Source organism: Cupressus sempervirens, chromosome 6 (assembly GCF_028749045.1).
Source record: "Cupressus sempervirens isolate cs-2001-9-10 chromosome 6, ASM2874904v1, whole genome shotgun sequence".
NCBI lineage: Eukaryota > Viridiplantae > Streptophyta > Pinopsida > Cupressales > Cupressaceae > Cupressus > Cupressus sempervirens.
The window spans coordinates 64,744,070-65,214,364 of NC_143123.1; the positions used below are offsets into that span (position 1 = coordinate 64,744,070).

At 35.3% G+C, this 470,295-nt stretch overlaps 2 protein-coding genes across 7 annotated transcripts; both read right to left on the reverse strand.

The window, feature by feature from the left end:
• Positions 1 to 89,779: 89,779 nt before the first annotated feature.
• LOC149551146 (putative cytosolic oligopeptidase A) lies at positions 89,780 to 341,576 on the reverse strand. Of its 2 annotated transcripts, XM_089786726.1 has the most exons (17): positions 341,134 to 341,576; positions 326,239 to 326,406; positions 302,585 to 302,708; positions 300,137 to 300,213; positions 289,175 to 289,318; positions 288,569 to 288,799; positions 288,385 to 288,475; positions 249,332 to 249,453; positions 217,206 to 217,313; positions 216,843 to 217,088; positions 189,334 to 189,479; positions 188,420 to 188,537; positions 147,567 to 147,726; positions 147,408 to 147,439; positions 130,648 to 130,713; positions 108,210 to 108,281; positions 89,780 to 90,132 (listed from the first exon to the last, which is right to left on the reverse strand). In XM_089786726.1, the coding sequence occupies exons 1-17, from the start codon at positions 341,467 to 341,469 to the stop codon at positions 90,046 to 90,048; spliced, it is 2,328 nt and encodes a 775-aa protein (XP_089642852.1). In that variant the 5' UTR covers positions 341,470 to 341,576; the 3' UTR covers positions 89,780 to 90,045. The 2 variants fall into 2 exon arrangements, 1 of the variants encoding a protein (XP_089642852.1); XR_016352686.1 differs by lacking the exon at positions 147,408 to 147,439.
• An 81,710-nt stretch (positions 341,577 to 423,286) lies between these two features.
• On the reverse strand, positions 423,287 to 431,646 carry LOC149551147 (uncharacterized). Of its 5 annotated transcripts, XM_089786730.1 has the most exons (5): positions 431,344 to 431,481; positions 426,704 to 426,929; positions 425,132 to 426,582; positions 424,424 to 424,916; positions 423,287 to 424,194 (listed from the first exon to the last, which is right to left on the reverse strand). In XM_089786730.1, exons 4-5 carry the CDS (start codon positions 424,906 to 424,908, stop codon positions 423,573 to 423,575), a joined length of 1,107 nt encoding a protein of 368 aa, XP_089642856.1. In that variant the 5' UTR covers positions 424,909 to 424,916; positions 425,132 to 426,582; positions 426,704 to 426,929; positions 431,344 to 431,481; the 3' UTR covers positions 423,287 to 423,572. The 5 variants fall into 5 exon arrangements, with proteins under 5 accessions (XP_089642856.1, XP_089642857.1, XP_089642854.1 ...); XM_089786731.1 differs by lacking the exon at positions 426,704 to 426,929 and having other exon boundaries at positions 425,132 to 426,389; positions 431,344 to 431,646; XM_089786728.1 differs by having other exon boundaries at positions 425,132 to 426,929; positions 431,344 to 431,646.
• Between the last annotated feature and the right edge of the window lie 38,649 nt (positions 431,647 to 470,295).

The window sequence follows — 470,295 nt, forward strand, 5'->3', positions numbered from 1 at the left end:
CTCAAAGAACAAATTGAAGAAGTTAGATCATGGGCTAACATAGTAAAGGGACCAGCAAACACTCCTATTGACAACATAGAAAAACAAGTTCAGAGACAGATTAGAGAGGAAAAAGAAAGAAATGAGAAAGTAGCAAATATCGTCATCAAAGGGCTATGAGACTATGGAGAACAAGAGAAAACAATGGATTTAGTTAAAGACTTCTTTAAAGACCAATTAGACTGGCATGGAACAACCATACAAGCACAAAGAATCAAAAAATGGATTAGAGGAGGCAAAGACAGACATGTTAGAGTGACAATGAGAAATACAAGAGATAAAAACAACATTTTCAGCAAGAGGAAGTTTCTTAGAGGCACACACATATATCTCGATGATGACCTCACCGTAACTCAGCAAAAAGAAAAGAGGAAGGAATGGTAAAAAGTGAAAACAGCAAGAGAAAATGGCAAGTGGGCGTGGCCACAAAATGGCAAAGCCCAAATCAGTGACAAAATCACACACAATAAATAGAAACTCAGACCCACCCAGGAACATTTAACTATATTTAGCTGGAATTGTAGAGGTTATCCTTGGAGAAGAGGACCTGGGTTAGGGTCAATAGCTAAAGATAATGACATCATTATGCTTATCGAGACTCATGAGCATGATGGATGTAGGGTTTCAGATTTTGAAGGGTATAAGAAGGTATCACTGTAGAATGAGAAGATAGATAATGGTAAGGGGCATGGAGGCATCACCGTTCTAATAAAAGAAACTTGGAGCAGATTTGTAAACTTAGAGAAAGAAGATGTAAACAAGCAGTATATTTGGATAAAAATAATACAGAATCAGATTTCTACAAAGGTGGTTGTCTGTTACTTCGCCCCAAAAGGCTAAAAAATGTATAAAAAGCATAGATTGGATCGAGAAGACTCGTTCGCTGCACTCAAAAAAGACATAGCAACCTTTAGCTCTTTAGGGGAAATAATGATAATAGGGGATTTCAATGCTAGAACAACAAACAACCAAACTCTCAATCTTAAGGAGAGTTACAATGAAAGCAGAGACCCAGTTTGGCTTGAAGAAGAAGGGACACAAAAATGGAAAAGATCTTCACAAGATAGCATGGGAAAGATTAATCATTTTGGTGCTGAATTACTAGGCTTATGCTGCCTATATAACATGGTCATAGGTAATGGTTTGGAAAAGTGGCCTAAATCAGGTGGAATCACATGCAAAAGATACAATGGACAAAGTGTTGTTGATTATGTAATATGCTCGCAAGAATATGTTGCAAAGATAATTAACTTTGAGATAGAGGATTGCCCCATGGAGCTAAAATCTAATCATGACCCCATCTTGATAAGGGTGGCCACTCACTTTAAAGATCAACATATTCTCCCAAAAACTTTACAAAAGAGGAAGATGATTCTGATTGGCAAAGTTTTAATGACACAAGAAAACCATGCTACTTTCCAAAACTCTCTTTTGCGGCTGTCTAAGGTTCTGAAAAACCATCCCGAGTTTGATAAACAACATTTCATGGACAAGGATAATCTTGTTCTCACTATCATTAAAGCACTAGAGGAGTGTAAAAGATCTAGGGCCACAAGAGAAGCCAATAACACTTTTTCGGCCAATCCGTGGTTCAATGAGGAATGCAAAACATCAAAAAGAAATTGGAAAAAGAACATAAATAGAGAATGTAGAAAGGAGTATGATCAGCTGATTAAAAAAAAGAAAGAAGAGTATGTAAACAAGAGAAGAATCGAGTTGATTAATCTTGGTAATTACAGCCCCAGAAAGTTTTGGAAAGAGCTTCAGTAGAGAAAAACTCAGATAGAGAACAACATAACAGGAACCAAATGGCTGGAATATGCCAAGACTCTCTACGAGTGTGATCTAAGAGAATGTAGAACCATGGAAACAGAGACTATAGGGGAGTTATTCAGTGAAAAAGATATTATTCAAGGCATAAGGAGGTTAGATGCTGGTAAAGCGAAAGATATAGATGGGCTTCAAGTTGAATACTTAAAATAGGGTGCTGAAACCCTCACACCACACATCACTAAAATTTTCAACAGTGTTAATAGAGAAGGTTTCCCTGTAAAATGGACAACAAGTGTGGTGATCCCACTCCACAAAAGTGGAGATATAAACAATCCTTCTAATTACCGAACCATCATGATCAATCCACTATTTGGCAAGTTATTTGGCAGCTTGGTAGAACAAAAAATTAGCAACTGGGCTGAAACAGAAGGCAACCGTGCAAAAGGGTAAGCAGGCTTTAGACCAAAACACTCTACTATAGATCACGACATCACTCTTAGACACTTGATTGAGAAAGTTTGGGACACTCCGGGGAACGAGGCTTTTTTTTTGTTTCGTGGACTTTAAAAAAGCATTCGACACAGTGCCACATAATAAATTATGAGATAGAATGGAAGAGTTGGAAGTTCCTAAAGAACTTAGGTCAGTGATTTATAGATTATATGAGCAGTCAAAGCTAAAATCAGAATGACAGAAGGGCTATTAGAAGATTTTGACAACAATATCGAGGTCAAGCAAAGGTGTCCTCTATCTCCAACATTATTCAGGCTCTATATTGACAAGTTAGAAGAGTGGATAAACAAGACCAATGGTGAGGGGGTGCAGTTGGCCCACTTTGTGATAAGATTGCTCTTATATGCAGATGATCTCATAATTCTTGCTAGAACAGCTACAAGTTTGAAAGAGCACTTGACAGCACTAGAAATTTTTTGTCATGAAATGGGAATGCAAGTTAACACTAGCAAAACCAAAATTATGATCTTTTCGCTGAAGAAGAATAGGGGCATACAAGACAAGTTTCTATTTGAAAATAGCCCACTTGAGATTGTGGAAGAGTACAAATACTTGGGCATCGATTTTCATAACAAACTCAATTGGGATACTTGCAGATCAAAAAGGATCCAAGGGGGCTGGAAGGCGTTATACTCTTTACAAAACAAGTGCAGGAATGCAAAATTATGGGATTGGACGACCATGAAAACTCTTTTTGGTTTGCTGGTCACTTAGGTTATTCTATACGGATGTGAAGTGTGGGGAGTTAGAATGTTGAAACGAAAATGGTGGCAAGTAGAAAGAATTCAAAAATACTTCATCACATGCAATCTTAAAGTCAAGACCACAGTTCCGTATGAGATCCTTTTGGTGGAGGTGGGTTCCTTTCCATTAGAAGCCATTGCTTTGGTTTGGATGATAAGCTATTTAAAGAAAACCCAAGGCCTGGAAACACATCGTTGGCCCAAGTTGATCATAGAGGAAAAACTTGTGAGGCGGAAAAGCACATGGATGAAGCAAAATGACAAATAGATGCGAAAATGGGATATCAACATCCAAACTTGCCCTGATAACATTATAGAAATAAAGAAGTTTGTCAATGAAAAATTCTACAATATTCTATGGACAAGACACATAGGGCGAAAAAAATCTTATTACATTAAAGAATTTAATCCCACTTCTAGTCATGATGAAAAGGCCTATATAAGAGCACCTATTAATTGGAAAGCAAAAATGTTGATGGCACAACTTAGAACTAGTTCACATCAGCTGCGATGTGAAACTGGTCAGTGGCAAGTTCCAAAGGAAGAGTGGACAGATAGAACATGTTTATTTTGTAATATGGGAACAGTTGAGATAGAGCAGCACTTTGTCAAGGAGTGCCTGGCTTACAATGACATCAGATCTGGTTATACAAAAATACTACAGAACAAGGACTTCAACTATTTATTTGAGGAAGATCAAGTGAAGAGAGCAGCGGATTTGATTACCAAACTTCAAAGAAGGAGAGACAAGTTAACCAAAACTTTACAACTCACTAGTTTCGCTCTTGACTCAAAAGGATGATTGCATGGGTCGTGTAGACTACTTTAGTCTCGTGGACGTCATTAAAATCTATCATATCATTTCGCCAATGGATACATGCAACTTATATGCACCAGTTGATAGTGTTAATAGTTGAAGTTCGTTTAAGTTGAAAAGGGTTTTATAGGTTTTATTGTGAAAATGTGGTATGATATGATATGATATATTTTAATGACGTCTACGAGACTAAAGTAGTCTATGGGACCCATGCAATCACCCTCCCAAGTTAGGAGCGAAACTAGTCAGTTGCAAATTTTTGGTTAACTTGTCTCTCCTTCTCTGAAGTTTGATAATCAAATCCGATGTTCTCTTCACTTGATCTTCCTCAAATAAATAGTTGAAGTCCTATTATATTGAATTTTACTTTATCTCTTCATTCCTAGTATGTATTGGGATTTTTTGGGGGAATTTTTCTTTTGGAACCAATTTTTTTTTTTAAGGAAAAGTGGTTTAGGTTGCATATATTAGTAGGGAGAGTGTAATTTAAGGCTTATGTAGAGGTCGCCCCATTTCATCCTAGGTGGGCTCAATCAATTTTTTTTCAAAGTGAGATATTTTCTATGTATTTTGATTCGAAAAGTAATAGTTGTGACACTCTATAATTATTTGTTATTTCTAGGATGTATTTCTAGGATGTATTTATATGAGATACAAATATTTTTATAGATTGTACATTTCATAAAAAAATATTATTTAGTTTCTACCATATTTTGGTTTTAAAATAGGCATAATTTTGTTTTAATTATTTCTTAAGAAAAATTTCATATATCAATATTATATAGAAGATGGTGAGATCTAAATATTTAACTAGACAATTTAAGTTGTTATTTTTTAGTTTTCTTTTATATGAGATACAACTATTTTTATAGATTGTACATTCAATAATAATAGAGTATCATTTGCTTTCTACCATCTTTTCATTTTAAACAATACATGTTCTTATTTCTATAGTTTCTTAAGAAAAACTTTGCATATCAATATTGTAGCAAAGATGGTGAGATCTAATATTCAACTAGAAAATTCATGATTTTGTTTTGCCCTTATTGCAACTCCAATATAGGTCTCTTTACTATGCTTCTGTGTGGGATTAAATGCATTAACCTATTATATTTTCTTGAAAATTAAGTTGCTTTGTCCATATCATAATCTTGGATTTCACTGCCACATTTTTTCATTGATGTTTGAGTACTTTTCTATTTTAGAATCTCATTTATTCATCCATTTGTTCTTGGTTTCATCAACATCTACTTCTTTTGACTTAGTTGCTCCACCACTACTATGGGCTAATACTAATTGCTTGCTTTTTGAACATTTCCAAATATATTCACATTAAATTTTGTGTTGATGCATCCAACAACATGTATTTATTTTAACCAAAATAGTCTCAATTGAGATTGGTATTTTGATTTTGAGGTTGTTTACTATAAGGAGGTTAAGGTTGTGAACTACCTTCCTATACTAACCTTGAGAGTGAGGTTAAGCTCAACTTTGCAAAACTTTACAACATTTGCATATGCTTAAAAGAAATGAATATAAATAATATGTATACTACAATACTGATTTATGTTGGGAAAAGTCTTTCAAAATAAAAGCCACACATTTCAAAATCTACCCAATATATTATTTAGAAACCAACAACATTATATAATATACCTATATAGCAAGCTTATAATAAGAATATGACAAACCAAAGATCCAAAAGTAACTCGAATCATAAAACTCTTATACATGACCTTCATTTTTGGCAGCTAATTTATAGGATATTTAGTTATGAAAGTGTTAAATGGTATTACAAATCATGAGCTAAAACCACTTAAAAAGTGGTTTTCAACTTGTCTTCAACCCAAGATGTGATATGATGTGTCAAAGCACACATCACAATGTGTAGATACCTTTCACAACTCATTTATGTGTACAACTCATTTTTTTATTTCCCATTCAAAGAGACCCAACTTTCTAAGGCCATAACCTTTGATTGGTGAGTCTAATTGACGAGTTATTTGATGCCTTAGAAAACTTGTAGACTTCTCTATCAAGATATAACCTACTATCTAGTTACAACCACCTTTAAGATGAAAAAATGCCTCTAAGGCCTTCAGAATCACCTTTAAAACTTTGAAATGAATACTTTAATATATGTTATTTGAAACATGATCTTGTACAGAAAAGTCATCCACCAATCAATAGCTCTGGAAAAAAATTTGAACCAATCTATGCATAAATATAAACTTATTATAAATAGTTAACCGCAAACAATTAGAAGGTTGAGACATTGTTTTTTGGACATTCTTCCACTTGTTGTTTTATTTTTTGTTTTTATTATCAGTAAGAGGCCGAAGCCAAGGTTAATTTTTTTTTTTTTTGATTAATTATTTCAATTATTAGTTAAGCTTGAGTAGATTTGAACCCAAGACCTCCCAATTAAGAGGCTCACAATTTACCGTTGTGTTGTAGGCTCTTGCCTAACATTCTTCCACTTGTTAAACACCTTGTAAGAGAAAAGATATTGTTTACACCATAATTAAATTATTAAGGGTCATAAGGAATATAGACATAATGTAACATAAGCTTTGGGGGGTCAAGGGACCAAGGGGTGATAGGGGGTGACAAGAGGTGATGTTATATATACTATATACTACACATATAGAACTTGAAATGCTAGTTGTTAAAAGATGTATAAAAATATAAGAAGTAAAATAGAAAACATGCAAATGTCAAATACTAGAGCATTGAACAATGAATAATGGAAAAGTGCATATTGAATTAGAAATTAGAAATTGAACACTAAATAAAATTACTCAAATGGTGAATGGAAGATTTGTATTGTGTTGAAAACATCATAAATATGATAACAATGAGTAGCATGATACCTAATATGTACAAGACATTAAAATGTAGTAAAGGAATGCCTCTAATAATCCCTCGAGGAAAACTCCTCATCATTGGAATTTTTAGACTCCTTTGGATCGAGATCCTCCAAATGAACACAAACTAGTCCTACATATAAAATCATTACAACCCCATCCTCATCAATTTGTGTTCTTTCCTCTAGATCTACATCATATTGTGTTTCTATGCTCCTTGTACATGTGTTTCTTTTTATCAATTGTGTTGAAGTTGATGAAAAATCAACCCCATAACTCCCAAGAATCACCTACATGCAAACACCTATCACAGAAGAGAGAAGCAAAAAGCTATGGAGGCTAGAAATCTTAGATCCATAGATGAGACATTCTTGATGAGCAAAAAAATAGATTGCTATTATCAAAAGTGAATGAATAAATTACAAAGAAATCAATCCTTATAAAAGGAGATCAAAACCCCAACAGGGTAGAACCTAGGTTACATGATAATAATTAATAAAAAAATTAATTATTATATGCCTAAAATTTAGCTTAAGTAAACTAGAGCTAATAAGTGACTTAATAATTAAATGAAAATGATTTAATTAATAAGGAAATATCTTATTACTCTAACACCCCCCAAGACAAACTTAGGGAGTAGCTAAAAACCTAGAAACTACTGTTGAAAAAAATTTGGGTCCTAGCAACAAGGCTTGATGAGGTACCCAGGCACAACCAAATCTTTGTAAATAGGAGAAATAGAGAAAACCACATGGGAAAAACCATACTCCATAAAGAGATGGAAATAATGTTCTAGAAGATAGGAACAAAAGATGATCTTGAAGAACACTGCTGAAGCATAAGTTGCAAACACTGCCAAACTATTGACTTGAAAAACCTCCACTATATAGAACATGACCAGGTAGAGAAGACTAAGTCTGAAGAGTTGATCAATCAAAGATGGAAGGTATCTTCATGAACTCCAAAAAAATGAATAAAAAATGTCTATATGGTAAATGATCCATCTCACCGAAATGCATAGGTATGTAGCCACCGCAATCACCTATTACATAGGATCAAATACTAAATACATCGCTCACACCATTGAACCAAGAAAGCAATAGAACCAACATAATCCCCCTCTAATTCTAAGAATTAAGGCATGAACACTAAAATTGAATGCAATATCTCCTGTAGAAATAAGAACCAAGAACATTGAGAGTGTAAAAGAAGTATAAACACCTGCAATGACAGATATCATTGACACATCATGAGGCTAATGTCATGGAAGGAACACTCACTTGACAAAGGAAAATGGAAAATATGGCAAACATAAAACCCCCCAAGGAACTTTATAATGTAGTGTGAGTACAAAAAAACACAAAGATGTGCAAGATCCCAAAATGCAATCGAGTCACACTTTATCTCAATGCATTTGCAAAAATAGCACAAAAGGATGTCAATAAAGTGTAGAAGAGACATAAGGTTGATAACAGAGATAGTACAACCCATGAAAAATCATCTAAAATAATAAAATTAATCCCTAGAACTAAAACAACCAAGATATCCATCAGAATGTAGAAAAGAAAAAAATTGAATGGATGTGCTTGGAGTAGAATCTAGAAAATAGAATGTCTCAAGATGTCTCTCGAAGTGAAAAATAGAAATTTGAATTTTGACAGCTAAAATAGGCCACCAAATAGCATCAAAAATCTAAAGAAACTAAACCATCATGACAAGCTCAGAATCAGCTTTCAGGTGCTTCTTTCGGATTGAAAAATGAAGTCTAGATGAGCAAGTTATGGCCAAAAAATAACATGTAGGTCAAAAAAGTGTTAGAAAAGCAAATAAATAAGTTTTTTACTGCCTCACGTGTTAATCTCATATTGGTTTTGACTAGTGAGTGTCTATACACTTAAGTCATTTACTTAGTTCATGCCGAACAAGTAACAAATGTCAAGTACAACATACAAATTAGAGCATGTCGAGTAAATAGTGAGTGTCGAGTCACTCATGTGCCAAGTCACTCAAGTGTCGAGTAGATAGTATGTGCCAAGTGATTCAGGAGCGAGCAAGCAGTACATGTTGAGTCATTCAAATGTTGAGTGATAGTATTGAAGTTAGTTGATGCCGATCATAAGGGACTTTAGATGGCAAGTAACACAGTTTTGTCATAGTTATTTGTATTGGCACAAACTACTATGTAAACCATTTTTGGGTCGAATTAAGGATTGAATTACGATATTTTGTTGATAAGGACAAATCTTAATTGGGAATCCGTATGTATTGCATGCACTTGATCAGGTAAAGGGAAGGTTTAAGCAGCAATATGGATGAATCGTAGTCATTGATTCATACCTAACCCTAAGTCACCTAGGTCTTCTTAAGGAGGACAAACCCTAAATTTCTTATGAGTGTAAAAGGGAATGAATGAATGATCAAGGAGAGTTTTGCATGTGCAAACTAGGACATTTATGGCGACCAAAGCATTATGATTTGAATTGAATTATAAAATCAATTAAAGTAGAACAGAGGAAGGAAACAATGAACAGTAGAGAGACATCTGATCAAGTAGGATCAAGTAGACATCAATATAGAGGTGATCTATCATCAAGCAACAGAGTGCTAATCACAAGATCTTTGTTGAGAAATTCTAATAGGTGAATCAGTTAAATCTCTTAACAGAGTAGTCCTAACAGGCTGTATTGAAATCCTCTAACAAGGGGCTTACATAATTGTGAGTTAAAGTCCTTTAATCATGCATACTTCTAACAGGGTGTTGAAATCCTTTAATAGGGTAAGACCTAATAGTCTTTGTAATATTATAATAGGGCAAACCTTTCACAGGGTAGATCATGTTCCATGATCAAACATTGTAACCTTCACTGGATACATTTTATTACTACAGTAATGAAGACTTGTGGTGTCATCCCCACCCCATTTTTACCTTCTCATTGGAGGGTTTTTGGATAATCATATCTTATGTCATGTATGTGTGAATTCTTACTTGTTTACATATTTTAGGTGTATATGCTTTACATGGTATTTCAGTTTACTTATTGAATATGTGAGATGGATGTATGGTGAATATTTTATGGGTTAAAGTTTAAAGCATTAATTCACTACCCTCCCCACCCCACCTTAGAGTTTACCTTTCCTATTGTAATTCCAACAATTGGTATTAGAGCCGAGTTCTTTGAAAGTGAAGATTTGCAGCTTTGAGGAAAGACCTTGGAAATGGAAGTCTACAAGTTGGGAAAGATCATTGAGAACCAAGGAATTGAAATACAACTCATTTTGCATTAGTTGAATGAAGCGAGAGAAGATCTAAAGAAATCATTAAGGAGAAGAAAGGAAATTGCTATTGAGGAGAATGACACTAAATACCAAGAGATGGACACTACTAAGTTATTTGAAAATGGAAACTCCAATGAATTTGATGCAACAATTGTAGATCTAATGGAAGAGAATTGAACCTTAGTTGAAGAGATCAGAAATCTTAAGATAGAACAAGAATCACAAGCCATATCACTGTGTGAGGTGACCAAATAGAAAAAAGAAAGTTATAGAAGACAAAGCCATGGTTGAAGATGACAAAATAGTTTTGACCAGTAGACTGGAAGAGAAATCATTAGAGGTAACTAAGATTGCTAACATGCAATTAGAAACTTTGGGTCAAATGATGAATGTAAACCATGAATTGAAAGCCAAAGACATTGCGATAACAACACTAAAGCTACAAAATGAATAGTTGAGCAATGACCTGAAAAGGGAAAAGGAATTTGTTGAAAGTTTCAATAAACCAAATGAAGATATCAAGTACTTTGAACAATTGATGAGATCTCATAGATCTAATAATGATACATCTAGACTGGGATGCACATGTACTAAAGAAGGAGAATCATTCAAAAGTGCTAAAGAATGGAGTAACAAAGGGAAGAACTAAAAACCTACTTGTCATAATTGTGGTAAGAAAGGACATACTGTAAATGTGTGCAGGATCAGGACTATAAATCAAAATGTTAAGTAGAAGAGCATGGATCACTGCCATAAGTGCAACAAACAAGGCCATCAAGCACATGAATGCAGAATCAAGACAGTGCACATTCAAAGATTTGAAGAATAATGTTATAACTATCAGAAGTATGGAAATTAGAGCTTTTGAGTGCAGATCCAAACCCAAGTGATCATCAAACAAGTAGACAATGGTAAAGAACAATGGAAAATCTTATAATTGAGATTATAATGCAAGGTATAGTTGTCACTATTGTCAAGAGTATGGACATGTTCCTGAGAACTATATTAGAACATACTTTAGAAGTGATTACAAAAGATGGTTGAGTCAAACCACATGTTTTAGCTATTTGAAGACTGGTCACATCAGTCGATATTGTCCAACAATGTCAAAAGCACCAAGTTGTGAGTTCAAAAAAAGGCAAAGGCAAGGCAGATATTGAAGAAAATGTTTGAGATGAGATGAAAAAAACATGGAAGAAAAAGGAGGATTGCAGTACATCAAGTACAGATGGGATCAATTCACCCAATGGGTCAGGTGATCACACCTCATCAAACTAAGCAATCTAGAGGTATGTGGGACTAATATTTAAAAGTTACACCATAAATTAGTTCCTAGGATTTAATTATGAAAAGATTACATATGCATGAATAAAGATGCAAAGTGTTATTAGAAATCAAAGAAAAATCTTTAAGTTTTGTTAGTTTTTCATGTTACTATCGAGCATGAAAAGGTCTCTTATAGTTGCCGAGTGTAATGTTACTGGATGTCAAGCTAATAAAATTGGTTAGTTGAGGTTGAGATTATATTGGTTGCTAAGTGAATGGAAAGACATGTGGATGCCAAGTCAGCCATAAATCTATTGATGCTGAGCTTACAGTTGTGTAAGAAGTTAGCATTAATTGTAGTGTTTTAAGGGTTATTTGATCAATTTCTGCTCATTTAACATCATTTGAATTCAAGAAAGAACACGAAGAGCTAAAGATGATTTGAAGAACTTCATTCAAAGTGTTTGTAAGAGATTTGAATGAATGTTCAATATCATTCCATCAAGATTTATAAGGTATTTATCATGTGCCAAGCTATGTAATTTCAAATTTCGCAAATCTTAGATATATGCGATGGCATCTAGTTCTTCCAAAGTGAAAGGTGTAGAGGGAAAAGAGGTTTTAAATGTTCACTTAATTAGCAATGAGATAAAACAACCTATTTTCAAGGCTATTTCAGGTATAGCATATGAGTAGGATCCCTTTGGTATGTTGTCTATGATACCACCATGAGTCTTACTGATACAAGAAGTCAGGAATTGTTATACCTACAAGATTGGAAGCATAGGTGACATAGAAATTAGAGAAGAATATGGAAGATTATGTGAAAATGGAGTATTAAAAGAAGAATACAATATTGTTGAGAAGAATGGGTTAACTCATGCCCTAGATTTCCCCAATATCTTCAAAACTGAGTGGATTAGGATTGTTTTAAGCATAATTCACGACAACTTAGTATGGCTAGAGAATGTATCAGTTAAAATCACAAAGAAAATTATTTGTAGGGTAACAGGGTATCCAACCTTAGATTGGCCAAAGACTATGAGAAGTGAGTCAAATGAAGTCATTGAAAAGAACACAGGGGCTGTATGGAACAAAAGGGGAATGCCCATTAACACTATCACAAATCCCCTGATAGCTTTTGCAGTGAGGGTAATAGCACACTAGTTTTATCAATCAAGTAGATTAAACAATGTACCTTACATTACAATAGATATGGGCTACAAAATTGTGAAGAAAGATCATACTTATGATCTTGCTGAGTTGCAGTTGCAACAATTGATTGAAAATCTAGGAGCAAAAAGGAAAACAAAGAGTGCTCAGTGCAAATTTGGATCTATTTTGGTATGTATTTTCTTCTATGTGTAGAATACATTTCCTACATTCAGCAATGTTGCATGGAAGACAAATAGATCAATTGCAGTTCAAATAGGAGAGTTCATTGAACAATTAGGTAATAACTTTGAGTCAATGATGACTAGTTATTTTGAAGACTTCAAACAATCTATGAAGAAAAGGTTAAGGATACCAATTTCATTAGTGGAAAAACATTATGATGATGTTTGTTTCCTAGTTGATACTAATCACACATATGTTCAAGTAGTAATTCCTAGAGTGAGATGACTAAGGCCATTAGGATATGAGATAAATGTTGATGAGGCCTCTATAGGAATCATAGCATTACTTGCAAAAGAAGTGGATAAAGAAGCCAAAGCATTTGGAAATTATGAATTAGCAAAATCAAAAATCACTATGGAGTTGAAGACTGCTTTTGTAATCAGAAAAAATAACAAATTGGTGAAGAAACTAAAAGAGAAATTTGGTGAAGGAGTCGAGGAAGAGGAAGAAGAAGAAGAAGAAGAAGAAGAAGACACACAAGCTCAAGCACCATTGGCACTAACACAAGGTCAGGGAGAGGTTCAACAAGAGGAGGAAATAGAAACTATAGAAGGTGTCGACGAAGCACCTATTTCTAGTGACAAGAAGAAAAGAAAGGCAAAGACACCTGCAGTGACAAGACCAAAGAAGGTTGCAAAACCAAATCAACCCAAACCAACAACACCTACCAAAAGGGCTAGTAAAAGAGTCACTACACAAAAGTCTAAAGAGGTAGCCAAGCCTAAAGAGCAAGAAGAAGGAGCACAGAAAAGACCAAGAATAAAGTATGTTGCTCAGGCTGAATCTAATGAGGAAATGACTGAATCTGATGACAACAACCAATTCTAAGTGGTCAGTCACAATCCATCCTTAGACCTAGATAACTTATGTGAGAATATTAGAAACAATGTTGATTTGTCAGGTTTCTCTCACGTTGAATTTGATAATCTTGGAAAAATTGAGAAGAATCAAGTAGAGGAGTAAATATATGTCATGATGACTACTTTTAAGAAAGCTCCTCTGGAAATTGCCAACTCCATACCTAAGAGTTTATATGAAATAGTTGAGCAAAAATGGTACTATTGTTTAGATATAGAGAAGCAAATTAGGGAGACATCCCTTGCTCAAGTTATGTAAGAACTTAGTAAGGCTGAAATGACAAAAGCCATAAATAAATATGTTGTCAGATTTGTACCTATAAATATAGGGCATTTAGCATATTATAGAACAACATAGAGGATTTTTTCCATAAGTCCAAACAAATGTGGAAGATTACATATGGACTAGCCACAACCAAAGATGATGATCAAAAACCTATTGAGGTAAAAGACGATAAAGAGGATAATAATGAAGATGACATAGTTGAGGGAGGCACTGTTATGGATGTTGATAAGCAGGCAACAATCAAGGAAGAGTAGCAAGAAGACCAGAGTGTACAAGATACACAAATTTTGAGTGTCAGCCCTCCATAAGTGACAAGTGTAATTACTAAAATTGTCAAATTAAGGATGTCTCTGATCCTACTAATCAGAACATCAATCCCCTAACAGAGAAAGATTTGAAAAGAATAATTATCCAATCCACAGTACAATCCAAATTATGTGACAACCCTGCATTAGTAAGTGTTGATGAAATTCAGAAGATAGAGTCTATGACTACATGGGAGGAAGTGAAAACACAAGAACTACCTACAATCACTCTTCAAGTCACAAGTGTGCAACCTTCACAACCCTTAGTTGTATATCAAAGGAAGGAGACAACATGATGCACTATCAGTACACTCATAGAAGGCACTCTAGTCTCAAAAAATGCATAAGAACCTAAAATAAACAAGGCTGAGATAGTTGGAGAAGGCAAGGTGGACACACAAGTCAATGATGGGACACAAAGCCAAAAAGGTCATATAGATGTATCTACACCTCTAGCACAAGCTCAAGGTGCAACTGATATCCAAAGGGTAGAAAAGGACAAACCTAAAGAGACATATTTGACACCCAAGCTGAATGAGTTAGTAGCAATTCAAGCACTGGTAACATTACCAGAATCAGGAACTCCTTCCAATCAAACTCTTTAGAGGCTGAGCACAGATGCAACACCTTTGCAATTTTTAGTTCTAAGTCCTAGCTCATCTAAGGCAAAAGAGGTAATAACTTATGGAGATGTTAGCCTAGATGAAGAAATTGTATTGTCCAAGTTTTTTTTTGCAACAATAACAATTGTGCAGATGGGTATACTTCAAGAGGCCCTAATAAGAAAGAAACATCAAGAACTACTCAGAAGGGAGCATAGGCAAAAAAAAGTTTTGGTTGAGATCAAAGAAATTTTCTTAGATGCATTTAGTCTACCTACTCCAGATGAAACTAAGCCAATCATTGAACAATTGACCAACATAGTGGAAAGAGTAAATGACACAGACTTGGATGCCAATGTCAAACTATTGGAATGGCTTGAGAAGAAGTTTCAAAACAAAGTGAATGAAAAGATATCTAGTGATATAACACTAACACGAGTTGCATTACCAACTAAGATAGATAGTGTGAAGAAGGTACTAGAGAACATTTTCTCTTTGTACACCAAATTGTGTAACCCTACACTCTTCACACAATAGATAAGGAATCACATCTTGAGTTTGGAGAATCAAATGAACTCATCAAGTGCAAAATTTCCCATGACTCTAGCTCAAAGTGAGAAACACTTTAGGACCCTTTTACAATCCCAAATTTAGTTAGCAACACTACAAGCAGATGAAGCCAATATTAGGGCTAAAATGATCAGCATGCAGACTACATTGACTCCTCACATGGAGATTTTACACAAGGAGCTAGGCTATGTAGAAACACTTATGAAGAAAGACCTCAATCTTTCTACATTAGATGGCCTACTACACCTTGCTACCAAGGTGGCCATCCAAATTAAGTCTTTGGAGGTAGCTTGTGATAATTGGGATGCAAATCTTAAAATAATACTTGAGGTCCATGATCTTTTTTGGAAAAATACACTCTTACTAATGCAATTCTTAAAATAATACTTGAGGTTCATAAATCTTTTTTTGGAGAAATATACCCTTAGTGTATCACCCATTGACATCAGTGTCAAAAAGGGGGAGTAAGAGTAGAATAGAGCAAGAATGGGGGAGCAAGAGCAAGTGGAAGAGCAGAAAGCAGAGAGAGAGTATCAGTTAATGCAAATCTACTTAGCAGGAGACATATGTTGACACAGAGTATAGAACACAATAGATCAACACACAACTTAGGGGGAGTTATGAGATTTTGAGGTATAAGTTATGTTGCAGAATTTTGATATTTTGAAATTTTGTATAGAAGCCGAATAATCATTTATGTTATGCTCGTAAGAATAAGATTATTAATGTATGACCAACTATTTTTGACACTTATTTCAAAGGGGAGATCATTAATCTCAAATTGATTTTGACTAGTGAGTGTCTATACACTTAAGTCATTTACTTAGTTCATGCGAAACAAGTAACATATATCAAGCACAACATATAAATTAGAGCATGCGAGTAAACAGTGAGTGTCGAGTCACTCATGTGCTGAGTAGATAATATGTGCCGAGTGATTCAAGAGTTGAGCAAGTAGTGCATGTTGAGTGACAGTATAGAAGTTAGTTGATGCCAAACATCAGGGACTTCAGATGTCGAGTAACACAATTTTGTCATAGTTGTTTGTATAGGCACAAACTACTATGTAAACCATTTTTGGGTTAACTTAACAATTGAATTACGATATTTTGTTGATAAGGACGAACCTTAATTGGGATCCTTGTGTATTACATGCACCCAATCAGGTAAAGGGAAGGTTTAGGTGGCAATATGGATGAATCACAACCATTGATTTATACCTAACCCTAAGTCACCTAGGTCTTCTTAAGGAGGAAAAACACTAAATTTCTTATGAGTGTGAAAGGGAATGATGAATGATCAAGGAGACTTTTTCATGTGCAAACCAGGACATTCATGGTGTCCAAGGCATTATGATCTAAATTGAATTGCAGAATCAATTAAAGGAGAATAAAGGAAGGAAAAAGTGAACATCAGAGAGACATCTGATCAAGAAGGATCAAGTATACATCAGTATAGAGGTGATATGTCATCAAGAAATAGTGTGCTAATCACAAGATCATTGTTGAGACATAATAATAGGTGAATTAGTTAAATCTCTTAATAGAGTAGTCCTAATAGGTTGTATTGAAATCCTCTAACAAGGTGCTTACTTAATTGTGAGTTAAAGTCCTTTAATTAGGCACACTTCTAATAGGGTGTTGAAATCCTTTAATAGGGTAAGACCTAACATTCTTTGTAAGCTTTTATCAGGGAAAACCTTTCACAGGGTAGATCATATTTAATGATCAAACATTGTAACCTTTATTGGATACACTTTATTACTGCAGAAGTGAAGATTTGTGAGTGTCATCTCCATCCCCATTTTACCTTTTCATTGAGTGTTTTAGGGTAATCATATCTTGCGTCATGTATGTGTCAATGCTTATTTGTTTACATACTTTAGGTGTATATGCTTTACATGTTATTTCAATTTACTTATTGAATATGTGAGATGAATATTTTATGGGTTAAAGTTTAAAGCATTGATTCAACCCCCTTCTCAGAGTTTACCTTTCCTATAGTAATTCCAACATTGTGATCTATGCCAAAATTTCTTGAAAAGTGTACCCAATTGTACAAAATTGCCTCGAGAAGTGTGATAGTTCTGTACCAAAATTGTTTTGATTTGCATGCCTCAAATATAGATTTTCATGAAAAAATCTTGATTTTGTGTGCCAAAAAACACAAAATCATTGCTTCAAGAAATGTGCCAAAAAATCTTAATTTCTGTGCCCCAAAATCTCAATTTTTGTGCAAAAAATCTTGACTTTTGTGACAAAAATCCAAAATTATCATCTCAAGAAATGTGCCAAAATCTTAACTTTTCAAAAAATCTCGATTTGCATACAAAAATCTTGATTTTTGTGCCAAAATCACAAAATCACCGCCTCAAGAAATGTGCCAAAAATGGAATCAAAATTTTTAGCATCAAATTGCAACTATGTCCAAATTGGACAAATTTTATATGAAAGTAGGGGTTTTTGGGCACTTTGAGCTCAAAAGTGATGTCTGCTTGGGCTCAAAGTGACCCAAAAATTAGCGACCCCCCAAATTTAATACAAAATAACTCTAAAAAATGAAACCCTCTAAAAGAAAAACTATAGATCTGAAAGCCAAGCCAGAGCTCTCATAAAGAGAATAAGGGTAGGAAGATCTAGAGTTTTGATACCATGTTGAAGTTGATGAAAGATCAACCCCACAACTCCCAAGAATCACCTGCATGCAAACACCTATCAAAGAAGAGAGAAGCAAAAAGCTATGGAGGCTAGAAATCCCAGATCCATAGATGAGACATTCTTGATGAGCAAAAAAAGAGATTGCTATTATCAAAAGTGAATGAGTAAATTACAAAGAGATCAATCCTTATAAAAGGAGATCAAAAACTTAATAGGGTAAAACCTAGGTTGCATGATAATAATCAATAAAAGAATTAATTATTATATACCTAAAGTTTAGCTTAAGTAAACTAGAGATAATAAATGACTTAATAATTAAATCAAAATGATTTAATTAATAAGGCAATATCTTATTACTCTAACAAATCGATCGTAAGGCACTATGTACAACCACTAGCTTCTTTGATTTCTTAGAGGTAAGTTTATTCCTTTCAACAAAGTGGATAAAGTTAGAAGTGGACTATTTTCTCCTTATAGTTCAAGAACAAGAAACCTTAGATATAAAACCAATGGTTAGTGTGGTGATATGTTATGTTTATAATCCATGATTGTTCCACCAAAAAGTGTTCTTATATCCATCTTTAGGTAATTCAAAGTGGAAATGTTCATCCATGTAATGTCAATCTGGCCAAAAGTATGATCATCATACATTCTATTAATGCACTTGAACAATCTTGCATTCACTTCATCATCTTCAAGTGATGTACCACTTTGGATTTAATGCATAAGAAACCATGTGTAAGGGAGTGTGAACAAGTTGTCCCATTTGTGCAGATTAATTGGTTGAATCTGTGTGGTGAGGGCATTCTCTCACACATCATCCCTCATTTGGTCGAGTATAGAATTAATGCACTCATACACCTCTCCAAGAGTAGTGCATCCTCATCATCATATATGATCCTAGAAAAATAGAGTAATGATAGAGATATTGTGTTTGGAATCACTCTAAAATTGATCCCACTTCACTATATTCTTCAATCTTTTCCCCTTCTCTATCTTGTCCTTGGTCTATTGATTCCACTTATTCATCTTAACCATGAATTGTAATGTCTCTTACAACTCAACTATTATCCCTAATAGAATGTAATTGGATGCATATCTAATCTCGACCAGTTTCAAAATTCCATTAAAAAGATCATGAAGAGTGTGTGTGAAGTGTAGTGATAGTAGATAAACATCTACACATATCTTGCAACGATGTTCACTCCTTGAATAATCAATTTAATCTTCATAATGTCCATGAGTGTATTATTCATGGTATGTGCACAATACAGAGTTCACCAAATATGTTAGTAAGTTGATTGAATAAGCTTCCATGTGGCTATGCACTAATGTGTTGCATCTTTCACTACTTATCTATAGCATTTTGTATAGAAATATCCTTAGTATCCACCCTATAGATTTGAAATTGAAAATTAGCTTCTTTGTTATGTCTTGAAAAATTAACTTCCCTTAGAAAGTATTGGCCCTATAAACATGTAACTATATTGTTGATGAGTGGATGATAATTACTATTTGTCCACCTATTGACGAATATGTTGCATCCAAATTGTGTCCAATATCCATTCATCTAGCTCATCATAATATTCATCCTAGCATATTTATTATCCAAGATTGCGGTCCTCAACTTGTGCTCACCTTGTGGCACATATGATGGTCCCCATTACCACCAAAAACATCATATCCTTATAATAAGGAGATTGAGCTAAGTGTAAATGGGGATCCATTGGAAAAGAATAAATTTCCCATTGGATCATCTATCTAATCCTTCATTTTCTCATTGAATGAATCAGTTATGGGAGTATTTCCTACCTTGCATTTTTCCTCGATTTTCCCTCCTCTACTGTACGATGAGTGGATGAATGTCCTGAGGTTGACCCTAACTTTTCTCTTGGGTGTAATGTATAAGAAGGCACATATGATTTCTATTGTATACCTTGAATTGACTTATCCTATTGTCTGACAAAAAATGTAGTAGGCATTAGAATTGCAGTACCTTCAGAAATACCCCAAAGCTTGTTCGCTTTAATTCAGTACTTGATATTTTAAAGGATTTGAATAAAATTGCATAGATTCACACTATGTTATTTCTAAAAGAGGAAGTGTGCATTAACTCTAGTAATGCTCCCATAAAATATGATGCTACGAATGTTGCATTTCTATTTTCATGTGTCACTACTTGATGGGTTTGGGATTGTTGTTCCTAATGTACATTGTGTGAGAAGAAACCTAAGATCACAAGGACCCCTAGAAATCCCTACTGAGAGTTGCAAGGGTCAATCTATAAAATTTGGTCCAATAAAAATGGATTTAGTTTGGGATTCTAGAAACAACCTCATGGTCACTCAAGCACAACCTCATATTCTGATTAACTTGCACCTTAAGTTTGAATGAAAATAAATTCACAAAAATAAAAAAATAAATTTATTAAACAACTAGTTTTAGCTTACTCATCAAAAAATTTAAATTTAAAATCTCTAAATTATATTTTTATTATTTATACTTTATTTGTTGATTTTAATAAAATTTATTCTAGAATAAACTTTCTCATTTATAAATGTTGAAGGCAAACATGAAGAATCATCAAAAACTCTTCATTTTTTTTTCGTAAGATTCATCATAAATTAAAATTTGGATTTAGAGCATTAAACAATATTGAACAACAAAAATGAAAAAATATTGTAAAAGAAACTACAATGAATGTTCAACATTTAAATTTTTATAAACAATTTGAAATTTTGAAAGAAAAAAATAGGAAAAAGAACAAATCCCCACCTTATGCTTATATTTGAATCTCTTTAAGGGAGGTGTAAGATGCATTCACTTATTTACTCCATTAATCACTCCTTTCACTCATTTTCACTCTTCTCTATTTACCACAACAAAAAATGAGAAATGCAAATGTGAGTAAAATTAGAGTTTGGAGGGGATTATGTGGAGTTGGAGTGGCCAAGATGGATGGAAACTACCTCCATTCAAGTTTCAAATGAAACCAAAATCACAATCAAAACAACATATGTTTTTTTTAGTCCGGCCTATCTATAGGCGGAGACTATTGTTTTCGCATGGACTTTTTACTATTTGTTTGCATTGGAAATTGTGCCATCCAAAAAATTAAAACTGATTTCCAATGTTTGTAAAAACTCCAGCAAACTAATTTATTATTTCAAATTTTGTTTGAATATTTCTTCTTTTTCTAATTGGCCACAGATATTTTTGCCAGTGGTTTTTTGTTTTTTCCAATTTAGAAATTGTAAAAAAGATGAACGGTCAATCACGTACAAGCCTCCCGTGCATTCAATGCCACTATTTATTGTCTAAGAGGACCGAATGCTACAAAGTTCAATTTTTTGGACAACATACCTGTCATTTCGGCTGCCTTGTCACTTACCTGGCACCAGATTTAGATTGTAGCGGCCAAATACAGGTGCGATCAAATCCCTTCCACTACCATAAATATTGATGATAACATATTTATAGAGGATGCCGAGATTCTACCCAAATCGCCCTCGTTACCAGAAACAAGGGCATTAATTGACACTAAATAGGATTCCGAGGAATTTGACGTCAAATTTCTCGAATATTTGCTCGAGGATGAGAACCGATTTTTCAATTCTGAGAACTTCTCATCACTTGACGCACTGATGCCAACAAAAGAAGTACAGAGATCTACAAAGTTGCTTCAAGTGGCTCAAATCTCTTGTCAGAAAACTTGTATAGAATGGTGTAGATGTACTCCAACCTCTCTGGAATGATTCTACTACTTAAAATGTTCAAAAGTATTCGACAATTTTTTATATATCTTAGCACAGTTGTGGAAGGGCAATGGCTACCCAGCCAGTTATTTCGACTGGCTGGGTATGTCATCCGTCTTCCTTCCGTTTGCCGCTTCTGCCTCCGTATGATGGATGCTTGACAATACTCCGTGCGGGCCTTGACAGTACCTTTTCACCTCCTCTTTTCTTCAATAAATAGTTTGTGGTAGCATTAAGCAAATGTACAGATGTCTTTATTCATGTGAGGTTCCATTATCTATATTGGTTTTTACCTTTTTCTTAATTGCAATGAGCAGATTACGTAGACGGTATTTTATTTCTCGATAGAAGATTATAATATTATTTTTGTGAAAATTTAGATGATATCTTTCTATAAGTACAATTCATAATATTAGATATCCCTCATAAGATGAATATATTAATTATTATTTATTTTTCAATTGTAGTTCTTGCATTAATTGTGGATGAAATCAAAATGTTACTAGTATAATTAGTAATCTAGAATGTAATATTTGTCTATGTATCTATATCAAAGAAAGTTTATATCAAATTAGAGAATTTCTTTAATTTATGTTTTCATTTTAGAACATTTATCACAATGTTAGTTTTAAAATAATTTTATATTGTAAAAGCATATATAAATTTTAAATCATTTTTTGCATTTAATAACTAATTATAAATTTTTATCAAGTTTTAATTTGATATGTATTTCTAATTTCTTATATAATAAATTTACAAACATTGTGATAAATGTTCTAAAATGAAAACATAAATTAAAGAAATTCTCTAATTTGATATAAACTTATATATTGTTTGTAATTTGTGAAATAATTTAATATAGAAATAATTATTATATTTTAATAGTAATATTATTTAAAATTATATCTTTCAATCAAATTTATAATATGTATTAACTTGATATTAAAAATATTTCATTTGATTTAATACTTAAATTTGATATTATTAGGTTACACTTATAATTATTATAACCACAAATATTATTTTCTCAATTTTGAAAAAAATGATTTTAACTTAAATTATTGTATTTAAATGTTTTAAAAAGATATTATAATGTTAAAAATTACTACATAAAACATAACTAAATGAATATTTAGTTTTAAAATAATTTTATATTGTAAAAGCATATATAAATTTTAAATTAAAATCAATGTATATAATATATTTTTAAAATTATCAACTTATATATTTGTACTTATTATTATAAATTAAAACTCTAAAAACAAAAAAAATGTTCAAATATTGTTTTAAAAAAATCAATTATTAAAAAGAATGAAGTTGTAATAATTGATTTTTTTAAGAAAGAAAGAGGTAATTACAAATAGTAGTTCATATATTTACCAAAAAATAGTTACAAATTGTTAGAATCTGAAAAGATTAATAACCCAGAAAACTAGTGCAAAGAGTAAATATCTAAACTATGAATGCAAATGATACAAAATCAAAATAGCATCATAGAGTTAGTCTCCAAGAGAGTAATGCAAATGCTGGAAGCAAAATAGCATTAAGAGGATGCAAAAACAAGAGATACAAATACAAGCCAGGTAGCATGCTTATATAGGCTAGGAAGAGGGAGGAGGTGGCAACACCAACCAATGAGGAGCAACCATCTATTGGACTAAAGATAGAAAAGTATCTTCCCAAGATAGCTAATGGATGCTCACATGTAGGAAGGTGACACCTCACAACCATTCACCTAATAAGACATGCTTTATTAACCTAAGCAAGATTATTAAAAGTGTAGGAAAAACCTATCAAAATAGGAAAAATAAAAAACTACACTAACACCCCCCCATAAGCGAAGCTTAGGTGGATGTAGAAATGGGTCCCGGCAAGTCAAGCCTGATGAGGTACCCATGTACATAAAATTCCCCCAAAAGAGAGAGAGAAGAGACCCCCCAAAGAAAATTAGGACTCCAAGTGAGAGGAAGCGGCCCCCCCAAAAGATGAAGCATCCCATACTCCCAGCAAAGCTTGCAAATTTTGTCCGGTAGATCCACTTACATCGAACAATTTTTCTTCCCTTAGAAAAAGGGACAATATCCCAAGTGTGGTTCCTCATCAAGGAACTATACTCTTCCTGCATAGCTATATCCCACTCAGAAATACCAGAAGCCTCATGAAAGGACTGTGGATTTGAGGCAGTAGCAATGAAGATATGTAGAGCATCCTGGAATTGTGAACAAGTCTGCTTGGTGTCTGATGGATCCCCAACCCAATCACCTGCAAACTGCAAGGTCTGTCTAGCCCAAAGTGGACCAGAAGATGGAGAATCTAAAGGAGAATCATCAACCTGTGAATGATGACTAGGAGAGGAAGGAGGTGAGTCCTCTAAGTCACTCTCTGCATCAAAAGTGGAGGTAGAAGACTGCTCAAGTGAATCTGATCCATTAGGAGATCTATCATGTATTCCAAGTGACTCCAATGTCAAAGTAGAAGGCAACCCTGTGACCATGCTCTGCTGGTTAAGCTGATGCAAGTAGTGGAAGTTAAGATGGCCAAACTGCTCATGCCATAATCTGCTCACATCATTAGAGTGAGTGAGAAAAATAGTCAAAGGAGGATCAGGAACAAGGTGAGAAAACATATAGAGTCTTGACTGATGTTCTGCTCTCCCAACTGCAATTGTAGAATCATTGTGCAACTCACGTATCTCCACTGAATCAGGAGTGAACTCAACCCGCTTGCCTAAACCTGTGTGAGTGATCTGGTGTACCGATAAGAGATTAGTTGACAATGAGGGTTCATAAGGAACATCATGGAATGTGCCATCCCCCACATCAACAGACCCTCTCCCACACACCTCAATAGGAGTGTTGTCACCCATCAACATAGAAGGCATAGTACATTGCTCCAAGGATGCAATTTCTTCCTTAGATGAAGCCATGTGGTGTGAAGCACCCGAATCAAGAACCCAAGTGGATGGTGAGGAAGCAACTGCAAAAAGGGCCTTGCCCTTTCCTTTCCCCTTGCTGTTTTCTTTTTCTTTGTTAGACCCTTCATTAGAACTTTGTTTGATAGACTCAGGAACACTGATATTATTCTTCTCAAGAATGTATGTCAAGTGATCAAGTTGTTTCTGCAAACATTTATGTTCATCATGACCAGGTCTTTTACAATAGGCACATTTGACCTTTTCTTTCTTAGGCTTATCACCCTTGGAAGATGGTGTATCAATAGTTGCTTTTGAAGAAACCGGCATCTGATCCTTCTTCTCCTCGCTATTCTTTTGTTTCTTCTCCTTACTATTGTTGTTACTACTTTGTCCTTGTTGTTCTTTTGTGCCTTGGTTAGCAGCCAAGGCATGTGACTTAAAGGACTTAAGAATGCCCATCTGGATTAGCTTGTCCTGTTCTCGAGTGAGATTGACAGCAAAATCATCTAAAGATGGCATGGTGAATTGAGTACCAAGTGCACCCTTAGTAGCATAGAAGGTAGAAACAAACACAGAATATTCTGAACTTAGCTTAGAGAGAATACTGAGAATCAGTTGTTCATCTTTCTTTTCAATTCCACATTGTTTTAACTGCAGCCTTAGTGATTTCAATTTGGTGAAGAAATCTTGGATTGTGTTGAAATTGCCTGGACTCAAACTAATTAATTCATTTTCCAACATATGACCCCTCATTGAATCTTGTGTGCCAAATAGTGTCTCTAGCTTTGTCCATACTTCATTTGGTGTATCCAAAGACTCAATATGAAATAACAAGTCAGGAGAAACAGACAAACACAATGTTCCATATGCCTCATCACATTTGTTAAACCACTTAGGCTTGTCTTCATCTTTAGTAGGTTCAGTTTCAAGTCCCATAGTTATCCTATTTAATCCAGCTTTCTTTAAGTGAATTGTCATGCGTGATTTCCACTCAAAGTAATTGTATGGAGTTAGGATGGGCATATTTGTTTGATCCATGATGAAGAAATGCAGAGAAGAAATGCTAAAAAGAAGAGAACCCAGCCACGACAATGCCCCCCCCTCTTTACTCAATCAAAGAACTCCCCCTCAAAGAAATATGATTTGGCACTTTATTTTAGTGCATTTACAACTACCACTAGAAAGAATTACTTAGTGGTCTTGATTTCAATGCATTACAAACCCTCATGAAGAGCATATGCTAGAAGTGAAACTTGGGCACAATAATCAAGGAAAAAAATAGCACCAATGTGATCTACTCGAAAAATCATGCACTTTCAAAAAAAGAATCACCTCGATACGAGGTCGTATGAGAAAGTTATGATCCTCCGAAGTTTCCAAAACGAGAACTGTGCACAGTCACGGCTGAGAATCTGCAATTTCTGAAGAATTCATGCATGAAAATCAAAAAACAACTCCACTAGTAGATAGAGCACAAAAAAATAGCCAAGTTCATAACAAGAATCATCAAAATCGGAGTCCGTATGAGCAAGAACGAGACATTTGAAAACTGTATTCAAATCTGCGACTGCCAACGGAGAGGGGTATGGCTGTAGCTTTGCATGCTCAATTTTAAAAAATATACAGCTTGCATGCAAAATCTAAAAGATACCCAGATGGTTTTTCGGGGCTGCGAACAAAACCCAGAAAGCGTTTTTCTTGCTGATGTACAGAAGATGTTTCCGTAGTGTAAATCATATGCCTTTAACAGTAAAAAACGGCTCCAAAAGTTAAAAAACGACTTCAGCAACCAAAATATGACATGCAAATGCTGGATCAGCTTCTTAAGTCTATCAATGGCATGCTGGAACCTGCAAAACTAATTGAAAACTCCAAATATGCAAGTTGGTTGTCAGATTTGAGATTGAAACCCCAGAGAAAAACTGTTTTTGTCGAAACTTTTCTGATTCTCAAGATCATCCAAAGATGCAAGAGAAGAGCATACTTCGTTTTTCAAAAAATTAGAATAAAGTTTATTTGCCCCCCCCGAATCTCTCAAATAAGGAAACTAAAATCTACTCTTGCACATAGAAAAGCTCTGATACCATGTTAGAATCTGAAAAGATTAATAACCCAGAAAACTAGTGCAAAGAGTAAATATCTAAACTATGAATGCAAATGATACAAAATCAAAATAGCATCATAGAGTTAGTCTCCAAGAGAGTAATGCAAATGCTGGAAGCAAAATAGTATTAAGAGGATGCAAAAACAAGAGATACAAATACAAGCCAGGTAGCATGCTTATATAGGCTAGGAAGAGGGAGGAGGTGGCAACACCAACCAATGAGGAGCAACCATCTATTAGACTAAAGATAGAAAAGTATCTTCCCAAGATAGCTAATGGATGCTCACATGTAGGAAGGTGACACCTCACAACCATTCACCTAATAAGACATGCTTTATTAACCTAAGCAAGATTATTAAAAGTGTAGGAAAAACCTATCAAAATAGGAAAAATAAAAAACTACACTAACACAAATATGAGTTAACTAAATTATATTTTTTAAACTTTCATTTATTAACTGTGTTCAATTTTGATTACTCTGACATTGATTTGTATGATTATAAATTAAATATATTATTATTTAAATGTTAAGATATTCAAACAACTTTGACATAATATTATTGATTTTTTTTGTTGATGTGTATTTTGACACAATAAGTTGTATAATAGACAATTTTTATATTAAAGAAAAATTTGGTGATAAATTTGACATAATAATATCCCTATAAAATACATAACTAACTCATGTTGATTTTTTCAAATTATAACATTTCTAATCTTTTGTATCAAATAAAATAAAAGTTGCTTTAAAATTGTCAATATTTTGCACTAATGTCTAATTTAATTATAAAATAGATAATAAGAATAATTTTTAATATTTTGCACTTCTACCCCTTTTCCCCTATAACAAACACATCCACTTAGATACGATCCAAATTTGTGGCCCACGTAAAAATAATAAAGAACTCACCATAAACATTATCCACACTATAATATGTATCTTCCAAGTATGATTATATATATATATATATATATATATATATATATATATATATATATATATATATATATATATATAGTGTCCACATAAACATTAATGCCTTAATTACAATATATTACAAACTTAAAATAAAATAACACTTGAAAACTCCATTTAATTATAATTATACTGAAATCAAAATTAAAAAGAAATATCTATATACTCTAACCTTAACTTCACCTCCAAGCATTCGGTGCACCTTCATAAAAATACAAGCATCCTTAACGATATCATAAAAGTTCAACACCAAATAAACATTCTCCAAATCATCATTTTGACCTAATCCAAATTCCAATTAAAAAAAATATAATCCCCCAAAACCTAACGTACTATCAGGGCCTGCACGGAGTATTGTCAGACATCATACAGAGGCAGAAGCGGTAGATGGAAGGAAGACAGACGGCATACCTAGCCAGTCGAAATAACTGGCTGGGTAGCGGCAACGGCTACCCAGCCAATTATTTCGACTGGCTGGATACGCATTCCGTTTATCTCCATCCATCCTCTTCTGTCTCTCCCGTACTGTCAGCCATCTCTGACATTCTTGCTTCGTACCTGCCTGCGGTCTGTTCCATCATGCCCAGTCCTATGTCTAGATTTGACATATGTGCAGATTTGTAGCCGTCAACATTTATATAATTTGAATTCATAATAAGTAAAAACAATAACTTTTTCAAATAATTTTTAAAATTCATTCTATATATTTTAGAATATAAAATAATAGTATATTTTAAATATTTTACAAATTTATTAAAATTATATGAATTTAAAATAAATGCATTAAATTCTTTAAGTATGTCTGATTATTTTTTATATATTTTCTCATTTGATTTGAAATTTAAATTAAGTACTATTCTATGAAGTTCTACATGTGACATTTTCATTTTTCTCTTTTAAAATTTGAAGTTCTTTGTTCTTAAAATTACTTCTTCTTTTTTCATTTTCACTTTTAAAATTTGAAGTTCTTTGTTCTTAAAATTACTTTTTTTTGTTAATGAATTCAAATATAATATGCAAATTTAAACTCATAGTTCAATTTACATAATTATCAATTTCTATTATTTATTTATTTATCCTCTTGTTTCTCATTGCATAAATTAGGGCATTTATCCAATAAATATTCATCCATAGGGAAATATGATAACTCTTTTATTGTGCTTGTGTTTTTCTAAATGTATCCCTAAACCAAAGTGAAACTCAATCCTAAACACAATCCAAGTTAAACATTAAACCTTATATAAATTATTCACTCAAACATTGACACAAATTGAAATTTGGTGTCCAACCATAACCCTAGCCTTAATTGTATCCCCACCCTAAATGTAAATAATAATCAAAACTAAAATAAATTTTGTTGTTAATGCTAAACATAATTTACCACTCAACCCAAATCTATTGTATCAATTAATGAATTAAAACTATTGTTTTAACTTCTATATAACTCTAAATTTACATGTAATAAAATCCCACCATTAAATAGTTAAACTAAATGAAATTGAATGGGATATATTGAACTAAATTTAATATGACCCCTAGTAAACATGATTCAAAACTAAATCAAGCATTGAACCTAAACTCAATTGAATTAATCCCTAATACTTATATATACTCCAACCCTAACTCTTACTGTGTACATATTCGTAAACCTATGACTAAGATAAATTAAACACTAACCCTAAAATTTATTAATTTATTGAACTTTGATGCTAAATATGAAGTTGAACTCAAGATTTAGTCCTAATTGTAAGGCTAATTTGATAGTGCATGAACTAAAATTGTTACAAAACTCTTACACAAAATTAAAGCCTAACCCTAAGTTTCAAACATATTCAACAAAAATTGTTACAGTAAATGAATTTAATGCCTAATCAACTATACTTTTAAGAATAGATCAATTGGAATTGTCACCTTGGCAATCAAATATGTTGAATTATAACTCTATATGTAATTGAGTATTAAAGAAAATTGAGCCCTATCCCCAATTCTAAACCAAATCTTCCCTAAATATAACCCTAAATCAAAGTGAAACTCAATGAAATTGAATGGGCTATATTGAACCAAATTTAATATTAAACCATAATAAATATGATTCAAAACCAAATTAAGCATTGAATCTAGCACTCAACTGAATTAATCCCTAATACGTATATGTACTCTAACCCTAACTAGATTACTTTGTACATATTCCTAAATCCATGACTAAGATAAATTAAACACTAACCCTAAAATTTATTAATTTATTGAACTTTGATGATAAATATGAAGTTAAACTCAAAATTTAGCCCTAACTATTTAATGATGGGAATTTTATTATATGTAAAGTTAGAGTTACATAGTCCAATTAAAACAATAGTTTTAATTCAGTAATTGATACAATAAAATTGGGTTGAGTGGTAAATTATGTTTAGCATCAACTTCAAAATTATTTTAGTTTTGATTATTATTTGCATTTAGGGTCTAGATTCAAATAAGGCTAGTGTTATGGTTAAATATCAAATTTCAATTTGTGTAAATGTTTGAGTGAATCATTTATTTAAGCTTTAATGTTTAATTTGGAATGTGTTTAGGATTGAGTTTCACTTTGATTTAGGGTTATATTTAGGGAAGGTTTGGTTTAGAATTGGGGATATGGCTCAATTTTCTTTAATACTCAATTACATATAGAGTTATAATTCAACGCATTTGATTGCCAAGGTGACAATTTCAATTGATCTATTCTTACAAGTATAGTTGATTAGACATTAAATTCATTTATTGTAACAATTTTGTTGAATATGTTTGAAAATTAGGGTTAGGATTTAATTTTGTATAAGAGTTTTGTAACAATTTTAGTTCATGCACTATCAAATTAGCCTTACAATTAGGACTAAATCTTGAGTTCAACTTCATATTTAGCATCAAAGTTCAATAAATTAAAATTTTTTAGGGTTAGTGTTTGATTTATCTTAGTCATAGGTTTACGAATATGTACACAGTAAGAGTTAGGGTTGGAGTATATATAAGTATTAGGGATTAATTCAACTGAGTTTAGGTTCAATGCTTGATTTGGTTTTGAATCATGTTTACTAGGAGTCATATTAAATTTAGTTCAATATATCCCATTCAATTTCATTTAGTTTAATGGTGGGGATTTTATTACATGTAAATTTAGAGTTATATAGGAGTTAAAACAATAGTTTTAATTCATTAATTGATACAATATATTTGGGTTGAGTGGTAAATTATGTTTAGCATCAACAACAAAATTTATTTTAGTTTTGATTATTATTTATGTTTAGGGTGGGGATACAATTAAGGCTAGTGTTATGGTTGGACACCAAATTTTAATTTGTGTCAATGTTTGAGAGAATAATTTATATAAGGTTTAATGTTTAACTTGGATTGTGTTTAGGATTGAGTTTCACTTTGGTTTAGGGATACATTTAGGGAAAAACAAGCACAATAAAAGAGTTATCATATTTCCCTACGGATGAATATTTATTGGATAAATGCCTTGATTTATGCAATGAGAAACAAGAGGATAAATAAATAAATAATAGAAATTGATAATTATGTAAATTGAACTATGAATTTAAATTTACATATTATGTTTGAATTCACTAACAAAAAAAGTAATTTTAAGAACTTCAAATTTTAAAAGAGAAAAATGAAAATGTCACATGTAGAACTTCATAGAATAGTACCTAATTTAAATTTCAAATCAAATGAGAAAATATAAAAAAAATAATCAGACATACTTAAAGAATTTAATGCATTTATTTTAAATTCATATAATTTTATTAAATTTGTAAAATATTTAAAATATAAATTTAATTTAAAATATAGTATTATTTTTGTATTCTAAAATATATAGAATGAATTTTTAAAATTATTTGAAAAAGTTATTTTTTTGTTACTTATTATGAAATCAAATTATATAAATGTTGACAGCTATAAATCTACACATATGTCAAATGCCTCAAATCTAGACATAGGACTGGGCATGACGGAGCAGACTGCAGGCAGGTACGAAGCAGGAATATCAGAGATGGCTGACTGTACGGGAGAGACGGAAGAAGATGAATGGAGATAAACGGAATGCGTATCCAGCCAGTCGAAATAACTGGCTAGGTAGCCATTGCCGCTACCTAGCCAGTTATTTCGACTGGCTGGGTATGTCGTCTGTCTTCCTTCCGTCTGCCGCTTTTGCCTCTGTATGATGTCTGACAATACTCCGTGCAGGCCCTGACAGTACGTTAGGTTTTGGGGGATTATATTTTTTTAATTGGAATTTGGATCAGCTCAAAATGATGATTTGGAGAATGTTTATTTGGTGTTGAACTTTTATGATATCGTTAAGGATGCTTGTATTTTTATGAAGGTGCGCCGAATGCTAGGAGGTGAAGTTAAGGTTAGAGTATATAGATATTTCTTTTTAATTTTGATTTTAGTATAATTATAATTAAATGGAGTTTTCAAGTGTTATTTTATTTTAAGTTTGTAATATATTGTAATTAAGGCATTAATGTTTCTGTGGACACTATATATATATAATCATACTTGGAAGATACATATTATAGTGTGGATAATGTTTATGGTGAGTTCTTTATTATTTTTACGCGGGCCACAAATTTGGATCGTATCTAAGTGGATGTGTTTATTATAGGGGAAAAGGGGTAGAAGTGCAAAATATTAAAAATTATTCTTATTATCTATTTTATAATTAAATTAGACATTAGTGCAAAATATTGAAAATTTTAAAGAAACTTTTATTTTATTTGATACAAAAGATTAGAAATGTTATAATTTGAAAAAATCAACATGAGTTAGTTATGTATTTTATAGGGATATTATTATGTCAAATTTATCACCAAATTTTTCTTTAATATAAAAATTGTCTATTATACAACTTATTGTGTCAAAATACACATCAACAAAAAAATCAATAATATTATGTCAAAGTTGTTTGAATATCTTAACATTTAAATAATAATATATTTAACTTATAATCATACAAATCAATGTCAGAATAATCAAAATTGAACACAGTTAATAAATGAAAGTTTAAAAAATATAATTTAGTTAACTCATATTTGTAACTATTTTTTGGTAAATATATGAACTACTATTTGTAATTACCTCTTTCTTTCTTAAAAAAATCAATTATTACAACTTCATTCTTTTTAATAATTGATTTTTTAAAAACAATATTTGAACATTTTTTTTGTTTTTAGAGTTTTAATTTATAATAATAAGTACAAATATATAAGTTGATAATTTTAAGAATATATTATATACATTGATTTTAATTTAAAATTTATATATGCTTTTACAATATAAAATTATTTTAAAACTAAATATTCATTTAGTTATGTTTTATGTAGTAATTTTTAACATTATAATATCTTTTTAACACATTTAAATACAATAGTTTAAGTTAAAATCATTTTTTTCAAAATTGAGAAAATAATATTTGTGGTTATAATAATTATAAGTGTAACCTAATAATATCAAATTTAAATATTAAATCAAATGATTTTTAATATCAAGTTAATACATATTATAAATTTGACTGAAAGATATAATTTTAAATAATATTACTATTAAAATATAATAATTATTTCTATATTAAATTATTTCACAAATTACAAACAATATATAAGTTTATATCAAATTAGAGAATTTCTTTAATTTATGTTTTCATTTTAGAACATTTATCACAATGTTTATAAATTTATTATATAAGAAATTAGAAATACATATCAAATTAAAACTTGATAAAAATTTATAATTAGTTATTAAATGCAAAAAATGATTTAAAATTTATATATGCTTTTACAATATAAAATTATTTTAAAACTAAATATTCATTTAGTTATGTTTTATGTATTTCTAATTTTTATCAAGTTTTAATTTGATATGTATTTCTAATTTCTTATATAATAAATTTACAAACATTGTGATAAATGTTCTAAAATGAAAACATAAATTAAAGAAATTCTCTAATTTGATATAAACTTTCTTGATATAGATACATAGACAAATATTACATTCTAGATTACTAATTATACTAGTAACATTTTGATTTCATCCACAATTAATGTAAGAACTACAATTGAAAAAATAATAATAATTAATATATTCATCTTATGAGGGATATCTAATATTATGAATTGTACTTATAGAAAGATATCATCTAAATTTTCACAAAAATAATATTATAATCTTCCATCGAGAAATAAAATACCGTCTACGTAATCTGCTCATTGCAATTAAGAAAAAGGTAAAAACCAATATAGATAATGGAACCTCACATGAATAAAGACATCTATACATCTGCTTTACGCTGCCACAAACTATTTATTGAAGAAAAGAGGAGGTGAAAAGGTACTGTCAGGGCCCGCACGGAGTATTGTCAGGCATCCATCATACGGAGGCAGAAGTGGTAGATGGAAGGAAGACGAACGACATACCCAGCCAGTTGAAATAACTGGCTGGGTAGCCATTGCCTTGTGGAAGTGTCCGCTTAAGACGTCCTAGGGAAAAAAATGAAAATCGACAAAGCGGATTATATTTTATTGTACAAGGAACATACTTTCACAATAATTATTATAGCCGCTTAATTAAACTTGAGAGAGTTTAAGTCAAGTTCTTGTCAATCTTGCAATTGTTTAATTTAATTTAATTTAATTGGTATTAATCTTTGCTACAAAACCCGATTGTGACATTCTAATGGACATAGCAAATACACTCAACTGTGCCAAGTATCATATATAAATAAATAAATATATTATTTAAAATGCTTCTAACTTCTAATATATTAACGCGTTATCCAAAAGATTGTTTCATATCAGTGATTTGTTTTTACAATTACATAAACATTGGTGGGGCTTGCTTATTATTGACAAATCTTGAGAATTTAGAAACAACCTTAAAAGTCATGCGGATAACCCAAAATTCTATTTCAAAATCAATGTTTCAAAAGCCGTTATAATTTATTTAACAGAAAAAAACAAGTTGGGGTCTAATTGCCATTGCATCATGTTATTGTTCGCGCATGTTAGTATAAAGGAAGATTCATAGCTGTTGTTCTCAAGCAATTTATTTTCCTACTTTTGAAACTTAAAGTTGAATTAGCTTGTTTATTTATATTATATATTGTTGTTTAGTTATTATTATTAATTTTATATTAAATTTAGATTTATGGAATTATTATTTTTAATAAGATAATATTATAGAATCGATTTTACAAGTGAAAATTAAATTAATATTAAATAGTAATAATTTAAAAAAATTAAGTAGTTATATTATTTTGATTAAAAATTTGAATATTTTTTATTTTTTATAATTTATTTTAAATTTGAATTGTATTGATTTACAATTATTATATTATTTTTAAAAATATTATCAATATTCAATTTTATTTGTTTTTTTTTCTTCCAATTAAATATAAAAATTGGTTGATAATAGTATGGATGACCATAATTATATTTATATGTTATATTTTAATAAATTTAGTATAATATTCATACAAATAATTTTTTTAAACATATAATATCTTGATATTTTAATTAGTGTTATATATAAAAATACAAATATACATAATGATATATTAATTATAATTTGAGATATTAATATTTAATTAGATAGATAGAAATTTAATATTAAAAACTTATCATATGTAATTAACTATTTAAAAAAGTAAACAATTAATTTTCAAATATATAATTTTATTATCTTATATTACATATACATTTATATTTGTACTATATGCATTATAATAATAAATAAAATTTAAATTCAAATTTTGTATAAACTAAATATTGAATTTTGAGGTAAGACATATTCCAAGGTTGAGTAGGAATTTAATTTCGGTAGGGCAACTCGGTGATGAGGGTTGTGTGGTTACTTTTAATGATGAAAATTGGAAGGTTTCAAAAGGCTCCTTTGTAGTAGGAAAAGGTGTGAAAGTAGGCATCTTATATCTTTGTAGAGGTAATATTGTTCCTTTTACTTTGATTGTTTTAAAGAAAATGAATGTTTAAGAATGGTTGCTACAATTGAGCAGGGAGAACAAACAAATGTTGTAGATTCCAAGACAACACTATGGTACCACTGACTTGGGCATGTAAGTGAGAAAGGTATAAAATTACTTCATTCAAAGAAATTTTTACGAGGTCTAAAATGTGCTAATATGGATTTCTATGAAAGTTGTGTGTATGGAAAACAAAAGAGAGTGAGTTTTGTGAAGAGTGGGAAGGAAAAGAAAAATGAGAAATTAGACCTTGTGCATATAGATGTATGGGGAATAGCTCGGGTATATTCTCTTGGTGGCTCTCATTATTATACTACATTTATTGATGATGCAACTAGAAAAGTATGGGTTTATTTCCTTAAACACAATTCTGATGTATTTCAAACTTTTAAAAAATGGAAATGCTTGATTGAGAATGAGATTGGTAAAAAGCTAAAATGTCTTAGATCTGAAAATGGTGGTGAGTATTGTAGTCATGAATTTGAAGATTATTGTTCCACTAATGGTATTCATAGATAAAAAACTATTCCAAGGACTCTACATGAAAATGGAGTGGTTGAACACATGATCAAGACAATAATGGAGCATGCAAGGACAATGAGGTTGCATGTTGGGCTGCCCTTAAACATGTGGGAAAAGGCTATCAAAACTATTGTGTATTTGATTAATAGAGCTCCCTCTACTCCTTTGGGTTTTGGTATTTAAGAGGAAGCATGGATTGGTAAAAAGGTGAGTTATTATTTTCTCAAAACCTTGGGTTGTGAAGCATTTGTACATATAGATTCTGAAAATAGAACCAAGCTAGAAGTTAAGTCAAAGAAATGTGTATTTTTTAGATGTGGCATTGACAAATTTGGTTATAGAATTTGAGTTTTTGAAAATTGTGAAATTATAAAATGTAAGGATGTCATATTCAATGAGAAAGTGTTGTACAAAGATCCGTTGCACTAGCATGAGAAGAAAGAAAATGATTATGTAGTACTGGATGATACTCCAAAAGATGATGTTCCAATAGTTCCTCATGATTTGCAACAACCACAACAACAAATACCACACACATTACTGAATGTTAGATGGTCAACAAGGTTAAGTAGACCTCTAGAAAGATTTTCTCCTTCTTTGTATTCTATTTTACTTATTGATGTTGTTGAACCTAAATGTTATGATGAAGTTGTGTAGGTGGATACAAAGATTCAGTGGGAGTCTACAATGAAAGAAGAAATGGACTCTTTACTGAAAAGTAAGACATGGGATTTATGTGAGTTGTTTGTAGGTAAAAGAGCTTTATAGAATAAATGGGTTTATATGTTGAAAGAAGAGGATGGAGGTAAGAAAAGATTTAAAGCCAAGTTAGTTGTAAAAGGATTTACACAGAAAAAGGGCATTGATTTTGATGAGAAATTTTCTCCTGTTGTTTAAATGACTTCTATTCGTACTATTTTAAGTATTGTGGCTACTAAATATTTGCATTTGGAGCAGCTTGATGTCAAAACAATCTTTCTTTATGGTGATCTAGATGAAGATATATATATATATATATGTCACAACCACATGGATTTGAAGTCCAAGGTAAGGAGAATCTAGTGTACAAATTGAAGAAAAGTTTATGTGGGTTGAAACAAGCACCTCGACAATGGTATCTAAAATTTGATAGGTTTTATGCATGAGCATGGATATAGTAGGTGTCATTCAAATAATTGTGTTTACTTTAAGGGTTAGATGATCACAACTACATTATTTTATGTTTATATGTTGATGATATGCTTGTAGCTGGGTCTAACATGGATCACATTAAGGAGTTAAAAGAATAGTTAGCACATTCATTTGCAATGAAGGATTTGGGGGCAGCCAAAAAAAATCCTTGGTATGAAATTGGAGAGATAGGAAAAACAAAAAATTAACATTATCTCAGGCTGATTATATTGCCAAGGTGTTGCAACATTTCTCTATGGAGAATGCTAAAGATGTCAACACACCTTTACCTGGTCATTTGAAATTAACTAAGGAGATGTGCCCAAAGACACAATAAGAGGAGGCTAAGATGTCCAAGGTACATTATACTTCAACTGCAGGAAGATGTATGTTATGGTATGTACAAGGCCAAATATTGCACATGCAGTGAGAGTTGTTAGCAGGTATGTGAGTCATCTAGGAATTGAGCATTGGAATGCAGTTAAATGGATTCTCAAATATTTGAGAGGAACATCTAGTAAGTGTTTACATTTTGGGGGCTTTACTACTGATTTACAGGGCTATGTTGACTTAGATTTGGTAGGGAATATTTATACCAGGTAGAGTACTACAAGTTATCTATTTACTGTTGGTGGAGCAACAGTGAGTTGGGTTTCTCAATTACAGAAGGTTAATGCTTTATCCACTATAGGGGTAGAGTATGTTGTTGCTAGAGAGGCAACCAAGGAGATGATATGGCTTCAATTCTTCATGAAATAATTGGGACATCCATAGAGGGATAATTATTTTTTCACAAATACACAGAGCACCATTCATCTTGCAAAGGATTTTGCTCTACATTCAAAGACAAAACACATACAGTTGTGGCACCATTTCATTCTGTCAGTATTAGATGATGGACAGTTAAAGTTTACATACAGATGATAATCCACCAAACATGTTTACCAAGGCAGTAACACGGGAGAAACTAAACTCCTCTTTAGCTTTGATTGGTCTTCTAGACTGAAAAAAATAAAAGAACGATAGAGTCCAGGGTGGTTTGATATTCTAGTGGGAGCTACACGTTTAGTAGTGCTATGATCAGTCTCCAAGTGGGAGGTTATTGTTGTGGAGTCTGATTAATCTCCAAGTGGGAGATTTTTGTGATGCAGAGCCTAATCAAAGTCAGAGGTTTATTTGGCACGGTTTCTCCCCAGATTATTTCTAGCCCTAATTTTGTAAACAAAAAAAGCTTGTATAAAATGGCTTAGGGTTAGGGATTTCATAATGTACGGTGATATTGTAGCTTCTTGCGATGATATTGAGTTGTAAGGGATTGCAGATTATAATTACTGTATAATAATAATATTGGACTTGCTATTGGTGGACGTAGCCCTAGGATTGGGTGAACCACGTTAAATCTTTGTGTCTTGTGTTCTCTTTTGTGCGATCTATTATTTTTTGATATTGGTTATATTTGCATGTAACTATTATTTCTATCTAAGGTTAATCCTAACATCATGCATAATAATAAAGTTGGAGAAATTGACAAATTCCCTTTTCATACTGACATTAAAATAAAATTGTTGAATAACTTAGAATCTATTTAAGGCCTTTGTTTGGCAACTTGGATTGGGACATGATCAACCTAGAGAATTATTTATATGTAAAATCTGTATCGTCCATATTTCTTGAGTGATTTATCGCATGTTAATGTATTTTTTGTCGCATAAACTATTTCTATGTAATACATGATGGGTTGGGCTTCGTGTGTAACAACAATGCATATTGCATTATTGAATGCATTCATCTTGACTCTTCATGTCAAGAGGTTGGTATAAATCAAGAACAAGCATTGTAGATTAGCTAAGCACACCATTGAGCTACTAAAATTGTTTAAATTATGCTTATTTTAGTTTATTATTTTTATATCTGGATAGTTGATGAAGTGGAAAGACAATGTGAGTTATATTGGATGAATATTTGGGAGAATTTTAGGTCTAAAATATTGGATAGATTTGGATAGTCGTAAAGGAATTTGAGTTTGACTGTTGCTAAGAATGATATTTTATTTTGGTCAGCAATTTATATTGTAGTAGAAGATAAAAAATAGTCTAGACTCTTATTATGTTTTACTTGGTCCTCTTAGATATTATCCTAGACCAATATGTTATCCATATATAATTGCATGAATTCCTAATATTTTGGTGCAATTTATCCTTATTCTTTCTTGTTAATTTTGTCAGAGAAGCAATGAGAGAATCAAGCATAGCGATTCATTTAAATATCTTAATATGTTTTGAAACTTGATTTCTAAACATTTGAAGTTTTCTTGTATACTTGATAATATCTAACTCCTATATCAATTTGACAAGAACTTTTCCTCTTTTTAACTATTCTATGACATCATGCTTCTAGGCATTGGGTTCTGGCTTGTCATAATTACCTCAATCAATGTTTTATAATTTTTGTACAATATGTATTCGCTTCAGTCTCTCATGGGGACAATCATGTGTGGGAAAAACCACATGGAGGTTCAATATGTTTGCAACTAGTTCTTTAACTCTATGCTCTTAATAGGTACGATGTAGTATGCAACAAAATTGGAAGTCAAGTCATAATTCTTGAAAAGATATTAAGGTCCTCCTCATGATGCATATGGGTAAGTGCACCAAGTTGTGGTACCAAAAGGGGGTATAAGTGGCCACTTTTTTCTGAAATCAACAATTTTTGAACTTTGACAAGAATTTGAAGATAGTTATGCTCAAAATTTTAAGATATGACAAAAACAAAATTATGAGTCCCTTGATTCTAGTTTCTAAACCATTAATTTTTTTTCAAAATGGTTTAGTTTTAGGTCCTTAAAAAAGGGGGCCACAGAAAGTGGTACTAATTTTTTTAGAAAAATATAAGATAGTGCAAAGTGTGGCCCCATAAAATTTTGACCTTTTTTTTTTTTAATTCTTTAATTTCTTTGGTCAAAAGTCACCTAGCATCTTGTAGTTTATCCTAGATTTTTTGGGTAACTTTATAATATGTATTTTTTTTTATGAATTTTGTAATTGGACACATTCCAATAATATGAAATATCTATGTGCTCCCCCTAGGAATGATTGAAAACTAATCTAAAATCAATTATTTTTCTTTTTTCAAAGTGTGTAGAATGGAGTATAGTTTCTAAAAAACTAAGTTGTAAAATTTGATGAATGAGCTAAAATCTACACCCCAGTTAGTACATGTTGGTTTTTGAGAAAAAATGGATATACATTCAAAAGAAATTATAGTTGAAAGGCTTGAAATAGTATGAATTCAAAATAAATTATATGATTATATAGCTAACGCAAAGATATACAATATCATGTAACCTGATTTTATCAATGCTTAACCACAAGGGAACTTAAAGGAGAGAACACAAAAAAAATCAATCATTTTTTGTATGCTTGCTGCAAAACACATTTTAGATTAGTTTAGAGACTCCAAACTTTTGGGTTGGACCCCCAAGGCAAATCCAAGCCTTAGGCTTGGTCGAATCCAAAGCTTTAAATAGTGCATACACACTATTTAGAGCATCTTTAAGTTCAACGCTTACATAGCATGCACATGAACAATGGATGATTCAAATGAAAAAAATATTTTAAAAAATCTAATGAGTGCATATGAAAAAGTGGGTTCTAAATCATGCACCAAAGATAGTAATATCACAAGACACATACTTACATTAACAATAGTAAGTACCCAAATGAAGAAATATTTACTCATGAGAAAGACAAGAAAAATATCAAAAATTAGTAGAGGTACTTTAAGGAGAGCTATGATAAGGCATGAGAGAGTGGAAGATCCAACAAAAAATGAGTTATGGACATTTAGCAGTAGACTACCATGAAAGGATAAAGAAATTAGTGAAGCTTTGAAATCATTGATTGAATATTTTTGGACAAACAACACATGTGTTTCCCCTAATCAAAGAGATGTTGTAAGGAGGAGGATTGGTAGCCGAAATTGTGATCCACATGCAAAACATTTTTTGGACTCAACTCAGACACATTTATTTACAAAATTTATTGGTATGTATCCTCAAATTCAAATAAGTCAAATATTTTTTGAGATGTCTAAACCTTTTTATGTGAAGATAAATCACACACGCACAACTTGTTGTTGTAGGATACATCTTTAATTTTCTAACCATTTTGATGTTTTAAAGCATATATGCATGTTTTTGCATTCTAAGTTTGTTTTGCAGAATTGTGACATGAAATGGCCACCTAGATATTCAAGGGAATTCATATCCAACATTTTATGTGAAATAGGAGATGATCAATAATTTTAAAAAATGTCATTCTTGGATGGTACATGCTTATTTTGTGGTTCTTTGTAACTTTTATCAACTTGTGAACATATGGATAGTACACATGCAATTGGAAATGAAATAGTAGATTATGAAAAATATAAGATAGTGACATATGCTCTAAAAGATGGGAAACAAGGTAAAATATGTGATTTAGTCATTAAAAAGATTCGAGTGTATGAGTTCATGAAGGTTTTTCCTGAAAATATTATTTACAAGTATGCAAGGCATACACATAGAGCTCAATGGCTAGATTTTCAATTCAAGTTGTGCAAGGATACATTTCCACCAAATACCATTGTTTTGGTTGTAGACTTCATAGATAACTACACACTACAACCAAAAAATGAGGTGCAAGCAAAGTATTATACTTCTCAACAGGTTTTCATATTTGTTCACATAACATTCATGCATTCACCTACAAGTATAGAGGATAATAGGATGATATTGAGTTTACATTAGTGATGATCGATCACATTCTATAGAGTTTGAACATGGTTGTTTTCAACTATTTTATGGAGATTTGGATAACAATGACATACCATATCGCCAGCACATCATTTGGTTAGACAATTTCACATCTCAATTCAAGAATGCACAAATGTTGTATTGGTTGAGCAAGATGCACATGTTGTCTAGAATTCAATAAATATGGAATTTCACAAAGGCTAGTCATGGAAAGGGAGATCACGATGGTACAGGCATAGGCATCAAAAGAGCCTTAACTCATGAAGAATTAAAGTACAAAGATGGAGCAACATTGACAAATGCAAAATCCATTATTCAGTGGTGTAACACTACAATGGGTTCAAGTAAGGAAGGTGAGTCTACAATTCGTAGATTTGTTTGGTTGATAGATAATACTAACATTGCACCACATGAGGATAGTTGCACACTGACAGGATCAAGTGAGTTGCACTCTTTTAGAAGCTTTGATGCAGGTTCATGGAGTATCCACATACAAAAAATGGCATGCTTTTGTCTATCATGTGTAGAGGGAAATTAGGATGAGTGTGAGTCGACTGAATGGGTGGACAAATGGGATATATGGGTTTTGGACCCAACTGACATCTATCATCTCTCACAAGCACTGGAAATGGTAGAGATGGAATCATCCATTGACTTTGATAGCTTGTCTGATCTAGTGCAACGTGGTAATATATATATCGCTTTAAATTCAATATGTAACTTTATAAATTTTACCTAAGTATTTGTTGAATTAATGACCGCATTATATACATTTATCACTGCAAGCCATGTTTTTGTTGTTATTCACCCAAAGACAATGAAGAAGGGAAAATTATTATTTGTGTCATTGTGTCCAGGCCAAAAAAAATGGATCACTCAGTTATAGACGGTGAAGGTTTAGAGTACCATATAGGTGCGGTGGTTGTAACAAAAACATGGCTTAGACAATATTCTATGAAGAACCCTAGCTTGTGGTTATTTAAGGATTGGCAAACATAGAGGAAGATTCTTCATTATTTGAACCTTTTTGTCGTGTCAAATGTTCGCTTGATAAAATATGGAGGAAAACCACATAATAAGACTCTTTGGAAGGTTCATGAGTCATACCACGAGGCAATACTCGAGACATTAAAATGTAGAGAAGATCTAGCTAGTTCATTAGATTGAATATAATTACAAAAACATTTGATGTAACATTTATATAGTTGAATATTGTATCTTTAAATCCAGTTGATATTATTGCTATGGACAATGAGATGCATATATTGGTTTTAATTGATAAAAATCTATGTAAGGGGTAAGTTTGAAGTCACTCTAGTGTATGCGAAGGTATTTTCTAAGATATTATCTATGTGTATCAGACAAGGATGTCAGGTTCTTTACTGGTTCTTTTCTGATTGAATCATCGAATCAATTTATTGATATATATATATATATATATATATATATATATATATATATATATATAGTGGTTAGTCCACTTTTGCCTTTAAAAAAAACATTTATATAAATGAGACCCTAAGAGTCACTAAATGCCATAGGGCAAAAAACTTTGATGGGATATATCCCAGAGCTTGTGTGAGGTATGGATGTAATGTCAGGTGCTACAGGGTTGGGTTGTTAACACCTACAATAACTTCTCTTACTTCTTGTGATGCAGAGTGCACAACTAGGTAGCTTCAAATAGGCTTTCCCACTCTTTCACCCAACCAAAAAACTACCAAATCTCAAACCTTTGCACAAGGTTTCAAAAAGTCTCAATCCTCCAATTGATCAGAGAAACAAGACATTCAACTTCATCAAGAATCTAAGGACAAAGAGCCAAGTTCACCCAATTTATGGTTTTAGGACCTATTTCCCACAACTAGGTCAATACTAGAAAAATACCATAAAGGTTTTTCCCAAGGGTTCTAAGGTATGGAATGGACTTGGCGAACTTAGACAACACAAGCTACACCAATGGTTTGATTCCACACTTGTACAATGTCTCAAACCCCACTTTCACCTAGTAGCCCTATGAGCCCCTATTAGCCCTCCTTAAGATGTTTTTAGGATCTAACTTCTCAAAGTCCCAAACAAAATCCAAAAAAAAATTAGGGTTTTGGATACCATTTTTCAGATTTGTAGCAAATCCCAAAGCACCAAGTTCCAGTTCCACTCGAGCACTCCCTTTCCTTCACTAGGCAATGTAGACCTAATTAATCAAGTTAGGCTTGGTTTACAAAGCAACATAGAGGAAATGGATTCATGGAAACACACCTAACACTCACAGATGACTAAAAACCTTATTTCAACTTGTTCCCATGTGCTCAGCCCTCCAACAAGTCTCTAACTCCTGTCATACTCCAAACAACACATCTAAAAGGTCAAATCCTCTTAGATACTTGACCTAGGGCTGGTTAGGAAAAATATAAAAAATTCTTCTCTAGTATTGAAACCCTGGAATCATTGAAAGGACCCTACTAACTACCATTCCCTAGGAGCCCCATGAAAATCCAACCATAGAGATTGTAGTTAGGGGCCAATTTATGGAATATGCACAAAATTGTTGTCCTACAAACGCTGCTGCACTAAATCTTGAATAAATGGAGCAAAAAAACACTTAAAAGGATGAAAAGAAAAGAAAAATAAAGGTAAGTCAAATCTCCTTCTCAAAAAATCATTATATTAGACCTTCCAATCCATACAGTATGACCAACATACATAAAACTATAAAAATGGATTCAAAATTCAAAATCCTTTATCTCAACTTCTCCCAATCTATACAATATGCCCCTTCAGACCTCAAAAATGAGGTATTTATCCATCCTAGTCCTATTCCAATGGTTACAACTATTATTTGAATAGTTATAACTCCTTTCCAACCAAGTTGCATTTTTGAGCAACTTTTACAGCTTTTGAATTTTGCAAATTTGCATAAAAAGTGAAACTTTTGCAATTTTAACTAGATTTCACTTCTAGGACTTGGAAAAGGTTCCAAATTATTAAAAAAACAACTGAAAACACCTAATCATGGGATATATTGACCAAAAACTCAAACAGACCCAATTTTGCCTGATTAGCAACTTTTGCTCATATCTTGCATAAAGTGGCCTAGGCATACATATCTTGCTCATATCTCTCTCATTGTTCATCGTGGGACTGAATTGTCTACTCCGTTATCTCTGAGTGGTTGGGTAAACCCTAGTCCCAAAATTATCCCATCCTGTTGACCACTTGAATCTTCTCAGGCATGCCGAACATAATTGACCCTAAGAGTCACTAAATGCCATAGGACAACGATCTTTGACAGGGAATATCTCAAAGCTCATGCAAGGTATGGATGCAATTCTAGGTGCTACAGGATTGTGTTGTTGACACCTACAATAACTTCTCTCTATTTTTGGAGATTGGATTCTAGTTTGATTTTTTTGCCTCATCTCAGGTGATGTTGAAACTTGTAGTGTTGGCCAAAATAAAGTCACCAACTGGTGGATCTCTCTAACCATTCATCATGGGATCGAATTGTCTATTCCATTAGCTCTGAGTGGCTGGGTAAAGTCTATTCCCAAGCTCATCCCATCTTGTTGACCACTTGAACGTTTACAGGAACACCGAATGAAATTGACCCTAGGAGTCGCTAAATGCCACAATGACGTAGCGATCTTTGATGGGGCATATCTCGAAGCTCATGTGAGGTATGGATACAATTTTTGGTGCTACAAGATCATTTTTTGACACCTATAATAACTTCTCTCACTTTTTGGAGATTGGATTCCATTTTGATTTTGCGGCCCCATCTCAGGTGATGCTGAAACTTGTAGTGTTGGCTAGTACAAAGTGACCAACTGGTGAATCTCTCTAACCATTCATCATGGGATCGAATTGTCTAATTCATTCCCTCTAAGTGGTTGAGTAAACCCTAGTCATCCTGTTGACTACTCAAATATTTTTGGGCAGGTCGAACGAAATTGACCCTAAGAGTCACTAAATGCCATAGGGAAATGATCTTTGATAGCTCTTATCTCAAAACTTATGTAAGGTATGGATGCAATTTTGGGTGCTACAAGATTGTGTTGTCTAGACCTACAATAATCTCTCACTTTTTGGAGATCAGATTCCATTTTGATAGTGTGACCCCATCTCAGGTGATGTTGAAACTTGTAGTGTTGGCCAGTACAAAGTTGCCAACTGGTGAATCTCTCTCATTGCTTGTCATGTGATCGAACTGTCTACTTTGTTAGCTCTAAGTAGCCAATTAAACCCTATTCTCAAGATTTTACCATCCCATTGAATACTAGAACATTCTCAGGTATGCCAAACAAAATTGATTCAGAGAGTCACTAAATGCCATAGGGCAACAATCTTTGATAGGGCATATCTCAGAGCTCATATAAGGTATGGATACAATTCTAGGTGCTCTAGGTTTATGTTATTGACACCTACAATAACCTCTCTCTCTCTCTCTCTCTCTCTCTCTCTCTCTCTCTTTGGAGATTGGATTTCATTTTGATTTTTTGGGCCCATCTCAGTTGATGCTAAAAGTTGTAGTGTTGGCCAGTATAAAGTCGCCAACTTGTGAATCTCTCTAACCATTCATTATGGGATCAAAATCTCTTCTTTGTTAGTTCTAAATGGCTAGGTAAACCCTAGTCCCAAGCTTGTCCCATCATATTGATTGCTTGAACGTTCTTTGACATGGCAAATGTAATTGACCCTAAGAGTCAGTAAATGCCATAGGGAAATGATCTTTGATGAGGCATATCTTGGAGCTTGTACAAGGTATGAATGCAATTGTAAGTGCTATAAGATCATGTTGTTGACACATAAAATAACCTCTCTCTTTTTTTGGAGATTGGATTCCATTTTGATTTTGCAGCCCCATCTCAAGTGATGTTGAAACTTGTAGTGTTAGCTAGTGCAAAGTCACCAACTAGTGAATCTCTCTAACTAATCATTGTGGGCTCGAACTATCTACTTTATTAGCTTTGAGTGGCCAGATAAATCCTAGTCCCAAGATTTTCTTGTCCCATTGATCACTCAAATGTTCTCGGGCATGCCAAATGGAATTGACCCTGAGAGTCACTAAATGCCATAGGGCAATGATCTTTGACGGGGCATATCTTGGAGCTCATGCGAGGTATGGATGTAATTCTAGGTGCTATAGGATCATGTTATTGACACCTACAATAACCTATTTCCTTTTGGAGATTGGATTCTATTTTGATTTTGTGGTCCCATCTCGAGTGATGCTGAAACTTGTAGTGGCCAGTACAAAGTCGCCAACTAGTGAATCTCTCTAACCATTCATTGTGGGATTGAATTGTTTTCTTTGTTAGCTCCAAATGGTTAGGTAAACCCTAGTCCCAAGCTTGTCCTATCCTATTGATCATTTTAACATTCTCTAGCATGTCGAATGGAATTGACCCTCAGAGTCACTAAATACCATAGGGCAGTGATCTTTGACAAGGCATATCTCAGAGCTCATACAAGGTATGGATGCAATTTTGAGTGGTATAAGATCATGTTTTCAACACCTACAACAACCTCTCTCTCTTTTTGGAGATTGGACTTCATTTTGATTTTGTGGCCTCATCTTAAGTGATGTTGAAACTTGTAGTGTTGGCTAGTACAAAGTCGCCAACTGGTGAATCTCTCTAACCATTTGTCATGGGATTGAATTGTCTACTCTATTAGCTTTGAGTGGTTGGGTAAACCATAGTCCCAAGCTCTTCCTATCCTATTGACTGTTCAAACATTCTTGGGCATTCTGAATGAAATTGACCCTGAGAATCACTAAATGCCATAAGCCAGTGATCTTTGATGGGGCATATTTGGAGCTCATGCAAGGTATGGATGCAATTTTGAGTGATACAGGTTTGTGTTGTCAACACCTACAATAACATCTCTCACTTTTTGGAGATTGGATTCCATTTTGATTTTGTGGTCCCATCTCGGGTGATGATGAAACTTGTAGTGTTGGCCAGTACAAAGTCACCAATTGGTGAATCTCTCTAACCGTTCATCGTGGGACCAAACTATCTACTATGTTAGCTTTGAGTGACTGGGTAAACCCTAGTTTGAAGCTTGTCTCATCTCATTGACTACTTGAACATTCTTAGGGATGCTGAACAAAATTGACCCTAAGAGACTAAATATTGTGTGTCGATACTTGGAAGAATGAAAAATTACAAGAAGTTGAAGATGACATCCTAGAGTTATAAAAATTATTCTTGGGGAGGCCTCCTTTGGTAAAAAGAATCATTTCTCATCCCTCTACCTTCTCCAAATTTGGTTTGAATTGTCACTTATATTCAAACCCCAAACTCCTAAAATCAACACTATAATTCCCTAGCCAAGTATCCAAAACTTGCCTAGGGAATCATTAGAAAATTAGCTAACTCCATTTGCAGGGCCCAAGATTTATGATACATTATGTACAATGTGTCTTCTCACATTTCCCTCAGTTCCATGATGATTCCATGGTGGGATGGGAGATTCATTTTTTTTCAGGCTGCTTGGGCAGGACCAGCACACATGGTTTTTTCAAAACAATTTCTAAAACCTTAATAGATGAACACTTAAAGAAAAGTTTAATGAAGAAAAAAGTATTGTACAAACATGACCTAACTTAATCCAAGGTAAAACTTCAACTTTCAATCCATTATCTCAAATTTGTTTTGCAAAATCCAAAAAATGTTAAAGGAAATGCAACAAAACATTTGTATTCAAATTCAAGAATGAACTCTTCCAACATACAACCAATAGATTTGTCTTCTTCCAAGTCTTATAGGACCTCCCAAGGCATGCATTCAGTTAAAACAACCATATTTCCTTCCTTCCATTCCATAACTAAAAAGTTGCACAAAATGTTGTGGAGCAACTTTTAAAAGTTGCTGACCACAATGCATTTTTTGCAATTTTGACTTCTAAACCCTTAAAACCTTTTTTAATGGAACCAAATAGGTTCAATAGAGGTGTTTAGACATAATTTACCCTTTGGTAACCAACATACCTCTTTTTTTCCCCTAAACACTTTTGAGCAACTTCTTGACAACTTAGCAACTTTTGGTATTTGGGATCCTAATCAACCAACATTACATTTTACGAGTTCCAAACACTTGAACAAGATGCAAAATCACTATTTAGGACCTAGTTGGGTCATATCATACTTACTAATTACTTGTACAAACTTTGACCCACTTTGACCACCTAGTGTCCCCCCTACTGTTTATTAGCTTGCAAATACCTAAACAAGGCTTAGTCAAACCAACTTGATCTAAGCACATCAACACACCACCTTGACCTAGCTAGAGTCACAAAAAGCCTCAAAGAAACAACAACAAAAACAAATCCAAAACAAGAGTTGTTAGGTTCCTTGCACTAGGATAATGACAAACAAAAGATATGTAAGAAAAAATGCAACAATTGTAGCTATAGGATTCATAAGAAGAGCATATATAATGTGTTTCTATGAATGAAGCTCTTGAAGAGATGGATAAGCAAACAATATTGATATCAAATTCTATGAATAAATTAAATTTTTTATTTCAAGTCTTTTCGTGTTCTGAAAATAAAGCATATATAAACTCTTGAGATGTTTATGGTGACACTAAGATTCAAGCTTAGACATTTACATAATGCAGCCAACTCAAGTGTTGAACTTCAATGTTGATTGTGTAATAGTAATAAGAATTCAAGTTTCACTATTCTTGTCCCAACAAAAGTCCAAATAAGTTACTTATAATCAAAAGTACTCATAACTTGTACAATATAAATACAAATTAATATCATAGCCTTATTCACATGTCAAAAGATACTATCAAAGCTTATTATAATGATTCCTACCCTTATTTTGGATGCATATTGCATTAAAATGAAATACACAAAATACTTAAAATGTAAACAAGAAAAACAAGATATATATTATGATAACCAATAATGCCATACATGAATAGACTGATGCATCAAGTTATAAGTCTAATAATGTCATGCATCAAATATATGTCATACATCAAATATAAAATGTCATATATACATCAAATATATGTCAAATATGTCACTAATGTAAAATCCAAGATATATGTCCACTAATCCCTATACATGTGTCCATCCCTATATCTTCTCTTTCCCACAAGGGGAAGGGAAGAAATCCCTAGAGGTCTTTGGTCATTTCTTGGAGGGAGATGATGGGGATGATGGGGTCTTCCTCACATGCTTGCTCGTTCTCTTATTTAGGCTCCTCTCTAACTGGGGCTGATACAAACAAAGTATATATGAATCAATAGTTATTATACATTAAAATCAAATATATTTGCACACAAAATTAATTATTTTCTTACCGCCATCAAATAGTCACTTTGTACATCCACCTTAAAGGCTTGCAAACAATTGGGAAGAACAAGGCTCTACAATAATTCAATCAATATAATCACTCAATCACACTTATAAATACCATTTGAAATTTCAATAATAACTATTATAAATCACAACTAAAACTATGAAACCTCTTTCATACCTTGGTCAATGGCTCTAAACTAGCCATCGCGGTAGCAACTCCAAGATCAATGGACTAGCAAAGATGAGGAGGAGACTCTGACATTAGCAACTGTAAATCATATAATACAATAAAAATGTTTTTTATAGAATATAAGATAGTCAAATGAATTAAATTAACATAAAACAAGTGTACCTCTACAAAGATCATATCATGCCTAGGCTCAGAGTTCCCTGTGAATTTCAATGGTCTAGTAGAGAACTAATGCACATGGATAATTTTTTTTTGTGAATTCTTCATATGATTACTTAATAAATATATGTATTAATTTAATTGATTAAATCAATATATCTCTATCGACTCATTGACGAGACCCAAAATGGGGTCGAGGAATCTGTACTAGGGCCATCAACACTCTTACCCTAAATTTTAAACAATGTCAAGACATGCTAGTTTATTAGTCATTCATTGTACATACAAACTGCAATCAAGTTAGTTTATTATAATTGTAATTTACCTATGTAACAATGCCAAATGTCTCACTTAGGAAGTCATCAGTGACTAGCCCATCATCCATAGTGTCTCCAATGTGATAGCCAAACATGCATAAGGATCCACATGATGTGCACATGTAACCACAACACAAAGAAGGCTCCTCCTCAACTAATGGACTGGCACAATGAATGAGGGTCTATGTCAAAGCATTGATAGTCCCTAGAGTACTAGTCTCTACATGTTCCTTCACAACTGAAGGAATGATGACATGCTCACCCTGTGGCTTGATAATATTTTCCCTAACTGCATTAGGGTCATGATGTGCCCTTGACCTCTCAAATGAAAATCCCCCACCTCTACCCTAAGAATCTAACATGTCAAAATAATTGGGGATCTCCCTAAGGAAAAATTCACAACATAATTTCTTTAAGAAATATATTGGAACCTCGTGATTATTTCAAGAAGTGGCATAAAAGACCACCCACCATCTATCCCAAAAGTTATTTCTAATATCATCATGGATGTACCAGTGGACGAGGAATCTTTTAGTTGTAGTTTTAACAATGTCTTGTTCTTTTGGCTTTTTAAACAATGCACATATGTTACCTTTCGTTATGTCCATTTTTTTAACATCGTTATAGGATAATTTATTTTCATAATATCTTCTTTATTCTTCTCTCTTAACATGCCAAATATCCAACTGACCACTCACAAAATCCACATGGCTCATAATGGACTCAAGGGAGGATGCTAATTGTTGTCTCAATGGATTAGTTTTTGTTGCAATATTTTAACCTACCAATGATTGCTTCTAATTCAATTTTCTCTCTTTCTATTTCATTCATTATATTGTCTTGGGTGCTAGGAGGAGGTCTTTCAATCAATGGAGGTTGCAAAGGTTCTTCGTCTTCCTCACAAGGGTTTTTATTTTGATCTTGTGGAGGGATTTCATTTTGATTTTGTTAATCACGCTAGGGATTTGGTGGTTGATTATTCACATTTCCTGATAAGAAACCAATTACTTTTTAAATAAATAAACAAATTTGAAGCAAAACTAAAAACAAACATACAAAACAATGCTAAAACATACAAAACAATGCAAAAAAAAGATTAAAAAACATACTTGATATCCTAATCTTGATCTATGAAGATGAGGAGGAATTTTGAGGAGGAGAGTGCAAAAAGATTTCGCTTTCTACAAAATGCGTGCACAATATTGGGGGCAGAGAAGGAAATCAACAAAAGAAAACCAAAAAACTGAGATGGGTCATGGGTTGCAGCCCATAAATAAGTGTTTTAAAAAGTGTGTGCACGCTACGTAGCCCAAGCCATTGAAAATTTGAAAAACAAAGATGTGTGTCATCTTTTTGGCACCACAACTTGGTGCATTCACCCATATCAAGATCGATTGTCAAAAATAGAGGGTTTATGTTAGTAAGGAGAGATGGAAGATTGGATTATAATAAGAGGGGGAGGTTACTAGGAAAAGGGAGAAACAAAAGTGGGTGTATTTAGTGGTGATTTTGTCATAGAGTAGAGGGACTATCTATTGGGTGGAGAAATCAAGAGGGGCCTTGTAGAGCAGACATAATGCATGAGAGAAGTGGTAAGGTTGCATTACAAACATATATTTCTAAGGAAAGCAATTAAAATTACAAATTTTTGGTAGCTTTTTTATGTCTAGTACTGTAGATAGGGGAACCTGAGCTGTAGAAACAAAAGAGCTATTGTGAAACTAGAAATTAAGAGAAACATTAGTTTTATGTACATACCTTAGTCTTCACACACAATGCCATATGCCCTCTCTTTCACATGCAAATCTCATCACAGGAGAATTGCAATTGAGTCACAGGCTCAATGAAATAAAAATGAGTTAGGGATTTTTTCATTTTTCTTTTTTCTCCTGATGTCATTAGAATTCCATAGGGTCAACGAATCGATGTTGCAACTTTGACACCATCGGTTAGATTTTCAAAAAAAAAAGGCATTATGTGTGTCCTCCGTCAGAAATTGTCATCAGGATATAACCACAAATGTAGTAATGAATAGATTACCCTAACCATCTAAGGGAATTTTCCACTTCCTCTAGCATCTCAATGAAATTTGGGTGGTTAAAAAGTGGTGGTGGTGGGATGTCATGTCCTCATTCCCCATCCTAGAGACAACCCTGTATTAGAAACTTAGGGGTTTTGGAGGGGGATGTGTCCCTATGCTTCACTGCATATACTTCCCACATCATAAGAACTTCTTTATGCTCATGTAAGGTTTTAAGACCTTAACTATATCACAAAAAATTAAACAAATAACTAAATTTTATAGTATTATAGAAATGAAATAGTTTCAATATTTGTGTGTGTGTCTAAATGTATATGTATTTATATATACATATAAATATACATATACATATACATATTATATATACATATACATATACATATATATACATATACATGTACATATATATATATATATATATACATGTACATGTGTATATATATATATATATACATGTACATGTGTATATATATATATATATATATATATATATACATATATACATGTACATGTATATATATATATATAATATACATCTATATATATACATGTCTATGTATGTATATATATGTATGTATATGTCTATGTATATATGTACATGTATATGTATATGTATAGTATATACATATGCATATTCATATGCATATGTATATGTATATGTAGATATGGATGTCCATGTATATGTACATTTTTGTATGTGTGCATGAATGTATCATATTAAATGTGTCTAATCCAAGTATAAGGACATGAAATATGATATACAATACTACAATTTAGGCTCTCATGTCATGTAATCAATGATTTAGAAATAATGACGTACACATGCAAGTATTACACAAGTAATGATACATGGAATATAATCAATGAATCTCTAGTTTTCACTAGTACCCATCCCCTTATGAAATTTTGTATATCATGAAGAAAAAGTTAGGAGAGAACCTTGATGCAACCTAATATATCTAAATCCATTTCTAATTGAAACATGCAACTTCATACCATTAAGATATCACAAAGAAATATATCTATATAATTTACTAGGCAAACATTCATCTATTTCAATAAAAACATGTGGCTTTGGACAAAGCACTTAAATGCATTGGTGGATCCCAAAAATAGGACTGACCTTCTCTATTAGTCCATATAGAGCACCCTTTCGTAGAAGGTAAAGCCATCACACACATGGAAAATAAACTACTTTTTTTAATAAAAGATAATATGGAAAAAATATATGTGTGCTTCTTAGATCAACTTTTCTATTTTAATGAAAATCATAAACCTCATTATATTAAATTCATTTATTTCCTTACTGTGCTACCATAAAATATTTTACATGGTTGCATATTAATTTACATTTGAAAATGATAATGGTGTGACTATTTATGCATATTGATCTTCTAATAAGAATTTCATATGATGTTTATTTCAAATGCATGTATTATCTAAATTCATGTTTTTTATCCAAAACTATGTTGTTTTGTAATAAGGATAACACGATTTTAATAATATTGAGAAAGATGCAAGTATTAGTTTTAGAGTTGTATGTGTACATGCATGCATACATAAACATGTAAACATATTTATATAAGTAAATATTACATGTACAATTATCTCAAAAAAGATTATTTTCATTATTTCAAGTCCATAAACAACTATATTGTATACTATGATTATGATTAAATGTGAGGATTGAGTAAAGAACATTTTTGAAATGCAGTTATTTACTTGTCACACATCTATATGTATATATATCTATATATGCATATGCATACACACACATGCATTGCTAAATTTAAAAATCAAAACAATGGAAACACTAATAATTTCATGTATTGTAAAAAATAGATTTACATATTTGTATGTATGCCACAAGCATTTATATGATTTTTATATTACACACATAATGTGAGAAATAGTAAATATATAGCTGTGGATCATAGCATTTATAGACAAAAATATTATTATGGATGACAATGGATACATTCTTCTTTCATCTCATTTTAAAACCCATGTGCAAGAATATAACAAGATGAATTTTTTGGTGAAAAGGCCCATATTGATGAAGACTCTATGCCCAATTTGGTGCTAGAAATGTTGCCCAACTTCCTCTGAAATCTTCAAATATAGTGCTACAACCAATCAAAACAATTCTAGTCCAATTTGTTGTGGGTCCTTCCTTTATCATTAAAACCCAAAATATAGTGCTAAAACCAAACAAAAAAATCCAATCCAATATGTTGTTATCTTTCCTTTTTTGTCAAAACCCAAAATATAGTATTAAAACAAAGCAAAAAAATCCAATCTAATATGTTGTGTGTCCTTCCTTTAACATTGTGCACATATTTTATGGTATTATTTTTCATTTATGCCACCAAAGCTCTATTTCAGTCTTGTAAAACTCCATCCATTTCCTATCAAGGTTATATTTCAATATGTAACCAAGTTTGTTCATTAAAAATATATTATTTTTCTCTCAATTGCCTCTATATATTATTTGGAACTTTCCATTTCAATATGTAACCAAGTTTGTTCATTAAAAATACATTGTTTTTCTCTCAATTGCCTCTATAGTTCCTTCAACCATTATATTTAAAATAGAAATAGATACAAACACATGTATATATATTGAAAATAAAGATTATTTTAAAAAGAAGAAGAAATAGAAACATTTTGATTAATCTAATTAAATAACTACATAATATATCAAACAATCATGTAAAATGGGGAGAAGGCTTTACTTTTCCCAAAATGTTGTTTGAAACAAACATAAAATAAATTTGATTGCATAAATATAAACATCATTTAACAAATAACATTAAAATTAAAGTGTGTACTCATGATAACAAAAATGAAATATTAAACCCTTCATAAATATGGTCTATAACTACATGTGTGTGCACATTGAATTTTCATAATGCCAATTATTGTCAAGTGGGAACTTAGGCATTCTTTTGGAGAGAGGGGTTTGTACAAAATCATCAAATGGAAATGACACAAGATTTATAACAATTCACCAAATTGGCTACTTCTACTTTCATAAGAGAAAAACATTTATATATCTTAGTTTTCTCACAATACAATCTCCAAGAAAAATTGATCCAAATAAACAAACAAATGAGCCCTATCTAGGATGTGAATGGTTAAATGAATCTCAGAGGGAATGATGAAAAATCACTTATCCAACAATGTACCACTTGAAGTTCAACATTTGTTGCACTGAAGAATTTCCCATGCTTTACTCCTAATATTACATCATGCTTTACTCCTAATATTACATCATGACAATGTTAAGAGAAGCTCGACAAAACTCAAACTTCTCATGTATAATAATCTTAGTGTATCAACTAGATTTTCTGTGTTGATTTTCTCCACTTGCAATTTGACCTGCTCAAGTACGTTGCAAATGAAAGGGATTTATGCACTTCAATGTGTTTGGTACAATTGTGGAAGACAATACTTTTTTTTAAGTGAACAAAACTATTACTCTCACAAAACATAGTGGACCCACATATTTTTATAGGTAAGCAGTTGCATATGAGGAAGCTCCCATGGGATTAATGAACTAGGAAAATTTAACCTTGTTTTTATTAGGTAAAGCCACAAAAGGGAGGATTTAATCTCCAATGAAAATCCCCCCTCAAAACCATATCTACAAATACATCAACATAAAAAAGGTTGGATCACCATGCAATACCGACATGGTGTCATGATAATTACATATGTATGAGAATCATCTATCCCCTAACGAACCTATCCCTATCCCCCAAAACCCCATTTACTACTATACTTTTGAGGGATTGGTTTTTTAGTGGAAACAAATATACATGTTGAAGTTGATCTTATTTTTATTCCTCTTCCTTTGAACCATTGTCTACTTTTCACTATAGATAGGGAAATCCTTGTGCTTCTCAAAGAGTCCTTTTGTTACCTCTAAATACTCATTCCTATCATATGGAAGCACATTTATTGAGCACCTATTTTTCCCAACCAACAACATTGGAGATTCTCCAAACTCTCCATAATCCTCTATAGAAGAATCAATTGTCATCCTCAATGGATCTTCTCCATTGATATCAAAAAATATGCCACCATCAATATAATTGAAAGATTTTGGATTTTCTATAGTGGACTCCCCATCCTTGGCACATATATTATTTTTAGGATCTACCAAAGTGGGCTCACCATCCTTGGAACAATTATTCTTTTCAATGAAGAAGTGATGTGGAGAAGCATCTTTCTACCATATGGCTTGGTTATTATTATTTTTTTTGGCATATTGTGCAACAATATGCCTAGTGTTGAAATATTTTACTATATGAATCCATAATACATTAATTTTCTTTAAGGAAATATCATCAAATATATCCTTAGTGATATCAATATCCATAAAAATTTAGGCATACATTGTGTGGGTAAAAGTGGAGGATCCTTTGTTGATCCATAAATACTTTCCAAGTAAATTTCCAATTGGTTCAAACATGAGTCAAACCAAAATTGAAGAGCAAAATTGAGATCCTTACCCAAATTGGAACTACAAAAAAAGATTATAAGAGTGAATCAAAAGTGGAGTGGCAAGGTTTTAGCATTAGCAAATGCTTTGCACAACTCCACTGGTGGTTATAGAGGATGGTTTGATGATATTACCCATTGTCAAACACCACAACAAAGAATCATTGTGCACAAGGATAGATCTATAAATTGCCTTTGAAATTTGACTTTATGTGTCAAAGATCCATTTATGTAAATTTTATCTATTCATCCACATCCCTTATAATTTTTTGATCAGACCATGTTTCATGAAATATTCTACATTTTCATCAAACTCATTTAAAATATCATGTATTCAAAGAGGAATTTGGGTTTTCTAGAGCATATAATTTATTATTGTCCTATGAGCCCTATAATCTATGTCATTTGAACTAGAATAGGGCACATTATTTCTTAATATAGTCATAGATGGGAGGAAATCTTTATGTCTATCATTTATTTGGAGTAAAAAAATGAGTAAGCCTGAAGTGTTATGTAATTCATATCACTATAGACCAGAGGAGGTATGAACCCAAGTGACATAGGCCTTGAGACATCATGCCCTATCCTTGATACAATATGCAAAATTTAGGAGAAACTTTTCTTCAAGAAGATGGCAAACACTATCTTCAAGGAGTTGTGTAGTTGGTACTATATTTCATCCTTAGTAGACCCATTTTTGGACAATAAAATTCACTAGATAACCTCTATAACCATATAATTTATGTGTATCCTTTAGTGAGACTAATGTATTAGACTTTTATTGTAGAAAGTGCAACCTTGAAACCCAATTGATTGTTACTCACACAAGCATAAAGACATAACTAGTAGTTGAACTTCACTTGTTTAAATCACTGGGCAATATAAAAATTAGTAAAACCTTCCAATGAGGAATCCTTTCCACCATGATAAGAAAGAAAACTACTAACTTTAAGTTACCTCAAAATTTGCTTTACTATATTCTAATGTAGTTTTTCTAGGTTAATCATAAGTTTGCTTAACATTATGATGCTTGGGAAAAATCTGGGTGACTACATACCATAGCATACATGAAACTATTGGTAGTTGAATAATATGGAATTCCCTTCATTTCTTTTGGTTCCTCTTATTTCTTAGGAAACATGGATGAAGATAAACAAAAATTATTATCAAATGAAGTGTTGGTCACTTTAACAACTGATATGCCAAACCTATCCAAAATATTGTATTGTTATCAAGATTTAATTGTGTATTTTTGAGTCAAACTCATTGACCTATGTTCCATGATTATTGGTTCACATGAACCCATCTATCATGAGAATGAATGGACCACTTAGCACTCTTTGGATCTAGGTAATGCTCATAGAGGTAAAGCATCGAGACTTCTTGGGAGAACTCTATCTTAGTACTATTCCAAATCAAGCGTGTTTAAATAATTTCCTCCATGGTTTAACCCACCTTCTTGCAACTCCATTTGGTAAACCTTTACCAAGTTTTGTTCCTTATGAACCATTCATTAGGAATCCTTTTAATCTCATCAATTGATAAGTAGAAGATACTTTTCCACAAATCAAATTGTGATGTTATTATCAGGATTCAACTATGTAGATTTTTAGTCAAATTCATTGACCCATGTTTCATAAGTAGTGGTTCTATGGAGGAAATTTAATAGTTAAGTGCACTCAAGCCAGAGTAAACTAGGATGGGTGACCTCCTATGAAGTCTCATTAATTCACCTTTTTGAGCATCACCTAGACCCAATGAGTGCTAAGTGTTACATTTGATCTCATGAGAGATGAGCTCAAGTGAACCACTACTCATGAAGCATGGATCAATGAGTTTGACTCAAAAACTACATAGTTGAGTATAGATAACAATATCACAATTTGACTTGGTATGAAAAAACATCTCCTACTTACAAATTGTGAATATTGTTTTCTTGTGATAAATTTTATTTATTTCTTCAGTTTGTCCTAACTAGTGGTCATACCAAGTATCTATCTTGCTGCCCCAAAATCCTTCATTGCAAATTCTTGTGCTAAATGTCGATTCAATTCACAAATAATCTTCATATTAGCATAGGTTATGCATATGTCATCTGTATGCCTAAAATGTAGGCACACTTCTATGAGTCATTATATCCAAGATTGCTAAAAAATGAGGCTTCAAATGGTGGCTCATAGCTCTCTATTCATGGAGTGCAAGGGTTTGTAATGAAGGCCCTCAGTTTGACCTAGTTTGTGCCCATGAAAGTACACCATGAAACAAGAGATTCAAGGATCCAAAATGCATGCAAATGGAGATGAAAACTAATCTATATGATAACAATGCAAAATAATGCAAGAAAGAAAATGTAATAACAATGCAATACTAATCTATGTAAACAAATATGGATCTAAGCTAATATGCAAATGCAAGGATGAAACCTCATGATGGAAGCCATGGATGCATGAGAGAAGAAGAAAAGAAGATAAAAGTTCTCCACAAAAAGCTTTAGTATTCAAACCCCTTCTTCAAAAATTGCTCTCCAAACCTGTAGCATAACAATAGCATAATAATGGATGTCAAAAATGAGGAGAGGGCTCTCCCTTATAAAGAAAAATGTGGAGGTGGGAAGCTTCTCACAACCAATATGGGATAATAGAGTTTAATCCATGTGAGACAAAATTCCACCAATGAGAAAAGAGGAGAAGAATTAAATGAGGGAAGCAAAAAAGAATTTATTTAAATTTTATTTATTTCTTTTTCTTTTTCACGTGGAATTTATTGAATTAAAAGGGAACAAGTTTTTTAAATTAAATAGGAAATATTTAATTAAATTAAAAGAGGGGTTTTTTCTCTTAATTAATTAAATGTGGATGAATTTAATTAAAAGAGAGGTTTTCTTTTAATTAAATGGGAACTTATTTTATTTAATTAAAAGAGAGATTTTCTTTTAATTAAATAAGACTTAGGATAAAATGATCAACCTTAGAAAAATAAATAATCAAATTTGATCATGGAAATTGATTTAAATTGATTTAATAAAATATTGCAAACCATTGATTCAAGAAATTTGATAAATTGATAAATTGAACAGTGAGGGCCCATAGTCTAGGCGACTATTTTAGGGTGCATACATTTTCCCCTCTTTGACTAATGTGTGATCGATTTGGGAACACATGTAGTCAAAGAAAAAAATTGAAGTGCGAGATTGATTTGGGATCACAAAACAACCTAGATGTGTGGTCAATTCAGGAACACATCAGGACAAAGAATACAAATAAATTTTGACTTGAAAAAAAGTTGAGAATAAAATTGATAAAACTAAATCAAGGATTGTAGTTGATAGGTACTACCCCCTCATGATAGAGGAGAAACAACAAATTGATAAATTTGATCAAATCAAACAAAAGATAAAGTTCTTGATATAAGATGAAAGAGATAAGAATCATAGTACCAAGGTAGATCATCAAGCATGAAATATGATGCCCCAAAGTTGAATTAGAAGAAAAAAAGTGGGGTAAAAGAAAATGGAAGATAGAAGTTTCGAAGAGATGAAAAGAAACAGAAAGAAGAAAAGAAATTTTTTCATAAGAAATAGAATGCTCCAAAATCAATCAACTATTTAAGATAGAAATTTTGATTGAGATCATGAAAGAAGATAAGAAAATGAAGATCAAAACATGACCATAGTTGATTAAAATTCCATGAAAAAGATGAAGGGAAAACCCTTTCAAACTCATAATGCAACCTAAAAATGCAAACTAACATGCAGTTTCAAGGGGACAATAAGAGATACTCCAGAGTTCCAAGACCACGCCCACAAGTAGAAAACAAATAAAAACATGCCCCATGACCCAAGTCCTCTAGCTATGCATCTTGGAGAGACTTATCAGACAAGGACACTTAGCAAAAATCAATAACATGCATCACACAAAGGAAAGATCATGACATAAGTCAAGCATTAAGTGTTGCATTTAAAATTTAAATGTGTTAACTGATATTAAGTTCTGAGGATAAGGATCAAATGCTTGCAAGTAGGAAAGATCACATGAGGAAACTGGGTAAGACCAAATCGATAAGTGTTGAAAAAAACTCGATGTTAGGGGTTGTATTGAAAAATATAATTGGGATGGTGTTGAAAAACACCAATTGCAAGGTGTCCTAAAGACTAATGTAGCCAAGAGACCAAAGCTAACATAGTTATGCCCCTTAGACAAAGACCAATTCCAAACCAAGACAACAAGGACAAGGCATGATGGAGAAAGGCTAAGTGTCGAGGACACAAGCTAAGAAACAAGGGTGCAAAGGCCTCAAGTAGCGCCCATTTCTAGGTTTTCACCATTTGGATTTTTATTTTAATTTTTTTTCAGGACTTTTTATTAATTTTTTTTTGTATTTTTTTCTACCAAGGTGCCTGTTTCCAAGTTTTCACCAAGGCACTTTTTCTATTTTTAAATTTTTTAAATTTTTTTTGTATTTTTGGAATATATGATTTTATTTTTTTGGAGATACATCAAAGAACTTATTTCTAAGATGATCATTTTTTTAGGACATTTTCTAATTTTTTAGAATTTTCGCAATATATCATTTTTTTGGATTTTTTTTGAACAAAGGGGTAAAAACTTTATTGAAGATCAGAAAGCACTATTACAAAGAAAGAAAGGACCTAAGGTCCCAAGAAAACCAAAGCACCCTCCCACACAAAGATAAAACAACCCTCACCATCATCTATTACCATTCTCAACCCTATCCACATCCAGAATATTCATTAAATCAAGACAGATCTCCTGAGGGACCAACTCTCACTCCTCAATTCTCCATCCCTCAGCATGCTCAGAAGCCCATTTCACCAAACAATTAGCTGCCCTATTCCACTCCGTTGGAATATAGACAAAAGTCACCATTTCCATCAAAGAGCTAATACGTAAAATTTGTTGCACAAGCCTAGCCAACTGCCAGCTAACATCAACCACTTTCTGTTCAATAAGCAGATTGATCAAAACTTGGGAATCAGATTCAAAAACTATCCTTCTCCACCCTAAAGCATGAGCTCTCTCAAGAGCAACAAGAATAGCTAGGCCTTCCACTAAGTTGATGGTCTGTACCCCTTCATAGATCAAAAAAATAAAGATCACTGAGCCCAAAGAGTCTCTACCAATCCTGCCAATACCAACTAGACCTGGATTGCCTCTTGAAGATCCATCAATATTGATCTTCAAAACTCTAAAGGGAGGAACCTACCATTTGCCAACCCTATCAATTTTTTACTTCTCACGATGTCATCTCTTAGCCTTGGTCAAGGCCATAGATGATCCCAGAATCTCCAATCTTTCAATCACCTCTATATCTCTCTTCCCCAAAGGTAATTCCACTCCACACTTAGCCTCTACTGTCTTTTGAACCATGCCCAATATCCTCTACCAAATTTGTTGCACTAGTCTCTGTTCCCTACAAAATATCCTTCGATTGCACTCCAACCAAATCTGCCACAATAAGAAGATAGGCCCCACAAATCACACCTCTTGTAGAAAGGGAGCCACAAAACCCATCCCCTACCAAAACTCAACCAAGGAAGAATCATGAACACAAAGTTATCTAAAAACCCCACCAAAAGTGCCGAAGTTGTAGGGAAAAAGAGCAACGAAAGAACAAGTGGGTTGAATCCTCCTCATTAGCCTCACACATAACACACATAGAAGGACCAAGAAATCCCCTCTTCCAAATATTATCCCAATTCAAACACTTATTCCAAGCCAACATCCAAACAAAACAATTACATTTTGGCCAAGAAAGCTTGTTCCAAACCTTTTTCCACCACTACATTTCAGGCCCAACCAACGTATGAGACAACAACTTGCTATAACCAGAGGCTATAGTATAGATTCCCATAGGATTGGGAGACTAGGCAAGCATGTCATCTTCCTGGAGAGAGCAACATCTTTGACTAGAGAGGATATTTTGCAACACATCACATTCCTCCTATAACCCAACAACTGACCATTCATTTGGGGACTTCCATTTAGCCATCTCCATCTAACCATAGAGGAAGGAATTAAAGTCCCTCACTCGTGACCAACTAGCCTCCTGAAACCCCTGACAAAGAATCCCTAGGTTGGGAAATTGAGAAGTGATGGGAGGATAACCATCCCAAGAATTTGACCGGAACTGGGCCTCCTCCCCTCTCTTGTAGATCCAAAATAATCCATCCTTAATAAGCATAGCCCCTTTCTTAAGGGTGTCCCAAATCATAGATCCGTTCCCCACAAGGGGGTACCTAGAGATATTAAGAAGAGGGATCCCTGAGAGATACTTCTAAGAAAGAACCTTGGCCTAGCTCTTATCTTGCTCATTACACCACCACCAGTAAAGTTTAGTAGCCAAAGCTTGCCTCAAGCCTAATCCACCATATTGTTTCGGACTACACACCACTTGCCATCTAACCAAACTCTGTTTGGAGGACTCCAAGCAACCAACCCATAAAAATTGATGCACTACAGAATCAAGATCCTTAAGAAAGCCCATAGGAGCAACTTGGAGCATGCATCTATAAATGGGAAAAGCCTGCACGACTGACTTAATCAATTGGACATGACCAACAAAGGATAGCCAGTGATGAGTCTAGTGATTAACTTTCACCCAAAATTTATCCAAAATAATCTTCCAAGACTCTCTGGGTAGTCTACTCACCGAGATGGGAATACCTAGATATGTCAATGGAAGACTCTCGATCTGAAATCTCAAAGTTTGAGCAATCCTTTACTAAAAGGGCCCAGAGTGTTGAAGAAGAAGATAGAAGATTTTCCTTCATTAATCTGCTAACTGGAGGTAGCCAGGTACACTTCCAAGACCCTTTGTAGATTAGAGGCCCCCCTCATAGTTGCCATCCCCATCAAAGCAATATCATCCACAAATTGCAAGTGAGTTTGCGGAGGTAGGGCACCACCCCACTTCCAACCCTGAAAAAGACCAGATTCCACATTTCATTTAATCCATCTCCCCAAGCCTTTAGCGAAAAGAATGAACAAATAAGGGGAGAGAGGGTCTCCTTGAAGAAGCCCCCTCAAAGCCCTAAAAGGCTCAGAATGACTTCCATTGATAAGCACTAAGAAAGAAACTATAGTAACGCAACTCCAAACCCATTGAATCCAATCTTCCGCAAAGCCAAAAGCACTAAGAACCCATCGAAGGAAGGGCCACCTAACTCTATCATAAGCCTTAGCCATGTCCAGTCACTTTTTCTTTTGATCTAGCCATAGAATGGATGACCTTAGTTACAATGACAATCTTATCCAAAATTTGCCTACCAGCAAAAAAACCACTTTTCTCTTTGGAGATCAAATCCACAAGCCCGTTCTTCAACCTGTTAGCCATCAGTTTAGAGATAATTTTATAGATAGCATTGCATAAAAAGATGGGTTGAAATAGGCTCAACCTATCAACCCCCTCCATTTTGGGGTTAAGAGAAAGAAAAGTAGTATTTAGAGCCCTTAACATCTGCTTATTGTGTTGAGACTCATGAACCACCACCAAGAGATCAAATTTGATGATATCGTAGAATTCTTGAAAAAACTCGATCGAGAAACCATTCAGACTTGGTGCCTTCCCCTTGTTCATATTAAACACAATCCCTTTAAGATCTTCCAGTGAGATATCTCTCATGAGCTGCTAATTCATGTCTTCAAAAATAAGAGAAGGGATACAAGAAAGAATTTGTGCTTCCTCAGAAGACCCCCCTTGTGAGTCCTCTCAAAAGAGAGACTCAAAGTAATGCACTACCTCACTAGAGATTTTTGGGAAGGAAGAAAGATGGTCTCCCCTATCATTTACCAATCTAGAAATATAATTGCCCTGGCATTTGGCTTTCATAGAGTTGAAGAAAAAAGTAGTATTTTTGTCCCCTTCTTGGAGCCACTCAATTCAAGCCTTTTGTTTCTAGTACAATTCCTCCTACAGTTCCCATTCTTCCAACATTTTCACAGCCCTAGCCTCATCCTAAAGAAATTTAGCTATAATCCTCTCCTCCCTTATTATCCTTGTAATGTCATCCAAATCTTCCTGGGCCAACACCTTTGCCTGGAAGACATTCCCAAAATACAGATGATTCCACTGTTTGAGCTCAAATTTAACATATTGAAGGAGTTTAGCAAAGAGATAAATTGATGTGTCGTATGTTGGTCTCCCCTTCCTCCACCAATTAGAAACCAAATCATTCAATGATGGGTCCCATAACCACATGAGTTGGAACCTAAAAGAAGGCTTACAAAGCACTTGAGTTGACTCCATAGTCAACTTAATAGGCCAGTGGTCCAATCCTCTCCAATCCAAGATCTTAGAGCAAGATGACCACATCCCTCCAACCCAATAACAAGAAACCAAAAATTGATCTGATCTTTCTGCAATACAAGACTCACCAACCCAACAGTTGTTCCAGGTGAACCGACCATTGTTTGGTTTGATATCAACAAGATTCAAGGTATTGATATTGTCTCTAAGCAACAATGCAGAGGGCTCCAACCTTCTAGTACCACCACACTTCTCAACCAACTCACAAATAGCATTGAAATCTCCAGCCAAAATCCAAGGATGGAAAGACATAATACTACGAACCAATCTAATGTGAGACCAGAAACCTTGTTTACCATGGAAATTAGTAGGAGCATAAATATTGGAAAATAATATGACGTCCCCTATCTCAAGGCTAGTTGTAATCATAGACATAGAGAACTTAGAGGAAATCCAGCAAAGAGGTTGGACTCTTCGAGGATTCCATAAACAAGCCAGACCCCTAGAAGCTCCATGAGCTCCAATGCACTGGCTCTCCCAATTTTTCCATAACTTAGGCATCAAAACTTGCATACTCTCAATAGATAACTTAGTTTCCTACAAAAAGACAACATCAGGACCTTGCCTTCTGATTAACTCATGAACCGCTTTTTGTCTAGGGCTACTGTTCAAGCCCCTTACATTCCATGACAGGACAATCATTACAAGGGGCTTGAAAAAATAGAATCCAAAGGTTTAATTTCCCCTGACTCTACCAAATTCTCACCAGCTAGTTTAATCTTTTCCATATCCTTTTTTCTGCTAGGTTTAACAAATTTCTTTGCCCCACCCTTCTTAATGTTTTTCTGCAAAATGCCCACTTTAGGTAGAGGCTTACCAAATTTGAACCATTTCTCCCCCCCCCCCATAAACAAAGAATCCACTCCTGCTGTAGTAATAATGGCCAAGGGTTCCTGCATCTTAGAAATTCCTCTTTGCTAATCTGTTTTCAAGTGCCGACAATCATCCCCTTGTGGGTCCATAGAAGCATCAAGAATAGGATCCTCTTGGACTAAGTCCACAAGCTCTTGATCCAAGTTGATCAAACTCAGGTTCACCTCCTATTGGCTAAGCTCATCCAAAACCTCAAACCTATTTAATGTACCATCATCATGCTTTTCATTAAAAAGCCTCTTTTGACCCCTATTCTAATTTTGAGACTTGACCGGTACAAAACCATCAGAAGCCCTTGCCTCTTCTAGAGAAATACTCTTTCCCTTATCTATTATAGGAAGATTACTCATGAGCTATGAAGGTTGGGTCTCCCTAGATTTGTACCTTGGGCATCTCTGCTACAAATGGCCATTTTCTTGGTAGAGCTGACATTGAAAAGGAAGGGTTTCATAGTCCAATTGCTGCACCTAAGAATAAGAAACCACACAAATCTCTATTGCATTTGGTAATGACCTACTTAGATCAATTTCAACACAAATGCATAAAAAAGTCATTACCTTTTTTCCCAAGGTTTGTGATGACATCCCTATAGGGTTACCAAGCACAGAGGCCAAAAGATGCAACACATCCTCTCGATAGCATTCCATTGGGAGCTGCGATAAACGAACCCACACCACGACATGATTTGGAAGCTCCTCTACAAGGTTAAATCTAGCATGCGATGGCTTGATAAATAAACCTACCTTATTACAAAAATAAGCCCCCCCTCAAATGCCCTATTACGATTAGCAGTGCAGTTAAAGGTAACCATGAAATAATTTTTTGCTAGTAATATAATCTCCATTTCCCCCTCTGGCTCCCAAGTCCTCCGGGCCCAAACCTCTAGAAATTGCAAGGACACCCTCATCCCCAAAAACTTACAGTATAAGGAGTGATGCAAAAAATACTCAGCATCTTGAACAATCATCACAACTGGAATAACTAGTTTTGGCCTCTCCTTGCACCTCTCAAGACATCCATTAGTCTTCGTAATCCTTGAGCCATTAGATGGCCCCAAATTAGCATTCCTAGAATTCAGCAAAAAAAAATTGTTATCAAAGGTCTTCATCCCTTGATTTGAAGATTTTGGGCCTATCGCTGCCCAAAAATCCAAGTGAGTGCTCCTCATCAACATCTCATCCTTAGAATCTACCATTATGCCAGGACAATAAACAAGAACCAAGAAGATGAAGAGGGAATCCTCCCCTCACTCTGAGTTGAAACCCACCAAAACCCTTACCTACAATCCTTCCTCCCCACGCAATAGAGAAGACAAGAAGCCACGGGCATATAGGCCACCAATAGCTGAAACCACACTCCCCCATACACAACAACAGATATTGCACCAGGAGCAAGTCGCAACCCGTGCACCCCCTAGAATCTCATCCTCTCGCAGCTCAACTAGAACCGAAGCGAAGGAGAACGAGCCGACCCAACACCCAACCACATAGACACCAAATACCTACCAACGTAGTGCCAAGAAGATCAAAGAGTAGATGGAGCTAGGGCATAGACTCCCCAGCTCGAGATGCAGAGCTTTGCCATCGCCAATTCGACATTCATTTCCAATCCAGATTGATACAACCAATGTTCTCATTTTTTTGAATTTTTGAAATGTATCATTTTTTGCATTTTTTCAGGATCAATAAATATGTACAAAGAATATAGAATGCCCCTAGATAGAACATGCATCAAACTCTCAAGCAAGAGCACATTGTGTAGTCTCAATGTCTAGCAAGGTGGAGGACAAGAGTGATTAACAAGTTGGTGGAAGAAATGAAAGACAAGAGAATAAAGGAGAATAAAGGGAAGAAATCCTCAAGGGAAAAATCCTCAATAGTATCCAAGCTAGGGAAAAATTGTCATATAAAGCACATTTGGACAAGAAATGAAAGGCCAACATAAGATAATTCATGAAAGCATAATGTAAAAGTGGGAAAGATGCAATCCAAAGGAGTAGACATGTCAAGAGGCTTCATAGCATCGTATTTTACTCTTTTTTATTAGATAAAAACCAAAGGGGTAAATGGGAAAAAGATAGCAAAAGACTAGAATGAATGGAGGAAAATAGATATTAATGCTAAACATGAAAGGAATGAAAACAAGATCATCATAAGATAGCTCACAAGATAGCCAAATGTTTGTGTATAGGTCAACATTGTCAAGATCAAAGAGAGAAGACAGAATGGATGAAAGATGTAGAAGAACTATGCATGATGCTTGATTGTTAGGTTTTCATCATGGTACTTATCTAAGGCACCATGAGGAAGTGGTTTTCACCATAGGACAAATTTATTTCTCTCTACTTTTGCTACCAAGGTGTCTGATTGCCAGGTTTTCACCAAGGCACATTTTCAAAATTTTCACAATTTTCTTTCTTTTTTTTTTTGAATTTTTTGAATTTTTTTTTGGAAGAAGTCGAGCTTTTTAGATAATGCTTTTTGAAAGTTTAAACCATGACATGCAAAGGAGTTGAAATGATATGCTCAAAGATGCTGATAGGGAAGGGAAGATGGAAGACAAAAATGGAGGATATGGCTTCACACAAAGCGAGTGAGATTGGAAGACAAAAATGAAGGCAATATCAACATCAACACACACCTTGAAGGGTGGCAAGAGGATGGAGAAAATTGTGAAAGAAGGAATATGTGAAGGAATATGGTGAGTGAATAGAAGAGGTTGCGGTTTAGGCACATGGAATGGAAGAATGCTTTTGGAAAAAGATGAAGTGGAATTCTTTGGAAGCTTGAATGTCAACTTCAATTGTTGTTCGACATTAGACTCTCTCAAGAGAGACTTTGGAATCCATATAGCCATAGGCCTCTTTTCATTTCTTTTTGATGATTTGGAGATAATATCTTCAATGATGGATTTTGGAACGCATACTTGTCTTATAATTTTTTTCTTAGATATCTCTTTTGACTTTATGCCCCCATGTCAATTAGAGGAGACATGGTGGTCTTCTTTTCTATATAGATTCTTAAATTGCTTCTTTTTCTTGTATTGAACATTTATGTTACTTCCAAAAGACTTGGGACTTGTGAAAGAAGAAGGATGATATGACTGGTTTAGGTAAGTGAGTGGATGAAAAGGATTCAAAGATATGCATCTACGTTGATCTTGAGGAAAGATAGGAGAGGGAGGGACATAAGGACCCAAGATGGATGATGAATTAGGAGAGTTGGGAGGGGAAAATGAAGGGACATAAGGACCCAAGATGGAAGGAAGACATGAAGCATTTAGTATTGGTGGGGGAGGTCCAAGGATGGATGTGGAAGATGCAAAAGGGTAATAAATAAGTTCATCAACATCTATGTGACAATCAAGGACATCAACATCTTTAGAGTGAGCATTAGGATTTTTAATAGGATCATGAACATCTTGAATAGGAGCCAGTTCTTTGATAGGAGTACTTGAAGCTTGAGAAGACTTAGGAAGACTAGAAAGTGGAAGGGAACATGGAGTGGTAGAACAAGACAAAAGACTTTGATCTTGACAAGGATCTTTGGATAGCATAAGTTTAGAGTTTTTCTCTTGATTTTCAATAGGCTCAACATTGGAAGTAACAACACTATTTTTAATATCCTTAATGGAAGTATCATCTTTGGAAGGTGCAACTGTATTAAGGTCATTTTGATTATCAATAAGCTTAGCGGTGTAAGTGATAGCTTGATCTTGCTTAGGAGAAGACTTAAGACATGGTGGAATGAATGAGAAAGGGCACAAAGGATCAAAAGGACCATGAAATGGACCAGAGATATTGTGAAAATAATTGAATGACATGGAAGGTTCTTGATCTTGATCTTTCTTTATATTCTTTTCTTTATCATTTTTAGAGTCCTCTTTACATGAAGCCACTCCTAAGGAAAAGGAAGCATGTTGGAATTGTATGGAAGACTTTGGAATAGATGATGAAGGACTAGCTAAAGTGGGCATTATAGTGCATGAAGGCTTAGGCTCTTTAGATTTAGCATTATCAAAAGTATTTGCAGCCAAGTGAAGGTTCGCTTGAGTTTCTTTAAGAGGTAGCCTTTGAGGATAACTATAGGGAACTGCATGAAAAGCATTAGGATCTTTGTTGGATGAAGGATTGGTAGAAGATTTGAGAGACTCAAAATATTTAGGGGATGTATGGATAGTGGAGGAAGTAGAAGATGGAAGGGGAGCATCAAAAGAGAAAGGTTCAACATTAACATGATCTTGCTCAAGAGTGTAATCTTTATTTTCAGCATGAGGGTTCTTAAAAGAGGAATTCTTATGCCATTTCTATTTTATTTTAGTGAAAAAAAGGCTTTCTCTTCCTCAAAAAATGCAGATTTATCATTTAGGTATTGTTCACAAAATTTATCAATGTTGTTTTCAAGATTCAAGTCATATGGATTACCATCAATATCTATCTGTGACTCATCCCCTTTAAGAAAAAGCATAGGACTAGGAGGACTTTTAGGACTCGTAGGAATATAATAGTCGTCATCATAATCATTGTCACTATAGGCATTATAGATAGGCATATCACAAGACTTTTCATGTTATTCATTATGGTATGTCTCAATAAGAAGAATAAGACTCTTGGTAGAAGTAGAAGAAGAATGATATCGTGAAGAAGAGGTAGGTGAAGACCTACATAAATGATATTTAGAAGAATCATGGTAAGACTTGGAATATGAAGAATGTGACTGATATTTAGAAGAATCATGATAAGACTTAGAAGATGAAGATTGTGAATGATATTTAGAAGAATCATGATAAGACTTAGAAGATGAAGAATGTGATTGATAATTAGAAGAATCATGTTAAGACTTAGAAGATGAAGAATGTGAATAATATCTAGAAGAATCATGACGAGACTTGGAAGATAAGGAATATCTAGAAGAAGGATATTGTGATCTGATCTTGCATATGATCCTAGCAAGAACGTCTAATTTCTTCCTTTTTCAATCATTTTTGTCACAAGGTTAGCATCCATATATCTATTGTAGTAACAACACTTTTCAAATTCAAGAAAAAGGTCGAGTTCATCTGAGCTCAAATGAGGATCCCTAACAAGATATTTAAGATCCATGGTTCTAGAAGAAGAAGAATCAAGCATGGAAGAAGAGAAAGGGTGAATAGAAGAAGGTAGACTATATGATAATAAAAGGGAAAAAAATCAAGAAGACATGAAGAAGAGGAAGAATAGAAATGGAAAATTAAAAAGACATGAAAGATGAAGAAGAAAGAAGACCAAGAGTCATTTTGGGAAATTTGATACCATTTGAGTTCATTTGAATTTTGAGCAACATATAATAGTTGTAATCAACATGAAAGAAAAGGTAATAGTTGATAGGATAACTCTAAGAAACAAAGGTACCAAACTAAGATAGTAAAAGTACTCACTTGTCCAAAAGAGAAATGATAAGATAAAATATTGCAATAGGCGTAAACTAACACTACCATAGAGGTGCCCACAATTTTGGGTGAATACCCTAGCACATATGAACTAGGAGGATGATTTACCCAAATTTTAATTAATTAAGATTGAATTTCAATGAAAGTGGATGGACAAGAGATTACTAAGACTCTCCAAGTGTATTACCAAAGAATCTAAGGTATATCCTTCTCAACAAGGACAGTCTCTAACTCACCAACTCCAAACAAGGTCTCTTGCAAAATCAATGATTACTAATTTAAAGAGTCAAAGCACAATAACCCAGAGTGCAAACAAGCTTCTAACAATGAGATAAATAGCCTACTCTAAACTGGATCAACCTAAGGAGATTGGAAATAATAGGACAACAAAGCAAATTGATCGTAAAGTCTTGACTCAGGAACTCAAATTTTGTTCATTTTAAATGTCCAACTAGGTGTATCAATAGATTTTTAATCATGAACCAAGCACATAAGACACCAATTAGAGATTTCAAGCAAATGTCTTCAAACAATGAGTAAGGGACAAAGCAACCTTGCACATAAACAAGAATAGTGTCATAGTATCAATCTAATCCCTAGAACCACTATTGTGTATGTTCTCAAAATGTTTTCCAATCACGCGCATAGTACTAGAAAAGAAAATTTAGCAACACTATGATTTTTAGTAATGTTCAACTCTACAGCTTTTACAATCTAGAGTGAGCGAAATCCAATCTTGGCGCACCAAGGTTTTGACATATTTTGAGAATTTAATCAATCAGAGATACTGAGGAGATCTGATAGCCCAACAAAAGACTACACCCGTGAAGATTTTTCTCACAAGGACATTTATATAGCGGTTGTTACTACCACGTCAAAAATGGCTATTACCACTTAAGGTACAATCCACGTGGTTGACCCAATAAAGGGAATGTCCACTATGGTTTAACCCTCTTTAATCAATGAAGACTAACAAAGTTGTACTACATAGGGACTTGGTTTGGATTCAAGGGTTCCAAGTTTCTGATGTGCCCAAAAGGGAATAGAGCATACTCCTCTAGCCTCTTCACTTTACCCAAACATAGAAAACAAGATTCTTTGACACGTTAATTTGAAATCACCTCACCAACTTTTTGAAAAATCTAACAACAAACACCATCAATCTCAAATGAGAAAGTACTAATGGATGTTGAGGACAAATCCAAGCGAAATAGTGAGATAATAACAAATATCCTTCCCTACATACAAGGGGATCCGTCGTCAAGAGGAGCTTTACATGTAAAGCAAGCGAATGAAGTTTAGTCTCTCAAGATCTTTCAAATAGTGTTCGCAGGGCCTAATTACTATATGAAACACAGATGCGTGAAAGCAAATCTAGATCCAATTTTAGAGCACCAAATAAAGTGTGAATCCATGAAAGCATGTAAAAGCACTCAAGCCAAACACATGAGATGTTCATTTTACTTCCAAACCCAAATGTTATAGAGATCCAAAAAAATACCTCATAGTCTTTGCAATGCATCTTTTCTCTATTGTACCTTTCATTTACGCTTGAACGCTCACTCACAATGACCAAAGCAACAAACAAACACAAGATATGCAATATATATTCAACTTATGCAAAACTAGGCTTACATCTGAAAATATAATTTTTAAAAGTGATAATAATAAAAAAATAATCTAAATGAAAGCTCACATCATGCATTGATCCATTGTAAAAATTAAATGCAAGATATTCATTAAATGCCCTTTTTTTATTGATTTTTGACCTAGTCATCAAGATTGGACCTATACGATATGAATTTGGATCCAAAATCCTAAATGTAGAAAAGTGACCCCTATCAAAAATCAAAAATATTTTCAAAAATGTCAAAATTTTAAAAATATCTTTTCATTTGTGCCATAGGGAGCCATTTTGTCAAAACAGACCAGTTTTTGAAAATTGAATTATTAAGCCCTAATATGATCTCTAAAATCAAAATACAAAGAACCAACTCTATTTAGAATTTAGAGAGCTTTCCAAAAATGTATAATTTTCTAAAAAAATTGCTAATTTTCTCCTTTAAATGATTTTTCATTAAAAATAAAGAAAAAATTATAAAAACTTGAACATGCCTCAGAAAAATCAGGAAATTGGACTAAATCTTGTTTGATATATCGCCACCTCGCAAAAAAAAATTCAGATCAAAATACCTAGTGATTTGGGATCTATGATCAAATCTTTCATATCTAAGATTTTTTGTCTCCAAACAAATCTGTACAAGGGGGTTAGATCTAAAAAGGTCCAAAACCAGCCAGTAAAGGTGGATATCCCTATGGTGGGTGCAAAAAATATATACCTAAAATGTGGGCACACTTTTATGAGTCATTATATCCAAGATTGCTAAAAAATGAAGTCTCAAATGGCGGCGCATAGTTCTCTATTTATGGAGTGCAAGGGTTTGTAATGGAGGTCCTCAATTTGACCTAGTTTGTGCCCATGCAAGTACACCATGAAACAAGAAATTCAAAGATCCAAAATGCATGCAAATGGAGATGAAAACTAATCTATATGATAACAATGCAAAACAATGCAAAAAAGGAAATGTAATAACAATGCAATACTAATCTATGAAGACAAATATGGATCTATGCTAATATGCAAATGCAAGGATGAAACCTCATGATGGAAGCCATGGATGCATGAGAGAAAAAGACAAGAAGATATAAGTTCTCCACAAAAAATTTTAGTATTCAAACTTCTTCTTCAAAAATCACTCTCCAAACCTGCAGCATAACAATAACATAATAATGGATGTCAAAAATGAGGAGAGGGCTCTCCCTTATAAAGGAAAATGTGGAGGTGAGAAGCTTATCACAACCAATATGGGATAATAGAGTTTGATCCATGTGAGATAAAATTCCACCAATGAGAAAAGAGGAGAAGAATTAAATGAAGGACGAAAAAAAAATTTATTTAATTTTTATTTATTTCTTTTTCTTTTTCACATAAGACTTATTTAATTAAAAGGGAGCAAGTTCTTTTAATCAAATAGGAAATATTTAATTAAATTTTAAAAAAGGGTTTTTTCTCTTAATTAATTAAATGTGGATGAATTTAATTTAAAGAGAGATTTTCTTTTAATTAGATGGGGACTTATTTAATTTAATTAAAATAGAGATTTTCTTTTAATTAAATAAGACTTAGGATAATTGATTAACCTTAGAAAAATAAATAATCGAATTTGATCAAGAAAATTGATTTAATAAAATATTGCAAACCATTGATTCAAAAAAATTGCAAACCATTGATTCAAAAAAATTGATAAATTTATAAATTGAATAATGGGGGCCCATAGTCTAGGTGACCATTTTAGGGTGCATACATCATCAACATAGAACAATAGAAGGACAAATGCACAATTAGATAAGCTTTTGTATTAAACATATGGATCAAATTCACAATGTATAAAATGATGCTCAATCATAAAGCTATCAAAACTGATGTACCACTACCTCAAAACTTTCTTGAGTCCATATAAACTTTTAATTTTTTTTTCTATATTGGTTCTCTTATCCGTGCTTCACAAAACCTTTATCTTGTGTAATGCATACTGATTAATTTATTTCACCATGACTAGATGTCATTTTGACATCAAGTTATTCAATTTCAAGGGTATGAAATGAAACCAGTCCTAAACTGGCATGAACGGTAGTAATTTTGACTACTACTGAGAAGATTTCATTGAAATCAATTTCCTTTTTCTGATTAAAGCCTCCTACAACTAGACTACATTTGTATCTTTTTTGATTTCCAACTTCATTTTATTTGAATTATCCTTATTTTTTTCAAGGATTTGTGATTTGTGGTAATGGAACCAAATCCCAAGTTTTATTAGTTATTAAAGAATCTATTTCTCCCTGCACCACACCCTACCATTTGTGTCAATTATCTTATAACAAGAAGCTTTAAAACTTGCAAGCTCTAATTGATCAAATAGCAATAGCTCTAGCTCTAGCTCTACCTTTTCTTTTTCTTTTTCTAGAAGACCTCCTTGGTTTAGGAAGTGGATTAGATTTACTAATGCTATTTGGCACGCTATCGAATGTTTGGTTATTTTGTTCAAGAACATTACTCTTCTCACCATCCCTCACATTTTCAAAGTTATGTATTAAAGGATAAGAAATCTATATACCATAAAAATTGCCCTTGTAGATGCCATAATACATGTGCCATGCCCAAGTAGTTATGAAGCAAAATGACCTCTATCACCTTCCTTTGGATGGATAGTAATTGTTTGAGTTTGTGTTTGAACAAGAACTCTAATTCTCACATTACCCATGTTATGATCTCTACAAACATTAGAGGGCATAATGCTTCATAAGTATAGTATTCCAAGTGAAGGTGTCATGTTTGACCTACAAATTCCCCTAATTTTACTTTTATTTTTAAAAATGTGTGACTACTTATGAAACAAAGAGGTAGGGACTTCTAAAGAAACTATCATAAGAAGGATATATCTAAGATATTTTCTATGTCTAATGATCAGAAATATAAAATTTAATAATGTGAATATTACAATCATAAGCATTACTTTTTCTAGGATGTTGAGAATTTGATGAACTGGTGAAACTTAGAGGTTGATCCTTTGTAATGTGTGATAAACCAAAATTGTATTTTGTTTATAGGATGTGGGGGATAAATTATTGTGACATTGGGTTGAGAAATAACATGTGTAATTCCTTCTTGTGTAGATGACTACAGATTTCCTCCAACTTGTCATAATTCAACATTATTATCTATAATGTCCCATAGATGCACATATTCTTTAATTACTATTGCTTGTATTGGAGGGCTGCAAATTTTTTCTCATTGTAAATGATATCTCTTCTTTGGATTATCATTTTGGCAAGTAGACCAAAAAGGAAAAATCAATATTGATATTCACTATATCCCAAGAAGGTACCTTTCTATGATTTAGGATCCAATTTTGTCTTCTTTTCTTCTTGCACGTGTGGATAAGCTTCACATCCAAACACCCAAAGATGTGAGTAGGAAGTCCTCTTTCCCATTCATTCCTATTCAGCAATACCAAAATCAAAACAAGATGGAGGACTCTAGTTGATCAAGTAAATCGACGTATCATATGTCACAACCCAAAATTATTTCCCCAATCTGGCATTAGATAGTATACACTGAACTTTCTCAAGGATTGTTTTGTTTAGCCTGTTGGTTGCTCCATTTTCTTGAGGCGTAAAAGGGAAAATATTAACTCTTAGATACTATTATCCACTCATTTATTTATCTAATTTTAAAGAATAAAATTAACCATCATTATTAGTTTGTAAGCATTTAAATTTATGCCCAATTTGATTTTCAACTAAGGCTTATAAAATTTATTATTACATAATTCAAATTTCCTATTAAACATATAAATCCACACTTGTACAACCATCAAGAAATGTGGCACTGTCTCGCACCCTTCTTGTGCTTTTATGCAATTTCTACACTCTTTTTTATGTGACCCAATTTTCTACAAACCCAACAATCACCATTTGTGCAAATTTGCATCTTTTATTATTATTTATGCCTCTATTATGGCTCGTATCTATATAGTTGATGCTTACAAAAGTTAAAACTTCATCAGATGAGGTATCTTGGTAAAGAAAACCAAAGTGCTAATTATTATTGTAACTCCATCCAAACTATGTGGTAAATAATATAATAAGAGAATGACTTTTTTCTCATAAGCTTGTATCATACACACCAAATTTTCTTAGCTAGTCAAAGTATTAAAGTGTTTGATGCAATTTTCCATGATTTTGCCTTCCTTCATCTTGAGTTTATATAACTTATTCATGATGAAAACTTCATTTTCATTTGATGTCATTACATATATGGTTGTAAGTTTCTCTTGTATCACTGTTGTTGTCATTTCAACAATGACATTGAAAATGACATTATTAGAAATTGAAAAAAAAAATACCACCCTTGACTTCTTATCCAAGATTTACCAATCTCCATCCTTCATCATACGTGGATTCTCTGATTACCCTCAAGCATGAGTGAGAGGTATTCCTTTATCAACAAAGACTCCATCTGTACCTTCCACAAATAAAAATTGTCTTGAGAGTTTCTTACTTTCACTTCCTCCATGACTCAAGAAATTTAATGACAGAATTTTTAACTAGCAAGACAACCTTGCTTCAATACCAATTGTTAAAATTTGGAAGAGTTAATAAAAGAGTAAAAATATATAATTGAACTAAGGATGAGAAATACATAACACAACTTAAGATTTATGGTGGTTCACGAAAATGGTTACATCCAAATTTAGTAGGGAAAAATCTTTATTCATCTCATTTTTTTTACAATACAATCTCCAACAACAATTTATCCAAATAAATAAGCACAAAAGCCTTATTCATAATGTACATGGTCAAAGAACTCTTGGAGGGAAAGCCAAAAACTATTTGACTTCACTTATCCAATAGTTGTTATGTAGACAAAGAGAAGTACTCAATGTTTGACAATTTATATTTATGTTAAGTTAACTTTGGAAAATAGCTATATGCATATTGGATGCCTAAATGTGGATTTCTAAAGTTTCTATGTTACAACTATTTTTATATATGGAATGTACCATTATGTAAGGACAAGTTAACCAAGATTATAAATTTATATTTCCAGCTTATCAGAAACATGGGACTTGTTATATTTTGGACACTATTGTCTACCTTAGCATAGGAGATGGTTTTTGATGCCGTAAACACCTAGGTTTAATCTATTGATCTATACAAATATGTTAGTTTCTTAGTTGTTTTCATGAGACACTTTGGTTATTTTTTGAGATACAATTATGTTGCCATAGTTTGGAATTCTCTCTCTCTCTCTCTCTCTCTCTCTCTCTCTCTCTCTCTCTCTCTCTCATGTTATATTTTTCACTGGGAAGGTTTATTTCATGTTCTTCTTACCTCTTTTCTAGTAAATCACTCCATGCTTGTTTTCCATATCCCTTTGGATATAAGATTATAAAAAATAAATAATTATTTTCCAACTATAAAAGGAACACATATTGGTCTTCTATCGTGCATATTAAAAATTTATAAAACTAAATTCACGTATATACTTTGACCTTGATACATAGTGACTTGTGGGCACTCTATCACTTGTATTTTCCATCTTAGGAATGTTTCTAGTTGCACCAAGATCTTAAGTTCAATTTAGCTACAAGTTGAAATAACAATTCTAATTTAATCATTCATTCCCCTCTACCAATAAATAACATATCATCAATGCAGAATACAATTTGTGGGAAATGATTGCCATCATATTTATAATACACAGTGGTTTGATTTATAAAACTCCATTTCCAAACTCAACATACATACATGAATGTATACATATATACACACATATAATATTTTTTCTTGTGCTACACCTTAGGAGTCTATTTGAGGTCATACTTGAAAATAATAATGTACAAACCAAAATAATTTTACCTTTATGACATAGTTGTATGATTGTGTCATATAAATATCATCCTCCAAATCACCATGAAGAGAATTAGTTTTCCCATTCATTTTATCAACCTCTAAATCATTAGCAACAAAAATAGAAAGAGAAAACCTAATTGATGTCACTTTTTAAAACAAGAGAAAATATCACACATTAATTAAAACCCTAAACCTAATAGTAGCCTTTTGCAACCAACCATTCTTTATATTTATCAATCCCTACATTTGAATTTTTCTTTTTCTTGAACATCGATTTACAATCAACAATTTTTTTTTCCTTCAATAAATGGTACTAGATCCCATCTATTATTCTTTTTCAAAGTCACTATTTTTTCATCCATGGGAATTTCATATTGTTGTTCATACATAATCCCTCTTCTAAAGATCTAGAGTCATCCTCTTTAAAAAATTCAAAGACATCTATGAGTTCTCCTCAATTTCTTGTTTATCAAGGGGTCAAGATTCAAAATTTTCCATGTGTTACCTTTTGTGCAACCAAATCCCAAAGGTTGTATCCTTTCACATAATAATTGTATCCAATGAAGATACATTTGGCATCTTTGTTCTCTAACATTTTATGCTTCTCATTTGGTACATGTGCATATACCAAACAAAAAAAGACTCTAAATTATCTCAATGAAGGTGTATGACCTCGCCACACCTTCATAGGTATTTTATGAATAAGAGCTAATGAAGAAGATATGTTAATCAAGAATCAATAAAAAGAAAAATGAAATACCCTAGCTAATTGAACTCACAAAATTTTATAGAATTTTTCTTCAACCAAACTAAGTCATACATAAACATGAACTTCTTGAAATTACTTGATTACCATTAAAGTACTAACAAATCAGCAATGAGGTTTTTGTCTTATGCTTATAACATATGAATACAACATACTATCTTACATAACATTATAAACAAGGAAACTTCAAGAATTTTGTGTGAGCATAAACTAATTACATGGTGATAAAATCATACTACTATATCCTTAGCTCCCTGGCTAGAGGTTCCTTCAAATCAAAGACTACTTCTGTCATCTTGAGGTTGGAGTCTTAAAATCAGCTCATATGATACTTGGATCTCCTATAGATTCCTTCAAATCCTGCAAATAGGCCAAATAATTATCTATTCCACTAATTATTTAACTCTCTTGCTACAATGTATTCTTGATATTAGATCTATGATTTCCAAAATGACTCAAACAAACTTCTAGGATTCTATCTAGAATTTGTTCTTCCACAAGTGTTGTGTTCTAGAAGAAACCTTGCAAAGAGAAAGAAATAATAATCAAAATGTGCAAAAGATGACTCTTCTTCTCATTTGATTCTACATCTAAACTTCATTGGCTCAAAAAGATATATTTTCCACTTCTTTTCTTCTACAATTCAACTCAATCAAAAGTTTCTAATATTGTTTTGAACTACCTTGTGAATAACTCAAGAAAATAAGTTGTGATGGGTAGCTTCTTCAACTAAGAGCTTTCTAGCTCTTCTCAGGCTACCCTTAGCCCACTATAGGGTTTTCTCTTCCAAACCTAACCTAGAGGATCATTCTACTATCCCCTTACCCAAGAAGCTCTCCCAACAATTCAAAACTCAATACCATTCCCCAAGTTCACCCAATATGCACTTTTTGGCCTAGTTAGCCAAAACTTCACTAAAATGCACCAAGTGCCCCAAAAACAAGGTTGAACCCTCCCACTATGGTTCTTGTCTCATTTCCCATCATTTTACACCTTCCTTCCAAAGTTTTCTCCCACAACTCATCAATTTGATCAATTAGGCCTTGTAGCCCTAAGAATCCCTTTTAGCCCTCCTAGAAACAAGGAAAGTGTTATAACTCACAAAATCCCTTAACAAGGCAACTTGTTATATACTAGAATTTTGTTTCACATGACCAACCCTTGAATATTTTGTAGGTTTTGGTCTCTAGTAACGTCTGTACAGTATAGATTCAAAAAACCCTACCGTTAAGGGTTTTAAGGGAAATGTTAGTGTTTCTTCCTCCACAGGTGTCAAAATCCTTGTAAAAAATCCTCCTTTGAGTTCTTATACCTTCATAAACTAATACATTTACAAATCAAGATTGATCCATATCAATTCATTGTTCCTCACAAATTGCTTTACAAGCTTGTCTTTGCACCTTGCCAAGCTTGTCTACTTGCTTAGGGCTCGTTTGTAAAAATAGAAAAAGACCTTCCACAAAATCCACAATCCATATTCACATTATGTATAGAGGCTATTGGTTAGTCTCCAAGAGCCATGGTGATTAGACCAAGGACACTCAAGCTATAACCCTTTTCATCTTTACTATTCAGAACTGGACAATAGGATCAACAAAAACAAATAATTTTGTAAACCTTATTGAATTCTTAATAGAAATCAAAAAAATTGTACATAGAATTAAAACATGGAAACATGATCCCAATTCATTAGAAATATTCCTCTATTCAATCCAAACATCCAACCAAAAACTCCAAACTATGCTTAGAATGCTCAAATTGTCTTGTTACCGGTGTTATCTGTACATCCAATTGTCCAACCCCTGGAACTGAGTTGGAAAAGTCTTAAATTGACTTCCTCTATCCTCCTATCCTATAGTTTGACTTTTAATTTCCCCAAGTCATTGATTTTCAAAATTGGCTAAAAAGTTGTCATGCAATATTTCAAAATTGCAAAGTTGTCAATGCAACTTTTTGACAACTTTTGCAATTTTGCTCTCAGACTCTCCAAACTTGAAAAGAATGTTTCCAAACCTCCTAGGATGAATTTAGAACACCTAAGGGCCATCTTGACATACTCCTTGCCACCTTTTTGATATTTCACTTCATTTTTCTCTCTAGAGCAATTTTTGCAATTTTAAATTATCAGTACCTAATTGACCAAAAATGGACTCATAAACCAAAATTGACTAACTCAAAACCTCCAAAGTACACCTTGGGACCTTATTTTAAGTCCTTATTATCCCCATGGTTGGTTAGACCATCCGCATACCAAAAACTAAACTTAGGGTTTAACCTTGTCCTAGGTGCTCCTGCACCAAGTCAATCCCAATATGGCCCTACACTAATGACTAAAAAATAGGGGCTTAAGTTAAAAGTAAATAATTAAAGATGTTATAAAAAATAAAAACTTTAGATAGTTATTTAATTATTAAACCATTTCCTCAATTAACCTTTTTTTCTAGCATGGGGAATATGATCGACTATAATTTGACTTTATATGGTATGTCAGTTGAGAAAGGATACTATTGTCCTCCCTTCCCCAAATCATTAGTCCTCTAAAAATTGCTAAAACATATATTGCTCCACCCTAATATACTTTTATAAACACAAAAAATTGTAAAGACACTCAATAGGGAACAAGTGTGATAATTCATCCAACAAATCAACACCTAGATATCGTACCATAATATGAAACCAATCTCATAGGGTAAACAAGTATTAGCTCATAAAGTCTCCCAAAATTGATGAAATGTCTCATGTTTATAAAATAAACCATCATCCCAAGCACCACTACTTAAATACAAGACAATAATAACATTTACCATGTCTTCTCCAATAAGAACATGGCCATACATGATCACACATGAGTATCTCAAAAATAAGATCTCAAATAGAGGTGCAATTATTTGGTTATCAATGAATTATCCAAATTTATGCCTCTATTTAATCCCATTTCTATGCATCACTAGCATCACGTGCCAAAGTTGTGATATCACGAGCATAAAGAGGTTTTGGAAAGGTTGAATAACTAAGAAGGGGAGGATGAATCAATTACTCCACACTCATAAAAACTTTTCCTACTATTGATAAATACTTAACATACATCCATGACTAATTAATATCTTTTAGTTAAAGCACAACAATACACCATCAAAAGATAAACATTAAGCATAGGTCCATCAATCTAATGAGCATCAGATTTTACATGGAAAATATAACTTTTGAACAACTATGCAAAAGATAATTCTCATGAAATGATAATAACATTGGTTAATGTGACACTAATTAGGTGATTTAGTACAACAAGGCTAATTGTTTGAACAAGGAGTATTTTTGGTAGGCTAATTGCCTAAGTAACTATGCCTTAAATACAAAAGGCTCATGGTTAATACAAAGGGTTTTTTCCAATACAATGAGAAGTGTAACCAAAAAAGAGTATAGTATCATATCTCTACTTTTTTAGTTAAGAACTAATTGCTCCTCCCCAATAAATCATCTAGGTTGGTTACACTTTTAATATGCAGAAGGATTATCAATATGATCACATGAATACATACTGCACATTTCTACATGTCCAAATGCATAATTACACTACGCATTGTTATACATTCCTTATTCATGTGAATACAAAAAGGTCTTCCTTATTTGTGTCAACATTCAAGATAACATCAGTTAGTTGGAATAACAAGACATGTCATATCTATTAATGCACAATATCAATTGTTAAATTTGATTACAAACATCAAACCTAAATTGGTAAATACATCACCACATCATTTTATTACAAAATAGGTCACACATAAGATATACCTAGATTCAACATAGCCATTGACATCACATGATCACCACAACCAAGTCTAAAAGATAGAAAACTATGGTTATTGGATAAACTAATGACCATAGGTATCATGTTGATGAATATGGGAACTAGGAACAATAGTGCCTAAGAACTACATACATACATACATACATATGTATGTATGTGTGTGTGTGTGTGTGTGTAACCAAAAGAATTGAGTACACATGTTCATCAACCCTAGGAAATGAAAGACATTATCTTCCGTACAAACTCTTATCAATGACCAAGAAGAATATATCATGAATCTTTACCAAGTGAAATGATATAGGAAACCAAATAGACATTTACCAACTAAATAAAATATGTAATATGATTCATTCTGAGTATTGGTTTTATCAAGATGTCCATAGTACTATCACTCAACCAAGTTATGAATGTCAAAACATATCATACAATAACCAATACCAATAGAGTGTCTATATAGATGTTTTGGCATCAATGACATGTTGGAATTCTTTTAGAATAACTGAGAGGGGGGGGGCGTGAATCAGTTATTCAAGGTCGAGATGTACTAATAAAACTTTTCACAATTCAATGAACCCATAAAACATTCATACCCATGCATGCATTCATTGTGTATCAACTAAAACTTATATGTTACTGTCAAATCAACTTGCAAAAATGTAAAGCATGAAACACAATACATCCATTAACACTTTTGACATAATGATTTAATGTGGAAACCCAGTTTGGGAAAAACCATCAGTAACATCCTGCTCCTTTTTCACTCTTCTGAAGTGATGCCCTGCTAAAATCCAACCCTGTTAAGGGTTACAATACACACTATTAAATGTGACTCGGTTAAGGGATTTCAATCACCTTGTTAAAAGTGAGCCTTGTTAGAGGACTTTAGGCCATTTACTTGGAATTCCACCCTGTTAAAGGATTTTCCAATGATTGTTAAGTGAACCTTACTCTAAAGGATTTACCCTAGACTGATACAATTGTTAGTAAGTAACAATAGAGCTTTGATCTAATACAACTTACAACCTTACTTGCAGATTACAAATCTCTATTCAGTTCTCAAATTTGCTTGGCTTCCATTCTTTGCAGCTCTGATAGCTTGTTCACCCTTCAAGCATTCATCCTCTTAAGCCTTCTTGCTGAGTATGCCATTGCAGACTCTTTTATTGGGTCACTTGATGAAGCAAAACCCCTTTCTCCTTCTTCTTATCAGATTCTCACATCAATCTCTCTAACTCTTTTGCTTCATGACTAGACATTCCTATATACAGGAAATTAGATCATTTTCCCACTCATTATCCATAATCTAAATTAGGGTTTTTGGATGGATTAGGTAGGATACAATGTATCTACCCCATATGTCTCTTCTCACATCTTGTGGTATATTTGGAAATCTAGAAATGAGGATAAATTTCAAGGCAGTAGTAGAACTCTTATTGTGTTTCATTTGAAACTCATACAATTTAAAATTATTTTGTAGGTCTATTGTGTTATGCAACTTGAAAGAGAGAAGTTGAAAAGGTTTCTTCATGACGAGCATGTCACGATGCTTATATACGAGATGAAGAATGGTCTGGAATGGGCCAACATTGCTGACATTCAGGCTTCGTTTGATGAAGCTCTTAAAAGACTGCTTAAGGAGATGAGAGATATTAGAGGTCCCTTCTTTGACAAGATGGAATTATTTGCTCATATTTTAGAAAGAAAGAAAGTTGTTTGGATGGAAGGGATTCAAGGATGGACCTCTTGGATTGAGGATTATGATGATGTTCTTCAGTAGGTGTTCTTGCTTACTTTTTGTAATCTCGCAAAATGTTTTATATTGTTAATCTCAATAATTGTAACTTAATGATTTTGCTTTGAACTTGGTGGATCAAGGTTTGCCTCTCCCCCCTAGTTGGTTTTTGTAATTATCGTATTTTGATCATTCGATTTTTAAAATAAAATTAAAAAGTTCCTACCTTTAATGTTGTGGGTTGTAGGATAAGACATCTGTCATCTTGTACTTGGAATAAAAAATGAGATGTCATTAAGGGCTTCCAATTCTTGAAGACTAACTACATCAAAATTACTTTTCCAAGTTCTAAGAATTTATAAATGTCAATGTAGGCTCAACAATCTATGATTTGACGTTCAATGTTTTTTTTTTGGTCTATCTTGTTGGCACACGTGTACCTAAAATAAAAGGTAGAACGAATAACTACATGTCTACAAGCAACATAGTCTATGCTAGCACTTTGATAGGACATGAACCCTACTCTTAACACTTGTTGACACCAAACTATTTGATTTAGTGAAATTGTGATATTGTTATCACGATTGATTTCAACTGAGAACATTGACTCCTTATTTTTATTATGAAATATGACTTCCATAAATTATTCCTCGACTCAAAGTTAAGATTAGATGAATTTAGTATATTGATGTATTGTGTAGATTTTTAATTTCAATGTTTTCTCGTATAATTATAGAATGAAATGTAAAACTATATTTTGATGTTTTAACTCATATAATTATAGAATGCAGTATAAAAATATATTTTAATATTTTAACTCATAAAATTATAGAATGAAATGTAACAATATTTTAATACTAATCGATCTTTTAGTTGTGAACATATAAATACAATTAAAATGCTTTTATAATGCAGAAACAACTAATTATTTTAAACTAAAATTAAATTCTAATCAAATATGAAAAAATTAATATAGACTATATCAACAAATTTAAACTTTATAACTAAATTTAGGAAAATATAAGTAAATAAAATATATTTAAAATTAAGACACCAATAATGTTTTAGATGAAACTTAAATAATATTTGTTAAAAAGAATTTATTGGTATACTTATACCCAAGCTTAGCTCAAAATATTGAATATTGCATTTATAATTCACTACTTACAGTTGGTTCAACCTTTTGACTTTGTCGATGTTGAGGCTGATGTGTGAGAGCGCATTCTTGTTTTTCAGCACCAATCTATGGGTTGACTTGTTTGTTAATTTCCTAGCTCAGCAGTTTGACATGTTAGTTACAACAAAAATTCTCAGCTGTAGAGTCACATGAAGAGGCCCATAAGTAAACATTTTTTGAAGGCATTTTGTCAACATTCTATGTCCCCTATTTGTGCTTCCATTTTGCACACGTTACAAACATGCAAATCTAAACTTCATGTGAGAAAACAAGGGTCGGAAAATGAGTTTTGTTTCAAAACTAAATGCATTCCATTGTATGGGTGTGACGTAAATCATTTATTAGGGCTTCCTATTGGAATGTCTGCCCTGAATAATAATTTTGAGGTTTAGTCTATAATCTCGACTATAAGCTTGTTAAGTTTGGTGAAGGTTGCATGAACTGATTTTTCTTAAGGTTCAATATTGCCTCTTTAAGGTTTTCATTCCTCCAAAGATGAGATTTTTGTTATGGCCATTTTTAGGAGGGTACCAGTCAACATATGGAGATGCTGGTCTTGAAGGGTTTATGGGATATTTGGGCTGATTCTTTTTAGAACTGAAAACAGGGGACAATTTCAAGGTATAAGAACATAAGAGTCTCTAACTGTGGGTGAAACACCTTTTTGTTTTCCTTTAAACCGATTTCATTGCAATTTTAACCTATTTCAATTCATAAATTTGGTACCATAAATTCTTAGGTAGGCATATGAAATGACATTATTGTGAATGTGGGGATAAAACATAAGTTTTTAAAATAGCTCCACATTTTTACTTACATTTTCAAATGTGCATCTTTGACTCTTGATTACAGTCACATGCAATGTCGTGTTCATGTTCATTCTCTTCACAATTGGGGAGTGAAGGCAAGCCCTGAGCAAATGTAAATCTGGAGAATTTGTGCATTCTTTGTATTTTTGTCAAATGGGTAGCCGAGATTTTCATGTCTACTTTTACATTGAACTGAGATTATAATTTGTGGTCAACATTAGTGCAACTTAGTGCTCAGGTGAGGATAAATTGATTTTGTGCTTAAGTTGTTTCTGTCTAAGGAGATCTCTATACAAAGCTCAAGAAAACTGTGGGAAAATATGGAAGAATTCACTAATCCAAGTGGGTTCTTCTTTAATCCAAGTGGAAGATAGCGTCAACTACAGACATTCTGTTAGCAATAACAGTACAAGTAGTGACATGAATATTGACAGTTCAATATAGGTCTCCAACGGACTTATGAGATATAGGTCTGCACCTAGTTCCTTTCTTGCTAGTTTGGTTGAAGAAGCGGATGCTTATTTGCCCAAGGTTACAAGGTCACATGAGCCTGATCATACTTACATAGCCCGCTATTTTAGTGCCGATCTATCTTCCCTGACATCAGAGTCAAGTTCCGGAGTAATTCAATCCAATGGGCTTGAAAGATTTGGTGTGGCAGAGAAGGAAGGCGAAGGCAATCAATTTGGCAGCATGAATGGGGCTAGTGGTGCTACCAAGGTTAAGGGCGGGAACAAGGATGTGATTAAGCATCATCTTGCTTCAATACTTGAGAATGGACCCGAGGAGGCTTCCACCGATAGATTCTGCAATGTTTACCAAGCACAGTATCCTCGATCTGGGATGGAGCAAAACTATAGAATAGACCCCCTTTTTTACAACCCTCCCGATTCCATGCCTGCTTCTACTGTTGTTGCAGCCAAGGGCAATCTTACTAGACATAATAGCTCACCTGTTGGATTCCTTTCTCGGTTGGCTTCTATTGAGGGATATTACAAATTTTGCTAATATGGAAGCGCTTTGTGTTGCAACAACTGCAAGTGTCTAAAGAGTGTGTTTCGAAAATAAAGTAAGTCTGTTTTGGCATACAAAGATTCAACTATCAAAAACTGAAGTGGAGCTTTTTGAAGGTTAATTCAGAATGGAAGCCTCTAGAAAGTCTTAGACTGCAAATTTTATATTTTTACCGAGGAGGAATTATTTTTTTCATTGCATTTATTGTTTGACTTGTCAAATAATAAAATTGGCACTAAACGATTGCATAAGTACCCTGCCACTTTAACACTACATAGATATTTCCTTATGTTTGTTTTTGATTGGCGCTGAAAAATTCTTTCAATTTTCAAATAAGAAATTAAAAAAACTGCTAGGAAAATTACAAAGGACCAATTAGAAAAAAGGAAATATTCTACAAAAATGTAAAATAAAAATAAAGAGACTAAAAACTTTAGGAAACTTTGATTGATATTTTTTAGACACAGATTTCGATACAAATTAATGTATAAAAGAGGAGGCTAAAACAATAGTCTACGCCTATATATTAATCAATAATACGTCTATTCCAAGGCCACTCTATATTAAGTTTGTAGATTAGAATGAACACCAATTTTTAAGGAAAGTGTACACTATAGAAAATAATCATTAAAACCAATTTCAATATAGATATACTCAATGTAAATAAATGTCTAAATCAATAATGTAACCTCTTCTTAATTATTTTTTAAAAAATGACGACCCCCATTCTGGTCAACCCATTTAAAAGGGTGCAAATGCTTTGTTTCTCTAAGGCACCAATGTAGCCTTATGATTTATTACATCATAATCCATGTAACGGCTAGAATGAGATTAAAATGAGCAAATAAATAAAATCAACAAGAATTTTGTTTCACTACAAAATTCTATTAAGCTGCAACAGGTGTTCTCAACAGCCCATTATGCCTAAGAAGTGCATCTACTGATGGTTCTCTGCCACGGAAATCTATGAAAACCTGCAGTAAAGGCAAAGAGCATACCGTTATAATTTGAGATTTCCAGAGCTATGTGAAGCTGTCGTGATATTAAATAACTACACAAACATTGCAATACACAAGATCCAAGTGACTTGTATCTATGCAATGTTTGATTGCACCACTCAAAAAACATTAACCTACATATATGATCAAAGGATGCAAGTTATACAAACAAAATTAACAATCATGAACTACTTTCTTAGCAAACAATTGTAGTATGGAGGAGAGTGACCAGGCTTACAATTGTGGTATGGAGTAAAGGATTACACAGGTTGATATGAAAAAATTACAATGTAGATATATTGCACAAATATGTGCAACTGAATACATTAGCTGGTATGGAAAAGGCATATGGTCCCCAACGAGACCACATAATATAAGATTGTTCTAGAAGGGAAAAACAACAAAGGAAAAAGCGGTACATGTGCATTTAAATCTGAACACATTTAATGTTTAAGCCTTTTTCCATGAAGAAGAGACATGCCTTTCAATGTGAAGAAGTGTAAAACTCAGTCAGCGTGTATGACATTCTATATTGGGATACATAACACATTGAAATACTCTAATTAGATTCATGTACACCACATAGATAACCTGAAGGCGGAGAATATAAAAAAGGTTGACACCGAAACCATCTCTGGTGTAAGTATTTGAGAGGGGGAGGATGCTAACACACCTTCATGAAGAAAGCACAATGCAGGCAGTTTCTATAATGAAGATTGATATTATGAGTCTGCTAAACAAGCTTAGCAGTGAACAAACTTTGACCAAAGAATACATTGACATCAACAATTGGATAAACAGAATAAAATAAAAGGAAAATGATCTCTCTTGAACAAAACAGAAACACATCACTTAGTATAGCATATTGAAATGTTCCCACTTGTTATCTACTTTTATTTAGTCCTGAAACAGATATTTCAACTTGTGGTGACGACTGCAATATTACAAATATTAACTCATCAAATCTGAAGATATTTCATTGTAATTTTCTACTTAGAATTTTAAGCATAAGTCAAAAGATAGAACTAATCTTGCTTTACAGTAGCAATTTAATTCCCATATGTTAAGAATTGCTTTGCTCTTGATTATTAAACCTTCAGAGTTATAGAATCTCTGCCTTAGTTCCTTTCTAAAAATTTCCACAATCACCAAGAATGTCATAGTTGAGGATGCCCATTATGAGCACTATAAATGTACCTGCCCATATGAAAAACCACACGGAAGTTCCAATCAACATTTCGGCTGACCCAACGTTATTGGTGGTAAACAATGGGCAACACCTTGCAGTGGTGGAGATGGGTATCTTGGGAACCATCCCCACTGACACTATCGTTGATGGAAGGTGAAGGGTAACGTACTACTAGAGAAAACTTGGAAGTTGGAAAAGCCATCATTATGGTTACCAACATTTAATTTTGTGGGTGCCAAGACACTATCAAGCTGATCGGGACTTCAATGGGTATCAATGGTACACAACCTTTCATTCTGACTTTGTAGAAATTCCATTCAAAAACAAGGGCTACGATGCTATGCTTGGAAGGGGCTAGCTCATTACTACTATGTGAATCATAAGTGGCTCATTACTACTAAGCGAAGCAAAAATTTATCATCAACTTGAGAACCTAGTTAGAGAGTGAGGAGTTAGCATCCACCTTAGAATCAAAGTCAAAAGAGGAGTCTACGAGAGTGGATGAGGGAAGGCGACAGATAGAGCCGAATGAAGAGGGTGTCTTGGAGTTAGAAGGCTGCTTAATGGAAGATGTAAACTCCATGAATAGACTCTTCCATTGATAAACGGAGGACTACGAGTTCTACACCCTCAAAATCACTCCACATTGATGCATCATCAAATCCCCTGTGCGGGGATCTAAGAATTTGTGACGAATATTCCTCCCTATGCAATCACGATAAAAAGCTCCCACCTCGGTCAAACATTGATTGTCATACCTCTGAATGCAACCCTTCTTATCTAGCTCATCACCAACACATGCAATGGATGTAACCATAGGAATACTCGATGCAATGTATGGGTTCTTGTTGCTCTCTATAGATGCACTCATCCCAATCATATCATCTCCACCTGTAACTTGGATGTGTGTGCCCAGATCCTCAACCTTCTCACAACAATATCCCACAAATATTGTATCATCACCAATTGCCATTGAAGACGATTGAACAATAATTGTAGTTAGTGAAGACTGTACTCTACTCTACTCCACAGTAACCTCATCCAAATGTGATTGTGACTCCTGGAGGCCCAAATAAGAACACTGCAAATAGTCAATAGTCACCTCAAGCGTATGGGTGAACCGTCAACCTTCTCCTATGCCCTCAAGGAAACACAACATATACAATCTCTCTTGAGCAGAAAATCATGATTTGCTAACAACTGTAAATAATTAAGTCTCTTTACCTTGAAAGCCTCTCGGAGAGTATGAAACTTGTAAAGGGAAAGACCACCATCATAGTGTTCATTTGTATAACCAAAATCTTTCAGGCAACGTAGAAGTGCTCTAAAGTTGTGGCAATCATGCTATCGCTAAGCTTCAGCTGCCCAATCACTGATAAGGAACCTGCAACCACTGACTCTTGCACATCTCCTCGGATCCAAACTTGACACTACGATAGGAAATTGTATTCACATCCATTAAAACACGAGTCACACCTATTATTTCCTCATGTAACCAAACACACTTTCGTAAAATAGAAAGGGTCCGTCTCAACCATCACCAGACTTGCCATAAATAGTAGGTGCATGAAACTAAACCCAAACGAAGTCCAATCTAAGTCAAACGAAGACCAAATTGGACCAAATTGAATTGTAAAGAAGACAACATCCTCTCATAATCAAGCCTTTGCCTCAAAAGATCCTCTTTCCACAATAATTAGCCTACGAGGATCACAATAATAGGCTAATCCTTCCAACTTTGATGTTAGCATAATGGGGGACATTAGAGTTTTGATGGTAAATTGCTTGAGGATAGACAAGCTTTGGGTTGGGCGGACTATAATGTCCCTAAATATTCTAGTTTTCCACCATTTGTTGGAGACTAGGGGACATTAGGAGGAGGGCAGGAGGGGGTTGACATGGTGTATGGCGAGTGGGGGGGGGAGTTGTGTATACTATATACTATATATAGTATACTTGAGATGCTGGTTATGAAAAGATGTATAAAACTATAAAAGGTCATATAGCTCAATTGCAAATGCAAAATACTAAATACTTACACATTGAATATCAAATTACTAATTAGAAATTAGAATACTAAAATACAAGTTTCAATTTGACAAATGAGATTGCTGAATCAGCGAATGGAAGATTTTTATTATATCAAAAATATCATTAAGGTGATTAAAATGAGCAGCATAATATCAAAACAAAAACAAAATGTGAAATGTAGTGAAGGGAGCCTTCTAATCATCCCTCAAGGAAAACTCATCATTGAACCTTATGAGCCTCTGTCTACAAGTACCGAAAGTACATGGCTTGTAAGGAAAATTTAACACCATAAAAGAGCCTATACTAAGATGGATGCTCTTGACCTATCTAAAATTAGTTAAGCACTCCATTAAGGGGAATTAATCGAAAAGGCATAGATAATGTCATATTTGACTTGGGATATGAGAGAGAACTAGAAAGCACACGTTAATTTTCCCACCTTGAGACTAGAATACCAAAGTATTAACACCAAATGATTTTTTAATGGAAGAACTATGTCAGGTTACTCACATGGGAAGGTGGTAAAGGATATAGTAGTATTGGGTATAACTACACTTTTTAATAGTGTAACCTGGAGATTCGCACCCCCCTCCCAAACCTTGAAGTACCCGTGCTGAGACATCCCCGCACCGGGTACTTGAGTACCCAAGCACCCCCAACTCCACCATTTTGCAACCATGCCACCACTGGGATGTGTACTTGAATTTCTATTTCTGAATGTTACTATTGGGTATGTAATACGTTACTATGTTGAATGTCAATGGTTCTAATTCATGTTGTAATTTTGATATATTCAAGTATTTTAATTTGGTATGTTCTAGTGAACTACTGAAACATCATTTCATAACTAGCATTTCAAGTTCTATATGTATACTATACAACACCCCTCTCTGGCTTGTCCTCCCATTGTCGCCGTCCCCCCGCAGCCCCAAAAATAGGCCCATTTTCCACGTCCCAGAAACTCGCCCTGGCGTCCCATCCCAAAGTACCCCCGTACTAGTGTAACACTGCTTTTTAAATACGTGCATTAGGATGATATGGAGATAAAGAACTTGTTGGAGTAAAATAAAAAGTCTTAAAAGACTAGATTTCACAATTGGTTGGTCCCATTGACCCAAATAACCTAAAAGTAGCACTACAAGCAACACTAAAGAAAAGAAAATCCACTAAAAAAAATAACTCATTTTTCAAGGCTTGTGTTGTTCGAGAGAGAGGTTAGAAAGTTTTGGTAAGAGACAATTCAATTCTCTAAATCATTTCTAGACTATTGTGATTGAAGTTACTCATCTTTTGTACTTGGTTTCAAAATGCGATGGTACTGTAAAAGATAAATATAGATATTTGGGGAAAAAATCTATCATATTTGAAGAAAACAAGGAAACAAGTAACAAGTGTATTTGTAGAAGTGGTAGTGATTGATCTTGGAGAAATTGACAGGATGGATAGCTAGATCAAAGTCATCAAGTTTGCAGAAAAATAATACAAAAAAATACATGAGTTGATAGAGGCTAAAAGGGAAGTAGTAATGCCTTGGGTGTGGCAAGGGAATGGTTCTTAGATTCTCTCGATTGTGTGATCTTCCAAGATGAGAAGGTAAAACTATACTCCATCAAGAACATAATCCAACAAATCTATAGAATCATGATGAAGGGTACTCCCTTTACTAACCCAAACACACAAAAAAAAATAGAGAAATAAATAGAAAGCTGCAAGAACAAAAACACTTTCTTTCTATTACCTTCAATGAAATGACATTGCAATATTCAAAAAATAACATTCTACATCCACATGGGCCCTCTTATTATAATAATTTACAAGACAAAGCCACAAACTATGCTTCTAGAATTGAGATATCTAAAATATACTTAATCCATGTATATGTAGTATCAATAATTGCAATTGACATGATTTTCCCATCAATATCTTTTGTTTTTTTATTTCAAAAGAAAGGGGTTTCGAACTCCCCAAGAAATGCACCATTTTTAATGTGTTGCACACAAATTCACTTATCTTGGGAATGCGGGTGTCCCAGCGAGGGATGCATCCTTGTGTTCCATTGAAATATTCTATAGTGACTTAATTAAGATTCCTCAAAATCAATTTAATGACAATTATAATTAACTAATTTAATTATAAAATAAATAAATACTAATAAAGTTGCTTTATTTAGTCAGCGTAATCTAATCTAATTCCTAGATGTTGATGCCAATATGGTAGAGAATGATGCCAACAATTTACTAATACATAATTTACGGTACTATCATCATATTCATTCTAATAATTGGAACAAGACACATGTAATGTCCTTGTTTTTGGTAGGTCTATGCAGTTGATGGAGTTAGCTCATCATAGCGACCCTCATGAGCTGATAGGCTGTTTTGGTGGTCCCAATAGTAGATTTACTATTAAGTAGGTCTATTTTTGGCAATGCAATGGGTGGCTTTGGTAGTTGGTTGTCACCTGCAGTAAATAAAGTTAATAATTGCCTGAGCTCTTATTTATTCATTAATTATTAAGTTGCATTATTATAGTAATGTTTATATTATTATAATAATGACATTAAGTGATATTTCTAAAAAATGTGTTGGAAAGTTTCTAGTGTTGAGTTCTTTTGGGAAACTTCCCCAATTTCTAAAGTGGAGTTTTTTAGGAAACTTTTGGCCAATGAAGGATTATAAATGAGAGTTCATTTCATTGAGAAAAGCATGATTGAAAATTTAATTGCTTTTGTTGCCTTTGTGGTTTTTTCCTTAAGTCTGAATTATGAGACCTTGCTAAAGTATAAGGGTCTCTGAGTTTTTGATGTTTGAAGTCTCTGTTGAGGTATAGTGGCTTTACTGGTCAAATCTCTTAATTGTCATTATCTGTGTCTAGGAGATTGGAATTATAATTCTGAGTTCGTGAATTGAAGCAATCATTGCCAAGGTATAGCAATTGTCAAAACTCCCACTGACTATACTATATCTGGAGTTTGGTTGATGATGATAGACTGACACTTGGAAGAGATCCAAATTACTCTTCAATTGGTGGCTGCCGCTGCAAATTGAATTCTAATTCGAAGGACAATCAAGTATCATTTGGGGGCAGCGTTCTAAGTATTGGAATAAGTCCAATCCCGTAGCGCCTTTGTGTGGGAGTTGAACGACATTGAACTGGGCTTGCAGAATGTTAATGGCTGCGTGGATGTTTAAACCACAGCCATAGGTGAATATTGGGTCTGCATATTGGTGTCAGCAGGTGTTTGGAGGAGTGCTTTGGCATTTGTTTGTTTGAGTTGGTTTTGCATTCCTAACTAGTTGCGGTTGGTACTGGAGTGGGTTGAGCGCGTCAAGTGGTGTTGCTGACTGCTTATGGCCTTCCTAAAGCAATTCAATTGAGCATTTGGACCTTGGGCGTAACTTCTGCATTGATCATTGCCGTCTATTTTTTCAAGCCAGGTTTAGTGTTATATATTTTGGTTGCATGAGCCAATTAATAAATTGCCTCATACTTTTTAATAATTAAATAAATTGGTCAACAATTGTATAGCTAGCAGAATACAAGGCAATAAGAGAAGTGTTCTTTTACTTTGATCAGACAAATTCCGGTTGGCTATGTGCATTTAATTGTTATAAGAAATCAAAGGAATTTGTATGTTTCAAGGAACCAAGAAGCAAAACTATAAAAATTTAAAAAATGTAGATGAAATTCTTTACATCCAGCTAGTTATTAGATTGAGCCAGGTTGGGCTTTTTACAACACAAATGACAAATATATCTTTATTGATTGCAACAATTGAGTTATATACCAGTGTCAATATTCAACAATATTACCATACTGTTTCTATTCCCATTGAGTACTACATATAGTGCTTGGATAGGTGACTAGTGCCAATCGACATAACGTTTGGTACAAAACTTACCTAATAACTACTTAATTAATTTATTACGAAATTACCCTCTACATTATTCCACCCCCCGTATAGCTGACTAATACCAACCGACATAAAGTTTGGTACAAAACTTACCTAATAACTACTTAATTAATATATTACAAAATTACCCTCTACATTTCCATACAACTAATTAATTGAAGCACAAATTGGAGTGGTTGAGGTTGTGAGATAGGCCAATTGTTTCTTGAGTAGCTGCACATATCGCTCTGCTGCAAGCTATTTAGTACACGTGCCTTGTAGGAGTCTTAAATAATTCATTCTGTCTTTGTCTGCCGCTACCAGCTATTACTAGTCAGTTATCTTCTGTGAATGTTAATTTTGATGAAGAAATTAGGGCTCTCTTGATTTTGTATAATACCCTAAAATTTGATGATGTGATTGGTATTATTTTGAGTGAGGAAACTTGTAGGAAAAGCTTAGGTGGATCTACATCAGGAAGTGTTTTGAATGCACAAAGAAGAGGCAGGACGACCGAGAGAGGAAACAATTATGAAAATCGTGAAAAATCAAGAGGAAAATCAAAGGGGAAGAGGTTTCAATCAAAAGGACCAAACGATTGCTAGTATTGAAAACCAGGGCAAAGAAGAAAGATTGTTGGACTCCAAAGAACAATGAAGAAGAGAAACAAGAAGGGAGCAAGGAGGCAATGTGGTAAGTAATAAATCCAAAAATGATGCTTTGCTTCTTTCTTTAGATAGTGTTGATGATTCATGGGTTCTAGATTCAGGGGCTCCATTTCATGCTACTCCCCATAGAGGTTATTTCGTAGATTATGTTCAAGGGGATTTTGGGCTTGTTTATTGAGGGATAACGAAGCCTGTCAGATTGTAGTGGAAAAGGAAAAATTAAGATTAAGTTGCAGAATGGAAATCATTGGCTACTATTAGAGGTAAAACATGATCAAAGGGTGTGAAAATAGGCATCTTATATCTTTTTTACAAGTCATATTGTTCCTTCTACTTTAATTGTTTTAGGGAAAAACAAATATTTAAGAATGGTTGCTACAATTGAGCAAGGAGAACAAAGAGTTGCTATAGATTCTGATATAACATTATGACACAACAGACTTGGCCACATGAATGAGAAAGGTATGAAACTACTTCATTCAAAGAAAGTTTTACCAGGTCTAAAATGTGTCAATATGGATTTTTGTGAAAGTTGTGTGTATGGAAAACAAAAGGGAGTGAATTTTGTGAAGTGTGGGAAGGGAAAATAAATGAGAAATTAGAGCTTGTGCATACAGTGTATGGGAACCAACTCAGGTATCCTCCTTTGGTGGCTCTCATTATTATGTTACATTCATTGATGATGTAACTAGAAACATATGAGATTATTTCCTTAAACAAAAATCTGATGTATTTCAAATTTTTAAGAAATGGAAATGCTTGGTTGAAAATGAGATTAATAAAAGATTAAAATATCTCAAATCTGATAATGGTGGTGAGTATTGCAGCAACGAATGTGAAGATTAATGCTCCACTAACGGTATTCGTAGACAAAAAATTATTCCAAGGACTCCACAGGAAAATGGAGTGGCTAAACGCATGAACAAGACAATAATGGAGCGTGCAAGGAGCATGGGGTTGCATATTAGACTGCCCTTAAACATGTGAGCGAAGGCTATCAATACTGTTGTATATTTGATTGATAGAGGTCCCTCTACTCCTTTGGGTTGTGGTATTCCAAAGGAAGCATGGATTGGTAAGGTGAGTTATTCTTTTCTCAAAACTTTTGGTTCTGAAGCTTTTGTACGTATAGATTTTGAAAATAGAACCAAGCTAGAAGCTAAGTCAAAGAAATGTATATTTGTTGGATATGGCATTGATGAATTTGGTTATGGCATTTGGGATTTTGAAAATCATAAAATTGTAAGAAGCAGGGATGTTATATTCAATGAGAAACTGTTGTACAAAGATCTGTTGTAGGCCAACAACATGAGAAGAAAGAAAATGATTATGTAGTATTGGATGATACTCAAAAGGATGATGTTCCACTACTCCCTCATGCTTCGCAACAACCGCAACAACAAATACCACACACCCTAGTGAATTTTAGATGGTCAACAAGGCTAAGTAGACCTTCAAACAGGTGTTCTCCCTCTTTGTATTCTATTTTATTAACAGATGCTGGTCAACTTGTATATTATGATGAAGCTGTGCAGGTGAATACAAAGATTCAGTGGGATTTTTCAGTAAAGACTTGGGATTTATTTAAGTTGTGTGCAGGTAAAAGGCTTTACAAAATTAATGGGTTTATAGGTTGAAAGATCATGATGGAGGTAAGAACAAATTTAAAGTGAGGTTAGTTGTAAAAGGATTTGCACAGAAAAAGGGCATTGATTTTGATCAGATATTTTCTTCAGTTGTTAAAATGACTTTTATTTTTACAATTTTAAGTACTGTGGCTATTGAAGATTTGCATTTAGAGCAACTTGATGTTAAAACAACCTTTTTTCACAGCGATTTGGATGAAGAGATATATATGGCACAACCATGCGGATTTAAGGTCAAAGGTAAAGAGAACTTGGTGTGCAAATTGATGAAAAATTTATATGGCTTGAAACAAGCACCTCGGCAATGGCATCTTAAATTTGACAGTTTTATGCATGAGCATGGTTACACTCGGTGTCATTTAGACCATTGTGTTTATTTTAAGAGGTTGGATGATGACAGATTATTTTATGTTTATATGTTGATGATATGCTTGTAGCCAGGTCTAACATGGATCACATTAAGGGGCTGAAATGACAGCACATTCATTTGCTATGAAAGATTTTCAGGCAGAAAAATAAATCTTTGGTATGAAGATTTGCAGAGATAAGAAAAACAGAAAATTGACTTTATTTCAAGCTCATTATATTGTGAAGGTGTTGCAACCTTTCTCTATGGAGAATGCTAAAGTTGTCAGCACACCTTTACCTGGTCATTTATAATTGGCTGAGGAGATGCGTCCTAGGACACAGTAAGAGGAGAACAAAATGTCCAAGGTACCCTATGCTTCAGTTGTAGGAAGTTTGATGTATGCCATGGTATGTACTAGGCCAGATATTGCACATGCATTGGGAGCTGTTAGTAGGTATATGAGTCATCCTAGTACTGAGCATTGGAATGTAGTCAAATGGATTAGTGTTTACATTTTGGGGGCTCTACTACTAATTTACAGGGCTATGTTGACTTGGATTTGGCAGGGGATATTGATGCAAGGCGGAGTACTACAGGTTATGTATTTATTGTTTGTGGGGCAGCAGTGAGCTGAGTTTCTCGGTTATAGAAGGTGAATGCTTTATCCACTACAGAGGTAGAGAATGTTCTTACTACAAAGGCAACTAAGGAGATGATATGGCTTTAGTTCTTCTTGGAAGAATTGGAGCACCCACAGAGGGATATTTATTTATTTACAGATAGTCAAAGTGCAATTCATCTTGCCAAGAATTTTGCTCTGCATGCAAAGACAAAACACATTCAGTTGTGGTACCATTTCATTCAGTCAATTTTGGATGATGGACAGTTAAAGCTGGTTATTTTTTGTTCTTCTAGTTCTCTGGCATCCTAATGATGGATCGTGTAGTATGATCCAAAATGTTGATGATAAAAAACTTTACAGAATCAAATCCAAAAAATATAATTTCATTACATGGATTGTGGAAATCTAATAGCTCTGAAAGATACATATAGATGATAATCCAACAGATATGTTTACAAAGGTAGTGCCCAAGGGAGAAGTTGAACTCCTCTTCAACTTCGGTTGGTCTTCTCGATTGCACAAAACAAAGGTAGAGCTGAGTCTAGGGTAGTTTTGATCCAGTGGGAGCCTCATGGAGTAGCGACATTGCTACAAGATCAGTCTCCAAGTGGGGGATTGTTGTCTAGTGTGGAGCCTAATTGTTTGTGGTGATTGATCAGGGAACTACTGTACATACTCCTTAATTCGTCGTCATTTTTGGGCCGACATGTTGTAACTAATTTTACTCCTAAAGCGACAAAAATACTTGTATAAAATGGCTTAGGGTTAGGGATTTCATCTGATGTGATGCGATAATAGCTTCTTGCGGCCATGTTGAGTTGTAAGGATTACAGATTGTAATCAGGTTGTAATCATTGGATAATAAAATATTGGACTTCCTATTGATGGATGTAGCCCGAGGATTGGGTGAACCGCATTAAATCTGTCTTCTGTTCTCTTCTGTGCAATTTATTATTTTAAGATATTGGTTATATTTGCATGTAATTGTTATTTGTCTCTTTAAATCCTAACAATGATTGTACTATTTGCGATGCTTGTCATTGTTGAGACTATACTTCCATATCCTTAATAAGCTAGTCTTGGATTGCAAATGTCCCTTAAAGTCTTCGTGGCACCCCATCCTCATGAAGTGTAAGAGGGACTTAGCTTGAGAGACTATGTTAGTCATATCCGCCTCTCTGCCTTTCTGCCTGATTACCTAGGTTGCGTTAGATATGATGTCTAATTCCTCCAAGTTCCTTTGAGTGCTTTCGTCACAAAGTGGGGGTATGCTTTCTCCACATAAGGCTCTCTTCCTCTATGGCTTTCGTGTCTACATGAATGTCTTTAGTCTATTTGCATGATTGTAGGGATTGTTTCCCCAGTATAGGCAGTGTGGGGCCTCCCAATAGATGCAGGGATGGTAGTGGTATATTTTCCACACCCAACTGAAATTGTGCAAACAAAGTGTCAACCTCTTTGTCCTCTTGTTCTGTAGTCTCCTCGTCTTTCTGTTTGGGCTCTTGATTTCGAGGCCTACTTGTCAAGTAGGAGGTCGTAGCAAAGGTGAGGGAAGGTGCTAGTGTGGATGCTTCCATTCCTTTCTTTGTCAACGCTGTCGGGGGTGATACTAATAATGCAATAGGTTGTCTTGGCTTGATCCCTTGAGAGGTAGGGATCCTTAATGTATGACTTCTAGCTTTGGTGCATCTCAAGTCTACTATTTTAGTACCTCACATTCTATCCACAGGAATAAGATGAGCCATCTGTAAAAGTTGGGAGGGTGCGAAATTTATCTGCTTGGCACTCCAATTTGCCAAAGTTAGAGCACTTGTTGCTCCTTCCTCTCCCACAGCCTCGATCTCTTTCCTACTAGTTCCTTCCATGGCTGTACGCCCTTCTTCACCCTTACGATTGGTGTCAGTAAAACTGGTGTCCGTACGACCTATACTCTCCTTAGAGGCTGCATGCATACAGACACTGTCCTTGGCCTTCTTCTTCTATGCATTACCTGTTGTTGTTGGAAGTGGTCCTTTTGCGACCTCCACCATTTCAATATCTTCCGATGTGTTTGTTGCGGTTGTCCGTGAAGTCTGACACTCTCCCTCTTCCTGCTAGCTAGATTCCTTGTCTTCTAATGGCATTTCTTCCTCTTCTTTGGGGCTGCTCTCCATGCCTAAGTTATGTGTGTGCAATTCACCCTGTCTTGCTTTCTTCATGCATGAACCAATAGCCCCAACACTTCCTCCTGTTAGAGTCTTCATATGCAGCCAGTAGAGTATGGTAGGCTTATATGAGTCAACCCTATTTGATGGAAAAAAACTTCCCCAATATTTAGGGGCAACCTGTGCACGTAAAGCCTCTAGAAACAATTGTATAATGTGACGAGGAATATAAAAAGTCTTGTGTTTTAAATTTTTAATAGAAAACTTCATTTACCCTATCTGAAAGTAGCTGTGCCCAATTATAACTCTTAACCTCATATACCCCCTCCACCCGTGGAAGCAAGGAAACAACAATATCTGACGTATGACTCCCTCTTGTTAATTTACTTTTTATCAAGTCCACCTTAGTTACCTTTTGGCCCATGAGTGGATCCAAAAGTTATGTCGTGTTGGTCTTCTCTTACCAAATGGAATGTAGGTGGTTAGAGGGTGGGCTTGCTCAATGCTTTCTAGGTTTCCGCAGGCAACATGTTCACATTACTATGGTGTTTGTCAGCTTGTGCCCCATGATTTCGATTTTCACCACGACAAGAATTCTTCCCATTCCTACGACAAATAGTGTTGGTTTTGGAATTGGTTTGCCCTCTGGTGCTTCTTCCTTTTTGTTGTTGCCTTCCTTGAAACCATTCTATCCATGTTTCATGTTATCTTCTCATGTTTTGGAGTTTGTTACCTTTAATTGTGGCAAGGTTTCCAGTAAGTCGGTCACCCTTACTAGTACGGTAGCTTGGAACTTTTGTCTTATTATGTTGGTTTTAGATGGAGATCAGATGGAAGGGTTTACTACCTTTTGGCATTGTTCCTCCTCTAGTGCCACCCATGCCTCCTTCAACCATTCCTTCTCTATTTGAGGATCATGGTAAGAAGCTTTTGTAGCTTGTAGGCAAGTGACAACCATTATTTGTTCTTCTATTTTTGTGACTTCCAACATGTTTACTAGCTTCCACTTAGGACAATCATCTTCGTTGTTTCCTGGTCCACACCACCTACACAATTTGTGATTTGATTAGGATCTAGGACTATTACAGAGGAATGCATTACATGAAGTTAATTTAAAGCATTAATTAGAGAATTAACATAATTTAAATGCTTAAATGATCAAAAGAAAAATAAGGTAATGACTAGAAGAAAAAGAGTAGAGAGATAGAAGACAAAACACAATTGATAACGAAGTTTGTTCGTGGGTCAGATCACATCTTCGGGTCCTGACCCAATAGAGGGGCCAATTCGATTAGCTCCAAAATCAATTACAAGTGTTTTGAAATAATTCCCTTCATGCACAGTTGCAACATTATTCTCCAATGTTTAAGAATAATCACCAGGACTCCAAAATCATAATCTCCTTCTCATCACCTGGATGGTTTTTTTCAAAGAGCTCCTACCTCCATTTTATACATGAAATTAGCCATATTCAGGCTAAAAGAAATAATTACAAAAATAATCCCTTTTAACCAACTTTATCTTCGTATTCACCCCTCTATCACTTTTGGGGATGTGGCTTTGTTTCAGTTTTAGGGGTTTGTTTAAACAAACAACCCATATTAACAATGTTGGCGGGCTTAGAAAGGTTTAAATAAAATATAGTCCACCAACATCCCTAGAAGTGCGCATGGCGCAATGGCTGCCCATATTTTTTAGAGGCCAGTGGTTAGAGGTCCAACCCCCACCGACCTCAGTATATAAAACCGCATAGATAAGGATATATAAAACCACGCCATCTATTATTAGCAAGTGCCATGTGTTTTGTAGCAGCAAAGGTGGATGGTTTGAACCAAGAGGTTATGAGTTTGAATCTCCCTCAAATAATTTTGCCACTTCATTGCCAATGTGCCACATGATGTCATGCTAATGTCATCGAGATTACCTTTCTTACCTAAAATTCAAATTGTCGTAACTTCCACACACAGACTCCGTTTTCGACGAAACGAACGTCGTTGGAAAGCTTTTGATGTGCTCTTTAATTAGAAATCCATTTCTGACCACTTTTGAGATGATTAATTTTTCACCTTTTTACGGCCTCTGTTCCCAGTTTGACCAAACTTTGACTGGCCATAACTTGGTCATCTTGACTCTGATTTTGCCCATTCAAGTTGCATTGGAGTCATAATTTTGAAGACTTTGTAATGATGTTGATCCTTGGAGCATTGGGGACATTTCAATTTCCACTGATTTTTATCCCTCGGATCAAGCCTCTCCACTGAAGAGCTTTCGGACCTCCAAAAGTTTGATTACTTAGAAAGTAGGTGAGGGTATAGTTCCCTCACTTTACCAATCTCCATCCATCTTGCCTTGCTTGGATGCATCCCCTTCAATCCCACTCGGACATATTCAACTGGTCCTCTTCGTGATGTCTTGACATTCCTGTCAAGGATGACATCTTCTGGCAATTCTGACATGTACTTTTGTGAAAGATCATCAACGGATGGAACCTGAATGTTTGTGTCTTCATCCAAGATCATTGGAGGCTCATACAACTTCAGATTCTCAACATTGACAACTGAGTAAATTTACATCTATGGAGAAAGATTAAGGTGAAAGGCATTGTTACCAATCTTTTCTAAGATCTTGAAAGGACCATATTAGATAGGCTTAAGCTTCCTTCCTTCACCTTGCATTCTTTCCTTGCTGATATGTAACCAAACTTTGTCACCAACATGAAAATGGTGATCAATGCGATGCTTATCATGGCGAGCCTTGTATTTTGCTTGGCTTTGCTCCAACTGTGCTTCTATTGCCTGGTGTGTTGCTTGGACCTTTTGGATGAACTTTATAGCCTTTTCTGTATCATGGCGTCCATCTACAACATGTCCTTCCCAAAAGCAAAATCCATTGGTGTCTTAGGCAAGTATTTGAAGCAAGTCTCAAAAGGAGACCTCTTTGTAGAAGAGTGTGCAACATGGTTATAAGCATGTTACACATAGTGAAGACTTTCATCCCACAACTTAGAATTCTTATTGCAGTAACCTCTGAGTAGATGAACAACTGTCCTATTGACTACCTCTGTCTGTTTGTCGGCCTGTGGATGGAAGGCTGTACTCTTCTTCAGCTTGGTATCCATGAGTTCCTACTAAGATGACCAAGATTGCCCCAAGAATCGAGAATCTCGATCCGATACAATAGAAGTAGGTAACCCAAAATGAACCCATACAAATTGAAAGTACAAATGAGCTGTCAATTCAGTAGTGACCTACTTTTTACAAGGCATTAAAATACACATTTTGCTGAACAGATCAACTACTACATACAAATAATCATGACCCTTCTTAGACATAGGTAAACCCTCCACAAAGTCCATAGATACACTTTCCCATGGACGGGATGGTACACGTAAAGGTATGTACAAACCCAATTCTCTATTACTTTGTTTGCTAGTTGCACACATTACACATCCTTTGATATACCTAGTGACAGTTTCTTGCATACGAGGCCAATAACAATGTTTTTACAATTGAGCCAATGTCTTACTTACAATGAAATGTCCAACAATCAAAGAGGTATGTGCTTCCCAGATTACAAGTGCCTGTTCATCTTTAGTAATGCATAGTTTTCCCAAGCAGTACAAGAAGTTATCCTACACATAGTAATCTTTCTCTTCTACATGTTTACCCTAGATTAAAGCTACATAGATATCCTTAAAGTTCTCATCATTAGCATATTGTTCCTAAAAGCTTTCATGAACCATAGAACTATTTTGAAGGATTATCAAAGCATTCGTAATAGGAGGCCTAGAGAGCATATCTGCTACTTTGTTATGGACACCCTTCTTATATTAATTACCAAATGAAACTGTTGTAGAAAATCCATCCACCTAAAGTGCCTACTTTGTTGCAACTTAGATTGTGAGTGCAAATATTGCAGTGGCTGGTGATCAGTGTGGATTACAGTTTCTTTGCCCATTAAGTAGTGTTTCCATTTCTTAACACTTTGAACTAAAGCATAAAGTTCCTTATCATAAGTGGATAATTACTTATTGCTCCTGAAAAAGTTTCAGAGTGGTAGCAGACTGGTTGACCTCCTTGCATTAATACAACTCCCATGGAAAACCCACTCGCATTTGTCTCGATTTCGAATGGTTGATATAAATCAGGTAGATCTAGAACTGGTGTAGTGCTCAACTTTTCCTTCAAAGCATCGAAAGCCTTCTGTTGCGGACCTCCCCACTGAAAAGTTGCCTTCAATATACAAATATTTAATTTATGGTACTATCATCATATTGATTCTAATAATTGGAACAAGACACAAATGGCAAAATATATCTTTGTTGATTGTACCAATTGAGTTACATACCAATACTAATATTTATCAATATCACTATTGAAATATAGTAGTATATTATCACTGCTTAAGGTTATCTTACATCTTAGTGTCATGAATGTTTGTGAGATCAGCTACACTGTATTTTGCGTGATATCTTCCAATTATCAGGCAATTGCAATTAAAGGATTCAGCCTGGTTTCTATCTGGGCATGGTGATAGTTGCTTGCTTCCTTGATGCTGTGACTGTTTACCCCCAGTCCAAAACTCTTTATAATTGGTGCAGCATGGGACTGCTCATATTCGTTCATCATTGAAATTGACATAAACAAAAATCATTATTGATGGAGTGCTCTTCAATTAAGGCCACCTCCCTACACCCTTGGATTGTATTTCTGTGTCCTGTGTTAAAGAGTTGTAGTACTCAGTGGAACATTGTTTTCTGAGCATTGTCTATGCTCTCCTCATCGGCTATTAGTTGGATGAAAAAGAAAGATTTGAAAAGGAGGGTGGTATTGGTTGCCACATTAATTCATGTGACTTCCCAACAGTTCATCGAGGTACACAATAATTATCTATTGTTTACAGAAAGCTTATTACTTGGTAATCAGAGTTGAATACACCGCATTGGTCATTTTTTTGTGATGATCAGTTTAGTTCTTTAGCCTGCGATACTATTCCTGAGCATTTAATACCTTGCAGCTGTGTTTGACATATTGCACATAAGCGAAAAGTGCAGAGAATAGGTGAGATTTGGGTGTAGAGATATTTCAACAACCTTATCGGTTAAACTTTTAGCAATAAAATTCCATCGCAGGGGCAATGATTTCTATGCATAAGGCCTACCAGAGATTTAAATTTAAAACAAGATATTGGAAAGTTAAAATCAGACACTAGCAAATTCGACATGGAGGACACTTGAGAGCAAGAATCATAGGAATTTTGCAAAATTTGAACTTTCCACAATCCATTTAAGGAGGATTACTTATTGAAGGAAATAGCCCCATTATTATTCATGTCTTTCTCTGTCTAATATATCAAGCAGCCTCAGTTACAGAAATCCTAGAGGAAATTAAATAATCTACAGTAGTGCACAAAAAAGAACTTTTATCTCAAATAATTTTGAACTTTCTCCTTGAAGGAAATGAATTAGGTGCCTAAAAGGCTAAAATGATAGAATCCCAATAATAAAGCTTACCTGCAATGGTGCTTTACCACCTCCAAGAGCAAGAACTGTATCCCTGAACCTTCTGCCTGTTTCCTTAACAGCCTGATACATTAAATAGTAAATTATAAGCTTTGTAAAACTAGTATTTATTTAGTGCAAAAGAAACAAAAAATCAGAAAACTGAGTTTACTCATGGCTAAGCTCAATTAAAATATCTTTCAATACTCATTGTAAGATAGAATTTATCATTAATATGTGCACCTCTGTGCATAAGTTTAGCTGTTCCAAAGAGATGCACCCGTAACTCTTGAGTTGTTCCAGATATTACCTTAGCCGCACCTTATTCTTCAGCATTTCTCTCATGTCCTGAAGATGTTTTAGAATTGCTTTAGCATCCTGGGAAAGTTCCTGTATTGGTGTAGAGTGGATATCCCTTTCCTCATCATTTGTGATATGACAACTGAACATTCATATTCCCGAAATTGTAGTTGTATTTGTACTTCTGCATCTCACTCTATTTTTTATTTCAATTTTTAATGGCCAATATTGAACGTTCATTGTTAAAGTTCAATGGCATGGATGTTACCATATGTTTGTTACTCTCACTAAGTTTTGGAAGGTTTTAGAGTTTGTTCTGATAGTGCAGTCTCTATGGTTTAACATTTTTTTGATATTATAAGTAATTTAAATGTTGTTTTGTTAGTAGCATTTGACCATCCACTCCATTAGGTGGAAATTTTGTAAGTCAATGTGACCACAACTTACAAAACTTTGGATGTTTTGCAACTGACAGTTTTTAGGATCAACTGCAAAACAGTGCTTTAAACCACAAGCTATGAAACAAAGTCTCACCTCCTTCTCGGAAAAGGCTCCGCCTTATTACTGCTACCGGAATCAACAAAACACTTAACTACTATTTAAATTTTACACTAACCTAAATAAGGGCGAGACATTCACCCTATTCTCTTATTTCAGAATAAATGTTACTATTACAATACAATCTTAAGCAATAGTATAATTTACTTAGCAAGTACCTGTTGGAGCAATGATTCCAATAAACGAAAGATTAGATGTAAGAATGACCTTCAGCATACAACATTTTATGTAACTAAGAAACTCATGAAAGCGCAAAGTCTTTCCATGGTCATATGTGCAGCTCAACATCTCCAACACATATTTCAGCCTGCATGTGCAAACTAAGAAAGTCAAAGCAGCATAAAGTCTGCAAGTTACCTTGTTGTTTGTGTGTTGTACATTAGCTTCAAATTTGACTAGCAACTCAAAGTCTGGAAGACCAAATTTGGAGACACACTACAACTCCAAACACAATATGCAGCTCAAGTCTGCAAGATTGTGTTCAAATCTCTTTTAAACAAAGTACCCAAACTCACAATCAACTCAATAAAATGTCTTCACATAACAGTTTGGATTAGCAGAAAGTCTCAAAACAACCTGCCTCTTTCATTGAATGCAATCTGATTCACATTCTAAGCTCAAAGTCTTGATAGGGCTTATACAACTTGGTAGAGTTCAATTTGGCTTGCCAAAAGATGAGAATTACAACGAGGTTCCCTCCTATAATTATAGGTGAGCGGCCGAGAGAAAAAGGTGGGAGAAACCCAACAAACTTTGACTTATTCAAACTACAAGTCCTAATGTACTTGACTTGTAATTTGATTACATGAAATAACTTTACAAGAGAAAATGCCACTTTGAATTACAACTTGTTTCTCAATTACATGTAATTTGTCAATTACAAAATGCATCATGAAATTAAACTAGGCGTCTAACAAGACACAACTCCTACTACATCATCCTTTTTCATTTTTCGCTGCTGTAGAATGCTCTGTAATTAATGTGCTTAGGCATAATGAAAGAGTTATGTCTCGCAATAGGAACCTGCATCCTCCATTGTTCTGCATCATAATGGCTATTATTGGAAAACACCATTCATGACCATTTTGGTCTTGAATGCATTCTATGCTTTCGAACATTCCATTACTTTCCACCTCTTAATCTACCAACACCATGTTGTCATTCAAGCTTTTTATTCTTTTCCAACCTTGAGATCTACTTGCAAAATGAGGCCCATGAGAAATTTTGGTTTTTTTTTCTTGACCTCTGCAGGTGGGTAAAATGCAACTATTTGGTATAACAATGAGGTGCAAGTGAATATATATGCAAGGAGGGGTATCTCTTACTTATGATTGGGATTTTTTAATCCAATTACAAGTCATTTTAGGAAGGTTCATTAATTGCAATCGTGTTTTTAAACTCCACTTGTGTTAAATTTTTGATCAAATTTATAGGAAACAGGAATTACAAAATTTGAATCATTGTTCTCCAGATGTATGGGTAAATTTTATATGACATGTTGTTGTAACTTGGAATAACACATTGATTTATGTGTGTTTCAAGTTACTCTTCCAATGAATATGTATATGATATTACTATTATAAAGAGACATGTCTCTCGTGGAGACATGTCCCTTGTTAATATCTTAACTCACATTAGTTATTGGGGTGTGTGCGTATGTGTATGCATGATGTCCCCCATTTTGAAGTAGAATTCAATAATAAATAAGAGAATTAGTGACATGTAATATAGATTAATCAATACAATCATATTATCTATTAGATATAATTATAATGTGATTAATCAATACTTTCAAAGATTGCAACTGATGGCAGTCTTTATAGAAGGGAATGTATAACCAGTGGTCTACCATACAATAACATACCCTTGTATCCAGATAGTGATTGCAGATCGAACAGGAGGATAAAATGGCTTCATTGCATAGGTGGACAGTCAACTAGTATTTTATGATGTTTAGAAAGTTGTACAAGATGGGAACACATAAAAATAACTCATCATTAATGTCTGGAATTCATGCTCAAACCTGTACCGGGTAAATGAGATAGAACAATATTAATGGAGGGATATTAATAGTGGCAAAATCAGCCCCCCTTACAAGCAGATAATAACAAGATTGAAGAGAGCACATTCAGAGTTTGATATGATCCTTGATAGTCTAGAAATTTAGTGCCTGGTATTTAAATTGCAATATCTACATCTAGTATTCCTTTAAAATCAGGAATATTGGAAAACATATGAGCAGATTTGCAAAGTCAATATTAGAATAAGGAAGTCACTTCATGAAAGCATCTAAGATGGCAGAATGATATCTGACTTAGCAAAACAATTACCGGCATTGACCACAAACTATAGAGAGATTACAATTCGAATAAGAGATAATAATTCATATAAGGAAAGTCCAGTTTTTAACTAAGGTCTTAGTATATATGCATGGTTCACAGTATACTGACATACAACAGTTCCAAGAAGGGAGAATTATACTTGGTACTAATGTTGGAAGCTATTGATAGACCAAATCGGTTCTCCCCATATATTATTTGTTAAATATTAACAATTATATTCATACTGGTCTGAGAAGTGCAGACCGCACCTTTAGCTTCTCCCCTTATACCATATGAAAGCAATATATACACTATTGTTGGCAATAGGATGGGTGGCTATCCTTGGCAGTAAGTATATCTTGTACTAACTATAACTAATTGTTAAATTAGATAGATAGATAGATAGATAAAATTTTAACGTCCACGAGGCTAAAAATAGTCTATGGGACAGCAAGGCAACTCAAACAGACTTAAGTAACAATGTTTGTTGCTTGTGTAGGATGATGATGAGTCCACCCAATTGCTCAATGTACTCTTCATTGAATAGGTTATGCCAAGAACTGTCACATATAGTGTCCGCAAATTTATCTCTACTACTCTTGTAGGCTTCACATTCTAAAATAAAGTGCTGTTCAGTTTCCACTTTCCCAGAATTGCAGAATCTGCAAATTCTCTCTTCCCAAGCCTCCTTTGGCCTCTTCCAACGTCTAGTCTCACAACGAAGTTGGTGAGAGTTGGTTCTCAGCTGAGCAATAAGAATTTTAGCCCTCCAAGAAATGTTGGCTCCTAGGTATGCTTTTTGGAGTTGATCACAAGCGGGGTTGAACTCATTTATATAATATAATTTCTTCCTTCCGATCTCGCTTCCCCAATTTCTCTTGTAGAATTTCTCCATGACAAAGACCTTTATTTCTTTATTATTTGTGGGGCACATATTGAATTGAATATTCCATTTACTCATCCATTTGATGTTTTGTTGCATCCATGTCCTTTTTCGCTGACATAGTGTGTCACTAAAGACCACTTTAGTTAAACATTTTTGTTATCTCCCTTAAGGCGTCGATTTCTGCAAGTAATGTAGGGGCTGACGTAGAGAGGGTCATGTTCCTTTAAGGGACATGCCCTTTGGTCTTGGTATAAGGGGTGGGTGTTATTGTAGTTTGAGGACACACAAAATAACATAAGTCTGCTCCTTCAAGCAATACTGCCTATGCAAATTTATTGCAGAGATAAAACAAAATCAGAACAGCATTTAAATTCTGATAACTCCTACATTCGGAAGAATAAGAAGATCATCTACAGCAATCCTAAGGGTATTATTAAAGTCTAATTTAATAACAGAATTTGCAGAAACTTTACATTATTGATTTAGGGATGAACTGATAATCTAAACATCCTTTCATTATTTAGTCCATAAATAAGAAATTGGAATAATAAGGGTGAAGCAATAAAGAAATTGTTCCAATCTTAAGTGATTAAAAAGAGGGGACACTACAATATATATATCACAAATGATATTTGCTCAATGTATTATCATGACTATAATATATGATAATTTGTGTGTGTGTGTGTGTGTGTGTGTGTGTATCTCATATATACAATATACATACATATATTTATTATCTGTACTTAATAATTTCTTATCAAGAATAGTAATGCTCCATAATAATATAATTATGAAGGATAGATATAAAATGTTTAAGGCCTATAGGACATTCAAACATTTGATTTCATCAATTGGAATCATCCGATCAAAGCTACAATCATTAACACTCCCTCTTAGATAGGGAGGATGATTTCTATCCAAATAAACAACACAATGTACTACTGTTATCTCACATTATCATCAAGAGTATGGTACGCCCAAGAATATCAACCATATGATATTGACCATAGTAATGTATTTTCTTGGTATGTGCACTGACATCACGTCTCATGATGTCTACTAGAGAATATATTTGCTCATGGCATATCAACAAATACTTGGGGATGTGGGTGCTTGGGGCACCGGTATGAGTATTTTTCAAAACTTTATTTTTGAAAAATACTTGGTTATGTCAAACTTTATTTTTTATTATACATGTATAACATCTTCATTAAAAGAATTGATTCCATTTGAAAATGTCATTATAAATGCAACGGTAGTTTTTCATCTCTCCATTACAAGTGAGTTCTAAAATAAAAGTTGTAATGACACAAAATGCCCAATTTCATGAGTTGAGAGGTGTAATGTCCCCATTTTTGCTAGCATTGGAGTTTCAGAGATTAGCCTATTATTGTGATCCCTGTTGGCTAATTATTGTGGATAGAGGATCTTTTGAGGCAATGGCTTGGCTTGGGAGGGTCTTGTCTTCTCCACACTTCAATAAGCTATAGGTTGGTCTTTGTTTGGCTCAGACTGGACTTGTTTGGGCTTAATTTTGGTGTACTTACTATTTGTGGTAAGTTGGGTGTTGATTGAGAGTAACCCTTTCTATTTTTGGAAAGTGCATTTGGTCACATGGAGAAGTAATAGGTATGACTCCTATTTCAAACAACATATTTAAATGATGAGTATTTTGTGAGTTATTATATTTTTAGTGGCCAAATTATTATTAATTATTAAATGGCTTAATATAAAGTTATAATCTAACTTCATAATTTCACTTCAGTTGAGTGTTGAGTTATCATTGGAAAGTGCCATTTATTAATTAGTTAAGCCAAGTCAAGTGACAAAATCTAAAAGAAACTTCTAATTAATGTTGTGTGGTGAAGCTTCTAGAGTGAAGTTACATTTTGGCAACAAAAGGGAATTTGAAGGTTATAAATACAAGCCCATTTATTGAGAAAAGCATGCTTGAATATTTTATATGCTTTTGTTGCCTTTGTGGCTTTTCTGAGTTCTGATACCCTGTGGCCCTTGCTGAAGTATAAGGGTTTCAAAGCCGGGTTGTGCCTTTAATCCACAGCTAAGGTTATTGTGGATTAAAGTTCTGAAATTATTATTAATATCTCTTGTTGTATATGCTGTGGTTGGGAGATACTGAGTTTCCTTCTGAGTTTGTCTTGCAATTCGCTGCTGAAGTAAAGTAAATTGTAATTGCTTCTTGGACTGTGACTTTGCTATTTCTCCTACTATTTTCTATTCTGACTAAGGAGAAAATTAGAGTTGTGCTTTTTGACTGGTTTAAGGGAAATTTGCATGCAAATTGAACAACAACGTTCAAGTCTAGAGAGTTGTTGCTGAAGATCATTACCTGATATTCAAAGGACAAGTAATAATCAAATTCTAGAAGCTGCATTACTATTCAAAGAGGTGAATCTGGGCAATTTTCTCATTGCCATCTGCATATGTATATTGGGGCTGAACTTCATTATCACAAGTCTGCTACTGAATTGTGTGACTAGTATGTGCTAGAGTTGTAACTAATGTGGGAGACAGGTGTGGCATTACTTGAGATCTGCAAATCATTATAGAACCCTGCATTCACTTCCAGATCGCCCCTTGGGTATTGAAAGACTGTTCACACACAGCCAACAGCTATAAGTATGTTTGCCAAGTGTTTGGTTAAATGCCAAATCTCTGATTAATGAAGAAAATTGATGTGGTTTAAGTATTAACCAAGTCGGGGTTTTTACAAGAGGCCTTGGTGGATGTTTGATTCCATATTGTAGGTTTTCAAACAAAGAACGATGACTTGTAGTCAGGCTTTCAAACCCCACTTGTTGGTAGCTTAGTTCTTCATTATCTCTTAGAATATAGCTCAAGATTAAGCCTATAACAACTCAATATAATTGGGATTCAAATATCAAGAAACATAGGACAAAAATCAAACCATAAACAAACAATCCAACCAAGAAAAATCAAACAAAGACTAGACATTCCAAAAAATCAAGCACTTGCAATCAAGAAAAAAAGCCTGATTTTGCAAGTAAAACAAAGAAAAACTCAATGAAAATCTCCAAAAATGACACTTGTAGGATGAGAAACTTAGGCGAATCCAAGGTATAGCCAATTGCCATCGAAAAACACCTTTAGAATGGCTAGCATAGAGAAGATTAAGCTACAACTGTATGATTTTTTGTTGTAGTATTTCCTATATTTTATAAATACAAAATAAAGTCAATAATTGGCTATGACTAGGGAACTAACTTCAGTCATTGGAACAAGAAGGTAGTAGAATCTAAAATCTCCAAGTGCTTTAGTATCATCCAATGGGCTACCAAGTCAAGCATTAAAGACACTTAACAACAAAAAGGATGTCGTGACTGATGCTAAACAAACCTAGTCAAAACAAATCCCAAATTGTACAAGTGCAATTACTAAACACAAAAACCTAACCTAAACAAAAACTAGCAAAACTTTGAAACCCTTCAAATGAAGCCATTGATGGCCTCAGCAAAAAAGTTGCCTTTATTCAACAACTTATAGTACCTTGAATATTCATAGACAACTTTGTGATGGAGTATGAACAATGGTACCAAATTATGATGTAGCACTCTTTCAAAAAGATGAACAAATTCGTCTTCCTCTTCAAATGACACAAATGTACTATTTCCATCCTCAACTCAACATGCTTCTTTGATTTCTTCTTCAAAAGTATCTGGATGCTTAGGTATAATTGAAACTGATCAACATAACTATAATTGAAACTGTTAACTTTTTGTTGGGCGCCAACCAAGCAAGATGTCTTATGGTACATCACCTTGGTTGACTAAAGACTGGATTCTTGCTAATTGCTACAACTTAAACAATTGGTTCATCAAACATGTTAACCTCAAGCTGATTGTGAATTTTTTTCTCATGATTAAGATGAAGATCCGACTCGACTGTATAACTTAGTACGTTGTTCACAAACTCCAAACTTGGAAGTCTTTATTGTTTATGAGAAGTTTCTTTTCAAGCTCTAGGACAGGACATCCATGTAAAGTATATTCAAGTACATGACCTCAAGATGCAAATGCATGATTTTCAACTTCATTAGGATTTGTCTGCATGTTCATTCTAATGACATGATTATCTTGAACACTGAAAGACATTTTCCTTCTTCAACTTTTTATCACTGGCTTTCAAAGATTGCGTGAACAAGATATGGAGTCGCCAACTAAAGTTGCTTCCTTTTCCTAGAAGAGAATCATAAGATCACTAGTTTGAGATTTAGGATGCTTTGTTACTATCTTTATTGACAGTGCTTCAATAACATGCTTCTTTGATGAGGAAACTAACTTTTGTTGATTCCAACCGACAAAACCATGACCAACATTTGGGAGATGCCTACTTTATACATGCTTGTGAGAAAGGAAGAACAAACTTTGAGCTCTTTGCATTTTGAGGAAAAGCAACTCATTTGCTAACATTTGTACTGTAGATCCATCATTGTGATGAAAGGAATCTGAAGGAAAGGAACAACATTCTTCAAGCCCACTTGGTTCTATTCTTATTTGCCTGACAAGGATGAGATCATTCTTGATTTAAGATGTGAAATTCTATGCACTACAAGTAAACGAGGTCGCTCTTTTTAATAGAAAATTAACTTTGGGAATTTGAGCATTTCAAAGAACCACTTCAATTTGTAGTTGTGGGCTAAGGAAAAACTGGAATTTTTCATGTCAACCTATCAAAATGAGCAATTAATTCATGCATAGGCATGAGATTCTTTCTTCACCTGGGTGAGTTGGGCCCACAAAGTATAAGCATCTTTAGGAGGCTAGAACCTTTCTTCAAACTTGGCTATGAGAGTAGTCTAGTTTGTAATAGCTTGTGGTACAAGGTGGTACAACTAGACAACAACCACACCATGGAAAGTTTCCACAAACAACCTCACAGTTACATCCTCATGTTCAACAACATAAACACCACATGCAATGTAAAAAATGACAATATGATCATCAAGATGTTGTCTATTGCCAAAGAAGAATATTCTTTTGTAAGATATGAGGAAGAGCATTTATAGGTAGAGCTAGATCCAGTAGACCAAAAGAACTTCCCTAAGGACCTTGGAAAACCATTTACATGTCTATGGTGAGAGCATCAAAAACTTCAAGAAATAAAACTACAATGAATAGGACACATGTATACTTCAAGCAAAAGCGTGAGGTTTTCAAATATATATTGTTCCCCAAGAGAGCCAACAAAAACCGTTGAGTTAAATTTTGGAAGTTATTGCAACTAGAACTCACAAAACTAATGATGTTGTGCAAGCAATAGTCATAGTCTCTCCTACTTCTCAAAAGGAAAGGCTCCCCAATCTTATTGTTGTTGGAGTTAACAAAACACTTAACTACTAAATTTAATTTATGCAAAGTATCTCTAGGAGCAATAATTTTGATAAACCAAATATTAGATGTAAGAAATACTTTTAGCTTACCAACAACTCATGTAACCAAGAAACTCATGAAATTGTAAAGTCTTTCCATGGCTCTTAAGATTTTGAGAACAAGAATGAAACACATGTCCAACTCAGAGGCTCCAGCATGTATTTCACCTTGCATGCAAAAACTAAGAAAGTAAATCCAATGTCCCCATTATTGCTAGCATCAGAGTTTGAGAGATTAGCCTATTATTGTAATCCTTGTAGGCTAATTATTGTGGATAGAGGGTCTTATGAGGTAGAGGGTTGGTTATGGGAGGGGATTATCTTCTTCATAATTCAAAATGTTCCATTTTTGGTCTTTGTTTGGCTCAAATTGATCATTATTTGGGCTTAGTATCATGTACTTACTGTTTATGGCAAGTCTGGTGATGATTGAGAGGGACCTTTTCTATTTTTGGAGAGTGCATTTGGTCAGGAGGGGAACTAGTAGGTGCTCCTCCCATTTCAGGCAATATGTTTAAAGGCTAAGTATTTTGGGAATTATTATTATTTTAATGGCTAAATTAATATTAAATCATGAAATGGCTTATTAAAAAGTTATAATTTAAGTTTATAATTTCAGTTAAGGGTTGAGTTATCATTGGAAGGGGCTATTTATTTAAATAATTTATGGAAGCCTATGCCAAAGTATTAATTAAAATGTACAAGGAGTAATTATACTTAAAATTCAAATATACAAACAAATAGCTATAAGTGAAAAGTGTATGGAATAAGCTATTAGCCATTTGTGTGTTGAAGAAAATCCTGAACTTAATTGTTATAAAGCTCTTAAGATCATGGATCTTCTGCAATGTTTACATTTCTATATATGATTCTACTTGGGCAAATTGCTAGTAGAGTTGACTTATAGATTTCGGTGTGTCTTCTAATCTGGAATCTAGCCCTCCCTTATACCTAAATCAAGGGACATGTTCATTGAATGGACATGCCCCTCTCTAGGTTGGCCTATTTAACAACATAATTGTTTCCTCAAGATTGGTGCCCATTCCAAGAATTACTAATGGTTAGTAACTAACTAACCACATTAGTAAACAAGAAGGCAAATAAAAGCCACAAGGAAAATGCCGATTTCTCTAGAGGGTACAATATGTTCTAGTGACCAATACTTAGGGGAACTCATGCATCTAGATCTAACTGATTTGAAAATCAGAACACTTGTCTTGTCAAAGTTACAAGGAATTAACACTCCCTCTTAACTTGATAAGATAAGTGATAGAGACATATCTAGCAACATCAATAGAGATGACTAAGCATAGATATAGACTCTATACCTTTCTGAATTTCAAGCATGATGTATCATTATACAAATGATACCTAAAAACACATCATATTACAGATCTTGTAATATAAGTTATCACCAGAGCTTGTGATCAAATCACTAAGCATCGTTCATAATACAAACTATCAAATCACCTAGGCTTGTAACACAGGGTGTTTGACAAGGCTTGTGATATGAAGTATTACCTGAACTTGTGATAACAGTATTGCATAGAATGCAATACTCAAGATAAAGACTAGAGAATAATTAAATTCTCCCTTTACTCGAGTTGTGACATTTGGAGTTTTAGAAATGTCACTGTCACAACATGATCTTGATTTTGTCCAAGATCTAGATTCTACCAGCAATCCATTACTAGAATGCCTTACACAGGATAAAATCCGGAGAATAATTAAATTCTTCCTTTATCCAAGTTGTGACTCATAGGCACTGACAAGTTCATATCACAACATGATCTTGAATTAAGATCTATCAATAAAATGGATAAAATCCGGAGAATAATTAAATTTTTCCTTTATCCAAGTTGTCATTCATAGACATAGAAATGCCTCCATCACAACATGATCTTCATTTCATCCAAATTTGCCACTAGTTCTCTACTGGTCAGAACATTATCTCACAGAGCATCATCTCTTATAATGTCTTTATACAAGTGTTCATTATTTCAGAGATCATCACCTCTTAAATAACAAACACAAATGGTGAAGCCCCATAACAATCAATATCCTGACAATAATATAAATTATCAAAAAAACAATTCAATCATACCTGGATCTTTTCTGAGATGATCACTCTTAGAGAGGGTTGATAAGAATACCTACTTTCTAATTTCCAGTACTTAAGGATAAAGTCTAGAGAATAATTAAATTCTCTCTTTATCCAAATTGTGACTCATAGAAATCGAAATGTCTCGTTCACAACAGAATCTGGAATCTATTCAAGATTTGCCAGTAGTCCTCTACCAATTTGAAACACCATAAGCTCATTTGCTATCACTGCAAATTCACGTTGGAGGATTGTTTTCTAGTACTGCAAAATGATGCTGCAAGACTATTTGCTAAGAAATGCTTCCACACCATGATGTTTATAAAGGTAGGCCCATCAGATGGTTGCTCACTTTAGATTTTCTAGACTCCTACTGGATATCAAATCTTACGAGCTCCTTATTCAAGGTTGCCTTGATGAGATGTCAGACTCCCTCTGAATCCAAAATTCTTTCTTACAAGAACATTCTTCAAGAAAAAAAATCAAGGCATATACTCTTCTTATAAAAAATACAAATGAAAGATATTATAGACATAAGGTAAAAGAAGAGCTCAAGTACAATAGATACATATCTTTCCATCATAACCTTGATGGAAGCTTTTGTATTTTATGAGTATACACCATCTTGACATGGTACACTCAATTTGAGTTTGTATATCCTAGATCCTGCGGAGTCAACTTGATCTTCTAGGTACTCTTCTTATAAGATGATACTTATGATTCTCTGCTACAAATTCTTTATTACTCAGGAATCAATAAAGCATGGTCTACTCCCTCTGAGTCAAGATTCACCATTACAGATCATTTAGCTTCTCCTTTTGTTAGGAAGGCATCCCATGCTAATGATCTTAGTGTCATAGCATGATGTCACTTTATTCCCTCCTTTCTAAGAGAACCAATACTAATAATCTGAATAGTCATAAGGTTATATAGAATGCATGTTTTCTAAGTCCATAATCATTAACACTCCCTCTTGGATTTGAAGAAAGATCAGAAATGCCTTGAGTAAAATGTTTTGATATCGCATATGATATCATGAGTATTGGCCTCCTAGAATATCAACGATATTCACCAAATACTCTTTGAGTAATGGCCTTCTAGAATGGTAGATAGTCACCAAATATTACAATGAATTTTGTGCTTGACTATAGTCTCCAGCAGCCTACTGTATCCTCCTTTAATATTCTCGACCTGACAAAGCCTTCCCAAATGTATCTCCCATCTAGAGGTCACAACCTTCATTTCTGGCCAATACCATAGAATTTGCACATGAGTGTGCAGTCATAAGTCTATATGTAGATCACCATTGCAACATCTTGCATCTCATAACACTAATGCCTATTGTTTGAAGGCCAACTGTCGATAGTATCTGATATTCTAATTTGTATAGACAATTCTGATCATAATAACATAGTATTTATTAAACATTTGATATCTAATTCTGCCTACAAATCTGTGTTATCTCTGTGATTTTCTTGGTGCATTCAGAACTGCCTCTTGAATAATAGTTTGCATTCTCTCCTTTGTAGTTCTGATATTTGGTTCTGCAAAGGATTGTGCAAATATATCTAATTTGATGAGCACCATACGCAACCAACTATTTTGATTGCATGCAGCTATCCTTGTAGATTGCTTCAAATTCCTATTAGGTCATATTGTTTAACATGAAACCTTATAAAACTCTCTAACAATGATAGGCTTGATACTCCTTGCCTATCTTACCACCCTTTTATTATTCAGAGGTTGCGATGTAAGTATGATAACTTAGGCATCCAAAAACGTGGTCACATCCCACTCTAATCCCTTCTATCGTGTGCGCTCGAGAAAGTCACCTGACATTTGTAATGTTCCTACTCCCAACTTATTTCTAGGGTAAGTCTGCCAATGTCAATGTGGAGATTTTCCGGTTGTGTTTAGGCAGTAACTTAATCCATTATCAATTGCTTCCTTATTCCTTGAACGGCAAAGAATATTCAAACACATGTTCATTCCAACATGACTTGAATAAATATAGGCTTGTCTCTTTCCTATGTGGCAGAATTCTTTCCTTTTAATCTTCGCACTCTTCTCCCTATTATTTAGGCTATACAATATATAGGCATGTCACCTTCTTTATTACCTCTTTTGTTTGTGGAGTCAGATGGCTACTCAATCTACATCATACCAGTCACGGGTATTTGTCAAATTAACCGTTATGTATTTTATTGACTCTTTGCACTTTATCATCGATCCTTCCTTTGGTAATATCACCTTCGATAAAACATTAGGCACATCAAACCTGTCATTATCGCTGATCTTTGACTCATTATCATGCATCATTTTTGTTATTGAGCACACAAGAATATAGCTTCTTTGAAACAATGATCATTGAGACCAATTATCACTGAGTATATGCCATTGAGTAAGGACTCAGGATAATATAAATTTATGATTGCAGAAAATGCTTTCAATGCCACAAATTATTCATTTTATACGAACTCCTTTGTCTTTCTTTTAATTATCGTTGTAGGTAGAATGCCAAATGAGTAGTCGTCAATTTAATATGCTGGTTGACTGTATATATGGTAACCATATTTGTTTTATTAAACTAGCAGAGCAAATACCCTGCCGCTAATATGTTTGTCCATTGTAGATTTCTGAGGGATTCTTCCTTACATTTAAGACATCACATAGATTTATTTTAATTCCATAAGAGCTTTTGTGTAGTCTTTTACACATCACGACATGATATGTCACTCTACATAGATGAGCTTTTGTATTGGTCGATTCTTGTCTACCATCGCTGCATCATTCCACTTATTTTCATCATATTACACTTCTACCCTTTGTCGATAATTTAAATTACTAATTTTGAATGCCTCTATAATGTAAATTTTTCATTTGATTCTTATGCATACCATTATCATTGAGTGACATCATACTTGCTGATGGGATGCTCTGTTATGGAGATATCATAGTTGATAGTGAATAAAGAACCAGCATCGCATGATGGGTAGTTTTGGGGTTTGAATCATACTGCAATATATCTTGGAGTCCGAGCAGCTACACCATCTAATAGTGTGATGGTATTATTGAATTTTCTTTTTAGCGAAAACAAATACTTTCAATTTCCTTGCAGACAATAAGTAGTGCTGTCAATTTCCTTGTAGACAATACGATAGTCCATATCCGTTATTTGCAGATTGTTTGCTCAACTCTCTCTCCAAATCCATGGTAGTCTAAGGGCATTAAACCTTTTCTTTCTTACATTTGTGACTAGGCTCTGATATCATGTTAAGGTCATGGATCTTATGCAAATGTTTACATTTCTATATATGATTCTATTTGGGCAGATTGCTAGAAGAGCAGACTTACAAATTTCGGTGTGTCTTCTAATCTGCAATCTAGCCCTCCCTTATACCTAAATCAAGGGGCATGTTCATTGAATGGACATGTCCCTCTCTAGGTTGGCCTATTTAACAACATAATTGTTTCCTCAAGATTGGTGCCCATTCCAAGAATTACTAATGGTTAGTAACTAACTAACCACATTCGTAAATAAGAAGGCAAATAAAAGCCACAAGGAAAATGCCGAATTGTCTAGAGGGGACAATATGTTCTAGTGACCAATATTTAGGGGAACTCATGCATCCAGATCAGACTGATCTGAAAATCAGAACACATGTCTTGTCAAAGTTACAAGGAATAACAAAAGCAAGCCTTTAAATTTGATTTATTCATCCTATTTGCGTATATATTTGTGATTTTGGAGTTCTTCAAGGGTTTGTGAAATCTGTTACTGAAAAGAATTGTGATGTCTCTTCAGATCTTGCACTTTGAGTTGGTGAGCAATACCAATGAATTGTGTTGTCATTACTGCTGCATTTTGGACTGAGATTTGTGGTAAGTCCAGAATTTTTTATCATTAAGAGGCTAATTGGACTGAGATAATGGCAGCCACATGGGGTTATAATTCTCTCGCATAGGCGGTGTGCAAATTTCTAGCAGGGATACAACTCATTCATAAAGGCTGCATCACTTTTAGAGGCTCAAATCTGATTCTATTTGGCCCATGCTTCATACCATCAATCATGACATGCATTGGTTTGCATATGGGGTTTCTGCAGATAAGCTGAGACTTCAACACCATTTGCATCATCCAGGTCTTTTATCTCTATGTGTGTGTGTATCTAAGATGCATGGGTGCACATACGCACACCCCTGGTATGCTTACCCATGTACTCAAGTACTGGGTACTCAATGGAGAGCATCATAGCTAAGGCCCTTGATTAAGATTTCTGATTTACTTTTTCAGATTTTTTATTGTGTATCAGTCTCTTGTTTATCAAGCTTAGTTCAATACGTAATCAGTTTAAAGTAAGTTTTATCACAGTTCACGTCAGAAGTTTATCATTTGCAAAATGTAATTGTTATATGATTTATGATCCATTTTTTCATGTTGAAAATATGCTTTTTCTGTTATGAATCTAAACATTTATCATATAAAATTATTATAAACATATAGAAAATCTGAAACTGAAAACAATACATTACATTTGCCAACTTTATTACTATTCTTGTTTTGAAAAACCATTGTCATGACTCATTATTTCAGATTTTCTATAAAATATAAATTATAATTAAAAAAATGTTACCCAAGTACCCCCATCCCCTATTTTGAAAAATAGTCGTACTTGTACCCATACTGGTACCCTAAGTACCCAAATACCCTCATCCCTGAGCAACCTTGATACACACACACACACACACACATTTGTGAAAATAACTATATGTTACATCTTAGTACTAGCATTGTGATTAATGCATTCATTTAATGGACTTCTAAGTTTCATGCCTCATGTTGTTGTAATGCTCAAAATGATAAGTATATAGCTTGCATGCGAAGCATTTGTGAAAATGATGATTGTAGTTGCACATCTTACAAGTAGAATTTCTTATATATGCATTTGAAAAGACTAAAAGAAGTTGCATTTGCACCTAGATTCTCACTAAATCAATGTAGTGTTAATTTGCGCATAATGTAAAACCAATTCTAGCAAGCAAATACAATCTCAAAATTAAAGGCAGCAAGATATAGGTTTCTTGCCATCCTGCAGTGGAGGCCTTTGCATTAGAGGTGTCGTACACATTATGCGCAAGACAAGCATGGGTAAGAATAGGTCAACGAAATCCATACAGGGTCTTACACCCAAGCTTCAACATGGTATATAGGCCTATAGTGATTTTTGTCAGATTTATAATAAAAAGATATCAGGGCTGCTACAACAGCAACAGATTTCGGATCCCTCGTTTATGAAAAAAGGAAAAAGAGGCTCTAATAATTTCAATCATGAAAAATAATCACTAGAAGAGAGGGTAGCTATGGGTGTTGAGTGTTCGGTTAGTGTGGCAGCCACTAGTTTGCTTTAGCCACGGGATGGGAAAGGTCTTTTCCAGAGGCATGAGGTTATCACCGATTTGTTCGAGGAAAGCTGCATCGAGTCCCAACATTTACATGAGACAGGAGCTCCTAATCTAGGGAGAGCTGATGACATGATAGCCACCATTGATTGTAGCGTCACATCAATTGGTAGCAATTAAGTTATTAATGATATAGGGTCTGATTTTAATGACAAAGTCCTATGTTTGAGCCTATTGAGGGCGTTGATGACAAGGCAAGCATGCAGTATGTTGTGGATATCACTATGAGAATTGCATGGAAAATGCGAGTTTTTCCACTTTTGGTTTCTATGATAGCAATGAGTCATATTTACAACAACATGAGATATTAGAGAGTGTACAAATATAGGATGTTGGTACTCCTAATTTGGGTAATACTGATGTTATCTATAAAGATGACTAATGCTTCGGTGAGTTTGATTTGTCATATCAGACTTTAGTAAATAATTTAGAAATTCCATTGGTCGATGATAGGTTGCAAGATTGTGACTCACCAAGGCTTGTAGTTACATGTGGAGTGGAAGCATGTGAGAAGATTGATATAGCAACAACTTTTACTTATTCAAATGAATCATTCATCAAGGTAGCCAACAACGGTACCTCGGTTGTTTATGTGTGTGAGGATGATAGCACACATGATGTTATGTCTCATGAGGTGAGTGATGCAGATACAACTTCCTATTACAGTGCAATTTATGGATCAAAGAGTGGGGTTGCACTTATTATGATGCCTTGTTTGGAAAAGAAGAGGAGTAGTTAAGCTCACTCACAAGCTTGAGGCAACTTCAGACATATTTAGAGTACCTAGTTGACTCTTCAGAAGTCGTACCGTCAGTTGGATGTGGTTATCATAGACTTGAGTACAGTGCTCACCAACTGCAGATTTAGTACAGACTCCCATAGTGGCAGTCAGTGATGACCATAATCAACAAATTGTGGTGACATGTATGTTGATGGTGTGGCTATATCCATCTAGTAGAGGTAGTTGGGATTAGTGCAGTGGTTGAGTGCATTGGAGAGCCACTTGTTGCACTACATTCTCCTCAGGTTTGTCCATTGAAATGTAATGTAGGGAAAATTTTTGAGAGCCACTGTGATGCAGAGGTGGATTTGGTTGTGAGTTGTGTGACATTTGATGACAACACTCCCTCTTCTTCACTAGAAAAATGTCAATTATCATCTAGTTTGGAGGTTGACTCGTGTTGATTTGTTTCCCTCTCCTAGAAGAAAATCAACTGCTTCATCTCATGCAGTTAATGGCATTAGATAGTTGGTTGTGTCGCAGATTCAAAGGGATCAATTGTGGATTGTAGGGGAACAATTTGATTCTACCACATATAATTCCTATTGCACAAATATGTTTATTAAGTACCTGCTTGAGAGCCCAGAGTTTAAGGAGGGACCCTTTAAAGTCACTGAGGCTATTCTCATTGGAGATTCTCGTGGCATTTGGCATTTGGCATTTAGTGGTAGAAATTGTAGAAGCTTTACCATTAGTGTTTCCTCACAGGGATTTTGTGGTTGGATTTGTAAAGAGGGTTACTAGAGAGCCTGGTCGATCAACTATTCAGTTCTAAGATTGGAGCTATATTCTGATACTTGAGGTGTTAGTGATAAGCCACTTACAGTGATCAAGGATTTTTACTGAAACTACACAGTTAGGAGAGCTCATTATTTGTCTTTTGATCCACATGTTGAGGATTTGGTTATGCATCAATGTGGATTGGTTCCAAGTTTATACCATCCTCTATAGATTGGGTTACACCATCTTTTGTAGATGGGATCAGCAACTGCAAGTTGGATTACTTGCAGTGCCAACACATCCGAGACAGTTTGACAGAGTTTCGAGATGGTGGTTGTATTACTAGCTTTTATTTTTATTGCTATCTTTGCAGTGTAGTTGGATGTGGGTGTCAGTTATATTAGTACTTTGGTGTTCATAGAGTTGGAGCTACAATTGGGTTGAGATCCGATGAGTTGTTTACTCCATTAGAGCCTACAGTTAGTTTCCCGATGATTTTGTTATTGATGTTAGTTACTTGGGTGCTGATGATAAGGGAGTTAGATGGGCACAATAGTGAGATTGCATAGTTTTACCCTTGGGATCCAAGTAGATTTTGATGTTTTTTTTTTTGCTCCGTGATTGCTTAGGGACAAGCAACCTTGTGGAGGGTGGACTATAATGTCTCCATTTTTCCTAGCATCAGAGTTCGAGGAATTAGCCTATTATTATGGTGCTCGTAGGCGAATTATTGTGAATAGAGGGTCTTCTAAAGTAGAGACTCCTTCATGGGAGGGTCTTGCCTTCTTCACAATTCAGAATGTTCTAGTTTGGTTTTCGTTTGGGTTCATATTGGACATTGTTAGGGCTTAATTTCATGTACTTACCATTATTGGCAAGTCAATTGATGTTGAGAGGGAACCTTTCTATTTTTAGAAAGTGCGTTTGGTAACATTGGGAAATAATAGGTGACTCTTGTTTTAGATGATTGTTAAAAGGATAAGTATTTTGGGAGTTATTATTATCTCAGTGGTCAAATTATTATTAAATCATTACATGACTTATTATAAAGTAATAATTTAACTTTATAATTTACTTATATTGATGGTTGAATCATCACTAGGAGGGGCCATTTACTTAATTAATTCATGGAAACCTATGCCAAGATATTAATTAAAAAGTACATGGAGTATTCATATTTCAAATTCAAATATGCAACCATAAAGAAAAGTTTGCATTTAAGTGGAAAGTGTCCGGAATAAGCTATTAGCCATTGGTATGTTGAAGATTTTTGCCTTAATTGTTATAAAGGCAAGCCTCTAGATTTGATTTATTCATCCTATTTACTTATATATTTGTGAGTCTGGAGTTTTTCAAGGGTTTGTGAAATCTGTTACTGAAAAGAACTGTGAATTCTCTTCAAGTCTTGCACTTTGAGATGGTGATTAATACCAATGAATTATGTAGTCAGTACTGCTGCATTTTGGACTGAGATATGTGAAACAGTTCATCCTGAAGGCTAAGTGATTTTTCTGATATTGGTTGAGTGCTAGGACGTCCAGAATGATTAATCATTAAAAGGCTAATTGGAAAGAGATAATGGCCGCCACATGAGTTTATAATTGTCTCAGATACGTAGCATGGGAATTTCTAGGAAGGCTGCAGCTCATCCTGACACGCTGTGTGCATTATTAGGGGCTCAAATCTGGTTCTATTTGGCCCATGATTCATACCAGCTATCATTGGTTTGCATTTAGATTTGTTGTAGATCAGCCTTAGGATTTCAACACCATTTTCATCATCCAGACTCTTTAATATATATATATATATATACACTATATGTTGCATCTTGATCCTGACATTGTCATTATTGCATTCATTTAGTGGAGTTATGAGTTTCATGCCCCATGTTGTTGTAATGCTTAAAATGATACATATATAGCTTTCATGCTAAGTGTTTGTGAAAATGATAGTTGGCTGTAGGTTCACATTTAACATGTAAAATTTCTTATATCTGCATTTGAAAAGACCAAAAGTAGTTGCATTTGCTCCTAGATTTTCACTGTCATTGTAGTGTTAATTTGCAAACATTTAAACATCATTTAAAACCATTTCAAGCGAGAAAACACAATCTAAAAGTAAAGGACAGTGGAATAGAGGCTGACAAAATGTCAAACAACCAGAATTGTAGTTAGAACTGGTTGGGGTTCTTCAAGTGAAAGTAGCAAAAAGTCTGAAAGTTACCTCCTTGTCAGTGCTTTCTACAATAGCTTCAAGTTTGACAAGCAACTTAAAGTTTGCAAGGCCAAATTTGGAAACAAACTATAACTTCAGACGCAATATGCAGCTAAATGTCTGCAAGATTGAGTTCAAATCCCTTTCAAACAAACCACCCAAGCTCACAATCAACTCAAGAAAATGGCATATAACAACAACTTGGATTGGCACAAAGTCTCATAACAGCCTATTGTTTTTACTGAAAGCAATCTTTTTTACATCTAAGCTCAAAGTCTTAGAGTGCATATACAAACTGGCAGAATCGTAGTGCCTTGCAAAAAGATGAAATTACAATGAGGCTCCACCCAATATTTATAGGTGAGGGGTTAAAAGAAAAGAGGGATAACCCCAAAAAACTTTGACCAATTTGCTAACTTTGACTTATTAAAACTGCAGGTCCTAATCTACAACTTATCTCCCAATTACATATAAATTGTCAATTACAAAATGCACGATGAAATTGAACTAAATGTCAAACAAGACATGACTCCTACTACAACATCCTTCATCATTTTTTTGCGACTACAGGATGCTTTGTAGTTGATGAGCTCAGGTATAGTGAAAGTATTAAGTCCTAGAGCGGGAACCTGCATCTTTTATTGTTCTACATCATAATATTATTGGGAAAGCATCTTTTCATGAAAAATTCAGGTTTGAAAGCATTTTATGCTCTCACTCATTCCATCACTTTTCCACCTATTTATATGACTCCATGTTGTCATGCCAACTTTGTGTTCTTTCCAAACCTTGATATCTACTTGCAAAATGAGGACCATAAGGAGTTTCTATTTTTTTCTTGAGCTCTACATGTGGAAGAAATGCAAGTATTTGGTATGAAAATAAGGTGCAAGTTCATATAGATGCAAGAGGGGTTATCTCTTACTTATAATTGGTATTTTTAATCCAATTACAAGTCGTTTTAGGAAGGTTTGTTTCTTACAATTGTTTTTTTTTTTACTACTCCAACTGCGAATAGGAAAGAGCCTTCATTTATACTTGGAAAACATTTATATTTGCACAAAGAGTGAAAAGGTGTCGAGTGAGAACCTACACCAAATAATCATCAAGTAAACTGGATTGCATGAAGAGGCAACAGAAAGGTCAGGAAGGCAATTTTTGAAGTAAAGGAGAGAATATCAGAAGCCGGTTTTAGTCTTTTTGACCAAAATGAGTTACTTTCGTTGACAAAATTGTTCTTGCATGAACTTACAACAAAAAACTTAGTTGCAAATTCAATTCAGCACTTATGGTTTCCACTTATTTGTTTCTCTGACTTTGAAGTTGATTTGTTCAGCACTTGGTCCATCTCAAGATCATGGTAGGAGTAGTTATAGAGCAGAGGTCAATCAACCCACAATTATTTTTGTCAAGAGGGAAGAGCACAATTAAATACCACAGACATCGATAAGAACTAGAAATGCTCAATCTCTTAGAAATTAGATGTATGTGAACACTATAAGTTGCAGAAAGGAACATTTTATTCCCGCTACATCCTTTCCTTGAAATGATTAATAAGAAGTTGAAGGTCCCAAATAAACAATTACATGAGTTTGTTCATCAATATAAACTATTGTCAATTATTATTGAAGAACATTATATGGACCATCATCTTGACAATCCTCAAGAAATTATGAACATGTGCAACTAAAGTTAGTACCTTTTCATTATCCAGGCCAGCCTCTTCAAATGCCGAGAATGCATCTGCAGATAACACCTCTGCCCACTGCAGAAAATTTGCCACAAACAAGCTAGTAAGAATAAATTGCAATTGCTGTATATAAGTACAACAACAAAAAATGTAGTAATATCTAAACTATCAAACAAATTTACTGAGTTTTTTTGATAAGATTTCATTTACACAGCATCTAAGATATTAAAATCAGACTAATGTCAATTCATATAACGGGTTACCAAATTGTTAATTGTTGACAATTGAATCTAATTAAATTTATGATCATAATAGCTCTGGCAAATATGATATATCGTATATGATGCAAGCAGAAAATATAAAAGTTCATTATATGCTTGTCAATATCTTGGAGATTCGTACGGTTCATTTGGATTTTTAGCTCTAGATCAATATACAATACAAGGATTTCCCATCCATCAATCCAAATCCACATATACACTATAGACACCTTTGACCTCCAATGCATCAAGGATGCCCGTAATTATCATTGACTATGCTACATAATATTATCTGTTACATTGGTTTTCTGGCAGAGACCCCATATCAACTATATAATAGATGTCCTACAATAAGTAGGCAATGTCTAAAAAGCAAACTAGAAGGTATCTTACCAAGTGGGATACACTTTTTTTTCCAATTGTCTTTATACTTTTTTATGTTTTAGTTGGCTATTTAGCAACCACTGAATAAGTAACCACCTATTGCTTTATTCATATGAAGAATATATATTCTCATTTATCTGTATCACTAAAACACAATTATTTGATTACGTATGTCGCCCTAGGTCTTTTCAATTATCACAATTTGGGCTTTATTCATGCAAGCAGTTGGTACATGCATATAACTGCTATTCATTAATGCATCAGACTTCAACAAAAGGAGATATCCAAAAAGATTTATCTATTGGATTATTCTATTGAAACTCAAGAGAGAACCCTCATAATCAATACAATCAATAGATGGCTAACAGAACATGATCATCTATTTGTTTTATTCATTGATATAAGTAATCACTGTGCAACAAAATAATGTTCAACTAAAATTGTGCCCCTATGTCTTTTAGGTTATCATGATTCAAGATTCATGCATTTTAATCAGTAGGCATATGCATCACTCATTAATGCAATAAAATTCAACGAAATGATACTTGGCCATCCATCATCACTGTATTTAATGGACAAAATGCTAATATTTGTTATGCAATATAATCCTTCTTCAACCTGCAATATATTTGGTGCACATGTGCTATTAGAAAACTAGGGTTAATGATGATAGTAGTCAAAACTCCTGTAGGCTTGTTTACACCCGAAACAGGAGCTTCCATTATTAAATATTTAAAACTAGTTCAGAGCTCATGAATAGTATTTTCAGTGATTTGTGCTCTCATGAACACGGACAATTTTTCATTGCAAAACAACACCTGAACTGTTGCAACGTTAATGATACATCCACACTCCACAAAAAGAGAACACAAACTTTTGTGGCAGACTACCCTAAAGTTTGTGATCAGGGGTCACAACCTTTGGTGGCAGACTACCCCAGCATGCCAATGAGACCTCATGGCTGCATCATGCTTTTCAATGCAAATAAAGTGTCAATTCACCTGTCCTTTAGAATAGCCATTGCACTCATAAACACATGTGCACAGTACATATATGTTTTAGATTTGGTCTTCACATTGATTTGTACCAAAAGAGTCGGATATGGATTTTTCCAGATCTATCTTTGGTACAGGGATCTGTAACAGAAACAGTCTGGTCTGGACATTATTGATGGTCTGATACCTTTGAGTCTGAAAAAGTTGAGTGAAACAATGATGTCTTCTCAATTATAACCATGCTCTATTGTAATTTTTGCCACATCTTTTCTAAAATTATATGAGAACTAATGAGGCTGGCATGAAATTGAAGATTGTATACAAAAACTTTTAATATTTAAAGAATCCAGTCAAGCCAACTGAAAAGGAGAATTAAATGTCCAGGCTAGTCGTCCAACAATAGTATGGTGTTGAGATACTTATATCTATGGTGCTGATAATTTTCTAGTAAAATTGACACATAATTTTACCTGTAGGTTGGGCTCGATGCAAATCATACCATTTCACAGGGGTTAAGCACTGGGTGTGCAAGAAAATAGGTACGAAACGAGCATCTTTATTTCATGCCTAATTTTCTTGTACAATAAGAGCACATTTTCTTAATAAAGGTCATCAATTCATGTAGACAATCTCTGCTATTCCAAGGTGTAGCTCTTGATGGATCCCATTCAAGGCAGCTTTGAAAAAAAGTTGTAGTAGTCATTGGCCCACATTTTACAACTGTCAATTGTGATCTCCTATAGGTTCATTCAAAATAGAGATTAACGAAAGGGTTGCTATCTATATCAGGACATTAAGATGCATCAGGAATTTATTTTTCTTGCAGGATATGGTGGAAAGAATATTGTGATCAAGCTAACTGAGCCAATTTTTTCAAATCAAATTGTCTGACCTTCAAGGATTCCTATCTACATAAACTAAATATTCGTAAATGACCATAAGATAATAAAATATTCCTTTAATACCTCCCTTAATGGTCATTCTATCAACTACACCAAATTGCCCCCAAACTTTTACAAACTTGTCCAAGCTCAAAGACTTTGTGAGGATGTCTACAGTCTGACCCTTAGTTGGAACATACTGCAACTATACTGATCCATCTTCTACAAGCTTGCCGATGAAATGACTGAGACGCTCAACATGTTTGGTCTGCTCATGGAAGTCAGGATTCTGGGCAAGTTTCAACATCCCTTGATTGTCTTCGTAAAAGGGTGAAGGAAGTACTTGAGACATTTGCATGTCAAAAAGCATCCCCTTCAAAGCCAAATTGCCTCACATGTTGCTTTTGTCAAAGAAAGAGCTATTGCCTGCTTTGTCTTATTTGTCAATGACTCCTCATGTATGTAGTTTATATAGTGACAATATCTTTTGACAAAAGGACTGACTGATGGAATGATTGTGTCATGAGGTGAGTGATGTAAATACATATTCCTATCAAAGTGTCGAATATGGTCCAAAGGACATGTGTAGGAGTCAATGGCTACAGGTTCCTTATCATTTGATTGGGCAGCTGAATGTTAGTGATAGCATGATTGCCACAGCTATAGAGCATTTTGATGTCAGTCATCAGATGTTGTCTACTTATGGTTGGAGCGTCGTTGTGACTGATGAACATGTTTTCCATGACGAGTTTCATGCTCTTTGAGAAGCTATCAAGATTATGAGACATAATCATTCACAATTGTTAGCATATCGGGATCTCCCACTCGAGAGTCTATACATGTTATGATACCTTGAGGGGAAGGAGGTTGACGAGCTCACCCATGAGCTTGAGGTGATTGTGGACTCTTTGAAGTGTACTCAGTTGTCTCTATAGGAGTCAAAGTGTCAGCTGGATGAGGTTACTATGGAGCTCAGCAGTGTACACTGTTCAGCAGCTGCAGATTCAATACAGACTTATACAGTGACAATTAGTGAAGACCATACATCCACAGGTTGTAGAGAGGATGTGGCTACATCTGTTTCTGATTTAGGTACAGTAGATTAAGTTGGGAATAGTATATTGATTGAGAGCTGCAGAGAGCCTCTTCTGTCAGGTTCTCCAGTAGTCAGCACATTGACAGATGAGTCCTTGTGAGGTAAAGGTGGATTTGTCAGTGAGTTGTATGTCAGTTCATGACACTACTCCCTCTTCTTCATGGAATATATTCAGAGTATCATCTGGTGGGTAGGTTGGTTTCCATATTGCGTTGTTTCCCTCTGGAAACAGTCTTATTATTTCATCCCATGCAGTAGATTTTGTACAACAATTTGTTGAGGCTCAAAGATGGAGGGACCTGTTGAGGGTTACAAGAGAGAAGGTTGATTCTGCCTTGTCTCATTTTGACTGCACACACATATATGTTGAGTGCCTACTTTGGAAAACCGAGTTGGAGAAGTGGCGATATGGGGTTGAGGTTGGTACTCATATTCGTGACTTGACATTCCTCTAAAGGGCTTTGGAGGCACTTTTGTGAAAATAGCTTCACTCGTTCCATGATAGAGTATCCTATTAGTAATTGTTGTCGGTAGATTTTATATTATGTAGCCGACATGTATCCGGCCGACGGACTCCTTCGGGAAGGTTCGGCGGATAGTATTTATACCCCCTTCGGGAAGCATTGTAATCATTAGTTCGGATTGAACATAATGTAATGTTTGGCATATACAAATATAATAAAGTTCTGTTGTTTCATATCTATTGTCTGTGCGTTGATTTCTTTACCCAGTACGGTAAACATTTGGCGCCATTGCCCAATGGACCTGGTACGCAAGCAGGCGAATGGAAATTAAATGCCGAATCAATTGAACAAGAATAAGGTTAAGCTGAAGGAAAAGGATGACATATGCATCGCGCAAGAAAATTTAATTTTGGCACAGCATACAGAGTGTCGAAGGAGATTTCAGAAGATTGCCGACAGAAACAAGAGCGCGGAAGGATTGTTGAAGGAGACTCAACAATGGCTTGATTTGGTGGAAGAAGCGAGGGAGGAGTTTTTGAACCTGCATACGCCACGGGAAGAGAATCCTGATGGAAGGAGATCGACTCGCACGGCTCGAAGTGCTGAGGGAGCACGAGCGTGGAGTGACCTCTTCGCCCGAGATATACTTCCGGAACGGACAGCTTCGGTTGACGAAACCTCTTCTTCACCAAATAGCGCGGAAGTTGAAAACAGCGCGAGTGTGCAGAACAGCGCGGGTGTCCAGAACAATGCAGGTGTTGGAATTAGCGCGGGTGTGCAGAACAGCGCGGGTGTCCAAAACAGCGCGAGTGTTGGAAATAGCGCGGGGGTGTAGAATAGCACGGGTGTTCAAAACAGCACGGGAGCTCAGAACAGCGCGGGTGCTCAAAACAGTGCGGGAGTGCAAAACAGCACAGGTATACAAAAAAACCCCCAACATATAGTGATAATGGCAGGTCCGAAGGAAAAGTTGCCTAAATTTGATGGTGATGAAGCAGCTGATCCCATTCGACATTGTAAAACATGTGAAACGATTTGGAGAGCGAATGACATAACAAATGCGAATGAATGGGTTCGACAGTTTCCAGCCACCCTACGGGGAGTTGCGATTGATTGGTTTACTGACACAGATCCACAAAAATTAAACACTTGGGATAACATTAAGGAGTTTTGTGTAGAATTTCAAATATTGCGTGATGATAATGAGATCATCAATGAGATATTCAATACCAAGCAGAAGAAGAATGAAACAGTACGGGTCTTCGCCAGGAGGTTGAAGGACTTAATCAGTAAAATGGAGAATAAGCCGACAGATGGGCTCCAGAAAAGATGGTTCATTGAAGGCCTTCACTCGAAGCTACGGAAAAAGATGAAGATCGTGCCACCATCGACATATACTGAAGCATACAATCAGGCATTGAACCTCGAAAATGAACAGAAAACAAAGAAGAAGACCAATTCATCTGATTCAGATGAAAATGAGCCTTTAGGAGAAGATAGCAACGACAATGAAGGCAACAGCAAGAAAGTTCGCTCTCTTCAGAAGGACATGCTTCGGATGATGAAAGAGTTCAAAAACATGAACAAGGAGACTAAGGGTAATGACCTATGGTGTACGGAGTGTAAGAAAGAAGGCCATACGAAGGGATCCTGCCCAAAAGATCAATTTTGTGAGATTTGCCAGATTATTGGACACTCGGTAAAGGAATGCCCTTTCAATTTGAAAACAAGAACACCACAGCAAGTGTTCCTGACACAGAAGGCATCCCCGTCAGGAGGGAACTGGAACACCACTACGGAAGGTGCCACATCAGGAGGATATAGAAACAATCAGCGCGGTCAAAACAACAATAATGACGGGAGGAGTCGAATCCAGTACGATGCCAATGGCCGGCCGATAGTTCAATGCCGCGCATGCAATCTGTGGGGTCACTTCACCCGAGAGTGTACAACGGCAAACACACCGAAGTTGTTATGCAAATGGTGTGGACCTGGTGATCATGAAGATGCTACGTGTTCGAAGTTGGGAGTAAACTTGATCATCGTCGAGATGGACGAAGAAGAGGTTTTGGCCATCACGCGGCAGCAAGCGAAAGTGTACCCCAACCTGGCGGAAGAAAAGAAGAGACTGGAGGAAGCTCGAGCAGAGATCCAAAGAGCAACGCAGGTAGAAACGACACACTTGAAGGATAGGCCAAGTACCTCCGTACGGAACTGCGCAGAACAGAACATTGTACGGCAAATATTGCAAGCCGAGATACCCGTCAGGATAAATGATCTGTTGCTCACTATGCCTCAGCTCCGATCGGCACTCACAAACATCGTTCCTGCTGCTAAACTACCAAGAGAACATGGAAGGGAGCAGGAAAGTGGAGCAAGTATAGCAGACAAAAAGGAGAACGAAAGTGGCACAAGTGCAGAAGATCCGATGTTGTTAGCCCTCTCATCCGGACGCCATCCGACAATCCTCGAAATGGGAATTCTCAGGACTGTATTGACAGAAACGATTGTGGACGGAGGGTCCGGTGTCAATGTGTTGCTTGAAGACACCTGGAAAAGGTTGGGACAACCGACATTATGACCATCTACATTCCAACTGTTAACGGCCGATCAACATGGAATCAAGCCATTGGGAGTCCTGACAGCACAACCAGTGACGATTGGAACACAACCATTCTTGTTGGATTTCGTCGTGATCCCACTGAAGCGGAGAGGATATGATGCCATTCTGGGCTAGGGGTGGTTGATACAAGCCAAGGCAAAACACGATTGGAAGAAAAATACTTTATCACTTGAAAGCAAAGGCCGAAAGTATGTCATCGATCTACACACTCAGATGGTTGGAGACGAAGCTCTATCGTCGGATTCCAAAGGAGAAGAGGATGAAAGGAGGCAGAGTATGGAACTCGATCAGGAGGGAGTCTTACGATTGGAAGGAGATGACGATCTGAATTCAGTAAACGGTCTTTACCACTGGCAGATAGAGGATTATGAGCTATTTCCGAGCTGTAATATGTTGAGGGTCGATGAAGGTAAGAAAGAAGAAGGAAATGAATGTCCGAAGGTACACAGAGAAGCCGAAAAAAGAAATAAATGTCCGAAGCAACCCAGACAAGCCGAAGAAGGAAAGGCGGGTATGACTGAAGCTGAAGGAAAGAACATACAGTACGAACCCAAAAGGAGGAAAGATTCCACTGTATGACCGCATAGGAAGAAAGTATTATGTCGAACCACAGATATAGCAGAAAGGTGCCGACAGCAAGGAAGACACACGATACAACCTACATAGGAAACAAAGAGGAAGGGTTCAATAAAAGTTGCAGTAGGACAGAGTGCAGGTGTTATTGACGGTCAAAAGGGGCAGCTAACGGAGTCCATGGTACCAAGCTTCGAGAACAAACTAGGCGATAGGGAAAACCAGATGGAGAGATCATGTATCCTAAATAAACTTGATGAGCGACGATTGCATGATAGACACTTGAAACTGAACAGGTTTCAACTTGGACAGTGGGTGTTGAAGTATGACAGTCGGAATGAGATCAAACTCGGGAAGTTTAGCATCAAATGGGTAGGACCATACAAGATACAGGAAGTTGGTGATAATGGAGCGATGAAGTTATTGACACTAGACCAAAAGGAAGTGGTTGATGCAGTGAATCGGTCGAAGTTGAATGTCTACCATGGAAGAAGTAACGCACCCCCATGGACGAACAACTGAGATAAGACTGTAAGTACTGTATATATGTAAATATTGTACATAATTGTTCCAAAAGTGAGATTTACAAAATAAAAAAGAAAGGAAAAAAAAAAAAGTAATGAAAAAGCTACCGTACGGATTTTGGAAACCAATCACCGCACGGATTTAAAAGTGATGAAAAAGCTGCCATACGGATTTTGGAAACCAAGCACCATACAGATTTCCAAGTAAGCAGTTTGAGTCAGGGTCACCGTACGGCTTTTCTAGCCCAAGCCACCGTATGGATTTTAAAGCCAGCTAACATACGGCTTCTTAAATGACCATCATCGTACGGATTCTGAGAGCCAGTCACCGTACGGATTTTGGAGGTTAAGTTAACGTACGACTTTGTTAAAAAGCTTGCAGTAAGGATTTCCTCATGTATATGTTGTTTGCTGTACGGAATTTGGGAGTCTCAGTGCGGATTTTTTAAAATAGCCATCGTACAGATTTTCCAACATGGTCACCATACGAATTTTCTAAAGCAACCAATGTACGAATTTCTATGGTAAAATCATCGTACAGATTTCAAGATTGTAACACAGGAAACAAGTCTGAGTATGGCATACAGATTTTGAGAGTTCTCTTCAACATACGGATTTTGGCGAGTTCTCTTCAGCGTACGGAGATGAAGGAGAAATTCATATAGTTGGTCATACGGATTTTGAAGAAGACATTGAATCCCAATTTGGCATACGGCTTCCATTCTCAGCACTCGACATACGCCTTGGTGTACAGATTTTTCAGTGTAGCATTAGCATATTTTGGTGTAAAGTTTTTTGAAGGGATCTGTCATACGGATTTTGCATATTGTGGTGCAGGGTTTTTGCATAATGTGGCGTATGGATTCTACAGGTTTGGGCATACAGCTTCTGCATGTTATTGCATTCAGATTTTGAATGGCATTCTAGGTTATTGCATAATGTTTACCGTACTGGTAAAGAAATCAATGCATACAGACAATGGAACAGAATAGCGGAATTATATTCGCATACATTATGCTTCATAAGATGAATAATAATAGAAGAAGCTTTACAATGATCCCAGATGGGATACAAATACTATTCGCCGAACCTTCCCGAAGGAGTCCGTCGGCCACAAACATTATGTCTGCTACAAACTATTTACGCGTTGGCTACAGCGTACAGAAACACCGACGAAAAGCACCCCATCGACTACAAAAACACCGATGACAATCCAGTTGCCTGACAAAAAAGAAAAGTCGTCTCTTGACGACTAACAAAATATCTGAAACAAATTAACAAACAAAATACATTAACGGACTAATTACAACAAGATAAATCTGCTTTTGACACATCACTGTCACCTTCATCCCGTGCCTATAGCCTCTACTAACACAACACTGCCTCCTCAATGAAGCTGACCTTGATAGCCACCTGTGCTGCTTTCTCTGTTTTCAATTCCTCGGTACCTTGAGCCAAGTGTCATTGCACTACCTCCAATTGGATGATTAGCTCCTCTCGAGCTCTCTACGCATCCACCAAGATAGCCTCCCGACCAACACCTACTCCCAGTGCCTTTGGTACATAGAAAGTCCATGCCTGCAGCAACTTCAAATCTTCTCAACTGGTCAGACTCCCACGACTGATATCCACAACGACTGGGGGTCCAGGGGGCAACACCCCTGGCGGGGTCGAGGGGCAGTGCCCCCGCGGGGTCGCTCGCTGCCAAGACCAAATTAGCACTCTAGAACCCACACAAAACTGCATGGAACACACTGTTTCTGCCATTTTCTGCCGATTCTACACTCTTTCTGGCAACCACTGATGCTTCCCCTTCCCTTTGGCATCATCTACTACTCATTCCGAACAACTTGAATCTGTCATCAATTTTTTTTTAAATAAGAAAACCCCTCACACCCATCTTCTACACAAACTCGAATAATCTCTCCTTCGCAAATGAGAAACAAAACTCCAACAATCTTTTGTTGAAGATGGCATGGAATAGTAACAACGGCAGTATATTGTTTTTCACCTACGGCAATTAGATTGAAATCTGCAGCCTCCAGATAACGCTGCGGGAACAGGTCCTCCAGCAAATGCAATGAAGAGGAATCGAAACCTGCGGAAGATGTAGAATTTTTGGCTTGACAACCCCGCGGAACACCTCCGGTGGACAGGTGCCCACAGAGCACCGCCCGTGGACAGATGCCCGCGGAGCACCTCCCGCGGACAGATGCCCGCAGAGCACCTCCCGCGAACATATACCCGCAGAGCACCTCCCGGGGACAGGTGCCCGCAAAGCACCTCCCACAGACAGGTGCCCGTGGACAGAAGCCGCGGAGCACCTCCCGCGGACTTTTTTTTTCAATTTTTTTTTTTTTTTTTCAAATTCGTTTTTTCAATTTTTTTGTTGTTTTTTTTTGACAAAAATAAAATTAAAAAAACAGCACCTCAATTTTGCCTCCACGCGTCACCATTCTTCAACGACGACGACAAGGGAATCATTCGATCATTCTGTGACGGTGACAGCGACGGCATCTTCCTGGCACGGTAGGATCCGTTGACTGCGTGAGGTACCTCTTGCCCATCCAACGTCCCCAACTTTACCACTCGATTGTCGCCGACCTCCCAAATCTGATATGGTCCAACCCATCTTGCCTTAAACCTTTCCTGTTTGCTTTCATTCCGATCGTCATACTTGAGTACCAACTGCCCCGGCTAAAACCTATTGAGTTTGTCATGCCACGCCTTATGCCTGTTCTGTGTCACCTTCGTCGCCCACTGTGCCTGTGGTCGTCGCGCATCTAGCTTATTTCCTTGTCGTCGGTACCCTTCAAGTAATTTTATGGTACGATGCATTTTTTTCCTTCCTGTGCGGTCTGTTCACTGTGTACCAAATGGTGGGATCTTTCTTTTTTCTGGATTTGTATTGTATGTCCTTCCCTTCTTTAGCCATAACCTCCTTTGCGTCATCTGCTTCTCTGTATTCCTTCGAACACTCATTTTCCTCTTTTTCCTCACCTTTGTCGACCCTTAGCATATTACAACTCGAAAAGAGTTCGTAGTCTTCTATTTACCAGTGGTAAAGGCCATTCACCGAGTCTAGGTTGTCGTCATTCGATCCTCCTAGTGTCAATACTCCTTCATCCGGTTCCATTCTCCTCTTTCCTTCGTCATCATTTCCTTCGTTGTCAGTGTCGCCTTCACCTTCTGAGCCCGACGATGCTGCCTCCTCACCTACCATTTGTGTGTGCAGGTCAATTATGAATCTTTTGCCTCCGCGCTCCATTGATAGGGTATTTTGTTTCCAATCATGTTTTACTTTTGCTTGCACCAACCAATCCCGTCCCAGAATAGCATCATATCCTTTTCTTTTCAATGGAATGACCACAAAATCCAATAAAAATGGTTGCGTACCAATGGTTACCAGTTGCACCCTCAAAGTTCCTAACGGTTTGATCCCGTGCTGGTCTGCCGTGAGCAATTGGAATGTAGGTGGCCACAGCATTGGCTTTCCCAACTTCTTCCAAGTATCCTCCGGCAACACATTCACGCCAGACCCTCCATCAACAATTGTGTCTGTCAGAACATTTCCCAAAATCTCCATCTCGACAACCGCCGGATGCTGTCCGGATGTGAGTGCCAGCAACATTGGGTCTGTTGTCGTCACTTCCCTACTGTCCCTTCTTGTGTCCTCCGTTGCTTTCGAAAACGGTGTATGATTCAAAATGGCCGTCTGTAACTGGGGTATTGTGAGGAGGTCACTTATCTTGACCGATATCTCCGTTTGTAAGATCTATAGTACAATGTTTTGTTCTGCGAAGTTCTTTGCCAAGGTGCCGGTGATGTCCTTCAACTGAGATGTCCCTGCTGACGATGCCTTTCCAATTTCCGCCTGTGCTTACCCCAAGTTTCTTTTTTCCTCCGCTGGCAGTTTTGCTTGCCTCCACGTGATTGCCAGAACCTCCTCTTCATCCGTCCCGACAGTGATCAAGTTTACTCCAGACTTTCGGCACTTTGCATCTTCATGGTCGCCAGGTCCGCACCATCTGCATAATAATTTTGGTGTGTTTGCTGTTGTATAGTCCTGCGCAAAATGACCCCACAAATTACATGCTCGGCATTGAACAATCGGCCATCCGTTTGCATCATACTAGGTTCGACTTCGGCTCCTATTATTATTGTTATTGTTCGCATTGTTGTTATTTTGCCCTTTGTTATTATTCCTGTACCCTCCAGATGTGACACCTGCGCTATTCGTATTTCCGCTACTGCCCGACGGGGAAGCCTCCTCTGTAAAAAGCACCTGTGGAGATCCTCTTGTCTTCATGTTAAAGGGGCACTCTTTTGTCAAATGGCATATGATCTAACAAATGTCACAAAATTGGTTCTTTGGACACGATCTTTTAGTATTACCGTCGGTCTTACACTCCGTGCACCACAGCTCACTGCCTTTTGGCTCCTTCTGCATGTTTTTAAACTCCATAATGCGGATCATGTCCTTCTGTAAAGCGCGGACCTTCTTGCTACTGCCTTCATCGTCGCTGCTATCTTCTCCGGCAGACTCGTCGTCATCAGAATTAGATGAGCTAGTGTTCTTCTTCTTTGTTTTCTACTCACTTTCGAGGTCCAATGCTCTGTTATAAGCTTCCATGTATGATGACGGTGGCACAATTTTCATTTTCCTCCGCAACTTCGAGCGTAGGCCTTCCACGAACCATCTTTTCTGAAGTCCGTCTACTGGCTTACTTTCCATTTTATTTATCAAATCTTTTAATTTCCTGGCGTAAACGCGGATGGTTTCGTTCTTCCCCTACTTAGTATTGAAGATCTCTACTACAATTTCATTATCATCCCGCAACAGTTTAAATTCTGCCAGAAACTCCTTTTTAATGTTATCCCAACTTTTTAACTTTTGTCGATCTATATCAGTAAACCAATCAATTGCTATGCCCTGTAGGGTGGCCGAAAATTGCCTCATCCAGTCGTCTTCATCAGTTATCCCATTTGCCTTCCAGATCGTTTCACATGTTTTGCAATGTCGAATGGGATTGGCCGTACCATCGCCATTGAACTTCGGTAGTTTCTCTTTCGATCCCGCCATCATGATTGGTTTCTATAAGCAGGCGTTGCTCGGTCCTGCAACATTGCCGCTCTTCACTCCCACACCATGGCTTTGCACTCCCACACCGGCGATATGCACTCCCACACTGGCGAACTGGTCTCCCTCACCCGCGGTCTGCACTCCCACACCGGCGGTCTGCTCTCCCACACCGGCGGACTGCACTACCACACCGACGGACTGCACTCCCACACCGGCGGTCTGCTTTCCCACACCGACGGATTGCTCTCCCACACCGGCGGACTCAACAACTGCGAACCTTGGTGAAGAAAAAGGATCTTCTGAATTTGTCTCCCGTGGAAGTGTATCCCGGACGAAGAGATCACTCCACGCTCGTGCTCCCTCGGCACTCCGAGCCATGCGAGTCGATGCTCTTCCATCTGAATTCTCTTCCCTCGACGAACACAAATTCAAGAACTCCTCCCGTGCTTCTTCCACCAACTCCACCCGTTGTCGAGTCTCCTCCAACAATTCCTCTGCGCTTCTGTTTCCATTGGCAATCTTCTGGAATCTCCGTCGGCGTTCAGCTTGCTGTGCCAGAATTAAATTCTCTTGCGCAGTACGGATTCCATCTTTTCCCTTGACCTTATTCCAATCCTTGTTAAGCTGATTTGGCATTAATTTTCATTCCTCCCACCTTCCAGGTTCATAAGGCAACGGCGCCAAATGTTTACCGTACTGGTAAAGAAATCAACACATACAGACAATGGAACAGAATAGCAGAATTATATTCGCATACATTATGTTTCATAAGATGAATAATAATAGAAGCTTTACAATGATTCCAGACAAGATATAAATACTATCCGCCGAACCTTCCAGAAAGAGTCCGTCGGCCACAAACATTATGTCCACTACAAACCATTTATCCGTCGGCTACAAAGTACAAAAACACCAACGACAATCACCCTGTCGACTACAGAAACACTGACAACAATCCAGTCGGCTGACACATAAGGAATTGGCGTAACATGGCAGAGGATGGTGGGAGGTTTTCTTTAATAAAAAAAATTAAAAACGTCGACAAATCAAGCATGCTTAGAATGAGTAACGGAGGATACCAAAGGAAAGCGGAAGCATTAGCGATTGCCAAAAGGAGTGTAGAATCGGCAGAAAATGACAGAAATAGTGTATTCCATGCAGTTTGTGTAAGTTTCGAAGTGCTAATTTGGTCTTGGTGCTGCCCCTCGACCCCACCGAGGGCATTGCCCCCTGGACCCCCAGTCGTTGCAGATATCAATCGTGGGAGTCTGACAAATTGAGAAGACTTGGAGTTGCTGCAGGCATGGAGTGTCTTTGTACCAGAGGCACTGAGAGTAGGTGTTGGCCATGAGGCTGTCTTGGTGGATGCGTAGAGAGCTCGGGAGGAGCTGATCATTCAGTCGGAGGCAGTGCAGTGACACTTGGCTCAGGGTACCGAGGAGTTGGAAGCAAAGAAAGCAGCACAGGTGGCTATCAAGGTTAGCTTGAGGAGTCAGTATTGTGTTAGCAAAGGCTATAGATGCAACGGAAAGAATGACAAAGTAATATTGTTGTATTAGTTGTTTGAGTTTTGTTTTGTAGTCGTCAGGGGACGACTTTTCTTTTTGGGGGGGATGATGTCGTCGGTAGATTTTATATTACGTAGCCGACATGTTGTATCGGGCCGACGGACTCCTTCGGAAAGGTTCAGCGGATAGTATTTATACCCCCTTCAAGAAGCATTGTAATCATCAGTTCGGATTGAGCATAATGTAATGTTTGGCATATACGAATATAATAAAGTTTTGCTGCTTCATATCTATTCTCTGTGCGTTGATTTCTTTACCCGGCACGATAAATAGTAATATACTATATAGAGAGGCTTGGAAGAGAATCTACCCAATCCGTTGTTCGAGATCAAAGATTGGAGCCATCATTTGATTCTCGAGTTGCCAGTAATGAGCCACTGACAGCGATTGGAGCAATTTATCGCAAGTTTACCGTTGCGAGTGCTCATCATTTCTCCTTTGATGCACACTTGGAAGACTTGTTGGTTCATCGGTGTGGATCAACTCCAAGATCATACCATCCATTGTGGGATGGGCTTGCACCATCTTTTGCAGATGGGATCACCTACAAGTGAGATCACTCGCAGTATTGACAGATCTAGAACAACTCAGCAGAGGATGGAGATGGCGGTTGTATCACAGGCACCTATGGTTGTTACTATCTTTGTAGTGCAACTGGAGTTTCAATTATAGTGGAACTCAGGTGTTGATAGAGTTGGCGCTTCACTTGGGTTGAGTTCCATTGAGTTGTCTTCTCCATCAGTGCCTATAGCTAGTTCCAGATGATTATGTTATTGATGTCAGCTATTTGGGTTTTGATTATACAAAAATCAGTTATGCACATCTTGGATATTACACAGTCTTCACCCTTGAGATCCGAGTGGACTATGATGGGTTTTTTCTCCAAGGGTGCTTGGTGAAAAGCAATTTTAGAGAAGGCAGACTATAATGTCCCCATTTTTGAGTTGCATCAAATTGATTGATTTAGCCTATCATTGGGTCCTTGTAGGATGATACTCGTGTTTAGGACCTTGTTGTGGAGTTATTTGGCTTTCCATTGGCCAAATGGAAATTTTGGATCTGTTTTGAGAGGCTTGTTCTTTATAGTGAGTCAACAGATGATTCCAAAGAGCTTAGATGATTTAAAGGAGTTATACGATGCTTTCAAATGTTACTTCTGATTTTTGGTTTGGGATACAAGATTCTTGGAGGGAGTGTCTATTTTTAGTAAGTCACCTGATTAGGACCCTTCATCACCTTTTATCATTGGGATCACTCTTGTGCCATCCAATTTTCAATTCCAATGTTGTAAGGCCATTTTCAAAAGTTGGGTGTGCTATTGGTTATAATTTAATTATATTGACTAAAGTTGCTATTTTAATTGAAATCGTTTAATGGGCTCCTTAGAGTTATAGCTTGTCAAAATCAGGATGAAAAGTTTTAAATCATGGGCGCATGACACAAGAACCTTGTGTGTCAAGATACCAACATATCATAGAAGGGTTAATTTTGGAGTAATGGGTGAGTTTAATTAATAAAGTGGCTTTATTATAAGTAAAATTTAATTATAACATGAAGTTGCTCTATGAGAAATGAAGCCTTTTAAGCGAAAAGTGTAAACAGGAAGCCACTAGCCATTTGGTCTGAAGGAGAAACCATTTGAATTGAAATATTATAACAGCAAGCTCTTGGAGTTGAATATTCATTCTATTTTATTTGTTATTTTGTGAGTTTGAAAACAATCAAGGATTTAAGGAGTTGTTGCTAAAAGAATTGTAATCTTATCAGTTCTTGTACTTTGAGTTGGTTATCTCATGCCAATGAATTGTGCCCTACTTTCTACTGCAAATTGATCTAGGGTTTGAGAGTAGTATAATTGGTGCCAAGAACTGTTATTCATTGCTGTTAATTGACAAGAGAAAGAACTGTTATAACAGAGGATTTTAACTATATTATTACACACAATGCTTGAGTGTCCTTAATTGCCTATTAGAGTGGTGGCAAGCAAGATTACAGTAGCAGCATTGAGTATTTCCTTGGCAGCGATTGAACATAAAGGATCTACACATGTTGACATAGAAAGTCAAGTGCATGCAAGATGTCAAGGACTGTGACGTACTATACTGACACATCTAAGGTTAGTGAGACAACACCCTGGCTTGAGAAAACAATCATTCAAAAGAAAATTCCAGAACATCAGAGTTGGCTAAACCTAGCCGACTGCATATTTTGAGTAGATATTGTTCATAGGATTCTAAAGCTATAAATGAAAGAAACTTAAACTATAGAGTAATTTAGATGGCTGAAAAAATAACAAATGCATGCTAAAGGCTACCGACCTTGTAGCTATAGTAACCAGCTGCATATGCACCTGTTTGATATACAAGATGGTAATTAGAAATGAACATATCAGAAACAATAAAAAATTTGAAACAGACATTATAAATAATAAATAAATCTTTTGGAAGACAAATTAGTAGGGAAGAAACTTGACCAACCAGCAAAGATATGACTGAAACTGCAGAGAAACCTATCTTCTGGCAGAAGTTGAAGAACCTGTGTCCGCTGACCTACTCTACGATCAACATCAAAAATTGTCTCTGAACCACCAGGCACATATTTTGAATGTAGTTCCAGATCAATACTTGCAAAATGAATCTACATTTCAGAATATTTAGTTCAGATGAAAGTCAATCAACAGGAATCCCACCAAGCATAAAATGCTTTAGGATGCTCGAAATTTTCAAATGAAACAAAAGTATGTCTAGACGTTTGAAGCTCCTATGATTATATCATTTTTAATGATAAAGCAAAATTTGCATGAAAATCTTCCATCATATCAAAATTTAAATATACGAGAATTCAAGAAGTCGGTTTCTAAAGTTAGCTAGCATTGATCTGACCACTGGCTAGAATTGCACACTGACAATGGAATGTGAAACTTGCCACATCTTCTCATTAGTAACCTTGATTCTCAATCATACCATGCATAATATTTGGGCTTATGTATGGCAACTAAACAGTGCTTCTCTGATTTATAGAGATAGTGCAATGGGGCATTGTAAAAAAAATTCAAAAATGGCAAAAGAATTCCAGAATTCCAAATTTAGGCAATAGCTATGAAGATTATATTTAAATATTAGCAATTGAATTTTTCAAATAAAATTGAGTTGAGAGAAAGCAAATATAACTCAACAAACTAAAAGAAGACAAATTTGATATTCTGAATATGAGCCCATCCAAAGTGTATGTGAACTGAAGCCATTTGGTGCATTATTGTATAGTCTCACAAACAAGTTCAAGACATTGTTTCAACAAAAAACTATGCTGCCAGTTTGCTGGCATCTGCCCCCTGATAGGTCTATTTTACGCCAAATTCATAGTTCAGATCAAAATGGCTTTATCTAGTGTAAGATGTTTTTATGATTCACCCCAAGCAAAGCTGGAGCAAGCCTAAAAGAAACACCGGACCATGTATAAACTGTAATGAAGCTGTCTACTTTCTCGTGTCATTTTTTTGTTTTGTTTTGCTTTTCTAGTAATCTCACACTTCTTGTGTTGTTATAATTTTCTCCCATACAATTTTGTTTTGAGATGAACTCTCTCCTTTTTTATTCTTCTTGGTTTTCTTTCATCCTTTTATGGTTGTATATGCTTGAAATATTGAATAAAGAAGGTTTTCAATTATTTTTTCATTTCATTTATTTCACCTATTGTTTTAAAAAACACTTTTGACAGAAATTACAAAGACAACTAGTTCTGCCTCCATAGATCAACCCCACTCCAAAATAGACCTGTATTCTACTCTTTGGAAGTATGTTGATATAATAAAGCCAAACATTGGTGGTGGGTGGTACATTAAGATTTAAGTTTGTGGTATCAAATATTCAAACTCATAGTAGGGTGAAGGCCCATTTGTGTGGCATTCTTGGACCATGCATACAAGCTTGCCATGTAAAAAATAGTGTACCTATGTCATCAAGAAGAACATAAGAAATTATTTTAACGTCCACAAATGACAACAACTATTGGAATAAGACGAGAGTATAACAATTTACAATATAAATTACATGAGAACCCTAGAAAGGTCCCCCAAAGAGGAAGAAAAAAAAAGAAATGTAAAAAAGAACAAGGTGCCAGCCACTTAAATGGTCAAGAAACTAGTACATTGACCAAAAGGGAAACAAGGACTCTGAATATGAAATCCTAAGCAAAATTGGAGATCATCATGTATCATTCTCAGGTATAGAAATAGTGACACCATTGATGCCATTATCAATAACTATGAATGTCAGATTCAATACTGTGTATCAAGCTATGCTACCCCGAGTTTCTAGGACAAGGGGGCAGGGAAACAGGTTCTGAGAAGTTTTTTTATTCACTTGAAGTAGGGGATGGCTATATGGAAATTTGAAATTTCAAAAAGAATTCACGAATTGTATAACATTGTAACATTCATCATAGAAACATAATAACATAAAAACATTTATTAAAAGGATACAGCATTAAACGAATCAAATGAGAGTTCAAGTTTGAATATCACACATTCATAGATATAATTCATTGAAACAACCAAAGGCTTCCAAATAGTAGCAACAACTAAGTATCAACCTGTCAAAGTCTCAATTTATTAACAACTTCACATTCTATTTTCTACTAACATACTCGGTTATATCTCTATTTAGGAAAAGAAAATAATGGAACTAAACAATTGCTCTACAAACTCAATCATAAACAATATTGATCACTAGGGCCAGAAAATCAAACCCTGTAGATATCAATATACATGGGCTAGTATATATGCAACCTGGCAAATTGCAAAACCAACAATGAAATACCCACTCACGCAACAGCGAACTAGGTCAATAGAGAAGAAATAAATTTTCAGGAGACAATGAAATAATGGAATTCCTTAGGTTGAGTTAGTAGAGGCAAATAACAACATAAATGCATACTTTAAAAATATTTAAACATTTTAGGATTGCACTGACGTCCACACACGATTAAAATATTTTCAAATTATGTTTTTCCAACTACTACAGGAGGCTACAGCTGACAGTTCAAGGGACGGATGGAGACACTTTTAGCTGTTCCTAGTCATACTGGAGATGGTCAACGGTTTTGAAAAATTATAATGACCATGTCTGACTTTCCTGGATGGTTTCCAATTGTTTTGCATGACCAAGGATTGCTCTGAAATGTTTTCAGCTGCCTCAAGTCCCCTAACAGGTTTCCATTTCCGATACTTGGGCATTTAGTGTGGAAATGTGTTTTCGAGTATCATTGGTATCAAGTAGTGTTAAAGTTCAAGAGGATCAAGTAAGTTATCCCCCTACCCTAGGATGCATCTAATATCCAAGGCCAAAGTAGTCCCTTTTAAGTTTTTAATGAAAAATATCACAATGTGCACTTGCACCTATAGCGATGGGGGTGGCCCAAGAGAAGTAGATATATGCCAACAAGTTGAATCTATTGTTGAAGACATACAAGAGCATGATACTAACAAGAAACCCGTTGAGGTAAAAGTTGAGAGAAATGTCACATCACAAGTCTATCCATGTTTGAGAAAGTAGCACTATCTACAAATTGTTTTGAGATGTTAGTCTTTGCTCAAAGCAAGTGATCCCATACACTAATGAGCAACACGATAGTGAAGATAAGATAAGATAATGTTCAACAAACGCCCAACAAAAGGGTCTAATGGATTGTCAAATAAAGCGCAACAACCCAATATACATTAGGAAAACCAACGTTATCTAGAAGAAAGATAGAGCAAAGAGCAAAGAACCAAAGAACCAAAGCAAAAAAAGCAAGCGAAAGCCATCAAACTGATTAAACTATTTGACTACTTGCTCCAATCGACCAGAAAAAAGCCCACAATTGATAGATAGGTCGTAGGATAGGAGATCACGTCTCTGAGAGCCCTTGGAGGAGTTGGAACCAGAAGAAGACAATTGTTGACTAGAGGATCTGCGTGGTCTCACAACCCTAGAAGATCCCAATGGGGGATCCAATGCCCACTTAGTGCCTTGTACGGGGGAAACCACTGTAAAGAATGAGGTGATGAGTTGATCGGAATGCAATCTCAAGGAGAGAAGGTGTTGTTGGGTGTGGTCCTGAGCCCTCGTGTCTTCTAAAGATGGAGTGAAAGACACCTCTAATCTCTATACGTAAAGAAGGTTGGGAGAGACTAAGCCCCTCTGAATAAGTAACAAAATCTCTGTTTACTGCATAGATTAATTAAGAAATGCACATTGATAATGAACACGAACAGCAACAACAGTACTCCTTTATTCACATATGCCAACAGATTACACACAGAACATAAGATTACATAGGATGATTTACAATGACCCAAGAGGGTGTATAAATACTTTTCGCCGAACCTTCCAAAAGGGGTACATCGGCTACAAACAATCCTAATCTACCCGTCGGCTACCAAATACAAAATTTTCGATAGCATAACCCAGTCGGCTACATAATACAAAATCTACCGACGACGTCATCCCCCCTAAAAAGAAAAGTCGTCTCCTGACGACTAACAAAATAGGAGACAACCCACATACAACAAAAGAAAAATACTAGAGAGAAGGTGGTGCCCCTGAAGAATGCTATTGCTGATGCAACTCATAGACCTGCTCCGTCTGGATGCTCAAATCCTTTTGTATCCATGAATTAACATCGACGGCCTCCTTCAGGAGAAGCGTTGCATCCATAGCCTATGTCCTAGCTAACTGCAACTCCTGTTCTTTTGCATCCTTATCCCGCACAGCCGCTTCCTTATCCCTCAACAAAGCTGCCCTCTCAGCCACCCATGCTGCCTGCTGACTGGCCAAATCTGCCGCGAACTTCTCTCTAGCCTTCCTCTCAATTGCTAGAGATCTATCGATTGCAATCCTGTCCGCTGCCCTGTCCACCTCCGTGCGTCTATTAACATAATAAACCTCCTTATATAGTCCCACAATCTCATGCGCCAGCTTCTCCAGCGGAGTGTTGCACGACCCCAACTCTGGCTCACTGGCCCAATCTGCCAACATCTTCAGCGTCTCAACTGCTGGCCAACCTCTCTCCTCAAAACATGAACGGAACCGCTAGAGACAAATCCCCCTAATGTAGACTCGAACCAAATGCCACTCCCTCTGCCGAATCATAGGCTGCAATGCCACATCGTGTCCCTTCTTTAGCGCAACCTTCATAGCCTTGAGGTAGTCCCTGCACCTGTCCTCATCCAACCCATAATCCTCCTTTGCAAAACCCTCCATCATCCACTCGACATCACTATTCTCTTCCTCATCTGCGGGGACCATGCCCACATCTGGTGCGGCCTCCTCTGCTCTCGGCACAACCTTGGCCTGTGGCATCCCCACCTCCTGAGGCTTTGGTACTATAGCTGATACTCCTAGGTGCCCGGGGGACTGGATGGACGGACCAACCTCGGCAGGGATGAGTCAGAACTGCTGTGTCAAGAAAGCACTGGCTCTATCCATCACCTTCGGCTGCTCTGACTATGCGGGCTCCATACTCTCCTCCTGCTATGCTGGCCGGGCTGACTAGACTGTCTGTACTGGCTCGGCGGCTGCTAACAGGGAGGACGAAACGGTGACGACTGCATTACAATCAATCACATCCAAGCGAACCTGGGGCTCAGGCTTCGATGCTGGCAACTCTACCCTCTGTGATACTGGCTCCACTAGTGCAATTGGAACAACATCTGCTACGGCCGTGGAGAAAGTAACACTTGGAGTGGTCGTCAGTGCAACAACATCTGTCGTCGGTGGGACACCCTCTGCCACTACCCGTGGGACATTTGCTACCACTGGCGGGGTCATCACGACCGGTGCAAGACGCTGACCAAAAGGAGGAATGTGTGAGGTGGAAGCGGACAAGTGCGCCGAAGTTGACAATTGTGGCAGGGTGAAAAATGTGGGCTCACTATCTGCTGGTTCGCTACCAACCTTCGCAGAAGTACTCTCTTCCTCATACTCTGCCCCGTTGCTCTTCGAAGTCTCCTCCCATCCACTGTCAGTGTCCCCTTGAGCCACCTGCAATCCCCGAAATACCTTCTTCTGTCTCGCTGCTATCCCACCCGTGTCCAAATGTCTCTAATAAAATATCGGAGGCTCTCCTTGTGCCAACTTTCCCCAAGGTGGTGCCTCAAAATCATCCATCGGGATCTGATTAACGCGAGTGACCTAGGTTTGTTCCCCGACAATGGCGCCAAATGTTTACCACATAGATTAATTAAGAAATGCACACTGATAATGAACACGAACAGCAAAAACAGTACTCCTCACATATACCAACAGATTACACACAAAGCATAAGATTAGATAGGATGATTTACAATGACCCAAGAGGGTGTATAAATACTTTCCGTCGAACCTTCCAGAAGGGGTCCGTCAGCTACAAACAATCCTAATCTCCCCGTCAGCTACCAAATACAAAATTTTCGACGGCATAACCCAGTCGGCTACCAAATACAAAATTTCAGACGACATAACCCAGTCAGCTACAAAATACAAAATCTACTGACGACAATCTCCCTCTGATCTCAAAACAAAGAGGTAGCAGAAAATGAAGTGTCTCTGTGTTAGCCTCCCCCAACTCACATAGCTAGTAGATCTTATCCCCCCAGTGAAATGTTAGTTGGTCTGGACACGTAGCCGATGAAAACCCACTCTAAAAGAACCAAGAGAGATTTAGAGAGCAAGAGACAGGTACAAGGGGCGCACAATGATCCTGTCCTGTAACTTAACAAAATGCTCTGCATAGAATGCCATCGTTAAATCGAGCCCCCTGGAGGGCAAGTCTAGGTAGTGTGAATATATTGTTTGTAAATGTTCGTCCTAATATGCATGTTGAGCTCCTTTTGGGGTGATAGAAGATGAGATGGTGTATCTAATGAATAGTGCAATCTCGATCCTAAGAGACCCCATCAGAGTCAAAGTTTGGGCTAACCAATAACAGGCCTGACTAATGGAGTCTACACACGTAGAAGCCTCCAAAGAGAAATAGGCCAACTACGAATATAGGCAATGAAGCTCCAAGGAGTTTGCAAAGCCCCCATAGACGATGTAAGAACTAGACCATATCAAAATATAGTACCAAGTCTAAAAGAATTATCCCAAACTCAACAAGAACAATATTTTGTGGGGTAGACTATCTACATCCTATAATATGCCAAAGAAGCGTTTGGACCCACTCCACAGAAGCCTAGTCTGACTCCACTAAGCATGGCCCCTAAACTATGGAACCATAGAGCATAATTGATTTGATTAAAGTATCCAAAGAGTTAGCTTTGACCTTCTGGGCTAGAAATGATGTCTGAAGCACAGTCCCTCAACCAACGCAAGAGAGCCATAGCCCTTATTGACACAAGGTTGCACTACCTATCTCAAGCTAAAACAAAGGCTTGAAAACGTGACCCTAGGATAAGTGTAAGAGGAAGCAATCTCAATCTCCTTGCCTTGGAATTAAAAGAAGAGGTGAGAGGTGTTAAGACAATTGAAGACCATCGCCCTGGTTTACCTTAGGCTTACTGGCACCTATCGTAGCTTGCAGAAAGAACCAAGGCCATCAAGAAGTATGTGTATGCCTTAGAGAGTCTCTCATGATGACACCCAAGAGAGTTCTCAAAATACCAATGTTCTGAAGTTTTTGGAATAACATTGTCTTAAGGATGGAGTTGACTACCTTGCATAATCCCCAAAGAAATAGTAAACCTTCGAGGAGAGATGACGAGCTTCCACACTAATAGCTCTAATAGTCAAGGAGTGGTCCATGGTCCAAAAAACTAGCTAGAAGCCTCGGTGCCCCTCTACCATGAATATGTCTTCGATCAAGCTATAAGGAAAGAATATCATGTATAATTGTTCTATACTATTTAGAGAAAGTGTACCCCACTACAATGGTTGTATGGCTATTTAGATCTAATGGAAGACCTTATGGATCAGATGGATGGCATGATGTGACCAAGAGGGGGAGAACCTAGTGAAAAGCACCTTGTTAAGCAATCGTGAGAAATGGACCCAAAACCATTATGCCAAGCTTGAGGAGTTACAATCGAAACCCTTACTCATTCACAACCCTGCTACTATCATGGACCTTACCACCTTGTAGATGTTGGTCAAGTAATCTAGTTGTAAAGAAAATCATCCTTTACAAGAGAGATTTCAAGTAATCAAGCATTATATGGATCTATTTAATATTTTTGTCTGCAAATGCCCCGTTTGGGGATATTTCTATGTTCTTCCCTATAACACAAAATTCCAAATAGAATAAGAAATATAGAACATTTAAGAGTATGAAAATCAATTGAGATGCCTTCTAAAAGAAGAAACCTAGTTTAGGCCCTAACATAAAACCATAAACCATACTACATATATCACACTTACACCATGGTATCCATAAACTTCATTCACATTGAAATCCAAATAATTCATTGCCTTTTGAAACTAAAGTCCTATAATAGTCTCATTAGAAATTTGTTTAAATATTTGCAAACCATACTCTCACTATTGGTCGCCCTTGTACTCTGAGAACATGCAAAGTCACCTGCCCTTTTATACCTCAATTCACCTAGCACACTGGCCATACTCCTTGTTCAAGCCCAAGATTATGGAAGGTTGCTCTTAGGCCTGCAACAATGGAAGGTTGGCCAACAATTCCATCTTGGCAGTCGTGCACTTATTGGGATTTCAAACTCAAAGGCACACGAGGTGGCATACTTGATTAGATCCAAAGCCTAACAACACACTAAGCCCCTTGGCCCATGAAGATAAACTTCATAATAAAATAGTCAATGTTCTTTCTAGTATAAAGTTGCTACTCCTTTTATATTTCCGTCTTCAACATGATTGGGTAGCACATAATCTTTCACCATGTCATCAAATAACAAATCCTTAACAATCCAAACATTCCATTTTAGGTGTGTCCTTGTCAAAGCGGAAGACATCCTTTATGATATCAAAGAAGCCAACATATATGTGTGCACACAGACACTAGGCATGCTAATCACCATATTTTATAAGCATATAGCTAACTAAAACATTATATTTTGTTTGAAAGAAAAAGACCAAAACTAGTATGCATGTGTCACAATTGGGTCAGGGGCTCGAGTGTCGCACATTGAGCTTTAGTGCGTATATCAAACAAGGATCAACTAAGTAGGATTGTTGTACACAATTGTGTGCTTGGCAAGCAAGGCTACATCATAATGAATTAAAAATCAACTTTTCAAAATAGTGAACAAGACTTATGTGCACATTTAATATTGACATGGGTATCTAAAGAAATGTGCAACTCAAAAAAGTAAGTTTTGAATGCAAATACAACAAAAATGCCTTTTTTGTAGGCACCTTTAACATGTGATTGTGTTATGATATTGCTATTAGGATTTAACTATGTAGTTTTTTAGCAAAACTCATTGACTCATATATCATGAGTAATGATTCACATATGATATATGGGTTAATGAGTTTGACTAAAAAACTACACAGTTAAATCCTGATAGCAATATCAAAACTTGACTTGCTGTGGAAAATATCTCCTACTTATCATGTGATTGTGTGTTTTAATAACAATTTTTTTTATTACAAACTAAACATTGAAATTGGATTTATCAAATATGCATCTACTAACAAAATGCACTCCTGTGCAAAGGAAGCCAAACTTGCAAATTCAAAGTTTTCTATATAGTGGATTCGTACGCAAGTAAGGAAGTATGTACCTATCAAATGAATTCATAATGTCAAAGTGGATTTTTAAACATTTTAGATTTTTGCAAACTTATACCATAATTCAATGAAAACTTGCAAAACTATTAGAGTTATCAAGACCACAAATTTAGAAGCTTATTTTTAGCCTATGCTATCAATACTTTAAAAGAGAAGAGATTTTGTATTTTTTTTATAGCCCACACTGTGTTATGAAATTTTAATTTATACCCCAAAGTCATCTATTATTAGATTATCTATCTTTAGATCTCTTCATATGCAATTGATGTAAGTTCATAGATGGAAATTGTTTGTAAAGGCAATTCTATTAGATTTTGGTAGAGTTTCGCATTTAGTTTTAATCGATAGGATTTTGTAATAAAGAGTCCATTCCACACCATCAAATTGACAACTATAAGTGAAGTGCATTTTGCAGTTATACCCGAGTGTGCACACCCAAGGTAAAACCCTAGCGCACCAGGTGCATGTATGTCCCGAGTCCAAGTACATCACACACCCATGTCTTGCCATTGCCCCCGGGTCAACATTGCACTGCGGTCGCACCGTTCGGTGCACCTTGCAGGTGCAGGGGTGTGTGGGTGCGTGAAGGGTTCTTCCAAGGGACAAGTAGGGTGCCTCTAGTGCCCATGTTGAAAAGTCAAAATTTTAAAAGTTTTTTTATATTATCTTACCCACAAGGAGTCTAGTGATGAGGACTTCAATTTAGGGGATGATAAGAGAGCTCCTATCCTTACATTCTCAATATTGACATTTTGTAGTTTGTACTCACTTTGATATGTCCATGATACATTATTTCATTTAATTGTTTCATGCTACTCTACTCATTGTAATCATGAGCATCTTGATCTTTATGATATATCATTTTTTTAATTTGAAAAGTGAATTTTGAATCTTTCATCTTTGTCATTTGATATCAATGGTTAACTTACATGGTACAAAAGTGTGACTTATATTTCTTATTTACCATTATCATTATGTTTAAAATTTTAATGTTACTAATGTTACAACTTACTATGAGTATGTTACTATGTTCAATGATCATTAGTTATGAAGTTTGAAATTATGGTTCTTGAATCACATTTCAATTTTCTATATTCATTGTTCAACTATGTTTGGTATATTATATTGAAATATCATTTTATAATTAGCATTTAATGTCATATATGTATGCTATGCACATATATATAGATTCCAATGGACACCTTCCAAGATAGGTCATGACCCTTCAATATCAATAGTCACGAGTTTCCAATTTGATTAGTTAGTATTAACCAATTAATCTGATCTTCTACAGGATCAGATTAGTTAGTTAGTACTAACTAATTTGTGACTGATATGTTATTCATAAAGAGACATATTGGATCGATCAAGACCATATTTTTGGTATCGAATGTAAATATATATGTACAGGTTTCGTCTTAGTTTGATATTAAGTTTTTGATTAGATTTAAGATATATATAATAAAACTGAGATTATATATGAATGTGAGTGTATGTAAAACATACACATACATGTACAATCTGTAGTCTCTAACCAACGTTATTCAATAACACTCCCTCTTAGCTAGCGAAGACAACTAAGTATGAATTTTAGATATCACCTTACTCGTGATATCAAGGAGTATAATGAACATCAAGTCTCATGATATTTATATATCCTTGTTATGGTATGTGCACTGACATCATGTTGCATGATGTCTACCATAACACGTCATGGTGTCTCACCATGATTATCTCATAAGGAACATAATGATTTGAAAGACATCACGTCTCATGATATATCATCAACATGTTTCAAGAGATCCTACTATCATGACCTACAAAAGATATCACGTCACATGAAATCCATCATGATAGGAAACATTGTAAAGTTGTCACTTCACAATGTTAATACAAGTATACATTATAAGAAAGATCGTCATCTTAATATAATGCATACAGGTAGAGGGCCCATAAGTCATAGGGTCACACATATGACAAAAGAGTTTACACATTGAACATCTTTGAATATATATATAATTTTATCTATGAAATAAAATTTAATGACCGAGTCTCAATTACATTTCAATCATAACAAGTTTCTTTCTAAAGTGCTCTACTTTAACTCTGAAAAGAGGCTTTGTGAGAATGTCTGCAATTTGATCACCACTGTTGATATATTCTAACTGAATGGCTTCCCTTTCTACCATATCTCTAACATAGTGAAAAGGAATTTCAATATGCTTGGATCGATCATGGAATACTGGATTTTCTGATAGCTTGATACAACTTTGATTATCACATAGAATGGTAGTAGGCAATAGAGGTTTTCCAAATAGTCCACAATTAGCTTCCTAAGCTATATAGCTTCTCTGGTTCCCAAAGCAACTGCAATATATTTTGCTTTAGTAGAGCTTTCTGCAATGGAGGTTTTTTTTCTACTTGTCCAAGAGATCATGGCGGATCCTAGACTAAAACAATACCCAGATGTACTCTTCAGATCTGCCACACAGCCAGCCCAATCAAAATCTGTGAATCCATGTAAATCAAGATCAGTCTTCTTGTATTTAACGCCGTATCCAATAGTACCCTGCAAGTATCTCAAGATACGCTTAGCAACAACAGGATGAATTTCACGAGGTTCACACATGAACTGACTTAAAGCATAGTGTTAACCAAATACATAAGTGATGCAATAATCTGTCTATAGAGTGTAGGACCTGCAAATTTGGATTTTGATGTAGATTCCTTTAATTTATGCAAGTTTGTCTCCATGGGAGTGGACATAGGTCTACAGTTCAACATTCCAAATCTTTTAAGTATATCAACAGTGTATTTTCCTTGATTCAAAAAGATACCATCAATTTTCTGCCATACTTTCAGTCCTAGAAAATAGTGAAGAATTGCCAAGTCTTCCATTTTAAATTCTGAAGTTAAATCTCTTTTCCATTGCGTAATAAGGTGATCTTCTCCTGTAAGTAGTAGGTCATCAACATAAAGAATTAAAATTATCATATCACCATTGATATATTTAAAATAGAGATTTGGATCAGTAACATTTTTAGAGAAATTTAATCTCATGAGGTATTTGTCAATTCTTTCATACCAGGCTCAAGGAGCCTGTTTGAGTCCATATAGAGCCTTCTTTAGTTTGCATATAGGATTTTTTGCATTATGAACTATAAATCCTTCGGGTTGCTCCAGATAGACATCTTCTTTTATTGTTCCATTTAGAAATGCAGTCTTCACATCCATTTGGTGAACCTTCCAACCTTTGGTTGCTGCAATGGCTAGTATAGCTCGAACAGAGGTATATCGAGGTACAGGTGCAAAAGTTTCCTCGTAGTCAATTCCTTCCTTCTATGAGAATCCTCTAGCAATAAAACGTGCTTTGTGATTTTCTATGCTACCATCTACAACATGTTTAATTTTGAACAACCATTTGGAAGAAACAACTGATTTTCCCTTAGGTCTAGGAACTATATCCCAAACATCATTTTTTAAGGTGGAGTGATATTCTTTTCTCATAGCATCCTTCCAAGCTTGTTGTTTGAGGGCTTCATCAACACTTCCCGGTGCAGAATTAAGAATTTAACTCATCCATGCATTATATGTTAGTTTGTGGGGTCTTTTTCTTTTTTCGAATGTTCCATCAGGTGCTGCAAAATTTTCAGCTTCCTTCAAAATTTTCTTAGCCCAAAGTGGTTGTTTCTTATTGTTGTAATTTTGATCTTCATCAAGGTACTCGTTCTGATACTTTGATTTAGGTGGACTTTCATAAGAAGTGTCTTCAAGATGTTCTGATTGAGTTTCAAGAGTAGAACATACATCTTTGTTTATGGTAGGATTGAGATTTTCTAGCTCATCATAATTCTTTGCTCTTTTAAAAGCAATATCTTCCTCAAATATAACATCTCTACTACGTTTTATTTGCCTTTGTCCAAGAATGAATATTCTATATGCTTTTGATGTTTCACTATATTCCACAAAAATTCCTTTTCTTCTGGAGGGTTCTAGTTTAGTTCTTTTCTCTTTGGGTACATGAATGTACACCGGGCAGCCAAATATTCTTAAATGACTTATGTCAGGTTTATGTCCAGTAAAGGTCTCTTCAGGAGTCTTATTATTAAGATGGGAATGTGGACATCTATTTTGAACATAAACAGCTGCCCTAGATGCTTCTGCCCAGAAAGTGTTACAAACATAAATGGCAAAATACTTGACTTATTAAACAAAGATCAAATGATCTAAATATACAAGGAGGAGATTCAAATAGAATAGAAACATTCTATTCTAGACTACACCTAAATATTAGATACATTCTAATATTTATAGAGATACAATAAGATACAATAGTGAGCATTAAAAAGAAACATAAAGATTATTCTAATACCCCCCCTTAATGCTCAATCTATTTACTACACCAATAGATCCCCTAAATTTAACAAACTTGTCAGGACCTAGGGGTTTTGTGAAAATATCTGTTAGTTGCTCTGAGGTAGGGACATAGAGTAACTGAATAGATCCATCTTCTACTAACTGCCAGATGTAATGGCAATGAAGCTCTATGTGCTTGGTTCGTTCATGAAACACTGGGTTCTTGACAAGTTTGAGTACTCCCTAATTGTCTGAAAAAAAAGAAGTCGGACCTGTTTGACGAATATGCATATCTGCAAGCATCTGACGGAGCCAAACGGATTCACAAGCTGCCTTGACAACTCCTCTATATTCTGCTTCTATAGAGGAGAGTGCCCGTGCCTGTTGCTTCTTACTGGTCAAAGTAACTGTTGCAGATCCAATACTGAACACATAGCCAAAAGTAGATTTCCTGTCATCAACTGAGCCGACCTAATCGGAATCGGTGAATCCACTAAGCTGAGGAGTAGCCATCTTTGTGTAAAGAAGACCATAAGTAGAAGTACCATGTACATAGCGCAACACACGTTTTGCTGCAATCAAATGATCAGTCTTGGGGTTCATCATGAACTGTGAAATGTAGCTGACTGCAAAACTGAGATCAGGTCTAGTAGTTGTAAGGTAGATGAGACTACCTACTAGTTGCCTGAAGAATGTTTCATCTATAGGAGAATCAGATTGTGCGGACAATTTCAGACCAGTCTCCATAGGAGCAGAGGCAGGTTTACAGTCCTGCATTCGGAATCTATCAAGCAAATTTCTGGCATACTTGGACTGAGACCAAAAAAATACTATTGTTAGTCTGCCAAACCTCAATACCTAAACAATAATGAAGCAATCTGATATCTGTCATATCAAAAGTTCTACATAGATCCTATTTGATTTTTGAAATCAAATGTTCTGAACTCCCAGTAATGATCAAATCATCCACATAGACAACAAGAAAAAGACTATCATTACCAGAGTGTTTAATATACAGATTACTGTCAACAGGCTACACTAAAATCCCTGAGCAACCAAGTACTAATCAATCTTTATGTACCAAGCCCGAGGGGCCTATTTAAGACCATAGAGGGCCTTCTGGAGTCTACATACTTTTGGTTTTGAACCAACAACCTTGAAACCTGGGGGCTACATCATGTAGACTTCTTCCTGTAATTCACCATTGAGAAAAGCACTCTTCACATCCATCTGATGAACTTTCCAACCATACTGAGCTACAATGGCAAGAAGGCGGCAAATAGTGCTCATCTTGGCTATCGGGGCAAAAGTCTCCTCATAGTCAATGCCTTCGCGTTGGGTGAATCCTCAAGCAACAAGTTTGGCTTTGTATTTGTCCAAGGTACTAGCTGCATGGTACTCGACCTTATAGACCCATTTACAGCTAATGGGTTTCTTCCCAGGAGGGAGATCTAAAAGAACCTAGGTGTGATTCTTTTGAAGACTCTGAAGCTTAGCATCCATTGCATATTCCCATTCTGGAATTCCTTTGGCCTTTGCATATGTCTTGGGCTCAGGGATACTGTGGATGTTGGCCATATGAGCAACATTAACTGTGTTGTGCTGAATGCTCTTATTTCTGGAGGTTCTAGCCTCAATGAGGTCATCGGGACGAAGATCACTAATTGTTTGAGCCCACCATTTTGGTCGAAGAGTAGAGGAGCCAATATCAGATGCTGTTGGAATAGCTAGCTGAGGTGGTGTATCAGTAGCATTAGATGACTCATATAAAATAGATGGACCCAAGTCAGAGATTGCTAAAGAATGAATATCGGAATGCAACGGGGAGGCGGAGAGCTGAAATGGTCTAAGTTCCTCATCAAACACAACATCACGACTAAAGATTAAACGATCAGTGTTTACATCAATCAGTTTGTAGGCCTTATGTGTATGACTGTATCCTGTAAACATGAGTTTCTGGCATTTGGAATCCAACTTAGTGCGTTTGGCATCAGGAATCCATACATGCGCTAGAGAGCCAAAAACTTTCAAATGGTTGATCCTAGGTTTGTGACCAGACCAGGCTTCCTCAGGAGTCTTATGGTTAACTGCAAGGGTGGGTGACTAGTTAGGAAGGTAGACAGTTATGGATACTGCTTCTGCCCAATATTTTATAGTAACATTTCTATGTTCTAGCATAGCCCTAGCCATTTCTGTGTTGGTACAGTTTTGATGCTCTACAACACCGTTTTGCTGAGTGGTGTGAGCTGTGGTGAACTGACGTCTAATGCCATGAGTAGTACAGAAGGCAGAGAAATCAGAAGACCCCCCCCCCCCCCCCTTATTGGTCCTAAGAGTATGGATGGGGGAACCAGATTCTTTTTCTACTAGAGCTTTAAACTGCTGAAATATAGGAAAACCATATGATTTTTGCTTAAGAAAATATACCCACATTTTCCGACTGAAATCATTCACAAAGACTAAGAAGTACCTGTTCCCAATAACAAAAGGAGTATTCATAGGACCACATACATCAGCGTGGGCCAGCTGGAGTACTTTAGATGCCCGCCATGATTCACTATACTTAAATGGTGTCCTATGTTGCTTCCCTGTTTGGCAAGCTCTGCAAATGCAATGGTTCTAGGTCTAGGTATCAAGTAGGCCATGGACTAAATTATCCCGAGCAAGTTGTGCTAGATATTGAATGTTTAGGTGATCGTATCATTGATGCCAGAGGCTGTTGAGAGTGGATGATTTGGTGATGAAGGCACACTCAAGGGAATCGCCTGAATCTACAAGCCTATAAATACCATGATCCTCAAGACCGACAGCAAGTGTAGTGTGAGAAGCACGATCAATAATTGAACACTTATTTCCACTAAAAACATCCAACTAAGGGGAGTGCTTCATAATCTAACTAACAGACAAAAGATTATGTTTCATGCCAGGAACATAACATACATTGAGGAATATGAGTCTTCTTCCTCTGGACTGAATCTGAACATTGCCCTTGCCAACAATATTGTATTCTTTGCCGCCTCGAAAGATTACTGAGTCAGAAGAGGGAGTGAATTCAACAAACCAATCATGCCTATGAGTGAAATGTTGGGAGGCACTAGAATCTATATACCAAGCAGAAGATTTTACATGATTTGCAGATATGCTGGCCATAAAGGCATAGTAGATAGATTCTTTTTGCTGAGTGTTTGGCAGCATTGGCTTTCTTTTTAATTAAGTTTGATTTCTAATGTTGCAGATACAGATGCTCATAATATGTGAATATCTCAAATGGCACAAACTTTGAGGTGAGAAAATGAAAGACCCAAAAAAATCAGAGAAGCACCCAGAAGAGAGCTCGGAAAACTCAATGATATGTTGTTGCAATTCGGATCTACTGGCTCAAAAATCGAGGCACCTAGAAAAATTCGACAACACATTTGAGATCTTGAAAAACCCACCAAGAATAAGCAATCAAAAACATTTCCAACCCCCAAAATTAAGGTTTCGGGCAAAACCCTAGCCATTGGATTGGAGAGTCGAATTTGCAAAAAAATGGAGGTTGCTAGTAAAAACATTTGTTATTGGAACGTTGTTTGCTCCCTCAAAACGCTTATCTTGACTTTTGAAAAACGCAAAAAGCATCTAAGTAGACCTCCAAATGGCTGCGGATTTGGTAGAAGACGTGGTTTTAAATCGCAGACCCGTCTGTAAAAAAATGTTAGAATAAAAAACGCGACCTCTAAAGTGAGGATTTGGTCATGAGCAGAGACGCATGGGATTTCCGAGTTTATACAGCAGCAAAATCATGAGTTTTCTCCAACAAATTGCGGGTTACAAACTGAGAATCAAAAAACGCCCAAATTGAGTTGCACATGATTTTGAGAGTACAAAAAACCTATCAAAACATGCCGAATCCTACCACTAAAAACGTGATTTGCGGGTTGCAGTTTTCAGAGAAAAAATTTGGCCTAGTCCCGACCACGATTTTGCCAAATTTCTGATAAAATGATATTTGATTATAAACCCTAGCTCAAGATTTCTATAGGCAAAAAACGCTAGGCCGGTTTTAGAGAAAATTGATTGAAATTTTTTTGAAAAAATTTAAACAAATGATTTCAAGAAGAAATTATAAAAAATTTCAAAAAAATTTAAGTATTAGCCCTGATACCATGTTACAAACGTAAATGGCAGAATACTTGACTTATTAAACAGAGATCAAATGATCTATATATACAAAGAGGAGAGTCGAATAGATTAGAAACATTCTATTCTAGACTCCACCTAAATATTAGAAACATTCTAATATTTACATAAATACAATAAGATACAATAGTGAGCATTAAAAAGAAACATAAAGATTATTCTAATAGAAAGAGGAATCTAAATTTTGATAAAACATCATAGATTTTTCTGCCTCTACAATAGTTCTATTTTTCCTTTCAGCTATCCCATTTTGTTGAGGATTGTAGGGTACACTGAACTCCCTCTTAATCCCTAAACTAATATAATATTCTTTGAACAATTATGAAGTGTACTTTGTTCCATTGTCAGTTCTCAATGTATTAATTTTCCTTTCGGAGTAATTTTCAGTTAGAGCTTTGAACTCTTTGAATCCATTTAGGATTTCCTTGAATTCTTTGTATTTTAAGAAATATATCCACATTTTCCTTGAGAAACCATCTATGAAGATTACATAGTATAGGGCTCCTCCCTTAGAGGGTGTTGACATAGCTCCACAAAGATCAAAGTGGATTAGTTCCAATATATTTTTGGTTTTACTAGTGCTAGAGTGGAATGATCCTTTGGGGTTTTTCCCTAGAGCACATCCTTTGCATGTTCCACAATGTGAGGAGTTTAATTTGGGTAGTCCAGTCACCAATTTATCCAAGGAATTTAAGGCTTGAAAGTGTAAGTGCCCTAATCTTTTGTGCCAAACTTCATTTATGTTAGGTGATTCAAGGATGAGAGGTTGTTTAGGTTCAGTACATAGTTTATATAAATAACCTTCACAAATGTGATTCCATATCCATTATCTTCAAGAGCTGAAATAGATATTAAATTTCTTTTGATTTCAGGTACGTAGAGTACATCCTTTAGTTGAATTTCCATGCCTGATTCTAATTTGATTGTACAAGTCCCTACACCTTTTATAGGATGTGCAGAATCATCTTTGATGGTTACCTCTTCATTAGTTTATTCTACCATAGTTTCCATATTTTCTCGAAATCCTGTAATATGTCTGGATGATCCACTATCAATTGTTTACCCTAAGGGTAAATTAAAGTAATGCATACAAACAATTGGAACACGAACAGCAGATAAGAATAGCAGAACTCCTTAGATTATTCACATATCCCAAAACATTATATTATGCTTGAGATAAGATCAATGATGATTTACAATGATCCCAGACGGGATATAAATACTATCCGCCGAACCTTCTCGAAGGAGTCCGTCGGCCACAAATATTATGTCCGCTAAAACCTATTTACCCGTCGGCTACAGAATACAAAAAGACCAACGACAATCACCCCGTCGGCTGCAGAAACACCGACGACAATCACTCCGTCAGCTACAGAAACACCGACGACAATTCAGTCGGCTAACACCATCCCCCCCAAAAGAAAAGTTGTCTCCCGACTACTAACAAAATTAGAAGACAACTTATAGACAACAAAAGAAATACTAGAGAGGAGGGGTCCCAGAAGAGTGTTGCTGGCGACGTAACTCATACACCTGCTCTGTCCTGATGCGCAAATCTGTCTAAATCTGTGAATTAACCTCGACGACCTCCTTCAGAAGAAGCACAGCATCCATAGCCTTCCTCCTAGCTAACTGCAACTCGTGCTCACCCGCATCCTTATCCCGTATAGCCACTGCCATATCCCTCAATAGTGCTACCTGCTCCACTACCCATTCTGCCTGCTGGTCGGCCAAGTCCGCGGCTAACTTTTCTCTCGCCTCCCTCTCAACCGCCAGAGATCTCTGAGATGCAATACTATTCACTGCCCTGTCTGCCTCCGCACGCCACCGAGCATAGAAAACCTCATTGTACAATCCCACAATCTCATGTGCCAACTTCATCAATGGAGTGTCACTCGGTCCCAACTCCGGCTCAGTGGACCAATCTGCCAACATCTCTGGTGTCTCAACCGCCGGCCAACCTCTATCCACAAAACAAGTCTGAAATCGTTGAGGACAAACCCCACGAATATATGCTCAGATCAAATGCCACTCTCTTCGCCGAGTCAGAGCCTGAATTGCCACATCGTGTCCCTTCTTCAACGCAGACTTCATAGTCCTGAGGTAGTCCCTGCACCTGTCCTCATCCGACCCGTAATCCTCCTTGGCGAAGTCCTCCAATGACCATTCCGCATCACTATTCTCCTCCTCATCGATGGGAGCCATGCCCACATCCGGTGCCGCCTCCTCCACTGTCGGCGCAACCACAGCATGTGGCATTCCCTCCTCCTAAGGCTAAGGCTCTGGTACTGTCGGTGATGTTCCTGAATGCCTGGGAGACTGGATGGACGGACCCTGCTTGGCAGGAGTGAGTCAGAACTGCTGGCTCAAAAAGATACTAGCTCTATCCATCACCTCCAATTGCTCTGACTGCACGGGCTCCGTGCTCTCCTACTGTACTGGCTGGGCTGACTCGGCTGGCTCGATCTTTGCTAATAAGGATGACAAAATCGTAACAACTGCATCACAATCAATGACATCCAAATGAACCTGAGGCTCAGGCTCCGATGGTGGCAATTGTGCTCTCTGTGAGACTCGACTGTAACGGCATCTGCTTGTGAAACTTGCTCCGGTGGTACAACTGGAATCACCTCCGCTACAACCGTCAGCAATATCTTGGCGATTGTCCGCGAGACATCTATCATTGTCTGTGGGACCATCTTCGTCACTGCCTGTGGGACAACTTCTGCCACCGTCGGAGGGGTCATCACGATTGGGGCATGGCGCTGGCCAAACACGGGAATGACTAACGTGCAAGTAGTCAAATGCACCAAAGTTAACAGCTAAGGAGGGGTAAAGAATGTGGACCCACTACCTGTTGCCTCACCGCCAAATTCTGCCGAAGTGCTCTCCTCTTCCACAGACTCAGCCCCGTCATCTTCTAAAGTGTCCTCCCGTCCGCTATCTGTATCTCCAGAAGTGTCCAGTCCTCGGAGTACTCTCTTCTGGCCCGCTATTGTTCCACCTGTATCCAAATGGCGCCAATAGAATATGGGAGGCTCCCCGTCCACCAACTTGCCCCTCGGAGGAGCCTCAAAATCATCCAGTGGTATCTGGCTAGCTGCAGCCTCTAAGAACAGCCCAATGGCATAGTGCGGCATAAAAAATGTTCGGTGTTGAAGCGTCATGAATTCCTCCATCCTGTCGGCAAGCACTGAGGCCCAATCATACACCATACCCTATATAATTCCTTTCATGAATACCACCTGGGGCAACGCTATATCTGAAGCTCGAGTGGCACCTATCAACTTGCTCTTGATGACGTCCATGATGCACCGCCAGTGACCCTATCAAATAAAGTCCTTGTGAAGCCCTCTGCACTTTGACCCCTGAACCGCTACGTCCCTCTCCATGGGTGTAAGATCCCGGCATACTAGATATATTCAATGCTCCTTCCGTTCACGTGAGAGTTTGTGGTTATTGATTTCTACTTTTTTACCATCGGGACCAAGGATGCCGAAAACCCTAGTGAAATCCCTAGGTTTAAAAGACAGCGTCATCTGATGCTTCTTGTACATGAATGTACTCGTTCTGTTTTGCCGACTATATGTCCTTATCATGGTGCGCAACACTGATTCGAACAACCGGATGGAAAAGATGGGAAGCTGGATGGCCCAATGTACCTGTGCTCACATCAGAATCTGCTTAATTTGATTTGCCTCCGGAGTCTCCTGCCACCATCTCTGGCATTCACTGCCATTAAGTCCCTCAAACTGAACGGTGAGATGAGTTCCTCCCTAACCTTCCGCTTCTTGCTACTGGAACTCGTGGGGCCTGCAACTCGAATCCCCGATACCAAAACCCTTGAATTCTTTTCCATATTTGCCGCCAGCTGACTCTTCCACGGCTTCCGTTTGCCTGCCGATTCCATGCAAAAATGGCTTATTTCTCCTTATATATGTTTCCTCAGTTTGTTACAAAAAATCTCACCCCGATGTCGTAACGAACACACCTTTCCCATGGACAGGTAAGGTAACCGATAACCACATGAGGAATCTTGAATCCGACCTCCGCAAACGAGAAACTCAAGCAATTCTTCTGGCAGTGAAAACAATCAAACAATCTATTCCTTCAAATTTCCTCCCTGCAACCCACATTAATCCATTTCAACACTTGGCAATCAACGATACCATTTTGACATGCAATATTAGGACCTGCAATCATGTTTCTCCAGCTATTACTTCTGATAAGCATGGCCGAGTGAAATCCTCCAAGAAAAGAACTAAATGTATCCAGTGAGAATGCAGCGTAGTGAAGAGTTCATGAACTCTTAGCTAACCCAGCCCTTTAAGCTTCCGACGGCGTTTCAATCCTCAAATATTCTAACTTTTCTCAAGACAACTAAAAATGGCTTGACATGAAAAGCTAGGAATCGCAGAAGGTCGTCTGCTGCGAATGGAAAGATTCTTTCATCACTGCGAAGCTGGCTATGATTGCGTATGTGTAGCAAGATCTCTCAGAACGAAGATCGATTCGAGTGGTGTATATATTTCCCGTCAGAACCGTGAACGTCTATAAGATTTCCTCCAATACCTCCAAGACAGAGATTAGACGAGGAAGAAGAAAGCTGTCTCGTGCTGTAACACCAGAAGGCCAATCGGAGTCTTTCCCCTGCGCTATTCGAATGTCTTCCCCGCGAAGTTGGCGGTGAGGCAGCGAATTTTGTTCCATCCATGGCAAATATAATGGAAAAATAAAATAAAAAACCGCCGCGATTTTGTGTTTTAACAACCCCGCAAAAAAAAAACTTCCGCGGACTAGTGTCCACGAACAGACTCTGCGAGATTTCCTTTTTGCCTGCCTGCGAGACTTCCTCTCTTTTTTTTTTCAATTATTTTTTTTCTTTTTTTAAAATTTTTTTTTTCAATATACAGATCACCTCAAATTGGCGTTGAAGCCTCGCGGTTGTTTATCGACAATGATGGCAGAGAACTCATGTCAGTATTGGGTGCCGGCGACAGCGATGATGATATCTTCCGAGCACGGTACAATTTTAATTTGGATCCGTTAACTGCTTGAGTCACCTCTTGTCCGTCCAAGGTCAATAGTTTGATTGCTCCATTGTCGCCAATTTCTCGGATCTGGTATGGTCCAACCCATCGCACCTTGAACTTCCCTGGTTTTATTTCATTACAACCATCGTATTTCAATACTAACTGTCCCGGCTAGAATCTACTACGTTTCAGATGCTTATCATGCCAGACCTTGCGTCTGTTCTGTGTGACTTCTGTTGCCCACTGCGCCAGCAATCGCTTCTCCTCCAATTCATTCAAATTATTTAGCCGCTCCCGTAAACTTTCCACGTCATCCAGCTTGTTCTCCAATGCTATCCACAAGCTTAGGATCATGAATTCCGCTGGTACTACTGCTTCTTGTCCAAACATTAACTGGAATGGTGTGTGCCCTGTCATCACCTTGTATGCCATGTGATAACCTCACAGGGTGGCAGGTAAGTTTTCCTCCCAGTCAACACCTTCCACCACGCAAGATTTGTAGATGATGGATACTAAGATTTTATTAGTAGCCTCTGCCTGTCCATTTGCTCTTGGATAGTACGGACTCGACAGTGAATGATAAATCTTGAACTGGGTGGTGAGCAGTCGAATGACATGATTAACAAAATGACCTCCCCTATCACTTGTTAATTGCAACGGAATTCTATACCTGGTAATGATTTGTTCATAAATAAACTTTGTAGTGCTGACGGCCGAGTTATCTGGTAACGCCCGTGCCTCCGCCCACTTGGTCAGGTACTCCATTGCAACGATAATGTACCGGCACCATCGAGTCTTGCTCACCCTCAGGGGTCCAATGAAATCTAATACCCATCACTCAAAAAGTTCCTGCGCATGGGAGGGGTTAAGTGGCATGAAATCTCTCTTCAGCGGCTTCCCGGCCCGTTGGCAAGTGTCACATCCGACAACCCATTCCCGCACGTTGTTGTACACCGTCGGCCACCAGAGACTTGCAAGTAATATCGTCCATGCAGTGGTGTCGGGTCCCATGTGTCCGCCCGCGAGGCCCTCATGTGCTTTTAACACCCGCGGTATCTCCTCTTCCAACACACACCACCGAAGAATATGATCCGGCCCCATTTTGTAGAGCAATCCGTTGATCAATTGAAAGGTACGGCTCCTGATTATCAACTTGCGCCTTTCACTTGGTGGCATCCCAATGGGAAACTGTCCTGTTGATAGGTACTCGCTGATACTCCTGTAACATTCCGGCAATACTCCAATTCGAAACAACTGCGCGTCAGGAAAGTTGTCATTCACACCCTCCGCTGGTTCCCCTGTTTTGATCCGCAACGGGTGGTCGGCGCTGACATGTTTCTTTCCTAGCCGGACAATGATTTTGAAAGTAAATTCCTACAACAGGAGTAGCCATCTACTGATCCTCCCTTGGATGACAAGTTTATTAATAATGTATAACAGGGCTTGGTGATCAACATAGAACAGAAACGGCGTAGCGAGCAAATAATGACGAAACTTTTGCACAACATAGACCATTCCCAACACTTCTCTTTCAGTTGTGTTGTAGTTCTGCTCGGCCTTCGATAACAACCGGCTAGCAAAATATATCAGGTGATCCAGTCTGTGGTTACCTGTCTGTGCCAGGGTCGCACTGATCGCATAGTTGGAGGCATCCACATGAACATGAAACTCTTTATTCCAGTCCGGATATGCCAAGATGGGTGCCGTAGCCAATCGTACCTTTAGCCCTTCAAATGCCCTGTTCTGCTCTTTATCCCATCTAAATGATTCTTCCTTACAGGTTAACCTATCTAATGGTTGGGACACCTTGGAAAAAATTTTAATAAATCTCCTGTAATAACCTATATGCCCGAGAAAAGACTTTACCTCCATCAAATTAGTAGATGGTTGCATTTCAAGAATGACTCTCACCTTGTCAGGGTCCGTCTTTAACCCTTCCTTACAGACAATGTGTCTGAGCAGTCTTCTGTGCGGAACCATGAATCTACACTTCTTGGGATTCAACGCCAGCCGCGCTCTACGACTTCTCTCCATGCACTCACCAAGTGCTGTCAGGTGTCTGTCTTCTGTGCTAAATACTGACCAATCGTCCAGGAAGGCTTTGAAGTTTCCCACAGACATCCTGTAGAAGATATACAGTTTAATCCGCTGGAAGGTAGCCGGCGCGTTACACAACCTGAATGGCATCCGATTCTACGCATAGACTCCATCTTCGACGACAAAGGTTGTCTTCAATTTGTCCTCCTCCACTATAGAGATTTGATTGTATCCGGAGAACCCATCCATAAAAGAGTAAATTTCATGTCCGGCAACCTCCTCCAGAATGTTGTCTGTGAATGGAATCCGGAAGGGATCCTTGATCATGACTGCATTCAGGCATCTAAAATCGACGCATATCCGGATTTGAGTGGTATCCTTCTTTAGTGAGATGACTATTGGTGACACCCATTCACTGGTTTGCACCTTGAAGTTAATGCCAGCTTCCAACATCTGGTTGATCTCCTCTGTAACTCGTGTTGCATAGTTCTTGTTCATCCTGTAGGGTCACTTCCGTACAGGTACGGCTCCTTCCATCAGTGGGATGCGGTGCACACATAATTCCGGCGGTACTCCCTTGAGGTCCTTGTATGTCCATGCAAACACATCCTTGTATTCCAGAAATATCTTGAATGCGGCGGCTTTGAGTACTGGATCCCAGTTATCTCTGACTAGTATGTTCTTCGGCTCTGCCTCGTCCCCCAAATTCATTGTTTGCAGCATAGCTTCATTATACTTGATTGTCTCCCCTTCACTGAATGCATGGGCGAGTGTAACATCCAACGATGCGTCCCCCTCCTTTACTTCAGTAAACTCATTCGGATATTCCTTTGCTCTCGGACCTTCCTCAATCAACAAGACATTGCAACTGTGAAATAACTCGTAGTCCTCCATTTGCCAGTGGTAGAGACCGTTGACCGAATCCAAGTTGTCATCCGTTGATCCCCCATCCAATTGTAGAACTCCATCCTGATCTGGTTCCATCCGTTGTCTGCCTTCATCCTCCTCTTCCTCAGAGTCTAATGAGAAGGCCTCTTCCCCTACCATTTGGGTATGCAGATCAATGACAAATCGGCAGCCTTTACTTTCCAACGATAAAGTGTTCTTCCAGTCGTGTCGGGCTCTCACTTCAATAAGCCACCTGCGTCCTAGGATGGTGTCGTATCCTTTTCTCTTTAATGGAATGACCACGAAATCCATCAGGAACGGTTGAGTGCCAATTGTTACTGGCTGTGCCATGAGAGTACCCAACGGTTTAATGCCATGTTGACCTGCTGTCAGCAGCTGAAATCTCGGAGGCCACAATGTCAATTGTCCAAGCTTCCTCTAGGTTTCTTCTGGCCATAGATTTACGCCAGACCCTCTGTCAATTGTTGTATCCGTGAGAACATGTCCAAAGATCCCCATCTCGACAACTGCGGGGTGCCGTCCGGATGTCAGTGCCAGCAACATCTGATCTTCTCCACCTACAGCAATCTCCTTTTCCTTCCCTCGACTTGGTTCTCTCGGTGACTTGGGAACTAGCGTAATATTTGAGAGAGCAGATCAGAGTTGAGGCATGGTGAGAAGCAAATCATTTATCTTTACTAGTACCTCCGTTTGCAAAAATTTTCGTACTATGTTCTGTTCTACGGAATTCCTTGCTGAAGTGCCAGTGGTGCCCTGAGGTGTTGCTGCTTGGGATACTTTTTCAACCTCCGCCCGTGCTTCTGCAAATTTCCTCTTTTCTTCAGCGAGGTCCGAGTATTCTTTTGCTTGTTTCCGCGTAATTGCCAAAACTTCTTCCTCATCCGTCCCGACAGTGATCAAGTTCACTCCAGATTTTGGACACTTTGAGTCGTCGTGATCGTTGGGTCCGCACTATCGGCACAATAGTTGAGGTGTATTTGCTGTTGGACACTCCCACGCAAAATGCCCCAAGTTACATGCGCGACACTGAACAATCGGCCGTCCATTTGCATCATACTGGATCCAGCTTCCACTCGTATTGTTATTGTTATTGTTGTTGTTGCTCTGTCCACACCAATTATTCTTGTATCCTCCGGATGTAGCACCGGCGGTATTCGTGTTTCCGCTACTAACCGACAGGGAAGCCTCCTGTGTAAGAAGCACCTGCGGAGATCCCCTTGTCTTCATGTTAAAGGGGCACTCTTTTGTCGAATGGCCCATGATCTGACAAATGTCACAAAATTGGTTCTTTGGACACGATCTTTTAGTATGACCGTCAATCTTACACTCCGTGCACCACAGCTCACTGCCTTTTGGCTCCTTCTACATGTTTTTAAACTCCTTCATCATGCGGATCATGTCCTTCTGTAGGGCGTGGACCTACTTGCTACTGCCTTCATCGTCGCTGCTATCTTCGCTGGAAGGCTCGTCATCATCAGAATCAGAGGAACTAGTCTTCTTCTTCTTCTTTGTCTTGTGCTCACTTTCAAGATTCAATGCTCTATTATAGGCTTCCGTGTATGACAACAGCGGCACAATTTTCATTTTCTTTCGTAGGTTTAGGCGTAGGCCTTCCACGAACCACCATTTTTGAAGTCCGTCCGCTGGCTTATTTTTCATTTTGTTTATCAAATCTTTTAATTTCCTACCGTAGATGCGGACAGTTTTGTTCTTTCCTTGCTTGGTATTGAAGATCTCTGCAACAATTTGATTATCGTCATGCAACAGTTGAAATTCGGCCAGAAAATTCTTTTTGATGTTATTCCAACTATCCAATTTCTGCAGATCCGTACTAGTAAACCAGTCAATTGCCACGCCCCGTAGGGTGGCCGATAATTGTCTCATCCGGTCGTCTTCATCAGTTATCCCATTTGCCTTCTAGATCGTTTCACATGTTTTGCAATGTCAAATGGGATCGGCTGTACCATCGCCATCAAACTTTGATAGTTTCTCTTTTAGTCCCGCCATCACGATTGGTTTCTGTAACCAGGCGTTGCTCGGTCCTGCAACATTGGCGCTCTTTACGCCCACACTGGTGGTTTGCACTCCCACACCGGCGGACTGGTCTCCCACACCGGCGGACTGCACTCCCACACCGGCGGACTGGTCTCCCACACCAGCGGACTGCACTTCCACACCGGCGGACTGTTCTCCCACCCCATCAGACTCAACAGCTGTGAACCTTGGTAACGAAAGGTTTTTTGAAGTTGTCCCCTGTGGAAGTATATCGCGGACGAAGAGTTCACTCCACGCTCTTGCTCTGTCGGCACTTCGAGCCATGCGAGTCAATGCTCTTCCGTCTGGATTCTCTTCCCTCGGCGAACACAAATTCAAAAACTCCTCCCGTGCTTCTTCCACCAATTCCACCCGCTGCCAAGTTTCCTCCAACAATCTTTCCATGCTCTGGTTTCTGTCGGCAATCTTCTGAAATCTTCGTCGGCATTCGACTTGCTGTGTGAGGATTAAATTCTTTTGTACAGTACGGATTCCATCTTTTCCCTTAGCCTTATTTCGATCCTTGTTAAGCTAATTTGGCATTAATCTTCATTCCTCCCACCTTCCAAGCTCATAGGGCAACGGGGCCAAATGTTTACCGTAAGGGTAAATTAAAGTAATGCATATAGACAATTGGAACACGAACAACAGATAAGAATAGCAGAACTCCTTAGATTATTCGCATATCCTAGAACATTATATTATGCTTAAAATAAGATCAATGATGATTTACAATGATTCCAGACGGGATATAAATACTATCCGCCGAACCTTCCCGAAGGAGTCCGTCGGCCACAAATATTATGTCCACTACAAACTATTTACCCGTCGACTACAGAATACAAAAACACCGACGACAATCACCTTGTCGGCTCCAAAAACACCGACGACAATCACTCCGTCGGCTACAGAAACATCGACGACAATTCAGTCGGCTAACAATTACCCAGGTGCTTCATTTGTTTGATACTTGATTTGATAGTGCTGAATCAAATAGAATTTTTTCAGATTCTTCTTGTGAGTTTACTTTTCCAACGTGGGCATAAGATGCTTGTTTCTTTGTCCTATCAGGACAGTTTACAGCATAGTGCCCATATTGGTCACATCTAAAACATTGAACTTGTGAAGTATCTTTTAATATTTTCCTTTCTCATGAAAATTCGTCTTCTTTCCTTTCTTCTTAGTATTTGTATTAAGAACTCATATGTCATCATCTAAGGATTTTTGTTTGATTCCTTTTGGTAATAGTCTAGCTTCTTCTTGTAGACAATCAAATCTCAATCGGTCTAGTTTAAAGGGTTTTGATCTTGCACTGATACCTTGTTTGAATGGTTCCCATGAACTTGGGAGGCCATGTAGTGCTGTTAGAAATAATTCCTTACTGTCTATTTCATATCCAACATTAGACAATTGATCTCTTAATTCTATGATTCTCATAAAGTAAGCATTTACAGATTCACCTTTGTTCATGCTTATGTGATTCAGTACAAGATTTCTTCCAGCGTGTTTTCTAAGGATTTGAGCATGAGATATGTAGTTGTCTGCTTTGCTAAAATAGGCACAATGTGGCTTCTTACAGAATCCACTATTAATTTCATAGCCCTTTTATTTTCCTCAATCCATTGAGATTTTTCCCATTCATTCTCAGGCTCAGTACTTTTGTTTTTAACAAATGAGTCTGCTTTGTTTTCAACTGATACCATCATTATCCTTAGCTTCCATGCTGTGAAGTTATTTTCTCCCTCAAGGGGATCCTCGAGTCTTATTGTACTTGTCATTTTAAAATATGAATATGATATGTTAAAGGTATGCAGTCTGAATACTCAAGTTTAATTTTGGTTTGTTATAACCGTGTGCTCTGAGTCCATGTAAATGAACTAAGCTTCTACCGGACTGTATATTTCTTTTAATTTTAATCACAGGTTACTAACAAGTTTGCACTTTTACTTGCAGACATAAGAGCAGATGTACCTTGTAAATGAAGAGTAATATGTTCAATCTTTAATACCTTCAGTATATGTGATTCGTAAGAGCCCAGTCTGCTGTGATGTAGATCTCTGGTTCTTGATCTGCAATATGTTAATCTCTGAATCTCAATCTGCAATATATATTAATCTCTGAAGACCGATCTGCAATATATATCAATCTCTGAAGACTGAGAATGCAATATAGACAAGATATAAGTGAGATGGTATAGAATGATTATGAGCAATATGTTAATGTTGATCTATTGGTGAAGGTATTGAGCATTTATTAATTTCGATGTCAATACAACAATCATCGGTGCACACATATATAGATTCCAATGGATGCCTTCCATGATAGGTCATGATTCTTCAATATCAATAGTCACAAGTTTCCAATTTGATTAGTTAGTATTAACTAATTAATCTGATCTTCTACAGAATCAGATTAGTTGGTTAGTACTAACTAATTTGTGACTGATATGTTATTCATAAAGAGACATATTGGATAAATCAAGACCATCATATTTTTGGTATCGAATGAAAATATATATGTACAAGTTTCATCTTAGTTTGATATGAAGTGCTTGATCAGATTTAAGATACATATAATCAGACTGAGATTATATGTAAAACATACACGCACATGCATGTACAATGACTAGTCTTTGACCGATGCTATTCAATAACAAGCAATTACCCCTAAACTAAAACCAAACACTATAGCCACGTTATTGTTCACAACCATTGTAGCTTTGGTAATGTTCCTGACCATTGTAGCTTTGGTATTGTTCCTGACCATTGTAGCTACGAAACTCTTCACAACCAACATAACTATGACACTATTCACTGTCTATGGTAGTTGTGACACTATTCATGATTACTGTAGTTGTAACACTATTCACAACACTTTTTCATGTCACCTCTAATCTCCAACAATGCTCAGTGATGAACTCACTTTAAAGCAACACTACATAACCCTTGCATTACTACATACTTTTTCCTTTGTTTCCTTCAATGGCTTCATCTTGTGGCCAATTACAACATTTTTCAAATAATAGGTATTTACATATACATCATGCACTGGAATACAATCCAATCATTGTGGTCTCCCTAACAACAGATGACAAACACTCAAAGGCATATTATTACACAAATACCTCGTCTTGACAGCTTACAAATTCAAACTTTACCAAGCATTGTTCATTAAACAAAACCTTGTGATCCTTCAACAACCAACCAATCTGGTAATAATTTGGATGTTTCCTTCTTCTCTAACTTTATTTACCAATCATTTTCCTATAAAAGAAATTTATCAGTACTACTATGACTTCAATAATGACATTGCATACTTTAGAGATTTTTGTTTCTAGATTCAAATGTGTTTATTTTTTGGATCAATGTTTTGGATCATACTCTGCAATCCATCATCAATATGAGAGAATGCAAGAATAAAATGGAAAAAATGCAAACAAATACACAATCAAATCAAGAAACAAAAATCTCATGACAAATGTATTGTTGAAATCTGATAATGTTAATTGCATACTCAACATTACATTTACATATTATGTGATACAAATTCTTCATTTGCTCCAGTTCCTTCCCATCTCTTAGAAATACCTTTCTAATAACAAGGACCTCTCTCTTTCATCATGTAATTTCCCCATTCTTGGCAGGTTGTTGCAGTTGGCTTGGTTAGTTCATCATCATGACCCTCGTGAGCTGACAGTGGGGTTTGAGGATCTCTATTGTGGATTTATTAGGCTTTCCAATGGCTTGTGGAGAGTTTTGGGTTCATTTTGAGAGACTCACTATTTATAGTAAGTAAACAGTTGTTTCCAACGAGCACAATTGAGTTAGACGAGTTGAGTGATGCTCTCAATTTTTATTTCGAGCTTCTACCTTGGGCACCAAGAATCTAGGAGGGAGCATCTATTTATAATAAGTCACCTCGTCTAGATCATTCATCATCTTTCTTCATCAGGATCACTCCAGCGTTGTCAAATTCAATTATGATGTTTCTTCAGTCATTTTCACAAGACGGGTAAATTATTATTATTATTCATCTAAATGCGTTGAGGTCGCTATTTTTGTTGATATTGTACTTGGGCTACCTCAGTGTCATAGCTCATTGGAACTGGGTTGGAAAGTTTTAAATCTTGGGCACACAAAACAAAGGCCTTGTATGTGATAATATTACGATATGGTTGGAAATGTTGTTTTTGGAAGCAAAAAGAAATTAATAAATTATATTATATGGCACATTGTAAAATGATGTTGTGTTGAGTAGGAAGCTTCTTAAGTGAAGTTGCATTTGGGAAACTTTGTTCCAATGGGGGTTATATACATGAGCTCATTTTGATGCAAATGCATCCGACTATCTTATTTTCTTTTGTTGTTTTGGTGACCATTTCTGAATGTTCTGATTTTAAAGGCCCTTGTTGCAGTATAAGGGTTTGTTCCTCAGAATTGCATTTGCAATCATTTTGCAATTTAGTTGCTGAGGTAAGCAAATTGCTTTGCTTCTCTACTGTTCCTACTGTGTCTAAGAAGTCGATTCTTGCCTGAAAAGTTAATTGATCTGTGAAGAGAGTTTGAGCTACAGAATACAGAAGGGAATCTATGATTATTGTTATTAATAAGTTTGAGACTAAATTTTGAGATCTAATGAAGGCTGAGACTGAATTTGAGTTAAATTTTATACTCCTGCATTTTCTGATTGGAAGTTTGACCAGAATGCTGGAGGGTTTCCAACACATTATACGGCAGCAGTTGGGCATTGTACAGGGCTAGGTTTATCCTTGGAAGAACTAAATTTCATTTCTAAGGGCCAATATTGAGAAATTGGGAGCTTGTGTCAAGAATTTAAGGGCATGCATCTATTTTTTTGGAGCTCATGGGCATAATTTAGAGCCCGCGCAGCATAAATTGGAAGTTACATTTAGCTTGAAGGCTAGCAGACTAGTGCAATCTATCTATTGTGGATGATTATAGCGAATATCAGGATTGTTGTGAGACACGTGGAGGTTTTAAATTTGTTGTTGGGCAATTCCTTGCTACATCCGAATGTCAAAGATTGTATAACATTCAGGTTCCATTTCTAATTGTCATTATTCGTGCAAACAATTCAACTGCATAAGTAGAAGGCTGTCATTTGTCTATGAGTTTTGTTCAAGCATTGCAATCTGATTTTCATTACTTATATATTTTCAATAAATATTAAATACAAACATACATTTCAAAAGTTAGAAAAACACAAATGTCCTAGTAATTATCAGTACAGCCAGTTGAGCCAACCAGGCTCCTTAGAGTGGTTGCTTGCAAAGTGTTTGATGAAATGTCAAATAATTGAAAAATTAAGGAAATTGATGTTTCATAAGATTATAACCGGATTGGAGTTACCAGAACCAAGTTCCTACCATCTTGTGGGGTAGGAAATTTAACATTATTTCAGATATGTTGTTGTTTTGGAAGTGACCAGAACTATTGCACTTTCCAGCTATAGTCAGACATAGGAGGCCTAGTAGTTTCGGGAGACGGTGGAGCAGTGGGGAAAATAGCGAGAAGATGAATGTTGTGGAGGAGAGTATGGAAAAAATTAAGCTACATCAAACGAGGTTGGCAGCAAGGCTGTTGGATCCGACGATGGTGGATAGGGCAGTGAGATACATGGTTTTTGCTTTTAGCCTGGCACCAAGGATGCAAGGAAAGAGGCTTGAGTTTTATCCAACGTATTAGAAGAGGTTGGCAGCAAGGCTGCAGGATCCAACGATGGTGGATAGGGCAGCAAGATACATGGTTTATGCTTTTAGCTTGGCACCAAGGATGCAGGGAAGGATGCTTGAGTTTTGTCCAATAGGTGATCATGACCTTGATGTATTTGTGTTTAGTACAACACCCACTAGTTCTATCTGCAGTGTTCAGGAGAGACTTATTTCACAGAGACATTTTGTTGCATCAATGGCAGCCGAGGATAGTTACACTGAGTTTCAACAGGTTCAGGGTTCCAAAGTTGTCACTACAGATAGTGTAGAGGCAATTGGGGCAATTGTTATCACTGATTGTTCAGAGTCTCTCGAGGAGGGGATTGTTATTAGAGATTTATATGTTAGCTATCATAATGTAGCTCGAGGGTGGGAGGCAAGATCTTCCTCAGGTGGGGCCGATACAAATATGGAGTCACTTATTCCTGATATTGGTGTCTAGGTGTTATAGTCGAGTCAATCGATGTTGAACCATGCTCTAGTATTATTGATTCACAACCTGACGTTAGTCATGTGTGCAAAGTCAAGTGATGGCAATTGAGCATTTGTTAGGAGATATGGATACAAAGAGTATGGATAACTTTGATGATTCGTTGGAAGATGCTATGAGTTGCATCGCATATGACATCACTTGCCAGGAATTGGGTGATGACTCCACGGGGGTTTTGGATGGGTCCCAGGATCAGGATTTACAACGACTTTCTGTTGAAGGGGAAGTAAGCTCCTGTGACTGCTTAGATATAGTGAGGGCTTCCACTTCTTTTGAGGTGTCGAATTGAGGTACCAATTAGTTGTATCTTGATTGTAAATGTGTGTGAGGGTGGTAGCACTCATGTAGTGAGAGATCTTGTGGGGAGCAGTTCTAATTCAATTTCCTATCACAATGCAGTTAGTGAGATAGAGAGGTTGCATAGGAGGAAGCATTACAGAGGCATCATGTAGCTAGTCATATGAAGGTGAGTGATGGTTACATCTCTTCAAGTTTTGAGCATTATGATACGATTCATCAGATGTTAGTTGCATATGGTTGGGTGCTCTATTTCAGATGAGCATGGTGATAGTACTCTTTCCCTAGTAGAGGTTTAGCATTTCAAGAGGCTGTCAAGATCTTGAAGCATAATTATTCACAGTTAGTTGCTGATAGGGATTACCTTCTAGAGTGGGGTAGCACTTGTTATGAGACGTTGTTAGAGAACGAGGAGGTGGCTGAGCTCACCTAGGAGCTTGAGGTGACTATGGACTCTCTTCTATGTACTTAGTTGGCTTTCTAGGAGTCATAGTCATGGCTGGATGAGGTGACCATGGAGTTAGAATATGTTTTGTCCACACTAGCACCAGATCCAACTCAGCTACATATTGCGGTGATTAGTAGTGAGTTTGCTTCTAGGGTTGGGGATGAGGGATGTGATGATGCAACAGTCACATCCATCCAGGATATGGGTGTAGTAGGCATGGAAGAGGTGAGAGAATTGATCGAGGATTGTAGTGTGATTTATGTTGTGCCAAGTTTTCAAAGGGATCAATTATGGATTGCAGGGGAGCAGGTTGATGCTTCCACGTATAATTTCTACTACACTGAGTTGTTCATGGACTATTTACTTGAGAGTTCAGGTTTGTAGGAGGATTCATATAGATTGCCCGAGGGTACTCTTGTCTGAGGCTCTCGTGCTATTTGGATGGTGGGAAAGATTGTAGAGACTTTTTCTACGACCTTTCCCCACAGGAATCTTGTGGTTGGTTTTGCTGAGAGAGTTGTCGAGGATCACGCCCAACCAATAGTTCGAAGTTAGAGATTGGAGCAATAACCTGACTCCCAATTTGGTACTAATGAATCACTAACAAAGATTGGGGCCTTTTATAGTTATTACACAGTGAGGAGTGCTCATCATTTCACATTTGACCCACAAATAGAGGATTCGGTTTCATGTTGGTGTGGGTTTGGTACAATTTCATACCATCCATTATGTGATGGGTTAGAATTGTCTCTTGTTGATGGGATCAACAACAGAAAGTTAGATCATTTATAAGTATCAACACACCCAGAATGGTTTGATAGAGATTGGAGTTCGTAGTAGCGTCTCAGCTACCAATGGTTGTTGCCATCGTCTCAAAGCAATTAGTTTGAGTGTCAGTTGGATGGGGACTTGGGGTGTTGATAGAGTTGGTTTTTTAGTTGGTATGACTTTCGATGGGTTGTTAACTTCATCAACACCTAAAGTCATTTTTTAGATTATTCGATTATTGATATCAATTATTTGGGTGTTGGTGCTTCAAGAACAAATTGAATGTGATAGTGATATTGCACAGTTCCACCCATGGGATCCAGCTAGACTATGTTGTACATTTTTTCTCTGGAATTGCTCGGGGGCAACCAATCTTAGGGAGGGAGGGCTGTAATGTCCCTATTGTTAGCAGGTTCATGTAGTTGGCTTGGTTAGTTCATCATCGCGACTCTCGTGAGCTAAAAATGGCATTTTAGAGTCTCTGTTGTGGCATTTTAGGCTTTCCAATGGCTTATGGTGAGTTTTGGCTTCATTTTTAGGGGGTTACTATTTATAGTAAGTCAACAATTGGTTCCAATGAGCTCAATTGAGTTAGAGGAGTTTCTCAATTTTTATTTTAGGCTTCTAATTTGGGCTCCAAGAATCTTGGAGGGAGTGTCTATTAATATAGTAACCCCATCCAGCTCATTCATCATCGTTCTTCATTAGGATCACTCCGATGTCAAATTTTGATTCTGATTGCTTCTTCGGTCATTTTTGTAAGACAAGTAAATTATTATTATTCATCTCAATATGTTGAGGTTGCTATTTTCACTGTTATTGGACTTTGGCTACCTTAGTGTCATAGCTCCTTGGAACCGGGTTGGAAAGTTTTAAATCTTGGGCACAAGAAACAGTTGCCTTCTGTGTAATAATGCTATGGTATGGTTGAAAATCTTGTTTTTGGGAGCCAAAAGAAATTAATAAGTTATATCATATAGCACGTTATAAAATGATGTTGCGTTAAGGAAGCTTCTTAAGGGAAGATGCATTTGGAAAGCTTTGTGCCAATGGGGTTATAGATATGAGATAATTTTGATGGAAAAGCATCTGATTATCTTATTTGCTTTTGTTGTCTTGGAGACCATTTTTTAAGGTTCTGATTTGTAATGCCCTTGCTAAAGTATAAGGGTTTGTTCTTGAGAATCACATTTGCAATCATTTTGCAATTTAGTTGCTGAGGTAAGCAAATTAATTGATTTGTGAAGAAAGTTTGGGTTACTGAATAGAGAACGGAATCTGTGATTAATGTTATTAATAAGTTTGAGACTAAATTCTGAGATCAAATTGAAGGCTGAGACTGAATTTGAGTTAGATAATACTCTTGCATTTTTTGATTGGGAGTTTGACCTGAATGCTGGAGGGTTGCTGAAACATTATATAGCAGCGGTTTGACATTTTAAAGGGTTGGGTTTATCCTTGGAAGGCCTGAATTTTAATTCTAAGGGCCAGTGTTGAGAAATTGGGAGCCTGCGTCAAGAATTTAAGGGCCTGCATTTATTTTTTGGAGCTCACATGCATAATTTGGAGCCCAGGCAACATAAATTGGAAGCTGCATTTAGTTTGAAGGCTAGCAGACCTGTGCATTTTGTCTATTGTGGATGATTATAGGGAATATCAAGACTATTGTGAGACATGTAGGGATTTTAAATTTGCAGCTGGGCAGTTCCTTGCTATATCCGGACATCAAAGACTGCATAACATTCAGGTTCCATTTGCAGTTAAATTGAATTTATGCAATTTCATTTCCAGTTGTCACTATTTGTGCATACAATCAAATAGCATAAGTAGAAGGTTGTCATGTGTTTATGAGTTTTGTTCTGGCATTGCAATCTGATTTTTATAACTTATATATTTTCAATAAATACAAACCATACATTTCAAAAATTAGAAAAACACAATGTCCTAGCATTTCACCAGCTTAAGGAAATTGGTGTTTCACAAGGTTATAACCGGATTGAAGTTATTACACATCATCTTCAAAATGTGATGACTCAGCATCTCCATTTATATGTGCAACTTGTGCATTGTCTTCCGGTCTTCTATTTGTCATCCTTTGATGTTGGGGACACTCTTGGAAACTTCCTCCTCTTAGTCCTTGTCCTCTTCCTCTTCCTCTCTGATCTTTGTTATTTTGATCATGAGGATGGTAGGAATTATTTCCCCTCTGATTCTGACTACTAGTAGAGTCACCATTCTTTCAATCTTCATTTGGGCCTCCATAAGTCTGTCCATGAGGCTTTCTACCATGTCCTCTTCCATTTGGTGTTCTCCCAAACTTCTTGTCTAATTCATCTTCTATCTTCAAAGAAAATTGATATGCATCTCCAGTCATACACACCACTATAAACCCTTCTTGATCACTTGGCTGCAACCTATTTATGTAATGGATAACTATCTCCTTTATGAATTCAAATTGACCCAATCTAGTAAGACTCAATAAAACTCTTCTATGTATTCCTATACCTTCTTGCTTCAAGCCTTGTATTTTCTTTAGAAAATCAAGCTCATAGTCAATAGGAATGGACTGTAGGTCTTCAAGGTTTTAACCATCTAATCTCATCTTGTTATCTTCTCCTTTCCTCTTCCATTTCTATCCAACTCAACTTCTTTCCACCAAATTTTAGCATTACCTTTCAGCTTGGCCTTTGTGAATCTAACCCTCTCAAGATCTACTTTTTTTATACTCCAAATACTCCTCAATGCCATTGATCCAATTGATCAACTCTTCTAGATTAAGATTTCTAAAAACTGTCGAAACTTCAATTTTTAATCTTTTCCTAATCTTTGAAATGGCCCTCAAAAACTAGCTTCAACAAGATCTCTAGCAATTTCCTACACTTCTTCAAATTGGGTCCCTATTCTTCATATTCATCCTCACTTTCATCTCTTGCCTTAATATCGACTCCTCTATGCAGCTTCTCTTGCAATTCTTGCACTTGTCTCTTAAGGGCTCTAGAATGCTCTTATGTGATGCCAATGACTCTTCCACCACATTTTCTTTGTGGAGGTATCATTTTGCACTTATCTCTCAAATCCACAACTAGAATCTTGGTTGTAAACTACCTCACATTCAGTGATTTGTCTATACATGGGAATTTTAGCTTTTATATCACCCAATGAAGGGTAGGATTTCCAAAAAAGTGGAAACTTCAATTTTTCATCTTTTCCAAATATCTGAAATGACCCTCAAAAATTAGCTTCAACAAGATCTCTAGCAATTTCCTAAACTCCTTCAAATTGGGTCCCTAATCTTCAGATTCATCCTCACTTTCATCTCTTGCCCTAATATCGACTCCTCTATGTAGCTTCTCTTGCAATTCTTGCACTTCTCTTAAGGGCTCTAGAAAGGTCTTATGTGACACCAATGACTCTTCCACCACATTTTCTTTGTAGAGGCATTATTTTGCACTTATCTCTCAGATCCACAAATAATCTTGGTTGTAAACTGCCTCATGTTCAGCAATTTATCGATACACTCGGGAATTTTTGCTTTTATATCACCCAATGAAGGGTAGTCCCCTTCCTAATCCAAGCACACATAACAAAATAGAGAAATAAACAAAAAATTGCACAACCAAATAATTGCAACAATAAAAATATTTGCTATCTATTATCTTCAATGAAATGGCATTACAATATTTGGAAAAACAAAATGCCACAACCACATAGACATTTTCATTATAATAATCTATGAGTCAGAGCCACAAATTCACTATCTGAACTACCCGAGGTAACCTTATTTCTCTTCTTTGTATTAGGAAGTTTAAACTCCATTTTAAAAATTAAAAAACCCCCCTTTGAGCTCGACCCTCTTTATATTATTTTGTCATACATTAGAATTATTCCAAGAAAATGCCCTCAAATGGGTTTTGACACTCACTTATTTGAAGGGTTTTCATTTCTTTCTCCTAAGGTGGGACAACATCTGAAAGCCATCTGTTGTGAACCGTGCACTAGATCTCTATTATACCACACTTGTGAAACCTCTCGAAGTCAGGACTTGGATCATAAAGTGCCATTTCTAATCATTTTAGACCCCACCCCCCCCCCCCCCACTTTCCGCAGCCTCTAAGGCCTTCAAAACTGAGTTCAAATTTCATTTACCACCCTATCAAAACTAAATATTCAATATCTTAAAATTATCTCGCTATGAAGCTTTACTAGTATGCTTTATTTATCAAACATGGACCCCTTGGGAAGTAAATAGAATAATTTGTGTTCAAATCAAAACTTACTAAAAATAGTTAACTTTCTAAAAAACGTATCCCTACCTAAAATAGCCCTTATTAAAAAATTACACAAATTTTTGGTGATCCAATATTGCTCTTACACCCTAGATGCTCCTACATCAGAAACACAACTCTTTTTGCAAGTGGCCCCCATACTTCAACAAAGAGAACCCACCACATTTGTAATAGTTGATTATCCTTAAATATCAATTATTGGCATTCGATGCACTTAATATACTTCTTGTTTGGAGTTGCTAGCTAGAATGGTATTTAGTTTATACTAACTCTGGTTAATGCATCATAAAGAACTCAATTAGTAGGATCCAAATCATCCAGTCGAATTAATGCATCAAGGGCAACATGAAAGAGAAATAAAGGCAACAAGAATGAACTACAGCCTATCAAGACTACATAAAATCTAAAACAACTACAAAAAATGCAGTTAAAAAAATTATTTTTTTATTAAAAAACCTAGGCCCTTTTCTATGTGAATCAGCATGACCTATAAACATTTTTTAATATTTACATGAAGTTTGTTAAGCTTCAAATTTTTTGTTCCAAATTTAGTTGAGTAATCAAAGAACACACGATAGACGTTGGGGACTTGTTCCAAATACAAACACACAGAATTTCAACATATGAAGATTTAAACAATTCATATTCACCAAGAAACCTATTGCACTTAATTTTGACTATCCTCTATTTAGAAGTTCGCAATAAAACCCCAATTCATGAATAAATATACAAGTCATGGATGAACGGAGGTATACTTGAAAGTATGCAACTAAATCCTAATATATCATCACAGAAATTGATAAATTGCTACAATCACTAACATGAAGATATATGAATTATTTATTTCTATAACCTAAAGATATAATTCAGCAATGTGCATCATTCAATAATAGTTATTTTAAGCTTTAGTTTACTAAACGTGAAGCAATGAATAGTCATTTCTTATGACAAAGAAAAATAGAAAAAGTATCTTTTTGTGAAAATACAATCAAAATATCAAAGGTTAGAAAGTTTCCACATAATAAAGACACCCCACAAGATATACCTGCCGCAAGCTTAGTGAAGCTGCCCTAAAAGTCCGTCCTGCTACAAGCTTTGAGTATATAGATTCAGAGAGTGTTTCACCAGTTTTGTAGTGCTTAGCAATACCCAAGAGTGTATCCCTGTGGGTGAAATAGTTAGAAAAAATGATATTCAATGCATGCAACCTAAAATTGCTCAAAGAAACAAGTATTCATCATAACTAAACCTAATGTACTTGACCATTCCTACCATGCAGTCTACCAAATAGTACAGTACTTATACTAAAATCCAGTTAATAATAAGTTGCTCCATCATCACTAATAAATCTATAACCTATTGATATCCATTTCTTTATTGAGCAGTAAACTCAGAATCATTTTCTTTCTACTCCATTATCAATGGAATGCATGCATGATTAGTTGATTTTCAATTCTAAGGACAATAAACAATACACAACTTAAATTTTATCTAATGATTCAAATTTTAGCTTACATTTAGATAACCTCCATCATATGACTGATCACTTCAAGTAAAAACCAGATTAAAAAAAATTCCTTTCAGTTTAGAGTTTACCTAGAAGAAAAATCATTGAAAACTCAAAAGTCATAACAAAAATTCAAGAAACTCACAAACATTGCAAGTCACTGAAGAATTTCACTTTGCGTTGATGATTTTAATTTTCAACTGCTATTAAGATTTTTTTCACATGACCTCATTGAAAACTCAAAAGTCATAACAAACAGCCAGCCTGATGACAAAAAAGAACCAAATTTTTGACTTCTAAGTTCAACTGCCAGAGATATGAAAAGAAAAAATATAAAATCCACAAACATATGAGCAACAGAGATACTGTACTCCATAAGTAGACATCCAAGAACCTATGGGGGATAATATACTCACCCACTCTAACTAAAGTAACAGTTAAAGACCGATTACCTGTGATAGCACCAATTCTCCATGAACTGTGATGGAAGCTCAATTGCATCCCACTCTACACCTCGAGTGCCTGCTACTAACCCTTCATCTTGCCTCGTAAGCATATGTTGTAGAGCATGCCCAAATTCATGGAATACAGTCTCAACCTAAATGCAATGTCAGAGGCCTGATTAACATAATGAATCTGATATAAATATTATGATGCTTCCTAAATGCATTACTTTCTTGCCAGTTTAAACATTGAGATAGATTTCATACTCCTGTTATCATCTAAATTTATATGAGCTCTTGTTCTATTCACAGTGAAGAAAGATTATTTGGCTACTCTAAATCAACCAAAGCACATTCATAAGTTTTCCTATGTCTTTAAATGATTCATCGATTCCACAGTTGACTGAACAGTAAAACTGTCAAATAAATAACACATGCATATGTTTACAAGTCATGGACTTCTCCTCTCCTTTCTTACTGAACCATGGGAATCCAAGCAGTCACACTTTCATAACTGAATAAATGCTATGCGTAGATGGAAAATTGTGCTATGCAAATATGATGTGTTAGGAATATGGCATCATAGGATGTATAAAATTAAAATAATTCTTGTTGGGCCTGTTAGGAATATGGCATCATGTTCAGAATTCTCTTCTCCTCTTAATTGTGTTGGTGATTAAAATTGAGATGATCATAGAAATTGCAAAAGAACAAATTTTTGTTTGTCAAAGGTTCAAGCAGATAGACATTATGATTTAAATATACATTTCTCTGGAACTCTTTTCTCATTACTGTTTACAACTACTGGTGCATGTGTGAATCACTTGTGGGCTAGGCAGAGTGTCTAAAAGAGAGATCATTTTTTAAATTTTGTGCTCTACAGGAGAAGACACTACACTACCAACACCCAATCTTTGGTGCAAAGCATGCATTCATACGAGGCAACTACTGAAAAAGAAAAAGAAAATTAACAATCTGAAAACAGAATATGGATGCTTGTAGTATACAGTCTCGTATCTTCATCAAAGGCTTTCATTTTTGTATGGAAGCATGAGGGTTGGGGCAAAATAGTTGAACTGAGCTAAAAGTTCATATTTTTATTTCTAGTTATTATTAATTTTCAAATTATATTATTAGTTACTGTAGAGATCATGTGCATGCTTTAAAAGTGAAAAAATAATTATAAGATTGAATAATTTATATATGGGTTAAGGCGCATATAGGTGAAAACTGACACTTTGAGTTTGTTTAGAATAAGAGGGGTTAGGTATTTTCTGTATGGAGAAAAATGTCACATTTATAGAAAATTTTGAAGGTTCAAAATTCTACACGTGGCAAATCAAATTACAGTTGATCATTATTGACAAGGGTCTACAGGATGTGGTATGCAGAACAACAACAAGGCTAAACAATGCTGATGGAAGCACAAAGTGGACTACGGAGGATAGAAGAGAAAAAGTTCTGATTGGTTTTCGACTTTTAAATCCATAACTCAACCACTTAACTTATCAAAGACCTCAAACAAAGTGTGGGATGATTTGAATATTACAATTGAATCAAAAGCATTGAGTACAGAAATGGGTTCAAACTTAAAAAGCATAAATTGTTCAGGCTAAGAATGATAGAAGGTGACAAGATTATTCAACATATCAGTAGGTTTATGTAATAGATTACTCTCTGTGTACAAAAATTATTTTGCCTTCTATGAGTTGTTTTGTCAAATAGTATACTTGTTCAAGATTAATGCAATGTTTCAGTAAATAAATTACATAAATTAAAATTATCAGCCAAGTTTTCTAATATAACCAGCTGTAATCAATATTTTTTTGTTTACTATGCAACAGCTGATGAAAACTCAACATACAAGAGAACTTATGTCTGAATTTCTGGAATTTAATTAAGAAAACTTGGAAAAAGAATATCAAAGTAGGATATTACATACTTTGCCCCACTCAAACAAACTATTATGTCATCCATCCGAGGAAAAGGAAGTCTATACCTTACTATTATCTTCTTGATAGCTCTTTAATCAGTAGACATTCTCTACTCTCCGCTCTGCTTAGGTTCCAATACTGTAGGTACTACACAAGCACTCAAACTTTCTCTAGCAAGAGCTTTCCTCAACAACTCTTGCACTTGCCTAGTCGATTTCTCATTCTCTATAGGTGTCATCCAGTGTGGTGTTTTGTTTGGTAAATTTTCTCTCAAAACTAGATCCATACAATGACTGATACTCCCAACAGGGGACAACCCTTTAGGTACATTATCTGAAATGGCGTCTTTGAATTATGTCAACAACTCTTATCTCCTAGGTCGTTCATCCATTATTCCCAAATCAGGTTTCTACAGAATTAAAGCATAACACATACTCTCATTTCATACCATCAAAGGATTCCATTCCTTTAACTAAGCAACCCTTCTCATGGTATGCTTTGTATTCTTAGGATCTCCTAGCAAAGGTAACAATACCTACTTCATCCTATTTACTACTCTAGTATACCTATTCAGTCTACCATCATGCGTTGCTTTTCTATCATATTGCCAAGGTCTACCCAACAAGCTATGACAACAATCAATCAGCATAATATCACAACAAACTTCACCACAATAAGATTCAATGTTCAATTTTACTACAAATTGTGAACTTGCCAATAACTTACAATCATCCTTTATCCATGCAATCTAATATGGCTCCGAATGTTTCATCCTTGTTAACTGCAACTTGGTAATCAATTCCTCTAATGCTAGGTTGTCTGAATGCCCACTATTAGTGATGACTTTGCAACACTTTCCTGCAACTTAAGATCTCCTACAAAAGGTAACAATACTAGCTTCATCTCATTTACTACTCTAGTATACCTATCCAATCTACAATCATGCATTGCTTTTCTAAAATATTGCCAAGGTCTACCCAACAAAATATGACAACAATCTATCAACAAAAATATCACAACAAACTTCATCATGATTGTTACATCCCAATTTTTGACCTAATTTAAATTTATTATAGTCGTTGAATTGAATAGATTTTCTTTTATAATCATGTGAAAAGGGTAGTTAAATATAACTATTGTATTCTATGAAAATGTTTGTTGTCAATTATTTGTCTAACTGTTTAATGATGATGGTCGTTATCCATTATTTATCATATGATGATGATAGTAGGTAACAGTTGCTTGGTTTTGGAATTATGGTTAATAATTAAATTCCTTGCTAATATCTACATTAAATGTTATTATGGATTTATCATGGAACTTGCTATTATTGTGGAAAATGTTGCATGGGTGATTGCAAGAGAAGACAAAGGGGAGAAGCATTGCTAAATGGGATCAACAAAATGGTGTACTATCTTAGTCCATTTATCTAATCAACGAGTATGACCTCTAACTATCTTGGTAAGGACCTAGCGACTTGTATAGTAGGGTACAATCATTTGGACACAAATGAGCTATTAGATAAACATTAAAAACATTAATGATTTTAACTTAATTAAAGTACATACCTTTAACGGCTTATGGTTAACATTTCTATCATTTCATTGTAACACATATTTATGTATGTGCACATAGATATAGAAATAATGGTGACACCATAATATTATTTTTATACAAGATTCTATCTAATATGTACATTTAAATATATGTACAAGAAGATAAAATAATGTTCCAAATAAAGCATGTATTTAGATATACATAATAAAAGATACAACCTTGGATAAAACATATAATATGATGCCATCTTATAAATACATCTACATGCAAGTAGATAAATATATTATAAATTATCTTTGATTTATAACCTTCAAATTCTTTTCCATATTTGTTTAATTCTTTACTAGAAACCAAAATGTACACTTGGCATATTATATCGGCATTCAAAAAGGCAAATCATTTCTTTAAGAGTTATGGCTTCTTCGAAGCCTTGGAGATGATTGAATGCCTCTACATATATTTGGAAGCTGAGAGAAGGTGGACAGGGAAATATATTGTCTTCACACGATTTAGCTCTGCATATTTTTTTCACATTTTAACTTTTTGTTCTACCCCCTTGCTAAAGGTTGGGAATCATATATTCTGAATATTGCATACGGATTCCTTCCATGAGGGAACCGGCTGTTAAACATCAAGCCAAGGCTCACGTTTTCCATTAAGTCAAACCAAGTTAGGTGGTCATTTCCTTTTCAAGTGATGCATCTTCTTTCTTTTGTTCCTACATTCGAAATTAAAGCAGAAGGAAGTACGTCCATGAGAAATATGTACTGTATTATCAAAGAAACTGATCTTTCTATATTGAGTCAAGACCAATTGTCATGATAAGTCCAAACATCTTTATTTACTATTGTAAGTCAAAATCGAATTGTACTTTTGCAAGTCTTAAGATTATTTTCTCAAGCCATAAAAGTTGTGATATACTGAAACATGTAATATTCATACATTAGTTGAGGATTGGCAAAATGAGTTGGGTTACTCTGAGATTTAAATACCTAGGACTCACCTGGCTGTATGGCCAGGCAAGAGGTGAAGAGGTGCTACAGAAATCTGCACTAACATGAAAACAAAACCAAAAATGACATAACAATTATATATTATTTTAGAAGGAAAATCATTTAATAGCTCATGCACGTTCATATTTATTGTTCTCCTATTGTCAAGTAGAGCGGTGGTGATCGGGCGATAAAACTGATCCAAAAACCTTGGCCAAGGTCGTTAAAGGGCGTGATTGCCTTCATAAGATCACTTGATGTCAGTAGTGCCAGTTATTCAAACATGTCCGTCCATAACTGTGCGGACATTCTAAACACTAGAAACGCTCAGGTGGTTGGACTAGTAGTACCCCAAGCCCAATCCCGAAGTAGGGAGGACCTTTCTTTTCAAAAGATTGTATAGGGATGGATATGGTCAGAGGTTGGGAGGTTTAGCCTAAGTCAATGCTTCTCCTCTTATAGAAAGCCGAGGCTTGCACAACTAGTTAAAGACCCTCCAGTTACTTCTTGTATGTTTCTTCTTTCCATTCCTGATATGAAATTATTTTCCTTTTGTAACTGATTATGTATTTACTTTACTATATGCTAGGGAAGATAGGAAATCATTACTTCAGTTAATCATTATTTCAATTACTTCAGTTAATTGTTATTTCAGTCACTTTAGTTAATCGTCATTTCAATTACTTTAGTTAATTGTTATTTCAGTTTCTAGGGAGGACCTTTCTTTTCAAAAGATTGTGTGGGGATGGATATGGTCCAAGGCTAGGAGGTTTAGCCTAACTCAATGCTTCTCCTCTTACAGAAAGCGGAGGCTTGCACAACTAGTTAAAGACTCTCCAGTTACTTCTTGTATGTTTCTTCTTTCCATTCCTGATATGAAATTATTTTCCTCTTGTAATTGATTATGTATTTACTTTACTATATGCTAGGGAAGATAGGAAATCGTTACTTCAGCTAATCATTATTTCAATTACTTCAGTTAATTGTTATTTCAGTTACTTCAGTTAATTGTTATTTCAGTTACTTCAGTTAATCATTATTTGAGTTATTTTAGTTGAATTATTATCTCAATTAATCGTTAGTAGTTAAATTAGTTAATGTCTCATGAAAAGGATTTAAGATGTTTTATTTCGAAAGCTGGTTGAAGAAAACTCTTTCTTTTCTATGTGAAACCAGATATTAGTTCTTCTTCATTTTGTTATGAAAATCTATTTGTTATGATGATAAGGTCCAATGTTAAATTTTACTAAGCATTGCTCACTTAACAATACCTCATGAATATCCTTTATCCCTGCAATCTGATGTGTGACTTCATATGTTTCATCCTTGGTAACTACAACTTGGTAATCAATTCATGAACAAACTTTTCCTCAACACCAATTCTTGTTTAGATTACTCATTACACAATGCTTTTCTAACCATCAAGGCTTCTCCATCTTCTAGATTATTCATAGATCCAAGTGACTCTTGTTCCATAAGTGCATTCTTGCTACTGCTATAGGTTCTTTTTTTTGAATTACCTGGTGTGCACTCAAATGCTCGAGGACCTTCTTCTCCACATTTAAAACCAATTCCCTGAATGAACTCCTACCTTTTCAAAGCTCTTCAAATGTGTGGATTGCTCAGAGCTCCTTCCTTTGTCATCCATTTTATCCATCTGATCCCCAAGATGAACGCTACCTCTAATCCTAGAAACTACAGAACTATAATGATAAGCCACACCTTCCCAAAGTTATTTTCTACGACCCTCGATATCATTCTTTCTAAAGAACTTGATCTGTAACAAGCCAACCCCAAGGATCAGGCAACGTTCACATAGGATAATTAGACTATAAACCATATTTTCACTCTTTGCAATATCACTGAGAAGGCTCACTCAGAATCCTCAGAGGTCAACTACTACTATGTTGATTTCCTCAAAGCCTCCAATATGGTCCCCTGTTGGGTGCTCTCTTCCAGAGACTTCGAGACATCGACACTTTTGAGATGCTTATCACCACCATCATAAGACTTTATGGGTTGGTTCTTGGTTGCATCAAGGCTCCCACTTGCTTCACTAGATTCATGAGCAACACCATTCGAGTGAAGCAAGGATGTTTGCTCTCTCCTACTTTCTTTCCGATTTATATTGATCAACTCAAGGACTTTCTTTGTGATCACCTTCCTATTGGCGATGGATGCCTTCTTCACCATGTATTGATTCATATATTGCTCTTCACATATGATGTAGTTCTTACTTGCTCCTCTAAGGGTTTACACAAATAGTTGGACAGCTTAGACTCCTTTTGTGATATCAGATGGTTATTTGTGAAATTGGGTAAGACCAAGGTAATTGTCTTTAATTGGGTTGAGATTTCCCATCTTCACTTTTGACAATTCCGACATCAAGATAGTGTCATCCTATACCTACTTAGGGGTTATGTTCTTTGGCTCCCACTTCAAAATGGAACCTACTATTAAGTTGCGTATGTGTAAAGGGCTTGGTTCCCTTGCTTTTCTTCATAGATAGTGCTTTATGCATCACTTCTAGGACATCCTATCCAAGATGTCACTTAGTGACACTCTTGTGCACCCCACAGTTCTCTATGGGTTTGTGAGTTGGACGATCCTCTTTTAGAGGTCGACCAATCCTCAGTTGAGTGGGTTCAGATCCTTCCCCTTCAACAATTAATCCAATGTAGATGGTCCACTCCTCCCAATATTGTTCTTGTTGAGTTTGGGGCCCACTCCTTATTCTTGAGACCACTTTCGACTTGGGTTGGAATCTCCACCGTTTTCATGGCTTTGCTGATTGTTGGGAGGTTTGACAGAGACAACTCTACCTCGCCTACTCTTCGTTGAAATCGCTTTTTGCTCTTCCTTCCAGCCGGTCTTGTGGTTGGTTTACCAGGGTGGCCTTCCTCCTAAGTTCTATTAGGATTTAGATTAACCATCTTCCCCCATTCCAGTACTCTTTAGATGCCCCTCGACATCTTCTCCCACTATGCAAGATTTGAATAGATGTGTTAGAGATGTACAAACAATACATTCACACTACGTGGTTATCAACCCCCATAGGGAACATCGATGGCAGTCCATGCTAAGCACTTCTTAGAGATTTAAGATGGCATCACTGTTCCCTCCTCTTACACTTCCCAACACTTGCAGCACTTTCTTAGGATTCCTCCTGGATCTTTTTGAGTTGGTTCGCACCATCTTCGAGTTGAGACTAGCCATTTATTGGATAGAGACATGATTTGTCAATTGTGCACTCTTAGGGAGTTTGAATTCATGGAGCACTTTATCTTCTATTGCCCTATTTATTATGAGATTAGAGGCGGGTTATATTGTCTCTTCAAATAGTGTCGCTCCATCTAATTGTTCTTGAGGTCCACGGACCAGTGTTGTGGAGTCCTTTACCTCGAGGAGGTTACTCGGCAATAGGACCACACCTTCCAGCACCCTTAGTGACTTTAATGAAATCAGCTAAATGCTTCCTTCAAGACAATTTACAGCACAAAAAGGCACTTAGATATATCTAAGACCCAAAAGATCATATTCACAGAGATCCAATTCTAGCTTTACCACCTCTTGAGGTAGAAGACACCTAGAAAAATCGAGTCAATAGTACCATTGGCATTGACATTGTTTCATTAACACTTTTACAGACTACCCCTTCACTCAAGGGTTTTTGCTCTGTATCATCGGTCACTTAGGCTTGCCTAGCGTGGTTGGGCTGCCTCCTCACCCATTCCACCCTTGACTTGTTGAACTCTTTGGATGCCCTCCCTTTTCTCTCTTGTTTCTGGTCATTGTTTGGAGCGCCGGTTAGTTATTTTATGTTGCTCCCTCAGTCCCGTCAACCCATTTTGTGGTCACTTGTAAGACATTAATAGATTTATCTTTATGTTTATGTTTATCTCTATCTATAATTATTATTTCAAGGGTAACCTCTTTTTCCTTACTCTTAACTTTCTTCTTTCTATTCTGATTCGCCTTTGCTCGGATCTGAATAAGATCTTCCTCCTTTGGTAAATGTCCTACATTGTTGGAATTCACTACCTATTCCACTTTGTCTATGTTCCTACCTATTGTTCAATTTCTCCTTGGCCTTTACAACAAATTGATAAGATTCCTCAATGGTTTCCATCTTAACCAAGCTAAGCTTATCCTAGATAGATGTCCTCAAACAATTTAGGTATATTTCAACCTCATTAGCTGTATGTGTTGATTCAATATACTTCTTTACAATAGATTCCTTTTGCTTTAAGATTCATTTTCTTCAACAAACTAACTTGATAATTGCTAGTCAAGAAATTAACTTCCAATTTGTTCACAAATTTGTCTTACGACTTCATATTATTCCTTCCTCTCCTTCGTTTATTTGTTTGCAAATGTTCCTACCATAATGGAGAATGTCCTTTCAACTTCATGTTAGCAATTTTCACATTCGTACATGCATTTATACTTTCATACTCGAAATCCTTCTCCATCTCAATAATTGAATCAAGCGATTCACCTGAATCTAGCTTACTATCATAATCAAGCAAATTGAACTGTGGTCTTGCATTAACTCGAATAAGGGATCTTAGGACTCTTTCATCCCCTTGTTCAAGTATGAGTTCAACATCTCATGCAACTACTTTCTCAATTTCTTCATCGCTCAAATCCTTAGTAGGTATTCCACAAGCCATTTTGCTACCCTCTCTAGTAGTAGGACAGATCTCAATTCTGCCACCCCACAACAAATCAACTAGCATTCTGTAACTTTTCCTTCAACGGCTCAATCCTCAGGAAGACAAACCATGCTCAAATATCACCTCATCTAGCCACAAATAGAGGGACCTCAATGAGACTAGTGCAAGCGTGCAACAAAAAACTCACACAATGAAAACAAGGAATAGAGAGAACAATGCCGAATCCACTATTATTCAACACAAAACTAAAATACAATCAATTGGCAACACACATGTCGAAAGCTTGATTACAATCTTTACTCTTGGCAACACACAAGTCAGCCTTGAGATAAATTACATTTCCCAAGAATAAGAAGCTATTGTAGAAAAATAATGAATGTATTATTAAATAGAGATCATAAATGATCTATATACACAAGTATACACAAGAATGTTGCTATAATGAACAAAGAGAGAGAATATGGAAATAGAAGAAGAATGACCTTTAGAAATAGAAGTAACAAAAATAAAGAGAATTAACTCTAATACCATCCCTTAATGGTCAACCAATCTTCAAAACAAAAAGTTGCAGTGGAATCCGCTTGTGTTCTGCAATATTGGCCAATGGTACTCAAAGATCGGCATCATTCCATGCTTCCATGTGTTATAGTTATGTCAGTGGAATCGTTGACTGCCTTCTTAGACAAGATAAGTGAGAGATGTCATGACACATTTTTGATGCAAAGAAATGTGGGTATCTAAAAAAGACACGAACTTCGAAGCAAATTCAATTAAGACCCAAAAAATGAAAGGACACCCAGAAGAGAGCTCGAAAAATCCAAAAAGAATCTAAACTTAGATACTGAATTTGCTAGCCCAAAAAATTGATGCATGAAAAATGATGCACCCAAAAAAATTGAGACCAACCCAACTGAGGTCTGTCAAAACCCACCAACAATCTCCAAATAAATTTAAAACCAACACAAAAAAGGAGAGTTTTAAAAGAAACCATAGCCATTTTTGAAGAAACCAAAAAATTGCAGGTTTGACTGTAAAAATGGTGGAAAAACAAACACTGTTGAACAAAAATGAGAAACAAAGGGTTTGAAACATCTTATACACCACCCTGTGCAGAATATTTGCAAAAAAATACAGGTCAAGAATGCCCAAAAAGAAGGCTGCAAAATTGCAGGTAAAATAGGCTCACAAAAAAACGTAAAACGCAGGCTTAAAAGTGCCAAAAAGCCAATCGCTTTTCAGAGGAAGTTGGTTTTGTACACAAGCGAAACGTAGATGATGCAAAGAGTTGCAAGAGCAAATTCGCCCCAAAGAAAAAAATACATACAGAAACCCTAGAAAAACTTTAGAAAAAAATATCCCTGCAAACACATTTTTGAACACACCCAGGCAAAGGATGTTGAAAATCTTAGAGTCCAAAATTTCATGAAGAAATTAAAGATTTTCAAAACCTATTTTTAGATGATGCAAAGAGTTGCAAGAGAAAATTTGCCCAGAGAAAAAAATACATACAGAAATCCTAGACAAACTTTAGAAAAAAATATCACTTCAAACAAATTTTTGAACACACCCAGGCAAAGGATGTTGAAAATCTTGAGTCTAAAATTTCGTGAAAAAATTAAAAAAATTTAAAACCTATTTTTGTAAATTCTAATACCATATTATGGTAAAATAATGAAGATGTAATTAAACAAAGATCATAAATCATCTATATATACAAGTATACACAAGAATGATCTTATAGAACAAAGAGAAAAATAGAAAGCTTTTGAAGAGAAAGAGAAAGTTTCCATATTGAACAAAGAGAAAATAGAAGCAAAAGAAGAGTGACCATTAGAAATATAAGTAAATCTATAGAAGAGAGAAACAAAAATAAAGAGATTTAAATCTAATAGAAACATATAACAAATAGGTACAGTCCTAAATCATACGTAACTCACGGAATAAACCATTTGAGAACCTGTGGATCAAAGAACATAGCTAGAAACGCCACCAAGGTCGCAAGCTATATATCTCCATTGTAGATCAAAATCCCACGAAAAGGTTCAAGGGCAAATAAGAACATGCTACCCAAGAGAGAAAAATTCATCACTTAAGAAACATAATTCCAAAATGGTTGCAAACCTAGGAACATGATCCAAGATAGGTATTGAATATAATCTAATCATCGTTATTGCTAGCTCGACGATAGAGTTGATGGGTTGATCTCCCAGACCGGCAAACTAGCCCAAGCTAGAAAAATAATATTTTTGTTGATGCAAGATTGCTCCAAACCTAAGATACTCCTCAACTGTAAAGTTCCAATGTCCCACTAGCCCTTAGTAACAGGATTGTGTGAGTGTGTGACTAAAGAATGCTCGAATACCACATGCGTCAGGAAGGCCTAGATGGGTCATATGGTGCCTTACTGGTTTGTTGACGAGGTTGTACAGTGTGTAGGATGTGGGAGGAATGACTAGATTAGCCATATGTGGTGGTAAATGGACTGTATGGTAGGCAGAAGGGATGTACGACTGGCAGAGAGTGTGTAGCAGTTGGATGATCGTACAGGAGAGGCTTGATGGCCGTACAGCAGACAAATGACAATCTGTATGATGAATTTGCTTACTAACTTGGTCGTACAAACGGGCAGTGAGTCGTACGGTAAGGGGAGGAACAACACAAGAAAGTTTGTGAGCCGTACGAATAGGTGTATGAGCGGAAAATGATCAAGCCACTGGTTGTCAATGCAATCTAATGTGGGAGGAATGACTAGATTGGCCGTACGTGGTGGTAAGTGGACTGTATGGTAGGTAGAAGGGATGTACGACTGGCAGAGAGTGTGTAGCAGTTGGATGGTCATACGGGAGAGGCTTGATGGCCGTACGGCAGACAAATGACAATCTATACGATGAATTTGCTTACTAACTTGGTCGTACAAAGGGGTAGCGAGTTGTAGGGTAAGGGGAGGAACAACACAAGAATGTTTGTGAACCGTACGAATAGGTGTATGAGCGGAAAATGATCAAGCCACTGGTTGTCAATGCAATCTAAACTTAGAGATCCAAATTCATCAGATAGAACCTAACAATAATGGAGATTAGAACACAAATAACCTTCAATTAATATTTGCCAAGAGATGGTGCCTCGATTTTCCAAATCCAAGCAAAGTGTTACAAGCAACGAAATAGGGTGAGAGTTGAATCCCACTGAAACCGGACCAAACCAAATAGTGAAGCTCTTTCATTTCCGAAATGGCAAACAACAAAGAACTCCAACAGGAATTCACAGTACAAAGAAAATAATCCAAATTGCATACCAACTACTACCTACATGTCATGCTTAAATACTCACCGGGAAAACCTTTCCGAGGGTGTACAAAGATATCTTACGACCACACCTACCAACAGAAACAATTAAATAAAAAAGGGTCTGAGATATATTAAATCAATTGGAACCACAAATACAAATATTATTAACTTGGGCCCCATATTAATTAATTAAAGTAACTAATTAAAAGTCCTTTTGTTATATTATTTAAATTCTAGGACCAATTAAGCAAGAGCCTACAACACAACGGTAAATTGTGAGCCTCTTATTGAAGAAGTCTTGGGTTTGAATCTACTAGTGCTTATTTAATGATTAATAATAATACATAATAATTAATCTTGGCTTTGGCCTCTTACCGATAAAAATAAAATAAAATTTGGGACCAGTTAATTAATTAATTTAATTTAATTTAATTATTACATTAAAAATTGGGGACATTACAAATCCTCGCCAACCAAAGATTGCTTGTCTATTACATCCCAATTTTTGACCTAATTTAAAATATAGCCGTTGAGGTTCACATGAAGTCAGTTGACCTTGCAATTGCCATATCCAGCTTGATCAAATTTGTGTGTTTCTACTAAGTCGTGCAAGAGTTCCAGCTAGAAGACGTAAGGGTGTCGAATTCAAGTCAAGTCTTCAATAAACCAAGTTATGAAATGCTTCAAACGTTTTATTTACTTCCTTTTTCCTAAATGTAAGACATACTGCAGCCGGCTTGGCATGGTAAATCAGTATTAGGACAGAGATTAACATGTGTAGCACTATTCTTGGTCACCTTCAAATCACATAGAACCTTCCATATTTGTTTTTCTTTGTATATATTTTTATTCATTGTATCTCAGACCATCAATAACGAAGTCATTGGTAACTTTAGGGGTCTCAAAATGATATATGAACCATCACAAATAGTATGGATATCAACAACAAGAATTATATTGTTTTAAACCATAATAAATGTATAATAAGAGATATATGCTCATCCAATGCACCTGGGATTCACCGGCTGATAGCCATGAAATGGCAAAGAGGTGGAATGAATCTATAAGAACACAAAAGAGAAATCAAATATGATTAAATTAATTAATTAAACAATAAATTCTGCAATCTTTAAGTATCTTTTTCAAATCACAAATTGTGATAAGCTAAAACATATATGTTATTCATGAATTTGATGGGAATCAACAGATAGAGTTGACTGCTTTGAGATCCGAACACCTAGGATTCATCGGTTGTATAGCCATGGAAAAGGGTGAAGAGGTGAGATGGAGTCTACAATGACTTAGAAAATAAAAGTCAGATATGATACATTAAATCTAGAATAATATCATTTAATAGCTCATGCATGATCCTGTTATTGTAACTCATATTGTCAAGTCTAGTGGTGTGGTTAGATACTAGGATGCTTAGTAGATGACAAATGTTCCAAGTCCAATTCCGGGTAGAGAGAGCCTTTCTCGTTAGAGATTATGTGGGGTTTAAGTTAAAGTCCGAGGTTGGGCAGTTAAGCCCCTGCCAATATTTCACCTCTCCTCAATTGGTTACCGGAAATAGGTATTTTTACTTTTATGATATATATGCAAGACTAAGGTAAGATTAATCAAGTTTTATCATCGTTACAGTTATTTTATATTTAGATGCGAGAAAAAGATTTATCTGATGGAATATTATATCAAACTTTCATTTATATGAATAATATATATGAGCATATCCTCAAATCTTATGTTATTGCTACAGTTAAGCAATTGGAAGGAAAGGAATGATACAGTGGTATCTGAAGCCCTAATTGATTTAGTAGTATCTGGAGCCCTAAATGATACAGTGGTATCTAAAGCCCTAATTGATTCAGTGGTATCTGAAGCCCTAATTGATACAGTGGTATTTGATGCCCTAAATGATCCTATGGTAATTGAAGCCCTAAGTGATACAGTGGTATTTAAAGCCCTAAATGATCCAATGGTAATCGATGCCCTAGTTGATATAGTGGTATGTGATGCCCTAACTAACATAGTGGTGTTTAAAGGTAATCATCATTTGATTTTGATACAGTGGTATTGGATGGTAGTTGTTATTTGATATTGTTATAGTGGTATTTGTGGACTAACCTAGGTGGTTGCAAAAACATCCCTGCAATGACTTCTTGGTTCAAATTCCATGGTATGTGGATTTTATTTTCTATAGTAATTCACTGATGGTGTTTTAAGTTCTTAGTTAAGAAATTTTGTTTCACTGATTTTAATCGTCAATCTCTTTCATATGAACGAAACTGATTTAACTATCTTCTAATGAAAATGAAGTAATATCTGTAATTCTTGGATATATTGGTTGTTAAATTAGACCTAGGAAAATTGGTTGTTACATTGTCCTCAAGAAGTACGCAAACTCTAGGATCGCAAACCATGCACAAATGCGGATTGCTCAAAACTCCATGCTTCTTCAAGATCACATATGCATAATTGGATTCAATTGAGATAAGTAGACTGCCATTCAAGCTCTGCTGCGCCATTCTGATATAAACATTGCTATACCCAAAACCACCAAGATCCCAAGGGAGCCAATCATTAAACAGATCCATAATCTTCATTAAATCATCAATCTCTTTAGGAACTTCACAACACATGTAGATCCTATTATTTTTATAAGGAAACACTTCACATAGAAAAATTGCAGTCATGCACGACTTAGGCAACACTGAAGGGTAAACTCCATATGCAACCAACTGTGGTTGTTGAGGAAAGTAATCGTCCATAGCATCTCCAAGAAGTTGAACAACAATTGATGGAATCTTCTCATTTGGAGGGCCACTGACAGAACCCAAATTTTCATTGAGATGATCATTGGGTGTTGGTTTGACAATATTTGTGTTAGTATCTTCCTCCAGAATCCATTCCTTCATCCTCGATTCGGGTACTAAATAGATTTTGTCTTTGTGGTAAATGATATCACCAACCACCTTGTATCTATGATCCTGCACTTGTCCATCCAATAGTTGGCACAAAAAAGTATTCCTAAAGCATTCAACTAACAAATGTGCTCTCCAATCGGCTGGAAATTGAACCATAGTGTCATTCGAGTCAAAGCTCTCCATTCTCCCAACAGGCTGGCAGAATCACCAGCTCTCATACCACTGTGATCTTCCAATGTCCCACTAGCCCTTAGCAACAGGTTTGCACGAGTGTGTGATTGAAGAATGCTCGAATATAATCTACCACATGCGTTAGGAAGGCCTAGATGGGTTGTACGGTGCCTTATTGGTTTGCTGTGGATGTCGTACAGTGTGTAGGATCGGGGAGAAATCAACATACTAGTCATACGTTGTGGTAAGTGGACCATACAGTAGGTAGGAAGGGATGTACAGTTGGCAGAGAGTGTGTAGCAGTTGGATGGTCGTACGGGAGAGGCCTGATGGTCGTACGACAAGCAAATGACAATATGTACAGTGAATTTGCTAACCAACTTGGTTGTACGGAAGGGTGGCGGGTTGTATGGTACGGGGAGGAACAACACAGGAATGTTTGTGAGCCGTACAGATAGGTGTGGGACAAAAAATGATCAGGCCACTGGCTGTGAATGCAATCTAAACTTAGAGATCCAAATTCATCAAATAGAACCAAACAATAATGGAGATTAGAACACAAATAACCTTCAATTAATATTTGCCAAGAGATGGTGCTCCGATTTGCCAGATCCGAGTGAAGTGTTACAGGCGACGGAATAGGGTGAGGGTTGAATCCCACTGAAACCGGACACACCAAATAAGAAAGGTCTTTCACTTCCGAAACGGCGAACAACAGAGAACTCCAATAGGAATTCGCAATACAGAGAAAATAATCCAAATTGCATACCAACTACTACCTACATGTCGTGCTTAAATACCCGTTGGGAAAACCTTTTTGAGGGTATACAAATAGTCAATGACCACACCTACCAATGGAAACAATTAAATAAAAATGGGTCTGAGATATATTAAATCAATCAGAACCACAAATACAAATATTATTAACTTGAGCCCCATATTAATTAATTAAAGTAACTAATTAAAGGTCCTTCTGTTATATTATTTAAATTCTAGAACTAGTTAATTAACTAATTTAATTTAATTATTACATTAAAAATTGGGGATATTACATCATCAAAAACTATATACTATAAGCCACCACCCAAAAATTGACTAAAAACAAGGCAAAGGGCTTCAACTAGGAAAAGGCCCCACCCAACAACACCAAATCCTTGAAGCCATACAAATTCTCAAGCCCAAATAGGACAGACTCAGATCACAAAAAAGCTGAGATGGAGCAAATCACACTGGTTTGGGATTCAAAACATAAGGAAAGCACCACACCCATACAAACCCCAACAAGCACTAGATCCAACCGCTTCAAGCTTGAAACAACCACCCACAAAGAATAAAATAAATTCATCCGCAAAGAGGACAAGAAGAAATTATTGTTGATCGTAGATGCCACCAAATTAAATAGTATGTCTCCACAGTCCACGGAAGTCAAAGCCAAAAATAGGCAACTGAAGAATCTGTATTCTCATCCTCTCCATCCTCACCACCGCTAAAATCAGAGCTCCCTCCTGCTAAAACTTGACCATCTCTTCCCGCTCAGGCTCCCATTATTCTCTCCTTTGATATTATTGATAAATAATAAATGTTGAGATTAACTACTGTTCTATTGTATGTATATTAATCATGAGGCGTTTAAGCAATCATATAATGTTTCTAGTATCCTGAATTCAGAGCGCTGTATTAACAACTCTATGAAAGTTCATATAATTGAGTAATTAAGAATTTTAAACATATACACATCATTATCTGAATAATTCTAGGATCTAAGCAGAAGTTCTAATTCAACCTATAGCAAGACAATCATGACACATGTCAGTATAAAAGTTAGTGCAGTACACAAGGTTAGTCCAATTCACCTAATTTGGCATTGTCTCTTTCAATCAAGATTTTTGAAAACAAGGCCTTCACACTTATATAAATTGCTATTGCAAACTACTCCATATTTTATAACATTTTTAAAAAAAAGTAAATATTGTTAATAATGTTTCATGTCTCCAAACTTTCTCCATTGATGATGTGTTCATAGGGATTCTTTGCAAAATGGTATCAATGCAGTGTATGCCTATCAGGATCTTGGATCAGGTTCTAGCATGTGATCTCAAGTGAGAAAAGCTGATGGCAGAGAACCTGAGTTTAGGCCAGTCCACTGGCATCATCGTCCACTTATTATCCTCTCCCATACATTAGAAAACCCTGGTGTTGCATTTAATTGATATTCTGACAGTTTTGACTATAGTAACACAGTATAGTTGGTTTGTCTAGTGTATGATAATTATGAGGCATTTGTCAAAGGTGAATTTCTGCTGTCTGATGCTTTTCATTTTGGACAAAATTTAGTATTCATCATATCTAACAGGATACCAGTATTATAATTTATTAAAGCTAGTCTCCGAGTAGTGCAAAAGTAATGACAATAGCATTTAGCATACAATTGATGTATGCATAAGTTTATCCAAGAAAAAGTGAACAAACAGAAAGCCTAACGCTAAAAAAGCTCTTGTATCCAAACAACACATATAAAGCCCAATTACATACCATAGGTCCATAAATATGCTAATCCTGACAGAAGAAACAAATTCTACAAACTGAAGAAATTCTGGGCAGTAAAGTAAATTTTCATATTTTATAATTGAGCAAGCATTGAGAGGTCTGTATAACCACTTATCCAAACTACTTATCAATAATCAAATGGATAAATATCACCAAAGAGTTTATAATGTGCTTATTTCTCTGCACTATCTACACTCATCTTTATAAATGAATACTATATTTACAGCAATTCAATTTCAATCATGATGATGGATTATAGACTGATCTGAAACGTTGATGGGAAAAAATAATAACACAATTGAATCCAGAAGCAGCATTTAAAGTATTCGCATGGATTGTGGAAACCTTCTCACTCTTAACTCAAAAGGGCCTAAAGTTGAATTAAACTTCAGAAAGACACAAATGTTAAGCTGACATTTCACAAAGGCATACAGTTTACATGACATGCATTTTTATGACATGCCTATTATGAACTATTCTACATTTCCTATATGATTAGACCACATTTGAAGCCTTGATGACTAAAATGGTCTGTAGCTTCATCCAGTAAACAATTTATAGCTTTATCTGATATCTACTTTTCGAGGATAGAATAATGTAATGTCCCCTTTTTGACAGGCACCAGCTACTTATTTTCTTTTAGCCTTTATTTTCCCCAGAGGCTAAAAAGGAAGAAATAAGGGGGAAAAGATATATTAAATTAATTACTTATAAGGTTACTAAACAATGAAATATTAAAAAGTAACTTTATATTTAATTGATTTAATATTAAAGTGACTAACATAATAAAATATTAAAAAGTCACTTAAAAGAATAAAGTGCTTGATTTCTCTAGAAGCTTCTTGGAGTTGCTTGTCAAATCTTTATAAAGAGCCTATGGGGGGTCATTTTACACATCTTGACTTGCATATTCATCTATTGTGCTGAGAGCCTTAGTGCTTGCATACTTGCCTGAGGGTTTGAAGACTCTAAGGTGCCAATTTCGGTTGTGAGATATCAACCCTAGTTGCGAGTGGAGGAATTGGTATTCAGCCAATTCATTTGTGATTAATTGGGAGATAATATTCAGTAATTTTTGTTCAGCCCGTGCATCTAATTTTTGACATCAGTTAGCAAAGAGAAAGGTTTTAGTTTTCGCAGCGGATCCGAAAAAGCAAAGCGAAAAGGAGAGCCGAAAAAGCAATCCGAAAAAACAGATCCGAAAAAGCAAAGTGAAAAAGCAGAGCCGAAAAAGTAGTCCGAAAAGGCAGATCCATAAAAATAGTCCGAAAAAGCAAATCTGAAAAAAGCAAAGCCAAAAAGCATGTCATCTCAACTACTTTTTCCAAGTTCTTTTGGTATTTACATTTGGCAATTGTAGACGGATACATTTGACAAGTAATATATGTCTTTTGTTACCAAAGTATTCAGTCATTGTAAACATTGAAGTATTAAAGGGAAATCAACTTAATTCAGCTGTTCAGTTTGTATGTCAAATGTTTGTAAAAACGTCTCATTGCATAGTCATTCATAGGATGCATGCCAAGTGTTTGTGAAAATACCTCTTGGCTGTAGGTGTGCATTTTACATCAGAAATTTATGTACTTGCATTTGGAAAATAATAAAAAGAAGTTGCATATCACTTTGATTTCCAAATTTAGTTATTTTACAATCATTTGTATTCATCAATATCATTGGCATTCAAAAATCATAGCAAAACAACAAATATCAGCGAACTGAGGCTGCAAGGGAAGTGTTTGACAAAATTCCTAAGGCTGAAAAACAGGGATAAAACTTCAAAAATTGTCAAGGCACTTTACAGTGGTATCAGAGCTAAAGTTCCTGCCATCCTATACGGGTTATGAGTGAAGAGTTTCCAAATGTTCCATTCACAAATCTTTTGGATAAATTCTATAATAGGGCAAGAAAGGGCTTAAGTCCTTTAAAACTCATGGAAAAAAGCAGTACCCAACAAATGCTTAATGTTCTTGCAAGAGGGCAACAGGAGTTGAGAGATGAAATGGCAAGAGAAAGAGAAGAATTGTCACTTATCCTTGGACAGCTGGTAGATAACAGAAACAATGGAAATGATAGGAACCATAACAGGACTAATAGGCAGAATGGACACAATGGGGGTCAAGAAAACAATGACACAGCTCAAAGCAGTGCTAGAACAGCAAGTAGAGCTACTCCTAGGCCTCTTATGCCTACATTTTTGAGAGAACAGGGTGTTGCAAATCACGACCAGCAAGTAAGAGAAGAGGGATATGGTGATTATTTGAGGGAGTACAACTCTCTAGGTGATGATTTCAAGGCTGCCATGTCACTAGTAGACTTTTGTGGCCTTAAATTGAGAAATAGACCAAGAAACAATCAATGGGGAGTGCAAAATCAAGACTTGCAACGTAAGGTGGGAAAACTAACCTTACCATCATTTGATGGAATTAACAAAGGTACAACTAGAGCTTGGGTTCAGAAGCTCGACACATTTGTAGCTCAATCCTATGTTGGAAACAGAGGCTATCCAGTACGCCACACTCCATTTGGAAGGTGAAGCACATGAATGGTGGTACCATAGACTTGTCACCTTGGGGCATTCCAACATTACTTCATATTTGGAATTCACCCAGAAGCTCATTGACAAGTTTGATCGTAAGAATCCTGAACTCCGCTTTAGGGAGTTAGCACAACTCAAGTAGACTAATTCAGTGGATATTGTAATGTCCCCTTTTTAGCATTCATAGCATGATGTTGTCGTTAGCCTATTTCCCCATGGTCCCATAGCCTAACCAGGACATTAAAGGGACTTAGGGGCCATTTGGCCTAGATAGTTTCAGTTGCAGGTCTTTCTGAGGGGTATTGAGGCAACTTTGGGCATACTTACTATTTATTGTAAGTCATCTTGGATATGGTCGGACATCCAATGGCAGCAGTATGTCGATGATGATTGTTTAAAATCGACAAGAAGACTTGTTTATCATTGATAAGATTTGTTATGCATTGATAAAGCTATTTTATAAAGTTAAATTTAAATATTTAACTTTATTAATGCATAGACTATAGTTTGTGAAAAATATTTAAATTAAAAGAGTCTCTTTTATTTTATAACACATTGAAGACATAAGTTACATAAAGGGAGTTATCTTTTATCCCACATTGAAAAAACGAAAGATGGAGCTCTTGTGAGAACACTATAAAAGAAATGGAAGAGCTTCTTTTTAGCATGCTTGGAAATATCAAAAAAATTGGAAAATTTTTTGGAGATTGTCTCAATAGTTTGAAGGACGAAATCCCTTCAAACTGAAAATCTTGACGCCATTGAAAGATATGGCTTTGAGATTCAAAAGGGTAGCAGTCTGAAAAAGCAGATACGAAAAAGCAGTCCGAAAAAGCGAAATCGAAAGAGCAGTCCGAAAAAGCGGAACCGAAAAAGCAATCCGAAAAAGCAATTCGAAAAAGCAAATCGGGAAAGCAAAGCAGAAGGGGCAGCATTGAAGAAAATTATTACAGCCATTTAAAACCAAGTTCCTTTATTAGTATTATTTTTTAAGGTGTTATAAGTTTCAGCTGTAAGTGTGCATTATACCAGCATTATCATTTTGTAATCCATGTAAATGCCAAAAGTCTTGGCCATATTTCATGAGCATTGTATTAGAAATTTCATTGCAAATTAAGAAGATAATAGTTGCTGGTGTCATTTAAGCAATTCAATATCATTATTTATCAGCTAGTTAGTTTGCACACCAACTGTTTGTAAAAATGCCAGTTGGTTGTAGGTGTTCATTTCTCATGCTTAGATCATATATATGCACTGAATATTGTCAAAATTAGTAGCACACTCATGTTAGGCCATTGTGTAGTCCATTTGGAGTCTTCTCGCACAAGATTCTCATTGATGCAAATTGAAAAAGAGTCATTTAAAGCCAGTTGAAATACTATATTAGTCATACGTCCCTTGCATGTGAATTGTTTGGTGAAATTCCTTGAGCTTTCATCAGCATTTTTTGAGAGCAGATTTGAGGAGGGTCATTACAGATGCTTACATCACAGAGTTCCAACGGTTGGCAGTTATGGTGACAGATATTTCAGAACAGCGGTTGGTTATGCTCTTCATTGAGGGATTGACAGAGCCTCTTCGTGGTTGGGTTAAGGCCTTCAAACCAGATTCTCTCCAAGATGCTATCATGAAGACTAGAGACATGGAATATTCTACATCTAGCATTAGGGCTCCTAGCAAGCCTTTCACATCCCATAAGGATAAAGGGAAGAAACTATTCCAAAAAAAAAGTAATAAGGAGAACTTTGATGAAGCCTATAGACAGGAGTGTCGGCCTAAGGGGATTTGCTATCATTGCAAGGAGAAATGGTCTAGTGGACACCGTTGCCTAGGGAAAGGCAAGGCTCACTTAATTGAGGTGATATCAGATGATGAGAGCAGTTCTGAGGAAGAGGAATCTCAAAGGGAAGACAATAACGGTTTAGATGGGGAAAATCATGATGAGATCATTGCTTCTATCTCCAGTGCTCTTAAGTTCAACTCTTTCAATGTTCGTGCGGTCCTACAAGGTCATCAGATAGCAGTATTAATTGACAGTGGAGCTACTCATAACTTCATTGATGCATCATTGGTGAACAAGCGACAAATTCCTCTAGAGGATTTTGAGGGATTCAGTGTGATGGTCACTGATGGGCGTAAGATAGCTTGTACTCAGTGGATTCCACAGTTGTCTATTATGATGGGCAACCACACAGTTACAAATGATTTCTATGTGATTGACTTGGGTGATATCCATGCCATACTTGGGGTCCAATGGTTGCCGTCATTAGGGAAGTACTCACAGAACTTCCAAACCATGGAACTCAAGTTTAGAGATGCTGATGGGCATAGAGTGGTGCTTAGACGTATGGCATCTAAAGCACCTAAGATTGTTTCAGCTAGACGTATGGAGAGTATTTTCAAGCATGATGACATAGTTTGGGTAGCAGAGTGTGTGATCACTCCTAAGGAATCTACAGATTTAGGACAGCCAGTCCACATTGACATCAAGGAGATATTGGGCAAACATGACAAGGTTTTTGGTGAGATACCCCCAGGGAGCCATCGGACAGAGGCTTCGAGCATACTATTGAGTTGGAACAAGGGGCCAAGCTAGTGATTACTAACCCTTATCGCCATCCTAAGAAATTTAAGGATGAGATCGAGAAAGCAATCAAGGAATTGCTTGATATGAGACACATTCGTCCTAGCTCCAGTCCTTTCGCTTTTTCAGTGGTCCTAGTGAAGAAGAAAGATGGGACCATGAGAATGTGTATAGATTACCAAGCCCTCAATAAGAAAACAATCAAGAACAGGTACCCGATACCCAAGATCAATTAGTTATTGGATGAGTTACATGGGGTAGTATATTTTTCAAAGATTGATCTTCGATCGGGTTACCATTAGATTAGAGTGAGGGAACAAGATGTGCACAAGACTGCTTTCCAATGCCACTATGGGCACTATGAGTTCTTGGTGATGCCATTTGGATTAATTAACACACCTGCCACATTCCAATCTTGTATGAATCATATCTTCAACAAACAGTTGCGTAAGTTCCTCTTGGTATTCTTTGATGATTTGCTCATATACAGTAAAACTTGGGAAGGACACTTGCAGCAGCTTGATGAGATCCTTACCATCATGGAGGAGCAATCCTTGTACGCTAAGGCTTCAAAATGTGAGTTTGGCCTTAGAGAGATTCTTTATTTGGGACACGTGATCACTGCAGAGGGTGTCCAAGTGCACCAAGAGAAAATACAAACTATTCTAGATTGGCCCACGCCACGGTCACTTACAGAGCTATGGGGCTTCACCGGATTGTGCAGTTACTACAGGCATTTTGTTAAGGGGTTCTCACAGTTGGGGGCATCTTTGACAGATTTGACCAAGAAGGGTGCATTTTGTTGGACAGCAGAGGCGTAGCAAGCTTTTGATAAATTCAAGGAGGTGATGAGCAGTTGTCCAGTGTTGGCACAACCTGATTTCACACAACCTTTCATTCTAGAGTGTGATGCTTTAGGGGAAGGTATTGGTGTAGTATTGATGCAGAATCGACACCCTATCGCCTTTGAAAGCCAGAAGTTGAAGGGAGCTGAGAGACTATACTCCATCTATGATAAGGAGATGCTCGCCATTATGCATGCCTTGGCGAAGTTCAAACAATATCTAGTTGGGAGGAAATTTGTGGTGAGGACAGATCATAACAATCTCAAATACTTCTTAGAGCAGAAGGACTTGAACGAGAGACAACAGAAGTGGGTTAGCAAGATACAGGCATATGATTTCGACATAGAGTATGTTAAGGGGAAGAACATTGTTGCAGATGCCCTCTCCAGGAGGCCTTCAGCTTGCTCACTCTCTGAGATTTCGGCAGATTGGAAATCCATCTTACTGGTGGAGTACTCCAAGAATACATTTGCTTGTGAGTTGATGGATGGATTGATTCGGGATGACAGGTACAGGATAGTTGATGATGTGATTTACTCAAAGTAACAAGAATCGGAATCGGATCGAAATCGGCAAGGCCGAATCAAATCGTGAATCGGCCATGAATCGGAATCGAATCGGCCATGAATCGGAAAATTAAAAAAACCCTTGAAATTTAGTAACTTACTTCATAAACCCTTTATCGCTGATTCGATTCACCGATTCACAAAAAATCGTTTGGCTTGAATCGAATCGCCGAATCGCGTGAATCGCATGAATCGCCGTGATTCTTGGAACTATGGATTTACTACAAGGATAGGATCTACATTGTACCAAAATCAAAACTGAAGGAGAAAATACTACAATCTTGCCATGATACACCCCTAGCAGGACATCAAGGCTACTTCAAAACTTATAGACAGATTAGAGAGAGGTTTTCATGGAAAGGCCTCAAGGATGATGTGTTGAAGCATGTGAAGGAGTACGTGACTTGCCAGCAGAATAAGTCCGAGCATACACATCCAATTGGGTTACTTCAGCCTTTGCCCATTCAAGAGCAGAAGTGGGAGAGCATTTTGATGGACTTCATCACAAGCCTACCCAAGGTACAGAGGAGAGACAGCATCTTTGTTGTGGTAGACCGGCTCACAAAATACGCACATTTCTTTGCTATTCCGATAGAGTACAGGGCTTCATAGGTGGCTAAGCTATTTTTCAGAGAGATCTTTAGATTGCATGGGCTACCTAAGAACATAGTCAACGACAGGGATAGCAGGTTTATGAGTGCTTTTTGGTAGGAGCTGTTTAGACTAGCAGGTATTGAGTTGACACCCAGTACCAGTTATCACCCTCAAACTGATGGGAAAATAGAAATTGTTAATAAGTGGGTTGAGGGGTACTTGCATAATTATATGACAGGACAACAGCGGGCTTGGATCAGGTGGTTGCATTTAGGAGAGTATTGTTACAATACCACACACACCATATGTCCATTGGAATGAGTCCTTTCAAAGCCTTGTACAGGTATGATGCACCTTCATTCGTGGAGATGGCTTTTGGTGAGAGTAGGGCACCTAAAGAAAATGATTGGATTCAAGAAAGCCAAGATATATTGAAGGCACTCAAGGATAATCTGGTAATGGCACAGAATCAGCAAAAGGCTTATGCAGATAAACACAGGGTTGAGTGCAGCTTTGAGATTGGTGATATGGTATATCTACGATTGCAGCCCTATAGACAGTCCTCTCTTAAAAAGAGTGGAGCAAAGAAACTAAGACCAAGGTTCTACGGTCCATACAAGGTTACTAGGAGGATTGGGGAGGTAGCATATGAGTTAGAGTTGCCTGTGAGCAGCAAGATTCATAATGTATTTCATGTTTCATGCCTCAAGAAGGCATTAGGTCAGCAGGTTATCTCTTCCACGGATCTTCCACCACTTGATGAGGAGGGAAATTTGGTCTTGGTGCCCGAAGAGATCATTGATATCAGAGAGAGGAAATTGCGGAATAGAGTGATTAACGAGTACTTGGTGAGATGGAAGGATCTGCCTGCAGAGGACGCCACATGGGAGAATGAGCAGATTTTACAGCATCCGAGTTTGCAATTGCTTGAGGACAAGCAATTTCGGGAAGGGAGGACTGTAATGTCCCCTTTTTTATAGGCACCAGCTACTTATTTTATTTTAGCTTTTTATTTTCCCTGGAGGCTAAAAAGGAAGAAATAAGAGGGAAAAGATATATTAAATTAATTACTTATAAGGTTACTAAACAATGAAATATTAAAAAGTAACTTTATATTTAATTGATTTAATATTGAAGTGACTAACATAATAAAATATCAAAAAGTCACTTAAAAGAATAAAGTGTTGGATTCCTCTAGAAGCTTCTTGGAGTTGCTTGTGAAATCTTTATAAGGAGCCTTTGGGGGGTCATTTTACACATCTTGAGTTGCATATTCATCTATTGTGCTAAGAGCCTTAGTGCTTGCATACTTGCTTGAGGGTTTGAAGACTCTAAGGTGCCAATTTCGGTTGTAAGATATCAACCCTAGTTGGGAGTGGAGGAATTGGTATTCAGCCAATTCGTTTGTGATTAATTGAGAGATAATATTCAATGATTTTTGTTCAGCCCGTACATCTAATTTTTGACATCAGTTGGCAAGGAGAAAGGTTTCAGTTTTCGCAACGGATCTGAAAAATCAAAGCGAAAAAGCAGACTTGAAAAAGTAGCCTGAAAAAGCAAATCCAAAAAAGCAGTCGGAAAAAGCAGAGCTGAAAAAACAGTCCGAAAAAGCAGATCCGAAAAAGCAGTCTCAAAAAGCAAATCCGAAAAAAGCAAAAGCCAAAAAGCATGTCATCTCAACTACTTATTCTAGGTTCTTTTGGTATTTACATTTGGCAATTGTAGATGGATACATTTGACAAGTAATAGATATGTCTTTTGTTACCAAAGTATTCAATCATTGTAAACATTGAAATATTGAAGGGAAATCAACTTAATTCAGCTGTTCAGTTTGTATGCCAAATGTTTGTAAAAACGTCTCATTGTATAGTCATTCATAGGATGCATGCCAAGTGTTTGTGAAAATACCTCTTGGCTGCAGGTGTGCATTTTACATCAGAATTTTATGTACTTGCATTTGGAAAATAATAAAAAGAAGTTGCATATCACTTTGATTTCCAATTAGTTATTTTGCAATCATTTGTATTCATCAATATCATTGGCATTCAAAAATCATAACAAAACAACAAACATCAGCAAACTAAGGCTGCAAGGGCAGAAAAATAGAGATAAAATTTCAAAAAATTTCAAGGCACTTTACAGATAAATATCTAGACCAATTTATAGTGAGCTATGCTGGAACACGAATTATTCAATTGATGAATGTTGGCTAAATTCAAGAAACAAAAATTAAAGTTGTACAAGCATAGAAGGCAAAAAGCAAAATTATTCAGAGGAAACGCATATCAAAAATTCAATGTGTTACCTCTCTGAAAGTCATTAGGCTTGGATCATCTCCAACTGGTGGAGTCTGATTGCAAACCATGTGTGCTATTGGTAACCTTACTGCACTGCCATCTTGTGCAAGGACACGGCTTCGCCCAAAAACTTCATCCATCCATGCACCACCTCGCTTTTCTGAGGGCCTTGAATATGGATCAAAATAAAAGTATGCAACTGCGTTGCTTGATGAGTCTTTCACAGCATAGAACCCCACATCCTTGTTCCACACCTGGAAACAGAAATTGCAAATAAACGAATCATAATAAATTTATAGTATGTGCTCTGACTCTAATTATTCTAAGGTAAACCCAATGATTAATTGAAATGTACAAAACTTTGTTCTTACTGGGGCAAGACCATCTACTGGCTCAATGTCAATATCAAAAAGCATTTTTGCAAGCCCAAAAAGGCCATCCAATACTTTTGGCAAAGAAAAAAATGGCCGTAACTCTTCCTGCAAAAGACAGTTTTTAGAGTATATGCATTAGTCTCTATCGAAATGGTAAAAAAATTGCAGCTTATTGCTTCTACAAAGTGCACAAAACCATGCACGGCGCTATGTAAAATGCTCCAAAAGGCTAAAATGTAGACTAGTCTTCCGATACATAAGGAAGAAACAAAATTATCCCTCAAAGCATTATTTGATCAACCTAAGATAAGACAATTTTCAATAAATGCATTTTAATGAAAAGAATTAAATTGCCGTTAAGACTACCAAACAGTCCAAAGAGAAAAGTGACAATTTTTGTAATCAATTTTTATTCCTGCAATTTGATATTTCAATTTTGTGGACTCTAAATATTATGCACTCTATCTTGAGACTTGAATTTAAGATTTATTTTGAAATATGCCACCATATATCACTCCTCTCATAAGGAAGGGATACATAGAGTGGCTTTTGTTTTGGCCTCTCATTTGTAACTTGTAATTGGTTCAACCTATTGATTGTTTCGAGATTTTGCAGCAAGAAGATTGAATAAAGAATTGATGGTAGATCACTTTTACCATGTTATACTCTTACCCATCAGTCATAGTTTAAATTTGCAAGCAATCTGTCTGGGTATGGTAAACAATCATTACTATGGAACACATTTCACCCTCTGAATCATCTTCTAATTATTTGTTTGTGTTAACTATTAGTCTACTAAAACCATTCCTGGACTAGCTACAAACTGGGAAGGATCCCGGTCCAAATATGACCTGTGGTAAGTCCCTAGACCTATAGATTGTTCTTACATTGAGATGTTCTATACCTGCAATGAACCCAAGCTGAATCCGAATATGAGTCCCAACAAGCACCTTAGGATTTTTTTGACATTTTTAGTGTTGTTAGTTATAAGAAGAAAGTTTGTTTCCAGCATTCACAAAATTTGAAGTTTCACTTAATTTTTATTGACATACTAGGCGTGGACCCATAAAACGAGTAGCAACTTCACCTTGTTTCCTATGCAGTATATCTCTTTCATTTCTCCATGCAATCTTAAATTGGAAGTTTACACTTGTTTCCTGCGAGATTTATCTTCTATTTCGCGGCACGATTTTACAGTTATTTCCTGCATGGTTTTCTGCGCAAATTTCCAGTTCACAAACCTGTGGGTAAAATTCTTTAAAGATCCTATGTGGAAAATCTGGCATAGATCCTGCTCGAAATTCATGTAAGGATCATTTGGAAATTTCCTATTCCTGTGCATTGATTTTGACGTCTAAACCCTAGACAATTCTGTTTAGGTATGTTCTATTAAATTTCTTCCAAGCAGTGGGCAGCCTAGATCTCCTGTGTGTTAGTGTTGAAGTTCTTTGCTTGTCAAAGTTCTTGCTGCAATAATGTTCTTCACTTTGGAATTTTGTTTTTGTTCAGACACCTATTCCTACACTTGTTTGGTTTCAGATTTTTTTCAGCAGAGATGCTGCTGAGGTTCCCTCCTCTCAGTCGCCTCCCTCGCTGACTTATTAGAGGCTGGTTGAACATCTGCTGCAGCCCAAAACTGAAAACCAAAAGCTGAAAGTTGTGGCGACTCTCACAGAGGCAATCACTAAGCTCAAACTGCAGACAGATTCCAATAAAGCTCTTTTGAGTAGCTTCTCTATCACTTTCACCACTAAAATAGCATATTTCAAGTCCGACTTAGGCACGGTCAATGACCAGCTAGGAAAGATAGACACCATGAAGGACAAGCAAACGGAAATTGTGGCTCAACATTCCTCCCTGCTAACCAAAACTAAGCAAAAAGTTGAAACTTGGGCTTCCTTGTGTCAATACTAGGGCTGCACCTCTTTTGGGTCTTGATAAGTTGGTTCAAGGGAAGATTAGTGATGAACCATGAAGGTGTGCTCGTGAAATTAATTTGTGGGTCACGAGCCTTACTGCTTCCTCAGTAGACCCCACTCCAATCAGCCACTCCTTTTTGTGTGACCAACTTGGCATTTCCGATATTACATTAGATAAATGTTGGTTCACTCTAGAGTATACTCTCCACCTCTGGTTCCCCTCTCTATCTTACAAAATACGGGCTCTTAGGGTGAAGGGGAAGTTATTTCCTCTTCCCACTAAGATTTTCCTTGATGAGGATCTCACAAGATCGCAGGTGAGTGAGTTGAAACTGGCTAGGGGCCTTGTTGCTGAGGCTAGATGCAACCATAAATGCGTAGTGATTCAGAACCTCACAGTGGTGATTCGTGACCCCCTAGTGGTTGGGAAACGAGACGGTCCCCTATGGCTAAATGACGATCACACCAGTAGTTGGGCAAGAGTGAGTCCTCTTCTTTCTTTATTCTTGTTAATTGCTAGAATAGGAATGACTCATTATAATCCTTACCTGGTCTTTTCTAGGATGCAATGGGGTCTAAAGACATTCTAGTTGTTACTAAGAATCACATGAGCCTTGTCTGTCCTCTTCCTAAATATGTCGGATATTAGTGGCTTCTGTGCTACTGGGAGTGTCGCGGTTCTGGTGGTGTTCCTTGCTTAGTCAAGGATGGTCTGTTCACCTCTATCTCGATTGTGCACTCTGACCTTTATGCTAGATTCCTATGGATCCATATTGGTTGTGTGAGTTTCCATCACAATGATATTTCATGGTTGCCTGCTACTTTCCACCGATCTCTTTTTCGTATGCAATTCACGGCCCCAAGGACAGGGACCCCTTTATGGACATGCACGGGTGCATCTCCAAGTTTTTGGCTATGGGTGATATCATTATCTTAGGGGACTTAAATGTGCGTAATAGAGACCTTCAGACTCCTCTTCATGACCTTTGATCCGACCTTACCTACATTTCAAGACTGATCCTCCCAACACGGGTTTGTGGCATACCTGGGAGGATTTTTGGGTACCTCTCTCTAGTTATGGTTGCCACCTACTTCAAATTTTTAAGTCATCTGAGCTAATGATACTTAACAATCTTTCGCGCTTCCCTGGCTCGAAGTTCTTTACCTATTGGCCTCACTGCAGTGTTGCTAGTGTGGTGGACTACGCAATTAGCTATGCCTCCTTCATTCCCTTAGTCTACAGTTCCACTAGCTCTCGTTGGCTAATCATACCCTCCACAGCCTCGTGATTCATTCCCCTCTCCCCCACTCTCCATCCCCTCTTGCCCACCCCCCGCCTGCTGTGCCCCACCCCTGCACCCTCGTCCTCTTCTTGGAGAGCGACCAGACCTCTTCATCCTCCATCTTAGACGTCTCCTCCCCCCTGACTGCTTCACAAACTCTAGTCAACTTTCTTCCATGTTCAACTTATTGACCAAAATGATCTGGGAGTCGGCTCTCCTCTACATCCTGCACCGTACCACTCCTTCCTCCCTTAGCCCCAAACGCCGTAGTACCTACCCTATGAACTAGTGGTATGATGACTATAAAACTTTCACCATTCTTTGCGCTTGGCCTTTGTTGCTTGCTCCCTCTCCTACACTTGTCTGCATCTCTCTTACCACCACTTTCTTCATCATAAGAAATGACTATTCATTGCTTCCTAGTGTAGATCTTTTTGCGACATGCTTATCCGCAACCCCAAGCTTTTTGGCACACTTTGTTCCCCCGCCATCCCCTCCAAACCTTTGTTAGCATGAATGCTGATCGTAATCCTATGGGAGTGTATCCTAGCATTGTTAGAGATATGTTTTAGAGGTTGTGTGTTGCATTCATGATAAAGTTTGTCATTAATGTCAACATACTAGTTATTCTTTGAAGACTGGCAAAGCTATAGACAGACTTTGGCTTTTCGCAATTTGAAGATTGAAGATTAGCTTATGCGAACATGGGATAATGTCCTAGAGTATGTCTAGATGCTATAGTCAAGAGAGTATATGGAAATATGAAGAGTGGGCAGAGTTATGATAAATTAAGTGAAGGAAGCTTTCAAACAAAGTTATTAGAAAGCAGGTACTAATGTTTGGATTGCATCTCCTAGCAGAGATGGCATTTGGTTGAGCAAACTTGGACAGAGGTTAAAGACATGTTGAAGATGTTGTTGTTAATCATACACATTCAACTAATCAGCTAGTGAAGATTTATAAAGATTGTGAGCCGACATATTGCTTGTATTTGTGAAAAGATGTAATATTATAATGTGATGCGTAATGTAAAATCTTTTGTCCTATATTATTATTGTAAATTGGGAAAGCCTAAGGCCAACTCAATAATTTATTCTAGGACTTGGCATAAAGGAAAGGTCATATCCTTGTGATAGAATGTCGCAGTGGAAGTGTGATATGTGGTCATATCTATTTGATGTATTGTGTAAGCTTACATGCAAATATATTTTGGATCAAAGAAGTGCTTGGTGCAATTTATCCATGGTGAACTTACAAGGAATTGCATTTGGCAAAGAAGTTGTTGTTGGATAGTTGTTGGTATACACTTGTATTATTTAGTGAGGATAGTATTGAACCTGTTTGGATAGTGGGTTCATCTGTCTTCCTTCCAACTCCTAACAGGGATTCAAAGCCTCCTAACGGGCACTCATATGTACTGAATATATTTCATTGACTCCTAACAGGGTCCATCCATCCAAGAGTAACTTTTATATTAGTACATCATCTTGTGATACCATTCCCATCAAAGTTTTCTCTCTGATCAAGGGTTTCCCAAGTTAACATATCTCGTGTTGTAATTGTGTATGGTTATCTTTCTATGGTTGTTACATCTATTGTTTACATGTTTAAGAATTAATAAGGATATTGAGAGTTGTTTTAATTCTATAACTGATTCACCCCCCCTCTTAGTTATCTTGGTGGCCTTTACTTTGTAACAATTGGTATCAGAGCATCAGGTCCATCAAAGCTTAACAACTTAAAGAGATCTATAGCACGATTTGGGAGAGAAAGTCTAAAGTTTGATGGAAATAACTATGATAGTTAGAAGGAGAAGATGAAGATACATTTTCTATGCATGGGTCCAGGTTATTGGTTGATTATTGAAAGCAAAAAGGTTGCGATTGAAGAAGACAGGCTTGAAAGTTGGGATGAAGCTCAAAAAGACATGTTCATGTTCAGTATGCTTGCAAGAGAAGCACTATTATCAAGTTTGGAAAGCTTTGCATAGTACATTTGAAGGCAATAATCATGCACAGAAGGTTAGATTATAGATTTGGAAACTCTTATTTCAAGATGCTAAAATGATGGATGATGAATCTGCAAGAAGTTACTTCGGTAGAATAGCAGAGATTGTTACATGAATTAAGACTTTTTGAGGAAAGAAATCTGAAGATGAAGTTGTATAGAAGATATTGAGGAATTTGAGACCTGCATACAGACAAACAACACAAATGATAGAACAACATATTCCCTTAACATCTGATTTACAAGAGAGACTCTTCTTGGGAGATTACGGTCAGCAAAAATGTGGATGAGAGTGAGTGGAGAATTGCCTAGAGTTGAAACTGCTTTTAGCGCATTAAGGGTCCGTTTGGTTCGTCGAATTTAAAAAACTAGGATTTCTATAGTGTTACCCCAATGCGGGGGTGCGGCGGTGCGGGGGGACGTCGGGACGAGTTTCGGATGCAGGAAAAAATAGCCTCAATTTGGGGACGGCGGGGGACAGCGGGGGTGCGGAGGGGGTGCGGCGGAGGGGGGTTGGGGGGGGTAGAGGAGGAGGGGGAGTGGAGGGAGGGGGTTGCGTAGTATATATATAGTATATATGACTAAAAATGCTAATTATGAAATGATACTTCAAAATATTATATAACATTAACATACCAAATATGGTTGAATACAATCAATAGAGAAAAATTGAAATGCGATTCACAAACCATAAGTTCAAACTTGAAATTTAAAACCTCATAACCATTACTAATGACCATTTAAAAAATTAACTTAGTTCAAGATGCAAGATTCAAAATTCATTCTTCAAATATGATTCTATGAATATCATATATCATAAAGATGCTCATGATGACAATAAGCCGAATAGCATGAAACAGTGAAATAATTATAATGTATCATAGCCATATCAAAGTGAGTACCCAGGAAGCACCCCGCAAGACCTAGGAAGCACCCCACGAGCACCCAGGAAGCACCATGCGAGCACTCAAGAAGCACCCAGGAAGCACCCCGCAAGCACCCAGGAAGCACCCGTGCACCCAAGCACCCAAGCATCGCATCCCCCCCGGGTGCTTGATTGGTGTGGCGGGGGTGCGGCGGTGGAAAAACTCCCGATGGGGGTACTAGGGTGCGTGATGCACCCGCACTGGGTGCTTACGCACATCAGGTGCGCTGGGGTTTTAACCCGAGGTTACACTGGATTTCTACAAACCTTGTTTTAGCCAAATCAAGGTTTTGCAAATCTCCATTCCGATTTTTGGATTTTACTTAAACTGTTTGTTTCACTTGGAAGATGCGTGTGAAGACACATTTTTATGCATAAGCTTGGTGTTGAAGGCAAATTTCAAAAAGTAGTCCAATCTATTGTTTTTACACTCCTTAAAAAACATAACCAGGTTTTGATTTTCAATTTTTACTTGCTAGTAAGAAGTTGGAAAACCCGGTTTTGAGGCAAAATTGGAAGTCCGATATGCTAATTCCATTTTGCCGATTTGAAACAAACGCAAAAACTTTCAAATCTGAATTTTGCAAAAGCCAATTCCTATCATCTTCCACGAACCAAATGGACACTAAGTGTTCAACCTATGTTGACAAGGAGTGTAAGTACAAGTGGAGATTATGCTAGTAGCAGGCGACCAAAAGTACATAAAAACAAGAAGATTGCGAAAGGACTTGCCCTACTTATGAATAAAGAACTTAAAGGTAACAAAATCTTTCAGTGTTGGACTTGTAATGAACTTGTTCATTTTTCTTCTAAATGTCCTATGAGAGTAAAGAAGTTTGAGAAGCCCTATAAATCAAGAATACATAAGGATTGGCTTTTTTGTTAATGATGACGAATTTAATGCTAGACTAGAAGAATTCATGAGCAAAAGTGATGATGAGAATGATGAAATAGGATTTGTTGCTATTAAAGAAGAAAGCCCTAAAAATTAAGTTAGAGAAGAAAAAGCATCAGTATCACAAGTTGAAAAGAAGAAATCTGATTGGATTATAGATAGTTGTTGTTCCCAACATATGTGAGGAGATATAAATAAATTTGTTGAATTCAATAGCAATGATGTAGTAGTTAGAGTTGTAAATAACGAAGTTTGTCATATAAAAGGAAAAGGATCCATAACACTTGATCGAAAGACTAACAATGATGATGTTTACTTTGTGGATGGTTTGAAACATAATGTTTTGAGTGTTGGACAGCTAGTGGACAAGGTATATCAATTGTAGTTTATAGAGAAGACTGGCATTATCAAAGGCAAAAATGACGCATTGATTAGTACTGGTACAAGGACAAGAGGTAGTGTATTTTAGTTGAATCCTACTAAATGAAATGTTTAGTTGCCAAGGTGGATGATAGTTGGTTATGGCATAAGACATTTTGTCATAACAACATTGATAACATTGTGAAGGTCATTACTACGTTTGCAAAAAAAGATTTGCCTAAGATTGTGAAACCTACTAATGTCATGTGTAAGGAGTGTGTAACGGAAAAACAAAAGAAAAGTTCACTTCGAAGCAAGAAATTTACTACATTAGCAAAGTTGGAGATTGTGCACACAAATTTGGATGGTCCTACAAAAACAAGAGCATTCTATGGTTAAAAGGAATTTTATGATTCTTGTTGATGATTTCACTAGAATGATGTAGGTAGCATTTCTTAGAGAAAAAACTGAAACTTTTGAGAAGTTCAAGATATTTAAGAGTAGAGTTGAGAATGAATATGGTTTGAAGCTTAGATGTTTGAGATTTGATAGAGAGTTCGTTGATTTTTTGATGATCGTTAGAAATGTATTTGCACTGCCATAATGTTTGGTATGTGTTTTCCAAATATCAACGTCCTCTTTTATTTGTATGAGGAATAAACCAAGAGAAGGGACATGTCCTTTCATGAGACAAGTCTATTCATCAATATAATTAGAATAATGACAAAATAGATTTTAGTTATATAACTTTCTCTTTGAACTCACAGGTTTATCCTACTGAAGCTGCCAAAACATCAATACTCCCTTTTAGCTAGGGAGGATAAACACAGGACACGTATTACACCATTGGTAATATTAGGTATGACAAAATTTAAAAATATCTTTGATTAGAAGATATCCACCATTTTGATATCACATATGATATTCACCAAAACTCTAAGTAATGGTCTCCAAAATATCAACACTTGATATTCAACATGTACTTAATAATAAGGAAATGGTCTCCAAAATATCAGCATAGATATTCACCATTTTGATATCACATTTGAGTATTGGTCTCCAGAATAACAATATATGGTATTCACCAAATAGTCTTTGAGTAATGGCCTTTAGAATGTTGAGATGCAAGATATTCACCAAGTACTATAAGTAGTGGTCTCCTGAACATTAGGTTGCATGATATTCACCAACTACTCCGTGTAATAGCCTCCAGAACATCAATTTGCATTGCATTTACCATGTACTCAAAAAACTATTTATAATGTATTTACATACGCATTCTTGCAATGCTTCCCATATAAGTATAATCTATCATGATCTGGTTAGACATCGTAAGATATATTAAGTTATTGTAAGATCGTTACTTTTCAATAACTTCTGCAAATACAAGTGACAATCATTTGGAAGTTGTCACTTCTTGATGATGTACACAAGGGATAGGCCCATTACGGTCATATAGTCACACACAAGGACTTCTGAACTCCTTCTGAAAATTTGATCATTTGAGCTCCTCAACCAAATTAAGTTGTCTTTCATTAAGTGTCATACTCCCTTTGAATTTGACAATTAAGATCTTCAAAGATCAACTGAAACATATCCTCTATGCGCTCATTTAGATGGATGTGTCAGACGACTTCTTGCAAGAACATACTTGAAGGAAAAGATCAAGGCAAAAAGCTCTTGGTGGGATGTATAGAAATACAAGTAAGAATGTTAATTAGGCTAATTAGGCTATTAGAAATTTAACTCTTGCCTATTACTAACAATAACACAAATGATTGCAATATTTATATTTTCAATAATAGAAATAGAAAATTAATCTTTCATCCTACCATATTAGATCTCAAAATCATTATATCAAATTATTAAATGTCATTTTGAATAAATATATATGATTTGAATGCAAATACAATTATATATATATAATCTATTTGTTTGACCAAAAACATTCCACATTAATCTGCATATGACTCATATCATCGTACTACATCCATAAAAGTTAGTATTTGTACCTTTTATCATCTTTTAATTACATATCACCTTCCATGTTAACAAAGATCAAATGCACCTTCGACAAATTTAGGGCTCTAATGCTTCTCCTAGTTTCTATTAGATACTTTAAGCATGGGACCATCCATAACTATTTGATTTAGTTTCCACACCATTCACGCCAACACCTTAGTAGAGGTGACAGGCATGTAATTATGAGTCAAGGAATATACTTAAGTTTCTACCTCAGGTTCATTTTCGCTATTGCACAATAAGGATCCACATATCAAAGCAAGTGTATTGTCGTCGGTCCTGTCTGGCAATATTTTCCTTTCTCTTGCCACATCAGTGGACTTTCTCCTTCGATTTTGGTACTGATGTCTTTGTATAAAAAGAGTAAGGTATATTGATGTCGTTCATGTGGATTGCTGGTTGTGACTGAAGATGTTGCACTAGAATAGAATGGGATCATGCCAAAAGGTTCCTCCTCTCATTGATGCGTTTGATTATATCCTTTCCTTATTTCTCTTTAATACAATGGCTGACAGAGCGTTCGCATCCCTTAGAGCATGATAATTGTTTGTGTGCTTCTAGTAGTACACATCTATATAGTTGTCTTGGTTCTTGCCAGTCCACCTTCTTAATTTTGACCACACCCTTGATAAGATTTCACAACATAGGAACTCCCCACAACCAATAGAGCATGGTTTAACAATATAGACTCTTAGCTCCAAGAACATTACAATAGGTGAATCTGGATACACACATGGTCTTCCCCAATAAATTCATTGGTATCAAGCTTATCCAATCTATGAGATTTGTGCATTATAATAATATCATTTCAAGTTCATCTATAAAATATTTTATTGTCTCTGCCACCCTAACAAATGTGACCAGAATCAAGTTCATTACAAGTAATATCAACTCAACAAATTATATTCATTTCCATAAAAGTCTTCCCATCAAAATTGCACATACCTATCATATTCCTTATTCCTTACATATGTATATAATTTGTATTTCCTTCTAGACTGTATGTCTCACATGTTCCCAAGCTATGAATCAATTTCCCGAGAATAGAGAAGCCAAATGCTATATATGTAATACATAAGTTGGTCTTTGATGACATAAGGCAGTGTTTCCAAAATAATCTTGTTATTCAAATTAGTATCTCCCACTCGACAATATTTTTGTGACTATATAATTGAGCGACTAGGATACTTCAGATTCTTCTTACTGTTTACTCTATTTCGTTGCAGACTATTCCCCCTTTTGTGTCGATATTGTCCACATTGTATCACTCCCCCACTATTCTCAATTTGGTTGTTGTCATGATTCTTCTAATCACCATCAACTTTGTGTTTGATTACTATAACTGAAGAACTGGTGGCAATGTACTTTATGAAACAAATGGAGAACATATATTTCTCATCTTATGTCTCCAACTTTGACATGTCTTCTTGCATACAGACCACAACGCTGCAGCACCTAGATGGTCTTTTGGAGGAATCGACATTTTGCTATCTATCATTCACTTATGGTGGAGCTTATCTTTTGAACTTTCCAATCTAGCGATGATAGTAACAGAGAACACATGAGAAGTTACTGTCATAAAAAATATATCTGCTACTCCTGATTTTTATTATAGGATTCCTCTATGAATAATCTCATTATTCCTTTTTGACTTTTATACATTTGTAATAGGCTCTGATACCATGTCGGTTTTCTTAGGATCACTGCAAATGTATTTGCAATGCCATAATGTTTGGTATGTGCTTTCCAAATAGTAGCATCCTCTTGTATTTGTATAACAAATAAACCAAGAGAAGAGACATGTCCTTTCATGAGACATGTTTATTCATCAATATAATTAATATAATGACAAAGTAAATTTACTTCAACAGAGTTTACTTCAAATCAGTTAAGATAATGGTAAAAGGAGAGCTTTCAACCCTAATACACATGAACAAAATGAGATGGCAGAAAGAAGAAACTGGACAGTGATAGATGTAGCAAGAGCAATGATGTTTGAAAAATAATGTATCTAAGATCTTTTGGAGAGAAGCGGTAAATACAACCGTGTACACTATGAATAGAGTACAAATCAGACAAGGCACTGGTAAGACACCTTATGAACTTTGGTTTGGACATGCACCTTCTGTGAAATATTTCAAAATCTTTGGAAGTAAATGTTACAAAAAGAGAGATGATGGTGTTGGACAGTTTGATTCAAGAAGTGATGAACGTATGTTCCTTGGATATTCATTGAAAATTAAGGCATATAGATGTTTTAATTAGAGAACTTAGTGTTAAGAAATATAACCTAATAACCTACAGCTCTGGAAGTGCAATTTGTACTTATTCTTCTAAACCTATATACTATGTATGGCCTTATATATTATTCCTAGTATGAAACAGCGACTTCCTAGACGTGTTATGTGACATTAAAACTAATCTAATCACTATGTGTGTGTTAGTATTTAACTATAACTAAAACTTGTAAGTCACCGATTTAAGGAAGAGGCATGTATCGACCTAGGTAAGAGACATGTCCATTGCAGTGTTATGACCTTTAGTCAAGTATATAGGAAGGTTAGTATTGCAGATTGAAGAACACACAATTACAATTAGGTCTGCTTTTTCAAGCAATACAATCCTATCAATTTATTGTAGATATATATATAATATTTAGATCAGAAGCAAAGGCAACAACTTCTTCTACATTCAGATTAACAAAAAGATCATTCTCAGCAATCAAGAACAAACATAAAATCTTCATAAAGGCAAATACCTTAGGACAGAGTTTGTTGCAGATTTTACTGAACATTTCCAATTAGAATTCACAGAAACTTTACATGGTATTAGTGCTCTGGTAGTCGAACCTAGGCTCTGCAAAATTCAGTAATCGAACTTCGTATATATCTAGAAACAATCTCCTATCTTCAATGGCATACACAATCAAACCCGAGAACAGGTTTGATGGGAAAGAACATTTTGATGCCTGGAAATTCAGAATCGTGATGATTCTTGAATAGAATGATGTAAAACAATTTGTTAATGGAGCATCCAAACAACCTCCAGTTGAACCTCACAAATCTATCTGAAGCAGAGGAAATAGAAAGGCCATTCAAATCATTTTAGATAAAGTAAAAAATGATATCGCACCTATGCTTACAAAACATCAAACTGCCTTTGATATGATGAATGCATTAAGAAATGCAACTAGGGTTCTTGCACTGAAAAGGCAACTGAATCACATTCAGATAAAGAAAGGAGAATCGATAAATTCTTACTTCTTAGGAGTTGTCAGCATTAGAGATGAACTATCAAGTATAGGAACCACTATTAGTGACACAGAATTAACACTAATAGCTATAGATGGATTGCCAAATTCATGGGAGACATTTGCACAAGGAATAAGTGCCAAAGATAATCTTCCGGACTTTAACAGACTTAAGAATGATTGCCTTCAAGAGGAATCCAGAAAACTAAAGAAAGGAGGGAAACCAAAAACAGAAAATGAAGAAGTACATGTTCTTAATACAAACTCCTATAAGGGCAAGAAGAAGCATTTCAGTAAGGGAAATCAAAAGAATGGAAAACCCAAGAAAGATCTATCTAAAATAAAGTGTTTCAAATGTGAAAAATTTGAACACTACAGATCTAATTGTCCTAAAAATTCCAAGCAACAAGCAAAACTGTACAAATGTTATTAGAGAAGAAGATACTTATGATCTTGAGAACCATGTTTTGTATTCCTCACTATCAAATGAAATTTCAAATAAAGCATGGGTAATTGATAATGGGTCTTCTAAACATATAACTAGATACAAAGAAATAGTAAACTCTTTATCAAAGAAGGTTAATGGTGAAGTTACCATTGGGGATAATTCAGCACACTCTGTTAAAGGAATTGGAAATTGTACTTTGAAACTAAAATCAGGAAATACTTTTCTTCTTAAAGGTGTATTCTATGTAGCAGGAATTAAAAGAAACCTAATCTCAATTACTACACTTGAAGATGATGGGCATAATGTTGCATTCATGGATGGAAAAGTATTAACTTGGGCAAAGAACTCCTCCATCAAGAAAGCAAAGTTAATTGGTCAAAGAAAAGGATATTTGTATGAATTGAACATAGAATCTAGTCGATCTATTCAAGCCTTAGTTCATGAAGCCGCAAATATAAATGAAATACAGCACAAAAGACTAGGACATCTAAATTTCAAACTCTATCAACTATAGAAAAGATGGTTACTGGATTACCTAAACTAAATAAAAACCACTCAAGTATTTACAAACGTAGAAAAACAAATAATGTACTAGAATTAATTCATTCAGATTTATGTGGACCTATGTCTGTTCGTTCTCTTGGAGGATTCTGGCATTACATCTTGTTCATAGATGACTTCTCTAAGAAAACATGGATTTACTTCTTAAAATGCAAAGAATTAGAAGAAATCCTTAAGAGGTTTAAAGAATTCAAAACATTAACTGAAAATCTTTCAGGACATAAAATTAAAACCCTTACAACTAATGATGGAGGTGAATATAGCTCAAACTTGTTTAAAAGTTTTTGTAAAGAATCAAGGATTAAGAGGGAGTACACCGTTCCTTATAATCCAAAACAAAATGGGATAACAGAGAGAAAGAATAGAACAATTATAGAAGTTGTTAGAGCTACGATCTTTTATCAAATTCTAGAATATTATCTTTGGGCAGAAGCCTCTTGTACTGCTATATATATTCAAAATAGAAGCCCTCACTCTTACCTTATAGAGAAAACTCCCGAAGAAGTATTTACTAAGGTCAAACCCAATATAAGTCATCTTAGGATTTTTGGGTGTCACGTATATATCCATGTTCCTAAAGAAAAGAGAACCAAATTGGAACCCTCTGGGAGGAAAGATATTTTTGTAAGCTGTAGCGAAACATCTAAGGCATATAGGATTTACATACCTGGACAGAAAAGTATTGAACTTAGTATGGATGTGATTTTTGAAGATCTTGCATTCAAAAGAACCCTAGGTTCTGAAGAGCCTTCTCCTTTATCTAGTTCTAAAAGAAATAGTAAATATGGGTCCAAGAGATAGAACTTAGAAGAAATTGAGGATGAAATTCAAAATCTAAACCTTGAAGAAACTCAAAATTCAAAGAAAAGACCACTTCGGGCCATTAAAACAGTTGAGGCAGCTCAAGACTTTGTTGTACCTTCTGGAACAATCAAAGAAAGCAAAAGACCTAAAAGATGCTCTAGTCATATAACAAACATGAGTGATTTATCCAAAACAGAACCAACCAATCCTTCTGATGCTATTAAACATACAACTTGGAAAGAAGCTATAACAGAAGAATACCAATTTATTATGAAAATAGATGTTTGGGAAATTGTTCCAAGACCTAAAGGAAAATCTGTTGTTTCCTCCAAGTGGATATTTAAAATAAAGCATCCTACTAATGGTAGTATTGAGAAGTATAAAGCTAGATTTGTAGCCAAAGGACTTTCTCAGGAAAAAGGAATTGATTTTGAAGAATCCTTTGCTCCTGTTGCCAGATATACCTCTGTAAAAGCAGTCTTAGCGATTGCTGCATCAAAGGGATGGAAAGTACATCAAATGGATGTAAAAACAACATTCCTAAATGTAAAGATTACAAAAGAAGTATATCTGGAGCAACCTAAAGGATTTAAAACTCATGATCCTAACATTTTTATTTGCAGGCTCAAGAAAGCTCTCTATGGGCTTAAGCAAGCTCCAAGAGCCTGGTATGAAAGAATTGATAAGTATTTCACTGGCTTAGGATTCTCCAAGAATGAAGCCGATCCAAATTTATATTACAAAAGAGATAAAGATGATATGGTAATTCTGATACTATATGTTGATGATTACTAATAACAGATGATGATCATCTTATAGATCAGTGCAAGAAAGATCTAACTAGAGAATTTGAGATGAAAGACTTGGGGAGTCTCCATTACTTCCTAGGATTGGAAGTATGACAGAATTCTGATAGTATCATACTTAATCAAGGGAAGTATACATCTGATATTTTGAAGAGATTTGGAATGTGGAACTGCAAGTCTATGTCTTCTCCAATGGAAATTAATTTAAATAAACTTAAAGAAGCAGCAGCAGAATCACCTACCATAGATTCTACTCCCTACAGACAAATGATTGGATCCCTTGTGTATTTAGTAAATACAAGACCAGATATTTGCTATGTTGTTAATGCCTTAAGTCAATTTATATGTGAGAAAAAGGAAATTCACCTAGTTGCAGTTAAACAAATTATGAGATACTTACAAGGCACTCTTAATTTTGGACTCAAATATGAGAAAGTTGCTTTAGACTTGCATGGATTCACTAACTCAGATTGGGGTGGAAGTGTTAAAGATAGAAAAAGCACTTCAGGATGTTGTTTCAGTTTAAGATCAGCTATGATATCTTGGATATGAAGAAAGCAGTCTTCAGTAGCTCAGAGCTCCATAGAAGCCGAATATATTGCAGCAGCAATGGCCTCTCGAGAAGTAGTCTGCCTAAGGAAGTTTCTTGTAGGATTATTTGGACAAGCTATGAATCCTACGATTATTCATTGTGATAATCAGAGTTCCATCAAGCTTTCAGTGAATACAGTGTTTCATGACCGGTATTCCAAGCATATTGAAATTCCTTACCATTATTTAAGAGATATGGTAGACAGGAATTCTGTAAAATTAAAATACATTTGCACTGCAGATCAGACAACAGATATTCTCACCAAACCTCTATCTAGAGTAAAGATAGACCACTTCAGGAGAAAACTTGGTATAGTTGAATTGTAATTCATTTGTGTTCTTCAAATTATTAATAAAATAATTTTTTTGTCAAGCTATTGACTGTTAAGGGCTCCACCATTTGTATTCATTATTTTAGAGGTGACGATCTCTGAAATGATGAACACTTGTACAAAAACATTATGAGAGGTGACGATCTCTTAGATAATATGCTAAACAGTAGAGTTCTACTATAAGATCTAGATGAGTTCAAGATCATATTGTGATGTAGACATTGCTATTTTATGAGTCACAATTTGGATAAAGGAAGAATTTTAATATTTTTCGGGTTTATCTCTTTTTCTTATAGATCTTAAACTCAGGATCTTGTTGTGATATAGAAATACCAATTTCTATGAGTCACAACTTGGATAAATAAAGAAATTAAATTACTCTTCAGATTTATCATGTATATAATCACTAGCAACAGTGATTTGTCATATTGCAGGTTTAGTAATATGACTTTGTATCATGTGTTCTATGATACCTAATACTAAGAAGATACAAATAGATATAGAGTATTGATTCTTGCTTATTCATCTGTATTGATGTTGCTAGATATGATATCTCTGTGTATGATTATCAGGTTAAGAGGGAGTGTTAAGAATATAACCTGATAACCTACAGGACTAGAATTGTAGTTCGCACTTATTCTTCTAAACCTATATACTACGTATGGCCTTATATATTATTCCTAGTATGAAACGGTGACTTCCTAGAAGTGTTATGTGACATTAAAACTAATCTAATCACTATGTATTAGTTAGTATTTAATTATAACTAAACTTGTAAGTCGCCAAAATGTTGAGCAGGAGTTATTTTATGAGACTGACATTAATTTGTTGAATGAAATTCAGAGAGAAGTACAAAGAGAAGAACCTAGATCTGAACCTTGAGCAGAAATAAGAGTTGAGACAGTGACACCTAACCGAAATCTGATAGAGAACCACCCTGCTAAACAAATCATAAGAAACAGAGACAAAGGACTGATTACAAGAAACAAGGTACATGAAGAAATATGCTTAATTTCTCATGTTGAACCTAAGAGTGTTGATGAAGCTTGCAAAGATGATTATTGCATTAAAGTTATGAAAGAAGACTAGTATGTAAAGGTTATTCACAACAGGAAGGAATTGACTTTAGAGAAATTTTTGCACCTGTTGCTAGATTAGAAGCAGCAAGAATGTTTCTGGCACAATCAACTAACAAGAACTTTATAATTTACCAGATGGATGTCATATCAGCTTTTCTAAATGGAGAACTTTAAGGAGAAGTATACATTAAGCAGCCTCATGGTTTTTGTTTGACAGATGAAGATGATATGGTTTGCAAATTAAAGAAGGCACTGTATAGATTGAAACAAACACCTAGAGCCTAGAATGCAAGATTGGACAAACACTCGACAAAATTAAGATTTATGAAATGTAATGATAGTAACTTGTATCTAAGAAAGGATGATAAAGGAATACTGATTGTTGTAGTATTTGTGGATAACATTATTTTTGGAGTTAAGGATGAAGCATGGCTTCATGTAAGGTATTCGCAGAAGAAATAAAGAAACAATTTGAGATGAGTATGATTAGTGAGATAAAGTATTTCTTGGGATCGCAGATTGTACAGAATAAAGATGGCATTTTCATCTCACAAGCTAAGTATCTTACAGACTTATTGAAGAGACTTGGTTTGGAAAGTTGTAAACTTGTTGGAACGCCTGTGATAACTAAACATAAATTATCTAGCAAAGACGAATCCCCTATTGTTGAGCAAAAAAATATAGATCTATGATTGGTGGATTGCAATATTTGAAACACGCTCGACCTAATGTAGTTGGAATTGTGGCAAGATTTCAAGCAGATCTTAAAGAGCCACATTATGTAGCAATAAAAAGAATTTTCAGATATTTGAAGTGTACACCTGATTATGGATATGGTATAATAGATCAAATGATTTCACTTTATGTGCATACACAATGTAGATTGGGCAGGAAGTGTAGATGAAAGAAAGAGCACCTAATGGTGGAGCATTTTTCTTGGGAGGAAGATTGGTTTCTTGGCTACGCAAGAAACAAGATTGTATTTTACAAAGTACAATAGAAGCATAATACAACAACAAACAACTGTAATATGATTATATGGATAAAGCAAATGTTGAAAGACATTGCAATTGAGTTTATAGAGTCTATTATCACATCCAATGATAATACAAGTACAATGAGTATGTCAAAGAATCTAGTTTTACATTTAAAGACTAAGCAAATATCTATTAACACTTTTTAAGAGAAAAAGTTGTAGAAAAAGAGATTAGACTGGAGTATGTTAGCACAACGAAGTAGATAGCAAACATATTTACAAAATACTTGGCAAAGGACACAATTGAGTACTTGAGAGGTATGCTTGGGGTTATGCCCCAACCTATTTTTAAGTGGTTGATGCAGAAATTGTATCTGTCCAGTGGTAACTAGAAACATTATTTCTTTTATCTAGACTAGATGACTGATGCTCTATGGGGGAGTACTTATGTTTGGGCTGACTCATGAAGGACTCTTGGGTTTTGGTATTTAATAGTATCTTTGGACACTTGAGCTTACTGCAGATCATACTTAGAGAATTAACATAATGATACCTTTCTCATTAATGTCAATGGGGGAGAGACTAACACATGTAAAACTAATTTTGATATGTACGTTTGGTGATAATAGCACATGAAAAATATCCTTGTATATTGATTGATGTCAATGAGAAGTAGATTCAAGTGAGCTTATCCTTTCGGGCAATAATGTTCCTAAAGGAGAATTTCAAGATTTGATTGATGATGAAGTTTTGAAAAGATGCCAATGTATGGGGGAGATTAACACCTTCCTTCTGCATGATGGTTACAAAATAGATAACATTCGTGGACAACATGAATAGGGGAGGAGTTATACCAAAGAGAATTTTAGTATTCATGGAACTTAGATGTTTTTCATCTATGTTGTCATCAAAGCCAACAGGGGAGATTGTTAGCATGAAAGTTGATGGTATTCGTGTAGGGGAGTATCCTAGCAGTGTTAAGAGGCATGTTTCAAAGGTTATGTGCTACATTCATGATAGAGTTTTCCATTGATATCAACATATTGGTTATTCTATGAAGATTTCCAAAATAAAGTTTGGCTTCGGGCAGTTCAAGGATTGAAAATCAGCTTATGCGCACCTGGGATAATGTTCTAGAGTATGTCTAGATGTTATAGTTAAGAGCACGTAGGAAAATATGAAGACTGGACAGAGTTATGATCGATTAGTGAGGGAAGCTTTCAGACGAAGTTTTTGGATAACGGGTACTAATGTTTGGATTGTATCTCCTAACAAAGATGGAATCTAATTGAGAGAACATGGACGGAGGTTGAAGAGATGTTGAAGATGTTGTGGTTAATCATGCATGTTCAAATGATCATCTAGTAAAGAGTTATGAAGACTGTGAGCCAACAAATTGCTTGTAATTGTGAAAAAATGCAATATTCTAATGTAACGTGTAATATAACATCTTAAGTTCGTCCTATATTATTATTGTAAATTGGGAAAACGTCAAGGCGAACTCAATAACTTATTCTAGGACTTCATAAAAAGGAAAGGTCATTTCCTTGTGGTAGCATGTGGCAAGGGAAGTGTGATATGTGGTCATGTCTATTTGATGTAGTATGCAAGCTCAAATGCAAATTTTTTTGGATCAAAGAAGTGATTTGTGCCGTTGAGGCATGGTGAACTTACAAGGAATTGTATTCGGCAAAGAAGTTGTTGATATCCACTCAGTTTTCAGTGAGGATAGTACTGAAGATTTTTGGACAATGGGTACATTTGTCTTCCTTTCAACTCCTAACATGGTTGGAACAACTCCTAACAAGGTTGGAATCTCATAACAGGGATAAAAAGTCTCCTAGCAAGGAATCATATGTACTAAATGTATTTCATTGACTCTTAACAGGGTTCATCCATTCACAAGGAACTTTTATTAGTACTATGGGTACCATCCCCATTAGGATTTTCCCTATGGTCAACAATTTCCCTAGTTAACATATATGGTGTCATTATGTATCGTTATCTTTCTATGGTTGTTGCATCTACTGTTTACATGTTTCACAATTAATAAGGATATTGAGAGTTGTTTTAATTCCATCTCTGATTCATGCCCACCCCACCCACCCCCCCTCCCAACCTCAACTATATTGGTGGACTTTCTAACAACCTCCACTCCCTCACCTCCCATAACTCTATGCTTTATGATATTCCAAGCCAACCCTTTATTCGTCTCACCCTCCTTTCCCATTTCTACATTTTCATCACCTCTGTCATTTGTGAGGCCATCAAATCCATGAGATGCAGTAGGGTGGCAGATGTGGAAACATTTTAGGCAAAGCTCTTCAAGCTAGGCATCCCGGTATTGAGCTCTTTCCTTCCCACATTGTTTAATGGAGTAGTGTGCATTGCTTTCCCTGAAACTTGGTCAAGACACGCGATCTATCCGATACATAAGTCTGCAACGACTTCTAACCCCAACAACTGCAAGACCCATCATGATCGAACACACCTTTGCCAAACTTTATGCCACAACATTGAATTGTATCTTATCCAGATTGTTTGACTGGAACCTTTGTTAGGCAAAGGGGCAGGAAGAGTTTCGCGCACGTTATTAGACTATGGACCATATTTCTACGTGCTTTTATTGAGGAGGCTCAACAACATTTAGCGAAACTCTACTATTGTTTTGTGGACTTACATAAGACCTTCAATTCCATCTCCTGAGTAACCCTCTTCTAGGGACTTAGAGGTATTGGGATTTCTGAGTTGTTATTAACAGCTATTATGAGGCTCTATGAGACTGAAGGGTAGATTCAAGTCTCCAAAGGGTTTCTCCGATCCTATTCGAAGCACCATGTATTGTCCCCTTGATATTAACTAGGATACTTGGAACAATTTCCTTAGATTTTTCTTCTAACACCCTTTCCGTCATTGTCTTCTAATCAATATATATCATTGAGACTAATCACTTCCACACCTTCCATAATCCCTTATTATAATCATGATTAGTATATCTTCTTCCATTCATTAATTAGTATATTAATGTCAAAGCAATGAATTTCTTTCTATCTACTATCATTCTAATCGATGTTCTTAGATAAAAAAATGGCAACTTAATCCTTTTCTTCTTATAACAATGCTAGTTAATATATATCCTTTTTGATATTCATATCATGATTATTGATGTCATATGTCCACTTCATACCATTATTAAACTTTGACTATCACTAACTCCACTGATTCTAAGGGAATTAATTTTTAAGACTTGTCATCACTAAGGTACTCTTCCACATAAAAGTAAGAACAAATTATGGGGTTTGATCACATGGTGATACTGGTTGTTTTCAGATAAAAATAATATTGTTGTTATGGCCTAATATCTACAACTGAACAAGTGAAACATTAGTTGAGTTAGGCTCTCTACAACATCTCTATCTGTTGGCATCTCAACTTGTACGTGCTCAAGAGATCACAAAATGTTTTAGCCAATCAGTTGTGCCCAATCTCTAAACCTATATCAAATGGGTCACAAAAATAATGCCATATCATAAGCCATTTACTGGTGTCATCAGCGGTAGTGGAAGAAAAAGAGTTTGTGCAGTTGAAATAGTGCCACCTAGAGAATCATCAATGTCCCTGAGCCACTATATGAGAAGAATGCTAATGTCCCTTACTCATCATTGCTCTAGAAGATCCAGACTACTTGATTTATGTTAGCGATTGCCAAAGTGTAATACTGATATAATGACTTCATTTGTGTCTAAGACCCCTACTGTATTCGGATGCACTCTCACACTCTTTCCTTACGTTGTTCAAATTGGTGTGCCCTCTGTTATGTCTGATATAATATCCATCGATGTATATAATGATATTGTTCCTTATTCTGTTGATTCTTCCTGTATACGTGGAATTGTATATAGGATTGGCAAACTAACTTGCACTTCCTTTATCATTTCATACTTTTGTAGCCAGAGTTTACTTATGCAATTTCTTTATTCTGCATATTTGCAGAGTGTTATCTTTATCATTGTTTTCAAAGTCTCTTATCATTTCTCCATGTGGTTGTATTCAAACTGTTATGCCAAACATAATTCTCTATATATTAAGGGTGTTGTTCATCATTCTCCCGTAGATTCTTGACTATGTATCTTAGATTGTAAACTGGGCATCTTCTCTCTTCAGGATGTTGTTGATTCTATATAATACTGTGGCCTATGTAACTTTTGTTCCTTCCATCCCTTTACTATTTCTCCTCTTGTCTGGCCTGCCCCTTGATATTTTATTTTCTTTGTATTCTCTATGATTGCTTAATGTTTTTATTTTTTCCTCTTATTCTCCCCAATTATATGCCTCCTCATCTACAATATCCATTATATATATTTAAAGGAGTTCTGTCAGTTCATTATGAGTTGGTTCAATCAACCCAATCATAAACTTCCATTACTTAATAATAATCGGACATGTAATGACTAATGGTCAATATTAAATGGCTTATTGCTCTTGTTGATATTATGTACTATACATTTATAATATATCATCATCCATTATGGTTATTAGATATTTCACTCTTGTCTTATTGCTTTTATATAAATTTATTAATTATTTATTTATTATTTATATTGTGATATCTATTTTAATGTTCAATAATATGTCTTCTCTTATTTAATCTTCATATATAATGCTTGTCATTTCTTAATAAGTTTAATTCTTGAATTTAAACTTAAACCCTTTATACAATTTATATATCTTTCTAATTTAAGTATCAATATATTTAGTCAATAATATTACTACTACATCAATTGATATAATATTTTATTATATCAATTTCATATATTATAATATTAAATATTATTTTTAATATTTATCTTGATATACTTATTGTCTTTATTATTATTTTTTAAATTTAATACTTAGAAATGGAGTAATTACACACCATTAGTGTGAAGTAGTGTTGCCCTCTCTCACCCACCTTATTTGACATCTATATCAATGAACTCGAGGCTTTTCTCAAGCACTCTTCGCTCCCTAGTGATGAATGTTACTTACATTAGGTCATGATCTCCATCCTCCTTTTTGTTGACGATGTGATTTTTATGGTCTCCTTTTCAGAAGGTCTTCAGAGGCTTCTTGATGGACTTGCATCCTTCTACGACTTACGCCATCTTGTTGTGAACTTGAGCAAGACTCGAGTCATGGTCTTCAATCACTTAAAGACTTTGCATCACCATTTTTAATTTCAGGGTCAGAAGGTTGAGGTTGCTTCCTCTTATACTTACCTCGAGGTTAAGCTCTGTTGACCTAGCTTCACCTTAAGACCAACCGTTCAATCTAGAATAACTAAAGTGGTGGGTTCCCTTGCTATGCGAGAGAAATCGTGCTTCAAATATCATTTTCAAGACACTAGGTCTAAGTTGTCCCTTTTGGACTCCTTGTTAGGTAAACTGTTCTCTATGGCTCTATGGTGTCGACCCCTTGCCTCCTCAATTTGGATTGAGCCTCGATCCAGCAAGTTCAAGCACTTCTCCAATAGATTATCAAATGTCATCGGTCCACTCCACACAACATTCTTCATGCTAGGTTTGGGGCCCACTCCTTCAAGTTGGGGGCTATCTTTGATTTGGTTTTGTTTCTCCACCGTTTTTGTGGCTTTGTGGACTCCACGGCAAGTCGGCATTACTATTCTTATCTAGACTATTTCTCTTTTGTTGCTATAGCCAAATCCAACTCTACCACTAGGGCCCGTTGTTGGAATGATCAAACCACTACTTTGTTGGGTTTAACTGGGATTGGGATTGACAACCTCCCCCCTTCCCATTCTTGTTGCATGCTCCCACCTACCTCCTTCCTTCACAGCAAGAGCTGAATGGGAATGACAAACTTGACATCTATAGACTGTAAATTGCCACAACTTCGAGTAATATCCCGAAGGGGGGGGGTTATGTTGGCCGATGGCCTTCTACATTGCACATCTCCCTAGGTTACTTTCAAGTATGTTCTCACATACTTCAGATCCAGTACGATCACCACATTGATAGGTAGGACCGGATTTGTCAACTATATCCCTTGGCGAAAGTAGAGACGGAGACCCACTTCATTTCCGACGCCCCACCTACTATGAGATTAGAGGGAGATAATACTGTTTATTCAGAGATTGCTAGTCTCTCACCACCCTCTTCAATTATATGGACTAGAGATGTCTCGTGCTTTACCTTCGAGAGACTATGTGGCTCTATGACCATACTCTTGTAGCTTTTTGTTCCCCAAAGCCAGGCTTTAGATCAATTTATTATTGCCTTCTTTTAGCCCTTGCCTCTTGCTTAGGGTGTGAAGTGTACAATCGACACTTCTACCATCAGTCATTCCAAATCCGTGAGACTATGCAGTGGTCTTAACGACAGTATCACCCCTGCAAGAGTACTCAGACATGCACTATGATTCTTGGTCGTCCTGGGCCTTACCCTTCCACTATGGACTTCTTTACAGCAAGGAAGGATCCCTCGTCTCTTCCTTGCTGATGTTTGTGTTCATATTCTTGGTCTTGCCCTTACTTCTCTTCCACATTATTGCTTTCCTTTTATCTACTCTTTTTAGAAATTGTTTGGTGATCCTGTTGTTAGCCTCCTTGGGTGTATGCTTTCAGTCCCTTAGATCCTTTTAGTGGTCTCTTCTTGGACATTAATACATTTATCTTATCTTATCTTATATTATAGACATATGAAAAAAGTGGTAAAAATGCCTATTGCTACAATATTTTTGGCAACACTACAGCAAAACTTATTCTTTTGGCAGTAATAATGTTTTAAGAAATTTGAATCTAGTTGTAAAATGGATGACTTCTTCGGCCAACTCAAAAAGTCCCCATACTTAGCCATTTCCAAACATGTCAACTCTTTCACAAATTTAGGTAACTATTTTGATAACTAACAAGGTTTGTCTAACCGCTGTTTTATCAAAGATTTTCTAAATTTTTCTATTTGTCAATATTTTGTACTTAAGTGTAAACTATTGAAGCGGAGAAGTCCAAAAACCTAAGTTTTGTTCAGTCCAGCATTTGTTTGTCAATATTTCTCAACAAGTCAATAACTTTGGAGGTTTTGAAAACTCCTTAAACCTCCATACTCTTCCTTGCCAAAAGTTTAACAAAGTATGTCAATAACAAATGAAGGTTCACAAACATTCAAAGCTCCGACGCTAGTCATCAGACAAACAAGTCTCGAGGAAAATAAGTGATGTCATTACTCATTGAATTTTCCAAAAGAAACAAAAGGGCCAAGAAAGATTGAACCATGATCAAAATTATTCATAAAGGAAAGGTTTGAGGATCTCAAAGGATAATGTGTCATGTCAGTAAATTGCAAGGTTTTATAAACAAATCTTAACTCTGGCAAGGTTAGTAAAATGGACCATTTTGCTTATAATAATCCAACTTGTTCAATGCACAAAAGAAACATGTTAGTAGTATAACAAGTTCTCAAAACTAGTTTATTGCCAAGAAAGTTTGAAAAAGAGTGCAATATCCCCATCATAAAGAAATGCTCAAAGACTTCAAAGAAAAACAAAACCATGTCAAATCCCAAAGATTGCAAGACTAATGTAGCCTCTAACAAAGTTAACAGAAAGTGAGATTTCATTGATAAAGGCTTGAATGGAATTCAAAAACAAAACAGAGGATGTAGGTATTGAAGGATCTTCTTGAAACTAACAAACACACAGACAAAATCAGAGCGGAAGCATAAATACCAAAAAGAAGAAAGAACCGAGTGACAAAATCAAGAGTTCGCAAAACTGAATTCCCGACAAGGTTAACAAAGCAACCCATATTGTAAATGAATATAGGATCTCTGATAGAGAGATGCAGATAAGCTCTTTTGATTATAAATTGCAAGATACTGATATAGTATTAACAGTATAATATTTATGCTCACTGAATCTGAATTAGATTACAATTCAAAACAGTGGTAATATATTTTATCTGATTCTTGATATCAAATCAATTGCATATGTATCGACTATTATTATGTTCTGAATGTAGTTTGTATTGCTGGAGAAGAAGACAGTATTGTCATTTGTATTGATGATCTCCATTCTTCCAGCGATTGCATAATACATGAGAGTAAAGAGTCATGTTACCATATAGATGTGACTCTACGTGGCCAAAGGTCATGTAGGATCATGGCCCTACGGGTTCATGAACTAGTTATTGAGAATGTCAATTGGTTTAGTAAACCAATATAAACAATAATCGTTAGCAACCGAAAACTCCAACATTAAGTATAGATATTATTATTTATTAGTAAAAACATAACAGTGATGTGTGTGCGCGTGTGTGCGTGTGTGCGTGTGTGTGTGTGTGTGTGTAGAAATCACATAATCATATACTTAAAATATATAGTGTTCTTCACTTCTACTAAAACTACACTTTAACACTCCCTCTTAGAGAGGGAGAAGTGAAATATCAAAGATTTCTTATGCACCCAAAAAAATAAAATTATATCAACATTAATGATATCCATTCAAAGAACAAATTATCTGACTTTAACACTTTGAATAGTGACTTGTCAAATAACTATAATCTCAATGTTATGAACACTATCATAACATGTATTATGATCTCCGACACTCCGGATCAACAAATAGATTGATCATAATAGATTTGTTATCAATGACTTTTGGCATATCCAAAACAATGACATAATCTGTCATAGTAACAGGGTTGTCATTTGTAAGATCATCACCTTACAATGATTACCTTCTGAATATATGTCTATGAAAGATCGTCATCTTTCATTACATATCTGATGCAACTATTCAATTAGAAGCATAAACACACATATAAAATTGAGACTCAAATTCAATATTCAAAATTACAATTTGATCATACCAAGATTTTCCTCTAAAATATTCTAGTTTGACCTTGGCAAGAGGTTTGGTAAGAACATCCGTTGTTTGCTCATTTGTACTTATATACTCTAGTTTGATAACATCTCGATCTACCATATTCCTAATATAATGATAAGGTATCTCAATATGCTTAGATCAATTGTTAAACACTGGATTTTCTGAAAGCTCGATACAACTTTGATTATCGTAGTGAATGATAGTTGGCTTCAAAGGTTTCTTGAACAACCCAACTAGCAACTTCTGCAACCATACTGCTTCTCTGGCTCCCATGGACAAGGCTGTATATACTGCTTCAATAGAGCTTAACGCAACTGAAGATTGTTTCCTGTTAAACCAAGAAATCATTGCAGATCTAAGACTGAAGCAACATCCTGTAGTACGCTTATGTTCAGTAGAGCTGTCAGCCCAATCAGAATCTGAATATCCATGAAGATTGATTTCAACTTGATCATATTTGAGTCCCATACTAACTAAACCTCTTAGGTGTTGCAAGATGTGCTTAGCTGCCATAAGATGTAACTTGTTTGGTTCACACATGAATTGACTTAATGTATTAGTTGTATAACAGATATCAGGACCAGTATTAACCAAGTACATTAGTGATCCGATGAGCATGCCAATAGTAAGTAGGATCAATAGGTTTAGATTCAAATCTGTCATTCTTCAGTTTATGTAAGTTAGCTTCCATAGGAGTAGTAATAGGTTTACAATCCATCATTCCGAACTTAGTCAAAATATCAACAATGTATTTGCCTTGATTTAAGAAAATGTAATTCTTCTTTTGCCAAACTTCTAGACCTAGGAAGTAATGAACAAGTCCTAGGTCTTTCATATCAAATTTTGTTGTTAGTTCATGTTTGCATTTAGCTATGAGATGTTTTTCGCCTGTTATTAGCAAGTCATCAACGTATAATACAAGAATAATCATATCATCTCTATTTATTTTGAAGTATATACTAGGATCAACTTCATTCTTGGAATACCCTAATTTTGTGAGGCAGTTGTCTATTCTTTCATACCATGCCCTGGGTGCTTGTTTAAGGCCATATGGTGCTTTCTTTGATTTGCACACATGAGAGTTTTTTTCATGAGTGATAAATCCTTTTGGTTGCTAAATATATACTTCTTCAATTTCACCATTTAAGAACGTTGTTTTGACATCCATCTGATGCATCTTCCATCCTTTGGATGCTGCAATTAGTATGATAGTTCTAACCAATGTGTACCGGGCGACTGGAGCAAATGTTTCTTCATAATCAATTCCTTCCTTCTGCGAGAATTCACAAGCTACAAATCTGGCCTTGTATTTTTCAATGTTGTCATCAGGTGCATGCTTGATTTTGTATAGCCATTTAGAAGAGACAACTAATTTGTTCTTTGGTCTGGGTACACCACCCCACACATCATTTTTTAGTATTGATTGATATTCTTTAATACCATTGCATCTTTCCAAGATTTGCTTGATAAGGCTTCCTCGCCATTTGAAGGCTCTGTTTTGATGAGTTCAGAGAGTAGTGCTACATAGCATGATTGATTTCTTGTTCTCTTGCTTTCTCTGACTACTTCATCAAGTTCTATATGATTTTCTTCTATCATTTTTCTAGCCCAAAGTGGTTTCTTTTTGTTGTTAGAATTTTCAGTATTCTCTGAATTTGGAATAATAGGTGTAGTATGTTCAGTATCATTCTACCTCTCATTCTCTACTAAATGATCCTCATCTAGTTCAGAAGTAGGTTCTATGCATCATTAATCAATGTTCTTTGAAAGATTAAAGGCAATGTCTTCTTCAAATTTTACATCTCTACTAACTTCGATGGTTCTCTGACCAAGGACATAGATCCTATAACCTTTGGTTGATTCACTATATCCAATGAGTATACCCGTCTTTCCAGGTGGTTCTGATTTTGTTCTCTTTTCTTTAGGAATGTGCAAATAAACAGGACACCCAAATATTCTTAGGTGGCTTAAGTATGGTTTGATGCCTTAAAAATACTTCTTCAGGAGTTGTATTTCCCAATATTGAGTGAGGACATCTATCTTGAATATAAACCATAGAGTATTAGAAGCTTCAGCCCAAAAAGAGGTATGAAGATTTTGGTCATGCATTATAGCTTTGGTTGATTCAATAATGGATCTATTTCTCCATTCTGCGACTCCATTCTATTGAGGATTATATGGTACTAAAAACTCCTCTTAATCCCAATAATAATGCAAAAATCTTCAAGGATTTTGAGATATATTCACCTCCATTATCTAATATTGGGGTTTAGACTTTTTGTCTAGATTGATTTTCAACAAGAGCTTTGAATTCTTTGAATTTAAATAACACTTCAATTGATTCCTTTTGTTTAAGGAAGTAGATCCAAGTTCTCCAAGAATAGTCATCTATAAAGATCACATAATATAGACATCCATTTAGGGAAGGTATAGATATAGGACCACATAGATCAGTATGAATAAGTTCAAGTACAGAATTTGATTTGTGTACACTTCTGGGAAAGGAGTTTTTTGTGATTTTACCTAGGGCACATCCTTTGCAAATGCCTAAATGATCAGATTTGAGGCTAGGTAACCCTGTTACAATTTTTCCTATTGATGATAAAGCACGGAAATGAAGGTGAACTAATCTTCTATGCCATAATTTCATTTGTGTTTGATATTTCATGATTGAGAGTTAAATTTTGCTGGTTACAAAGTTTATATAAACTTCCATCTCTAAATCCAATGGACATAGCTTTCTTGATATTTGAATTCTATGGCCAAGATAGAACTTTATCTTCTTGGATGGTGATTCAATACTCTTGATCAGCAAGACTAGAGAGAGAGAGACCAAATTTCTTTTTATACTAGGTACAAATAAGACATTCTTAAGTTGGAGAGTAATACCTGAATTTAGCCGAATTGAACATGATCCAATACCTTTAACCGGGTGTGTAGAGTTGTCTCCAACGGTTACTTCTTCAGAGGAGTATCCTTCGACGCTTTCAAATTTATCTCTAAAGCCTGTGATCTAACGTTATGCTCTATTGTCTATAATCCAAGTATTTTTCTTGGAGTTTAATTCACTTGAGAGTGCTAGATAAAATGCAAAATTTTCTTCTTTTTCACCTTTTTCCTCTTTCATTTCTGCTAGAGCTGCTTGAATTTTCTTTCGTTCTAGACAGAAGTTATGAGTGTGACCAAATTTGTAACATTTGAAACATTGTACTTTTGACCAATCCCGTTTTCTTGTATGATTTGTTGAAATCCTTTCTATTTCGTTTGAATTTACCTTCCTTTTCTTTATTGTTGGTATTAGCTTGAAGAGCTTGAATGTCTCCCTCTTGATTTAAGTTGATTCCTCTGGAAACTAATCTTGACTCTTCTTGAGTGCATTCATTTTTGAGTAGTTCAAATTTAGGAAGATCAGGTCGCAAGCTTAGACCACGAATAAAAGTTTCCCAAGATAGTGGTAGTCCTTTTAAGGCTATAATGTTAAGTTCTTTGTCCTACATGATTTCCAATAATCGCAAGTTGATCTTTAAACTCAGAAATTCTTAAGAAATAAGACGTAATTGATTCTCCATTGTTCATTTTGATATATAGGAGATCTTGCTTCAATGAACAATCTTCTAGTGTTGTTAATTTCGAAAGTATTCTTAATTGTAGAAAACATCTCAAAAGCTGTTTTAAGACTAGATATAGAAGGGAGAATGCGATCCTTCACAGAATCTATAATTATCTTCATGGCTTTGTTGTTGTGCCTCTTCCATGTTGTTTTACCTGAACCATTTTCTGGTATTGGTTTATTTGACTCTATATATTCTTCTAATTCCATCTCTTGTAGTACAATCATAACTCGAATTTTCCATTATGAAGAATTTGAAGCTCCTTCAAGTCTATCCTCTAACCTTGCATGATTCACCATTTTGAATTGAAGATATTTCAAATCTGATATTAACAATTCTGAGATTTAATAATTCTGAGATCGGGTTTCTCTATCAGGATGGCTCTAATACCATGTAAATGAATATAGGATCTTTGATAGAGAGATACAGATATCTTCCTTTAACTCTTCTGATTATGAATTGCAAGATACTGATATGGTATTAACAGTATAATATATATGCTCACTGAATCTGAATTAGATTACAATTCAACACAGTGGTAATATATTTTATCTCATTCTTGATATCAAATCGATTGCCTATGTATCGGCTATTATTATGTTCTGAATGTAGTTTGTACCACTAGAGAAGAAGAGAGCATTGCCGTTTGTATTGATGATCTCCATTCATCCAGCAATTGCATAATATATGAGAGTAAAGAGTCATGGTCCCATAGGGTCATGGCCCAACGGGTTCATGAACTAGTTATTGAGAATGCCGATTGGTTTAGTAAACCAATATAAACAATAATCGTTAGCAACCGAAAACTCCAAGGATAAGTATAGATATTTATTAGTAAACACATAGCAGTGATTAATTATATATATGTATGTGTAGAAATCACAGAATCATATACTTCTTATATATAGAGTTCTTCACTTCTACTGAAGCTACACTTTAACACATATTACCAATGCCATTGCTAAAGGTACAAGGAGAATTAATGGTTGATGGACAATGGTACATGCAATGAATGTGGTCCCACCACCATAGTCTTAGTGGTTCTCTTTGCATATTTCATTTGTTTTAAAAAGGTCTTTATGTTTTAAAAGGGACATTTCATGTCACCAATTTGGGAATTTTAAAGATCTAGCTACAGAAATTGAAGGGTCACTTCTTAACTATATATTTTAAAGAATTTCAAAAAAGAATCAGACTCAGTTCTGAACAGAGGGCAAGCAGCTAGTTTTTTGACTCAGACATATTCATTTTACTGACATCTTGACTCTTGAACATATACCAGAACTTATTACAGTGAAGACTAAAGAATTACTGCCCACAATTTGCCCATAGAAAGAATGGAAGTAGCAATCCTGATTTCAAAAAAGGACTAACCTCATTAATGTCATACTTAGCCTCACGAAGACGCTCACTCCAAAAGCTAATATCCCAATGGCACATATCATTAGCTTCTTCAGCACCCTGCTCTTTGGCAAAAATCTTCAAATCGTCCAAATCTAACAAATTTACATAACAAAAAAGGAAATCAAATTATTATAAAAAAACAAAGAGATTTGTGAATGCAGCACTCTAGCTTCCATTATTAGGCATATGAAAAACAGGAAAATAAAGAAAAAAAAAATTGATATAATTTCAATTTTTTGTATCGCATTCTAGATTCTTTAGAGATATCACATAAATCGCAGATAACTTATAAATTCAATCTGCAATTTTATTAAGAGTAATATGAAACCATAGCTGCTCATCTTTAATCTGTCACAATTACAAATTATTAAGTCTAAGTTAAAAGAGTCCTAGATTTCTAAAGTCGATTTCAGTGGACTTCGAAGTAGAAAACTGTATAGTAGCTTCTATATCAACATTGTGGATCAAGCTCTATGATCAATTTTTTTAACACAAAGTCTTTTGAAATGCATATTACAATCTAGTGAGTGTAAATAAAAAACTTTAATAAGAATTTAAAAACAAAATTGAATAAAATTATGTTCTACCAAAATTTCAGGACATTGACGATTGGAAATGCTTCTAGGACAGATTGTTGAGGACATGTAGAATGACAACAAGGAAAAGCTAAGCCGACAGCTATACAAAAAATTGATAACATATTAAACATATAGGGAATTTCAAATGTTCACATGATAACCTTGATAAGACATTGCTCCTATACATTGATAAGTCCACAATAAATTAGAATTAAACTGTGAGCTTGCATTTTCAGAATGAGAGCCTAATAATTAAACTATTTGAACACAGCTCCTTTATTACTTCCAAGCATTTTATATTATAATTGCTTCAATCAAACATGACCATATAGAGCGTTATTATGGTAAAAGTGACAATGTAAAATTTCACATATATTAACTCACATCTATAGAAAACATCTTTAAAAGAATATGTTAATACAAGAACTTCAAAGTCATTCAATTTCCTTTCTTTTTTCCTACTAAAATTCTTGAAATTCTCAAGAGTTTTCTAATACTTCTTGGAAGAGACAGAATGGATATTGTTAGGGTAGTTATACCTTCAAACATTAAGAAATAATTATCCTATGCCTTCATTAAATGGCATGAGAATTATGTTATGCAGGAAAGCTACTTTTTCTTTGAAGCTCTTGATTTTTGCGAAGGTAATATCGGCCTTGTTAAGTTTGGGATGTTTATGCAAATGTGGTACTTTAATTAGTCTTTAATACAGTATTTTGGAGAACATGGAGATCTTTTCAAAGATTCTAGTGCCTTTAGAATACTGAAGATTTTATTTGAAGCATATAAACTAATTTAGACTCATAAATCAGTAGTTTTTGAATGAATTTAAATGGTGATGTTTTTCATTTTCTCAGAGATCCATGCCTCCCTAGGCCTGCATTTGATAGCTATATGGTTGTATTTAGATATTTTAATCATAGAATACACTTGTTTCAAATTGTTTCTAGATGAGAATGCAATAGGAAAGCAAAAAAACAGGTGAATGTTTGATAGATTGTTCAATGAGATGTCTTCGCAGCATTTGTAGTTTCTAGCCAAAATGGACTTCATGGAAAAATATTTATAAACTAAATGCAATTGCAGATCAGCACTAAATTACAGGACATCTTCAACCATTCTTCCTACTTCAATAGTTGTTGGGGGCTTTGAAGGAAAATATGGACATCAACCAAGTGTAAAGGATTTAAAAATATTGATAGTATTATCGTTGAAAGAGCAAAAAAGGGTGCAGTTTCAGGCATATCCAGTCAGCAGGTCAAAGCTGAAGTCAGCCACCTTTACCAATTTCCTCTATGAAATGTCAAACAAAGAAGTTTCTATAGACTATTAACATTCGTGCTACTATAAATTGTGTCAGATATTAGAGTTGGAAATACTACAGCAAGCATGCATCCAAAATGTAGAATCATAGATGCAGCACATGAGAACTTCACAGCCGGTACTAGCAGTATCATAGAAATAGGATTTTCGATAGATGCTCTGGACATAAATGCTTTGGAAAATGCAAACAAATGTGAGAGAATAGAGAAGGCATCATGTATAAAAATGCCTCAAAGGATATCAGTTCATGGAATGCAATGATTGCAAGAGTTGCAGATTTGATGTAGAGGCTTAGAGATTTCCTAACAAATACATTTGACAGGATTAAGAAGATTTTGTAACCCTTTCCACCCAATAAGATAAATCAAATTCACTGGTCTTTGTTTTGTCTTTAAAGCAAAAATTCTCATAAAATCAAATTACGATTAATGGAAAACAAAATGATCACTGATATTTCTGATCACTTCCATGTATGTCTGAAGTTCAGAGTAATGCATCTCAATAAATGAGTAATACACGTGAAACTGGTTACTGTGTAAAGAAATCCACATTTGCTACTTGAAGGCAAAATTCAAAATTCGATTCCTCTGAATTCGTAGTCGGTTCAAATTTGTTTCACATTCGCTTTTTCACTGGCAAATTACCTGTGGGTTCTCTATTTCGAACCCTGATCAAATTTGAAAGAATTTGATGTGAATCTGGCAGAGGAAAATGAGCCTGGGCAGAATTTGGTGTGACTTCCAAGTGAATTTGGGAAAATGCCAAAAACGTGTTGACTTTTCAACATTTTAAAAAAGTATTTTTGGGCTTCTTTCAACCTAAAAGTCTTTAATAAAGTGTATGCAGCGTTAAAAAACAGATATCTCAATTGATTTTCGGCTTTCACATTATTATGACCATCATTTTGGGCTTTCACGTTCTGGGCATTCAAAGAGGTTTGTTTGCAGGCTGTCCCCATCGTGATTTACTTCTTCAGCATCGTGACTGTGCAGCAAAAAGAAGGTCGCTGCCCTAGTTTCCAGCATTTACTGATTACTGATTAGTAATCTTGACATTGTTGTTTTAAAGTTTTTGAACTGAAACATTGATATGGTGGTATATTTTGACATTTTGTCATGGCATTCGAACAAAATCATTAATATATATGGTGGTTGAATTTGCTAAATTGCTTTAGAAGTTTAGATTAGCGTAGTGGTGTATGAACTGGTTTGCTACAGCATATATATATATATATAAATTATTATTATTTTTTAATCTTAACCCAAACCCAGCCTAAAAAAATTTTGATCGAATTTCGAACCCGCATCAGAACCAGCAACTTAGGAAATAATACATAAAGTGAAAATTTGCAGGTTTGATCTTGAATTTCATTACTTATATCCGTGACTATTGGGCAACGAAGCCCATTATTCAATGCCTTAAAAAAGGTGATGAAATGACACATCATTTAAGTATAGGACAAAATCTTTTGAGACAAAGATTGGTCCGATCATGATCTTTTGCCTTTAAATATAGTCAACATTTGTTATTCCTTATTAAGTGCTGCCCTCTAATTACTAACATATGTTTCACATAATTGTACCACATTTGATTGAATGCAATGTTTTTTTTCTTATTAAATAATGATCACAACTCTTCAGGAATCATATGAATGAGATTTACTTTTCTTACACCTACTGCTCCAAATGAAAGGAGGTCAACATTTTCTGAATACTCTTCATTGCCTTCTTTTCTATATGCATTATTCATTTAACATGTCTTCAATGAGTATTTGCTTCTTTCTTATGTATTAAATATAAAAGTTGTCTCGAATTATTTCTTGATTAAAGACAAAGTCATCGTTGATGAAATCCCTTCTCTAGTTTGTATACAACAAAACTTCGCTTTTTTATTTCTACAATGTTATAGTCATTGCTATTTTTTTGGCATAAGAATGTACATTATCGAGGCATTCAGTTATATGCAAAGTAATTTTGTGTGGGACCATAAGGCAGAAATATTTTAATGAGATTATAATTCAAGCGCTAAAATATTTATAGTTGTAACTTTATTCTTCCTTCCCTAATGTCATTTTTCTAAGGTTTTGGAAGAGGTCGATGTTCACCATATAAGGAAACTAGATTAATATTACACCATATTCTTCGTTGCAAATATCAGAATATCTACATATATTACTGTAGCATGGGTCTTGAAAGTATTTCTAAAATTTCATTGCTAACATAATGGCATGTCACATTCCTTACAATGCTTGAAGGGATAGTAAGAACCAATAAAGGATTTAAGAGCATAAATAATTCAACTTGAGCGAGGTTTTGAGTAGGAAGAACAAGACAAGACATTGAAGCTGAAACACAACGATGATAAAGGGCACATCCACGTCAATAAGCTAATAGGAAGGAAATCATCACTGGTCAATGGAGTAAAGCAAAGGTCTTCACCTTACACGGCATCCAAGTACAAAGGATACCATTAGCATAGCAAAGTGGTAGGGACTGCATCACAATCATCAAGAAGTACAAACATTGCAAGTACTAACATAAATCGCAAGGGTGACGTGGATCGAGCAATCATCAAACACCACAAACAGGAGAGGCAATTACAAAGGTCACATGTCTATGCAGGGCATGGTCTAATAAAGGCCATGAGCATTGGGGAGAGTAAGCATCAAACCCCACAAACAAAATGGGAAGGTGTGGCGTGTATAAGAGATAACCGATAAGAGGCTAGGCTAGCAAGTACCGAAACAAAGATTAAGCGGCAACGAATAAAAAAAATCAGTAACCCCACATTCTGTATAACGCAATAACAGATAGGCATGACATGGAGCATTGACAAGGAACTTTGACCAATCGCATATCCCTGTCTGATAGCAACCGCGTGCAAAGTGCTAAGGACCAGTGCAGAACGTGGACCCCACAAGGGAATACAAGTAGGTGGTATTTCTAATACAACTATATCTACATAAAAGGAAGTAGCAGAATGGGAATCGCAACATAAGTAGAAATGTCATCTCATGGATGCCACAAAGGACAATGGCCCGCTACCAAGGTAAGTGGACATAAAAGGAGTGCCATTTAAAATATTATATATTAATTCATATTGTTATTATATATGTGTAAAAGGAGGAGTATCTTATCTAAGTTTTTATCTTTTACATTATTCAGTATGGAATAAATTATAATTGTAGTAATATAATTGATTAGTATTTTTTGTGGGTTATTAATATTGTTATTGAAACAATCCTAAAATATCTTGTCAAATGAATTAGTCTAACTAATTCATTTTACAAATGATGGAGTGTATATATATATATATATATATATATATATATATATATATATCTTGATTTTCAAGACTATATTGTGAAATTTCTAAGATATTGATTGATTTATCAAAATATTGTCTCTCTGTATCCAGGTCACGTATATTTATCAAAATATTTGCATTATATGCAATGCTTTATGATTCAAGAAAGCTCTTTTTATTCAAATGTAGTGTTAGCATGAGCTCGATTGCATCTAAGAAGCGTAGGCTTTGCTCATTTTTTTCATATTATGACAAGTTCATATTTGTAACCATCGGTGCATGCCCCTAAGGATGAATTGCTATAACTCTGGGGAAAGGAATGCCCAGCCAACGCAATCATATAGTAATTTAATGCTGTGTAAAATCTGCCTTGAAATATTTCTGTTTTTCTCTGCTATTTGATATATACCAATTTTCATTGATTTCAAAATGGTTTCACAAACAGTTCTGATTTAAAAGAATCGCACGACTATTAGCAGTCTCCTAGAATGCACCCAAGGCTGGTAGAGCCAACTGTAAATGGGTCACCAAGAGAGGAATCCTACAAGAGAAAAGAAAAGAAAAATATTATTTAGTGTCTAAGATATATGATCAATTAAAGAAAGAGATTGCATAAGTCCAAGTCAGCTCATGATTGTCAAAGATGTAATCGGTTGTCAAGTCGAGTGGTGGTGATTGGGCTGTTCAATACCCACCTAAATCCTTGGCCAAGGTAGTATAGAGGCATGCTTGACATAAATGATCACTAGAGGTCAAGAGTACTAGCTGACAGAGGAAATGTTGACAAAGGAATTCCTCAGCCTTGTCTGCTGCTTACCGGTATGCTAAGGATGACAAGACTATGGTGTCCCCAACCTAACTCGGGGTAGGAAGGACCTTTCTAGTAAGAGATTGTTTGGATAGGTTAAGGTCCGCAGTTGGGAGGTTAAGCCTATGTCAATGCTTCTCCTCTTTGCCAGATGTCAAGGCTTGCACAACACATCGTCAGCTAATTCAGTTAACTCAGTATGTATCCTAAATCTTTTACTTGTACATACCATTATATCACTTAAAATGTATAGTCGTAGATATGATTGAATTGATTTGTATCTTTTAAATTGAAATCGTTCAAGTCCGTTAGGGAAGTTAATTTAGTTGTCTTTCATATGAAATGGATATAGTCATTATTTAATTTTGAAATTATAGTTATGATGTATTGTTTCTCAACTACTCCATGTCATTCCGTTATGATATTTGGTTATAATCCTAGAATATGTACTTTTATTTCAGCATAGTAAAAATGGTATATTACAATGATGGAAGGAGTTTCCTCGACCTTCCTATTATAACTTGTCAAGCATGCTGAATAGTGCTAGAATTCTTGTTGGAAAACAACATCTAGAATGGAACATTAAAAAAATGCCAAACAAAACCATTTCTTCTAAAAAAAGGAAACTTGGTATAATAAGAAGTGTTTCACTTTCAAAATTTAAGCCCAACAATTCTAATAAAGCTAATCTAACTTTAAATTAGAATGCTGAGCCAAATTCAAAGTGGCTGCAGCTATCAACAAAGCACTTAATTTTTGAAATGACCTGCGTTGAATGCCCAAATGTGCAACATCGATGATAAAGATTTTAGCAAGCCTAAAAACATCATTTGTGATCTGCTCAAAACCGAGAAAAGCACGGAAGGACAAGCTAAGGTATCACTACTCTTGTGGAAATGGATGCCCTGTAAAAACTAGTGAATTCATGAGCCATTATTTTTAGCTGCTGTCATAGAAAGGTGTGAAATTTCAGCAAATTGTCAAGTTATTATAAGTAGTTACTTGAATCAATTAAATTAAAATATCTGAGGTATAATCATTTAAATGGGTTTGAGTGTTCTTTATCTGAAATTGAAGATACAAAATTGGAAATAAAAATTTGAATGATTTCTGGGAAAGAATTCAAGAGTCGAACATGCATCCCATTACTCACCAATTGGATAGTAGTTTGGTTGAAGTTGCAAGATTTCCCATCACAGTGCAATGCCTTGACTTGGTGGTGGAATCCATTAACAGAACACTAGGGAAATCAAGACTTGTGATGACAGAGTTCTGGTCACCCTCAAGTTCTCAATATATGCACAATTCAAAATCTCTTCGGATTACCTGCAATGTCCCTTGCCAGGACACTAAATAATTTATTATAGATTTTTCCATTCAGACATTTACAAACCAAAGATTTATATTTCTTCACAAATGAACGATTGATTTCCCAGGTTTTTTTCACACTTTCATTCTAAGAGTCATGATTTTACAGAAATAATATTTATATTAAAATAATTATATTATATTTAACAATATACTTATATTAATAAGTATATATTAATAACATATATTATATTAGTAATATAGATTATATTAAATATATTAATACTATGTTCCCCCAAGTTTACAAGACGAGGGGGACAGTTGGGTGGGTTTCTAGGATGGCAAAAACTTTTACCAATTTTGGGGACGGGGGGACGGTAAATGGGAAGGGCTATATAACAATAAAGAAAATTAAAATATAACATATTTATATGAAAACATGGATAATACATTTACTTATACATACTAGAACTTAAAAATTCATATACCAAAATTGTGTTATTTTGAGAGTCAAAGTCTAATTTGTTCTAGAAGTCAAAGACAAAGTCCCCTAGGTGTCACCAAGTCTCCAAGGCGTTTCCAAGATGGAGACGGCTTAAAATATAATGGGGATTGGGTAACGCTATATTAATATCGATATTACTACTTAAAATATATTTACTTCATATATTTAAGTTATTAATCTAAATATTATATAATATTTAATTCTCATATTTCATATTAATATAATATAGAATGAATATAATAAATTTAACATTATCAATATTTCATTATTATTTTATTTATTATTTAATTATATGGATTTTATTTTAACAAGGGTATCATAGTCCTCCCTTCTCAATTTTGCTTGTCCTCAAGCAAAAACCATTTATACATGATTTTTTGTAGAACCATCATACAAAGCATATAATTGGATTATAATAATTTTTCATGCACAAACTTATAAACTTTCACGACACCAGATATTAATGGAATTCCCTCTTTCATGTTATGTGCGGCAAAAATTATAAGTTCAATTAAATTACTAGTATGTCATTCAGAATAAATTTTTAACTCAACAAAGTGCTTACATTTTAACTCGACAAACTATCTACTCTAACAAATTATTATAGAAATTATTTATGGAGTTCCTCCACTATTCAGGCAAATTAATAATATCACCAAATGAGAGAAGAGCGTCTAGCATTCAAGACAATAACATAGAAAACTACAAATCTTCAATAATAACATAAATATTTTATCTCTGGAAAAAAATTTAAATTCTTTCCACTATCCTCTTTAAACCCATTCAGTGTCCTTTTTTAACTCATTCAGACTATCAATCTGTAGTTCTTGTCATCTAAAAAATCTTACTCACTGAAAGTTCGTTACTGATGAAAAAAAAAATTGTAAATGTATCTCTAATAAACATCATATGCAGGAAAGCCAACTCTGATACCATTTGTAATATCCCTTGCCAAGACATTCAATAATTTATTATAGATTTTTCCACTCAGACATTTACAGACCAAAAATTCATATTTCTTCATATATGAATGATTGATTCCCCAAGTTTTCTTTTATTATTCTCTATATATACAATCTTTCATTCTAAGAGTCATGAGTTATAAATAATATTTATATTATATTTGAAAAAATAATTATATATATACCATATATTATATCAGTAATATAGATTATATCAATATCAAAATTACTATTTATAATATATTTACTTTATATATTTAGATTATCCTGGATGTGTTTAGCTGTAGACTCCGCTCCCTCGTTTTAAGGTCCCTACTATTCTATTATTGGGTTCATCGGAATTTTGACGGTCCGTGAAGCCTCTACCGTAATGAGTTGGGGAAAGCTAGTTAAGCGATTAGTTGGAAATTTGGAGGGTAAAAGCCATGGTAGAGCAGCGATGAAGATGAGGTCAGCCTTGACAAATAGATGTTTTTTGTCCAAGTGATCTGCTTTGGGGCTCCAGCTAAAAAGATCGGGCAAGGATAATCAATGATCAAATACATCATTTGATTGTCATCTTCCCTTGGAACTAGTTCTTTCACATGTCCTATGTACTCTATTCCTTAGAATTCACTCGGTACTTGCCTGGACTAGATCATGATCAACAGTTTGATGAGACATAGAAATATATGACAGCAGGAACATTCAGATTAAAGAATTTCTCCACAAGCTGCAACATTGATGCACACTTATAGAAGCTACTTCCTACAATTTCCTTCCTTTACCTATATCAGGATTGGTCGTTTTGATAACCTCCCCAAAGAAATCTCCCAGGTACGCAGATGAAAAATTTATACTAATGGAATTATGTAGACAGTTAAATGAAGCAAATAAAAGGTTTAGAGAAAGGAATAAGGTCTATTCGCCTAGAAGTATATAGTTGTCAATCTCCATCTAATGCAATAAATAGTATTAAAGTGCTGAAAAGTATACAGTGGATACTTACGATGTTTTGAAAGGATGATTTGACCCAAAAGGTTTTGTTAAAGATACCTTGTACTTAAGACCATCATATCACCACAGTCCACTTTAAAAGGATCTTTGGGCAGATTGTGATGACGAGTTTGAAGTATGACAAAGGATGTAGTCAAGGTTAACTCTATAACAAATCTAGGATTATAGCCTTTCATTCAATATAGTCGATATCACAGCTGATGAACGGAATGTAATGGATCCCCGTTGAACGTGATGAAATGAATCCCCTTTACTTCATACAAATACAGGACCTGCCTTTGGATTCGATTGCCTGAGAGACCCTTTAAGAAGATAATTTAGATGTCATAATAGTTGTAATTAAAAAAGCAAAAAAAACTGTTGGCTAAGATGTAAAGGGATGGCAAGGGCAGCACTACCACCAGTGGTCAGCAAACAAAGTAAGAGCCATACAGCTTTATCGTCTCAAACCTCTCCTACACCAGCTACACAAGCAATAATATCATATGGCCCTACTAGAGGGGGAGAAGACCAACCACCAAAGAAGGAATTGGACTCATGCCTACATCTGGAACACGTCCCTTACCCAACTTTGAGATTATAGTTCGATTGTAAAACACAAGGAGGTGTTGATTAGGATGGAGGATGAGAAGCAACTGATGAAACAAATAATGAGAAAGGGAAAATGTATCAGAATCCACAACATTCAGACCCAAGTGTTGATAAGCCAAACCCTATGTTTCCTAATTTGCTCAAAAAGTAAGCACAACACCTCCAATCAAGAGGACATTATTTGACTCCGCTGATGCAATACAATTTGCATACCAAGTGTTGACAATCCCCTCATCACTACGAACCACATTGTGTAATAAGAGGCAAAGAGAAACCCACAGTTATTGACCCAAAGACGTCATTGCTTGAGTGATGTGTGTTTCTCCCACTTCAAAAAATTAGAAGTCAAAAACTACCTCTCGTCTACAAATGTATCCTTGAGATTGCACATCCAAAAGGATCTCATCCAAGCTACTCCTGCAGATTTAAATGTTGTGTATTTACATGGGAGTCCTCAGTCTAGAAGAAGACACATAAATGGCAGGTTTACAGCACCAAGGTTACTGATAGGATAGAGAAAAATAGACACAAAAAGGGCAATCTGAAAGCTATGGTAGAGATACTCTCAAACACCAAGTGATCATTACTTGGTCCTTTGTCAACTCGGATTACTGATTTCTCTCATACAATTCTTGATCCTACATCTGATAAAAATAAGGAGTAAATTATCTCTAACTATGAATAGATAGCCAGTGCGGCAAGATTACTAGATAATGAATTAAGGATCTAAATGTCTGAAGGCTTCATTTTATTGACAATTTGAGTGAATCCTGTGATGCTCGGGTAGTGGAAAGGAATACAGTGTTATCTGCAATCAAATAGGCGAAGATGAAAGGCATTACTCGTAAAACTACCATAAAGCAATTACAAGAAGTAAGCGACATGGATGTAGACATGACTGTAACCAATGGTGTTTGGTCATCACATACTGAGCCTTAATAGAAATGTGTAATATCCCTATTTCTGAGATCAATTTTTAATAATAATAGAATTTAAAATATAAGATTAAACAGATAAATACATAATAAATTAATAATTAAATAATAATAATTAAATAGAAAAATGAATAAATAATACAATATAATTAATAATTTATCTTAAATAGTAATATATTATTAAAAATGGTTGAGAGATAATTATATTCTATTTAAGGAATAAATAATCCTAATTGGCTGAGTGAAGAGAAATGTCTATTACAAATATAAGCACCCATATAAATAAAAGGTGGAGACCTTGCACAAAGGGGGGAAAATATGGAGACCATATGAAATAATAATAAGAGAAAGAGGTCATTGTAGAATAAAGAAAAATAAGTAATAAAGAAGGAAGCAACAGGTATCCACGTCTGCAAATGCCATTATAGAGATAGCAACGATCACACATGGAACACAACATTCAAAGAAATGGACACAAGATTCAACAAGTTGAAGGGGAGAAAAGGCAGCAATAACTGAAGAAGGATATGCATGAAAGGAATAAGACGATAAGGAATTGCAATGTTTACCATACAGGGTAAAAGGATACTTATTGCATGTAGTACAGTAAAATATAACATAGAACAAATACTTTATTCATATAAGCAATATGCACTTCATGCTTACAATCTGATTACGCTCATTACAATGATTCTAATGATTATGATGATTCTCCAAACTCCATTCCGAACAGTGTACATATACCTTTCCGAAGGGATGACTCAACCGTCACGCGCCCTTCCAGATACTGTTCTACCCGTCGGCTACAATATAGAATTTACCGACAACATCATCCCCCCCCCCCCCCCCCAAAAGAAAAGTCGTCTCTGGACGACAATTACAAAATATCTGAGACAAATTAACAAAATGAAATACATTAACTGACTAACTATAACAAGATAGATCCGTTTCTGTCACATCACATTCACATTCCTCTCGTGTCTACACCAAACTAATCTCCACAATCCGTTGCATCTGTAACCTCCGCTAATACAATACTGTAACCTTAGCCAATCTAACCTTGATAGCCACCCGTGCCACATTCTCTGCTTGCAACTCTTGGGTACACTGAGCCAAGTGTCGCTCTACTGCCTCCAACTGGATGATCAGCTCCTCCCGAGCTCTCTATGCATCCACCAAGACAGCCTCACGTCAAACACCTACTCCGAGTGCCTCAAAGCGTAGCATCCCTCTCGAAAGGCTTCTCCAATGCTCTCTCCACCTCTGGTAGACAAACACTCCATGCCTGCAGCAGCTCCAGGTCTCATCAACTGGTCACACTTCCCACGACTGATAACTGAACTGACTGGGGATCTAGGGGACATCACCCCCAGCAGGGTCGCCACCGCCAAGACCAAATTAGCACTTTCAAACCCACACAAAAGTCCATGGAACACACCAATTTTGTGATTTTCTTCCGATTCCATACTCTTCTAGCCAACCGCTTATGTTTTACTACCTGTTTATGTCTTTACCTTCCCTTTGATATCATACATTATTCATTATGGACATTTTTTATTTGTCATCAATTTTTATTTTTTCCGGCTCCTACTTCCTGAAGAGTACGGCTCCTTCTTCCTCTTGAATGCTCTAGTACGGCCTCCGAAGGGTAACTTTATTATTGTACCTCCATGATCCCTTTCATTATATTACCACTAAACTCTGTACGGCGTACGTCCATCTGATGCAGTGCTTCTATAGTGTTGGCAGATTATATTACTGTCCTTGTGAGCCACACGGTCCTTTCTTTTGTTCTCCTTAAGCCAATACGTTCATATGGCACATTTGCATGTGTCCTCCATCCGTATGACCGTACAACCTAATTTGCTTCCACTTCCTGCATGATTGTACCATACGATGTGTTTGTCAAATTTGTATCTTCCTCAAGATCGTACAGCACACTTTATTGCTTCCTCATGTCTGTATGTCCGTACGATGACCTCAATCCTTCAGATTTCAAAGGTGAAGGTGAAGGTGACAATGAAGGAAAGAAGAGAATGGAACCGGGCAAAGGAGTATTGAGATTAGGAGGGTCGAATGATGACGACCTAGACTCGGTGAACAACCTTTTCCACTAGCATATGGAGGATTACGAGCACTTTCTGAGCTGCAATATGTTAAGGATCGATGAAAGTGAGAAAGGAGAGGAAAATGAATGTCCGAAGGAATACACAGAAGTGGACTAAGGAAAGGCAATTACGGCTGAACATGACGGGAAGAACATATAGTACGAACCCAACAAAAAGAAAGATTCTACCGTATGGTACATGAATGGACCACGCAAAAAGAAAATGTTTACCATAAAGGGTAAAAGGATACTTATCGCATGTAGTATAGTAAGATATAACACAGAACAAATACTTTATTCATATATGCAATATACACTTCAATGCTTACTATCTGATTACGCTCATTACAATCTAATGATTATGATGATTCTCCAAAGTCCATTCTGGATGATATACATATACCTTTCCAAAGGGGTGCCTCAACCGTCAGGCACCCTTTCAGATACTATTCTACCCATCAGCTACAATATAGAATTTACTGACAAAATGCAATTGTCAAGGAATATTAACTATACAAAGCCATTTGTCTTCCGAATTGGCTTAAATGAAAAATTTAATAACAAGGTTGAATTATGGAGTTAGGGATATACATATATGACTATGGTAAGGTACGACTGGTGGACAATAATGTATAGCAGAAGAAACATGTTCGAGATATCACAGAAGTAATGCTTAAATTGCAGAAGATAATATACTTATTATAGAGGAGGTATCTACGGAGAACCCAAGGCAGTGATAATGGAAAATATCATATATATATATATATATTATTGATAAAACATGGAAGACGTCAAATATGCAATGGATAGAAACTGACACCATGATCCAGCACATAAAGGGTACTTTGGTTGAGAGGAGATAAACAACAATGACAGTCAACTTAGGAAAAATAAATATCATTTGGTGTGCTATGTAATACATTTCCACTGTACACCCTGAAGATAGAATCCAATCAGCATTGAGTTAGATAGAAGATAAAGGATAGTGAGCAAGAATTCAATCACCAACATTTCAGAGCAAGGTCATCAAGTAGTCTTAAGAGGAGATATCAATTCATTATGGTAGCCAATCTCGTTTTCATATGCAGATTTAATCATACAGTGAGCAGTCTATGTATACAGTCAGCGTTAGGAATGCATAAGATTGATGTTGTGGTGCGATTCTTGTTCATTAGATAAAATATTCCTTATTTCTTGCTCTCCTCACTGGACTGTAGCAATTGTAGTCCATCAGATTTGTGAATAATGAATATTGGATCAAAGGACTGTTTGAGAATATAAACCATTGTAGAACTTTTGTGTTAGAAGCACCAACTAAGGAATTAAGCCATTCAGGCAGCAACAAAGGCCAATCAATCCTTTGTTAGAACCATTTATATTCCAAGAAGTAAAGAAGTTGCTAAATGCACGGATCATCTTCCCAGTGAGACATTCAATGTGGGTCACCAATCTCATCCCAATTAGGAAGAAAAATGGAGAAATAAGGTTATGTGTCGATTTCAGGAATTTGAATAAAGCATCAGAAAAGCATAATTATCCATTGCCATCACTAAATGAGGTCTTGCAAGTTGTAAACAGAGCACGGATGATGTCATTTATAGATGGGTATTCAAGGTACAATCAAGTGATTGTTGAAAAAGAAAATAGATTGAAAACAACTTTCACCACGAAATGGGGAACATTCACATACAGGAGGATGCCTTTTGGCCTGATCAATGCAGGTGCAACATTTCAAAGGTGCAACACTTCAAAGGGCGATGGATTATGCTTTCAAGGACTTAAAAAACAAGTGCATTATCATTTACAAGGATGACACCACAGTATTTTCAAAAAATAGAGAAGACCACATTTTGGATCTAAGGAAAGTTTTCATGAGATGTAGAAGGTTCGAAGTTTCTTTGAATCCGACGAAATGTATGTTTGGAGTTACCGAAGGAAAACTTTTGGGACATGAAATTTCAGAAAGGAGTATCATAATAAATCCACAGAGAGTGGAGGTAATTTCCAAACTTGCAATACCAGCTAGCAAGAAAGAGCTAAATCATACTCCTGCTTCTGCGCCACTGTGGTCTTCCAAACCCTTCATGGGCTTCATTGCCTGCAACCCAAACAAAAGATTGAGAAAAGAGAAATATCATGAATTTTTTTTTTAAATGACAATTTATGCAAAAGGAAAGGCAAAGTCAAAGTGAAAATGAAGATGAAATTTGGCTCAAGGGTGTGCAATCATCTCTACCAATGCTATAAAATTAATCACTAAGGGTAGAATTGTGATTGTGGTGCCACAGCGATAACTCTGTCGGGGCTATAGACGCCTGACTGGGAACGGAGATCTATCTAGGTTGCTTTTTAAGTAAGGATATTATAATAGCTAAGTTATATACATCTGAGAGATTACCAAGTTCTTGTCGAGCAGGGAATAAATCATTTGCACACACGTGAGTAACTTATGGTCAAGGTGCTTAGGTTCAACTTGAGAGTTCTTTCTCTTGTTGAGTGCTTGTCCTTAAGTGGATTTTCGGATAAGCTATCCTAAGATTTTTGTTCTAAGTTGTTTTATTCTTGAAATGTTCAGGAACATTTCACCAGTAGAGTCACTAGATGTTGTGAGGTTTTCACACCATCGCCCCAAAAATTTTGGGGACCCCCTTTTTTGGGCAAGCCTTGGCAATTTTCACAGGTGTTGTAAGTCTTTGTTCGCCTTAGCAAAATTTGGAGTTGTCCAAAGGTTTTCGAAGCGGTGATTTTATACCTTGGACGCCTTCGAACCAGGGAGGGATTTGGTTAGTTTTCACTTAGTGGGAACTTGATTTTCCGGAACATGTAATTTTGTCCTTAGGCCAAACAAATTCAACAACATTTTTTCGATGGTTAAAATAATATCTGGCAGGATAAAATTGAAAATTTTGGACTTAGATAGATTTTGAAAATTTGATATAATTGTACAAGCTTGAACATTTTCTAAATGAATTTTAGATTTAGTCGTTTTGAAAATCTTGAATTTTTTCAGTGAAAAGAATTATTTTTATAGTGAAATTGAATTTAGAGTTTGAATTTCGATTGCCAAGAAAAGGATTTATTTTGTTAAAAATTTGAAATTGTATTGCAAAATTGAAATTGGATTAAATTTCAAAATCTCATTAATTTGGTTGAAATTTTGCCTAGAGGATTTTAGAAATGTTAAAGGAAATTGGTAATTTGGAATTGAAAATTGATTTTGGCTTGCTAGATTCGATTTTAATGATATTTTAATTGCCAAAATATTGTTAAATGAAAATTTTGACATCTCCTACGCTTACCTTGTTTCTAGTTTGCAATTCTGAATCAAATTGGCAATTAAATGGGCCAATTTCAATATAGAGCTTAGTTGTTTTCATGTTTCATTTAAAACTGGACCATTTTTGGGGGTTTAAATTTTGTTTCCCTCCAGGGAGGTCAGCCCACTCTAGAGGTCAACAAGAGGATATAAGAAGGGGCTTCCCCCCTCTTATTTCTCATTCATTCCCAACTCCTCTTGCTTGGTTGAGCAATTTTCTTCTAAAGGGGCGATTTTGTCCTTGGCAGCGACTTTTGGGGTCTGATTTTCCATTTTTGAGCAACGATTTCTTCCTTGGAGATGGGCGATACCTACCCTGAGGTGAATTTGGAGAAGATTTGACTTTTGCAAGATTGGCAACGATTTTTGGGGTCTGATGTTCCTCCTACGGCAATGATTTTTCCTCCAGCTATGGCGATTTTATTTGGTGGGGAGGCAAGGCGATTTGAGATCTGATTTTTGGCAATTGTTGGTGATTTTTGAAAGAGGAAATTTTGATTTGGAGCAGAATTTTCTGCCCTAGGACAGCAATTTTCCTTCTAGTTGGGAGATATAAGTGTGGATTTCATGATAGGACATTTGGATAGGCAGAAAGAAGCTAGACATAGGATTGAAGTTGAGAGATACAAGTGCAATCCATCCTAAGGTAACGAAAAGGCAGAAATAAGTGATAGTCCCACCCCTAGGATTGAAGTTTGGAGATTGATAAGTGTAGAGATAGGATTTGGACAAGCAGAAATAGGCTAAATTCCATCGATAAAAAGAAGTTTGCAGACTGATAAGTGTAGTCCATATCATTTAGAAGGAGGGGGCAGAAATAAGTGTTTCAGATGGTAGATGTTAGTGCAAACAAGAACCCAAAGGGAATGAATACCAAAAAAGACAAGGAAGACATAATGCCTGAGACCACCTTCTTCTTGAAAGTGAGGAGAGTAAGTGACACCAACAATCGGCACAGTAAACATGGTATAGTTGAAAGGCATGACAGTGGTAATCATGAATTAGCCAACCAAGTTATTTTAGAATAATCAAGAGGCCTACTTCATTCATCTAAGGCAGAATTGGCTACACGAAGGCAAGAAGGAAGTTACCAACTCGTCAAAGTTCACCAAGTCAAATTTCAAATCAGAGTATGGTGACCTTATTGTGCTTCTAAGCCGAATCATGGGCATGGCTCAAGGTATGCAATTTGAGAACTGGATGTACTATTTTATTGATGAAATTGAAAATAGAAAGAGAAAATTTGATTGGGCTAGAATTATAAGTGAAAATTTAGAGTTGCAACTAAGGACAATGCAAAATCAAAAGCAATTCTACATGGGATCCTATCTTTTCTATCTGATTACGAGACTATATGAGAATTCTGGACTTAAGGCCTTAGGAGTGATTGGCAATGGGTCAAGGCAATGTTTGGTGCATGAATACTATCCACAGCTTCATTTGCACAATGCCAAAGATTATAAGATGATTTATGATGCCTTTTCCATGAAGACAGTAAGGATACTACAACGGACACCTACTAGGAGGCTCTCATTGGAAGCAGAAGCAAAAGTTAAGAAGTATGGGAGTTGGTTCATCCAATTTTCGTAATTCACATATATTAGAGTGGCAGGGAGTACACTTTGTCCCAAGAGACTTCCAAGGTACCCACCCGACAAGATAGTTTTGACGGAGTTGGCTAGGCAACTTGAGCATTGTGACAAGATGATGAAACTTAAAGGTGAGACATGGATTACCTTCTCATTTGGAATGGGCAATGATACTTGCCCCAATCTTGGTGCCTTTGCAGCTGCGAATGAGTTAGAATGGTATCATTTATGATGGTATAGAGCAAGACAGGGATTCGATCCTAATGGTCTTATCAAGGCATCTCACGGAAACACATTCAAACATATTCCTAGTATAGAAGATTTTTGTTTCAATGCACAAGATGACATTCATGTGAGAAAGCTAGGTTTCTCAAAGTTGTTGGTGGGCATGATGAGGACAATCAGATGGAGAGGCCTTGATATTCCCGATCCTAATGGTCTTATCAAGGCATCTCACGGAAACACATTCAAACATATTCCTAGTATAGAAGATTTTTGTTTCAATGCACAAGATGACATTCATGTGAGAAAGCTAGGTTTCTCAAAGTTGTTGGTGGGCATGATGAGGACAATCAGATGGAGAGGCCTTGATATTCCCGATCAACTGAAAGATGATGAAAATATGCTAAGAAAAGATTATGATACAGTGGATGGAATGGAATTGGGTCCAATGGATTGGGATGATCATCAGGATTCTTCCTTAGAGGTAGTTACAAGGACAGTAGATCTACACATTGAGTTGTGGTACAATGGGAAGTTAAGGCAATTACAAAGTTAGAAGGTACGCCTTACTTATGAGAAGATGAAGCCGGAGAAAGAAGTCGAGTGGAGTTAGTCGGATAGAAATGTGGGGGCTATAGCTAGCAACAAAGAGTAGTTAAGAGCAAGAAGAGAAATTTGGAGGTTGAGAAAAGTAAAGAACATTACGAGCCTCCAACAAAGAGACAGGATGCAGCAACATCAAGGGAGAACATAATTGAGGCTAGGAGCCAAGAGTTAATACAAGTGGACAAGGGGTCCCAATAGAGGTGGGCTTTGATTCGGAATCAAGTGGTTACAATAACAGTATTGTATACTCTCCTCTCTCAGAGAACCAGCATGGAGATGATATGACAGTCACTAGTGAAGAAGATGAAAGGCCAATTGATATTGAGGAAGTAAACCAGGAGCTTGAGGCTATTGGTGATGCTTTGCTAGTTGAACCAAATCCAAATTTGGGGAGATGCACTACACTACTATGGTTGAGGCAAATGCTTATGCCAAGAGGCGAGGTGGTGACAGTTCGAACAATTGAAGATATTCAAGGGTTAGTGGAAAAGGAAGATAGTGAGAAACAAAAACAAATTGCAAAAACAGTGGCAAAGGTAATCAGGAATGACGATGAGGGTCACTGAAAAGTTCAGATTGCTATACCAAAGGTTACCAAGGCAGTGGATGCAACTACAGCCCAAGAGTATGAGATAGTAGAACATAACTTGGGAAAAATCACGGATGACTTGGAGTGTGAGGAGATCCAAGAAGGCATGGTTTCAATTAAAAAAGGTTGAGGAAGGCTAACAATAGGATTGTAGAGTTGGAGGCCAAAAACAAGTATTGGAGAGATTACTAGCATATCCGATAGTTGCATCAGGCAACCCTTTTGCAAGACAATAGGAGCAACATAGAAGAAATATTGACTCAACTACACGAAATCAAAGATTGGATCAGTGATACAATTCAAGATGGGCAAAATTTCTTGCCTTCCTTTATCTTGACTTTCAGGTCATTGGTGGCTATTAAAGACAAATTCAGAACATTTGAAGGGGAGTGGAAGGATTTCCTTCCAGTCAAGGACTTAGCCATTGCCAGGCTACAGGCATTTATTGGGCTACCGAAGAGATATTTGGATAGAACCAAGTTGGTGAATAAAGGAGGAATGAGTACGATGGAGTCTTGGTATTGTTGCCTTAACCATCAAATTGAGGATACTTGAAGAGATAAAAAATGAGATTGTGCAGCACAACTCAGGCATTGACACTTCCATTTCAACCATGTTGGGCGATGTTGGGGTTGCACTTGATTTTGAAGATATCAAAGAGGAGAACGTCAATGAGATAGAGTTTGGGTCAAGATCGGATGAGTTGGGGAAGGTTGCCATAAGGAAGAAGCATTTGGGCACCCTTGCCTCCCTCAGTGCCTTTATCGGATATGTGAAAGAATATGAGAAGGATCATGAGAAGACACTGCAAGCAACAAGCAACATGATGAATTCAGCTAAGCTCAAGATGAAGCACACACCTTGCCCTCCCATGAAGGAAATTAAGGACAGGCTAGCCAATTTCATTGCCTTGGCTAAAAAGATGAAAGAAAAGGGTAGAATTATATTAGAGGATCATTTGATGTAAGCCAAAGTGGCAAATTCTCCTATCTTTTGCGTAGGATAGGTGTCTGATTCTAATTGGCTACCACTTTGGTGCCTTCTCATTGGTTGTCACTTTTCCTTGTTTTTCATTGGTCCATTGATGAGGTGGCATCTTCTCATTGGCAGATGGGGTGGCAACCCTAATTAGGATTTTTTGGATTCAATCTCGATCGTTGATTTTGCCTCTTAATCTCTACCGTTGGTTGTAATTTTGGCCCCAATATAAGGCCATTTGCTCTCATTTGTAAAGGGTTGAAGAAAATTGTTGCTTAAGATGATACCAAAATTGCTTCTCTTATCATTGTTGTGACTTGCATGGTGATTAGGGACACTTGGTGCTATTGCATGGTTTCTACTTCCAATAGTTCGAGTTAAATTCCATTGAAGTTGTTAAAGTAGATTTTATTTCAACAAAGTTGTTAAGTAAGAGTAAGAAATTAAGAATTGATGGATAGTTGTATGGTGATATTAGTGGATGTTTGATAGGGATCCATAAACTAGGCCACTAGTATCCTAGAGGCTTGTTAGGAAACCTTGCATGGTAATCTAGTCTTTTTTCCCTTGCATCACTGCATCTATGGAGGTAGAGCCGTTGGTAAGCTTTCATCAGATTTGATCCCCATCCATTTGCTAATCTTTCCATTCATAGGAGTAGAGTTAAAGCAACAAGTAGTTTAGTAGTTGGAGCTCATTCAAGAAGAGAGAAAATTAGAAGCACTATTGGTAGACATACCCTCCATCATCACCATCAACATTATTTGGTGCTAGTATACATTGAAAAGCTAAGATTTCATCATCATCACAACAAAAGTTCAACATCCTTGAAAGAACAACGTAAGCCCACCTACGTGATTAACCACCAAATCACATTAATATAACTGAGTTAGTATCCATAGGTGTAAGGAACCTTGGAGTTTTTCTCATGTTCTTCATGAGTATTTACTTTTCAAGAGAGGGTTGACTATTTGATATTTCGTATCAAGTATTCAATTCCTATATGTTATTAGTGGTAGAAAACTAACATCAACACATTGTAGCTTAATCTTGCATTCATCTAGATTCAATACTTCATTCTAGTTGGTCTGGTTATTGAACTCTTGATTCTGAGAGCACATAGTAAAATTTTGTCTGGGTAGAAGGCAACAGATCACCTTGTCCAAACATTCAAGACGAACAACCTCATGTTCATTCTTGGATGTACCTTACAAATAATGATCATGTTGAAGTGTGTGGTTAAACCAGAGGCCCATATTTAGCACATACACTAACAAACCAAAAAAAGAGAGAAAATGCCTTGGTTGTAGCTTCAAACTTGCACCTGAGATCATCTTTCAGACTTTTACCAAACACAAATCAGTACACTATCTCCTCTAATCTGCCCAATTTCTCATCTAAATCATGCCAATCCTTTCATCAACAAGAAAACTCACATGAGAAAATGGGGGAAGACAAATGCTTTGCAATAAGTATTTTGTTTTCATTTTGATGTCTTCTCATCATTTTAGGGTTAGTGAGATTGTTGCATGCCCTTGTGGGGCCCAGTGAATCAAGAAGATGAAAATAAAAGAATATGATAAATATGCATTATCATAATCAGCAAGCAAAGCAATTATATGATAGATATAGATAAAATTAAAGCATGAAAAAAGTAAACACAAAACATGAAGTATGAACTTTTAGCAAAAATATGACCTTGGAACATAGACTGTTAACTTTACATAACATTAAAACACTATCTCTTGGGATGCAAGCTCAACCAAAATAAAGTAGATTTAACATTTTTTATCTTGTTAATTTAAATTGAAAGATCCTTTTGAGGAGCACATTAATTATTTCATTCAACAACTTATCCATCTATTTGTATGCACAGGATGAATTTTGTCTAAACACTATTTATATGTTCTACGATTATTGAATTTAATTGTAGCAATGCTACATCAAAACAATTGCCTACCTTTAACTCAAATGCACAAGATGGGATTGGGCATGCTTAGAGAAGCCTTATATAATTAAAATTGTTTATTCATGCCAAGTTTCAGGATACAAAGATGACGAGGAGAAGCTTTGGCGATGAGTTTGCACTTTCGAACTTTTAACCCCTTCATTTCTACTTCCTGAATACACATGTGGAACCGATAGCCTTTGATTATAGTGGATATGAACATGTTCGCCAATGAGTATAGTATGACTTATCTAGATAATTAACACTGACAAGATGGATCATATCATCCCGAGGACTAGTTCATTGAGAGATACTTCTCACTTCAAAAATATTACTTCCCCCTTTAACTACATGGAGCCAATAACTAGGTCTATATAAGTCAATGAGACTCTTTTGCTTGAGATATAAAACTTAAAACATGTGATTCTGAATCCATAACACAATCCATTTTTTTCAATCTGTATATTCAAACTCTGTTTTGGAACCTATACTCTTGGACTAGCAAAACTCAAATTATGAACTGCAATGATAATCATGTCTTCGAGATGGACTTGAACTTGAATCTACATTCCAAACTTTGAACCCTGAACTCAAACTTCAACTTCGGAAAGACTTGCAATTCTAAACCATGCATCTGAACCTCCGAACTGGAGAATCTTGAACTTTGAACCTTGAAACTGAATCTAAACTCAGTTTTGGACTTTTGAGCCATCGATCCTTCGAATTTGCATTTCAAAACCTAACAGGTGGACCTCTAAACTTGAAGCTTGAACTTTGATTCTGCAAACTCGAACTTGAACTCTGAATTAATTAACTCAATTTTGAAATTTGAAATTGAACCTCTAAACTTTGAGGTTCAAAGTTCAAGTTCAACATATCCCCAAAACACTGTCTTCTTCACAAGCCACAGTCTACAAAATCATCATTAGTAAAAATCAACTAAACTATGTGGATGATTTAGAGATTCTTCCAATGGGGCCAATTTTCGAAGTTTAAAAAGTGTCTGCTAAAAGCATGCTTATAGTTGACTCTGACTGGGGATGTGGGCCACAAGGGACATGAAGAATCTAGCGATCTCTAGTAAAAGACCATTGTCTATCCATTGGGAAACAGAGTCATAGGGCAGGAAACAATGAGGAACTGCTTGTAGAGAGGGGCAAAGCAAGGGGAACACTCAAAAACACCTAAACTACTAGTAAGGAAGGACAAAACAACTAAACTAAACACCACCCAAAGCTCAGAGAGCAGAAAGATTTACAAATATATACAGATGAGAAGAACTCACCATAGGATCAGAGCTGAAGAATACTTACACGAAATCATTCACTGGCTGTGAGAAGAAAGATCCTTTTCGGAATAATGAGTTGCATCGACATGGTGCAACCCAACACCATCTCCATTTGGCAAACTCTCCATCTTGGTAACTCAAATTGATCATGTGTAGGAATCTTATGAACCAATCACCACACCCAAAGAGCCACATCCTATCATGAAATTCTGAGCTTTCTCGGGCCTTCTGTAGAGAATTTTCAAGCCTCTTCCCAACAACCCACTAAAACAAAACTTGTTCAAAAATTTCCGAAGTAGGGATTATATCAATTCCAATATATATACTCCTAGGATCAGCACAAGAAAGGGGCTTTTCAGAATTCAAAACACCCTCAAAATACAAGTGAGCTTCTTCAAGCATAGCGTTAATCTTGGCCAGGATAAATTCAACATCCCTTGTTGCTAATAAGTCTGAAAATTCTTTATCTAAAACAGAGAAATAGGAAGGGCTTATACCTAGAGTTTCGATAAGAGAAATTCCTTCTTCATTGGCTAAGAGAAAGTGGGGCAGAACTTCTTCTTTATGAGGCAACATGTTTTCTGAAACCTTCAATGATCCTTGAGACTGTATTACATTGGAGACTTGGAGCTCTCCCTGTTGTATACTTGTTTCAGCATTCTCTATTCCAAGAAGGAATAAATAATCCTTCCCACCCAAAGTCAATTCCTTTGTTTGGAAAAGAGGGTTTTCTCTAACAGTGACATCCTCACGAAACCCCGTTGGTAGGTATAATGGGTTAAGCTCACTTTGAGTCACCTTAGTCTTCAGCTCTTCAAATTTTGTTTTTGCCTCATTCACCAATCTATCAATTGGTTTGAGAATGCCTCCTTTACTTGAGCATGTGAGAGGTTCTCCCTTTTGGAAATCATTGTTGTCATGAATGAGTGTAATTACCTCTGATTTCTGAAGGCTGTCCAGTTGGGATCTAGTTTTAGGGTGCAAATCAGCATTTGAGCCTCTCAAGCACCTCATAAGGGTGTACAAGTCCTCTTGTTCCTCTTGTATCTCAGGTTGTGACCATTTCTCTGGAGATGATGGGTAATGAAATAAAAATGTTCTATGTTCTGCCTCTCCATCAACTTGAAGGATGTCTTTGATTTCTTCCCCATGAGTCTTTCTTCTATCATGCTGATCTACCAAACTTTCCTGATCGATGTCGATGGCTGAAAATGCATTAGGAACTTCAAAAGAAAAAGGTTCAAATATTGGATAAGATGTAGCCATTGGTAAGCTCGCATTCAACTTATTCTCATCGAGTTCTTCCTCTATAGGGGGCATACTTAGACAATCCATCAGATCATCTGATTAGGAAATATGTTCCTTATTATCCTCAATATGTGAACAGCAGCACCCTGTCATGTCAAAAGAGTTATTTTCTTCGGGTGTGACTTTTTGAGAATCCTTGTCATTATACTCGACATGTAGGTGATATGCTCCAATTGCATCATGAGGACTGCCTTCAATCATAGGAGGCATTAGCAAATCCTCTGAACCAAAAACTATTGTTATTTGACTAATAGGTATAGGGGATGTTGGTCTTGCTGTTTTGAGAATAAATCTTTACAGTTTGGGTTTTACCTCCGGATAATACTGTTGTTCATAGAGACAAATACCTTCCCACACAAGTTTATCACATTTTACTCCACTAATGATTTTACCATCAGCCAATGATGTACCATGAACCAAAGGTTCTCTGTTGTACAATTTCTCTCCGCCTGTCTCAAAACAACCATCCATTGTGGACTTAAATTTATCACCTATAAGCTCATCTTTTAATTTCAAATTCAGACCTGAGACTTTTGTGATATGTTTTGTTGAAACCAACAGGATAAAAACAAATCATCTTCAATTCTAATAGCTTCTTGCTTAGCAATTTAAAGATCACATACCTTACTCCTTTTGAGATGGAATTTGACCTCTAAATGTAATGCCGCAATAAATATTGACAACAAGTTAGCTTGGTTGGGCTGGTCAACTTGTGGAATCTTTGCCAAAGTTTAGTGGAATCTATCCACAAAGTTTCTTATCTCTTCATCTTCTCCTTTCTGAATCTTGCAGAGTTGGCATAATAGGTAGCCCATATCGACTGCTGGTTTAAATCTCGCAAGGACTTTATTTTCCAACACACTCCTACCAATGATGCACCCATCTTCCAAATGCTGAAACCAAACAGCAGCATCAACAACAAGGGATCTAAAAAATAGGCGAACATACACATCTTCCTCTAAAACACAAAGAATTCCACAGGCTGTATTGAATGATCGAATGTAGCTGTTAGGATCTTAATCACCTCCTCCGACAAACTTAGGAAAGTATCTTTTTGATCCGGCATGCATGATTGTGAAATGAGGCAAACCAAAAGGACCAAAATGTGGCTGCCATGATTGAGTCATAGTCAAGGCCATATTTATACTAGACTTCTTTTACCAAATAGATCAGTCACCAACCTCTGTCCTCAAGGAGGTACCTTCAGATATCCAAGGAAAGGAAAGCACTGAAACTTTGCTTTCTCTCCCCAATAGAGTCGCAAAAAATCTGTTAGTGAACAGATTTGTCCTTCTGCGATAACGAAATTAATCGACTCTCAAATGCTCAAAAGGAAGAACAAACAGAACTAACAATTGGATAGATTATCATTGCATTGATAATCTTCCTCTGAATTGAGAGGTACGGCTCCCTCCTAGAAAGATCTACAACGAATTAAATAACAGAGTGTATCTTTAACCTAAAGATAAAAAGGGCTTTCTGGCATTCATTCATAAGCATTAAATGAATGTGATTATAAGATTTGCAGGATAAGAAAGAAACAAATAAGTGAACTACATATCACTCATCTAATCTTCCTAAAGAGAAAAGGCTAAGGAGATCTTGACGTTCATTTATAAATGTGAAAGCATCAAGCCCAAAGACCTATAATGCACACATAACCTTGAAGATACTAGACAAAACAATATTTAAGAATGATTGAAATCAACTACAGATATATTTCAATCAAAAAACCACATGCCAGAACCTACAGATTCAAATATGCTAAATCCATTTTATTCTTAAGCATTTGACAATTTCATATTTGGCCCCCCTTCAATCAATTTTACAAAAAAAAACATTAAGACTTCCCCCCTGTTGTCTATTACAATGACACTTAAAAAATGTGTCCTCTTCCTGTGGCAGCCTCAAGACTCTCCACTGCAAAAAGATGAACCCTCTCTTTGCCTTTGACTTGCATATTTATCTTCTTCTCCCGTCATATTTTTTAGTTATCTCGTAACTGATTCTAAAGTGTCTCCTTTTATCATGAATCCTTCCTCAAGATAATGTGGTTCAATTTTACTAACTGAATTCTGAGTACTTTTCACATTGATATCTCAAACAATATTTTCACCTTTAATATCCCATGAGAGCCTTCACATATGTGTAATATATAATCAATCTCCAACGAATTGTTAACATCCATCTCAAAAATAGGATATTTTGTGGCATTGAGGAGACATTTTCATGCCAAGTGATTGCCAAATGTCATACCCTCCTTACTTTACTACCACCAATATGATATTTGTTACCCACACTTGGAACTTGATACATCTTTACTAGACTTTCCATGTGTGACACTACCTAATGATGAATTCTCTACATATAGACCGATTCGATCTTTTTTTACTGCCTCTATTTTCACCATTCCCTTCTAATTTGCATCTCGATGACCTCTACAATATGTCGAACTCTTGACAATTTGCCAAACAGTTTGCAATTGACCTCCGCGCTCTTATTTCCTTGGCCGAATACACCACATGTCCATATATCTTCATAGGACTGTCAATAGATTGTAGGTGGGATATCTTTATTCGACCATGTTTCTTAAGAGGTCAACTCGATGGTTCCTTATGCCTTCCACGTATTTTCATCATTTGATGGACCGTTCTTAATATGTTCGAGCACTCTATCAAACATATCTACTGCAATGCCATTTACAATATAGCCTTCCTTCGTCATCGAGTCACACTTAACAATTTACTGTTAGTCTTCATACAATATTTCACCAACTCCTACTCACACCTTGGCAAAGTGTAAACCGTTTTTGGATAGTTATTTTGTCAAACACATGGGTTACATTCCTCAAGTTGTCTTTGGTATCAAAATTTGCCAATGGTAGTGGAGTCAATATCATCAATGCTTTCCTCTAATGTATGAAGTTGTGCCTCCATTTGAGCTTACCGATCCCGCTTGCCTTGGAAAATCACCCTTGATTTCCTCGCAACTTATCTGTGATATCATGAGTCCTCATGATCTTATCACGAACTTATATCTTCACATACTAACATTGTATCAAACATTTACACGCCAATTTGTGTGTAAATGATGAAACTATGGCTTTGTTGTAACTCAAGATTAAGAAAGATCTTCTATATAAAAGGCGTTGTCGGTAAATTCTATATTGTAGCCGATGGGTAGAATTATATCCGAAAGGGAATGTGACAATTGAGTCACCCCTTCGGGAAAGTATATGTACACCATCCGGAAGGGACTTTGGAGGATCACCATAATCATTGTAATCATCATAATCACATTGTAAGCATTGGAGAGCATATTGCATATATGAATAAAGTATTTGTTCTATGTTATATCTTACTGTACTACATGTGATAAGTATCCTTTTACCCCGTACGGTAAATATTTGGCGTCGTTGCTAGTCTAACTTGGAACGAAGGAAGTGTTGTGAAGATTAATGTCAAATCTACTTAAGAAGGATAGGAATAAGATAAAAGATAAGGATGAAATACGCACAACACAGGAAATTTTAATTTTAGCACAACAGGCGAAGCGCAGATGGAAGCTTTAGCAGATTACCAACGAACACCGAGGGGGTAAAGGAGCATAGATGGAGGGAATACATTCACCTAGCAGACCAAGGAGTGTCGAGGAATTGCTAGAAGAGACTCGACAGCGATTGAATTTGTTGGAAGAGACAAGGGAGGAGATTCTTAACTTGTATAAGCCAAGGGTAGAGAATCCGAACGGAAGGGAAGTAACTCGCATGGCTCGAAGTGCCGAAGGAGCATGAGTGTGGAGTGAACTCTTCATTCCCAATCTGCTCGATGAACGGATACAGGCAAAGAATCAAACTTCACTTGAGGAAGATCTTTTCTCACCAAGTAACGCAGTTGTTGGAAGTAGGTTGGTTGTCTGAAGCAACGCGGTTTTGCAAAACAATGCGGGTGCTCAAAACAACGCGGGTGCGCAGCAAGCACAACCACTTCAGAAAAAAGTAGTAATGGCAAGACCAAAGGAAAAATTGCCAAAGTTCAATGGTGATGGGACAGCAGATCTGATCAGACATTGCAAGACATGTGAAACAATATGGATGTCAAATGATGTAACGGACCAAGATGACTAGGTCCGATAGTTTCCAGCGACTCTATGGGGTGCAACAATTGTCAATCCTCGGAATTTAACTACATGGGTAGACGTTAGGAAGGAATTCATAACAGAGTTCCGACTGCTAAGGGACAATAACGAAATTGTAGCAAAAATATACAATACAAAGCAGGGAAAGAATGAAACGATCCGTGTATATGCAATAAGGCTAAAAGAGTTGGTGGGGAAGATGGAGACTCCACCGGCTAATGGATTAAAGAAACAATGGTTTGTTGAAGGGCTACAGTCGACACTGAAGAAAAAAATGAAGATTGTACCTCCAACATCGTACGCAAATGTGTATAATCGGACAATGGATCTGGAGAGTGAGCAAAAAACAAGCAAGAAGAATAAGCACAAATCATCGGACTCAGACGATTCATCATCCGAAAGTAGCAGTAGCGACGAAGAATCAAGTAAGAAAGTTCGAGCATTACAGAAGGATATGCTACAGATGATGAAGGAATTTAAAAATCTAAAAAAGAATGTTGACTCAATGAAGGGGGAATTGTGGTGTACGGACTGTAAACAATTTTGTGATATCTGTCAGATTGTTAGACATTCCACAAAGGAATGTCCGTTCAATATGAAGATAAAGCGACATTAGCAGGTGCTACTGACGCAGGAAATATCTACCGGAGCAACAACGAGCACAAACAATAACGATGCAACCTCAGGAAAATGTCGCAACAATAACAGGCGCAGAAGGGGTGGTAATAATAATAACAATAATAACAATGAAGGCTGGAGTCGGATAGAGTACTACTCGAAGGATGGCCAATGATACAATGTCGTGCGTGCAAACTCTGGGGGCACTTCACCAGAGATTGTACCACAAAGGAGACGTCACAACTGTTATACAGATGGTGTGGTCCGGGAGACCACGAAGATTCAAAATGCTTGAAGCAGGGGGTGAATTCTTCAGCATCGAAACATGTAATTAGGAAACACTAGCCATTACACGTGAGCAAGCTAAGAAGGCAAAGTACCCTAATATAGAGGAAGAAAAGAAGAGGTTACAGCAAGCACGAATGGAGTTGGAAAAATAGATGAAAACGGGAAAGTTGCAAGCAAAAGACACTGCTGACACCTCGAAGAGGAACCTAGCTGAACAAAACATGATAAGGTAGGTAATGCAAATAGAAGTTTCTATAAAATTAAATGACCTTCCTCTTACAATGCCTCAATTACGAACGACAATTCTGAATATGACACCACTCCAGAAAGCAACGGAGGAAACAGGAAAGGATGGCAATAGAATGACTACAGCAGACCCAATGCTATTGGCACTCACGACGAGAAGACATCTAGCAATAGTAGAGATGGGTATTCTAGGAACTGTACTTACAAACACAATTGTGGATGGAGGATCAGGCATAAACGTGTTAACTGAGGATATATGGAGAAAGTTGGGACAACCTACGTTGTGGCCACCTACATTTTAGTTACTCATTGCAGATCAGCACAAAATCAAATCGTTGGGAACCCTAATGGTGTAGCCATTAACCATCGGAACTCAACCATTCTTATTGGATTTCATTTTCGTTAAAAAGAAAAGGGTATGACACCATCCTTGGACGAGGTTGGCTGGTACAAGCGAAGGTGGAATATGATTGGAAACGAAATACCCTATCCATTAATGCAAAGGTCAAAGATTTGTAATTGACTTGCACACACAGATGATAGGTGAGGAGGCAGCGTCGTCGGATTCCGAAGGCGAAGGTGGAGGGGATGATGAGGAGAAGAAGAGAATGGAACCTAATGAAGAGGGAGTATTGAGACTAGAAGGAGGGTCTAATGATGATGACTTGGACTCGGTGAATCGCCTTCTCCATTGGCAGATGGAGGACTACAAGCTCTTCCTAAGATGTAATATGCTAGGGGTCGACAAAGGTAATAAAGGAGAGGAAAATAAATGTCCAAAGGAATACAGAGAAGTGAAAGAAGGCAAGGCGGTTACGGCTGAAGCCGAAGGAAAGAACATACTATATTGCCAATACAAGAGGAAGAACATACCGTACGAACCCAAAAAAAAGGAAAGATTCCACCGTACCGTACACAGTGAACAAGCTGCACGGAAAGAAAAGGTTACACCGCACCACAGATTTAGTAGAAAGGTGTTGGCAACAAGGAAAACACAAAGTACGGTTTGCACAAGAAACAAAGAGGAAGGGCTTAATAAAAACTTCAGCAGTACAGAGTGAAAGTTGTAGAATCAAGAATACAGTTGTTGTCGGCAAGGAGTGGCAGCCAATGGAATTCATGGTACCAAGTTTGAGAATTGCGATTGAAAATAAGCGAGGAGATATGGAAAGCCTAAGAGAAAGATTGTATAGTTTAAATAAACTGAATGAGCGATGACTGCAGGCACAATCAGCCATGGAGGTTACACATAAGAGGTCAGAAGTATGGCATGACAAGCAATTGAAATTGAATAAATTTCAACGAGTCCAGTTAGTTTTGAAGTATAATGGGCGTAACAAGATCAGACCAGACAAATTTAAAGTTAAATGGCCGGACCATACAAGATTCATGAAGCTCGCGATAATAGGGCAATAAAATTATGGAAACTCGACTAGAAGGAAGTACCTAATGTAGTGAAATGGTCGAAGCTAAAAATCTATCATAAAAGAAATAACGAGCCTGTACAGATGAACAATTCAGAGACAGGATAAGAAGGAATAAAAAGTAGTAATGTATATATCTAAGATAATGTAAATAATGCATAGAGCTAAGCAAATTTTCATAATACGGCTATAGACAAATAAGAGGAATTATAATTCGGTGCAAAGCGACACAATCATATAAGCATAAAATAAACGTGCACCATAAGGATGGATGGCAAATGTGCAACTTGGGAAGTCATACAACCGTACAGAAGAAAGAAAACATTAAGGAAGACCTGAAGAAGGGAGGCAACTACAAATGACCACCGTACAGTAACGGTGAAAGAAGAAAGACAACCGTACGATAGAAGGAAGGCAGTGCAACAAAACCAGCACCATGCAGAACTCCACCAAGGCACAAAAGAAGCAAACCCTACAGCCGTATGGACAAAGGAAACACAAATATATGGGTTGTACAAACGTACGGGTTTAAGAAGTACGAAAGGGGAATGTAGTGGACCGTTCTGCCTTGTACAGATCACAGTACGGCCAAGCAAAGCAGCAGAAATCATGCAGGTGGTCCACTGACACACCATACGGCAAGGGAGATAGTAAGAGGAGGGGACAGGGACATAGCACGGTCGTACGGCACAAAGAAACACAATTACTGTGCGGTAGTCCGAATGGCCTCATACTATGCAATCTAGGAAGGGCATCGTACGGTCAATAGGAAGCTTATAAAGGATAGATCATTCTCGTACGGCCATGACAGAAGCACTACATCGTGTGGCTGTACACCGTACGGAGTGAAGCTGTGATATACTCAAAGGGATCACCGTACAACACATATAGAAGGTCATCCACTAATTCACAGAAACCAAACGAATAGAGGTACATTAATAAAGTCACCATTCGGAGGCACTAAAGCGAAGCTGGGTGGAATATATGACAAATTGAAGGATAGAGAGATCGTACCAAAGCATTCAGGGAAGGAAGGACGACCGTACGTACTAGGAGGAAGGACTGCAGTATGTTGATGTTAGTTTTGTACCACTACATAACATATAGCAATTAAACACTTGATACGGAATATCAAGTCCTCAATTCCTCTCTTGAAAAGTTAATACTTATGAAGACATAAGCAAGAACTCCAATATTCCTTACAACTGTGGATACTAACTCAGTATATCGATGTGATTTTCTAGTAATCACATAGGCAGGCTTACGTTATTCATTCGAAGATAACTTGGTGGTACTTCGCTTGCTTGACTCGTTCTTTTCTCCTTGATCACTTTCTCTTCCAACTACTCCTACCACTAAATGCTTATTGCTCTACTACTACTCCTATGGATGGATAAATTAGGAAATGGATGGGGATCTAACCAAATGAAAGCTTGCCAGCAGCGCTACCTCCATCAGTGCAATGATTTTAAGGGATACTCTTAGGATTTTCACACTGACACCTATCTTCCAACCCAACTTGAAGTACAAGCGGAAAGATGATATGCATGTAGAACTTAGGAGCAATTGGACTAGATTGCCACACAAGGCTTCCTAACAAGCCGCTAGGATGCTAGTGGCCTAGTATATAGGTGCCTATCAAACATTCACTAACATCGCCATACAATTAGCCATCTACTTCTACTCTAACAACATGAAATGAAATCCTACTTTAACTTGAGAGATGAGAAGAACCATGCAATACACCAAAATGATCATGTATATCCACCATGCAAGCCACAATAATGAATAGAGAACAATTTTGATAGTATTTTGGCAACAATTCTCCAACACAACTCTCCCACAAATGAGAGCAAAATGGCTTTATATAGAGGCTCCAAATTACAATGAATGGCCGAGATTAAGAGGCAAAATCAAGGGCCAAGATTATATCTTACAAACCCTAATTGGGTTACCATTATTCAACCAATTACATAAGGGCATCAACTTTGTGGGCCAATGAGAAAATTAAAATAATTTGTCAACCAATGAGAACATAGGACACTTGGCATGATTTGATTGCATGCACATGAAAGTGCCACCTCATCAACCTTATCTTATAAATTTATTCAATCCTTGAGATAAGCTGAAGCCTTGGATGCTTGAGCTTGTCCTTAGAAACTTTCTCATAACCACTCGAACTTGCTCAAACTTGATAACCTAACCCTAAAAGGATGAGGTCTTCACGCACTTGGGGTAATCTTGCCTTGACCTCATGGCTCCCCTGGATGTGAACTTCTTTACAACTCTAGAGCCTTGCTCTCGGCCACTACCTTGAAATTGAACTTAACCTCTCCCATCATCCTTTCCTTCCTTAACGTTCCTGGTCTTCCCACCTTCCCGTTCGAATCCAACCAAGCTAGCTTACACGAATAGCCAAGCCTTGCCCGGCCTCAAATATTTTCAAACCCCTTCTACTAATCTGCTCTTTCTTGAAATTGCGGAGCTTCTTGAATCTCAATCTTCAATCAAATTCGCCCTTCGCCGGATTTCATTCTTCACCAGAGCTCACACTTCAACCTTTGCCAACTTGCAATCAAATAGAAAGGGCTAAGACCGCATGTGGAATTGCTTCTAGTTTTGCACTGCCCTAAGTTGTAATTCTAGATTTTCACTTATAATTCTAGCCCAATCAAATTTGTCCTTTTCATTTGCAATTTCATCAATAAAGAAGTACATCCAGTTTTCGAATTGCATACCTTGAGCTAGGCCCATGATCCGGCTGAGCAGCACAATGAGGTCGCCATACTCTGATTTGAAGTCTGCCACTGTGAGCCTCGATGATCTAGTGATTCCCTTCTTGCATTCATGTACCCAATTCTGTTCTATGAAAGTGAAGTAGGCATCTTGATTATCCTGGTAGAACTTGGCAACCTGATCCATCGTTTGTCTCTCAACTGTATCCTGTTTACTATACCGATATTGGTATCGGTAATTCGCCTTATTTTTTAGAAAAAGGTGGTTTTGGGCATCATATCCTCTTTGTCTTTATTAGTATTTGTTCCCTTAGGGTTCTTGCTTGCACTAACATCTACCATCCTAAACACTTATTTTTGCCCCTTTGTTCTAAGTAATATGGACTACCCTTATCGATCTCCAACCTTCTATCGATGAATTCTAACTTATTTCTACCTCGCCAAGTCCTATCACTACACTTATCAATCTCCAATCTTCAACCTAGGGATGGGACTACCACTTATTTCTGCCTCTTCATGCCTTAAGTTGGACTACATTTATATCTCCCAACTTCAACCTAGGGTGGTCTAGCTTATTTCTGCCTCTTTAAATATCATATCATGGATTCTACCCTTATCAATCTCCAATCTTCAACCCAGGATGGGATGATAAAGTGGTGGATGATGAATGCAAGAAGAACCAAGAGAAACAAAATTAGAGAAAAACAAAAGAGTGAAATCCGCTTAAAGATCACTTTCAACTCTAAATGAATTTACCTTTACCAATAGTCGGGTTTTCTTTTGAATTTCGGAGCAGACCTAAGAATTTCAAACCCCTTGCAAATATTAGTGCCTTAGCTGAAGATATCAGAATTTTTATCCACTTGAAATTGCCCATGCATGTGCCAAAAATAACTCAGACTTCAATCATATGTTTCCTCTACCAAATAATAATGTCAAAATCTAATGCAAAATCCCAACTCAAGAAAATCAAACCTCCACAAATTTTGCCTAGGGCAAAAATCACAGCCCAAGAAAATCAGACCTAGGAAGAAATCGCCAAGAAGTGCAGATCTGCCTTCAAAAATCACCAAACATGGAAAATTCTACCCTAGAAACAATTCACTAAGGCCTTGAAATCTGCTTCAAGCACACAAATCTGCTCCTTCAAAAATCGCAAAGTCTGATAATGTTCTCCCTTTGCAAAGAAAAAATTGTCAAAATGGAATAAGGCTGCTCCGAGCCAGCCGACTTGCACTTATAGAAGAGAAAAAATTTAATAGTGCCTTCAATCATGGCCCAAATTAAATGCCAAGGTAAAAATTAATTTTGCCTTAATGAATTTTGCATTTTTAATTGCCAGCTAAGACCAAAATTGCAAAAATAAAATTAATAAAGCCTTGGAGATGCTAAACAATTTCATTTAATGACGTTTTAGTAATTAAAATATCATTTAAAATTGGATTTGGCAAGCCAAAATCAATTGTTTCAATTTTAATCACTAATTTCTTTTTCTTTTTTTAAGATTTTAAAATCTTCAAGGCAAATTTAACCTATTTAATGCCACTTTTTGCAATTTAATTGAAAATCGATTTTGCAATACAATTTTTTTTTTAACAAAAATAAATCATTTTTCTGGAATCTAAAATTGATTTTCCAATTTGATTTCACCATCACAAAATTAATTTTTAACCACAAATTAAAAAATTTCTGAAACAATTAAATCTAAACAAAGTTATTTTGAAAATGCTAAAGGTTATATAATCACATCCTATTTTCAAGCTAAAGGTTATATAATTACATCCTATTTTCAAATTAAAAACCATCTAAGTCCAAAATTTTGTAATTCTATCTTCCCAAGTATAGTCCAAATTCTCGAGAAAATGTTGCCTTTGAAGTTTGTTTGGCTTAAGGACAAAGTTGCCAGTTCCAAAAGATCAAGCTAAAACAAGGTGAAAAATAAATCTAACCCATCTCTCCTAGCCCGAAGGTGTCCAAGATGTAAAATTTTCTAAAATCGGAAATTTTTGGACTTCAAAAAATTATTGCCAAGGTGATCAAAAAAGGGGGTCCCCAAAAATTTTGGGGCAATGATGTGAAAACTTCACAACACAGTACGAACTAGAAGGACTGCCATATGGCCATACAACTCAGACAGAAAAGGGAGCACTTGAAACACGACCATTGTAAGATATAGAAGAAGGGTGACAAGAGGTTTTAAAAAAAACAATGAAACATCAAAAATGTTCATAATGAATAATGTATGGTATCGAAGGGAAAGACATAAACAGGTAGTGAAGAAAACATAAGCAATCGGCAGAAAGAGCATGGGATCGAAAGAAAATCAAAAAAATGGTGTGTTTCATGGACTTTTGTGTGGGTTTGAGAGTGCTAATTTGGTCTTGGCGGTGGGGGCGCTGCTCCTCGACCCTGCCTTGTATCGCAACACTAGTCACTTCAATTATTAGTCGTGGGAAGTGTGACCAGTAGATGAGACTTGAAGATGCTGCAGGCATAGTGTCTATGTGCGACAGGTGGAGAGAGCACTGGAGCAAGCCTTTCGGGAGGGATGCTATGCTTTGAGGCACTTGGAGTAGGTGTTGGTTGGACTTGAGGCTGTCTTGGTGGATGCATAGAGAGCTTGGGAGGACTTGACCATCCAGTTGGAGGCAGTAGAGTGACACTTAGCTCAGTGTACCCAGGCGTTGGAAGTAGAGAAGGCGGCACGAGTGGCTACCAAAGTTAGATTGGCTAAGGTGACAGTATTGTGTTAGCAGAGGTTACAAATGCAACGTGTTTTGGAGACCAGTTTGGTGCAGGCACGGGAGGAATGTGAATGTGATGTGAAGGAAAAAGATGTATCCTCTTATAGTTAATCACAGTTAATGTATTCCATTTGTTAATCTCTTGGTAATTTTGTACTTGTTGTCCGGAGACGACTTTTCTTTTTGAGGGGATAATCTTGTCGGTAAATTCTATATTGTAGCCGACAGGTAGAATTGTATCCGAAAGCGCGTGTGACGGTTGAGTCACCTCTTCAGGAAAGTATATGTACATCGTCCAAAAGGGACTTTGGAGGATCACCGTAATCATTGTAATCATCATAATCATATTGTAAGCATTGGAGTGCATATTAATTATATGAATAAAGTATTTGTTATGTGTTATATCTTACTGTACTACATGCGATAAGTATCCTTTTACCCTATACGATAAACAAAAAGGAACCCATGGCCTTCCTTGAAGGAATCAACCATATTGTCCAACAATTTACTTGCATAGAGTGCATGCGTGAACATGTTAACCCTTTTCTACTTTCGCCTAGCTTATTTGCATCTCAAAGCATGGCTGCTTGCCATGTAATTGACTGCTATTTCTTTCCTTTAGATTGTGCTCATGCCGATGGACGCCATCTCCACGAGCTTAGGCAAATATATGTTTATCATCACAACTATCTCTCTATAGACAACAAGTTTATCAATACCCAATATGTTGCATTAAGACCGTGGCTTATATACCAAATTAGACTTTGGGAATCGATGCATTGCATCAAACACTTGGGCCAACCACTCATCGTCACCAATGAATCTAATCCTTCTATCAGAGCCATATTCTGCATGTATAGTGTTCGTCTTCACGTTGGGGGAATGGAAGTGCCACAATATGGGTTTGGGCACGATTAGAGAAGCCTTATATAATCAAAATTGTTTATTCATGCCACGTTCTAGGATACAAAGATGATGAGGAGAAGCTTTGGCAATTTGAATTTGCACTTTCGAACTTTTAACCCCTTCGTTTCTATTTCCTAAATACACATATGTGGAACCAATAGCCTTTGATTATAATGAACAATGAAGATGCTCGCCAATGAGTATAGTATGACTTATCTGGATAATTAACACTGACGAGAGGGGTCATATCATCCCGAGGACCGGTTCATTGAGAGATGCTTCTCACTTCAAAAATGTTACTTCCCCCTTTAACTGCATGGAACCAACAACTAGGTCTATATAAGTCAATGAGACTCTTTTGCTTGAGATATGAAACTTAAAACATGTGATTCTAAATCGATGATACTAAGTCCATTTTCTTCAATTTGAATATTCAAACTCTATTTTGGAACCTATACTCTTGGACTAGCAGAACTCAAATATGAACTGCAATGATAATCATGTCTTTGAGATGGACCTGAACTTGAATTTGCATTCCGAACTTTGAACCCTGAACTCGAACTTCGGAAAGACTTGCAATTCTGAACCATGCATCTGACCCTCCGAACTGGAGAATCTTGAACTTTGAACCTTGAAACTGAATCTAAAATCAATTATTATACCTTGCACAGCTGGATCCCACGAAGCACTGCGAAGCCGTTCTAAGAGCTCTTCTGCTTTCTCAACAGTTGCCATTTTCCTGGCCATGCTTACCTACAAAAAGGATATGATATTTCAATAAAATACACACTGATAATTAAGATGGATTGACAAAAGATTGATAAACCAAAAATCCATCCAGCTTACCTCTGCATAATTCTTGTATCCAAGCATTTTAGCTTTCTCTGCTCGAAGTTTCAATATCCTATCAATAACTGAGGTATTATCTAACTCTCCACTAGAAGCACGTGTTAAAAAGGCACGATATAGCTCCTCACGGAGACCGCGATTGCGTACATGCTGCATGACAGGCTGGTAGCTCGGATAGTCTAATGTAATAATCCATGGACCATTCTCAGCAGTTGCAGCTTCATGCCCCTGGATACCAAATTATGTGAGGACAATTTACTGCAAATGTATAACTGGAAACACTTGTTTTGTAGATTAGTTTGCTTTTGTATTAAAACAAGGTGATTAAGAATCTTCTTGCATATGAGGTGGCAACATTTGTGTTATTAGGAAATTAGTTTGTGTGTGTAAATAATATGGTGGTTTAGGATCTTCTTGCATATGAGATAATAGCATCCATAGTAGACCATTCAATTAAACAGCAGAAATGCACTTTAATTGTGTCCAAAGAAGAAACAAGGTATATGCAAACCAACAATAAAGGTTATGAAAACATATATCTTTCATGTTCCTGCAATACTGAAGTCAAATAAAAGCCAAAAGGTAAACTGACCGGTAAAATACCTTTGACTTTGCTGATTGAGCAGCCAGACCTAGAGCAGTAGCTGGCAATCCTTCAATTTCCCTCTTGTCAGTTATTAGCTTTTCAAATCTTTTGGTTGCATCCAATACATTGTCACTGAATTTTAGTGACAGCTTCTCCAACTCCTGCATGTTTATATTAAAAGAGTTTAAAGATCTGCATACAAAAAAATCATAAATAGAATGTAAACATGAAGTGAAGAAGCTAAGTTGATCAAACTCTAAATCAGAAGTCAAAATTGACCGGCACCAAAACCCAAACAATGAAATGATACTTAATTGTTGTTTTAAACAAAGCAGAGGAATACTCCTTATAGAGGCAATTGGCTTACAGAAATAGAAAGCTGCCAATTAAAGTAAATAAAATACTCAAATCAACACTAAAAGCTAAGTATTACTCTAATAAACCAGAGAAGACAAACCCTATAAGGGCAAAGAGACTTGAAACTTTTATGATCAAACATTTATGCTTCTAATAAAGACGGTGCAGACAGGCATGAAGGTCAAAGGAAAGAAGCAGAATTCAAAAAAAAAAAAAAAAGAGTGAGGAAAATAATTGATGCATGCAAAGAAAAAGAGAACCACCCTGTTGACTGAGGGAAGACTGCAAAAGGAAAAATGATGACACCCCAGTGGATGTATCAAATTCCTTTTCCTGATTGAGAAGACAGAATGGGATTGGGTGCACTCCTAAATGCAGAGCCTCTCTACTCAATTCAAAGCTGTGGCTCACTGTCAGTAAAGTTCTGGAATAAGCAAGCCAAAATTGGTGTGAACACTATCCATTGCAATTTTGATTCCTCTTGACATGATTTTTTTTACTTGAATTGGTCCGTTTGGTTTATAAATCGACATTAATCGGTGGACCATGTGTGTTCAAGAATACCAAACTGGACATTAAATGGTGATGCCTTATCTTTTATCCAGAAGAGTTTGAGAGAAGAAAATGTAGCAAGTGCGATTGTCGTTGCACCAAAAGTTTGACCTGTGAATGCTCGATACAACCACTAGATTTATAGAATCCACAGGAGGCGATTAGTCCCTTACCACAAATCTCAAAGGGAGCACTGAACATTTTGCCAACAATCTCCCCTTCAATGTTACTCTTGTGGACTCAAACCTATGACCAAGCTCTAACACCATCTATTACAAGTGTGGTTGTCGTTGCACCAAATGATCGACCTGTCAATGTCCAATACAACCACTAGACATATAGAATCCACGGAAACCAATTAGTCTCTTGTCGCAAAGTCTGAAGGGAGCACTAGAGAACATTGGTCTGAAATTAAATCCTTGAGATGATAAAAAAATCTTAGCAGAATTCCAAGAACTAGACAAAGAAACAACAGGGGAAAGATTATCCATTTATGTGAGGATGAAGACAAATATGGAATATTGAAATCTATCATAGTTAAAGTATGTCCCAAATTAAAACTCAGAACAATTATTATTAAGATATCTTTGTTAGATGTTACAATTGTACTAAAGGACACCTTGGGTATGTGGCTTTTATCTGTTAAGAAAACGAAAAGAATTATCCATTTTCGGGAAAAAACTAAGAAAAGCTGGTGTGGGAAGAAAATGGGCACCACCTAAACCGAAGCAAAAAAATTCAAGTTTTCTCTCAAATAACTTGAATCAATACACCTAAATTTGAACACTACAAGCCAAGAACAATAGCACTTAACATTGAATATAGGCAAGCTAAAAGTGCTTGTTATGAGGAGAACTTTGTGGTTAAGAGTCTCAAGGAAAAGCATAACTAGGATGAATGATCTCCAGGAAGTTTTGATACCTCACCCTAATCAGCATCCTCTAGATACAAAAAGAGTTTAATCCAACATTCATGCTTATGAAAGATAGGTTTTTAAAAATAACCACTAGCGAAACATTAGTCGTTAATATAGACAGGCTCTTAAAGGTAACCACTAGTGAAACATTGGTTGTTATATTGACCCAATATTAGTGTACTTAATTCTTGATAAATAATCTTATGTGATGAGACATGGAAATACCAAATATATGAATAAATGAGATAGGGAGCTCCAAAGAAAGTCATGTTCCTTCACCACTATGAGCATGTCAATGTAATGATTCTTTAAATAGACTACCCATGCTCATAAGAGACAATGTTAAGCATTATTCCGTCACATATATCAAAGAATCATTACATGCTTCGCATACATTGGGTATAGCTTTCTAACTCTTTGTTTAGCATATAAAAGAAAGATTTGTATGCATAGAGAATAGCAAGCAGCAATGTTAGAGCATAAGTTCCTATTATTAAATTTATTTAATCATTCAAATCAGCATTCAAGTCTTTATTATTCAATCAACAAGAATCAAATTTATTAGATTATTGAGCAACTATATTGATGATATAGGATTAATAGGAAATATAGATCAGACTATGTCTACGAAATATGACATAGATGTTATCATATAAATGTGATAATTCTTGAACAACTACCTTCTATGGCTCTTTAATTTATAAAGGGTAACTAGAAAAACAGTTGAAACAAAATCAACATAGCTCCTAAGATTGTTCGAAGAGTGCTTGTATGTGTTTGTTTACTACTTTTGAGGCAGGTGTTTAACATTCATAGCAAATCAAAATATAAAGAGGACACGAAAAGCATACTGATTCAGATAAAGCACATAACATAGAAAATTGGCACAGTGATATATCTTTTCATCCCATGTACAGAATGAAACATTAACTTCTTCCAAACAAAAATCAAGTGAAGTACTCTTGACTTCTAATGCATTCTACCACATATAAGTTTTCGGAGGTGTCTTGCAACACTCATTCTCGCAACAACTTCCCATGTATTCAAGGTAAAATATCATGTCCACCTATAGATGTTGGGCCAATACCCTTATAACTCCATCCACATAATGTCCACCATACTTAAGGTACCATACTGCATTTAAATTTATCATTGGGGGTTTGGCAAGATTCGGTACTACCCTCAAAAGCACATTGGGGTAGGCATGTAAGGTTCCGTTCCTTCTTCGATGTATTTTAGGATTATGTGATCAACATAGTCATCCCCTCCTACAATCAATAGGTGGTTCATTTTTATGACCGCCTCTAAGCATGTCTGAGACTGGATCAACTTCCTCCTCCGAACCCTACTCTCAAACCTCCTTAGTTGTTTGCTCCATCTTGTGTTTCTCCTTTACTTACTTATCAATATGATATGCCACATCCTTCACATCTTCCTTCATAGGGCGTCTTACACTTCTAATAGCCATTTATCCACACCCATAACATAGGTGAACAATTTAGTGCATTTGTGAGTTGCTTATGCACTCTAAGAACGGTGATACCTTCGACATGTTTCCTTCTGAACAACCCGTCCGACACCATCATAGGTTTGGCGCAATCTAGGTCTAGTCTATATGGTCCCTACCATGATAACTAGATCTTCTTCAATCTCTTGATTGCATCCAGTTGTCCAATCTCCTCTTATTATGAACCCCAACACATTGATTGCTATATTTGGTCATTTTCTCTACAAATTTTGAGCTTTGTGTCATTCACAAGATCCCTAATGGGATTAATATCCAAAGTTGATAGTTAAACTGCACCATTTAATCCCACTTCATTTACTTTATATAGTCCAAACCAATGAACTCAAAACTTCTTGGCTAGAAGTTTATTATGCTTAAGTACCAACTACCTAGGCCAAATATTCATTTGAAGCAGATGTTTGTTGTGGCAAAACTTGTATCTACACCAGGCAAACTCTATTACCCATTGTGTTATCATACATCATTAATCCAGCATTGTGAAGTTAAAGAAGCATCCATCCAAGCTTTCACTAATCAAAAGCCAATTTTCTACAGTAATTCTCAAATTTCGTACAACATACTCTACCAACACCATACTTTTTGCTCATTTTTCATCAACTAGAAGGGTGTGTATTGTGTAGCCACCTTAATCCGCAATATAGTATGCCCATAGTATGGTAGAAAGCCTTTCGTCCCAATCCTCTTGTTCCACTATGCATGTCTTGTATGATATTGACGTCAAAATGTTATTGAATCATCTTGGCCATTAGCTTTCGGGTAGTACGAATTTGACAGGTTGTCCTAAATTCCACTGTCATCGTCCACATGCATTAGTTCACGAAATGTACCCCTAGGTCATTTGTGATTTGGATGGGTATAACAAATTGGGTCACAAGTTCTTCTTACAAGAATCTTGTCGTACTGAGTACGAAGTTATCTCATATTGCCCTTGCCTCTGACCATCTTGTAAAAAAAATTGTAACCACTACAATGTACTAGCAGCGACACATGTTACTCACTATCAATGGTTTGACAATGTTTACACCTCACATCTCCAATAATTCTTGTGGCTGCAAAGGGAAAAAATGCATAATATCCCATTTTAAAATTTTGCTTGCCCTCTAAAGGTATCATATCCCAATAGGCACTCTAGGGCATCCGCATGCAACATCAACCAAAACAATCCTATCAATACTACTTTGTGTACACTAGCATCTCGCTCCATGTGACCTCTTGCTAACCTCTCGTATGACTCTTTTAGCACCCCTAGTATCTCTTGTATTACACATTTTGGGGACACTTGGTCCGACCCCGCTTTATACAACAGCCCAGTGATGAGTTGGAAAGTCTTGCTTTTCAAGGCTAGATCCCTTCTTTCACTTATGTCCTGCAGGAATTTGGAAGTGGTGGATAGATATAGGCCAATGATTAGTTTGTTTGTCAAGAAATACAACACCTAATGGTCCACATAAATATTTGAAAGATGTGGTAACTTGGTAGTATTGGAACTTTTGTAGGAATTATACCATGTTGAATGCTTCCCTCTTTGTTGTAATGTAGTTTAGTTCAGCCCTTAAGAGAACACACCTAGTAAAGAATGTGGGATGATCCAACTCCTCTCCACCAACTTGTACGAGTGTGACGTCGATGGCATAGTTAGAAGTGTCCACATGAGCATGGAATTCCTTGTCCCAACTATGATATGCCAAGATTAGTAAACTCAATAATCTAGAATTGAGGTCCTTGAATGCTCCAACCCATTCTAATTGCACACAAACAATTCACCCTTCCTTGTGAGCCTATCTAATAGAAATGATGTCTAGGAAAAAATAGTCAATAGCATCTGAAGTGTCCAAGGAAGGGTTTTCCTCCTATCACATACTTCAGACTCTTCATCTAGATGATGATCCCTCTCTTGTCTAGGTTTGTTTGCAATCCTTCCATACTATGTGATCCAATAACTTACCCTACAAATACCATAAAGCAACACTTCTTCAGCTTAAGCATCATTCATGCCCTCCAAAGTCTTTCTACGCATTCTTTTAGTGTCATGAGGTGGGTGTCTGCCCCGCTATAGTTAGACCAATCATCTAGAAAGGCTTTGAAGTTGCCCACTAGCATTTTCACAAATGTGTAATAATTTTTTTTTAAACATTACAAGGGAGTTGAACAACCGAAATGGCATATGTTGGTACACGTACACTCCATCTCCAACCACAAACATAGTTTTTAATTTGACTTCAACTATCACCATTTGATTGTACCCAAAAAACCCATCCATCAATGAGTAAATTTCATGCCCCCACCACCTCCAATATGTCGTAAGTGAATTGGATTGGAAAGGGGTCACTAATACTGACCACGTTAAGACATCTAAAAATCCATATAGACACACAATTCTAGTAATATTCCTTTCAAATCCTTGTATGTCCAGGAAAAGATATCTTTGTACTCCAAGAATATGTTGAATGTCGTTGTCTCAAGTACAAGGTCCAAGTCTTCTCGACAATAATCACCTTCAAATTGTCTTTCTCTCCCAAATTTATCTTTTTTATGTTCAGCTCCTCGTACTTGACCACCTTATCCCTCTCAAGCCGATGAGTTCATACAGCATCCACTCTCATTAAACCTTTGTATTCAACGTACTTGGGAGGAAAGTGTCTTCTTCCATGCCCCCTTCTTTTATCTCCGACATATAAAACCTTGGATACAAGACTTCATATTCCTCCATTCACCAATGAAACAACCCATTAAGGGAGCTTGTTTCATCTTCTCAACAATTCCCTAATTCCAGCACTCCCTTTGACAAACAATCTTTAATTATAAGTCTTTCATCTAATCGAATTTATTGCTTTGCATTTTAAACTCATACACTGAATATCAAAATATTGGAACTAATTGCAAGTGATAACCTTTACAAAATAACACAGCTGTCAGAATTTCCAGAATTTTATTTGCCACCAGAAAATAGCTAGAACAATAATGTTTGCATTAAACTTATTCAATTTCCAAATAGAACCTGGTTATGATTGCAATACATAGCTTGGCAATCCCAATAACTCAAATTGTACTGACCTAGAAATGAATAAATCAGCACAATCCAAAATCACAGGTCCTTCAAATTGCAATAGCAACTCACCAAACTGATTGCCGATCCCTCCAACAGTGAAATGCTAGGTCTAATACAATAGTAGGGCATAGACAATAAATTGAAGGCCCAAAAATGATAAACGTTGGGCTGCAAATGGGATCTCAAACCAAAGAAATGGCTCTAAGGCTTTTAAACTATAGCCCACAAGTGTTGGAGATATGGCGTCCAACCTCTTCAGCATCAAATCGAACCAAAAACCCCCCATGTGGATTGCCAAATGACCACTGGATATTTATTGCAAAAAAATTGCACCACCAAGAACAATTTCAGAATTGTAATAAATTCCACAATTAATTCCTTCACCAATCCTGAATGCAAACTCCAATATCAGCTTCTCTGTGGACACAGAAAATATAGTAGGAGAGATGCAAATTATATACCTCAGCATAATTTGGATGCACCAAACTCAGAATTCTTAGAATTTTAATTCTAATCTCCCAGTCACAAATAATCACAGTAAGAAGATTCAACCAATGAAACCACTATACCTCAGCAATGACTTCAAACAATCTTCAGAAACTCAGAAACCCTTATACTTCAACAAGGGTGCACAATTCAGAATACTCAAAAAAAGCCACAAAGCAAAAGCAAATAAATATTCCAATGAAATGAGCTAATATTTATAATGCTTTGTTGATAAAAGTTTCCAAAAGAACTCAACTATAGAAACTCGAAAAGTTTCCCAAATGAACTCAACTCTTGAATCTTTCCAACACAACATCACTTTAAATATTTATAACTTAGCATAGGTATATAATAAATGGCCCCTTCCAATGATGACTCAACCCTCAACTTAAGTGAAATTATAAAGTTAAATTATAACTTTATAGTAAGTCATTTAATGATTTAATAATAATTCGGCAGCTAAAAATATAATAACTCCCAAAATACTCATCATTTATATATGTCGTCTGAAATAGGAGTGACACCTATTTTTTCTCCATGCGACCAAATGCACTTTATAAAAATGGAAGGGGCCATCTCAATCAACACCCAACTTACCACAATTAGTAAGTACACAAATATAAGCCTAAATGAAGTCCAATCTAAGCCAAACGAGAAACCAACTTGTAGCTTACTGAATTGTGGAGAAGACAAGACCCTCCAAAGCCAAGCCGTTGCCTCAGAGGACACTCTAGCCACAATAACTAGCATACGAGGATCTCAATAATAGGTTAATCCCTAAAACTTTGATGCTGGCAAAAATGGGGACATTACAGTGTCCATCAAATGCCCTACCACTACTAGCATCAGCTCAATATTACAAATGTTCTTTTGTTCCTCTATCAACTTGCCCCTATTATAGTCACTTGCACAATTACCAAATATGTTGGTAATGGCCACCTTCAATTGTAGCATGATCTACAAAAGGTCCAATACCTATACGAGTACAAAAGCTTACAACATCTATCTCATGATGTTATTTTCAATCTCTAACCAAAAGGGAATACTAGCAATATCATGTGAAATTCTTCATTCTCTATCCATTGTCCATTCAATATCATCCTTATCTTCCCTTAATCTTATCATTTCCATACTGAAATCAATGTATGTCGCCTTCTTGGCCTCAGGCTTGGTGGTCACTAGAACCACCTTAGCTTTCTTTGAGTCCAACATATCTACGGCATTTAGCTTTGGACAATTGGGATCCACATGGTCTATTTTACTACACCAACTTCCACTACCTCGCCTGCTCTGGCAATCAAGCGCAAAGTGATGCTCGTTACATCTTCATCATTGCATCATACTAGATCAAATTGTTCCTCCGCAAATTGTTGTGGTATCTAGAAGATAATGCATTAGAGTTTGTAATTGGCCTTAGCAATGTGATTAGTAGAGTTGCTTGCTATACTTCAATGAAGACAACATGTGTGCTCCTAGCCTTTTAAGTTGTACAAGAACTCCTTAATGAAGTGTCCCAATTCTTGACAAATGCTGGAAAAGAACTTCTTTGGGCAAATTATCTTTGTGTAATCTTCAACTTTACAGTCGATGCACCACAACTCCTTGCCATCCTTGGTACCTTCATTTTCTTTTTGGGCTCTTAACTCTATCATCTATATTGTGTCTCTTATGAGGGCCTATACAGAATTTGATTCTGTGTAAGTGCTTTTATTTGCACTATCATCATAGCTCCGCCTTTTTCTTCCATTATGATGTCTTCTTTTCACTCAATATTCAATACCCAATTGTAGGCGTCAACGTATAAATACGGGGGTACCACTTCCATTTTCTTCCATACAGAAGGAATCAAACCCTCAATAAACCACCTCAATTTCAACCCATCAACAAGTTAGTTTTCCAACTTACCAAGCAACTCTCTTATCCTGCGATTGTAGACCCATACATTCACATTCTCGTCTTGTGTTGAAGATTTCTGCCACTATGTCATTGTTTTTCGATAGCAATTTAAATATTTCTTCCTCTTCTCTCTCCAAGCCATTTCATAATATTCTATATGCTCTTGGTAAGTTTGTGTAAAAAATGATGGCGATTCACATAGGGTGGCAAGGAATTCCTTCAACCAATAGCATGATCATCCTCACCATTGGCCTCCCATATGGTCATACAGTTCTTAAAATGGTGTGCAAGATCCTCTGATCCATCTCCTATGCATTCATGAAGCTTTTTCTTCTCCAAGGTGTTTCCTGTTTTTTTGGCTTGGTCAACACTATGTGTGCCATGATAAAATGAAGTGGATCTTTCTTTGTATTCATGTGCCTCACTTGCACTCTTGGCCACATGGGAGCTCTAAACATAGCCACCTGCGTCATATACAGATTGGTCACCTCCCTTGTTAATGCAACGTAAGCCTGACTCTTCCACCAAGCTACAATGGTTGAAAATAAAATCTCTCAACATCAAATCTGAATGCACAAGCCCACAGTGAAAATATAGGGGATGCAACAATAGGCATCAGAACACAAGAACATTGCGATCTCATTTGCATCAGATCCATCAGTGAGATACGAGGCCCAAATCTGAAGTCAAAGATAGCTGCATCCATTCACTGCAGATACAGAATCCTACTTTTCTCTAATCCATAGCTTGGATCCACATATATGGCTACCCAAACGACCAATAGAGTATCCTTATTACCACAGAACTATGAAGGCATTCGCACAGCCAAGAAAACAAACCAACAATCCCAGTAAACACCCTGCTCTGGTTCCATGTTAAGTTTATCAGATTTGTTTCAAGACAAATGTTAATATATTACCAGAAATTGGTCTTTCTCTGAAATTATTCCAATTTTCTCCCTGCTGATATAAGCAAGTACCGAAAGTACCTTTTAATTTGCAGACCCTGTAATATAGTCAACACTGCCGATGATATTGAAGACACTATAAGACTGAAGTAATTATGTTTCATGGTAACCTTCACATCTTAGCTAGAGTATCTAAAATAAGGGACTCCATTGAAACATGGGGACATATCCATGGAGAGATATGCCTCCGCATCACGTGGAAAGATGTCACTCTGTGGACATGGCTCTACATTACAACAATCAAATCGTTACTGTCGTTTAACTCAAACGACTTCCGTACAAAGCTTCAACATAGATTACTGTTCAATCATTATTAAAATGCACTTCATTAATATGGATATGATGTATGCAAATAATATTATTTATAATCCATCATTACTAAAATGCAGTTCATCATTAATATGGATTATGATGTATGTGAATAACATTATTTATAATATATGTAGGAATATACATGTGTATATATAACTGTGTGTGTATACACTATTACACATATATAATTTCTCCTAAAATAAATATATCTATTATACCTAAATATATACATCTATTATACCTAAATATATATACCTAAATATATCTATTATACCTAAATATATATCTATTATACCTAAATAAATATATCTATTATACCTAAATATATCACGCTCTATTATATCTAAATATATACAGTACACACACACACACACACATTAATATAAATTAGTCACATATATATTATCCGACTGAAGCTACAAGTCATCGACAAGTTTCAATCTGCAATTGTTCCTTGCAAATATTTTTTCATCTAATCTCTATAATCATTCTGGAAACACTTAGAACAGCAATTCTAGTCTTATGAAAAATATCAGAAATAAGAAAATTTTATCTCAGAAAAAATATCAACTGAAAAAACAAATTCATATAGTTGAGGCATGTGTTGGGCCCAAACTACAGAGCATGCACCAAAATAGAAGATAGATTGATGAATATTAATAGTGAACACACCATGAATACAAAAGTATTTCACTCCACATAAATAGAGCATCAATGAACAGAAATTCTCAGTCGTGCAATCCCAAGTTCCTCACCACAAATATTTTCAACAAAAAAAAATATTTTGTTTACACAATTTTTTTTCTAACGCTTGTCCCTAGCCTAATGAGACCATTTGCAAGGAAGCTACTCTCGAATACAGAAAATTTGACCAAACCAAAAGATAAATCGCAGTCTAATTGGGGAAGAAGCCCACCTGTTGGATTTCATTAAATCGTGTCTTAGAATCTCCTTCTAAAGCAACGCCATTAAGTACGGCTTCCTTAATCTCAGCTGTACACCAAATAATATTGAGTGAGTATAAATAATCAATGCTTAAACCCCTAATAAGAGTAAGATTAGAAATATTACTACAATGATCTGAAACTGAAGCTTTACAAATAAAACCCCAAAGGAGGCAAATATAGCACATAAAAATGTAAGAATCAAAAAAAATGTTAAAGACAAAAAGATTTAATTCTGGCATGCTAAATATTTGCCAAACCTAAGTCATGAAAGAGTATACAATGTCAAAAAAGACATGAAATGAGTGCACTTTCTATTGCTCTCTTCATTCATAGGGTTTGTTCAATCTTGTCAACATTTTCTTTCCATGCTAAATTCTTTCCTTAGAAACCAAAAATCCAATTCAATTGGTGTTCTTCATTTGTTATGTCAGAATTATCACCTGTGATACTTCATGTTTCAAGCATTTAGTTTTTCTTTTTCCTCTGTTTTTCTTAGAAGTTTGTTCAGCTCAGCATTTTGAGGAGCAGATCTGAGACTATATACATTATTTCTAAAATAGAACAAAAATGAATTTTTTTAACCACCTTTCTTGTTAAATTAGGCCAGTTACTATAATTATTTAAAAAAGCATTTGAATTCAATCTTATTGAATAAATGACATAATATCCCGAATCAACCCAAAAATAGTTGTTTTCAAGAAAGAAACAGATCGGGAGGGACATCAACAACCTAAAGATCAATATCAGAGAAATATAGCAATTTGGCTTTAAGATGTTTGCTCTTAAATATTTAAAAAACCTGAGTTTCATCACAAAGGCAAAGACCTCACAGATTTAATAAATGAGGTACATTCTGATCAACATGGCAGAAAGGCGGATATTGGATAACAGTGCAAATATATATATATATATATATATATATATATCTCTGTGTGTGTGTGAATTTATAAATCATTAGATACTCTACCACATGCAATAGGATTTTGAATAAAACTTTTCATGTACTGCTATTTATATTACAAAAACTCATCTATTACTCAAAATTAGATTGTTCATTAAAATTCAGTACCTGTAAGAGGAAGTAAAGGACTAGTCAAATTGGAATTATTAAAGAGTTTAGATTTCCACAGCCGGACAAAAGATGATGCATCTGGACACCACTATGTTTAAATCATTTATTTCTCTTGCATTATCCTTCATATTCCTATTTCCTTTTCTCCGAATCTTCATATTGTAGATTGCAAAATCCTCTATATGTAATCATGGCCCTTCTCTGTTAATGATGTGGTGTTTTCTAATTCTAAACTCAGACTATGTCAGCAGTTCTGCAAGCCAGGTGCAAAAGTTATTGCAAGAGAAATATAAAATTAGCAATCAAAAGAGGAATGTCTATAAAAAGGATATGATATCTTTGAATCCGGGACTTAAATCTGAATCTCAACTTTTGGTCTAGCCTGGTTAGAAGTCCTCTAACCAATACAAAATAAAAATTCAGCTAACTCAACTTATCTTTTGACAATTCCTTTCATTCTCAAACTGTTCCTTGATATCGAAATATGTTCCATGCATGTGACCAAGCAAGTGTATCATGTCGTATGTGTGGCTAAATCATGCAATTAATGTCCTATTGAATTGAAACATAGATTTGGTAGTCTATTTTTCTCTGTCACTTTACTATTAGCATAGTGATCTATGGACTTTTTTTGTTGCATATATATACAGACACATATTTTTTTAAAAACCATATGTTTTTGTACGCATGAACCCAAAATGAATCCGAACCCAACCCCCAGAAAATTTAGACAAATTTCAAACCCAAATCTCGAGCCCACATCGGTACCGGAATCTGAAGCAGCAATTTAAACCTACACATTACAGATGAAACACACAAGAATAATGTGTATCCAATTGTGATAGAGAGAGGCTTTTATGTTATCAGTATTTTTGTTCAAATTTATTCATTACCATGCAGGAAGAAATTGATTTTGAGGACATGTTTTTCTTCTATCATAAAACATCTCTCGGCACATTTTAAATGAATTTTATATATAATTAAAAAGAATTGACGTGCAGCTGGATGTTTCTCACAGCCGAACCCAATATGATGTATCTGGACTAACACTATGTTTAAATCATTTTTTTCTCGTACACTATCCTTCAGATTCCTATTTTCTTTCCTCTGAATCCTCTTATTATACATTGCAAAATCTTCTAATGTAATCTTGGCAAGCCAAGTCCAAAAGTTATTGCAGGAAAAGTATGTAAACACATATCAATAGTCTCAGACTCTCATGCCTTAGATTAGAATATTCGAAAATACTCAATATTTTTATTTACAAGTATATTACTGTTAGCCATATATGTAAGAGAGGTATATAGTGGAAACAATCAAAGACGAAGATTCAGTCAGATATTACCTTCTACAATTCGCTTTTGTGCTTCACTCAGACTTTCCCAGTTAGGACCCTCCCTCAGAGCTTTAAATGCATTATAGATAGATTTACTCTGTCCCAATCTCAGTTGAAAAGCTATTTTTTCAGGCTGCATACAGGAAGAAAAAGTATGAGAACATCCAATTAAAATGTGAATTTCCATGACAGGAAGGAGATATAACATAAGTGACTGCTATAATGACTCTCCTATTTATTTTTTTTAAACCTCCTTTTCAAGAAGAGTAGAGAGGAAAGCAAATGAAGAAAAAAAATATCCAGAAGACTTGAAGGCAATCAGAGTTTATGTCACCCATTGCTCAAAGAAAAAAACATTTAATTGAACCTCATACTATAAGAATTAAGATGTGTCCTGCACAAATATTGTTGTACCAAAACACTCATCAGATTTTAGAAATGGAAAATGTTCATTAGAAGTCCAAACCAGATCAATCTAATCCCTTTGAAAATGACACTCAAACGAGAAGCTGGGTTTTGCTCACCAAGTATGCTACCCAAGAGACAATCCTGGGTCTGTTGACACTTAACAAAGCATCCATGTCTGTCAAAGTACAATCAAGAAGAAAAACGGATATTAAAATTTCCTTGAGAAGAGAAATTTTGGCTAAGGGGCAGGCGGCATAGGTGGCACAGACAGGTGCTGTAAGAAATAGAACATGAAGGCGTGTTAGGACTTTCTCAAGCTACAGTCAGCCTTTATGGCAGGTTCTGATGCTATTGCTCTGTGCTGGCACCTGGTGTTCAGGGCTGGGAATTATATAGAATGTGAGATATAATACGTATTTTCCCCTTGTCTTTTCCAAGATAAGATCTCTGAAGCTTCTCAGGTATTTCTGGGTTTATTCAACTCCATGCTTCACCTTTCAGGAATTTTTAATACTCCATTTTGTGACTTCATTTTAATCTGTTTCTGGGGTCTCCACTGAGAGAGCACAGAATTATGACTCCCGTGGGGTGGTCATGGTTCTTCATAACAAAACAGCAATGAAATTGTCAAAGCCTTGAATGAACAATCAGATATTAGATCCCTAGAAAAGTGACCTAAGAATAATCGTATTCAGGATTACGATGATCTTGTAGAATCTGGATTAATCTACAGATTCTTTAATGTCTGGCCCTCTCAAAAACCAGGCATCCAAACTTTCAATTATAAATAAATGAAGTTTGATTATATCTTAGACAAAATTGAATAAGGTAAATTTATTAATGTCCAACAAGAGACCACATAAAATAAGGTAAATTTATTAACGTCCAACAAGAGACCATAAGTGGATCTAAGGGACTGCAAAGATTACAACAGGGCCGCAGCCAACAGCGGGAGCACCAAACGGTGTCCGCAGAAAGAACAAAACAAGAAAGCAAAACGTAACAAGCAAAGAGACAGAACAAGAAACAAGAAGAGCCTCAGTACTTCCCACAGCCGAGAAGTAGCCAAGGACCAAGAAATCTCTTTTCAATTAGCAGAAGCCCACAAAAAAGTTTGAAGAAGGGACTCTGGTTTACAGTAAGAAGCGATTTAATCATGAAATATGGGAACGCCAGTTTTGACCCAAAAGAATAGATACCTAAATGAATTCACATCTCGGTTATATTGTCACTGCTATCCAATTTTGGACGGACGAACTTTTCAAAGTGATTGGGTACACAATAAATTTGTGAAAGTTGCTGAAATGTTTTCTCAATGAACGCTTACCAAATTTTGTACAGTACATGTGGAAATTGACATTACAAGGTTTCCTTTGGATGCAATAAAATTAAGGCTCATTATCAAAACTGCAAAAAACATGAAGACTATGAAACAAGTACCCTTACATCTTTGAATTATCATGATTGTAACACATTCTCCACAACTCTCAAAAACCTCAGGTAAGGAATGGAGGAAATTTTGAATGTGGTTAAAATAATCAATTCGTTACCATTGAAAATTTAGTTACAAAATGCATGCAAGGAGCCTTATGCATCTGCATCTGATGCACATCAGATGAAGATACATACACTGGTGCACTTGGATGCATGCAACTAAAAAGTTCGGTAATTTACTATTGCTGAATCGTGGGTGCTCGGCCAAACAATGTCTTTGATCTAGACTATGTTCTGATTTAGCTTAGACATCAATTCTATTTACTGCCTACAATAAAAGTAGTCTAATGCATGCTATTGTATAAGAGTTAGAACAAACAAAATTAAATGCAAGTCAACATCAGAGAACTGCCATATATTTCATTAATATCAATCAAGGCTTACACCAAGTGAACAACAATGGTACCAAGTGCTGATAATAATGATGCCCTCTTCCATACAAAGGAGTGTACATATAACCTCTGAGGGAGTACGACATAAATAGTCGCAAGCACAACTACCTACGCCTCAGCCATGCTAACTACCAACAACATGATTAACATTAACAACATTTAGACAACACATGATTTTGCCGACAGCATCACCCCCCAAAAAGGAAAGTCGCCTCCAAACAATATACAAGAAAAAAGGAATAATGTGAAAACATACAACCCACACTAAATTGTACAAAAGAGGAAAAAAATCAAGATAGGGAAGGCTGAGAGTGCTTCCTTGATGTCGTAGCAGGATGAGGGTAGTGGAGTGGGTGACAAGCGAGCCCGCAACTATACACCTTTTGCATTCTAAACTGGAAGTTTTGATCTGCTCCATCGTCTTCTTCACTATCATCGTTGCCTCTAACAGCTGCCTATCCTCGGCATCAAGCTCCCCCATCGAAATTGCAACGCATGACTCCAACATCACCAAATCTGCCCCAACCTCCTCCAACTAAGACACCAATCTCTCCCTCTTTGCCTCCGTGGTTGCCCTCTCTGCCTCCATGCCTACCTCTCTCGAGCCACATCTCCCTTCACCATCCCTAACTCCATTCAAGTTGTCTAATGTGTGGACGAGATATGCTCGGAGAGGCATAAAGAATAATAGCCTGCTCAATCTCCCTAAGTAATTTATCCATTTGAGTCTCTCTTGGTTTCTTCTAGAGTGCTCAGTCCTCCATCATGGCGAGGGACTTTGTGGTAGGCCACCCTCCGGACTCATAACATGCTTTGGTTGCCTCATTGCACTCAACTCTCATAAATGCCAAGAGCCTTTCCAACTCCTATATCACCTCCTTTTGAGCATGTGAGTGAGCTAAAGCTCTCATCCCCCTAGCTCCTTCAACCATCTCCTACAAGTGCTACTCAAAGTCACTCTCTCTAGACCCTCTCCCACTAAACTCTTGTGTGAGATCCTGCTCCACACTTCCTATCACAAGCGCCTCCTGAGTGGGCTTTGTGGCTAACTCCAATAACGTGTCCAGCTAACGAATAGGCTCAAAATCTATCTGTTCTAACTCCATGGACATATGTGGCATAGGATAGGTCTCACTAGTGAGCTATCATCATCCAAATCAATGTCCTCCTATTGCGTTGGTGGGTGGTGTCGTGGAGAGGTGAGGTTACCCTTAATCAGACTCATCAATGCCATATTGTACTGGCTCAAACATGAGTTTACCTGTGTTGCCTCCTTCTCTGGTATCTTGCCACCCTCTACAATCTCCACCTCATTGTGTGGCTCTCTCTCCTCTATCTCTACATGTATATGCTCTTCTGTTAGTGGCTCCACACCAGGTAACTCCATCCATGGTTTACACACTCAACAAGTTCGCACCGAGTGTATGAGTACTCGCTGGTTTTTTTTAAAAGCGAGCAACTCGAATGTTAACTCGTGCACCATTTAAGGCTGAAAACTCACTCTCAACTCGCCAGTAAAAACCTTAAAATTCACCAAAAATGCGGCAAACATTTTCGTTGTTAGTAAGCTGGAAAAAATCAGAAATAGAGTGGGAAAGATGCAGCATTTTTGTTGTTTCCCTCTTTGCATAGTTTCTATTTTTTTCTTCTATCCAAGTCTTTAAAAACCCTACTCACACAACAGAAAACACACAACAGGATTTGACAGTGTTTTCCCGTCACCAAAAATCAGGTTAGTAATTTGTATTTCTGCCAAAAGAATAGCAGCAGATTTAATAATCTGTAATAGCAAGTCTTGCCTGTTCTATGCGCATATGTTTTAACCTCTTGAGGAGAAAATGAAATTACCGGTGACAAAATTTCTGATTCTCATCCATTAATTTTATTTTTTTTTTCTTCCGTTGAAGATGAAGCCATTCCATATAGTTTTCATTGTAATATTTTTAAGGTTGACAAATTAATAGCCTTAAGTTTTAAGCTTAAATTTAATACAGTTTAAGTTTTATCTTTTATCTTTGAATGTACTTAGAGCTCAATTTGTTTTTTTTATGGCTTACACCCAAATCGATTAAAAATAAATCAATTCAATATAATTCTAAGGTTTTAAATTTAATATAGTTTGAACTTTAAATTTTAAATGTATACCATTCAAATTTTTTAAGTAGTTAGATTTCATTGTCATTACTTTTTTATACTAGGAGCAATTGATCGATTAATATTAAGATTAAAATTTTATGAGTTAAAAGTTTATATGTTTAAAAATTTAAATTTAAATGTTATTATTTTTAAAATTGTTTTATGTTTAAATATTGTATAAATGTAAATGATTTTAATATTATTTATATAGTCTCAAATATTTTAATATTTTAGTATTAAATTGTTAATACTATAAAATAATACATGTTGAAAGTATTAAATAATTTGATAATAAAACATTTAAATTACATCAAAATATAATTAAAGTTTATTTATTTTACCCTATCTTAAAATTATGTGTATTGCATTACCTATCTTGCATAGAATAACTATTTTTATTTATCTAGTACTTGGCTAATCTTTATTTAGATGTGAAAATTTTGATCTCGGAGTTGTATTAATTAATTTAAATATTTTTTAACTGAATATTTTAATATTGCTTAATATATTTAAAGTTAATATATATAAATGTTGAAATATTTATTATTTAAATTTCATTCCTTATTATTGTCTTTTTTTAATATTTTAATATTGATGTAAATAGAAAATTAATATTGTTTAAAACATTAAAATTGTAATGTATACAAATTAAAAAATGTCTATAATGATTATACTAAGTTTTAATCAATATAATAATATCTATAATAAATTAATTACAATATATTTTATTATACTTTTTGCAACTATTAATAAATATATTAGATTTAAATAAACTTTATATTTTTACTAATCATTACAAAAAGTTTTATAAAGTAGGCATTCATATTAATGAATTGTTTGTAAATATAATAAATGTAGTGAAAACTATTTATAATCTATGTTACCCCAAGTTTCCAGAACAAGGGGACAGGGGGACAAGGAAACGGATTTCCAAGATGATTTTTTTTGGCTGAAATAGGGGACGGAAGGGGATGGCTATATATATATATGAATTTCAAAATTACATAACATTGTCACATTCATCATAGCAACATGGTTTAAAATTATCAATTTCATTCATCAAATCAGCATAGAACATAGCAACAAATCGAATCATCGTCTAAGAATTGGAACATAGGATGACATCAAATGAGAGAATCAATCTTCCATAGATTAGAGTTTAGAGCCCTTTCTTGTGGGTTTTGGAGGAAAACCAAATTTGTTGTGCCAAATCTTCGTAGACGGGTAGCAGCCATCTTGTTTGGGCAGTAATCAGCTACAACAATTTATTTTCTAGGCAATTATTGTTGCTATCAGAGCATTATCAAAGCTGAAAACAATCTAAGTATTCCTCAACCCAGCAGCAATCATTTCAAGGTCTGTAATATGAATATTAAATAGAAGTCTAATTTACAATCATTTTCAGGTTTGCTTTGGTGAACAAAAGTTGAAGTTTTAATTTTCAGTCATAGTTGGATGCTAAGTTTGTAATGGCTTCCAAATAAAATCTTTCAACATGGGCTACATTAACATATTTTATTATTTTAATGTGGGGCTAGCGAATGGGCAGAAAATCACCATTTATTAATTTTTTTAAGTTGAATTTTATTTTAAAAATTGGAAACTTCTGTAAAGTTTCTACAAATCCTTGGATTGAATATGGATTAAATTCTGCCCTCTCTATCTTCTTATAACTTGCTGTGAGTAACTTCAGATTGTTGCCTATAATTGGATTAGAAATGTAAATCAGAATTCTGTGTTTTACTTCTACAATTCATATGAAGGCAGTAATGACTAAGGAGCAGACTTATATTAATCTTGTGTGCTCTTAGACTTCATCCTTACCCTCTATAAGTATAGGGGTCAAGGGACATGTCCTTTCTCTTCAACAAATCACTTGCCTAACCTCTAGAAGTTAGTGACTTTCTAAGGGTAATTAATATTAATTATAAACACAAACTAATATGGTTAGATTAATACTAAACAACCTCTCTGATGATAGACGCCGATCTTGAAGAAGGAATATTGCAAAGACTTGTTCCTCTACTTATCATGCTATATCAGATCAGATTGATCTGTTATCAGATTAGAATGATTAACAAGTTACAGATTTAACAGCTTCAAGCAGTCCCCAGGATGGATGGGAAACGGCTATGAAGTCCTCGAGACGGTCAACACCATCTGGAAACGCATTGACCGTTTTTGAAGTTTCGGGGACGGGTTTCCGATTTTCTTGCTTGGGTGGGGACGGCTTCCCAAGCTGTTTCCAGCCATCCCCAAGTCCTCGAAACAGGGACGGTTTCCAAAATTCCAGACTTAGGGCTGGAAACGCATCCCCAGGTAACAGTTTATAATTTTATAGTTTATCTCCATGTTTATATATTTTTCTTTTGGTTACTATTTATGTTGTAGGTTGCTTAATTATCACAATGGCATCTGGCTCTGCATCTACTTCGAACACGACTAATGCTAGTCAATCTATTGGAAGGAAGCCCAATAAAGTCGTGACCCCTCTTGGAAACATGGCATCATGGGACCGGTAGCAGGGACTATTATTTGTACATGGTGCATGAAGAAGCATAGTGGAGGCATAAATCACCTTAAATACCATCCTGCAGGCATTCCTTGTCGTGATGCCAAGCCATGTAAAAAGTGTCCTGAAGAGGTCCAACGAGAGATGATAGCCCTCCTTGCAGCACTAGATGAAAAGAAATTGGAGAGAGCAAGGCAACAAGCAGCCATACAAGAAGCCATTGCTCCTACTTTGTCACGTTCAACAATAATTGAGATGGATGTGCAACACATTGTTGGCTCTACTCACAATCCACATATACGTGGTGAATCATGCTCTACCACTTCAATCAAATTCAAGTTTGTGCCTAGAAATGAACCAGGGTCAAAATCTTCATTGGAAGCAACTGGATGGAATGAGGTACACAAGGAAGCAGAGAAGGCTTGTGCAAACTTTTGGTATTATAACAACATTCCCTTCAACATGGCAAAGAGTCCATATTGGAAGAGTTTGGTGATGGCATTAACAATTTTAAGTGGCAGGTTGCTCCAAGATGCTATTCTAGATGCAAAAGAGATTGTTCAAGTTGAAAAGAAGCAATGGCAAAAATATGGATGATCAATTCTTTCAAATGGTTGGACAGATGGAAGAAACCGCACTCTTATCAATTTTATAGTGGTTTCAAATGAAGTGATGGCTTTTCTTAATCCTCTAACATCATAAAGAATGCAGAAAATTTGAGCTTAATGTTAGAGGAGGTTGTTTTAGAGGTAGGGATAGAAAATGTTGTCCAAGTTGTTACTGACAATGCAGCTGCATATGTGGCAGCTGGAAGGTTGCTTCAAGAGAGACATCCAACACTATTTTGGATTGCCTTGACCTTCTTTTGGAGGACATAGGCAAAATTGATTGGGTGAAACCAATTGTAGATGAAGCAAGAGATATAACAAAATATATATATAATCACCCATGGGTTCTTCAATTGATGAGAGAGCACACCAAGGGCAAAGAACTTGTGCGATCGGGAGCTACAAGGTTTACAACAAATTTCCTAACATTGCAAAGCATTACTACTTTATTGACTCCCTTGAAGCAAATGTTTGTGAGTCAGCAATGGGTAGACTCAACTTACTCAAAGAAAGCTGAAGGAGAAAAGATAGTAAAAATAATTTTTGATGGTGAATTTGCAAGTAGAGCATTAGAGATTGTGGAGGTAATTTCCACATGATTTAATTTTCGAATTGAATCCTTCAATTTTACTTTTGAACTTTGGAAGCATTTTGTTTCATTGCAAGTTGAAATTTAAGTTTTTGTTTCTACTTTGTACTTTGTAGTTGACTGAGCCATTGGTGAGGGTCTTGCGCTTGGTGGATGGCAAGAAAAATGTGATGGGATATCTTTATGAGGCAATGGATAGGGCCAAAGAGGTCATCCAACACTATTACAGGGGGGATGCAAATAGATTTGCCCCTATTTGGGACATCATTGATCGAAGGTGGAATAATCAACTCCACCAACCCATTCATGCAGCAGGGTACTTTCTTAACCCCAAGTTCTACTTCTCTGAGTCTGGTAGCTTCACGGATGATAATGGAGAGGTTATGGAGGGTCTATTCACATGTATTGAGAGGATGACACATATAAGTGCAACAAGAGACCTCATCCTTTTAGCATTGCAGAACTATAAGGCAGCTAGGGGTCAATTATTTTCTTCCAAAATGTGTGTACGAGGAAGGGATCCAAACACCAAGTAAGAAAAAGTGAATTCCGATATCTTTCAAGTTATGAATTTCAATTATTAATAGAATATTGTTTATTTAAAAAAAAAAACTGAATATCTTATTTGCAGGTTCTTGGTGGGAAGATTTTGGTGGGAACACCCCAAATTTGCAAAGGCTAGCACTCCAAATTTTGTCTCAACCTCGTAGTGCTTCTGGTTGTGAGAGGAACTGGGGTTTGTTTGATGCCATTCACACAAAGAAGCGTAATAAGTTGACACAAAAACGCCTGAATGATATTGTTTTTGTGTAGTATAACCTTCGGCTTCACACAAAAAAGGTGCAGGACCAGCCAGATGAACTCATTGATTTGGATGACATTGATCCCTACACTGATTGGACTGTGCAAGATAATGATCCCTCCTTATATACAAAGGATGAGATTGCTGATATGGAGAGGCAAGCTATTGAGGATTTGCCTGCAGCAGAAGCAAGGGAGATTGGATTAGATGAGATCAATGTGGTGGAGGAGGAGCCACTTCCACCTACTAGCATGGTGGAGCCAAAGGCACAATCTACTACACCAAGCAGGGAGCCAGATTCAAGCATTAGGACTATACCCTCTATCTCCAATTATTTCTCTAGGGCAGGGAAGAGGAAGATATGAAATGTTTACACCCGTAGCTAGACTAGAGGCCATTGGAATGTTTCTAGCTTATGCTTCTTTCAAAGGTTTTAAAGTGTTTCAAACGGGTGTTAAACCTAGATTATGTTGAGCAGCCAGAAGGTTGTGTTAAGAAATAATTTGGATTATGTATGCAAGCTGAAGAAAGCACTCTATGGACTCAGACAAGCTCCTAGAACTTGGTATGACAAGTTGGATAACTATCTACAGCAGCAAGGTTTAGAGAAAGGATACATGGACAGCAACTTGTATGTCGAAAATGAAGGTAACAACATTCTCATAGTTGTTGTCTATGTTGATGATCTCATTTTTGGTAGTGACAGCACTAAAATGAACATGAAGTCTGTTGATTGCATGAAAAATGAATTTGAAATGTCTGTAATGAGTGAGTTGTCTTACTTCCTTGGGCTGCAAATTAATCAATCAGCTGAAAGTATTTTCATTTCACAGGCTAAATATGTTAGAGGGTTGCTTGAAAGATTTAAAATGGAAGATTGTAATCCGGTCAGCACTCCCATGGAAACCGGATGAAAGCTAGAAAAGGATGATGTGTTGCCCATTGTTGATAAGACATTTTACAGGTCAATGGTAGGAAGCTTGTTGCTTGTTATAGCTACTAGACCCAATATCATGAAAGTTGTTGGTTATGTTGCAAACTTTCAAGCCACACTAAAAAAAAGCTAATGTTTTAGCGGTTAAGAAGATCTTTAAATACCTGAAAGGAACTGTTGATTATGGTCTTTGGTTTCCAAAAAGTTCCGATTTTTCTCTAACAGCTTATACAGATGCAAATTGGGGTGGCTTTGTGGATGATAAGAAGAGCACAAGTGGTTGTGCCTTCTAATTAGGTGGTTGTTTGGTTTCCTGACTCAGCAAGAAACAGTCATGCACTTCCTTAACTACCACTGAAGCTGAATACATTGCTGTTGTTTCTTGTTGTACTCAAGTAATATGGATGTAAAACATTTTGGTTCATTACGAGATTCAGTTAGATTATCCTATTTGCATGTATTGTGATAATAGCAGTGCTATTGACATCTCTAAGAACCCAGTCATGCAATCCCATACTAAACACATTCCTATTAATTATCATTATTTGAAGAAGCAAGTTGCTAGCAATATTGTTAAGTTGGAGTATGTTTGTTCAAAGGACCAGGTGGCTTTGACATTTTTACGAAGCCTTCTCGATCGGTTTTAGTATCTTCAAAGCAAGCTCGGTGTTCTTCTACCTCAATAGATGGCATACATTTAGGGGGAGCGCCTCATTGCTATATCTTCGTCCCTTAATAAGTTTCAATTTCAGTCTCAAGGTCATTGATGTCGAAGGGGGAGTATGATTTTAGAGGGAGTCCTATGTTTTTAGGGCATTCTGCTTGCTATTATTTTGAAATGAGGTTGTCATCAATGACAAAAAAGGGGGAGATTGTTAAGTTTATGTCATTGATCTCAATGGTTGCTCATTTGTGTCTGTTATATAGTTTTGAGAGGTTGCTTGTATGAGCATGATAGTGTAATCAAGTTCAGAAATATATCAGATGTAGCCTTTTTTCATCTAACTGGTCTGTGGATACGTGGCCAAGTGGCTAGATGATCATATTCAGACTTGCTTCTGCAGGCAAATCATGCATTGACTAAAGCATGGAGCATCTAAGTTTTTGAACACTCTTCTCTCATTTTGTCATGCCAAGTGGAGTTGCATTTCTGGGTTTTTAGCATTTTTCTCTTCTGTGTATTTACCTGATATGAAGGCATTTTGTAAGGTGCAATTTGTATGTCATTCTTTTTTGACCATTAGCACATGACCCCTTGTCAGCAACATTTTGGAGTTATTGTCAGATCACACTGAAGGTATGTTGTCTTATTCTTCTCTATGGTCATCAGTGATTTTTTTTACTGAGAGTTGAGTTGTCCAGAAAAAGTGTGGCAAACAGTAACGTTCTAGCAGGGACATTATCTAAATTTGTATTACCTGCATTCTGGCTTCGTTCAAGCAACAATGATGGTAGCGCTTACAAAGCATCTCTGGCAGTAGACCTTATGCCTTCGAAGTGTGAACAAAAGTTTGTTTGTTTTTTTGAACCATTATAGATGTGCATCTTCATTGGTGAAGTCTGGATGCATTTTGTAATGTCGCCATATTTATAAGAATTAATTATAGAATAAAATTATAATATAATTTATTATTATAAATATAATATATACTGATCAATATAATCATATCATTACATGACACTATTATAACATAAACAATATGACCAATAAAATAATATGATAAATTAATTAATTAAAAAATATATATATGAGAAACTCATGCCCACTTACAAGAGTGTTATTATCCACCATTTAAATAAAATGAATCATGCGTTGATTAGCAGAGATATGATTAAAAATATATATACATTCACCCATTCTCTTACAAATGGGCATGAACCATTGAAGAGGAGACGTATCTCTTGCGAGTAAAAACACCCATACCAATAAAGGGTGAAAACATTGCACTAAATCATCCACGGAGGAAAATCTCCAAAGATTAGAGAAAGAGAAACATGACCGGGATTCTATGGACGGCAGCATAGATATGAATCAATAAGATGCCTTGAGAATCGGCAGCGACCGTTGAATATGATTAGAATGGATGCAAGCAATGCTCCCATACAAATAACAGTTTGGCATTCGAGCACATAGACCTTCTACCAAGAGCAATATTATTGAATAGAATCACTACCACTAGAAGATACTACAGAACCGCATAAGAAAATACAGACATATTTGGTCACGATACATTTCAGATTGGGACTGGGTGTCAACTTCATACGCGGTCACCATTTTCTGGAAGCAATTAATGTGTTCCATGCTAACATGTAAGTTTATATATGGTCAAACTGTCAACAGATAGTCAACACAGGAGCAGCAACGTTGAATGAGCCAGATTCCACATTCAGCTTAGAATAGACATTGGATCCCAATCAGTAAGAAGAAAGCATTCAAAGAGATATCTTCCGCACTGTTAAATGGAAGATTTAAATACTATGACCAGGAGAGAATACAAAGAACAGAAATATTATATATATATATATATATATATATATATAAAAGGAATACTATCAGCTAACAGTATCCAAGGAATAATTGTGAGGTGCAATTGACAAAGTGTGAAACATCGCATGAGTGAGCTAATACATACATACTCTACGGACATTTGAAGATAAGGGAAACAGTTTCTGATACCTAATTTAAATATATATTTGATGATATCAAACGAAAAGGATTTCTTAAGGCAATAGAGTGATATAAGGTGTCAGTACAAAAAGAGGTGCCAATGATCTGATCGCAAACTGCAAACCCAAAGAGAACTCGGTGATAAAGAGAACAAGCAACAACACTGGGCTTAGCCTATAGTCATAGCTAATAGTTTTACGAGTAAGGATTTAAATGTTAAATATGACAGCTGCAACATCATAGTAAAAGGAAGAATGGTACACAAACAGTTTAACAAGAGAACAAATGCAAACATTTCACCACCAAACCCTTATCTCATCGAGTATCGTGTTCATAGTAAATTCATCACATAAGAAGTAGATTGAAACATCATAGATAGCCATAATTCTTGCATGTAACCTCAATTGATACCCATAAAGAAGTATGATCTCAGAGATAGAAGAGATATATAGTAGAACTAGTAATTGATATTTGTGAGAATAATTATCACTTCAACCAATTAGCAAAGCAACAAGCTGGAAGAAGTTGATTATGTTGAATTTTCAGATCAACCAGAACAGGGCACGCTACACGTTTCTGAAGTGGTTTGAATGGGCGAGAATAGTTTTGTTTTGTTTTTTTATAGAAATGGTTGTTGATGAGCTGAAAAATGCAGTTACAACAAGAAGTATCTCTGGGCTTCGATTCACATATTTGAATGCGTATCAGAATGTGCAGATCGAGCAAGTGAAAATGATTATGAGTTATAAATGTTTGATAGGATATACGCGCTAGCAATCAAATTACATACTTGAATGCTTATCAGAATGTGGATATCGAGCAAACAAAAAATGACTAAGTTATAAAAGTTTTATAGATTAGATGGGTTTTTTATTTTTAAATGGATGTAAAAACTCAAAGAACAAACTGGGAACAGGGAACAACAAGATGAGAAAGAAAAAAGAAAGAATCAATCGAAGGGGAGGAAATCAGGGGACAATGTCAGAGAAGAAGTACCGGAAGAAATCAGAATAGAAGAAACCCAGAACCAGGAAATAATTAATAAAGAGAATCCAAGCAAAGAAAGAGAAATATCATTAAAACGAGGTACAGCAGGAAACAATCAGGATCATACTATTGATCAAAATATAGTGACAGAAACAAGTACTAAAGACAGCACAAGAATAGAAGAGATAAGAGAAAATCATAAATGTGGCAGCTCAATCCCATCAGCTTCTTCAACTCAGTGGAGCAAATAACAATTCGGAAAAAAGAAAAGAGAAAGAGTTATAAATTATGGGAGACACCAGCGAATGGGAAAGATATCTTTGGAGAAGAAAAACTCAAAGAACAAATTGGTACAGAGGAATATTTAATCCCCTTGGAAGTAGAAGCATTCATAGAAGCACAAGAATTGGAGAATAAATTCACATATGAGGAGAAAAGAATAGAAGCAGAGCAACAGTGGGCATAGCCAGAAGTGGCAAGACTTTGCGGTTCTAGACGACATATATAAGTCGAAGGGAATAGAGAAGGTCAATGAAATAGAGAAACAAAGAAATAATGGAGAAGATAAGAAATTAGAAGATCAGATATTTAAAGAGTTAATAGACGAGGGTGAAGACAAGAAGAAGAAAAAAATTCAAACAATAACCCGTACTTGATGGACAACCTGGGAATCTCTATAAATCAAGAGGGCTTTAGAACTCCGAAATGTGGCAAACAGAAAATGAAGAGGAAGGAAATCACTAAAAGAACTAAGAGAGGTAGATGGACAAGCAAAGGAGCAGAAAAAGATATTTGAAGTCCTAAATGCAAGGAAGGGGAAGAGCCTTCCCAGTGATCAATGAGGCTAACATGGAATGCTAAGGGTTTGAATGCCCCTAGCAAGCAATAGTTGTTAAAACGCAATCTAAGTTTATTCGAATCAAATATAATATTGATAGAAGAAACTAAATTAAATAAAGGAGACAAATTAGGAAAGAGATTAGGCAGATAGAAAACAGAAATTAGAGAATCAAATGGGGTTTCAGGAGGAGTGGGACTCATTTGGAACATGCGGATGATAGACATCAAAACCATAGAAACCAATAAGAATTGGATGGGGAGTAGAGTATTGAGCTACAGACATAATCTCCAACTAATAGTAATTAATGTATATGGACCTAACAAACGGCAAAAAAAAAAAACAACTATGGGATGAAATCAGCATATTTATGGAAAAATACTCCAATGAAAGTCGTTGGAGGGGATTTTAATGTCATTCTAGACATTGATGAAAAATACGAAAGAACACAAGTTATTACTCAAGCAACTATAGATTTCAGGAACTGGGTTGGGAATAATAAGCTATTAGAAATCCCAACCAGCAGCGGAATATTTACTTGGAACAACAGAAGGAAAGACTTCAATTACATAGCAGAGAAACTGGACAGATTTTTCTTTAAAGGAGATTTAGCAAAGCTGGATTTAACAGTTGCAGCAAACATCCAACCTATAGCAAGTTCTGATCATTATCCGGTTAGAATAAAATTCATTGAACTTTAAAATCCAAATAGGAATCCTTTCAAGTGTGAAAAAATGTGGTTTCTAAATAAAACCTTCATGGAGCAATGGTGGTAAGAAGGTAATTTTACAAGATAAAAAATGTATTGCTTTGTTTCAAAACTAAAAATGATCAAAGAAAAAATATTAAAATGGAACAAAACTCACTTCAACAACATTTTCAACAGGAAGAAATATTAGCAAAAGAAGAGATATTTTGGAGGCAGAAATCAAGGGAAAAATGGCTTGCGAAGGAGATAGAAATACTAAAAAATTTCATAATAGCACTATTCATAACAAAACTATTAACACAATAACTAAAATCAAAGATAGGGAAGGAAATATGGAAGATAACCCCTCAAAAATAGCGGAAATATTCACAACTTATTATGAAAACTTAACAATTTTGATTCCTCTAACCGAACTGCTCATGAAGAGGTGCTAAGGGTTATCCCCAAAGTAGTAACAGAAGCTGACAATGCAGTACTTAACAAACCCTTCACCAAAGAAGAAATTAAGTTAGCCCTCTTTAATCTTAACCCAGATAAATCGTTGGGGCCGAATGGATTTCAAACCTTCTTCTTTCAAAAATGTTGGGAGATTCTAGGAGAAGAACTATGGAGGGCAATTGAGGCATCTAGAAATGGAGGATCAATACTAACTAAAATCAATCACACTTGCTTTAATTCCCAAAAAATCAGAATTAGATTCCCCATGCAACTCTAGACATATTGCGCTTTGCAATACTATCTATAAAATCTATTCAAAAGCATTAGCAAATCAAACTAAAGCTATTCTCCCAAGAATTCTTCGAAGAACAAACTGATTTCGTGCCTGGAAGATCCATCATGGATGGGACATCAATAATTCAGGAAACCATTCATTCAACAGTCAACAAGAAGGAAGCATGCATGTTTATGAAACTAGATATCAAAAAAGCATATAACATAGTTGACTGGAGATTCCTATGTAAATCACTAGAAGCTTTTGATTTTTCTCGACAATGGATATTCAATTGCATATCAACACCCAAAATTTCTATTTTAATGAATGGAACCCTCGAAGGATACTTTAATATCTCAAGGGGTATCCGGCAAGGTGATCCAATTTCACCCTTCTTATTCATAATCATGGCTGAAGCCTTTGGGAGATCAATAAAAAAAGCTCAAGAAGTAGGAAAAAATAGAGGAATTACGGTGGCAAATAACATCCCTAATATAACTCGCCAACAATTTGCAGATGACACTATTCTCCCCGGTGTCAGCACTAAGGAAGAAACACAAACCTTCAAACGAATCATTCTAAACTATACAACAGCCTCTGCACAGAAAGTAATTGCAAACCAATCGGAAATTTTCTTCCTGAACACATCAAGAAAAATGGAAGAGTATATATGTAACCAGATGGAATATAAGAAAGGTAACGTTCCCTGCAAATACCTTGGGATTCATTTAGAAAAAGGTGCTAGGAAGAACAAAGGATGGGACAACATCATAGAGAGAATTGACAAACAAATAGAGACATCGAAAGGAAATGGTTAACAAAAGCAAGCAAAGCAACTAAAATTAAATCTATTCTTTCAGCAATCCCTACTTATCAACTGTCCTACCTTCCTTTACTTAAGAAGGTAAACAAAAAAATTGGAAGGAAAACTCAGAAATTTCTTTTGGAGCGAAACAAAAGAAAAAAAGAAACTAGCATTAATAAAATGAGAAAAGATGTCGTGTGAAGGACCAAGGGGGATTAGGTGTAAGAACTTTAGTTGGCAAAATGAGGCATTGGGAGCAAAACTAGTATGGAGAATGTATCAAGAAAGGGAGAACAAATGGGCTAAAATTTTGTACAATAAATACTTAAATACAAATGACCCAACATCTTTATTTAGAACTAGGAATCCACCAGTAGGGCTAGAAACATGGAATTTCATGGTAAGATGTCGATCAATGATAAGCAAATATGTCACTTGGAATCTTGGTAGAGGAGATGAAGCTCTCTTCTGGGAAGATTCTTGAGATGGACAACCCCCTCTGACTAATACTAACATTCCTGATAATGTCAAGAATGTGCTTATCAATTTATGGGGTTTGAAGGTTTCAAACTACAAATACATCAAAAAGGTAAATGGCAAAGATATTTGGGGCATTGAAAACCTTGGAGAATGTAGACATATCTCCTATCAATAAACAAAATTTTGAAAATATCCTAAGGATCAGCAGGTGAATCATAAAAAAAGGGAAGACAAACTTATATGGGAAGCCTCCAAAGATGGATCATACAAAGTCAAACTAGGATATAATCTAATAATTAACTCATAGAGATGGGAAAAAATCAACCATCCTCTGAAGTTATGTTGGGATGCAGCATGTTTACCCAAGGCAAACATCTTCTTATGGGCTATGATTCCAAAAATAATCTTAATAGCGAACATATTCACTAAAATGGGATTTGAAGGTCTATCAGAATGTTGCCTCTATAAAGAAAACTCTGAGACAATGGAGCATCTCCTTTATAATTGCCCATTCGCTCAAGAATGTTGGAACTGGCTCCATCTTAAACTCAATTGGACATCTCCTCTTCCTAAGGATCTATCTAATCACTTATTAAACAGGCCTACTAAGAACAAATCTAGTATATATGATAAACGATAGAATATATCCCCAAACATACTAATGTGGGAAATATGGAAAGAGAGAAACAAGCACATCTTCAGTAATACAGAACTAAGTAGGGACTCTCTTTTAAACAAAGTTGAAGCTAGTAATGTTGAAGTTATGAACAGCTATTTAAGGAAATCTGTCAAAATTGAAGGGACGTTCTCAAAATGGGATGGGAGTATGAAAAGAATTGGGCTTATCTAATTAACCCCCCACAAATATATGAGAAAAAGGACCAAAAAGAAAGGAAAGAATGTAAATGGGAAGCACCACCAATAGGATGGATGAAACTTAACTTCAACGGAGCATCAAGAGGTGACCCAAGAATAGCAGGAATAGGATGTATAATTAGGTCAGAAACTGGAGAGTGGATTATCAAAAAAGCCAAACCTCTGGGTATCTCTTTAAATAATATAGAAAAATTAGAAGCCCTTAGGCAAGGACTACAATTAAGTTTAAAAAACAAGATAAAAAGAATAACTATAGAGGGCAACTCCCAAATTATTATTAATGCTATTCAAAAACGTCAAACTCCGAACTAGGTGATGAACTCTAAACTTGAATATGTTCTCAGCTTAATTGATCAATTCGAAGAAACTAGATTTCAGCATATATATCAAGAAGGCAACACTGAGGCAAATAAGTTTGCAAATAAAGGAGCTAAAGATGAGGATTTTATCCTCCAATCTTCATTATAAAATCTTGGATCTTCATTGGGTGGCCTTATCCTTATGTCATTTTGGTACCCTTCTCTTTTTCGTTTTAGCTCCACTATCGCTTATAATTATTTAGTGCATTATCATTATAAGAAGCTCGCAAACTTTGAGTACCAAAATATTAATTAGCCATCGACGTGGTAATCATGTGGTGTTAAAGCTATCTAGCTCCTCAGGTCATGATTATTTTTAGAGTGGTATGTTTAGCCCCTTCCCTTTATCTTTGATTCTAGATCTTTATGTAGCTCTGGTGTCTATATATTGGGGTCCCTTCGGCTCTGTTGTGGCAACGTCTTTGTTTCAACTTTTGCTTTCCTTTTCAGTCTCGATGGAGTCATCTATCTCACTATTTCATTCGTTAGAGGTTAGAACAATGGCCTTTAGGAAGTCTATTAAGCTTGAGAGATGGAATAGGATCCTTTACCTTATTGACGATCTGTTTAGGTTTGTGGTTAGCCGGGCAATAGGAGAAAAGGCTTTCAACTATGATTTCACTTGGCGCACCAATGGCTCTATAATTAGCTCCTTCATAGGTTGTCTTGCTAGGGAAAACATAGGCAGTAGGGAGATGATTTGGCTTTGTTATAATATTTTCAACCCAACTTGGTTAGAAGGTTTGGAGAATGCAGTGCTCAGCATTTACCAGAAGCTTAAAATTCCACTTCCAGAAGTTTATATGGCTCATCCCCCGAGCAGTCTCAGGCTGGCCATTGTGGCTAGGAGACCTTCTCTGTATATTTGGGATAACATCCAGTTCGTCTCACCTTGACCAAAAATGGAGGCTAGTATCAACTTTCTACTACGCTGGAGGGGAATCATAGAAGACCAGGATAAGGAGTGGTTAGTACATTTCCTTCAAGTATTTGAGGTGTACATCGAGCAAGGAGTGTCTTTCCATGATCTCGGCAATCTAGAGTTAATTTTGCCCAATATGTTAAAATCCAGCAAAGAGCAACTGGCATTTGTGTTTCCTCCAGGATCTAAGGCAAACGATTTGGATAAAGCTACAGATATCATTATGGTTTGCTAGAAGAAAGTGGAGGAGAATTAGCCCTTATCTTCTGAAGGAGGCTTTTTGTTCTTTGTATTCAACTGGGTGCCCTCTTAATGCTCCAGGGTTTTCATCTATCACCTTCTATGATGTTTTTGGTAGCCTTCGGCTTGTCTTTTTGGTTCGTCCTTAGTATTTTCATTGGATTCCTAATTAGTGGTTTATCTCTCATACATACAAATATCTATGTACATATAGTATCATATATAAGACATCCTTTTGTTTTTGGCATTTGTTCGACTCTTCGTCCTTATGTGGTTTTGATTCATTGGCACAGTTTGTATTCTGGATTTCTACAGTTATCTGTTGTATTCAACTTTTATTCTACTACATTTTAAGTTTTGGAAGATAACATTATATAGCTCAGTCCTTTGTAATCACATCTCTTTATGGATTTTAGTACTATCTAGCCATTCCCTCTTATGGTAGATAGATGATCATAGCATCAAAGAACTCAAGGTTCTTTGGATTGTTGGACTAGGGAATCTAATTTTTTGTTCTTTCGGTCCTCTATTTTTAGTTGAGGTTTGGTTTTCAGAATCTTATGTTTAATCAGTGGTGGTTGTAGTCGGTAAATAATTGTAAACGAGTCGACGGGTAGGTTAGTATGCATTATTTGTTATGTAGCTGACTTGTGCCCGACGGGTTCCTTTGGGAACCTTCCGAAAGGCCCTTCAATGAGTATATATACCCCCCTTCGAGAAGCATTGTAGTTATCTACAAAAGCATAATGTAATGTTTTCGCATATGCGAATAAAGGAAAAAGTTATGTTGTTCTCATCTATTGTCTATATGCATTGATTTCTTTACCCAGTACGGTAAACATTTGGCGACTAAATGCCGAATCAGTTGAACAAGAATAAGAATAAGCTGAAGGAAAAGGACGAAATACACGCAGCGTAGGAAAATTTAATTTTGGCACAGCAGGCTGAATGCAGACAAAGGTTTCAGCAAATTACGGACGGACACAGAAGCACTGAAAAATTGTTGGAAGAGACTCGACAGTGGCTCGATTTGGTGGAAGAAGCAAGGAAGGAGTTTTTGAACCTGCATATGCCGAGAGAAGAGAATCTAGACGGAAGAGGGTTGACTCACACGGCTCGGAGTGCCGAGGGAGCATGAGCGTGGAGTGAACTCTTCGTCCGAGATATACTTCCGCAACAAACAGCTTTGGTTGACAAAAACCCTTCTTCACCAAATAGCGCAGGTGTACAGAACAGCGCGGGTGTGCAGAACAGCACGGGTATTCAAAATAGCGCGGGTGTGCAAAACAACGCGGGAGAGCAAAACAAAGCAGGTACACAACAAAACCCACAACATCCAGTAATAATGGCAGGACCAAAAGAAAAGTTGTCTAAATTTGATGGTGAAGGAACTGCTGATCCGATTCGACATTATAAAACATGTGAAACGATCTGGAGGGTGAATGGCATAACAGATACAAACAAATGGATTCGACAGTTTTCGGCCACCCTATGGGGTATTGCGATTGATTGGTTTACTGATACAGATCCACAAAAGTTAAACAGTTGGGATAACATTAAGGAGTTTATCACAGAATTTCAAATATTGTGCAACGATAATGAGATTGTAGCGGAGATATTCAATACTAAGTAGGGGAAGAATGAAACAATCTGATTCTTCGCCAGGAAGTTGAAGGACTTGATCAATAAGATGGAGGATAAGCCGGCTAACGGGTTACAAAAAAGATGGTTCATTGAAGGCCTTCAACCGAAGCTGCGAAAGAAGATGAAAATCGTGCCGCCATCGACATACACTGAAGCATACAACCGAGCAATGAACCTAGAAAGTGAACAAAAGACCAAAAAGAAAAAGAAGAATAGTTCATGACAACACGACATCAAGAGAAGAAAGCACTGACGATGAAGACAACAGCAAGAAGGTCCGCGCTGGAGCTTCAGATGGAAGCGGAGGCCGAGTTGAAGGTTCGGAAGGAGCAGGTCTACAAGCTTCGAGCTGAGTTGAGCGATTTGAGAGCACAAACCCGTCCCTTTGCCTAGTATCTCGATTCTGGTTCGAGGTCAAATTTTGTTGTATTGTCATCCGGAGACGATTGTTCTTTTGGGGGGGATGATGTAGTCGGTAAATAATTGTAAATGAGCCGACGGGTAGGTTAGTATGCATTATTTGTTATGTAGCCGACTTGTGCCCGACGGGTTCCTTCGAGAACCTTCTGAAAGGCCCTTCGGTGAGTATATATAACCCCCCTTCGGGAAGTAGTGTAATTATCTAAAAAAGCATAATGTAATGTTTTGGCATATGCGAATAAAGGAAGAAGATCTACCGTTCTCATCTATTGTCTATACGCATTGATTTCTTTACCCATTACGGTAAACAATGGTATTTCTTCCTGCTCAAGACATGGGTAGGTAGATTTTTGTATTTCATTTCTAGGGTATCTGTCTCTTAGATTGGTTAGGTTGATTCCATATGATCTTCATATCTTTTGATCTTCCACTTGCGTCCTTGGACTGGTTAGACGTGAGATTGTTGGTCAGCAAAAGTAAGATAAGTAGAACTGAATTAAGTTTAAAATCAAATTATAATATGGCCTTTTATATAGAATTGAATTCTATATAAATACTAACAACACTAAGTAGAATTACAAACAACAATAAAAACAAATTAAAATAAGTATAATTTCAAATTTCAATAAGGTTTAAGTAGATCTGAACTCAATATAAATACAAATTGCAATCTTAACATTAAGTAGAACTGAATTCAATTTATTTTACAAATTTCAATAAGGTTTTTAAATCACATCCATTAGGAGTTTCGTTTAAGTATATATAATCCTTGTAAGGAACCTATTTCTAGTATAACTTAGAAAAAGTTAGTTCTAAACATTTAAGCTAATCAATCACCTCTTCTTGTTTCTGTTGTTTTTTAGTTAAATCAGTATTTACTAGTAGATTATTAGTCTTGTGGTAATATGGATTCCAAATTTTATTTAAAGTCAGCACTAACTTTCAAAACAAGTTTGTAGTGGATGTGATTGCCAATCAGAGCTTCAATTAAATTGATCCTGACCAAAACACTAAGAACAAGAAGTTGAGTGGATGATCCTGGCTCTGATCAAAGAATTAATAAATGCAAAGGAAGATTGGCTTCCTAGTAATAAATGTATCAAAATCCTAAGAATAAATATAGATAAAGTAGTACTCAGGAATGCCCCTTTTATATTTGTATTTTGTATAGGACTAAGGTCTCGAGCAAGACTGGAGGTTTTCTTCTCCGTTCTTTACTACCAATGCATGTTTGAATGGAGATACTGAACATTTGTAATTGTTCCAAATTTATTTATATAATCCAAAGGCTTTGGCTGTTTATCGATCAAAAAAAATAGATCATGTGTGAACTGCTTGTTAAAATTTTTATTTATCATAACCTATTGCTAATTACTTCTCAAATATAATATAGTATGCCAACTGTTTGACACAAAACTCTGAACATTAAACATTGGGAAGAAAGAGAAAGATGCATAGATTATAGCAATCAGGCATGGACATTCCACTTGTTTTCTTCTCTCTTTTGGGAAGGAGTTTCCTCCCACTTGGTTTACTCATTTTCTCCATTTGCGTGATTATTTCTTGTAATCAATCAATTCAAATCTGCAGGTTTTGCCATACTATTATGCTATTAATTATTTGACCTTCATTGTAGAAATTTGAGCCTGTTTGATGCATTTTCATAATTACTTTTAGCATCAGAAGTTATATCACCAAGTTACTTAATGAAAGCCGACAGTAAGGATCTCAGTGGTGCTTGACATGCACAACATTGCTTGAAATTTCTTGTAAACTAATTGACCCGCCAATAGCTAAGTTTGTCAAAGCTCAATGATCATTCACTTTCATAAATTTCTCAAATTGGAAAAAGGTTTAGTGTCTAAAATTCATATTTTGAATGTGAGTTTGCTCTCTGTCACATCTCCATACAAATCAAAAAAGTTTATAAAATACAATGAAACTTCTAGAGATCCTCTATCACATTGTGACATTAGAAATAGAAACATAAAAAGCACATTCAGATGTCAACCATAAATTTAAGCTTCCAGATAATAACTACTAGAATACATTTTCAGATGAATCTGAATTGCATGTCTCATTCTAAAATTTCACTTGCAAAGCACACTAAACAAAATTCAACTAATACCTGCACTTCCTCAACAGCTGAACGAAGTTCCTCAGAATCTTTGACAGCTTTAAGATGAGTAACAACTCCCCATACAACAGAAATGCGATCCACAATTTTTTCAAAAGGCTCAACTAACTTTGGCCAAGCTGGCTCTACTGAGCTTTCCAGTTCAGCTAAGTCATTTTCCTGCATGAAAACCATCATAGGACAATCAAGTTATACAACCAAGCAAATCATTAGTGACTAACATTCAAAACAATTAAATATAGATACAACTTCACAAGCAATGAACATATGACAAAAACTCACCAAGATGCAGAGAATGCATCACATTAAACATATTAAAATAGACGAGTTAATATTCTTTGTAATCTAACATTAGTATTTCTTAAAATGAGTTCCCAGGAAGGATTTAAAAATCAAGAAACAACATCAGAACAGGCAATTCATGGCTCGTATCCATTATTCTGCAATGGCAGTTGCAGGAATCAATGTAGCATCACAATTCATGTGGAGGAGGAAAATACAAACCTTCTGTTTGAACATTACAAAAATGTTACCCTTATAGACAATAACAGAAGCTGCTACATGATTAACACATTTGTCATTGCAAGAGTTGCAATTACATACCACAAGATGCAGAAACTACTTCAAAGGGAATTCTTTGGACTAGCAAACATAAGTTTGCTCTAAATCGAAAGCAGAAAACTAAAATTCATACAGATTGTCAGTACTCTCAAACCTGTTTCTAGCAAATTCAAAGAAGTTGTGAATTACTAAGCTTGGAGTTGGTGGGAGGATGACCCAACCAATGAGAGATGATCGGGTCTCTCCAGCACTCTAGGCTCTGCAGAACATAGTAGGATATCCTTATCAATGCAAACAAGAAAAATGCAATATGTTTATCAATTATCATAGAGAAAAGCAGATTAGATAATCATGCAAATCTGACAGTCTTACCAGATTCACAAGTTATTTGGACATTTCCTAATCCCTTCATGCTCAGGCATCAACAATTTAAATTATGTAACAATCGTTTTTTCATTCTTTGAGTATGAGTGATTGGGAGGTTTCCTACAAACTTACTGGTGCCTATTTAAGAATATAAGAAGTCACCAAGCAATTGCCACCATTCTGCTTTAACAAAAATGTTTCCGGTGGTTTGGAACATTGTTACATTCCAAATTTTGCCCTAATTTTTTTTTTATTATTTGAACATAACTGTTAACGAATTATTTCTTATCATGATCATGTGAAGTGAGTTAGTTATTTATATACATTGTACCAACTGTTAACGAATTATTTCTTTTTATGATCATGTGAAGTGAGTTAATTAATTATATATGTCATAACAACTGTCAATGAATTATTTCATTTCAAGATCATGTGAAATGAGTTAGTTATCTATAGACGTTGATGAAATGACCAGTAACCTATAACTATTATTAGATGATTAGCAGTTGTTTGATTTGAATTAAAGATCAATATATTTTGTTTTGAATTACTATGGAATTAATGTTTTAGCGAGAATGTTTCGCTTGGGTGATTACAGGAGAAGACTGAATAAATATTTCAGTTGATATAATTCAGTCAAGAAAGTTAGTCATTACTTTATCTTCAGCTGAATATGTTATCAGTTGGAAATGGTTAAATTGTTAGCAATGTATATAAATTTATTTATTCCTTTTGTTCTTGTTATATCAGCTGAACATGAAATATAGTTAGATTAGAAACAGTTACTTTTATCATAGTTATATTCGGTTAGTAGAAGTCATTGTCATGTGAAATGGAATCAGTTACTTATTAAATCAGATTATTAAGAGTTTTAAATTGGTTATGAAAATTTGTTTCTTACAAACATGCACCATAATCTTAGAGTGACACTTTATTGCCTCACGATAACTTAAATGCGCAAATGTGATTGACTAGGAGATTATATTTATTAACACCTTACCAAACTACAATCATATAAAAAATAGAGGCAAACCTTCCTTGAGTGTATACTGCTCTTAAAGAATAAACAATACAAAAAAGGAGACAACTACGCAATCAATTTGCATAAACTTATTAAGCAACAAGAAATAAGCATCACAATAGAATAGACAAACAACATTGAAACAATGGTATTTCTTTAAAATCAGTGCAGTATACAGTACAGCAGTTTTTTTCCCTTGCTACTCCAATCTTCTTCTAAATCATACAATGAAAAGTTAAATACAGAAAAAGATCACCAAGATATTTGATATTACCAAAATGAGTTGAAGTCTCCCTAAATAAGAATTACAAAGGTCTACCTGTAAACAATAAGATCGACAACTAATGAAGCAAAGGATAAGAAGATAACTAAAAGAATAAAAAATATTCCTAATGACTTAATCGACCATTATAAATGAAATATTACAATATTACTCTAGCCTACTAATGATCGATCTACAAAGTACACCAAGTTTATCCTGAATTTTTACAACTTCTTCAGGACTAAAATACTCAATAAGGAGTCTGTGATTTTGTCCTCAATTGGGAAGTTCCAAAATAGTACACCATTTACCAATTCATGTTCTGCAAGTTATTGTATGACATAAAAATGAAGCTCCATATTTTTGGTATGCTCACCAACCTTTGGCACCCCTTGATTGCCACAAGATAAGGTCTAAGGCCCTGCTTGAGACATTTTCATGTCTAAAAGCATCCTTGGAAGGCATACTACCTCACATGCTGCTTCTTGCTACCCCCAATACTTTGCTTTTGTCAAGGATAGAGCTATAGCTGCTTGCTTCTTGTTGGTCCATGTAACTACACCCATGCCAAGAGTGAAAAAAAAAATATTTAACTGTCATTAACAAAATCTGTGTCCAACCTGAATATATGAAATTAGAATGTTGTGGAAATGGGATAATAGCCTCGAAACATAAACTAGGGACTCCAGTCACTATTTCCAAATCAATTTTATTGAGCAATAATCAAGTAAACCCAACTTCAATCCTTTAATAGAGTTGTGTGTTAAAGTTGATTGTTCCCTTTTCAGAATTGATTGGATATAATGGAATTGAAGATATAAGAAAAAGGTAAAATGCTAGGAAATAACAAACAGACAAAAACATAAGAGAGCTAAAAATAGAAATACATATCTGAAAATGAGATAGAAAAGGAAAATGCCAATGAATTCTGAGCTTAAAATGTTGGTTAAGTCTGCTAAATGTCCTAAACCTTGAGGTGCTTCTGTCGAAGAAAAGTGTACATCTCAGACAATAGTGTTATATAGATTACTTTCTTAGAAATCGGAAGAGATTGCCATGAGTAAAAGACTAAAATGTCTCAGATCTAATAATGCTTCATAACAACTCCTACTTTAGATCACTGGGCTACAACAAAGCACATCCTACACTATGTCAAGAGCCCTCCTTTTGGTATCCTCTAAAGACAAACCAAAGATCCCAAGCTCATCAATTATACAAAATCAAATTAGGGAGGCTATGTTGATGACAATAAGTCCACTTTTGAGTATCTTCAGCTTGGGCACAAGTGCTGCCACTTGGACCAATAAGAAGTAGCAAGTCATATCTCTTGCCTCAATAGAAGTTGAATATCGAGGAACACTCAATACAAGTTGTGTGGCAATTTGGCATCCTAGGGTGCTTTCCTAGTCCATATGTCTCAGGCATGCCCTTCACCCCCAACAATCAAGGGGTCCTCAAACTTGCAAAAATCCCAAGCATATTGAAGTTGGATTCATTCCCAAATTTAGGGGGCAGCTTGGTGTAATTAATAGGCTTAGCATTAAGGGAGTATATTATAATAATATCTCGAATGTTAGATTATTTCTATATTTAATGGTCACACTTCTAGTTATTGTAAATATCTTTTATAATAGATTCTTTCTATTATGTGTACGTTTCTTTTTATAAACATCTCTCTTGTAACTCTATAAGAACATTTTGTTCTTAGTTAATAGATCATTCATAAGTTGTAACCCATGTGCAATATGTACTAACATGAAATGCAACAATGCTTACTTTGGACATATCTTCCAAAAGTCAAATATTAGAATGATTTCATTTGGCACCTTAAGGTAGCATGTCGAAATAAAGACTCACACTTGATAATTTTCAAACATTATGAAATATGCCTTTTAATTTATAACCCATCTCACTCATATAACACATGCTAGCTAATTCCCAAAAATAACAATGGCACAATGGATATCGCACACTTCAACCAATAGAAACACATGGCCCAATAATATCATAGTATTTAACAACATGCATTGACAACTAATCCACTATGTCTAGTAACACTTCATCTTTTATTCCCATCATGCATTGCATGCATGAAAGTGACATCCACATTCCAACCTACAATTGGAACAGCTATGTGATGCAATAAAAACTTGTAATTTGTTTACCTTCGTATACAATAACACCCAATTTGAAACCATGTTAGCATTTTCTTAAATGAAATAAACTCATTAGACATCTTAAAGTGTAGGTGGAGTAATCTAAACCACAACGTGAAGGAGTTGGAAAACACAATGATATCTCACCAATTGTCACAAGTCGACAAAAGTTCAGTAATTAATTCATGAGGCACTAGTACACATGTCACCACTAATGGACCAATCATAGTGTTAAATCGGTATGGGGACTACATAACGTTGTATAACTAGCAGGTACAACTCCTAACTCAAAAACACATGGCATGATATTGGTAGCTCACAATTTTAGGACAAGACATCATATGAAAGCTGCCATATTAAGGACCATCATAATGCAATAAGAAATGAACTATTAGAATATATAGTCCACTGATATAACTAAGACGGAGGGGTGAATCAGTTATACAACTATTATACCAATCATTAATTTTAAACAATCTTAACCATATGAGTAATGTTAATTGAAACCACAACAAAATACTCATACACAATTAACACCAGATATGTTAACTAGGGAAACCCTTGGTCAGAGGGAAAACCCCAGTGGGAATGGTACCCACAAGAGGATGTACTAATATAAATATTCCTTGTTAGAGGATAGACCCTGTTAGGAGTCTGTTACAACATTCAGTACATATGAGTCCTTGTTAGGAGACTTTGAATCCCTATTAGGAGATTCTAACCCTGTTAGGAACTGTGCCAACCCTGTTAGGAGTTGTGGAAGACAGCTGGACCCACTGCCCAAACAACTTCAAGGTTAAAATCAAAGAACCCATTGTCCAAATGATCTTTGTATTATTCCTTGTAGAATAATAGAATTGAAATGTACTTCCTTCCTCTGTCTTTGTCCTGTCAACCAGACTTCAGCTCCTTCAGATCTTGTAACCAAATCTCATACTGCACATACAATGATCCCTTGGATCGCTTACACGCATTCAGTAAGCATTCTGCTCCTTGCTCTGCACACTAATCCTCTGCATCCCACTTGGTCCTCTAATCCAAGTTCTCATAACAAATAAGGAAAACATCTTTCCTTTATACTGTATCTTCATAATAATTCCTTGAGTCGACCTTGAGGCCTTCCCAATTAATTAATTCACAATTGCAATAGCACTTGTCGGCTCACAGTCTATACAAAACTTCACACATGTAAAACCACATCTTGTGTACATGCTTGCGTCACCACACGACTGTCCTCAATCACTGTGTAACTGTGCATCTCTTTATTACATCTCAGATAAAAGATAGCGATAGATCATCAAAACACTATTTTCCAATACTTTGTTTCTGCACTGCTTCCAGTAAATCAAGTGTAATTTTCGTACACCATTGACTCGAACTTAGTCCTCTTAACTACGTCATCAAGACAACCTCAAGAACATGTCTTTCATTGCGCATCATCCAAACCTTCCTCAACTTCTACGCATCATAAGATAATTGACTGCTATTCTTCCAATCTTTATAGAATTACTGCTATGTTGACATCAATGACAAATACAGTCGTGAATGCAACATATCAAGACTTTCCAATGCCTAGGATATTCCCCCAATGTAGTATCATCAGCATTCATGCTAACAATCTCCCCCTTTGGCATTGATGGCAACATAGATGAAAAAATCTAAGTTCCAAGAATACCAAATTGTTCTCTGCAGCTACTATTGCTGTTATCTTCTCAAATCCTCTTCAACAATCTGAAATCTTCTAGCTACTGGCATGAGTTGTTCATGGTGAACAACTTACAACACTTTTTTGGCTCCATATCTTCCTCATAAAGATATCCTTTAGCACACTAACATATTCTTCTACACACTGACATATTCTTCTGCGCACTAACATGAATCTTTCTAAATCTCCCTTAAGAGATAACACTCCCCCATTAACATCTCAACAGGTGCTTCTCTCACATTTTCTCTCCCCATTGCCTAGGAGATGTTTTTCATGTACATATTCTCTCCCCCATTGACATCAATGTCGAAGGTGTCAATACAAGTACAAAATATCAATTGTTAAATACCAATTGTTATAATATACTTCTTCCAACTCTTTCAAACAGCTCAAATATCCAAAGACACTATTCAATACAAAATACCAAATGCCAAGAGTCCTCAATGACTCAGTATATACCAGATACTCCCCCATACAGGAAGCATCAGTATTTAGTCCAGTCTAACCATAGTGCTTTGTACCACTGGATTGATGTGCTCCTTGCATCATCTACTCCAAAGTAGGCAGTGGCATAACCCCTAGCATACCTCTTAGGTACTCAAAAGTATCCATAGGCAAAGGCTTCGTAAAGATATCTACAATTTGATCTTTAGTACTTACATACTCGAACCTTATCTCCTTCTCTACTGCCTTCTCTCTCAAAACATGATACTTAATAGATATGTGTTTTGTCTTAGAATGCAATGTTGGATTCTTAGACATACTTAAAAAGATGCTTGAGAATCCCCAAATTGACGCAATGGCTAGAGATATACAAAATTTGATTTGCATTCAGAATGTTATCAATATCTAGGTAAACTATATGCTCAAAATAAATTTTGGTATCTAGATATGTATTATAATATTAAACCTATGTGATTACTCTTTCCAAAGTAAGTGCTACTTTATCACTAGAATGAAACACTTCACCATTTAATCAATGCCTGTTGGCAAGAAAAATGAGGCATAGAATGGATTTTTTACCTCGTTAACCAATTGAATATTATTAGTCATTGCAATAAATCAATTACAATGTGGAAGCAGTTGTAGACCTCCAAACCCAATTCAAAAAGCTAGAAAGACCATTAGAGTTTTATCTTAGAGATGTCTAGCATCTCAAAAATTATAGTCCGACAGTCATGCAATAATGAGCAGAACAACACCTTTCTCTCAGTGTCAAGAATCATCAATGTTGTTTAGAAAAAATGACATGCAGAAGTTCTTGCTTATCAAAAATCAGATTACCTTGGATCTAAGGGGTTTTGAGCAAGCTACATATCATATGTCATGCTTTTAGCATTGGATTCATTAAACCGTATGGAAATGGCCATTAGAAAATTACGAGCTCTCATAAAAAGTAGGCTTTTACACATAGCCACTAGGCTTTTTCTCAATGTACACGGTTTGCATTTTTTAGTATGAGCCTTGGCTTCAAGAATAAGTCAGAATTGTTATAAAAATATGAATGACCAGATTCAACCCATTTGAGAATATCTATAATCCACATGCATTGGTAAAACTTTCTCAATGTCAACTAAATGTTTGGGAGATTTTTGTCCAAAAATGAATAACTGCATCCTCTGTGGCCTTTTTGTTGTTTTCGAACATCAAAAAGCAACACAACACTCTTGGGCATGTTGAAACTAGAGCCGAGAAATCCATGAAGATAACCACCAATAAGAAAGAAAGAAAACTAAAACAAAGAACACCAGAAATATCCTAGGAAAACCCTTCTAGAATAATGGGAAAAATCGCAGCCACTCAAAAAAAATATTATTTTATTGATAATAGAATTCACATGTACAATATATTTTTCTTGATACAAATATATAACAATAGGAGAGATTCTTCACAACAGAACTGAAGGTCTCTTAAGATTCCCATAACTCCTATAATTAATTATAACTCATCAAATATTCATGCCTCAATCCATGTGAATGACACATGTCATTTACATTTAATATTACAAATTAAACTTGAAGTTTCCTTTTTGAGTTGAAGGTGACAATAACAGTAATAACGTCCAGATTTTGAGAGATAAAGATCTCTATCGCAGCTACAATCTTTAACACCCCCTCTTAGCAAGAGAGATCTTTAACTGAACAGTGACACAAAAATGCAACCAAAAATGTCAAAGATAAATTTTGATCATACAAATTCAAAACATAATTCATGAAACCACTCAACATGAAAACTCTCTAAGAAACATAACCAATTTTCATCACAAATTCTCTTAATGTGATATGGTCATGGAATCTCTCAACATGATAGATTTGTAAGACTCATAGCTAAGCCTTTAATCACGAACTCTCTCAATGTGGATTGTCATGGAATCTCTCAACATGACATCCAACTCTCATCACGAAATCTCTCAACGTGATGACATCATGGACTCTCTCAGCATGATGTTCACTGTCGCATAGTGAAAGAGTTATCATAGCTGATCTTACAATCTCATTTGTTCACACAAGAATAGAATTAGGCATAACAAAATAAGACTTAGTTTCATTTAAGTCTCAAATTGTACAAATACCACAATAATTATGTAACATCCACATTTCCATAGGTTTTAACTAACAACTAACATATCATGTTATATCAGTTACGTTCATGTGAATGAGATTAACGGTTACAATCCATTAAATGAAAATTTCATAACTAATGAAAATTTCATAACTAACAATTGAAAACACCATCAATGAATTTACCAAGGAATTTAAAATCTACATTCCATAGAATTCAAAACCAAAAACCGTCTAGGGATGCTTCTACAAAACCTAGGTTAGTCCATTAAATACCTCTTAAGGAACAAATAGTTGTACTACTTTATCGTAATGGCAAATACCACTATATCATTTAGGGCGTCAAATACCTCTGTTTCATTCTTTTTCTTCCTATTGCTAATTGTGGCAATAACATAAGATTAGAAGATATGTTCATAATCATTATTCTTATAAATGAAAAATTGAAATAACAATCCTATAGATATATTCCATATTTAGTTGAAGGTCAACTAATCTAACTGGTTACCAATTACACTGACGAGAAAGGTTGCTTTCATCAAAGGAAATAACTGAATTCAATGATATAAATTAATCCATCATATCTTTTACTTGTATAAGTATCATAAAAGTAAAAATACTTGTTACCAATAAATGTTTGAATGCTCATCTTTATTTGATGCACGTCCTGACATCTTGTGGAGAGGGGAAACTTTGTCAGGGGCTTAACCTCCCAACCACAGACCTTAAAATTATCCCCACACTTTCTCTAACTAGAAAGGCCCTCCCTACTCGGAATAGACATGGAACACTTTGTCAGCCACTAAGCACTCTAGTACTTAATCACACCACTCGACTTGACAACAGAGAATGAATTGGACATGCATGAGCTATTAAATATTTCTTTTAAATGTAATAAATTTATGATTCACTTCTGATTCAAATTTCATGTTCTTGCAGATTCTCTCTCACCTCTTCACCCTTTTTCTTGGCTATTCAGCCGAGTGAGTCCTAGATTTGTCTTCTTGAATCACCGATATCATTTGCCAAGTGTACATTTCGTCCTCTAGAAGAAAATAAATAAATATGGAAAAGAACTTTAAGGTTATAAATCAAAAGGATATTTTATAAGCATATTTATTTACTTGCACATAAATATATTTATTAAGATGGCATCATGTTAAATGTTTATCCAAGGTTGTACCTTTATACATGTTTCATCTGGGAGATTATTTTATCTTCTTGTATATGTATTTAAATATACATATTAAATAGATAAAATCTTGTATAAATAATACCATGGTGTCACCTTTATTTTTATATCTATGTGCACCTACATAATATGTTTTATAATGAAGTGATGGAAATGTCAACCATAATCCAATAAAGGTATGTACTTTAATTAAGTTAAGATCATTAATGTTTTTTAATGTTTATCTAATAGCTCATGCATGTCTAATGTGTGTATCATGTTATGCAGTCGCTAAGTCCTAAACCATGATGATTCATGATTCATACCCATTTGTTCAATGATGGTGATGCTCCTGTGCCCAATTCTTTTCTGACAATGCTTCCACCCCTTTGACATGCTCCCTACAAAGAAATTCTCCACAGTTAAATCATATTACCATAACAAGTTAATAAACATAAATAATCATAACAGCTAACCGCTTTTTCAATTCCATGAATTCATGATAAATAATCAACTAGCATGTTATCTTCATATGAAATTATAACAACTAACCATCTTACCATTTTGCAGCTTTATAACAAATTTAACTATCAACTAACTTCATGTTAACCTCAACGACTATTTGAACATTTTAAATTGGGTCGAAAATTAGGATGTAACACATTATATGCATATATGAAAATGGAGGGGATTCCATAAGCACTCTCTCTTAATTATGAAGCCTCCCTCTAAAGCTAAAATCTCCCTAAATCTTGATGCATCCTGCAATCAAGAAGGATAAATAAAATCAACTCATCATAAGTAATGCTAAAGGCAAACAACAACAAAAATACTTACCTCCTCAATCCTTGGGATTTCCACATATTTAACCCTTTGAGCAATGCAACACAACTACAGCTCGAGACGACAATGAATGTCCTTGCAAGTTCCAGAGATTAATCATACTATTATGGTCATCACATTCAGGCTTCAACTTGCATTCAGATAACAACAATGAGTGCTTAATGGAATTACCCAAAGAATATCTTCCAAGAAAATGGCTGCTCATATACTCTACTCAAAACAATGTCATTACAATACATACTATAGAATTCAGTAACCTACACACCTTAGACAATCACAACTGAAGAATAATAAATCATGACAACAATAGTGACGAATGATCTTCCTTCATAACAAGCATGCACTACCATAACTGAAGATGCATAAACCTCTCATAGAATCTCTCAGTGATAGACAATTCACAAAGAAGAAACAATCCATGTACAAGAAAACAATAATGAGACATCAATTACAAGATATACCCATACAAGCCCAATCTAATAAGTTTTTTTGAAGAGGAGAATATGCATTAAATATAATTTACCTCTCACATATACAGAATAATATGAGGCAAAGATAGAGACACCTATAGCTGCAATGCTCGGTAATGGAGTACACAGTACGAGTTGCCTGGATTTTGGAGAACACTTTCATAACTTCCGTTCGGAGAGGAAACAATGCATGCTGAAGGATTGAATTGAAATTCTAACGCTAAACTTAGCATCAATCATCTCTACTCCAGATGGATAAGAGTATTACAATTTTGGTTATCCTTTTGTAGTCTGTCACGTACATAGTCTCAAAATAAGACTGTGAATTATAAATTCCTTCTCGTAATACAATAATTAAAACTGATGATCCACAAGCACAATACTTGACTGCTCTGAGTCACAATGACGGGAACAAACACCACTAGAGAAGCTTTAAAAGCACAGGAGATATAAGAAAAAACTTTAAGAAGAAGATCACAGCCAAGCAAAGGGATAACAAGAAGTGAACCAACGATCAGTAGCAAGATATGACACTGAAAGAACTCAAAAATATAGAAGAAAAGCCAACCATGCCAAACAAAAAAAAAAGAAACCATAACACTCTTAGATTATAAGCATCCACTGCCCATGATAGAGTAGGATGAAAATTTTAGTTACAAGGCATCATATATGCACCCGATGACGTGCACAATGTCTGAGCAAAAGAACTTTGAGACACATGAAGATAAACAAAAAATGACTCCAATGATCAATGTTGCAAAATTAAACCATGCAACTTGATATATCCAACCCAATGAATGACAATACAACCAATCCTTAAAATAATATTTTATGGCTTGAGAGTCAACACTTCCACAGTAACACAAAGACCAAGAAAACTGATGACCCTTGACATAGCATCAATACACTATGGTGACACAAGCATTGATAAATAATAAATAACACCCAAAATTAAAAGAGACACCATGAAATAGAAAGATACAACGGTACAGGATTAACAAGTTGGCAAAAGTCTCAAGCCATAAACAAGCTCTGAAGATACTGTAATAAATCAAATCTCAACCTAGACATGAAGCACTATATGTATTTTCCATAACGATATGACACCATAGAAAAATCAGAGAATATAAGCAAAATCATATACTTACAATCTGAACAGAAAAACCTTCTTATAAGCTGATATCTAACCAGGCTCTGATAACATGTTGAAACTAAAGCCCAAAAATCCATGAAGATAACCAGCAATAAGAAAGAGACAAAACTGAAACAAAGAACACTAGAAATATCCTAAGAAAACACTTCTAGAATGAAGGGAAAAAAACCCAGGCACACAACAAAAATATTATTTTATTGATAATAGAATTCAAGTGTACAATATCTTTTTCTTGATACAAATATAAGACAATACAAGAGACTCTTCACAATATAACTGAAGGTCTCTTGAGATTCCCATAACTCCTATAATTAATTACAACTCATTGAATATTCATGCCTCAATGCATGTGAATACGCATGTCATTTACATTTAATATTAAAAATTAAACTTAAGTTTCCTTTTTCAGTTGAAGGTGACAATAACGGTAATAAGGTCCAGATTTTGAGAGATAAAAATCTCTATCACAGCTATAATCTTTAACAAGGCATACTAGCATTTGTGCCCATCATTTACTGTTCAAGTCTTTGATCAAATCCATCAAGCTACAAATGTTTAATTACTCTGACACTTTATACACATATACTGTACCAGAAACACTAGAGACCCATATGGGGAAGACTGTAGACAATAGAAAACTATTGCTGAACTTTATTTGTATATCTATATGCCTCCTATACGTTAGAAAACAATATGCCTACTTAAAACTGCAAAACTTCAAATGAAGCTTTATAAGTAATACAATATAACTTGCACCAAGTTTTCCTTAAGTATTGATATGTAATTGACATAAGTTAAAAGAAGAAACACATTAATAGAATAGTAATTTTCAATTTTTTCGTATAGCCAAAAAAGTGAGTAGTATGAAAGGAAAGAATAATAAGGCTTAAGATGTGTACATAACTGCAGTTTTATCAATAGATAAAATATATGGTCATCTTTGAAGACTTCAATTTTTTTAAATAATGGTATTTCCCCCAAACATGTGTCTGCCATCTCCAAGTGGTTATGGTTTAATATTTGCAATCTAGCAGTAATCTGGTCTCAATGATCTTAGGAGTCCTCTCATCTCAAAACGCCATAACTGATCAAATTGGTATAAACAGAGTCTAAACATCATCTCATCTCAATCAAAGCAAAAGATCCATAAAATTAAACATTACGATAAGCGAAAAAGTCATACATACTACTGTGACCCAAATTGCCTCCTAAAGCGAAAAAGTTGTACATACTACTGTGACCCAAATCGCCTCCCAAATCGATTCATCTCAACTAACATAAAATCATTGCAGAATTGAACGTCAAAATACATAAAGCCGTATGGACAATTTTGGCGAAAAATGAATTATCTCAAATTCTCAATTACTACATAAGGACATAAAAAGATGAGCGTAGATCAATTTAGCCTCGGTGCCACTCAAAATTTATCCTATATCAATGAATAATGTTAATTTTTAAACTGTATAACAAGACAGATGCACCAATAAATAAGTTTTACAGAACAATCTGTGACGAGCAACCTTGAAGTTCATCTCTTCTAACTATGTCATTTTTTATTAAGAAAGCATTAAAAAATCATAAAAAATGTGTGCATATTACTCACAGATGCCCTACTAATCATTTTGCCTGAATGGCATGGAAATTATCTTTTATATCAAAACAAACCTATGATCTCATTGGCATAGGGGAGAGGACCCAGTACTTGAACACCCTAACTTTGTGCTTATCAAAACCCTACGTAAAAATTTCAAATCGCTCCCGATTTTTTCCAACAAGTTACTTAGCGAGTCGTCTACTTATAACTAAGGTTTCAAGTCCACGTCACCCATTATGATGCCACATCAGCATGTTTTTTGCCAAGTTGTCTAAAACAGCCCAAAAAAAAGTGAGACCAATGGTCGTGCATAAAGGGTACCCATAGTTGAACAGCTGATGTGGCATCACATCATTGGTTAATTTTTATAATTTACAGTACATTTAATTCAATTTTGGGTAGTTAGCATCACAAGTATTGGTACAATGTTGTTAAAAAAATTGGACATTAAGTTAATAAGTATAGGTATTAAGTGAACAACTTCTATCACAACTATTGGAACGCGTTCAAGTACTGGGTCCTCTCCCCTAAATGGCATTGAAAAGTAAAACCCAATATCTCCATCAACAGAACAAATCGTCGTAACAATTTCTTATTGACAAGGTGGCTAACTGATGGTTATTCTGCATCAAATCAAAACAACCAGACCACCCAGAAACTGATCTATTCAACCTAAAATGAAATATACAATAATATCATCTCACTAGACTACCATCATTACTCCAATATCGAGAAACTGATATTGAAACTGCCGATAGACATATACACCAAGCTCTAGACTTCAATTTCGCCTAAATGACATTAAATATAATCCATTTCTTATCTCCTTGTAATTTGAAATGCTAATTACGCGGGCACCACCAAATAATAAAACGGTTATCGAATTTTCCCGTTTACTGATATGCCTAAAAAGTTATGCATCGCGGTTTGGCCTAAATGTCATTGACCTCCTCATATCAAAAAAAAATCTCAAATACTTATTAGTTGGGCATTATGAGAACATGAAATGGATATTGATGTTACCAGTTGTTTCAAGAGAGCCCTAATGCCCGGCACTACGTGTTTGCCTTCCACTGCATCAAAGCGAGGAAAAGGACCCTGCTCTAGCAATGGGTTACCAGCCTCTTCCGCCATCCCTGTGACCTGACTGTGATTATCGCGAACGAAAAAAGTTTTGAGCTCTACCTCTACTGAATGTTTCTGACGAGAGAATACAGGTCCAAATATGAATGATTTCTTGTTCCTATACGAATCTAACGTACGATTATAACTTCTATTGGAGCGGACGAGAGGCGTGCATGAAACTGGAACGGGTTTAATTGAGCGAGACAGTCGAAGACATGATAAAATAACCGTCATTTTATACGGGAACTTATCCTGCGTAACGAACACCAAGGGGAATAACGGGTCTCTAGGGGCTTTCGCCAATGGATACGGGCAACTTATATGCACCCGTTGGTAGTGATAATAGTCGAAGTTCACTTCAGGGTTTTATAGGTTTTATGGTGAAAGTGTCGTATGATTTTGAATTCTACTTTATCTCTTCATTGGATTGTTTTTTAAGGCAAAGTGGTTTAGGTTGCATATATTAGTAAGGAGAGTGGAATTTAAGGCTTATGTAGAGGTCGACCCAATTCATCGTGGGTGGGCTCTCTAGAAGTTTTTTTCAAGGGGAGATATTTTCTATGTATTTTGATTGGAAAAGTAATAGTTGTGTTCTATAATTAGTTGTTATTTTTAGAATGTATTTATATGAGATACAAATATTTTTATAGATTGTACATTTCATAAAATAAAGTATTATTTAGTTTCTATCATCTTTTGATTTTAAAATAGGCATATTTTTGTTTTTAATTATTTGGTAAGAAAAAATTCATATATCAATATTATATAGAAGATGGTGAGATCTAAATATTTAACTAGACAATTTAAGTTGTTATTTTTTAGTTTTCTTTTATATGAGATACAACTATTTTTATGGATTGTGCATTCAATGATAATAAAGTATCATTTGCTTTCTACCATCTTTTCATTTTAAAACATACATGTTCTTGTTTCTATTGTTTCTTAAGAAAAACTTTGCATATCAATCTTGTAGCGAAGATGGTGAGATCCAATATTCAACTAGACAATACATGATTTTGTTTCGCCCTTATTGCAACTCCAATATAGGTCTCTTTACTATGCTTCTCTGTGGGATTAAATGCATTAGCCTAGTACATGTTCTTGAAAATTAAGTTGCTCTGTCCATATCGTAATCTTGGATTTCACTGCCACATTTTTCCATTGATGTTTGAGTACTTTTCTATTTTAGAATCTCATTTATTCATCCATTTGTTCTTTGTTTCATCGGCATCTACTTCTTTTGACTTAGTTTCTCCACCACTACTATGGGCTAATAATAATTGCTTGCATTTTGAACATTTCCAAATATATTCACATTTAATTTTATGTTGATGCATCCAACAACACGTATTTATTTTAACCAAAACAATCTCACTTGAGATTGACATTTTGATTTTGAGGTTGTTTACTTTAAGGAAGTTAAGGTTGTGAACTGTCTTCCTATACTAACCTTGAGAACAAGGTTAAGCTAAACTTTGCAGAACTTTACAACATTTACATATGCTTAAAAAAAATGAATATAAATAACATGTATACTACAACAATGAGTTATGTTGGGAAAAGTCTTTCAAAATCCACCCAATATATTATTTAGAAATCAACAACATTATATAATATACCTATATAGCAAGCTTATAATAAGAATATGACAAACCAAAGATCCAAAAGTAACTCGAATCGTAAAACTCTTACACATAACCTTCATTTTTGGTAGCTAATTTATAGGATATTTAGTTATGAAAGTGTTAAATGGTATTACAAATCATGAGCTAAAACCACTTAAAAGTTGGTTTTCAACTTATCTCCAACCTAAGATGTGATATCATGTGTCAAAGCACAATCAAAATGTGTAAATACCTTTCACAACTCACTTATGTGTCCAACGCATTTTTTTATTTCCCATTCAAAGAGATCCAACTTTGTAAGGCCATAACCTTTGATTGGTGAGTCTAATTGACGAATTATTTGATGCCTTAGAAAACTCGTGGACTTCTTTATCAAGATATAACCTACTATCTAGTTACAACCACCTTTAAGACCAAAAATTGCCTTTGAGGCCTTCAAAATCAACTTTAAAACTTTGAAAATTAATACTTTAATATATGTTATTTGAAACATGATAGTGTACTAAAAAGTCATTCACCAATCAATCGCTCTAGAAAAAAATTTGAACCAATATGTGCATAAATATAAACTTATTATAAATAGTGACTGCAAACAATTAGAAGGTTGAGACATTGTTTTCTGAACATTCTTCCATGTTTTTTTTTTATCGGTAAAAGGTTGAAGCCAAGGTTAATTATTATTATTTGTTTTGATTAATTATTTCAGTTATTAGTTAGGCTTGAGTAGATTTGAACCCAAGACCTCCCAATTAAGAGGCTCACAATTTACCATTGTGTTGTAGGCTCTTGCCTAACATTCTTCCACTTGTTGAACACCTTGTAAGAGAAAAGATATTGTTTACGCCATAATCAAATTATTAGAGGACATAAGTAATGTAGACACAATGTAACATGAGCTTTGGGGGGTCAAGGGACCAAGGAGTGATAGGGGGTGACAAGAGGTGATGTTATATATACTATATACTATACATATAGAACTTGAAATGCTAGTTGTTAAAAGATGTATAAAAATATAAGAAGTAAAATAGAAAATATGCAAATGTCAAACACTAGAGCATCGAACAATGAACAATGGAAAAGTGCATATTGAATTAGAAATTAGAAATTGAACACTAAATAAAATTACCCAAACGGTGGATGGAAGATTTGTATTATGTTGAAAACATCAAAAATATGATTACAATGAGTAGCATGATACCTAATACGTACAAAACATTAAAATGTAGTAAAGGAATGCCTCTAATCATCCCTTGAGGAAAACTCCTCATCATTGGAATTGTTGGACTCCTTTGAATTGGGATCCTCCAAATGAACACAAACTAGTCCTACATCTAAAATCATTACATCCCCATCCTCATCAATTTGTGTTCTTTCATCTAGATCTACATCACATTGTGTTTCTATGTTCCTTGTGCATGCGTTTCTTTTGATCAATTGTGTTGAAGTTGATGAAAGATCAACCCCACAACTCCCAAGAATCACCTGCATGCAAACACCTATCACAGAAGAGAGAAGCAAAAGGCTATGGAGGCTGGAAATCCCATATCCATAGATGAGACATTCTTGATGAGCAAAAAAAGAGATTGCTATTATCAAAAGTGAATGAATAAATTGCAAAGATACCAATCCTTATAAAAGGAGATCAAAACCCTAATAGGGTAAAACCTAGGTTGCATGATAATAATTAATAAAAGAATTAATTATTATATGCCTAAAATTTAGCTTAAGTAGAGATAATAAGTGACTTAATAATTAAATCAAAATGATTTAATTAATAAGGCAATATCTTATTACTCTAACACCGCCACCCCCCCCCCCCCCCACCCCCCCCTCAAGATAAACTTAAGGAGTAGCTAAAAACCTAGAAACTACTGTTCAAAGCAAATTTGGGTCCTGACAATAAGGCTTGATGAGGTACCCAAGCACAACCAAATCTCTGTAAATAGGAGAAATAGAGAAAACCACATGGGAAAAACCCTACTCCAAAAAGAGATGGAAAGAATGTTCCAGAAGATAGGAACAAAAGATGATCATGAAGAACACCACTAAAGCATGAAGCTGCAAACACTGCCAAACTATTGATTTGAAGAACCTCTATTGTATAGAACATTACCAAGTAGAGAAGACTAAGTCTGAAGAGTTGATCAATCAAAGATGGAAGGTATCATCATGACTTCCAAAAAAAGAATGAAAGAATGTCTATATGGTATAGGTATCTAGCCACTGCAATCGCCTAGTACATAGGATCAAATACTAAATACATAGCTCACTTCATCAAACTAAGAAAGCAATAGAACCAACATAATCCCCCTCTAATGCTAAGGGATAAGACATGAACACTGAGGTTGAATGCAATATCTCCTATAGAAATACGAACCAGGAACATCGAGAGTGCAAAAGAAGTACAAACACCTATAATGGCACGTGTCGTTGACACATCATGAGGCTAATGTTGTGGAAGGAATACTCACTTGACAAAGGAAGATGGCGAATATGGCCAACATAAAACCCCCCAAGGCACTTTATAATGTAGTGCAAGTACAACAAAACACAAAGATGTGCAAGATCCCAAAATGCAATAGAGTCACACTTTATCTCAATGTGTTTGCAAAAATACTACAAAAGGATGTCAAAAAAGAGCAAAAGAGTAGTACAACCTATGAAAAATCATTTGAAATAATAAAATCGATCCCCAAACCTGAAACAACCAAGATATCCATTAGAATGTAGAAAAGAAAAAAATTGAATGGGATGTGTCTGGAGCAGAATCTGGAAAATAGAATGTTTCAAGATATGTCTCTTGGAGTGCGAAATAGAACTTCTAACTTTGATAGCCAAAATAGGCTACCAAATAGCATCAAAAATCCAAATAAACTATACCATCATGATGGGCTCAGAATCAGCTTTTTGGTGCTTCTTTCAGATCGAAAAACAAAGTCTAGAAGAGCAAGTTATGGCCAAAAAAAATGTAGGTTAAGAAAGTGTTGGAAAAGCAAAACAATATTTTTTTTACTTCCTCAGGTGTTAATCTCATATTGGTTTTGACTATTGAGTGTCTATGCACTTAAGTCATTTACTTACTTCATACTGAACAAGTAACATATGTTGAGTACAACATATAAATTAGAGCATGCCGAGTAAACAGTAAGTGTTGAGTCACTCATGTGTTGAGTTACTCAAGTGTCGAGAAAATAGTATGTGCCGAGTGATTCAGGAGCCGAGCAAGCAGTGCATGTCAATTCATTTAGATGTCGAGTGATAGTATTGAAGTTAGTTGATGGCGAGCACGAGGGGCTTCAGATGGTGAGTAACACAGTTTTGTCATAGTTGTTTGTATTGGCACAAACTACTATGTAAATAATTTTTGGGTTGACTTAAGGATTGAATTATGATGTTTTGTTGATAAGGACGAATCTTAATTGGGAATCCCTATGTATTACATGCACCCAATCAGGTAAAGGGAAGGTTTAAGTGGGAATATGGATGAATCATAGTCGTTGATTCATACCTAACCCTAAGTCACCTAGGTCTTCTTAAGGAGGACAAACCCTAAATTTCTTATGAGTGTGAAAGGGAATGAATGAATGATCAAGGAGAGTTTTACATGCACAAAATAGGACATTCATGATGACCAAGGCATTACGATCTGAATTGAATTGTAGAATTAGTTAAAGGAGAACAGAGGAAGGAAATAGTGAACAACAGAGAGACATCTAATCAAGAAGGATCAAGTAGACATTAGTATAGAGGAGGTATGTCATCAAGCAACAGAGTGCTAATCGTAGGATCATTGCTGAGACATTTTAACAAGTGAATTAGTTAAATCTCTTGTCAAAGTAGTCCTAATAGGCTGTATTGAAATCCACTAACAAGGTGCTTATATAATTGTGAGTTAAAGTCCTTTAATCATGACCACTTCTACCAGGGTATTGAAATCATTTAACAGGGTAAGACCTAATAGTCTTTGTAAGCTTTTAACAGGGCAAACTTTTCATAGGGTAGATCATGTGCCATAATCAAATATTGTAACCTTCATTGGATACACTTTATTATTACAATAGTGAAGATTGTGGGTATCACCCCCACCCCAATTTTACCTTTTCATTGGAGGGTTTCTGGGTAATCATATCTTGTGTCCTATATGTGTGAATGCTTACTTGTTTACATACTTTAGGTGTATATGCTTTACATGGTATTTCAATTTACTTATTGAATATGTGAAATGGATGTGTGGTGAATATTTTATGGGTTAAAGTTTAAAGCACTAATTCGCACCCCCCACCCCTCAGAGTTTACCTTTCCTATTGTAATTCCAATAATTGGTATCAGAGTCAAGTTCTCTAAAAGTGAAGCTTTGCAGCTTTGAGGAAAGATCTTAGAAATGGAAGTCTACAAGTTGGAAAAGATCATTGAGAACTAGAGAATTGAAATACAACTCATTCTACATCAGTTGAATGAAGCAAGAGAAGATCTAAAGAAATCATTGAGGAGAAGGAAGGAAATTGCTATTGAGGAGAATGATACTAAATACCAAGAGATGGACACTACTAAGCTATTTGCAAATGAAAACTTCAATGAATTTGATGCAATAGTTGCAAATCTAATGGAAAAGAACAGAACCTTAGCTAAAGAGATCAGAAATATTAAGATAGAACAAGAATCACAAGCCATATTACTATGTGAGGTGACTGAACAGAAAAAGAAAGCTATAGAAGACAAAGTCATGGTTGAAGATGACAAAAGAGTTTTGACCAACAGACTGGAAGAGAAATCATCAGAGGTAACTATGATTGCTAACATGCAATTAGAAACTTTGGGTCAAATGATGAATGCAAACCATGAATTGAATGCCAAGGACATTAAGATAACAACACTAAAGTTGCAGAATGAACAGTTGAGCAATTACCTAAAAAGGGAAAAGGATTTTGCTAAAAGTTTCAATGATCCAAATGAAGCTATCAAGTACTTTGAACAATTAATGAGATCCCCTAAATCTAACAATGAAACATCTGGACTGGGATACACATGTACTAAAGAAGGAGAATCATCCAAAAGTGCTAAATAAAGAAGTAACAAAGGTAAGAACTCAAAACCTACTTGTCATAATTGTGGTAAGAAAGGACATATTGCTAATGTGTACAAGAGCAAGACTATAAATCAAAATGTTAAGTAGAAGAGCATGGATCACTACCATAAGTGCAGCAAACAAGGCCATCAGGCACATGAATGCAAAACCAAGACTATGCACATTCAAAGATTTGAAGGATAATGTTATAACTATCAAAAGTATGGACAAAGAGCTTTTGAGTGCAGATCCAAACCCAAGTGTTCATCAAACAAGTAGACAAAGGTAAAGAACAATGGCAACTCTTATTATTGGGATTATAACACAAGGTATAGTTGTCACTATTGTTAAGAGTATGGACATGTTCCAGAGAACTACATTAGAACACACTTTAGAAGTGATTACAAAAGATGGTCGAGTCAAATCAGATGTTTTAGCTATTTGAAGACTAGTCACATCAACCGATATTGTATAATAAGGTGAAAAGCACCAAATTGTGAGTTCAACAAAGGCAAAGGCAAGGCAAATATTGAAAATGTCAAAGATGAGATGAATAAAACATGGAAGAAAAAGGAGGATTGCAACACATCAAGTACAAATGGGATCACTTCACCCAATGGGTCAGGTGATCACACCTCATCAAACTAAGCAATCTAGAGGTATGAGGGACTAATATTTAAAAGATACACCATACATCAGTTCATAGGATTTAGTTCTAAAATGTTTACATATGCGTCAATAAAGATGCAAAGTGTTATTAGAAATCAAAGAAGATTTTTTAAGTTTTGTCAGTTTTTCATGTTACTGTCGAGCATGAAAAGGTATCTTATGGTTGTCGAGTGAAATGTTAATGGATGTTGAGCTAATAAAATTGGTCAATTAAGGTTGAGCTCATAATGGTTGTTGAGCAAATAGAAAGACATGTGGATGCTGACTAAGCGAGAAATCTATTGATGTCGAGCTTACAGTTGTGTAAGCACTTAGCATTAATTCTAGTGTTTTAAGGGTTATTTGATCAATTTCTACTCATTTAGCATCATTTGAATTCAAGAAAGAACACAAAAAGCTAAAGACGATCCAGATAACTTCATCTGAAGCATTTGTAGGAGATTTGAACAAATGTTTGACACCATTCCATCAAGATTTATAAGGTATTTATCGTGTGCCAAGCTTTTTAGTTTCAAATTTTGCAGACCCTAGATATATGTGATGGCATCTAGTTCTTCCAAAGCGAAAGGTGTAGAGGGAAAAGAATTTTTAAATGTTCAGTTAATTAGCAATGAGATAAAACAACCTATTTTCAAGGTTATTTCAAATATAGCATATAAGCAGGATCCCTCTAGCACGTTGTCTATGATACCACTGCAAGTCTTAATGATACAAGATGTTAGAAATTGTTACATCTGCAAGATTGGAAGCATAGCTAACATTCAAATTAGAGAAGAATATGGAAGATTATGTGAAAATGGAGTATTGAAGGAAGAGTACAATATTGTTGAGAAGAAAGGGTTAACTCGTGCCCTAGTTATCCCTAATGTCTTCAAAAGTGAGTGGATTAGGATTGTCTTAAGAAAAATTCATGACAAATCACTATGGCTAGAGAATGTGTCGGTTAAAATCACAAAGAAAATTATTCATAGGGTAATAGGGCATCCAGCCCTAGATCGGCCAAAGACTATGAGAAGTGAGTCAAAGGAAGTCATTAAAAAGAACATAGGGTTTGTATGGAACAAAAGGGGAATGATCATTGGCACCATCACAAATCCCCTAATAGATTTTGCAGTGAGGGTAATAGCACACAAGTTTTATCAATCAAGTAGATTAAATAGTGTACCTTGCATTGTAGTAGATACAGGCTACAAAATTGTGAAGAAAGGTCATACTTATGATCTTGCTAAGTTGCAGTTGCAACAATTGATTTAAAATCTGGGAGTAATAAGGAAAACAAAGAGTGCTCAATGCAAATTTGGATCTATTCTCGTATGTATTTTCTTCCATGTGCAGAATACATTTCCTACATTCAGCAATGTTGCATGGAAGATAAATAGATCAATTACAATTCAAGTGGGAGAGTTCATTGAACAATTAGGTAATAACTTTGATTCAATGATGACTAGTTATTTCGAAGACTATAAACAATCTATGAAGAAAAGATTAAGCATATCAGTTTCATTAGTGGAAAAGCATTATGATGATGTTTGTTTCCTAGTTGATATTGATCACGCATATGTTCAAGTAGTAATTCCTAGAGTGAGATGGCTAAGGCCATTAGGATATGAGATAAATGTTGATGAGGCCTTTGCAACAATCATAGCATTACTTGTAGAAGAAGTGGACAAAGAAGCCAAAGCATTTGGAAATTATGAATTGGCCAAATCAAAAATCACTATGGAGTTGAAGATTGCTTCTGTAATCAGAAAGAACAAATCGATGAAGAAACTAAAAGAGAAATTTGGTGGAGTCGAGAAAGAGGAAGAAGAAGAAAATGATGAAGAAGAAGAAGACACACATGCTCAAGCACCATTAGCACTGACACAAGGTTAGGGAGAGTATCAGCAAGAAAAGGAAATAGAAACTGTAGAAGGTGTCAAGCAAGAAGAAGCTGAGGAAGCACCTATTTCTAGTGACAAGGAGAAAAGAAAGGAAAAGTCACCTGCAGTGACAAGACCAAAGAAGGTTGCAAAACCAAGTCAACCCAAACCAACAACACCTACCACAAGGGCTAGTCTAAGAGTCATTGCACAAAAGGCTAAAGAGGTAGCCAAGCCTAAAGAGCAAGAAGAAGAAGCACATAAAAGACCAAGAAGAAAGTATGTTGCTCAGGTTGAATCCGATGAGGAAAAGACTGAATTTGATGACAACAACCAATTCCAAGTGGTGAGTCACAATCCATCCTTAGACCTAGATAAATTATGTGAGAAGTTAGAAAAAATGTTGATTTGTCAGGTTTCTCTCATGTCGAATTTGATAATCTTGGAAAAATTGAGAAGAATCAAGTAGAGGAGGCAATATATGCCATGATGACTACTTTTAAGAAAGATCCTCTAGAAATTGCCAACTCCATACCTAAGAGTTTATATGAAATAGTTGAGCAAAAATGACACTATTGTTTTGATATAGAGAAGAAAATTAGGGAGACATCCCTTGGTCAAATTATGCTAGAACTTAGCAAGGCTAAAATGACAAAAATCATAAAGAAATATGTTGTTAGATTTGTACCTAAATATAGGGAAATTAGCATATTACAGAACAACATAGAGGATGTTATCCATAAGTCCAAAAAAATGTGGAATATTTCATATGTACTAGGCACAACCAAAGATGATGATCAAGAACCTGTTGAGGTAAAAGATGATGAAGAGGATAACAATGAAGAAGGAATAGTTGAGGGAGGCATTGTTATGTATGTTGATAAGCAGGCAACAACTGAGAAAGAGTAGCAAAAAGACTAGAGTGTACAAGATACACAAATACTGAGGGCCAACCCTCCACAAGTGACAAGTACAATCACTGAAACTGTCAAAATCAAGGATGTCTTTGATCCTACTAATTAGAACATCAATCCCCTAACATAGGAAGATTTGAAAAGAATACTTGTCCAATCCACACTATAGGCCAAATTATGTGACAACCCTGTATTGGTAAGTGTTGATAAAATTCAGAAGATAGAGTCTATGACTGCATGAGAAGAAGTGAAAACACAAGAACTACTTATAATCACTCCTCAAGTCACAAGTTTACAACCTTCACAACCCTTAGTTGTATATCGAAGGAAGGAGATAATAAGACACACTGTTAGTACACTCATGGAAGGCACTCCAGTCTTAAAAAATGCACAAGAACCTTAAAAAGACAAGGTTGAGACAGTTGGAGAAGACAAGGTGGACACACTAGTCAATGATGGGACACAAAGCCAAACAAGTCAGATAGATGTACCTGCACCTCTGGCACAAGCTCGAGGTGCAACTGATATCCAAAGGGTAGAAAAGGACAAGCTTGAAGAGACAGATTTGACATCCAAGCCAAAGGAGCCAGTAGAAATTCAAGCACTGGTAACATTACCGAAATCAAGAACTCCTTCTAGTCAAACTTCTTAGAGGCCGAACACAGATGCAACACCTTTGCAAATCTCAATGTCAAGTCCTAGCTCATCTAAGGCAGAAGAGGTAATAACTTATGGAGATGTTAGCCTAGATGAAGAAATTGTATTGTCCAAGTTTGATCTTGCAACAATAACAATTGAGCAGATGTGTATACTTCAATAGGCCCTAACAAGAAAGAAACATCAAGAACTACTCATAAGGGAGCATAGATAGAAGCAAGCTTTGATTGAGATCTAAGAAATTTTCTTAGATGCATTCAGTCTGCCTACTCTAGATGAAACTAAGCCAATCATTGAATAATCAACCAACATAGTGGAAAGAGTAAGTGACACAGACCTGGATGCCAATGTCAAACTATTGGAATAGTCTAAGAAGAAGTTTCAAAACAAAATGAATGAAAAGATATCTAGTGCAATAGCACTAACACAGGTTGCATTGGCAACTAAGATAGATAGTGTGAAGAAGGTACTAGAGAACATTTTCTCTTTGTACATCAAATTGTGGAACCCTACACTCTTCACACAAGAAATAAGGAATCACATCTTGAGTTTGGAGAGTCAAATGAACTCATCAGGTGCAAAATTTCCCATGACTCCAACTCAAAGTGAGAAACACTTTAGGACCCTTCTACAATCCCAAAGTCAGTTAGCAACACTACAAGCAGATGAAGCCAATATTAGGGCTAAATTGATCAGCATCCATACTACATTGACTCCTCACATAGAGATTTTACACAAGGAGATAGGCTATGTAAAAACACTTGTGAAAAAAGACCCAATCTTTCTACATTAGATGGCCTAGTACACCTTGCTGTCGAGCTGGCCATCCAAATTAAGTCTTTGGAGGTAGCTTGTGATAATTGGGATGCAACTCTTACAATAATACTTGAGGTCCATAAATCTTTTTTAGACAAATACACTCTTAGTGTATGACCCATTGAAATTAGTGTAAAAAAGGGGAAGTAAGAGCAAAGGGGGAGTAAGAGCATAATAAAGCAAGAACGAGGGAGTAAGAGCAAGTGGAAGATCAAAAAGTAGAGAAAGAGTATCAATTAATGCAAATCTACTCAGCAAGAGATAGATTTTGACACAGAGTACAAAACACAACAGATCAACAGATATAGAGTATAGAACACAATAGATCAGCACACAACTCAGGGGGAGTTATGAGATTTTGAAGTATAAGTTATGTTGAAATTTTTTTGATATTTTTAAATTTTTTATAGAAGCCAGATAATCATTTATGTTATGCTCATAAGAATATGAGTATTAATGTATGACCAAGTGTTTTTGACACTCGTGTCAAAGAGGGAGATTGTTAATCTCATATTGGTTTTGACTAGTGAGTGTCTATACACTTAAGTCATTTACTTAGTTCATGCTAAACAAGTAACATATGTCGAGCACAACATATAAATTAGAGCATGCCAAGTAAATAGTGAGTACCAAGTCACTCAGGTGTCGAGTATATAGTATGTGCTGAGTGATTCAAGAGCCAAGCAAGAAGTGCATGCCAAATCATTCAGATGTTGAGTGATAATATTGAAGCTAGTTGATGTCGAACATCAGGGACTTCAGATGTCAAGTAACACAATTTTATCATAGTTGTTTGTATTGGCACAAACTAATATGTAAACTATTTTTGGACTGACTCAAGGATTAAATTATGATATTTTCTTGATAAGGATGCATCTTAATTGGGAGTCCTTATGTATTACATGCACCCAATCAAGTAAAGGGGAGGTTTAAGTGACAATATGGATGAATCACAGTTGTTGATTCATACCTAACCCTAAGTCACCTAGGTCTCTTAAGGAGGAAAAACCCTAAATTTCTTATGAGTGTGAAAGGGAACGAATGAATGATCAAGGAGAGTTTTGCATGCACAAACTAGGACATTCACGATGACCAAGGCATTATGATCTAAATTGAATTGCAGAATCAGTTAAAGGAGAATAGAGGAAGGAAACAGTGAACATTAGAGAGACATCTAATGAAGAAGGATCAAGTATACATCAGTATAGAGGTGATATGTCATCAAGCAACAGAGTGCTAATCGCAGGATCATTGTTGAGACATTCTAACAGGTGAACCAGTTAAATCTCTTAACAAAGTAGTCCTAACAGGCTATATTGAAATCCTCTAACAAGTTGCTTACTTAATTGTGAGTTAAAGTCCTTTAATCATGCATACTTCTAATAGGGTGTTGAAATCCTTTAACAGGGTAAGACTTAATAGTCTTTATAAGCTTTTAACAAGGTAGACCTTTCACAGGGTAGATCATATTTAATGATCAAACATTGTAACCTTTATTGGATACACTTTATTACTGCAATAGTGAAGATTTGCGGGTGTCATCCCTACCCCAATTTTACCTTTTCATTGGAAATTTCTGGGTAATCATATCTTCTGTCATGTATTTGTGAATGCTTACTTGTTACATACTTTAGGTGTTTATGTTTTACATGGTATTTCAGTTTACTTATTGAATATGTGAGATGAATGTGTAGTGAATGTTTTATGGGTTAAAGTATAAAGCATTGATTCACCCTCCTCTTAGAGTTTATCTTTCCTATTGTAATTCCAACATCGGGACCCGTACCAAAATGTCTCAAAAAGTGTACCCAATAGTACAAAATTGATTCAGGAAGCATGGCAATTCTGTTCCAAAATTGTCTTGATTTTTGTGCCTCAAATCTAGATTTTTATTAAAAAATCTTTATTTTTTATGCCAAAAAACACAAAATCACTGCCTCGAGAAATGTGCCAAAAATATTGATTTGTGTGCCCCAAAATCTCAATTTTCATGCAAAAATCTCAATTTTTGTGACAAAAGTCACAAAATCATCACCTCAAGAAATGTGCCAAAAATCTTGATTTGTGTGCAAAAAAATCCTCATTTTTGTGCCAAAATCATAAATTGCCACCTCAAGAAATGTACCAAAAATGGAAGCAAAATTTTTAGCCTCAAATTCCAACTGTGTCCAAATTGGACAAATTTTTAATGAAAATAAGGATTTTTGGGTGCTCTGAGCTCAACGATGATGTTTGTTTGGGCTCAAAGTGACCCAAAAATTAGTGACCCCCTAGATTCAATACAAAATAGCTCTGAAAAATAATACCCTTTGAAAGAAAAAGTAGAAAACCCGCAAGCCAAGCCAGAGCTCTCATAAAGAGAACAAGGGCATGAAGATCTAGAGCTTTGATACCATATTGAAGTTGATGAAAGACCAACCCCAAAGCTCCCAAGAATCACCTGCATGCAAACACCTGTCACAAAAGAGAGAAGCAAAAAGCTATGGAGGCTGGAAATCCCAGATCCATAAATGAGACATTCTCGATGAACAAAAAAAGAGATTGCTATTATCAAAAGTGAATGAATAAATTACAAAGAGATCAATCCTTATAAAAGGAGATCAAGACCCTAACAGGGTAAAACCTAGGTTGCATGATAATAATTAATAAAAGAATTAATTATTATATGCCTAAAGTTTAGCTTAAGTAAACTAGAGATAATAAGTGACTTAATAATTAAATCAAAATTATTTAATTAATAAGGCAATATCTTATTACTCTAATAAATTGATTATAAGGCACTATGTAGAACCACTAGCTTCTTTAATTTCTTAGAGGTAAGTTTACTTCTCTCAACAAAGTGGATAAAGTTAGAAGTGGACTATTTTCTCCTTATAGTTCAAGATCAAGAAACCTTAGATATAAAATCAAAGGTTAGTGTGGTTATATTTTATGTTTGTAATCCATGATTATTCCACCAAAAAAGTGGATCCTCATGTATCATAGTTATTATATCCATCTTTAGGTAATTCAAAGTGGAAATGTCTGTCCATGTAATGTCAATATGGCCAAAAGTTTGATCATCATACATCTTATCAATGCATTTGAACAATCTTGCATTCACTTCATCATCTTCAAGTGATGTATCTCTACTAGGCCTAGGCATGTACCACTTCGGATTTAATGCATAAGCAACCATGTGCAAGGGAGTGTGAACAAGTTGTCCCATTTGTGTAGATTAATTGGTTGAATGTGTGTATTATAGACTGATAAAGTGAGGGCATTCTCTCTCACAACATCCCTCATTTGGTCAAGTATAGAATTAATGCACTCATACAACTCTCCAAGAATAGTGCATCCTCATTGACATATATGATCCCTAGAAAAATAGTGTAATGATAGTGATAGTGTGTTTGGAATCACTCCAAAATTGATCCCACTTCACTATATTCTTCAACATTTTTCGTTCTCTATATTGTCCTTGTCCTATTGATTCCACTTATTCATCTTAACCATGAATTGTAATGTCTCTTTTAACTCAACTATTATCTACAATAGAATGTACTAGGATGCATATCCAATCTCGACTAGTTTCAAAATTCCATTGAAAAGATCATGAAGAGTGTGTGTGAAGTGTAGTGATAGTAGATAGACATCTACACATATCTTAAATCGATGTTCAATCCTTGAATAATCAATTCAATCTTCATAATGTCCATGAATGCATTATTCATGGTATGTGCACAATATGGAGTTCACCTATGTTAGTAAGTTGAATCAATAAGCTTCCATGTGGCTATGCACTAATGTGTTGCATCTTTCACTAATTATCTATAACATTTTGTATATAAAACTCCTTAGTATCCACCCTACAAATCTCGAATTGAAAATTAGCTTCTTTGTGATGTCTTGAAAAATAAACTTCCCTTAATAAGTATTGGCCCTCTAAACATGTAACTATATGGTTGATGAGTGGATGATACCTACTATTTGTCCACCCATTGACGAATATGTTGCATCCAAATTGTGTCCAATATCCCTTCATCTAGTTCATCATAATATTCATCCTAGCATATTTATTATCCAAGATCTTAGTCCTCAATTTGTGCTCACCTTGTGGCACATATGTTGGTCCCCATTACCACCATAAACATCATATCCTTATAATAAGGAGATTGAGCTCAGTGTAAATGGAGATCCACTGGAAAAGAATAAATTAAATGGGATCATCTATCTAATCCTTCATTTGCTCATTGAATGAACCAGTTATGGGGTTACTTCCTACCTTGCATTTTCCCTCAATTTTCCCTCCTCTACTGTATTATGAGTGGATGAAGGTCTTGAGGTTGACCCTAAATTTTCTCTTGGGTGTAATGTATAAGTAGGCACATATGATTTCTATTGTATATCCTGAATTGGCTTATCCTATTATCTGACAAAAAATGTAGTAGGCATTAAAATTGCAGTATCTTCACAAATACCCCAAAGCTTGTTGGCCTCAATTTGGTACTTGATATTTTAACGGATTTGAATAAAATTACATAGATTCACACTATGTAATTTCTAAAAGAGGAAGTGCACATTAACTCTATTAATGCTCCCATAAAATATGATGCTATGAATGTTGCATTTCTATTTTCACGTGTCACTACTTGATAGGTTTGAGATTGTTGTTCCTAATGTACATTGTGTGAGAAGAAACCTAAGATCACAAGGACCCCTAGAAATCTCTACGAAGAGTTGTAGGGGTCGCTCAATAAAATTTGGTCCAATAACAATGGATTTAGTTTGGGATTCTAGAAAAAACCCCATGGTCACTTAGGCACAACCTCATATTATGATTAACTTGCACCTTGAGATTGAATGAAAATAAATTCACAAAAAATAATTTAAAAAATAATTAAACAACTAGTTTTAACTTACTCATCAAAAAATAAAAAATAAAAATCACTAAATTTTATTTGTATTATTTATACTTTATTTATTGATTTTAATAAAATTTATTCTAGACTAAACTTTCACACTTATAAATGTTGAAGAATCATCAAAAACTCTTCAATTTTTTCCCATAAGAGTCATCATAAATTAAAATTTGGATTTAGACCATTAAACAATATTGAACAACAAAAATGAAAAATATTGTAAAAGAAACTACAATGAACGTTCAACATTTAAATTTTTATATGCAATTTGAAATTTTGAAAGAAAAAAAATAGGAAAAAAAAATCCCCACCTTATGCTTATATTTTAATCTCTTTAAGGGAGGTGTAAAATCTTTTTCATCTTCTTTTTTATCCTCTTTCACTTGCTTCACTCATTTACTCCATAAATCACTCCTTTCTCTCATTTTCACTCTTCTCTACTTACCACAACAAAAAATGAGAAATGCAAATGTGAGTAAAATTGGAGTTTGGAGGGGATTATGTGGGGTTGAAGTGGCCAAGATGGATGGAAACTACCTCCATTCAAGTTTCAATTGAAAACAAAATCACAATCAAAACAACATTTTTTTTTTAAAAAAATCTTTTTAAAGTATCCATGACGAGGACTTACAAAAGTGTCCTACGTGGTTGAGGGACATCTAGAACTAGTATATTTGGTGGTAAATTTTGATAGCCAACTATTGGAATTCCAAGGGCTAATCGTCAAAGTCTTGATACAAGTAGATGTCAAAGTTATTGTATTTGTCGTAGGCAATATACTATTGTAATCAGTTATCTATAACTAGTGATTATTCTTTTCTACTTCAATCAATCAAATGCAAGTATTTCTACTTTCAAGTTTAAGTTTTGAGTTTTGTAATGTTTAAACGTATGATTTTTAACTTTGAAAATCATGAAAATTATTTTCTTACAATTTGATTGGCTCATATATTTTGGGTCTTATAGGAGCGGATTTGCAGGAACAACTACCCAAAATTTTCGAATGAAATATTTATTAAAGTTTAAAACCAATATAATAACATATGATAAATTTCATATTTGATTTTTCTACCTTAGATCTACCAATTCTTTTCTAGCATTTCCCTGATAAGGTTTAAATTCAATAATAATTAAAATTCTTCCTATTTCAATTTTAAATTTTAAATTTTAAATTTTAATTTTAATGTTTATGTCTGATTTTTAATTTCTAAAATCATCAATTTATTTTACTTGGTATTTTGAGTCTTACTACTCTATTAATATTCTTACTATTATAACTAACAATACTATTATAATGACAATAATACATATTATAACTAACAATAAAACATATAGAATAATTTATATTATAATAATAACATTACATTAATATGAAATGTTAATTAGATTAAATACTATTAAATATTATTAGCACAATTATTGCTTTCTAACTATTAAATTTTTAACTTTCAACTATTAGAACTTTGGGCAAATACATGCCACTATGTGGCACTTGTTTTATCGAAGATTATGATGGAAATGGCGATCATAGCAATTTCAATAGAAAAATGGTTAAAAATCACAAACCATGGGACATTTTCGATGCATACATGTCATAAAATGTCATCGCAAAAAATGGACTATTGTCGTAATTTTGATGGCACTATCGACTCCAGTACCACTTGATTTGTGATGAGGACGCTTCCACGAGTACAACCCCATCAGAAATGACTATCGCCAATATTAGATTACCATCATAATTATGATAGCTAGCCATAATGATTTCTGATGGGGACATCATTAGGAGTATAGCATCCCCATCAGAAATTAATGTCACCAATATTTGATTACAAATCCCTTTGTATGGAATACAAAGCCAAAAAATCAAAAGGCTACTATGGGAATATACATGATTAATTACGAGATACCCCACATATTCAATAGGCCCACACTCTATGTAATATTTACATAATGACATTTCCATAATAAAACTTCATTGGTTTGGGTTGGTTCAAGTCCCAACATTCTCTTACACATTCCCCACTATAGTTCTAAGACCAGATCCTCAACTCCGCAATGCCTACTAACATGTGACAACATCAATCTTTTCTTTTTCCCCCAAATCCTCTATAACACAATTATTAATTCCTGCCATGGCATGAAACTTATGCATTCATTAAAAGCGAATGATCTTATTAGTTTGTCCAATCAGGAGCCTTTATTTATTTTTATCCGTTTTCCACTATAGACATATCTTTTTCTTGACATTTTTGCAAACTTAGTCAAGCTTATTTTCATGCAATTTGATTGGTCTATGTGTGCTACAGTCATGAGTTTGAAAGTTTTTTTTTTCATTATTGTTTTGTGCACACAAAATAATTTTTAATTTTTCCAAACTTTAGATATCAATACTAGTATTGTCAAATATTTATAGATTGTGGTTACAATTTTATTTAATTTCTAAAAAATCAATAGAAACAAACAAAACAAGACAACATGATAAGGATTTATAGAGATGACATTTCTTGTCATTTATTATTGTTGTGGTTACAGTTGTATTCCATTTCTAAGAAATCAACACAAACAAACAAAACGATACGACATGATAAGCAATTAGAGAAATGACATATCTTGTCGTTTATGATTGTAGTGTTGCATAAGTTTCTTTGGAAAATATGTTTCTTTATAGTTGTGGCTTATAAATTATTTGTAGGTCAATATTTGTCCTATGAGCATTGATTATGGATGTCAGGGAATATATTTCTTTATAGTTGTGGCTTATAAATTATTTTTAGGTCAACATTTGTCCTGTGAGCATTGATTATGGATGTTAGGGAATATATTTCTTTATAGTTGTGGCTTATAAATGATTTTTAAGTCAACATTTGTCATGTGTGAGCATTGATTATGGAATCTTCTAGAATTGTTATTTGCTTATTTATAGCATTGGTTGATTACTTATAATTCACATTTCTAAAGGCTTGGCTTTCATCTCTTTCTACTAGAGTACAAGGTATGTTAGAGATTTCTCTATTCTTTTTATTTGAGATTATATTGTGTTCTAGTTGTATTGTTTTATGTGATGATCATGTTTACATGGAATCTTGTCCAAATCTATTATTTAGAACATATTGTGTTGTAGTTGTATTGTTGTTTCTGATCATCATATTTATATGAAATCTATCTATGGAAGCTTGTCCTAGTCTATTGTTTAGAATCGGTTTTTTGTAAAAGAATTGAGTTTTTTGTTTGGAAATTTGAGATCCATTGGTCAAAATTTGAAATCGATGATCTATTGTGTAGAATCAAATTTGTTGTAAAAAATTGAGTTTTTTTTGCGAAGATCTATGTAGATATGTTAGATCATAATACTTTTGTGCATGAAATGTTATTAGATTTTTTATGTTTGATGGTGTTTTTGTAACTTTCTTGTGTTGGTAGAAAAAGCCTTGAAGCTTTTGAAATATATGAGCTTGGCTACTATAGAATGAACCTTGGTAATCTTCAGATGCATATTCCAAATAATTTCTATAATTTAATCTACAAAATGGTTCAGGAGTTTACCAAAACACAATCCCAAAACATGGATCTTGTCAAGTTGTTGGGGAAAGTCCCCTGAGAAAGGGTGTAAAGGAAAACTCAATAAACTAATATAGCATCACTAGTAGTTTATTGTGATTCCAACTTTCATCCCAGCTTTCACCTGCAACCTACTTACAGATAAATTAGATGCTGGCGAGAAAGGATCCCATCTGAATCCTCCATTTTCAATTTCAATTATTGTTCCACTTGTTGAACTGCTTGATATGTTTGCACAATTAAAATTATTGTGTATCAATGTGCTCTGCACATTGATAGGGAGCCACGGTCCTGGCCCTCCATGATAGGGAGCGAATAAAATATATCATCGAATTTAGAGCAAAAGGCAACCAAATTTGGTAAGTAGATGCAAGTAATTAAATGTTCGACAGGTTTACTAGATAAGCTAGGTCAAAAGTTTAATGATATGATCCTTCGAATGTTCATAGAGTAGATCATTTTGTAGAGGATAGAGAAGTGATACAGGCATCTCTATAGAGTTTTGTACTCGAATAAATATGAAATACATGATTTTTCATATAAAATATATAAATAAATGAAAAATGAGGAATAAAATTGAAATTAGAAATGAATTTTAGAACCTTTAAACATAAAATGGTTTAAATATGATATAATGTTCTATTTGTTTAAAAAAGAATTTGGATTATGTATTTTGAAGTATGAATTTTTATTTTGATTCAAATAAGAGATTTTCAAGTAAAAGGTGATAATAATATATTATATTATGTAATATATTATTACTTTTATTTTGATTCAAATAAGAGATTTTCAAATAAAAGGTGATAATAATATATTATATTATTTAATATAGTATTACTTTCAATTACTCATTAAGATTTTCCAATATTTTATTACATTCGTATATTTAATCTATTATTGTTGATGACATCACAATTATAGGAAAAGAACCAAGCTATGACTTGCCAATAGTAACATTCTACATTCCACTACTTAATGTTTGTTTCATTAAAATATGTTGACTTGAGAATAGACAGATGCTACATTCCACTACTAGTATAACAAATAAATGAGAACCAATGGTTGTGAATACATCATGACTAGAAGAGTAGTGCGATTACTCATTAAGATTTTCCAATGTTTTATTAGATTCATATATTTAATCTATTATTGTTGATGACATCACAATTATAGCTAAAGAACCAAGCTATTACTTGCCAATAGTAACATTCTACATTCCACTACTTAATGTTTGTTCCATTAAAATATGTTGACTTGAGAATAGACAGATTCTACATTCCACTACTAGTATAACAAACAAATGAGAACCAATGGTTGTGAATACATCATGACTATAAGAGTAGTGCGGCTTAAGTGTGACCTATAATGAAGATCGCTTTTAAAAGAGGACTTTATGCAATTGAAAATCGAATACATTGCTTATTGACTCATTCCCAACAAGTTCTCCCTTCTTCATTTTCCTCTCCAATATCCAATAGTAAGATTCTACATTCCACTACTTAATGTTAGTTCCATTAAAATATGTTGACTTGAGAATAGACAGATTCTACATTCCACTACTAGTATAGCAAACAAATGAGAACCAATGGTTGTGGATACATCATGACTAGAAGAGTAGTGCTCCATAAGTGTGACCTATAATGAAGATCACTTTTAAAAGAGGGTTTTACAATGGTTCTAAATACATCATGACTAGAAGAGTAATGCGCCTTAAGTGTGACCTATAATGAAGATCACCTTTAAAAGAGGGCTTTATGCAATTGAAAACCTTATACGTTGCTTATTGAGTCCTTGCCAACAAGTTCTCCCTTCTTTATTTGCCTCTCTAATATTTCTTGTAAGTCCATAACTTTTTTTGCTTTCAAAATAAATTTAGTTATTGCTTTTGTTTCTTTGATAGTTGGAAAAAGCTTGAAGTATAGATTGAGTGGAGGTTCTTTGTTTTGAGGTTAGAAATTTTTAGGTGTATAAGACTTTGGGGAGTTTGTTTAGCAAAGGGTTTATAGTGTTCAAATATACTTGTGGTGAGTAATTTTATGGGTATCAGTAATTTTTACATAATGTTAGATGTATTATGCTTCCGTTTTGTTACTGTTTGGCATATGCTTTACACTTGGATGTTTTTTTAACATGTAATTTATATTCAACACTTATCTAAAATGCAATGATTAAATACGGGTTATATATATCATTAGGTTGGCTTTAAAGACTCAATCTATGAAACATGTGACAGGTCAAAGTGCATAAAATTAATTTAGATCCTCCTTGTCGAAGAAAAAAAAATGAACAGCCTCTTGCCTTCTTTTATATAGCTTCCCATGCCGCCAATATCTCATAACCAGTTTTAGGGGCAGTCTAATGAACCCACTCAAGCCTTTGACCCACTTACCGTCAATCCACCCACAACACATTCCAGTGGTCCGACAAGGCCCTGGGCAAGTACCAAACAACTTGTGAAAGATATAACACTGCATCTTAAACATGTATCTCATAGAACCCCATAATATTACTTTACGAGATTTGATCTGGAAAATAAGCCTAGGGTCTCCTCTAACTAGAGTTAGCATGCCATTCCCTTCAGTAAATCTACAATCTTAATTTAATCATGCACTAAATAAATGTACATTCTATACTAGTTCAACTACAAGAACCAATAAAAATGAGCATAAAAAGAATCAGTGCCTAATTAGTAGTTTTTCTACACTAAACTCCAACATCCACATAAATCATACTGAATCCATTAGTTGACCAATTAGTGCCATAATAATTAGATTTAAAGTTAGCCATAATATGACATCTACCAATCAAGATATAATGTCCCAAATATCGGGAGATGGGAGATCCATCATATTGCAATTGCACAATTCAGAAAATTCTAGAAATATTGGCCGCCTTAACACAATTCCCTCATACCGAATTTTGCATTGATGCCCTCTCATCTATCCTTTTGATTGATTTTCCCAAGTTGTTCTTAGTTTCTGCAAACTAAGTGGTTCTACCAAAAAATGGGTCCAAACAACAACGGTTAATTGATGCTCATTTTTCTACTACTAAAACATTCTTTGCTGTAGCAAATTCTGAAATATGGGAAAAAATCTACTATGTTTGTTTCAAACATATTATTCAATGTTTTTGTGAGGATTAGATCACTAATCATTATTTTCATCATTGTGCTCATGGTTCTTGTTTTCAGACTTCCATTAATGTCCATAAGTCATATAGAGTAATATAATTCTCAATGCCCACCTTTATCATTATCGTCAACCTTATGTTCTTAGATAAGTATAAACAGTTCCAGGGCTTCAATAATATATTTTGTAAATAATATATCCTTGATATAAACACTCTTCCTTATAAGATGTGCTGATATTAGTCACTGGATATTGCATCTTATCACTCTCCTTAATATTAAGGTATGCCTTGGAGATGATAGTACTCAGACCAATGAAATATCTTGATATTAATTGCTAATTGGATATTTGTTGTTGACTGAGTATGAAGTGCTGTCTGAACCGGTTTTGAATGTTGATTCTCTTTTCAAGTCTGATTCTATTTTGTTTCTGATTCAACTACATGATTATATGTGCCTAGCTCGATGACCGAAGAAATTGAATGGAATGTATTTGTAACATCCCCACTTTCGCATTGAGTATTTAATGGTAAACCTGTTACGATTGTCAGTAGATTATAATGATAAATATAAATGTGTATGAATAATAAATCAACCAATTGTCTAAACATGCAATAATTTTGATTAGTTATGAATGTAATCACTGACCAATGACCAAATTCTAAATGAATTTCTTTGATTTTTCTATGAATACCTTCATTGGAGGATGATAATGTATGACAAGTCAAATAACATCCATTCATAGAGGAATAATAGATGATGATCATAGCAATGCTAAGCTGTGCCAAAGACAATATTTTAATGTATGGCATTGACTTTTACTAATGCGATGTGACTTTGAATATGAGATTAACTAGCAACTTTTTGAATAATACAGCTGACTTTCTTAATGTGCAGCAATGACAATCAATGACTCATATTAGGAAGACTTAAACTAGAAAATATAAATATTTGTGTTAGATAAGAACATCTACCGTATTAGTCTTTGATATGTCAAAGACCTAAGAATAGCTTTGGCAATAGAATTAAAACTCACAGCTACAATATAAAACTTACCATACTTTTATTTCTTGAATTTTGTTTTCCAATTAATGCTCTTCATCGTAGGTTTCAATTTAATGGCTATTCATTCTCAGTTGTCTCCATGTGAGACTGGTCAATGTGATGCAGTCCTACTAGGCTCCAGAATTTTCTTCCTTTTGTTTTTGGTTGGTTGGTGCGTTGTCTATTTAATGAATGCTTGAAATAGAGATTATTTGCAACAGATTGTGTAGCTGGAATTTCCTTAGATGGTGATTGGAATTGGAGCGAATAGTTTCAAGTTATATTTTAATCACAATGTTTGTGTTTGTTGATAATACATCGAGTGCTCTTTTGAGTTTTCAAGTCGAATATTATAGGCAAGAATATGTTTTTATTTGCATAATATGAGTTTTATCAAATGATTGTAATTTGCTTAAAAATAGAGATGTTATCTATTGAATCTTGTTGAATCTATTTTTAAAAAATGCCGATTAAGGATTAAACCTGGTAAATCTTTGAGGAACATTGAGTGGTTTCTATACGAAATGTAAAGAATCGTTTAGAATAGAACTTAGTTTAGCTTTTAATACATGACAATTACCGAAATGTTCTATTTAAATTCAGGGTAGAACCACAAACAATTCACAATCAAAATGGAAAAAATGGATTGCAGGAAATTGTAGATTTAGCGGATCTAAGCAAATTCCTCAGTAGATCAATATTTTTTAATTAAAATATACTATTGCTATTAAGAGTTGCATTGTTTTATATATAGATTTCGTATATATTATATAAAAAATTTAAAATAATTAATTCTGAAATTTAACTTATGTATTAAAATTTTAAAAATCTTAAATTTCTTGATTAAAAATCTATTAATTTAAATATTGTGATTTTACAATGCATTACATTAAGTTCAATATTGTTTTAAAAAAAAAATTAAAAATGAAATTCCAAATGTAACTTTTATATTCTACATTTAATAATTTATAATAAGATTTATGACAAAATTACTTTTAGTTTTATTGACTATTTTCATATTATATATTTATATCATGTTTAAATTATTAATCAATAACATATATGATATAAATTGATTTAATATTGTACAATAATTCATACGTTAACTTGGTATTCTCTTCAATTACTCATTTATCAGTTAAATATAATCATGTAGTAATAAAGATATACTATTCATTTTAGCTAATAATGATGTAAAAGGCCCCACAAGAGAGCTTTAAATAGCACTCATAGAAGAGTGGCAATTTGTAGTAGTGAAACTTATATATTATTATTATTAGGTATTTGTGTTGTTTTATTTTAACTGCACTATGTATAATATATTATTATTATTATATATATAACTACATTTCGTTATGATACCTATTTAAGATGTTTTAATAATAATGATTCACTAAAAACAAAGAAAATTAAATAAGTTTTCAAGTATTGTTTTTGGATTTTTATATCAAATTTTTTGAAATGTTATAATTCATTTCTATGTTTCTATGTTAATTGATTGCTATAATAAATAAAACATAACAAAATAACAGAAAAATAAATAGTATTATTGTGCATCTTGTTGATTTTTCTTTTAAATCAAAAAAACTTGTGCTATAGACAATACTTGCAACATGTTTTTCAAAATCTTGAGCAATTACTTTCTCTACTAGGAGAATGATACTAGTGACTAATATAACTAGCTTTAGAAATTCAAAGCACTGTAGAATCTGACAATTGAAAAGTTGATAACAGACTTTACAACTTGAAAATGGATAAGCCAGTATGTATTCCAAGGCTGCAGTGGGACTGTCCTATTATAGGACCAATTGAATCAACCACAATGCGACATGTCTTCATATTTGACTCTTCATGTGTCGAGCAATCTCTAAGGACACTGATAGGCGACGACTTTCTGAAAAATGCTTCAGGAAAAATTTTCTATGCTGAATTTGTTTCACGATTCTTGTCGAATTATATGGACTTCGTACAAGAAGCAAAAATCATTGAGAACGTAGCAAATGCTTATGTATGAGAGTACTTTGTACCACCGACAGGATACCATGAAGCAATTTGTGCATATCGAGGAACTCCACATGCATCTATCACTGGCAACCTCTTTTCTCATAAAGCAGTTGAAGAGTGTGAGGTTGCATCATGCATTTATAGTGTTGTGCATTTAGCTATTACTAATGAATGTGACCTTGTTCTAGTTCATGCGTTAAATGCACACACTACTTATTTGGGTGAACGTCTTGTGACAAGAGTGACAAATTTGTACAATGCATTCATGTCTTTGTACATAAATCTACCCAAGGAAACTAGTGTTCCATGTGAACAGAAGCATCCAAGTGACAAACAACTCCCAACTGAAGCAAATCTCACTGCTCCAACTATAGATTTGACTACTCCAATTCCTTCAACTACAAGCTCTTCATGAACTGTTTGATTGTCTAGTAGTGCTATAAACTGACTTTTGCTCATAAATTGGAAGTACTAATGTCAAAGTTCAATTACTACATCATCCTTGTCCTATGGTTACATGTATGTATGAAGTGTGAAAAATAACACATAGACTATTGTGCTTTGCATATTGTTACATGTATCTACAAAGTATGGAGAATACTGCAGAGACTAGGTGCTCTATCTAGGTACTTTATGCTATGAATGAACAAGTATGTACAAGTAATGTGAATATTGTATCGATATATGAATAAAAAGATTATTAAAGTAATGTCTCTTCGAGCTTTGTTATGAATATAATTGGTTGTAAACTTATGATACTATTATTACTATAGCGAAGTTTAGAACTTGAATACTAATTATACTATTAAGATGCAATGAATAGTGGAATTTATTGATGCAAAATTAAACATTATAATTGATAGTCATCAATTGAACATTTATTGAAAAGTATACTATTAACATGCAATGAATAGTGGAAACCATTGATGGAAAATGAAACATTGTAATTGATAGTCATCTATTGCACATTTATTCAATATTATGTATGGAATCATTTATATTAATGATATTTGTATGATTATTGCCATAAAAAGTATATCCATGAAAGAATGACACTAAATGCAACATATATCTTAGAACTAACTGATGCTCGATAAATTCTAAGAAATGTTCCTCATTGAAAACAGGTTTTTCATCTCCATATTACACAAGAATGGATTTTCTTGATGCATTTGTTTCATTGGAACGTGATACAGATCACCTCTCTGAAAGTCCAGTATCTAGTATTCTTGAAAAAACTCTAGAACTTCTAGAGGAATGCCAAAGGAAAATATTGGAAAGATATTTTTATGATAAGCATGTTGTCATGTTAAGATATGATGGATGGGGAGACATTCAACCAATACCACACACTAATCAAATTCGTGTTCTATCCCCATTCATGACTAATGGTGAATTGATTTACTTAAAACATCTGATGTGGCAATATAGGGAAGCTCATATCATAGTTCATTGTGAAGGTATCATAAGACATTTCCCTCTTGGAAATCACACTGCACAAGAATTAACAACCATTTTCAATCCAGCATGCAAGACACTATTCTATGAACTATCACCATTTAGCACGGTTGCTGAAGATGAAACACTTTTGTCCATAATAAACCTTGTGGTAACATATCCAATGTTTTCACTTGAATGGATTATAAGACATGACAACACATAAATTATTAGGCAATGGTATGATAATGATACAGGAGCGTTGGCAGCTAAGACCATAAAGCATCATTACTCATGTCATTTTTTGTTTGTATTTGAGAATAGTTTTGAGCCACTTGGCATTCATCTTGTAGCAGATATTGGGAGATGGCACTTTCTTTATTGATGAACTAATGATTACAAGATGACAATTACCACAAGAATATAGTGATGATGTATAAGTTTATGCTTACTATGAATGAAAGTTCACAACTTGCATGTAAAAGCTATAATATTTTTTACCATGATATAGTATAATATGTATCTAGTCATTTCAATGTCATTTGCTTCTTAGTGAAGTATCCCTTGAGGCTTCAAAAAATATATTACAATATGTATCTAGTAACTTCCATCTCACTTTATAATATATTAGAAGTTGTTTTGAACTTTGATTGTTGCAAACATGTAGATAGCTTTATTTAGCTAATCATTTTTTTGAAAAGTTGACTACAAACTAGTAAAAGTTTGATCTACTATGTTTAATTTGTTCACAATGGTTATGCCACACAATACATTATTTTTCACATATGTAGAATAAGAACTAGTGACCTAATTAATTACATCTAATGTTGTGAAGGTTTGATTATGCTTTTCTTAATACAAAATTTTGATTGCAAAGCAAGAAAATCAACAAGGACCAAATACACAAGCTTGGCAGTTGAGTGAAGAAAAAAATAGTAAGTAAAGTTATACATTTGATTAGAATCTAGAAATTTCAAAGTTACAAGTTTCCAAAATTTGCTTGTTTCTTTGTGTATTATTCCCTTAAGATCCATGTTAGCATTTCATAAGATCTCTATTGGCATAAGTTTCTGTCTTCAAAGGAATGATTGCCAACAAAAGAAGTCAAAGACACAGTGTGCTTGAAAAGATCTCAAAGATGCAAAATTACTAATTGTATTGTCTTCTTGACTACAAAATCTATAATCATAACCTCATAGAATAGATTAAAATGCATATATGCATTTGTAAGTCAAGACCACCCACAATCAAACAATTTGTTTTCCACTTTTTGAACAATGTCTCTGGATTGCTGACCCCCTTGTAGTGAATGGAGCATATCCACAGAACACGATGACTAAGTTGGCTAAGAACAAAATTGAGCATGTGCCTACCTATGAAGAACTTGTAATAAAAGCATGGATGACACTAATCTTGATAACATTAGTAGGTTTTACACTATTCTTCACAGTGGACAATACTCCATGGTTTGTAACGTTAATTATACTGTGTACGGTAGCCATATTGTATGCATTTGGTATGTAACCAAGCAACATACAATAATAGTAATGTCACTAGTCATGACAGTAGTAATGACAATTAGTATTTATCAGCTGGTAGTGTTCTAATTGGTCATAGTATGGAAATAATGTTTATAATGGAGATAAGCTACAAGTAACTACTAACAAAAGATGATTATGAACAATATGACAATAGTCATTTTTGACCTACTATTTTCTGGAATTGCATATAATTTTCATTTCTTTATAATTGAAATTGTTGTTTGAGAGGATTGGTCATTTGTAGTGTAATGTAAACATGTGTATATTGAGACATGTCTTAACAAAAGTTTAATTGTGCCATAGAAACACAAAAGAAGAAATGGAGAAGATATATAGGGGTGTTCGCAAAAAAGCATCTGGTCAATTTTCAGTAGAGATAACATTGCCCAAGCTATGAAGACAAAAATGGCTAGGAACATTTGACACAACAGAACAAGCAGCATTTGCCTATGATATGACCAGCATGTCAATGAGAGGCAGTAATGCATGCACCAACTTTTGTCATGTCAACTATACACCTCATAATCAATCTTCCAATGTGCAGAGCACTCAGATCTCAAATGTAATGAGATCAAATAGGAAGAAAACTAAATACATGAAATTGTCTGAATTGCAAGAACATTCTGAAAAAGTTGAAGAAAAAAAAAGGACATATGTCATTTTGCAATGGATCTAAAATCTGTCCAAAAGAAAAGTCATATCGAGGTGTATGGAAACGTTCAAGTGGTCATTATGTTGCACAAGTGTGGAATCCTATACAACAAAAGCAAAAATGGCTAGGAACATTTGATACCAAAGAGGAAGCTGCTATCGCATATGATCTAGCTACAATATCCTTCAAAGGATACAAAGCCATTACAAATATTGTGCATCCAGATACAGAGATACATGAAACAAAAAGTATCTCTCACTTAGAGAAAGATCAACTTCGATTGACCCTTCAAGTTGAATGATGTCCAATAGAATTAGGTAAAAATGGTCCAATGTCAATGGTCTATACAAATGATCATTTTGGTCAAACAATACCCATCACTGAGAACCAACACTATCTAACCATGATGCACATGAAACCTAACATTCTTGAAAGTTTTCATAGAAATCTAGTACAAGATCTTCCATTGAAAGAACATATCAATTCCATATATACTACTAGCATAGATAGCATGTATTCTTCAGAAAGTGACACAAAAATTCACTATCCATTATTTGAATCAACCTATCCTACTGCAATTCGACTACCCAATTTTGAAACAAGTTATCAGAATATACATCCCTCAAATTTGATAAACTCATGCCCATTGCAACAACTGGAACAAGTTGTTTCCCCCATGCACCTGTCTCATGAAAAATGGAATTCTACAATTCTCAACATGGATCCAATTATAGAAAAATATGATAGTAATGTTCCCAGTGAAAATGTTCCTTCATTTCTAAACAATCTTGCTGTCAATCCTAACAATATAGACATGTGTGGTGTTAACCATGACACATTTGACTTCTCCAGTTTCCGTGTGACATCAGAGAATAATGTCATTGAGCTTCACCATTGAATTTATGATTCAAATGGTATAGACATAGAGCAATCTCAACATTATTTCTATTGCTTGATGACATAGTCAACATATCATATTTGATGTGGAGATGTGAAGAGAAGGTGGAAAAAGCAAAAAGATAATATGGAGGCATGATTGAAGAAAAACATAGTAGCAATTTGTGTATTCACTACTTGTGTTTTGTATTAGCATTTTTCTTTACTTCATCAATGACTGTTTAATATTGAGGTGGCAATGTGAAGAGGAAACATGAAAAAAAACATAAAGATAACATGGAGACATGACCAAAAAACAAGAGGAGTATCAATGTTTGTATTTGCTACTTGTGTTTTCTATTATTATTATGTTTTTTGAATATTTCATCAAGGAATTCTAATGATGCAATATGTTATGTGTGTTTTAGTCTAGTATCATAATATATCTTTTTCTAATATGCTATAGTAGAAGAGATAAGAAGTAGAAGTTTTTGTACTGCCTAGTCTTCGGGTTACATTTATCATTGTGAAATAGTGCATGCAATTATTCCTGTATAAAATATTAGCATGTTGTTTTTTGAATATTTCATCAAGGAATTCTAATGATGCAACATGTTATGTGTTTTCTGTTCTAGTATCATAATATATCTTTTTTTACTATGCAATAGTAGAAAGAAGTACAAGTTTTTGTATGGCCTACATGTCTTCAAGTTACATTTATCATTGTGAGATAGTGTATGAAATTATTCCTCTATAAAAATATCAATGTGGAAGTACACTTTCTTGTCATGACAACCACAGTGCAAATCTAAATCGTTCTATGAAAGTTGAATTGTTCCATACTAGATACTTCTGAAAAAATGGGACTACATATTGCAATGTATAGTATAGTTTCTTATGGCAAGTGTAATTTTAAAGAATAGAAAAATCAAAGTGAATAATCCAAGATAACTAAAAATAGTATATTGAAAAGATGCATGTTGTCATGTAGGAAAGCAATATCTGCATGTAGAAAAGAAACATAGTGTAAGTATACAAGTGAAAAGAAAACCAAGGTGGTACTAGTCCTTCCTAAAACATAAAATGATACAAAATCAAATAGAAATTATAGACCTACAGCATTACAAGCCAACACATCAAGATAGAACTTGCAATATTGACATTGCACTAGAGAATGAAGGACTATGTAGAGTACCAACATTCAAGTACAACATAGGAGACTGCTTATTTGATGCCTTGGAATTCCTACTAAATTATAGATATACATCACTTGAGCTAAGAAATGGAACCATTGATTACTTCTTACAATGCAAACAAGAAGGTGAATCAGAAGCATTGCATTCGTATAGTGTAGAACTTCATCCACAAACTCTATATGAATTGCATCGAGTACATGATCCAGAAACATATTTGCATAGAATGTGACTTTCTGCAAAGCAAAACATACACAATGGAGAAGTCAGACTATGGGGAGATATATTCTGCATTCATTGGTTATCGAAGTAGTTAAAAATACAAATATGCATTTGGTCAACAACAACAACAAGAAAGTACTTGCACTTCAATGAATCAACAAAAGAAGAAGCATACTCAATCCTCTTTCATGATACAAATCCTACTGCTGGTCACTTTGAACCACTACTAAGATTACAGTCAGAAAGAGTCATTCATCGAGCACAAATGCGATACAACAAACTAAAAAGATTTATAAAAGAGCATAACACACAACACATTGTAGAAGTTGAAAACAAAAATAATATAGGACATGACAAGGTGCACATTAAAAATATCAAACTAGAGAGCCCTAATAGAAAGCATGTACTTCGATTATGTCACCTCAAGAGATTTATCAGAGATTCTCCAAGTAATACTAGAAAAAATACAACAAATGCACTTTGACTATGTCATCTTAAGAAATTTATTAGAGATACACAAAATAATACAATGAATAATGAAAATCGGAGCAAGAACACTCAAAATAAGTCAACATGCACATCTAGAATCCAAAGAACAAAAAAAAGAGGCAGGACAGTGTCATCTGGTAAAAAAAAAAACCTGGATTGTCACGAATAGAGATATTTGAAACAACAGTCTAGGTTACACCAAAACACACATGCTCAATTTGTCAACTATTGTGTTTCATGAAAGACATCAGACCAATGAAACAAAAGGAAAAGAACAACTATTATACTCTGACGCAAATAAAATATGAAGCGCCAAATAATTTCATCCGTCGAACATGCTTGTTTGCATTAAAACACTTCAAGCTCCCAACATATAGTACAACAAAAAATATTAGAATTAATGAACCAATAGAAGATGTGAAAATATTGTCACAACTAGAAGAACGACTAGTGTCAGTGAGAATTGCATTTGCTCAAATATGGGAATTAGGATACAAATGATCACAAGTGGGATTGACAGGTTCTATTATCAATGTTCCTGTGAACATGAATATCATACAAAATGCACTACCACAAACAACCAATAGCACAACAACTATTGCCATTGCTCTCAAAAGGCGACTAGAATACAAAAATGCATTTCAAATAGGAATGGTGTGGCCAAATGTAGTGATGCAAGCGCTCTCAAAACTCACAAGTACACCACTATACATAATGGAAAATGTTAAAATAAAAGAAGATTGGAAAGAAGCTCTTGAGATTAATGTTGAGAATGAAAGGACATATGCAAGTTGCAAAGATGAAACATCCTCTCCATTTAGTGAAAATGCAACACAGTCAAATGATGACGAAGAACATAATGAGCCTTCAGAAACCTTGGTACATGGATTCACTGAATCTAGATCGATACATAAAATGCAAGACAAGATAATTGACATCGCACCTGCACAAGAGCACCACCCAATTGGAATATTCAAAGACAAATATGCTGAGGAAATGAATTTTCCCACATTATTCTTTGGTAAACCACATGACGAAGACATCATTCAAAGATTTTCTTACCAAAAGATTGCATGATGGGAACTCCTACAATCAAAAAGGTACTTTGCATACCACATGACAAATATATTCTTCAAGACTATCAAGATATTGGTGCAACAAGTACTCTCTACAATGTGGATAAGAATACGAAAGGGACAATTGAAAGGATGCAAATTACAAGCAAAAGATGTTAAGCAAAAACCCAACTTGGAAAGAATTCTCAAATCAGACATTAGATACATTGACTTCAAAAGAATAAGAATATCACCAAACTACATACACGAACTTAAGAAGAATTTTTTTGCAATGATACACCAACTAGGGCCTCCAACTTTTTTTGTTACTTTTACTAGTGCAGAACAAAATTGGGATCCACTATTAACTGCACTCGAACAATTGCACAATGTGCATCAGTCAAAAATTGAACAACAAAAGAGTATGAAACAAAAGGTGACAAATTCAATCTGATAAAGAAAGACCCAGTGACTTGTGCACGATACTATAGGCACAAAATAGATGCAATGAAGAAATTAATTTTAACTACTGAATCGTTCTTTGGAAATGTTGTGGATTACTTCTCTGTAACTGAATTCCAAAATCGAGGAAATGGCCATGATCATTTCCCACTCTGGGTAAAAAATGCACCAATATATGGAATAGATAGCAATACATCCATCATAGACTTTATTGACAAGTACATTACTTGTGCAACTGAACATATAGAGCCTAGTCTTCATACAATTCACAAGCACCACCACACAAAGCGATGTAGAAGACTAAGAAAGATTTCATGCAGATATAATTTTCCTTTTCCACCCCTCCAAAGGACAGTAATACTTGAACCATTGTCAGAGAAGAATGAAGCAATAAGTTCAAAAGCAACAAGTATCTTGGCAATATTAGAAAAGGCAAACTATGACCTGTCATACACATTTCAAATGTTCTTAGATGAAATTGGAACGAATGAAGAAGAATATATCTTGGCTCTAAGATCAACTCTACAACGATCAATGCTCTTTTTGCGATGAAAGCCATCAGAAATTTGGAACAACAGCTTTGCAAAGAGAATTCCACAACTATGGAGAGCCAATACTGATGCACAATTTGTACTGAACGCATATGCTACAACAATGTATTGTATCTCATACATGACAAAAGTGGACAAGACAATGACAAATACATTTAAAAGAATACGTAATGACCACAAACAAGATAGTATTGATGCAATACGAATGATAACAAAGCTAGGAAATGCACTACTGAATTTACAACAAATATCATCACAACAAGCAGTACACATAGTTCTATCACTGCCACTAAATCATAGCTCAAGAAAGTGCATATTCATAGACACAAGAGATGATCACAATCACACATTTATACTAAAAATCAATAAAGAATTACTTAAAGAACCTGATGAGTCAGAAAATTTCCTCTCAAAATCCTTAGTGGTCTACTATTTAAGTCGATCTTCAATCCTTCATAGCATATGCCTTGCAGAATTTGTCTCCAAGTATAGCAAAAAGGGCACAAAATACACACAAAAAGCAAAACCGAGTATAATATGATTTATCAACTTCAGCAAACACATGGACCTAGAAAATTATTGTAGAGAACAATTAATACTCTATGTTCCATTTACAATCAATGAGAGCACATTGAAACACAGTTTTACATCATGGGAACAAGCACATTTATATTATCAGCAAATAATCATAACGAATCAAGCAAAGTTTAACCATAACACAGCTCCTACATGGGGTGACATGGAAAAAGCAATCAAGGATCTAGATACTAAAAATGACAAAATGGATAGCCAAACCCTCACAATCAACAAACACGAGAAAATTGAGCAATATGACATGCAAAAAGACATCCAACACAAGGTACAAAAGATACAAAGCAACATACATTATAACACTTTTGAAATAAGCCACCATCCACAAATTATGGACAACGATGAGTACTACAAATTGAGGAAAATGCTAAATAGAGAACAACAAGCAATCGTCAAAGATATTGTTAAAAAAAAATTAAAAGCAACAAGAACCCATTGCATCTATTCTTGATAGGCGGAGCTAGAACTGGAAAGACTTTCACTGCAAAAGTTATATACCAAGCTCTCCTTCGGATCTACAATAAGTACATCGACAATGATCCCAACAAACAAAAAGGCCTAATAACGGCTTACACAGGAAAGGCGACACACAATGTAGGTGGAGTCACATTACATTCAGCATTCCACATACCTTTTATCACATCTGACTTCTTGCCACTCAATAGCGACATACTAGATGCAATGTCAAAGCACTATGATCGGTTACGTGTACTTCTCATTGATGAGATATCATTAGTTGGTGCAACATTCCTATGTTACATTGACAAACGATTGCATGAGATAATGCAAATGCCTACCGTACACTTTGGAAACGTCGATACAATTTTTTGTGGAGACTTGTACCAAGCACAACCAGTACTTGATGCAGTCGTATTTGAAAATAAAGCAACTATGTTAGAATTGATGCCTTACAATTTTTGGATAGACAACGTTAAATGTTATTCGTTAGCACGTATAGTAAGGCAAAACGATGAAAAATTCATTAATGTTCTCAACAAAATACAAATAGGCATGCAAACAAATGAAGATTTGCACTATATCAATGAACAATGCATGAGAAAACCACCATTGGACCCAACACTGCCATTCCTTTTCCATAGAAGAATTGATGTCGATGCTCATAATACAAAAATGCTTGCAATAGTTCCTCATGAAATGACTGTCCTCAATGCCATTGATGAACATGATGAAAATAACAATGCATTACGCCTACACACACGAATAATTTCACTCCCACATCAAATTCATCTCAAACCAAATATTTTGGTAGAACTATATGCAGGAAACTACAACACAAAAGATGGTCTAGTAAATGGATCAGATGGAATATTCAAAGCATACACAAAATATAATGATTTTGACATAGTTTGGATAAGATTTAACGACAATACAATTGGATAGCAACAACGCAAGAAACTCGTACAATGCTATACAGAAAAAATTGAAAATGACTGGGTACCGATACTACGCATTATTCGACCTATCCAAAAGGCATCGGTAAAAAATAAAATTATTGTACGAAAATAATTCCCTATACAAATAGCATGTGCAAGAACAATACATAGGTCACAGGGACTTACAATGGAGGCAATCGCTTTTGACCCCACAGGCATTAGACAACATGGATTAACATACACAACACTATCACGAACTAAAACAATTGACTCATTATTCCTTTTAAAACCTCTAACACCAAAAATTTTTAAAATCAAAGAGAGAATACATCTCGAAATGTCTCGCCTAGAATCAAGTGCAAAATGGCAATTCGAGAATGATGATACATGTTGTCATAACACACCATCCATGCTATTATGCACACTAAACACACGTAGTTTAAAGCCTCGCATAAATGATATAACTAGTGACTATGATTTAATGTCATCTGACATCATGTGCATTCAAGAAGTACACATGCAAATCCCTAAAATAAATGATGAATTCCAACATTTCAACAACTTCAATGCCTACCACATACATGGTATAATGACACTAGCCAACAAAACCCTAGTCATTTCAAAGATAAAGCAATATAACACAACAAATATAGAGTCTATTACAATAACAACTTTGATCAAAAGCAATGAACTAAATATATGTAATGTTTATGCAAGACATAACACACCAATTGAAGAATATGCCACTATTATTCAACAAGTCATCGCATATGTCAAACCAATGACTAATCTATACATTGTAGGCGATTTCAATATTGATATGTCAACAAGAAATGCTAAGAAAGAAAATCTTCAAAAATATATGCAATACCACAACATGAATTACATCACAAAAAAAACACAAAATGTATACAATCCATCAATTGATCACATCTGGACAAACTCAAGTAATATACGTTGTTGTTACAAAGCATAAGCATAGTGGACTAATCACCTTGCTACATTCATAAGGTTCCATACTCCACTCTAGATTGCTAATACATAGACAACCAAACAAAAAATTAAATAGAAGAACACATACAAGAATGCAAATACATCTTACACCTAAGATTTTTACGTATCAAAGACAATAACTCTAATATAATGGTATATATTTCAATGTTCTACATTTTTGTGCAACACAATAATGGAAGGAAGCAAAAGAACAAGAAAGGGAACACATGTCAAGCAAGAGCAAACAACAAAAAGGTACTGAGCTTTTCTCATTTCCAATAACATGAATTCCCACATGAAAAATAACAAATAAATACATGAATTTCTAGTATTTGAACAAATGTTAAATATCAAACCACAACAATACTAGACTAACACCATAATACTTTGTGCAGGTCAAAACAAGGAAACCCCAATGCAATATCAATTGAAGACTTGAATGCAAGAAAAGCAAGAAACATTTTTGAAGGAGACATACTTGTCGTATATACAGCAACACTGGATAGAGAAAACAAAACATGAGAGGTGCTACATGTAGACTTGACAGACTCTAAAGGAGAAATGACAATAACTTTGAATGTGACAGGGAACTTAGTACAAGAGTACAAACACAAGATAGTTCCAGGAACATCCATTATAGTGTCAGGATTTCAACTAGGACGCAAAACAACCTTTGACCGTGGAGATTCAGATTGCATCTTGAAGCTCCAAGAGTCAAGCACAATTGAAACTATACCATGACTCTGCCAAGAATACAAATTCATACCAAGATCCACAATCAAATAGCTACTCACAAGCACAAGTACCTATGCCATTGGTACAATAGGTGCATTAGTAGTTGCAGGACGACAGACTAGCTCCCAATATGTTGTTGACATAAAAGACGGAAATAATGATGATGACAAAGTATAGGTAAAAAGCACACTAAATACTTCTTCTTTTTATGCAACATGTATAGTAGTCATGTTTCTATTAAGTACAGAGTTCTAAAAGTAGAAAATAAAATTGTTTTGTCAATTACTAGCTACAAATCAACTCTGCATTCCAAGAAGAATCCAGGCAAATAGCAATCCAATTACAAAGAGGTGGGAATCCTACAATGTTGTTTAGAAACATTGTACGATGAAATGACATGGATAGAACATTTCGCACAGGGGTTGCTACATACATCTGTACACTAAAAGACAAGAGAACATTGGATGCCTTGAATGCATTGCTACAAACAACACTACAAGTAAGCAAACTCAGATAATTCAACACTTCAACTATTAATTAATTCTTACACAAGCTACATTAATATCAAAACATATCTTGCAGGTTGATGGAGTTCTCAAAGTAGCCAACGCATTCACAAATCCATTTCATGCATTTTGTTCCCAATGCAACTTAAAATTTGAGGATTATGGAATGTTAGAAGACAAAACAACTCATTGCAATAGATGCAATCAAAAGGTTCCATATGTATATTCATTATACCTAAAGACTATCATCACAACTAAAAACAAATAAATTATCCAGTCTTCAATAGACAAGTGCATTGTTGAACGACTACTACCAAGCCTAAAAGACACAAAAGTTGAGAACTACAGACAAGACAAATCAAAGTTCATCTTTATCCTTCGAGATTTCATCGTCAAAGGTCAATTCACATTAAACCAGAACAATGCCATCAATCATGTTGTGACAAATGGAGATTGAACAATTTCTCAGAACAAAAGGTAAACATGACTAGTCACAAATTAGCATTTATTTAAAATATTAAAAGCAGCTTATTATGAGACATAATCACAATATACTAACATGCACAAAATAGAATTTGCAGGTATCATGGATAGCTATAATGACATATCAAGCTATAATTAATGGTAGTTACAAAAGACACTAGTCAATACAAAGAAAGGTGTGCAATCAAACAATGTATATGCATGAGTCTCATACCCAAGTACACTCTCTGTGTCATATATGTATAATGAAATAATGTGTATGCATTAATATGCTATAAGACATAGTTTTTCTCCATCAAGTTGCATAGCATAATTGAGTACATGCTTTGCTAATGTAAATTATTATTGAAATACAATAAAAATTGCATATTTTGCTTTATCCTATTGCATATCCAATGTATAAAACACTATCTAAATTGCTACATGTCATATGCAAAAACTATACTAAGGCAGGAACTTTGACGCTTTGCGTCCTTGTTCCTATTGTGTTCCCATCATTCCTTGGACAATATTTGTTTAGATCTATTTTATTTTTCAATACATATATTGGGAATCATTTCACCTCCTAGGCATCCTCTTTTATAAGGTGTAGTTTAACATGATGCAATCTTAAGTGTTAATCCAAATAAATTTGCATTAATTCACCCAAAGAGATATGCAAATGCACTTAAATTTGTAATTAGAAAATATCCATTTCAATGAAGGAGACTTGATTTTGTAACCATTAATAATTCTCATAGTATGTTCATAATCTTTGACATCTTCCTTTCAAGTTTCCAAATTATTTTCATTATGAATCCTTTTCTCATACCTTCCCAATCTTGTTTAGCCTCATTTTCTTTATAATAGTAAAAAATTCTAAATATAAGCTTTTGTATTTTCTTCACTCCCACCCCTCCCACCCACAGTTGACACATTTCTAATCAAATAATATTTCATAAGTTAAAACTTTACACAAAAATGTGTAGGCACTATGAGAATATTCATAGGCACTATAATAATTTTAAAAAGCACTTAAGTTTTCTATATACATTCTCCTACAGCTACAAATGCTAAATCTATAATGATAATCACTCAAATTTTACCAATTGTTGTTTTAAATTTGGCAATAGCACTTTCTAAAGATTATTTGATACTTATGTCATTATTGGGAAGATTGTATTTCATCTAATGTCTCATTTTAACGAAGCCTCGTCTTGGCAACAAATTGTAGTTCTAGCCCACTCTATATGATCGCATCCTAAGTCCTCAAAAAACCTATAGGATACCCTTTAAATTGTGAAGTGCTTCTAAAAAATATGAAATCTTAATCTATGTTCTTTTGTGTAAATTACTTTTGACTTTAGTTATTTATATAGAAACTTAATGGTATGTTACTTTAATGAGAAGAAGTCATTCAATAGCTTCATTTTTTTTTTTTGTAGGTAATTGGTTGAAGCCTAGATTATTTATTATTGTTGTTAAGATTAATTATTATTATGCATTAATTTCAAGTAGATTTGAACCTAAGACCTCCCTGATGAGAGGCTTACAATTTGCCGATGCGTTGTAGGCTCTTGTCTAATTCAGTTGCTTCATATTTCAATATCCATCTCATGCAAGAAAATTCAAAATTTGGAAACTAGAGAGAGAAAAAGTTGAAAAGATTCATAATACCTTTTAATTGTTGCATATTTGCACATCAACTATTGCAAACATTGATGCAGTGCAAGGCCGATCGAACCCCCAACGGAGGTGACCAAACCCCTAGCAAATAATCACACAACAAAAGCATAACAGAAGACACAAGATTTGATAGAAAACCAACTCTTTAATTATCAAATAACAAATGACATGCAATGTGTCAGGTTGTAAGGCCTTCTTAGTTACAGCCAAATACAAAGCAACTATAGTAGCAATTCTGCAAGATCTCATAAGTTCCAAATAACTCCTAGCTAGCCCATATATGTAATAGCACAATAATTTAGTAGAAACACCAAACAAGACCTAAAATTGTGCTCTAAAGCCACCAAGCAACCTCCTTTTTTCCTAAGCCCACACTCATCTATTAGCTCTGCTCTCAAGATCACTACTCCATGTTCCTTCCTTCTATCACTGCCACTACCTCTTGACTCTACTGCCTAAAACACTACCCAAACCCCTCCTTTATACTTGCACAACCATAAGTTGGCCTATTGCAAATAGAATCATCTAGAACCCATAATAAATCCCACATAACATAGTCAACTTACAACAATCATTAAATGTACATAGGATAAAGAACCAAGACCTCAAATAGATCCTCACACATCCCACAACCAATCCATGCCATGATCACATGCTACACATATTAAGTGCACCAAGTTGTCTGGTCAAATCTCCCAGCAACACCTAGTTGATGAACCAAACCATTGAGTATCACCAACAACTACAAAGCACGCCAAGCATATGCTGAGCACACCTAGCAAGAATGCTAATCAAGATCCCACAAGCATCACCTAACACTAGTTCCATTGAGAAGATCATCAACCAAGCTCCACAAGCATCATCAAGTTCCTTCATACACCAATTACCTTAGGCAAAACTACAACCAACAACTACCTCAGTAGTGATTGAGCAACACCTCCTTTCAACCAAGTCCACCAACTCCAAGGTCAAAATCACCCAAACATACAAGATTTCCAACTACCCCATAATGCTCCTGCATCAAACATATACATTGAAAAGTTATGGGAGTGAAACCTCACACTCTAAAACATAATCTAATGTATAATCAAATAAATAGATTTTACAATACAATTATAGAACTAGGCTCTTGTAGGAGTTTTTACACTTCCATATATTTTGGATTAATTTTGATGACATAATGGTTCTTATAAATACACAATTACATTACTCCAAAAATAAGTGTACATATAAGTTTACTATGAATAAATAAGGTTCTTCCAAAATGGTATGTCCAAGATTTCTACATATCATCAACTTCTTCAATGCACACATGCAAGATTGAAGGTGAACGTGCAAGGTTCCTAGCTAAACCTACACATGAAAAGCTTCAACCTACTAACTATGATCTACACATACAAGTCAATAGAAAAATCTCATACTTTCATGCAAACTAACATTTCATTGAATGCACTTATATGCACAATTCCACTTGTCTTATGATTTCCAAAATTGATGCCTCTATAATACTTCTTGTCACTATTAGCAAACAATTTGACATAAGTTATTATTGAAAGGAGTTCAGTCAACTCATGCAAAGTGGGTGCCTACCTCTTAAAAAATAGGAACCATGTACAAAGTGGGCGCCTACCTCTTAAAAAATAGGAACCATGTCATCCATGCCACTTCACATGTTAGAAGACAACTCAAAGCCTCACTCCCATAAATGACATAATTAGATGCCCAAATAATTAATTACATAAGCACATTAAACACGATATCAACATTAATAATTAAATAACCAATGCTATGAAATCAAAGGTTGAGGCATTATTCCTAATAAAATAGAAATTGGGGAGAATGAGAAATTGCAAGTGTTATTGATCTGGTTCATTTGAATTGAAGGTGTTATTGATCTGATTCATTTGAGGATTAAATATTTTGATGGAATTTACAAGGATGTATTTATTTCTCTCTTAATTGTTTAAACTTCTTGTATATGTTTTCTTTCAATACTAGTCTTCATCATTTGGCATTTTGGTAGAACAAAATTAATGTGTCAAAATGAGTGTTGACATGCATTTTTGGGAAGGATCAAATCTATTTTTTAAATCAAATCATGTGTTGTATAACAAAATAAATAGTAAGCTAAATAATTATTTTTGAGTTAGCAAGGCATGAACATTTTTTATATGTAATTATATGCATTATAAAATAATGACTAAATGATTAGACTACTAGTCTTGTACAATGGCATTTAATGAACTTGTCAGGAAGAGTTGATTTTAGGGTAGATATCTTAGGTATTATTGTAGGTGGAATCTAGGTTTTTTTTAGGAACAAATCAATAAAATATAAATGATATAGTAAGATAACTATTCTATGAAACAAAGCACCTTGTAAAGCATCATTATTATAAGTTGAATGTTGCAGTTAAACACAATTGTATTTGAACCACCAAGTTCAAGGTCAGTGACTGAGCACTTGCACTAGTAAGATTCAAGGCCAGTGAGTAAGCACCTACATACAACTCCATTAGATTAAAATCTTAATAAATGTAGCACAAACAATTGGATGAGTTTTTTTTTGTCTTATCTTGTTTCGTAAGTCCTAATTAACTACTACATGGTATCTCCAAGTGCAATTTTCATTCATGGATTTTAATATTTATACTATTGTGAACTATAGATTAAATAATGAGGAAGACAATCCATTTATGTATTTTCTAAAAAGACCAACTTCAATCAATGAAACCTTGGTCTAACCAAAATCTCTGAAGCCTTTTCTTTGTCACCCTCAACAACAAGTCAAGGCTGGGTTAATAAAAAAAATTTCATTTGAACTATTAGTCTAGAGGTGAAATATCTTTACAAATTAAAAAACCAAATCTATCATGTTACAATTATTAATATTTATAACAAATGATCAACACTTCATAAAGTCCAAATTGTTGGTCAAGGAAATCAAACATTGCAACAAGTAGAAAAATAACAAGTTTCAAAGTGGCATTCTATGACTACTTGATACATGTGCATTGAAGACTTTGACTCTGAATCCTACTTTTGGAATGGTGCATTCAAAAATTTCATGAATTATTAATAATAAATACATCCAGGTACATAATATTATAATAATATCTCCTAATCCTCTCACATTAGCTTAAGTATATAACAAAGAAAAATAAGAATTTAATTATGAGACTAGACAATGTTATATTGTGTTGGAATTTATATACATTTTCTTCTTTTGACTACCTTTCTTCCCCTTAATATGTAGGAGGCAAGTTAATAATTGAGTGACATGTTTGGAATGCAACCTTCGGGTAGGTTAAACTTAAGTTGTCTCAATTACTAAATATTAACTTAGACTTGTGTATGTTGTATAATGGTTTTCATGTAATAATAATATTAATTAGGCTTTAATATTAGCATGTCCCTTAATATCTATTTGTGGAATATAATCAATTACACCAAACTATAACAAGTGGTATCACAGCCAGCTTGTTGTCATTTTTTTAGTGATCCTATGTAGGAAGGTCTTGTGGTTGAGTGGGAGTGATGATAGATGAGGGTAAGCTAAAGGTTGAGAAGTTTAATGGGCAAAACTTCCAGTTACGAAAGATGAAAATAGAGGAATATCTTTACCAGAAGAATTTATGGAAGCCATCAGAAGGAAAAATAAAGAAACAAGGAACTATGATAGATGAGGACTTATAGATTTTAGCTAGAAAGGCACTTAGAAGTATTTGATTATGCTTAGTGCCATTAGTGACATTTAACACTACAAAAGCAAAGATGACAGAAGAGTTGATGCAAACCCTAGAGAAATTGTGTAAAAAGCCCTCTACTTCAAACAAGGCATTTCTTATGAAGCGTTTATTTAATATGAAGATGGCAAAAGGTGGACCTATTGCAAATCATTTAAATGAGTTTAATACTATTACTAGTTAGTTATCTTCTGTGAATGTCAATTTTGATGAAGAAATTAGGGCTCTCTTGATTTTGTGTTCTTTTCCTGAAAGTTGGAATGGCTTGGTAATGGTTGTGAGTAATTTTTTTTTTGGATCTAATACCCTAAAATTTAATGATGTGATTGGTGTTATTCTGAGTGAGGAAACTTGTAGGAAAACCTCAGGTGGATCTACATTAGGAAGTGCTTTGTATGCACAAAGCAAAGGCATAATGAATAAGAGAGGAAATAATTTTGGAAATCATGGGAAATCAAGAGTAAATTCAAAGGGAAAGAGGTCTTAATCCAGAGGACAAAGAGATTGCTGGTATTATGGAAAACTAGGGCATAAGAAGAAGGATTATTGGACTCGAAAGAATAAAGAAGGAGATAAACCAAAAGGGAACAAGGAGGCAAATGTGGTAAGTAACAAATCTGAAAAGGATGCTTTACTTCTTTCTTTAGAAAGTGTTGATGATTCATGGGTTTTAGATTTTGGTAATTCATTTCATGCTACGCCTCATATAGGTTATTTTATTGATTATGTCCAAGGGGATTTTGGATTTATTTATCTGGGGGATAATGAACCCTGACAGATTGCTAGAAAGGGGAAATTTAAGATTAAGTTGTAAAATGGGAAACATTGGATACTACACGAGGTAAGACATATTCCATGTTTGAGTAGGAATTTAATTTCAATAGGGCAACTCGGTGATGAGGGTTGTGTAGTTACTTTTAATGATAAAAATTGGAAGGTTTCAAAAGGCTCCCTTGTAGTAGCAAGATGTGTGAAAGTAGGCACCTTATATCTTTGTACAAGTCATATTGTTCTTTCTACTTTGATTGTTTCAAAGAAAATGAATGTTCAAGAGTAGCTGCTACAATTGAATAGGGAGAACAAACAAATGTTGTAGATTTTGATACAGCACTATGGTACCGCATACTTGGGCATGTGAGTGAGAAAGGTATGAAATTACTTCATTCAAAGAAATTTTTACTAGGTCTAAAATGTGTTAATATGGATTTCTATGAAAGTTGTGTGTATGGAAAACAAAAGAGAGTGAGTTCTGTGAAGAGTGGGAAGGAAAAGAAAAATGAGAAATTAGAGCTTGTGCATACAAATGTATGGGGACAAGCTCATGTATCTTCTTTTGGTGGCTCTCATTATTATGCTACATTTTTTGATGATGCAACTAGAAAAGTATGGGTTTATTTCCTTAAACACAAATCTGATGTATTTCAAACTTTTAAGAAATGGAAATGCTTGGTTGAGAATGAGACTGGTAAAAAGATAAAATGTCTTAGATATAATAATGGTGGTGAGTATTGTAGTCATGAATTTGAAGATTATTGTTCCACTAATGATATTCATAGGCAAAAAACTATTCCAAGGACTCTACATGAAAATGGAGTGGTTGAACATTTGTACAAGACAATAATGGAGTGTGCAAGGAGCATGAAATTGCATGTTGGGCTGCCCTTAAACATGTGGACAAAGGCTATCAAAACTATTGTGTATTTGATTAATAGAGCTCCCTCTACACCTTTGGGTTTTGGTATTCTAGAGGAAGCATGGATTGGTAAGAAGGCGAGTTATTATTTTCTCAAAACCTTGGGTTGTGAAGCATTTGCACATATAGATTTTGAAAATAGAATTGAGCTAGAAGCTAAGTCAAAAAAATGTGTATTTTTTGGATGTGGCATTGATGAATTTAGTTATAGGATTTGGGATTTTGAAAATTGTAAAATTATAAGAAGCAAGGATGTCATGTTCAATGAGAAAGTATTGTACAAAGATTTGTTGCACTAGCATTAGAAAAAAGAAAATGATTATGTAGTGTTGGATGATGCTCCAAAAGATGATGTTCTAATAGTTCCTCATGATTGGAAAAAATCACAACAACAAATACCACACACACTACTGAATGTCAGACAGTCAACAAGGCTAAGTAGACCTCTAGAAAGATTTTCTTCTGTGTTGTTTTCTATTTTAGTTACTGATGTTGGTGAACCTAAATGTTATGATGAAGTTGTGCAGATAGATACAAAGATTCAATGGGAGTTTACAATGAAAGAAGAAATGGAATCTTTGCTGAAAAATAAGACATGGGATTTATGCAAGTTGTTGTAGGTAAAAGAGCTTTACAAAATAAATGGGTTTATAGGTTGAAAGAAGAGGATGGAGGTAAGAAAATATTTAAAGCCAAGTTAGTTGTAAAAGGATTTACACAAAAAAAGGGCATTGATTTTGATGAGAAATTTTCTCTTGTTCTTTAAATGACTTCTATTTGTACTATTTTAAGTATTGTGGCTACTAAAAATTTGCATTTGGAGCAGCTTGATGTCAAAACAATCTTTCTTTATGGTGATCTGGATGAAGAGATATACACGTCACAACTATAGGGATTTGAAGTCCAAGGTAAGGAGAATCTAGTGTGAAGATTGAACAAAAGTTTATATGGGTTGAAGCAAGCATCTTGACAATGGTATCTGAAATTTGAGAGGTTTTATGCATGAGCATGGATGTAGTAGGTGTCATTTAGATCATTGTATTTACTTTAAGAGGATAGATGATCACACCTATATTATTTTATGTTATATGTTGATGAAATGCTTGTAGTTGGGTCTAACATGGATCACATTAAGGGGTTAAAAGAATAGTGAGCACATTCATTTTCTATGAAGGATTTGGTTACAGCAAAAAAAAAATCTTAAGTATGAAATTGGAGAGATAGGAAAAATAGAAAATTAACATTATCTTAGGTTGATTATATTGCCAAGGTGTTGCAACATTTCCGTATGGAGAATGCTAAAGTTGTCAGCACACCTTTACCTGGTCATTTGAAATTAACTAAGGAGATGTGTCGAAAGACACAATAAGAGGAGGCTAAGATGTCCAAGGTACCTTATACTTCAGTTGTAGGAAGCTTGATGTATGTTATGGTGTGTACAAGGCCATATATTGCACATGCATTAGGAGTCATTAGCAGGTATATGAGTCATTCAGGAATTGAGCATTGGAATGTAGTTAAATGGATTCTCAAATATTTGAGAGGAATATATAGTAAGTGTTTACATTTTGGGGGCTTTACTACTGATTTGCAGGGCTATGTTGACTCAGATTTGGTAGGGAATATTTATACCAGGCATAGTACTACAAGTTATCTATTTACTATTGGTGGAACAATAGTGAGTTGGGTTTCTCAATTACAAAAGGTTAATGCTTTATCCACTACAGGGGAAGAGTATGTTGTTGCTACAGAGGCAACCAAGGAGATGATATGGCATCAATTTTTCATGGAAGAATTGGAACATCCATAGAGGGATAATTATTTGTTCACATATACACAGAGCACCATTCATCTTGCAAAGGATTCTGCTCTGCATTCAAAGATAAAACACATACAGTTGTGGTATCATTGCATTCAGTTAATATTGGATGATGGACAGTGAAAGTTGGAGAAGATACATATAGATGATAATCCATCAAATATGCTTACCAAGGCAGTAACAAGGGAGAAGCTAAACTCCTCTTCAATTTTGATTGGTCTTCTAGACTGAACAAAATAAAAGAACAATAGAGTCTAGGGTGGTTTGATATTCCAGTGGGAGCTACAGGTTTAGCAGTGCTATGATCAGTCTCCAAGTGGGAGGTTATTGTTGTGGAGTCTGATAAATCTCCATGTGGGAGATTATTGTGATGCAAAGCCTAATCAGACTCAGAGGTTTATTTGGCATGGTTTCTCCCGAGATCATTTCTAGCCCTAATTTTGTAAGCAATAAAAGCTTGTATAAAATGGCTTAGGGTTAGGGATTCCATAATGTATGGTGATATTGTAGCTTCTTGCGATGATATTGAGTTGTAAGGGATTGTAGATTATACTCACTGTATAATAATAATATTGGACTTGCTATTGGTGGATGTAGCCCTGGGATTGGGTGAACCACATTAAATCTTTGTGTCTTGTGTTCTCTTTTGTGTGATCTATTATTTTTTGATATTGGTTATATTTGCATGTAACTGTTATTTCTGTCTGAGGTTAATCATAACATCATGCATAATAAGAAATTTGGGGAAATTGACGAATTCCCTTTTCATACTAGCATTAAAATAAAATTGTTGAAAAACTTAGAATCTATTTAAGACCTTTGTTTGGCAACTTGGAATAGGACATGATCAACCTAGAGAATTATTTATATGCCAAATCTATATCGTCCTTATTTCTTGAGTGTCTTATCACATGTTAATGTATTTTTTATCGCATAAACTATTTCTACGTAATACATAATGGGTAGGGCTTTGTGTGTAACAACAATGCATATTGCATTATTGAATGTATTCATCTTGAGTCTTCATGTCAAGGGGCTGGTATAAATCAAGAACAAGCATTGTAGCTTAGCTAAGCACACTATTGAGCTGCTAAAATTGGTTAAATTATGCTTATTTTAGTTTTATTATTTTATAACTTGATAGTTGATGAAGTGGAAAGACAATGTGAGTTATATTGGATGAATATTTGGGAGAATCTTAGGTCTAAAATATTGGATAGATTTGGATAGTCATAAAGGAATTCGAGTTTGACTGTTGCTAAGAATGATATTTTATTTTGGTCAGCAATTTATATTGTATTAGAAGATAAAAAATAGTCTAGACTCTTATTATGTTTTACTTGGTCCTCTTAGATTTTATCTTAGAGCAATATGTTATCCATATATACTTGCATGAATTCCTAATATTTTGGTGCAATTTATCATTATTCTTTCTTTAAATTCAAGGCTTACATAGCATGCACATGAACAATGGATGATTCAAATGAAAAAAACATTTTAAAGAATCTAATGAGTGCATATGATAGAGTGGGTTCTAAATCACACACCAAAGATAGTAATATCACAAGACGCGTACTTACATTGACAATAGTAAATACCCAAATGAAGAAAGCTTTACTCATGAGAAAGACAAGAAAAACATCAAAAATCGGTAGAGGTACTCTAAGGAGAGCTATGGTAAGGTGTGAGAGAGTGGAAGATCCAACAAAAAATGGGTTATGGACATTTAGCAGTAGACTACTGCAAAAGGATAAAGAAATTAGTGAAGGTTTGAAATCATTGATTGAAGATTTTTGGACAAGCAACACATGTGTTTCCCCTAATCAAAGAGATGTTGTAAGAAGGAGGATTGGTAGCTGAAATCGCGATCCACATGCAAAACATTTTTTGGGCTCAACTCAGACACATTTATTTGCAAAATTTATTGGTATGTATACTCAAATTCAAATAAGTTAAAGATTTTTTGAGATGTCTAAACCTTTTTATGTGAAGATAAATCACACACACTCAACTTGTTGTAGGATACATCTTGAATTTTCTAACTATTTTAATGTTTTTAGGCATATATGAGTGTTTTTGCATTCTAAGTTTGTTTTGTAGGATTGTGACATGAATGAGCCACCTAGATATTCAAGGGAATTCATATCCAACATTTTATGTGAATAGGGGATGATCAATAATTTTACAAGATGTCATGTTTGCATGGTACATGCTTATTTTGTGGTTCTTTGCAACTTTTATCAACTTGTGAACACATGGATCATAGTACACATGCAATTGGAAATGAAATAGTAGATTATGAAAAATATAAAACAATGGCATATGCTCTAAAAGATGGAAAATAAGGTAAAATATGTGATTTAGTCATTAAAAACATTCGAGTGTATGAGTTCATGAAGATTTTTTGTGAAAATATTATTTACAAGTATGCAAGGCATACACATAGAGCTCGATGGCTAGATTTGCAATTCAAGTTGTGCAAGGATACATTTCCATTGGATACCATTATTTTGGTTGTAGACTTCATCGAGAACTACACACTGCAACCACAAAATGAGGTGCAAGCAAAGTATTATACTTCTCAATAGGTTTCCATATTTGTTCACATAACATTCATGCATTTACCTACAAGTACAGAGGATGACAGGAAGATATTGAGGGAGTACTATTTTTACATTAGTGATGATCGATCACATTCTACAGAGTTTGAACATGGTTGTTTTCAACTATTTTATAGAGATTTGGATAACAATGACATACCATATCACCAACACATCACTTTGTTAGACAATTGCACATCTCAATTCAAGAATGTACAAATGTTCTATTGGTTGAACAAGATACATAGGTTCTCTAGAATTCAATATATATGGAAGTTTACAAAGGCTAATCATGGAAAGGGAGATCATGATGGTACAGGCACAGATATCAAAAGAGCCTTAGCTCATGAAGAATTAAAGTACAAAGATGGAGTAACATTGAAAAATGGAAAATCCATCATCCAATAGTGTAACACTACAATGGGTTCAAGTAAGGAAGGTGAATCTACGATTCATAGATTTGTTTGGTTGATAGATAATACTAACATTGCACCGTATGAGGATTATTGCACATTGACAGGATCAAGTGAGTTGCACTCTTTTAGAAGCTCTGATGCAGGTTCATAGAGTATCCACATATGAAAAATGGCATGCTTTTGTCCATCATGTGTAGACAGAAATTAGGATTTGTGAGTTGACTAAATGGGTGGACAAATGGGATATATGGGTTTTGGACCTAGTTGACACCTATCATCTCCCACAAGCACTGGAAATGGTAGAGATGGAGTCATCCATTGACTTTGACAACTTGTCTAATCTAGTGCAACCTGGTAATATATATATCTCTATAAATTCAATATGTAACTTTATAACTTTTACCTAAGTATTTGTTGAATTAATGACCGCATTATATACATTTATCACTGCAAGCCATGTTTTTGTTGTTATTGCACCTAAAGATAATGAAGAAGGGAAAAATTATTAGTTGTGTTGTCGTGTCCAGGCCAAAAAAAATGGATCACTTAGTTATAGATGGTGAAGGTTTAGAGTACCATATAGGTGTGGTGGTTGTAACCGATACATGGCTTATACAATATTCTATGAAGAGCCATAGCTTGTGGTTATTTGAGGATTGGCAAACATAGAGGAAGATTCTTCATTATTTGAACCTTGTTGTTGTATCAAATGTTCACTTGATAAAATATGGAGGAAAACCACATAATAAGACTCTTTGGAAGGTTTGTGAGTCATACCATGAGGCAATACTTGAGACATTAAAATGGAGAGCAGATCTAGCCGGTTCATTAGATTGAATAGAATTACAAAAACATTTGATGTAACATTTATATACTTGAATATTATATCTTTAAATCTAGTTGATATTATTACTAAGGACAATGAGATGCATAGATTGGTTTTAATTGATAAAAATCTATGTAATGGATAAGTTTGAAGTCACTCCAGTGTATGCGGAGGTATTTTCTAAGATATTATCTATGTGTATCAGACAAGGATGTCAGGTTCTTTACTGGTTCTTTCCTAGTTGAGTCATCGAATTAGTTATATATATATATATATATATATATATATATATATATATATATATATATATATATATATATATATATATATATATATATATATATATATATATATATATATATATATATATATATATATATATATATATATATATATATATATATATATATATATATATATATATATATATATATATATATATAGTGGTTAGTCAACTTTTTCCTTAAAAAAATATTTATATAAATGAAACCTTGAGAGTCACTAAATGCCATAGGGCCACAAAATTTTTTGGGGCATATCTCAGAGCTCGTGTGAGGTATGCATGCAATGTTGGGTGCTACGGGGTTGTGTTGTTAACACCTACAATAACCTCTCTCACTTTTTGTGATGTAGAGTGCACAACTAGGTAGCTTCAAATAGGCTTTCCCACTCTTTCACCCAACCAACAAACTACCAAATCTCCAACCTTTGCACAAGGTTTCAGCAAGTCTCAATCCTCCAATTGATCAAAGAAATAAGACATCCAACTTTATCAAGAATCTAAGGACAAAGAGCCAAGTTCACCCAATTTATGGTTTTAGGACCTATTTCCCACAACTAGGTCAATACTAGAGAAACACCATAAAGGTTTTTCCCAAGGGTTCTAAGGTATGGAATGGACTTGGGGAACTTAGAAAACACAAGCTACAATAATGGTTTAATTCCACACTTGTACAATGTCTCAAACCCCACTTTCACCTAGTAGCCCTATGAGCCCCTATTAGCCCTCCTTAAGATGTTTTTAGGATCTAACTTCTCAAAGTCCCAAACAAGATTAAAAAAAAATCAAGGTTTTGGATACCCTTTTTCAAATTTTTAGCAAATCCCAAAGCACCAAGTTCCAGTTCCACTCAAGCACTCCCTTTCCTTCACTAGGCAATGTAGACCTAATTGATCAAGTTTGGCTTGGTTTACAAAGCAACATAGAGGAAATGGTTTCATGGAAACACACCCAACACTCAAGAATGACTAAAAACCTTATTTCAACTTGTTCCCAAGTACTCAACCCTCCAATAGGTCTCTAACTCTTGTCATACTCCAAACAACACATCCAAAAGGTCAAATCCTCTTAGGTACTTGACCAAGGGCTGGTTAGGAAAAATAGAAAAACTTCTTCTCTAGTATTGAAACCATGGAATCATTGAAAAGACCCTAATAACTACCATTCCCCAGGAGCCTCATGAAAATCCAACCATAGAGATTGTAGTTAGGGGCCCATTTATGGAATATGCACAAAATTGTTGTCTTACAAACCCTACTACACTAAATCTTGAATAACTTGAGAAAAAAAACACTTAAAAGGATGGGGAAAAAAGAAAAAGCAAGGTAAGTCAAATATCCTTCTTAGAAAATCATTAGATCAGACTGGCCAATCCATATAGTATGACCAATGTACATAAAACAATAAAAATGGATTCAAAATTCAAAACCCTTTATTGCAACTTCTCCCAATCCATACAATATGCCCCTTCAGACCTTACAAATGAGGTATTTATCCATCCTAGTCCTATTTCAATGGTTACAACTATTAATTTAATAGTTATAACTCCTTTCCAACCAAGTTGCATTTTTGAGCAACTTTTACAACTTTTGAATTTTGCAAATTTGCACAAAAAGTGAAACTTTTGCAATTTTCACTAGATTTCACTTCTAGGACTTGGAAAGGTTCTAAATTATTCAAAAACAACTAAAAACACCTAATCCTAGGATATATTGACCAAAAACTCAAAAAGACCCAATTTTTCCTAATTAGCAACTTTTGCTCATATCTTGCATAAAGTGGGCTAGGCATACATATCTTGCTTATATCTCTATCACCATTCATTGTGGGATTGAACTATCTACTCCATTAGCTCCGAGTGGTCGGATAAACCCTAGTCCCAAGCTTGTCCCATCCTGTTGACCGCTTGAACCTTCTTGAGCATGCTGAACATAATTGACCCTAAGAGTCACTAAATGCCATAGGGCAATGATCTTTGATGGAGAATATCTCAAAGCTCGTGCAAGGTATGGATGCAATTCTAGATGTTACAAGATTGTGTTGTTGACATCTGCAATAACTTCTCTCTATTTTTGGAGATTAGATTCTAGTTTGATTTTGCGGCCCCATCTCAGGTGATGCTGAAACTTGTAGTGTTGGCCAATATAAAGTTGCCAACTAGTGGATCTCTCTAACCATTCATCATAAGATCGAACTGTCTACTCCATTAGCTCTGAGTGGTTGGGTAAACCCTATTCCCAAGCTTATCCCATCCTATTGACCGCTTGAACATTCATAGGAACACAAAATAAAATTGACCATAAGAGTCACTAAATGCCACAAAGTAGCGATCTTTGATGGGGCATATCTCAGAGATCATGTGAGGTATGGATACAATTTTTGGTGCTATAGGATCGTTTTTTGACACCTATAATAACTTCTCTCACTTTTTGGAGATTGGATTCCATTTTGATTTTGTGGGCCCATCTTAGGTGATGTTTAAACTTGTAGTGTTGGCTAGTACAAAGTCACCAATTTGTGAATCTCTCTAACCATTCATTGTGGGCTCAAATTGTCTACTTCGTTCCCTCTAAGTGGCTAAGTAAACCCTAGTACCAAGCTCATCCTGTCCTATTGACTACTCAAACATTTTTGGGCATGCCAAACGAAATTGACCCTAACAGTCACTAAATGCCATAGGGAAATGATCTTTGAGGGCTCTTGTCTCAAAACTCATGCGAGGTATAGATGCAATTTTGGGTGCTACAAGGTTGTGTTGTCTACACTACAATAATCTCTCTCACTATTTGGAGATTAGATTCCATTTTGATATTGCGAACCCATCTCAAGTGATATTGAAACTTGAAGTGTTGTCTAGTACAAAGTTGCCAACTAGTGAATCTCTCTCATCGCTTGTCATGGGATCAAACTGTCTACTCTATTAGCTCCAAGTGGCCAATTAAACCCTATTCTCAATCTTTTCCCATCCCATTGACTGCTCAAACATTCTTGAGCATGCCAAACAAAATTGATCCTAAGAGTCACTAAATGCCATAGGGCAATGATCTTTAACATGGCATATCTCAGAGCTCGTGTGAGGTATGGATGCAATTCTAGGTGCTCCAGGTTCATGTTATTAACACCTACAATAACCTCTCTGTCTCTTTTTGGAGATTAGATCTCATTTTGATTTTGTGGCCCCATCTCGGGTGATGCTAAAAGTTGTAATGTTGGCCAGTGCAAAGTCACCAACTTGTGAATCTCCCTAATCATTCATTGTGGGATCAAAATCTCTTCTTTGTTAGCTCTAAATGGCTAGGTAAACCCTAGTCCCAATCTTGTCCCATCATATTGATTGCTTGAACATTCTTTGACATGGAAAATGCAATTGACCCTAAGAGTCAATAAATACAATAGGGCAACGAGCTTTGACGAGGCATATCTTGGAGCTTGTACAAGGTATAGATGCAATTCTAAGTGCTATAAGATCATGTTGTTAACACCTAAAATAACCTCTCTTTCTTTTTGGATATTGGATTCCATTTTGATTTTGCTGCCCCATCTCAAGTGATGTTGAAACTTGTAGTGTTGGCTAGTACAAAGTCACAAACTGGTGAATCTCTCTAACTGTTCATCGTGGGCTCAAACTATCTACTTTGTTAGCTTCGAGTGGCCAAATAAATCCTAGTCCTGATCTTTTCTTGTCCTGTTGATTGCTCAAATGTTCTCGGGCATGCCGAATGGAATTGACCCTGAGAGTCACTAAATGCCATAAGGCAACAATCTTTGACGAGGCATATCTTGGAGCTCATGTGAGGTATGGATGTAATTCTAGGTGCTACAAGATCATGTTATTAACACCTACAATAACTTCTCTCTCTTTTTTTAGATTGGATTCTATTTTGATTTTGTGGTCCCATCTTGGGTGATGCTAAAACTTGTAGTATTGCCCAGTACAAAGTCTCCAACTAGTGAATCTCTCTAACCATTCATTGTGGTATCAAATTGTCTTCTCTGTTAGCTCCAAATGGTTAGGTTAACCCTAGTCCCAAGCTTGTCCTATCCCATTGATCACTTGAACATTCTTTGGTATGTTGAATAGAATTGAACCTAAGAGTCACTAAATACCATAGGGAAGCGATCTTTGACAAGGCATATCTCAGAGATCATACAAGGTATGGATGCAATTTTGAATGGTATAGGATCATGTTGTCAAAACCTACAACAAAACCTCTCTCTTTTTGGAGATTGGATTTCATTTTGATTTTGCGGCCCTATCTCAAGTGATGTTGAAACTTGTAGTGTTGGCCAATACAAAGTCACCAACTGGTGAATCTCTCTAACCATTTGTCATGGGATCAAACTATCTACTTTGTTAGCTTTGAGTGGCTAGGTAAACCCTAGTCCCAAGCTCTTCCTATCCTATTGATTGCTCGAACATTCTTGGGCACACTAAATGAAATTGACCCTGAGAGTCACTAAATGCCATAAGGCAGTGATCTTTGATGGGGCATATCTAGAGCTCATGCAAGGTATGGATGCAATTCTAAGTGATACAGGATCATGTTGTCAAAATCTACAATAACATCTCTCACTTTTTGGAGATTGGATTCCATTTTGATTTTGTGGCCCCATCTCAGGTGATGCTGAAATTTGTAGTCTTGGCCAGTACAAAGTGGCCAACTGGTGAATCTCTTTGACTATTCATCATGGGACCAAACTATCTACTCTATTAGCTTTGAGTGACTGGATAAACTCTAGTCTAAAGCTTGTCTCATCATGTTGACTACTCAAACATTCTTAGGGACGCCGAACAAAATTGACCCTAAGAGACTAAATATTGTGTGTCGATACTTGGAAGAATGAAAAAAATACAAGAAGTTGAAGATGACATCCTAGGGGTATAAAAATTATTCTTGGGGAGGCCTCCTTTGGCACAAAGAATCATTTCTCATCCCTCTACCTTCTCCAAATTTGGTGTGAACTATCATCTATATTGAAGCCCCAAATTCCTCAAATCAACACTGTAATTCCCTAGCCAATTATCCAAAACTTGCCCAGGGAATCATTGGAAAATTAGCTAACTCCATTTGCAAGGTCCAAAATTTATGATAAATTATGTATAATGTGTCTTCTTCCATTTCCCTCAGTTCCATGATGATTCCATGGTGGAATGTGAGATTCATTTTTTTGCGGGCTGCTTGGGCAAGACCAACACACAGGATGTTTTCAAAACAATTTCTAAAACCTTAATAGATGAACACATAAATAAAATTTTAATGAAGAAAAAAGAATTGTACAAACATGACCTAACTTAATCCAAGGTAAAACTTCAACTTTCAATTCACTATCTCAAATTTTCTTTGCAAAATCCAAAAAATGTTAAAGGAAATGCAACAAAATGTTTGTGTTCAAATTCAAGAATGAACTCTTCCAACATCCAACAAGTAGATTTGTCTTCTTCCAAGTCTTATAGGACCTCCTAAGGCATGCATTCAGTTAAAACAACCATCTTTCCTTCCTTCCATGCCATAACTAAAAAGTTGCACAAAATGTTGTGGAGCAACTTTTAAAAGTTGTTAAGCACATTGCATTTTTTGCAATTTTGACTTCTAGACCCTTAAAATCTTTTTGAATGGAATCAAATAGGTTCAATGGAGGTTTTTAGACATAATGTGCCCCATGGTAACCAATATACCTCTTTTTGTCCCCTAAATGCATTTGAGCAACTTCTTGACAACTTAGCAACTTTTGGCATTTGGGAACCTAATCAACCAGCATTACATTTTATGAGTTCCAAACACTTGAACAAGGTGAAAAATTACTATTTAGGACCTAATTGGGTCATATCCCACTTACCAATAACTTGTATAGACTTTGACCCACTTTGACCACCTAGTGTCCCCCCTAGTGTTTATTAGCTTGCACATACTTAAACAAGGCTCAGTCAAACCAACTTGATCTAAGCACATCAACACACCACCTTGACTTGGCTAGAGTCACAACAAGCCTCAAAGAAACAATAGCATAAACAAAGCCAAAACAAGGGTTATTAGGTTCCCTGCACTAGGATAATGACAGACAAAACATATCTAAGAAAAAATGCAACAACTATAGCTATAGGAATCATTAGAAGAGCATATATAATGTGTTTCCATGAATGAAGCTCTTGAAGAGATGGATAAGCAAACAATATTGATAGAAAATTCTATGAATAAATTAAAAAATTTATTTCAAGTCTTCTCATGTTCTGAAAATAAAGCATATATAAACTCTTGACATGTTTATGGTGACACTAAGATTCAAGCTTAGACATTTACATAATGCAACCAACTCAAGAGTTGAACTTCAATGTTGATTGTATAATAGTAATAAGAATTCAAGTTCCACTATTCTCGCCCCAACAAAAACTCCAAATAGGTTACTTATAATCAAAATTACTCATAACTTGTACAATATAAATACAAATTAATATCATAGCCTTATTCACATGTCAAAAGATACTATCAAAGCTTATTATAATGATTCCTGCCTTTATTTGGATGCAAATTACATTAAAATGAAATACACAATATACTTAAAATGTAAACAAGAAAAACAAGATATATATTATGATGACCAATAATGTCATACATGAACAAATTGATGCATCAAAGTTATAAGTCTAATAATGTCATGCATCAAATATATGTCATACATCAAATATAAAATGTCATGTATACATCAAATATATGTTGAATATGTCCACTAATGTAAAATCCAAGATATATGTCCACTAATCCCTATACATGTGTCCTTCTCTATATCTTCTCCTTCCCATGAGGGGAAGGAGAAAAATCCCTAGAGGTCCTCAGTCATTTCTTGGAGGGAAATGACGGGGATGATGGGGTCTTCCTCACATGCTTGCTCGTCCCCTTATTTAGGCTCCTTTCTAACTAGGGCTTATACAAACAAAGTATATATGAATCAATAGATATTATACATTAAAATCAAATATATTTGCACACAAAATTAATTATTTTCTTGTTGCCATCAAATAGTCACTCTATACATCCACCTCAAAGGCTCGTAGATGATCGAGAGTAACAAGGCTCTACAATAATTCAATCAATATAATCACTTGATCACACTTATAAATACCATTTGAAATTTCAATACTAACTATTATAAATCACTACTAAAACTATGAAAACTCTTTCATATCTTGGTCAATGGCTCTAAACTAGCCATCGCGGTAGCAACTGCATGATCGATGGACTAGTGAAGAAGAGGAGTCGTCTCTGACATCAACAACTGTAAATCATATAATACAATTTACATGTTTTTTAATAGAATATAAGATAATCAAATGAACTAAATTAACATAAAACAAATGTACCTCTATGAAGCTCATATCATGCCTAGGCTCAGAGTTCCTTGTGAATGTTGATGGTCTAGTAGAGAACTAATGCACATGGATACAATTTTTTTTGTCAATCCTTCATATGATTACTTAATAAATATATGTATTAATTTAATTGATTAAATAAATATATACCTATTGACTCATCGATGAGACACAAAATGGGGTCAAGGAATCTGTACTAGGGCCATCAACACTCTTACCCTAAATTTTGAACAATGTCAAGACATGCTAGTTAATTAGTCATTCATTGTACATACAAACTGTGATCAAATTATTTTATTATAATTTTAATTTACCTTTGTAACAATGCCAAATGCCTCATTTAGGAAGTCATCAGTGACTAGCCCATCATCCATAGTGTCTCCAATGTGATAGCCAAATGTGCATAAGGATCCACATGATGTGCACATGTAACCACAATGCAAAGAAGGCTCCTCCTCAACTAATGGACCGACGCAATGAATAAGAGTCTCTGTCAAAGCATTGATAGTCCCTAGAGTATTGGTCTCTACATGTTCCTTCACAACTGAAGGAATAATGACATGCGCACCCTGTGGCTTGACAATAGGTGCCCTAACTGAATTAGGGTTATGATGTGCCCTTGACCTCTCAAATGACAACCCCCCACCTCTACCCTAAGAATCTAACATGTCAAAATAATTGGGGAGATGTAAAAATTCACAACATAATTTATTTAAGAAATATATTGGAACCTTGTGATTATTTCAGGGAGTGGCATCAAAGACCACCCACCATCTATCCCAAAAGTTATTTCTAATATCATCATGGATGTACCAGTAGATGAGGAACCTTTTAGTTGTAGTTTTAACAATGTCTTGTTCTTCTGACTTTTTAAACAATGCACATATGTTACCTTTCGTTATGTCCATTTTTTTAACATCTTTATAGGATAATTTATTCTCATAATATCTTCTTTATTCTTCTCTCTTAACATTCCAAATATCCAATTGACCACTCACAAAAGCTACATGGCTCATAATGGACTCAAGGGAGGATGCTAATTGTTCTCTCATAGGATTAGTTTTTTCGCAAGATTTTAACCTACCAATGATTGCTTCTAATTAATTTTTCGCTCTTTCTATTTCATTCATTATATTGTCTTGGGTGATAGTAGGAGGTCTTTCAATTAGTGGAGGTTACGAAGGTTCTTCCTCTTCCTCACAAGGGTTTTCATTTTGATCTTGTGGAGGGTTTTCACTTTGATTTTGTTGATCAGGCTAGGGATTTGGTGGTTGATTATTCACATTTCCTAATAAGAAACCAATTGCATTTTAAATAAACAAACCAAATCGAAGAAAAACTAAAAACAAACATGCAAAACAATGCAAAAACAAGATTAAAAAACATACTTGATGATACCGATCTTGATCTATGGAGATGAGGAGGAATTTTGAGGAGAGTGAGCAAAGATTTCACTTTCTACAAAATGTGTGCACACTATTGGGGGTAGATAAGGCAACCAACAAAAGAAAACCAAAAAAATGAGATGGGTCGCGGGTTGCAGCCCATAAATAAGTGTTTTAGAAAGACCGTGCACGCTATGTAGCCCAAGCCATTGAAAATTTGAAAAAAAGAGATGTGTGTCATATTTTTGGCACCACAACTTGGTGCATTCACCCATATCAAGATCAATTGTCAAAAATAGAGGATTTATTTTAGTAAGGAGAGATGGGAGATTGGATTATAATAAGAGGGGGAGGCTACTAGGAAAAGGGAGAAACCAAAGTGGATGTATTTAGTGGTGATTTTTTCATAGAGCAGAGGGGCTATCCATTGGGTGGAGAAACTAAGAGGGGCCTCATAAAGTAGACATAATGCATGAGAGAAGTGGTAAGGTTGCATTACAAACATATATTTCTAAGGAAAGCGGTTAAAATTAAAAAATTTTGGTAGCTTTTTTATGTCTAGTACTATAGATAGGGGAACCTAAGCTGTAGAAATAAAAGAGCTATTGTGAAACTAGAAATTGAGAGAAACATTAGTTTTATGTACATACCTTAGTCTTCACACACAATGCCATATGCCCTCTCTTTCACACACAAATCTCATCATGGGATAATTAGAATTGAGTCATGGGCTCAATGAAATAAAAATGAGTAAGGGATTTTTTATTTTTTCTATTTGCTCTTGATATCATTAGAATTCCATAGGGTCAACGAATTGATGTTGCAACTTTGACACCATCAGTTAGATTTTCAAAAAAAAATGCATTATGTGTGTCCTCTGTCAGAAATTATCGTTAGGATAAAACCAAAAATGTATTAATGAATAGGTTACCCTAACCATCTAAGGGAATTTTCCACTTCCTCCAACATCTCAATGAAATTTGGGTGGTAAAAAAGTGGTGGTGGTGGGATGTCATGTCCTCATTCCCCATCCTAGAGACAACCTTGTATTAGAAACTTAGGGGTTTTGGAGGGGGATGTGTCCCTATGCTTCACTGCATATACTTCCAACATCATAAGAACTTATTTATGCTCTTGTAATGTTTTAAAACCTTAACAATATCACAAAAAATTAAACAAATAACTCAATTTTATAGTATTATAGAAATGAAATAGTTTCAATATTTATGTGTGTGCATGTGTGTCTAAATGTATATGTATATGTATATGCATTTATATATACATATACATATTGTTGGTCTTAGATTGGTTTTGACAATTGAGTGACAATACACTTAACCAATTCTCAAGATAATACCGAGTATAATACAGATGTCGAGCTACAGTGTGTATTGAGCCAAAGAATTCAATAGGTGCCAAGTGAACTCTAGGTGACGAGTGAACTTTAGGTACCAAGCGAAGTTCAAGTGTCGAGTGATAAGTGATGCCAAGCCACTATAGGTGTCGAGCAGAGTATAGATGTTGAGTGAAACAAAAATGCTATAGGAGCCAAGTGAGACAAAATTCTTATATGTGCCGAGCATCAATAATTAATAAGTGTCGAGTAACATAGAATCAACATATGAGTTTGTATCTTCACAAACTTAAATGTAAACCATTTTTTAGCTGACTCAAGATGAATCTCGAGGATCTTGAAGATAATGATTAGATCTTTTGCATTACCTATGTAATTAGCATGCAACCAATAAGAAAAATGGAGAAGGCATGCGACCAATAGGAAAAGTGCAAGAATTGAGTGAGAGATGAAGAATGAATATTGATTATAGATTCATACCTAACCCTAAGTCTTCGAAACCTTTAAAAGGAGAATGAAACCTCATTGTATGTGCGCATGAGAGAAGTGTATGGGTGAATTATAGAGAAGTGCAGAAGGGTGTAAAGACTTAGAAAGAGTATAACAATATTAAAAAATTTAGTTGATCAAGAATAGAGTATCATAATTTCAAGGAGAAAACATATTAGATCAAGCAAGGATCAGAAGAGATAGAGCAAAATGAGGATTTGGAATCAACAATTAAGGATTGCAAGTCATCAGGTTAAAAATTTCTAATACTCTCTAGCAATTGTATTAGGAATGAAAATCCTATGATGATAGGTTGGTTTAATAACCATGTTGTAAGCCTTTAGAAAAGGTGTTAAATCATTTAACAAGGTAACATTCCAAGTGAGTGTTTGTAAATCCTTTAACCAGGTCACTTTTAACAGGACATGCCTTTCACAGGATAGACCATTGGAAGTGGTCAAACTTTGTAACCTTGAAAAATTACATATTGTTGCAATGATACTTTATGGATGTCATCCCCACCCCAATTTTACCTTCTCATTTTGGAGGGTTTCTGGGTTACCAAATTCTTGTGTTATATGTTTTCATTCGTGTCTGTACTTTCATGTTTATTAGATGAATTAGATGCATGTGAATGTTTTTAGTTAAAAGGTTTTGCAAAGGTTAAAGTTAGTTATTTCTGATTCACCCGTCCCCCCCCCCCGCCCCCCCCTTAGAAGTAAATCTACCCACCTACAAATTCCAACAATTGGTATCAGAGCCAAGTTCTCACAAGGAGGAGCCTTACAGCTTGGAGAAAAGATTTGGAAATGGAAGCCTACAAACTTGGGAAGATCATAGAGAATGAGGCAATTAATATACAACTTGCTCTACACACTTTGGAAAAAGCTAGAGAAGAATTGAGAAAATCCTTAAAAAGAAGAAGAGAGATTTACATAGCTAAGAATGATACACAGTACAAGGAGATTGACACCTCAAAACTATTTACAAATGGAGATTCCAAAGAGTTTGATGCAGTAATAGTAGAGCTAATGGAGAAGAATAGAGCTCAAGCAAAATAAATCAGTACACTCAAGCTTGAACAAGAGTCACAAGCCATGATGCTTTGTGAAGTGAATGAACAAAAGAAAAGAGCCATTGAAGATAAGACTATGCTAGAAGAAGACAAGAGAAACCTTGCCAATAGACTGGAAGAAAAGTAAATTGAACTTGCAAGAATTTCAAACATGCAACTAGACACTGTAAGCCAAATGATGAATGCATATCATGAACTGAATGTCAAGGACATTGAGATCTCTACATTAAAGATGCAAAATGAACAATTGTAAAATGACCTAAAAAGAGAGAAGAAAATTGTAGAGAGCTTCAACAAACCTAACGAGGCCATCAAGTACTTAGAGCAGCTACTGAAATCACCAAGGGCTAGTACTAATACTTTAGGACTAGGATACACCAGCATTGAACAAGGAGAGTCATCTAAGACTGTAGAAGAAAGGATCAACAAAGGTAAGAACACTAAACCTACTTGTCATTTCTGTGGTAAAAAGAGACATACCTCTAATGTATGTAGGAGCAAGAATACTCATCAACATGACAAACCTAAGAATGTGAGTCATTGTCATAAGTGCAAAAAATAAGGACATCAAGCAAATGATTTCAGAACTAGGACTATAAGAACACCAAGATTTGAAGGTCACTGCTACAATTGCAAGAAGTATGGACATAGAACTTTTGAGTGTAGATCAAAGCCTATGTGGACACCAAATCAGCCAACAAGGGGAAATAACCATGGACATCACTGTAATTGGGACTACAACACTAGGTATAGTTGTCATTACTGTCAAGAATATGGACATATTCCTGAAAATTGCATAAGGACGCATTTTAGTGGAAACTACAATAGATGGTTGAGTCAAGCCACATGTTTCAGTTGTTTGAAGATTGGTCATATCAGTAGGAATTTCCCAATAAGGGCAAAGGCACCCAACTCAAAGAACAACAAAGGTAAAAAGAAGGTAGATGTTAAACACATCAAAGGAGAAATGAATAAGACTTGAAAGAAGAAAGATGGGAACAACATAGAAAATGAAGGGATCACTTCACTTAAAAGGTCAAGTGGTCACACTTCATTAAACTAAGTACAAGAAGGCATGAGGAACTGATTTACAAAGCTTTATCATACATTAGTTCTTAAACAAGCAAGTACTAAAAAGAAGAGATCAACATCATTAGAGATGCAAAGTCAAAACTTCAAGATTTCATAAGTGTCACCGAGTTTCCCTCAGGTGCCAAGTAAGATCTTAGTACAAGTCGAGTAATTGCCAAAATTAGCAGGAGCTGAGTTGGTAGAAGAAGCTGAGTAAAGAGAAATTTTAGTTAGAGCTGAGTAAAGGATACTTCTATGGAAGTCGAGTGATGAAAAGCCAATGGAAGCCGAGTAATGTAGAAATCTTTAGGAAGTCGAGTGGACAGCTGTAAATGCACTAAGCATTAAATGCTATGAAAATAGGGTATATTATCATGTTTTGAATCATTTTTCTTCGTTGCGAATGAAGAGCAAAGACAAAAAAGAGTGCATAATGACTTCAAAGTAGAGAATCTGGTGTTTAAGCATATTTCAATAGTGACTCAACACAATTTCATTGATTTCAATGTATTTATGTTTGTACCAAGTTACGTAGTTTCATATTTTCTTTGTGTGTAAACCCTAGATCACACAAATGGCTTATAGCTTTGGAAAACATAAGAGAAAGAATCATTTGAGGTCCAGCTAGTGTCCAATGAAGTAAAACAACTTGATTTCTGCCCAATCCCTGAAGCAGTGTATAAAAATGACCTAGTTGGAGCCCTATCTGTCATACCCCCTAAGGTAGTTATGGTTCAGGATGTTAGGGGATGTTACAATTGCAAGATTGTAGCCATAGGAGACATAGAGATGAGGGAAGCTTATGAGAAATTGTGTGAAAATGGAGTTTTAAAGGAAGAGTACCAGATTGTTGAGAAGAAGGGTTTGACACGGGCCCTAGAATTCCCTATAGTTTTCAAAACTGAATGGATAAGGATAGTGCTTAGCAGAATACATGATGGAAACTTATGGTTGGAGGATGGTCCAGTGAAAATCACAAAGAGAACTGTACATAGAGTGATAGGTTACCCAACCCTAGATCAGTCAAAGACCCTTAGAAGTGATTCTAAGGAAGCAATTAAGAAGAACACTAGTGTCAAGTGGAACAAGAGAGGAATGACAATAGACACCATCCAAGACCCTCTTTTTGACTTTGTTGTTAGAGTTATTGCATACAAATTCTACCAATTCAGTAGACTTAATAGTGTGACATGCATTGCAGTTGATGTAGGTTACAAATTGGTGAAAAAGGATCATACTTATGATATTGTAGGACTGCAATTGTAGCAAATTATCGAGAATTTAGCAGCAATAAGAAGAACCAAGGGAGCACAGTGCAAGTTTAGTGCTATTTTGATTTGTATATTTTTCTATGTTTAGAATGTGTTTCCTTCTTTTGTTAAAGTAGTATGGAAAGAAAATCGGTCAATAATAGCTCAAGTTAATGAATACATTGAACAAATGGGAGCTAATTTTGAGACCCTAATGACTAGCTATTTTGATGACTTCAAGAGGACCATAAAGCAAAGGCTAAGAATACTAGTTTCATTAGTAGAGAAACATGTAAATGATGTATTCTTTCTTGTAGATATTGACTACACCTATATACAAGCTACCATACCAATAGTTAGATGGTTAAGACCTCTTGGCTATGAAATAAATATAGATGAGGCAATAGTAGCTATAACTGCACTACTAGCTGAGGAAGTGGACAAGAGTGCACCACATTTTGGAACCTATGATGTGGTTAGGTCAAAGGTGGATATGGAGTTAAAGACTACCTCCACACTGAAGATGAAAGATAAACTTGTGAAGAAACTTAAGGCCAAATATGATGAAGGCACAACAGAAGAAGAAGAAGAAGGTGAAGAAGTAGAAGATGATGAAGAAGAACAAGGACAGGAAACACTTGCTTTGACCCAAGGAATAGGGATAGATGCAAAAGAAGATGACGGTGCTGAGCAGGAAGCACCCAAGGCTAAACCTAAAAAGAGAAAAGCACAAAAACAACCAGCTTCACAGCCCAAGGGGAAGAAGAAAGCAACAAAGCCAAGCCTAGCCAAGCCAACTACAAGGGCAACAACTCAAGTGGCAAAGGAATAGGGGAAACAAAAATCCATAGAGCAAGGAGGGCCTGCATAACAAAAGAAAAGAAGAAAATATGTTGTACCTCCAAAATCAGACGAAGAAACGATAGAGTCTGATAATGAACAATTTAGATTGGTAAGGCATTCTACCAAGTCTAAATTGGAAAATATTTGTAATAACATTAGAGATAATGCAAATTTGACTAGTTTAAAGACCATTGATTTTAATAAGTTGACAAGGGAAGAAAAAAAAATATTGGAAGAGTCTATCTACACTATGATGGCTAAGTTCAAGACCTCCCCACTTGAACTAGACAATTCAATGCCGAAGGAGCTAAGCTCCATCGTAGAGAATAAATGGCATTACTACCTTAAGATGGAGAAAGAAATAAGGGAGTCAACATTGGCTCATGTAATGCCTGACCTAACTAAAGGTCAAATAAGCAAGGCTAACAAGAAGCATGGGAGAAAATTTGCACCTAAAAATAGAGCCTTTAGAATTTTCCAAAGTCAAATTGAAGACGTGCAAAAGTCCATACAAATGTGGAAATTGATTTATGGATTGACAACTATCAAGGAAGGGCAAGAAGATCCCTTTGAGGGAAGAAATGATGAGGACGAAGAAGAGAATGAAAAAGATGAGGAAGTAGAGAAAGAAAAAGAAGAGGCAATAGTGGAGAAGACACAAGGTGAAGAGGCAACAGTTGAAGAGCAGCAACCAGAACAGAGTGTCCTAGACACCCAATTGCCACCACCAAGTCTTCCACACATAGCACCTAAAGAAATTATAATTGTAAAGGATGTTCTTGACACCTTACGTCAGAACATCAATCCACTGACTATAGAGGATCTCAAAAAGATCCTTCACCAAACTACATTGCAATCACAACTGTGCACAAATCCTGTTTTGGTGAGTGCAGAAAAATTGCAAAAGGCTATAGCAAAAATTATGAGGGAGAAGGTGGACACACAAGAACCACCTTCACAACCTCCCACAAATATGGAAGACTAACCAAAAGAGCAAGCAACATAGGATACAACTGTTAAGGTTGATCACATAGTCATAGCAACAACAACTGCCAAGGAGCCAACAGGACAAGATGTTCCTACAGCACAAAACTGAGGTGCACCTCCTCAAATCATTATCATTGATCAAGGTAGTAGAGAAGAAGAGAAGGAAGAGGAGAAAAAACCTAACAAAAAAGAGTAGGAGGCAATACAGACATTGGTGAACTTGCCTACCTCAAGGACTCCTACCAAACAATTGAGCACTAATGCAGTACCATTGCAAATCTCAGCACTAGGCTTGAGCTCCACCAAGATAGCAAGGATATTTCAATATGGAGACCTTGCACTTGATGGGGAAATAGTCATACCTAGTTATGACTTCAAGACAATGAACCTAGCACAGATAAATGAAGTGCAAGAGGCACTGGAGAGAAGGAATAAGTAGGAGATACTCAAAAATGAGTATAGACAAAAGCAAGCATTGGTGGAAATCAAAGACATATTCCTTGATGCATTTAGCTTGCCAGTACCTAATGAAACCAAGCCCATTATGGAGCAATTGTCCAACATAGTGGACCAGGTAAAAAATGAAGACCTTGATACAAATGTTAAATTATTAGAGTGGTTTGAAAAGAAGTTTCAAATGAAAGTCAATGAGAAGATATCTAGTGAGATAACACTTTCACAAGTGGAATTGGCTAAGAAGGTTGAAAAAGTGAAAATAATACTTCAGAATATATTCTCATTGTACTCCAAATTGTATGACTCATCATATTTCACACAAGAAACTAGCCAAAGGATTCTGAGCTTGGAATGAAATCTTAAGATTTCTAGCACAAAGCTACCCAAAGATCTAGCTCAAAGTGAGAAGCATTTTGCAACTATGCTTCACACCCAGAAAGAGTTAGTTGTATTAACAGTAGAAGAGGCCAATTTCAAGGCCAAATTGATACAAATTGAATCTACTATTACTCCACATCTAGAAGTACTACATAAGGAAATGGCCTTTGCAGAAAAAGTTATAAAGAAAGACCCCAATCTTTCTACCCTAGAAGGCCTAGTACATCTTGTAACAAAGACAACCATCCTACACAAATCACTAGAAATTGCTTTAAATAATTGGGATGCTTCTTTGAAGATGATCATGGAGGTAAATAAAACATTTTTGGCTAAATATTCTATTCATTCTTAGGATCCTTTGACATAAGTGTCAAAAAGGGGGAGATATTTATTATTGCATTTAATAAGAATGGGGAGATAATACATTCTTTTGATGGAGGAAATAAAGAATATCCAAAGGGGGAGATTTTCATGTAACACAGTCTTGAAGAAGAAATAAGGGAATAAAGCCAAAAGGATGCATAAACTATAAGAAGATGTGAAAGGGAGAGTAGAAACAAAGGGAGAGTACAAAAAATAGATACAGAGCACAGACAAGGCAAAGAGTATCAAACACATCAGCATGAGACAAATTTAGTACAAGAGTCTTTGGTTGTAGAAGTGGAATTTTGGTTACATATTTGGCACATCAGCTGAGGGGGAGTTACAAGTTTTTGAGTTATATAGTCTTTTACAAAATTTTGAACAAGTTTGGTACATATGCCGAACAAAATGTGTAGTATACTTAGATATCAGATTCATAATGCTTAGTTAAGTGTTTTTTCCACTCATGTCAAAGGGGGAGATTGTTGGTCTCAGATTGGTTTTGACAATTGAGTGACGACACACTTAACCAATTCTCAAGATGATGCCAAGTATAATACAGATGCTGAGCTATAGTGTGTGCCAAGCTAGAGAATTCAATAGGTTTTGAGTGAACTTCAGGTGCCAAGTGAACTTTAGGTGCCAAGCAAAGTACAAGTGCCAAGTGATAAGTGATGCTGAATCACTATAGGTGCCTATAGGTGCTGAGCAAAGTATAGATGCCGAGTGAAACAGAAATGCTATTGGAGTTGAGTGCACAAAATTCCTATATGTGCCAAGCATTAGCAATTAGTAAGTGCCGAGTAACACAAAATCAACATATAAGTTTGTATCTTCACAAACTCAGATGTAAACCATTTTTGAGCTAACTTAGGATGAATCTGGAAGGATTTTGAAGATAAGATTGAATCTTTTGCATTACCTATGTAATCAGTATGCAACCAATAAGAAAAATGGAGAAGGCATGCAACCAATAGGAAAAGTGCAAGAATTGAGCAGGAAATAAAGAATGAATATTGATCATAGATTCATACCTAACCCTAAGTCTTCAAATCCTTTAAAAGGAGGACATAAGTGTATGAGTGAATTATAGTGAAGTACAAAAAGGTGTAAAGACTTAGAAAGAGCAGAACAACATTGCAAAATTTAGTTGATCAAGAACAAAGTATCATAATTTCAAGGAGAAGACATATCAGATCAAGTAAGGATCAGAACAGATAGAGCAGAACAAGGATCTGGAATCAACAATTAAGGATTGGAAGTCATCAAGTCAAGACTTTCTAATACTCTCTAGCAATTGTATTAGGAATGAAAATCCTATGATGATAGGTTGGTTTAATAGCCATGTTGTAAGCCTTTAGACAAGGTGCTAAATCCTTTAACAGAGTAACATTCCAAGTGAGTGTTTGTAAATCCTTTAACTAGGTCACTTTTAATAGGGTGTAAAGTCTTTGATAGGACATGCCTTTCACAGGGCAGACTATTGGAAGTGGTCAAACTTTGTAACCTTAAACAGTTAAATATTGTTGCAGTCATACTTTGTGGGTGTCATCCCCACCCCAGTTTTACCTTCTCATTTTGGAGGGTTTTTGGGTTACCAAATTTTTGTGTTATCTATTTTCATGCATTTCTTTACTTTCATGTAACTTATTAGATGAATTAGATGCATGTGAATGTTTTCAGTTAAAAGGTTAAAGTCAGTTATTTCTTATTCACCCCTAATTCCCACCTGTAAATTCCAACACATATACATATACATATACATACATATACATATACATGTGTATATATATTACACACACACACACACACACACACACACACACACATGTATGTATGTATGTATATGTATGTATATGTCTATGTCTATATGTACATGTATATGTCAAACTAGGTGAGCGAAAAATTCGGCCATCAGGTATCATGATCATTTAGGAAACCATACACTTTGTAAAAACCAATTGTTAACTCCTGAATTTGCACCCTAAAACTAAGCACTAAAGCACTTAGAAACTCTGGATAACATGGGAACAATCACGAGTTTGTGGGTAAACTATAAAGGTGACTGAACCTCCAAATTCTAGGCCGGTTCCTATTTGATGTTCTGTGATGCCTCACCTAAACTATTAAAAAAAAAAATGTAAAACTTGTGAGGAAAAGGGATAGGAAGTACAGAATGAAATTTTTCTTAAACCTAAGAGGTGATGCACCTGGACAAGATAAGGGATTTTGATATTTCAGCGACACAATGATATGAATACTGACAACAATAAGATACAACTTTGACGAAAACCTCTGCATAATAGTGTTTCAGAAGAAGGTTCAAATGAATAACATCAAAAAGATATAAACCACAATTGATATTATTTCCATTAAGACGCACAAATTATGACCTATGCATGAAAATTTTACTAACTCAAATAGATGCAGAAATGAGACATAAACTTAAAGGTTTTTTAGAAGAACACAAAAAATAAACATCAATCACCAATTTTGTACACAAAGAATGAGTCCCAAAGTAGATCTAGCTCGCTATATTATTCCTTCAAAGGCCAAAAACATCAACTCCCAATGATACAACCCAGAAAAGATAAATGCAGAAGACCATAAAAATGGCACAATAGCGTTCTCCTTCTCCAAAACTGAACCCCCTTATAATCAAAATCCCCAAACTAAATACAAACCCCTTGGGGTCGAATCCATGATAGAAAGCCCTAAAAAAGCATGCAAAACCCATCCAAATGAATGATAAGTGACTAATGAAGTGCGCCAAGTCATAGAAGAACTTATGACACACTCATGATCACCCAGAAAAACAATCCAGCTAACCACAAGGACTCCAAGTTACCATTTCAAAGCTCAAATTCGACCCATTATGAGCCCACAAAATACTCTTTAAATGACTTGAAAGCCATTAGTTAGAACTCCAAGTTCTCCCAACTAACAATTAGGTAATTAGAGTGTTTACCTAGTTAAGTTAATTTTAACACAAAATTGACTCCACCTCCATTTCACATTGCATTAAAATTTTATTATTAAATAACTGACTTATAGTTGGTCAATTAATTTAATAATAATCACAATTTTTATTGCGCAAATAGTGAAATATAAAAGTTTAAGAATAATCGCTAAATCATACTACAATCAAAATATTAAAACAAAAGAAAGCATGACTTCAAAAGTCACTTTGTGGACCCGAAATTCCTTTAGAAAGGAATTAATCTGCATGTTAAATCGCAAAAGGCAAAAGAAGGTATTCATTTGCTCATTTTCGAGCCCTAAAAAGCAGACATATAGGGTTTGAAACCCTAGCCGCACTCCTCACTCCTTTGGACCTGCATGTGAAACCGATTCTGCATTCTTTTAATGGAGGAGCGTATCTTTAGCTTGTGCTTCAATGTTCTGGCTGCGTTTTGCACATACACTGGGCTCTATTTGTTGGACGCCGCTTTGCACTTGTTGTTGCCATAAATTCTGTTTATTGGGAATACTTTGATGAGGGCATTCACGGCATACAACTGTGAGAAATGCCGTGTTGAAGACATGGTATATACTTGTAAGTACTCATGCCTTGTTGGTTGTATACACAGCATTTAGATATGTAACTGGAAAACATTTCTTTTGTTGTTGATATTAATCTTGAGGCTGTCATTTTTTGTATGTTTATGGAAAGTGCTTGACTGTAGAACTTGATACTTTACCTCTGCTGCTGTAGCCGTGACTGGAAATTGCATCGTCTGCTATATATCTTTGAACACGTTTTTCTCTTTTTCCTCTTTGCTGTAGGTTTCATTTTATTGAATGAAATTGCACAAAAAGTGCATTCATTTCAAATACATCTCACTGTTTGCCTTGCAAAAAGATATGCGTACACATACAGGTTTTCAAAAGTGTCTGTTGTTGACTACATATACTCTGCATGAAAATGATGTTTCCATGAACGAGGTCAGCATTGAAATATTCTTGGAATATACTTAAGGTTCTCTACAGAGATGTGGCATTTTCTGTTTTCATTGATACATTTTCAGTTTAGCAAAAGTCTTGGTTGAACGTGAAATCTTTGTTGTTGTAAATATTTGCTTGGTTACCATGAGCATACGTTCTTCTACACTTATGTTTATAGTTGTTTCCTTGCAATTTGTTGTAGGGTTTGCATGAATCTTCAGAATACTAGCTCGCTGAAATGGATGCTTCAAATGACAAACTTTTGCTCACTGTTTTATGAATACTGAAAGTAGAACTTGCTGGAAATGTTTACGAATTTGAACTGTTCACTCTTTGGCTGGAAATGTTTACCTCTTTGCTCGGCACATCTTATGAATGTTGCAATTGCTCCTTAACCTGTAGCTTGTTGTAGATGCACATCGTATTCTGTATCTCGTTGTATCTCCCATGTTTGTTCTTGCCCTGTTTCCTCTTTGCATTTATGCGTAATAGCTTTCCTGTGAATGCATTCTTCTTGCACCTTTCAATATGTTCGCACCCTACCTTCAGCCTTGTATCATGAATGCCTTTCTTGCAGCCTGCATCACGTCCATGATTGAAAGAATTTGTTGTATGGTGCTATCATGGTTATTTGTTGTTGTTGTTATAGCTATATAGGATATGATCTCTGCTATAGTTGAAGGTGAATTTATGTATTTCTTCTAGTCTGCTACAGGAGGAAGATGAAATATATAATCTGCATTCTTTCTTTTACTCCTCTTCTTTACAAGGTTCGAGCACAGGCTTGTGACACTTGTAACCAAACTGTTATTATTCTTTGACATTGATTATAGCTTACTTTCTTTTGCAATGGAATGCATCAACAGATGAAATATATTTAGCAGTAGAGATATTCAGTTATTGCTTAGATCCTTCGGGATCTAATATCATTTCTTTTCATCTTTTGCAGCTGTCAGGGAATTTGAGCTTGGAGCTGGACAGAGCGATCATAGGAAATCTATAACCAGTCAAAGCAAAAAAGGCAATGACTGGTTATCTCTAAACTCGCTTCTTTCCTTTGAACATATTTTATTTGTTCGTGTATTCCCTTATGAAAGAAAGATAGCTAAGAAGCTATGCTCGCGGCTTGTGTGAGAATCTTTACTTTCAGCATTTCAATCATTTTAATCAATTGTAAATAAAAATTGTACATATCAGTTATGATTTATATAATGAACATTGTTCTTCTTTGCTCAGAATAAAAATGATTTTAAAATGGAAATGAACTGAGACAAATGCATGAATGGCTTATGAATTCTTATGCAACGTTACAAATAAACTAAATTCCAGCATGTGTGAAAATTTAGTAACACCAACAAAGAAGCATGTATGCTCATGAAACTTGATATTCAGAAAGCCTATGACATGGTTGATTGGAGGTTCTACTGCAAAACCCTAGAAGCCTTTAGATTCTCTCGGCAATGGATCAATACCATTTTCACTTGTATATCAACTCCAAAAATCTCATTGTTGATCAATGGTATTCCATAAGGTTTTTTTGACATCTCTAGAGGAATTAGACAGGGGGGTGCTATTTCACCCTTTCTGTTTATTATCATGACAGACATTTGGTAGAGCAATAACTAAAGCATAATCAGATAGGAAAATCCAAGGAGTGATGATAGCAAAAATATCTCAAATGCCACTCATCGACAACTCACAGATGACACTATCCTACCAAGGGAAAGTACACTAACAGAAGCTCAAAATTTCAAGCAAATTATTCTTAAATATATTGAGGCGATTGGACAAAAAGTAAATGCAAAAAAATTAGAGATATTCTTCATCAATATAGAAGAAGAATTGGAAAAAGAAATAAGTAGAGAAATGGAATTTAAAAAAGGCATATTCCCATGCAAGTACCGGGGGATATATTTGGAAAAATGTTCTAGAATCCACCAATAAGAAAATTGAAAATTGGAAAGGGAGATGGTTGACTAAGGTAGGAAGAACTCTAAAATGCAAATTAGTTCTTTCAGCTATCCCTACATACCAATTGTATTGTCTACCATTACCCAAAAGTGCGAACAAAAAATTGGTAGGCAAATTTAGGAACTTCTTTTGGAAAAGATTGGCAGAGAAATAGAAAATGGTACTCGTTAAGTGGGATAACATATGTAAATCCAAAGAAATGGGAGGGCTAGGAATCAAGAACCTAAATTGGCAGAATGAAGCATTAGATAAAAATTAGTTTGGTGGATGTACCAAGAAAGAAATAGTAAGTGGGCTAAGATCTTGTATCATAAATATTTAAACTACGTTGACCCTACATCAGTATTCTGAGTTCATAATCCACCCAAAGGATCAGAGCTATGGAACTTTATGATGAAATGTTGCAAGCTTATTAGTAAGTTCTTAACATGGAATATAGGAATGGGAAATGAAGCCTTATTTTGGTAAGACTCCTGGAATGGGCATCCACCCTTGGACTCTCTCGACCTCCCCATCAATTTGAAAAATTCTCTTATTAACCTATGGGGGAAATAGTTAGTCAACTACAAATCTCAAGAAATGGTAAATGGAGAGGTTATATGGAAATTGTGAACTATGAAAAGAATAGATGGATCGAATGAAGAAAAAGCAATGCTAGAACAAGTCCTCAATCAGAGATAGATCAATCATAAAAATAGAGAAGATAGGCTAATATGGGGCGCCTCTAAAGATGAGGAGTATAAGGTAAAGAGTGGATATGAAATTATAACCTCATCACAAAGTTGGAAAAACGGCATGTATCCCTTTAAAGCTATGTTGGGATTCATCATGTTTACCAAAAGTTGGATTATTTCTATGGTCAGCAATTCAGAAAAGGATTCTTACAGTAGACAGATTTAGGAAGATGGGTTTTGAGGGACCATCCAGATACTTGATATGTAAAGAAAAGTCTAAAAGCTTAGAACACATCTTATATCTTTGTCCTTAAGCTCAAACATGTTGGAGATGGCTCAGTAAGATGTTAAATTGGTCTTTGGCACAACCTAAGAATCTAGATCAACACTTAATGAACTGGCCTACTAAAATCCACATTTCGGTTTATGATAAATTATGGTATATTTCCCCGTCAATCCTTCTTCGAGAAATCTAGAAAGGAATAGGTGTATTTTTGTTAATTTGAACTCAATATCTACTCCCTACTTAACAAAGTAGAAACATGCATAACAAAAGTTATGAATAGTCACCTAAGAAAAGTTGCTAAAGTAGAGGGATCCTTTTAAGATTGGGATGTTGATATGAAAAAGAACTGGATAAATTTAATTAATCCACCTTTAGTTTATCCTAAGAAAAACTATCAAGCTCGTAAGGAATGTAGATGGGCTTCACCTCCAAATGGATGGAAAAAACTTAACTTCAATGGAGCATCAAGAGGAAACCCATGAGTAGTTGGGATAGGATGTGTCATTAGTTCAGAAACAAAATGTAAACTCAAGAGAGCTAAACCCATTGGGATAGCAACAAATAAAATGGCAGAATTAGAAGCGCTTCAAGAAGGGCTTTTTCAAAGCTTAAAATTAGAAATTAAGAAACTTATCATTGAAGGGGACTCTCAAATCATAATCAATGCTATTAGAAAGAGGCAAACACTGAATTGGGTCATCAATTTGAAATTAGACACAATTCTTAATAGCATAGACAAATTTGAAGAAACAATGTTTTTACACATATAGAGAGAGGGAATAAAAAAGCAGACTATTTGTCCAACAAAGGGGTAGATAGTGAAGATATCCCTATAATGGGGTCCTAATATTAGTTTTCCTTCTTCAATTATCGTAAGTATGAAACTAGTTTTTTGATATCTCCATTCTCATACCACGTAGTAAAATATGATTAGTTAAATTAATGGAATAAGTAACGACATCCCTTTTATCATTTTTTATGTTGTCCTTTCTTCTATGCCATTATGATTTAGCCAGGTTTGCAGTCTCGAGGTGCTTCCCATGATCTCTTTCTAGAAGCATCTTGCCTTTTGTTGCAAATTGCTTTAAGTAGGCCTTTTTAGGTACCTTGTTCTCTCATTTCAATAGTAATTTAGCTTGTTTTTTTTCTCTCTGTCAGTTCTATGAAGTTGGCCATCACTTTGTTTCATGCGACCGAGGCAAGAACCATGGCATTCATGGGTTTAGTTAAGCCTTAACGTTGGAATAGGATTCTCAATCTTCTTGATGACATGACAAGGGTAGCCATTAGCAGAGCTCTTGGGAAAAGGGCTTTTGATTATAGTTTCTCGTGTCGTACTAATAGTGATGCTATAGGGTCCTTCATTGCATATTTATTTAGGGCACGCATTGGTCACTAAGAAATTTTGCATCTTTACTATAACATCTTTGACCCTGCCTGGTTAGTAGAAAGGGCTTTTGATTATAGTTTCTCGTGTCGTACTAATAGTGATGTTATAGGGTCCTTCATTGCATATTTATTTAGGGCACGCATTGGTCACTGGGAAATTTTGCATCTTTACTATAACATCTTTGACCCTGCCTGGTTAGTAGGAATAGCAGTTGTTTTAGGCGTCAATGGGCATTTGGAAATTCCCTTGGCGGAAACTTTTATGGCTTATCCCCCTAGGAGCCTAGATAACTTAGATGTGGTTATGCATCCTATTCTGCACCTCAAAGATATCAATCTTTTTAACCGCAATTGTCTTGAGATGGAAGCTAGTATCCACTTTCTGTTGCATTGGAGGGGAATAATAGAAGCATAGGGCAAAGGATGGCTGCTCCATTACCTTCACATTTTCAACTCCTACATAATGCCTGGAGTAGTCTTCGAGGACCTTAGCGAGCACGACTTCTCCCTTCCAAACCTATTCAAGTCCAGCTGAGAAAATATGGCATGGGTTCTAGCTCCAGGGGGCATGTCAGTAGATCCGAATGAAGTAGACGACTTGATTATGGTATTTTGGAAACATGAGGAGGTTGTTTAATTTTGTGTCTTCTTTGGGCCTCTCTCGACTTTTTTGACTTGTATATCATTGGTATTATCCTTTTATCTGTTTAGTTTGGGCTTTTGGCTAGATTGTATATGTTAATGGGGTTGCTTGGGGATCCTTCGACTGTATATTAAGGGCTTTGTATTGAGATTGGGCTAACAGCATGGGCCCTTTCTCTCATCTCCTCTCTTTTCTTGTTATGGCTCTTGGTAGTGTTGGTATCCGTCTCATATATGTATATCTTTATCACTTAGTAATGAAAGTACCCTTTTATTCTCGGTTATGGCTCTTGTTCAGTTACGTTCGAAATTTTATGGTGATTTTGAGGATCAATATTTAGTATTTGGTGGAGAGCGTTTCAAACGATAAATGAAGAGAACTAATCTTTTTGGTACATTGATAAACTAATTCGGGGGCAATCAATTCAATAATACTTTAATCTAAAAAGAAATTGTATCATATCCAAAATTTTGTTAAGATCTTGCTCCTCATAATCTTAAATTGTTCGTCAACAGTAAGTTTCTGGCAGTTCTCCTTCCATCAATTCTGTAGGGGCAATCTCAATGAAGCAAAAGTTTTTGGTTGTATGGTTTGGGCATTTTTTAGAACCTGAATTCAATAAATTTGCAAGTTCTTAATCAAAACATATTAGAGGAGAGTAACCCTAACAGGGAGTTGGAAACTTAAACTTTAATAACATTATTTAGCAGACCCTAGAAATGTAGTAATTTTTTAAAAAATCTAAGCTGAATTTTGCACATAACAATCTAAGCAGAAAATAGGGCGAGGGATTGGTATTCCTTCACTATAAAATCTTAATGGCAACTATAAGTTGTAATGATCTCCATAGTTCTTTAGAGTTGGCACTTTTTCCCTTTCTCTGTTGTGTAATATCTTAGTTGCTCGCTTCACCTCTATCATTTGTTTTGGTTCAGCTTCTCTCATGATTCTATACACCTTTGTTTGACACTGTTCAATATGTTTTTTCAGATATTCTTCTCTTTAGCGGTGTCACATTCTTACCTAACTTTTCAAATTGTAGGCATGTAAGCATTAGATAATCTTTATTATCTAATGTTTCTTTTGAGTTTTGAGCAGCAAATTATAGCTAAAGGACAAGGTCACATTGAAAGTAGTTTAAAGAGAGCACCCTGAACTGGTAGAGACGATCTCCTATCTGTCTTCATTTGTTCAATATTGTGAAGGAAGGAATGTCTTTCTAAAAATCTCAATTATATAAGGGGCTCTTGTAATTTCAAATATGCAACTAAAATCTTATTTGGGTATGCCCCATTTAATTTGTAATATTTAAAAGATGATGGTCCCCGACAAGACTCGAGATTTTGTTCTTTCCTACCGACCAAGAGTGAAGGTTTGGTTATTTCCTAACTTTATTAATTCATTAATATAATCTATAGGGCTCGGCCTTTTACAGAGAGAAAAAAGGTATTATATTGATCTTGAAAAATTTTAAAGATTTGGTTGCATCCAGATAACCCATCCAAAGAGGACAATAACACATGGCCATTAATGAAATAAATTTCTAGTAAAATCAAACAGTATTCAAATATAGTTGTTTGATTGGACATAACTACCCCGAACTCCTTGCACAGGCACCTACCTGGCCTGGGCTACAAATGAGATGTGCACAGCGTACCCCTAATAGAATTTAAACTTATAACACCTATCTTTCAACAATATAGGTGCTCCACCACTATAAAATGAATAGAGAGTTTGAGATTCAATGTGAATAGTCATTAAGGCTCAATGGGCTTATCAATTGATGAGCTTAAGGGGCTTTCTAATGAATGGTTCATAAGGCACAACACTTGGTGAAGGTTTTGCAAATGGGGTTACAAGCTTTGGGTTTAACCATTGAGGAAATTCCATAGTTAAGCGCACTTAGGCTAGAGTAGTACTAGGATGGGTGACCTTCCAAGAAGTCCTCCCAAGAAGTCCGAGTGCTTCACCCCTGTGAGCATCACCTAGATCCAGTGAGTGTTTTCTATTTATTCTCATGAGAGATGGATTCATGTTGAATCACTACTCATGAAACATGGGTCAATGAGTTTGACTCAAAAGCACACAGTTAAAACATTGATAGTAATATCACAATCATTAGGGCATATAAAGTCGAACTTCTAGGAGATTCTACATCTCATACTTAAACAACAATACAAAGTTGGGAGTTTATTTTTTGAATCTCATGTTTAACGGACTTGGCATTGAACACAATATTACGTGTAACAATTTGAAAATTAATACCCGAGCGTATTCAAATAATTCCCCAAGCAAAGACCATGGATTCGTGTACGAGAAGAATTTGAGCAGCATTATAATATGGGCTAAACAAAAATGTCACCCAATGCAAGGCAACATAACACTCAAAATATTGAAATCTTAAAACAAAATCAAGAATTAAATTACCATATTAATCTCAAAGATCCATCACAATAGCAGCGTGGAAACTTTTTCTTTCCATGTGTCCAGATGCATGATATCAAAATTAACATTTGGCTAAAACTTGCATGCCAAACATGTTTAACAGCATTTCACCCAATAACTCAAATCCTAATTTTCCTGAGTAGATAGTCAGGTATCCCGTTTTAATTTTAGGCATTAGCCTTGTAAAGCTAACAGGGCAAAACATCATCGAATATGGAATATCATCATAAATACTTGTCTACAACCAGATTTAAATTTCAAGATTTCAGGACACCAGATATGTATAGGTGATATTGCAAATAAGTGTTTCTCATTGAGCTAACCTACAAACAATCAGACAACAACAGCCCTTTAAGCACACCTGAGCGTATTTTCTGCAAACAACATTCAGCTTCCATGAATAAAGGAAATAAAAGATTCAAAACTAATATCTCGACTAACAGTAACTTTCAAATACCAATGCATAAGCAGTAAAACTGATCTTTCAAACACAAGCAAACCCGAAACTATCATACCGATAGCAAATGCCTAGAAATAATGCTACCTAAAGACTACTTTGATTTTCTGTAAACAAGCTCAAAGCCGAAAGAAATTATTTGCATTTTGGACAAATTTTAAGTCTGTTGCCACTCAAATGATGCTAACAATATTCTTAGCATATTATACTTCTAAACAAGATTTTAGTCACAGTACTCTGCAATAAACTTTTCTTTACAAAAGCACTTCAATTATATATCATTTAGAACTGGGAAAGCATTTCTACCTTAGTAATTTGTAAGAGAAATCATGGCATCATAACAATACAAACATAAGACCATTGTAAAAGAAAAGTACAAAAGCAGGCTAGGAATTTGATGTAAACTCAACCTTTGGATCCTCGACAGCAAATCCTACCTAAGATAATTAAGAACAAATACATATCTTAATTTTCTAGTTGAACTACTGTAAATGAAATCCATAGAATATTGAGGATATATCTTCAAAGAGATTTTGAGTCATGCTTGCAATTGAAATCTAGAACAGCAATGCACATTGCATCTACATAAATAAAAATCTATAAGCAGCATATAATGGACAATTCAACTCCCACGTGCATAGAATAAAATTATTATAGCTCATGAATTCCACAGACCAAACAAAAACATTTTTTGACGGAAATCACTTTATGCAAGTCAAGCATAATCCACTAGATCAACAATCACAACACCCACCTAACAAAGATCAACTTACAAGTTTTTAATTATTGGCAAGCGAAAAGGTCAAGTTATACTGGGCACAAAAAAGATAAAGCCAATGTAATCTATATCTGAAAATATACAGTAATGAATAAGATACAACAATGTGACTTAAGTACCGGACACCCAGCAACATGCTAGAAAAATGGCTGTATCATTATCAATTACATGCTAACAAGAAGGCCCCACATGCATCCTGAAAAGTTGTATGCTGGGACTAACAAAATACAGTATTGAGTTGTGTGCAGCTTGGTCAGATGTACCTAGTATGTGTCATCCAGTCTATCCCTCCGTCCCCCTCGTTTATCATCTCTTCTGTGATCAGCATAAGGTTCTCTGTAATATTCTTTTGGCACACTTCTAATAGGAGACCTACTTCGTTCCCTTGCATCCTTTCCCCAGCGACTACGTGGGGGTGGTGAGGGAGGATGCCGATCACTCCTTGTATCCTGTGGACCTCTTTTCTCATGAAACCTGTCATCTCTTTCCCTGTCTCTAGAACCAAGAGGCAAACCCCAATCCACAGGTGGTGCCCTATCAAACTTACCCCTATCTGCAAATTCATCACTGTCACGAAACTCTGGACGGTCTCGAATGTCCCTTCCAGAACGGAAGTCTGAGAACCTTTCTGCCGGCCTTGGAGGTGCACCTTGGTCAAATTCTCTAGGACCGCCTCTACCCCACCGTACAGGTGGTGGTCCAAATCCACTACCACCTCTTCCCATCCCACGGCCCATTGGTGGAGCATCCATGAGAGGAGGGGATAATGGCCTTTGATAACCTCTAATGGGACTACCAACTCCAAGACTAAATGGTGCCACATCCCTCCGAGGTTTATTGCAATTGTTACAATGTGTTCTCCTTGCAAAGTTGAGATTTCCACAGCTGCAAAATCAAACATACAATCAAATTTGCTTTCAAAAACATTGTATACATGAGCTACAAGATTTATACATGACAGTACCTTAATGGAAATCAACAAAAATGTGAAAAAAAAACAAAAACAAAAACCTTGCAACTAGCAAAAGAGTGAAATTAAATTCATTTTAGAACATTAAAATAATTATTATGCTACCATATATGGACCTCCAGAGCTAGGAATCTTTGTACTTACGTTGGTTCAGAGCATATCCAATCTCCTTCTCTTGGAGCTACATTTGGATTGTTTCTTCCAGCACTTTCTCCACGAAAGGGCTCAGGAGCATCATATCCTGGTCCACTAAATCCTCTTCCAAGAGGAGGCCTGCCTCTTCCCCTACCAAAAGGGGGAGATCGATCCCGAAATCTGCCACGACCCCTGCCACCTCTAAAACCTCGACCGCGAGAAGGGCCCCTGTGCTCAAAATCATGATCGAAGTCACGAACACCACGATCAAAGTCGCGACCTCCATGATTGAAGTCACGTCCTCCACGACTGAAGTCACGACCTCCACGACGGAATTCACGACCAACATGATCAAAGTCACGACCGCTGCGATCAATACCCCCACGATCAAAGTCACGGTCATTGCGATCATAGTCATGTCCATATTGCTCTGGCTTCCTTGGACGCATTGGTGAAACAGAACCATTTGGCACTGGTACCTTGTAACCTTTCATGTTATACCCTACAAAAAGGATGAAAAGATTCAGTGGTAAACATAAATCAAACTAAATGCACTAATTCAACAGTACAAATCCAATCAAGTTTCCAATCAAGAAGAAAACAGCTAGCAGATACAGGATAAAGATCCAAGTCCAGAACAACAACTCTGAAGAATCCCAAGCCACTATGCATCTTTACAAATTTACTTAAAACAATTAATGTAAAATAACTCCCTACCTGTTCCACTTCAGTTTCCCTTCCTGAATGCATTCATGATGCATTGTCCTAATCAACCATTTGCACAATTGATAAGACGGACTAGCACTTAACCCACAAATTGTAGTCTTACCATCCAGTAGGACTCAAGCCATACATGCAAACAATTGGCTATTTTGCACACTCAGAACCCACATTATATCCACTTCTGTTTTCTTATTATTTTATTCAGGTAGCCACTGCCTTTGATTCCACTAAACCATTTCTCCCATATTTGGAACATAGACGAAATGACAAAGAAAGTGTTGAGCATTCTTAACCACTTTTGAATTTTCTAAACTTCTAAATTGTCTAATGCCTCAAAAGAACAGGGCTTATTAACCAAACCAAAAATTCAAGCAATGAATCTGCATTTTGAAGTATTCTTTTGAATGTGCTAATCATAATAACCAAACATCACCTTATTATAGGAACCTCTCCTCCCCAGTATGACTGCACCAAAATTCACAATAATCAAGCATGCAGTAAATGAAAGCCATAATTAGTCAGAAGAGGTGCTAAGGAAAGCCAGAATACTCAGAAGATGAAAATGTAGATATGCTATCCTCATCATTCCTGGTGACTCTTCTGTAAAAATTGTCTGCCAATGAGTAGCGGAGAAGAACTTTGGTTAAGCTTTAGATTCTAAAAAGAGACCTTAAAGAATAACAGGAAATACCAGAATGCATTGAGGCACTGTTCAATGCCTATTGATATAATTGATGTCAATCTCTAATATTTCTTTATGGAATGGTTTTTCCAGTGCACTGGATCAGATTCAACAAAACTGTTCCTATCTTTACATGTAACAACTCTTTTAACTCCCCAACCTCCACTACTACACCTCTGATACCACTGAGTAGCACTAATAAAAACATATACCATCTTCTATAAACCAGACATATATCATTTCATTGCTCCACTGCTACAAGGCATCTATTACGCAAGAGATCAGGTATTAAAGTCCTCCATTAAATCCCGTCACTTAAAGAAGGCCAAATCATGGCATCTACCAGCTGCTCTACAGTATTTCACAGCCACAACTGCAACCAACATTATGCACCTTTGGCACATAAAAACAACTCTAACCGGTTGTCTCATTTCACTTCATCCCAATTAAAATGAACAATTTACTGAAACAGAGGATGTGATGCTCCAGCAAATAATAAAACAAGCACTTATAAAGGCCTAGTATATATCCCATTCATCCAAGTACCTAATCCTCAGAATTCCCAGCTTCCTGTGCAACAAGCATAAAAAAAAATCAATATTTCCAAAATCAATAACCCATTGGATTCTCCTGTTCCTTTGGCAGAATGACACATTAAAATCAAAATTCTATTCCATCTGAAACACTTTTCTTACCCCAAACCTTAGCACTCAGCACCACTATACAACAACACTTACAACTAACCCAAATAATGTGTTGTATCCTGTTAATCAGATCAACAGATACTGTAGTCACCAGAATGTATCCATATTTCCACTTTGAAATTATTGTGCTTAAAATATCAACCTACATTCAGAATTTTAAAACTCAATATGCTTTCCAACCTTTCAATTTATAAAAGATTTCTCAAATCCTGTGTCTCCTTTATGTAGTGACATTGTTAGGGCTTATAACCTTCCCTATGTATGACAACATCTGTTCTGAATTGACATTCCCATCTGCACAAGCTTACACTCTCTCAAGACCAACTGAAATCCCAGAGACACTGGAAAGACACAAGTGTGCCTGCTTCACATTTTGGGACTAGAGTCATTTGCTGCAACAACTTTCCTGCATGCATCAATATCTAACATCGAAATTACAACGTGAATTTACTCTTATAAAGGAAATATTTACAGGCCTTCTAAGGTATTTGCAGCCACGGACACATTATATTGACTACAAAACCATAATATTTTGCTAGAGAACAAGCTGATCGCCCATTCTTTATAGTTTTATCTAGATCATAACTGCATTAAATGCTAAAACGAAACTGCAAAGTCAAATCATATTTTATAAAATTGAGGTTCACAAGCAATTTGATTTTATACTAAAGCATCTCAACATTTGTTCACATTGCCTAGACAACCTGATCTATACATTGAAATTAAGTACCAGAATTCTAAATCACACGATCATCACCTAAATAGTGTTCCAGCAATTTTAATATAAAACATGCATCAAAACATTTCATAAACAAATATGTCGATGGTCTATTAACATGAAAAACCTATAATTCTAACTTCTGTAATCTAATTAGATACCAATGGAACGCTATAGTCCACTACTGCCACTAGGACTTATATTCCAAAAGCTGCCTACAAGAAATTTAATAGAAGCAACAGACAAGCTAATATGATGCTCTCCTGAGAAGGTCTTTCATTACAAAATGTTAACACTCAAAATTGAAAGCAAACTCATGTCAGATACACCTCAGCAAATAGAAGTTTAATTATCAAACTACAATACCAAAAAAATTGTTGATGTGCTCCAAAGCAAACTCATGTCACATAAACCTCAGCAAATAGAAGTTTAATTATCAAACTACAATACCAAAAAAATTGTTGATGTGCTCCCACTGTTTTTTGTTCATTCTCCTTTTCGGGCTGCACAGTTTTTGTTTCTTCTTAATAAAACAATTACTTCCTGCAGCTTATCTTTTCAACGATAGTTATAAAAACTGAATAAGCATGCCACAAAAAAGGTTAAAAATAGAAAAGCTCAAAAGCAATACACCTGAATCTCTGCTTGATAGAAGTTGTATTTCTATTATGAGTAAATATTGTGTAGAGCATCTTGCATTGAATTCGAGACCCTAACATAATCAGTTGGTACCTCAGCACTACCAAAATATTGGACCATTATGATTTCTTGTAGCACATGATTTAACCATCCTTCCTTCTTGCACCCAAAGCCAACCCCTATAAGTTACGACAACAAAATACTGGAATCCCATGTCTGTCCAATCTCACTTTCATTAACTTTTCATTAAAATTATTCATGTCCACCAAATAAATTTGAAGATAAAGAAACCATTTTCTCAAATTTCACTTCAAAGAACTCCATTTTCAAAGAACTCCCACACCACATCTCCAATTTGGCAGTTGTGAAAAGCTTTTATACAGATTTCAATAGCCCAAAAAATTAACTTATTTATGAGTCCAGCTTCTGATGATCATCTCAACTCTCGACCCAGCAGCCAGGATGAAATTTTACATTTTACATTTTAATATATTCTTCCAATTAATCTTAGAAAACCCAAATTCCCCACAGTTGACTAATGTGATTTTCATACCTATCATAAAATTAGATCTGCCTGTCAAATTAAAAGGCAGATAATAATCATTTTTCAAAAAGTTGTAGATCATTTTTTTCAATTGTACTGGGATATTAAAACTCACAGTTATCAAATTTTTCACATAACCAATTTTCCCCAGATAGGAATAAACAAAACTCTTCTGCCAAAACATTGAGTTAAAAGCCAGGTTTCTCCAATTTGTCTTTCAAAACATCATGAATTTAGGAACTCTTCAAATTTCACAGATGCTAGACTTTCTCAACTTTACCTAGTGTTAACTTCCTCTAATTTATAACACATTGTCTGTAATTGACAACATCTTGATCACAGTGTCCTCAAACTTAATCCAACAAATTATCTTTAGCAAACTCAGTGTCCAGAATGTCAAAACATTGATAAAATTCAAAGGGACCTAAAATCAACCAAATTCTGAGGTTGCAAAATGCCTCACTCAATGTTGTTAACTTAGAAAAAAATGCCTAGGCTCGTTTTTGGAATTTTGAAATTAAAAGCAACAAAAAGGCCCTTGGTTGTGAAAATATGACCTCTGCCAAACCCTCCTTTTCTGGCATAAGGAAAGTCCAAAAAATCCGCAATCCTTTGTAATTTCACAAACCAAACCTCTTTAGAACTCTTGCTCTGTCAAACTCTCAGTACATCATATCTTACAAACTTTCATTTTCAGTAACATAGTAAAATAATTTTATTCAACCCCTCCCTCATCTTCTGGAAATAAGGAAAAATCACATTGCATTAGCTCTCTAGTTCCAAATTTGGGCTTGTGCTTTGAAAATCACTAATAGAACTCTTTAAAACAATCATAAAAAATTGGCTGCTTAACGCCTCTTACAAACCATTGTTCTGTGTATTTTGCCAAATCAATTATTACAAAATAATTCTTTCAAACTCTCATTTTATCAAATCAATGCCTTTGTTTTCAACAAGTAGCAAAATTTATATTCTTGATTCCCAAAAGAGCAAACCAACTCCTGAAAATTGACCCCAACGAATATTTTGGTAAAAAATATCTAACAATCTTCATTTTCTGAAACTGTTAAAGTGTGACATGCAACCGAGCATTCCAACAAGTTACGTTCCAAAGAATAAAACCTGCACCCGAAATTGACCCCATGCCATATTTCCATAACTAATACCTATAAAACCCATGCAACCTGCAAATAATTGGAATTTAACAACCACCCTCGCTTGAAAGCCCTTGATTTTAGAAACTATCCAAAAAAACACTTTAAAACTCATCTATGATTCATCAAAAATGTTCAAACATATCCAATTTCAGCAACATCAATAAAGTTCAAATCCATTAAAAGCCAAGTCTTGAAATTGGCACCACCTTTCTCACTCTAACAAATTCTCATCTCTTTTTTTTGCACATATATTCTTTATGTAATAGGTCATCCTCCAGTAAATATCACTGTTCAATATCATTTTCTTGATTAACAGTGTGGGTACTTAGTCCTTCACTCTCACATCTCCTATAAAAAGATGTTCATTTAATGCCCAAACTCCAATGAAATTGAATGGTCCACTTGCCACTCTCTATGTGTAATGATGATCCCTTCAAACATAAAATATCATCAGTCATCACCTACACTCCAGCTTCATTGTCTCAAAATTACAACAGTTACAACTTTTTTAAAGCTTGTACAGCCCTCATGCTCACAATATAGCATGAAATAAAGTCCACATTTCAAGGAGCTTATCAAAGAAGAACCTTAGTTTATGATTTTTCAGAATTTAAAAATTAAACCTTCCTTTAAGCAATCATAGATTCCACAGTAGAGATTCCTAGATATGATTTTCCAATTAAACAATAAAGAGCAGCATTTTATGGTCTTTATTTCGCTAGCCCACTTTTCATCAGTAGCTTTTCCACTTGTTATTGGATCTGAGGAGTTTGACTGACCGGCCTGCGGCTCATCATGCCAGAAGACATGCACCAGCCAATTGTGTAAACGGTCAGAGTGGAATCCCACAGAAAACCCATTGCAAGCCCTTATTTTTCAACATGAACTACTGTAAACCATTAAATTGATCATAAGCCTGATGGCAGCTCTTAATTCAGAAAGCAGCCACTTAGAATGACCAGAAAAAGATCTTGTAAACACCACCAGTTCGTTGGAAAAATTCTCCTCGCAAACCCTCGTGTAAATTAAAAAATCTTCAAATTCTTACCGCAGCAAACAATAGCCTTTAGAACAAAAGACAAATATCTTCCAAACCCTTACCTTGGCGAACAAAACCCCCGGCAAACCTTTGTGAAGTAAACAAGATGTCTTCCAATCCTCACTTTGCCAACCGTCCAGACTCCTTGCAAATGCCTTGTTTACAAAACCAAATCCCTTTCGAACACATAGTTTGGCAAACTGCAGCTCTTGCAAACACTTCGGGCACTGTAATAAATTTCTTACAGACACTTGGTTTGTCCAACCGAACCCGTTGCAAACCACCCTTTGCGAAGAAAAACAAACCTCATGCAACCACTTTGTTTGGCAAACTAAAACTCGCCAAACTCCCCCGTATACACCCATTTCAAACCCTTGTTTTAAGTAGTAAGTCTCTGGTACCCCTTGATTTATCCATTGAAGCTTCTTCATACCCATTGTTCTACCCAACCAAAGCATATTGCAAACCCTAGTTTTGTGAATATGGACACGGCTCTGATTCTGTAGCATACGTGACCATTTCATTAACAAAAACGAGATAAAATTCCAGAGCACTAATAAAAGACAAAAAACCCCATTATTCCATCTGTCAACCGAAGAACAACCCATGAGAATAATCGACACTGAAATCTTGGCTAATTACCCATCCACAAAGTGAAGAATAACCCAAAGGCTAAATTTCCAATCCATTAACTGAAGAAAGTAATGCATAAATGAACTGAACCTGAAGCCGAAGATGGTGTAGGGAGAAATCTATCTCTGTCTCTATCTCTATCCCTGTCTCTTTCTCTCTCTCTGTCTGAACGATGGTGATCGAAATGGCGACCCTCGTCACGCCTGATTTCGCCAGGTTCATACTCGTTGCCGCCGCCGCCGCCGCTATTAGACGGCCTCACAACCAAGCTGCTCACACTTCCGTAGACTTGATCTCGCGACCCCATTCTTGTCTCGCACTCCCCACTCCCGCAGACTTGATCCAGACTTTCGGAGTCGAGAAAGGAAATCTAGAACGATAAATCTACGGGGCAAATTAATTGGAGAGTTAAAACCCTAATTTTAAGCGACGACAAATTTAATTTCCCACACATGAAATCGTTTCCTGCCCTTCTTATGATGCTCGAATGCATCCTTCCAATGTAATATAATTTTCTTCTTAGTGTTAAAGAGCAAATGATCAAAGGTTATCTATTTTCCTAAAGTATCATTCTCGTCTTTTATGATATTAGTCATTCCTTCAACAACATTTGAATTCTAATGGATCATTTAAAATTTTCTATACATTCTCTTTAGTTCTTTCAAATATATTTAAATGATTTAAGAATAATAATAATATATCTATTTGTTAGTTGTTGGAAGTAATAAGAAGGAAAATAAAATTTACTTTTAAAAATTAATTAAATGGGTCGTTTGTGTTGGAAACTTGCAATTAGAACAATTGTTGTTTTGTCATCGATGTCAAATCTACTGATAAGACATATTGCTACCTAATCTAAATGTCATATATATTTGATTGATGAAGAGGATTTGAGAATTTGCTCATAACAATAGCACTTAGAGGAAAAGTTGAGTTATGATTTGTACATTTGATTAATTAGACTTTGATAAGACAAAGTGATTGTTTATATCAAGAAAGTTAAGCTAAGTTGTAGTGTCTGCCCCTGGTTCGTATTTTTGTTATTATTGCCAAACTCTTTTAGGTCAGTTTTATGCTTGATGTTTAGCAGCATTATCTTGAGATTAGTAGATATTGTTTTACATTCAATTGATTAAATGATGAGATTACTTGGTACTCTATATTTCATGTATGCATGATGATTATTCAATGTTTTCAGTTATGGATGATAATTAGTTAGATGGTTTATTATCCTATGTGTTTTCTTATGGATACTTACCCCATGCTTGCATGTGTATGGTATGTGTATTTGTTTTCTTTATGTATGACATTTCTAATGTGGTTAAGGAAGGGAGTCGTACTCACCTGCTAGTCGAGATTTACACGATGCACGACTTCCTGCCATTGCCTGTTTAGCTTAGAATATTGTGTATGTACATGCATGAATTTTATGCAGGTTGCAGGTACCAGGTATCAACCTCCTTGAATTACTAGGATGAGCATACCCTATCAGATTATCTCAATGGTAAGAGAGGGGCAATAAATTTTTGAGTCCAAATCCTAAACCCTTAAGCCATTTGTCCTGATTAATAATTAGGACAAGTATCCGAGTTGAGTACCTCTGAATGTGTCGAATGATGTTAATTCGTGATTATAACCCTTAAGTTTATTTTTGTATTTGTTTTGCTATGATAGGTTTTTGTATGTTGTTTTATGAGTCTTTGATCATTTTCTATTAATTAAATCTAATTAAAAAGATTAAATTAATGATTTAATTTAATGAAAAATTATTATGACACTTTAATATTTAATTGTATTTAATTAATTGAATAAAAGGAATTAAATTTGAATATTAAAGTTATAAGAATAAATTTAGAACATGATAATATTTATTTAATTTAATAATAATATATTTAGAGTTCATTTTTAAATAAATACTAAATATTGTTATTATTTAAGTTAATAAATATTTTGTCATTTAAGTTTTGAAGATAAATTTAAAAGTGAAAAGATATTAAAATAATTAAAAAGTTTTATGTCCACACGATGCGTGCATGAGATTAAAATATGAGAAAATTAATTAAAAGATAAAATAAGTGAAATTAATAAAGATAATTTAATTACATGATGTGCGCATGAGTTTAAAATTTAAATAATTAATTAAAAAGAAGTCAAGTGAAAATTAAATAAAGTAACTTAATAATGCAATTCACGTGCATGAAAAGATAAAAGAAAGATTAATAAAAGTTAATTTTAGAGTTAGTTCTGGTGAGCAAGGAGTCCTCTCGGGTGAATGCACAATTAGTGCCCTGATTTGAGGAGAGAACTCCTTATTATTACTGGAGGGTTCATTTTTGAGAAAGGAGTTTGGAAGACACGAATTTTGGGAGACGAATATTGGATGCGAAATTTGGAAGCAAATTTGAGAAAGAGAATTCTAGGAAGGCTTTCAGAGGAAAGTTCTTGAAGAGGAGCGAATTCTCTCACAATTTTCGAGGATTGCGTATTAGCATCAGGCTTAGGTAGGGTCTTGTATTTTGATCACTGATTGAATTATGCAATTTGATATTCCTGTTTACTTCGTGATTGTAAGAACTTGTCTTCTCAATTTTCATTATACGAATGTGGATTCGAATTGAATAACTATTTGGAGAAAGGCTCGTCCATTAATTTTGCAACATAGATATTTAAAATTGGGGAGGGTTTGAGATTTTTTTTATTTTTTTTAAATAAATTAGAAATTCGAATGGTTATTCGAATTTCTCCTATCTGACTAGGATTGCAAATCTTTTAAAAATAAATTTTAAATTTTAAAAAAAAAATTATATATAGATAGATAGATAGATAGATAGATAGATAGTTAGTTAGTTAGTTAGTTAGTGGAAAGGGAAGAATTTTCTTAGAAAGTTGAATTTTATTATAAATAAAATTTATCATAAAATAAAATATATTTCAAAAAGATTTTTTTGGTTAAAATTTTATTTAAAAAATAAATTTTTTATTTATTTTTAATTCTTAACAATAATAAATAAAATTTTAAAACAAAATTTAAATTTATTTAAACAAACAAAAATTTAAAAAAATTAATAATAAAATAAAATTAATAAAGTACCCCACTTACCTTCTAACCTGTCGGCAGTTTTAATACATGCCTCTACCTGCGTAATCGCAGTGGCATTTAAAGGTTGTGTTCCTTTTAAAGAGGCCGCATGGCTATGTAAATGACCAGCGGCCTATTATCATAAAAGGGTTGAATTTAATAAAGTTTTGTTAATAAAACTTTTAATAATATTTTAATTAAACTAAGATGCCTTAAAGTTTTTATAAACTTTTATTAAAAGATATGTTTAAAGTTTTTATAAACTTTTATTAAAAGATATCTTTAAAGTTTTTATAGACTTTTATTAATATTGTAATTAAAGTAATTTGTTAATAGTTATATATATTTTTTAATTATTATTTTAATTTATAATGTTTATTAATTTATTTATTAATACTTATTTAATAAATTAAATAATTAATAAATATGATTAATTAAGGATTATTTTTAAATAATTTTGTTATTAATTATTAATTACCAATAAGTAATTTGTAATGCTAATTATTAATTTTAGTAATGTAAATGGATGTTAGAACTAGTTGAATTTAATGATAAATATCATTTAATATGTTCATTATATTTATTATTAAAAAAATTGAATGTTAATGGAATTGAGATTATTTGTATTTAATAATCAATTAATAATTATTTTAATAATTTTAATAAATGATTATAACTACTTTTAAGTCATGATATGATAAAAACAAGAATGGGTTAATTCGTAGGGGTCAATTATGAAACTTAGTTACTCGAAACACATGTTAAACGGGAAACTGGAACCTTACATTTAACTCAACTACATGCTTTCAAATCAAATCCAAACTGTGAGACTTTGATGTTGTCTATGCATTGTCTATGTTTTGAGATTTGTTCTAGTGTTGACCAGTTTAGCTTGTTACCAGAGGCTCGGAGGTTATGTGATTGCAATGTTATGATGATTTGTTCTCCATCTTTCTAAACCCAACCATGGTGATGTGTGATATGCTCTATGATGGATGTATTTACTAGTTGTTATTGCTTTCCAGTTTCTTTGTGTGAAGTTGAGGTGTATGTATATGAGATACTTGACTTAACCATTTTTGAGTTGTCGATCAGTTATATTTGATTTGCTTTCCAATCACTTTGAGAGGACTAAGATGTTTTGGATGATTTATTCTTGATGATGTCATGTTGTGACATGTTTGACTTGACCATTTTGGAGTCTTTGATCAATATTATTTTGGGATGCTTTCTGGTTGCTCATTGAGAACCAATGGATATTGTGGGATACTTTTTGGTTTCTCATTGGAGAACCGATGGATATTGTGATTTATCATTTGATGCTTCCCAATTGCTCGTTGAGAACTGATGTGATTATTGTGGATTATCTTGATGCTTTCCAGTCGCTTGTATAGGACTGAGGTGATTTTACTATGATTATTGATTTGTGATTTTATGAGCCTAGGGTAGGTTATCTACTTGTAGTGTCAGGAAGTGGCTTGCAATGGGGGTCAGGGCCCTAACTGGCTGCCAGGGTAACTCATTGTAGGTTGTTTTAATAAGTGAAAACATTACACTAAATGAGAGTAAAATGAACCTAATAAGATAATTGCATGTTCTCGCCCATGCCTCAAGTGCTAGTACGGACTAGGATGGGAGTAGAGAGAACGCTCGGTTGCGACCTTGCATTCCATAGTATGCCTTGTCAATACGAGAGGATACTAGTGGTCGCATAGGGATCAGTAGGGACTCTGGAGTCCTAAGCTAACTGCTAGGGTAACTTCTACATGATTCATGTGATGACACTTGCTTGCCCACTTACAGAGTAGGTTTCCTACGTGTCTTGTGTGCCTCTGAGAATTAGATGTCATTCTATATTAGAACCTTTGACTTAGAATACTTTTAGGATTTCCTAGACTTAGAGAATATTTGTGCTATGTGATTTGATATCATATTTGGGACTTGAGACTATCTCCTCAGCGCGATGGGAGTGGACCATTTAGGTTCCACATGGTCAAGTGGTAGTGCTTTATCACTTTTACCATTGAGATCTGTCTGTAGTCACCGTGGCTGGAGCTTCTTGGGATACTTGTTTATCATGTTTAGATGATGTTATTTATTGATGCATTTCTTTATATTGATGATTAGCATGTTAGATTTCTTTATACATATGTTGTAGCATGTTTTAGGAGTGACATCCCTATTACTATAGTACCGATGATCTCTTTGGTAGCTTGGGGTGTTACTCGCGAGGGATGGCTAGGGCCCATGATGGTCTAATGACACTATTGACGGTTGGGAGGAACCGCACACTTAGTTATGTTTTATGATGGATAGTTGTATTTCATGTTGGATGTTTATATCTTTTATGATGGATGGATGTATCACGTATGGTAGATGGTTTCATTTATTTTATTATACTTTGTGTCATGGATTCATGGAGGATGATGTATCTTTATTTCTACATATGTATATTCTTTTAAGTCTTTCATACCCTGTGACATGTACAGTGGATGATTGAGCATTCCGAATTAATTTGCCAAGAGGCATTCAGAACAAATGTATAATATGGACTTTGGACTTTTCATTATTCTTTCATGTGGATGTGGTAGTTGTTAGACTTAGAATTAGTTAAATTTAAATGTGACTCAACGTCTTGGGATCATTAAGGAATGTAACCTGTTATGTATGTTTACAGTTGATAGTATGTTATTGCTTTTGCTACTATGTGTTTGATGTGTACGATTATCTCTCTTGTTTTTTTTTCAAATGCTTAGCAAACTTAGTAAAATTTTAGGTTAATTCTTTTGGATCCCTTGGCGGGGCATTACATAAGTCAAGCAATAGAGTTAAAAGGTCAAGGAATGTCGAGTGATGCTAGTGTAAACTAAGCCACAATATGTGCCAAGCAAATTTAGTGTTGACTGAGCATCAGGATCGACCGAGCAAGAAAGTTGATGACTGAGCTAGAAGTTTTTCAACAACCCAGTGATTAAGTGGTGACCAAGTATCAGACCTTAGTGATTATCGAGTAACAATCTTAAGGAAGAATTTGAGGAAATCATAATTTCTAGCTGACTCAATTGATTTCTTGGGAGATGTAAACTGTGTTGAAAAAAAGATTGATGATTTGGATTATTAAATTCAAGGTGAGGATTAGGTAAAGACCTAATAGACAGATTCCAGAGAAGTTTCTAGAGGATGATCAAGAAGGTGGATAGATACAATGAATCATATTGAACCTGATCGTAAACCCTAAGATCTATGATGATCATGGAAAAATACAAAGCAAGAATTACATATTTAAAGAGGTATAGAGCCAAACAAAAAAGAGGGTGAAGGTTGATTAGAGACACACAAGTGTGAATGCGAAGCTAAATGAAATTGCTTGCGCAGATGTTTCTGATATTGATAAGTGAATATGAGCAAATGGCTTAAGCTTGTTGAAAGGAGAAGATTGATTGCTTGAAGGGTTGCTAAGTGAATCAAGAAAGGAGTTGATAATGGAGAGCTTATTAGTGAATTAGCACATGAACTGAATAGTGATATGAACTTGCAAAGAGAGTTGTAATCATACAGATCAAAACCCTATTGTTTTATTTCTAATCATTGTAAATAATTTGTATTGAAATCCTTTTAACAGAGGTTGACCTCACAATCATTTGAAAGACTTAACTGTCTATGTAAACCCTTTAACAAGGTGACATTGTAAATGGAATGATCAAAGTCCTCTGACAAGGCCACTCCTAACAGGGTGATTAAATCCTCTAACCAAGTCACATTTAACAGTGTGTGTTGCAAACCTTTAACAAGGTTGGCTCCTAACAAATGATTTATAGGTTTTACACTTGATAAATGTTATATTTAGCAAAGTATGTTATGTTTGAGATAGTAATTTAATCAATATAGTAAAGACTGAGCAACAACAAGATAAGCAGAACAGTGAGTGTCTTATGTTTAATTGTTCAGATGGTACTTATGGACCTTGAGTAACTAATTCACCCCCCTCTCTTAGTTATTGTAAACATTTTTAACATTTGAACAAGTTCAAAAAGTACATGCTTAAAGCTCATTAAATGCATATTAATTATCATGCAAAAAAAAAAAAAAACTTAGTTGTGCTTGCTCGTAATTTCTTAATTTTCTCACTTATGCTTGACCAAATATTATATCGAACATTGTAACATCCATTGTGTTGGTCTAAAATTTAGACACTTTTGTTATTATGCGTTCATTGTCTAAATTTATCTTCAATTTACCCTTTAATTCGGAGATAATACAATCTGTGTTGCATTAATGTGTGGGATCTTATCAAATAATTTCTAGCAAATTTGTAATTGTGTGTTCTTTGTTTTGACTCTCAATATTTACTACAATGTATGATTAAGATTGTAAACTTTGTTAACACTTTTGAACAATGCATTATTCCAAATATTGTAGTGAATAAAGTGTGCTTTCAAAAAGCACATGGCTGGGTCTTTTTTTGGTTTGTCATTAACAGTCTTTGTGATTCGATTTCAAAAGTTTATAATTGCAGTAGATTTCACATGGCAGGAAATGGATTATAGTTGCTTATTTATTTTTTGTCTTTCTTCATTCTACTTTGTATTTTAAAAAAATAACAGTTTTGATGATTTTGAAGGGTTTTGTTTTGTTGAGAACAAGAGCAATAAATGGTATTTAGGATTCTTATGGATCAAGTTAACTTCATTATTTATCTGGTGAAATGTTGTCATCCACACACCCACAGACACAGATATATATTTGTGTGTGTGTGTGTGTGTGTGCGCGTGTCTTATGATTTAATCATGGTCATTGTTTGATAGGATTTCCAAAAAAATCACAACAAAAGTGTGCTCTTTGCTATTCTTTTTTAAATGTTACTTTTTTAAAATGGTTAGGGCTTTCACCAAAAAAATAAAGAAATTTATGTTATAGGATATAACTATATTTATTTTGAAAAATTCACCACGAACATGGGTATTTTATGAATTGAAGGGTTATTTTTATTCTTAAATCTATCATATGTCATATTCATGAAGTTAAATCCAGCATTCTTTAGTTAAGTTCTAATAATTCAAATTTTTTTTATTCTAATTTCCTTCCAGGGCTTATCTAGTAGAGCGTTGACATTTGACCTACCTGAGCCAATCCAAATCCATGGCTTTTTGGAATTTTTAGCTTGGAGTTTTGAAGTGGAAATTGGTTTCAATTTTATGTTGTGGGCATTTATTTTTCTTTTCTTGAAATGTTGTTGTTTAATAGGTTGAAATATTGTGTACCATGACATTTAAGGTGTTTCGATATATTTGAAATGAGTAGCTTGCATCTAAAATTTATTTATGTTCACCAGTTGGAAATTAATAGTTTCTCAGAAGCAATTTGCTTATTTCAAAAGATTTGATAGTTTATTTTTAGTCTTTTTTATTCTTTCCATGCGAGATCATTGACACACTTCCCCATAAAAAAACCACTATATATCTATTATTATTAGTGATTTTTATGCTTTAATTATTGGATTTGATCAATAGCTTTCTTTTTATCCATGAAGGATGAATCCTTCACTTGTAACTCACAAAACTTAAAAATATTAAAACAAATATGGAGACTCTTTTCTTACATGCTCAACTCTACACATACAAATTAAAGTTCCACAAGTTCATTTTTTTTAATAATAATCTTTCCTTGAATAAATTTATAGGTGAGACTATTTTAATAACAAGATGATCATTGCATATGTTGGTCTCAGATTGGTTTTGACAATTGAGTGCCAACACACTTAAGAAAATTCTAAGGTTGATGCCAATTATAATATAGATGTCAAGCTGTAGTATGTGCCAAGCCAGAAATTCAATAGGTGCAAAGTAAACTTCAAGTGTCGAGCAAGTTTCAAGTGTCGAGTCACTATAAGTGCCAAGCAAAGTATAAATGTCAAGTGAGACAGAGTTACTATAGGAGTCGAGCAAGACAATAATCCTATATGTGTTGAGCATCAACAATCAATAAGTGTCGAGTAACACAGAATCAACATGTGAGTTTGTGCCTTCACAAACTCAAATATAAACCATTTATGAGCCGACTTAAGATGAATCTCGAAGGATCTAAAAGATGAGATCGAATATAATACATTCCCTATGCAATCAATACGCAACCAATCAGAAAAATGGAGAAAGCATGCAACCAATAGGAAAAGTGTAAAGATTTTAGCGGGAAAAGATGGATGAATATCAATCGTGGATTCATACCTAACCCTAAGTCTCAAAAGCCTTTATAAGGAGGTTTATACTCCATAATTCAGTATGAGAGAATCGAGAGGAAGAGTAAGAGATCATGTGGGAATGCATAAGAGAATGCTAGAGAAGTTTTAAGGGGTGTAAGAAGACTTAGAGGAGGAACAACATTGCAGAATCAAGTTGATCAGAATAGAGTATCATCACTATGAATAGATTTATATCAAATTAGAAAGGATTAGATCAGATTGAGCAGAACAGGGATATGAAATCAGCAACAGAAGATTGTGAGTTATTAGGTCAAGACATTCTACTATACTTTCTAACCATTGTATTAGGAGAATGAAAATCCTATGATGATAGGTTGACTTAATAGTTATATTGTAAATCCTTTAACTAGGTCACTTTTAACAGGGTAGGCCTTTCACAGGGCAGACCATCGACAGTGGTCAAACTTTGTAACCTTGACCAGTTACATATTGCTACAGTGATAATTTGTGGGTGTCATCCCCACCCCAGTTTTACCTTCTCATTTTGGAGGGTTTTTGAGTGACCAAATCTTGTGTTATCTATTTCATGCATGTCTTTACTTTTATGTTTATTAGAGATGTTAGATGCATCTCATTAATCTCAACTAAAATTTTTAGAGGTTAAAGTTTGTTACTTCTGATTCACACCCCCCTCCCCAGAAGTAAATCTTCCCACTTGTAAATTCCAACAATTGGTATCAGAGCCAAGTTCTCACAAGGTGAAGCCTTATAGCTTAGAGAAAAAGATCTAGAAATGGAAGTCCACAAACTTGGGAAGATCATAGAGAACCAAGAAATTGAGATACATCTCATTTTGCATTCACTGGAAGAAGCTAGGGAAGAATTGAGAAAATATTTAAAGAGAAGAAGAGAAATTGCCATAGCTGAGAATGATACACAATACAAGGAGATTGACATCTCAAAAGTATTTGTAAATGGAGATTCTGAAGAGTTTGATGCAGCAATAGCAGACCTGATGGAGAAGAATAGAGCCGAAGTAGAAGAGATCATAACTCTCAAGCTTGAACAAGAATCACAAGCCATAATGCTTTGTGAAGTGACTGAACAGAAGAAAAGAGTCATTAAAGATAAAATTATGATAGAAGAAGACAAAAGAAACCTTGCCAATAGATTGGAAGAGAAGCCAATTGAACTTGCAAGAATTTCCAACATGCAACTAGGAACCCTAAGCCAGATGATGAATGAACATCATGAGCTAAATGTTAAGGACATTGACATCTCCACACTGGAGATGCAAAATGAACAACTACAAAATGACTTGAAAAGAGAAAAGGAGATTACAGAGAGCTTCAACAAACCCAATGAAGTCATCAAATACTTTGAACAGCTATTGAAATTGCCAAGAGCCATCAATGATACTTCACAACTAGGATACACCAGCAGTGAAGAAGGACAGTCATTCAAGGTTGCAGAAGAAAGAAGTGACAAAGGTAAGAACACTAAACCTACTTGTCATTTTTGTGGTAAAAAAGGACATACCTCTAATGTGTGTAAGAGCAAGAATGCCCATCAACATGACAAACCTAAGAATATGGTCATTGTCACAAGTGCAACAAGCAAGGACATCAAGCACATGATTGCAAGACTAGAACTATCAAGACACCAAGATTTGAAGGTCATTGCTACAATTGGAAGAAGTATGGACATAAAGCTTTTGAGTGCAAATCAAAACCTATGTTGACACCTAGTCAACCGGAAAGAAGAAATAATCATGGATATCACTACAATTGGGATTACAACACTAGGCATAATTGTCACTACTGTCAAGAATATGGACACATTCCTAAAAATTATATAACACATTTCAATGGAAACTACAATAGATGGTTGAGCCAGACCACATGCTTTAGTTGTTTAAAGACTGGTCATATCAATAGAAATTGCCCAACAAGGTCAAAGGCACCCATTTCAGAGTTCAACAAAGGAAAAGAGAAGGTAGATGCTAAACACATCAGAGGAGAGATGAATAAAACATGGAAGAATAAATATGGAAGTAGCACATCCAATGAAGGGATCACTTTACCCAAAGGGTCAAGTGGTCACACTTCATCCAACTAAGCAAAAGAAGGTATGTGGGACTATTATTTAATGCTTTATCATACATCAATTGCAAGACAAGTAAGTACTAAAAAGGAGAGATTAGCATGAATAGAGATGCAAAGTTAAAATTTCAAGTGTTGTTGAGTTGCACTCTCAGATGCCAAGTAAAGATCTAGTACATGCCGAGTTGTTTACCAAAATTAGTAGAAGCTGAGTGGTTAGTTGTAGTTGAGTTAGCAATATATGTTGAGTGAAGGGAAATTCTAGTTGATGCCAAGTAAAGGAAACTCCAGTATATGTCGAGTTGTGGAAAGACAATGGAAGCTGAGTAAAGTAGAAATGCTTAAGGAGTCGAGTGGACAACTGTAAATGTACTAAGCATTAAATGTTGTAAAATAAGGGTATATGTTCACATTTTGAATCATTTTCACCATCATGAACAAAAGAGCAAAGATAAGAAGAGAGCTAAATGATTTCCAAGCAGTGTTCCAAGCATTTGAGTAGATTCCTACAAAGATTCAACACAATTTCAAGGATTCAAGCTATTTATACCAGTGTCAAGCTACACAGTTTCAAAATTTCTTTGTGTTGAAACCCTAGATTGCACAAACGACCTCTAGTTCTAGGAAACCTCAGGAGAAAGAGTCGTTTGAAGTTCAATTAGTGTCAAATGAAGTTAAGCAACCTGATTTTCAACCTATCCCTAAAGTTGCCTATAAGAACGACCCAATCAGAGCCCTATCCATAATTCCTCGTAAGGTAGTAAAGGTGCAAGATGTTAGCAGATACTATAATTGCAAGATAGGTGCTATAAGAGATATGGAGATTAGGGAGGCATATGATAGATTATGTGAAAACAGAGTTTTGAAGGAAGAATATCAATCGTTGAGAGGAAGGGCTTGACCTGTACCCTAGAGTTCCCTACTGTCTTTAAGACTGAATGGATCAGAATTGTGTTGAGTAGGATGCATGATGGTAGTTTGTGGTTAGAAGATGGCCCAATCAAAATATCAAAAAGGATTGTTCATAGGGTAACAGGGTATCCAATCCTAGATCAGCCTAAGACCTTGTTCGTGAATAGATTGTCCTCCAAGAATATGTATGCAACTATAACCCTGACTACCCAAGTGGGAGAACTAATCAACACCAATAGTTGGACATGTTATCATTGGATTGATAACCTTCCTCTGAATTTTATCAGGTATAGCTCCCCATGCAAGATATGCAATGAATTAATTATAGATCCTTTTAACTAGAAAGCATGAAAGGATTACAAGCATCTATCCATAAACACATAGTAGACACGAAAAGCTAAAAGACTACAAGAAAATAGGTGACAAATGACACAAAGTCCATTTGCATGCAGTGTTACAAAGAGAATAAAGCATGAGAAAGCAAAGAATCAGAGCTTTAAAGACACTTTGAAATCATATATATTTAGAAAGCCATGACATAAATGCGTTTAGAGAAAACTGAAAGTCATATAAAGATAACTATCAGTGGAAAGAAAATTGCCTAGATTCAAAGTTCTAGTATGCAACTATCTCCTGAGTCTCCCTCCTCTAAAAATGTAGAAACAAAAAAGTTCTCATTACATTATGCATCTGAATCACTAACTGAAAAGGAAACCTGAATTCCCTCCCCCTGCATACATTCAAAATCAAAATATCCCCTATTTTCCAACTCACAGTTTGGAAAATTAAACAAAACTCTACTCGTTCTCTCTCAGCAAATACAAAATAAAACTTTAGATCAAACTCCTCTGTTCTACAACCTAAAGTCTCCAGGCTAGCGAAGCAAGTGGAACCCCCTCTTTGTCTTCTGCTAGCCTCTTTATTATCTTCTCATTTCCTATGAAAAACCTTTTCAGTTTCCCTAACTGAATCTTGAAAAACCTTATGACTTCCCCTCTTCCTTCTTTTGTTCTCTCATTTATATTTTGATAACCTTATAAAACATTGATTTAAATGTTTTATAAGAATAATTTGACATATTAAATGAGACTTGGACAAGTGGCACATTGTTACATTATTACAATATAAAAATATTCTTGATGTTGGGTGGATTTAAAATAACTCTATCAGTAAAAATAGGTCTCGGTACAGGAGGCATAACTAATTATCCCACTATTGGATCTTGTTGAATTTTGGATATGTTATCAAAATCCTAGTTCTCCACATTCTCACTAAAGCGATTATGAAAATAATGTCTGAGTCAAAAGTTATAGGTCATTTTTTGAGGGTCTATATGACTGTCAGAAAATCCAATTTGCTGAAATAAAATTCCCAGCCATTGATCATTAGAGCTTAAGAACCTTGCTGAACATTTGATTTGCAATCAATGAGAGGTGAGGAACGAGACAAGTGAAATGGAATACCCATGCTCATCACATCACTCTTCTACCTATGTATGTGGTCCCTTTATCGAACATACTCTATGTCTAATATGCATGAGTTATGACAAATGAAAACATTTGGTGTGTCTGATTTTGTATCCTTTAGATGCCCGATGCCTTGTCATTGTGTTTCCTGACTCAATGTCCACATTCTTATATATGAAGCTTGCATGCCATCATGCTTTGCACTACTAAATTAAATAATTGGACTGACAAAATCTAAACCTGAATTATGAATTGAGATAGAATTTTGAACTTTCTTGAACTAACCAATCTGCATTTCGAACCCATTTGAACCATCGAACCATTTTGAACCTGAATTCTGAACTCTAAACTGTTGAACTGCTTTGAACCAATTTGAACCAAGTTTGAAGTATTTCAAAAAGGTTCAAGACCTGAAATTGAAAATTTAAAACTGGGTCCATATGTGTACCAATAGGGGCTCTAACTGTGGGACTATTTTTTATGCAAAAACAGAGAACTCCAGTAATCTCTGGCCAAAGATGAGTGCCTTAACCATTGGGCAATAGAGTCAGCAAGGAAACTAGGAGTTTCTTGCAGAAAGGATGGAGGGGAGCAAGGCAAAGCTAGCAAACCAAAACTCCCAAACTACTAGCAAGCATGAAGCTTGCACATTATTCAAACTACCACTACGTACAACAAAACATATTTACAATATTTACAAAGGTAGGAAAAGAACCTACCATAAGAACTGGAAGAAAGAAAAAAGTTATGTCAATCCATTTACCGGTTGGGAGAGCCTTTTCAAATCAGCAAATTGTACCTCAATGGAACAACTCCAAACCATTGCTTGCTAACGACTCTTTCAATGCCAAACTTCAAACTGATAGTGTACATACATATGCTGATCCAACACTCTTTTCCAAACAGCCATAACTTATCATAGTACTCTTCTTCACTCGAGACTTGATCTTTCACATTCACAAGTTTAGATTCCACTTCAAGCTGAAAAACATAAAATGTCGAAACCTCACCGAAGTATGATGCACAATACCCAAAAATGCTCTCATGAAGATTCAATTCTTGCACATGGTCATGGTCAACTTGCAACCATAGAGGCACCTCATCCAACCTTGGATATATGTTTTATCCATTTCGTTCAAGGAACCAGCTGCCATCAAACATGCCACAAATTCCATCCTTTTCTCTTTCCAAAATGCCATCACATGTTTTAGCATTTCTCCCACAATCTAAGTCAGCAAAACTATGTATAGATGGATGAAAAGAAAAATTATCAACGAATGCTTCATTCTCAATTTGATTTGAACAAATACCTGAGACATCATCAAAGAAATGATTTAACTTGAGTGACGACAAGAATGTGTCTATGATTTTTTCTTCCTCATTAAGAGAAGTGTCTTTCAACATCTCAATTGAATCACCAGTAGATTGGAAGTTAGCTTCATACCTTCTTTCCTCAAGAAGAAAATCAGCATGAGGATTTTCATTCAAATGCATCTTTACCTTATTTTCATGAAGAATTGGATCATCATCAAATGGGTTGACTTGAGAGAAGTCTTCCGAATGAAGAGATAACAAAAATTCATTGATAATTTCTTCTTCTTGATCAAGTGATGTTCCTCTCCATGTTTTAGCAGGATAGTTTACAAGTTGAGTATTAAATTTAGCATATTTATTACGAGAAAGAAGATTTTCTTCATGCACTTTCATTTTGTCATACTTACATATCTCATCATCAAACTGAACAAATCTTTACATGGGATGATTATTGGTTTTCAAGCATGAGGAATCATCTTCATTTTTCATGAAAGTGGGAAGTTCACTTTCAGGCTGCATGTTATTCTGAATCCTTTCATCAAGGAGATTTTTCAAAGAAAGATGATCAATATCAAAGGTGAAAGATTAAAATTTCGTTAGCAAATTGTCTACTTTTTCACCAATAGGAACTTCTAAAATGAGATGACCATCAATATTCTCAAAACTGAAACTTTCAAAACAAGGAGTGAAAAAAGATTCAGGAGCACCTTCTTTAAAATCAACATTACTAATAAGATTTGCTACTACATTATTTCCAAGGTGAAAAGATTCCAGAATAAGATTTTTTTTAGCATTCATTTACAAAGAATCACTATTCTCATAATCATTCCTGACATTTAAAGATTCATTTTCTGCTGAGACACTTCTAGAAAGCATTCCAATGGAATCTTTAAGCAACAGATGATCATCATGATCCTCAACTGTAAAACTTTCTCCATGCATAATTGTCTTCAATGGACTTTCATTCTTTGAACATAGTTCCTTGCTGAAATCTTCCATGATTTCTATAGGTGAGCATAATATATTCCCATTGTCTTCTTGGGTATCAAAATATGAACTATCTTCATGGAATGAAGTCACAGGCAAAGATTTTATACAAGTCTCCATAGTCATAGAAGCCAATTGAAAAGAAACATCATTCTCTTTCTGAATACACTCAAAATTTTCATCAGAGAAAAATAATGATGGGCAATATAAAGTCTTTACCTCAATAAGATTTACTCGAGGTGATGTGGAGATGAGAATCATATGTGGCTGAAAGGCATCTGGATATTCATCATCTTGTCAGCTTCCAATTCCTTCTTCTTCAAGATCTCTCTCCTGCTTGTATTCTATTTTAGTTGTCTCTTCTTTTTCACATGCATGTCCTTCTTCTTCTAGATATTGCATCTGGGGTCTCTTCTTGATGAGGATAACACCACAGAAAGACTTCAACCAGCTCACTTGCTTTGCTACTTCTTTCGTAACTTCTCTGATGGGATTATCTTTGAAAGGTGGGATAAAGATGAAGATATTTGAGGTATCTTCATTCCCTGTTGGAACCTAATCTTTTAATATTTCTTGATGTAAAATGAAGGCCACTGGGTATTCTTCTTCAATAGAGCCACCAACCTACATCCTAGGGGAGGTACCTCGAATCTGAGGAAAGAAGAACACTGATCTATCAATTTTGTGTCCCCAGCAAAGTCACCAAAATTTTGTTAGTGAACAGATTGTCCTCCAAGAATATGTGTGCAACTATAACCCTAACTGCCCAAGTGGGAGAACTAATCAGCACCAACAATTGGACAGGTTATCATTGGATTGATAACCTTCCTCCGAATTTTATCAGGTACAGCTCCCCGTGCAAGATATACAATGAATTAATTATAGATGCTTTTAACCAAAAAGCACGAAAGGATTACAAGCATCTATCCATAAACACAGAGTAGACGTGGAAAGCTAAAAGGCTACAAGAAAATAGGTGACAAATGGCACAAAGTCAATTTGCATGCAGCGTTAAAAAGAGAATAAAGCATGAGAAAGCAAAGAATCAGAGCTTTAAAAACACTTTGAAATCATATATATTTAGAAAGCCATGACATAAATGTGTTTAGAGAGAATTGAAAGTCATACAAAGATAACTATTAATGGAAAGAAAATTGCCTAGATTCAAAGTTCTAGTATGCAACTATCTCCCAAGTCTCTCTCCTCTAAAAATGCAAAAACAACAAAGTTCTCATTACATTATGCATCTAAATCACAAACTAAAAAGGATACTTAAATTCCCTCCCCCTGCATACATTCAAAATCAAAATATCCCCTGTTTTCCAACTCACAGTTAGGAAAATTAAATAAAACTCTACTCTTTCTCTCTCAGCAAATACAAAATAAAACTTTCGATCAAACTTCTCTGTTCTACAGCCCAAAGTCTCTAGCCTAGCGAAGCAAGTGGAACCCCCTCTTTGTCTTTTGTTGGCCTCTTTATTATCTTCTCATTTCCTATGAAAAACCTTTTCAGTTTCCCTAACTGAATCTTGAAAAACCTTATGACATCCCCTCTTCCTTTTTTTGTTCTCTCATTTATATTTTGATAACCTTATAAAACATTGATGTAAATGTTTTATAAGAATAATTTGACATATTAAATGAGACTTGGACAAGTGGCACATTGTTACATTATTCCAATATAAAAATATTCTTGATGTTGGGTGGATTTAAAATAACTCTGTCAGCAAAAATAGGTCTCGGTATAGGAGGCGTAACTAACTATCCCACTGTTGGATCTTGCTGAATTTTGGATATGTTATCAGAATCCTAGTTCTCCACATTCTCACTAAAGAAATTTTGAAAATAATGTCTGAGTCAAAATTTATAGGTCACTGTTTGAGGGTCTATATGACTGTCAGAAAATCCAATTTGTTGAAATAAAATTCCTAGCCATTGATCATTAGAGCTTAAGAACTTTGTTGAACATTTGATTTGCAATCAATGAGAGGTGAGGAACGAGACAAGTGAAATGGAATGCCCATGCTCATCACATCACTTTTCTACCTATGTATGCAGGCCCTTTATCAAACATACTCTATGTCTGATATGCACGACTTATGACAAATGAAAACATTGGGTGTGTGTCCAATTTTGCATCCTTTAGATGCTCGATCCCTTGTCATTGTGTTTCCTAACTCAATGTCCACATTCTTATATATGAAGCTTGCATGCCATCATGCTCTACACTACTGAATTAAATCATTGGACCGATAAAATCTGAACCTAAATTATGAATTGAGATAGAATTCTGAACTTTCTTGAACTAACCAATCTGCATTTTGAACCCATTTGAACCATATAACCATTTTGAACCATTTCGAACCTGAATTGTAAACTCTGAACTGTTGAACTACTTTGAACCAATTTTAACCAAGTTCAAATTAGTTTGAAGAGGTTCAAGACCTGAAATTGAAAATCTAAATCTGGGTCCATATGTGTACCAACAGACCCTAAGGAGTGACTCCAAAGAAGCCATTGAAAAGAATACTAGAGCCAAATGGAACAAGAGAGGCATGACCATAGACACTATTAAGGATCCTCTTGTTGATTTTGTTGTCAGAGTCATATCTCACAAATTTTACCAATCTAGCAGACTCAATAGTGTACCATGTATTGTAGTGGATGTTGGCTATAAACTAGTTAAAAAGGATCATACTTATGATCTAGTTGAACTACAATTGCAACAAATAAATGAAAATTTGGGAGCTATAAGAAGAACAAAGGGAGCCCAATGTAAATTTGGTGCAATTTTGATTTATATATTTTTCTATGTAAATAATGAATTCCTATCTTTTGGAAATGTTAACTGGAAAACAAACATGTCCACTGTAGCCCAGGTAAATGAATATATTGAACAAATGTGGACAAATTTTGAGACATTAATGACTAGTTATTTTGAAGATTTCAAGAACCCAATGAAGTAGAGACTTAGGATTCTAGTCTTACTTGTGGAGAAGCACACAAATGAGATTTGTTTTCTTGTTGACATTGATTATACTTACATTCAAGCAGCCATACCAAAAGTAAGATGGCTTAGACCTCTTGGATATGAGATAAACATTGATGAGGTATCTGCAACATTGTTAGCAGAGGAAGTAGATAAGAGTGCACCACATTTTGGCACATATGATGTGGTGAGATCCAAGGTGGATATGGAGTTAAAGATAGCTTCTACATTGAAGAAAAAGGATAAATTAGTAAAGAAGCTCAAAGCAAAAATTGGAGAGGGCACAACAGAGGCAAAAGAAGAAGATGATGAAGAGGAACAAGGGCAAGAGATACTAGCATTAACCCAAGGAATGGGTGAAGATGTTGAAGAAGAAGAAGGTGCCAAGCAGGAAGCACCCAAAGCACAACCCAAGAAGAGGAAAGCACAGAAACAGCCAGTTGCATAACCTAAAGAGAAAAAGAAGGCTAAGCCAAGCCCAGCCAAACCTACTAAAAGGATAGATACAAGAGCTACAACAAAGGTAGCCAAGGAATAGGAAAAGAAGAAAGCTACAAAATAGGGAGGGTCGATAGAGAAAAAAGAGAAGAAAATATGTGGCACCTCCAGAAACATATGAAGAGAGGCCAAAGTTAGATGATAATGAACAATTCAACGTGGTAAGTCACACCACTAAATATGACTTAGAAAATGTTTGTGACAATATTAGGGATGATGTAGATTTGACTGGATTGAAAACTATTGATTTCAATAAGTTAAGTAGAGAGGAGCAAAACATAGTAGAAGAATCAATCTACACTATGATGGCCAAGTTCAAGAATACTCCACTTGAACTAAATCATACTATGCCTAAGGAGCTATACTCCATTATAGAGAATAAATAACATTATTTCCTAAATATGGAGAAAGAAATAAGAGAATCAACATTGGCTTGTGTAATGCCTGACCTCACAAAAAGTCAAATAAGCAAGGCAAGCAAGAAATATGGGAGCAATTTTGCACCCAAATATAGAGCCTTCAGCATTCTACAAAATAAGTTTGAAGATGTTGTAAAGAAGTCCACACAAATGTGGAAATTGATTCATGGGCTTACTATAGTGAAGGAAGGACAAGAAGATCCCTTTGAGGGAATAAATAATGATGAGGAAGAAGAGGAAAATGAAAAAGAGGAAGAAGGAGAGAGAAAAAGAAGAAGTTGCAGTGGAGAAGGAATCACAAGAAGGTGATATGGTAACAGCTGAGGAGCAGCAATAAGAACAGAGTGTGTAAAACACACAACTACCACCACCCAGTCCTCCATATGCAACACCTACATCTACATAGACAATTATTGTGAAATATGTTCCTGACACCTCTGGTCAAAACATTAACCCATTGATTGTAGAGGATCTCAAAAAGATCATTCTCTAGACTACTTTGCAAGCACAACTGTGTACTAATCTAGTTTTGGTGAGTGTAGAGGAACTATAAAGGTAGTAGCTAAGATAACCAAGGAGAAGGTGAATCCACAGGAACCACCTTCACAAACTCCAATAGCTACAAGTGGACAATCACAAGAGCAACCAACATGAGATGCATTTGCTAAGGTTGATTCCACAGTGACAGTAACTTCAATTGCCAAGGAGCAAGCAAAGGAGAAAATAGGACAGAAGGATATCTTTGCTCCTACAACACAAAGTCAAGGTGCACATCCTCTTATTACAATCATTGATCAAGGCAGAACTGAAGAAGACAAGGAGGAGAGCCCTAAGGAGAAGGAACAAGGGGCAATCCAAACATTAGTCAATTTACCTGCTATAGGGACTCCTACTGGAACTACATAGTGGCTAAGCACTGATGCAGCACCATTGTAAATATCAGCACCAAGCTCAAGTTCTACCAAGGTAGCAAGGGTACTTCACTATGGAGACCCTACACAGTGACAGTAACTTCAACTACCAAGGAGCAAGCAAAGGAGCAAATAGGACAACAGGATACCTTTGCTCCTACAACACAAAGTCAAGGTGCACATCCTCTGATTACAATCATTGATTAAGGCAGAACTGAAGAAGACAAGGAGGAGAGCCTTAAGGAGAAGGAACAAGAGGCAATCCAAAAATTAGTCAATTTGCCTACTATAAGGACTCCTACTAGAACTACACAGCGGTTGAGCACTGATGCAACACCACTGCAAATATCAACACCAAGCTCGAGTTCTACCAATGTAGCAAGGGTACTTCACTATGGAGACCCTGCACTTGATGAGGAGATAGTCATACCAAGCTATGACTATAAAACAATGAACATAGAATAGATCAATGAAGTGCAAGAGGCACTAGAGAAGAAGAAGTAAGAGATACTCAGGAATGAGTATAGGCAAAGGCAAGCACTAATTGAAATCAAAGACATCTTTCTTAATGCATTCAACTTGCAAGTACCTGACGAGACAAAGCCCATCATGGAGCAACTATCCAACATAGTGGACTAAGTACAAAATGAAGACCTAGATACTAATGCTAAATTGCTTGAATGGTCTGAGAAGAAGTTCTAGATGAAGGTAAATGAGAAAATATCTGGTGAGACAGCACTGTCACAAGTAGAACTGGATAAAAAGGTTGAAAAAGTGAAAGCATTACTTGAGAATATATTCTCATTATACTCCAAACTGTCTGATTCTTCATACTTCACACAAGAGACTAGCCATAGAATATTGAGCTTGGAAAGGAACCTCAAAGTATCTAGCATGCAGCTACCAAAGAATCCAACTCAAAGTGAGAAGCATTTTGCTACAACGCTTCACACCCAAAAGATATTAGTTGTACTCATAGCAAATGAGGCTAACACCAAGGCCAAGTTGATATAGATACAGTCTATGATAACCCCTCACATGGAATTTTTGCACAAAGAAATGGCCTATGCAGAGAATGTTTTGAAGAAAGATCCCAATCTTTCTACATTAGAAGGCCTAGTACACCTTGCAGCAAAGACAACCATCTGGCTTAAAGCACTGGAAATTGCATTAGACAATTGGGATGTTGCTTTGAAGATTATTATGGAGGTAAATAAATCTTTTTTGGCTAAATATTCCATTCATTCATAGGACCCTTTGACATAAGTGTCAAAAAGGGGGAGATTTAATAAAAAGGAGGAGATAATAAAAAAAATTGAGTTTATTAAGGGGCAGATACCCAAAGGAGGATATTATAACCCAAAGAGGGAGATACCCAAAAGGGGGAATTAATAAAATTTTGAGTTTTGAGGAGAAATAAGGAGATAAAGCAAAAAAGATACAAAAACTGCAAGGGGAAATGTGTGAAAGGGGGTGTACAAACAAAGTAGATAGGGAAAGGAATGACAAGGCAGAGATAAAGAGTATCACATTAAATAGCATGAGACAAATTTAGCATAAGGAATTTTGGACACAGAAATGGCACATCAGCTCAAGGGGAGTTACAAGTCTTTGAGGTATATAGTCTTCTACAAAATTTTGAACAAGTTTTTGAAGTTTTATACACATGTCAAACAAGTTGTATATTATACTCATAAGAGATCAAATTCATAATGCTTAGTTAAGTGTTTTTGACACTCACATCAAAGGGGGAGATTGTTGGTTTCAGATTGGTTTTGACAATTGAGTGTCAGCACACTTAAGAAAATTATAAGGTTGCTGTCGGGTATAATATAGATGTTGAGCTGCAATATGTGTTGAGCCAGAAATTCAATAGGTGCCTAGTAAACTTCAAGTGCCAAGCAAGTTTCAAGTGCTGAGTCACTATAAGTGCCAAGCAAAGTATAGATGCTGAGTGAGACAGAGTTATTATAGGTGCCGAGTAAGACAATAATCCTATATGTGTCGAGCATTAGCAATCAATAAGTGTTGAGTAACACAGAATCAACATATGAGTTTGTGCCTTCACAAACTCAAATGTAAACCATTTTTGAGCCGACTCAAGATGAATCTCGAAGGATCTAAAAGATAAGATCGAATCTATTACATTCCCTATGCAATCAGCATGCAACCAATTAGAAAACTGGAGAAAGCATGCAACCAATAGGAAAAGTGTAAAGATTTGAGCGAAAAAAGATGGATGAATATCGATTGTGGATTCATACCTAACCCTAAGTCTCGAAAGCCTTTATAAGGAGGTCGATACCCCATAATTCAGTATGAGAGAATCAAGAGGAAGAGTAAGAGATAGTGTCAGAATGCATAAGAGAATACTAGCGACGTTTTAAGGGGTGTGAGAAGACTTAGAGGAGGAACAACATTGCATAATCAAGTTGATCAGAATAGAGTATCATCACTACAAACAGAGCTATATCAGATCAGATTGAGTAGAACAAGGATCTAAAATCAACAATAGAAGGTTGTAAGTTATCAAGTCAAGGCATTCTACTATACTTTCTAACCATTGTATTAGGAGAATGAAAATCCTATGATGATAGGTTGGTTTAATAGCTATATTGTAAATCCTTAACAGGGTTGTAAATCCTTTAACAAGGTAACATTCCAAGTAAGTGTTTGTAAATCCTTTAACCAGGTCACTTTTAATAGGGTGTAAAGCCTTTAACATGGCAGGCCTTTCACAAGGCAGACCATTGATAGTGGTCAAACTTTGTAACCTTAACCAGTTACATATTGGTGCAGTAATAACTTGTGGGTGTCATCACCACCCCAATTTTACCTTCTCATTTTGCAGGGTTTCTGGGTGACCAAATCTTGTGTTGTCTATTTTCATGCATGCCTCTACTTTCATGTTTATTAGAGATGTTAGATGCATGTGATTGATCTCAGTTAAGAGTTTTAGAGATTAAAATTTGTTACTTCTTATTCACCCCACCCCCCCCCCACTCCTCCCACTCCTCATAAGTAAATCTTCCCACTTGTAAATTCCAACAACATACTTGCTCAAATATACATATATTCATTTTCACAGTGACTCCGTGAAGTCTTCATCCACTCAATTCTCTAAGCCTAATCCCTTTCTTCTTTATTAATACATAGCCACATGCAATGCCATGAATCAAATTATCCCTAGTTATTCAATGATGCACTCTACGATTCCATGTTTCTTATGGAAACATTGTTGACCACACACAAATCCCTAATACCTTTTTATCAAGCCCCTTTCCCTTCATTCATGGCTACCAATTTTATTTCCCTCAAATCACTACGCAACCCTCCCCTATTATGCAAGATTACTATGTCCTCACTACCTAATCTTTTTCATACAATTTCTAGAGACAACCTTTTATGTATGTTGATCAACCAACCACACTTTCCAATAACATTGTGTCCTTCTACCCCAAGACCTCCCCTTCCGCTTCTATTCCTTTGTTGTCTTTTAAAATTTTAGAAATCGTTCTTTATCTTCCTTAAGTATTTTCATTCTCGGTTATTTTGTAGTCATATTCAAACTTCCACATAGCATATTATAGTTTGGATTTTTCCTTCTAAAACTACCCTCAAACCCCTTGTGGCTTTCTAAATTTGTTTTTATTTTTAATTTTGAAAAAAATCTTATAGATTTACATTTGATAAATTGCAAAAAATATCATCGATGATGGATACTCAATGACCCATCTAATAAAAATTTAAATGGTTTTTGTGATGTAACAAATGTAACAAAATCAACCATAGGTATTTAAGAGAACAAGGATTTAAAATGATTGCACTAAAAAATTCTTCTATTTTTAAGATTTTAGAATTAGAACAAAACAAGGATTTTAGGATTAATAAATTTATCCCTTTCAAATTTAGCCTAGCAATCATTTGTTAATCACACAAAAACTCCAATTCTATTAGTCAATACTAAATTTTATTTTATTTTTTCTATTGAGTATTCTCATTTACACTTTTCAAGACATTAAGTACCATCTAATCACACTTGATATAACTATAGTTGGCATTTAATTAGAACAAACAATACTTGCGATAGGACCATTTTTTATCACATGATATATATTTTACAAATGTTCACATTATTGTATTAATACACATAATTTTTCTTGTAGATGCAAGTTTTTAGACTTTTGTCTTATGAGCTTGAGTTGTAGACATTGAGGGCAGTGGCTATGTAGTCACAAAAACCATACCAAGGTAAAGTTATAACAAAAAAAAAAAAAAAAAAAATTGTTAGACTTCATAGAGATTGTATTTTTAAGTTAAATTTGGAAATATGTCTAAATGTTTATTGGTTTGTTGTGATGAAGGACCTAAATTAGTAAAAAAGATCAAAGCACTAGATTCTTGGTGTGATTTTACATTTCCTACTAGTAGATACCACATTGTCATTTTCAAGCAAGACCATGAAGTAGGAAGAATTTAAGGGTCATATTTTGAATATGTTTAATACAGTTTTGTATTCAAGTTAAATTTACTTGGTGCTAATTCAAAGAGAAAGCTAAAATTGTTTTTTACACTTTGAAATAAGAGTCAAGGTCATGCATTATTTGATGCTTTCTAGTTATGGTGCATTAGCTCTCTTGAAATAGACAAAGCAAAAATAGAAACTTTGATTCTCTTGCATTCTTTAGGAATGTTTTTTAAGTCATAGTCACACATCACTGGACTTGTAGAACCATCAGCCACTTTGATGAACTGTCTTGTGATCCTTGATAATTAAAATGGTTTATGGTGAAAAGGATTGATGGTTCTGGCTATATAGTTTCAGTTGAGTTTATATAAATTTAGACAATAACAATATTGTTCAAAATTGAAATTTACTATATGATTTAAGGATATTTAATTTTGAACAATAAAATGAAAGAGGTTGGTAGTGGGTAAACCTACAAAAGTGGTTCCCAATTTTTGTTATGGAGAAAATCAGAGGATTGAAACATTTTAGGGGTCTTCGAGTGAAGATAGTCTTCACTTGAAGGCTCTTGGAGCCTTTTCTCGAAGGCTCCTTGAGGCTTTGCTTGAAGACCCCTAAGTAGAGGCTTCACACAGAGGGGTGGGGGGGTTTAATTCCATCATTTGCTTTCATTTTCACCATGAGTTGGTGAATTTGTGGAGTCAGGGCTTGTAGTGAGCTAAGTGAGGTTTGTGGCTTATCTCAGCATTTCGATAACATTTTCAACCTCATTTGAGCACCTCGCATGTTCTTCCTTTTTTATGTTTTTTAAATTTATAATTAGTTGTTTTTATTAGATGTTAGTCAATTTTATGATTTTGGTTATTTTTCTATATTCTTTTATACAACTAAGATAATTATATGTTAGATCATAATTTGTTTGCATCTTGTTAGATATCTTTACATATCAATGATTGAAAAAAGTTGAAAGTTTGTATTTAGAAAGTTCTAGAAAACCATAACTTTATAAAATTAAATTAAAAAACCATAGTTAGAAAAATCATTAGGTATAGAAAAAAAACAAAAAAAAAGCCCTAGGCAGACATTAAACATTTAAAATAAAATGCCTAGGTGTCTTTATCTCCTCGCTCTCTCTCCTCACTTTCTTTCTTCACTCTCTATCCTCGGTGTCTCTATTCACTCTCTCCTTACTTTCTCTCTCCTCTCCTTATTGTCTCTCTCACTTCTCTCCTTTCTCTCTTCAAATTCTTTCTCTCCACTCTCTCTTCATATTCTCTCTCCTTTCTCTCTTTTCACTCTCCTCACTTTCTCTCCTCTCTCTCCCTAAATATTTTATATGTCCTCTCTCTATCTATCTCTCTCCCCCCTTTTTGTGCTCTCTATCTTTCCTAGAAGATGTATTTAATTTGTAACATCATAGGACTTTTAAAGCACTTCTAGTTAGATGTTTAAATATGTATTTAATTTATATACATTTGTTTAAATATTCTAGATATTTAAATGTGAAATTAATTTATGTTATTTTTTAGATGTTCATTTAAATTTTTTTGATTAAAAATTAGTGTTACAATACACAAGAAGAAAATAGATAATAGAAGAAGAACTAGCAACTTATTAGTGAATAATGGAAGCCTATTTATACAATTGAATGAACAACCTACATTCCTAAAATATTGCAAAAGAGATTGACAACAGACTATTAAGAGTTTGACAATGCACTAAGAGGATTTGACAACACAACAAGAGTAATGGACAAGTGCACTACTCTAGATAGCTAATTGAATCTAAAGAGGCAAATCTGTAGTTGGTCATTTGTTCAAACTGGAACTCTGTAACACAACTACAATTATACTACACTATTGTTGCCAACAACTCAAACCTGAGTTGCCATGTGTGTAGTTGGTTATTCATTATGCTAACACTCCCCCTTAATGAGTAACCAAATTTTTTTTGACCCATAACATCTCTCTAAATGATACAAACTTTATTTTTCCTAAGGACTTGGTAAATATATCAGTTACATTGTCATTGGTATTATAATAGTTTAGCTCTGTCTCTCGACTAGATTTTCTCTCTTACAAAATGATGTTGTGTTCCAATTTGCTTTGATCTTGCATGACAAATAGGATTTCTTGCAAGTTTGATTGTACTTTGATTGTCACACTTGATTGAAGTAGGCCCCTCTTGCTTTTGTCCCATATCTTCAAGAAATATCCTTAGCCAAATTGCTTCACAAGTAGCACCGCATAATGTTTTGTATACAACTTCAGTAGATGATAGAGAAATAGTTGGTTGCTTCTTGCTAGTCCAAGAAACAACATATGTTCCTATTTTGAATACATAACCAATTGTTGATTTGTGATCATCTGGATCTCCTACCCAAACAGAATCTGAATAACCTATCAACTCAACATTCAAATGGTTAGTATATTCAATACCAAAAGATACTACCTTTTAGGCATCAAAGGAATATTTTTGTTGCATTCCAATGAACATGGATAGGATTATCCATGATTTGGATAAGTACGTTGACAGAATATGAAATATGGGGTCTTGTAGTGGTCAACTAGTCTAGACTTCTCGCCATCTACCTATACAATGTCCCATTGGCTTCTCAAGTGTCACTATTACAAGAGAACTTGAAATTTTGTTCCAATAGAGTACATGTTGCTTTACAATCTTGCATACTAAACTTTTGGATTAAATTCTTTATGTACTTACTTTGAGTTATCAAAGTCCTACCATTTTGTTTCCACGCTTCAATTCCTAAGAAATAATGCATTTTGCCAAGATCCTTCATTTCAAATGCATGTGACAGAGCTACCTTGATTGACCAATCAACTCTAGAGAGCTTCATGTTTTGATTAAGTAACCCGAATGTAAAGAAATCAAAACATCATTCCCTTATTCATCATTTTTATGTACTGATTTGGATAACTTTTACTCTTGATATATTCTTGTAAAAAGAAGAATGTATTAATTTTCTCATAGAATGATCTTGGTGCTTATTTAAAACCATATAATACCTTTTTTTAACTTGCATACCAAATGATATATTCCATATTTTACAAAACCTTCGATTGAACAAGGTAAAATTCTTCCTTTAAATCACCATTCTAAAATGTTGGTTTAATATCCATTTGATGAAGAACTCAATAAAATTTAGTAACAAGTGCAATCATTAGTTTAATATTATTCATTTTAACAATTGGTGCAAAAGTATCTTCATAATCAATTCCTTCCTTTTGTGAGTACCCTTTTTGCAACCAATTTAGCTTTGAATTTATCAACAGTGCCATCGACATTAAACTTTATTTTGAACAACCATTTATAGCCAATAGGAATTTTACTTGCTAGTAGTTCAGTTAGTTCCCAAGTTCACTATTCATAATTGAAACATATTCTTTCTGCATTGCATTCATCCATTGTTTACAATTCTTAGCTTCTTCAAAATTTTGAGGTTCATCTACACTCATTTCTTGAGTTATTAAACCATAATCATTACACCTTATTAGTGCCTTGTAAATCTTCTTACTATTTCATTATTGGATGGAGTGGCCTCATCTTGACTTATCTCTTGCCTACTTTGATCATAACTTTGTTGGTCTGCAATATCTGAACTTTTGTTGTCTTCTTCAAGTAGTTTCAATTAAATGGTTTTGTCTTCCTTTTCTTCTTCTTGAAAATCATATGCAAGTTAATGAAATATAACATCTCTAATAGCAAATATATTATGAGTAGTAGGATTATACATATTGTAGGCCTTGTGATCAATACAATAATCAACAAACATACATCTGAATGATTTTGCATTAAGTTTCCTTCTATTCACTTTTGGACTATGATAATATGCCTTACTTCCAAAAGTTCTAAAATGACTAACAACTAGCTTAATTCCAACAAGAGCTTCATAAGGAGTTTTGTTTGAAAAATACTTGGTATTTCTTTTATTTAACAAATACAATATTGTATTAATTGCTTCATCTCACACATTATTAGGGAGATTCTTTTCTTTCAGTATATTCTTAGCACATTCAAAAATTGTTCTATTTTTTCTTTTGGCTACCTCATTTTGTCCAGGACTATAGGCAATTGCATATTGCTTAAGAGTCTCATTTTCTTTGCAATATTTCACATTTTTTTGGAAGTATACCCCCACCCCCCTTAGTCTAATCTAAGAATCTGAACATTGTGATTTGTTTGTTTTTCTGCCATTATTTTAAATTCTTTGAAATATTCAAAAAATTCATTCTTATTCCTTAAGAAATACATCGAAATGTATCAAGTGTAATCATCAACAAATATAAGAAAATAAGATGCTCCCCAAGTGATCGAGTTTGCATAGGACCGCACACGTCTGAATGCATTAATTCAAGAATGTTTCTTTCCTTTTTATTGGTTCTTATTGGAAATTCATTTCTATGTTATTTGCCTAATGCACAACCATCACAACTGATTTGTTCATGCTTAAACAATGGATGACCTCGCACCATCTATCTTCTTTATAGAGAAATCAAATCTTTTAGATTTAAATGACCATACATTTTATGCTAGAACTCTTTGGTAGATACACATGTAGCAACCATTACATGATGACTTCTATTTTGACATCAAGCTTATTCAAACCTCCCATCTTGATTCCTTCAACAATCATATTAATATGACTTTTTATATCTTTAACTTGACAACCTATCTTTAATAATTCAACTTTTAGACCCTGACTAGCAATTATTGAAACTAAAATCAAATTCATCTTAATTCATGGGGTATACATAATATTTGAAAGTTGCTTTACATGACCATCAGATAGTTGTACACTTATATCACCACATCATTTTACACCATGTCACCTATCATATCCTAAATAGATCTTTCTACCATCATCTTTCTCTTGAAAATTTTTAAACCAATTTCTAATACATGACATGTGGATTGATGCCCCTAAATCTATAAACCAATCATCATAGTCACTTGATTCAGTTGAAAGAGCATAAGCAGAGACAAATAACTTTAAATCATGAAGATTATCACTTATTTTGTGATCGCTATTCAAAAAATTACCCTTGTATTTGTTGTCTTTGGACTCATTAGTTTTCTTTTTGTAATATTGATATACATAATGACCAAGTTTTCCACAATAATTACAATTTCTATTTTTCTTTACATTTGATTTTCATGCTTCACCATCATGATACATTTCTTCTTTGTTCCTTTGGTTGTCAAATTTACCCCATCGTTTGTTCTTTCACCACTGCTTTCCTTTACATGGCTTCTTTTCTTTCACCATCAAAGCCAAGTGTACACTTTGACATCTATTATCACATGCTTCTTTCTATAAGGATACATTTAAAATTCTCAAAAGAAGGTGTATTTTATCTTGTAGCCAAACCAATAATGAAAATTAATAATCACTGACCATTCCATTCAAAGTAACTATTACTAGATCATTACTAGATACTTGTTCACCAACATCAGCTAACTTATTCCTCAATTCCTTAATTCTTGATAGAAATTCACGAACACTTTCATTTGCTTCCACTTTGATAGACAATAATTTTCTCTTTAAAAAAAAATTCTTTTTGAGTTCATAATCTCATACAAACCTTTCAAAGTTGATCATGTACCATTAGAAGTATTAATGACTCTTATGTGATGGATAACTGGGTCTTTTACTGAGATGTCCAAGAGAATCTTGGCTTTCAATTCTCTTCTCCCAATCTTGGACAACAACTAGTGGTGTTGTAGGTGATGTAGCCTTGGCCCCTTTGCCATGTACAATGGACCAAACATCATGCCCCTCTACAAGACTATCCATCAAAAAACAAAAGAAAACTAAGAAGAAATTTTTACCCAATTTTTTTTTTTACACTTGAGGGTATTGTCATAATGTGATGCAAGAATATCTTGCAAGAGAAAATTTATTTTAAAAATAAATAAATTAATTAAAAAAATTGTGGAGGAGAGAGAAAGTGACGAAAATAGAAAGAAAAAATAGAAAATAGAAAAAAGGAGAAAAAGAGGAATTTCTATTTTTGAGGTGCATAGGTGGCATAATAGAAAAATTATATAAAAATGGTTGTCATTCCATTTATCGAGGTGTTTTGGTGGAGTTCTAAAAAGTTGTGGATATTGTAGAAGGTTATGGAAGTTGTAGAAGGTTGTGGATATTGTGTAGGTGGAATTCTAGAAGGTTGTGGATAAGTCATGCATTGGGTGGTAAGTGCCTATTTAAGAAAGGCATATGAGCATTTCTAATCAAGCTCAAGAAGGAGAAGCTCGAGAAGGAGAAGCTTGGGAAGGAGAAGCTCAAGAAGGAGAAGCTTGGGAAGGAGAAGCTCGAGAAGTAGAAGCTTTGGAAGGTGAAAGCTAGAAGGTGAAGGCTAGAAGGTGAAGGCTTCAAGGTGTGAACGAGAAGGAGGAAGTGAAGAGTGAGTTTTCCTGAGTCTATGGACAGAGCACCGAATGTGAGGCAATTTATAGCAAGATTGTGATGGAGTTGTGAGTGTGTAGACGGAGCGCCAAATGTGAGGCAGTTTACACTTGGATCTTGGATAAAGTTAGAGAAGAGCTAGTGACTGCGGTTTAGAAACAAGGAGGTTGCTTGGTGGCTTGTGAGCATAACCCTTACATACTAGTCTGGATTTGTTTCTAGTAATCTCACCATTCTCATCTAGCTTGTTTTTGAACACCCACTTGGTGGCAATCACATTCTTGTCAACTGGTCTGGGAACCAAACTCCAGGTTTTGTTCTTCTTTATTTGATCAATCTCTTCTTCCATAGCTTTATACCAGTCACCATCTTGTAATGCATCATATACTATTTTAGGTTCAAATTTGCTTAACAGGCATGATTCATTTCTTAGTCTATTCCTTGTTATTGGTCTTGCATCTTTGTCACCAAGTATCTGTTCAGCAGGGTGATGTTTCTTTACATATTTGGATAATCTTGGTTTTGTCCTTGTTTCCATGTTTGATCTTTCAGATTCAGGGTCACTATGCACTTTGTTGTTAGGTAGTTCTACATCTCTTTCATCTGTACTGACTTCAAAGCCAGAATGTGCATTTCCTTCTTTCTGCAACTTGACTTTTGAATGCAGCTCGACATTCACTGGTTGTGACTCGGCTGAAACTGAAACTTGCTGTTGAATCCCAATTTGATTGACAACATCCTTGTCAACAAGCATTCCTTCATAAGAATACACAAAGGTTTTGTATTCATCCATTCCCTTTGGTTTTTCAACTTGAACATATGTATGCTCATCAAAGTTTATATTTGCACTTTCCACAATTTTGTTAGTGTTAGTATTTAAACACTTATATGCTTTACTTCTAGTGGAGTAACCAAGGAATATGCCTTCATCACTTTTTGCATCAAATTTTCCATTTCTAGCATCTTTAAGGATAAATCATTTGCAACCAAATACTTTGAAATGCTTTATATTGGGTGAGTGACCATACCATAATTCAAAAGGTGTTGCACTTGTACCTTTCTTGACTTGTACTCGGTTCAGTGTATGAATAGCCATACTTACAGCTTCTCTCCAATATTTTAGAGCAACAGTCTTTTCCATCATTAATGTTCTAGCACAATCAATCACTGATCTATTTCTTCTCTCAGTAATTCCATTCTATGGGGGAGTTCTAGGAGTTGATGTTTGTCTCTTGATTCCTTTGTCATTGCAAAATGTCTCAAATTCATTTGATGTGAATTCACCACCTTTGTTTGATCTTAGGCATTTCAAACTCTTTCCTATTTCCTTTTCAACTCTAGCCACATACCACTTCAACATTTGAAAAGCATAAGATTTTTGCTTTAAGAACATAACAGTCATCATCCTGGAATAGTCATCAACAAACAACATTATATATTTATCTCCTTTGTAGCTTTGTACTTCTATTGGACCACATAAATCAGTATGGACTAACTCAAGTACTTCTTTAGATGTATAGTTTTTACTCTTGAAACTTGACTTAGTCATCTTTCCTAGCTGACATTGTTTGCACATGATGTTGTCAGGCTTCTTCAGTTTAGGTAAACTTCTGACTTTCTTCATTTTACTGATATTGACCAAATTATCAAAGTTGGCATTGACATAGCCTTTTATGCCATAACCACACAGCATCAAATTTTGCAACAAGACAAGAAGCATTTTCTATATCAAGATATAATAGATTACTTCTTGTTTGATCTCCTTTTCCTATCAATTTACCATCAGTATCATAGATTTTTGCAGTTTTATTTCCAAATTCTACTTTGCACCCTACATTGCCTAACTATGAGACACTTAGCAAATTGTAGTTTAGTCCTTCAACATAGTATGCATTATCACATGAAATTTGCTCTGTAAGCTTAATGGAGCCTTTTCCTTTGATTTGACATGGAGCATCATTACCAAATCTAACACTATTTCCATCATACTAAGTAAAGTTAACAAACTTACTTTTGTCTCTTGTCATGTGATGTGAGCATCCACTGTCTATGATCCATCTGTCATTCTTGTTCATACATGTTACCAGTGCTTTAGGCTCTTCTTCATCAGATTGGTCCTTCATAGCCACATAAACAACTTCATCATCATTATCATCAGAATCCTCTTCAACAATATAGCACTTCTTGCCTTTGTCTTTGTAATCTCTCTTATCATCTTCTCTTCTATGTTTGTACTTGTTGCCTTCCTTGTATTCCTTTTTTGTGTACACCTTGCAGCAATATGTCCTACTTCATTGCAATTGAAACAAATGATAGGCAACTTACCTTTGAATTTTCCTTTGCCTCTGTGAAATCTTCTAGCTAGTAATGCTTCTAATTGTTCCACATCTTCCTCATCAGTGCTACTGTCACTGGATACATATTTCATCTTTCTTCCCTTCTTTGATTTCACCTGTTCAGCATCTTTCAGTGATAGCTTGGCCTTGAAAGCAGATTCAACATTCTCAGGTCTGTAGTTGTCAAAGTTAGATAACTCAAATGCGATGAGTCTACCCACTATACCTTCAAAACTTAGATTATTTCCTGGCACACATCTTAGCTCTTGTATAGCTAATACTCTAATAGCATAGATAGGGAGCAAGGTTCTTAAGAACTTACTGTTAACAGTATCATCATCTAATTGACCACTGAAACATCTTATTGCACTTACCACTTCCTTTATTCTAGCGGCATACTGAGTAGCATTCTCACTTTCCTCCATTTTCATATCATCAAACTTTCCTCTGAGGCTTCTCTTTTTGCTCTTTGGACATTCAGATCTCCTCCATAAATGTCTGATAAGGCTTTCCACATTTTGAATGCAGTGTCACATCCTTTGATATCATCGAATTCAGCATAGTTGAGTGCAGAAGCAATCTCCAACATTGTTTGATTGTGTTCCTGTTTGTTTTTCAAATCTTTTGCAGTAAGAGTACCAGTTGGATCAACATGTTCAATAACAATTGATTTTTGGGCATAATCTCCTATGGATCCAAGATGTAGCTTCATCAAGCTTTGCCATGCAACAAAGTTGTCTTTGTTGAGCTTGGGAACTTCTCTCTTAGGCATTTTGATATTTTCTGCTTCTAGTCCCTTTAAACTAAGTCAGCAGCAAGACTCTGATACCAATTGTTAGAATCTTTTAGAATAATTGAGAGGTGGGGGTGGATTAATTATTCAAGGTCCAATGATGTCCAATGCAACTTATTCTACAAATCCTTAATGGCACATAACTGAAATATGCATGTAATTGAACATTAAACAATCATGAAAAGTAAACATGCATCACACCATAACACTAAGAATTTGATAACCTAGAAACCCTCAAGGAATAAGAAGGTAAAACTGGAGTGGGGATGATACCCACAAAATAACTGCGCAATTGATTTCTACCAATTCTGATGGTCTGCCCTGTTAAAGGCTACAACACATTGTTAAATGTGACCTTGTTAGAAGATTTCACCATACTGTTAGGAATGGGCCTGGTCAAAGGACTTTGGAACATTCACTTGGAATGTCACCCTTATAAAGGATTTACAACATGGCTATTAAACCAACCTAAGTCCATAGGATTTATTCTAATTGTTACAATTGCTAGAGAGTAACAATAATGGCTTTTGATCTGATACAACTTACAACATATTTTGTAGATTACATATCACACTACAGTTCAATCCTTTGCTTGGCTTTAATCACTTCAGCTTGTCATCTCAAGCTTCGTCACCTTGAGTCTTCTTACTCATCATACCAATGCAATCATATCTATGGTCACCTATCGAAGCAGAGTATCTGTGCTCTCTTCCACCTTAGCACCTTCTTCAACACTTCATGCTTTCATGCTTGACCATCTACTTTGCTTTGTGACCTTATGACTCCTTAAATAGAAATCTGGAATACCTTTTCTACTCGATTCTCCCTCTCCAAATTTAGGGTTTCAATAGATTAGGTAGGATACAATGTATCTATCCCATATCTTGCTCTTATCTAGAAACTTCGTCTAGAATCCAAGTGTATTCCCCAAAAAAGTTTTACATAGTGTTCTGTGCCACCAGCTCATCGTTCTTATCTTCTATCTAATTCATAGAATTCTAGATAACTACCATGTCTGCTCAGATCTGGCGAATCTTCAATTTTCAAAATAATGCAGCAACTTGGCATTATTGATTTACTGATGCTTGACATCTTTTGTGTTACTCAGCACTTGTATCTTTCTCGGCACCTGTATTTTCACTCGATACCTGTTTCTTGCTCGGCACCTGAACTTCACTCGGCACATACTAAAATTGAACTTGCTCGACTTCAACTGAGAATCTGTTCGGCACTAACTATAACTCTTTACATCATGTGTCTTAGTGTGTCCATCCTCTGTGTCTTAGAGTATATCATCAATACACTATTTCATCAATGGCTTAGCTAATCCTTATACTTCATTACAACATCATAAATTCAACCTTTCTCTAGGTACTCTAGTTACATCTTATTGATTGCCACCTCCTTGTCAATCAACCAACTGATAGTATTTGGGTCACTAAAACAATTGTCATTCTTGCAAGTAGCAAGTTTGACATCAATGACAAAACAGTGATTGAAAACATTCTTTACCAGTTCCATTACTCTTCATTCATGAGCTTGTCAATCATGTCCAATAGAGTATCAATTGAGGATCAACATTAACTATTTGGATCCTCTAGCATATTTTGGTTAGGGACATGATAGAGTTACTAATTATGATCTGTACCATGGGGTTGATTGAGTTCTCCCTACTCATCGATAGTTGGTGGGTCACAAGACTCCAGTAGTGACACTAGTCATGGCTACTACTATTGATAGAGTTTTTATTGCTTCTCATAGGGAAGCAGTTGATAGGATAGGACACATTGTAGCTGCATCCAACAACATTACTTATGACATAGTGGGAAGATATATTATGACTAGACCTAGTTGATCGAGATCACCTTTAGAGGCATCATCAAGTTCTATAGCAACACCTCCATTTGATGAAGTCTACAGAGACATGTGTCTTCCTTCTCTAAGACATATACTTGGCCTTACTAGAGAGAAGATACATATGGATATTGCACTATATTTCCTTGATAATCTTTTACAAGCATATTCCTACATTGCATATTTGCAGATGATAACTTTACAAAGTGTCAAAGATGTCACTAGACTTTTCATTGCCTTGTATTTCCAATGACTCGGGACATGCCATTGGTTCATGCACATCAAAGTACACAATAGTCTATTCAACACCTTGCACAATACTCTGGCACTCAAGACTCCACAATACTATGGTGCTTAGCACTATGCTTAGTACTCATATTCATAATAGGCTACTATTACTCCATATGAGGGGATATGCATTGAAGATGTTTGTATCTCTACTAATGCACTAGACACTTTTGAGGAGAAACTAAGAGAGTCGAGTCACGTTGATGTTGGTACTGATATAGGATCATATATGGAGATTTTATTATATTCTACTAATTCTACACCATTCTTATCTCAACTATGTATCTCTTAATTACTATAGAGGATTGAGATGATTATAGATACAACTTCTATTAATGATACCACATTGCATAGTAATGACCCTCTTGCTCCTTAAACCTAGGTACCTCTTTTAAATTTATTTTTTACGACAACCGACTTGTACATAGGTATATTTGTGTACTAATATTTTTTTTTTTTTTTTCAACACAAGTAGCATAGCATACTACCTCCAATGTGTGCTCTAACTATGATAGGAGGAGAAATGTTATGGATGCAACACTTACTACTGCTAGGAGGACTAAATTTGGTATCCATGTGACACCTACTAGTGCTTAGGTGACTTTAATAAGCTTTTAAAATTATGTACATGTACTAGTGGTTTTAAAATTTTATATTTTAAAATTGTCCGCATATATATATATATATATATATATATATATATATATATATATATATATATATATATATATATATATATATATATATATATATATATATATATATATATATATATATATATATATATATATATATATATATATATTTGTGTGTGTGTGTGTGTGTGTGTAATGAATTGTAGTACTAAATTTGTAGGGGTCAGTTGATACTTCACAGGCACAAGATGCTCACAAGACATGGTCAGAGGGTAACTTTTTTCATATGTGTCTAGATGACTCTCTAGTTCAAGACATGATATGTTTAGTTTATCATTGATCTTCTCGAGACATATGTTTATGATTCAACCTTTGACATTTCTATCTAATATTTTACATGTATTTGATTTATGATTTGATATTATATACCTGATTATCTAGTTTAGGACACGTGGATGTATTACATTTAACATATTTAAATGTTTGTGATTGGCATCTAAATGATTTTATACAATGATTTCATTGTATAGGTTAGACAATTACTGATTAGATATAATATGTTTCATTTATCATTTATCTTCTCAAGACATATGTTTATGATTCAACATTTATGTTTCTACTTGACATTTTACATTCATATATCATATTTATATGTATATGTATTAGATTTATGATTTGATATTTACAGATATGACTGTCTAGTTTAGTACATGTGCACATATTACATTTGTGATTATATATATTAGATGATTAATGATTAGACATGATTGAATTAATTAGATGATTCAACATTATATTGTGATTAGATTCAATGATTTTATTAGATGATTTAAAAGTACATATATGATTTGATTAAATGATTCAATGACATATATGTGATTAATGATTAATAATTGATTATATAAAATTATTATACATTAACAATTAGATTAAATTATGATATATTAATTAATTATTAGATTCAAATTAAATGATTCAATTTAGATAAGTCCTTAAACATGGTTTATAAACATGCAAATGACATAAATATTCAAGTAGAACTTGATTTCTAAGATAAGTCCTAAAACACGGAATAAATATGCACATGTCATATATATTAAAGTAGATCAACTTAAATAAATCATAAAACATGCACATATCACATATATTAAAGTAGACCAATTTAGATAAATCCTAAAACATAAAATAAACATGTAAATATCATATATATTAAAGTAGATCAGTTTCTAAGATAAGTTTAAAAATATGAAAGCTATATCTACATGTATATGATATTAAAGTGGACCAAAGCAGATAAGTCCTAAAAATTAAATATATCCATGTGTCATATACTAAAGAAGATCAATGTATGTAGATAAGTCC

Bases quoted from the DNA above. Each gene is read 5' to 3' on its own strand.
- LOC149551147 (XM_089786727.1), bottom strand. From the start codon at position 431,560: ATGGGGTCGCGAGATCAAGTCTACGGAAGTGTGAGCAGCTTGGTTGTG. The intron at 424,917-431,343 runs GTTCAGTTCATT...TCCTTTTTGTAG, and splicing joins TACACCATCTTCGGCTTCAG to GGTATAACATGAAAGGTTAC. The intron at 424,195-424,423 runs GTAAGTACAAAG...TTGATTTTGCAG, and splicing joins TGGATATGCTCTGAACCAAC to CTGTGGAAATCTCAACTTTG.
- LOC149551146 (XM_089786726.1), bottom strand. From the start codon at position 341,469: ATGACGGTTATTTTATCATGTCTTCGACTGTCTCGCTCAATTAAACCC. The intron at 189,480-216,842 runs GTAACACATTGA...CATTGCATTTAG, and splicing joins GCCTAATGACTTTCAGAGAG to GTTGAGACTGTATTCCATGA. The intron at 147,440-147,566 runs GTTGGTCAAGTT...TATATCAAACAG, and splicing joins TTTCAGTCATATCTTTGCTG to GTGCATATGCAGCTGGTTAC.